The following is a 536,665-nucleotide window of genomic DNA, read 5'->3' as shown; positions in this document are numbered from 1 at the left end:
TGTCCTGCATTTTTAGAACTGTGACCTTAAATGCCTACTTTCTGTAAGCTGTTAAGTTCTTAATGACCATTCCACAGGTGCATGTTAATTAATTGATTATGGTTAATTGAACATGCATGGAAAACATTGTTTAAACCCTTTACAATGAAGATCTGTAAAGTTATTTGGATTTTTAAAACATTATTGTTGAAATACACAGTCCTGAAAAAGGGACGTTTCTTTTTTTGCTGATATACACACACACACATATACTATGGGGTGCCAAACAGGCAAATACATTGATTTTGTGAATATATAAAGTCGGCGTCAGAATATATAAAGTCAAAACTTGAATATATAAAGTCAGCGTCGGTATACATAAAAGTCAAAACTTGAATATATAAAGTCATCGCTGGAATATATAAAGTGAAAACTTGAATATACTGTATAATGTCAGAGTCAGAATATATAAAGTGAGCGCTGGAATATATAAAGTCAAAACTTGAATATATAAAGTCAGCGCTGGAATATATAAAGTCATTCCTGATTATATAAAGTCAACATCGGAGTATATAAACTCACTCCTGAATATATAAAGTGAAAGTCAAAATCTATTGATTGAAACGACTCTGAACTGAACTAAGTTAACAAAAACGTATTCAGAAAAATAAATTAAAAAAACACTGTTCAGTTAATGTTTTGAAAATGATGCATGTGCCCTGCACAGGATTGGTTCCTGCCTTTCGCCCAGTGTTGGCTGGGATTGGCTCCAGCAGACCCCTGTGACCCTATGGTCGGGTTCAACGGGTTGGGAAATGGATGGATAGTCCAGCATTGACTTTGTATATTCCGACGGTGACTTTATATATTCAAGATTTGACTTTATATATTGCAGCGCTTACTTTATATATTCCGACGCTGACTTTATATATTCAAGATTTGACTTTATATATTCGGGAATGACTTTATATATACAAGTTTTGACTTTATATAGTTAAATTTAGTCATCATTGCATAACTTTTTCTTTACCATAGAAATTTAAAGACTAAATTCAAATTCCATTCCTAACAAAGATATTTCTGGCGACTAAATAGAACCTACTTATATCCAAATTCGAGCTATTGAGCTGTCGCCTGCCTGCCTGAATAAGTCACCCTTGCTTCGCTCTTACTTTTTTACCGTTCATTTAATCATGGCTAGTGGTGGAAAAATTATAAAATGGAAGGAGGATTACACTGAGTATGGCTTTACCAAAACAATTATTGATGACGAATCGATTATTCATAAATCTTCAATTGGTGATCTGTTTTTCTGTGTTAACCTCATATTTTTTCATACTTCTTCTCAAACCAAGGGTGTGCGAGGGTAAAATGAATCGGGAAGCGCTGATCAATGTAATCCAGCCTTTGGAGTTTTTTTTTGTTTTTTCTGTCCACCCTGGCCATCGGACCTTACTCTTATTCTATGTTAATTAATGTTGACTTATGTTTATATTTTATTGTGTCTTCTATTTCTCTATTCATTTTGTAAAGCACTTTGAGCTACATTTTTTTGTATGAATATGTGCTATATAAATAAATGTTGATTGATTGATTGATTGATAATCGTTGTACCAGGAAATCATGCATTGACAGAAGTTCCCCTTTGTTTGTAATGCAAAGTGTAATTAAATGCATGATTTTTTAACACCTTATGGAGCACATGCATCGAAGTTTCTCAGCTGTGCTTGTGCTAAGAAAAGGAAGCATTTTAAAAATAACGTAACACGATTGTCAATGTAACCTTTTGTAAGTAGTGCCTGGAGGATTTAGAGTGTGGAGAAACTCTAGAGACAGCGTGTGTATTAACTTGGAATTTGGATTTTTCTGTGAGTATTTGGTGGCAGCGTCACAAAGTCGCTTCCGTAAGACTGTGTTAGCTGCGGAGCTTAGCTCAGAGCGAAATGAGGTGAATGGGAGGGGAGATGATGACGTGACTCCCTACCCTTTAACTGTCAATCCCCCACAAACACAGTCTCTCGGAATTTGCATAAGCACAGCCCTTCACGTGCAATTTTAACTTAGTTACAAAGTGATCAAAACTCTCGTTTATATCCTGCGTCCTCTCATTAAACTTGTATCCCGCATTACCCGTGGGCATGACAAATGCCAGCGGCAGCCTGTCTATGAACCTAATTTAAACTTTAGGTTTACACCATGCTTTGTTTCCGAAGTAGCAGCACTCATGAATATGGTTGTATATGTCACTCGCTCGCTTCTTATTGTTTCGCTGCCTTCTCAATTATATAATGCATGTTTTCTTCAGCTCTTTTTGGAGCTCTTCCTGGTTTTCTACAGTACTGCGCTGACAGTCAGTTCAATGCGGATTACATTAGGCGTGATGATGTCACACGAAACTCCCCCACGGCTTTCGAGCTCAACTCCATTACAGTAAATGGAGAAAAATAGCTTCCAGTTATGACCATTACGCATAGAATTTTGAAATGAAACCTGCCCAAGTTATGTAAGGAAGCTGTAAGGAATGAGCCTGCCAAATTTCAGCCTTCCACCCATACGGGAAGTTGGAGAATTAGTGATGAGTCAGTCAGTGAGGGCTTTGGCTGTCCGAATTTCTGTACTATGGCCATGGCATCCTGCTAGTTTTGTTGCATGTATCTTGGACTTCCTGGAAATGTGGACGGTAATATGATCATTTTGCCTACACGTACGTTGTTGTTTTTCAGCATTTGTTTGTAGTGCGTCTGACAGTCCCTTTGTATTGTTCCACGCGCAAATCTTGTTGATCTAATCTGAGATAGTTGAGACGTGCACCCTCTGTTTTAACATACGAATCTACGACGTACTGTTGGAGTAGTTTGCCGCTGGAGTGCAAAATACTAAATGTATTCCTCATTGCTAATCTGTACGTGTAAAATTGACATTGAGTAAGCCTTATTCGCTTGGTGGTTCTTTTATCGGGAAAATGTTGTAAATCTTTGTGGCAGCCAATGTCTCCGTATAGGAATAAAAGTGGGTAAACCATAGGATTGCAATTCATATTGAGCGTGTAAATCTGTTTACAGGAGTTGCCTCTGGGATAGATGCAAATGTCCCTTTTGGCAGGGGTTCGCCATCTTCTCCAACGAAAGTCGCTGCAACATCGGTGTGACATGTCGGGGCACTGTATCGTAGTAAATCCTGCCCAGGGTTTTCCTTGAAAACCATTCGTACAGATGCTGTTGGATTGGACTGAGCGATTTTATGCATGTGTTTGTATGATTTAGCGAAGAGGTTGATGGCTGTGAGCATAGAAACTAGCTGGAGAAGTAAATTTTCGCTGCATGAAGAGTTTGCTTTATCTTGTAAGCGTATACTTAAGTAGCTTGCGCCATGTCAAAAACATACAGCTGTCCATATCCTAGAGAGGTAGAAGTGTTAACACTTAGGGGAGAGAGTTGGTGATAAATTTGCCCATGTATTTTAAATCAGTATGGTCCGTGGCCAAGAGGTTATGTTATCTGTGCACCCATGGAAGCAAACGCTAATCGAGAAATGCCGTGTCGGCTGCGTGTGGGCAGGACTGGTTTTGAGGGGAAGCAGGACGAACCAGAAGAAAAATATATATAAGAGATACTGTAGTACATTGGTTGGCTTTTATCCCACTGCATTGGTTTACATACCCTGAACAAAAGTCGGGAGAAACAAATACCACAGCAACAACAGCTTAACAAAGTTGAAGTTTAAAAAAGGAAGGCGTCATAGGTTCATAGGTTTGGCTGGAATTTTTTTTGGTACATAATAAATAACTAATATATATTTACTTTAAATAGGAGCAATTTACTGGTAAGAGATGAAGAAACTTGTTTCTTGAACAAACTACTTCTTGTGGCTGCTTTAGGATGGCTTTTTCAGGTTTGTATGATTTGATTATCTTTGTATCGTATCCATTTATTTTTCTCATTGTACCCATTTATTGATATGAATGACACCCGTAGTGAATGTTAACTGTGGAGAATCATGCAGGATACATAATGCATTTTTGGAGTCTTCTTTAGAGAGGCCATGTGGTGTCCTTGATACCTTTGGTAGTCTCTGGATGTTAATTATGCATGGCAATTTTGTTATGGTAATTAAACAAATGTTTACACACCTTCTAATTAATTAATTAATAATCTAATTAATTTCTGTACCTATAAGCTATCATAAGATAGTAGTTTAACATGATGCTATAAACTATACATGTACATTCTGTGTTTTTTGCCTTTACTTTTCAAAGTATTATTGAATGTTATTTAGTAATATGTATATCAATATCAATTTTAAAAAGTATTTTTTACATTTTATTATAGACATTTAGTACTTACGGTGGATAAATGGTCTCTTGTGTTTTTCAAGTATAACTAATTCTCAGAAATGTTCACTATATAAAATTTACTTAATTATTTTAAAGGAAATTTCTCCTGTATTTTTTCTTGTTTATTTAAGGAGCATGATGGTAAGACTAAACAGGACAGACTAGGCTTTACTATCTCCAGATGTAGTCTACAGCTATTCCTTGGTTATATCTAGGTAATCCCTAAGTGTTCCAAAGACCTGCTGAGATGTATAATCTCTCCAACCTGAAATGACTCTTCTCACAGTGGTCCTTGCAAGGAATCCATAGGCATCACTATTAAATTCCAAAACTACCTTGCCTGGCTACTAGGTAACAGTAGTACCTTAACCCTGAGATCTTCATCCTGATCTCTCCAGAAGACAATTTTGCATTTTACCTTTGTCAAAATTAGCCCTTCATAGCTATAACATTCAATTGGGGTTGTAGATTTAATAGTAAGCTTATAGTTTTGTCAAGCAATTTATAGCTGAGAACCTCATTTTACTTGTGTAGCTATATAATTACACTTTCATCTAAATAACTTTACCTCTTAATCATCATTGAAGTTTGATTTATGTGTTGTATGTGTTATGGCTGTTTTGGAGCAATTGTAAAAGTTATATAGAAAATAATAAGAAAAAAACAGGCACATTGTTCAGTTTAATCATGATGGATATGAAATGCTTTAAAACCAGCCTAGTTGGTGAAGCACATCCATATCAGATGACTATGTACCTCTGTAAATTATTTAAAAAAAAAAAATAATAATGTCAGCTCTGATGATGTTTTTGGGTTTAGATTCCAGCCGTTCCAGAAGACCTATTCTTTGGCAGTGATTTCACAGACCTTGTTAACAGCAGGGACACTGCAGTTCAAATCCAAGGCTTGGTATGCACTGACTATGCTACTTTTGTTTAATTGTCTTAATATTTTATTTGCTGGAACAAATGTTTTTTTTTATTCTGTTTAAAAACTAATTTTTTAATCATCTGAGAATTGTCATAGCCTTCAATTTGACTTTCACTTGGTACTAATGTTGGATCAATAATACAATTTTCAACCCAGTAGTGGTACCAAAATGAAACTGAAGAATATATCAGATAATTTTGTATTTTTGCAAAATAAAATGCTGTATTAATATTTCTGTCTCATAACCCCAATCCTAAGCCCAACCATAAACCCAAAGTGTAACCCCCCCTCCCCCCAAAAGTTTTCATTAACTGAGCACTGACTCTAGTAACTGAATAGAGTTGCATTTCATTTATTTAAAATATTGTAGCAACCACAGCCAGGCAAGGAAGAGCAACACAGGTACATGTAATAGTAATTGAAATCACTGATGAGTTAGATGCAGCTCTGAGCACTCCTGACCGACCATCCCCACTACTATTGCCCAGCATCCAAACTCCACCCTAAGATTTAAGATGGCGAAAAAGCCTTATTCTTTTAGTCTCTTCCTGACTTAACTAACGTCCCTGTACAGTCTGTCACCTGCTTCAGCCTGAAGCACGCAAATCCTTCTGTCTTTTTGTCTACTCACTTGTGTGTGCAGCTCCTGCATGCCTTGCTGTTCCTTCTTATACTTATGCATTCTGGTCTGCTCCTTCTCTGCTGGTATTGTAGCCCCAGATTAGTATTAATACTGCCATCAGTAGCTTTACAGCTCCTTACAGTTCCTTCTGCCAATTGAATGCCAAGTCTTGCATTCCTTCCACTTTCCTCCTTCCTGCCTTCTCCATTCCACACAGTTTGTAAGTATGTAACTCCATTCACCCCTTGTAGAGAATCTGCACACTTGGTCCGTGCTCTGTCTGCCTTTTTAAAAATGCAAACTTTACTTTTCAATGAAAACACATAAAGGAATTTCAGTCACATTTTCATGTAATATGATTACTTGTTTTGTATAATGCTAGTATAGTACCATTTCAAAAATGTAGTATTTCAATACTTTTTTTGTACCGGTGTACCATCCAATAGTACTTGGTAGTGCTATTACATTTTTGGAATTCTGGCATCAGTTTGATTGCAAAGTGTTGCATTTTGTGATATCATGTATGCTTAATCGAGTTTAGGGGTGCTGGGAGCCAGAAACTGTTTTAGCAGCATCTGATGCAAGACCAGTCAATCACAGCATCTAATCATGTACACATTCAAACAGGGATAATTCATGTTCAAAAACCTTTACTAATTATAAATGCTGGTTTTACATTGCCTTTACCTGAGATTTGAGTTTGTTTTCCATAAAACTTTCTCAATGTTTTTAAATGAGCAAGATGTAGTTTATGCAAATTGAAAAAAATTCTTATAAAAATGTTTCAAGTACTTTTTCTCCTGAATTCTTATTTTAATATGTAAGTTTTAGATTCAAGTTGTTAATGTTTTATTCCAAAAACGATGTTGGTTAGCTATTGATTATTATATTTCTCATTTTTTTAACTTTAAATCTTGATTAACAACTTAACTGTGGAATTTGAACTGTAAAATCTGTAGTTCAAAACCAGGGTCAATTAGGAGCTCGGAGCAGTTTTAAAGGAATATGATGGAAGTTGTTCAAAAAAGCAGCCATCTAATATGATCACTTCTGTTATATCAAAAAGTATACTGCATATGGAAACAGATGATCAATCTGAGGAATCATTGTGTTACTTTTCTCATTTCTCACTTTTTTGGCTTGTAGGATTCTCTTCCTTTGGTGGATCAACAACTCCTTTATACCTGCTGCCCATTTCTTAGTGAGTATAACACATAAAGTTTAAACTGTTCTGAAAGTAATAACTGAACTACTAGTCATTTGTCATTTTTTGTAAATAGTGCTCTGCAGTTTGTCAAAGGAATTAACTGATAGGATTACGGAGGTAACATGTTTTTGTCTTGTGCATTTTTTCAGCAGTTCTGCTCAGATTATACTGTAGATAGTAACAATCAGATTTAACCAAAAACTAGGCAAACTTAAATACTTATATGTATTTAGTTTATTCCAACGCACGCTAAGGATATTCCGTCGAATCATCTGCTGTCTTTCGGCTGCTGGTGAGCTAGCTGCCTGTTCTGATTGTTGCATGTCGTTGTTTTAAGAGCTGGAAGCACATGATGGTTGTCTGCCAAAAGCAGTCCAACAACTGCTAGATTAGATGTCTGTGGACTTTTTTAAATGATAGCTCACTGCCTTGTCTTACATGACGTAAAACAAATATTGTCCTTTATTTCCGGCCCCGGCGTGGTTAAATCTCTTTCTTGCAGGACAGAACGCTGCTCACGTTGTGAAGGGGGGGCATGCTGCCCATTTATCATTTTAAAGCCTGTACAGCCGCTTTCCTTTTTGCTACTTCGTGTCTGTGCTGCTCGCGTTGTGATCACTTCTCCGTGATCATAAACATACACCTGACCGAATTGTGTTTTGTTTGAAATTAAACTTGTCATTTCTTTAACTATTGCAGGACCACAGATTCTCATAGCGTATGGTCCATTATTGTGTAAATCTACGTTTTGTGCATTGAATGATGCAAATGTGATAAGACTTTGTTTTCTGCTGTTTGCCTTTTATTTCTGACCTCGCTTTGTGCTGCTGTTTTTTCAATTACACCTGGTCCTGATGATTAATTTCCTTTTGTTTGCAGTAATGCGATCTTTTAGTTGTCAACGTTTCATTTATAACGTATTGTCCTTTATACGCTTTATATGCACTGAGACCCCTGTATCTGTGTGTGCTGTTGTGCGCCTTTACACTACTGATTTTTTTTTTGCTGGCCGTGCTGTGATATTGCTTGTAAGTAGTGCGTGTCTTGCAAGAATCTCATGTTTTATATCCCCGCAAGACGCTCCATGGCCATTCTCTTTCATCTTGCAGGTCTTTTATTTGTCTTCCGTGATCTTAACGTGAAGATCACGTATCGTCTCTTTTGTTTGCAGTAATGCGATCTTTTAGTTGTCAACGTTTCATTTATAACGTATTGTCCTTTATACGCTTTATATGCACTGAGACCCCTGTATCTGTGTGTGCTGTTGTGCGCCTTTACACTACTGATTTTTTTTTTTTTTTGCTGGCCGTGCTGTGATATTGCTTGTAAGTAGTGCGTGTCTTGCAAGAATCTCATGTTTTATATCCCCGCAAGACGCTCCATGGCCATTCTCTTTCATCTTGCAGGTCTTTTATTTGTCTTCCGTGATCTTAACGTGAAGATCACGTATCGTCTCCTAGTCATTCCCTCCCACAAGATTTTTTTTTTACAACCCCAAATCAGAAAAAGTTGGGACAATGTGGAAAATGTGAATAAAAAAAGAAAAAAGCAAGTTATAAATTCTCCTCAAATTTTATTTCATTGCAGACAGTATGAACACAAGATAATTCATGATTTTTTTGGTCAACATCATTTGATTTGTAAATAAACATCCATTCTTGCCATTCAGGCTTGCAACACATTCCAAAAAAAGTTGGGATGGGGGCAATTCAGGGGTAGTAATGAGGTGTAATAACTAAATAATGATGTGATTTGAAACTGGTGATGTTAACAGGTGATTGCAATCATGTTCCGGTACAAAAGCAGCATCGAGGAAAGGCCTACTCCTTTAGGAGCAAAGATGGGCAGAGGATCGCCAGTTTGCCACCAAGTGCAGGCAAAAATCTTTGAAATGATGAAGAAAAACGTTTCTCAAAGACAGATAAGAAGAGATTTGGGCATTTCTCCCTCTACAGTGCATAACATAGTGAAAAGAATCAGGGAATCTGGAGAAATTACCGTGCGCAAACTGAATGGCCATGATCTCCGAGCCCTCAGACGGCACTGCATTAAAAACCGTCATTCATCAATAAATGATATAACTGTGTGGGCTCAGGACTACTTCAGGAAGTCACTCTCAAGTACTACAGTACGTAGTTACATTAGGAAATGCCAGCTAAAACTGTACTGTGCCAAAAGGAAGCCCTACATAAATAGTGTCCAGAAGCGCCGTCGACTTCTCTGGGCTCGGAGGCATCTGGGATGGTCCTTTGTGCAGTGGAAACGTGTATTGTGGTCAGACGAATCGGTTTTTCACATCTTTTTTGGAAGAAATGGACGCCGTGTGCTGCGGACCAAAGAGGAAAATGACCATCCAGACTGTTACCTGATACAAGTCCAAAAGCCAGGGTCTGTCAAGGTATGGGGTTGTGTCAGTGCCTTCGGCAAAGGTAACTTGCACTTCTGCGATGGCACCATCAATGCTGAGAAGTATATCTCAGTTTTGGTGGAACAAATGCTGCCTTCAAGACGACGTTTTTTCCAGGGACGCCCATGCTTATTTCAGCAAGACAATGCCAAACCACATACTGCGCGCATAACAAAGGCATGGCTGCGTAAGAAGAGGGTGCGGATGCTTGCCAGCAGCCCTGATTTGTCTCCTATAGAGAATGTTTGGCGCATTTTGAAACGACAGTACCCTGTACTGTTGCGCACCTAAAAGGCATGGAAGAATGGGACAAACCAACACCTGCAACACTTAGTCACTTGATTTCTTCATTGCCTAAACGTCTTTTAAGTGTTATTAAAAGACAGGGGAACTGTACAAAGTGGTAAATGCTGTACTTTCCCAACTTTTTTTGAAATGTGTTGCAAGCCGAATGGCAAGAATGGATATTTATTTACAAATCAAATGATGTTGACAAAAAAAAAACCTGAATTATTTTGTGTTCATACTGTCTGCAATGAAATAAAAGTTAAGGGAAATTTGTAAATTACTGCTTTATTTTTTTATTCACATTTTCCACACTGTCCCAACTTTTTCTGATTTGGGGTTGTATAATAGAGAGATTATTTATCTAGATTCTTTATAAAAAAAATGATAGATGTGCCTGGTATTCAAGAGATGTGTCTGATTGGATTCAGGTCAGAAAGTAAACAATAAAGATTGTGTTGCATGGAGTGATTTTTCCTCAGTGGTGCACTTTAATTATTAGTTCTGGGATCCATCTTTCTGCTATACTTTATTAACCTGGATGTCTACATAGTTAGCAAACCACTGAAATTTGTAGATAAACTAGAACAAGGGAGAAATAGCTAACACTGTTGAAGACACAGCCAGAATGTAGCAGAACTTTGAGTAAAGACAACATCTGACAAATGACTAGTTTTTCAGTTGAGTTGTTTCACTTAATAAAGCACCTTGGTTTTTAGCTAAGTTTTAAGATGACACTGCCAGTTTATTAAGTACAGTATTTAAAGAAGGAAAAGCTCATAGGGGATCTCTAAACATTTTTTTAAATCTGAAACATTGGGATAGCAAAATTACCTCAATTTGTCTCTCTCTATATAAAAAAAAAATCCTGGAATGTAAAAGCCAGGCGACGAGACGTGATCTTCTCGGAAGTTCTCGAAAGACGTTTTAAAGACCTGCATGACAACAAAGACGGGCCATGGAGCATCTCGCGGGGACTGTAAATATGAGACTTGGTGCCAAGAGATTGTCCCAGGGCAGTCTCGCGGGGACGTGGAACATAAGAGTTTTGCAAGACACGTCCTTCTTATCAATTAAGAGCTCGGACAGCCCAACAAAACATTCAGTCATGTAAAGTCACGTGGAACACACAGAGACTGTGCTCTCAACAAAGAAAAAAGAGCAGTGCGGAGAAAAGAGATACATATGCAGAGAAAGGTACAGAATATGAAAGCAGTTACAGTCGAAAGTATTTTAGCGTCCCAGCCAAGGTCCATTCGAGGGAGGGCAGAGTACACCACGGCAGACTGATAGCTGGGTGCTGATTGATGTGGTAAAGGGGAGGCGAAACCCGTGGGAGGAAAGTTTGGAGAGGGTACAAGAAAGTTGTGTTTGGGATTACGCAGTCGGCGATTGTTAAAGTAGAACTTTTGTGACACTTTATTACGTCAGTTGCTACAGTATCAAAAAAAAAAGCACAGATCGCATTGGTGCAAACAAAAGGAAATTAGTTTAAGTCCGAGAATTTCAAAAATGGGGTTTAACTCACATGCATTTATTGGTTACTTTGCAAAAACAATTATTAACTGATGGTGGATCGTTTTGTCTGTGCTGAAATTCCAAGCAGAGAAACCTTTCCTACATTATGGTACAAAAGTCATTAAACACAAGTCTCACAGACCTCATTTAAAAGATTCAGAATATTGAGACACAAAAGATTCCAAATATTGTTTTTACAGAAGTTCTGAAATGAAAGTGAAACTAATGAAATAGCAACAATTCGAAGAAAAAAAAATCTTACAAGTGTGTATCCGGAAAACCAAACACGGGGTTTGGCGAGCGAAGCCCCCTAGTCTTTTTAAAATTGAAAATTTATGGATAAATTAGGGGACACGAAATGAAGAGTTATTTTTTAAACAGGGTGTTGCTGAAGTGAGGACTAGATTCCCTTCAGGAAATACCCTAAGTTTAAATTGCTATTAAATATGCAAAACAACATGACAAGCCAATGTTCTTTTGAAATGAGTACAATGTTTGTTTGCAATAACCATAACTTTTAAAGTGTAATCTTTGATATATATTTTTTTGGCAAAGGAACGTATGGAAGTTCTTGTAATTGGGTGACATGTTGAATACTGGATGGCAAAGTGTTTAGCATAGGTGATTCAGAGATCCATTGTCCTTGGTGTGGTGTTTGTAGGTTCCTTTGTATGTGTCACTTTTTTCTAAGTACTTTAGTTCCCATGTTTTGAGGATTACTGTGTTAAGTGGTTCAGTGGGAGTGCCCTTCAATAGATTGGTGTGCCATATGTTGTTGTTTCCTGTTGTTCCCAATGCTTTCATTATAGGCTACGGTTGCTCATGACCCCGAAATAGATTAAATGGTTTTGAAAATCTATTTTTATTATTTCAAATGTATTTTTCAGCTCAGAGCAGAGTACAATTATTATAAACATAGTATAAAAAATAAAGGAGCATTATGCCATATAAGTGGGGTGATGAAAAGTTTCTAAAGTATTTTTTAAAGATATGTACCCGTACACCCAGACACGCTTTATTTTAATCATAATAGTCTTGAAAACCAATAAGCAATATTGGTAGCTACAGTTAATATAAATACAATAAATATAATAAAGACAAGATGTAAGAATCTGCCAAAATTGGCACCCAGCCCTGTTAAAGTAAGGAACTGGAATATGAAGCTAATGAAGCCTGAGCAAGTCAACCGGAGAGGAGCAACCTACATGGCACACTCTGAAAACTGCCATTTTGAAGAAGGAGTTATCAAATTTGCATTGAGAAGCTAAGACTGTCTTTATAGTAACTGTACATAGACAAGACAGAACAGAACAGTAGAAAAAATATGTAAAGCAGGTCTGTGGGGTGGCTAAAATAGCAGACAGAACGATGAATGGTAGACGAGTAAAAGACATATATCTGGAATTGTTTCCAGAATAGAGTAGGACTGGCATTAGGCATCTGCTTGTGAGGGCTGAAGTTTAAGCTAATGGATTTTAAAGTCGGAATGGATATTCTTAAAAACATTTCCAGTAGGTGAGGGGTGCAGAAAGAAGGTTGTGCCATCATAATGGATGAAGTTCATAACTACCACAGGTTGCAAAGATGAGAGTTAAAAACTATAAAAATGATTATTGATTGGATGGAAAGGAGATGGAAATGATTGTGAGACTTTAAAAGCTTTAACAGATTTAAGTTGCAAACAGAAGAAAAAAACAAGAAAATCTTTTGCTAAGATTTTATTGATTGATGAAAAGCGCCCACGCTTTTATTTTACAAGTGATGTATGAGAGACTTAGTTTTTACTTTTTAGTACACTTTTTAACTTAATATAAGCATGGTTTTTAAAAAAGTATTATATATATATATATATATATATATATATATTTTTCAACTTTTTAGTCTTGGGTTTGTTTTAGTATAATTTTGTAATCAATATTTTAACACTTCCTTTAATATTTCTAGCCATTACTAGCGCCATCTATTGGTGAAATCTTTAACTATTCGTCATATGAAAATTTAATTTCTTAATTAACATGGATTAATTGATCAATTAGTAAAACTGATTATTTATTCATGTATTGTCATTGGAAGTGAGTAAGTGTGCAAAATTTCAAGTCATTTGGACAATAGGAAGTGGGTTAAATATCGATTACAAGATTTGTACCAGACAACAAACAGGTGAAGTTAAAAGAAGCGTGGGGACTAGATTGTTCTCAGTTCCACTCCATATTCCCACTGCATTTAAATTAAGTGTCTCAGGTTGGACGCTCTAGATTTTACTGTTGTGGGCCATGAAATGTAGTACTCCAAGGAGGTAGGATGCTGGATTACACAGTAAACCAAGATGGGTATTGACAAGGAGAGACAGCCAACTCAACTCTATATTGAGCATAAAGCGAATGGCCAAAATATGGAACCCCAGACTCTGTGAAGTGCTTAACAGATGGTCTTTTTATATTCCATGAAAACACAAAAAGCAAAAATCCAACATTTGACCAGGGAAAGGTGGGAGCACAGCACTAATGAAACTGAGAAAATGTATTCATTTTTCATATAGTGAACACTTTTATAACTTTTACAGATTTGTCTATGCTACTCAAATAAAGCATTGTGTTTTGCTTGCACAGCTACTGTTTTGTAGTTGGCTAATTATTGGCATATCACATACTGTGGAATTAGCACTATGTAAGGGGGAAAGATGTGTAGTTTTATGAGTAAAACATGATGAAACTGCATGCACAAGCAACTGATGAATACCTTAAAGTTTATTGCTAGTATAAATTTATATCTTAATAAAGTGGTATCATTGATATTGTGTAGCAAGGAATTGGAGGAAATTTACATGTTTATGAGACTTTCAGCATAGGGTTTATAGAAAATAATATGACCATTATGGCCTACTGATTAATCTGACCATTTTCATATACTAATTGTTTTCTCTGACATTTTCTGTTCAGTATTTGAAAAATAAAAATGACTAATAATCCATATTTTGAAAAAATAAAACACTTTTAACAAAATTGCCACAATAATTAGTGAGAGCAAAAATGAATATATTTTCATTTACACTGACTCTTTAATACTTATTTTATAATAAAACACTTTTATCAGAATATCACGTTTTCATATTTGACACTTGCTGAGACATTAGCTGGTTAATAACACTTAGTGAAGACTCAAGTACAAATGACACATTTATCATATTTTAGTTGTTACGATAATGAAGATTTCTTAGGTTCAAAAACAAAATGAAGGACACAAATTTAGTGGCTCATGGTTCATTTTTAGAATGTTTTTCAAGTCCACTAACTGTGCCATCTCTGCAGTTATGTGCTATTGTTAGCTTATTACATGTTGTATCATTGGTCCGATTTGCTTCCTGCTTCTTATATGAGTTAACAACGCAAATATTTGGGCAATACGGCAGTTTTGGAAGATTAACTGAATACAGTTGCTTTTGGAATCAACCTATACATAGGTACAGGTACAAATTATGCCACCCATTAATAGTGTTGATTTTTACTTCCTCTCTTTTCATGCAGCCAGAACAGGCCCCTGCTCTCTCATCCTGGTACACATTGATTAGGCCACTGTGGATCTCCAAAGGAGCATTGTTTGACCACGTAAAAAATCAACACCGTAGTACAACTCTTTAAGTTTCAGCTGAAAACACTTTTGCCATACCTCTCAAATATACAAAACTATTAACTGAAATGTTCAGGGTGGCTTAAAATCTAAATTCTAACTGTTCAAAGCCAACTGTTTTCTATGATGTAGGCATCAACTGTTTAGTTAAGAGACATCTAAAAACAGATCTATCTTATGTGGAAGTATACCTCAAGACAGACTAAGTGTTACTGAGGGAACTGAGAAGGGAAAGAAGATGGTAACACATACGTAATGGACAATCAAAGGCAATTACTACACTTAATTAAAAAGCACTACAAGAACAATATAAAACAACCTCAACAACAACCATAACAGGAATGTGCTGTGCTAAAATAATGAGATCTTAGCATTGATTTAGGGGATTAGGGGATAGTACTTGGCAGATTGTTCCATAGGTTGCATGGGTGCTCTTTATCCTATGAATGTTTAAGGAGGGCTGTGTCTTGCAAAAATGTACGCCCTGAGTTAGGTGTACCAATGGGCAGATTTACTTTGTAATTTTATATATGAGCTGAACAACATAAATGTTTGTGCAATATGGCAGTTTTGAAAGATTAACTTAATATACAGTATGTTATATATAGGCTCTAATTAGTTCTATGAGGCAAGGAATGAGTTTGAGAGTTGGGGTTTGGTTGGAAAGCAATTATGGCTTTATATGTGTGAAGGAAGATTTTAAAATTAGCTCTTAAAATAATTAGAGGCCACTTAAGAAATTTTAGGACGTTGAGTCATACAGTTGTTATAACCATGCTTTTTTGATGCAGTGTGTTGTGTTAACTGTAGAGGGGTAAGTGCACAATTTCTGGTATTTATAATTAATATAAAATGAATTATACACAATGATAAGTAAAAGTCTAGCTCTTGTTATTAAGCATAATGAAAAGATGGCTTTAATGCTAAACTTGCTTTTGCATGCAGTGACCTGGCTATGGCCTAATGAAGGTCAAGGACAGTGTGTAATATCAGAAAACAAGTAGGCCATTGTTGTAGAAATGCAGCAGCTTAGGATTTCAACCTTGAGAGTAACATCCATTTGACCGGCCTGGTATATATATATATATATATATATATATATATATATATATATAAAATTCACTAAGGCAAGACACCCATGGAAAGCACGCCGGAAGGGTTTTAAAGAGAAGAGTATTTTGCATAGATGATAAGAGATGTAACATAAACTAATGCACTTCCTAATTTGGGCACTTGCACCATGGTCAATTCTATTTGTTACATAAAGATTTGGCTGCCCTTCCATCTGGGATCTTGCCGCCTTGCTTTTCTCCATTATAAAATCAAGCTGCCTGAGCTTAAACTTTGCAAATCACAAATGAATAAACTAGCTGTTTAAGATCCAAAAGCTTAAAAACCAGCCATAATTTTCCAGCATTTTAAAGGTAGAGAATGCAAATGTTGGAAAACACAAAAATATGAATACTGAGGGTTACGTCTGGGTCAAAGATACTGTCTCAGCAGTTCAGTTTAGCCAACTTAATATTCAGATATATTCAGTCAATAGTGTTGCCTATTTCTTTACTATTCTTAAAGTTAACTTTTTAAATTAAAAACTAATTACTATTCATCCACTGATTTAAATAAGTAAATGGGTTTGTTAATTATGTAATTGGAATGTATAATTTACTTAAACTGATAAATTCAGTATACAAATGAAAAGTAATATTGTGTTGATGGTGTTGACATTTCATATCCTTATGCCAGCCTGCAAAGAATAAAGATAATTGATCTCAACACCCAGTGCTGAGTGACGCCATGTGAACTGTGGATAAGAATGAGGGTGATCCATCTCTAGACTTTATTCACATATTGAAAATCATGTGGAAATATTATGTGGCGTGTGAATGGAGGTGCAGGTTCAGTGGTGGTAACAAGAGTGAGATGTGCATGTAAGTCGTCCCATTCTGACTTTTAAGAAGGAATCGTTTACCTTAGCTGTATGACGGGTTTGCAAGTTGAACGGTAATAAGATGAGACTGATGAAAGTTGAATATAAGATGAAGCTTAAAATATAATCCTATTTCCAAAAAAGTTGAATTGTGTGTAAAATGTAAATAAAAACAGAATGTAGTGATTTTCCTGGTGGAATATCTCACAACAAATTTGGTTGCTTGGCAACAGGTCAATAATATGATTGGATATAAAAAAGCATCCCAGAAAGGCAGAGTGTCTCAGAAGTGAAGATGTACAGGAGTACACCACTCTGTGAAAGACTGTGCGAACAAATAGTGCAATGATTTAAAAATAATGTTCCTTAATATAAAATTGTAAAGAATTTGGGTATTTCATTATTCTGTGGTACATAATATAATTAAAACATTCAGGGAAGCCAGAGAAATCTTTGTACATGAGGCACAAGGCTGAAAAACAAAATTTGATGGCCATGATCTTCGGGTCCTCAGGTGTCACTTCAGTAAGTCCAGACACGATTCTGCAATGGTAATCACTGCATGGGCTCAGAAACAGCTCCAAAAACATTGTTTATGAACACAGATTGTTGCTGCATCCACCAATGCAAGTTAAAACCATACCATGCAAAGAAAATAACATATATAAATGTGATCTAGAAACACTGCCACCTTTTCTGGCTCCAAACTCTAAAATAAAGTAAGACAAAATTGGAAAACTGTCATATGGTTTAACAAATCAAAATTTGAAATTATTTTTAGAAACCATGAATACTGTGTCCTATCATTGCACTGTTTAAAAGCCTGAAAATGTAATGGTATGGGGTGCATTTCTACAAAAGAAATGGGTAGTTTGTGCATCTGGGAAGGCACCATTAATGCTGAACAAAACATAGAGGTTTTGGAGCAATACATGCTGCCACCCAGACAGCATCTTTTCATTTTTTTATTCAAGCAAGGCAAAGCCAATCCGCATTCTACACGTAGTACAACAGCATGGTTCGGTAGTGAGAGACTCCAGGTGACCTGCCTGCCATCCAGACCTGTCACCCATTAAAAACATTTGCCACATTGTGAAATGAAAATATGACAAAGAAGACCCCAAACATTTGAGTAGTTGAAATCAGAGAAGAGGCAAGAAAGGGACAGCATTTCTCTTTCAAAACTTCAGCAATTGGCCCACTCAGTTCCCAAACAGTGTTGTTAAAAGAAGAGGTGATGCAACACAGTGGTAAATATGATCCTGTCCCAGCTTTTTTAAAACATGTGGCTGGCATCAAATTTAAAATGGGGTTATTAAAAAAAAAAAAGAAAGAAATCACACAAAATTTGATATGTTGTCTTTATACAATTTTTGTTTAAACATAGGGTTTACATGATTTGCAAATCATCTCATTCTATTTTTACTTGCATTTTACAACGTGTTGCAATTTTTTTTTTTTTGAAACAGGGTTGTAACTGAGGTGATATTAATCAGGTGTCAAATTTTAAGGCAGGGGAGGAATAAAAACTACAAATTTGAAAGAAAGTATTAGCATGAAGAAAGCATATGGCCATACGCACTACTGTCATTTTTGTGTATGTAGGAAATGAATAGAAATGACCTGGCTTAGAGTTGCACTGTAGTCTAGGTGGACGACGTGAGACTGAGAAGATGGTCAACTAAGACATGTGGAAATGGTAGCTTTTGGTGTGAAAAGAATACATTTTGCATGTAAGGATACCTAAGACCATCAAGAGCTGGCTATTCTGAAGCTATTCGTTCATCTCAGTATAATAACTTGAGTAGAGACGATTGACACCATCCAAATAGAACAGAAAATACAATATCAAATAATACCAGCATGTATTGTGTTTTGAAATGCATGCCATTTCTGTTCCTGCCTGTTGTGTTTCTATTTACAGCATACCGTTAAGGAAGATATTAAATTACTGGTAACATTGTGCTTTTCTGCTTATTGGAAAGCAGTTAGTTTGTACTGAATAGCTTTAAACTTGTATCAAACTTCTTTTTCCCTGAAAATGTTTAAGGGTAACACCTCTTATTCGCTACACATGAATGCAGACTGTAACAATAATTGAATTTGTACAAACTATTATTAAGCTTATTCCTATGATGAATCCTGGTGTGTAAATCCTGTCCTTATTACTAGAGTACAGACTTTACTGTTAGTATAATTTATAATGTACGTTAATTTTTCAGACATCTTTGTACCTATTATTCATCTGTCTCATTTGATGGATATTTTATATATTTTAATTTATAAGAAGTAAATCATTGGCTTATATATGTATGTATACATGTATAAAGTAAACGTACTGTACATGACATCTGTGTAAAAAAAAGTAGCCTTTTGAGTTTATTTTTCTAGTCATATACACTTTTGTACATCCACAAATGAAAAATAGTTTATAGTCATTGGACAGTGGGATGGATATGGAACCAAATTGAAATTAGTAGGAATCATTTCCAATAGGTAACCTTTGATCTTGTCGTCTAAGGTTTGTTTCTAAAATCATTTTACTTATTTACTTCCTTCCTTTCTGTTTTGGTTTTGCTTAATTTTATATTAGGTGAATTCCGTAAACTGCTTGCTGCATTTGTAGCTGGCAGTTCATCAAAGAATGGAGGGCTAATTCGCAAAATAACACCTACAGCTGCTGAACCCTTTGTGCCATGTATCTCTCTGTCTCAGCAAAAACTGCAGGTAGGACCAACTTCTATAAACAGAACCTAGTCCTCATTCAACATGCATCTCCTATGTAGACAAAATGTGACATTCATATGTAATTCTTTTGCTCTTTGTTTCAAATTTACATGTTAATCAGTCTTTTGGAGCAGAGAATGCAGTTTTGATATGTGCATTTACAGTTTAGTTCAGTTGTCAGTGTGTATGTAATTACCAGTATTGCCTTTTATAAGCTCACTATTGTGCATTCTGTTTTAGTGTCATACCTTCCTTGCAGCAGTGTTAAACTGTCACTTTCACCAAAGTTGTTAGTGATATAATTTCATTGTTAAACATTTTTAAATCTGTAAATTCAACATTTTTTACGCCATGAGCAGAGTATTTCATCAGTATGGTTAATAAGTCTCTGGTTTAAATTGCATAAATGTGTTGGTGCAAAAGAACATACTTGAAAACTTAAATGAATTTACAAATCTTTTAGAATTACTTGGATCTCTGCATTAAATACTCCTATAAATGTGGTCTAATCTTCAGCTAATTCACAGTGAACAACAAACATGAGGTGCTTAAACTAATGACACACAATTATAATTACAGTATATAACTTAAACATTCTCAGTGTGGGTTGGGAAAAAGTTTGTGAGTCTTGAGACTAATTTTCCAAAATTAATGGGGCAGGTGTTCCAATGAAAAATTAGATTGGTGAAGAGTTGTGAGGTAATGTGCCCTATAAAAAAAGAAACATAACGTTTGACTACTGAAAAAGTCTGCTCTTATCAAAAAAAAAAAAATCTTTGCATGAATAATGCCCAAGTCAAATAAAACAGGTCTTTAGCAAAAAAATTAATTACATTTATGCAGCACTTTTCTAACCTTCATTATTTAGATAGTGGGGGGCCACTTCAACCACCAACAATGTGTAGAATAAACCCAAATAATGTGATGGTAGCCATTATTGCTAGTGTGCTCACCACCCATTATATCTTTCAACACTTAGTACCTAGAAAGCCACTAAAGAACAGACAATGATTAGAGGACTGGGGTGGATGAGGCAATGATGGGCAGTTTAGCCAGGATATCAGGGGACACACTTGTCTTTTCAAAAGATGTCCAGGGATTTTTAATGACCACAGTGCATCAGAATGTTGGTTTTACATCTATTGCAAAGGCCAGCACGATTCACTGTACTGGGTCTTTGGGAATCTACACACAGAACACAGGATAAGCATCCTCAGCTGGTATCACAAATACCTCTTCCAGCAGGAACCCCTAGCTTTCCTGATTGGTCTCCCATTCAAATACTTTCCAAGTCCTAATTTTACCCAAGTCCACTCTTAGCTTCAGGTGTCTTTCCTTTTCTGAAGTGCAAATGGCATGGCGGCTGTAGAGATACTGTACATACAGTCGTATGAAAAGGTTTGGGAACCCCTCTCAGCCTGCATAATAATTTTCTCTACTTTCAACAAAAACGATAACAGTGGTATGTCTTTTGTTTCCTAGGAACATGTGAGTACTGGGGTGTTTTCCGAACAAAGATTTTTAGTTAAGCAGTATTAAGTTGTATGAAATTAAATCAAATGTGAAAAACTGGCTGTGCAAAAATTTGGGTCCCCTTGTAATTTTGCTGATTTGAATGCCTGTAACTGCTCAATACTGATTATGTGCAATAGTATTTAAGGTGGTCAATTGCAAGTTGTGCTTCCCTTTCACTCTCCTTTGCTTTGATGCCTCAGGGCCTGGACATCCAGCTATGATAAACAGATCAATGAATTCAACATTGTGTAAAGAAAGTAGAGTGTCACTTGAAGCTTAATACACATTGGGTAATTCAGGAAGACAATGACACAAAGTAAATCAACAACAGGATGGCTTAAACTGAAGTAAATTATATTCTAGAATGGCAACGTCAGGGTCTAGTCTTCAGCAAAATTGGGATGGAACTGTTCATGCCAGAAATATCATAAATATCCATGGAGTAAAGCAGTTTAGTAAGGTAAAGTCTAAAATTCCTCATAAGTGTTATGCAAGTCTGTTGAGCAGCTGTATATGTTTGGTGGAGTTTATTGCTGCTACATCCTCTTCTAAATGAAGTTGTATCCGTTGCTAATACAAAGGTGCTTAGTCTTTCCTGATCATGTATTGATATTCTGTTCTTCCTATTGCTTATGCAGTAGTAATAAGAAATTTTAAGTAACTTACTCAAGATTTCTCATACTAATTGTGGGAGACCTGCTAGAAGACATTACTTAGATTGGCACATCAAACTGATACAGTATAATCTTTTAACAACAAATTTTCAAGATGTGTGCCTGCTTGTTTTTCATTAATGTACTTCCACTTCACTAAACCATTGAAACACAATGTTTACTGCTTTCATAATAATTAAAACTGTTGGTGTTTTTATATTTACTTTTCTTTAATTATCATTTATTTTTCTGCATTTCAGATTGACTTGGAACAAGCTTTCTTTCACAATCAGCCACCATCCTTGCGTCGGACAGTGGAATTTGTGGCAGAAAGAGTTGGTTCAAACTGTGTTAAGCATATCAAGTAAGCAGTCAGTTGATTAAAAATGTAGTTATTGTATCTGTCCATGTAGTAAACTAATTTGTACATGTTTGCCTGTCTTTTGTAGAGCAACACTAGTGGCAGATACTGTTCAGTCTGGTGAAGTCATAATGAAAGAGAAGCTAAAAGATGATGGGGAGCACTTAAAGAACAAGCTTTTGGATGCAGTTTGTGCCCAGCTTTGTGATGGAGGAAAACAAGCACTGGCATTTGGCAAGGAGTATGGGCATTCTTATATTTCAATGTTATCTATAGTTAGAAGAATGTTGCACCTTGACACAGTGTAGTCCTTTATTTGAAGATTGTATAATTGAGATGTCCTTTCAGTTTTGCTAATTTTATATATATATATATATATATATATATATGATATTTATATATATGATATTTATATATATATATATATATATATATATATATATGATATTTATAGAGGGCGGCACGGTGGCGCAGTGGTAGCGCTGCTGCCTCGCAGTTAGGAGACCCGGGTTCGCTTCCCGGGTCCTCCCGCATGGAGTTTGCATGTTCTCCCCGTGTCTGCGTGGGTTTTCTCCAGGCGCTCCGGTTTCCTCCCACAATCCAAAGACATGCAGATTAGGTGGATTGGCGATTCTAAATTGGCCCTAGTGTGTGCTTGGTGTGTGGGTGTGTTTGTGTGTGTCCTGCGGTGGGTTGGCACCCTGCCCAGGATTGGTTCCTGCCTTGTGCCCTGTGTTGGCTGGGTTTGGCTCCAGCAGAACCCCGTGACCCAGTATTTGGATTCAGCGGGTTAGAAAATGGATGGATGGATGGATATTTATAGAATGCCTGACATTGACATAATTTAACAGCACACTAAACTAACATTTAAGTAAATGGGTACCACAGGATAATTAGCTAAGGCCCAATAGTTGCTGTTGAGACTTATTTGTCTCATGTTAATATACCTCAGTTAATTGTATTTGCTTATGTAATTTACTTGTTACACCTGTCATCTTCACATGCAATTTATAAAGAGAATGTTTTCAATCTGTCTTTACAATTTAGAAAGCACTTGGTAGCTTCAAATCACTATGGCACATGTCTATTATGTATGTGTTTGTTTAAATATTTATTTATTTTTTTTTTTTTTAGGTAGAAATCGATAGATAGAACTTTATTTGTCCCCAGAGGGAAATTCTGGCTTTTCACAGACGGTCTGAAAAACTTATACACACACACACACACCAGAAATGTATTGCAGCTGGTACAAATATTGTTAGCAAGATTTATTTTTTTTCTCAGTTGAAATTACCTAGCACAACTTCGTTTTAATTAAACAATTATTTTAATGCATCATCAGGCAGTCACAAGTAGGACAGATTTATCAGTTAGGTTTACTATAGCCACAATTTTCTGAATTCAAGACTGACTGATTTTTGCCTTTTTCCCCCCAATGCTGATGGGATAGGCTCCTGAATTACACTGACCAGGTCTAAGAATATTTGTGTGGGGGTATATGTAGTTATCATTTGCATCATAGTTGTGCCATTTACCTTGTCTACAATAATATGATGCAAATATTTTCTGAACTCTTAGCCTTCATTTTACTGTTATTATAAATATATATTTTATTGCATTTTTGGTCCAAGTCTTTACCTTCTGAAATTTATAAATAGATAACATATTCATCTTGGCATACTAGAATTAAAAAAGAAAAAAAAAAAAAAAGCTGATGTTTCCTTCCTGTCAGGTTTTGCATTCTAAGAGCTCCTGAAGCGGTGAAAGTGCTGCTGCCTGAAGAGACTTCAGCAGCGGTAAGCCATTTTTTTTACTTTTTAACTTTAATAATATAAACTGATATCTGAGCATAAATGTGGGGAACACCAGCCATGTTTAGCAGTCAACATAGATTTACAAGAATAATTTTATGTCATGAAATTTAGAATGGTTTCAAGGGAAAATGTGGCATTCACTGGTATGCTGCTTTTATTATTATGTGGTTAATGTATTGTCATGATTTTTGTTAATCAAATTATGACCATTCTGTTTCACTTTTTTATCATAATTTATATGTTCATGTTTGTAAGTGATTTAATGTGCAACTGCAAAAGCAAGTGTTCTGAGCCTGTATTAAAAATAATTCATTACATTTATGTAGCGCTTTTCAACATACTCGAAGTGCTTTAAACAGTTAGTGGGGAAGCACTTCAACCACCACTAATATGCAGCATCCACCTGGATGATGCGATGGCAGCCATTTTGTACCAGTGCGCTCATCACACATTAGGTGTTAGATGGTGAAGGGGTGAGAGACAGCCAGTCAGACACAGGGGATTAAGAGGCCATATTGACTACACTGTGGTGAACAATTTAGCCAGGACATCGGGATACACACTACTCTTAACGAAGGATGCCCAGGGATCTTTAACAACCACAGAGAGTCATGACATCTCATTTGAAGGACAGCACCATTTTTAAAGCACAGTGTTCCCATCACTGCACTTGAGCATTGGGATCTATGTTCAAACCACAGGGAAAGCACTCTCTGCTGGCCTCAGCAACGCCTATTCTAGCAGCAGCCCAAGCTTTTTCCTGGTTGGTCTCCTATCCAAGTATTGGCCAGGCCCAAACATCCTTAACTTCAGGTAGATGACCTGTTCCGAAGTGTATTAGATTCATTCATTACACACAGACTGATGTATTTCAAATGTTTATTTCTTTTAATTTTGATGATAATAACTGACAACTAATGAAAGTCCCAAATTCAGTATCTCGGAAAATTAGAATATCAATTAAGACCAATACAAAAAAAGGATTTTTAGAAATGTTGGCCAACTGAAAGGTATGAACATGAAAAGTATGAGCATGTACAGCACTCAATATTTAGTTGGGGCTCCTTTGGCCTGGATTACTGCAGCAATGCGGCGTGGCATGGAGTCGATCAGTCTGTGGCACTGTTCAGGTGTTATGAGAGCCCATGTTGCTCTGATAGTGGCCTTCAGCTTTTCTGAATTGTTGGGTCTGGCGTATTGCATCTTCCTCTTCACAATACCAATACAATAAGGTCAGGCGAGTTTGCTGGCCAATCAAGAACAGGGATACCATGGTCCTTAAACCAGGTAATGGTAGTTTTGGCACTGTGTGCAGGTGCCAGGTCCTGTTGGAAAATGAAATCTGCATCTCCATAAAGTTCGTCAGCAGCAGGAAGCATGATAAGCTCTAAAACGTCCTGGTAGACTGCTGCGTTGACCTTGGACCTCAGAAAACACAATGGACCAACACCAGCAGATGACATGGCACCCCAAACCATCACTGATTGCGGAAACTTTACACTGGACCTCAAGCAACGTGGATTCTGTGCCTCTCCTCTTTTCCTCCAGACTCTGGGACCTTGATTTCCAAAGGAAATGCAAAATTTACTTTCATCAGAGAACATAACTTTGGACCACTCAGCAGCAGTCCAGTCGAGACACTTCTGACGCTGTCTCTTGTTCAAGAGTGGCTTCACACGAGGAATGTGACAGCTAAAACCCATGTCTTGCATACATCTGTGCGTGGTGGTTCTTGAAGCAATGACTCCAGCTGCAGTCCACTCTTTGTGAATCTCCCCCACAGTTTTGAATGTGTTTTGTTTCACAATCCTCTCCAGGGTGCGGTTATCCCTATTGCTTGTACACTTTTTTCTACCACATCTTGTCCTTCCCTTCGCCTCTCTATCAATGTGCTTGGACACAGAGCTCTGTGAACAGCCAGCCTCTTTAGCAATGACCTTTTGTGTCTTGCCCTCCTTGTGCAAGGTGTCAATGGTCGTCTTTTGGACAACTGTCAAGTCAGTAGTCTTCCCTATGATTGTGTAGCCTACAGAACTAGACTGATAGACCATTTAAAGGCTTTTGCAGGTGTTTTGAGTTAATTAGCTGATTAGAGTGTGGCACCAGGTGTCTTCAATATTGAACCTTTTCACAATATTCTAATTTTCCGAGATACTGAATTTGGGACTTTCATTAGTTGTCAGTTAAAATAATCAAAATTAAAAGAAATAAACATTTGAAATACATCAGTCTGTGTGTAATAAATGAATCTAATATACAAGTTTCAATTTATGAATGGAATTACTGAAATAAATCAACTTTGTCATGATATTCTAATTTTATGACTGGCACCTGTGTGTATAACATACATATATATATATATATATACATATACATATATATATATATATATATATATACATATACATATGTATATATGTATATGTATATATATATGTATATATGTACAGTAATCCCTCCTCGATCGCGGGGGTTACGTTCCAGAACCCCCCGCGATAGACGAAAATCCGCGAAGTAGAAACCATATGTTTGTGTAATTATTTTTATATATTTTAAGCCCTTATAAACTCTCCCACAATGTTAACATTATTAGAGCCCTCTAGACATGAAATAACACCCTTTAGTCAAAAGTTTAAACTGTCCTCCATGACAAGACAGAGATGACAGTTCTTTCTCACAATTAAAAGAATGCAAATAGATCTTCTTCTCTTCAGGAGCAGAGAATTTCAGAGGGTGAGAGAGAGAGCGCTCGCAAAGAAAAGCAAACAATCAAAAAATCAATACGTGTGCTTTTATGTTTGCCGGCATTTTTTACAGGAGCGTCAGTATCTTCTAAGCAAACAGTCCCTCTGCTCACATCTCCTCTGTCAGGCGCAGAGAACGTCAGAGAGAGAGAGAGAGAAAGCGAGATTAAAGCAAACAATCAAAAAATCAATACGTGTGCTTTTGAATATGCAGAGCAGCGCAATAAAGCGGCATTTTTTAGAGGAGCGTCAGTATCTTTTAAGCAAACAGCCTCTGTGCAAACAGCCCCTCCATCAGGCGCAGAGAATGTCAGAGAGGGTGAGAGAGAGGCAGAGACAAGCAAACAATCAAGCTCCGCGCAGGATGCATATCTTATAGCATTGAGTTTTAGTTAATATGTAATACATGCTCTGATTGGGTAGCTTCTAAGCCATCCGCCAATAGCGTCCCTTGTATGAAATCAACAGGGCAAACAAACTGAGGAAGCATGTAGCATAAATTAAAAGACCCACTGTCTGCAGAAATCCGCGAACCAGCGAAAAATCTGTGATATATATTTAGATGTGCTTACATTTAAAATCCGCGATAGAGTTAAACCGCGAAAGTCGAAGCGCGATATAGTGAGGGATTACTGTATATGTATATATATATATATATATATATACTGCTCAAAAGAATTAAAGGAACACTTTTTAATCAGAGTATAGCATAAAGTCAATGAAACTTATGGGATATTAATCTGGTCAGTTAAGTAGCAGAGGGGGTTGTTAATCAGTTTCAGCTGCTGTGGTGTTAATGAAATTAACAACAGATGCACTAGAGGGGCAACAATGAGATGACCCCCAAAACAGGAATGGTTTAACAGGTGGAGGCCACTGACATTTTTCCCTCCTCATCTTTTCTGACTGTTTCTTCACTAGTTTTGCATTTGGCTACAGTCAGTGTCACTACTGGTAGCGTGAGGCGATACCAGGACCCTAAGACTGTTGGAAAGTTCAATATGGCGGCCGACACTGGCGTCATACCACTGACATAAATACGTACATCAGTTTCGGTTAGCGCAGGGAAGCCGCCTACCAAATTTCGTGAAGATGGGGCCATAAATAAGAAAGTTCAACATGGCGAACGTTGTCGACCGTTATGACCGTTACGTGTAGAATTTCAAAATGAAACCTGCTTAACTCTTGTAAGTAGGCTGTAAGGAATGAGCCTGCCAAATTTCTGCCTTCTACCTACACGGGAAGTTGGAGAATTAGTGACGTTGGAAAGTTCAATATGGCGGCCGACAGTGGCGTCATACCACCGAAATAAGTGCATTACATCGGTTTCGTTTAAGCGCGGGAAGCCGCCTACCAAATTTCGTGAAGATGGGGTCAGCCTTCTACCTACACGGGAAGTTGGAGAATTAGTGACGTTGGAAAGTTCAGTATGGCGGCTGACAGTGGCATCATACAACCGACATAAGTACGTACATCGGTTTCGATTAGTGCAGGGAAGCCGCCTACCAAATTTCGTGAAGATGGGGCCATAAATAAGAAAGTTCAACATGGCAGACGTTGTCGACCGTTATGACCGTTACGTGTAGAACTTCGAAACGAAACCTGCTTAACTTTTGTAAGTAAGCTGTAAGGAATAAGCCTGCCAAATTTCAGCCTTCTACCTACACGGTATGTTGGAGAATTAGTGATGAGTCAGTCAGTCAGTGAGGGTTTTGCCTTTTATTATTATAGATGCTTACATTTAAAATCTGCGATAGAGTGAAGCTGTGAAATTCGAAGCGCGATATAGAGGGATATAGCGAGGGATCACTGTATATATCTGTGTGTGTGTGTGTATATAGTATATATATAGTATATATATATATACTAGCAAAATACTTACGCTTCGCATGCGGAGAAGTAGTGTGTTAAAGAAGTTACATATGAAAAAGAAGAGGAAACATTTTAAAAAATAACGTAACATGATTGTCAATATAATTGTTTTGTCACTGTTATGAGTGTTGCTGTCGTCAAGGATTTGATTATCATTATTTCTTTCAATCAGGTTCGTATTTGGAGGATGTGTTGTGTTCAAGTTTTATTCCGTTTTTGTCAACCGTTGGAAAGATAACAGGTTTCATTCATCGAAGTGTTCACTACCCAAATTGGTACTCGTGAATCTAAGATGTTTAACAGGCACTCCCGGTATTAAGTTGTGGATTTGCCTGCGAATATTTAGCGGCAGCGTGTCTATGAACTTAATTTAAACTTAAGGTTTACACCTTGCTTTCCTATTGATATGTGTTCAAAGGCTTGTTCAGATTCAGAGGGTTGTTCCTTTCTTACTGCATCAATAAAAAGCTCGTCTTCCTCTTTATCTGAGACATCACACACTGCATGCAAGGGTTTACCTTTCCCAGTCCTGCAAAGTCAGTTCACATGAGCCGCTCGGAGTACATGCATCGAAGGTTCTCAGCTGTGCTTGTGCTATGTCGTGCAATCTTGTGATGTCCTCGGCTTTATTTAATTTTAGCTAAGACCTGGCACTTAAATGTGTCTTTCGCACTTTCGCTGAGTTTGTGCCAAACACTAGTCTATTCCTGACCATCTCATCTTCGTTTGCATAAGCACAGTCCTTCACCCGCGAATATTTAGTGGCAGCGTGTCTATTGGATTGCTGCTGACGGACGGCCTTATACGGGCAGGCACTCAATTACGTGTGAGGCGTGACGGTGAGGGATGCAACTCTGCCTCACACGGCGAGCGAACTGCAGGCTATGGCCGTATATATGTATGTAAGAAGGTTCCAGTTATGACCGTTACGCATAGAATTTCGAAATGAAACCTGCCCAACTTTTGTAAGGAAGCTGTAAGGAATGAGCCTGCCAAATTTCAGCCTTCCACCCACACGGGAAGTTGGAGAATTAGTGATGAGTCAAGGAGTGAGTGTATATGTATATATATATGTGTGTGTGTGTGTGTATATATATATATATATATATATATATGTATATGTATATATGTATATATATGTATATGTATATATGTATATGTATATATGTATATGTACGTATGTATGTATGTGTATAGATATATGTATATCTCGAAGCAGTCCTCTCGAAATCATTAAATACGACTTTATGTCATCCAGAGAGCGGGACGATGGGAGGAGGTGGAGGCCATGTGGGCTCCGGCTTTACCGCTTCTGCTGCCGCCAGTCACGTCTTGGTCTCTGGTAGCTCCTGTTTTGTGAGTGCCTGCTCCAGCTTCATAGCTTTATAGGGGTTTCTGGCCCCGTATACTATAAAGAATTGATGGTCAGTGTTTGCTTTTCCAAGGTTACAACAGACAAAGATGGTAGCGAATGGGAACAATTTATGGGGTGGGACCGGAAGCAGGCAGATGGAATGCTGGGAAGGAACCGTGGTGGTGGGTGGGAATCATGACGTCATCAGAAGGGGACCAGAGGGAAGGAAGGGGACCCAGAAGTGGCTGGGTTCTGTTACCGAGTCTGGTTAAATTCAAGACGGTGGTGCTTCATTCTTTCTGTGGAAATAAAGAAAGGGAGGTTAGTACCCTGCCATTGTCCCCTGGCACGGTATGCTACGTTGCTCATTGGGTGTTTAAGTGGCTCCCTATGTGCTGGTGCGTGACTATCTATCTATCTATCTATCTATCTATCTATCTATTTATGTATGTATAAAAATTAAATTATCTTTTAGTGACAAAATAAAAAGCAGACATCTTTAAATCTAGTTTAACATGAAAGGATGTACAGTATAGTACAATGTTGGATTTTGTTTTTTTTGTTTTTTTTGTTTTTTTTGGAATGTAGATATATTGTGTCAGTAGATATTTGGGAGACTTCTCAGCAGAATCCTGTCCTTTTTTCATAATATTTAAGGTCAGACTGCCATAGTGATATGCCATTTAGATGTCCTGTAGTCTCTTATAACCAGAGTGCTGATTCTCACTGCTTCAACCTGTGCTAGGTCCTGAAGACGGCTCAAGATATTGCTATACGCATGGCCACAGAGAAAGCTTGCACCTGGCTTGCAGCAAACATTACAGGTGAGTAATATTTAATATGTGAACTCCTAATGTAAAACTAAAATTAATACTCTAAAATTAAACTTGATTACTTTAGCAAGTTTTTTTTGTTATTTTCAATTTTTATTATTTTATCTTCAACATAGCAGCTTCTCAATAATACATATTGTAGGACACATATTGTAGGCTGTACTAAATTATTTTTTTTCTGTTTTCCCTTTTTCTGGAAATTTAAAGAGACAATTAAAGGAGGCAGATTACAACACACAGACACTGTAATTAAAAATACAAATTAACTTCTTTGTATTTTAAAGCATTTTTTAATATTCTTTGTGTTGGCAGGAGCTAAAAGCTACAGGAGGAGTAGAATTCACACTTTGTTATTTGTAACTCTGACTGTTTAAATGTCTTAAATTGCCTTAAGTAATAACAAGCCAGAATGAAGCACTGTGTAATTATGTTTTTGAAAATCTTTATTTTTATGCTTCATATCTGAGTAGAGTAGAGAACCATCTGCTTGGATTTGGAGAAGGTATAAAGAGAGAAATGTTATAGTGTGAATGTGTACGAAAGTTGGCTGTCCTTAATGTGTCTGCTACATTTATTGTCATATTTTTAAAATTGCTGATTCCATCAAAAGAAAGTGTTGATGTCTTACATCTGTGCAAAATATAAAACTTTGGTTAGGGTGTCATTGAATTCATGATACCTTTCAATATCTTACACATCATCTTCAGTTCATCAACAGGCATTTCTATTTTAGTGCTTATTGGTTTCAAACAGTGCAGTAATGTTTTTTTTTGTTGTTGTTGTGATGCTGTGCCCTTGGATGAGAAAGAAGGGTCTGTGCAATATTCTGCCTGCACTGGATTTTAACACTTTGACTCTTTTTTCCAGTCAGCCTTGAATGTAGTACACAGTGAGTGAGTATAATTATGCAGTGAAAGACAAGATGGTGCTCTTATTGGTTAAATGTGTAAATATACTGAAACCTCTCTTATAGTATATTGATGGGGTCAGAGTTTTAACTCTTGAGTTTTGACATATTTAAGTGGCTTAGTAACCCCTGTACACAGCTTGACCACTTTGCAGTAATGTTTATTAGGAGCCAAGTGTAATTGCAGTTGGTTTATATTATTAAAAAAAAAACACTCTGATTTCAGTCTCAGGATGTTTTGTAGTAGTAATACGTCCAGGCATAGACAACACAATTGGTACAGAGAAATTATGTCACAGGTTTACTGTTGAGAATTTTTTCCCCTTATTTAAACAGCCTTGACAAAGCGAGAGCTGAAATCTGCCTATGATCGGCTCGTTAAAGCTCAGCGACCAACAGGAGATGGCGAAGCTGAGACTTCTAGAGAGTTTTTAACTTTGCAAATGAGCAAGCTGGAAGAAAATGGGGTTGACTGCCCAGTGGGTTGTGAACATAAAGTTTCACTCCCATCAGAGCTCATCATTGCCCTAAAGGTAAGCAGAGCCTATTGGATTATACTCATTTTCACTGTCCTAGGATATATTTTTGTTTACATATTTCAACACTTTTGGAGTTTATCCCTAGAATTAGATAAGTATATGAGGTTTGGCAACATGGAAGGAGGAACCGGGAGAGCTGCACTTCTTTTCCCTGGGCATCCGGAGGGTCCTTGATCCCTGAGGGACAGCACTTCTGGGACACCAGGAAGTGCTGACAGACCAGGGATGGTTTATGCCCGGTGTGCTTCTGGTTGCAAGGGCAGCACTTCCGCCATATGGGGAGTGCTACCGGAAGTTCATTGTCAGGCACCTTGAGCACATCTGGGACAAGATAAAAAGGGCCACCTCACTCCATTCGGGGAGAGTCGGAGTCGTGTGGACAAGGATGGAGCTTGCAAGACAGGAGTGGAGGTGGTCCAAAGGACCAAGGACTGAGAGCAAACTGTAAATAGTTGTGTAAATAAACGTGTGTGTGTGTGTTGGACATTCCAGTGTCATGTCTGTCTGTGGCCGGGCTAGCTTTTACACAATTTTTGAAAAAATAAAAAGTTATATTAAATGCCATGTGTAGCCTTCCATATAATATGTGGAAAACTGTTTTTAAATTTAAAATTAACCTGTTTAACAAAACTTATAAAAACTCCAGGGCAACTGAAAGGTTACGGATATGAGTGTGCTCACCAGTAAAAAAAACAAGTTATGTGGTCTTGTGAACTTATGGTAGGTTTTTGAGAGGTTTAAATTTCTTTTGAAATTTGTTTTTTATGCAGTAGTTTGCCTGTGTACTTGCTATGGATTAATAATTATCATTTTTGAACTCTCCTTAGCTGTCTCATTGTGGTGGACTTGCCACTGTTTTCAAACGTTTGTTTCTGTGTCAGAGCCTTACTAGGTGTCCATTTAGTAGCTTTGAACTGCAGCTTTTCAAAGTGTATAGCTCTTTTCTTTGCTGTGTGCTGTGGTTTATAGTCCTTCTGTAATTAATAATGCGTTCGTTTCTGAGTTTTCTCATCTCTTAGTCAATGTTATTCTCTCCTATGCTAAAGTGCTTATTGTTGCTGATTTTAACATCCATGTTTGTTGTCAAGCTAAACCTTTTAGTTAATGACTTTTTATCATTATTGGATTCATTTGATTTTATCCAGCATATTATGTTTATTGTTTATTTTATTGTAAAGCACTTTGGCTACAGCATTAGTGATATTAGAACATTAGAACAATCTAGACAAGAACAGGCCATTCAGCCCAACAAAGCTCGCCAGTCCTATCCACTTGTTTCCTCCAAGAAAACATCAAGTCGAGTTTTGAAAGTCCCTAACGTCTTACTGTCTACCACACTACTTGGTAGCTTATTCCAAGTGTCTATCGTTCTTTGTGTAAAGAAAAACTTCCTAATGTTTGTGCGAAATTTACCCTTAACAAGTTTCCAACTGTGTCCCCGTGTTCTTGATGAACTCATTTTAAAATACAAGTCTCGATCCACTGTGCTAATTCCCTTCATAATTTTAAACACTTCAATCATGTCACCTCTTAATCTTCTTTTGCTTAAACTGTAAAGGCTCAGCTCTTTTAATCTTTCCTCATAATTCAACCCCTGTAGCCCAGGAATCAGCCTAGTCACTCTTCTCTGGACCTTTTCTAGTGCTGCTATGTCCTTTTTGTAGCCTGGAGACCAAAACTGCACATAGTACTCAAGATGAGGCCTCACCAGTGCATTATAAAGGTTGAGCATAACCTTATTGGACTTGTACTCCACAGATCATGCTATATAACCTAAGATTCTGTTTGTCTTCTTAATGGCTTCTGAACACTGTTGGGAAGTTGATAGCTTGGAGTCCGCTATGACTCCTAAATCTTTCTCTTAAGGTGTACTCTCGATTTTCCGACCGCCCATTGTGTATTAAAACCTAATATTTTTACTTCCTATGTGTAATACTTTACATTTACTGACATTAAATTTCATCTGCCACAAATCTGCCCAAGCCTGTATGCTATCCAAGTCCTTCTGTAATGATATAATTTAAATATTTACAATATAAATATTATTTTAAATGTGCTCTTTAAATAAATTGACACTGATGCAGTGTGTGCCTATTTGACTTCACACTGACGATACTGAAACATTTACTTAATTGTTGCTTACGTTTCATTACAAACTACATGCAAGTACACTTTAAGCTAACATTCATATCGTAATTGATGTGACTGAAAGCGAATCTGAAAAACTGATTTAGAAAAGTGTGTTGTGGTCTCTGAAGATTACCAATAACAATTTTTTGTTGCCTTGTGTTATTAGACTTGTTTTGTAAACAGTATTTTGAATAATATGATAAAAAGAGAATACACTTTCTTTTGCCACCTTCTTTTAACATTGGGCTTCAATTCAGAACATTCCATCCAGCCCATCTGGGCAGAGCTGAAGTAATAATAATAATACATTTTATTTATATAGCGCCTTTCCCATGCTCAAGGCACTTAAAGAATATAAGAAAGAATGGCAGGGTATACAGCGTATAGCATAGTACAAAGCAAATAAATAAATAAAGAAGATTAAGACAGTAAATTCAGAGAAAGCCTAACAGACAACAGAATTGATGGTCTAGCACACACACAGGTTACATGAGCATCTTGACATAGAGAGAAACCGAGAGAAGGGTAATAAAGTCAAAGAGAGCTAAAAGCCTTCCTGAACAGATGAGTTTTGAGTTGTTTTTTAAAAGAATTCATGGAGTCAGCTGATCTGATTAATTTCGGTAGGTCATTCCAGAGTCTGGGTGCTATACAGCTGAAGGCCCTGTCACCCATGGAGTGTAGATTAGTGTGGGGCACAACAAGATTGCCAGAATCAGAGGACCTTAGTGGGTGGGCAGGCACATAGTGATGGAGAAGGTCACTGATGAGTTTGGTGCGAGGTTATTTAAGGCTTTGTAGGTTATTAGTAGGATTTTATATTCGATTTCTTAAGACACAGGGAGCCAGTGAAGATGGAGCAGGATGGGTGTGATGTGCTTGCTGCTGCTGGTTCGAGTGAGGACTCTTGCAGCTGAGTTTTGAATAAGCTGGAGCTGTGATATAAGATTAGATGGGGCACCTGCCAGCAGTGAATTACAATAATTTATTCGGGATGTGATAAAAGCATGGACAGGTTTCTCAGCATTAGAAAAGGAGAGGAAGGGCGAACACGGGATATGTTACGGAGGTGAAAGTAAGAAAGTTTCTTAATGTGATTTATGTGGGTGGAGTAAGAAAGGGAGGAATCAAAAATGACACCAAGATTCTTTGCAGTAGAGGCAGGTCTGATGAGATCACCGCCAAGATGGACTGGGAAGGAGCTCATTTTATTAAGTTGCATTTTAGTCCCAATTTGCAGGAGTTCAGTTTTGTTGCAATTTAATTTTAAAGAGTTCTGCTCCATCCAGGTTTTAATTTCACTAAGGCAGGTTGTGAGCTGAGAAAGCTCTGATAAAGTTCCACTTTTAATATTGAAGTAGAGTATCATCTGCATAAAAATGATAGCCCAGTCCATAGCTACGAATAATATGGCCAAGGGGAAGCATATAAATACAGAAGAGAAGAGGGCCAGGACAGAGCCCTGAGGAACTCCTTGTGTGACTGGCGCTGAGCTGGATCTGCTGTTGCCAAGACTAACAAACTCTTGCCTATCAGTCAGATAGGACTTGAACCACTGGAGGGCAGTGCCAGAGATACCCAGCATGTTCTCCATTCTGACAGTAGAATGTCATGTCTGACAGTGTCAAATGCTGCACTGAGGTCTAATAGAATTAATATGCTGGTTTGTCCAGAGTCTGCTGCCATAAGCAAATCATTGGTTACCCGTAGCAGAGCAGTTTCACAGCTGTGCTGCACCCTGAAACCAGACTGAAAGGGTTCCATCAAATTATTAGACGTTAAGTAATTGGTGAGCTGGGAAGCTACAACACGCTCAAGAGCTTTTGACAGGAAAGGTAAGTGGGAAATAGGCCGAAAGTTGTTAAGACTGTCAACATCAAAACCAGACTATTTTAACATTGGGGTTACAGAAGCGATTTTAAAAGTGAGCGCACAGAGCCAGTGTCAAGGGATGAGTTTATTATTGTTGTAACAGTCGGGATTATGGCATGAAGGCAGGATTTAAGTAGTGTGCTGGGGATGGGGTCCAGTACACAAGTAGTCGGCCTCATCTTACAAAGCAGGTTATTAACAAACACAGATGTGACTGGTGAGAACTTAGAGAAGGAGCTGGATGGAGTGGGAAAACAGGGAGAGATATAAACAGATGATGTATTTATGTTAGTTGAATTATTTAGATCTTTAATTTTGTTACGGAAAAGTGGAGGAAATCCTCACAGACTTCAGTAGAAGAGGTAGTTGGGCCAGATGCAGGTTCGAGTAGTTTATTAACTACAGAAAACAAAACCCTTGGGTTATCGTGGCCACTTTCTATTATTCTGCCATAGTGGGTGTTCTTAGCAGCAGTTAGTGCTTCTCTGTAAGCTCTTTGGTGGTCAGAGAAAGCCTGGATGTGCACGGTGAGGCCAGTCTTACGTGACATTCTCTCAAGGCGTCGGCCAGCTGCTTTCATAGATCGCAATTCTGAGTTATACCAAGGAGCTGAACGTTTAAAGGAAACCTCCTTATGTTTTAAAGGAGCTGTTTTATCTAATGCTGAATGAAGGGCTGAGTTATAGTGGTCAACAAGACTATTTAGTGTTGACGGAATAGGTGCAGACAGTAAAAGATCAGAAATGGATCCAGAAAGGATAGAGGGACAAATATTTTTTAAGGTTTCTGTAAGAAATTTGTTGTTTACAGGTAAGAGGAGGTAAAGGCAGTGAGACAGTGAAAAATACTGCTTTATGGTCCGAGAGTCCCAAATCAGTGCTGTAAATATTGGCAACAGATAGTCCAGAAGTGCAGATCAGATCCAATATATGACCACCAGAGTGGGTGGGAAAATCAACATGTTGTGTCAAGTCAAAACAGTCCAGTAAGGATAGGAATTCATTTCTCAGTTTAGATGTAGTAGTGTCAATATGGACGTTGAAATCACCAAGAAGGATAATTCTCCGAGAGTGTCAAGAAATGAACAACATATAACAAGCTTGCCAATGATCCTGTTGTGACAGAGACTCGTTTTCTTTTGTTGCTGATATTGAACTTGCCTGTACAGCAGCTTGTGTGTGCGAAGTGTCTTTTTTTTTTTTTAATTTTTGCTGTTTTAAGGTTTGTTTCTGTAATAGCAATAGGATGCTAAATAAAAGGAGCCTGTTTTTTTCAGTGCGGGTTTTTAACCTCTTGTAACACACATGGCATAGCTAGCAGTCTCTTGAGAACATAGGCTTAATGTGCAAACTCTGCATGTGTGGTGCCCAGGCTAGGATTTGAACACAGGCCAAGAGTGCTAACTACTGCATGAGTGGATTACCCACTTCTTAAACAGGACAACTTTTTTGAAGTGTTTCTAGCTTTCACCCTAGTTTAAGTACAGATACATCATAGTGTTTTATCATATCCTCTGATTCAATAAATGCTACAATCACTAGGCTTTAAGTGTAGCCTTTCACACAAGTGACCTTTTTTTGTGTATTGTGTACCAAATTACTGTATAGTGTGGAGGCCCATTGTTTATTAATGCTAATAGGACAGCTTCAGGGAAGTGGGGCACTGTGTCTTGCCACTGCTGTAACGGAACATCAAATTTTGTATGAGAGCCTTTTTCCATTAGATGAAATTGGGGTACCTAGAATAAACCAATATACTGTATATTCTGGGAGATGGTGCACATTTCATACAGCCAATGATGACACATTAAGACATTAGTTGTCATCCTATGCCAAGATGCCTCTTGGTATCTCTACTGTCTTTGTTATTTGCAGAAAACAAGATGTGTTTGGATTCATCATCTTGTCGTTTTTGGCATTTACGATTGCAATTAGCAGTTAAGATTGACACAACTTGGATGGTCAAGAAAATTTTCAGAAAGCAAGAGAATGGTGTTAAAAGGTCACTCAGCGATATCTGCCCAGTCCTTTGGAACACAAACCATTGTTAAATCAAGGGACTCTGGATTTAACCCTGGCTTAGGTGCATCTGAAAGTTTCCAATAATCTTTTTCTCTGTGACCTAATGGACTTGGCAGATTGAGAAAATAGATGAATATCACCCTTGTCCATATTTCATAACCAAGAATGTTGAGTACATTTTTCATTGTTTATTATTTGGTTACAATACTTCACTTACTCTATGAAACCTTATGAATTGACACTCTCTTAAGACTAAGTTGAAACAACCATTTACCCCATCTTCCACAATAGAGTTGAAGGACAAAAAGGTACAATCTTCTGTCTCTATTTTGCATGTCATTAGTCCCTGCATTTCATTGTTTACAGGAGGTGCTGTGTGTATCTCTGGGCCCACGGAAAGAAGAAGAACATGTTGATTACATGAATCTCCATGACCTTCTACATAATATCAGAGGGACACTTACCTGCAGAAAGGTGATTTAACTTTCTAGGTACAATTTTACTTGTTATAGAAGTTCTACATTTTATGTTGGTACATACAACTACTACCACAGTTTTTTATGCCCCAGGTAAAACAGCAGGAAATATACATTTCTGTAATGTTTGTTTTTTCTATTATAATGTGATTGGAGACTGATGAAAAGTTAATTTCTGGTTCCATTTAGTTAAATTTCAGCTCCTAATTGCAGCATATATAACGTGACATGAAAAATGCTTTGAATGCTTAGAAAACATATTCTAGATTTATTGTGGTCACTTCAGCAAAAAACAGAAATCCTGCTGAATAAACTGAATATACCCTCGCATTATTTTTTAAATCACTTATGTTGCAGCATTTTAGGGTGGTAAATACTGTGCATATTTGATCAAGACTTGTTAATCAATTAGAGTAAAATGTGACAAGAGATATACTGTATAAATGTAGATATACACATCACATTGATTGTTCAGATTATGTTCAGGGATGCATAAAACTAAGTCTTTTGAAATTTCAGTGTCACTGCTGTAATTTCTCTTGAACAACTCTATTAAAAATATTAAGAGAACACTATACTAAACTAACAAGCTTTTGTTCTTGATATAAATAGTGAGAGTTACGTTACATCAGAGCAGGGTTGGTAAACCCCTTATAATTAATGTCTGCTTCCCCCACTAATTGTATTAGTCTGAATTTTAGGAAGTCCATCCTTTTTGTGATCTTAGTGAACTTGATGATATTAATTTGTATATATATAGTGAGCCACTAGGGGTGTACCGCCACCCTAACTTAAACAGGCAGGAGACAAGTTTTGTCACACTCCACACTTTTATTTACAGTTTTTACCACAATACCAGTAAGCACAATGCAACACCACTAACACCATTCAGTCCCTTCTACCTCCAGTCCTTCTCCCTCTACTCCTCTTCAGGCTTTGTCCTCTCCTTCCATCTCTGGCCACTTATGGAGTGAGGTGGCTCCTTTTTATAAGGCACCTGGAGTCCACACTTCTTCTGGCCACACTTCTGGGTGTGGCGGAAGCATGACCAAATAAGGCCCTGGAAAGGTCCATGTGCCCCCTGGCGTTGGCCATGGGTTCAAACAGGGTTGAGCCTCCATGCTTATAACCTGTGGCCCCACTGAAACTCTGCTTGTTAGAAATGAAAGAACTAGCTGCAGGAGAAAATAGTTAAGAAATCATTTTAGTCTGTAAAAATTGGTCTGTTCTCATTAAGAAAATCTGTCTTGTTTTATTTTTATTTAGTTCATCTTGCCTGTTCCTGAACAAATGTTGGCTCGGTGTACTGTGATGCTGGCTTGTGAACTGGGTAAGGAAATGTGAGATCTTTTTCATATAGACCTCTAAGGAGGATCTCAGATGCCATATATTTAGTTTACTTTGTTTACATGAATCAATGGTCCTCTAATTGCTTTTTATTTTGAGACCATTTCATACTGCACTTGGTGCTTTTTCCTTTTTTAATTTTTGTTTTCAGTAGTGTGCAACTGTTTATGTCTACTTTTGCTTTTCTGAAAACGTTTAAATAGTCTGCTATAGAAACTATAGGTGTAGGCCATCTTTTATACTTGTTTTGCATATTTGTTTTAAAGCCCCTTTGCTTTACATACCATTAGATTGTTTTTGTAAGAGAAATAGGTAAATGATCAGGGATCCAAATTTAAAAATCATTTCTTTAAGAACTTAGAAAATATTAGTGAAAGGAGATACTGACTCTTTAAACAAGGTCATATTGTGATGTGGTAAAGCTAATTCTGAGGCAGTTACCTCCCTGACATACATTTCTCAAAAGTAATTTGACATGTAGCAAGTACTAGTTTTGCCACACCGTTTATGTACATGTTTTTGTATGTTCATCGTATGCTTTTTCAAATATGGGGAATGTGTGGTGCTTGCATTTTAAAATTACAGTTTGGAAATCGAAGTCTATAGTTTTGCTTGTATCAGGAAAATCCAAAAAGCTAACAAATTAATGATTTATGTCAGAATGTGTGTATATTTAATAGGTGGTCAACTGTTTTTAAAGTAAAGGACAGTTTTGTAGGAGTTCCTGAAATTAAATTCTCATTGCGAAGTGCATACATTGTGTTTTGTAGTGTCAGGCCAGCTTCCTCTGCTCTGTTCTGAGCTGCATGCAGATGAGAGGACCATCAGTCAGACACCAACTCGGATGCTTCTGAGGCAGTTGCTAAATCTGTGGAAAGAAAACTTCCACACTCTTATCCCTTTCCAGCTTCTCTTCAGCAATAAGAATGTAGCTTCTATACTAGAGGCTAGCAGCACAGAGGTAGTCTTTCACTGTTGTTTTTATTTTAAAATATATGACAGAATATTTTAGGATTTTACAATTGAGTGGGTAGATTATGTGTACTGTGTATTTTATAGTAGTTCATCTACTGTACAGTACACATATGTGATTAATTAAAACACTCAGCATGTAACTGATGTACAACCAGATAGTGTTTGAGACACAATGTAATATCTAAATCAATATTTCATAATTCATTATCAAAATTCGTAATATGCATTTAAACATAATTGATTCATCTTTACACACTTACAGTGGGGCCACTTCTTATACTTGATGTGTGAACTACAGAAGCAACAGCTGCTGGCAAAAGAAGAAGTGAAGCAACATTTGGAGTTTTTGCAGTCATCTTCCTGGCCCATGGTAAGTCATGGTACAGCAATAAAAAAAAAAAGCTGTATGCATTTAGCTTATATTATAAACAAATGTATTAAAATATATACTACAAACCAGGTTCCAAAAAAGTTGGGACACTATACAAATCGTGAATAAAAACTGAATGCAATGATGTGGAGGTGCCAACTTCTAATATTTTATTCAGAATAGAACATAAATCACGTAACAAAAGTTTAAACTGAGAAAATGTATCATTTTAAGGAAAAAATATGTTGATTCAGAATTTCATGGTGTCAACAAATCCCAAAAAAGTTGGGACAAGGCCATTTTCACCACTGTGTGGCATCTCCCCTTCTTCTTACAACACTCAACAGACGTCTGGGGACCGAGGAGACCAGTTTCTCAAGTTTAGAAATAGGAATGCTCTCCCATTCTTGTCTAATACAGACCTCTAACTGTTCAATCGTCTTGGGCCTTCTTTGTCGCACCTTCCTCTTTATGATGCGCCAAATGTTCTCTATAGGTGAAAGATCTGGACTGCAGACTGGCCATTTCAGTACCCGGATCCTTCTCCTATGCAGCCATGATGTTGTGATTGATTCAGATGTGGTCTGGCATTATCTTGTTGAAAAATGCAGGGTCTTCCCTGAAAGAGATGACGCCTGGATGGGAGCATATGTTGTTTTGGAACCTGAATATATTTTTCTGCATTGATGGTGCCTTTCCAGACATGCAAGCTGCCCATGCCACTCGCACTCATGCAACCCCATACCATCAGAGATGCAGGCTTCTGAACTGAGCGTTGATAACAACTTGGGTTGTCCTTGTCCTCTTTGGTCCGGATGACATGGCGTCCCAGATTTCCAAAAGAACTTCGAATCGTGACTCGTCTGACCACAGAACAGTCTTCCATTTTGCCACACTCCATTTTAAATGATCCCTGGCCCAGTGACAACGCCTGAACTTGTGGATCTTGCTTAGAAATGGCTTCTTCTTTGCACTGTAGAGTTTCAGCTGGCAACGGCGGATGGCACGGTGGATTGTGTTCACTGACAATGGTTTCTGGAAGTATTCCTGAGCCCATTCTGTGATTTCCTTTACAGTAGCATTCCTGTTTGTGGTGCAGTGTCGTTTAAGGGCCGGAGATCACGGGCATCCAGTATGGTTTTACGGCCTTGACCCTTACGCACAGAGATTGTTCCAGATTCTCTGAATCTTTTGATGATGTTATACACAGTTGATGATGATAGATGCAAAGTCTTTGCAATTTTTCGCTGGGTAACACCTTTCTGATATTGCTCCACTGTCTTTCTGCGCATCATTGTGGGAATTGGTGATCCTCTACCCATCTTAGCTTCTGAGAGACACTGCCACTCTGAGAAGCTCTTTTTATTCCCAATCATGTTGCCATTTGACCTAATTAGTGTTTATTGGTCTTCCAGCTCTTCGTTATGCTCAAATTTACTTTTTCCAGCCTCTTAATGCTACTTGTCCCAACTTTTTTGGGATTTGTTGACACCGTGAAATTTTGAATCAACATATTTTTCCTTTAAAATGATACATTTACTCGGATTAAACGTTTGATCTGTCATCTACGTTCTATTACAAATAAAATATTGACATTTGCCATCTCCTCATCATTGCATTCAGTTTTTATTCACAATTTGTTTAGTGTCCCAACTTTTTTGGAATCCGGTTTGTACTACTAGAGCCATGATAATATTAAGAGAGGTCCCACTTTTATTATCAGACTTGAGTGTGTTTTAATATCTAACCTTAATAAGAAACTGATGCAAAATTTATTTAACTCCCAGAAGTACAGTTTTTATTACATCTTAAAAAAGGCAATAATAATAATAGTTCCCAACAAAATACTGTATATGCTGTTCAAATTATATTACAAAACAAAGGTTTGTGTTCTTAAAAGTTTTTGTATATCAAGATGAATGCAGTTAAGTAAAAATAATATAAAAAACCATGCCATAGACTTCTAAAATAAACAGTAACTGAGAATGTTATTGACCTAAGTTTCAGGTAGGTTTGGCCCAACAATGGACATTTTATAACTTCTTTTAGATTGTTTTGGAAAGTATATATGTTTTATTGACGCTGAAATATGATCAACTATTTTCTTGTCTTTTTTGGGCATAAACAGGAGTTTCTTGTAAAAATTCAAGAGGCTTCCAGACAAATAGATCAAGCTGTGCAGGAACCACTTCAAAAACCCATTCTAAATTGTTAGGAGAAGAGTGTATCCAGGCAGAAGAGATGCTCTTTGAGCAAGCTGCTCACAAACGACTCTCTGAAATAAAAGCACTTTCCTGTATATTTCATACCAGATAGCCATTCAGTGGAAATTTTCCTTTGCACTTTCCAGCATATCACATGTACATCACGGTACCAAATCTTATTTTACATGCATTGGCAATGAACCTTATGTTAAATTTGCACATGGTCAACTGTTAGTCACTTTAAAAAAGTCACATACAAAATATTAAAGGATATCTTTTGGGCTTGTCTGGTAGCACATCCTATATTGAAAAGTGATAATGCACCTTAAAATTGTATCAAAATAATAAGCACTGTGATGTTTTTCCCACCAGCTTTATTTTTAAACGGAAAGCATATCTACTGTTTACTGGATTAAAAATCGGTAGTCTGACAGATGTCTGCTTCTTATTTAGCTGGTTTGCTTCATCTAACTGGATAGAACATTCATATAGGTGATTTCACAATACATGAAAAATTTAGACAGATCTGCATTTGGATTTCACCTAACCTCTCTCCTTCAGATGCTGTTGTTCACACGTTCATGTCTTGTTTTTTTCTGTGTAGATCCATATTGGACATACTGTATATATCAAAATTTGTAAATCCTTTAAGATAAGTTCACTTTGTAATCAAAGAAATAAAAGCTGTTGTACAAAACTGTTCTACTGTATCTGTTGAAATCTGCATGTTTTTAAAGAGTCTCAAAATCATGAGAATAAGTGCACTGGCAAATATTAATGAAACATTCCTGACTTGCATCAGAGGGTGCTGAAATAGGCTCCTCACAACCTTGGAAATGGAAAAGTGTGGCTCAGAAATTTGATTTTCATGTACAGTATTGTTTCAAATTGATTTTAACTGTAAGAATTTGATCTTCATCCATATCCTAATAATAGACTAAGTGATTCAGATTAAATAATATTGATATTGAGCTTTTTACTGGTTTTATTAAACACAGGGATTTAGCATTCACCATTTTTGTTTAAATGTACGAGTCTTTAAATTTAGAAACTTTTGGCAACTCCTATAAAAGTTCAGACTTATTGTAAAAATGTCTGTACCCGGTTATCTAATCCATGCTATGCTAATGCTTCATATTGTGCAGTCAAACCATCTAATCAAAGAACCTACTGCAAAATACTGAAACAGCAGCTAATGAGAGCAGCAGTTTGCTTTATACAAATCTCTTTATCCATTTAATTACTATTATTAAAAACCTCCATACAGAATATTTGATCTGCTTTAGCTTCCAGTTTGAGCCCATTTGCATTTCATCATGTTGGCTATACAAACAATTACAAAGACTTCAACATATAAGAACAAAGATGTAAGCAGAGAACACTTAAAATTGTCCATCTCATTATCTGTCTTTAGACTTTGTTTTATCTCCTAGGAAAAAGTACTTGGGATGAGCAATTGTTTTAACGCATTGAGCTTTGAATATGCTTTCAAATATCTTAAGGGTTTTGCCACTCCCTGGCTTCATGCTCAGTAGAAATACCCTTGAAAATTCTGTCTCTTTCTTGGAAAACTTGCATAACATTAGCAGGAAAGAATTATGTGCCAAATGTCACAATTCACATATGTTGTTCTCTGCCAAAGAAACTAGATCCACATAAGCTAGCATATTGCTCCAGTAACTCTAGAGAGGATGCTATCCCTTTGATCCTTTATATAATGCCGGCCCATCTGGAATTATGTGTGAATGCTATTTATAGCCTGTAGTTCTGCATTTAACACAACAATCTCCTCTAGGCTCATGTCCAACCTCAGGAACCTGCATCTGAACACTTCACTGTACAGCTAGATTTTTTTACTTCCTGATAGGAAGACCCCAGATGGTTTGAGTGGGTGGCTACACCTCATCATTGCTCACTCTCCAACACAGGTGCTCCAACAGGCTTTGCTCCGAGTCCTCTGCTGTATTCTTTCAACAAATATGACTACATGGCTGCACAAGACGCGAACATCTTTGTCAAGTTTGGTGATAACACAGCTGTGATAGGCCTGATATCTAACAGCAATGAGTAGGCTTATCTGGATTAAGTGGAGAGTCAGCACACTGGTGTTAGGACAACAGTTTACTCCTGAATGTGAGCAAAACAAAGAAGCTGATTGTAGATTTTGTGAGAAAACTGCAGAGGTACTACTCCCACCCCCAAATATTCATAGCACCCATGTAGAGAGGGAGGATAGTTTCAGAAAGCTCAGTGCCCATATCACGGAGGACCTATCCTGGTCCAAACACACCAACACATTGGTAAAGAAGACACAATAATGTCTTTCTCACCACAGACCTCTGAGATCTCAGGCTGCCCTCCCAATTACTTAAGAACTACACACCCATCATCAAAAGTACCCAGACAGCAAGTATTACTGCCTTGTATGTAGACCACATGCAGTAGGTCCACAAGGCCCTGCAGAGAGTGGGAATGGTGAAGTTCGCTGAATGCATCACTGTGTGTACACTCTCAAAGATATCTATACGAAGCAATGTTGGGCAAAGAAAATTATTAATGACACTGGCCATCCCAACAACTAACTCTTTTCTGTGCTATGGTCAGGTTAATGCTACCTCTGCCTAAAGTGCAGTTCAGAAAGCCTGAGGAGGAGCTTCTGTCCACAGTCCATCTGCATCTTGAATAAGGAAAGTGTCTACAACAATTTATTTTTGTATAGCCCAAAATCGCACAAGAAATGACGCAATGGGCTTTAACAGGCCTTATTTTTTTGACAGCAACCCCATCTTGACTCCCTAAGAAAACAAGAAAAATCTCCCAAAAAATACCCTTTTAAGGAAAAAATTGTATAAATCTTGTGAAGGGCAATTCAGAGAGGGAAACCCGTTTCTAGGTAGGTTGGGCATGCAGTGGGTGTCAAAAAATGGAGTACAATACACAAAACAGAACACTACTCTAGAACTGCCTAATGTCCTATTGTTAACTTTCTTTCATTAATAAGTTATCATTTATGACTCAAATATTTAAAATTATACTAATGATTTTTTATATTTATAAAGGCGTGTATCATTGTCATTATCTTTTTATTATTCTTCCTAAAGGCACAGTCATTGGAATTAAGCAACAATCATTTCACTACATACTGTACTGTGTGTATAATTTGTATGTGACAAGTAAAATAAAATTTGAATTGATTTGGTAATGCATGCAACAGCAATGACCAAATTCTCCACATTCAGTCTTGCTTGAGTTTTTCATTACAAGAGTATAGTCATTACATTAAAAGTATTTCACATTTTACATAAAAATAATAAATCAGGATTTAAGCAAATGGATGCCATAATAAAGTAATGTGCTGTACAGTACTGTACTTTATATACAGTAAATTATTTGACATACTATTTTAATTATGCATGTACAGTATATCAACACTGCTGCATTTCTAGGTTAGGTAGACTTTATTATCCCAGAGGGAAATGTTTTTGCAGCAGGAAAAGTACAAAAAAAAAAATCTTAATGGCATAATATCTCAAACATGCCTTATGTTCAGCTAACTAGCTGGTGTCCCAAAATCATATCTGACAGAGAAAAATTCTTGATCTCAAATTCTTCTTGATCACAGGTTCACTTCATTAACAGAATGCAGAGATTGTCAGGACTCCAACAAGAGTATAAGAACTGTATTTAACAAAGACACCACTGGAGCATACCATGCCAGATGTTACTCTTTCACTGAAATCATGCAGGCATTATAACAAATCTCTGTGTAGTCAAAACCTTTATAGTTATGAATATACAAGAGCAGCTTTAGCATATATAGTTGACTAGCGGTCTCCCACGGCACTGCCCCACGTAAAAGTGAAACAGGACAAACTTTAAAAATCAATTAAAAAATGTAATTCTGGCCAAGCCAAAGATACACTGTAAAAAATGTTAGTAAATTTAACTGAAAAAAATACTGTAAATGGTGAAAGTAAAATACCTTTTCTGAAAAAAAGGAAAGTTACCTTATGTTCTACTGAAAATTACCTGCATATCTTAAACAATACATTTCATTATTCTTTACAGCCAAATTCTGTAAAATCAACATTTTTTTACCTTCAAAATATGCTACATACCATTTACTGATACATTACATTTACACTGGAAAAATCTGTTAATTTTCCAGTGTAAAACTGTTAAATAGCGAAGGTTAACAGCTGTAAAATGTAAAACAGTGAAATGCTGTTTGTTATCACCAAAGTTACGATATTTGCATAAGGACACGCCCCCTTTTACCAACCGCCTACCTTTGAACAGGAGGGAAAAAAAACTTAAAGTTAGCAGATGTATTTTTCCCTGCGTGCTGATGTTTTTTTTGAGATTATGGAAGCTGATTTATGGTGTGTTGTATTCGATAAGCTGGCACACCTGAAGGACACCATAGACCACAAAAGCAAACTTTACTTCTGCACCAGGCAATGTGCCATAACTTCCTTAAAAATTGAATGTGTATAATTAAATGATACATGTTAGCTATTAGTTGTTGTTACTTTACTGATGCAAACTGTGTATGGGTGTTTAATCCTGACAGTGTTTTCTAATGGTTTATTGATTGGCACATTTATTACAGTGTGTATATACAAGGTTATGATTAAATGTTCACTTCTATTGGAATGTGTTGTAAAGAAAAAACAGTTATTTACTACAAAGTTATACTGTAAACATAAAAATATCGTCCCCTTTTTTACCGTAAAGTTCTGGCAACCACAGCTGCCAGTACTTTACCGTAAATTTAACATTATTTTTTTTAGTTTAGGTACACTCCAACGTCAAAAGTTGGCACTTTCTGATCGTGTTCAGCTCTGAAGGGACAGCCGTGTGGGGAGAAAAGCATGTGACCGTGATATCTCTGACAATCAGCAGCTACCCTCTAAAACACACTGAGCTCTGATTTCTCTCTCAAAAACGTCAAATGTTACTCTTTAACAACCTCTAGATCAGGGATTCTCAAACTCGGTCCTGGGAGGCCCCTGTGGCTGCAGGTTTTTGTTCCAACTAGCCTCTGTTTTTAATTGGACTACTGGGCTAATTAAGTGAACTGTTGTTTCCCAGATTCCCTGTTTTGGGAAAAATATCAGGGTTCCCACGCGTCCTGGAAAACCTGAAAATTTTGAGGGTTATTTTCCAGTTATTGAAATGACCTGGAAACTGATCGAAATGGCCAAATGTCCTGGAAATAATCTTTCTTGTCCTGGAATTTTATTTCTGTTTGAAACAGCTTGCTGTTCGTAAGTCTAGATATGATGACAGCTGAGCTACGTTGTGGCTTCTGCTGCGCAATGTCTCCACCTACTGAGACATGTATAGGCAATTATATTTGAGTTTTGACCCTCGTTGCTCTAGCTTGTCAGTAGCTGACAGGAGAACAACAGAACATCAGTTCATCACTTGAAATTTCTGCTGAGTGCATGACTGTAAGTATGACCACAGTGCATATGGTGCAACTGACAGTTTTGTTACTTCATACCGTCTGATGTGGACCCAGGTCGCATATTAAACATGTCAAGTAAATTGGCGATGCTAATTTCTGTTAGCCTGTTAATGGCAATTCCCATTTGGTGTTAGCATAGTGCTAATTGTCTAATGACGGTAATCAGAATACTTTATTGATCCCGGAGGAAATTGCTTAATCAATCTAAAATCATTTTGTAGGCCTACGTGGTCCCACTGTTAAGCAAATAAATTGAGTGAACCAAACCTAAAACAGCACGAACACGATAACAGTCTTAAAAAGAATTAGACTAAGAGCTACTGCTTTCATTTAAAACAAATAGGGCTTAAGCTACTTGAAGCCTACATCTAAATGCCTGTTCTTGTGTGTTTGTGTAGGATCATGTGATATCCTTGCAGCCGAGCAATCGCCACACAATAAATATTACTTGGCTTGTGCCGTTTATTTGCACAACTGAACACGTTTAACAGCTCCTGGCTCAACTTCTTATTCTAGTTTGCTTCCATTAATCCACAGAACGTTAGCTCCCTCTAGAGGAATTATATGGGTATGCTTTCACATTAAGTTTACCACAGTTAGCCTACAGAAAATCTGTACTGGATCAGTATTTCTATTTAGCCTACATTTTTGTACATTACTGTATTTAATGTTTTTGACACTAATAGACAGTACTGCAGGAAAAATAGTAGCCTATATGGTTAATTTAGAGAATGTATTTCTAATTACAGAAGTGAGGGAAAGCAGAATCATGTCAAGGAGGTGTACGTTTAAGGAGGAATGGAAGATAAATCCTGAGTTCAGGGACTGGATAGGACATGTGACAGATAATGTACATCGGGCATACTGCAAGATATGCAAGAAAGCTTTTGATGTAGGCAGCATGGGCATTTCTGCTGTTAAAAGCCATGCCAAAGGACAGGGACACAAGAGGGTCATGTCAAGTCAAGGCACAGGACCACGCATGACTGATTTCATCAATCAGTCTCCCACCCCCCAAAATTCTGAAGCTAGCAGACAGGCAGCAGAATCAGAGAGTCAAGGAAGCAGCGAGGTCCAGCCATCAACTTCTGTAACTCCACCTCAAGCTACACCCACAATCGGACCTCATTTTTCAAGTGAAGCTGTTTTAGAAGCACAGATCCGCTGGGTGATTAAAATGACCCTTTCCAAATATTCTTTCAATTCCTGTTCAGATATGGGTTCATTGTTTCACCTGATGTTTCCAGATAGTGAAATTGCCCAAAAATTCTCATGTGGTGCAACAAAAGCAGCGTATCTGATGTGTTTTGGCCTTGCACCATATTTCAGAGACAAGCTAGTGAAAGACATTAGACAGTCCAACTGCTATACCATTTCATTTGATGAATGCCTCAACAAAATAACACAGACCGAGCAGATGGATGTGCTTGTGCAGTACTGGAGTGATAATGAAGAAAAGGTAGTTGTGTATTATCTGGACTCCCAGTTTCTAGGGCACACACAATCAGAGAAGCTTGTTGAGAGCATTAAAGTTTTCCTCTCTCCACTTGATCCAAACAAGCTCCTGCAAATCTCGATGTATGGACCAAGTGTCAACAAAAAATTTTTGAGATTATTTGAAGAAGACAGGTCTAAGGAGGCTCCAGATATTAGAAGCTTGTTAAACCTAGAAACCTGTGGTCTTCATACAGTTCATGGAAGATTCCAACAAGACGAGAAGGAAAGTGGATGGACGGTAGGTGACAAACTAAGAGCCCTTTGGCAGCTTTTTCATGACACACCAGCCAGACGGGATGACTTTATTGAAATTACCAAAACATCAACATTCCCTCTAAAATTCTGTGCTCACGGGTGGGTGGAGGACTTGCCAGTGGCAGAGAGAGCACTTAAGATGTGGCCACATGTTAAAATATTTGTCAACAATTACAAGTAACTGCCAAAGAGTAAAATGCCAACGTCAACATCATACACTGTGATCAGAGAGGCTGTTGGTGACCCCCTTTTTGAGGCAAAATTACAGTTTTTTGCCTATGTGGCAAGGCAGCTGAAACCCTTTCTTGAGACTTTCCAGACTGATGCCCCCATGATGCCATTTTTGGCAAAAGGCGATTCTAAATTGGCCCTAGTGTGTGCTTGGTGTGTGGGTGTGTTTGTGTGTGTCCTGCGGTGGGTTGGCACCCTGCCCAGGATTGGTTCCTGCCTTGTGCCCTGTGTTGGCTGGGATTGGCTCCAGCAGACCCCCGCGACCCTGTATTCGGATTCAGCGGGTTAGAAAATGGATGGATGGATGGACATTCAGGCCCTTTTGAAGAGTTTGATTTCATACTTTATGAAGAGGGAGGTACTGGATAACATCAAAACACCTGTCCATATGCTTAAAATTGATCTACTGGACAAAACACTCCATTTGCCACTGAAAGAGGTGGATCTTGGCTTTGCCACCAAACAAGCTCTTGAGAAAGCCTCAGAGAAGCTGCTTGAAAAACCGCTGCCGGGTCAACAATTCCGGAGAGAACGTGTAGCCTTCCTGTCCACAACAGCAAAGAAACTGCTGGACAAATGCCCTTTGAATTATGCAGCAGTAAGGCACATGGCATGCCTAGATCCAGTAACTATGATCAACGATGAAAAGCGTGCCATCTCCATGTTTGAGAAGCTCTTACAGCTGCTTCTTAACGCCAAATGGCATACAGCAGCGGACTGTGACCAAATCCTGAGTGAGTACAAGATGTTCCTCACTGAAATGGTGCAGCACCATAAGGAGGAATTTCAAGGGTATAGAAGTAGCTCCTGTCGGCTGGACACATTCATGGGAAGATTTGCTGGTGACAAAGCAGTCAGAGTACGCAATTGTGTGGAAATCAATGAAAGACCTGTTCACATTGTCACATGGGCAAGAAGCGGTCGAAAGAGGGTACTCTGTGAATAAGGACATGCTGGTTACAAATCTGAAAGGAAGGACTCTGATGTCTCTTCGCCTAATCCAAGATTCTTTGACTGGTGGCTCATTTGATGGAGTATTGCCAAAGCCCCTCTTGCAGCATTGCAGAAATGCCAGGATGCGATATGTCCAATACCTTGATGATGAAAAAAAGAAGAAAAAGGAAACTGAAAATAAGCAAAGAGAAGAGCTCCACTCTGAAATCACAAAAGTGGCAGCAAAGAGAGAGAAAATAATCACTAGCATTGAGGCAATGCAAGAAGAAGCAGATGCAATAGCAGAGAAGGCTGAGAGAAAACAGGACTTTACACTGCTCACAAAATCTAATGCCTATCGTAAAAGTGTTGCTGAAAAAAAGAAAGCGGTCATCGGTCTGGATGCAGTTTTATCAGACCTCAAGGAGCAACACCAGCATTGTTTCTAAACCTAGGCCTACACCAGATGCCTTTTTCATAGGTTACACTACGGTGACTTATATATTTTTTTTTTTCCCAATATACTGGAGTTCAGGCTCTTATCCTTTGTTCCTAGTATTCTTACTAGTTTAACCAAGTTTTCAACTCAGGAATTGATGGCAAGGCTATCATGATTTAAAATGGATGTATTTTGCTTCTTTTCCCACAAAGATAAGTTCTTTATTATAATCTTTGTCGTTGATTTATGCAAATTCTACAGCTGCTGTATACCCAGTAAAGCTACCAGTTGAAAGTTAACTTGACTTTGTTTTGTCGCTTGCCAATTGTTGCATATATTAGTGTTATAGGCATCATACACATGATATAGGCAATAAACTGGCTATATTCAGTTTTGTTTAATACAAACATTGTACATAAATTTATTTGATACAATGACATAATATGTAATATGCAAGTAACTTTTACTGACATTAGGTCACTATGGTAGCCTATTTCATGGTGTGATCAACAGCTCTATACTGAACATTATGGAATTGCTCAGTATATGTCAGTGTTTGGATAGTTTTCCACAAACCAAGAGGCATTTATTTCTTTAAAAGAGTTTTGCAGTTTAAAACAGTGTGTAACAAAAAGAGGTCAAACAACTCCATTATACATCAGTGCATTAATTGGTGTTGCCTTTATGTAATTTAGCCTATCGATGACACTAAGTCCCTGCATAATCAAAGAGAAATTAAAATGGCGTTAAGCCTGTGGCTAAAGTGTATGACTGTATGACCAGATCCTGTCATGAATTTCCGGAAATTTCGAAATTCTATGCGTAACGGTCATAACTGGAACCTACTTACGTACATATATACCGGCCATAGCCTGCAGCTCGGTCGCAGTGTGAGGCGGAGTTGCGTCCCGCATCATCACGCCTCCCACGTAATTGAGTGCCTGCCCATATAAGGTAAATATTCGCGGGTGAGGGACTGTGCTTATGCAAACGAAGATGGTGAGGGAGACACGCTGCCGCTACATATTTGCAGGTGAAGGACTGTGCTTAGCATATTCATAAGTGCAGCTACTGCGGAAACCCTCTGACGCTGAACAAGCCTTTGTACACATATCAATAGGAAAGCAAGGTGTAAAGCTTAAGTTTAAATTACGTTCATAGACACGCTGCCACTAAATATTTGCAGGCAAATCCACAACTTAATACCGGGAATGCCTGTTAAACATCTTAGATTCACGAGTACCAATTTGGGTAGTGATCACTTCAATGAATGAAACCTCAAAAAACGCGTTACACAATTGAGAAGGCAGCAAAAGAATATGAAGCGAGTGACGCATACAAGCATATTCATAAGTGCAGCTACTTCGGAAACGAAGCACGGTGTAAACCTAAAGTTTAAATTACGTTCATAGACACGCTGCCACTAAATATTTGCAGGCAAATCCACAACTTAATACCGGGAATGCCTGTTAAACATCTTAGATTCACGAGTACCAATTTGGGTAGTGATCACTTCAATGAATGAAACCTCAAAAAACGCGTTACACAATTGAGAAGGCAGCAAAAGAATATGAAGCGAGTGACGCATACAAGCATATTCATAAGTGCAGCTACTTGAAAGCGAAGCGGTGTAAACCTAAAGTTTAAATTAAGTTCATAGACAGGCTGCCGCTGGCGTTTGTCATGCCTACGACGAATACGAGATACAAGTTTAATGAGAAGACGCAGGGCATAAACGAGACTTTTAATCACTTTGTAACGGAGTTAAAATTGCTGGTGAAGGACTGTGCTTATGAAAATGAATAGGAAGGCAGGATGTAAAGCTTAACTTTAAATTCGGTTCATAGACACGTTGCCGCTGGCGTTTATCATGCCTAAGACGAATACGATATCGCGAGATACAACTTTTAAGTGCCGGGTCTGAGCTAACATTAAATAAAGCCGTGGACATCGTGAGATCGCACGAGATAGCACAAGCACAGCTGAGAAGCTCGATGCATGTACTCCGAGCGGCTCACGTGAACTGACTTTGCAGGACTGGGAAAGGTTAAATTAAGTTCATAGACACGCTACCACTAAATATTCGCAGGCAAATCCACAACTTAATACCGTAATACCTTAATAAACATCTTAGATTCACAATTACCGATTTGGGTAGTGAACATTTCGATGAATGAAACCTGTTACTGTATCTTTACAACGGTTGACAAATACGGAATATAACTTGAACACAACACTTCCTCCAAATACGAACCTGAGTGAAAGAAATAATGATAATCAAATCCTTGATGACAGCAACACTCATAACAGTGACAAAACTATTACATTGACAATCATGTTAACGTTATTTTTAAAATGTTTCCTTTTCTTTTTCATAACTTCTTTAACACACTACTTCTCCGCTGCGAAGCGTGGGTATTTTGCTATAGGATATATAATCTTTCTGCTTAATTTTGTATTGTTAAAATTGCATTGCGCTTCTGTTTCCCTCCACAGTTCAAAGATACGCAAGTTAGGTGGATTGATGATATTAAATTGGCCCCTGGTGTGTGTGTTCACCGTGTAATGGGCTCTCGCCCTGTCCAGGGATTGTTCCTGCCTTGCACCCACAGAGACAAAATAGGATTAAGTGTTAAAATGTCAGCATTATTTTTTTCTAAATACAAATTTGAAACTTAACTAAATGTAAAGCTAATATGACAAAATATTTCTCGATAAAACAGAAGGGCAGAATATAATAGAAAATGCAAAAGTGGGAATATCATTTTTTATAAATGTTAGTGTTATAAGGGGATCAGTTTAAGTATATTTGTGAAGTGATCGCCTGTTTTACATGCATTAAACAAATAACCAAATCTTTATGAAAACAAAAAAGGTAATATTATCTTTATTACATTTTGTATGTTCGTGCTTTGCTACCCGAATCCTTCCTGCATGGAGTTTGCATGTTGTCCTTGTGGCTGTGGAAGTTTCCTCCCACAATCCAAAAATACGCAGGTTAGGTGAGCTGGCAAAGCTAACTTGGCCATAGTGTGTGTTTGGTGTGTGTGTTTGCCCTGTAATGGATGGTCACCCTGTCCAGGGTTTGCTCCTGCTTTGTACCTTATGGCAGCTGTGATAGGCTCCGGCACCCTCCCATAGCCCTGGTCTGGAGTGAGAAGGTTAGAAAATGACATGCCATGTTCATTCTATTAATATAAACTGCTCAAAAAAATTAAAGGAACATTTTGAAAACACATCAGATCTCAATGGGAAAAAGAAATCCTCCTGGATATCTATACTGATATAGTCTGGGTAATGTGTTAGGAACGAAAGGATGCCACATCGTTTGATGGAAATGAAAATGATCAACCTACAGAGCCCTGAATTCAAAGACGCCTTCATCCTCCAGGAACTGCCTGCATACTCTCACCACATGAGGCCAGGAATTGTCGTGCACCAGGAGCCACTGTACCAGCATAGGGTCTGACAATGGGTCCAAGGATTTCATCCTGATACCTAATGGCAGCCAAGGTGCCTTTGTCAAGCCTGTAGCGGTCTGTGTGACCCTCCATGGATATGCCTCCCCAGACAATCATTAACCCACCACCAAACTGCTCATGCTGAATGATGTTACAGGCAGCATAATGTTCTCCATGGCTTCTCCAGACCCTTTCACTTCTGTCACGTGCTCAGAGTGAACCTGCTCTCATCTGTAAAAAGCACAGGGCACCAGTGGTGCATCTGCCAATTCTGGTATTCTATGGCGAACGCCAATCGAGCTGCATGCTGCTGGGCAGTGAGCTCAGGGCCAATTAGAGGACATGGGGCCCTTGGGTCACCCTCATGAAGTCTTTCTGGTTGTTTGGTCAGAGACATTCACACCAGTGGCCTGCTGGAGGTCATTCTGTAGGGCTCTGGCAGTGCTCATCCTGTTCCTCCTTGCCCATTGACTCTGCTGGAATGTCAAAGGATGGACGTCCAGAGCAGGGAACTGTGTCACCTGAACTGGAGTGTAGTAGAGTCCGTTCCACCTGTTCTTCGATAATTTCAAAAATAGTTTCATCTATATCGGAGTCTAAAAGGGCCGCCAACATTGTAATTTCTTCGGATAAATCTCAATTCTCTCTCTGAAATACGTAATATCTTCGGCAGAATCCATTTCATCGGCCGTAGTAAGCATTTTTCTAATCAATTCTTGTGCATTCACAAATCAGTAACAAGAAGGCGTGTTAGAGCCCACCCTCTCAACTTTGACGAGTGAAAGTGACAGTTTTATTTCAAGTCGTATTTCATGACGGTTTGCAGAAATGTTACGGACAAAATGAAATAAATAAATAAGCAACAAAAAACATATTTCGTGACACATTTATTTATTTATGCTCTCATTTAATGACATTTATTTATTTAGGCTCTCGTTTCATGACACATTTATTTATTTATGATCACATTTCACAGCACTTGTATTTATTTACGCATTTATTTATTTATTTATTTATTTATTTATTTAATTTGTCCGAAATATTCCTCCATACTATGATACTTAGCGCGATAAGATTTCAAGCAAATTATAAAAAAAAACAATCTAAATCCGTTAAGAAACGCGGACAGACATACATACATACAGACAGATGGATTATATATAGATGAAGGCATTACATTATACATCTACTTAAAAAGGTAAAAAAGCACGATCTGAACATGAAAATGGAATAAATTAATGGTACAAGGCCGAGGGTCAGAGGCTGCCTCCTAAAGATTCGTCTCCATCCTTTAAACCAGATAGGCAAACGTCGGTATAAAGTACTTTTGCTGTAATCTTATGGCATCCTTTCAAGGATAAGTTAAACACAGCTGTATCAACTGGAAGAATACCTGCCAATTTATCACAGCCTAAGAATCCAAGACGCTAAAGGGTAATGTGGGACTTTCTCCGAGACCTTTGATCAAAGTCTGCGCATGCGCAACACTCCAGCGACACCAGCACTAGATGAAATGTCTTGGCAAATAACTCATTTTGTCACAATAAATGTTTGTTTTTCAAAGTGTTCTCTAAATATATCGTTATTTTTTAAAACCAATAAGCACTTTTGTTAGAGTAACTTTACAGTAGTTTCTAATGGCAAGATGACCTGTAAAGTTAGAATATTTCATGACCACACCCGTCACGTGTTCGTAATATAAAAGTAAATGTTGTTAAAAACTGATAATCAAACATAAGATTAAAACGGCATGTTAAGCGAATACTTACCAGGAACGCCTTGTGTTGAGCGAGCGACGACCTTTTAATTCAAACTGGCTGCGCCGGAGTGATCAGACTACGAGCCGCGGCAGCTGAACTGAACCACCCGCCCAAACGAACATCTAGAGCGGCCGCCGGCGTTTAGCACGTAGCTTGTAGTGTCATGAAATGGCCAGCAGATGTCGCCAAAACACGAACTACTAACAGACAGTGCGTCGCTTAAATCCGTAGGAAGAACACATACCGACGTGGACAAATTTGTTGGTCCCCTTAGCATTCGTTGAAAATTTGAAGTATGCCACCTGAAAAGTGACTAATTGAAAAGCAATTGTCCCACATATACCGGCATGGCTCTGGCTTACCTGATAACTTCCTTATTAAACGGCCCTTCATAGACAGTTGATCCCAGTTCAATTCTTCACCATGTCTTGTTATTTTCTCCAATTTGACTCACTGTTAAATTTTCCCTATGGATAACACTGGATCAGATAATGTGGATCTCCATTCAGGTCACCCCACATCAGTGACTGCCCAGTCCACCTGAGTTTAAGCATTATGGTATGGATACTCAGACCAGTCACTGTAACATCTTGGAAAAAAGTTTATGAAAAGCATTTTTTTATTTAAACAGGACAATTCTGGCATCTCCACTCATGCCTGATTTTAATCAGAGTTTTCTGTCTTTTTTAATCAGACCTCTCCTTTCTTATTTCAAATTACCGCAAAAGTGCCTATTCGAATAGGTGATAATTTCTCAAAACATTATAAAATGTTGTTTTAGTCCACACTTGATTATACAAGTCCATCATACTGTATGTTAATTAATATTGGTTTAACTGGTGGCCATGTATAACGGCACAATGATTTCTGATTGTGTCTTTCATCTTTAGTGTCACAGGTTTGAATCCCTGGCCTGGTCTCTATCTTGTGTGCACTTTGCATGTCCTCCCAGGGTTCCCTCAGGTTCTCATCCCATGTCTCATGCTGGTCAGGTCAATGGTGACTGTAAACTGGCCCAGTATCCATACCTGTGCTCTGTGGTGGACTAGCCTCCTGTCCAGGGTTGTCCCCATCCCCCCAACCCCCATTTTTCTGGCATAGCTCCCTGCAACCCCTGATGTAGATACGTGAATTACAAAATTGATAATTAGAGTCTCTGATGATTTCTTGGACAGCTCACTCCCTTACAATAATACAATACAATACACTACAATTTACTTTGGTATTACCCTAAATCACACAAGGAGTGCCGCAATGAGTTTTAACAGGCCCTGTCTTTTGACAACTCCCAAGCTTTGACTCCCCAAAAAAAAAAACCCTTTTAGGGAAAAAATGGAAGAAGCCTTGGGAAAGGCAGTTCAGAGAGAGACCCCTTTCCAGGTAGGTTAGGCATTCAATGGGTGTCAAAAAAAGGGGGCAAATACAATGCAATACACAGAAAAGAACACAAGTAATCCTCAATACAATATAATAGTACAATAGAAATATTACAAGTACAGAGCAAAATTAAATAGTCGATGATGTTACATAATATGATTTGAATTTGTTCAGAGTCCTGGAGACCTCAGTAATCAAGCTGCCTCCACCTATTGGCCATTCCACAGCTGAGATCGCACTGGGCCAGCCAATCCAATGAAAGGTCTCTTCATTTGTTCTCAGTCTTTTACTGTCACAAAGTGGACACATCAGGGTCATAAGGACTGTTGAGCCACCACTGTTACATTTTTTAATATAAACACTCAAGGAAACAAATCCAATTCTGTGGAAAACACAACCATCTTTGTTTAATCAATCTTTCAGGATAAAATAAAATAACTGTACTCATTTCTGTTAGTTCTAAGGTATCCATATTTAATTACTATAGCGGTTTACATTTCTTTATGAAGTCCATAGTTTTACACAGACCCAATTAAGAATCCTAAACTGAGAATTAAAGTGTTCAATCCTGATGTTTCCATTAAACACAGAATTCCTGAGAAATCAGACGAGCAGCAAATAGCAGGGCACCTCAATGGGGCTTTGATCGTCTGAACGTTAAAGAAAGTCTCCATTGGTGTTGTGCTGCTCTGATCTGACACAGAGATGGACAGACAGCATTAATACAGAGGGGTCAGTGTGTGTGCAGCGGGTAGATGATCAGAGGGGCCATGTTTTTAACATTGTCATTAAAACAAGGACGAAAATATGGATAGAGAGGCTCGGTGACGGACCCTGTGAGTGTGTATAGGTGAGAGTGGGACTTGGCATTGTAAAAGGAGACCTGGCCTTCATTATAGCCCAGAGAGACCCCCACTGTCTGAGGCTTCACTCTTAGGTGGATGGGAACACTGGGTCCAGCGTTAGCATAGTACTCATTCTCATTTATCAGCACCACAGTCCATAATCCATTCCTTGGACTCAATGTTACCCACCCCTTCCTTTCAACAGACTCTCTGGCGACTCCTAAAAGCCACTCAGTTCTCTCCCCAAACTCCACTTCCCAGCATTGTCTCCCTGAAGTGAATCCTTCTCTGGCCAGGCTAAAAGGGCCGTCAGACCTCTTTGGATTATCCCTCATTATCAACCACGTGTCTGTGTATCTCACTTCTTTCCGGTCTTCAGACACAATGAGCTTTGGACTTGCAGTATCCAGATCAAGAGTGACATCAAATGAGGAGAAGAAAGAAGACAAAAAGACATGAGGAAAACGTCAGAAAATCAAAGCAGTCAACATTAAATCTCCTCCCTCCCTCCTTCCTTGAATTCAGTGGCGTAGCTCGCCATGCCACTCTGGGCGGGCTGGTGCTTCAGTTTGCTGCCCTCCAACATATCTGAAAATGTTAACCTATTTAAAAGGAAAATTAAAGTGATGTATAGAGAAAAATTAAGATACATTTTGCATAGATTTCATATATAGAGAACAGCAATCATTTTTCACATATAATTATTTATAAGCATCAACTAGACAAGAATATAGTTTAATATAATTACGCTGCAAAAACCAGAACCAGTGTAGTGATAGGTGGGAATATTTTCTGTGCAGAGCAAGAACACATTTGGATTGATAACGAACTGAAATTATAAATTATAAATTAGTTGTTTATCTTCCTAGAAATTATTATTGGTGTAATTTTTATGTTTATTTTTCTTATTGCCTCATAAATTTCAACTTCTGTGTCTGATGCAGTCACAGAAGGACAGTCTGAAAATAATTTTTGAAGCATTTGTGGATAAAAATCAGAGAATTTTACTTTTTTCATTCATGACTGATATTTTTCCGAATCCTGCTGCTTACACACGAATTGTACTGAGCCTTTTGGCCAATAATGCCGCCCTGGGCAAACCGCCCCTTCCACCTGCCCCTAGCTACGCCACTCCTTGAATTACCTGAGGAAGCAAAAGAGAAGTTCAGGAACTTAAAAACCATAAGTAGTTTTTTTCTTTCTGAAACCTGAATAACTAACTGTGCAGTGGTCCACATGTGCTGTTTAATCACCAAACAAATTGAACTGTGTAGTGAAGATGTCACAAAATCAGATATTAGAGAAGAAGCACATCACCTCCTGTTGGTGAGCCACACACACAGCCTCATTAAAAAAGTCACTGCTCTGAAAAAGCATACTACTTGCTGTGATGAAAATCCAATATGAAGTGTGGACACTGGCCCGGACACAAACAGGTAAGCATGGTTTAATCGCCCAACACACATTTACTTACAATTAATATATACAAATGTGCCACACACAACCCCAAAACTCCCCCAAAGTCCAGGCCTTTCTCCAATGCCTTCCTCTCAGTATCTGCCTCCACTCCACTCCACCAAGACTTCGACCTCTGCACTCCCGACTCCAGCCATCGAATAGAGGGAGGCGGCACCCTTCATACACACCCGGATGTGCTCCAGGTGCCTCTCAATTAGCTTCCGCCGGTACTCCTCAGTGTGGCGGAAGTACCAGCTGCGCACCCGGAAGCACTCTGGGTACCCCTGGTGATCTTCCCTCCATCACTTCCGGGTGTGGCAGAAGTGATGAGGACCAGGGCTCTCCAGGCATCGGAGAGCTCCCTGGCGGTGACCACGGGCCCCTATAGGGTTGAGCTTCCAAGCTTAGTTCCCGTCGTCCCCTTGTGGTCTGGAGGAGGCGTAAACCCTCCTCCGGTCCTCCTGGATGTCCCAGCTGGGTACCACCCCCAACCACACGCCACAGAAGAAAGAAATTCATCTCAGAATAAGAACCAGAGCTTCGTCTGACCCTCACCAACCATCCATTTTTCTCCATGCACAAATACACAACCTGAATCTGGGCAGACTAGGCCTAAAGAGCAGGACCAAATCCTGATGTCACTTTCACTATGGACTTTGACTTATTTGTTGTTGTGGTGCTGCTAATTGTGTTACGTTTCTTTTCTTGTTCTGTAACATTAATAAGTCAAGTTCTTTTTCTGTCCACTTTTTCAGTTCTCTTTCCTTTTTAGTAAACTCTCAGCACTCTGCATCATTTAGTTTAATAAACAAAAAGGACACATGATTGATAAAACTGACCAGGGTCCTCCGGTTTGTTCCTCCTTAGACACACTGGATAGCTGATGAGACTGAAGCAAAGGGTACAATAAACTGCACTTTAAAACAATCTGACCACAAGTTGACCACAAGATGTGCAGGGTGCTATGCTGAAGAACATGTTACTAGAGTGTACTGTCTGAGTGTTATACAAATTGAATAATAGAAGAATGCTCAGCAATCTCCGGAGTGTCCTTTAGAAGAAGAATCAAAGACAAGGCCCAAGCTCTGCTGCATGTCATGACACTGGCTGACTGCCATGACATCTTCATGCGTTTGTCACAGCAGACTGTCAAGCAAAGTGGAGCAGAGTTGAAGCTGCTAGTTCAATAACTGACTGTGTGGCCTTGAGCAGCTCACTTAATGTGCTCATGCTGCAGTTGTAAAATGGCTATTGGAAAAAGTTGTTGCAATAAATCCTGATCTCAAAACATGATAAGATTAAAAGCTGGCACAGTGCTTAGCATTGTCCTGGGTTTAAAGTCTGCCCCCTTCACTCCTGGGTTTAAAGTCTGCCCCCTTCACTCCGGTTCTCCTCTCACGTAATTTTATATCAGTGTTTTGTCTGTCTGCATGAGTGAAGGACTGACACCCCATGAAGTGTGAGCTCCTGCTTTGTGTCCTTCTCTTTCAGAAGAGGCTCTGGCTGGGTTCACAAAACTGTATTAAGAGGGTTTTATGATGAATACACTTATAAAAATGTAGTGACAGGTAGTGTTTAGCCACAGATTTACATGAAACTGAATTCACAGCAAAATATGGCGTTATGCCTACATTTCACAAAAGTGTGGTGTTTCATGACCAGCAAAACACACACCATTGACTTTGGGAAAAATGGGTTACGTTTCTGTCCTTTCCTGGCTACTTTAGCAACAGAAGGACTTTCAAAGTCCCTTACAGTAGCCAATCATCAAGGGTGAAGTGGATATGGCTACGCCCAAATTGTCACATAATGCCACCTTCACTGTTCAGTGTGCTCTTCTCAGTGGCTGCACTTAGAGATTTGTGCTGTGGGCCAGGAACATGAAGTGGATTGTGCCTTGTTGAGAACAGCAGCTATGGAGCCTGCATTGTGCCCCTCATTAACACTCCACAGAATATGAAAATGGTCAACAGCCTGTTATTAGCCATGTCACACTTCATAAGATACTGTCACCTCTTTGTTTATCAGCAAAGTGTTTTTCAATAGAGCTGCTGTACCTAGCTATCCATTCAATTGAAATCATGAAGTCACAGTGTCTGAAGATTTCTCAGTTCCTCTAAGCCTGTCCCATTTTTGTCAAGATGAGCGGTTAACAGAAATGAGAATTAGAATTCAGCCATCAAATCTCTGGATTTGTTAGACTCACCCGCGGAGCTGTAGATTCTTCTCTACTCTGCAATAGAAAAATAAAACACAGTGAATCGACCAAACCATTGACAGAAGCTGAAAACATCTCCTTGCCACCTTTATGTTCACATACTGTACCTGTGTTAGTGACACACCATGACATGTCTAAAAATGAGGACAGTGATATTACATTACTGAGGGAACAGTCATGCTGAACATACTGAGCCTGCAGCTCCTCTTTCTTTATGAACTTAAAATGCTTCTGCATAATTGGCCAGTTTATAAAATCCACTTAATAAATGCATATCCTTAATTAGTTAATTATTTTTTCAGGAGAAAATGGCCAAAGCAGCCTTTCTGCCTCTAAAATAAATTCTCTACACTGAGAAGTCACGGTGTCTGTATTTTAACTGAAGAAAAATAAATAAGCAATATTACAATATGCTTATCATTATTTTAGACTTTGTCAGTGGAATGTCTACAGGGTTCTCTTTGTATGCATGTATTGAAAGGCCAAAAAAAAGACTGTGAATTTGTTTGTCTAGTACATACTGTAGGCATCTCCCTCTGTAAAGCTGAACTGCATCAAGCATATCTGAATATTTAATGTTATGTCATAATAAATATAGGGTAGTCTAGATCTAATTATGCAAATTTTATTACGCTATAACTTATTAAGTTTATTACATAGAAAATTACCAGGAAAATCCCAGACGATCGAGAAGTGTGTGAACTGACGACATGAAGAATCGTCTTCACGCCGAACTGGAATCGTCCCCACATAAATCAAAGTCATCCAGATGATCTGGATCTGCATAATTAGATCTGGACCACCCTGTATGTGAGGCATGTTATGTGGCCCAGCTGGTACTAATTCTTACTGTGCAACCAACACTTCCAAATTAACTGTGCACCCATACCAATAAACTAGAGAAAGCCAGATTCAAAAATATAATGGATAGGCAGAGGGACAAAATCACATATGAGACATGGCACAGACATTCCTTTCACTCATGTAAGTGTGCTTCAAATGCAAATTTGAGAAATCTGAGGGACAGGAAGTTAAACTCTTCAAAATTCTCAAAGGTGTCAATGAAGTGAATCCAACAGAATTCTTCTGATTAAATAGCAAATCATATACAGTACAGTGGACCCTTGACTTACGAACTCAATTTGTTCGCGAGGGCTGGTTGTAACTCAAGTTGGTTGTAAGTCAAGACTATTTTTCCCATAAGAAATAATGGAAATACCCATAATGCGTTCTGAACCTCCCACAGCAACACTTACTTAACCTTTTCATAATAAAAAGGGGATGTATAATGTGTATAATTTACCAAAAACACCAATAATTTTTCTAATGTACTAACCAAAAAGTTATAAAAAGTGCCTAGCCTACCAGAAACAACAATTTCATACTGTACTCACCATTTAAGTTGACATCTTTGGCTTGCAGGAAGGGAGGAGGAGGAGAATGAAATGGAAGGTGGTTATTGTTCGGAAGGAGCTTCCTTATACAAATCTTTTCTTTGTAAAATTGTCGAGATGGTGAATTTCGACATGCTGTACATATTAGCGAGATCAGTCACACAAAAGCCACTCTCGTATTTCCACACAATTTCCTTCTTCGTTTCAGTTGTGATTTCTTTCTTTACCTTCGTTACCTTCTTTTCCTTCCTTAGCAATTACCAAAATAAATTATATAAATTATATACATGTATCTGGGCTCCGACTAACGCTTAGGAACGCTCTCAGCTGTTTGTTTACAATTGCATAAGCGGATACACGTGACCGCATTCGGGTCATAACGCAAGATCTTGGTCGTAATTCAAAACACAAATTTAGGTCGTAAAGCAAGTTGTTCGCATGTCAGGTTGGTCGTATATCAAGGGTCGACTGTACTTGAGGAAACCAGCAGAAATTTAAAGGAAATGCATTTAAGGCTGAAGCTAGGAATACTTCTTCCATCAGAGTTGTGAGAATCTGAACCAAACTACTGAGTCATGAAGTTGAGACCTTGACAACATTTAAGAACTATCTGGATGAGATAATGACAAAGCTTATCACTTAGTGAAACAAACAAGCTTGATGGACTGAATGCTCTCTTCTTATTTGTCCAACCTCTTGTGTTATTTAATTTGACACCTGCTGCCATGTTAATAATATCATCTGTCCATTGTTCCATCCCGTTTGGTATTCTTTTTTGCATTTCATACTTTTGACATCATGACGGAACTTTCTTACTGTAGACTGAACTGCTTTTGTGTGTGTGTTTTTTTATATATTCATGCTGTCTTCCAACACCTCCACCCATCCATTATCCAACCCGCTATATCCTAACTACAGGGTCACGGGGGTCTGCTGGAGCCAATCCCAGTCCACTGCAGGGCACACACCCACTAGGGACAATTTTAGGATCGCCAATGCATGTCTTTGGACTGTGGGAGGAAACCGGAGCACCAGAGGAAACCCACGCAGACACTGGGAAAACATGCAAATTCCACGCAGGGAGGACCCAGGAAGCGAACCTGAGTTTCCTAACTGTAAGGCAGTAGCGCTACCACTGCGCCACCATGCCACCTCCAACAACTCTGTTAGTATAAATTTAAATTACCATACAGTATGGTACCAATGACTCAGCTAATGGGATCAAGATTTTCCTCAATAAAAGGTTACATCTCCAAAGCAGACTGATATTGCACACAGCTAACTTTCTGAATAACACCAAAAGGTAAAAAATGAAAACCTTTGCTTTTTCAGAGTCCAGGCACTGGCCAATTCAGTGATGGAATGTGTAGGGTTTTAAATGATTTTTACAATTTAGAAATTATGGTTCAGTTATTCTTATAATGGTGTTATTATAATGTTTCACTATCATTTCTAAATTCTCTAACTGTACTTAAATATAGCTTATCACTTGTGGTGTAATGCAATATGTACAAATCTTTTTCTTACCAATGTCCTTAGGCAGAAACCAAACAGGAAGGACTATAGAGAAAAGACTGGAGCAACAGTGAGAGTTGGAGTAAAAATAGATACAATTCTCTAAATCAGAGTCCTTGTGAGCTGTTGTCCTCATCGCATGATGTCTAAATCTACGTACAGAGTTTGAGTTCTTTCTATTGTTGAGTAAAAATTTTTATCCACTGGACAGACTTTGCACTATAACCAAATTTAAGCCAGGGTTACACAACAATGACAAAAGTTTTCTGATTCGAAACCTTCAAAGCAGTCACCATTTGATGATGAGACATGACATTCTGTGTTCTCTGTCATAGTGACAACACCTAAACCAAGATAAAACATACTTCAATGTCAAGATTAAAACATTCATAAATTTTGTAGTTTTGTGTCATTTGCGCTCAACAATGTGGAGTCCATGAGATGGATCTGACAGAAAATGTGCACTGTACAGTATATACATGATGGCAATGGATCAAGAACTCTGGTAAACAAGATGGCACAAGTATATGGTGGAAAAAGTGTAACTAATGGAATGCTTTCCAATGGAGAATGGAATGAATAGAGAAAACCCATACAGACACAAATGCATTCATGTCCTGTGTAAATGATTTGAGATGAAACAAAACAAAGATTTGGGGATTTGAGGATTATTTTAGGAGACTAACCAATAATGATTGATGTCAGTCTTTTTCTGCAAAATAACAAAAGACATTAATATAGCAAACAGGTTGGCTTTATACGAAAACAGCAGGAAATGAAAATGATGGTGTCGGTATGAGAGGAAAGTGAAGTCATCAGGATGGGACGGAAGTGAGGTCATCATCAAAGGAAGTGAAGTGATGAGTTTTGGCTTACATTTCTGTGGTTCTGAAAGAGGAAAAATAAAATACATTAATGTTCGTTACCAACCCTTTTCCTAGAGTCTTTTACACCCCATGTTGGATCCTTTGACCTCCCCCTAAGCATGCGTGTGTGACACCTGTCAGAACACACAGCAAATGTCCAGCTTCAGACTGCCAATATAACCACCATAATCTTCCCTGTTTTCAGATGTGTAACTATGGGTCAGCTGACGAGGTTTTAATAAAGATGACAAATTTGAAAAAAAAACTGTGAAGCAGATCCATGAATCATCACAGATACTATATTGTGTTTATCAGACTCACTGGTTTCCCTTCTAACACTGTTTTTTCTCCAAGCTCCTGAATTGGATAAGCAGGTACTGAGGTGGATGGATGGATGGATGGATGGATGGATGGATGACAGACATTACTAGTGAGATCTCCCACAGGCCTTCATTGTGCTCTAGGTGACACTTCATCATCTAAAGACTAGTTATCATAGCTTTACACTTAAGCACAATTTGACACCAGTACATCCTTCAAAGTGCCTCATAAATAAGTATCAATAGTCAAATTTTGTTTCCTCTTATTTTCACTCATAGTGATATTAAACTTAAAAAAAACTCCATCCTGGAACCATATTGTTGCTGGACTGAGCTCACGATTTGGGTTTTGCTAAAAATGTATCACCACAACCTCCCAATATGCTTTGATAGCTACAGAGGTAGTGAATTGGTGGAGTAGTATAAAAAATGTGAATGATGGGAAGGAAGGGCCTCAGGGAGCTTGAAAAAAGAACAATTGTTGGAAAATGAGGAGATCTGTGCACAATAATTGGAGCAGATAAATATACAGAAAATGTATTTTTATAAGTGGTCTTTACATTACTTTGTGACTGTTTTCTTTTCTGTCCATGTCATGGTTTCAGTGTGCTGGATTATGCTCCAACTTTTTAGGGAATTTTTCTTATCTGACATTTCTATTTCATTTTGTTCTGACAATGTTTTGCTGGTCATATACCACAGTCATGTGTGACATCCATAATGCCTGAACAGAGATTCAGGCTACACAGACTAATAAGCCAGAGAGTTGGCAGACCAAAAAGACATAAATAAAGTGAAGATCAGTGCTCAGGCCAAAAATGATGACAAGCAGGAGGACACATCTGCTTTAAGAGAGTGTCCTGAAAGACAGTGTTGCTAGGGAAACAAAGAAGGAAAGTAGCTGCTAAGGACAAGGACTAACTGGCTGTATAGGTGCACAGGACATATTTGGACAAGATGAAGAAGAAGAAGAAGACATGAATAATGAGTTCTGTCCTCTGGTACTTCAGATAGCCAAACATAACACAGACAGGCAAAATCAAAAATGCTACAAGAAAACCCATTGGCCAGGTCAGCTTGACTGGAATGCTACCTTTCAGGCACACAGATGGAACAGAATAGGAATCATATACAAATACAGATTCTCTCAGGAACCAAAACAGCTGCAAGATGGACAAGATGAGCATCTGGACAGAAGTAACACATATGTCATTGTGAGAGGGATTCACCTGTACCGGCCAAAAGCAAAACAAAAAAAAAAAATTACAAAATGTAATATTTTAGAACCCTTTCTTTGTACAAATTTCCAGTTCGTTATATATACAGAATGCTATAAATATCTTAAAGCCTGAAATTAGAAGTTTGAAATTAGAGCAAAGGTTGTACAAGACACCTGATGATTCAGTAATGATAACTACAGGCCATGTAATACATGGATATAAATTTTAGATTAGTGAAAAACAGATTAAGAAACACACTTACCTATTGAATCATACCTTGTGTTCATTTTTGTGAGAAAATAAATAAGAATATCACTTTTGTACAACATTTACTGGTCAGTATGTCATATACATAAATGAGAATCACTTTGTTTTTATATTACTGTTGTGGAACGGGACCTGGACACAAACAGACGGACAGCGGTTTATCACACAGCACACCCATTTATTCACCCAACTATATACAATACTTACAAACAGTTCAGTGCATGTCCCAGTGCCTCCAGCACCAATTCCCCCAAAGTCCGGGCCTCTCACAGTCTTTCTTGCCCTTCTTCTGACCGCCTCCAGTCCTCTCTCCAGCTCCGTCCTCTTCCACCCGACTTCCACTCTCGAATGCAGGGAGGCGGCCCCTTTTATACCACCCCGGATGGGCTCCAGTTGCTTCCCGGCACTCCTCCTTGGACACGCCCCCGTGTGGCGGAAGTGCCAGCTGCACACCCAGAAGCCCTCCGGGTGTCTCCATTCTTCTTCCTCCCAGCACTTCCTGGTGTGGCGGAAGTGCTGAGGTCCAGGGTTCTTCAGGCACTGGGGCGCCGCCTGGCGGTGGCCACGGGCCCCTACAGGGTTGGGCTTCCAAGCCCCCTACCCGAGGCCACCAACAAAACTAGGGCGGTCGCCCCCTCGTGGTCAGGAGGAGGCACCAGCCCTCCTCTCGTCCCCTCGGGCGTCCCGGGTGAGCTCCACCCCCAGCCGCCTGCGACACTGTGTACTCATTCTTCTCCATAGAATTACCAGTGGTGGAGTTACTGCAACGTACAGAGCCAACAAGACACAGAAAGACACCAGCCAGCCAGAATCCCCTGAAGAGAAGTCTACAAAATGAGAGAAGATATCTGAATCAACTGGGGACAACACATAAGAATCCATTTAAATGAAAGAATTATGCTCTTGGGAAATTTTTGATTTGCCCAGATGGGATTTCTTGTCGCCTTCACCTAATAGTTGATATATCCGATTTGTCAAATGTTGCTTTTAGTTTATTTGATAAAACAGATAATACAATTTCTCTCTTTCGCAAATTTTATTTACTTTTCTTCTTCTTTGCTCTCTGTAGATTTACTTCCAAACTAGCGAATGTGTAATTACAACTTTAAAAAGACATCTACAGAAAGTTTAACAATAAACATTAATTGTGCATGACATTATTGCACACAGAGCCAGACTTAAGTTTAATAGGACAGCTGGTACTTGCTGACATCTTGGTGGCTAACAACATGGCTAATTATCTTCTAACATATGCTCTCAGTTTTATTTGATCCTGAAGTAATATCACTAAAAAATAATGGCAAAAATGGATCTGTATCCTAAAAAACTGTGCTAGGATAAGCATTTTCAGGAAAATGTGTAAAAACATTACAATAAATACAGATCATAACAGCTGCAAAAATGCCAGACATATACAAAAGTTACATTCTTCTATTTATATGAGAAATACAGAGGGTTAATATATGGGAGATCTTGGTGAGTGAATAAAATGAATCAAACTTGTTTAGCTTGTTAGTCGATACAGTTGCAAGAAGATGGGTGGCATCCTACACAAGGCAGAAACGAACTCTAGAAATGCACAACATTCACACAAAAATGGATTTGGGCTGTGTCCTAGTGTATAAAATTGTCATATTTTGAAATGACAAACTGTTAATTTTAAGTTTTAATTTCGCTAAAATGAACCAGGAGCAAATATAAAGAAACTAATTTACAAAGGAATTTGCAGGACCTTTAGGTCAATTTAACTCCCTGCTAATTTACGTTGAAATCATTCTCTCTTTTATTTTATTCCTGTATTGTGCCAGTAATTTATAATGTTAGTGCATCTGTTTCAGTCAGTTTACAAACTAATTGTAACAAAAAAACTGAAAAACTGTACAGATCTGTGCTTCATGTGATTTCAATAAAAACAATGCCCTCTCTGTAAGACCAAGAGAGCAACAACACAGGTAGCAATGTCAGAGACCAATAGTGACAATTTTTTGGATGTCAGAAAATAGAACTTATGTGTTGTGCTAATTGCTATATCAAAAAGTCACCCAAAGCAACATCCATCCTTGAAATTTCCGTATGTACATCTAGACTTTGCTATCAAATTTATTTTCTATTATACTTTCTTCTATTGGTATTATTATACTTTAATAAATACAATGTTGTTTTAATATTTCTACACTTTGCGGGACTGAAGTAATAAAGTAAATATTAGGCCACCTGATGCAGAGGAATTTACCATTTGCTCAATTCTGCAGTGTTTATCAAGACTGAGAGGTTGCAACTCAATTGGCATAAAATTACATTACAAGTCAGACTCCATTGGTTGGTAAGTGGCATATGATCAAATAGTGTTGAGCCTTAGTGCATCTCGTGGACACCTGTATATTTGTTAGTGCCAGAGACAGTCGCTGTGTGGACAACTGAGGAGTGACATATGTGAGGCATCATACATACTGATGTGGATGAGATCATTTGGAATGTTACAGGGTGACTAGCAGTTAGGCATCAGTCATATGAAGCTATGTGACTAGGATCTCTGAGTGTGTGTGTGTGTGAGTATCTATTGGTATTAATCTTAAGGTGCAAAAGTAGACTAATCTACAAAGTAGAAATTTATTTGGTAAGTTTCACTCAGCTATTGACACTACAGACAGCATAAAAAACAAAGATCCTAGGGAAAAGCCAAGAAGACATGGGGGAACAGGTAAGCTTTACAAAAACAGTGAATAGGCTGTTTAAAAAACGGAGGACTTTGGATATGAGAATATGAGGATATGAGAAAGCAGAACTAACTTCTGCACAACTACATAACCCATATAAATAAAGACATTGATTTCATCCATTTGTTAAGCGAACCAAATCAAATTATAATGTCACTGGTGGCCAAAAACTGTTCTGACAGCAATCAGGAACAATGTCATTCTATTGAAGAACACTGTCATAGACACACCCCATACTCATGACGGACAATTTAGCATCACCATTAAGCATTTCAAGAGTAAAAATAAAATGGAATATCCAGAAATAAAGTAAATGCAGACATTGGGAGAACGTGTGCATTCAGAGAATAACTGGATTGAGATTTTAAACCAGCATCCTGAGGCTGTAAGCTGTTTGCCATTGTGTTCCCATGGTGCAAATATTACAGTGCACAGTAGTCTGATGTGGAAGAAGGCAGCACAGTGGAACAGTGGTGCAGTGGTAGTGCTACTGACCTGCAACCAGGAAAGCTGAGTTTGTGTCCTGTGTCCTCCTTGCATAGAGTTTGCATGTTCTCCCCATGGTGGAATGGGTTTCCTTCGGATGATCCAGTTTCCTCTCACAACCCAAAGTCATGCAGGTTAGATGAATTGGTGTTGCTATATTGGCTCATGTGTGTATGTGTGTTCACCCTGTGATGAACTGCTGCCTCTCCAGGGATTGGCCCTGCCTTGCTGGGATAGGCACCAGCTTGCCTGCAACTCTGCCTTGGGTAAGTGAGTTAAGAAAATTAATGGATGATACAGAATAAATTTAATACAAGTATATGTGAGGAAGGAATGAAAATTAAATAAAAACTAAACATATTGCAGAGTTAGTAGCAATCAAAGCAAAACAAATTTAAATATGTTTTGCTTTTATTGATAAGGCAGCATCAAAAACAAAACAAAAACTAACAACAGGCTGGACACACTAGTCAACTGCAAGGCACACTCACTCTTGTCAAGCCATTTTAGAGCTGCCAATTAACCTAACGTGCTGACCTTGGTAAATTTAGAAAACAGTGGAGTATTAACAATGAAATAACATACAGGCGTTAGGTGAGGCCCAATTTTGTACCCACTCTCCAATAGCTTTGTGGTAGCAGTACTAAACACTGGATAAAGGTGCCATTTCCTTTCCTCCATCTCCCCCCGGAAAAACAAAAATGTATATTAGCTTCAGATGTATGGATCTATTATGCTTAAGTGAAAATGAACAGTATGAGGAATTATGGGTTAGTGGGACCATAACATGTAAAAATAGAAAAGAAAAATCCCAAATTTGCACTTTCCTTCAACTATTAGAGTAATGCGAGCATTCTTGTTCTACTGGTCGAAAAATACAAGACAGTCATAATTGCCATCAGAGACATATGATTTTTACTCTCAAAGATATTTAGGAATATTTCTATTTTTTGCTATATCTTTCAATTAATAACTCTTGTTTATTGTTTTCCCCGTATTCTGTGTAGTCTGTTCCCTTCATTGTATCCTAATTAAAAACAAGCAAAGCAGACACCCGAGTGAACAACACTACATGATGAAAGGCTGCAACTGCCTCAGTCTCAGACCAACTAATTAGTCAATAATGGAAAGGCAGAATGGAAATAAGGAAGAACATAAATAGAAAGTAAAAAAAAATACACTATCCACATATAACTGCTTCATTTTATTACAATGTATTAAAAAAATACTCCATTGACCCCAAAACACAGAAACTGGGAAATAATAGTTTGCTTAATTAGGCTAGGAGTCCAATTAAAAACAGAAGTTGGTTGAAACAAAAACCTGCAGTCCTTGAGGGTCCCTGGGACCAAGGCTATTAATTCATATTTGTTTAATAGATAAACATGTACTGGCTAAGTAATTAGTGTTCTTGCCTTCACCTTTAGTGTCACAGGTTCAAATCTCTGGCCTGGTCTTTATCTCGGGTGCAGTTTGCATGTCCTCCCAGGATCTCCTCAAGTTTTCCTCTCAAAGCCATGCACATCAGGTTACTGGTGACTGTAATCTGGTCCAGTATCGATAGCTGTGCCCTGTGATGGTCTGGCGTCCTGCGCATAGTTGGCCCTACTTTGCTGCTGACATTGCCACAACTCATCATAAAGCAGGTAAGTGAGTGAGTTACAAAACAAATGAAGTTCAGAATATTTAGGGTATCTGATTTCTTCTGAACAGCTGACTGTTCATTCCCTCTCTGGCTTTTACTGTCACAAAGTGTGCGCCTCAGGGTCATCAGGACTGACCACCAGCAAGCGATGTCATACAAAGACTGAAGAAAACAAATCCAGTGCTGTGGAGAACACAACCATCTTTGTTGAATTCATCTTTGAATATCAAATAAAAGACATCTATATTTCTGTTCATTCTCAGGTATAAAATAATAAAGATTCACTTTTGTTCAGGGAGCCGATGCTTTTATACCACACCATTTAAAAATACCAAGTGTGCAGTCCTGATGTCTCCAATTAACACACAGATCCTAAAAATGAAAATCAGATGAGAAACAAACAGCAGAACAACTCAGGGGGGCTTTGAGTTCTGTGGTCTGAATGTTAAAGAAAGTCTCCATCAGCTTTGTGCTGCCCTGACCAGACACAGAGATAGACAGGCGACATTAATACGGAATGGTCAGTGGGCTGAAAGAACAGTGTGTGTGCAGGGGGCGGATGACCAGAGGGGCTGCGTTTTTACCACTGTCATTAAGTTGAGGACTGAAGTATGGATACAGGGGCTCAGTGACGGAGTCTGTGAAGGTGTACAGGTGAGAGTGACACTGGGCATTGTAAAAGGAGACCTGACCTTCATCATAGTCCAAAAAGACCCCCACTGTCCAGGGCTTCACTGTCAGGAAGAGTGGGAGAGGACAGCCAATGGCATCTGTATATTTGTTCCCATTCCTCAGCAACACACACCAGTATCCATCATATGGGCTCATTATAAACTGACCATTTCTGTTGACAGACTCTCTAGCAACTCCTAAATCCCAATCAGTCTTCTCCCCGACCTCCACCTCCCAGTAGTGTGTCCCTGAGGTGAATCCTCAGCGTAGTGGTCAAACCTCTTTGGATTGTCCGTCACTCTCTGTCGTCTGTCTGTGTTTCTCACTTCTTTTCCGTCTTCAGACACAATAAGCCATGGATTAGCAGTCTCAGTGTCAAAAGTGACATCAGCTGAGGAGATGAAAGAAGGAAAAAACAAAAGACGAAAGAGCCAGGAAATCAACTGTACTTATCAGCAGACAACATTACATTTCTTCCCTCACTCCTTGAATTCCCTGAAGCTGCAAAAGACCGGAAATTAAAAACACAGGTCTTTTTATTTTTGAAAGCGTTGAATACCAAAGTGTCATAGCTCCAAACTGAGTCATGTAGGAAAGATGACACAAAATCAGGCATTAGAGAACAAGCACATCACCCCATGTTGGTGAACAGCACACACAGCCGTAATATAAAAAAGTTACAGCTCTGGAAAAAATCAGCTGATTTCCTGTAATGCCCAGCCATCCATTTTTCTACCCCAAAATAAACAGCTAGAATCTAACCAGACTGAAGCCTGCAGACCAAGACCAGAACCTGAGGTCAGCTGCCACCAGCCCTACAGACACCGTGGCCCTCAGGATCACACCTCCACCAGTCCATAGTCACTATGGACTTATTTACTTTTGTGCTGCTGCTCATCGTGTGACATTTCTTTCATTTTTCGGTAACATTAGCAAGTTCATCTTCTGCTGTCCTTCCTCTTTTCCTTTTCGGTAAACTCTCAGCACTCATCATTGAGTTTAATTAACAAAATGGACACATGACTGTTAACGCTGACCAGGATCATCAGTTTTGTTCCTCCACAGACATACTAGACAGGTGATGACAAAGGGTTCAATAAACTGCAGTTTAAAACAATAGGACAATTAGTGACCACAAGATGGACAGGTTGCTGTCCTGATAGAGACACCACTAATAAATAAAAGCCAACCTGTTGAGATGAAACCATCTGCTTTTTCATATTACGGCACTACAAGGGCTGGAAGTAACATCAAACTGAAGCGCCGTACACTTGATAAGGGCGTAATTAGGTAGCCCCAAAGCGCACTTTTGTATTTTTTAATCTTACCTTATCTCGTACGTACGTGAAATTATCTCATATGAACGTGAAAGCATCTCGTACATACATAAAAGTATCCCATACATATGTGAAAACATCTCGTACGTATGTGAAAGTATACCATATGTACGAAATAAGGGTTGTCCCATAATTTTTTTCACTGTGTGGTTTAGAAACTCCGTACTGGGCTACCATAATTAACTGAACACTGTTCCTTTAATCATTCTTTATTCCACATTAGCAGAGAGACCTGCAGCTAGCAAGGGTGTAGGTGTGTGTCATGCCACAGATTAAAATGTATCTGATTGGTTAGTGGGGCAGAGGCATCTAATTCCCTGCTGTGAGGGGTGGGCTTTGGGTAAATGCTGCGGTGTGGCTGAAAGACAAAGTAAAAAAAAGAGGTGCGAGAGAACGGAGGGGTAGAGCTCCAAAAAAATGGGAGGGGAGTGGGGCAAGTTCTGGTAAAAAGAGGGTTTTGCAAAGTTACCGAAACGTTAGCTATATAAAATCAGCAGTAGTAGGTAAGTAATTAAATAAATAGCTTGTTGAGAGTACAAAGGTAAACGTAGTAAGCTGTTGATTGAAATTGTTAAGCTGTTCAAAGGACTGGTACGCGTGAAAGACACCGCTGTGTTGTTTGGGAGCAACTATTTTCCTGTTGGGTAGAAGATCGATTCACAGGAGAGGAGTGTCTTCTTCCATCAATGCATGAGAGACCGTTTCCAGGTCGGGGACTACTTTTCACTGTAGTGGAGTACACAACTAGTCTGTCCACAGCAGAGAGAAGCAGCTTGCTGAACACTGATTCGCAGTTTAATTTAAAACAGAATTCCTCATCAGAGGTGGTAATTGTACACTTGGACAGAGGTATGCTTTTGTTCCAGTTTATTTGATTTGAGCTCAATTGAAAGTTTCTGGACCCACATTCACTACAGGCCTACAACTGGTGTGGGTGAATGCCAGCGTGCACATGCGTGTGGGCCCTTACACTGGTTAAGTGCTAATTTTATTGAGGGCTGTGACTTAACCCTTAACTACTGTACTCTGTATATTGGTATTTTGTAGGCCAGACTCAGTTATTTTTGTCTAACTTCCGTTTACTTGAACCTGTCGTAGCATCCGCCATCCATCCTCAGTTTGATTCACTACAAAGTACAGTGTCGGAATGATTTCCCGCCAGTGTGCCCCCAGCTGGTTTTATGAGTGATTATACAGTTGCGAGTTCCATATGGTGCATTTGGTACACTGCGCGGGTACTTGTATGTACACTATGACAACGATGAGATGTTCTTCTTGCAGTGACTTGAGTGAAATGAAGTGAAATGTGATACATGTGCAGATCCTGCACCGGATGAAAGTGTGACCTGTGACGAAGGAGCACTGAAGAAGTGGATCAAATTTATTTTCAGATATTCCCAGACTGTCATACTATTCAGTAATATGGTATTAAATTACACTAAAAACATGTGCAATTTAAAATGATTGCTATATTTTATATTACACCCTCTCAGCGTGCACATAAACAGCTATACACTGAGCAAGTACTTATAAGATGATAAATGGTGTGAATATTTAAGGGTTAATGCAGAAGTAAGTGATTGCCTGTACAAAAACTTATAAGCAGTTTTCATAACAGTTTCAATCGCGCTCCCCCTAACATTTTTTTGACATGTAGATGCATATTTTATTATACCTACTTAACTTTTATCGACATTTATCTAACTCTATATTTATTGTTCTAGTATCAGAATGTAATTTAAGTTAATTTGTTTTGGTTTCAACATATTTTTTTTCATATTTTTGATTCTTTTTTTTTTTCATATCTTCGTGCCCCCCTTTATGGTGAATTTAGATGTTTCTTACTCAACATCTTAGAATAGGAGTAGAAGGCAGCAATGCACAGAATTCACTCAAGCTCCATATGCGCAAAACATTAAATTAAATTTTACTCATTAAATCAACTCAAAATCTTTTATCGAGCACATCTGTCTTGCCTGCAGTGGGCTGGCACTCTGCCTGGGGTTTGTTTCCTGTCTTGCAACCTGTGTTGGCTGGGATTGGCTCCAGCAGACCCCCCGTGTCCCTGTGTTAGGATATAGAGGGTTGGATGATGGATATACAGTATTTTTTTTGTCTGGTTATTAATAAAAGAGTTGTTCAAAAAGTTTCCTCACTTTTTTAACTCTATTAAGAATTTCAAAAACAAATTACATCACTTTTCTACATAGTCACCTTTCTTCGCTATGCAATTTTCCCAGCATCGTATCAACTTGTTAATGCCATTAGCAAAAAGTGTTTTTGGTTGAGCGTGCAGCCACTGATTCATCAGGGTTCTTTCTTCATTCCTTGTGGTCATGTCTGTAGCTGGATGTTCAGAGTGCTCTGCGTCCATCACACTAGTACAGCCATTTAGATAGATAGATAGATAGATAGATAGATAGATAGATAGATAGATAGATAGATAGATAGATAGATAGATAGATAGATAGATAGATAGATAGATAGATAGATAGATAGATAGATAGATAGATAGATTTTTGAACATTTTAATCAATTCATAAATGACTCTATGAGAGAGAACTTTATCCCTATACTGAGCACACATGCTGAGATGAATTTGTGGTCCTGGCACACCTTCTGTCCCCAAAAAGTGTATAACAGAAAACTGTTCTTCTTTGGTGCAATTTATAAGTTTTGCAGCCATCTTCACCACAGGATGACAACTCTTATACTAAACTGCAAGAGCCACCAGCTTGCCAGACAGAACTAGTCACATGACACTCTCAGACACGACCAATTACTACTCCTCCCACCGTCACCTTTTCCAACGAAAATATAAAAGTGGGAAAACTGTTTGAATGTCCCTCGTAGCTTGTGATTTTGCATAGGGTTGATTTGGAACTGCTACGACCGTACATAACTGTTCAAGTTTAGTTATTCCCTAAGATAATTTGCAACAGGACAGGCACAATATATTCCTATCTTGGCTAAATGTGGCAGCAGAAACTCAGGGCCCCTTCCCATTTTATCCTTAGGCAACAGTGGAATGGCATTTAGGAGGGAAGGGGTGTTAAAAAAACATGGACAGTGATAGAATTGCAACAATTGCTGATCTCAAATAAATAATAAATTGAAGTCATATAGATGTCTGATCCGGGGTCCAAATCCAGACCTCTGTCACTCTGTATGTGCAGTTTCTTCTAGATACTTAAATTCTCCTCTCACATCCTAATCACAGGCAGACTCAGGTAATTGCTAATTATATATCAGTGAGTGTATGAGTGATGGACTAGACTGACACCCCATGAAGTGTGAGCTCCTGCTTTGTGTCCTCCTCTACCTGGATAGGCTCTGGGTGGGAACTGTTTTAAGAGAGTTTTGTAATGGATGGATAGATGAATAAACAAATAAAAAATGTAGAGAGAGAGATTTATTCATAAATTCATGTGAAATTGAATTTGCAGGAAAACGTAAGAGTTTCACTTCACAAAACTCTGGTGTTTCCTGACCAACAAATTTCACAGCAGTGTCACAGGAAGAAATTAGTTTCAGCCTGGGAGACTTCCCAGGATCCATTACAGTAGCCAATCAGCTGGGGTAAGGTGGATGTAGCCATGCCACCCTTTTCATATGATGCCTGCTTCACTGACCAGTATGTTGTTCTGAGTTGCTGCAGAGAAAGATGTTTTGGGCAGAGAGTGTGGAGTGGACTGTGCTGGGCTGCAGTTTGCAGCATTGAGAACAGCAGTTACAGAGCCCACAATGTGTCCCCATTAGCACTACACAGAAAATGAAAATGGCTAACAGCAACAGCAGAAAGTTTATTAGCCATATTACAATTCTATAAGACACTGTTACCCTTTTATTTTTATCTGGACTCTTTTTCATACATGTATTGGTCCAAACGGGGTACAAGGTGTTTCCAGACTCTTATGGAGCATTAGTCTTTTCTCTAACCTAAAAAACCTTAAAACTGAAAAACACTTTTTAATGTGTTTTGCCTTTGAAATTGTAAAACCATGTACAAAACCAAACTCGCTTTGAGCTTTGGCACATGTCACTAATGCAAATTTGACAAAGAACTCCAGGGTTTATTTTTATTTAGTTAATTTATATGAATAATAGGTGACAGAGTGTCTTTTGATTCTTTATAGCTTTATAAGGACATTATTTTTAAAACTGCAGTTTCTTACCAGTTTTTCATATCTTGGGACATTTATCTTGATTTAACTAGGAGCTTATTAGTAGGACATTTTTCAATAAAGTAACTGTGGCTGATAATTCAAAAATGGAACATAAAGTCACAATATCTTAAGATTTCTCAGTGATCTGATTCTTGGGCCTATAAGCCTGTGCCATTTATTGTGAAGACGAGCAGAACACAGAAATGGGGAAAATAATTCAGTCATAAAGTCTCCAGATCTGTAAAACTCACTTGCTGAGCTGTAGATTCCCCTCCATTCTGTAATAGAAAAATAAAACTCAGATCTTTGGGAGAAGCTAAAAATGTCCAATCACCACCCTTAGGCCCACATACTGTACCTGAATTAGTGACAGACCGTGACATGTCTAAAAAAGAAGACAGTGGTATTACTAAGGGAACAGTCATGCTGAACATACTCTTCTGTTTTTCATCTTGCAGCTTTTCCTTTATGAACTTAAAATGCCTTTGCCTGATTGGTTAGTTTATAAAATCCACTTAATAAATGCACATCCTTAATTGGTAACTAATGATGCATGTCAACCAATTGGAAAATTGGCCGAAGAGCCAACATATCCACACTGATCAGCACATGTGCCTCTAAAGTGACCTCTAACAGGACCCAATGGATTTTAACAGAACAATAAAGAAGAAATATTTTATGATTATTACTTTAGACTCTGTCAGCGAAATATCTGCACGGTTCATACCTTGTATGCTTTGAAAGGCCCAAAAAGACTGCTTGTGTGAATTTGCTTGCATACTGCAGGTGCTACCACTGAACCTCCATGACCCCGAGTTGAGTTAAAAACATTTAAAAAATGTTGTTACAAAAATTACAAAAGGGAGGTTGGCTAGTGTTGCACCCAATACTGTCAAAATAGCTCTAGAACTTCAGAAAACTAAATTCAGAGATGTAATAGGTGGACAGATGGACTACCTGTACATACCTGTACAATACAGCACAGTCATTTCTGTCTCTTATTTAAATCAACTTCAGATGTATTCCTGAAAAATTTGCAGATGTTATTAAAATTGGAGGAACTACAGATACCGAGAAGGCATCATAGCAGTTGAAAAACAGCTGGACAATCGCCAGAAGGGGTGAACACTTGGAAAATGCAGAAAAATGCCAAATGCATACATGTATGTGGTGAGACACAAAAATAACCGGACTGGGCTTGAGGCTTTCTTGGAACACCATCTGGAGGTCCTGCATGCCCTCTCAAGCTGCCGACCAGCTATGTATATCCTGTGAATAGCCCAGTCAGTATTTGCACAACAATCGCTATACAAGTTGCTGCAATAATGTTGGGTGAAAAAAATCAAACAGCGAATCAACATCAGATTTCTTGCAAATTTTCTCTTTTTCCATAAAGCATTTTTTGACTGACAAAAACATTCCCATCCTTGATCATCCTCCCTGTTCACCAGATTTAGCTCCCTGTGATTTTTACTTGTTCCCGAAAATCAAAAGTGACCTGAAGGGAACACATGTTTCTTCAATAGATGAATTGAAGACAAAAACGGCAAGCCTGTTGAAGAACCTCAAGCAAGAAGATTTCCAGCACTGTTTCAATCAATGGAAGATACAGTGTAGAGATCAGGAAGGGGAGTACATAGAAGTTGACAATGTTTAGAATGCTGTAATTCACCAATAAATAGTTTTGTTTTTTTTATCAATCCGGTTATTTTTGTGCCTCACCTCACATATTTAATTAAATTATGTATCTCAAAAACTATTTGTGCAAAAACTTTGCAAATCAATAGGCCTTGTCAAACGACTAAATCTAGCTGACAGCAAAAATCCCTGTTAAATTAATTTGTTTCTATGGCACTTATTTTTGGACATAGAGCAAACCATTTCTGAAGGATATAGGAATACGTACTGGGCCAGAATGTTCCAGAAACAATAGGCTTGGAGCATGTAACAAGACAAAATGATGCAGCTTGTTTGAAAGAAATGCATCAACTGTTTTGATTAGATTGATAGATTTCCACAGACACTCATACACTCACAAACACGATGATAAAATCAACTCTTCTTGATGTTTTGATCACAGTGTCATGTATGTACGTCTGGGGTTCCCCTGACAAGCTCAGCTGAGGTAAGCACCACCGTTTCTGGGTAAGAGGAAGTTGTGTCTCTAATGTTATCCTCTCCTAATTTCCACAACCCATAGAAGATGCTCAGTGAGGGCATGTGTACCCAGCCATGTTGTCCAGAACAAGCCCTGCCCCTTCCGGTCATTTCATCATAAAAAGCGGTGATCCAGAAAGATGGCATCTCAGAATACAAAACAATACAATACAATTTATTTTTGCATAGCCCAAAATCACACAGGAAGTGCCGCAATGGGCTTTAACAGGCCCTGCCTCTTGACAGCCCCCCAGCCTTGACTCTCTGAGAAGACAAGGAAAAACTCCCAAAAAAAACCTTGTAGGGAAAAATGGAAGAAACCTCGGGAAAGGCAGTTCAAAGAGAGACCCCTTTCCAGGTAGGTTGGGCGTGCAGTGGGTGTCAAAAGAAGGGGGTCAATACAACACAATACACAGAATAGAACAAATCCTTAATACAGCATAATAATAAAGATTTTAGAAGTACAGAGCAGAATTTAACAGTAGATGATATCACATAATAAGATTTGGATATTTTTAGAGTTCTGGAGACCTCATCCATCAAGCTGCCTCCCCATTTGGCCATTCCACGGCTGAAACGTTGCTCCGATGAAAGGACCCCTCTTTCCCATGATTCCTGTGATCCTCCATCAGGGATGACTTTACCATAGGCAGGCAAACAACCTGGCAGGTGGGCCGTGGCACCAATTGCCACATTTGGGTACCGAGAACAGAAACAGAATAGGTGAGGGTTAGTATTCAATTCTAACAATTCAGAACCATTTAGGATCCAAGTATGATATGACTGATAGAACAAAAAATGGGGATCTGGTATTTGGCTGACATAGCATCAGTGTCTTTTCTTTTGTGCCTCGTTTATATCATTCTTTGCTTTATTTTTTATCATTTAACTTTCAGTTAAATGGGGTTTACCAGGGTAGTTTCCCAACATTTCTCTCTGCTTCTGACTGCCATTACTCTGCTGAGCACAAAAGAATCAGAATGTGAACTTAACTTGATAATGATTTTTTTTCCCCGTCACCAAATGTCCATTAACATGGAGGTGAAAGGGAATTTTAAGTTTAAATATAAGGTAAATAACAGAAAAACAAACGGAAATCATTTAACAGTATTCTCATCATCAGGCAATACTTAGAAGTACTTAAAAAGACAGCCAGAATGTTTGGTTAGACTATAAAAATGGGCAGTAAAAAACAAGGCATGTTGTGCTCAGACTGTAGGTTACACTAATGGGACCACATCTGAAATGTTCTGTGAAGTTCTGCTCACAAGACAAAACAGCACTTCACGACACACATAGAAGAGCAGCCAAGAGCATCCTGGGTCTAAAAGACATGTCTAACTCTTTCAGTCTCAGGGAGATAGACCTCTTCAGTCTCAAGTAGAGAATACTATGTGCAGTCCTTTTTGAGGTCTTTAAAATTCTGAAGGCGATCAGTGATGTTCATCTAGCAGAATTCTTTTAACTAAATAGTGAATCACATTCATTAAGCACCAGTTGGGAAATGGACACCATAAGGAAAAGTGCAGTTAAGACTGACATCAGGAAGTATTGCTTTACACAGAGGTTTGTGGGGTTCTTTAACTACCAACACGGGATGATGAAGTGGAGATTTTGACAACTTTTACAAGCTGTCTGAATGAGATATTGGGACAACTTAGCCATTAGCTAACTGAACAAGTCTGATGGACTAAATGATCTCCTTTCACTTGTCATACTTCTTTTGTTGTTTTGCACACCTGCTGTCACTTTTGGGTAATGTCTCCACAGTTCATCCTTTTTAATATTCTCTTGCATCTGTTATGAGTTTAATCTCATGATCACCAAGAAAAAAAGACGACCCGTACTTCTTTACAGTCAATGCATTAGCTGAATTCCTTTTTACATTTTCAAATTTATGGTTCAGTTTGTCTAATAATAATGTGATTAATTCCATGCTCTTATGATACTTTTTGATTATCATTTCTGGCTGCTCTCAGTCAGTTTAGTTGTTCTGTAGTTTGCCACTTGTGGCCTAATACAAAATGTGCAAATCTTTTTCTTACCAATCTCCATGTGCAAAAACCAGACAGGAAGGAGCTGAACTGGAGAGAAAAGAGAAGACTGGAGTGAACATTTAAGAGTTGGATGAGAAATGAAGACACAAATTTCTCCACATAAACCTACATAAGCAATCAGGATCATCTTATGATGTCAAAGTTAATTATTCCTAAATTTTCACTTTTTTGATGGACGTACTTTGCACTTTGCTTACTTTACAACAGGATTACACAATAATGGCACAAGTGATGTGTTTATTGTTTTCAAACCTTCAAAACATTTCCATTCAATAACAGCACATGACAGTGTAAACTCTTTACTCCAGTAACAATAGCTAAACCAAATTACAACAGACCCAAGATGTCAAAGTTCAAATTTTTATTTACTTTGCCTTATGTTATTTGTTTTTCACAACACTCTATATATATATATGACTAGCCGAAGCCCGCCGTAGCATACGGCAGTGTAAGAATAGGAACGGAAAACGGTGAGAAAGGAATTCAGTATAACAAAGGCTTAGGAAACCACCGTTGCAGTATAACGAAAATAGCAAAGAGCGAAACCAATGCCAATGGTCGAGAGAGTACCTTCCTGTAGCAGGCTACGTAAAACATAGACATATATAGATAGACTCCACATTCACTGCCTTGCCCAGTCGACATGATAAGTCACCTATTGCAAGTGGTAAAAGTGCCATTTAAACTAATACAGGTAGATGTGGAAACCGGGTTTTCTGATGAAAAAACAATAACGTTTTAAGCAGTATCATTTACATATGACAGATTTTGGCAAATCATTTACTGTACATGCAATTATTTATATCCATTTATACACTAAATGCGTGCGTATCCCATGGTCTTAGAGTTGGTGGGCGGGGCTCTATGAGTTGTCAGGCGTGGGTCTCTGTCTTGCTTGCCCTTAGTTAGAGTTGGCGGGCAGGGCTCTGTGAGTTGGCGATCGTGGCTCTCTGTCTTGCTTGCGGTGTAAAGTCAAAGTGGCTCAGAGGTGCATGTAGACTTGCACAGACGAAAGCGACTGAGGCTGTGTTTGGTGAGTAGTTGCGTGCCTCGAGAGCGACGCTGAACTTGGGAGGACGGTTACAGTTGGCGTGCGTGGCTCTGTCATGTGTATCCCATGACGCGGTAGGAGGGTTAGTGTTGGCAGGTGGGGCTCTGTCTTGCTTGCACTCACTGTCTTGCGTGCCCTCGGTGTCTTGCTTGCGCTGAGTGTCTTGCGTGCCCTTAATGAAATATATATATATAGATAGGAATGAGTTAAAAACTTTGAGAAACAAGGTGGTATATAGGTGGTGGAAAAAAATAACTAGTTGAATGATTTAGAAATGCAGAGGTAAATGGAGTGTATAGGGAATATCATACAAAAATGAGGTACACTGACTCTAATTGGGTCATCCAAATCACTTTCAGTCCAGCTTCACACTGGCAATGTAACCACCATGTTTTGTCCAGCAGCTATGCAACAAGTAATGAAATGAAAATAATAAACTTCGCATGTCTGAAAAAACGTTTTACGTTTTTGAAGTGTGATGTACTTAAAAACAACAGAGAACTATAAAAATTACAGACATCATAGTAAGAGGAAATTTCTTTCAGTCATAATTCTCCCCTTGTTCCCTATCAAATTCCCCGAAGTTATTGAAGATTTTTACACAGTTAAGTCAGTGACTCAATCTACATATTTTTTTCATTTATATTAGCTTTCAGTCCTTGCGGTTCAAATGGAGGAATAACATAAAGTTTGTAAACAACTGAAATGTTTGTGTTGAGGTTGCTTCACGAGTGCTAAGGCTGTTACTGAATCTTTTACCATGTAACTGTTTGTAGATACAACAGCATAGAACTTCCCCAGCACAATGACAGCACACTCTCATGGTGTCACGGAAGGTAGTAAATCACAATGTGTCCTCCACCCATAATGTCATAGTGCTAATGTGCACAGCATCCTGTCCAGTGAACTATGGGAAACTACTGATGGGGAAGTTAGTTGCTCTCTGCTGCAAGCAAAGGTTATTGGAGGAGGTTAATTTTTAAATAGGCAGACCACATTAGAGTTCAAATAGTGCTGCCACCTCACTCCATATGAACTTCATTTCTTGCTTAGGGTGTTGTCTGTGAATATATACTGTGTGTTTCTCACATATTTGAATTGGTGACACAAAGGGAATTTAATAATCTCTCTAAATCCAAAGATATGTTCTCCTTAACACAAACACACTGGTTTTCCACCTGAGATCTTGAATTGGTTAAGCAGGTACTAAAGCAAAAAGATGGGTGGCATGCCTACAGTAAATGGTAAGCTCTCTAAGTTTAGTCCATAACAATTGTTCATCCCAGCATTCCTTTCAAACAGTATTTGATGTCAGCGCTGCCTTCCATGTGTGTCATACCTAATTAATACATTAATTGACAGAGTAGCCATTTATCTCATGAGGTTCTATTTTTTTCATTCATTGTGTAATTAAAGTTTATCAAGTTAGAAAATGTACACTTGGCAAAATATTCAGGTGCTCTGTGGGACTTGATTAACTGATGTGAAAGATGGAGCGTTAAAAGTTTTTTTTAGTTTTCTTATCAAACAGTCAGTTATAACATATGTGTAATAGTGAGTCATATTCAAAAATAACAGTAACAATGAAATATAATTAAAAGTGTTAATGACTACATTAAATACATATATTTAACAGCACTTTACAATTTCATGAATTTAAAAACGTAGCCCAAACAAGCCTGTGGTGACTCCATTGATTTCATAGACAGCAGAGTCCAACTCAAGAGATGTTGAGGAATGACATCAACTGATGTGCTGTTGTTAGCTGTTGCTTGTGGAGGGACTGTGTCTAATTGTGGTTCATATTTATTAAACATAGCATTTTTGAAAGAAGATTTAAAATTTCTGTTAAACTCTCAAGCTAAAATTATTAGCTTCTTTAGTCCGTGATGGAGAGCAGGCCTGGAGCTTTGCTGATAAAGTATAATGGTTAGAAAATGACTGAAACATAATGTCCTGATAATGTAGCCGTGAGGTTGAGTTTACTGTAATTATAAAAACTGAGGACATATTTGTTCATTTTATGCATACAGAGTGATACTTACATAATAATTTCTCTCAAATTTATTTGCAGATAAAATATTTTTTTCTTTTTACTTTTACAGTTAAATTAACTCAAGCGGCAGGTACAGTAGAAGTGCCCTTACATGTGTGTGCCTCTCCCAGCATATGACTAACTTGTATCGGGGAATCTGTTTTTCTGTCAGGATCGATTGATGGACAAATAAAAGAGAACAATCTACAAAATATATAAGCTGAAGTGACATCTTACAAAGTACATTTGAAACAAAAAACTGGTTGCTCTGAATATTTTTATGTTTTATTTTTTTAAGATAGAGGAGTTCACAAGTACTTTTCAATGAATGATTTTGTAATTTCAAACATGTGTACAGTACACTGTAGTCAGGATATCTCAAGCAAAGTTGAATTGCCTCCACAAACTTCCTTGAAGAATATGTGTCGTAAATTTCAACAAAAGCAGTCTACTGGGAGCTGGGTTGCTCCATGTGGACAGATGGATAGACAGACATGCCAGTCACAGTAGTTGCATTTCGCATTATTTGCAAATTCAGCAAATAAATAAATAAGTAAAAACAGACAAGCTCCAGCTTGGAGCCAGATTGCAAATGGACTCAGCTCAACTGGCTACTGTCTAGGGCAGGGGTCCTCAATCACGGCCCTGGAGGGCCGCAGTGGCTGCAGCTTTTTATTCCAACTAGTTTTCTAATTAGAAAGCAGTCCATGCTGATAATGAAACTTGGTATTGAATTGTTTGGCTTGTTAATGCTTGCATTAGAGAAATTTTAATTACACTATAGAGTTTCCTTCTGTGAGAACATTATCCATGTGTTTTGTGGACCAGAATAGATTTAAACTTAACGGTGCTTCCAATTCCCCTACTCATTCATTTCTAAACATTTTTTATCACAGATACTTCATGTTAAGCACGCTAGCTGGAGAGCTGCTGGTTTATTGGTTATCTGCATCTCATTATTAACTAATATCTGATTAAGAAAATAGGCAACAATTAAAACTTAAATGCAGCTGCTAAAATCTAAAATAGGCAATTAAGGGTTCTGAATGGTAACAGGCAAGAGAACTACAATTAAGGCCAAAAAACGTATTACTTTAGTAGTAAATAAAAGAATTCTAATTAAGAAATTGGTTAAAGTGGAAACCTGCAGCCACTGTGGATCTCCAGGACTGTAATTGAGGACCTCTGATCTACAAAGTAACTAAAATTTGTCTTTGATGAATAACAGAATTACAAGGCATAGAGTTAAACACTATGGAGACTCGCCCAGACACAGACAGGCAGACACCGACGGTTCACCAACCAACACACATTTATTTACATTCTCCATATTTACAAAGTATTGGACACACCCCAGTGCTCCTGCACCAATCACCCTTAGTCCAGGCCTTCCTCAATAATGCCTTTCCTTCACCGCCTCCACTTCTCTCCTCCAGGCTTTGTCCTCTTCCACCCGACTCCAGCTATCAAATGGAGGGAGGCTGCCCCTTTTATCCTCACATGGACGTGCTATAGGTGCCAACCAATGAGCTTCTGCCGGCACTCCCTGGTGTGGCAGAAGTGCCAGCCGTGCATCCGGAAGCACTCCAGGTGTCCTTGGTCTTCGTCCCCCCAGCACTTCCGGGTGTGACGGAAGTGTTGAGGACCAGGTCTCTCCAGGCATCTGGGCGCCCCCTGGCGGAGGCCACAGGCCTCTATAGGGTTGAGCTTCCATGCACTGTTCCCGTGGTCCCAATACCAACCAGGGCGGCTGCCCTCTCGTGGTCCGGAGGAGGCATAATCCCTCTTCCAATCCCTCTGGGAGTCCCGGCTGGGTACCACCCCCATCTACTGGCCACAACACCAACTATCATTATCAGCAAGGACCGAGTTCTAATTAGGACACTGGCTGGAATGAAAACCCGCAGCCTTTGCGGCCCTCCAGGACCATGATGGAGGACCCCTAGTCTAGGGCATTCATGATAACAAATCATCACCACCTCTAAATAAGCTGATGCAGCAAAAGCAGAGCTGCACATACTGTACAAGTTTCAGGAATGGAAATGATGAGAACAGAGGATCACAGAGAGGATGGAAAAAGAACAATGATGGAAAATATGAGGAGGTGTGAGCACATTGATGAGAGAAGTATCTGTTGCAGTATGACTTATAGAAAATGTATTTTTACTGGGATATTTTCTGTGAAAATGTGATCGATTTAGCATCTCTCAATATCAATGTGCTGGAGTATATTCCTACTTTTTTGTGTCATTTTTCTTTTTTGGTGCTTTTTATTTTTATTTGCTTTTTTGTTGTTTTGATAGTCACAGCATTATGTCTTAAAGAGATCATATCTATGAGTATGCGGATCTGGACATCAAAGCAAAGAGTGTCAAGAGTTACTGTCATTGTGTTTGTCCCAAATTACCAGAGTTCTGTAACTTTTAGTTTGCTACATAGGACAGTTCCGGCACTAGTGTGACATGTGTTCAAATAATTTCACAGACTAAATAATGTCGTTTTAAATGTTTTAGTTAATTTCAAAGCAATAAAATTCACAGAAAAATAGACAAAAAATTGATATTAAAGAAAAGCTTTTCTTTAAAGAAAGTTCTTTTTAAGGCTTATTTATCTTGCTTCGTGTTTCTGTTTATTTTGAAATTAAGCAAACACTAGTATAAATTTAACATTAAACATTAATTTTCTAAGACTGGCTCTTACACTTACAAATAAATGACAACTGAGAATGTTGCAATCAGGTTGTACAAAATACCTGAAAATACAATAATTACAACAAGCCACGGTGTAAATGGACACACATTTTTTGGATTAGAGCTATGTATCTAATATTTATAACCATGCTAACCTATTGAATCATATCTTTGGTTCATTTCTGGAAAAGAGAAAATAAAATAAATAAATGAGTTGCATTTAAGACAGCTTTATCATCAACTGGTCAGTGTGTCATTTACATGAATAAGAATGCCCCTCTATCCCAATATCTTTGTACCCTCACCTCCCATTCTTCTCCATAAAATGACCAGCAGAGGATTCACTGCAACACAAAGAGCTAACAAGACACAGAAAGCAACCAACCAGCCAGAAACACCGAGAGAGAAACCTAAAAAAACAAGAAAAGATGTCTGAATGTGGGAGAAAGGAAGGACTTTCAAGTGGAGAGAGCATAACATTGATCGGGGGAGCACGGCATAATTTAGTGGTCCTATAGCATCCAGCTGATATTTCAGATACAGTATGTCAGATGGTGCATTCTGTTGACTTTTTTTCATAATTTTATTTACTACTCTTCAATTTGCATGCTCTCAACTGTAGATTTATTTGCAAAGAAAAAAATGTTTAAAATTTTAAAAGGACACATTTAAAAGGAGTATTAAACAAAGAATATAAACACTTCATTGGTTTATTTACCTACTGATGCCAAACACAGCTTCCCCTAGGTTTAACAGGACAGCTGGCATTTGAGGTATTTTGTTTAACCGAGACATCTTTAAAAGTTATTTTATCGCACAGTTGTGTACATTTTTGAAATGCTCTTCTTAATGTTTCTGATGTGTTGAATATTCAGTCTGCAGACACCACAGTCTACTGTCATGCATGAACAAAGCAATGAGCTGAGCACACAGGATGGGTTGCTTCAGTGATTAAAGTGTTAAAAGAAGACTTAAACAAAAGAAAATAAAGTAAATGAGCTTAAAGTACATAGTCAGAACTAGAAAAGAGAAGTGAATCAAGCATGGCACAAAGGAAGATACAGACAAGTGAGAAAACAACAGTCAAGCAATTAAATAAATGTAGTGCTCGGGTTGACTTCCAAGTGTAATTACAGAAACATTGGCATACACTGTATGTATGTGTCGAGCTGAAATGTTTAAGTAATCCCCTGTACTGCCGGTATGATAAAATACCAGGAAACATCAATGTGGATGGCAAGGATTTCAAAAATTACAAAAATCCAAATAAGTAAATAATAGGCGCAATTGTTATAATAACTTAAAATAATAAGATCCATAGCATATGGGCATCTAGTTTAGATAACCAAGGCTTAGATAAGCATTCCAGTAACAGATAATGTCACCAATTAGATATTAGGGAAAAGCAATATGGAATGGATATTTTCATTATATCTTTTTAACTGCAGGTAGACTTCACAGCTTTTTTTTAAAAGCTGACCACACATTGGATAGATTGGACTGAATAGGAACTGCAATTCCATGATTTGTTGCTAATTCTCTAGCTACAAATCATTCACCTTTGAACATGACTACATCTGTCACAGCTTCTCATCATCCTCATAGACGTAGAGTACTTAACAGTACTGTGAACTTTTAATATTGAAGTCCAAACCTCCTGTTGATGTCTAGAGAACATTGTAAAAGTTTTAGTGTAATCATTGTGAAGATTTCTGTAGTTTATCATCCCCATTAGTGAGAAGTCACACAAAATGACACCTTTTATTGGCTAACTAAAGAGATTACATTATGCAAGCTTTCCAGACAACTCAGGCCCCTTTTTTATTTTGCTTGAAGAAGGGGCCTGAGTTGTCTGGAAAGCTTGCATATTGTAATTTTGCTTGACTTTTCACTACTTTCATAATGGTTAACACAGTAGAACACCCTAGTACTACAGTCACCCCTATTTACAATTTTTAAAAGCAAAATTAACTAATCCAAGTAATGAACAAATTTAATATGACTGCCTATAATTTTCTGTCATTTTCTTAAAATTACCTGACACAATTTTTGTATTTTTTGCCAATATTTATTTCAATGAAAAGGAAGTCAGTGGCATCAAGACAAATATTTAAAAAAGGGAAGAGGTGATGACTTTAATGATGACTATGTTGGTGATTTGAAAATTCTAGCAGTGGAGACCTACTTGAATGAATTTGCACTTGTTTCTGTTTTCATGAAGGAGCTTTCAGAGGCCATTATAGATGAGCTCATCAATATGTATTAACAGAGAGTGTGTTGAGCCAACTGATAATTCAGTTAGAATGCTGGATTGTGTAACAGTAACTTTATTTGAAGTTCTGGCTCTGCCTAAAAGATATATTTATGAGGCCTTACATAGAATATTGGGACAGATTTGGTTTGCATGTTGTAGAAGAAGGAAATAACAGTGCTACAGACAAGCTGGAGGAGAGTTACTAGACTAAGTCCAGAAGTATGGGCTGTGAACCAGATGGAAAGAGTACAATAAAATTATCATTTTTCATACATGGGGCCTCATGCATAACGTCATGTGTAGAATTCACACTAAAACATGGTGTACGGATAAAAGCAAAAATGTGTGTACGCACAAAAAAATCCAGATGCATAAATCTGTGCGTACGCCAACTTCCACATTCTTCCACTCCATAAATTCGAGTCAGCGTGAAAAGTAACACACATGCACACGCCTGCCGCCCCACCCCGTCTCCTACCAGAATTATGCTTCTTTGAATATACAAATCAATATAAATAGCCCTTAAGTTCTGCATTCTGTGAGAAGACAATGGCAAAAGCACAGGGGGAAAAAGAAGAATTTCACCCAATACCAAGTGGAGGCAAGGAAAAATGTACTATTTGTTGGTTTAAACAGTGGTATTAATAACAAAAGGAAGCTGATCGAGTGTCAGAGAAACTTGAAACCTCAAGTTCACAAAGTCGCAAAGTGCTGAAATAAATAAGAAGTGGTCAGATATCAAAAATGCTGTGAAAAGGTGAGTCGTAGCCCACCATATGAGTATCATATGGAAGCTTATTAGGGTACAGAAAAAAGAAAAAAAATAGGCACAGTGGGAAAAAAAAGCTTTCTCGAAATCTCGAAATTTCACTTTAATCACATAGCTTATTTTGTCATTAAAGTAGAACGCCATAAATTTCATCTTAAAATCATTTAATTTACTACTTTCTCAAATCCCATCATAACTAAAGTTACATACTTTGTTTTGTATGTGTTCTTCTATGTGCTCTATGCGTGTGAATCACTACATGCTTCTTAAACGAGCTTTCTCTTCCTCCGACAGGACACAGAATACATTACATTAGTGATATCACAGGTTGCTGAACAATTTAAATACTAAGATGTACACTTGATATCATTTTCTTGATGATAAGAATTAAAGAATGTATTAGGTGGTGCAGTGATAGTGACAAACTGGCTCCCAGTCGAGAGATTGTTCCTGCTTCCCGCAAGATGCTTGCTGCGCCGTGTGTGACCTTCAATGAAATAATTTATTGCAGCAGTACTGTCTCTTTTAAACGTACTAACCATTGATTCCTGTCCTTACTTTTCTTTCTCCAAGTAACCAATCGCCACACAATCAGCTCTGTAATAGATGTACACCCATCAGTAAGCTGAGAACGCCAATTCTTCAAAACTTTTAAGAAAAATTGGAATATCTTCGTAGTACGTGTTTAATTAATCCATCCATCTATCCATCCAGGTTTATGCCAGCCCCAGCAAGCATACAGAACGAGGCAGGAACAATCTCTGAACGGGGCACCTGCTCATCACCACCGCTGCCCACTGTGTCCTCACATGTTTAATTATTAACAATATAGATTATTTAAATAATGTTGAAATTTTATCTGTATAATGTAATAAACATACTTTGCTGCATTTCATCTTAAAAATGATATCAAGAGCTCTAAGAAGATAGCGCTTGGAAATCAAAATTGACTTAGAAGCCAGTTGTCATCATATGTAAATGCACGCTTTATAAAGTGACTCAGGTTGTGCAATATTACAACTGTAGTGCAAGTTTACAGTGAGGTGATTGTACTTATCAGTAAAAACAGCTCTACCAGGAACACTTGATGGACTGATTGAGTGTGTTTATAGTTCTTGGGATGAAACTGTTTCTGAACTGTGAGGTCCCTACAGGAAAGGCTCTGAAGCGTTTGTCATATGAGAGAAGTTCAAACGGACTGTGTGCATGGCTGAGGTAGCATGTGCTTGATGCTGTATCCCAAAATTCTCTTTCCGATCAAATTCTGTAGAGCTGTGATTCTGCAATCAGATACAGTGGAATAAATACTTCCGAGTGGAGCAGTGAGAGTAACAACACTAAAGCAGCTATAGTATTTAGAATAGTTTGGCCATTTCGTGGATCATTATATTGTTAAGGTTAATTACAATCAGATGCCTTAAACTAATAAATGATATGCAGTTAATTAAAGTGTATTTGATAAAGCTTTGTCAGGGATGTGGATCTAAGAAAGAAAGGGAAACCACACTGGAACAAAAGCACTGCTTTGAAGCTGGGTGCTGCCAGTTTGCAAAACCGAGAGGAGAACTTGCGTACATCAGGGATTGAGCTGGTGTGAAAATGTGCGTGGGTTTACACCAAGTTTAGTATTTATACATCGCGGAAATGGGTATATGCACCGTTTATGCATGAGGCCCCTGGTGATCACTGGGAGTTTGCACCTTGACTTCTGCATTATACCATTAGATGATTAATTCTAATGTGTCCAAACTAAGCCCCAGATATATTCTTAAATAACAAATAATAAATACAAAAATGTTTAATATACTCCTTTTCTATAGGGAGCACCATTCCAGTTCTCTTATATGTTCTGTTGAGGCCAAATGTTTCCCTATTTCAACAGTGTGGAATAAATTAGTGGGATGTGCGCTATAAGCTTCCCTGCTATCGTGAGAAGACTTTCCAGATGTAAGACATATGGCAATATTGCAGTAAAACCCTTGTAAGCACTTCTTGTTGCAGACTGGGTGTGTAGTCACCCTACTTGTGATCGACATAACAGGAAAGGAACTGTAGAGAATAAAAATACAAATGATTTGATAAACATTTTTTAAATGATGTTGGTCCTAATGTTACATCCAGTGTCAGGGAGAATAATTCCACGCTGTCTTTGCACTCACTGTAGATGCTAAGTCCAGATGGCCAGTCTGGTTTTGCTGCTTTACTTTTCATTAAACACATTAAAACAGTGAACACATCCTTCATCGGGATGACGCTGTTCACTGTCAGAAGTCCTTCAATGGCTTGATGCAAAGTTTTTTTGGACAGTGTTGTTACATCGACTCCATTCATGTCCCTCCAAACAATTTCTGGTTGTGGATTCCACTTCTCAGCTGTACATTCCAGTCTGGTCTGCTGGTCATCAGAAGATCTGATTGAAATGGAGGGCTGACCACCTAAAACTGACAAATACAAATGGAAAAGGCAAAAGAAGACAGGGAAGTAATCATTAATAAATATGACAGACTACAGTGGACAACTGTTGTGGAAAAATTTTTTATTATTGCCAGTCATTGCCAGTCACATGACCCACAGATCATGTGATACACTATGTTATCCTACTCCACATATTTAAGATGGCAGTGCACATAATCTTGTTACCTGAGGACTGAATACATTTTCAAACAAAAGCAACAAAAAAGTTTAGCAATAGTTAGGATTAAGAAAACCAAATTAGTGTAAGAACTTTTGTTTGATTATTTAGACTTCAGCTTATTTCGACTGCAGCATGTTTAAAGACTTATATATTGGCCACTTCCATTTTCTGGTCATCTTTCCTGGCTATGAAATAACAACTTTTAACACTGTCTTTTCTGATGTTTTTTAACATAGTCCAGGATGTACAGTACTGTATGTTGTGGATATTGGCTGCCAAAGCGCCCATGTCTCTAAAAGTTCCTAAATTGCATCCAAAACCCCCCACTACAGGGGGATACTGTAACACCATCAAACCCTGCTGGTAATAACCGAGTAATTATAAAATAAAAAGTTTATTTCTACAAAAATGCTGTTTCACTTTGAAGCTCTGAAGAACACAAAGGCATAAAGTACTTGCAAGCAAGGCAAACAAAGTTCCAATACCATTGTTGAAAAACGAAGTCAAAAAACAGAGCCTGGGTTCAAAAATCCAGTAAACACATATACACAGCAAAAAAAAAACCAATAATTTATGCATATCTTGGCACATTCGAAATTAACCATCAGTAACTGTGGGAGACCCTCTGGATTAATAGGGTGAGGGGGGCCTGTTCTGACGGTGATTGGCTAGTGGCCCCAACTCTTGGAGGGCAATCCACAAAACACATGGAACATAACACAGACAGCTTGTATACATAGACATAACCAAATGCACACAATCAACATACAAAGAATCAATAATGAACAAAAGAGACATCAAAGATGAATCTGAACCCTAGACAGGGAGGAACAATGACTGAGACATAACAATATAGGCCAAATATTGTTTGGCATGGGAAAGCAGAAGTTGATATATTTGCCGAATATTTATTATGTTGATTCGTGTAGTGTGACTTTTTAATTCTGTCTCTCACTAATGTGGCTTCTTGGAGGAAATACCAAGTATTGTGACAAGAGATGTCTGTTATCATGACTAAGGACGTCATGATACCAGAATTTTTGCAGTTGACACAAATACAAGTAAATTTTCACTACACCTAATAACCACTTGATATCACAGCAAATACAGAAATCTCATTTAACATACTCCCGTTCAGTTTAATAAATAAGCTTTATGAAAACATGCAATTTCAGGTAATGGAGCTATCACCCTCTTCTCTTTCACCTGCATACCAAAGGATGGGTCCTGTGACAAGCTCTAACATCACTTCTAGTTTTGCATGGAAGTTCTACCCCATTGACTCCAGGGGCTATTTAAGGAACAGATGCACTGCAAGTCAGCATTTCACTAACAAACCTTAAACCAAGGAGCACAGAGCTCCACAAGAGAGTCTGATTCTTCACCAATAATAGGGAAAAATCACAGAAAGACACCTGAAGTCCTTAATATTGTTTGGACTTTTCATTTGCATTTTTTGTTTCATAATATAAGTTCCATAATTAAAGGATATTGGTTGGCACCAAATACTTTACAATGTCTCTATTGTTTATTAAAACCTATGAACTAAAACAGTAACGTAATTTATTACTTAGCCATATCAAATGTCTGCAGCAAGGATTTTTAGATTATTGTTGGATGTAGTGGCCTATGGAGAAATTAATAACAGTCATCACAAGTAAAATATTGGCAGTATGTGTATTTCTGAACAAGAAGACTTTAATAACACATTACAATACTAGCTGTTAATATGCAATGTTACCATAAATTTTAACTCATTCTTTCTAAAAAATTAAGGTGTTGGTTGTTCAGCTGCTTGGTTAGGTTTTACATGTTTTGTCCTCTGATTTGAATTGATCAGAGTCATTGTTTACAGGGTAGGGAAGGCTGCAGGGATCTGTGGTGTCCGAGGTGAACTTCTCCAAGCTGGTGGTAAGGCTGTCCACCTGGCATTGCAAGCAATTTTTGCTCACATTTGGGAAACGGGCATCATTCCAACTGACTGGAATACGGGACTTGTCATCCCTATCTGGAAAGTGAAGGGTGATCACCTGGATTGCGGAAACTACAGAGGGATAACAATGCTCTCGGTGCTGGGTAAGGTCCTTGCTAGGTTCATCCTCAATAGGATCCGTGATCACTTGTTCAAATACCAGTGATCGGAGTGGTCTGGTTTTATGCCTAAGGTATCTACCATTGACCAATCTTGGCACTGAGGGTTCTCATGGAATGCAAACCCAAATATCGGCTGAGTTTCTTTGCACCCTTTTTTGATTTTTATAAAGCATCTGGCTCAGTTAATCAAGCTGTCCTGTGGGAGATCTTGAGACTTTCGCAGGAACCCTAAGGTTGCTGGATATCATGGCCGACCTGTACACTAGTACTGACTGCTGTGCAGAGTGGTGGCAGAACCTCTGCGTGTTTCTCAGTTTATTCTGGGATTCATCAGGGGTGAGTTCTGCTCCTACTCTGTTCAATGCTTGCATGGACTGGGCCTTGGGCAAGGTCGTGGGGTACAGCGAATGTGGGGAATCCATTGGTGAAGTAGGATTCAGTGATCTTAACTTTGCTGACGATGCTGTGATCTTCACAGAGTCAATAGAGGCTGTGATCAGGGCTCTTGAGAGACTGAGTGAGAAATCTGTCTGGGCTTGTGATTGTCCTAATAAAAACCAAAAGCCTGGCCTTTAACTACCTCTTGGGCACAGCCATCAGCAGTGTGTCTGTCTGCGGTGAGAGTGTCGACCTTTTTGAGAGGTTAACTTACCTCGGCAGCGTCATTCATGTCTCTGGTGACACTTCCTATGAATTCAGTAGACGGATTGGGAGAGCATGGGGTGTTATGAGGTTGCTGGAAAGGGGTGTGTGGTGCTCCTGCTATCTATGCAAAAGAATGAAGATCCAAGTCTTTAGAGTCCTGGTGCTTTCTGTTTGTGAGACACAGATGTTATCCAGTGATCTGAGACAAAGACTGGACTCCTTTCGTACTGTGTCTCTTCAGAGAATCCATGGGTACCGCTGGTTTGACTTTGTGTCGAATGAGAGGTTGCTCACTGAGTCAAGAATGAGGCACATTACCTGCATTGTGAGGGAGCACCAGTTTCGACACTATAGTCATGTGGCACGATTCCCCATGTTTGAACCAGATCACAAGATCCTCATTGCTGAGGACCCAAGCAGCTGGACCAGGCCAAGGGGACACCAACGTAAAATCTGGCTGCAGCAGATATATGGCATTTCCAGAGGGTTGGACTGGACTATGTGTCTGCCTGGGAGATCGCCAACCGGGATCCCGAGCTGCTTCATCATGTGGTGGGTGCAGCAATGCACTGTACCAGTGCATGCTCTCCAGCCTGACTTGATCTGATTGTTTACAGTCTGGATTTTCCAAATCAGCTGACTTGAAGGCAAAAGCATTTCCGAAAACAACATCTGCTCATGGATGAAGAAAATAGTGAGGCCATAAAGGCTCAGGCCACTATTCACCTTATATATTCTGTGTTGTTGTATTTTCTATAACCTACAGAGCTGGATTTCATCTATATAACATTACCAAATCCCACTAACGGTGCTATGTTTTGTAATATGGAACAATCTCTGCTACAGAACTCCATAATCACATCCTCAATACTCCAAATGCTTTTGTTGTTCATGCTCTGATGACTTTCTTTTCAACAGATGTTACATTTTGTAGTGCTGTAACAGCACTAGTGTAAGCCATTGTAAAATGTAGTTCTTCCTCGTGTTTTTCTTAGGTGTTAGAGTGTGATCCCAAGTAACTCATCTATTTGCAATCAGAAATGAGTGCATTAAGGACATTCATTTGCTATTACCAGTAGTGCAAACAACTACTATGTTATGCTGTTTGAATTTTGGTATTGACATGGTATTAAAGTATCGGTTCTTGTGACAGGCAGGTGATCATATTGAGTGGACAGGGTTGGGTGAGTACAAACTGTGGCAAGTCTTTCTAATTAATTCTTTTTTCACTTTAGTGATAGGGCTTTTATTACAATGTGCTGTATTCTTTATTTGTCTCTGTGTCACTGCTAAAATGCTTGGTCACCTAGCCTTTATTTGCTTTGCAACAAGCATAGTGGATCATTTACTAATTTTTAATTTCCTTTTTTCTGAAAAGAGTCATTTAGAAAACATTTAACTGTGCCATCAAAGTTAAAAGATCAGACTCCCAAGGAAGAAGTGCCAATCAACTACCAAATCTCATTATTTACTAGAAAAAAACATCTTGAAGTAGTTATTGCTCTCAAAATTTAAGAGGCTGAAAATTAAAATAATTAATAGGGGAAAAAATAGGGGAAACCTGACATATGCTGCAATAGAAAAAATATTATCCAAAGTTTCCACTGACCTACTACAACCAATGTAATCTGCACCTCATCATCAATCCTTCCAGAATCCACGTAGCATCTGTAGACACCATTGTCAGAAACACGGACACTTTGTATTTTTAAGGATACATTGCCATACTTCATCTCCCCTTGGAAGAGCATTTTTGCTCTTTCAATCTGCTTTAAATATTGGTAGTTTTCAAATAAAATTACTGGTGATTTAAAATCAGTCGTAAACCATCTCACTTGAAATTTCTCCGCGTTGAGTGCTGGTGAGAGGCAGGCAGGATTACATCTTCACCCACATAAGTGATAATAGGCTCAGATGGACCAATTATGGAAAACTTCACTGAAAATAAAAACACATGACTGCTGTTAGATTGAAAATTACTGTATAGCATAAATTTGATTAAATAACTAAAAACAGAAACTCAAGATAAACATATTATTAATGCATTTGTATATAACTTTATATTATATTTACAACAAATGCCATGTGAAGTTGAATCTAAAGGTAAAAATGCAGTTCAAAAATTAGAATTCAGAAAATTAAATCATTCTGAATTAAAATGTTTCACTCCAAAGTTATTCAACTAAGGTTTGTGGAATTTTTTCTTAATATTTAATGTGTGCCAGTCTTACTAAGGTAAAAGTCATTCTAGTGGTAGTGTTCTGTACTATAAACAAATCAATAAAATAGAGCCAATGATTCATAACAGAAACACAATCATAGTTACACATACCTGCACAGAAGATATGTATGTTGTGCAGAAATAAAAAAAATAAGGCATCTGAACTCAGTATGAGCATTCATAGCTGGAAAAGAAAAACTGCTCAATACAGCCTGTGATGTCCATGAGCCTGTAAGGAAATGAACAATTTTATAAATCAACCTGCAGAAAGAATGGTTCTGTTTAGACAAAAAAGAATTGAAACATAAACAACTAACATTTTTATTTATAGTATATGTATCCATCCATCCATCCATTATCCAACCCGCTATATCCTAACTACAGGGTCCCGGGGATCTGCTAGAGCCAATCCCAGCCAAAACAGGGTGCAAGGCAGGAAATAAACCCAGGGCAGGGCACCAGCCCACCGTAGTAATATATGTTTCTGATAATATATCTCTATTATAATAAAAAAAATCTTGGGAAATGAGACGAGACGTGACTTTCTTGGAGAGACACTTTCACATCCAGCAAGACAAGACTTTGTGCCAAGAGATTTAACCATGCCTGGGGCCGGAAATAAAAGACAAAAAGTAAATGACAAAGTAGAACATTGTAAGAATTCAAAAATGTGCGATACACATGCAGAGGAGGTTAGAGATGGAAGGCAGGAACAATCCCTGAATGGGGCTCCAGCTTGTCACTAGCACTGCAACACCGTGTCCTCACATATTAAATTATTAACAATATAGATTATTTAAATGATGTTATAATTTTATCTGCATAATGTAATAAACATATTTTGCTGCATTTCATCTTAAAAATGATATCGTCAACATATGGAAATATGCATTTTATAAAGTGGCTCAGGTTGTGCAATATTATAACTGTATCACAAGTTTACAGTGAGGTAATTGTACTTATAAGTACAAACAGTTCTACAAGGAGCACTTGAAGGACTGATTGAGTGTGTTTATAGTTCTTGGGATGAAACTGTTTCTGAACCGCGATTTCCCTACAGGAAAGGCTCTGAAGTGTTTATCGTATGAGTGCAGTTCAAATAGACAGCATGGCTGAGGAAGCGTGTGCTTGATGCTGTATACTGATAATTCTCTTTCCGATCAGCTGCTGTAGAGCTGTGATTCCATATTCAGATACAGTGGGACAAAAATTTAAGAGTAACAACGCGAAAGCAGCTATGGTATTTGGAATAGTTTGGCCATTCTGTGGACCATTATATTGTTGCAGGTTAATTACAATCAGATGCCTTAAACTAATAAACAATATGCGGTTAATTTCAGTGTATATGATAAAGCCGCGTCAGGGATGTGAATTTTAAAAAGAAAGGGAAACCACACTGGAACAAAAGCACTGCTTTAACGCTGGGTGCCGGCAGTTTGCAAAACCAAGTGGAGAACTTGCGTACGCCAAGGATTTAGCTGGTGTGAAAATGTGCTTGACTTTATGGCAGGTTTAGTTTTTATACATCGCGATGTGAGTGTGGAAACAAGAGTACGGAACATTTTTGTGCATACGCACTGTTTATACATGAGGCCCCTGAAGACTACATTTTGTCACTAAACTGTTTTCTTTTTTAGCTTGAGAGCTGCCTATAGCTCCTTTTTTTACCTTCTTAGTGTTTTATATATGGAAAAAGTTCTGTTTTCAGTGGAAAATATGTTTTAATATCCTTAACATGTTTTGAGCATTTTTGAAAAGACACATGTCTGTGTATCTGCATGCCAGAGAATCGAGAAAGTTTAAACCCTGTGAAATTCGCAACTGAACTTTTTTCTAAAATAATCGGGGGCGACTTTAAAGCAGAATCTGAGATAGCAGCGGCTTACAGCGTCGTGGATCAAACACCGTCAGACCCGACCAAGATCTTTTATAGTTCGTTTTGAACGATTATCATTTAAGTTAGAGGTGATGGAACTTCTTAGGAAAAAAAAGGAAGATATTATATATGAAAATTGCCACATTCGCGTCTTCCCTGACTTCTCTCCAGCAACAGCTATCAAACGCGCCTTCTATAATATTAAACAGCTGCTACGGCAAGCCAATGTCAAATACGGCCTCCTGTATCCGGGAAAACTGAAAGTGGAATGGCAGGGTCATTTCTATGTTTTCACTAGCAAGGAGGAGGCAGAAAATGAATTAAGAAAGCTGATCCCGGGACTATTCTGATACATAATTGTGAGTCATGGCGGTAAATGATAAAGCTAGGATTAATAATCTACTGTCTGATCTATTTGTTTTAAAATACGGGTTTTATCAGCATATATTCTCATATTCTTATATTATTATTACTTACTTATTACTTATCATCACTTAGTATTACTAGGGCGCTAAATGTTTATGTTTTATTGTGCTTAATTACGTTTTCCTCCTCTCTTGGTTTGCTGTTATTGCTATTACTGCATTAAGACTTGTTATGCTTGTTTTGGACACATCTTTAACACCATCACCTGGGTTTATTATCTGGGGATATCATCTTAATGCACTAAAATTGCTGAAGATTATATATATATATATATTAAGTGCAAAATTCTTTTCTTTTTTTTTTTTTTTTTTTCCTCTTTTAAAGACTATATTGGTAACAGATATCTCTATCTTTTAACCTTAAAGCGCCACTGCATGGGGCTTGATGTGCTTTGGGCGTGCTCTGTCTCTGGGTATGTCAGAGGACTGGGACTGCATGAAGTGGGTTTTAGCCTCACCTGGGGAGGCAAAAGGGAGGGTGGGGGTTAAGGGGAAGAGAAGAGAGCAGGCTTGATCTATATCTAATCTATCATCTCAATCTTTATAATTATAACTATCAGCGTAATAATAAGCTGCATGGCAACAACTCTTGGGGGAATAGGAAATTAAGACCTAAACTATTTCACTTCCAGTTAAGACTATAATATGACACCAAAAACTCAGAATCAGTGTCTCCATGATGGGACAGTTAACCGTAAGCTGGAATGTTAAAGGCCTGAATCACGAATTAAAGAGAAAGAAAGTACTTTCTCACCTAACAGGTCTAAATGCTAAAATAGTATTTTTACAGGAAACCCACTTACTAAGTAAGGATCAGTTCCGGCTGCAAAAGACTGGACTGGCCAAATGTTCCATTCTAGTTTTACAAAGAAAACTAGAGGGTGGGAATTCTCATACATAGAACAGTACCATTTGTAGCATCAGATGTAGTATTGGATCCTGAAGGGAGATATGTGATGGTCATGGGAGACTTATCTAACTGTAAAATGATTTTGATAAATGTTTATGCACCTAATGTTGATGATAAGGAATTTATACAAAATTTATTTGCATCCATTCCCAATCTGAACACTCATAAACTTATAATGGCTGGGGACTTTAATTGTGTTCTAAATCCACTTTTAGATAAGACTTCCTCCACAGGGGAGCGGCAACTAACACCGCAAAGATAATTACAAAGTTTATAACTGATCACAACTTATCAGATCCCTGGAGGTTTTAAACCCAAATTCAAGAACATATTCTTTCTACTCACCAGTACATCATTGCTACTCAAGGATTGATTACTTCTTTATAGATAATAACTTCTTGCCTAAGATTAAATCTTGTAAATACGATGCTATTGTTATTTCAGACCATGCTCCGATGATCTTGGAGCTGAAATTACTAAGCCCCATACACTCACCCGCAGATGGCGTCTCAATCCGCTTCTATTAGCTGGCGAGAATTGTACTGAATTTATATCCAAACAAATTGAATTCTTTCTAGAGACAAATACATCCCTGAGATCTCTGCAGGAATACTCTGGGAAACTCTTAAGGCCTTCTTAAGAGGACAGATTATCTCATATCTTTCCCACAGAAATAAATCCGAAGCGAAGAAAGTAGCAGAGAAAAAAGCGAAATTACTAAAATAGATGAAGAACATGCCAGACTACCAAGCGAGACTCTACATAAGAGGAGGCAGGCTCTACATTCAGAATTAAACCTCTTGACAACTAAAGAAACCGAACAACTAATTTACAAATCCAGACATCATTATTATGAACATGGAGAAAGCTAATAAGCTTTTAGCGCAACAAATTCACAAGCAAGATATGCATAGCGCAATCTCGGTAATTACTAACACGAACGGAGATAAAATCATGAACACAAAAATATAATGTACACTTTTAGAGACTACTATAAATCCCTATATACTACTGAGTTTAAAGAAGACAATATACAATCTAATGCATTTCTGGATAAATTACAGATACCACAAATTGGCGCTATTAGTGTGGAGGAGCTCGATAAACCTCTGTCATTATCAGAATTACTGGATGCTATAAAGTCACTCCAAGGTGGAAAAGCAGCAGGCCCTGATGGCTACCCTGCAGAGTTTTACAAGAAATTCTCCGCTCAGCTAGCTCCCTCCTATTAGCAACATTTACAGAAGCCAGAGATAACCAATCTCTTCCACAAACCTTTGCCAAGCACTAATCACTGTCTTTCCAAAACAAAATAAGGACTTATTACAATGTGCATCATACAGACCAATTTCACTTCTGAATAACGACGTTAAAATACTCTCTAAAATCATAGCTAGAAGGATGGAGAAAGTGCTCCCCTCAGTAATATCACAAGACCAAACTGGATTTATTAGGGGCCGACACTTATCTTCAAATCTTGACGCCTGTTTAATGTAATATACTCACCAACTAAATCAAACACCCCAGAAATATTATTATCATTGGATGCAGAAAAAGCATTCGACATGATTGAATGGAAATACCTTTTTACTATTTTGGAGAAGTTTGGGTTTGGCCCGAACATTTGTGCATGGATTAAATTACTGTATACTAACCCAGAAGCTTCAGTTTGCATCAATAACATTTGCTCAGACTACTTTAAACTAGAGCGTGGCACAAGACAAGGATGCCCTTTGTCACCACTGCTGTTTGCAATTGCCATTGAACCACTGGCAATACATTGTCGAAATACTGATCAGATAAAGGGGATTAGCAGAGAAGGACTGGAACAGAAAATCTCATTATATGCAGATGACATGGTACTGTATATATCGGACCCAGAAAATTCTGTGCCTGCAGTCTTAGCAGCACTCACAGAATTTCAAAAGCTCTCTGGTCTCAGAATTAATCTGAATAAAAGTGTACTCTTTCCGGTGAATTCGCAAGCATATAATATTAGATTAGACACCCTTCCTTTTATCATTGCAGAACAGTTTAAATACCTCGGGGTAAACATCACAAGTAAACATAAAGCTCTTTATCAACAAAATTTATCGTCTGCATGGAAAAAATTAAACAAGACTTGCATAGATGGTCAACCCTTCATCTCACACTAGCTGGAAGAATTAACACTGTTAAGATGAATATTCTTCCTAAGCTCCTTTTTATTTCAAAACATACCAATATACATTAATAAATCGTTCTTTAAGCAATTAGATTCAACAATAACCTCATTTATTTGGAATTCTAAACATCCACGCATCAAAAAGCGACCCTACAAAGACAAAAGGCAGAAGGCGGCATGGCTCTACCTAACTTCCAGTTTTATTACTGGGCAAATATACAGTCGATAAGAACCTGGACACAAATAGAAGAACATACACAGGCATGGACCGCAATAGAAGTAAAATCCTGCAGTACTTCTTTGTATTCCTTGCTTTGTGCTCCAATAAACACACGTTATCGGCAATACACTAATAACAATTGTGCTCCACTCACTTAGAATCTGGAACCAATGTAGAAAGCATTTTAAGGCGGAGAAGCTTCTTTCTGTGGCACCTGCAAAAGAACCACCTCTTTCAACCCTCACAAACATATGCAGTTTTAATATCTGGAAAAATTTGGAATTAACTTGCTTAGAGATCTTTATATAGACAACGTCTTTGCATCCTATGAACAATTACATTCCAAATTTAACATTCCAGCTACAAATTTCTTTCACTATCTTCAAATCAGGAACTTTGTTAAACAGAACCTTCCAGATTTTCCTCATCTTGCACCCTCATCCACGCTGGAAAAATTATTGCTCAATTTCAAGGAGTTAGACTCCATCTCTACAATATATAAAATCCTTTTACAATCCCTTCCTTTCAAAGATCCAAGAGGACACTGGGAAAATGACCTCTCAATTAATATATCAGAAAAGGAGTGGAAAGTAGCAATGCAGAGAATTCACTCAAGCTCCATATGTAAAGCATACAATTATACAACTCAAAATTATATATCGAGCACATCTGTCTCGACTAAAACTCTCAAAATGTTTCCAGGGCATGATCCAACCTGCGAGCGTTGCACCAAGCCCCAGCCTCACTAGGTCACATGTTCTGGGCCTGCTCCAAATTAACATTATTCTGGACAAAAATTTTTAATTACCTCTCAGACAGTCTTGGACTCACAATCCCTCCTAACCCATTAACAGCTGTGTTTGGGGTTCTTCCAGAGGGTCTTAAAGTGGAGAAGAACAAACAAATTGTGATTGCATTCACTACACTGTTGCACGCAGACTTATTCTGATAAACTGGAAGAACCCAAACTCTCCTCTTTTAAGTCAGTGGGAAACTGATGTGTTATATTATTTAAAATTGGAAAAAATCAAATACTCAGTTAGAGGATCTGTGCAGACTTTTTCAAAACATGGCAGGATCTAATCAGTAATATTTTGAAATGATTTTATAAAGCACAGAGAATTTGTTGATTTAGGTATTTTTACAAGCCTTAAATTTTACACCGTTTGGCTTGCTCTCTCTCTCAAGGGTGGGGATCGATCTGTTCTTAGCATAATTCTTTTTTTTTTTGTAAAAACTTGATTGCTATGTATTGATTGTAATAAAATTAATAAATAAAAAAAAAAAAAATAAAAAATTTTGTGGGCACTGGAACTTGAAAACAAATAGATATTGATATGTTTTTTATATTTTACAGAAAACATGCATTTGATAGTCTTAAAAGCTTATTTTGAGGTTTTAAGAGTAATTACAATTTTTTTTCTAAGCTTTTAAAGTTAAACATTTTGAAATGCAGTAGTCACAGCAACTAAACTTTTATTACAAAGACAAATTAATGACTTTTTATGCATTTATTAAATTGCCATGATAGATTAGCCTTTAGAGCTGACTAAAATGTGAAACATATTTCCATTTCTTACATATATTTTGTTTACGTTCACACCCTTTACTAAATTCATGCTGCAGACATGGAGAAAGTCATGTGCCTGCCACACTAATGCTGCTTTTAACTTTTTCTTCATGTTTCTTAGCTTTTACTTTCAGAATCTTGATTGCTTCACCTTCACCACAGACACTACACATGTATTTCCACTCCTTTACTTCCCATGATGATTTTTCCTTGGGTCATCAATACACACAAATACCCACACATTCTCTTTTTAGACTGATAGAAATGGTTCTCACTCTCAGCATTTTCTATTTCTTTTAAATGTCTAAATTGGCAGAAGCACGATGGCTGACTGAAATTTGTCTTAATCTATCTGTAGCCTTTATGTTAATGGGCCTGAACTCTTAGTGGAGATAGTAAGCTTACCTGTTCTCACATCTTCTAGTTGGATTCCACCATCTACTGTAGATTTTCACATCTTACCACCAACGTGAAGAGCCTTCTGCACAGTGTTTAAAATTCTAGTCCTTATAATACTGTAAAAAAGAAACCCTTCAGACTGCAGGTCGTTAGCTTGTGTGTTTGTCTTTTCTAAATGATTTCTCTTTCACTTTAATCGGGCAGCAACCCACCTGTGATTCGCCTGTGTCTTAAAGAGACAGAACACATAAAACAGAACGTACTCTTTCTGTTCTCAAGCCTATGTATAAACTTTTATGTCACATAACATAAAAATCATGACTATTTTAACAAAGATGTTGTTATGTACAAGGGGTGTTGCTCTAACACATGGTGAAATTAGAGAGAAGCAAATTGTAATTGACTAAGTTATAACAAAACAGAAATGATTGAGTTCACACCAGTGTGTCTATCAAAATACTAAGAAAAGATGCTGATGAAGATCTTTATTACAATATGTTATGTTCTGTACTTGGCCCATTAGGTGGAGATAGAGAAGATGTAAAAGAGAAAGTGATAAGAAAAACGGAAAGTTTTGAAGGACTAATTGTTTCCTGTTGTTGCTTCCAGTTGTTGGATTAAATCTTTAACTATTGGGCACTGAGACTTTTCATTTTACCCTCTGACAAGTTAACACAATATAAACGGAGTCACAGCACATCTTAAAACAGGGCACTGAAGAGTTTACAACAACAGCAACACCATGTATTTCTATGGTACATTTTCATGCCAACATTGTAGCTCAAAGTGCTTTACAGGATGTCAAAGTTACAGGCAAAGAAAAAAACAAATTACAATTAGATAAGAATAATAATTCATAAATATTATGCAAACATAAATAATACACACTTAAATAAGAGAGATAAAGAGAATTGAAAGTCCTTATATATGCAATTGTTTTTTAAGTCTCTAAATGCGAGTCTAATGGTACAGTCAAGTGGCCAGGACGGACCAAAAAAAACAAACTGCATTTAATCTATAAAATAAAATGTGAAGTTACTATGTGACTCCTTAGGTATTGTATGTGTACTGTAGTTATTTTAATAGTAACAAAATAATTTGGTCATTATGTCACAAAAACATAAGGCAGTATCTTTAGAGCTAAAATGCTAATTATAAAGAGGGTAGAAGCTGGACAAAAGAAATGCCATATAGCAGAATCACTGGGTTAGGATATGAAACAAACTGGTGCAGAGAATGGAAGAGGGTGCATGGATAGACAGCCTTTTAGGATACTTAAAGTTCATGGCATGGTTCGGCTTACTGAGCTGGGGAAAGTGAGGCAAATGGTGTTGCTTCTTACACGAAGTGAGCAGAGTGGGGAGGCGCTCTTGGTGTCAATGTGAAGTCAGGGGAACAACACAGAAGAGAGCATAAAGAGTGGCATGGAAGGCTTATCAATCTTTACATTACCTTTGATATTTATTCCTTCTATTGTACATCTATTTCCAATATGTTTCTTATAAGGTACTAAAGTCTGTAATTGCATCTATTTCATTAACTGTAATATTACTGTACTCTCTTAAGTACTTTAAATTGGTTAGGCAGTCTGTTTTTTGTCCTTCAACTTCAGTACCGGTCCCCATTGTAGTTCTCAGCCATCCCTTTAAATCTTCTGACATTATTGGGATTATAATTGAATTTTATGACATGCAGCAGTGTGGTTGATACTCCTGATTTAGCTAATGTGCTGCTTTTATTTGTCATGTTATTGTTGAGTCTAAGAGGCTCTGTCTTCTCAAACTGACCTTGCTGTCAATTTTCTTGTTGAACTCAGTTTTATAACTATATATATTGTAGTTACTCTCTTTTTCGTTTCATCTGCCAGGCATGTATGAAGTCCACAGACCAAGGTCACAAGTGATTGTACCGTATATACTCGCAGATAAGTTCTCCTGCGGATAAATCAGGACTTGATTTTCCTGTATAATATCTGGTGTTTTATAATGTCATTGTATAAGTCAAATTCGGAAAATTCATGCTATTGTTGCAAGAGATTGTGATATGCTAACAGCCACCTGAGAGAGTAACCACGGAGTACACAGCCTTTTTTTTCTATGTATTGTGCCTACGTGACCACATGGTAATATCCGAACTATTCCGAAGAAACGTTTGCACTCTTTTGTGTTTTTTATATCTCACACTCTCATACACCTTTATCGTAAGAGCATACCTTATCTACGATGGAGCATTCGATCAGAAGAAAATATGAAGCTGGTTTTAAATTAAATGTCATTGAAGTAGCGAAAGAAATTGGTAACTGCACTGCTGCAATAAAATTCGATGCATCTGGGAAACTGATGAGAGACTGGAGGAGACAAGAAGATGCAAAAAAAAAAATTTTATGATTGATTTTTCGGGTTTCAAGCCCCGACTTATTGTATATGTGAGTATATACAGCAATTTATTTCATGCTATCCCCATTTTGTAAGGGAAATAAAGAGCTGCAGTACACAGAGTTGTTTATTTTCATTGGAACTTTATGTGGTGTCACAGGGTTATGTTCGCAAGATGTAAATTCTGAGTGTTCATTGTGTGGGTACTGGGCAGATGATTAGAGGGTCTGCGTTTTTACCATCCGTATTAATACCAGGACTTAAAAGTGGAAAGATTCTATCACTGAAGGAGTCCATGAAGGTATAGAGGTGAGATCTGGACTCGGCATCATAAAAGGAAAGCTGACCTTCATCAGAATCTAGAAATACCCCCACTCTTCGGGGATTCCCTTTCACGGGAAGGAGAGTGCGGGTATCAGAAAGAGCTTCATACTCATTTCCGTTCCTCAGCCCCACAGTCCAGAATCCCATATCTGGCTTCAGATTAATCTTCCCCTTTCTGTTGACAGACTCCCTGGCAACTCCTAAGGTCCACTTGGTCTTCTCTCCAACCTGTACCTCACAGTAGTGTCTTCCTGAGGCGAATCCTTCCCTGGCCAGGACAATGTAGCCATAATTAAACCTCTCTGGATTATCAGTCAAGTTCTGCCATCTTTCTCCATGTCGCACTTGTTTTCCATCCTTAGACATGGTAAGCAACGGATTTACTGTATTAGGATCCAGAGTCACATCCACTAAGGAGAAGGGAAGAAACAAGCAGAATCAGGAAGCAGTCCTTTACATTTACTAGATTTGTGTGCAGAAAAAAATATTCATTAAATATTCATTAAGAAATTCATAAAATTACACATTTTAAAATGTTTTGTTTGTAAAGGAAACACAGTTAGATAGATAGATAGATAGATAGATAGATAGATAGATAGATAGATAGATGGATAGATAGATAGATAGATAGATAGATAGATAGATACTTTATTAATCCCAAGGGAAATTCACATAATCCAGCAGCAGCATACTGACACAAAAAACAATATTAAATTAAAGAGTAATAAAAATGCAGGTAAAAACAGACAATAATTTTGAATAATGTTAGCATTTACCCCCCCGGGTGGAAAGAGTCGCATAGTGTGGTGGAGGAACAATCTCCTCAGTCTGTCAGTGGAGCAGGACGGTGACAGCAGTCTGTCACTGAAGCTGCTCCTCTGTCTGGTAATGATACTGTTCAGTGGATGCAGTCCATGATTGACAGGAGCATGCTTAGTGCCCGTCGCTCTGCCACAGATGTTAAACTGTCCAGCTTCATTCATACAATAGAACCTGCCTTCCTCACAAGTTTGTCCAGGTGTGAGGAGTCCTTCATCTTTATGCTGCCTCCCCAGCACACCACCGTGTAGAAGAGGACACTCACCATAACCGTCTGGTAGAACATCTGCAGCATCTTATTGCAGATGTTGAAGGACGCCAACCTTCTAAGGAAGTATAGTCGGCTTTGACCTTTCTTACACAGAGCATCAGTATTGGCAGTCCAGTCCAATTTGTCATCCAACTGCACTCCCAGATATTTAAAGGTCTGTACCCTCTGCACACAGTCTCCTCTGATGATCATGGGGTCCATGAGGGGCCGGGACCTCCTAAAATCCACCACCAGTTCCTTGGTCTTGCTGGTGTTTAGGTGTAAGTGGTTTGAGTCACACCATTTAACAAAGTCTTTGATTAGCTTCCTGTACTCCTCCTCCTACCCACTCCTGATGCAGCCCACAATAGCAGTGTCATCAGCGAACTTTTGCACATGGCAGGACTCCGAGTCGTATTGGAAGTCTGATGTATATAGATTGAACAGGACCAGAGAAAGTACAGTCCCCTGCGGCGCCCCTGTGTTGCTGACCACAATGTCAGACCTGCAGTTCCCAAGACGCACATACTTAGGTCTGTCTGTAAGATAGTCCACGATCTATGCCACCAGGTGTGAATCTACTCTCATCTCTGTCAGCTTGTCCCAAAGGAGCAGAGGTTGGATGGTGTTGAAGGCGCTAGAGAAGTCCAAAAACATAATTCTTACAGCACCACTGCCTCTGTCCAGGTGGGAGAGGGATCGGTGTAGCATATAGATGATGGCATCCTCCGCTCCCACCTTCTCTTGGTATGCAAACTGCAGAGGGTCGAGGGCGTGGTGGACCTGTGGCCTCAGGTGGTGAAGCAGCAGCTGCTCCATGGTCTTCATCACATGTGACATCAAAGCAACAGGTCAGAAGTCATTCAGCTCACTAGGACGTGATACCTTTAGAACTGGGGTGATGCAAGATTTTTTCCAAAGCCTCGGGACTCTCCCCTGTTCCAGGCTCAGGTTGAAGATGCGCTGTAGAGGACTCCCCAGTTCCAGCGCACAGGCCTTCAGCAATCATGGCGATACTCCATCTGGACCCGCTGCTTTGCTGGCACGAAGTCTCCTCAGCTCTATGCTCACCTGCGCTGCTGTAATTGTGGGTGGGAATGTCTCTCCTATGCTGGTATCAGCAGAAGGATGGTTGGAGGATGCAGTACTCCGAGGTGAGAGTGGGTTAGGGTGGTCAAACCTGTTAAAGAAGTTGTTCATTTGGTTTGCTCTCTCCACGTCTCTCTTGATGGTGTTACTCCGCTTCGAGCTACAGCCAGTGACGATCTTCATCCCATCCCACACTTCCTTCATGCTGCTATTCTGCAACTTCTGCTCCAGCTTTCTCCTGCACTGCTCCTTTGCCACCCTTAGCTGGACTCGGAGTTCCTTCTGCACACGTTTGAGCTCATGCTGATCACCGCCTTTAAAAGCCCTTTTCTTCTGGTTCAAAAGGCCCTTGATGTCATTGATGTTGTTAGCATAGCAGCGTACTGTTCTTACTAGAACTACAATGTCTATACAGAAGTTGATGTAATCAGTTGTGCAGTCAACAACCTCCTCAGTGTTCTCAGTATGTGATCCCTGCAGGATATCCCAGTCCGTAGTTCCAAAGCAGTCTCTCAGAGCCTGCTCTGCCTCAGGGGACCACTTCCTGAATGAGCGTGTGGTTGTAGGTAGCTCCCTCACTCTTGGTTTGTAGTGAGGCTGGAGCAGAACCAGGTTATGATCTGCTTTCCCAAGCGCAGGCAGCGGGGTGGCGCTGTATGCGTCTTTAACGTTTAACGTTTTTTAACGTTTGCATACTATTTTCCCATTGAGCATTACAATTCATTACACACAAAAAAAAAACCCAAAAATCACCTCTACTACAGAGCAGTACCTTAACCCTATCACTTTTATTCTCTTATTTTCCCATAGGTGTGGACCAAAGTGTGATAAATGACATTATTCTTACAGAATATAAATCACATGTACTCAATGTCTTTTCTGCAGGAAAAAAGTGACCTTAATTTAAAGAGACTGATTATTATTGGTCTAAACTGAAAAGGTTCAGCGTAGTTAAATTATAATTAAAGTTTCTTGGAAAACCAGATGGCATGCAAAGGAGATCCTTTAAAATACAGAAAAAACTAAGACGGCATATAATGACTTTAGGCCAAATGCTGTGGTGTCCTTGAGATGGGCTGCCACTAACACTGGAATGGCTGCAACTTTTAGGGTCTTGTGTGACTCATAGCATGCATCATCTTCACATTAAGTACTGAATTTAACTTATTTTGTATAGTACCATTGGTGATGGTGTCATTTTGCCTTACATTTGTAGCCTTTCTCTGTAACATTAAGGATTAATGATGAGCAAAATAATAATCACAAAATTAAATTTGTAGGAAAACTTTGACTTTTATGTTTCAAAAAATGTGAAAACTAAATATTGTTTAGCAACCTGCCAAATTTACTACATTAATACATATATTTTCATCTGATCTGCAACCTCTTCTCCATGTGGAAAAGTCTAGGAACATTTATTATGTATTTATTATGCAGTATGTAGAAAGCGGGTCGCAGATCAAAAACACGTACCTGAGAGAACTTCAGGTGCACTTCTAGTCTACTCAAATCCAGTGGACTTCGTATCTGGCTTTTGGGAAGTCTCTGAAAGGATCCTGGTTTGGATCAGCTTATGGAATTGAGTGCAGATGATTTTACTTCTGACCCTAAGTGAGTCATCTGAGGTTAAGCTAAGGCGGAACCAACAATGTAAATGTGCTAGCAGGCAGTGCACAAGGTAGATGAGTGTATGTACAGTACAGCCACATGGAAGAAGTCCAGGAAGATTGGGACAGAAGGGGACAATGTTTTAGCTGTGGAATAGCCATTAGGGAAAAAGTATTCCTTTCTTTCCACGAAAAAACAACTTAAAAACCAAATGTTAGTAAGTTTTACGTTTTCTAGTTGTGAAATTGCATGCAAAAATAAGTTTTGGGTCAATTTTGTGAAACAGTATGAAAGCTGAACCCTGCAGCTTTGATCATTACTATTAAGGATTATAGGAAACCAAACTAAATTTGCTTTCCATTTCCCATCTAAAAACATTTACGGCTGCAGATAAACCAAAAACAAGAAACAATGGTGCTGATTCAGTAATTATTTGTATTATCTCTATTATTTTAGTGGGGGCAGCCAACCATTTTTGTGAATTGTCTTGCGTTTTAGTCACCACATTGGTTGATGGCAACGATGCATACTGCTAGACACATGTGCCAATGGTAATATGCCATTCTAAACAGTGGTGGTGTACTTAGGCTGGCATCTGAATTTTGAATCTCAAAGACAAAATTCCAAGAGAGTCAAGTGAAACAAAACATAAACTGCTCAAAAAAATTAAAGGAACACTTTGAAAACACATCAGATCTCAATGGGAAAAAGAAATCCTCCTGGATATCTATACTGATATAGACAGGGTAATGTGTTAGGAACGAAAGGATGCCACATCGTTTGATGGAAATGAAAATGATCAACCTACAGAGCCCTGAATTCAAAGACGCCCCAAAAATCAGAGTGAAAAAATTATGTGGCAGGCTAGTCCATTTTGCCAAAATTTAATTGCAACAACTCAAAATTGTACGCAGCACTTTGTATGGCCCCTGTGTTCTTGTATACATGCCTGACAACATCGGTGCATGCTTCTAATAAGATGACAGATGGTGTTGTGGGGGATCTCCTCCCAGATCTGGACCAGGGCATCACTGAGCTCCTGGACAGTCTGAGGTGCAACCTGGTGGCATTGGATGGACCAAAACATAATGTCCCAGAGGTGTTCTATTGGATTTAGGTCAGGAAAGTGTGGTGGCCAGTCAATGGTATCAATTCCTTCATCCTCCAGGAACTGCCTGCATACTCTCACCACATGAGGCCAGGAATTGTCGTGCACCAGGAGCCACTGTACCAGCATAGGGTCTGACAATGGGTCCAAGGATTTCATCCTGATACCTAATGGCAGCCAAGGTGCCTTTGTCAAGCCTGTAGCGGTCTGTGTGACCCTCCATGGATATGCCTCCCCAGACAATCATTAACCCACCACCAAACTGCTCATGCTGAATGATGTTACAGGCAGCATAATGTTCTCCATGGCTTCTCCAGACCCTTTCACTTCTGTCACGTGCTGAGGGTGAACCTGCTCTCATCTGTAAAAAGCACAGGGCAGCAGTGGTGCATCTGCCAATTCTGGTATTCTATGGCGAATGCCAATCGAGCTGCATGCTGCTGGGCAGTGAGCTCAGGGCCCATTAGAGGACATGGGGCCCTTGGGTCACCCTCATGAAGTCTCTCTGGTTGTTTGGTCAGAGACATTCACACCAGTGGCCTGCTGGAGGTCATTCTGTAGGGCTCTGGCAGTGCTCATCCTGTTCCTCCTTGCCCAAAGGAGCAGATACTGGTCCTGCTGATGGGTTATGGGCCTTCTATGGCCTCTCCAGCTCTCCTAGAGTAACTGCTTGTCTCCTAGAATCTCCTCCATGCCCTTGAGACTGTGCAGGGAGACACAGCAAACCTTCTGGCAATGACACGTATTGATGTGCCATCCTGAAGAAGTTGGACTACCTGTGCAACCTCTGTAAGGTCCAGGTATCGCCTCATGCTACCAGTAGTGACACTGACTGTAGCCAAATGCAAAACTAGTGAAGAAACAGTCAGAAAAGATGAGGAGGGAAAAATGCCAGTGGCCTCCACCTGTTAAACCATTCCTGTTTTGGGGGTCATCTCATTGTTGCCCCTCTAGTGCATCTGTTGTTAATTTCATTAACACCACAGCAGCTGAAACTGATTAACAACCCCCTCTGCTACTTAACTGACCAGATTAATATCCCATAAGTTTCATTGACTTTATGCTATACTCTGATTAAAAAGTGTTCCTTTAATTCTTTTGAGCAGTATATTTTATGGTTACTTTATGGTTTTATGACAATGATTGTTTCTTGAATTTTTGGTTCTGCTCTGTTTCAAATGATTATTGAGCAGCTTAAGCTGCTCATTGAGAAGTGGACAAGCTGTTGGGTGAGGTGAGCTTTAAAGATAATAAAGAGGATGGAAAAGAAAAGATAGGAGGCTAACAGAGCACAACATTGTTTATGTGTGTTTATTGTTGTTTTTATTGTTTCTGAGTTACGTGTTTTATTTTTCTGCATTTCCAGCTGTTTATTACTGTCACTTCAAATGACAGTATGTTTGATGTTCTTTGTTGGTGGAACCCATAGAGGTGGGGCCACCTGTCTGTCTGCATTTAGGAACCGTTCCCAGGTATATAAAGACCGAGGAGACAGGCAGTTTAAGTGGAAATCATTTCAGTTGTTTAGTGGGGTCTGTGAGTATTTTTCAAATATTGTTTCTTTTGTTTCAAGTGTAGCACCCTCCTAGTTGGGTATAATAGTAAACGTGTTTATTTGATGCTAAGAACGCCGCAGGAGAGTGGGAAGGGAACTTGAGCGCCAAGAGGTTGACACCTCACCTGTTGAAGAGAAAAAAAACGCGGCTGCACAGTTGCGCGCTTTCCCCTTTTTTTTAAGCGATACAGAGTTCGGTGATAAGGACTTTTTGGAGGACCGCCACAGCCGCATTCCACAGAGGGCACAGCTGGCATGCAATACGTCTGACATGATTTATCTAAGGAGAAAATGCAAATAAGTAGTGTCAGAAATATCACAGGAGGCAACAACTAATTAGGGAACGCAAATAAATCCCGCATCAAGACGAAGCTGCTGGCGTCATCCCAGACGGAGCTGTGAGATTCCTGTGTTTAACCAAGGAGGAAAATGAGAAGTGTGGGGAAAAGTTCTGGAAGGATACCGTGAGTACACGTGAAGTTATGTACTGCATATGAGCTCCAACTAAGCGCGCCAACGATTTTTTTTTTTATATATACCTATATATTTATTGTTGATTTCTATGTGTGAGCCTTACTTGTGCTGAAACTCAAATTTAATTTGATCTGTGATAATATCTCATAAGCGGTGTGTTTAAATAAATGAAGTGCTCTAAGCAAAGCAGGCGGTGGAGAAAACATTTTCTGCTATAAATGTGGAGAGGATGTCCACTTTAAACGGGACTGTGTAAATGAGGAGAACTTGAGAAAAGTGAATCAACGACTCATTAAAATGAGAAGGGTGACATGAAACTACCCCGGGGCTCAGTAGAGGGACGGGCTGAAGCTCCTCAAAAGACACGTTCTACCCAGTGCAATGAACTAAACAAAAAGACAGCTGTGCTCCCATCAGGGCTAGTTGGGCCTAGCGCTATCCTTCCTATACAGATAGAGGGCATTTATGCTAAAGCTTTACTTGATAGTGGGTCTCAAGTTACTCTTCTCTATCGATCCTTTTATGAGAGGTACCTTAAGCATCTACCTTTAATGGAAATTGGAAATTTGGAGATATGGGGTTTAAGTTCTCAGCAATACCCTTATGACGGTTGTTTGTCTTTGAGGCTCGAGTTTCCAGGATCTGTAACTGGAGTAACTGAGGCCATTGATGCACTGGTGCTGGTGTGTCCGGATCCAGTAATGAAGGGTGAAGCATCCATTCTAGTAGGAATAAATACATCTGTGGTGAAAAAACTGATTGAGGCATGCAAGCAAAAGGTTGGAAAAGATTTCCTGAACACTTTAGTGGTTCATCCCATCATGAAAGACGCATTTGAAAGGGCCATGAGGATAACAGCTGACCAGACTGATGGATTTAAGCCAAGGTACAGTGTAATTTTCACACCCAAAGCCTGTCATATTGTCTCCTGGTGAGACGGTAAGAGTTAGGGGGATTCCAAAATATTTAGGAAAATCTTCTAATAAAACTTTGCTAGTGGATCATCCTGAAGAGCCACGGTTTCCTGAGGCATTATTGGTGAGGCCAGAAGTGCAGAACACTCCAGTTGAACACTCAAGAAGGATCACAGTCACTGTTCGGAATATATCCAATCAGGCTGTTACTTTGGAGCGGGGTATGCCAATTGCTCACATCTTCCCAGTAGAGGTTGTGCCACATATTTCCTCCCCTGGAGAGATGACTGCTGAGAATCAGTTGACCTTGGACTCCTTTGATTTTAGTGATTCTTCTCTGCCCGGAGATTGGAAGAAAAGACTAGCTCAAAAGCTGCTGGAGAGGAAAGATGTTTTCTCCTGTCATGAATTTGATATGGGCTGTGCTAAGAGTTCTCAACATGAAATCAGGCTAACTGAAGATGAACCTTTCCGGGAGAGGTCTCGCCTGCTTGCCCCTGCTGACATTGAAGATGTAAGACTCATTTGGGAAAACTGAAGGATGCTGGTATTATTACTGAGTCCAGGAGCCCTTATGCATCACCCATAGTAGTAGTGGACAAAAGAATGGACAAATACGGATTTGTGTAGACTACAGAACCCTAAATCAACGTACAATTCCAGATAAATACATTGTCCCTAGAATTGAAGACGCTCTTGCCTGCCTTAGTGGAAGCAAGTGGTTTAGTGTGTTGGATCTTAGAAGCGGATACTATCAAATTCCTCTCTGTGAAAAAAGACAAAGAAAAGACAGCTTTCATTTGCCCAGTTGGGTTCTTCCAGTTTGAAAGGATGCCTCAGGGTATAACGGGAGCTCCAGCCTCTTTTCAGCGAGTTATGGAGAGAACAGTTGGGGACATGAATTTATTGGAGGTTTTGGCATATCTGGATGACCTCATTGTGTTTGGGTGAACATTGGAAGAACACGAACAGCGCCTCCTTAAGGTTTTGGATCGCCTGAAAAGTGAAGGACTAAAATTATCACTTGATAAATGCAGGTTCTGCCAAACATCTGTCAGCTATGTTGGACACATTGTCTCTCAAAATGGAATCTCAACTGATCCCTCCAAGATAGAAGCAGTGATTTCATGGCCCAGACCCTAGACTATATCAGAACTGCGCTCCTTCTTGGGTTTTTGTGGTTACTACAGGAGGTTTGTCAAAGACTTTTCCCAAGTTTCTTACCCACTGAACCAATTACTGCAAGGCTGCTTGCCTAAGAAGAAGGCAGCAGAAAAACATAAGGAGAAAGAGCCAGGAAGGGTCTACTTTAAGCCTACTGAGCCATTTGGAGATAGATGGGATGAGAGATGTGAAGTAGCTTTTGACATTCTAAAAGCTCAACTTACTCAGGCACCTGTATTGGCTTTTGCGGATCCTCAACTACCTTATGTGTTGCACATTGATGCAAGCTGTGAGGGATTAGGAGGTGTCCTATATTAAGACCAGGGGCAGGGTTTGCAGCCAGTGGCTTTCATTAGTAGAAGCCTAACACCCACTGAGAGGAATTACCCAGTACACAAATTAGAATTTTTGGCATTAAAATGGGCTGTGGTAGAAAAGCTCCATGACTATCTGTACGGGGCCAAGTTTGAGGCACAAACTGACAACAATCCTCTTACTTACATACTGACATCTGCCAAATTGAATGCTGCAGGACATCGATGGTTGGCAGCTCTATCAACCTATGATTTCAGCCTCAAATACCAACCTGGCAAGCAAAACACAGATGCGGATGCTTTGTCTCGGCGTGCCCATGAGACCCCAGTGGAGGATGAGAACTGGATAAGCATTTCTTCTAATGGAGTGAGAGGCCTGTGTCAGCTGTTGGAGGTTAATAAGCTTAACTGTCCTTCATTCAACAGAGTTGTTAACTGTTTAGGATGCTCCGTTAAGGCAGTACCTGCAGCATACTGCAACCTAGCTACATTAAGCACTGCATCACTGCCCCAACTGAACCTATCTGATCTGTCAGCCTCACAGCAGGAAGACCTTTGGTTGGGTGAGCTGTGGAACGCATTTAGAAAGGGAGATATTCACATGGTGAACAAGAGAAAACACAAATATATCTCTTTACTTTTGAAGGAATGGGGAAGGTTGAAGATGGAAGATGGAGTGATGTACCGCTGCACTCAGCCACCCAACAAACCAAAGTGTAAACAATTGCTTTTGCCACAGAAATTTCACCAGATTGTTTTACGATCATTGCATGATGATTCTGGACATTTGGGTTTTGAGAAGACCTATGGATTTGTTAGGAATCGGTTCTATTGGCCCCATATGAAGACCGATGTGGAGCAGTACTGTCAAACTTGTGCTCGGTGTATACAGAGAAAAGAGAGTTGCATCTTTGGATCATTTGAGCAGCAGTGCACCAATGGACTTAGTGTACATGGATTTCCTCTCCATTGAACCAGATTCCAGTAACACTTGCAATGTTCTAGTCATTACAGACCATTACACAAGATATGCACAAGCTTTTCCCACCAAGGATCAGAAGGCGTCCACTGTGGCTAAAGTACTGTGGGAAAAGTACTTTATTCACTATGGTCTACCCAAGCGTGTACACTCCGATCAAAGAAGAAATTTTGAGAGTCAGCTAATAAAATGAGTTGTTGGATCTATTAGATGTGAAAAAAACGAGAACCACTGCATATCATCCTCAGGGTGACCCTCAACCAGAAAGGTTTAACTGGACTCTGCTTGACATGTTGGGCACTCTGGACCCAAAACAAAAATGTAGATGGAGTCGTCATATTGGGCACCTTGTACATGTCTATAATTGCAGCCGCAATGATGCAACTGGATACTCCCCTTATTTTTTGATGTTTGGGAGGGAAGCCCGACTGCCTGTTGATTTGAGTTTCAGTGTTTCAAGTGACAGTTCATCAGTAAAGTCATATCAGAAGTATGTCAGGAATATGAAAAATGAACTGAGGGTAGCATATGAGTTGGCCGAAGCTGCTGCTGGGAAAAAGAATGATGGAAATAAAAAGAGACATGACCAAAGAATCCACTACTCTCATCTTGCTGCCGGTGATAGAGTACTGATTCGAAATCTTGGATTGCAAGGGAAGCAGAAATTGGCTGATCGATGGAGTTCCAAGCCATATATTGTTGAAAGCCAAATGCCCAATTTACCTGTTTTCCGAGTGAAGCCAGAAGATGGTGAGGGACCTGTAAACATTTTTCACCGAAATCATCTGCTTCCAGTGGAACAGAATCTGAGATTATTGCCTGAGGTTCACAGTAATGCTAACTCCCAGAAAAGAACTTGAGAGAGAACAAGGGCAGAGAAAGAACCCAATGTTTGAAACAGGAGATGAGTGATGTGCAAAAAGTCCAAGATAAAGAAGTTGTCGATTTGCCAGGTTCTGGAAAAGATTCGGACAGTGAAGATGATGAGGATGGAGAATGGATTTAAGCACCTTCCAGAGGTGCTACTGGTCATGATCTCCCAGAACCTTCCTGTATGGGTTTAGACCCTGTTGGATCAGAGCATGTAGAGAATGCTAGAGAGCAAGTCACGGATGAAGAGTCTGGGAGCTTCAACTTAAGAAGTCCTGCTGTGGAATTATGTGATGATTGTGGAGCTACAGTAAGGTCTCTGGAATTTTCCCAAGGAGCTCAAAGTAGTGCCCCAGAGATATTTGATTCTTCTGTGGGAAATGAAGGGGCAGTACAAACTGCTAATGAAGAGGTTGGAACATACAGAAGATCTCAGAGAATCAGGAAAGTTCCAAACCATTTAGAATATGATTTCCTTGGAGAGCCAAACATAGGTAGGCCTACTAAGTGTCCAGTGCGATATTGTTCTACACGGTATATTTGGATAGGTGCACCTAAATACAGATGATAGCTTCATCATTTAGTAGGGCTAACTGCAAAATAGTTTTCAGTTTGTTTAACTTGTGAAATTTTCTATAATGTTGCTTATAGTATATTTGGTTTCAAGTGTTATCCAATGTGACTAATGTATTTCCCTTCGTTATGAGAACACAACGATTTTTTTTGGTGGGGGGAGAGTGTAGCACCCTCCTAGTTGGGTATAATAGTAAACGTGTTTATTTGATGCTAAGAGCGCGCACGGTTTTCGCGGGAGAGCGGAAGGGAACTCAAGCGCCAAGAGGTTGACACCTCACCTGTTGAAGAGAAAAAAAACGCGGCTGCACACTCGCGCGCTTTCCCCTTTTTTTTAAGCGATACAGAGTTCGGTGATAAGGGCTTTTTGGAGGACCGCCACAGCCGCATTCCACAGAGGGCACAGCTGGCATGCAATACGTCTGACATGATTTATCCCAGAAGGAGAGAATGTTTTATGTTTTTTTTGTTTGTTTGTTGTTTTCTATCCATGATTGTGTGAAGTGCTTACATGGTGGTTGCATTCAAATAATTAATAAAAAGGAGTGAGTGTTTATAAATCATTACTTTGAAATAGTGTAACAGTTATAAATAATAATTGTTTTCATTGGACCCATTTGTAACAATGTGATTATTTGACTCATGTTGTAGCACGGACTTTTTAGTATCTGGCACTGTTAAGGAAGTATACAAGGTTGTTCAGTAAACAGAGAGTTACAAACATAATGGTAGTGGTCTGAGTTATTTATATACTCACTCTAGAGAATGAACAAGAGTGAAACATGGTGGCAGCGGCGAGATTTTTTTTTCTTTTCTCCGTGACCGCGTACATGTCTTTTTTTAGTGCTTAGCCGTGCAGCGCGAAGTTCGCAAGGGGGAAAAGAAAATAACGTGCTAGTGAAGATCACGAATCCTGGCGCTGATACGAGCCTCGTCGGACAAGATGGATGGCACACTTGGACTAAAACCACCGCCGACATTGACGCTGGATTCAAGCAATCTGGCAAAGACATGGAAGGCGTGGAAAGAGGAATTTCAGCTTTATCTGGATCTGACCTTGGCAGAGGTGTCGTAAGGTACGAAAGTAAAACTTTTCTACTACCTGGTAGGAGAAACTGGTAGAGAGTTATGTGAAACCTTACTGGGCTCATCAACGGAGGGCAGGACAGTGAAGTTATTAATAGAAGCTTTTGATCAACACTGCAACCCAAAATTCAATGAAACCGTTGAGAGATATCGTTTCTTTATAAGAAATCAAGGAACTGATGAAGGATTCGACAAGTATGTAACGGAACTGAAAATGCTTGCTAGCACATGTAATTTTGGTGATATAAAAGATTCTCTAATACGTGACAGGATTGTGTGCAGCACGAATAGTCCAAATCTGAGAGAGAGATTGTTGAGAGAGGAAAATTTAACTCTGCAAAAATGTGTACAGGTTTGCAGGGCTACTGAATTGTCCAGGGAGAACAGCAAAACCATTGAGGGAAAAGTGGTGGAGGAAATTCATGCTTTAAAACAGGTACAGGCACACAGACCAGGAAAGGATGACCAACGGAAAGCTGTCATTAGTTGTAAATTTTGTGGAAAGACGCATACGAAAGAGACAAACGGAAATGTCCAGCTTATGGGAAAACATGTAGGAAATGTGGAAAAGACAATCATTTCGCAACATTGTGCAAATCAAAACGAGAACAAAGAAAAGTTGTAAACAATTTAATGGAAACTGAGAGTGAGCAATATGAGGATATATGGAGCATTACAACTGAAACTGTGAACAAAGTCACAAAGAGCCAAGATGGGCAGCCATGTCAACTGTTCGCCGCTATGCTGTTCGAAAACAGCTTAGTCAAATTCCAGTTGGATTGTGGTGCAACGTGTAACATTATCCCCATAAACTTAGTAAATCCAGATGTTCAAATACAGAAGACAGACCAAGTACTATCCCCATAAACTTAGTAAATCCAGATGTTCAAATACAGAAGACAGACCAAGTACTTGTGATGTACAATAAAAGTACACTAAAACCAGTAGGCAAATGCCATCTGAAATTGAGAAATCCATGTAACAAAAAGCTGTACAGACTGGAATTTATGGTTATTGATGCACACTCTGGGGTACCGTTACTAGGAAGCAGATCAGTCCAGGGCATGAAGCTGGTTGAAGTACAATCTGAGAATATCCTGGTGGTGGATAATGTTATGACAAGGATGGACAGAGAGGACACAGTCGGACAATGGACAATGAAACAAATAACAGGAGAGTTCAAGACGTTTTCACAGGAGATGGCTGTCTGCCAGGTCACTATAAGATAGAGATAGATCAGGGGGTGGAGCCAGTGAAACTGCCAAAGCGGAGAGTACCAGTTGCAATGATGGGACCACTAAAGGAGGAGCTGAACAATCTCCATGAACGAGGTATAATCACACCAGTAGAACATAGCACTGACTGGATAAGTTAAGAATCTGCATAGATCCTAGACCATTGAACAAGGCTTTAAAAAGGAGCCATTTCCCTCTGCCCACAATTGAGGACATTTTACCTGAAATTTCAAAAGCAAAAGTATTTACGGTCTGCGATGTAAAGAATGGTTTCTGGCATGTACAATTGGACGATCCATCGAATTATCTCACCACATTTGCAACACCCTATGGGAGATACAGGTGGTTGAGAATGCCTATGAGAATAAGCCCAGCACCTGAGGTCTTCCAGAGAATGCTGAACCAGGCATTATAAGGACTTCAAGGTGTACACATAATCGCAGATGATGTGTTGATAACAGGGGAAGGTGAAACACTGGAGATGGCGAGCAAGGACCATAATGAAAAACTGAGATTGTTCTTAGACAGATGCAGAGAGAGAAACATTAAGCTGAATGTCGACAAATTCAGACTCAGACAAAGTGAAGTGACATACATTGGACATTTGCTCACATTGGAAGGCCTAAAAGTAGATCCAGAGAAAGTATGGGCCATAAAAGAAATGCCAAGACCAACTGATGTGAAAGGTGTACAGAGAATTCTGGGCATGGTAAATTATCTGTACAAGTTTTGCAGACACCTTTCTGATCACTGAGAAGTGCTCAGACAGCTGACACACAAGGACAGTTTGTGGGACTGGTCTGAGGTTCATGAACAAGCCTTCAAGAACATAAAAGACCTCATAACCAAGGCACTGGTACTGCGCTACTGCAGCCTCAAGGAACAGCTAGTTCTACAATGTGATGCCTCGGAAACAGGCCTTGGTGCAGCATTATTGCAGAGTGGAGAACCTGTTGCTTTTGGAAGCCGTGCACTGTCACTGACTGAACACGGTTACGCCCAAACAGAAAAAGAGTGTCTAGCCATAGTGTACGGCATGGAGAAATTTCATCAATACACATATGGACGAAAAGTGATCATACAGTCTGATCATAAACCTCTTGAGAGTATTGTCAAGAAGCCACTGCTGCATGCACCCAAGAGACTTCAAAGGATGTTAATGAGATTACAAAAATATGGTTTCATCATTACATATGTTCCTGGAAAGGAGATGCTGTTGGCGGATGCACTAAGCCAAGCGTATCTGGAGGACACCGTACAGGAAGGATCGGTGGAAAAAGAGATCAAAAGTGTGAACATGATTCAGTACCTCCCAAAATCTGAAGAAAGAATAAATGTAATCAGAAGTGAAACAGCAAAAGACGACACACTTAAAACACTAATAAAGATGTGGAAAAATAATAAACAGTTTGATCAGTTTGATCAATCTGGTGTACATGACAAAGCCACGCAGACCCTGTCTTGTCTATAGTGCACATGACAAGTGCAACTTCTTGTTTCTCCTAACGAACAAAAAAACACAAGTGACCAACTGATAAACTAAAACCACAAGTGACCAACTGATGAACTTAAAGGATGTGGTAAATGCTGATCCAAGCAAAATGTTGTAAGATGTAACGGTTTGCAATTCTTGTGCAACTAAAGTCATAAGACAAAGGCCCTATAAAAGATTTGGGACACCGACCCCTCGAGGCAGATGAAGGGCAGGTGTCCTAGGACTGTGCTTCTCTGTCATCTTACCTTTGCCTGGTGTGTATTAATAAAAGATTTTTTACTAACTTTAATTATATCTCTCTGTCTTCAGTCACAAGAAACGACACTATAGAAATGTCAACAGTTTTCTGGCGCCCAACGTGGGGCAGGAGACGGCCGGCTGACTCCTCGAGCGGGAAGACCTCAGCGATCCGTCTTCTTGAAGCAGACTGCCACTACTGTGTACACCGGCAGCAGAGTAAGCAGCTCCAATAAAAGTTAGGACTGCCCTGTCCTGAGACGGCTCCTGCGTGAGGAGTCCCCGGTCTCCTTCTGGTACAACCACGGTGACTGAGAAGGATTTCCTGACAGAGCTGACTAACACCCAGGCTGGGGTAAGTACCGTTGGGGGTTTCCGTAAAAGATAGGCTGGAGGCGGGCTTGCTGTGGAATATAAAAAGTGACTGGGAATAGTAAACGGAAAAGAAATACCTTGTTTTAAGTCACTGCTGTTGGGAAAGATAGTATAGAACACTATCCTCTGGGAATTATAAAAAGGGGGATTTAGGGCGGGATCCGGTGCGTGGCACACCCATAAACCTGGACAAATCTATTGGACAGAGGATAGAGCATAGAATAGAGGAATAACAGATTAATAAAACAAGGGGAATAATAAACAAGTACGTACTGGAAATAAATACTTGCTTTCGCCGAGCACTGTGACAGTAACGTAGGAAAAGCTTTGGTATTCCACTTCTGGGAATATTAAGGGGAACACTAGAAACGGGTGAGTGGCACACTCAGAAAAGCTAATAGTTCATTGAAGACAGAAGTGAGAATAGGACACGACAAGAGGGAATAAATCTGTCACAGCAATCGGGAGGAAAAAGCAAGGGAAAAATGGGAACACATAACAGCAAGCCTGCCAAACAGTGTCGCGAGGGTTCAAAGTCTTTAATACTTGAAGGATTATTTTCGGGGGATCAACAGACGCTGAGAAAAAATGGGTCTCCTAGAAAATTAATAGAGAAAAAGACGGGGTTAGATTTTAAGAAGGCGTGTAAGAAGTGGAATAAGTAAAGCGGAGGGCGTTGGACGTTGGAAGGGACAGGAGATACATGTGAAATTCAGGAAATTAGAAAAATTTTATGCAGAAATACACAAGGATGTTGTAATGGTGGGCCGTATCGAATGGACATGTTTGATCGGTGGGAATTAGTTATTAAGGATAGGACTTTAGAGACAATGCAGAAACAGAACGAGGTATTGAGAGCTAATGAGGTAAAGGTCCAGAAGGAGAAGGATGAGCTTTTATTAGCCCTTCAGAAAGAGGCCACTCAATCAGGATCCCATACAACTAAGAAAAAGAAACAGGGTCCAGGGGATCCGCTGTACCCAGTCATTTGTTCCCCCCCTCCGTACCGAGCTCCACCACCCTCCCCAAAACATCCCCTAAATGCCCAAGTTCCTGATGAACAATCTGGAGCAGTATTTTTCGATGAACAATATCATTACGATCCCTCTCGACCCGAGGAAGATGAGGGGTCAGACAAGAAAGATCAAAAGCCCCTCCTGACCCAAACTCAAAACCAGACTTACTTCCACCGTTCACCCATTGCCCGACATACCCGCAGTCATGGCCCTCCTTCCGCTTCGGCCCCCCCAACCTCTTCACTATTTGCCCCTGTCTTTACTTCTTCTCCCAAACCTGCAGGCCCGACCTATTCCTTCCCGTTAATGGAAGTTCCAAACCCTCGTCATGACCCGTCCCAGCCAGCTAGCCCCCAGAACCCCACCACTGTAATGATACACCGCACTTGGGACATAACAGAATTGAAGGATGTAGTGGCAGAACAGTATGATCCTAAAGTGAAAGGTGGGGACAAGTTCGAACAACTCAACCAGCTTGATAGCATGTACAAACCAAACGCAGCAGAATGGACTCAAGTTTTACGCCGCAAATTGGGTCCCACCTGGGCATCCGTTAACCATGGGACTCATAATGGTGTTAATTGGACCTGGAGGGAGACTTTACATCGGGGAGAGGGACGGGGAGGAGAGGTTGATTTCCAAACACAGTGGGGCGGACTCAAGGAAAATCTGAAACAGAAATTCAAAAAGGGAACAGACTGGTCCTTAATTTCAGCAGCTAAACAAAGAAAGGATGAGACAGTCGATGAATGGGGGTTGCGCATACAGGATCTAATGGCCACTCACTCTGGCATAGAACGAAGCGAAGATCGCTTAAGGGTGGCTGTTCCTCCTTTTGCATCAGGGCTGCGACCTGGCATACAGTCCAAGGTCCAAATCTCCTGCATTGGATGGGAGTCTGCCACTTTTGAGGAAGTCAAGCGGCATGCAGAACACGCTGAACGACAGATGAAGCAAAAAGAGTCTGATACACAAACTAAACTTATTGCCGCTCAGCTAAACTACTACACTGCAGGACCTCAATCCAGAGGACGTGGATTCGATCCCCGTACCCGGGGCCGTGCAAGAGGTAGAGGACGCGGACTCTCTCCGATTCGGACCACAGACTCCGACAATTCCCCTGCACATCAGTCAGGTGGCCCTCCATACCGATGTTACCAATGCGGAGAGACTGGGCATTTCCGGCGAGAATGCCCCCAGCGCCAACAACTCCCTCTCTCTCCACCTCCTTCCCTTTTTCCTGATCCACCGGACCAGCAGTACTGGACATAGGACAGCGCAGGGGCCCCCAGCCATTCTTTTCAATTACCATTATTGACTCATAACTCTGAAACTGATCCATTACTGACTTTATTCATAAACGGCACAGAAACTGCCTTCCTTGTGGACACTGGGGCCACCTGCTCCACTCTCTCTTTGGCTACGGTCCCTGCCTCGAACGAAACTGTCACTGTCCTTACGGCCTCTGGAAAACCCCATGTTCTCCGAGTCTCGAAACCACTTCAGGTTCAACAACGATCAGGAGGCTCTTCTTTGTCACATCAATTCCTGATTAATCAACTCTGCCCTGTCAATTTACTGGGACGAGATCTTATGACAAAACTCTCTCTTTCAATCTGCATGACTAATCAAGGATTCTTCTGCTCCACCCCAAAACTAATGTCCCAAATTGCCCATCCCCCAGACCCTCTTTTGCAGCATGGACTTTAAATGTTTCCCTACACACCATCCTTCTTAAAGCCCTTCACTCCTTTCCCTCCTGCTTGTTTCCCAATCTCCAAGCCCCTGACACCTTACATTGCACTGCTCAATATTTCCCTGCAGAAGTAGACACCCCCTGGCTGGAATCTTTTCTTTCTTCAGGTACCTGCCCCGAAACCCTTCACATTCCTGTATTTCATTTCATCCACAAAAGCTGCTGCTTATGTTCATCTCACATACTCACAGAATATTTTCTCTTGGTGGTTCAGTGCCTCATATTTCTTTAGCTAAATCAAGCACTGTACATTGGGAAATCGGACCATGGGTAGAACAATGTCTTAATAGAACAGACTGGTTACATGTTGCCCCAGGTAATTTCGATACCTCAGACCATTTGATAACTAAAGTTGTGCTCCAAACTGATTTTTTAGTGCATCGTGCATTGTGCCGCACTTCCTTTTCTGTTTTTTCATTGCAAACTACTTCCCTTCTTGGCTCTCTATGCTTCCTGATTCACTGTGGGCCCAGGGAAAGAATGATTATGGAAGGATAGCCCATTGTGAGCCTCTGGTGGTCTACCCGAAATCTTCCTTCCGCCGCACCGTGCTCAGTATCCTCTGTCCCGAAGCAGAGGCTGGCATCTCCGCTGTACATTCTGATCTTGTGAAGCGCGTGCGATTATTCCGATTAGATATTCCCCGTCAATTCCCCTATTTTACCTGTAAGAAAGGCTGACGGTTCATGGCGCTTTGTTCAAGACTTACGACAAGTGAATTCTGCAATCTTTCCTAGGGCCCCTATTGTTCCTAATCCTTCCACTATTCTTTCTGCAATCCCTCCCTCTGCTCGTTACTTTTCCGTGATTGATTTAGCCAATGCTTTCTTTTCTGTCCCTGTACACCCTGATTCTCAATTTTGGTTTGCTTTTACTTTCCAAAACCGCCGTTGGACATGGACTGTCATGCCTCAGGGATATACTGAAGCCCCTTGTGTGTATGGACAAGCGCTTGCTCAAAGTTTAGAAGGGTTCTGGCCAGACCGAGGTAGTACATTAATACAATATGTAGATGATATTATGTTATGCAGTACTACAGAAGACGATTGTGAGCAGGACACTAAAAAATTACTACTATTCCTGGGAGAAAATGGACATAAAGTTTCAAAGGCTAAACTGCAATTAATTCAAACGACTGTAAAATATCTAGGTCATGACATTACAAATGGAACAAGAGCTCTCTAGCGATCACATTAACACCATTCAAAAATCTTCCTAGACCTGTCACAAAACAACAGGTTATGTCTGTATTGGGCATTCTAGGTTACTGCCGGCAATGGATTTTGAATTTCACTGAAAGAGCACAGCCATTACAAAATCTAGCAAACACCCCTGACCTTCCTCTTTCTGGTCAAGTGCAATGGGACAAGCAGGCTGAGAAGGCTCTCTATGACTTGAAAAGCGCACTTTCCTCGGCTCCGGCGTTAGGCTTACCGGATTTCTCACATCTATTCACTCTGTTCATGGACGAAAAGGGGGGATATATGAATGCAGTTTTAACACAGTTACATGGGGATAAACAAAGGCCAATAGCATATTTTTCAAAAAAATTGGATCCAGTGGCTGCAGCACTTCTGCCTTGCCTTAGGGCTGTGGCTGCCACAACAGAAGCTGTGCTAGCCAGTACAGATATAGTGCTCATGAGCCCCCTAACAGTAAAGGTGCCTCACGCTGTACATTCCATTTTAGTACAGGCTAAGACCTCACATCTCACTACTGCTAGGGCAATACACTATCAGAATGTACTCTGTACTCTGGCAAACGTCACGATTGAAAGATGCTCCACTTTAAATCCAGCCACCCTTTTGCCAACAGATAAAGAAGGCGAACCGCATAATTGCCATAAAGAAATAGCAAAGGTTGTAAAGCCTCGAGTAGATCTACAGGAAACACCTTTAGAAACTGGAGAAATTATTTTTGTAGACGGATGTTCTTTGCGATTGGAAAACGGAACACCCTCAACTAGTTACGCAGTGGTCCAAGGGGACCGCCTGCTGGAAGCAAATCGAATTTCATCAAGTTTGAGTGCACAAGCAGCTGAACTAATAGCGCTCACTCGAGCATGTCAGCTGTCTGAAGGAAAAATCATAACAATTTATACAGATTCTAGATATGCCTTTGGAGTCTGCCATGATCATGGGGCATTATGGAAATTGAGGGTATTCAAGACCAGTACTGGCAAGCCCATCCAACATCAAAAGTTAATCGAATCCCTCTTAGAAGCCATAACTAAACCATCAAAGCTAGCGATTGTTAAATGTCAAGCTCACACAGGAAAGCAGGATCCTGTCAGCAAAGGAAATGAATTAGCAGACTACTTTGCTAAAAAGGCTGCACACAGTAACACACCAATCTCTTTATTCCAACAGAGAAATGACCAGGACCCTGATAATCAAATTATTTCTCTACAGAGTGCAGCAACGGACATCGAAAAGAAAAATGGTCCAAAGAAGGGTCCCTCTCTGATGGAGTCTGGACTCATAAGCAAACTAACAAACCTTTTCTCCCAAAGGCTTCTTTTCCAGGTATGGCAAAATAGCCCATGGCCTCGACCATGCTGGGAAAGATGCCATGGTCGGGATGTTGAAAAACATTGGGAAGCTGTAGGCTTCTCTACATATGCAGAGCAATTCTGTAGACGCTGTGCATTATGTCAAAGGTTTAATGTAGGAAAAGGCACACAGGTAAGTCCCGCCGTTACTCCTAACCCAATGGGTCCGTTTGAGCACCTCCAAATGGATTTCATTGAACTAACACCGTCTAGAGGTTACCGATATTGCCTTGTGATTGTCGATGTGTTCTCCCGATGGGTAGAAGCTTTCCCTTCTAAGCACAATGATGCTAAAACAGTTGCTAAGGCACTAATTAAGAAATTATTCCAAGATGGGGCATCCCAAAAGTTACAAACAGACAATGGTACTCACTTTGTGAATTCCATTATAAATGAATTAACCACCTGGCTGCAGATCAATGTACATCATTACTGCAAATATCATCCACAAAGTGGGGGTATCGTAGAACGATGCAATGGCACCCTAAAGGCTAAGCTTGCAAAAATTTGTGAACAAACCACTTTATCATGGCCAGACGCTCTGCCCCTGGCCTAATGGGATTGAGGGGACGGACACACCGACAATTGGGACTATCGCCGTTTGAAATTCTGACCGGACGACCCATGCCCGTTGGCATGGTTATAGGAAATGTGAACCTGCATACCGTGGACAATGATCTTCTCTCTAGTCTTACAGGTCTCCGAGCGTCCCTGAAGGAAGTCCACGAGCAGGTTAATCAGGCCTGGAGAACCAGCCCTCCATCTGAAGACTCACCGATTCCCTTGGGCACCTGGATTCTGGTTCGAGACACCCGGAGGAAACATTGGCATCAGCCTAGGTGGAAGGACCGTTCCAAGTTCTTCTGTCCACACCACGCCGTAAAGGTTGAAGGATTGCCGCCTGGATTCACGCTTCACACTGCAAAAGATGGCACCCTTAATATACATAATCTTATTGTTTTCCATTCCATTATCCACTTCACGGGTGACACTGACTTTCAGGTGGAAGAAACTGCCTCATTCCAGATTGATTTTTGTGCAATTGCCCCCTGTACTGGCAGACAGGAACAATGGGAATGGCCTGACAAATATGTTTGTGTAAGCTACCCTTGGTATGACTCTGATTCAGGTTCCTCCTCAGAGGACTCTGAATGTGGATTTTGGAGCGACGTGTTTGCAAATACAGGACCAAATGACTGGGGTTATGAACCTTGGCAGGCTACACAGTATGGCCTGAAAACTCGATTCTCTATTTTAAAGGGACACGCCCTCATGAGTGTGCCGAGAATCATTGTAATCCATTAATCATTACTCTGAAGAATCCTTCTCTGCATGATTCAGGAACTTATGTCTTAGCTGCATATGCAAGTGGTTATGATCCCCGAGGATTTTTCCAAATTAAGGTTAGGACACCCGCTCTCTCTCCCCCGTCCCCCTCTCTTACTCAGTTTCTCACCACTGTGTCTCCACGTGACGAAACACCCCTGGTTCAGATTTTGCATCTAAATACCTTAACCAGCACTTTCTCTGTGGAGACAGGCTATGGGGATCAAAATAGATGGTTGCAGTGGGTAATCTATTCGGCAAAACAGGTTAACCGTTCACATTGCTACGCTGCGCAGCGCACGCTCTCATTTAGCTACAGTCCCTTTCCCACTATCCAACATTTCTGACCCCACTGGGTTACCTTGTCTTCTCTACTTGTTTACTAACCCCAAAATCCCCACTAATTCGAATGTGCTAATCTATCTTCCCTTTTTCCCCACCCGTCATATGATTACCCCATGTTTCAGTCTCATGAAGGCAATTTCACATGCTTTAAATCAAATGGAATTGCTTGGGTAGGAGAATTACCTTCTTCCTTCTGCCTCCCAGACCTTCCATGTTAACTCCTCCTCTTTTAATTCCACTCTTTAAAAATTTTTGCTTTCCCAAACTACCCTTAGGTCTGATATTTGGTGGATGTGCCGCAGGTCAAAACTATTTGATATCTTGCCTTTCGATTGGTCTGGCACTTGTGCCCCTATACAGCTGGTTATGCCTTTCCGATTACTGTCCTTACCCTCTTCACACCCTCCGTATCACCCCTCTTATTCCCAGCTCTCCACTTTTTCCCGCCGAACCCGTTCTCTCCCAGACTCTTCTTCCAGTTTCTCCCTACACGGCCCAGGAGTATATATTGATTTCATAGGAGTCCCTAGAGGAGTCCCAGATAAATTTAAAGCCAGGGATCAGGTAGCTGCTGGGTTCGAGTCCATAATACCTCAGATCACCATCAATAAAAATGTTGATTGAATCAATTATTTTTATTATAACCAACAACAATTCCTCAACTTCACAAAAGATGCCATTGAAGGAATTCATGAGCAGTTGGATCGTACCTCTCTAATGACCTGGCAGAACAGGTTGGCCCTAGATATGCTTTTAGCCGAGAAAGGTGGTGTCTGTGCAATGTTTGGAGACACATGCTGCACCTACATTCCCAATAATACTGCTCCTGATGGCTCTATCACTCATGCATTAGCCGGCCTTACTGCCCTTTCTAATGAATTTGCCACTAACTCTGGCATCCCTAACCCTTGGGATCAGTGGTTTACGTCCACTTTCGGGTCCTGGGGCCAATGGCTAAAGTCAGCATTTATTTCTTTGGCAGTAGTATTCATTGTTCTTCTCCTTGTTGGCTGCTGCATTATTCCTCTTATTCGCTATATAATATGCAAATATTTCACTGCTTCTATGGCCAAGGCCTATATGCTACACGAGGAACGTATACTCCAATTTGCTTCTTCAGTTTCCTTATCCCCTTCTCCCTCTCCTCCTCTTTCCCCACTTTTTACCTCCGCCGTCTAACTTTCCTTTATTCCTTGTCATACCAAGATTGTTCAAAAGGGGGGAATGTGGAAAAATAATAAACAGTTTGATCAGTTTGATCAATCTGGTGTACATGACAATGCCATGCAGACCCTGTCTTGTCTATAGTGCACATGACAAGTGCAACTTCTTGTTTCTCCTAACGAACAAAAAACCACAAGTGACCAACTGATGAACTAAAACCACAAGTGACCAACTGATGAACTTAAAGGATGTGGTAAATGCTGATCCAAGCAAAATGTTGTAAGATGTAACGGTTTGAAATTCTTGTGCAACTAAAGTCATAAGACAAAGGCCCTATAAAAGATTTGGGACACCGACCCCTCGAGGCAGATGAAGGGCAGGTGTCCTAGGACTGTGCTTCTCTATCATCTTACCTTTGCCTGGTGTGTATTAATAAAAGATTTTTTACTAACTTTAATTATATGTCTCTGTCTTCAGTCACATGAAACGACACTATTTATATATATATATATATAAATAGATATATTTATATATCTGTTTCTTTTCCGGTTTCTTTGTGGTGGCGGCCTGCGCCACCACCACCTACTCAAAGCATCATGATGCACCAACATTGATGGACTGAAAGCCAGAAGTCTACATGACCATCATCATCAGGTCCTTCCATGAAAACCCTAAATACAAAGAGGACTGTTTGACTTATGTTAGGTAGATTGCCCAGAGGGCACTGGGCGGTCTCTTGGTCTGGAACCCCTACAGATTTTATTTTTTTCTCTAGCCTTTGGAGTTTTTTTTTGTTTTTTCTGTCCACCCTGGCCATCGGACCTTACTCTTATTCTATGTTAATTAATGTTGACTTATGTTTATTTTTTATTGTGTCTTCTATTTTTCTATTCATTTTGTAAAGCACTTTGAGCTACATTTTTTTATATGAATATGTGCTATATAAATAAATGTTGATTGATTGATTGATTGACTATAGAAAAAGTGTCAACAAAGAAATTAAGAGAAGGGTGGCCAACAAACAAAAGAGATATACCAAGTAAAATAGATCACTACTACTCAATCCAGGATGAACTGTCAATACAGGATGGTATTGTGTTCAAAGGGGAAAGAGTCGCTCTCAGGAGTGACATGATACAACGAGTTCACTCAGCACACCTTGGTATTGAAGGATGTTTGAGGAGAGCAAGGGAATGCCTCTATTGGCCCGGAATGAATGCGCAGATAAAGGGATACATTGAGAAGTGTGATCTGTGTAGAACACTGGGAGTAAAACAACAGAAAGAATCACTCTGCCCACATGAATTACCTGAAAGACCATGGTCTAAAGTGGGGACAGATCTGTTTGTTTTCAATAACCGTGACTATTTGATCACTGTGGACTATTTTTCAAATTTCTGGGAGGTGGATTACCTGCAAGACACAAAGTCTTCCATTGTGATTAACAAGTTGAAAGCCCATTTTGCCAGGCAAGGTATACCTGACATTGTGTTTTCAGACAATGGGCCACAATATGCGTCAACCGAATTCCAACAGTTCAGTAGACGTTGGGAGTTCCAGCATAAAACATCGTCACCCACTCACCCGCAAAGTAATGGGAAGGCGGAGTCCGCTGTCAAAACAGCACAATGTCTGATGCAGAGAGCCAAGATGGCAAGACAAGATCCATACCTTGCAATATTAGATCACCGAAACACTCCGTCACAGGGTCTAAATGCAAGCCCTGCACAGAGACTACTAAGCAGGAGGACACGAACACTACTCCCAAGACACAACAATCTATTGAAGCCAAAAGTAATAGACACAACACACGGACTGAGACTTAATCAAAGGCGACAAGAAATGTACTACAACAGACACGTGAAAAACATGACCGCACTGACACCAGGTGATCAAGTAAGAGTACAGCCAACACAGTCACAAAAGGTCTGGTAGAAAGCAACAGTTATAGAACCGGTCAACAAACGGTTATATAAGATTGAACTGGACAGTGGTTGTGTTCTGAGGAGGAACAGAAGGTACCTAAAGCACACTGGCCATCAAGACCTGGTCATAAAACAAGAACAGTGTGCTGAGAACAGCAGATCAAAGGATCACAGTACTCAGCCAATTAGTTACACAAAACATACTGTTACTACCAGATCAGGTCAGATTAGTGCCAGACCACAGTATTTGAAAGACTATGTTACTTAAGTTACATATGGACCGTTAATGTTTTAGTATGTTCAGACAGTAAATGTGTTCATGTGTGGAGATATGGCGTGAAGTTGCACTAATTTAAAAAAAAAAAGGAAGGATGTAACAATGTGATTATTTGACTCATGTTGTAGCACGGACTTTTTAGTATCTGGCACTGTTTAGGAAGTATACAAGGCTGTTCAGTAAACAGAGAGTTACAAACATAATGGTAGTGGTCTGAGTTATTTATATACCCACTCTAGAGAATGAACAAGAGTGAAACACCATTGGTTATTAAAATTTATTGGGAGGTGTTTAATGTGGATCCCACCAGTAAAATTTCATCCTAGGTCATAGGTAACGTGCCAGTTAAATGGTGAGAGGGCTACACAAGCATTTTGATTATCGAATTGTGTTTTAGGATTTATTTGCTGAGGACTGCCTTTTTGAAAGTAAAGCCTTTTCTTTTTATAAAGATTAATTGCTTGCCCTATTTATACAAGCTTAGGTTATGCTTAACCTCCTCCTGTGGGGCTTTTTGAGATATTTGGGTACATTTAAAGTTATTTTGAGGCTAACATCCCTTTTTGGCCTTTGAAACCTAAGGCTCTTTCCTGGAAGGCAGAGAAGGCCTGTCCTGGCCTGTGAAGCCTGTTGGAGGCATCACACCATTTTTGCATTCATAGAAGCACAAACTCATGACAGGTATTACAGTGTCACAGGTGACACTCCTGGATAAGGTAGTGAAGACAGACACTGTGAAAAGGAGCATGAACTAACAATGTAAGTAGACAGTGAAATGACAAGGTAAAGCTTAGATGGGTCTTTTTTCCTGTTAACATTTGACCATTATACTGGAAGACTTCTAGTACTAGTAGCATTGTCACGTACTAATATTATTAAGCATTTATCCACCTCCATGTGATACAGTCATTCTTATTGTAAGTGGATAAATTGCTATCCTTTCATATTAACATTTCTACTAGACATTGTTGTATCTTTTACACTCCTTGTATATATCTTGTATCTTTTACACTCCACTTATTTCATATAATTTGGTATAGTGTTCACACACAATATAACTGTGCTGTCTGTCAACTCAGAGTTACAAGATCCTTTATTATCTGATTACTGAAACAGGACTGCATTCTGTTGGTCTTTTTAATTGGTTAGACTCACCTGCTGAACTGCAGATCCTCCTCCATTCTGTAACAGAGAATAAAAATTTAATCAGTCGCTCAAAATTAAAGGACCTGCCTCTCCATGCCCCTGTTCAGATACAGTACCTGCATGAGTGACACGCTGTGACATCTCTGAAAAAGAACAGACCAGTGTTACTGACTGATAAATCAGACAAACACAATCTCCATTTCTGCTCTACATGCTTCTTTTAAATTTTTGCAGTCTTTATTTTTTTGTTTATTTCATAGCAGTAGGCAGCACAGCCGCAGACTGATTAAAGCTTCTGCTGCACAGCTTTGGATTCCTGGGTACTGTGTGGAGTTTGTACATTCATCAGGAATTACTCTTTTTATCACAGATGTGGAAAAAATGAATAATAATACCATAATGTTCTTACCAATTTCTTTGTGCAGAAAATACACAGGAAAGAATTTGACTGTGGAGAAAGAGAAGAGTGCAGAATTCAGTGGTGGAGTGAAAATGACACGAAAAATGTGAGTATGTGAGTACAGGGAAACAAAGTGGTACATCACATGAAATAAGCTTTAAATAGTTTTAAATGTACTTAGAGTTTTGTTCCAACATTAATTATAATTAAAATGATATAATTGCATCTACTCTGAAATTAAATTGTATTTTATTTTTAATATACAGGTATCTAATTTGAAATGAACATTGTATGGCTGTGTCTGATTGGATAAGTGGATCAAAGGAGGCACAGAAAAGAAAGAATGTTATTAAGACAGCAAAAAACATTGGGAGTCATAGCTTGGACAAAAGGAGCACATGAGCTGCTTTATGGTATGGAACAAAAACATAAAATAACATGAAGTCTACTCATAGTTCACAATTGGAACAAGCATGGTACTCCTAGGAATATTTAGTGTTAGCAATTGATCATCTTTCTTGTATATATTTATTGTAAGGCAAATTCAACAAATCCTCTGCTGTTTTAAAGGAGTATATATATTAAGACACTCTGTGGGAGAGTATGGATTCTTTTAAATAACTGTAAAGTTATATAATAGTTATATAGTTATATAGTTATATATAGTATACATTGAGTAATGAGTATATTTCTAAGTGTACATTGGTTCATTGCATTAAAGCACCACTCATATATTGAATATTCAACTTAAAAAGACTGATAATCAGCTGTCCTGTTATGTTGAAGTTAATGCCTATGTTAATGTGTGCTGGAATGAAAGCTTACTTTAGTTGTGTGTTGGATCAATACTAAAATATTGACTTTGGTACTAACACCAGCTTTTCCACCCCAATACCTGTACCAAAACAATACAGAAGCAAATAAAGGATACATTTATTACACAATAGGGAGATGCATATTAAACTGCTTCTCAAAGTATGAAAGTTGCAAACTCCTCTGCAGTCCGCAACTTCCTGGAGAACATATCCATGTTAGGCCTGGACCCAGGCTCGGTACAATATTATTAGTGAAATTCACATTAATTAAATCAGTATGTGCAATGCATAGACATACATTTTGGATTAATGCTATTTAATATGACGTCTTGCAACACACCTTACAAAATCACAGCAATTAGGTTTGACCTAGTTTGTGTTTGTGTCTGTTCATCAAATAAGCTTAGGCAAAACACTCTTTGTGAACTTGCGCTGTGGGAAAGTACTGCACTTGTTAATCCATCAAAATACTACTCTTTAACCTTAATTTTTCTTATTTTTACTATAAATGCCGTTTTACGCCTGTTAAGTTCTGAGTCCATGGAAAGTATTAGAATGAGCAAAGGAAAAATAATTGGAAAGATTTCATGTGTTGGGGGTCACAGTGTGAGGTGCTGGTACACAACCATTAGTAATACTGAGTTTTACATAATGCTGGTATAATACCACTTAAAAATTTGGTTGTTCAGTACTCTTTTAGTACCAGCATACCATGCAACAATAGTGCGTTACTTACCAAAAAAAAAAACTCGCAGACAGAGAACCAAATCACCAGCGCCCAAATGAAAAAACAATTTTAAACTTATTTTTTCAGAATTATATAATGGATGTCATTGACAAGGAGAATAATGATGCTGACTTCTTCTGATATCTGAGATGAAGTTTTGACCTGTAATGGCATCCTGTCAACAAGATAACTGTGAGCACCACTCAGAACTTGTTGTTTTGAGCTTTGCTTCATTTTTGACCTTAAATAACATACCTTTAAATTAATGATTTTTGGTTTTGATAAAAAAATAGAACTGATTTTGGGTTTAGACTTTAGCTTGGCATAATGTCTTTGTCTCTTTACTGGTACATACACAAAAATTTCATTTGCCATAACCATCATGCATAATACCTGCAACAAGACACTATGATAATTTCTAGTTTATGGTGTGGATGTACTTCCAATAACGTGGCTATCTTTCTTTTTTGTCACCATTGTTAGTTTAATGCATGTAACACATTGTCTGTAGTACCCTAATAATGTAGCCCATACACACGTATTGGCTGTTGTAGGATGTTCTTCCAATTGTGTACAGTGTGAGCACAGTCAATACTGATGAAAGATGTGGCTTGTGTACTATACTAAAATTATTGCAAAAATTTCACGAATTAAAAAAAAAACCACAAAATTACATTGAATTATAAGCTACTCAACAGACTATCAAATCCCACCCCATACCTCATTGAATCAAGCAGATTCTGTATATCATACATCTATGCAATTTAATGGAAATCTGTTGCATTAGACTGGTTTAAAAATGTGCTCACCTACTGAATCATATCTTCTCTTCATTTCTGGAAAAAAGCAAAGGATTAAGAATACGTCTAAAGTCATATTCCATGTGTCTTTAAAATTAACTCCTCATTTAAAGAAAAATACATTTTGTTTTTTTCCAGTACTGAGGTAGGGTTGTCGGCGGTGGGTTTTGTCCTCACCTCCCATTTTTCTCCATTGAATGATCAGAGGAGGAGTTACTATCATACAAAGAATCAACAAGATGCAGAAAGCCACCAACCAGACAGAGATTCCTGGCGAGAAACCTGCAAAACAAGGGAAACTGCCTGAGTATGTAGGACAGAAATACGTATTTCAGTCAGAAAAATAAGAAAACCCCATTTAGAAATGACAAGCTTTAGTTGTGAGATCTCTATTCTGTGTTAGAGATGATAAACCTCCAAAAGAAAAGCCCAACATTAGCTCGATGTGTCTTTAATCATTCTGATGTTATTGAGGACCCTAAAAATGAAACACATGGTTTGCTGTTTTACATGCATTATCTTTACAGGAAATAATTTGGACTGTTTTCAAAATAGACTTTGGTGCACATGAAATGGCAGCCTGATTATTATCAGCGTATATATCATCATGTGCCTCAGCATACATGTGTTACTTGTTATGATGTGTGCATTGTTGCTTTCACCAAGCCTTTTCTAAAACTGGTGAACCTCTGTTTTGTTTCGGTTTTTGAATATAATTTTATGTTGTTAACCTTGTATAAACATGGAGCTGCATTTTACAGTTGCTTTTTCTGTTACCGATCACTAGTGATGAGTGTATCCTGTGTAGTCCGTTTCTTCACAAGTTCAGAGCTATTGAGAAAATGTTCAAGAACCTCTCCAAAGTTGGCAAAATGCATTGAAGTCAAGGTGAAAGGAAGAACTGAAAACAAATTTTGAAGGAATTATAATGGTGCAATGGTCTTTTATGTGTTCCAGAAGTGCAAAATAAAGTTACAATATAATACATAGAAGTGGGGCAATGTAATGAAATTTATAAGCTAAAAGCCGCTGATGTTAACTCCACACTGTCCAATCACTCACTGTAGATGGTGAGACTGGATGGCCAGTTTGGCTTTGGTGCATTACTTCTCATCAGGCAGGTGAACACATTGTACTCTTTCTTCACTGGGATGACACTGCTCACTCTCAGCAGTCCCTCCTTATCCTGCTCTGCTGTTATTGGGGACTGTGATGTCACATGTACACCATTCATGTCCGTCCAGATGACTTGAGGTTGGGGGTTCCACTTCTCAGCACTACAGTCCAGTGTGGTCTGCTGGTCCTCAGCAGTGTTCATGGAAATGGTAGGCTGTGCACCTAAAACTATTCAAATTCAAACCATAAAATCAATGAACAAGAAGATAAAAATGACAGGTGTTTTTAATAAGATTTTTTTTTAAATCTGGCATTGTTCAAAAGTAGAGATGGTAGCATTTGAATTTTACTTGCAATTTTCATATCTATTATTATTGTGTGAACAAAGGCTAATTTTAAAAGCTTGAAGTTGGTACTTTGTTTCGACTTACTTGTCAGGAAAAAGATACAGTAAAGAGCAAATTTTGACTCCACTTGTAAGAAGAAAATCTTACCAGTGAAAACTTCAGTTGGGTTAGACTTCTATGAGAGGTCCATAAAACCTGGGTCCAAAAATCTACTGGATATCTGAGAAAATGGCAGTGGAATGGCCATTTTTATATTCCTTATCTGAAATACTAAAACCTGTGCACCATCAAGTGCAGATGATTTTTTTTTTATCTTTTATTGAATTTATTAAAAGCATATAACATTCCATACAATCAAGTCAAACTTAACAAAACTAAACTCAAATCCACCACTACCCATGAGAAAGAAAGGCAAACAGCCAGGGCAAAACTGTTGAGAGTAGTAAAGAGAGAAAAAGAGTCTTTTCCACCAATTTAAATGCTTATTCTAAAATGTTATTGATTAGGTCCTGCCAAGTTTTAAAAAGTTTTGAACAGATCCTCTAAGTGAGAATTTGATTTTTTCCAATTTCAAATAGTATATAACATCAGTTACCCAATGACTTAATAAAGGTGGGCTAGGATTCTTCCAGTTAAGAAAGATAAGTCTACGTGCTAGTAGTGAAGTAAAGGCAATTACGGTTTGTTTGTCCTTCTCCACTTTAAGCCCATCTGGAAGTACATCAAACACAGCTGTTAATGGGTTAGGAGAGATTGTGACACCAAGGCTGTCTGTGCACCCCCAAAACATGTGGCCTAGTGAGGCTGGAACCCGTTTGCTATATTTATAGGATCTTGCCCTGGAAACATTTTGGAAAATTTTAAATAAGATAAATGTGCTCAATAAAAGATTTAAAGTTGAATAACTGAATGTTTTGCACATATGGTGCTCGAGTGAATTCTGTGCATGGCTGCCTTCCACACCTTTTCTGAAATGTTGAGTAAGAGATCCTTTTCCCACTGTACTCTGGGATCTTTAAAAGGAAGGGACTTTAAAATGTTTTTATATACAGTATTACAGAAATGCTGTCTGAGTCTTCGAGACAGATCAATATCTCTTCTGGAATAGAAATAGGTGGGAGGTGAGGAAAGCTAGGCAGATTTCGTTTAGCAAAGTTTCTAATTTGGAGATAGTAGAAAAATGGTGTTGATGGAAAATTAAATTTGGAGTGTAATTGTTCATATGACGCAAAGACAATATTTATATACAAATCTCTAAGTGATTTAATCCCATATGTTTTACAAACGTTAAAAAGTTTCTAAGTTCAAGAGGGTGGATAAAGGTGGTTATCATGTAGAGGTGCCCATAAGTGCAGATATGATTAGATGGTCAGAACACATTCAGCTGTTTCTCCTCCTCTAACCCATTAAATAAACCATTTTCCATTATATAGTAGATTTAAGAGCCAGATCTAATAATTTAATGATAATTAGTGTTTGTTTAATGTATTATAGTAGAATGTAAGTTGTAGCTACATAGATAATAGAAGATTCTGCTTTATCCCCTATAACCTGGTATGTTAGTGGAACATTTGTAATATTCTGCTGTATTTCTAATATTACAAATAGATATACTAGAAATAGTTTACAAAATGAAAGTTTCAGAGGGATATCATTTTCTAAGCATGAACGTAAATGTTTAAAAAAAAAACTTAAAGCCTTAAATTTCATCCTTAAAGAGAAACATCATAAGCAAGAAGTTGTTTTATTTTTGTGTATTATCAATTATTATTATTATTATTACTATCATTCTTTTTTATGTGAACTGTTTTACTTTGAATTTCACTAAATGTTTTACAATGAAGACCCCTAGAATGTGGAATCTTTGTTTATGTATCACAGTTAATGCCACAGCTTTACCAGTAGCTGAATAATTTCAGAAACACTGAAAAAATGCCTCTCAGGGAAATGCCAGCAAAAGATTGTAGTCCATGTCTAACAAGTGAATGTTCTTATTTTGGAAACAAAGACCATGAGAGAAAAGTATAAAACTCTGGCAACTGCAGCCCTTAACTATGAAGCATGCTTCCTAGACTCTTTTGAAGTGGCCAGAGTCAACTGTAGTAATCCCATGACTACATAATGCTTTGCTAGGAGCTTTCTTTTAAAAATTGAACTATTGTGAGTGTTTAGCCAATATTAAAAGAAGATGGGGCCAGCCTTCTACCTACACGGGAATGTGGAGAATTAGTGACATTGGAAAGTTCAATATGGCGGCCGACAGTGGTGTCATACCATCGAAATAAGTACGTACATCGGTTTCAGTTAGCGCAGGGAAGTCACCTACCAAATTTTGTGAAGATGGGGCCGTAAATAAGAAAGTTCAACGTGGCGGATGTTGTTGACTGTTATGACCGTTACGTGTAGAATTTCGAAATGAAACCTGCTTAACTTTTGTAAGTAAGCTGTAAGGAATATGCCTGCCAAATTTCAGCCTTCTACCTACACGGGAAGATGGAGAATTAGTGATGAGTCAGTCAGTCAGTCAGTCAGTCAGTCAGTGAGGGCTTTGCCTTTTATTAGTATAGATATATATATAGATATAATATGTGACTGTTGGTTAAGTAAAAGCTGCAATGACAAACGAACACATTCCCAGGGAGTGTGTGCCCCCTAATGGTTGCAGCCACCTCTACCTAAAGGAACATTGTGATGATCTTCATTTTTATTTAGCTAGCATGTCAGGTGAGTTTCAATTCACTGTATGATGTTGTGTATTTACTGTATGAATGCAACCTCTATTTAGTTTATTTCAAATTAAATATCTGCTATGTTTAGGCTTGTAAATATTTGTTAATGATGTTTATTTTGGAATGTTTAATTAACATTTACTACATAATATCACCTCCCATGTTTACATCATACCTGAAGAGTGATCACATTGAGAGGATGCACTGCTGATCACAAGTGAAATGAAACAATTTTTTAAAATATGGCCAACTGTTATTTGATCAATCATTACAGTGATTGAGAGGCTCTGAGTCTGAATGAGTCAAGTGCTATGCTTGCTCTGATTGTATGGTATTTGTGCCAGTCATGCAAATCACACCAGGGTTCGATTTGTACCACACAAAGACCAACTTTTCCAAAAAGTTTTTGGTCCATTTCTTTTGGTTCACATCAGAGTTTGAATGACGTGTTCACTTCTACCTAAACAAACCAGACTAAGGAAAATAATTTCAGAGTTTGAAAAAATAGTGCAAATGAACTAGGTGTGAAAACACCTTAAAAATGCAGGGATTTTTGGTGTAACCAGACCCATATACGGCATGTAGGAAGGCATGGCTTTCTTATTCTTTTTTATAATTAAATACACTGGTCAAACTGGGCTTGTTTCAGTTCCTGTTAAGCAAAGAATATTACTTTTAAATTGCAATGTGTAAATCAGAGATAATGAAACTTTAAAACAATTAGTAAAGGTTTGCTAGTAAAAAACCATGTATAACAAAGCTTCTATCCCATATTGCATAATTCAAAGTGGTTGTAATTACATGTAGTCATCAAGTTACGACCTATGTGTCTTACAACCAACTTACAACTGCTACTGCACAGGCAAACAACAGTTTTCGTCATGTCAGCTCCGTATGTTGTGACTCATTTATCTCAATCTCACTTTATTACCTGTAGAAGTTTCGACTATGTTCAGTTACACTTGTCTAACAATTACAGGAAAAAAGGCAAATGATCACAAAACAAAAATGAATGTGATCAGGCAGTATGAGGGGGGAAACCATGCAAATGCGATCGCATGTGACCTTAATTTATCCCATTTTAACCAATGATCACTGCATGTGCTGCACTGCTGCGTTTTGGCTTTAAATTCGGTTAACCTCCGAAGCTTCTGCATTGTGACTCTCAAATTACCGCTTAGCGTCAACCACCATAAATAGGCAATGAAACCACACTGAACTCCTTTATCTGTTAATGTTTACTATTAACAGGCTGAATACAGAAAACAAACGATTGCTCACACTCTGCCGGTACAACTCTTCCTTTCACAGTTAACACAATGAACACTGGGAGAGCCTCACACTGATGACATAACATAACACAGACATTAAGAAGAAAGCCATTAAAAGTTCAGCACCCATGCGAGCAACAGTAATAATGAAACAAAATAATAAAATAAAACAATAATTTACAAAAAAATGATAAAAAATGTGTGCTAAGAATAATGACACAAAATAATGTAAAAAAAAAATGACTTAAGGGACTTGTTTTACAGTACTATATATATATATATATATACGGTCTAGTTTGAATACATATAACAGTCCATCTTACGTCCAGTCCATCGGAAATGAACATGGTTGTAAGTTGATGACTACCTGTACCAACATATGCAAGTATTCTGCAGATGAGGATTAGCTGCTGACAAGGGTCAAAATACATCCTGAAAAAAAAAATTAATCCATAATTTGTACTGACCTTCAACATTCAAAGTAATCAAAGTATCTGCATTCCATTGTCCAGAATCCACAAAACATCTGTACAGTCCTTCATCAGAAACACGTATATTTTTGATTATTAATGATACATTGCTGTATTTCAGTTTTTCCTGAAGAATCGTTACTCTTCCAATATAGGATTCAACCTGTTATGAGACACAATATACCTTTAAGGGCTATTGTGAGAGTTAAAAGATGAGAGGACTCACAAAACAAGGTTGTGGTGTGGGAAGGAATAGGGTCAATATCAGGGCAATCAGGAATTAAAGGGCAAGACAGTAATCAGGAGTCAAAGATAAAATGAAAGTTAAAAAAAGAGCGCAATTGCAATGCTAGGGCCTCCTTAAAAAATATGATAACTGACATGAAAGATTCTTGATATCACATTTATCCAACAAGGGGTAACACACAGTGCAATATCCAGCATATTTATATTGTCACTACCATGATGTCATCAGATTAATGAAAAAGGTCACGTGATGAACTCCAAATGGTGTTGTGTAAACAAAGAAAAACATTACAGTAACAAAACACACCTGTTAATTCAATTCCAGTCATGAAATATAAGTCAGAAATGGAATCCTTGTAAGTCAAAACCACAAAAATAGACAAAAAAACACTATACAACCTGACTGATGATGATTTTATCATGGTATAAAAGCACAGGAGATCTGAGGTCCATTCGAGTCCACGTCACTTCAAAATCCTCTGCATTAAGTAATGGTGAGAGAGTGGCAAGCAGGATCACATCTTCTCCGACATAAGTGATAATGGGTTTTGAGAAACCATTAACAACGAATGTCTCTGAAAAAGAAACCAAATGACTACAGTTACTTTCAAGATGTAAATCACACCATTAAAGGACATGTTTACTTTAATACTTCTCTTTAATTTCATAAAGACGTTTTAAGAGTTGAATTAATTATTAGGGATTTATTTAAGATTTTACTAATGTTGTCAAGAATGTGACTTTTCAGCCAGGTTTACAGGGATAACTCAAAGGGCCAAAGGAATGGCTGGGATAATCACAAGTATGTCTGTTTCATTGAAGTTGATGATCCAATAGAAGTTAATTGGATTCAGTCTGGCTGCACCCACTTCTTTAATGTCAGCCTTCTAAGTACACCTCAGTTCATTTAGCATTTGTCTTTTGACTGGGTGGAAGCAGGACTCTGTATTTATCAATGTACAAATGTCAATATCCTCTATGCAGTGAATGGCATTTTCCCAAGTGGAACTCAATTATTTTTATTTTTCACTTGTGTTCTTTCAGCACTATAAAACAATTACAGCACTTTATTCTCACTCCTTCAAATGTTTCCACTCAAATGTACTTTTCTCTCGATTTTTCTGAATAGGACTGTCCAGAGGCACTGTATCTTTTATATGCAAAATAAGTTTTATTTGTAATAGTTGTTGATGCCAGCGAATGGTTTACACTGAAACACAAAGGCAAAATCATTGCCAGGGCTCAGGCAGGAGTTCATTAACCAGGAAGTCAGAAAATTTAGGAAACAGAAACCAAAACATAGGAAAACTAAAGAGATAAACTAGCCTGGGCTGTTTCTTCCCTTAACTGATATATACTAATATCTAATACTAATACTAATATCTGCCCCATAACTACAATAACACCATCATCTTATAGGAGTAAAACAAAACATGCCACATGACCACTAACAGGCATAACAACTATAAACAACATGGCCACCACCATGCGGAGATGGTTATAAAATGGTTTAATTATGATGTCATTACCATGGAAAGTCAAAACGGCAAAAAATAAAAAGTGATAAAATAAATACAGCAATGTCTCTGTTAATTTTTCAAGGTATAACAAAGCTTGAACTGCAAAAAGCAGAATGAAACAACCTAGTTGTAGAGGTAAAGCAAGGGAAGTTACAAAAAGCTGTTAAGTTAAAAGAAATTATTAAAAAGTTAGAAAATGTATACAGGCATAACATTTAGGTTCAGGTGAGACTAAGCTAACCAATATGAAATTTGGAGCATTTCACATATTTTTAGTTACTTTATTCATGAGTTATTTATCTTATTTGTGTTTATTAAATATTTTGTAACAATAAGTCATGTTCAAAATTGAGTGATATTACAATATTGATACATGTGACTATATTAAATACATTTTGAAAAGCACTTTACTATGTAATTTAGTTAAAAATGTATCCTGAATAGGCTTATAGTGGCACAATAGCTTTATACACAGCTGATTCCAATTCAAGAGATGTGAAAATTGCATCTATTGATGTGTGTTAATGATGGAGGGTCTGAGACTATTCCTTCTACACCTGCTCGGGGCTTGTTTTGTTCTGGATCTGCTCTGGATCTAGCCATATCAGGGAACTGCGACTTTGTGAAGTGTGGTCTAGCCTAGGGGAAGCAAAATGGAGGAGGGGCAGAGGGAGGAGAGAAAGAGAGCAAGCTATTTCTGTTCTGTCCTTTTTATCCCCACAATTGTAAGTGTCAACAAAAGACTTCATAGCCATAACTACTGGCAATATTGGAAATTAAGGTTAAAGCTATCATATGTAATAATGTAATGTAATTTAAGACTATAAAATGACAACAAAAGTTCCAAACCAATCTCTCTATGACCAAACAGTGAACTCTGTGAGCTGGAAGGTCTAAGGTCTTAATCACGAAATAAAGAGAAAGAAAGTATTCTGTCAGGTAAGAGGTCTAAACCTCAAGATACTACTGTATTTTTACAGGAGACTCGCATAATCAGCAAGGATCAGTTTCGGACGCAAAGAGACTGGACTGGCCAAATATTCCACTCCAGCTATACAAAGGGAACTAGAGGTGTGGGAATCTTAATTCAGAGAACAATTTCATTTGCAGTATCAGATGTAGTATATGATCCTGAAGGGTGAAATGTGATGGTGATGGCTAATTTATTTAATTGTAAAGTGATTGTGATAAATATCTATGGACCCAATGTGGATGAAAGAGACTTCATCCAAAGCATAGTTGTATTAGTTCCTAACTTGAACACTCATAAAATTATAATGGCTGGAGACTTTAATTATGTTTTAAATTCAAACCTGGATATTCTTCAAATACAGGGCCGATAACATCTAATAATATGAAAATAATCAGTTTTTATTTGATCATAACTTATCAGACCCATGGAGATTTCTAAATCCATATTTAACAGCATATTCCTTGTTTCACCACTTTTGTGATCATTGCTACTCAAGAATTGATTATTTCTTTATAGATAACAGTTTCTTGCCCATGATCAAATCTTGCATGTATGATGCTATTGTTACCTGCAACCATGCCTCTCTGACCATGGAGCTCAAATCACTATGCTCCACATACTCATCTTGCAGCTGGAGACTTAACCCCCCATTTTTAGCTGACAAGAATTGTAAAGAATTTATATCCAAGCAAATTGAGTTTTTTTAGAGGCAAATGCATCCTCAGATGTTTCTGCAGGAATACTCTGGGAAACTCTGAAAGCATTTTTAAGAGAACAGATTATCTCATATCTCTCCCAGAAAAATAAATCGGAAACCAAGAAGGCCTCAGAGTTAATCAGTGATTTTACCAGAATAGATCAAACATACGCCGGGGGCCTCATGCATAAACGTTGCGTACGCACAGAAAAGTTGCGTAAGAACTTTTAAAATCACAATGTATAAAACCTACACTTGGCGTAAAGCCACGCACTTTTCCAGGGTACCTCATACCCTGTCGTACGCAAGTTCTCCGCTCAGTTTTACAGACTGGCGGCACCCAGCGTCAAAGCAGTGCTACTGTTTCTGTGTGGTTACCCTAAATTTTTTAGATTCACATCCCTGACGCAGCTTTATAAATACACTGAAACTAACCGCATATTGTTTATTATTGTAATGCATCTGATTGTAATTAACTTGTAACAATATAATGGTCCAGGGAATAGCCATAGTATTCCATATACCATATCTGCTTTAGCGTTATTACTCTCACTGCACCTTTTTTTTCTTCTTTCAGCTGCTCCCGTTAAGAGTTGCCACAGTGGATCATCTTTTTCATTATTACTCTCACTGCACCACTCGGAGTATTTATATCACTGTATCTGAGTGGGGAATCACAGCAGCAGCTGATCGGAAAGAGAATTATCGGGATACAGCATCAAGCACACCCTGCCTCAGCCACGGCAAAACGTTTCAAAGCCTTTCCTGTACAGACCTCGCGGTTCAGAAACAGTTTCATCCCAGGAACTTTAAGCAGTCAATCAGTCCATCAAGTGCTCCTTGTAGAATTGTTTGTACTTATAAGTACAGTTACCTCACTGTAAACTTGCACTACAGTTATAATATTGCACAACCTTTATAAAGCGCATATTTACATATGATGACGATATAATTTTTAAGATGAAATGCAGCAAAATATGGTGATTATATTATATAGATAAAACATTAACTTCATTTAAATAATCTGTATTGTTAATAATTAAACATGTGAGAACACGGTTCTGCAGCGCTAGCTAGTTCACGGATTGATCCTACCTTGTGCTGTATTCTTTCTGGGGCTTACGCGACTGGAAGGATAGGTGGATAGAATAATTAAACTTGTACTACAAAGATATTTCAATGTTCCTTAAAAGTTTTCAAGAATCGTCGTTGTAAGCTTACAGATGGCTTAACGACTATTACAGAGCTGATTGTGTGGTGATTGGGTGATGTGGAGAAAGAAAAGCAAGCACAGGAATTGGAGGTTAGTACTTTTGAAAGAGACAGTACTGCTACAATAATTTCATCAAAGGTCGCGCAGAATCATGCACCGTATTCGCCTGTTTAATAACATGCTTTAACTCCTATAAAATGATATCAAGTATACATCTCAGTATTTTAATTATTCAGAGAGCTGTAATATCACGAATGTAATGGATTATGTGTCCTGTTGAAGAAAGAGAAAGCAGAAGCATGTAGTGATTCACACACATAGAGCACATAGAAGATCACATACAAAACAAAGCATTTAACATGCTACTTTAATTACGATGTGATTTGAGAAACTGGGTAATTAAACAATTTTAATGATGAAGTTTATGATGTTCTACTTTAATGACAAAATAAACTACGTAATTAAAGTGGAAATTTCGAGATTGAAGTTGATATTTCGTGCTTTTTTCCTACTGTGTGCCTTTTTTTTCTCTGTACCCTAATAAGCTTTCATATGACACTCATACGGTGGGCTACAACTTGCCTTTTCATGGCGACTTTGATATGTGACAACTTCTTTTTTATTTTGGGCACTGTGCAACTATGTCAGGCAATCAGCTTCCTTTTGTTGTTTATACCACTGTTTAAACCAACAAACAGTACATTTTTCGTTGCCTCCACTTGGTATTCGCTGAAATTCTTCCATTTGCCCTCTTGCTTTTCCCATTGTCTTTTCACAGAAGGCTGAGCTTAAGGGTGATTTATATTGATTTGCATATTCATAGAGGCGTAATTCTGGGAGGAGTTGGGGCGGGACAGAAGGCGCGTGCATGAGTGTTACTTTTCACGCTGACCAGGATTTATGGAGCAGAAGAATGTGGAAATTGGAATATGCACAGATTCCTGCATCTAGATTTTTCTGTACGTAAGCACATTTCGGCTTTTGTGCTTAAGTCAAGTTATAGTGCGAATTCTACGCACGGCGTTATGCATGAGGCCCCAGGTCTCCAAATGACGTACTTTTTAGGAAAAGACAGACTTTGTAATCAGAACTCAACCTCTTCACAACAAAAGAAACAGAAAACAATATTTTTAAATCACATCATTACTATGAACATGGAGAAAAGGCTAATAAGATCTTAGCTCAACAATCCACAAGCAGGAAGTTTGCAATGCAATATCAACAATTACCAATACAGACAGAGATAAAATCATTGACAATAAAAATATAATGCACGCATTTAGAGACTACTATACGTCTTTATATTCTATTCAGTTTAAAGAATGCGAGACACAATCTAATGCATTTTTTGATACATTACGGATACCACAGCTAGATACTGTCAATGCAGAGGGACTGGATAAACCTCTGGCACTATCAGAATTACTAGACACTATAAACTCACTTCAGAGTGGGAAAACACTAGGGGCCTCATGTATAAACGGTGCGTACACACAAAAATGTTGCATAAGCCTGTTTCCACACTTAAATCGTGATGTATAAAACCTAAACTTGGCGTCAAGCCATACACATTTTCACGGTAGCTAAATACTTGGCATACGCAAGTTCTCCACTCAGTTTTGCAAACTGCTGCCACCCAGCGTCAAAACAGTGTGGTTTCCATTTCCTTTTTAGATCCACATCCCTGACACGGCTTTATAAATACACTGAAATTAACCGCATATTGTTTATTCGTTTAATGCATCTGATTGTAATTAACCTGTAACAATATAATGGTCCACAGAATGGTCAGACTATTCTAAATACCATATCTGCTTTAGCGTTGTTACTCTCACTGCACCTTCTTCTTTCAGCTGCTCTCGTTAGGGGTTGCCACAGCGAATCATCTTTTTCCATATTACTCTCACTGCACCACTTGGAGTATTTATATCACTGTATCTGAGTGGGGAATCACAGCTCTACAGCAGCTGATTGGAAAGAGAATTAACAGTATACAGTGACCCAGAACCCCCCGCAAAAGGTGAAAATCCACAAAGTAAAAACCATACATTTATATTGTTATTTTTATATTGTCACGCTTGGGTCACAGATTTACACATGAAACACAGGAGGCTGTAGAGACAGGGACTTTAAAACACTGCAAACAAACATTTGTCTCTTTTTCAAAAGATTAAACTGTGCTCTATGATAAGACAGAGATGACAGTTCCGTCTCACAATTAAAAGAATGCAAACATATCTTCCTCTTCAAAGGAGTGCGCGTCAGGAGCAAAGAATGCCAGAGAGAGAGAGAAAAGCAAACAATCAAAAATCAATAGGTGCTATTAGGGCTTTTATGCGAAGCACCGCAAGACAAAGCAGCCACAAGAAAGGGAGCAATGTGAAGGTAGTCTTTCAGCATTTTTATCAGAGCATCCGTATCCTTTAGGCCAGTGTTTGAACAGACCACCCCTCCGTCAGGAGCACAGAATGTCAGAGAGAGAGAGAGAGAAAGAGAGAGAGAAAAGCAAACAATCAAAAATCAATAGGTGCTATTCACGGCTTTTAAGTATGCGAAGCACCGCGTGGGAAGCATACTGTATATCATTGAGGAGTTTATTTAATACATAATACATGCTCTGATTGGGTAGCTTCTCAGCCATCCGTCAATAGCATCCCTTGTGCGAAATCAGTTGAACAAACCAACTGAGGAAGCATATACTGTACCAAAAATAAAAAGACCCATTGTCCGCAGAAATCCGTGAACCAGCGAAAAATCTGTGATATATAATTAGATATGCTTACATATAAAATCCGCAATGGAGTGAAGCTGCAAAAGTCAAAGCGCAATATAGCGAGGGATCACTGTAAAGCATCAAGTACATGCTCCCTCAGCCATGCTGTCTATTGAACTTCTCTCAAATGGCAAATGCTTCAGAGCCTTGCCTCGTGGTTCATAAACAGTTTCATCCCAAGAACTATAAACACAATCAGTCAGTCCATCAAGTGCTCCTTGTAGAATGCTTTGTACTTATAAGTACAATTACCTCACTGTAAACTTCCAATAGTTATAATATTGCACAACCTGAGCCACTTTATAAAGCGCATATTTATATATGATGACGATATAATTTTATGATGAAATGCAGCAAAATATGTTTATTATATTATACAGATAAAACTTTAACTTCATTTAAATAATCAATATTGTTAATAATTAAACATGTGAGGACACGGTGCCGCAGCACTAGCAAGGAGCTGGCGCTCACGGATTGTTCCTGACTCACGCTGTATTCTTGCTGGCGCAACACTGGAAGGATTGATGGATAGAGTAATTAAACATGTTCTCTGATGGTATTTCAATGTTCCTTAAAAGTTTTGAAGAATCTGCGTTATAAGCTTACAGATGGCTTAACATCTGTTACAGAGCTGATTGTGTGGCGATTGGGAATTTGGACAAAGAAAAGGAAGGACAGGAATTGGAGGTTAGTATGTTTGAAAGAAACAGTACTGCTGCAATACATGATTCCATCAAAGGTCGCACACAGCACAGCAAGCATCATGCGTGAGGCAGGAATAATCACTGCGCCACTGTGTTACCATGTTTAATAGCATGCTTCAACTCCTATCATCATGAAAATGATATCAAGTATACATCTCAGTATTTTAATTATTCAGAGAGCTGTAATATCACAAATGTAATGGATTCTGTTTCTTGTCGGAGGAAGAGAAAGCCCATTCAAGAAGCACATAGTGATTCACACACATAGAGGACATAGAAGAACACATACAGAACAAAGCATTTAACATGCTACTTTAGTTACGATGGGACAGTGGCGGCACTTTTAGGGGGCGCAAAGAATTACTGTATATTTTAGTCTTTTAAATTGAAATACCTAAATAAGGGTGCGGCGAAATTTTTCCTCCGCCCAGGCAGTTGACACCCACGTTACGCCACTGCGATGGGATTTGAGAAAGTAGTAAATTAAACGACTTTAAGATAAAGTTTATGATGTTCTACTTTAATGACAAAATAAACTATGTGATTAAAGTGGAAATTTCGAGATCAATGGTGACATTTCGAGCTTTTTTCTCACTGTGTCCCTCTTTTTTATTTATTTTCTCTGTACTCTAATAAACTTTCATATGACATTCAGACAGTGGGCTACCACTTGTCTTTTCACGGTGACTTTGATATCTGACAACTTCTTTTATATTTCGGGCATTATGCGCCTTTGTGAATTTGAGCTTCCGAGTTTCTCCAACACTCTATGTCATTTGATCAACTTCCATTTGTTGTTTATACTACTGATTAAACCAACAAATAATACTTTTTTCTTTGCCTCCACTTCGTATTCGCTGAAATTCTTTTATTTCCCCCAGTGCTTTTGCCATTGTCTTTTCACAGAGCTTAAGGGCTATTTATATTGATTCGCTTATTCAAAGAGGTGTAACTCTGGGAGGAGTTTGAGGAGTGGCAGCAGGCGCGTGCACATGCGTTACTTTTGACATTTACCAGGATTTATGAAGCAGACAAACGTGGAAGTTGGCGAATGCACAGATTTCTGCATCTGGATTTCTTTGTGCATACGCACATTTCTGCTTTTGTCCTTACCTCATGTTTTAGTGTGAATTCTATGCACTGCATTATGCATGAGGCCCCTGGATTTTTTTGTGCGTACAAACATTTCCACTTTTGCCCGTACGCCATGTTTCAGTGTGAATTCTATGCATGTCCTGTATTAAGCTGAGTTTTAAATGAAATGTTTTGGTGCATATTTAGGGTTTAAACTATAAAAATAGGCATTTTTTGAACACGTCCAAATTCTGCGGTTCTTCGCAGGTGCTCTAAGAATGTAATACCTGCAAATTTCGGGGGTCAACTGTATATAAAAAAATTTTAAAGATCCCATGATACACTGGGAAAAGGATCTATCACTCATCATTTCAGAAAGGGAGTGGAAGGCAGCCATGCACAAAATTCACTCAAGCTCCATATGTGCAAAGCATTCAATTACTCAACTTAAAATCTTTTATCGAGCAAATATGTCTCGTTTAAAATTGTCTAAAGTTTTTCCATGGTAAGATCCAACCTGAAAACGTTCCTATTCAGCTCCAGCCTCACTAGACCACATTTTGGGACTGTACCAAATTAACATCATTCTGGACAAAACTTTTTAAATGCCTTTCAGACAGCCTTGGTGTCACAATACCTCCTAATCCACTAACAGATGTCTTTGGTGGGCTCACAAAGGGGCTTAAAGTGGAGAAGGGCTAACAAACTGTAATTGCCTTTTCTTTATTATTGGTACGTTGACTTATCTTGCTCAACTGGAAGAATCCTCAACTGATCTTATATACTATTTAAAATTGGAAAATAATCAAATTCTCTCTTAAAGGATCTGTTCAAACCTTTTTAAAACCTGACAGGAAGTAATCAATAACATTTTAGAATAAGCATTTATATTGGGGGAAAGACTTCTTTCCCTGTTTACTACTCTCAAAGTTTTACTCTGGCTGTTGGCCTTCCTCTCTGTCTCATGTGTGGGGGTTGAATTGAATTTAGTTTTGTTAAATTTGACTTGATTGTGTTGAATGTTACATGCTTTTAATAAAGTCAATAAAACATAAAAAAAAAACATTTCGAAAGTATACCCAATAGAGTAGTACCCATTAATCATCACAAGAAAACTTCTATTAATAGAAAATGAACAATACTAAAAGGAGAAAAGCAAGTGAAATGAGATCCAATTTAGCTGCTACTATTTTTTAAAACCCAGTAATCCATTTAAATTATCTAAATAACTAAGAACTTGGAAAGGAACTGATTTGCAATATAATATGAATACCAAACGTGACTGTTATCTTAAAATATTTCAATTCCAGTCTGAAGATACACAGAAGCAAACATGGTTCTTTGGGCACAGATAAACGGTAACACACGCTCAGTCTGTCGTACATTATACCACTAAGTGACTCTTTCAGCACACAAACTGTAATACTGCCCTGTCTTTACTATTTGCGTCACAATTAACATCTTCAGGCACCACTGAAACTGTTTGTATGTCACAGTGCAGCCTCAGCTGCTTGATCCTCTGCCCACAGATCAGTTCCCTTTCTAAACTCATCCTGTGTTTATATTATTTAGGACAGCTGCACTTTTCTTATATAGTTAAAGTCAAATGACTTTATATTTTGGTACTTTCATGATTAACTTTCCAAAAGCAGCGGCGCATGCCGTTTCTCTTTATCCTGTCCTGGAGATACAAGCAGGTGGTAGAAAAAGGAAAATATACAAAATATACAGTCAAAATTATGTACAGTTAGGTCCATAAATATTTGGACAGAGACAACTTTTTTCTAATTTTGGTTCTGTACATTACCACAATGAATTTTAAATGAAACAACTCAGATGCAGTTGAAGTGCAGACTTTCAGCTTTAATTCAGTGGGGTGAACAAAACGATTGCATAAAATGTGAGGCAACTAAAGCATTTTTTAACACAATCCATTTATTTCAGGGACTCAAAAGTAATTGGACAATTGACTCAAAGGCTATTTCATGGGCAGGTGTGGGTAAGTCCATCGTTATGTCATATCAATTAAGCAGATAAAAGGCCTGGAGTTGATTTGAGGTGTGGTGCTTGCATGTGGAAGATTTTGCTGTGAACAGACAACATGCAGTCAAAGGAGCTCTCCATGCAGGTGAAAGAAGCCATCCTTAAGCTGCGAAAACAGAAAAAACCCATCCGAGAAATTGCTACAATATTACGAGTGGCAAAATCTACAGTTTGGTACATCCTGAGAAAGAAAGCAAACACTGGTGAACTCAGCAATGCAAAAAGACCTGGACGTCCACGGAAGACAACAGTGGTGGATGATCACAGAATCATTTCCATGGTGAAGAAAAATCCCTTCACAACAGCCAACCAAGTGAACAACACTCTCCAGGGGGTAGGCGTATCGATATCCAAGTCTACCATAAAGAGAAGACTGCATGAAAGTAAATACAGAGGGTGCACTGCAAGGTGCAAGCCACTCATAAGCCTCAAAAATAGAAAGGCTAGATTGGACTTTGCTAAAGAACATCTAAAAAAGCCAGCACAGTTCTGGAAAATCATTCTTTGGACAGATGAAACCAAGATCAACCTCTACCAGAATGTGGCAAGAAAAAAGTATGGAGAAGGCGTGGAACAGCTCATTATCCAAAGCATACTACATCATCTGTAAAACATGGTGGAGGCAGTGTGATGGCCTGGGCGTGCATGGCTGCCAGTGGCACTGGGACACTAGTGTTTATTGATGATGTGACACAGGACAGAAGCAGCCGAATGAATTCTGAGGTGTTCAGAGACATACTGTCTGCTCAAATCCAGCTAAATGCAGTCAAATTGATTGGGCGGCGGGCGTTTCATGATACAGATGGACAATGACCCAAAACATACAGCCAAAGCAACCCAGGAGTTTATTAAAGCAAAGAAGTGGAAATTTCTTGAATGGCCAAGTTAGTCACCTGATCTTAACCCAATTGAGCAGGCATTTCACTTGTTGAAGACTAAACTTCAGACAGAAAGGCCCACAAACAAACAGCAACTGAAAGCCACTGCAGTAAAGGCCTGGCAGAGCATTAAAAAGGAGGAAACTCAGCATCTGGTGATGTCCATGAGTTCAAGACTTCAGGCTGTCATTGTCAGCAAAGGGTTTTCAACCAAGTATTAGAAATGAACATTTTATTTTTTTTATTTCCAGTTATTGAATTTGTCCAATTACTTTTGAGCCCCTGAAATAAAAGGATTGTGTTAAAAAAATGCTTTAGTTGCCTCACATTTTTATGCAATCTTTTGTTCACCCCACTGAATTAAAGCTGAAAGTCTGCACTTCAACTGCATCTGAGTTGTTTCAATTAAAATTAATTGTGGTAATGTACAGAACCAAAATTAGAAAAAAGTTGTCTCTGTCCAAATATTTATGGACCTAACTGTAACTGCTATCAAGGAAAATTTGAAAAGGTAAGCTAATTTGTAGTGCACTGAAATTGGACTGTTTTTAAAAATTTCTTTGAAAAATAATGGGCCAAATTTCATTAAAATTTGTCCACAAGTTGTTTCATGTAGACAGACATGGCTATCACAGTAGGTGCTTCTCACATTGTTTGTGAACACACCAGAAAAAGAAAGTGGACTGAAGACATGCAGTATAATAACATTGGGCTTGCTTCACTATCATACAATTTACTTTAAAATTACTTTAGAACTTGCAATGCATCACTCTACAAGTTTTAATCAATCTGAAGAAAAAAGTATTCAGTCAGTTTCTAGCTAAAGAACACATTCAAACCAATTTAACTGAAAAACATTAAAAGTAGAACTCATAACATGGTTTGCTCACATTGTTCATTTCAAACCACTGATGTTATGATTGTTGAGTATACACTCAGTCAGTCAGTCATTACCCAACCCACTATATCCTAACACAGGGTCACAGGGGTCCGCTGGAGCCAATCCCAGGCAGCATAGGGTGCAAGGCAGGATACTCAGTCTCTTAAAATATTTCACTGCCTTCTTGGTTTTTTACGTGGTGTTTGTTTCTTTTTCTGATGACACCCAGTGTCTGCATTCATTAATATTTGGATACACAGTTAATCAATGGAGAGCCCTTTTCATTTACTTGTTACTTTCAGCATAAGCGGTCTCCTTGAGAATTGTTGAAACAACTACATAGTACTCCTCAAAAAAGGAAAAAAAAATCTCAATTCTGTAGAAATTAATAAGAACCACTGCTTGTGAAAAAATAGTGTTTTTTGCTCCATGACAGATTTGGCACAATAGACCATGCTGGGCTATCAATCAAATGTACCTGTAAGGTCCCTTAACCATTTAATGCCCTTTTTAAATTTTTGTTGTGATTAATTTTTGTTTTTTTGTTTGCAACCTTCCACTATTTTCAGGGCTGGCACTGCTTGGTGATGTCACTTCCTGTCTTCTTGGGCAGACATTTTAGAATTGAATTTCAAAACTTTTTTATTTCTTGCAAATCTTCTGCAATTCATTTTATTATTGTTTCAATTTTTCCATCATGGTTTTAACATTCTGTAGCAGTTGATACCACATGACCTATGATGATGTGGTGCGTGTTATAGTAATGCTATAAAATGGAGGTGTCCATTTAACCCTCAGTGGATGTAAAGAAATGTAAAAAAAAAAAAAAAAACTAGGCTAATTAAGGAAAGGAATTCAAAGCTAAATCTATTTTCCTTTTGATCTTTGAATCTTTTAGTTTTTCTTTTGAATTCTTTTCATTTGTAATTTATTATGGTCATTATGATATTTTTTTATCACCACTTTTGAATGTCGGTAGCACGGGTGCAGTGTTAGCCTCGCAGTAAAGAGTCCCGGGTTCGCTTCCCGAGTCCTCCCTGCGTGGTGTCTGCATGTTCTCCCCGTGTCTGGATGGGTTTCTTCCCACAGTTCAAAGACTTGCAGGTTAGGATCACTGGTGTGTGCTTGGTGTGTGTGTGTGTCTGTGTCCTGTGGTGGGCTGGCGCCCTGCACGGGGATTTGTTCCTGCCTTGTGCCCTGTGTTGGCTGGAATTGGCTCCAGCAGACCCGCGTGACCCCATGTTCGGATTCAGCGGATTGAAAATGGATGGATAGAGACCCCCGTGACCCTGTGTTAGGGAAATGACTGACTGACTGACTGACTTTTGAATATTGATGTCAGTAGTTGTTAAAGGCTATTTGAATGGCTTAAATTTAGTTTGTACTGTCTTATGCACCATGATAATTCTCTAGGAATACTTCCATTAGTTGTTTTGGTTATGACTTGACAGTGTTTATGGATGATTTGTTTTTCTAATCAATTAACTTTTTTTCTAATTTTCATTGTTTTTCTTATTTAAGTATCTATCTATCTATCTATCTATCTATCTATCTATCTATCTATCTATCTATCTATCTATCTATTTAGATTTTTTTTTGCATATTGGAGTTAGATGATATTTCCCAGTTATTATTTTACTTTGACTAGACACTACTGTACTTTATTTCTTTCTCCGTTATTCAGCAAACCATAAACATGATTTGTTTGCCCCATTTTCTTTTGTTGTGTATTAAACCACAAGAGAGATGGTAAAGGGTTGTGGCACCTGAAGGTGATCCACATATAACTGAGATGATGAATAAAAAAACAAAAACATCCAAAAATGTGGATACATCTTTTTAATACAGGAGTCTCTTTTGACTGACTGCAAGATTGTAAATGGTACTTGTTAAGGGTAAATTTTGCACAAACATTAGGAAGTTTTTCTTTACACAGAAAACTACTGACACTTAGAACAAATTGTCAAGCAATGTTGCAGACAGTAGGACTTTAAGGACTTTCAAAACTCAACTTGATATTATTTTAGAAGAATTAAGTGGAAAGGACCAGTGAGCTTTGTTGTGCCGAATGGCCTGTTCTTGCCTAGATTGAAAAAAAAGATGGCGACAGATCCATTCTGCAGCATGGTGTAGTGGAAGAAGTGGTTTCAAGATGCTGAAATATGGAAGTGAACATCAGAGGTGGTGATGTCACTCATCTGTTCTGCCGAGGGAGGAACAGAAAAGGTATTCTAACCCATGCCTGTGTTCTGGTCATGACTGTTTTTTCCTTTAACTACTTGTAATAATTCAGGACACTCTTAAGTTGTCCCTTAACAGGTGTAAAACTTTTTATTTTTCGTATTTGATTTCTGGATATTTTGAAGCACCCTCTACAACTGTACACATTTTCTTCTTGGAAAGTATGTACTATATATGTATAGTTTTAGGTTCTGACATAGCAAAAAAAAACAAGTTAGTTTGGCTTACCAGCCCAGGAAACATGTGTATGGTGCAGAAACAACAGCATACAGCATCCCCAATCCACGTAAGCTTTCATTGCTGCAAAAGAAAGAACAGTTGTCTGCCGTATGTGTATATATATCTTATAAACCAACCCACATATAACTTGACAATATGCAGCACATTTTACTTTCTTGTATATGAAGCATAGGGCAGTGTTTCCTAACCTCTGTCCTGTGGCCCTCCTGTGGCTGCAGGTTTTTGTCCCAAGCACATTCCTAATCAGTGACAACACCTGATAGCACTGAGCTCATTTAATTAGCTGGCTTTTTTTTTTCTTTTATTCAACATTCAGAAAAACATAGCTGCAAGATTTTTACATTTATAAGACATTTAGAAATATTTCTGCTTTTGCTATAGATTTAAATGCTTAACTCTATTTTGTTGATTTCATTATATTTTGCCCTTTCTCTGTCCAGTTTTTCCTCTTCGTTGTATCTTATTAATGACAATTAAAAATGAGCAAAGCAGACAAATAACACTGAATAATCAAAGACTGCAACTACTTTAGCATCAGACCCACTAATTAGTAAATCCATCCATTTTTCAACCCGCTGAATCTGAACACAGGGTCACGGGGGTCTGCTGGAGCTAATCCCAGCTAACACAGGGCACAAGGCAGGAACCAATCCCAGGCAGGGTGCCAACCCACCGCAGGACACACACAAACACACACACACACACACACACCAAGGCCAATTTAGAATCGCCAATCCACCTAATCTGCATGTCTTTGGACTGTGGGAGGAAACCGGAGCGCCCGGAGGAAACCCACGCAGACACGGGGAGAACATGCAAACTCCCAAATTAGTAAATAATGAATTAATTAAACAATTAGAACACATAGAAAAGTAAAATGAAAATCAAGATGAAAATATTGTTAAAAAGAAAAAAAATCCATTATTCCCATATAACTATATTTATATATATATATATATTTATTTTTTTTTGATCAAACTTAGTTTCCTAATTTCTATATTGTTCCCAAAACACAGAACTTGGGAAATAGCACATCACTTAATTAGCCCAGGAATCCAATTAAAAACAGAAGCTGGTTGGAACAAAAACCTGCAGGCACAGTGGGTCCCCAGGACCGAGGTTAGGAAACACTGGTATAGGGAAAGTATTGTAATCACCCAAAATTTCAATGGCAAGATTTTGATGAATCTCAACAATTTAGACCTCCCTGAGTCCAAAAATACCATTTTTGTTATGTCTGTGTGTCTTTCTGTGTGTGTGTGTATGGTGTTGTGGATGCCAGGGGCGATGACCCAGCCAGGATGCCTTGGAAGACCGGAAGTGGGCGTGTGCCCATCTGGGATCACGTGGGGGCTGCCTTCCTGGTTTCTTTGGGGGCCAAGGGTACAGGGCATGGAAGCCCCACCCTGTAGGGGCCCGTGGTCACCGCCAGGAGGCGCCCCAGTGCCTTGGGGACCTGTTGCCCCAGCACTTCCGCCACACCAGGAAGTGCTGGGGGGAAGACTTTGGAAGACACCCGGAGAGCTGTCGGGAGGACAGCCGGCACTTCCGCCACACTGGGGCGTGGCCAAGGGAGGAACGCCAGGAACACCTGGTGCTCATCCAGGGACAGGATAAAAGGGGCCGTCTCCATTCATTCGAGGCTAGAGTCAGGAGGAGGCAAGACGAAGCACAGAGGAGGTGTGGAGGCGACCCAAAGAGAGGCATTTGTGGCCAGGACTGTGTATTGGGGTGAAGGTGTGCACTGACTGGGTCTGAGTGAAAATTATTTGGGTCTGTGTGACCATTGAAACTAATGTAAATATTGTAAATAAAACGTGTGGTGGTTGAAACAACATGTCCGCTTGTCTGTGTCCGGGAAGAGTCCACAATGGTTATGTAAACTCGATAACTTGAGTACACTTTCACTCAGGTCAACCAAATTTTGCATACAAGTATTTGGTACAAAACGTAGATTTCTATCAACTTTTGGGCTATTTCCGCTAACTGGAAGTGGTACTTTACCTTTTATTTAGATAGATAGATAGATAGATAGATAGATAGATAGATAGATAGATAGATAGATAGATAGATAGATAGATAGATAGATAGATAGATAGATAGATAGATACTTTATTAATCCCAAGGGGAAATTCACATAATCCAGCTTCAGCATACTAATACAAAAACAATATTAAATTAAAGAGTAATAAAAATGCAGGCAAAAACAGACAATAACTTTGAATAATGTTAACGTTCAGTCCAATTTATCACCCAGCTGCACTCCCAGGTATTTATAGGTCTGTACCCTCTGCACACAGTCTCCTCTAATGATCACGGGGTCCATGAGGGGCCTGGGCCTCCTAAAATCCACCACCAGCTCCTTGGTCTTACTGGTGTTCAGGTGTAAGTGGTTTGAGTCGCACCATTTAACAAAGTCTTTGATTAGCTTCCTGTACTCCTCCTCCTGCCCACTCCTGATGCAGCCCACAATAGCAGTGTCGTCAGCCAACTTTTGCATGTGGCAGGACTCCAAGTTGTATTGGAAGTCTGATGTATATAGGCTGAACAGGACCGGAGAAGCACAGTCTCCTGCGGCACTCCTGACCACAATGTCAGACCTGCAGTTCCCGAGACGCACATACTGAGGTCTGTCTGTAAAATAATCCACGATCCATGCCACCAGGTGTGAATCTACTCCCATCTCTGTCAGCTTGTCCCTAAGGAGCAGAGGTTGGATGGTGTTGAAGGTGCTAGAGAAGTCCAGAAACATAATTCTTACAGCACCACTGCCTCTGTCCAAGTGGGAGAGGGATTGGTGTAGCATTTAGATGGTGGATTATATACAGTAGATTATACTGTAGATTCATGCAGCTGCAGAGTCTGATTTATCCAGCTTTACTTTTATAATTGTTCAATATTTATTAATATGATTTTGATTTGTTGTTGATGGTTCTTTATTCTACATAATATAAAAATATAATAATTGTTGCTGTTTACTCCTCAAATATCCATTCCATATCTGTGTATATGAGAAAGTCTAGGGGAGACCATTCCCGATTTTTGGTTAATCTACATCCAAGCCTTCTGAGTTATGCCCTTGAAACTCTTAATTTTTTTTTATTACCTTTTAGATCTGTGAACGTTAAAAGAAGTCTGATAAGCCTACTGTGGGCACACCATACTAACAGCATACTTCATATCTTTTGGTTCCCCATTGTCTATATAAAGTAGTGCAGTTTGTCTACTAATGTAAAATGCTACATAAATAGACCATCATACCATCTACAATTCCACTCTTATGGTGTTATTTTCAAAAAAGAAAGGCATGTATACTAGCTGGTAGCCAGGAAATGTTAACCAATTTGTTTGTATGCACATCCCAATGTCTTATGTAGTTTTCAGGAAGGGATTTTCAAGTTGTGTGAAATGTCTGATTGCAGAATATCTGTATATGCCAGACCAGGTTCTGAGATCTTAACAATCAACTTTTACCTGTTCATCAAGTTACTCCTCCGCTACATACCATTGGTGGTGTTAGCTGCCTGCATTGTTGTTTGTAAAAGTGGCTTCAACACAGCAGGCTGGAAACTCAGAAACAGCATGGAAATGTGATCCAACAGGCAAACAATAGCTCAGTGATTCTCATAAGTAATAAAGAAATTCAGCTATAGACATGCAGCAAATAAGTTAAAATGCAAGACAACAGTAAAGTGAAAACAGGAAACTGAGCAGCTATTAGGTCTTGAGAGACGAAGAGTACCACAAGCGACTAAACACACAGTAACAGAAATCTAACTTAAAGCAACAAGTTGTGTCCAATGCTTGCTTTGTATATTCTTCAAAATACCAGTCAGGTTTCAAAAATTGCTGCACATACTGTAGCTCAGAGGTTCTCAACAAAGTGGCCGTGGCTAAATAGGGGGCCTCAGTAAACTTCCAGCAAGGCTGCAAGATGGTTGAATATAATGATAAAATAGCAGCAAAATACTCAAATAACTAAAAATCAAGTTACAGAAGGGGTGTCAAATTTATATTTTTCAAATGGACCACATCATCCAAAATATGTTACATAGGGTGTGCAATTCTTGTCAGTTTTTTCAAACAGCCACTTAATGTTTGTTTCATATATAGACGGTATATTTATATAATTTAGGACATCTGGCATTAAAATGTATATCCAGTGTCCACTCATGCTTATATGTGCTACCCAGCATACCCCCAGGGTTTACAGGCCCTGCAGAATATCCCAGCCCACTGAAAGCTCAAAACCTGTCTAATGGCAATAGATAAATAGATAGATAGATACAGTAGATCCCCAGTCGCATTTCTTGACACACTTCTGCTGAATAATTTGTTGGCTGAAAGTCCTCAGTGTTAGTGTGTCAGAGGGAGGATGTGCAGCATTGTTCATAATAGCAGTCATTCTTGGTTTAATACATTCCTTTGCTACGACCTCCAGGGTCTCCAGAGAGTGTCTCTATAAATGAGCCTGCACTTTTAATTAGTTTGTTGATGTGGTGGGCCTCTCTTAAAGTGATGTTACCAGACCCAGCACACCACAGTATAGAACTTTTCACTGGCCATTAGAGTATCAAGCCATCAGAGACCAGCCCAAAGAATGATATATGTTCCCTTTTGACCATAATACACAATATATATTCAAACAGCTTTGGGGGTTGGGGGGATTAGATGACAATGATATTTACATATGAAATCAAAGAGTGTAACCTGGAATTTCAAGAGCTATGTTAGAGGTAAATAACATTGGTGGGAGAGGGAGTCTCGCAGGTTTGACAGTGTTTTGAGAAATAGCACAAAAAATTACACTCCACCAAATCAATATTTTTACCCCACATTAGTTTTAAAAAAACCACAAAGAACCTAACCAGAAAAGTACCGTATGAAAGATGTATACACATGCACATTATTTCCTAGTACTTTAAGCCACACAAGTACCGCATGCATGACACATGCACAGTCCGCTTTTCCTAATGCTCCAAGAGACTTACTTATCATGGACACAAAAATGTGCAATGTCTTAGATATATCTCAGACCTAAATATTACCTTTGGTCTCCAAGAATATATTCAAGCATACAAAGGCACAACATCCCCGGCTATAGGCCATTTATCAACCAGTGAATGTTTTACTTTAACGCACTGTTCATTACTGGACTGAGCTCTATGTCTGTAGCTCAATAAACCTCACAGATCGGATCATGTGGTACTTCCTACTGCTCCAGGTGCTCTTAAAAAATTACCTTATTACCTCAATCACACTAGATATGAAGACAAAGCACAGAAAGTTAAAAGCAACATGGTATTTATTAAAAAGCAATAATAACAATGGAGAAAAGCATAAAAGAAAATGAGGATAGCAAAGTCTGCATATATATAGTCTTTAGAAAAAGTTTACGAAAAGTAAAAGACATCAAAGATGAATGTCTTAGGCGGCTTGTGATCTAGCACTCAAAGTTGTTCATGAGATGCCTTGCTGACGATCAAATGAAAACAATCACACATGGCTGGTGCCCTCTCCTCACATCGTTTTCGCCCTCTTCTGATGTCGTTCTGGTTTCTTCTTCTAGCGCTCTCAGATGAGGCATATTTATTATAAAATTCCATGAGAGTTTTGCAGCATGTGACTGTTAGATATTCCGATTGGCTGGCTATCAATATGATGAATGAATTCACTCAGACTCTTTAATTTATTTGAATATGTGCATTTTCCCAGGCAATAAAGTTTTTGATGTTTTAACAATCTCCTGCCTCAAGCTGTAAACCAATTTAGTCCTGGTGTTCTTCTCTTCACAGGTGATAAAATCATCAATACAGCTTGAGGCATCTCCTGAATTGCTGCTCAGCTCCAACAGATGGTACTGTCATTGATACTGGAACCATTCAGAAAAACAGAATGCTTTAATGTCAAACAGCCAGTGCAAGTGTCCTGTATTTAAGTTCATCTTGTTTGGCTTGAGCAAAATATAATGAAAATATAGACCAAAGTTGCAGATTGTACACACCACAACAAGCCTGAAAGAGGAAAATTAGAACATAACGAAGAAAAGAAGCTTGTAGAGTAGCAGCATCAATTTTTGGACAAGTACTTGCTACAAAGCACATGTTAACAACTTCATGACATCATAAGCTTCTGATACTATTGATCATAACATCACCTCTTACAATCAGGAGCAGGCAAACTGGGAGCCATGGGCTACATGTGTTGTTTTGTTTGGTTTGTTTTTTTTTGGTTTTGTTTTATTGAATTTATGGAAAACATGTAACATTCCATACAATCAAGTCTAAACTTAACAGAACTAAATTCAAATAAACCAACAGCCAGAGTAAAACTTTTGAGAGCAGTAAAAAGGTAAAGCATTTTTCCCAATGTAAATGCCTATTTTAAAATGTTATTGATTAGGTCCTGCCAGGTTTTAAAAAAGTTTTGAACAGATCCTCTAAGTGAGAATTTGATAGTTCCAATTTCAAATAGTATATAACATCAGTTATCCACTGATTTAAAAGTGGTGGGGTAGGATTTTTTCAAGTGGGCAAGATAAGTCTGCATGCTAATAGTGAAGTAAAGGCGATCACAGTTTGTTTGTCCTTCTCCACTTTAAGCCCATCTGAAAGTACACCAAACACAGATGTTAGTGGGTTAGGAGGGATTGTGACACCAAGGCTGTCTGAAAGGCATTTAAAAATTTTGGTCCAGAATGATGTTAATTTGTGCAGGCCCAAAACATGTGGCCCAATGAGGCTGGAACTTGACTGCAGTGTTTGCAGGTTGAGTCTTGCCCTGAAAACATTTTGGACAATTTTAAGCAAACTAGATGTCCATCCATCCATTATCCAATGGTATTTTTTTCTGGTTTTTTTTTTTGATAATTGTTTTGTAGTAGTATTTTGTTTGTTATTTAATCATTTTACGTTACCTTTTCCTTCCTTTAACCCACAATTAAGCCTTTGAGACTGCCCTATTTTATCCCATTCTCACCCCAGTTAGATCACTTAGGCATCGAGCATGGTATACTGTTTCTTCCTACCTTCCTTCAATCCTTCGTTCCTCTCTTATACTCTCTTATACTCCTCCCTGTCTTCCCTTGAGTAAGATCATCCTATTAAGTATAAAGGTTTTCTTCTCCTTTGTATCTGGCTAGCCAGTTTTCTCTCCCTGTAAAAAGTAAGGGTAACTGTAAATGCACTTAAATTTGACTAGCTGCATTCTATATTAAGGTTTTGTCAGTTGTTTGTCCAATTGCTTATTATATTTATTCTGCAATTTGATTACATTTGATTAGCTTTGTTCATGCTTATAAAACATTTTTCTCCTTTAAATCCATCTTAATCTTTATTTTTTTAGAATTCTTTTCCCTATGTTTTTTTCTTTTAAAATCTTTATCCCTAAAAATGACAAAGATAAGTTGTATTGATTTAATACCAAGCTTAGATGTTTAGAACCAGGTGCCATTGCCTTTTAAAGTGTGGTCATCATAAGTTCACATCTAATGACTTGGTGGTTACGTGATTAGTACAATACAATACAAAATATGGCTGTGCCTATACTGAAAACAGTTACAATGGCAGCAAAAAAAAACACCAAAGAATGTGTCAACATGATGACTTTACCATCATAACCATCAAACATAATAAACTATAGGGAGAAAATAATATTGAGATTGAGTTTTGTACTGTCTTTGGTCTTAAGCACCTGATTTATTTTGTCATCACCTTGGATGTCACATCTTTCTATAGCGAGCATTATCACAGACCAGATTTTCTTCTCAGTGAAACACTTTACACAAGATATCCAACATGGCTTAGTCAAGATGGCTGCAAACATAAACTAGGGGACCTTTTTTGGTAGACCGTAATCCTAATTAAGTAGGGAGAGAACACAAAGCAGGTTGCCATTTCTCAGATTTTTTATGGCAGGATACAATCTGTTCATTGACACCCTCAGTTGGGTTTGTGAAGTTCAGAGAATGGATGTAAAGGATGTGGGCTGGCGCTCTGCCTGGGGTTTGTTTCCTGCCTTGTGCCCTGTGATGGCTGGGATTGGCTCCAGCAGACCCCTGTGACCCTGTAGTTAGGATATAGAGGGTTGGATAATGGATGGATGGATATAAAAGATGGACATGTCATTGGGAATTTTCTATACGTGTTTTATTGTGTTGACTCTCCAAGATAACAAAGGCATTTGAAAGGGATAGTCAGTTTTAACCATTGCATGATACGTTAAAGACAAAGATAGGTAACATCGGCATATGGAAGATCACTTAACTTGTAGTCATTAAGAACACCTAAATCTAAACCAGAATTCAAAGAGAAAATGTATTGCTTGAAGATAAAGTCTCCCACAAAGTCTTTGCTTTAGTTTTCAAGAAGGTTTGGATGCATTTCCAAATGTGAGGCTATCCTAAATAACATGGCCATCTTTATATTAGCTCAACAATTTCCTCTAGTTGAGGTGCAGTATTTTAAGTTGGTGCTCCTAACCTCCCTTTCTCTCTGTCTCTCTTTTCCTTCAGCAGAGAAAGGCGTAAATGCATTTGTCAAAGTATGTGAGGCACAAAGCTTGTGCAAAACAGAGCTAAATTCTTTCGTAACAACAACAAAACACTTTATTTTAATGGTTTAGATTGTCATTATTGTCAAGAGTACAGAGTATTATGCAGTTCTTATATCAATATGTAACTTGTTATGTCTTTGTGAGTATAGCAGTGGGTCCTTTACAAAAGAGCAAATACCAGTGGCAGTACAGTGGGACTTGCTAAGCCATTATGCACCCCTGACTTACACTTCATCCTCCAGCACTACCTCTCTGACACACCAGCAGTAGCTGAGCTGAACAGATGAATAGGAAAGTGACTGTATCTAATAAATAAAGGGATTTGAAATACACAATATAATAAATAAGTACATACAAAAGGCATTTGATCAGAAAGACAAATATAAAATGCATAATGAGATAGATACTGTAAGTACAGTACATATTACAGATAGATTGATATGAAAGGCACTATATTAATGAATGGATAGACAATTAGTCTCAAAACAAAATAAAAACAACTGAATAAACGTGTGATAAATGCCCCCTCAAACCTGCATGTCATCTGAAAGTAATGCCATGAACATTCAACTTGAAGCAGGGTTTATCAGTGAGATCTTAACTTACCTGCCCTTCCTTCCTGTCTCCACATCCTGCAGTCAGATATTTCACATTATGAGGATTTATTCCTCCTCCTAATTGATCTGCTTATCATCTTTATTATCTCTGATCCTGTTTCAGAGTAAGATATCAAGTTTGTCTACAAAGACAAACTAAATTAAACACCTAAACTTCACAGAGAGCGCATTTGAGGCTCCCTTCACTGAACAGTTTTGCTTTTGCTTTAACATGGCAACCGGCCAACAGAAACTTACCTGAAACTTAAAGTGACAGTACAAAGCACTCATTGATCTGATAGATGTTCATTTTTTCTGTTATTATGAGAGTCAAAACTGTTTCATTAAAATAACCTTTTTAACAGTAAGGATTGTGGCGACTGGCCCGGACACAGACAGGCGGACACGTTCATTTTACCCACCACACGTTTATTTACACGATATACAGTTCAGTGCACCAGAAAACCCCCACTAGTCCCCAAAGTCCTGGCCACACAATGCCTTTCTTCAGGCCACCTCCTTGCCTCCTCCAGCAAGCTCAGTCCACTCCGTTCCTGAATCTCGCCATCGTATGAAGGGAGGCGGCCCCTTTTATACACACCCGGATGTGCTCCAGGTGCTTCCCAGCAATCTCCCACCGACGCCCCCGTGTGGCGGAAGTGTCGGCTGCGTACCCAGAAGCACTCCAGGTGTCCGCAGTCTTCTTCCCCCCGGCCCTTCTGGGTGTGGCGGAAGTGCCGAGGTCCAGGGCTCCAAAGGCATGGGGGCACCCCCTGGCAGTGACCACGGGCCCCTACAAGGTGGAGCTTCAAAGCCCTGTACCCGTGGCCCCCAACGGAACTAGGGCGGTCGCCCCCAGATGGTCTGGGGAAGGCACAAGCCCTCCTCCGGTCATCCTGGGCGTCTCGGCCGGGTCGCCACCCCAGCCACCTCTGACAGTATCATAAGTGGAAATTCTTTAAAAACAAGGGCATATTGTAAAACAGAATTTTCACGTAACACATTCATGTGAGCTTATAATAAATTAATAACAATCTTACAAATTATAATGTTAAGACAGAAAATGATAATTGTGTATCTAACATATGCAGTGTTAATTATTCATCTTTGCATAATGCAGCTGCTAGAATCCTAACTGGGAAAAGAAAATCCGAACACATTTCTCCAGTTTTGATGTCACTACACTGGTTGCCTGTGTCATTCAGGATTGACTTTAAAATTCTGCTTATGGTTTATAAAGCCTTAAATAATCTCGCTCCATCTTATATATCGGAATGCCTGACACTTTATATTCCAAATCATAACCTCAGATCTTCATATGAGTGTCTCCTTATAATTCCAAAAGCTAAACTTAAAAGAAGTGATGAGGCGGCCTTCTGCTGCTATGCACCTAAAATCTGGAATAGCCTGCCAATAGGAATTCGCCAGGAAAATACAGTAGAGCACTTTAAAACACTGCTGAAAACACATTACTTTAATATGGCCTTTTTATAACTTCACTTTAACTTCATACTGATACTCTGTATGTTCAATTCTTCATAATAACTATTCATAGTGGCTCTAAAATCCGTACTGACCCCTACTGTCTCTTCTGTTTCTTTTTCCGGTTTCTTTGTGGTGGCAGCCTGCGCCACCACCACCTACTCAAAGCATCATGATGCTCCAACATTGATGGACTGAAAGCCAGAAGTCTACATGACCATCATCATCAGGTCCTTCCATGAAAACCCTAAATACAAAGAGGACTGTTTGACTTATGTTAGGTAGATTGCCCAGAGGGGACTGGGTGGTCTCGGGTCTGGAATCCCTACAGATTCTATTTTTTCTCCAGCCGTCTGGAGTTTTTTTGTTTTTTCTGTCCACCCTGGCCATCGGACCTTACTTATTCTATGTTAATTAATGTTGACTTCTGTTTATTTTTTATTGTGTCTTCTATTTTTCTATTCATTTTGTAAAGCACTTTGAGCTACATTTTTTTGTATGAATATGTGCTATATAAATAAATGTTGATTGATTGATTGATCTTTGGAAAATGTAATTCTATCGAAAAGTAATATTAATAATCCAACCAAAAATTTCTGTAAATGGAAATTACCAAAACGCATCTCATGATATAAAAGAGGTGATCAGGCTTTTCTTTTTAATTCTTTATAATATTTCCTTGTCCTCTAAAAATATAAAACCTTGTGTTACGGGTTTTAGAGGTCAAGGGATCTAGTCATTGTGGTCATTTTTTGAATAGGCGTGTTTTTCATTATGTTATTCTTCTGCAACATTTTGTTTTGATCGTGGACACTGTCATTTTATGATCCTTGATGTCTTTGTTGCCAAGTAGACGTGTGCGACGTGTGACATCATAGACTTAAAGGTGTAAAGATCAGTGTCGGATACTTCCAGGTTTGTCCGAGTTTGTGGATGTTCAAAGAAATACTTGATGATTTATTTAAAAGCTTTTTGGTTACAAACTGATTACAGGGACAGAAGTAACACATTAATTTATAAGACATATAAAACAAGATATTCATCTCTGTGCAGTGTGGCATATTGACATGATTGTAAAATGACTTGTTAATATAAAGGATTCATAGGTTTGATATTAAATATGAAATATCAAGAGAACCGTGTCTCCATCAGGCCACCTCTGACCACGCTAAAGTGAAGTTTTATTAGTCGGTCACATTTGAGAGATGAATACCACTTTGCTGATGTGTTATAAGTGATATGAACACCCAAAGGAGCCTTTGTTACAGTCTTGTTACATTAAAGTAAATGAGAAACAGATGCATTTTTGCAGTACCTAAACTGAAGTGTTATCATTTACATTGCTCGTTTTCGATCCAGTTATGTGTACTTTTATTCTTTTACTGCGATTCCTGTTACATGTCCTGGGTTTTGTTATCTAGATTCCTGACTGCCCAGTTTTGACCTTAGCTTGCTTTGCAAGTTCACCCTAACTTTTGATTCCAATTTCTATGAGGGACGTCCAAAAAGTTTCCGCACTTTTACATTTTCATTGGAAACGGTGAAGGCGGGAGATGTAGCAATTGGTTTTGTCTGAGAGTGTCATGTGACTGGGAAAATTGCATCGCAAATGGAAGGTGACTATGTAGAAAAGTGATGTCATTTGTTTTTGAAAGTCTTAATAAACAGAGTTTTAAAAAAGTGCAAAACCTTTTGAAAGTCCCTCATAATTATATCTTCTGCCTCCCTGTGCAGTCAGTAGAGATCCAAGTAATTCAAGGCGATTAAGCTTAAAATGGATTGTGTGTAAATTGATGGAATCAGTTATTAAAGAAAATATGAAGCATCACATTTCAGAATGAGGGGGATTAGGATTTAGTTAACATGGTTTTAGATGGGGAGATTATGTTTTACTAATGTACTGGAATTTTCCAAGTAAGTAACCAAAGTATACTATATGTAGTATGTATGTATGTCTATTTTGGGGTTTTTATATAGGTAGATTCCATTTCAATAAATGGAATTCAATTAACAAAATTACTGTTTGTCATCGGGTTTTTCTTTGCTTAGATGACACCATATGGAACTCTTAGCACAATCTCTTTCATGATGATGATGTCATGACAGTGTTCTATGCATTAATGAAAACTAAAAGTAAACAAGTTGTTAATGAAAAATAAATCTGTTAACTAAAACTAAATTAAAAATAAAAGAATGTCTGAAAAGTAGAACTAAATGAAAATAAGAGAATGAAAACAAAACTTGTTTTTTTTGTGATTTTTGTGCTCAGTCGTGGGCATACTCATTAAAACTGCATGGTCATAATTTTAGTTTAGAACAGAATATTGATTTGTGTTAGTGTGCAGCAGTCAGAGTCTTATGATTAGCTGCAGTATTCTGGGGATTGTATTGGGTATTATCAGCTGTCAGTCAGAAATAAGAGCGAATACCAAAGTCTTCTCACTTGCCAGGGACTAATTCTGTGGATTTCATTGGCCACAATTACCAGTCACGAATGTCCTGCTAGTTGTCAGCAAGAGAAAGCTTTTAATAAACTTCAGGGAGAAGGTGCTAAAAATATGCAAACTGTTCTTTTACCAAATTTATTAAGCTTGAATAGCCACCCTGGCTTCAACTTTGATGAGTATTTAAACTGATAAAAAAAGAAAAAAATAACCAAAACATTGCTATTTTAGTACGCCAATAGAGGTAGGGAATTCAGCAAACAGCATCAATGACCTGCACTTCCAATTTATGAAAAGTCATGGCTAAGTATTTGCTTACTAGCTTTGTTATTTGCAAAAAAAAAAAAATTAAGTCAGATTTTGATATCTTAAATTCTCTAAATATACATAAATAACAAAAAATGAATACAATTATTAGTGAAGTATTTTTAAGGTAGTCACAAGGCTATCTATCACCTATATTGAGCCTAGCTCAAGACATAGTGCAGTTTTTTTGTGTTTGTATATGTGTATATGTTCAGAGGATTGTGTTTGTGTTGTTTATTATTATTATATTACATAGTAATATATAGCTATCAATTAAGAGTAAATTGATAGAATAAAAAAGATGCCTGAATTTTTAACTGTGCGGAGCTCAGTAGCAATAATTGCCTTATTCTGCAAAAATATTACTTGCCTACTGGCTCAGTCTTCACAGTGACAGATAAAGCAGACGTGTATCTTGCAATCACTGCTGTCAATAGAGCTGACGTTATACATGTAAATTTAGTTTAAATCAGGTTATTTAGTACTGTTGCTTTAATGTGAGAAGTGTGGTGACTCAAAGTGAGTTCCTGTCACAGAGCAACATGAGATCAGGTTCGATTTCTATCCTGCTCCGTATGGAGTTTGCATGTCCTTTGGATGTGTACATTGGCTGATTGTGCATAAGTGCAAAAGACTGCACATTTTACAGATGAATACTAGAAATATGTTATTAATCACTCTCCGTTATCAAAATCTGTTTATCCCTAACTGTGCTGATGTTAAGTTATATCAACCCAGTACAGGCTCACAGGGAGCTCCCCAGATTTCACATATTGCTATAACAGATGTTCGGTATTTGATATAAATGTAGAAATGCATTATACACATAAAAAATGTTCATCTCTGTTTCTTTTTATTACTGTTATTAACTCAGTTCAAGTGGTGACTTCAACAGTATTTAAAAAAATAATCAAAGTAAGATTTCCCTGAGAAAAAATAAACTCTGCTAGTTTATAAATGGTAGATGACATAACTTGCATCAGCATATCCCAAAAAATAAGTATAAAATAGTATACTGTGTATGTGCGTTGATCTTACGGCTCACAAAGGCAATCACAAAAATAAAAATCTAAGTGTTTTTAAAATTAAATAACTTAATTTGCCTAAAGTTTGTGGAATCCTGCCACTAATGTTGTGTAACTATGACCAGTCACTTCACCTGCCTGTGTTTCAATTGGAAAAACAAAAGAAATGGTGGCAGTCAGAACTTAGGAAATTTGATACATGAGAGGCCATTCTGTTCATCAAGCTTCTTTGTTTATCTTATAGCTACGCTGTCCCCAGCTAAAAATGCTGTAAGTCACCTTAGATGAAGGTATTAGTCAAATATGTAAATATAAATGCCTGCCTACTTGAATTTTTGCATTTTTTGGATTACACTGGAAGCCTTGAACTGTCACATTATCTTGATAAATTCTGTCACATGCAGAAAAATAGTACACATTAAATTGAGAGGGGCAACACAAAATGAAATACAATTGACAACTCAAGAAAACTGTGATTTCAGATTTGAAAAACAATGTCTTTATGGACATTTTTGGTGTGGTAAAAAATAAAAAAAAGACTGAAAAATTGAAAACAAACTAAAACTAAGAAATAACTTAAAACTAGAAAAACACCACATAATAGTAGTGGCAATATAGATATTTTCACACTCTGTGTTATCCCTCAGTGGATAAAAATGGCCTCAAGAGTCTTTCATGTTAGTAAGCTTATTTTTCAAGTAAGCACTAGTGTTAGGATTGTGTTCTGGTTTTAGATTTTTGTTTGCGTTCAACTCCTAATTATCAGTTTGCCCTTTGATTCCTTGTGGCCTTGCAATTTTTGATCTCTTGGTTTTGACTTTTTGCTTTCTCGGAGCTTGTCTTCATTTTGTGATTCATCTGTTGGACTTTTGACACTCCTGATAATTGTTAGAGACTGTGGCGAACGGCTGGGATTGGTACCCAGCCAGGACTCCCAGGAGGACCGGAGGAGGGCTTGTGTCTTCTCCAGACCACGAGGGGGTGACCGCCCTGGTTATATTGGGGGCCATGGGTAGAGGGCTTGGAAGCCCAACCCTGTAGGGGCCCATGACCACCGCCAGGGAGCACCCCAGTGCCTGAAGAACCCTGGACCTCAGCACTTCCTCCACAACAGGAAGTGCTGGGGGGAAGAAGACTGGGGACACCCGAAGGGCTTCCGGGTGTGCAGCCGGCACTTCCGCCACACAGGTGTGTGTCTGCGGAGGATTGCCGGGAAGCAGCTGGAGCCCATCCAGGCTTGTATATAAGGGGCCGCTTCCCTTCATTCAGGAGCGACAGTCGGGTGGAAGAGGACGGAGCTCGGAGCTCGGAGTGGAGGTGGCCAGAAGAAAGGCACTAGAGACTGTGAGGCCTGGACTTTGGGGGATCGGTGCTGGAGACACTGGGTTGTGCACTACAATAATTGTAAATATATTGTAAATAAATGAGTGTGTTGGGTGCAAAACCGTTGTCCGTCTGTCTGTGTCCGGGTCCCGTTCCACAAGACATATTTTGTCTCATAACATACCAAGGGAGGATGAGTGTCCACAAGATGATAAATTTTGTTACTGAAATAAATTGCTTAAGAACAAAACAAGCGGCAATAAAATGAACCACAGCATTTAATAAACAAGATGGCAATCCTAAAAGCAAGCAGAATAGACTGCTTCCCACCCATCAAGCTCAAGTGCTATTGAACCACCTATTCCTCACTCTGAATGATTTTTCACTGACATAATTAAGTTTAGTGGTTATTTAAATCATTGCAAGTGAATTTTTAATCAGAATCCATGCAGTTATGCTGATGATTGGGTCAAAGTCATTTTATTACATCTCTTTAATCTGATAAGATGCTCGATTGGATATCGAATCTGTCTTTGAATAAACGTCCATTCACCCTATTCTACATAACCTTTTTAAGTAGTTTACACATGCATTTGATCAGCCAGACAGAATTTGCACAACAAATTCTAAGTAAGTTATTGAAATTAAAACAGAACACAAAGCACATTGGTGAGTTCACTGTTTCTTGGAAACTGTTAGCGGCAGACTCTGTGTAGGTGGACATCACCTTAGTCGCTGTGTTTACAGGTGGCTTACGTGATGCCATCACAGACAAGTTAGCAAAATGTCACTTAGGAAAGACATTAGATGATGTTTAAGGTGTTCCCTAAAAGACTGGTGTGAGGAAAGACAATCATAAAAGTATGCTTCAAGGCCCTTTAGAGGGTGCTGTTTATCAATTTGTCAATTGTACTGATCAATAGACATTTTACACACATAAAGACGACCAAAAGCTTAAATGCTTGTAAAGTGTGCTGGTGTTTATTCTTCATTAGTTTTAATTTTTCAGTGACTTACCTTGCAATCTTCCTTATTTTTTCCTAGGTTTTAATTTATAATTAAAAATCAAAACTATTTTGTTTTTTGTGTTTTTTTAACCCAAGGTATCTAAATGCTCTTCCAAGAAGCCAGTGCAAAATCAGTATCAGTAAAGATATTGTCAGTAAGGTTACTAGACAAATAAATCTGCAGATAATGTAAAAAAATAAAATCATAAAACGTGAAAAATCGAAAAAACTTTCAAAACCTTAAACATATGTATTTTCACTTGTTAAGAGCTTTTATCTGACAGAAAGGAAATCTTATAGCTGACTCACAAACAAGATGACCTCTCACTACTCAGAAGACCCAGGGCATATACTGTATAGAAATCATCAGAACATCAGTCATTTCTGATTGTCGAAATGTTACTCTTCCTACATCTGATTCAGGCCTACATAATACAATGAGTCAATTATTGCATCATGTTATTCACTTGTAAATTCTGCCCTTCTTTCTTTTTGTAGAAAATGGTCTTGTGACCCTGTCATACCAACTAGGAGTCTTTTCCAGAGACTTGATCAGTTTCCTCACCAATGGCCAGAAGAGCAAATTGCTTAAATGGTTTTGGCCAATTGTGTTGCGGCTTTACGGCGTGACTAGTTTTAAGCAGGAGATGCTCCTCTCTGCACCTTCTGTTGTAGCTCCAATTGTTGCCACTAAAGACAATTGCTTGTGCAGCTGAGGCACTGCACTGTCCAACTCCGTGTCTTTACAAAACACAAGACATCAGACAACTTACCCCTGTTGCCCTGCAAGTTGCAATCAGAATATGATTCTTGGAGTTAAGATTTCAGTCTCCCTAAATCAAAGAAATAGCCATAACTTTTCAGGACGCTTTTGAGTGACTCCTCAGGAAAATCTCACTTCATCAAATTTCCCAGGATTGATTAATTCTAGTAAGCGCAAACTTTCCAAATTTGAAAAGCGCTGTGAAATCTGCTGCGTAAGATTGTCTAGGATGGCTATGTACAGATTTCTGTAACACTCCTGGTTATCCTGCAGTTGTGTCAGAATCCGACGCTTAGGCCTAGGCTCATTTTGAGTGTCTGACATGAGACTTGTTGCTTTTGCATAAACAGCTTTGAAAGCCTCCTCTGACCTCTTCTTTTTTGCAAAAGCAAGGAGACTTTCAATTCTTTGCTTGCAGTAAAGACCATCCATAGACCTCTGCTGCACAATGTCAAGGACCCCATCAGTTTCTGAGAAGATTTGTCCATATGTGTTCAACATGAAAACAAACTCAAAATCCTCCAATGTCCTTAAGAAGTCTTTGGCAGCGTTGAGTGTGTCCTCATCTACTATGGTCTCATCCTTGATAATCTTTTCAAATGTCTGCAGGATCCCATCATAGTTGTTCGCCACAGTGCTCATTATTCGTGATGTAAAGTACCACCGAGTAGGAGCATCTGTGGGTAACTTTTAGCACCCTGCAGACTTGAGAAAAGACCTCCACTTGGTAGATTGAGAATAAAAAGTGTAACAAAGATACAAAGAAGAAACATTCTGCATTCAGACAAACATTTTGCCCCCTGAGACAACAGCAGGTTCAGTCTGTGTGCATAGCAGAGTACAAGCATTGCTTTGAGGTCCATTGCTTTAACTTCAGCCTGAAGTTCAGTCAGAGAAGATGCCATGACAGCAGCCCCATCACAGGTCTGAGCCACAAGTTTTTCTTTGTAATTGTAGCTCTGTGTGTTTTCATTTAAAACATCAAAGGCAGACTGGGCATCTCACCCTCCTGAAACCACAAAAAAATCCAACAAATCACTCCTGAATTTAACCAGCAGTATCGACATATTGAGCTATAACAGACATTTGTGTTTGACATGAAATGTCAGTTGTCTCATCTACTAACAATGCAAAAATGGGCAGTTTGAACTTGACCAAACAACCTGAGATGGCTTCATTAAGTGTCATAGCCAACAGTACATAGCACTTCCAGTCAGCCAGATCACCTTGGCATACCAGGAGAGTTGAAAAGTCTTGTTATTTTTCCCTGACTTTTGAGACAAATCAGTCTTGGGTGTTGATCTGCCCCTCTGTTTAATTCTGAGTCTCTACTTGTAAGGAAGGCTATCAAGTGGCTTCAACAATATTAGCACTGTCTGCCATTATGCACAGTTAGCTAGCTGGCTGGCTAGTTGCCTCCGTTGTGATCTAGTATGAAATAAACAAATGAACTTTATTAAACTGAAACAAAGGGAAAACTCAAGAATGCCATATTTATGTTTTTATTTGCAGTAGGATATGTACAAATGAGAACAGTGAGCTATATCACTAGCAAATAACAGACGACAAGCAGCAGCTTCACTTGCCAAAAATGGTCAAAAATGCTCTGACGCCAAAATGCTCTCAATCGAAAAGATGTCCAGCCCCTTTGACAGTTCCTCCAAGCATCATCCAGGAGCCTAGCGTCTTACCAGCCCACTGCCCCATTTACATCCAGAGACGCTGAGCTTCCCTGTAAATTATGTTTTCAAGCATTTGTCCAGTAAACATCTAACTTTACTGCACTGAAAACAAAGCATATTCTGAAGTGCCATTAAAGTCCAGGGAAGCTGCACTTCAATGAGTTTTAATGGATCGCGCTGCCACAGGAATGTATCAGAAAATAAATCCTGTTAGGCGACCTGCAATAAATTATTGCTGATTCTGAATGAACAAGTCATGAAGCTGAAAATGTTCTAACATGATCTTTGTAATGACAATGGAAATACAACAATGCATATACAACAATGCATACCTGTATTTTCATGACATTTTCAAGTTGGCAGAGCTTCCCTTATAGTCTTAGAGCAAATGCCTCTGAATAAAACAAAATTGCCAAAAATTCACTCATTCATTCTCTTCACTTTTATTCTGCTGTTCCCAGTTGCAGTACAAACACGCTGAGCTATTTTGATCCGGCCTCCCAATCCACAAGAGCTTCTTGCAGCTCTTCTTGGCTCCCAGGCCAGTCAAAGGTTTAATCCCACCAGTGTGTCCAGCGTCTACGCCTTTCAGTGTTCTCCTAGTAGGCCCTGCCTTGAAGAGCACTTTTGTGGAAGATGCCAAGTCGGCATCCTATCCATAAGTCCAATCCACCTCTTGATCTACAGAATCAGCCAGCAGATGATTCCACTGTGACTCCTTAGCATGCGTTCAGCCCCCCCTTCACAACACAAGCAGCAGAGACACGAAGTGGCAAAAGGACAGTTGCTGTACAGGCTTTGAAATAATCAACGTGCAGCGTGACAAAAAGAACACACAGCTCGCCAGCAGCAGCAGCAGAAAGACAGTAGATGATCCGACGGCAACTCCTTAGCGTGCATTTAGCCGCTAGCCCCCCCATCTTCACAACACGAGCAGCGTTATACGTCCTGCAAGAAAGATGTAACCACGCCCGGGGCCGGAAATAAAGGACAAGTATTTTTTTTTACAAAAGTTTTAAAGTAAAAGTGGAAATAATGCATATGTAACAATTCCCATGAAAATAACAATCTCTTTAAATTGTATATCCGGTAAACCAAACATGGGGGTGGGCGAGCGAAGTGAGCAGGAGGCGGAGCCCCCCAATGATCTTTAAATTTATATAATAAAAAAATACTAATAATGATATAATTATTAGGAGATCCCTAAAAAATGTATATTATTTCAAGGGTTCCACAAGGGCAAAAAGATTGAGAAATGCTGCTCTATACTGTATGCATACATATTATGGGGTCAAATTTGTAATATATAAAGTTATTCCTGAATATAAAAAGTCAGCATTTGAATATACTTATAAAGTAATTTCTGAATATATAAACTCATAGTCTGAATATGTGGAGTGAAACGACTAGGCACATTCCTAGGAAACTCAATTTGGTTCTAATATAGTAAAATGAACTAGTTATCCAAAAGTTGTTCGAAAAATACTTTAAAAATATTGTTTAGCTACTCTTTTCAAAGACATGCATGTACTTCTCAGTTTGAAATGTTTAAATGTACTTTTTGTATTGGCACATTATGGGACATAACCACATGACACTGATTGACTCAAATTGAGGATTTTTGTCAAAGATTTTAAGGAGTGTGTCACACATGTGCGAGTAGGAGGACGTTGTATGGACCAAGCAAAGGTAATTCCATGCCAGGCCAGGGGGTGGTGGGGTGCACTAAACCATCTCCTGTTATCTCTACAGACCAGCCAAGGGAAAACCTGTTTGATTCAGAGCTGATGACGTTGCTTCCGGCACTCAGCATGACATCACTTCCAGTTCCAGCGCACAGAAGAACGTCACTTCTGGTGCACAGACTGACATCGGAAGAACATCACTTCTGGTTCCCCTACATCACTTTTGGTGTGATCCCTTAAAGCCACCATCTTTGCAAACCCTCACCAATTCAGCTTTGGACTGTATTGTGAGCATCTCTGTGCTATTCAAAAACCCTTTTGCAGCCAGGAATATTACATGGGTGGCTGCCCCAGACCTTTTTAAGTGTGTCGAGTCTGTTCATTTTCACAAGCGTTATCCAATAATGTAAAATTTGTCAGTGTAGCCATGGGAGCGTAAGACGAAGTCAGGCACGGGTAAAATGCGTGTCTAAAGAAATCTCAAAGTCCAAAAGTTAATTTTTAAAATATTTAGTGAAAGTTAAAAGCAAATAATCCTCACAAGAATAAAAGAAAAAACAGTTACACACATAGAATAAAAGGCAAAAAAATGAAAAACGTGTATCTTCTATAAACTTAGCTTTTCTTGAGAAACTTTAGTTATTTCTATACTTAAAAGTTCTTTACTTCTTCTTTCTATACTTAAAGGTTCTAAATTTATTCTTCTGCATGCCTTAAGCATACGGTTCAACACTTAAATAAGTGCTGTTTTACGAGTCACTTCATACTCAAAAGGCCCGTAGGCCGGTTGGCACAGTTTAAAACCTTATGCCTTCCACACCTTACTCAAGGCAAGGCTGTCACTAACTGAAGAATATTGTTTACTCAAAGCTCTTAGAAATGGCAAGAATATACCAGTACAATTCTATTTACGGGGGTTATAGGAACCTCCCATATACTATGATTTGTCATCTAGTAAAATATTCATGAATCTTATAGAACTAGGAAAATGGCTCTTACAGTCAGAATTGATACTGTTTTGTATTTTGCAATGGATAATAACACAGCAAGGCAGGTTGTCAGCAATTTAATTGAAAACGGTAAGTTTATAGAAGCTATTATGAATGCTTGCAGACCTCGTTGTCCGCCAAATATTGTACTAGAACAAACGATATGGGAATCAGCTGCATGATCGACATCAGCTGTGCACGTCTATAGGCAGTATCAGTTTTGCACATGTCAAGCGGAAGTGAGCCGTATTTTCAGTATAGGACATATGGTGCTGGTCTATAAGGTACCATCCAGTGCCCAAGAGAAAGAGCTGTGGTGCCAGTATGTTCAGGTATGCCTGTACTTCATGAAGTCACATCACAGAGTGCTAGACTTTCTGCACAGTCTACTTACTGCATTCATTTAGTTGTTGTCATGCACTACTGGATATACGCCACAATTCTCTCTAGTATTCAGAAAGCTGTATTGCATTCCTACATAGTGACAAGGTTTTACTGTACTGAACTGCATGTATTATAAACCTTTTTTTTTTGGAAATGGAGGTTAATGCTGCCCAGTATGATTAGATTGTTGAGGATGAAGTAGATTTTAAACCTGACCTAGAAAAGGAGACGTGGTCGAATTTTGATTTGTCACAGAGCAACAATAGGAGTCCCAGGACAGTGTGGTAGAAACATCACAATGTGTGCAACACTAGCTTAAAATACATCATCATGCTGTAGTTGCAGCTAATTTCCTGGTGATCTTTGATGGTCTTCCAGAGGAATAAATGGTGGGAGAAGCAATGAATGGGCATCAGCTGGACAACTTTGTCATCAAATGAGACAATATGAGATCTCACCATAGTATAGCAGTCCCCAGTGCGTTTGAGTTTTTCAGCATGTGGGTGGATGGTTCATGCCCGTAATCCACATGTTCAGGTCACACACATAGAAGCCAAGGATGTAGTCATGACAGAGGCATGCCAAACTTTGATTCGTCCCACAAAGCTTTATTAGCCAAGGTTTCTGGCAAGGGATGATATTAGTTGTAATGTAGAAGAAAATCTGTGGCCTAATGCAGATGATAGGCAGGATATGGTGTAGCCCTAGTAAACATTTCTGTTTATTAAATGTTGTGTTAATTGATTTTTTAGTTATTTACATGAAGACTAAATGGTTGCTGGTGCTAAAAAAGTATCAGATGTTTGCATTTGAAAAGAGCGTTGATTTTTCTGTATGCTGCCTGTTTTAAGCAGTTGTTGGAACATTATTTTCATTTCAGATACCATTATGTGATTTTGTTAACTATATGAGGAATTACATGAATGTAATTAAATTGTGAGCATGAATTTTCTGTTTGGCAAACAAAAACATTTTTATTATTTTTGTCACTTGTTCTCAAAGCATGCACTATTGTTTCTAAAATTCACCTGAACAATGCAGAATCTACAGATTGTCTTCCATTCCGAAGAAGAAAAATCAAAACTCATTGAGTCCAACAAACTGAAGACCAACTGTCCTGGATCTCAGTCCACAGCATCACCTATCTGCATTAGTGGCACGTTGTGCCATGTCTGTAAAAGAGGAAGTGGGTAAATAGTGAGTAAATTGTGACGTTAACAGTTTGACCAAAGCAATCCACATCTCCAGTCCAGTGTACAAGATTGTCAAGTGTAGTATGAGGGTTTGAAAAGAAAAAGTTGAGTGTGAAAGGGTCTGAGTGTCCACAAGAAGGTAAGGCGGTGACATCAGACAAAGAGAATGAACTGGAAAGACAAAGTGAGGTTTAATGAGAACCAGTTGAGCTCCACTCACGACTCTTCTGTGTCCTGGGAATCTACACATAGAACAAGATCAGGCCAGGGAGGGGGAATGCTGGTGTTCTGCCATATTGTGGTACCCATCAAAAAATGCTGCACTTCCCTTTTGACTATTCAAACTTTTTACTTTTGATTTCAGCAACATTTTCTGATAGTGGAATTTGAACAACATTTCAGTGCATTTATTTGTAAATTTCTATTTTGCACATTTTCATTTTCTTGATGCACTAGATGTTTTCCATATTTGAGACATTTGGTTTTTTTTTTTCTGTGCTTTGCTCCCATTCTTTTCCATTTAGCATGTTCATTTCTTTCAGTTACTGAATATCCATTGTATTCTCTGACATTTTCAACCTTTGCAAAGTGTTTTGTCCTTATTTCCATTATTTCCCAAAGCTGTTATTTGCTGGACTTTCCAATTGTAGATTATATGCATTCTACTCACATCTTTACTGTATGTATGTTAAATTCAACATCTGTCTGTCTGCATGTCTGTCAGCGTTTCACAAGAGAACTACTTAATGAATTTAGATTGGGTTTTTTCTATAAGTTTTGTGATGAAAGAGACCAAAGAGACACATTAAGGGTTGGGGAACTGTCCCCATATACTGTCGATGAACCAGAGTAATTGTAGCTTCTTTACAGATTGCAAGAACTACCATACACATTCGGTCCAAACATTGTAAAGACATAGCGGATGGACCAGAAATTGGAGTAGAAGTGAAATGGTGGATGGGATGGAACGGAGATGATGTCATCAGAGGGCAACCGGGTTGGAGTGTCATGTGGGGGCGGCTGGAATGAGGAAGGTTTTCCTTGTTTGTGCTCATTTTTTAGTGGAGACTTCACGCATCAGGTTAGTCTGCTCTCCAGTCTTTCTGATGCAAACTTATATCCCCGTCTGGTGAGTTTTCGCGCTCCATTGGACCTTTTGGCTGCCCCCTAGTCACGCGTGTGTGACACTTGCTTAAACATTCCAGTTGATTTTACGACTCTCATTGCACTAACTATCATAGTTCGCTTGTGGTACCAATTTATTTGAGCAAATCCAAGAGACACACAGCAGGCTGAGGGGAGGGAGCGGGACCCTTCTCACTCACGTGTGAGCCTTGGGGTGTAACCTTACCTCTGCTTAGCTAGCAAACAAGAGAACTACTTTAGCGGATTTAGATCGCGTTTTTTTCTATAATTTGCTTAAACATTCCGGTTGATTTTGCAACTTCTCTCATCGCGCTAAGAATCATAGTTCGCTTGTAGGAGCAATACTGTATATTCTTGCTAATCCAAGACAGAGGCTGCGGGCCAAGGGGAGGAGGAAGGGTGATGTCAGGTTTAGGGTGCTGGGCGGGGCCCTCCTCACTGTCCTGTTTCACTGCTAAGTGGGTGGAGCCACAGGGGACAGCTAGTAGACAATATAATGAAAATGTCATGGCATTATCAAAACTGTTTTCTAAAAAAAAGGGGGTTGTGGGAGAGCAGAGCCTATCCCGACATCAAAAAATGAGCCAAGCCAGATTTTGATACCAGTCATTCAAACTGCTGCAGATGGCCAATGCAGGACACTGGCAACAGCACTAACCTGTGTGCCACCCTGCTCAGATACAGTAAGAGGAAGAAGAAGGAAGAAGAATTGTAAGTAGAAGAAGGAAGAATTCTGCATCTCTAGACTCCTTGTAACTTGTAGGTTTATTGATTTCCCAGCCATTTACCCTTTTTATCAAATCACATTAGTCCTTTTAGGTGGTTTCACTCTCCTCACCTTTATCTATATTGCTTATATTGCCAGTCATGTTCTGTGCCATCTTCACTACCCTCAGCAGCAGTTTCAGTCAGGGAGGGCATACTCTATTGTGCACCTATAGATGTTAGTGAGATGGAGAAATGCAAGTTGTCATCAGACATCTGAGGAAGCAGAAGCACTGGTGAGCCTTTTTGACAGGGGACAGAATGTGTTGTTCATGCTTCCATTGACCAACGCTGGACAAATATTTATTGCTTTTGAACTAAGCCACAGGATATGGTTTCCATGTCCATTTGCTGGATCATGAGTTATTCTATAATGGAAAATGTGTTTCCCAGTTAACCGTGTAAAAATCTAATGAAACCAAACACTCCAAGAGTTGACTGTGATGTAATTACTGTAATTGTCATTGAACATGTCATCGTTTGGTAATCAATGCCACACACATTGTAAAGAAAAAACAAAATCTCTCAATATGTGGATCCAAACACACTGAAGAGGAGTATAAAGATTTGAATACAGAATTTTAATATGGTAACAACAGCCCTAACAATGTTGCTAAAGCCCTCATCACACTACATGACACACTTCATTTACACAATTTTAAAGACTTGGAGGCAGTCATGACAGGTACCTATGGCCAGCAGGCATGTATTTGACCTGCCCAATGACTCAGATCAGTCTGTGATTTACCCCGAGTCATAGGTGCAAGCCTGTGTGTGTGTGTGTGTGTGTGTGTGTGTGTGTGTGTGTGTGTGTGTGTGTGTGAGAGAGAGAGAGAGAGAGCAAGTTGACAACCAATAAGCACTCATCTGAAACTGCAATGCACACAACATGGTCCCAAAGAAAGAAGAAATGGTTGTGTTTTTAATCAGGTAAACAGAACACAGGGCTGTCTGTCTCATATCCCACGATTCTCATACTACAACAGACCTGCAAAAAAGAGGAATGACACTGCAGTTGAACTCACCATACACAGAATGCCTTCATACAAGCACCGGTACTGGCAGTTTGTTCTGTGAGCTGTGAGCTGTGAGCTTGGAAACTTGAAAATGGTTTGAGAAGTCTTCACAAAGCCATGTAATTTGTCATCCCCTGCGATTCTTAGGCACGTAATCTGATATTATCAAGGTGAGAAGGTCCAGCAACTCTAATGGTCTGTCGTCCCCGTCAGACTAGAAGTTGTGTAATGTACAATAGGCTTAAAAAAATCAGTAAAGTTGCACTTGGATTCACCTTTAGAATCACACCCTGAGATCATGAAAAAACAAAAGGAATAAATGTTAGGGACAGCTGATCATTTTGAGATTTGCTAATAAATGAACTTCACCCTGTCTTAATATGAGATCATCAGCAGTCACTTTGGTTCTCACCTGTCATTTTTCTAAATTGAAATATCAGCAGAGCTTTCACCGTCACACAAAGATCCACCAAAACACCAACCAGATGGAGACATCTTGTGAGATACCTGCACAATGTGGACAAGGCATCTGTGAGACAAGAAGGAGTGAACAACATCAAAATGGAGCATCTTAAACCTTATTGTGTAGATATAGAGTCACTAATTTATATGACACAAAACTGAGTCAAAACTTCACATCTAATTAATTTGATGTTCTTGAAGAATAAAGAAAACTAGACTTCTTTAAAATTTTATTCTTACTCTTCTAAAAGAGATGCAGTGACCCAGGACTGCTGGTATTAAAGATTCAAACTCCTCCGTGTTATGGTCAAGCAAGTGTCCCTCCCCTGTCTTATGTTACAATAGAGTTAAACAAGCAAATGATACATAATTAAACAAATAATAAATGAACAATATAAAGAATAATGGAAAGTGTTGAAAAATATTAAAAAGTGAACAAAGGCAAAAGAAGCAATTCTGTTGTTATGTAGTATCTACATGTGATATGAGGTTCTCTTATGTTTCTTGTACAGTATTTCGTTGGTGGATCCCCAAGAGGCAGGGCCACCTGTCCATCACTTTTAATGTACCGCCCCTAGTCCTATAAAGGCAGGCTGGGTATTGAAGTCCAGGCAGTTCATTTTGAATGTGCACTGGCGGAGTTCTATGGTTCTTGACAGTATTGTGATTTTCAATGATTTTCTTTTTTTCGTTCTCAACTTTGTGCTATCATTTCTTCCTTTATTAAGATTTCCTTTAGCCTTGCTCTTGCAATGCCTTGCATATTGGGGCATTTTGAATGTATTTTGAGACATTACAGAATATATTTGTTAACTTTGATAGTGAAGTGCATTTTGGCCCAGAGTAGGCCAAAGTCACCCATTCAAGTAGAACCCAGGCTACCTTTTGCCATACCTCCTCTGTACAGGGTTGGTGAAATTAAAGCCTACATCCCAGGTTGTTTTTGAAGACCTCACACCACTTTTGCTTTTTTTGAGAGATACATCACAACACTCTGGAGGGTTTCTTCTGCTGCAGTTAAGAGGGCCTGAACTGTCACGCATAACATGCTGCTATTATTGCTCACACCAGTGTAAGAGATTAGCCCGGCCACAGACAGGCACAACAACGCCGTGTCCACAACACACATGTTTATTTATACAACTATTTACAATTATTATTTACAGTTCAGTCAGTCCTTGGTTCCTTCGGCCGCCTTCCACTCCTGTCCTGCAAGCTCCGTCCTTCTTCCACCCGACTCCGGCTCCTCGAATGGAGTGAGGCGGCCCCTTTTATCTTGCCCCGGATGTGCTCCAGGTGCCTGACAATGAACTTCTGGCAGCACTCCTCAGTGTGGCGGAAGTGCTGCCCTTGCACAGGAAGCACTCCAGGCATAAACCATCCCTGACCTGTCAGCACTTCCTGGTGTCCTGGAAGTGCTGTCCCCCAGGGATCAAGGACCGGCCGGGTGCCCAGGGAAAAGAAGTGCCACTCTCGCGGTTCCTCCTTCCTCCAGGCATCTCGGCGGGGCAGGGATCCTGGCCGTCTATCACACCAGCAAAAGTGAAGTAATGTATGATACATCCCGTTTAACCCCAGCTGTATGGACACCAATAAACAAAAAGAAATTAATTTAACCATATGCATATCTATAGTTGTGAAGTCTTTTCTATGGAAACATAAGGAGTTGCAGTTGGTTATAAAGCTGATCACCCTGGAGCTTTCAGTCATCATACTGTGAACAGCTCTGTCCAGACCTGTGATAAATTCCATTACTTTTGTTATGGTTATGTAAGGGTCATGCCCCTGAATTTTTGTTCTGTCTGCTTTCTTTTCTTTACTTTTCTTCCTTGTATTAGTTTCTGTGTTATCTCAAGAAGAAAAACTAATGATTCCATATATTTGGTTAGCTCATTTGAGAACATGAGAAGTTTGATAAGTGAGAGCAGACCATTCAGTCTGTCAAGCCTCTTTGTGTAGCTAATAGCTAAGCTGTCCCCATATCTCATCCTGATTCTTCTTAAAGGTTGTCAGGGTTTCTACTTCAACTCCATGTCTCAGTAGTTTTTTCCAGAGTCCAACAACTCTTTACATAAAGTAAAGCTTCCTGGCTTCAGTTTTAAATGCATTTCCCCTTAATTTCCACTGATGTCTTTGAGTATGTGATTCACCCTAAAGCTGAAAGCATGTGGCTGGATCTCCTTTATTAAGGCCTTTGAGAATTTCAAATACCAGAATTAGGAACCCACACTAAACAGGTTTAATTCTCTGACAGTACAGTCAGTGCGGCATCCTATATCATCTGTGCTGTCACTGGGGGACCCTTTGCCTAACCAAGGTTACTGTACACTAGTGGACATTTTCTATACCTCACCTGAGATTTTACTTCAAAGAAAAATTGATGCATATGGCACGGTATTGTAATGGTTGTCATGGATATGTGGGGGTGTCACTGGCAGTTTAGGCCTGTCTCTTGTCCTGTTAAGGATGGAATGGTTGAATGGGCAAGGCCAGCCAATGGTTCATGGGGAAGGGAGCATCTGACTCAGAGGGCCAAACAGGTTGTAAGGGGAGGAGCCGACAGTAAATGTAAATGTGTGGCTGGGAAAAATGTGAAGGAGGAGAAGAGAGCACCAGAGCCAAAGGAGAAGCAGACACCACCAAAGTGACAAGAGGGAAGGCTACTCAACTCACTGGAAAAAGTTGGGTGAACTCAGATTATTTTCTCTAAGAATCATTTTTCTTTTCATATGAATAAGGTGAAGTCATTTGGGAGAAGACCTGATGGGCCAGCATCAGGGATTGTGTAGCATTACGTTTCCCATCACAGACTGTAAATAATCATGTTTAACTGTGAATATTTACATTTGTGGATTAGTGGTGTATGTTGTTAATTGTTTTGTTTAGTGATTCATGTGGGGGGTTGGAAGCGCTGCAGCACAGTACTGTGTATACCGGGTTTGTTTGTTGTGTCCAATGTCTCGTTTTACAGAGTAATAACAGTTCTTTTGTAACTGAACTTTGCGTTCTCTGGTGTGCTCCTGTACTTCTGTGGTCTAGTAGAGAAGTAGTGTTGGTTGCTCGCGCCCCGGATCATTTCTTCATTTTTTTTTCTTTTTGTTTGCTGCCACTCCATGGGAGCAGCATATGTTATAATCGTGTCATCTCGGGGAGTGGTACACACTACCACTAAACTGTTGCTGGGATATTCTTCGTGACTCAGGTCAAGTGAAAGCGTGTGCAGCAGTGGACACTAGACAGACCGCTCCTACTGTGATTATGTGGAAGTTTTGGTATTTACATGTTTCTGTTACACATACTAATAGCATTTTTTGTTGTTGAAGAAAAAAAATCAAGGGTTTTTGGCTCATTTTCCAAAGGTAAAGGTAATGCTAAGGAGGCTAAGCTGATGTCAGCTTCATTCTTCCAATGTCCTGAAGGCACTTGTAGAGATTATTGCCAGAAGTGTGGAATTTCCTGATAATTAAAGACACATTGCTTCATTTCAGATTCTCATTTCTGGGATTAAATCTGATTTCTGATTCTGCAACTCTGGTATGAAGCCCTGTCCTGGCGGTAATCTACCTGACTTCAAACACCTCTGCTTTGGGCTGGTAGGCAGTGTATAGATGTTTCTGCCTGGCATCCCATTTCTTTATTTTGTCTCGAACTATTGAGATGAACAAAGGAAATCACTCGTCCATTTTTAATAGTGAGGATGCAAGTCATACTTTACTGTATTTCAACAAAATTTCCAAAAAAACAGCCTCCGGAACTGGTCAAAATATATTCACTGTGATTTCCCTTGTGACCGTCTACTAAAGAGGGCTGGCCAACTTTTTTTCTTCCAAATAAGCTCATCCTGAACAATGAGAGGTACGAATGGGGCGTATTAACTACAAGCACAAACCACCATTCCAACCAATCTACTCTGAGGTCCTCCCATGTTATTGAGCTCCTCACTTGGCTCCAACTGCAACCACAATCTCATTCTTTCACAGTCTACCCGTAGCTGGTGAGACAGATGAGGAAAGGAATGTGGACTTAAAAATCTAAATCGAAAGCTGCTCCCAACTTTTTTTTCTTCACTGTGTCCATATTTTTGTTTTCTTCTTCGTGGCCCTAATACACTTCTGTAGACATGTAATGAGAGATTTTTATTTATTTATTTTTTTTTCCATGGACGTTTTCCACAGCATTTGCCTCTTGCCCAGAGTTGGTCGTTTTTGAGACTCTCTCTTATGTCCTTTCTCTAAGAATGGATGTGATTAAAAAAAAATTCTTGGCCACCACTACAAAGTACAGTACATGAGGTAAAAAACATACAAAAAAATCATTTTTGGGTGGAGTATTTCCTCAAAAACACCAGGGGCCTCATGCATAACACCGTGCATAGAATTCGCACTATAACATGGCGTAAGCACAAAAGCCGAAATGTGCTTACGCACAAAAAATTCCAGATTCAGGAATCTGTGCGTTCACCAACTTTCACGTTCTTCCGCTACATAAATCCCAGTCAGCGTGAAATGTAACGCTCGTGCTTACGCGTGCTGTCACTCCCCGTCTCCTCCCAGAATTACGCCTCTTTGAATATGCAAATCAATATAAATAGCCATTAAGATCAGCCTTCTGTGAAAAGACAATGGGAAAAGCATGGGGGGAAATAGAAGAATTTCAGTGAATACCAAGTGGAGGCAAGGAAAAGCTTACTATTTGTTGGTTTAAACAGTGGTATAAACAACAAAAGGAAGTCAATTGAGTGACATAGCGTGTCGGAGAAACTCGAAGTTGTCACATATCAAAGTCACCGTGAAAAGGCAAGTCGTAGCCCACTGGCTGAGTGTCATATGAAAGCTTATTAGGGTACAGAGAAAAAAAAATAGGTGCACGGTGGGAAAGAAGCACGAAATGTCAACTTTGATCTCGAAATTTCCACTTTAATCACGTAGTTTATTTTGTCATTAAAGTAGATCATCATAAACTTCATCTTAAAATTGTTTCATTTATTAGTTTCTCAAATCCCATCGTAACTAAAGTAGCAAGTTAAATGCTTTGTTTTGTATTTGATCTTCTATGTGCTCTGTGTGTGTGAATCACTATTTGCTTCCAGGCTTTCTCTTCCTCTGACAGGACACAGAATCCATTACATTTGTAATATTACAGCTCTCTGAATAATTAAAATACTGAGATGTATACGTGATATAATTCTCATGATGATAGGAGTTAAATCATGTTATTAAACATGGGAACATGGTGGCGCAGTAATTGTTCATGTCTCAGATGCTTGCTGCGCCATGCGTGACCTTCGATGAAATGCTTTAGTACAGCAGTACTGTCTCTTTCAAACATACTAACCTCCAATTTCTGTCCTTACTTTTCTTTCTCCAAATACCCAATCACCACACAATCAGCTCTGTAATAGACGTTAAGCCATCTGTACGCTTACAACGCCGATTCTTCAACACTTTTAAGGAACATTGAAATATCTTCATAGTACATGTTTAGTTATTCTATCCATCTAAAAATAAAAGGAAAGAAAGAAAGAAAGAAAGAAAGAAAGAAAGAAAGAAAGAAAGAAAGAAAGAAAGAAAGAAAGAAAGAAAGAAAGAAAGAAAGAAATGATTGTCACCAAGTTAATTCTTATACTGTCCAGAATGAAAAGTGCTAAAAAAGAAAGACCAGATAGTCATAAAATGCTCTATAATAGTGTCCAGTATGAAAAGCGCTATATTCATTAAGAGGTTCAGTATATTATAGTGCCCAGTATTATAAGCACGAAATGAAACCAAAAATAAAGAGTTTTGAATTTAACTTTATTAATCAATAATCAACAAATCATTTGCATGATCATAAATGAAGAAACTAATAAGAACACAACTCACCCCTAAGGACAAAAAAATAACTAATTCACATTACAGTAAAGAAAAATCAGTTCAGTATACTCTAGTTTACAAATTGCCTCATGAATACACCATGTTTTTACAAAATGAGAGTAAAGGCGAATGGCAAAGATAAATAATAAAGTGAAGTTGACATCTCGTCACCTCCTTGTGCTAGTTAGTAATAGAAAGTGCCAGAACACGTATTTTATTTTTAAAAGATGGGCCTCTGCTCTCACAGCACGCCGCTCTGCACTACAAAGTGCTACACATTACTGTCCACTCTGAAAGGCACTGCTGGTGGTCTTCTCAGCTGGACTCTTCTGTCTGAGTTGAGGGGTCTTTGTCTGATTAATTGGCTTTCTTCTCTCTTTCCGTTATGTATTGCCTTTAAACAGAGTCTTTCTACAGCAGAGCGTCCCCTACTAACCCAAACTGTCATCTTCAGGACGGTAAGCAGTCACCTGTCACTTTGGTCTTCTTTTGTTTCCTCTGCTCCTTTCTTCTGTCCCATCATCTCTCGACTAGAATATTCCTATTTTAGTCTTTGAAGAACAACATCAGTCCATACAGGTGAAGTTTTAAAGGGAAGTTGACTTTTCTATTATTCTATGTGATTTGGGGTCTTCACCAGTTGAGACACACACATAAAGTAAATAACACCAAGTTTCTTGTGCGGTTCGCACTCAGGTTCTCCTCCTCACCTCACTATCCTGCAATCTGTCATTTGTCCCTTTGAAGGACTCGTCTATAGAGCCTGGTCACATTGTGTCACTGCAGACCAGGAGCGGACAGGCCACCCCAATGATCACAATGGCCCCCTTGTTAACAGCCCACCTAAGAGCTATCAGATGGTCCCGGTCTGTTAGTAAATGCTCGGTCTCAGCAATCCCCCAGTTTGTCATTACTGTCCATTAAAGAGGCCACTTCATGAATTCTGACTTTAAGACATCCAGACTGTGATCGAAGTGCTCTCAGTCAAAGTCTGGCAGTCGGTGAGGCTCAGGTGGGGTGGTGATTGAAGATCTCAGAGGGCACTTCTAAGAACTCTGGGGTCTGCGCCCACTTAGTCTGTCACTTTCTGTGGTTATACTGTGGCTGGTGATGTGCTCTGTCCTCACTGAGCATTGGAGTCTTGACCAGATCTACCATCAAGGTCATTTGGGGGCTCAGGAGGGGTCTCTGCTCACAAAGGACCCTTTGAAAATGCAACAGAAAAAATGGCTAATACCCAACACACATCTCACCATTTTCAACCTGTCCCATCAGACCTAAAGAAACCGCTTGTGACGTCCTTGCCATTAATCCCAGACGTGACTCCATGTAAACAGAGTTAAACCCGAGTCAGGTGCAGGGTGACGTGTGATGATCTGCTTTACAGTATTAAGCTTAAGGTAATGTTCTGCTGCCACCTAGTGGATGAGATAGCTTATGCATTCTGACTCATCAATATTCATGAGTGGGATGGAGCCTTCACCCAAAGCACAATGGTGTGTAAATCCAATTTTAGAACAAACTGAATCTGAACCATCAGCTGAATCAATCGATATTGCCTACAATGTGAATTGATCATCAGACACTGACACAGAGAGTTAAAGTGATGAATTTGTGTGAAATTTCAGCATGATGCAAAAAGACAAAGTGACTGTGAACAAATGGAAGGACAGAAAGACACAAGGCCCCTAAACACAGCTCAGAGGGCAGCAACTGTCAATGTTCATATCTGGGAAACATGGAAGTCACTAAGACTTGTGCTGTGGAAGCCTACGATAACACAAAGGGTGCGCTGATCGTGTGGCTCAAGCGCTGACATTCTGCCTTGTCGTGCGCAGGGAAAAGAGTGTAAAGAAACACAACTCCACTGTCACGATTGTGCCTTGGTGACTGTCACATGAAGGACATGTGTGAGATCCGTCCAGCAGTGGACCCGTGACAGACCTTTCCTACTGGATTTATATCGATGTTTTCATATTTACATGTTTCTGTAATGCATAATAACATTTTACTGTTCACTGTTTTTGGCTCATTATTGCAAGGATACAATAATTTCTAGAGCACATCTTCATTCACAGCCTGTAGCTCAAAGTGCTTTACAAGATGGCAAAGAGAAAGTAGAAAAGAAAAACAAGTAAGATTAGGTAAGCATGTTAAGGAATAAAGAACAGAGAAAAAATAAATAAACCTAAGACTTCTTTTTCTTTCGCCTGCTCCCGTTAGGGGTTGCCACAGCGGATCATCTTGCCCTCTACATCTTTCTAAATAAACCTAAGGGGGCTAAAAGAAGGGAGCAAAACTGTCAAAGTCCACATGGGTGGTCATTCAGTGGTGCAGCAAAAGGAAAATAGAAATTAGAAGAAAAAGTCGCTGAAAGCAACACCCGACACAGTGGCGTAGCTAGGGGTGGTCCGCCCCGGCAGCACATTTTCGGGGGTGGCATTATTGGCCAAAAGGCTCGGGACAATTCATGTGTAAGCAGCAGGGTTCGGAAAAATATCATTTATGAATGAAAAAAGTCAAATTCTCTGATTTTTATCCACAAATTCTTCAGAAATCATTTTCAGACTGTCCTTCTGTGACGGCATCAGACACAGCAGATAAAATTTATGAGGCAATAAGAAAAATAAACATAAATATTACATTATTTTTATATTATATATTTAAATATTATTATATTTATTAATCATTTCTAGGAAGATGAACAACTAATTTACAATTTATAATTTTGTTTCATTATCAATCTGAATGCGTTCTTGCTCCCCACCTATCACTTGTACACTACACTGGTTCTTGTTATCGCAGCGTAATTATATTAAAGTAATAATTAGAACACGGCTTATTAGTGCGTCTATACTATACAGTATTCTTGTCTAGTTGATGCTTATAAATAATTATATGTGAAAAATTATTGTTGTTTCTCTATATATGAATACATTTCTGCAAAATATATCTTAAATTTTCTCTATACCTCATTTGAATTTTCTCTTTAAATAGGTTAACATATTCAGATATCGAAGCACCACCCGCCCCGAACTCGGGCTACGCCACTGACCAGGCAACCTCCAAAAATAAACTGAAACGAGGCGTAAACACAGAGGATGAGACTAACAAGGCAGCGCTGACCTCACCACTCCCGGCTGCATTCTGCCAGGTCCCACAACACGGACGAGGACGAGAACAGCAGTGACGAAGACAACGAGGCCACGCTGAACCCAAGTGAACGGCGGTCTTTTATTTTACTTGTGCCCCTAAAACACTCAGATACACATCACCGTTTTGCACCATGTCTCTGCAGTTCTTTTAAAAACGGTTAGTTGACATTTGTTAAGCGGGTTGTCATTGGTTTACCGCAGATGTGATGTGGCGCTCATTGATTCTTTTGTGTGATCCGACATTTGCGCGATAGACATATCCGCGCCGACAAAATAGTGCTGATTAAAACGCGCTGTCAAAATCGCGCCGACAAAATCGCTAAAGTTTCATTAAATATGAATTACTAGTTCAAAGCATATATCCATCCATCCATTTTCTAACCCGCTGAATCCGAATACAGGGTCACGGGGGTCTGCTGGAGCCAATCCCAGCCAACACAGGGCACAAGGCAGGAACCAATCCTGGGCAGGGTGCCAACCCACCGCAGGACACACACAAACACCAAGCATACACTAGGGCCAATTTAGAATTGTCAATCCACCTAACCTGCATAATAATGTTTATTTTAGAAGTCAATATTATGAGACGCGGCATGCCATCAGCACGGCACGCAGATAGTCCTTAAGATCGCGCCCTGCATATGTAGAAAGAATTGCAGCAAGGGCGTCCTACTCTCTTGGCATCTCTCGCGATTTTGTCGGCGCGCATTTGTCAAAAAACAGTTAGCGGGTTTGTCGGCGCTCATTGTCTATCGCGCTTTTATCGGTGAACCATTCTTTTGTTAGATTTCCACTATCATAAAACACTGACGATCAGAGAAAGAAGGCGATGGCGAGGCGATGTAAAGCTCTGGACTTGTCTGCTTCACTTCCTGTGCCTGACGTATTATCGACACATGCGATGTTCATGACTAGTGAGGACAAGTGTGCCTGGTGGGTGATGAGATGAAGCGAGGGGGCTTCTTGAACTCGGACACCCTGGGGTGCTTGGGGGTCTTAATCTCGTCCTGATTGAGGCACTTAGTCAGCTCTGTGCATCAGGGCAAAATTCACGGATAAAGATGGGACACGTACAAACGACTTTATCCAAACGAGGAGCTGCCCAGATAATTGTCAAAGCAGTGACATGTGGAGATACCGTGCAGAAGAATAGGAGCGATGACTTTAAGAAGAACACCATGGCTAACTTCTTCTTTCTGTGGCCATCTAAAAAAACAGGGGCGTCTTCTGATTGAACAAAGTTACAGAATTTGAAGAGGCTAACAGCCACCTGCCATAAAGCACATTCCCCCCTCTGTACACCCACTCTTACTGAACTGGTTTTTTTAATGGCACATTTTACTTGTTGGCTCTATCACTTCATTTTGGGAGGGGCTCTTTGCTTATAAAAATACATTCTTTGGACTTTGAAAAGGATTCCAAATATGTGGACAAAACAGAAAGGCTGCTTAGTAGAATACCACCAGATGAAGAACACCTCAACTTAGCCTGTGATATTGCATGTCACAAGAGTTACCATCCATTTGTGGAGCTTGTTACAAATCTAAAGAAATCAAAACTCTTCCTTGAAACCGTAATATGGAGTAGCTGTGCTATACCCACCTAAGATGGGTTGAAGTCTAAGTTATCAGTGTAGACCTCAGTGTAAAGTTTGCAGTGCATTGTGCAAAGCTTATGTCTCTGTTATATGCCATTTGATAGGGGATTTGTAAAAACTGTGTTGATGTTTGTGATGCACCATCTTTTGGAATGACAGAGTCAAACATACAGACAGACCTACAGACATTTATTTTAATAAAGTGGATGGTCCTTTTAGGAGCCAAAAATTGTTCTCCTATGGCATTTCTCTAAAGAACCACTCTGGCACCTTCATATGTATGAGTGCATCTCCCCGTCCACTAGCTGAAGCTGGAATGGCAGTCTTTGAGGACAGCACTGGCTGCAGGGGAGGAACCTCCTCTTGACTGGTTGATGGTCATATCTGCACTTGTTGGTGTCTTCAATCAACATGACGTTAACATCTTTGACATTTCATAGTTGGAGGTTAAGAGACCAAACAGAAGAGAAGAATAGGGACCATCAATCCATCCATTGATAACCCAGCCACAGGGGATGCACAAGCCAGTGTGTTTCTTCATGCTGGTCCCAAGCCTGGATAAATGGGGAGGGTTACGTCAGGAAGGGCATCCAGTGTAAAATTTTGCCAAATCAATATGTGGACAACAATACAAATTTCCATACCAGATCAGTCAAGGCCCAGGTTAACAACGACTGCCACAAGTACTGTTAGCCAACAGGGTGCTGGAAGAAATTGGTCTACTGTTGGCCAAGGAAGAAGAATAAGAAGGAAAAGAAGAGGGGGGAGATGTCGCTGGAGGCAGGAGGAGAGGAGGAAGGTAAAGAGAGTGGAACTGAGGGTAGGAACTTTGAATGTTGGCAGTATGACTGGTAAGGGGAGAGAGTTAGCAGATATGATGGAGAGAAGGAAGGTTGATATATTGTGCGTGCAAGAGACTAAATGGAAGGGGAGTAAGGCCAGGTGGATTGGAGGAGGATTCAAATTGTTCTATCATGGTATGGGTGGGAGGAGAAATGGGGTAGGGGCTATTCTCAAGGAACAGTATGTCAAGAGTGTTTTGGAGGTGAAAAGAGTGTCAGACAGAGTAATGATTATGAAGCTGATAATTGGAGGTGTGATGATGAATGTTGTTAGTGCATATGCCCCACAAGTTGGGTGTGCGATGGATGAGAAAGAAGATTTTTGGAGTGAGTTGGATGAAGTGATGAGCAGTGTACCCAAGGGATAGAAAGTGGTGATTGGAGTGGATTTCAATGGACATGTTGGTGAAGGGAACAGAGGAGACGAGGAGGTGATGGGTAGGTATGATGTCAAGGAGAGGAATGAAGAAGGTCAGATGATAGTGGATTTTGCAAAAAAGATGGACATGGCTGTGGTGAATACGTATTTTAAGAAGAGGGAGGAACATAGGGTGACGTACAAGACTGGAGGAAGATGAACACAGGTAGATTACATCCTATGCAGAAGATTCAATCTGAAGGAGATTAAAGACTGCAAAATGGTGGCAGGGGAAAGCGTAGTTAAGCAGCATAGGATGGTGGTCAGTAGGATGACGTGTGAGATCAAGAAGAGGAAGAGAGTGAGGGCAGAGCCAAGTATCAAATGGTGAAAGTTGAAAAAGGAAGACTGCAAAGTTGAGTTTAGGGAGGAGGTGAGACAGATGTGGAAAGGGTGACAGCAAGAAGGGTGCTTGGCGTGACATCTGGACAGAGGAAGGAAGAAAAGGAAACCTGGCGGGGGAATGAGGAAATACAGGAGAGTATACAAAGAGGATGGTGAAGAAGAATTAAGATAGTCAGGCAAATGGCAAATCCTTTTAGCTTACTGAGGAAAAAAAATGAAGGTTGCCAAAAGGAAAGAGAAATAATCACAAATCCTGGAAGAAGTAAAAAAAACAAACCAAAAGATCAGAAACAAAAGTAGAAGTGAAACTAAGAAAATCACGAAGCACAGCAATATTTGGAGATTTTTCCCCAAAAGTTTGATGCCACATAATCCTCACACAGAATGCTCTAAGTCACGTGACTGTTGCTAATGAACAAGGTGACTATGTCCATTTTAAAAAAAAACTTCCAAAAGGGAACAAACCCACCACAGTTTTAACAATATGAACAATATGAAGTAATTCAATCAATTGAAACAGCCTGTCGTTGTAGTTTATTTACTCCCTATACCTTATTTGATCAAATTGTGATGTTATTGTTTCTGTATAAACTACAGGGCTTTACCTTGTGCTCGCTTCTATCTCCAACCACTTCCCCACCCCGCCAAGCGCTATACACCATTGTGAAGAGGGGGGCTGAACGCACCCCAAGGAGACATGGTCACTCCTCCGAAACTCCTCTTTAACAAATAACAGTTGTTTTTTTTTTTACCTCCTCTTTGCTCGATCAGCTGCTGGCTTTCAGCTGCTCCTGTGCCACATGATCTGCATTTCGTGTGGTGCTTCAAACATTTTAAAGTCACTGCCTTGTCTCTCTTCTCCCCCAGACATCCTCAAACACTATTCAATCTCTTTTCGCTGTTCCGTTATTTCACCAAGCTATAACTGTAAATGTATTCCTTATTACATTTTTTCACTTCCAACAATCAACTTTAGTTACACAAACAGGCCCCAGGCTAATGTTACTCAATTATGTTTACCTCTCTTCAAAGTCGCTTTAGATAAAAACGTCTGCCAAGCAAATAAATGTAAATGTAAATGTGTTTGGGTTGAGAATCTACGGTCAGCTTTGAGGTTTGCTACATTTTCATTTTTGTTTTTGCGCTGCTTGGTTATTTGGTTTCTGACTCTCGTCCACTTCCTGAATTACACTTCTTTCCTCTTTGGTTTCTGTATCTAGCATTTTCTTTTCCTTTACTGTTAAAAAAAATCCCAGTGGTCACTTTGTATACTATGGGTATTCAAAAACATTCGGTCTAAGAAACACAAGGATAATGTAAATAGAAAGAGTAGCTTTATGTCATTATTTAAATAAAAGTGCATTCATAACCCTTCAGATAAAGTCCATAATAGGTAAATATCTGCAAAAGTAAAATAAAGGTCGGTTGATTCATCCATGAAAATCAACATGCAGAAAATTATATGGCTGTGGAAATTTGTAAGAATGAAAGTAGAGCTGCAGGATCAACTCCATCTTTACATTTGTGAATTCTCACAACACAATTCTATCCATTTTCTGAATTCCGTTATATGACGAATAAGGACTGGAGTCTCTAGCTGGACACTGGGCAGGATCAAGTACCGACTGGGGCACCAGTCCATCACTGGTACATTCACACCCAAACTGGATCAATGAAGAACTGCCATGTATTTTAATACTGTGGGATGAATGCCAGATAAATATCTGAACAAAAAACCCTAAGAAACAGAGAGACGTAAAGGAGTGGAGAGGCGATTCAGGGGTACTAACAACTGTGGTGTCGGCCATATTTATTCTGCTTAGATGGAAAAAGCTGCCAAAAGGCAAAAAAAATTATATGTTTGATCAGGAAAGAACAACTGAAAAATGGTCCTAAAACACAAGATATGATTCTGAAAAAAATAAATAACACCAAACAAGAATTAATGCAGAAAAAAGTTCCAAACCCTAACCAACAATTCAAAAGTCCCTAATTCAGAATGACACATACACACACAAACACACAAATGATTGTTTTGTTCAGATAATCACACAAAGCGAGATGCAAATCATGAGATGGCAACCATTAAGAACATCAGGTACAACCGTGAAACTCCTCACAAAATGACTCAAATCAAACAATAACAACATGTATCATTTTTGTACGCACGTGTTTGTTTAACGGGTACGTGACTAGCAATCAAAACTTGTATTCTGGCCTTTTAGTCAACACTGAAATGTATAAATTTAAACAAGATTTGAAGATTCCACATTTTTTATCCTGCCGAGGAAGTGTTCTCTCCACAACACGGTGTCACAAAGTCACTTCCAACACATTCTGGAAAAGCCCCCTGAAGCTGAGCGTCCCTTCTTTATATTTTGTACTATAGGGATGACTGCGTTCATTGACTTTGACTCCCTGAGTGTCTTTCTCCATTGTTGACATCAGCCTTGTTCCCCGTGTTTTTAAATGACCCCTGTGGCTCATTATTCACCTTTGCATTCGCTGAGATCAGGAGATGGCCAGGAGATGTGTTAACGTCGTTTCCTAACTCTAATGTTCTTTGATTCTTGTTCAGCCATTCATTTTCTTAAGCACTTTATCCTGAACATGATTACTGACAGCTATCCTGACACAAAGGGTACAAGAACAAAGCCGCATCTGGATGTGACACCAGTACGTTGCCAGACGCGCTCACATACACACTTAGAGTGAGATGACTTCAGCCGAATATTAGGAGAAAACCCACCTGGAGACAACTCCATAGACATTGTGACCAGGTAGAAGCTGAAGTCTTCGGAGCTGTGACGTGCTAAGCAGAAGTGAACAGAGCAGGTGTAAATTACACTAAACTCAGTCATGTAAAATGTTCTCTTTGTGGGTTATGTTTTGAGGACAGTGGAGTAGCAATGCGACCAGAACTAATGTCCTACAGTCCTGGAAACACAGGTTGAAATTCATGTCAACTTGTTTTTTTTCTCGTGGAACTCTGGTGTGATCCAAATCCTAAAGATGTACGTTTTATAATAGAAGTATTGTCATTGGTGAGGTGACCTGGAATGTCCACTAACTTAGTAAGCAAGTTGAAAAAGTGACTGCATCAATTCTCAAGCAGTAAATCTCAGACCCATTTATTAAGTCAAGTCAAGTCAAGTTGGGGAGCATGCACTGGTACAGTGTGTTGCCACACCCACTACACGACGAAACAACTGAGGATCCCAGTTGGCAACAACCCAGGCAGACATGCGGTCCAGTCCCACCCTCAGTAAGTGACCCTTCATCTGTTGCAGCCAGGTGTTACATGGGCAACCCCTTGGCCTGGTCCAGCCACTCGGGTCCCCAACAATGAGGATCTTATGAGCCAGATCACCCTCGGGAAATGTGCCACATGGCTGTAGTGCCGTAACTGACATTCCCTCACAATGCAGGTAATGTGCCTGATTCGGGACTCCATGAGCAACCGCTCATTCAACACAAAGTCAGACCAACGGTACTCAAGGATTTTCCAGAGAGGCACAGTACCAAAGTAGTCCAGTCTTCGTCTCAGGTCACTGGATAGCGTCCATGTCTCTCAACCATATAGCAAGACAGGAAGCACCAGGACTCTAAAGATTTGGACTTTTGTCCTTTTGCAAGGCCTGGCTCTTGGTTTTTTATCAGGACACTCGCAAGCCCAGACACTCAGACTCCTCTTCAGTCTCTCGAGAGCCCCGATCAGATCAGAGCCTCCATTGACTCCACGAAGATCACAGCATTGTCAGCAAAGTCAAGATCTGTGAATCTTTCTTCACCAACAGATGCCCCACAACGGCTGGACCCCATTTATTAACTGCCTAGATTATTCACATTCATTTACTTTATGTAAACCAAATCTAAAATACGGGTGATTCTATAAAATAAATGTCAGGGAAATTTAGAAAATGGTAAGTGAAAAGCACCAAGTCACACAGATCCTAACTGCCAATTTATTTCTGCTCACTTTGTAATAAAGTAGATCTCTCACTCTGAGCCCAGAACTAGAGACGCTCAGGTGACATTTCTACTCTCAGTGTGGTTGACTTCACAAGACGTTCACCTGTCTGACTGGTCATTGTGTGTGTAGTGACTTGGTTTATTAAAAATGTTTTCTGGCAATTAGAAATATTATTTCCATGCATTTTGTGTATTTACATATTATGTTTTGCATTTTCATTTTTATTTGGTTGATGTCATTTTGGTGTCATTTTGTTTACCGTTACTTTTGTGAGAGCCACTGTATTCTGAGTATTTATCATGGCTGTGGCGTGTTGACATCCAGTAGTCACATTTTAAGCTTAAAACTAAAAGCCTTGATTTGCAGTTGGTAACATTTATTAAACAGTTTATTTTTTGGTAAAGGACCTTTTGTTTTTAATCTTGTATTTCTGGATATTGTTTTAGCTTTATTCACTGGATTTTTCTTTTTTTGATGTTTTTGTCTCCAAACCCTTGCCTGATTTTCAAGTAGTCCTTTTCTTGTCCCACTCCACAGTATTCTTCACCTCCTGATCCTGCTGCTGTTCTTCTTTAGGTCATTTGATCTTCCCAGTTTCACTTTAGGCATAATACTGATGATCAGAGGGTCTGCATTTTTACCACCATCATTATCACAAGGACAAAAGAAGGGGTAGAGTTTCTCATTAAAGGACTCCTTGAAGGTGTACAGGTGAGTATGGGTCTTGGCATTGTAAAAGGAGACCTGGCCTTCATCATAATTGAGAAACACCCCCACTGTCCAGGGGTTGACTCTCAAGGGAAGGTGAACATCTGGGTCAGTGAGAGCCAAGTAGTCAAACATTTCCTCCTTCAGCAGACACAGAGTCCAGAAGCCGTCATATGGGCTCAGATTTACGTCACCCTTTCTGTCAACAGACTCTCTGGCGACTCCTACAATCCAGTCCGTCTTTTCCCCGACCTCCACTTCCCAATAGTGCCTCCCTGAGGTGAATCCTTCTTTGGCCAGGACAAAAACACTGGGGTCAAACCTCTTTGGATTGTCAGTCATAGACTGCCACGTGTCAACGTGTCTCACTTGTTTACCGGCTTCAGACACAATAAGCCTCGGATTCGCAGTATCAAGGTCAAGGGTCACATCAGCTGAAGAACAGAAGAAAAATGATTAACGAGTTAGGAAATATTATCTGTATTTATGGGCAGAAGTTTTAAATTCAGTGTCACAGGACTTATAAATGGTTAGAAATTGAGACACTTGTGACATTTTGGTTATCAACAAATTATTAAGATTTACATAGATTGCATATATTTGGTAACCGGTAGAGACAGAAAAATGATACCAAAGCATCAAAGCTTGTGTCAATCAATCAATCTGAAGCATAGCAAGTCAAATCACCGTGTCGGAGCTTGTGTTAAAAACACAGCTGTCACGTGAGTCGTGACGTTTGGAGCTTCGAACGTCATCAGTGCTTCATAGCACACTTTATTGGTTTGAGGGCTTTAGCACTAAATTAACAGGTTGCCTATATAAAATACATCTTTCTCATTCAACAATGTTGGGTTGTGAGAGATTTGGAGAGCTTTGGTGACAGATGGCAACTAACAAGGGAAAATGGCGTTCAAAAGTTAAATACAGTTGAACCTCGGTTCATGAACGTCTCGGTACACGTACAAATCGGTTTACGACCAAAAAGTTCGCCAAACTTTTGCCTCGGTTCACGACCACACACTTGGTGTACAAACAAGCCAGTTTCCCTTTCGGTTTGCACATGTTCAGTCTCTCCCTGTGCATTTCCTGTGCAGCGAGCGAGCAAGAGAGAGAGAGAGTGACACACACACACAGGTGCGCACGAGAGACACACACACACACAGAGGCACGCAAGAGTGACACACACACACACAGGTGCGCGAGACAGAGGCACACACACAGGCGCTCCAGGCTCCCGAAAGAGACACACAACACACGAGAGAGAGAGCGAGTGAGCGAGAGAGGGAGGGCTGGACACATAAGGTAGAAAAGGCTTGTTTTTGTTTTCAGTTCTGCTTACAGCGATCGGTTCATAACGTGAATTGTGGCAAAGTTACTTTTCTTGGTGGTTTATTAAATTACGGATTTTTCAAATGTTCATTTTTTTTCCCTGTGCTTAAAACTCATTTAAAAAAAAGTGTTTTTAGCCAGCGGTTGGTATCACTATAGCACGAACTATTGCAGTGTTAGTTTTCTCTGTTGTTCAAGGTTTTCTGAGTGTTATTCAATGTTTTTACATTTAATTTACTATTACGCTGTGCATTCTATGGTATTATTAACTATATTTGTGCCTAAAAATCTTATAAAAATATATATATTTACATACAGTTCATACGGTCTGGAACAGATTAATTGTATTTACATACAATCCTATGGTGGAAATTGCTTTGGTTCACGACCAAATCAGTTTACGACCAGAGTTTTGGAATGAATTATGGTCGTAAACCGAGGTTCCATTATAGTATAAATGGACAAGGACCTAAGCAGAATAAAATGAACACAGACTTTTCTGACCTTTTACTGCAGACATGAGACTGAAACAGTGAGTGCTGCTTCACTTGCGCTCCTGAGAGCTTGCCTTGACCTCAGTTAACCACCAGATGTTGCTGTTCATACTGGGGCTGAGGCTTCAAAGCTGAAAGCCTCAAAGCTTCATGAGGCTTCATTTTCCCATCACTAGTAACCAGAAAAAGTACAATTTAGGAGGGTCATGCTGCAGACAGAAATGAAACTTTGAAACAAGGAACACTGACCTCTGCTGGTGAGAGGCAAAAATTAGCACGCTCTAAAAAGTTACATTTATTTTCTGTCCTTTCTGGCCATCTGACCTTATCATCAGATTCATCTTTAAAGATATAACAAAAAATGCTATATATAAGCACTCTACTTTTCTATAAATGATATATCCATTTTGAGTAAGTGTGTATTGATGTACTTTTTCTATGTCATTTATTCATTATTATTCTTATCAAGGTTTAACATGTTTTCCTTTTCTTCTAATCTATTTCTTTGATGTCTTATAAAGAAATTCTGTATATGAAAACTTCATATGAAAATAAAATTTATTATTGTAGTTAAAATGCACCAGCTGAGACTCCACTCCGTCAAATAACGCTGCTTTAGAATCCAAATCACAGGTCTACCTGAGAAGAGTGGACACTTGGACTGAGAGTGGCGTCACACACATGTGCATGGGAGGCAGCTAAAAGGCTCAAAAGACGGTAATTCCTTGTCAAACCAAGGGGATGGCAGAGTGCACTAACCCTTGATCTTTTTCATTGACAGACCGATCATGGGAAATTCCGCTTGGGTCAGATTACATCAGTTCCGGTTCTGGGCCAAAGACGTCACTTCCGGCCCTGAGAACATCACTTCCGGTTCCTGTCTGATGGCATCATTTCCTGTTTCCCACTATAAAACCACTATGATTGCCTGTTTGCTTTGTTCTTGTTCTGGACTGAAATCTGTATCATTGAACCACAACTTTTTACGTTATTTGGCAGCCAAATTCAAGTATACGGGCGGCTGCCCCCTAACCTCCTTCCGTGTTGTGTGTAAATTATTACAGCTGTTATCTTAAAAAATAAGAATCCACTCACTGAAGCTTTTTTATAGACATAAACAAATTTAAAAAGCCAGTGGTTTATATTGGCTTGTGGTTATGAGATATTTTGCTGGTATTTTTTTTGTAATCGCAGTGTTGTTTTGTTTGTCATAATAAGGCAATCATTGCTGTTTTGTGGATGCTGGTGGTTGTGGTAACATTACTGTTGGAAATGACACCCGTTACAAGCCACATGGATCAATATTGGCATTGCATTAATGCTATTTAAGATGGTGGTGCACATCACATGATGCGCAAGCTTATAATTTGACAAACAACAAAAGTAAGTAAGGAATTTAGCAATTAGTTAGGGAAAGGATTCCTAGTTATCATGTGGGATTTTGACTTTTCAAGTTTTATGCCGCATTAGACCCCAGGTGTTTTGTGTGCTGTTTAATGTTTCTGACTCCTGCTACACCCTCAGGTTTTTAGTATGTAAATCCACCTAAAGGGTTTCATTTTCTGTTCTTATCTTCTTCTTCTTCTATATGATCATTTTTTACAAACAATTGTCTGTCTTGAGCACAACAGGCTGTTACTCACACAGGAGCCACTGCAGCAGCCCAGTCATGTCAAGCATGAAGTCTTGTGCATTTTCAGAGTTGAGTTTTGATTTTTGTTGTGTTGTAGTTTCAATGATGGTGTAGCTTTTGGCCTTTTCTTAACCAAATGTACTAACCTTTTCCTGTAACATTTATGTTTACCGCTAAACGGCCTTAATGTTTTCTAGTTCTACAATGTAAAAGTTGGACAGACACTGAGTGCAAGACTATGATTACAACCTCATGAGGGAGCTCACACCAGTGAGGACAAATAACTGAAAAGTAGGAGCATCTCAAGTTAATCAGTCCTCACTTACACAGTGTGAATGTCTCTATCATTCAGGTGGAGAAGGTAAAAAGATAAGATTAGTGACTCAGTACTGACCAAAGAAAAAAAGAGAAGAACAAACTGAGAAGGTGGGCCTGTAGTGTGTATGCAAAAAAAAAAAAGGCAGGGCCTGGTAAAGTGGTAAAGACTCCATATCACTCGTTGCTTTGTTAAAACTTTACTTTCACATATTCTAGTGTTGATCTTCTTCAGAACATGAAACATGAATATTCAAGGAATGAATTGAAAAGATGACGGGACTGTGATTGGGAGAGACTCTGTAACTCCATAAATGCTGGATAAAATATTTTTCAGGCCTGAGTTAGCACCTCTGCCCTTGCTTTTTGTATTTTAGATGTTTTTTTTTTTTCCTTTGGTGCTTTTCTCACTCCAGTCACTTTTAGCTATCGACTACTATTTATTTCTAACTAGCAAAATACCCGTGCTTCGCAGCGGAGAAGTAGTGTGTTAAAGAAGTTATGAAAAAGAAAAAGAAACATTTTAAAAATAACGTAACATGATTGTCAATGTAATTGTTTTTTCACTGTTATGAGTGTTGCTGTCATATATATATATATATATATTGTGGAAGTTGACCCGGACACAGACAGGCAGACATGTTCATGTCACCCACAAACACATTTATTTTACAATTATTATGTACAATAATGGTCACTCAGACCCAGTCCAAAATAGTGCACACAAACCCCAAAGTCACAGTCCTGGCCACAATGCCTTTCTTCGGGCCGCCTCCACTCTCCTCTCTTGCCTCGTCCTCCTTCCACCCGACTCCAGCCTCGAATGAATGGAGACGGCCCCTTTTATATGGTTCCCAGATTAGCACCAGGTGTTCCCGGCATTCCTCCTCTGGCCACGCCCCAGCGTGGCGGAAGTGCAGTCCTCACGGCTGCTCTCCGGGCGCTGTCCTAAATCTTCCCCCCAGCACTTCCTGGTGTGGCGGAAGTGCTGGGGTAACAGGTCCCCAAGGCATTGGGGCGCCTCCTGGTGGTGACCACGGGCCCCTACAGGGTGGAGCTTCCATGCCCTGTACCCGTGGCCCCCAAAGCAACCAGGAAGGCGACCCCCACATGATCCAGGGTGGGCGCAGACCCACATCCGGTCCCTCATGACGTCCCGGCCAGGTCATGGCCCCTGGCATCCCTGACAATATATATATATGGGGTTGTGCACGGGCCGCTCCTGCGGCCAGTGTGTGGGGTCCGCTGCTGCGCCGGGCCGTCCACAGAAATATTTGTTTTAGATGCAGGTCCCCGTCTTGCACCAGACGGAGCATCCTGCCGACTACGCCACTGTGGACTGGGACCCGGACACAGGCAGACGGACAACATAGTTCCACCACACACTGTTTATTTACACTACTATTTACGCAAATTACGTGCACTCACAACCCCAGTGCCTCCAGCACCGATTCCCCCAAAGTCCAGGCCACACTCTTCCAGTCACTGTGCCTCTCTTTCGACCGCCTCCCATCCTCTCCCTTTCTCTGTCCTCTTCCACCCGACATCCACTGTTTGCTGGAGGAAGGCGGCCCCTTAAATGGGAACCCGGATGGGCTCCAGCTGCTTCCCGGCAATCAGTCCTGACCACACCCCAGTGTGGCGGAAGTGCCGGCTGCGCACCCGGAAGCCGTCCGGTTGTCCCCTGTCGTCTTCCCCCCAGCACTTCCTGGTATGGCGGAAGTGCTGGGCTCCAGGGTTCCTCAGGCACCAGGGCGCCACCTGGCGGTGGCCACGGGCCCCTACAGGGTTGGGCTTCCAAGCCCCCTACCTGTGGCCCCCAATACAACCAGGGCGATCACCCCCTTGTGGTCTGGAGGAGGCACAAGCCCTCCTCTGGTCCTCCTGGGTCTCCCGGCCGGGCTCCAGCCCCGACCGGGTCCCACACGGGCTACACCGGCATCGGGGCGCCGCCTGACGGTGGCCACGGGTCCCTACAGGGCTGGGCTTCCAAGCCCTGTACCCGAGGCCCCCAACATAACCAGGACGGACGCCCCCTCGCGGTCTGGAGGAGGCACAAGCCCTCCTCTGGTCCTCCTGGGCGCCGCGAGCCTGGCCGGGGACCACAATATATAAATATATATCTATATCTATCTATCCATCTATCTATATATATATATATATATATACTGTATCTATATCTATCTATCTATCTATCTATCTATATATATATATATATATATATATATATATATATATATATATATATATATATATATATATATATATATATATATATATATATCTCCCTTGGGATGCGAGCAGCTGTTGCTGGGGGTGCCAGAAAATTGTCATCGCGAAGCAGAGCCTTACTGGAAATTTGAGGCATTTGAATTGAAATGGGAGATCAGAGGGTATAACGGTGATGCGAGGAATACATTCAGAGTGTGGCGTCTGCTGTTTTTGTGTAGCTGCCTTCACACAGCTTCTCCGCTGCTTTATAAACGAACGCCATATAAGGCCGTCGTTTCTCCTTGCCTCGCGGTTCTGTACTGTTTTATTGTTCGTTTATTACGATTGTTATAGTTATTGTGTAGCTATTCGAGACTTACTTTACTGTTCAGGAACCCATTTCCTTTATTTAATCCACGGCTTGTATGCTGTTTTTTGTTCGTTTATTACGATTATAGATATTTATCGATTCCCTTCTTTAGCTGACTGCCTGCCCATATAAGGCACTCTGCTGTTTTTTTGTGAAGCAGCCTTTACACAGCTTCTCCGCTGTTTTATAAACGAACGACATATAAAGCCATCCTTTTTCCTTGCTTTACCAAGGATGCTGCCTTTTTATTTAATCCACGGGTTCTACGATTATTATAGTTCTCTTTATATATCACGTTGTCAGTTCAGCACTCTGGTTGTAATATGACGAAGCTGCGCGAGCTCACTCTTGAGAATGCAACGTATAGTTGTCCAGGAGAAAAGCAATCTCGCCTGAAATTAATGGCAACCTTTTGTAGAGTCAGTCCCTGAGACTTATTACTTCTCATCGCGAAGCTCTTCCTTCTTTTCTACGTACTGCGGTCACAGTCAGTTCACGTGATTACGTGGGAGGCGTGATGATGTCACACGCAGCTCCACCCCCACCGCCATTGAGCTAACGTCCATTACAGTATATGGAGAAAAATAGGATCCAGTTATGACCATTACACGTAGAATTTCGAAATGAAACCTGCCCAACTTTTGTAAGTAAGCTGTAAGGAATGAGCCTGCTAAATTTCAGCCTTCCACCTACACGGGAAGTTGGAGAATTAGTGATGAGTGAGTGAGTGAGTCAGTGAGGGCTTTGCCTTTTATTAGTATAGATTCTAAGTGAATTATAACAGGGTGCTATATGAAAGGCATATAAAAGACGCTCTTTTTTGTTTCTTGTTAGTCAATTTGTAATGCTTTCCATTATAGTAATAGTAGTCATCTAAAAGTTAACAATGAGATTTTTTATTTGCATTTTAAACTTACAGAGGCAGTTCATATTTCGAGAACCCGATAATGACAGTCAGGACAAATATTGTCCTGGCATCTGTAGTGTGTAGGCAGGGGACTTTGCTTGGGTTGACTATGCCATGGGAAGACCGGAAGAAGCCTGTCAATAAGATGAGGAGAGTCAAGCGAGTCTGATGTACACATCAGAGAAGGGCCATCAGAACTATCACAGAGAGGTATCACAGTGCCCACCCCTTGATGACTTTGGGCCAGGAGCTGTGGATTGGATATAAGCAGGGTTTTAATCAGCCCTGGTTAAGTATCCTGGGTTAGGGTGTCGTGATCAGGTTTAATTTATGCTCACTTATAATTGAAACTGATACATTTTACTGTTTTCACCATAAGGGTCACGTCCCATGTTTCTAGGAGCATGGCCAGTGAGTTTGCAACCTCCGGTTCATCGGTGTGATGGGATAAAAGTTAAGCTAGGAGGTCAGTTCCTCATCTGATCTTTGGATGTAACTCCTCAGTTGTGATGTAAGATTTTGCATATAACTTGATAAATATTTTGTATGTCTTTATTTGCAATTTAGGCAAAGCAATGTAATTTAATGTTTACCCCTCCCCCACTTTACGACTGAGTCTCTTTGAATTTTATGACAGAGTTGGGGGGAGGATGAGTATTTCTCTGCTAAAGTCTTTCAACAGCAGCAAGGAAGGCAGGTTACGTTAACATATGGTTTGGGGCAGGTGTTAAGATGTTCTATTTCCCCCATTGGTCTGAAGTATGGCTGTTTGGAATTGGCTTGGATCAGAAGCTTTTAAGTACCATGATGTCCTATTGGCTCTAGGGGTTGGACAGAGAATCTATAAATCTGCTTGTTCAACCACATTCTCTCTCTTGCTAACCTGTGATGATGAAGAGTCTTTCTCTTACTGATCTGATGAAGAAGACCATCACACCATGAACTGAAGACAACACAACGAAGAGCACAGCTTCAGCCATATTGAACAGACATGTGGCTGAAAGCTGAGCACCAACGATGCCTTAACTAGAGACATTTTAAGTAAGTGGTTGCCAATATTCAAATGTACTTTGCATTTTGTTATTATTTATGAATATTATCAATAATACATTATTTTATGTGTAACTTAACTCCAGCTTGTCTTTTTACTACATCTAATTGCCTGAGGTTATAGATATAGAAGGGAAGGTGGGGATAAATTATATAGCATAATACCTTATAAACAGTGGTAAATCTGTGGGATTAGGTATTCTAGGGCTACATATTAATAATACAATAGGAGAAAGTAGAGCAATATGTATTACTCTACCAAGATAAACTTCTTTTCTTTGCGTCTTGGTTTTGACTTCTTGCCTCTCATCTGGGTTTTGGTTGCTATTTTTATTTGTTCTGTTTAACTTTTACATGTATCTCTCGGTTCTTTTCTGAAAGAGTTCACCTGCCTGTTCTGAGGCAGAACAGAGAATGTCTGATTTAGAGGGGCTCTAAACACCCAATGACCCCAGATAACATCATGGATGATGTGTCAATGTGCAGCAGTAATCAGTGATCATTATTGTCCTGTTTTTTTGGTAATAACTTGCCTTATCTTGCCCCTTTTAGGTATTTTGTCCGTTCTAGCATTGCATTTTTTTATTTATTTAGTTTACTAGGGGGCTTTGCCCCCTGCTCACTTCGCTCGCCAACCCCCAGCCCGACACTGCGCGTTAGCCTCTTTGCGTTTCTGCCATGCACGTATGGGGATGTGGATGTACAATTTAAACAGATTTTTAGTTTCATTAGAATTGTTACATATGCATAATAGAACTAACTATTTTACAATACAGTGAGTAATTAACCATATTAAAAAATAGTAAAATGTAATAATTTGAAAGTAAATTATATTTCATGTTGTGTTATTCATTGCGTAATATGATTTTGTTCTGTTTGGCTTTGAAATTAACATGCAAATACTTTTTAAAGTTTTGTAAAAACTATTTTTTAATTAAAGTTTCCTCAAAATCACATTGAAATTTGATTCTGTGTTTGGACTTTCATCGTGACATTGCAATGTATAACTGCCCGTGATTGAATTTTGTTTCTTTCTATTAAATAAAACAACTTTTTCAAATGTTTGGCTCTGAGATTTGTTAATTGTCTTTGCAAAAGCTATTCTAACAGGAAACTGTTAATGTTTTAATATGAATGGCATATCAAGATCTCCTTTGTTGTCTAATGTTATCCCCTGAAGATGTACTACATTACCTTTCTTGGATACATCCTTCTTTCAACAGTAATTGGGCTGGTGGAAGACCAGACAGTGTTAATGGTTGTAGATACTCTACGGGATATTGTAAGTTGATGTTTTTATCTTCTGCATGATCACCACCAACTGTTTCAGCAGAGTCTATTGATAAACATTTAAAAAAATTTGCCACGTAACCGATTAACATTTTTGGCGTTACTTCTTTTGACTTCATTTTTTCTCAGTGCTAGGATTGCCGTGTACACATTTCTCCAGTTGATAAACCTTCATGATGAAATTCTTCAATAAGATTTGGACATAATGGATTTTTTTTATATAATAGAGAGATTTACTTTGTTAATTTTAACCAGCCTAGATTATCCATTTGGACTGAAGCATGGACTTACAATGGTTAGATTTTCATTTTTATAAACACATTATGTTGCATGTGCTTTGGTAAAAGGAAATGATTGCAGAAGCATGTCTAGAAATTTAATCATTACATTTCTTTTGAATTTTTGACAGTAAATGTTAATATGGACAAGTTCTTTTGAAAGGATCAGGAAAGTGAAAGCCTTTCAAAAGGGCATTACTCAAAGGGCAAGCCAAAGCTGTGCATGATATTAGGAGAACTGAGATACCTAAAATCAAAATGAAAACCGAACTCAAAGTACCACAATTGTAACTAATCAATTCTTAAAGCCTTCCTTCAAGTTCTCTCGTTTTATAGTTTCTTTAGTCAAAGCTAATGCAAGATCTTTCCTAAATATTTGAGTCGAAACTTGGGATGTCAACCCATAGGTGACACTTCATGGTGGTGCTGTATGAAGAATCTGAGCATGGCATTGGTGTACAATCGTCATGGCAACAGATGCTGTTCTTTACAACTATATGGTAGTGCTCCTGAAAATGGTGACACAAACAGGACAATTCTCAATAAATAATGGCGAGTGAGATCACTAACTTTAAAAACAAATGATAAATAATACAAATAACAATACTAACACATCGAGAAATACAATTAATCAGGACAGTCCCAAATAATATCATAACAGAGGTCTCTTCAGATTTGATGAACTCACCTGCTGAGCTGTAGATTACACTCCATTCTGTAACAAAGAAATTAACACTTAATGATTTCCACAAACTGGAGGGTGAAAACGAAAAAAAAAACAAAATCAAGAAAACCAACCCTAAGAACACAATCAGTACCTGCATTGGTAACGCGCTGTGACATTTCTGTTAGAAGAAAAAGGAGAAGTGAGTTAGGGTGTGAATAGGGACATTAGCTGTCTGAAAAAATATTTTCCATATTTCTGCCAGAGCACCGTGTTTTCCTTTTTTATTTTTTAGGTTCCTTATGTGAATGCTTTATTTAATATTAAGTCTGATATCAAAGACTGAAAGTGAAAACCTGGATAAAGTTTGAGACGGACGTGAACTGGCCTACAGTGTGAAAGAGTCCAAGTGTCCATGACAATGCGAGAAGGTGACATGAGAAAAAGGGCTGCTTACGTTTATAAAACAGATGTGGCACGGCAGTTAGAGATACTTCTGCATGACTCAGAGCTCCGGGTTCATTTCACAAACAGACTGTTGCATATATGAAGTCTGAGAAAGTTGCTTAGCATTCCTGTGCTCTAAGTGTAAGAAGAATTATGTATAGTTGTAACATGATCTGATCCTGATGCTGAAAGTTATCTCGGTTATGGTGAAGACAAATAATAACGATAGGACTGAAGTAATAAATCAGATTTCTGACAAACCAGGCCACAGACCACCTGTTATTCCTGATGAAACTGGCAGATGGTACATGAATTTAAAAAGCAGACTCGCTTAAAGTGTGGCACCATCATAAATAGTGTCACCATGGTGACGTCACGTTGTGCTGCCGGTAAGTCACGTGACTCGCAACAACAACATAGCTGTGCCCATTAATGTAAAAACAATCAAAATGCTAACAGGAAGTGTCTTAAACACAATAAAAACAAAAATGTATTAAATAATGAAATCAATCAATAAATAAATGCAGACTCTAAAGAGCAATGGCGAGACAATTGAACCATTTGCAAGTCTGCACCAGCTGGGATAGAGACACATGAAAGAAACTTATTGAACTAACATATTTCATTCTACTCGCATACAAAAGCAATAATAAGCAAAGAATTGAACAGCTTTGTGTGGCTTGCTGACCTACTTAACAATCCCGTCTGTTTCATGTTTTCATCCACCTGCCATATTCAAATCTCTAAGTGAGCTCACTGATTAAATCTTTAAAGGTTGTCGTTTTTATTTCAGTATAAAAAAAAGTGACATATTGTACTTACCGACTTCCTTCTGTAGAAACCTCAGACGGAGGAGCTGAACTGAAGAGTGAAAAAGTACATTACAGCATGGATCTCAATGTGTGGACAGAGATTACAGCTTTCTTATTTTACAACTCAGTTATCAAATAATTACAAAAGTGAAGGGAAGTTTTCTGATTTAAAAGCTTGAAAGAAACGAGTGTGTAAATTGTTAACCAGAAGCGGTGGTTTACACTTTGTGGCCCAGTGACCTCACCTGAACTGTCATATAAAAACTTAAAACAGGATTTTCAGTTGTAACATTCTTTTGTCATTTTTTCCCTCCCTGCTGTGCCTTCACAAAGTAAGGAGAAACACTAAGACGACAGAGCAAACAACCAACGCCTGTCTAATGGATCCGTTTCTCATGTCGGTGTGAGCACACGGTCAGCAACAAGAGCACACAACATCCATCCTGCTTCGCCTTCACTGGCTCCCTGTGTCTCACAGGACTAAATATTAAATTCTGGTAATAACATATACAGCTTTAAATGGCGTTACATCAGTGACCTTCATCTTCAAGATGAAGCTTCAAGGATTAACCCATCATCCCACTGTAGCCATTAAAAGACCAATAGAGCCCAGTGATGTCATCCTGCCATTGACATCTGGCAGACAGACGAGTAGGGGCTTTAATACAATGATTGTAACTTATAGAACGTCTCCCACCCCGAATATCACAGGACCACTTCTACAGCACACCACTGACTATTTGAGCTCCATCATGTCAGCAGAAGTGAAAAGCATTAGCTATGTGGCACAAGAAAAATGTTTAATGAAAAACACAATGCTGGAAACTCCGATCAGGGTGTGTAAACGTTTGATTTTCACAATAGATAACTCGGAGTACACACATTGTGGTGTTGAATGTGTTGTCCTCAGACAGATGAAATATTTAGGGGGCACAACAAGAAATATTTCTGGTTTATGAGCATTACACGTGAGTCTGCTACCCTACATATTGAGATAAAAAATAGAGACGTGCATATTTGAACACTTTGGAGGAATTTAAAGGTTACAAATGAAAAGGAGCTTACAGTCAAGTGAACAGAACTCACACAAAATGGCTGCTGATTTAGAGCCAATAGGAAAAGTCTGCATTGTGAATGAATTCAAATGTGTTTGCTTAGTAAAGACCAAGTTTAAAAGTCTACTCACCCTTTGCGTCATATTTTAAGCTCCTATCTAAGGAAAATAAAAAAAAGAGAAATTATAAATAACACTTGTGCAGGGAACTGCTCTGCAACAGAAATACAACTCTTAGCCTGAGTTCTGTACACACCTCTCATTCTCGTCCATTGGATGAGGAGCAGTGGAGTCAGCAACACACAGAGTGCCAGCAAGACACAGAAAGCCGCCAACCAGCCAGAAGCTCTGGGGGAGAAACCTGCAAAACCGAGGAGGAGGGCATCTGAATGTGTGGGGCAGGAACAAACTTCAGAAACTTAAGAGAGTCCACCGAGATGAAGCTTCATGACAAAGGAAGGCTAACCGTTAATCGACCGTTATTTCATATAACTGAAGGTGAGCTCATGAGGCAGAAATCTTCCATCAATCTCTTATTGTTAAAGAATAAATTGTGAGCCGGACGGCTGATCGTACCCCAAATAGAGACAAACGCTCCTGGGAAAACCACAAACCCTGAAACACTGACTACCCTCACTTTGCTCCTTATCCTTGCACTATAACGCGTAATACAAGCCTCGCGCGGTACTCCGCCGACTTATAAGCCTTGCGCGGCGCCTGTCAGTTTTGGAATTGATTGTTTGCTTTTATCTCTCTCTCTGCTCCTAGCGGAACTGTCATCTCTGACTTGTCATGGAGCACGTTTAAGCTCATGTGTTTGCGGTGTTTGAATAAAAATACTTCTTGTTTCTACGACCTCCTGTGTCTCTGTGCAAATCTGTGACCCAAGCGTGACAAAATATATTTTAATTTTATTATCTTTTACAAATACATACGCTGACCTTTAGTGGATGGATCGCTCAAGTTATCCTCCGTTTTTGTTTCATTTTTTATTTACAGATATTAGTTCTTGTACAGTTATTTCAAAGATGTAATTTTACTACCATTTTGTTATTTTTTTTTTAATTTCAAAGCCACCTTCGTTTTTTTGTGTTGACATTTATGGGCGCCGTCAGTGCAGAGCTTTGGGCCACTATGATGCCACAACAAGGCCGTACATCCCATGTGCTCCTGTGACATGCTGGCCGTGTTATAAAACATAACTACACACAGCAGTCAAACTTTGTAGTAACATAAGGACAATCTCTCTATTATAAAAAAATGTCTTAGAAGGAGACGAGACGTGACTTTCTCAGAGAGACACTTTCACATCCCACGAGACAAGACTTTGTGCCAAGAGATATAATCACGCCCAGGGCTGAAAATAAAAGACAAAGAGTAGATGACAAAGTAGAATGTCGTAAAGAATTCAAAAACGTTGGCACGATACACATGCAGAACAGGTTAGAGATCATGGAGTAGAAAACAAGTAAGAAAATATGAAAGTCTTCAAAAAAAGGACAGTATAGCATTAGTGCAAGGAAACAGAAATTATTACTAGGTGAAATAACGGAACAGCAAAAAGAGATTGAATATATTGTTAGGATTTAAACTTTAAGTCAGAGACTTGTAGATCGTCTAATTCAGGCATGTCAAACTCACTAGCATTGGTGGGCCGCTTTGACTGCCATACGTGTGTCAGCGGGCCGCACTATAATAAATAAAATTATACTATTATACGAAGCTACTGTAGCTTTCTTTCCAATACTGAAAACTTTAAAAAAATGTAACACTTAAAGTTTGAAGTTTAAAGAAAAGCAATTTATTTCCATACAATCTCCGTAAAACAGCGTACAATTAGAGCCTTAGCCTCTTAGCTAGGTCCTGATATAGGAGTCTTACAGTGTGAGATCTATTTCTGTTGTCTCAATACTTGGCATCTCTTGTTAATAACCAGTTTGTCAATATCAGACTTGAAATCTTGTGCAGCTGCAACTTTTATGAGGGATGAAAGGTGCTTGACAGTAAGTCTTGAGTGATGTGGGGTTTTGGTGGCTTTCATTAATGAAAACAATTTCTCACAAAGGTAAGTGCTTCCAAACATAGACAGTGCTCTCAATGCCAACTTATGGATCTGCACATACGAGGGTGGCTGGTAAGCATACAAGCCTGGCACACCAACTTCGTTGTATTTTGCCATCAGAATAGAATCTGATCTGACTACAGTTCAATCAATTCCATTTGGATATTCTCAGGTGCATTCTCAACGTTGTAAGAGTATGGTGACGTAAACAGCAAAGTCCTGTTTGTGTGAACTGAAATCGCGAAAACACTCACTGAATTCATTGCTCAGTAATACATGTTTGAAAACAAATTCTCCAAAAATCTAAGTTTATTTTACTAAGTTTACTTCAAAGTTTATATTGTAAAATAAGCTAATATGCAAAAAGGCCCCTGACCTACACTAATTTTACAAACTCAAGATCACAAAAATTTGTTAATAAACAACTCACCTCTTGTGTCCATTTCAGATCTTCAGCTGTAGTTTGCACTAACTGTTCATTACAATACTAGCACAAAATTACATAAAACTAGAGCAAAAAATGTGAAAATATCCATCCATCCATCCTCTTTTGCTTATCCGAGATCGGGTCGTGGGGCAGCAGCTTGAGCAGAGATGCCCAGACTTTCCTCTCCCTGGCCACTTCTTCTAGCTCTTCCGGGGGAATCCCAAGGCGATTGCAGGCCAGCTGAGAGACATAGTCCCTCCAGCGTGTCCTCCCGGTTAGCCATACCCGGAACACCTCACCAGGGATGCATCCAGGTGGCATCCTGATCAGATGCCCGAGCACCTCATCTGACTCCTCTCAATGCAGAGGAGCAGCTTTTCTACTCTGAGCTCCTCCCAAATGACTGAGCACCTCACCCTATCTTTAAGGGAAAGCCCAGACACCCTGTGGAGGAAACTCATTTCAGCCGCTTGTATTCGCAATGTCATTTTTTCAGTCACTACCCACAGCTCATGACCATAGGTGAGGGTAGGAACGCAGATCGACCGGTGAATTGAGAGCTTTGCCTTAAGGCTTAGCTCCTTTTTCACCACAACAGGCCGATGCAGAGCCTGCATCACTATAGACACCGCACCAATCCGCCTGTCGATCTCCCACTCCATTACATGAAAATATGCAAGCTATTACTACTCGTGATGGTCAGTTCTGCCCAGTGGCCAGTGTGGTCTATGGCCGGCTTGTCATCACGGCCAATACCCTTAAGCTGCCAGATGGAGCTCTCCCTGTAGCATGGAGGTGCCCCGGATGCCAGCAGGGAATCATGGACTATGGAGTTTTCCCTTACAAACCTGCTGGATACCCCAGGGGCCAACAGAGGACGCTGCAGGGAGGCATAGAGAGTCATATGTGCCCTATAATCCGGAAGTGCGTCATAGGCAGAGCAATAGCAGAAGTGACGTACTTCCGGGATGAAGAAAAGGACTTTTTATCTGACCCGGAAGTGATAAGGATCACATGAACTGGGGATTGGAACACTTCCGGGTCAGGGGCTATAAAAAGACTGTGACAGCTCCCAGATGGCGAGCTGAGCTGGGTGGTAGGAGGGCAACGCGTCTGGGAGTGGAGGATTGATTATTGTAGTTATTATGGTTTATTTAATGAGTATAGTGGTGGAGAGGGTGCTTTGTGCACTGTGGATAATAAATAAAGTCAACTTTTGGACTTTTACTTGGTGTCTGAAGTCTTGGGCAGGGGTTCAAGGGAGTGATACTGCCCCCTATCTGCTGCACCAGTCTCAGCAGCCCAGCCAGTAGTGTAGTGTGCCAGGCTGCTGCAGCCTACCACTTCATTTGCAACGTCGAGGCTCGTTAACTTTGGTCAAGGCTCGTGGGAGGTGGCAGTGTCATGCCCAGGGTATCGAGGAGCTGACGCCGCGGCTGCAACTATACTAGCAGATGACATTTCCGGTACCGTAATGCCATAGAAAAACGTGCTTTTATCAGAAGGTGGAAGTAAGAAAAGTCAATAAGTAACGCCGAAGATGCAGAATGATTCAATCACAAATAATAGTAATCATTTTGTACAAGTTTAGAGCTAACTAGGATCTGTCATGCGGGCCGCACAGATTTCTGCAGGCTGTGTGTTTGACATGCCTGGTCTAATTCGTGTTGCCATCAGGGAAAAGAAAAAGTTGTGTTCCTTCCCAATGAGGAGGCGTATCCGTGAGAATTAAAAGATTTGTTGTTTGGTGAAAGTGAAAAGTGAAATTCTGCAAGAGAAAATTCCAAGCCCCATGAGACAAGAGCTTATGCAAAGAGATTTGGAGGAGTCCTGCCTACATAACCACACACACAGTTCTATCATTTCTCATTTGTGTGAATAGTATTGTCAGACACATTTCTTGTTGAGAGAAAGAAACGATATTCACTCACGGGCAGTTATACATTGCGTTGTCATGATGTAACACTAAACACGATATCAAAATTCAATGCAATATTGATGAAAAAGTAAAAGTGAAAATAGATTGAATATATGGATATAGGTGATATGACAGAAGTATGTAGATATTGTGTGGCTTTAAACTTTATGTCAGAGACTTGTAGATCGTTAGATTTGTGTTGCCATCAGTGAAAAGTAGTGTTTCTTCCCAATGAAGAGACGTTTCTGCGAGAATTAAAAGATTTGTTGTTTGGTGAAAGTGAAATCCACATACGCAAGCTGCAGAGATGTGAAGTGGCTGGCGTGTAGTGCAGGTGGGGGGGTTGGCGAGCAAAGCAAGCAGGGGGCGAAACCCCCTAATATGTTACTGAAAAAAAAACAACTTTTTGAGCAATCTGTGGTTTTGAATTTAAGGTAATTCTTCTCTTACCAGGTTTTGACCTTGGCAATGTTTAAGTACTGTTTTTAATGAATCTAGAATTTCTTATACTCAATTGAAGGGTCCAGCAGGACTTGCATGGAAAAAAACTCTGGAAGAATGGTATCTGCTGGCGGGCCTGCGTATGGCTGTAGATACCGTTGATGAACGTACGCCCAGTTCTGGTTAGGCCCTGTTTTACACCCAACAACAAAAAAAAACGTACTTACTATCTGTCTTTAGCAAACACCATCCCTAGAGGCTTTAAATATTTAATTTTTCAGATATGGCATATGGGGTCTTGTATAAGCTATTAGGCATGTGTGCTTAGGGGGCATCTTCAAGGCTCCAAAAAGGAAAAGCAATACCCCCCAGAGAGGAGAGAGGGCACAATCAATATCGCCATCTTAAAATGCTCACCAGCTGGACAAGTGGCTCAGCTCCTGCCACACATTGGCACTATAAAAATCTCAGAGCAGCCACCGGAAGTGCATATTCTTTTAAAGACCAACTCCTAAAGTACAAGGATCAATCCCTCACCTCTGTTGTCTACTGTTTGGCGCTACGCTCTTTTTTGTTCTTTTTTGCAAACCAGCGCCATCGGGACTACCAGCTGGCACTCCAATCCTTTTCTATGTGTACTCTTTTTCTTTGTTATAAGCCACACAGCGGGAATCAAAGTTGGTCATGCTGAAGATTACAGTCCTGGGTCAATAAAGGAACACATTCGACCCATTTGCTGAGGACCATTTCTCTCAACATGACAGTCATGTGATCCTCCCTTTTTCCTGAAATGTGGGCTCACATAGAACACAGGTGTTCATTTGCAAAACAACAAATTTACCATCACAACACAACTTCTTTAGCGAGATTTTGTTGAGGGTTGTTACAGAAACACATTATTTTTGGCATTTATCACTTAGTTTTCCCTCTTTGCCTTTCAATGTAAAACACTTTATAAGAATAGAGTCTTAACGATATTATTGGATCTTTGAAAAAGATTGTCATGATATCAATGTCGATAAAGTTAGAGACAAAATTTTGCAAATAACTGGAACAAGTGAAGTGAAACCATTTTCACACTCACTGTACACACAGAGTCTGGACGCCCAGTCTGGCTTTGGTGCTTTACTTCTCATCAGACAGGTGAACACGTTGTGCTCTTCCTTCACGGTGATGACGCTGCTCACTTTCAGAAGCCCCTCCATGTCCCGCTCCGTTGTTACTGAGGACTGCGATGTCACGTCCGCCCCATTCATGTCCCTCCAGATGACTTCTGGTTGTGGGTTCCACTTCTCAGCGCTGCACTCCAGTCGGGTCTGCTGGTCATCAGTGGAACTCACAGAAATGGAGGGCTGAGTACCTAAAACTAATAAAACAAAAAAGTGGGAAAAGGCGCATTAACACCTGCCAATGTGTCAGGCTGCTAAAACATATTGATAGATAGCGGATCTATTAATCTCATGTCTGGTAATTGTATTCGTTCCTATCATTTAACAAAAATAATTTTAACATAATCTAAAACAGGTAGATGGCAAACATAAAGATACTATATAATACAAGTATGTTTGTTAAACCAAAATGGAATGGCAGTTTAACATAAGGGACACATTCAACACCTAATGCTTGCCAAAAGATATCTGCTTTTCTAATTAGTGATTTATCTATTTTCCTCAATTTTATCTCACTCTCTCTCACATTTTTAACATCTTCCCTATAAATGCCAGAGCAGACTCCAGGAGCTCTGGTAGCAAACACCTGATCCATGACATCGCTTTACAGGGCCAGGTAGGCTGAACAACCCTTGGATTTCCGTCCCTATCGGAGATAAAGTGCAGCCGTTTTCTTGATGCACCTCTAAGTCATTGTGAAGTTTCTGCTTTCCAAAAGTTATTTTGTGTATTTTGTGAAGGTGACTGGGGAAAAAAGACATATTCAAAAACCAAAATATAAGCTGAGACTGGGAGATCAATCAACACTGCAATCAAAGCCAAAATCAGAGTCAAAAATGATAGGCAAACACTAAGCCAAAGCCAGGAAGCATGAGAAAAAGTTTTGAAATGGTGAAAGGCACATTTATAAAAGGGTTTTATATTATCTGTACTCTGATGAGAAAATGATGAGAAATTTTGTGAAAAATAACCTCTGGTAGAGTCTAAGGGCTCTGCTGATTGAAATGGCGCTGTGTCCTAATGCCTTTCCTCTTCCTTCCTCTGCAGACCGGACGATTGACACCTGTAACACTACTGACGTCACTACTGGTGTCCACCTGCCTAATCCCACCTTTTCCTGCCGGAAGGACTTAAGACCGGAAGATCCACCATCTTGAGAAATCTCATTTTGGAACTTGCATCTGGAAAAACGTTTTTGCAATTATTGTGTGTTTTCTTTTGTGTTTGCTGCATTTCAATTATACTGGGCTGCCAGGGTGGTGCAGCAACTTTTTATTGTGGTCTGTCTGTTCTCTTACACCTTTTAACCTGTTGTGTCCTTACTGGAAGGTCGTGACCTCTGAGGACACTCCCCTAACAATACAGGTCATGATCCTAACATTGGAAGCGACAAAATGGCGTCACCCATAAATAATCAAAATGGCAGCAAAAAACAGCCTAAAAATATTACAACAATTCAAATGGGCATTATTTAAAAAAAACGGATCGGTCTTCTCTTTTTAACAATATTTTCCTCCGTTGCGTGTAGTAAATGTGAGATGGTATGGACATGATAAGGTACAGGCGAGAGCAAAATACAATAATAATTTTATAATTCCAGGAACCAATTTCTGTTTTTTATAAAAAAATAAAACCCTACTAGAATTTACATCTGGGAGACCAGTTTTCCTCCTAAACACAGATATTAAGATTCTTGGCAGAGATCATACTACTGTTTTGTAAGATCTGTTAAAGGCAGACAATTACAGCCTTATCATTAATGTATACTTTAACATAATAATTAGATCAGCAGCAACAGAATTCCTAGAGGTATTGCTATGCTTATTTCAGAAAAAGCTTTTTGGCAAATTTCAATGGGTTTACATCCACCATCGCTGGATTACACCAGTGGTTGTAAACATTTTGTACAGTATACAGTAACTGCACTTTTTTAAAACGAAATAGAGCCCCCTTTTAGAAACAAAATAAAGGCAAACCCACATACTCTTTTAGTTGTTTTCTACACCAGGTTCACCATAGGAAGTTGTTAGATTCCATAATTCTATGAACTAATCATATAGATTTTTTTACAATGCCATACCTACTGACTTTGTGAATAGAGTAACATTATAGATGAGGTTTGAGCTCTTTGACATTAAACTTACAATAAAAACTTCGCCTCTCCATCTTTTACATTAAGGCCTGTTCTGTAGGGCAAGGGCAAACTGGGAGATTGAAAAATCAAAACAGGAAACATAGCCAAAAGGTTTGAGCAACATCAAGAACAGAAGAATGAAGCAAAAGTTAGCAACCTCAGAGATCAATTTAAAAAGCAAGGAATTCTCTTGCAGAGTTTTAACAAAGGTGTGTCATCTGCTGCTCCGATAAAGACAAGACCTTTTAAAGCCATGGCTGCAATTACCCATGAGTTAGAAATTTGGGAAACAGGCTGGGAGAAGCTACCCAAGCATTTGGAGCAAACCTGCGGCACTACCAAACACACACAAGATCCCTGCTAGAATAAAATAAAATCCAAAAATATATACCAATACCAAAGTAATGTGATCTGAGAAGAACACAAAGTACAGTATAAGAAGGGTAGGTGGTTATATGGCAACCCAGGTAGCAAAAATAACACTTTTAACATAAACAGCATCAAATGAACACCTAAATCAGACAGTAGATTCTTAAATCAGTTTAGTGTCGTTCTATCAGGACATTTCCACATCCTTTGAATTTGAACAATAGGAATTCCTTACTTCCCATATTTTTAGACAATGCATCAGTGTTCAGTTTCTGAATGTTTTCAAAAGTTAAATTACATTCAGTCCCTGAAAGTTCTTTTAGAGAAGATGTTTACAGTCAATTTAGTAGAAGCTTTCCATCCTGTATCCCTTTTCGTAGGTTACATTTCTAGCTCTGTAGCTTACTATCGATCGACACGTTTCTGAAAATATTCTCCTTGTTGTTACACCAAAGGAAGAAGCCGTATGCCCTAAGTCAGCGTTAAATAGGATCGGGAGATTTATAAGAAGGCCTCATGCACCCAATGATCACCTGGCAGCAATAGACAACAGCATGTCCACAACCATCCAAATAAACAAGATGGCAGCACACACGGTTAAAACCAAAACAGAAAATCATGGCATGATGATGTCACTGAAATAACGATAAAGAATAATAATAAAACCAAAACTGTAACATTGTCACACGATCGAATTCCCATAAACAGAAAACAAGACTCCAAAATCATAACTCTTATAACTTTACTGGGTACATCCCCTTCCATTTCTTTTTAAAATTTTACCACAGATCCAAATGCAATGTGGGTGAGTCATGTGAGCAGCAATGGTGATTTCTAACAGCATTTGCTACCATTATCAAAAAATATTAAGGTGAAATTGTCATAAAACAAAAATAAAAATGAACATAACAATACATCATTAAGGAGAGCCGAACGATTCATACGTACTCATGACACCAGTCACCTCAGGTCACTCAGGCACGCTTACCTTAGGTTAGGGTTTTATAACATTGTTCAAGCCACATTTAACATTAAAGACATATTAAGCATTAATTTAAATAGAAGCACATACTGTCGTTTTAAGCATTTATTTTGATGAGTAACTACTTCCTGTAGAATCTCCTATCTTGTGATAAGACAAAATAGAGTACAGAGTGGTCAAGGAGCAATGGCAGATAATGAAATAAATATCACCGCAGATTTGGTACTGACCTTCCACACTCAAGGCGATCTGGACCTTTTCCTGCTGCTCTCCAGAGTCTACATGGCACGTGTAGATGCCTTCATCGGAAACACGGACACTTTGTACTAACAGAGATACACTTCCATTCTTCAGTTCCTCTTGAAAAATGGACATTCTTCTGTCAGTTTGATTTACGATACTGTAATTTGTGTATAAAAGCACTGGTGACCTGAATTCGGCTGTAAACCACCTGACTTGAAACCCCTCAGCATTCAGTGCCGGTGAGAGGGAGGCTGGCAGCATGATGTCTTCACCAATGTAAGAAATGATGGAATGAGAAGGACCAACAACGGAAAAGGCCTCTGAAAAGGAAAACAAATGAATGCAGTAGTGATCAAGATTTGTTTTGTTGATTAGAAAAAAATGCACATGACAAATTAAGTAAAACCATTATGCAAATTTATGAGTTTCACCATTTACACTTTTTGGCAAAATGGGAACAGTAGGAAACGATTCACTTGAGAAAGTAATGCCAATATAGTGCCATACTTGAGAGGAAAAACAACCTGTAATTCTACTTTGTGGTCGAAAATTAATCGATACAAATAGTCACCCCAGAGAACCAGGTAGGAGGAAGCTTGTCATCCATTTTTATTTCTTTTTGCAAAAAGGGGCATCCCTGCAGTTCACAGAATAGCAGGAGGGATGGTCACTGAGTGGAGGTACAGAGTCTTATTTATACCCACTTAGCTTACACAACAGATTTGCATATTACAATTATATAATATAAAAGAATACATTTGTTGGATACAAAAAATATGGCACCTTGATCACGCAGTATAAGGCTTCACTGTTTTGTTAAATCACAAAACTAACGCATTGGCCACGTGCTGCATGCCTCACATTCCTTACTCTAATTGGTTAGAGCCTCATTGCCTCACCGACACCCATCCTCCTGTGTACGATCAGCTTGTTAGCTGGTAGGCCGAGCGGCACGAGCAGCTTCTCGCAATCACACTGACATATGGCATTTACAGCCTGCTCGTTCTACAGAGGTATTTGAGTGCAGTGTCTGCTTTTGTCTGGCCAGACCCTTGTTCTTGGCCTAAGAAGTCTGAAGCAGGGATTCAAGTCTTTCTGTTTTTAGCACATCCTCCACAGTTGGCCTCTTTCAGGCAGCCTAGAGCCTGTCATTTTAATCCTACGTGATTACCGAAATATGTTATAACATTACAAAGTTTGAGTTTTCTTTCACATCTTACCTCCCCAAGAGAAGTATGTGCTGTGGAAAAACAATAAAATTATGAAGCTCCATCTTGGATGAGAGATCATGGCTGCAAAAGAAAGAAGAGTTTGTTGTTGTTGGTGTAAAATCAGGTGTAAGACAAAACACAGATAAAGCAAATTCAAAACTCGAGAAAACTAGCGAGTGGATGATGCAGTCAACATGGGACTGCACTACATCCTGCAACATCTTAACAATCCAGGGATATATGCAAGGATTCTCTTTGTGGACTTCAGCTCTGCGTTCAATACAATAATCCTGGAACTCCTCCACTCGAAACTCACCAAGTTTTCTGTTCCTGCCTCCACCTTTTAATGGATCACCAATTTCCGGACCAATAGGAAACAGCAGGTGAAACTCTCATCTAGCTATCACATGATCAAAATGGCCCCACCCAGGGATGTGTGCTCTCCCCACTGCTCTTCTCCCCCTGCACCTCTAAGGCCCCCTCTGTCAAACTTATTAAATACTAGCAAAATACCTGCGCTTCGCAGCGGCGAAGTACTGCCTTAAAATTTTTATTAAGAAGAAAATTAAACCTTTTTAAACTGAGGGAAAATATACCAATAATTATTTGTTAAGGATCTCTTTGTATACCACATTGTGAGTTTGGCCCTCCGGTTGTAATATGACCAAGCTGTGCGCTGAGCTTACTCTTGAGCATGCAACGTACAGTTGGCCATGTGAACAGTAATCTTGTTTCAAATCTCACAGCTTGGATTGCTGCTGTCATAATCGGTTTGAGTTTCATGGTTTGTTTCAATTACGACAGTATTTGTAGGACTTGTGTTGAAGTGACAATCAGCATCTGTCAAGCGTTGTAAGTATACAACCGGTTTCATCAATAACTTCACATCCAGCTTTTGAGAGTTTAAACATTCATAAACATCAAAGTGTCCACAACTCAAACCGTCACCTGTGAATCTAAGATGTTTAGGAGGCATTGGCGGTTGTTGAAAGGTGTAAAATATTTGGCCATTTTGGTTCACTTGAAAGTGACAACCGAACAATTCAGCGGCAGCCATCAACTCACATGCAGATGCATAGGTGAAGGGCTTAAGCATTTCACTCTTATAGTGCTCCTGTGTAGAATAATTATCTCCTGTACCGTCATCAGTCCACACCTTGAACCTGTCCCAGTCATTCAATTCACAAGACACAATGTTCCTCCGGATATCAAGAATGAGCCTGATATGGCCGTGCAATATGTAACAAAGAGAATGGAAAAGGTAGGTATCATCTCCAGGCATGGAAACCACTCGGTAAGTGACAGTTGTTTGATCGATGGTGATCACCTCGATAGACATATTAATGGGGGTACAATAAAGGAAATGGGTAACTGAACAATGTAAAGTAAGTCTAAAATACCTACACAATAACTATAATCGTAATAAATGAACAATAAAACAGCGGAGAAGCCGTGGATTAAATAAAAAGGCTGTAGTTAACAGCAGGCAGACGTGAATCCCATGGCGAAGCAAGGAAGGGAATGTAGAGACTGGAGCGATGGACGGCCTTATATAGGCAGGCAGCCAACGCCGCCTTACAACGTGACCGAGCTGCAGGCTATGGACGTATATATGTACGTAAGTAGGATTCAGTTAGCGTTGGGAACCCGCGTACCAAATTTCTTGAAGATGGGCCCATAAGTAACGAAGACCGTTGGAAAGTTCAATATGGCAGCCGACAGTGGTGTCATACCATCAAAATAAGTACGTACATCGGTTTTGGTTAGCACAGGGAAGCCGCCTACCAAATTTTGTGAAGATGGGGCCATAAATAAGAAAGTTTAACATGGCGGACGTTGTTGACCGTTATGACCGTTACGCGCAGAATTTCGAAATGAAACCTGCTTAACTTTTGTAAGTAAGCTGTAAGGAATGAGCCTGTCAAATTTCAGCCTTCTACCTACACGGGAAGTTGGAGAATTAGTGATGATTGAGTGAGTGAGTGAGTGAGTCAGTAAGTGAGGGCTTTGCCTTTTATTAGTATAGATGAGAATGACACAACCACCATTAGACTCTTCAGGAATGGTGATGGGACAACTGACGGGAGGTTGAACAGCAGGCCCTTTGGAGTAGCAAGAACAACCTGGAGCTTAACACTCTTAAAACTGTGGAGACGACAGTGAACTCCCACAATATTATCCCCCCTCTCCATACTTAATGCTACTGTGACAGTTGTGGAAACCTTCATGTTTCTGGGATTTTTAATTTCCCAGGATGGTAGACCAATGTGAAGTCCACCATAAAATAGGCACAACAGCAAATGTACTTCCTGTGACAGCTGAGGAAGTTGAACCTACAACAAAAAGTCTGGTCTGCTGAAAATATCATTGGTGCCTACTTTACAGGACCTGTACTATCATGAGTCATGAAATGGGCTGGGAAATTCATCATTGACACCACACATCCAGGCCTCAACCTTTTGAATTTCTTCCATCAGCCAGTCTTTATAAAATAATAAACGGCAAAACAAGCAAATAGAACAGAAATGGTTAATTCAGCTTAATCAGGATGGGCACTGGACCCCCTCAAGCCTCCCTGGGTCTTGCAATACATATTGTTAATACTTGTTTTTCAGCATTTATTTCAGCTTTCGCTCTGTACTTTGTATTCATATATATATTTACATTCTCTGTCTTGTTTTGTATATAAGGTATGTAATTAACGGTTGTGTGTATGTCAATTATGTAACTTATACTTCATAATCAAATTCCTTGTATGTGTGCATACTTGGCCAATAAATATGATTCTGATTCTATTATTTTTCTGCACAACCCTATCACTAATACACTTTTTGTTTAATGTTAAAAGGAAATTTCTTCACTCACACTCAAGTCCGGATACACATGTTAATTATTTCTGAACTATTGCAGCAACTTCTCAAGGCACGGACAGGTGATTTTTTGCTGAGGTAACCAAGAGAAGCATGTAAAAAATGAAATGAAAATAAATAAAAAATAAATCTTACTACCAAATCCTAACAATAGACAAGAATCGAATACGAGAAAACAGGGAAAGAGGTCAAACTGAACGAAACTCGTGAGAAGTACAAAAGCACAGCATTCTTTTTCCGCAGATCGGCTAACAAAACGCTTGTTAATCTGCAATGCCTAGTGTATGGAGGAGAATTCAATAAAGGAGCCTCCAGCTGACCTTTTATCCTGTTGCATTGATAATGTGCAGGTCATGACCCTTGAAGCCATGCCCCTAGAAATGGAGAATGCGGTTCTAATGACAGCTCTCAAATTGGCAGCGATAAAAGGACCTAAAGATAGTGGCCAAGACATTAGAGTTTACAAAATAAAATAACACAAACCTGATCATGACAACGTACGTGTATCCTGCGCTGGCAATGAAGTCCAAACAAACACTTCTTTCTTCACAGTGAGTGGCAGAACATCACAACGGTTTACTTTGGTTTGAGATGTATAAAGACACTTACCTGTAACTCTAGTGTTGCCTCTGGGTTCAAGTGGCTAATTCTGACAAGGACTTTTCTTGTTCTCATATTTAATTGCATACTTTATACCGGGTGACTGAAAGTATAATGCAATCAAAAATAAGTGTCTGGCTGAAAAGTGAACATCATATTAATTTCCATGTACAAAATATGAAACAATAGTTTCAAAAGTTTATATCAAGTTTGGCAAACATGTGTAAGTATTGGGCAACTACTGAGTTGTGATAAAATGGGCAATCCGACTCCTAAGCATGAGAGGGCACTGTCAGCCGCCACACTCGTCTTTTGCCTCCAGAGTTCTGACATCACATCCACTGCCATCAGACTGGAAGTCCCACCCATTTTTCCCCAGTTTGGAGAGTGCCAGGTCTCCACCACACCAGCAGTGAGCCGCTGACTGAAGAACAGATCTACCGCTGTGGTCACTTCTTAGTATGGATTTGTGCGCTTTGTTTGTTTGTTTGTTTGTTTGTTTCTAATTACATGTGGCTTACACTTCTTTTAGCCCAACCCTTTTTCTGTATTTGCACTTCTTCTTACAAGTTATTTATATGCTGTATATTTATCTATTCACAACCTTTATAGCCTGCTTTAGTTGTAAATGTAAACCATCATCGGTATATTTACATGAACTTTATTGTCTAATTTGCTTTTGTAGCTGTCTGTGTTTACGAAAAAGTCCATGAGAAACTTAACAAACACTCCTGAACCATCAGCTGCCTAGCATTCAACTGGGGTCACTACAAGAAACAGGCCAAACGCTGAGTCTAATTACTAGAGAACAAAACAAAAAACACAAGATCCTAAATTCTATTTCCATAAAGAAGGCTGAATATCTATATCTGATGCTCACTATTATTTTAATAAGCACCAACAAAACTATTAGTAGTCTTTCCTTTTAATTGCTCGATGTCTGGAGGCCTTAAAAGTTTTATATCAGAAGCTTGTTTACATTACGTGGGTGACCCACCTATATAGAACAGTCCCATTAAAAAAACTGCATGCTAATTATTATCATTTATTTCAATTGGTATGGGTATTTGTACTAATATTGGTTTGACATTTTTATTGCTACTCTGGTGACATCATCACAAGGCCATTTCGCATTCTATATTACTAGATTTTCACTGTCCTCTGTTGCTACAACATGACAAGTGGAGATCACGTGACTTCATCACTCCGCAGCACCTATGTAAGATGTGGGCGTCTAGGACAGACAAACTTTCTGATGTAAACTAAAACAACTTGTTTTGATAAGAAATGTGATTCTCTCAAGAAAAGGGTGGTTTAGTTTCAATCAGGACCCTCTTTTGCTTCCGTTTTAACTATAAAATGCATCTTACATTTTGGCTTTGTTTATGATTTTATTTGGACTTTTATTATGATCGATTCCTGCTTTTAGGACTCTCATTTTGGTCAAGTGCTTAGCATTGTCTACGTTTTTTTTTTTTTAATTCGGCTAATTCTGACAACCCTGGCTGAGCTTTCTTTTTTCAGCTGGGAACTCCTTAGCTTTTCACGTTGTAGCTTTCTTGTACAAGTTAATGAGGCCAGTAATTAAAGACCTCGCCTCACTTAGGGGGCATTCTCAGAGCTTTCTAATCATTTCACAGGAGTTTCCCCGTTCTTTTACAAGTTAGTCATTTCAAACTCCTAGCTGCTTGATCTTCACCTTGCATGTCCCTTACGCTTACACTCCTCTCCTCATCACATTCACACAGACTTTAGCACATACCAAGTTCAGGAATTTCAAGACGCACCCTCACCAGACTGGCAGGACTGGTTCTTCTACTCAGTTCTTATCCTTTCTCACTGAACAATTGTTTTTTATCACCAAGACTCATTGTAGTCATTTAGGCCTATTTTTTGCACATAGTGTAGTGTTTTCTGCTCCATTTATCTGGCTTGGTGCCTCGCTGGTATGTGTGATGCCCATGTTTACTGCGACTACTCCCCATTCCCATTTCTCTCTCAATTCTCCTACAGATGTGTCTTTCAACTGTGGCCCAAGTCGGAGTTGGTTTCTGTTTTACTTTCAATACATCAGGAACAACCGTACAGCTTTGAGCTGAAATGAGTGTGTTGGAATGCAGACAGATAAGTGTGTCTTCCAGTGTCCCACATTTTCTTGTCACAAGCCTCTTAGACATAATTGTGATCCACCGGGCTGAAATACAATAAACGCGGCACCTTAAACACTGAGCTCCTTTTCACAGGTCGGTTCCACTCTGTCATATAGAGTTGAATTCACCATTGAATCCATTATAATATATGTAACTGTTTTGTGAACAGAGGGCACCCTCCATACGTGACTGACAGACCCTCAGTTCAGCCCCAACATAGTAAATATCCACCCTATGAGAAGCACCAGCCAGCAACGCTTCCTTTGCTTTATCTCTTTCAGTTAATTTAAGAATCAGCCACGCACTGTAAATTAAGAGTCCATTCACTTTCCATACATTTCCAAAGTCCTCAATATGAACATACAGTAAGATAATATCAAAGTCTACAGCATCTCTTGATTTGGCTTTAATACATTTCTAGCGATAGGAATGCTTTCTTACATCTCACATGCCATCTTGGATCTCTTTTTGCAGTAAAGCCATTAAGCGCTTTGTTGCTGAAAATATAACTTGATCTCACTGCATCATGCCACCCAAAAATATTTTTACACAGAATCTCTGTGGTCACCCTGGCAAAAGTTTTAAAGGTGTAACACTGAGGAAGGTGTGCGCCTTTGTGACTGGACTCGATCTGCACTGCTAGTCACATATCCCACTAAATGAGAGCCCCCAGTTTCACTGCCATCATTTACTGCATGAGCCATACAGTGAGCATCCATGAAACTCCTCATAGAGAAAGACTCACCTGTTCTCACTTTGCTTTGGATCAAACCGCTTTATGAGATGCGCCTGTCATCGTGAATGCGGAGAGATGTTTTTATACTCAGTTTGTGTCCCCAGGATCTTAGTATCAGGCCAAGTAAGAAAACAAACTCTTCACTCTGCAGCTATTGTGTTTAATCTCACTCTTACTGCATCTCTTTAATTCCTCTTTCATTTTACCAGGGCATTCAGCCAACAAGACTTCATCCGAGCCTTAAAGTGACAGAACACACAAAAACACAAACTACAGTGTCTACTTAATCTCTCGAAAAACACACATTCAATTTTCCAATCTTTGCTCATTAAAGCCAAATCTTTTTCACACGTACACAAAAATCAGTCATTCCACTTCAAAAAGTGATACAGAACTCAAGTGTAAATCAACCAAGTATGTTCATGTGGTACAAAACAGAGTGAATTTGTTGCAGATTGCTGCAGGTTAAACCACAAATATTATTTTATATTATTGGAGGAACAGCAAATGTCAAACTAATGCAAATTGTTAAACTAAAATAAACCGAATTACAGGGGACACAGTTGTTTAAGGACTTTTAATTTTGCTTGTCCAATCGTCTTCCTCCCCAGCAGCTTGCACTGTTTCCAGCTCTGCACACAGACGGTCTTATGTCTCTATTCCTGTTCTGTTATTTAATTAATCTTGAGACGCTCGACCGCATGGCAGAATGATGGAGTTTCCAAGTGAAACTAGTGATGGGTGACGTGCAAATCAAGGTTATTATAGTTAACAAACACTAAAATCAAAACTGAAGCTATTATTAAAAAAACATTTTCGTAAACTGAAATAAAATAATTAACAAAACAGAAATGAAAAACTAAAACTAAACAAAACTATTAAAGTAGCTGGAAAGACTAACTGAAATAAAATAATAATTTACTAAAATAATTTTAGTTTTCTTTTTTAAATGAATATTCTTGCTGTTAGTTTTTAAACCTTATAACTTTTAAACTGTAAAACTGAAAGTCTTCCACCACGAGCTGCCTGCATATATTCATCCAGTGAGCGACGGCTGGTGAAGGAGGGCGGCTGTTCACACAGCATTTGAGGTGACAGAGCAAGCAGAATACGCGGCTAAAGCGCGTGGAATAGAAAGTGATTTACGTACCGCCTTTCTTTGCACTTGTTGTATATCAAGATGCAATTCAAACGCCTGCAACTGGAATGTGGTGCTCAATAAAAACTTTACCGTATGAACAGAAAAATCACGAGTGAGTAACGTTTCAGTTTATTTCTCAGGTGCCTGCTTTTTGTTGACAGTAATTCACCTGCCACTTTGCATACAAAGTATAGAGAAAGTATAATCATGAAAAAAGTTCGACTTCGGGATTTTGATGCATCTTCACATTTTAGATCTCCCCAAGTCCGAAAATACAGTTTTTTGGAATTCTGTTTGTGTGTAAACACAGTAACTCAAACACGCAACTACACTAGATAGATGGATGAAATCTGGCATGTGGTCGTTACACCAAAATTGTAGATCTCTATTAACTTTTGGGCCAAATCCATCACCCGGAACACTTTACCTGAACACACTTGCTTTGTTTTTTTTTATTCATGCAGCTGCAGAGTCCAATTTAATCAACTTTACTTTTATAATAATTGATCAATATATTATTAATTTGATTTGATTTGTTGCTGATGGTTCTTTACTTTACATAATATAATCATTGTCTTGCAGTTTACTCCTCAAATATCCATCCTCATATCCGAGTAAACGAGAAAGTCGAGAATCCAATAGCAGAATTATGTTTTAAAATATTTGTCCCCATTTATTCAATGTTTCTCTCTCTCTCAAAACAGATAGTTGAAAATCATATTCTTTTTGTTCTTAACATCAGTCATATCATACATATTGCATACCAGGGATTTTTCCTGCCTTGCATCCAAACCTGCTTGGGTAGGCTCCAGGTTCCTCTGATCCTGCTCTGGATAAACAGGTTTAGATAATGTGTATATTGTTCTTAATCTCAGATGCGGTCTCTGTCAATTTGTGCCTGTGTATACTCTTATTACCGGCTCCTGCTCTGCTCATTATGGGTTTACTGTTCTTATGGCTGGGCTACTCAAGTCTCACTGCCCCTAATCTTCACAATACATGTTTGTTTTCCTTTGTTTCCCTCAATACAGCTAGATGGGGTCTGTACACTGATTCAAGCCTAACAGCTCTGTTCTTCCTTAGCCCCTGTGATTTTCATGGTCACACCTGTCACAACACAGTAGATTCTGTTTTCTGATTGTTGATATATTCTCTCTATAAATTGTTTGTGCCTGAGATGGAATCAGAGATCAATATGGCTGGTAGAAAATAATAAAGCCCAATATTTGAGATTTTTGAATGCAATGTTGAAGGCATTCATTATAAGCACATTGTCGTTGGAGCAGGATATATTGTGTGCTGTAGAAATTTAGAGTAAAAAACCCTCACACCTTAAAATTAATCTAAATTTCATTACAAATTGGCACATTCTAGGTAATAAAAGGAAAAAAAAAAGTGCCAACAGTCAGTACAGATGTGTTCAGCACAAATGACATAGAAAATATTTTAAGAACAATAAAATTGTGTGAAATTGTTCATATTCAGTATCTGGTTTTGATTATGCTTATTTTTACAAAAACAAAGCCAAATAGTAAAGTGTGTCGTGCAGTGCAGTAAGCTTCCACTAGCATTAAACTCATATTATATCTAAACCTGTTAAGTGCACAGTTGTGTCTCATTGTGACACAAAAACTAAACTCTTAACCATACTATAATTACTAAAACTGAAACTAATATATCCATCCATTATCCAACCCGCTATATCCTAACTACAGGGTCACGGGGGTCTGCTGAAACCAATCCCAGCCAACAAACCCCGGGCAGGACGCCAGCCCACCGCAGGGCACGCACACACACACACACTAGGGACAATTTAAAATCGCCAATGCACCTAACCTGAATGTCTTTGGACTGTGGGAGAAAACCGGAGTACCCGAAGGAACCCCACACAGACACAGGGAGAACATGCAAACTCTACACAGGGAGGACCCGGGAAGTGAACCCGGGTCTCCTAACTGCGAGGAAGCAGCGCCACCGTGCCGCCAAACTAATATATATAAAAATGAAATAGAAATGTCTTTGTAAAATAAAAACTAAACTAAAACTAGAAAAGCACGATGAGGGAAAACTAAAACTAAACTGAACTTCCAAGTGATGTCAGAAAAAATATAGAAATATAAACTAATATAAAAAGGCAAAACTATAATAACCTTGGTGCAAATTAATCATTATTCTTGAAACCTTTCCAGTGAGTCATACAAATCGATTCTCAGCCACAAGCGAATTGTCCAGGTGAGCACAATGCCAGGACTAGGACACATACTTGATGTTGGCGGTGTTTATTGCTTTGCAGGTAGATGTTTAAAGTGCGTATCCACTTTACAGTTCTGTTGATTCTGTGCTCATGTTTAAATTAAATTTAATTTCGGCAGACTTCTGTATGCATTTGACTGCAGCTTTATTTGTGGTTGCTCTGCCTGTGGCTGTGCACATGAGTTGAAGACCATTTGATCTTCTGTATCGCACTCCTCCCCTCGGTGGCATCCACCAGTATGAATTTGAATATTGAAATAAATTCAAAAACACACTTCAAACATTAGCGATAGAGGAAAAAGAAACGAGTTAATGTGGGGACCCTGCAATGGCTATTGTTCAGTGTTCAGTTTTGTTTTGCTCTTGTGGTACCATAACATCTTAACATCATCTTTGAACCTCTTTATACCAAGTATTCATGACGTTTTCCTTGTTTCTTCTTACTTTGTCTTTACCATAATCACCACAATCACTGGTTTAAAGACCACATTTTGGGTTTACATAGGTTATCCTGTTGCTCCACTCAGCTTCCTTTAGAATGAAACACATTTGTTTTTCCAGAACATCTGACAACATCACCAATATTGTTCTCCAGCCTCTCTCTTGGTCTTTTCCTGTCTTCATCCATCTTGGTGCATCTTTCCAGCTTATCTGTCGACAGTGGACTGTTCCCCGTCCACTCACTATCTCTGGGCTCTTGTTATTCTTCCCAATTCTCAAAAGACGTGTTGATAAATTGACTGGTGAATTAAACTGGCCACTGTTATTGACTGAGTGTGTGCTATAATGGACTGGCACCCCATGCAGGGCTTCTCTTTGCCTGTTGGGACAGACATCAGCTCACTTGGACTCTGAACACAATTAAAATGGGTGGCTACTATCAACCAGTGCTAGTGGTTTTAGGGCCGTCAAGCAGTTTACACAAATTCTGTAGAGCTTGTGAGGGTCCTTTTGTATTTTACAGATGCACACCGTTCTGTCAAGAAATGCATACAAAATGTGGACTAAGTAGTTTGTTTCCTTAATCAAAAAGACTCTTGCCTTTCTTACTGACTGGAGCTCTGAACTGCTGTGCAAACATACAACACCCCTAAAGCAGAAAATACAATGGCAGACTCTTTAAATAAAGCAATAATGTATTTGGAAAAATATAAAATTTATAAATAAGTGCAAACAAAATATTGAATGGATAGATTAAAAAAGTAGCGCCTGGAGAACAATCATGTCATTTTAATTGCACAATACAATAATATAAATATAATTTATGAGCTTGCCAACATTCAAGTACATAAAAAAATACAATTTGATCTGTACATCTCGTTTTGGACGTATTTGCCATTTCTCGAGTGTCGTAAACGCGTTCCCTCTCTGATTTATTAAACCCACAAAGCACCAGGCTGTTCATGCAGCTGCTTTGGCCTTTGCATACCTGAACCCACGGCCTTTTTCCGACTGATCTGAATGCAGGACTTTACAGAACAGATCATTGCCAATTTAAATTTGAACCTAGTTAGGTCTTCAATGGTGGGAAGACTCAATGACTATTCTCCAATCCCCATCTTTCATAAAAATTGGAATTCCAAGCATATAGCCGACATATTCAGACAAAGTGAATAGGAAAATGAGTCTGCTCCACAATGGGATGCTTAAATTTTGTTTTCCACTCTAGAATTAAAATCAGTTAAATGAGAAGCAGATACTGCTAACGTTCAACAGCTGCCACCACTTCCGAATGTCATTACAACTGGAAACGCTTGTTATTGTTCAAACCAGCATTATAAAATAACTTCAGGATGTACAAAACTGCGGAAGAATGAGGCACATAAAGAGTGGGACTCTCAAGTGGGTTCAAAGGAGGCTCTCCTGCAGTCGGTCTCTTGGCCTAGTGTTTGGCTGCAGGTGCCATGACCACAGCGCTTTAAACTGTGATTGTCTCAGGTTTTTACACAACATTTTTCCAATTTCCCAAAACAAGAAATCACATTGCCCAATTTTACCAAACATGCAGCAGTTATACATGAATGCACACCTTGACGGACAGGAGCCTATACTCTTCTTGCTCATGTAGTCCGTCAGTTACTTATAGTGTTGATTGCTAACGGCATGCTGAAGTATCTGTTATGAAAATACATGCCGATGTGGTGAGACACTGTCATTTAGCATAGCTTTCTCTTTGTTAGTATTTTCCGAGACCAACCTTTTGCTAATTTCTGAAGAAAAGAAATGAAAACAAGCCTTGCAACGTAATATGCCACCACCATTCCAGACATTCATTCATGGATGGCAAATTGTTGAGAGAGTTAAATCAAAAATGTTCAGTCATCCAAGCAGAAGATTTTGGTATCTTTATGATCAGTCAACTTAAATCAAAACCGTTTAGAAATTCCAACTGCCCTGAATCTCCTTTAGGTCTGAAGTATACCATCTGCTACAGGACAGCTACTGGAAAAGTACTGCAGAAATAAGAAATTTAGAGTGGAAAAAGTGACAAGTCCACCTGGCAACTAATTCTTCTTCCAATTTTAGATAACTGCATCTGGTTTCAACATGTCTGCGGCTTCCAAGGCTCCACAAAAGTGCCAGTTTCTTGGCTTCACTGGTCAGTCGCTATCAGTGCTGGTTTTCCATTATTAATATCAGAAGGCACATTCAGATTGAGTTCAACTTTAAATCAGCTGTTAATCAATAAAAATACAATACCCAGGATTAAACCAATTGTAAAGCAACCTTTTGTTTTCTAGATGTTCCACCCAAATGACTTTGTGGTTCTGGTTAAGCACTCTAATCATAGATCTCCCTTTTGAAGGTCCCATTTTTGAGAAGATGCAACTCTGAATCTAATCCAGTGGATGTCATAATCTTGAGAATTCTTCACTTAATGGTTAATGGGGATCTGCAGATGACTATCTTGTGTAGATGTGTCTTATCAAATAAAGACATTTGACAGGTTCACAATGGCCATGGCCTGCCGCTTTGCAACCGCACCTAACAGCCGTTGAGGGAGTGCAGGTGCACCCAAGTCCACCTAGGCCAAAAAAAAAAAAGTTAGCCATTTCCCATACTAATTTAGGAGACAGAGGTAGATCACACCTTACTTTACATTCTACCTGAAACAATCAGAGGTGCTGCATTTGAATCTATTAACTGCTTCAACAGTTCACTCTTTTCCAAATGTATGGAATGTTGCATTTCATTTTTGGATTATCACAACTATGACAAGATAGTAACATTGTAAAAGTTACTGACAGTGGGAAAGACCAACCTGAATCATGTAGAAAACCTTCGTAACAGCTTTATTGTCTTTAGTATCAGGCTGAAGGACCCACACACTGGGCAGAAGCTCTCCACGCACCATCTCAGTGGTCGGGCGGGGCAGACTTTCATCAAAAACTGAGCGCAATGCCAAAACCAATTGCTGTTCCTGTTGGCAGAAGACAGTACATGCTTATAGATCCAACCTGTTACATGAAAATTAAATTAATTTTCATATAATAGATGGACAAATGGAAACACTGTGCTATGTGCTGGGATTATGGCACAAACTTCTTTTGATAGGTTTTCATTGCGTGCTGAATCACAGCTGAGTTTTACAAACTAACACTCACCTGCTTGGACTCGACGCTTATACAGCAGAAATCCCTAAGCTGTTTCAAGTAGCACACTGATGCGTTCATCACAAAGTGCACTGGGGAAATAAAAGAGAGAGAGATGCTTAAAGGTCTGGGGTGGGACATTAGGTGATAAACATGGAGCATGTGGATTTTTCTTTGGTGCTGCTTCTAAATACAGGTGCCAACCTCAGGTAAGATGGAACACACGCTTTTTTTCCAGTCAATGTGACAATCAGAACTGGACTTCCAGCTGTAAGTGATCCCCATGCTTAAAAGGATTCCTTGTATAATGTAACTGTTTTTTTCTTTTGGTTTGTTAACAAATATTTGTACAGGTTTAACCTGTGAAGGAGGTATCTGTCTGATTTCATAGTCAACTTTTTTAGAAATAGTTTGCAAAAAACAGAAAATTTCCAAAAAGCAAATACTGACACAAGAAATTAAAAAATCCAGATTTACAATGGTGGTGTAAAATGTAACTTTTTGGTTGTGTGTTTCAGTATGTTTCATGTTGTTTGCCATGAAGATTCTATTTATGTAATGTTTATTTTTAATTTTGACTTAATTATTGCTCTCAGCCCTATTTTCTTTGTTTACATGACACTTTGTGGATGTGTCACATGACTGCAATTGTTGTGATAATGACATCTTGGAAGTGGCAATATAAATATGATGGCGGTTACACTATGCTTTATCCCTTGGTGGGTGGGTACACAATGTTTTAAAAATCTCCCTAGTATGCCCTAGCATCTGGTTTTATTTTTAGTTTTTACTTCATTTTACTTCCCATCTTATCCCTTTGATTCTTGTTTGCCTGGTTACTTTCGAACAGTTCTGAGCCCTTGCCTGTCCTGGCCACATCTTTGTCCTATGTGTATCATCTCCTGATCTATTTTTGCCATTCGCAATATTCCTTAGTCTCAGAACAGGTATCCACTGATGAAGCAAGATTTAATCCAAATTCCCAACTACTCATCCATTTATTTTTCTGAACGTCTTCTGATTCCAGATGGAACTCAGATGGAAAGCCAGTCCATTAAGGTGCAAGTCTAAGCACAAAACCAAAAACACAATTACTCATTCAGAATGGCCAGTTAAATAAAAGATGAAAGTCTGGCCAAACCAGAGCAAGATAAATACATTCTGGTGGCATCTGAAACAATGCAAATCTGCACTGGTGAATTCAGGATCCCCTCTGCCATGTCAAACCATGTAAACAAATGAGGAACTAGCTACAATAAGAAACCTGATGCACTCCTCTGTCCACATGTCACATTTCTGGACTGGTCTGCTTTATGCATGTTGTTCTTATCAGAACAAGCTTGTAAATACGGATCCTCATACAACGTTACTGCAGCTCCATAACTCACTTGTTGTCCAGTTTGTTTTAATCATTTTTAGGAGACAGTCTCAGGCACTGAACATGGGTAAGCTTCAATTATTCAACTTTCTGTCTTTAGAACCAAGTTACTCATTGCATGATCAGAAAGAAAAAAATGGCTATTTGATCAGCACTGGCTTGAGGCAGGAATAAAATTAGGTGCCCTCAAGAATGCCTAACGCTGATGCCATCGGGTGCCTATTAATTGTACAAATACGTTTACCTGTACATCTCTGAGATGAACGCCAGGAAAGTTGGAACAAAGAGTAAATGGACATGGATAGAACCGCACAGACAGTGACTGGGCCAGAATCTTAACCCAGTTTTGTGGAGCTGTAAAGCAGCAAAGCTGGCTAAGGTATAGGGTCTTTGGACATTACGAGTTTGTCATTTCAGTCAAACCCCACCTCAGATTACTTTCAGAGCCATAGTGTACAAAATTACACTGCATGGCTCCTGAGGGATGCACTTGTTGTTCAAATCTAAGAATATGGACGCAAGTTTCATATTCTTTGGTTCTTTTAATATAAAGCATTCTAGAATAGATTCAGGATGAAGGCCTACATTAATAAAACTTGCTAATTGTTTTTAAAAAACTGTTTCTTAGCATCTATAAAAATTGCCTTTCTGTATTACTACAAGATGAACTCAGAGGGAAAAATAAACAAAAACAATCCTTAATAAATAGTTTTGACGTGGCGAATGAAGAAAATGTGTCAGTCTGAATTACATTTAAGTGTTGCAGAGAGTTTCTTTGCTTTCCTTGAAATGATTCATGCACAGTCCACACTTAATTGTACCCTGGGCAGGCCTTGACCCATTCTGTATATCTCATTATATCTCTGTAGGTCATTTGTGTTTGCAGGCCCCCGTATTTTACGCTAACCCTTTACTCTTACCTAGCTGTATGTCTGTATCCACAATGGTCACCTGCTCGGCTTTCAGGGCCTTCTCGTACAGACTCGTCTTGGAGAGATCTCTCACGACAGACCATAGGCTGTGTAAAGGCTGCTCAATCAAGCCTGTCCCTAGGAATCCGTGTTTGGTTGGACTGGAGAAGGACTTGTAGTAGACCTGCACTCCCTTCTCTTGACACTGATACCTTAAATGGAATTGCAAAGAAAATATTCAAGCATCCGTTCTTAAAACTATTTATTGTCATTGTCCTAAAATTTGAAAACGCAAACTTTAACAAGTTTCCATAAAACAGAAGGCTAAAGCCAGAGACAGACTACATAATTTTTCCTATGACTTTCAGGTGTAGCCCTCATTTACATAACCTTAATAAAACCACAGCGAGTCAAAGACAGTCACGGCACTTGTCCTTTGTTGTCAGTTATGTGTTGTAACATTCCTAGTGACTCAGCCATTGAAACTGTACTTCGCTCTGTGACTTGCTATGACAAAATCAAAAACTGGTTTCCTTTTATTATATCGAGTTTCAAGTCATAGGGTTTAGAAGAGATAACAGCCAATGAGCATTCAACCTGGAATATAGTGCATAAAACACCCTAAAACTGTGAAAAAATCTGACAACTGTGAAAAAGAGCGGAGAAAGAAATAAAGAATTATTATGGTGGGCTTAACAGTGCTGTCATGAAGTCTGAAGAAAAGTCATGATGAAACAGTGAAACAGTCACCCTGTGTAATTCCTACTACTGCAATGCGACACCCTCAGAGGCAAAGAAGCCATTACTTTTGACATGCTCTCCATTTAGAAGGTGCGTTGAGTCCTATAATGTGATCCTGGCCTACAGGCCATACTACACACTACACAACTTTTCAATTGCAGAGTTCATTTACATAATTTTAGGGAGTCTGAGGCACCGTGCTCCCATCATCATTAATTATGAAGTTTGACATACCCAGTGACCCCATTCAATTGGTCTGTGATGCAACCCAAAAACAATCTTACGAGTTTTGACTTTGTTTTAAGTCCTAGGTGCAGGTTTAAAATTTGCAAGAGTTGAGAACCAATACATCCTCAGCTGGAAGTATGATGAATTTAATGCTGGGATGAGGAATAAGGAACAAGGGGGTTTTGGACCTTCCAAACAGAAGAAAGTATCTATTTGATGTCTTATGTTTCACGTACTACAATAGAATGGAAAAAAAAGAATAAAGATCATAGACTGCGACTGAGCTTGCCCTGTAAAAGTTTTGAATAGGGACCAGCACTGCCTGGCAGGACATCATTGGCTGTCAGAAAAATCAGCGAGCTTATGAAACTGTTCTGAAATGTCATTATGGAGTCTAATTTGACATACGCTGTGATTAGTAGTCTAATCTAACATGGCGTCCACTAACTGTGGTTGTCAAGTTATAATAATACCTATGACACATGCAGCTGTGGCAAGGTTGACTATGGCTCACCCTGGACCTTGTCTGCAACTTCCAGCTGCTAAAAGCAATATCCATATGAAGAAGATGTGGAGTAGTTGTACATACAATCAAAGTAAATAAACTAGTCTAAAGGTGAAGGAAGTAATAGCATTTCATTTACTATATAAAGTAGAACCATTTGTAAGCAAGCAAAAGAGGGAGAGCAGAAAAAGTATCTACACTATGACCTTGTCAAGCCAAATGTAAAGAAAGGCACAATGAAAGAGATGAAGGTGACCAGGTGCAAAAAAAAAAACATTGAGAAAACTAATCAAAAAGAGTCAGCAAATGAAGGCCTATGCTGACTTTGAGAAGTCCAAAATATTAAACAAAAATCAAAGTTTTCTGCCAGAACATCTAATACCAAAATGTAAACCCCCAACACTATTCACAATCACACACAGAACTTCTTTGTTTTTTTCTGAAAACACAGATGACCTGGACAAGCACCTCAGGGTGACGTAGCATTGCAATGCTGAGGCCAACACTGCATAACTATGTGAAAACAAAACTTTAACTAAAAAAGATGGATTCTGTGACCCCAAAAAACTACATAAGGATATGAATTATTACAAACGTCCTACAATGGACTGGAAACCTGTCCAGGGTTTGTTCCTGCATTACGCCTTATGCTGGCTATAATAGGATCTAGCAACACCCTGTGACCCTGTTCAGGACAAAGCAGGTTTAAAAATGACATGCCATGGTAATTATTACAAAAACAGTTCAGAAAAATTCACAAAAAATGGACACATATTAGAATAGCAGTCTTGTGCTCAATCAGCAGCATAAAAGTGTACCAGTCAGAGAAAACCTGGCAGTCTAGAAAGCATGAGGACCATGAGAGTGTTGGGGATAGTCAGCCCTACGCATTATATAAATCACAATGTCTGTATATGAACTGTATGTGCCAACAAAAAAATATATATGAATTTTAAGATTTACAGTTATCATTAGCGTGTTGTAACTGGCAAAATGACAACCAACATCTTCACCAAACCTTGTTTTAAAGGAAAGTATGCACTAATCACAAATATTTGCCTTCTCTGTTTCTGCTGGTGTACATCTGAAAATCTGAAACTTTCTGAGTCATATTCAAGACATGTCATGCACACCAATGACATTATGTTTCACACAATTTGTATCTGTTTTTTTAATGTTGCTTTTATTATAGCTGTATAACTACGAACAATTAAATAGGCCATGTTTTAGCAGTTGGATTCCAATTGGCTATGTCTTGCTGAGATATGAAATATGGTGCCTGACATTAATGATCAGTCATTCAGAGCTTGGAGGGACTTGTTATTAAAAGACTTCACTTTTCTGATGTCTTTTTGTCTTTCAAAAGATGGTCTTGACCACACCAATCATCTGCTATCACAAGGCAGCCTGCCAATTAAAAAAATAGAAGCAGGCACAATCTAAGCATAACAAAAGGTGCAACTGGCAGCCCAAGACAGAACTAATTGGTCCAGAATTGAGAGGCCAACTCACTTCCAGCCACCAGCAGATTTCCCATTCAACAAGTTTTCCACATTTCCTCCTGAGGCTGCCAGAACCTGAAAAGTAGAGCAAACGGTGGTGAATCAGCACAAGTCAACCATGCATTGAGTGTTGAGGCTCAATGAGGCTCAAAATCATGCCCAGAAATTACAAAAAGGTGGCAGTGGACATGAAAGAAAACATATTAACCCCATAAGAAATTACTGACCATGTCAGATGCACATTTCAAGAAAGGAGATGGAACAGATTCCTCAACAATTTTGCAATCACAGACCTTAATTATTGAAATCTAGAATGAAAAAAGTGCCAACATTTGTACCTCAGCAGTCACACTGGCAACTGTCTCAGACGCTATATTCCGATATGCTGAATATCCAGAGAGCTGGGGTATAAAGGATGAGGAATTGGCTTTGGTGTTTCCATTGGTAGGCAGCTGACCTCTAGGAGGCACCTCATTGAGATTAACATCTGAATCCATTCGAAGATCTGAGCAGGAGAAAACTAAGCATTAAGTGCCAATATGCATGTCCAAGATTTAAAAATAAAACTTACAGCATGTCCAATTACATTCAGTTTTGAACTACAAGTTGTCTGCAAACAGAAATTAATTTTCAGCTAAATTTTCGAGCTTCAGTGTCCACTCTGCCAACATCACATACAATTTAAATAGCACATGATTATAAAATTATATTAAAATATAAAAATGAAATCAGCATCTACCAGATGGTAAGCAACAACATAGCCTTCAAATTATGGCATGCACATTGACATGGCCTTCATGACACACTCATCTAATCTGATAATTTATTCCATACTGTTTGCAAAGTCAGCAACAATCTTTGCGGTATAATCAGAAGGGTTTCTTGGGTTCAGTGTATCAACACTGCCAGTAAAAGGCCATGTTTTCAACAATTGTTGCATTGTGCATTTCAAGAGAGCACTCCTAACATGATATTGTTCCACGAATCCCTCACATGTCAACTTGAAGGAGCCTGTACGAACATACAGTGTGACAATCAAAATATGCTGTTCCAATCAACACGCAGTGTGCTCTCTCCAGAAGAACTAACAAAATGAAAGAAAATGTGCATAGGTTGCTAGGTTCACCTGACTACATCTGCTGCTGCTGCTGCTAAAGCCAGACTGGGCTGTTTACTGTGCACAGGGCTGCTTTTTGTGCAGCACACTATATCTTCTTACATTGAAAAGGCCATAACCTTCTGTCAAGTTCTTAGTACTTTCTAATATTTAGGATTGTAATTGGTATTGGTACAAAAGTATGCATATACATCGTCAGGCCTGATTGGAGAAGCTAAAAACTGGTGTACAACAAGATGCCTAAAGGTAGAATGCTCATACAATGCTTATAGACAATACCTTTGATGTATTCCAATTATTTTCATGGCTATCAATATTGGCCCACTCATTTTGTACTTAAAGTGGAGTGAGGGTTTCTAAACCAGGCTGTGATACTGTAACATAAATTGCTCTTTATTACAGTGATTGTAAATCTGTTTTTTTATTCCAACCTTAATTTTGGTTGGGTTTTTTTGTAATTAATGGATTTCTCATACCTGATCATTTTTGTGGTTCTGATGAGGACGTCAGTACACCTCCTTCTTGGAAGTTATTTTTGGCATGGCCGTTGCTATGTCAGTTTTCACGGCACTTGACGTCATGTCTTACCCACTTTACAAAGATAGTGGAGCCTACATATTAGTATTCCAGCTCTGCATTTCAATGCTATTTCGTACATTTTTGTTATAGAAGAAGAAGCCAATAGTTTCCAAGTACATTTTACAATTCGGAATTTTGCTCTTGGTTTTTGCATTTTGGGTTTTAATAACCAAACTTTTTGAGCTCTTGCCATTAACCTGAATAACAGTGTGCCAATTACTTTCATGCTTCATCTCCTGGTCATTTCTTTAAATTCCTCTTCATTCACTTGTTAGATGATACGAAATGTATGCAAATAGAGAGGCATTTTTTGTTCATACCAAGGAAATAAGGATGTTGTTGTACCATGTAGCATTTTTAACAGTACACATGTGGAGAAATGTCAAACCTCCCAAGAGCAAAGACAACTGAAGTGCCTTTACAAGCTGTGTAGTACATATTTCTGGTCGATTTTAAACCTTTATTACTTTAAGCTAATTGCTTCACAAAGTGTACTGCCAGCCGCAATAAACGTCTTTTGCATTCCTTTGTTTAGTCTGCAAGTACCTAAAGGCATTTATTAGGTAAATTGGGGTAAAAGCACTGATTTTGTGTAAATGTTTTATGCATAATACTCTGTTTAATTCTATGTGTATATCTAGATTGTCTCTTTAAATTATATTGCCAATCAACAGGAGGAGAGGAAATAGATTCCTGTACAGACAGGAAGTAATTTCGTATTGGCCATGTTAAAGGGTGTATGGGAACTAACCAGGAAGAGGGAAAACAAACATGTAGGACAACTGGTGAAAGCCAGTGAAGGGATAAAGGAAAGTAAGAAGTTAAAGGAGTTACGGTTTCAAACAAAGAATTATATACTCAAGTGGACCTTGAGGATGGGTACTGAAACGATCTTCTGAAGTCAACATAGACTAATCTAGTATTCACCTTCATGGGAAACGAACAGATCAAAACTGTCTAATCTACAGTATTTTAAGGTTGCTCTTCCTCAGCCTATGGTGGTCTGGACTTTATGTATGTCATAAGTGTTACTGGGGCGTGGGGTTAAACGTCTTAATAGGGTTGCACTATTTGTTTTGTTTATTGAATGTCTGTAGCATTATGTAGGTTTTAAAATAATATAGTGGAGTAACCCTTCTATTACTAAACTGTATTATTCTTTGATTGTCATTGTCATTTATATTGACATTTCTTTGACATCTTGTAAAGCACTCTGAGCTACCTTCTGTGTATGAAAAAGTTATATAGAAATAAATTATGTTGTTACGCATATTTCTGCAAAGTCAGCGTGTGCTTTGGAAACTGAGGGGTATGTATCTGGATTTTGCCTTGCAATGGATCTTTTAAACCATAACTACTGATCACATATTACACATATCATGATACATTCTCGGGTGTGTTACATAGGAATTTTCTGAATGTACTTGTTATGGTTTTATTTATTTGTGTGTTTTTAAAGGATGCTGACCTTCTTTCTTTGTTTTTGAGTATTTTTACGCTTAGACAGCAATTTGCCCCTAAAATCATTTTGAAAAAAATGTGAGGTAATTTCAAATATATTATTGAGTTTTTGAACTTGCTAAGTAATTCTTACCTCTACCACTTGCCCTTCCCACTAGGAGGTTCTATAAGATTTCAGGGCTGTTTTGTGATAGTGAGTGTATATTCCAAGTGAAAGCAGGGGGTGCCAAACCCAAATTATCAAAGGTCCAGCTCTGCTTCATTCCCTTTAGCTGCAGTTGAACTAAAACAATCTCAGCTACCAAGCATCATAGATGTAGGTATGGACTAAGACCTAGTTAAAAAATATATTATAAAGGAAAAAAAATATTAAAAGGTTTAATGTCCACACAGGTGCCTCTAACTATCATGTGGGATAGCTGGTCCATTTGCCCTTAGACTCTTCTTATAATAGTCCATTGCTTACCTTTCTTTAACACTGTTCTCACAGCTTGACTTGCCGGCCTTCCCTTTTCCATTTGAACTCTCATCATATGGTTACCTCCCAATTCCAACCTTAATGCTGCATTTGGGTAGGTGGGCTTGTGAACCACTTCATGGTAAGCCCCGACAGTCACTTTGTGGAACCCAAACATTGTGTAAAATGCTTGGATTTGCACTTTAACAGCTCTCCCTATTTGTGTCAGCTGCTCCTGCACATCTAAACTATACTATATAGACAGGGCCAGATGTAATCCAGGAACTTTAATTCCAGAAATACTGCAGTGAGACTCTACCATACCCTATTGCATCTTGGGTAATGCTTAACACAGTTAAAAAGAGTTCCTTTACTTGGTGTACATTCAAGACTAGGGTAGGCCTGTATTGTTCTTTTAGTGTCCTTGTTGTATCTTGTACTTGTAGACAGGACACAACAACCCAAAGCCCTATGGGGGTATATGAAGGGTAATTTTAGCAATGTGCAGAATTAGGTATATTGGTGCTGCTAAATTGGCTCCTGGTGTGTGAGTGTGTGCATTCACCCTACAATAGGATGGTTCCCAGTCCAGGCATTGTTTCAGCCTTGCACTTGATGCTAGCCAGGACAGCTTTGTCACAAGTCTACTCTGGAAAAATGGGTTTAGAAAATCAATAGATGGATAATCTTATTAAGAGATGAGAAGTACAGGATAAACAAAAAGTTCAAGCTTTATTGCTGCATTTATATGTGCTAATTGAATATTAGGAACTCTTGAGTGTGACATTTCACCTTTCCACTTCAGTGCGTTGAAGTGAATTCCTTGTCAAACTATTCAGAAAAATGCAAATGGTGTGTAAAAAAAAATTGAACATGAACTGTATATTTTTTGTGTAAATAAACAGCAAACTAATAAGCTTATCAAATATGTATTACTTTGCTCCAAATGTGATTTGAACATAACAAAATGGCATATCTGGCTAAGTAGGTTATTTTTTTTAATTTGTGCAACTGACTAAGGTGAAAGGTCAGTATTATGTCACAACTTGGAGAATTCAGATAGCTTTGTCTTCTGAATTGTCCAACTTGTACGAAATTTGGACTTGGAAACTTGCATTTACCATCTGTTCAATAGCATGTGAACACAGCATTAGTGTGTTTCTATGAACAATGAGGAAAACCTAAAATGAACCATTGTAGCTTATTTATTAATTCAACTGGTTTTTTTTTATGTTGCTATCAGCAGGATGGTTTGCACTGCAGTTAATGTTATTGTAATACAGGGCACCTACCAGCAGAGGGCAACAAAGCTCCACCTACAGACAGAGCAGAATTTCCTTGCTTCATTTATTATTTCAGCATCTTTATCACTTCAACAAAAAATGAAAATCTCAGACTTCAGAGGCACTTAACACTCAAAAGCTCTTTTGTTCATTTATAGTTCACTCTTCTGAACATGTGATGCATGGTCTCAATTTGAAAGCAGTACAAAGCAATATATGTAAGCTCAGAGTACAAAGGTGGGTGACTAACCTTGCACTGACAGCCTCTGGTGCCCTATGCCTTTGATTGGAGACCGACCTCTTGTCTCTACTCTTGGCTGCTTGTCATCCAGGGATCTCTGCTGGTTGAACACAGTGACACACATTAATACTGGCATCATTCAAACTTGTTGGTTCCACTGATTTACTTTTAATCCCAAAGTTAAAGGCCAACATGAGTCCTCTATCAACTTCATTTCCAAATCAATGAAAGTCCTTGGATTTGTTTAACTTGTCTACGACTTGATTACATTGCTCTGGGCCACAACTGTCTTCCTTATAGGGAGATGCTGACCACAAAAACAAAGGGTCAGAAAGTGATATTTTTCCAGAATGCACCATGTAAGGGTTGAGTCCCTGAGTGATTTCTTACCTGTGAAAGTATACCTCCTAATAAGGACTTTATTAAACACTTTAATGTCTTTTTGGACAACAGGCCTAAGACTTTAACTGGGGTGTTTGGCAGATACCTTCACCACAACAGGCTACTTGCACAATAACTGTAATATACAGTAATAATCAATATTCACTGACTATATAGCACCATTATATAGCTTCATGGTAGACTATAAGAAAAGAATCTTTCTCACTAAGGGAAAGTTTATTCATTCATCTGTACCCTAAGCAGAGTTTCACTGTTTGCCAATGGCTGGAAAAGGGCTAGTTATTGAATGCAATAAATGTTCAGCATCTCAAGCAGCAGACTGAACACTTCTCACTGTGTATATCCCCTACAACACCACAAAGGCTTAACTGGGACTCGATAGGTAAGCTATCTGTATTGCAGGAGGATCACAGGACATTTTATAACTATACACATTTTAAAACTTGTTTTAAATTCTGAAAATAACATTTTTCAACACAGATCTGGAACATTTGGTGCTCAGGTAAATGATGTTTGAATTCTTCCTAACCTCGACTCTATGCCGACTTCCATCAGGTGGGGTGAGGGTGTGGCTGCTGTTGTAGCCTGAGGTTGGACTTGAAGACAGGCTAAGGCTGGAGCCGGTACACAGAGTGCTGCTGCTCATCTGGTTCCTGAGCTTTAGCTCATCCTGAGAGACAAACAGTTTTAAGTTAATAAAAAGCACAAATGTGGAACACACAAAGGGAGGAACACAATCATCCAAAGTCAAATAAAGTAAACAATAACATTTGCTGACTCTCCAGACCTGACACTTTCCCTTTAAAAAGTCCTGGAATGTGTCCACCAAGTGTGCTACCTTTCCAGCACCACAATGAACACTCTACAAGTCCCAGGTCTCTTGTCCCTGGTCTTTTAGTCCCCCAAGCTCACTTCCTGACTTAAACATTAAAGACACCTTGGCCATTAGATGAATTGATATTCCTTATTACATTCTTTAGTTGCCCTCAGAGATTAAGCTATAATCTGACAAAGAACATAGTGAAGGTACGGGCACAGTGGAGGTTGATGGACAAGAGCAGGAGCAAGGTGCGTAATTATGCCAAACCTTCTTGACAATGCCCTGATTGTAGATGGGATGGCAACAGAAACTTAGCGTAAGTCTGTTACCTTTTTATTAAGGAAGACATGAAACAAGGAAACTCCTTCAAGTGTTACTACAGAAGAGATTAGATCAGTGGTGGAGACACTGGTGTTCAAAGTTGGAAAAAGAACCTTGGAAAAGCCTGTGAGTACTGGGACTCAAATAGGCTTGTATGCATGTTCAGTTTATTTTATAATTATTATTTAACATCCTGTTGGCACCATATCAGAGAAGCATTACTGTAATGAGGGTAGTATGGTGGCGCAGTGGTAGCACTGCTGCCTTGCAGTTAGGAGACCTGGGTTCGCTTCCCGGGTCCTCCCTGCGTGGAGCTTGCATGTTCTCCCCGTGTCTGCATGGGTTTCCTCTGGGTGTTCCGGTTTCCTCTCACAGTCCAAAGACATGCAGGTTAGGTGCATTGGCAATCCTAAATTGATAGATAGATAGATATTTTATTAATCCCAAGGGGAAATTCACATAATTGTCCCGATTGTGTGCTTGGTGTCTGGGTGTTTGCACCCTGTGTTGGCTGGGATTGGCTCCAGCAGACCCCCATGACCCTGTAGTTAGGAAATAGTGGGATGGATGGATGGATTACTACAACGGCATTCGTTTTCTAACATTGTGCTTGTACCTGTGGTGCATTTCATGATGCAGTAGTGGCTGGGTTATTTGAAGGAAAGTCACATTCACTTTAGTACTTTGTTTTTCATTGGCTAAAAATGGCTAGCTTCTTTTGGTGTTTTTTTCAGTTTTGTTCTGTTTTTTTGATTCAATTTTTGTATGTACTGCACATTTTTGGTTGGTGTGGTATTTAGTGTTAGTGATTTGGCCTGCCTGGCTTCTCTTTTGGAATCTACTTATCATTTCTCAACATTGGCAAATAAAATAAATAATCCACTTTGTTCAATAGCAGATGACTGAATGACACTGAGTGGTAATTATACACTTTTCCAATAAGAATGTTCAATTTCATTGCCTGTAACCAGAGTGATGATTTCCCCTCTACTTCAAATCTGAATAATAAAAGTTGATAAGTAATAAATACAGTAGAGTACATTCATTCCTCTGCATGCTTTGGTGTGCTACTCCTGTACTCACCCTGAGCAGCTGTGAGAGGGTCTGCTGTTCAAGACGCCGCTTCTCCTGTTCAGTCCTCTCTCTTAACCGGTTTCGAGCGCGAGCGATTTCTGTTTTAGCCTCCTCTCTTGCCTTTCCATAATCCCGGATAAGTTGCTCAATGTCTGATGGGCACTGTGGTGGTGTCTTCTTGGGTTCTTGAATCCTGAGTAAAATTCACAGTAAAACTTACAAAGAATTTCACTACAAAAATACACATGTAGTTTGACATCTGTAACTTTTTCAAGTTAAACACCATTGTGCAAACTGGTTCAAAAACTCAAAATATTTTAATATTTCTCAGGGGAGGTCTGCAGCTAATTTTTAATGTTACATAGTCTCTCTTCACTTACCTTTTCTTTTATTAATTTTCCCAGTTTCTGTCATAATGACACATTGCTTTTCTCCAAGCTAGCTTAATTTGCAGCTTGGACAACAGACTCCTTTGACCTTATTTAGTTTACCGATATTCACTTATTGTACAGTATTTGTTTGTCCTGCCATAGAATTCCTCTAGGGCAGTGTTTCTTATCTATGTGGGTCACATATACAGTACAAGGTGAGACACAAAAATAACCGAACTGGGCTTGGGGCTTTCCTGGAAAACCATCTGGAGGTTGGCCGAACATTAATCACGCTCTTTCAAACCACCAACCACCTAGGTATATCCTGTGAATAGCCCAGTCAGTACTTGCACAACAATCGCTACACGAGTTACTGCTATAATGTTAGGTGGAAAAATCGAACAGCAAATCAACATAAAATTTCTCACAAAATTGAACAGAAGCCACAGAAACTTATGAAATGATAAAAACAGTGTACGGTGATAATAGTTTGTCTCGCACACAAGTTTTTAAGTAACACAAACGTTTCAAGGAAGGACAAGAAAACGTGGAAGACATTCAACACCCAGGTCGCCCACGTTCATCTCGGACGGATGAAAATATCAAAATGGTGAATCAGATTGTTCGAAATGATCGTACTGCTTTTTCCGTAAGCAGTTTTTGACTGACAAATACATTCCTGTCCTCGATCATTCTCCCTATTTGCCCGATTTAGCTCCCTGTAATTTTTACTTGTTCCCAAAAATTAAAAAAAAAAACCTGAAGGGAACACATTTTTTCTTCAATGGATGAAGTGAAGACAGAAACGGCAAGCCAGTTGAAGAGCCTAAAGCAAGAAGACTTCCAGCACTGTTTCAATCAATGGAAGATACGTAGGGAGTGATGCAGAGATCGGGAGAGGGAGTATATAGAAGGGGACAATGTTTAGAATGCTGTAATTAACCAATACATTTTTTTTTCACCAGTCCGGTTATTTTTGTGTCTCATCTCATATTTATCCCTATATTCTTCAATGATTGTTACCACTTCCCTCTCTGATGTTTGCACTTGTTTCGTCAAGGTGGACCTGTCCACCAAAACTCCAACGTTCATGCTCACTTCACCAAAGGGACACACCAACCCTGCTAATGTTCTGATGTTAGCACTTTCCCCCTTGTTTAATCAAGGGTGCAGCTATTGTGGGTTGAGAATACAATTAGAGAGTAAAACCTGGTTCACAACACCATAAAGGTTGAAAAAAACTGCACTAGGGTATCAATGCCGAGTTTTTAGTAATAATCATCCTTCGGATTAGACGTAAAACCAAGGTCCTGACTCTCTGTGGCCATAAAAGATCCCTGGGCATCCTTGTTAAAGAGTAGGGTGCATCCTGATAGCCAGGCTAAATTGCCCACCATGGCCTACTTATTCTGGCCCCCTAATCATTCCTTGTCTCTAATTAGCTATCTCACTCACCACTTCACCACTTCACCACCTAACAGCTAATGTGTGGTGAGGGTAGTGGTGCAAAAATGGCTGCCATCACATCCAGGTAGATGCTACACATTAGTGGTGGCTGACATAGCTCCCCACTCACTGCAGTGTTTGGTGTACTGAGAAAAGTGCTATATAAATGTAAAGAATTATTAAATATTATTATTATTATTATTAATCACAGGCCAAAAAGTGCTATCATAGTTAATTACTATTGATAATAATAAAGGTAACAGTACTGATATGGAAAGCTAAAAAACATAAACCAGCAGCTCACTTCTATGCAAGCAAGGCAAAAATAAAACACAGAGATGATAGTCAAATAAATGCAAAGGCTAAAGTCATAGTCATGATGAAATACACCACATGGTTGTAGTGCCGTAACTGACACTCTCTCACAATGCAGGTAATGTGCCTCATTCGGTGCTCCATGAGCAACCATTCATTTGACACAAAGTCAAAACAAGGATTCTCTGAAGAGACACAGTACCAAAGGAGTCCAGTCTTCATCTCAGGTTAATGGATAGCTTCCATGTCTTACGACCATATAGCAAAACAGAAAGCACCAGGACTCTAAAGACTTGGACCTTTGTCCTTTTGCATAGATATCGGAATCGCCACACAACCCTTTCTAGTGACCTCATGATCCCCCCATGCTCTCCTAATCCATCTACTGACATCATAGGAAGAGTCACCAGAGACATAAATGTCACTGCCAAGGTAAGTAAACCTCTCGACAAGGTCGACATTCTCTCTGCAGAAAGACACACTGTTGGTGGCTGTGCCCAAGAGGTCATTAAAGGCCTGGATCTTGGTTTTTATCCAGGACACTCACAACCCCAGACACTGAGACTCCTCACTCAGTCCCTCGATAGCCCATGACCTTGTCCAGCATCTAGTCTTTGCAAGCACTGAACAGAGTATGAGCAAGTACACACCCCTGACAAGCCCCAGAATCAACTGGGAAAAATGCAGAGGTTCTGCCTCCACTCTGCACAGCACCCACATTATCTGTGTACAGGCTGGCTATGATATCTAACAATCTTAAGGATCTAAGGATCCTACTGAGGATGACCCTAGCAAGGATCTTACGCAGCACCAAGAGCAGCGTTATCCCCCTGTAGTTGCCGCAATCCAGGCGATCACCCTTCCCTTTCCAGATAGGGAAGACAAGTCCCATTTTCTAGTCAAATTGGATGATGCCAGTCTCCAAAATGGAAGCAAAAATTGCATGCAATACCAGGAGGACAACCTTATCAACAGCCTGGAGATACCACAGATACCAACCCGGATACCACAGATCCCCGCAGCCTTCCCTATCCTCAGCTGGTTCACCACCTGTGCAATATCGGTGAGATTGGATGGTTCATATCTAATTGGAGGATTAACCTCAAGAACCGAGGACCCAGAGATGTCCAACGTCTAAGCCAAAGGATCAGCTTTAAACAGCTGCTCAAAGTAGCCAGCCCAGCGGATCACAACTGCAGTGTCATCTGTAAGGACCGTTCCATCAGCCGCCCTGAAGATAAACAAAACTAATATCCTACAAAACTACATGCAATTGAAATATTTAGGACCTATATGCCAATGAGAATTACTCTCCTAAAAAACAGTGCATAACTGGTTTATTTGCTCTACAAAAGAGGGTGAATATTTACTAATGAAGAACTGATCAACTGTGGTGGAGCAAAACAAAAAGCTGGAAGCATTTTTTTCGCTTAATTAGAAAAATTTATGGTTTATTAGAAAATAGAAAATCTTAATCAAACAAAACTATTTCTATCACACTCTTAAGTAATATGTTCTCTAGCACAGGCATGTCAAACTCACTATTATTGGTGGGCCGCTTCGACTGCCATACTTGTATCAGCGGGCCGCACTGTAACAAATACTATTATACTATTATACAAAGTTACTGTAGCTTTCTTTCCAATACTGAAAACTTTAAAAAATGTAACAGTTAAAGTTTCAAGAAAAGCAATTTATTTCCATACAATCTCCGTACAACAGTGTACAATTAGAGTGTTAGCCTCTTAGCTAGGTCCTGATATAGGAGTCTTACAGTCTAAGATCTATTTCTGTTGTCTCGATACTTGGTACCTCTTGTTAGTAACCAGTTTGTCAATATCAGGCTTGAAATCTTGTGCAGCTGCAACTTTTATGAGGGATGAAAGGTGCTTGACAGTAAGTCATGAGCGATGTGGGGTTTTGGTAGCTTTCATTAATGAAAACAATTGCTCACAAAGGTAAGTGCTTCCAAACATACACAATACTCTCGATGCCAACTTACGGATCTGCACAAACGAGGGTGGCAGGTAAGCATACAAGCTTGGCACACCAACTTCGTTGTATTTTGCCTTCAGAATAGAATCTGACTGCAGTTCAATCAATTCCATTTGGATACTCTCAGGCACATTCTCAACATTGTAAGAGTATGGTGATGTAAACAGTGCAAAGTCCTGTTCGTGTGAACTGAAATCATGAAAATGCTCACTGAATTAATTGCTCAGTAATTCAAGTTGGAAAACAAATTGTAAGAGCCATTTTCCTAGTTCTGTAAGATTCATGAATATTTTACTAGATGACAATGCATAGTCTATGGGAGGTTCCTATAACCCCTCATAAGTAGAATTGTATTGGTATATTCTTGCCATTTCTACCAGCTTTGAGTAAACATTATTCTTCAGTTAGTGACAGCCTTGCCATGTGTAAGGTGTAGAGGCATACGGTTTTAAATTGTGCTCGTGCTTACGCACGTGACCTTGCCTGGGCATGTGCTCGTGCCTGCGCCTACAGGCTTTTTGAGTGTGTAAAGTAAATTGTAAAACAGCACATATTTAAGTGTTGAAGCATATGCTCAAGGCGTACAGAAGAAGAATTTAAGAACCTTTAAGTATAGAAAGAAGAAGTAAGAAGCTTTTAAGTACAGAACTAACTAAAGTTTCTCAAGAAAAGCTAAGTTTAGAGAAGATACAATTTTCCCTTTTTTTGCCTTTTATTCTACGTGTGTAACTATTTTTCTTTTATTCTTGTGTGGATTATCTGCTTTTAACTTTCACTAAATATTTTCAAAACAAACTTTTGGGCTGTGAGATTTCTTTCGACACGCGTTTTGCCCATGCTCAACTTTGCCTTATACTTCGCCGACTACATAAATCCTCCAAAAATCTAATTTTACTTTACTAAGTTTACTTCAAAGTTTATATTGTAAAATAAGCTGATATGCAAAAAGCCCCCTGACCTACACTAATTTTACAAACTCAAAATCACAAAAATTTGTTAATAAACAACACCAATTTCTTGTGTCCACTTCAGATCTTCAGCTGTAGTCTGCACTAACTGTTTGTTACAATACTAGCATAAAAGTACATAAAACTAGAGCAAAAAAATGTGAAAATATCCATTCATCCTCTTCCGCTTATCCAAGATCGGGTCGCGGGGGCAGCAGTATGAGCAGAGATGCCCAGACTTCCCTCTCCCTGGCCACTTCTACTAGCTCTTCCAGGGGAATCCCGAGGCATTCCCAGGCCAGCTGAGAGCGATAGTCCCTCCATTGTGTCCTGGATCTTCCTCGGGGCCTCCTGCTGGTTAGACGTGCCCGGAACACCTCACCAGGGAGGTGTCCAGGAGCCATCTTGATCAGTCACCCGAGCCACCTCATCTGACTCCTCTCAATGCAGAGGAGCAGTGGCTCTACTCTGTGTTCCTTCCGGATGACTGAGCTTCTAACCCCATCTTTAAGGGAAAGTCCAGACACCCTGCAGAGGCAGCCCATTTCAGCCGCTTGTATTCGCGATGTCGTTCTTTCGGTCACTACCCGGAGCTCATGACCATAGGTGAGGTTAGGAATGTAGATCGACTGGTAATATGAGAGCTTTGCCAGATGGCTCAGCTCCTTTTTCACCATGTCAGACCGATTCAGAGTCCGGATCACTGCAGATGCCGCACCATTCTGTCTGTCGATCTTCCGCTCCATTACATGAAAATATGCAAACTATCACTACTCATGATGGTCAGTTCTGCCCAGTGGTCAGTCTCATTAGCCCAGCCAGTTGTGTAGCCTGCCATTCTGCTGCAACCTAGCACTTCTGTTGGTATAGTGTCATGCCTAGGGTATCAAGGAGCTGACGCCGCAGCTGCAACTATACTAGTGATGATGTTTCCGTTACCGTAATGCCATAGGAAAACATGCTTTTGTTAGAAGGCGGAAGTAAGAAAAGTCAATAAGTAATGCTGAAGATGCAGAATGATTCAATCACAAACGATAGTAATCATTTTGTACAAGTTTACAGCTAACTAGGATCTGTCATGCGGGCAGCACAGATTTCTGCGGGCCGCATGTTTGACATGCCTGCTCTAGCACATCACCACATTGACTTATCCTGTCCATCAGCTGTGCTCCTAAGAAGAATGTGTAACAGCTGGTGTAATGCCAACACCAGATGAAGTTATTAGTATGCAACAAAAGATTGTTAAATATTAATGTTTTTTAACAATTTAAAAAATATTGCAAACAATTCAAAAATCAAAAATGACCGGCGGACTGCTATCGGCTTTTTGACTAGATATATCACTCTTCTGTTAGCATCATTACATTCTTTCTTAAAAACATTCCTCCTAAGTTATTTGTATTTGCAGGGATTTACAGGGCACTCCAACTCTATGGCCCTAATCTTTTCTTCTTTAACTTCATGTACAAAAGTTGTACGTGGTTTTTCTTTGACCATTTTATCTCTCACTCTGATCTCATTCACACTAAAATTAATATTATTGGTGAAGCCCTTTGACCTACCTGGTGCTGTCAACCACAGCCTGACGAAGTTGCTGCAGGTATTCTCTACGCCTGCTGGGCATATCAGCGTCACGAGCCACCTGTGTTGACAGTGCTGAATGTTTGGTTGGACTCAAACTGCGAGTTCTCCGACAGTGCTGTAGCCTCATTTCCCGCTCCTTTCGCAATCCTTCAATATTCTTCATGTGCCTTTGGAGCAAGCAAAATGAGCAATCAAAGAACTCGACTCAGATGTTGACACTATTTTATATGTCTAACTTCAGGTTTAAGCAACATGCTATAAAAATGGCGTCTGTCTGCAGAAAGCTTCAAATCCTAAAAACCTACACAGTGTATCCCTGCTTAAACAGTTCTATCCACTCTATTTTTCAGTAACAGGGTTGTACAATGTCAGAACCTGGGCCACTTAATAGACTGTGTTGGTTTTTGCTTCGCTCCTAGTTATTTCCTGGATAATCTGTTGTTCTCCAGAATCCAACAATTTGAATATACAAGCTTAGGAAATAGATGAAAATATAACTTATCATTGAATATTCAAAACTATTCATTTGTTGTTAGTTCTGTGACAGAGGGTACATCACCAAACAATAAGAGCTCCAACTCCTGCATAATACACTTTGGTCAACACAGCAAAAGAAATGCTGAAAGTGCTTTTAACCAGCAGCTCTACAGACACACAGTGATCCAGCTGTCATTCATATACTACTGCCTGAATGTCCATTCAAATATAAAGAATCTTCATGAAGGCACTATTGGTGCGGGGACTAAACTTAAGATGTACTTCACTAGGAGTGCTTTAGCAGGACAGCAAAATATAGTTTTGATTTTTTTGACTTCCAAAATTTATTTTTCTATGTCCTTGCACAGATTTTATTATTTTTCTTACGTTAGATACCTCATGGTCTAACGATGACAACCTTGTGTTGTCATTTTGCAGTTTCTTCTTTGTTGTTGTTGCTGCTATTATGAACAGTTTTCAGCTTCTTTGTAGTTAATGGTGTTTGTAGCCAAGCACTTTTTTTACCACATTGAAATGCCTTATGTCAAAACACATTTAGAAATTTTCAACACTCAGGGCTACATGCCCAAGCTTTGAATTCTCATTATTCTAAAACATATTTTGTCTGTGGAAGCTTAAAGGATCCATCCATCCATCCATTTTCCAACCCGCTGAATCCGAACACAGGGTCACGGGGGTCTGCTGGAGCCAATCCCAGCCAACACAGGGCACAAGACAGGAACCAATCATGGGCAGGGTGCCAACCCACCGCAGGACACACACAAACACACCCACACACCAAGCACACACTAGGGCCAATTTAGAATCGCCAATCCACCTAACCTGCATGTCTTTGGACTGTGGGAGGAAACCGGAGAGCCCGGAGGAAACCCACGCAGACACGGGGAAGCTTAAAGGAGATCCTGCAAATTTTTTTTGCTTTGTTCTCTTAAACTGCGATTTTTTTAATCAATTTCAACTTTTGTGTTACTAACTTTGAAGATCATTTTGCTAACTACCTTAATGACCACCTATTTCCTGACTAAGAATCTGGCTGACCTTTCACTATTTATTTCCTGGATAGACTTCCTCTGTATTGTATCATCTGATTCATGATACCTCTAATCATGGTTATAAGATGGTCAACATAACTGTTTTTGTAACTGAACTTTTTGCCAATTTTCACAATGAAATTTAATCATGTTATAGAACATAAAAACCTGAGAATTTTTCTTTTTTAAAAAATGAGAGGGGACCATTAATTTATTCTACTCATTTTTTTCAGTTAGCCAATAAATTGTCCTTGTATGCCATGTAGATCGTTTTTCAAAGTTATCAATGTTGTCTTATGTACACTTCCCCTTCATTGCTATTGTTGTCCTTGAATATACAGTATGACCAACTATTTAATTGAAAAAAAGTCTGCTGTATCAACTTTATCAATGTGTTGTGATTACCTGATTACCTGAATGAGATCCTAAAGCAGTCAGCTTTGTTCAGAAACAAAGTGATCTACCTCACTAAACCTATTTTATTGACTTGGGCACTGATCATTTTTTTTTACTTCATTTTTGTTAATTTTGTTAATTCCTTCTGAAAATTTGCAGATTCAATTTCTGAAACTGCCTACCACAATGTTAACATAGAAATGTTATTACAGTCAAAGGGCAAGTTAATTGCTAATAGTTAAAAAAGTAACCTTCCATCGACATCATGAATTTTAAGGAATTTTCAAATATTAAGACACTACTAGAATAGACATTCATTTTTTATGAAACAATTCAGTTGGCAGAATATACAGTAGCTAATTTGAGTACCCGCTTAGAACATGAAAATTACAATTTTATTTTTACCTGTCATAAAGATGCTGTTTAATCTGTCCAACAGGCACTTCATCTCCTGAGTGTAGCACCTTCAGCAGGGCATCAGTCTCCCCAAGGCTGTAGTTCAGTTTGGCTTCTGTGAGCTCTACAGTGAGCTGATGTGGGTTCATCTCCAGTTGCACTGCTGCCATAACTTGTGCCCTCTCCCGTCGCAGAACTTCTATTACTCTGACTCTATCTTCATCCAGTGTCCTTAGCTCTGAACTACTGCCCATTAGCTCTTCTTGACCTGATTTCTTCAGTTTGTGTGTCAGAGATTCTGACACAGGGAAAGCACTGGAGCTAGATAAACTTGATGGAGGCCGATAGTTAACACCTGACCAGTGGCTGAACTTGTTGTGAACTGGAAGGTCTTCGGGCACCCTACACTTTTGATGTATTTGTTGAGGCTGGGTCAAGCCTTCATCTTGTAGTGGTTTTATATTTAGTAGGACCTCTGTGTTGCACTCACTAGGAGCTAAAGATACTGCATCATCATCCAGAAGCTGAATGGTCATCTCACTATTTTCTGAAATTGTGAGAGGAGTAAAGGAATCACATCCATTTGGAGAAGTATAAGCATTGGAATAGCCTCTTCTCTGTGTCATACAGGATGATGAAGTTGTTTGCCTGAAAGAATGTGGGAGACCTACACCTGTAGGCAAATGCTTTTCTGCTCCATCTGGGATAGTGCCTGTCTGAACAAATTGTGAATCACTTTCAATTTTAGTAGACTGCCATCTCTGACTACCTCTCACATTTGTTTCAAGGGTTCTGCCCACTCCATCAACTTTTGCTCCTTTGGAGGATTTACGCATATCCTTGTTTTTATGCAGACTGCTGTATGATTCTGTTAATGTTGCATTTCTATCTCTGTCTCCATGCCAGGAAGAAGAAAAAAAATTCTTTTGCTCATGAAATGAATCATCACTCATATTTGGGAGTAACAGGCATACACTGGATTTGCTTTTCTTGTTATGGCTACTGATTCCTGCTTCCACTGTTAGAATAGGAGAGGAGGCACGATCAACCGTCCTAGTTTGTTCAGAATTAACATTATTCCTGTTGGGAGAGCTGTGGTAGTGTTCAGGATCTCCTTGCAACTTTGGTGATTTCTTAATAGACAGCTGTGGACAACTCACTGAGCTGATCTGAAGCTGAGGGCTTGGAGAGCTGGACTGACCCAGTATGCTAGAAAGCAGCATAGGAGATGTGGATCCTAGGCCAACTAAGTTTGCCTGACTGAGGCTATTACAAGCCATGTCTACAGACTTCTGTAGAGAACTTGAGTTTGAATAGCTCAGATCAGTAAGACTCTTCATCTTAACACCCGGTTCCCAATCTCTTTCTGCCACTTTCAGTACTACATCTTTATTCTCATGGGTTACATCTATCAGATCAGGAGAAACCACTTTGACTATCACATTAACTTCTTGCGGCATCTTTGAGTGATCTGCTGACAAAAATTCACTCACTTTGCTGTTTAGGGGTATATCATCAGTCTGTACAGCGACATGTCCCACAGTCTGGGTATAGCTGTCTCGCTTACTACTTCCATTATATGTGGAGTTACAGGTACCTACTGTAGACAGGCTAGGACTAAAGTGGTTGAGTGGCGGATCCACAGTTCTTAAATTGTGGAGATTTCCCAGAATATCAGATGTGTTATGAAGCAGTTGGGAGAGATGGATGGATATGTTCTGCAGGCTGGTCCATGCAGCAGGTTGTGGACATTCAGTGGCCTCTTCTTTCCTGGATGCAGGAACCTGGGTGCTGCTGCGCCTATGCCGACTTGCTTTCCTCACTCTATTGTCTGTCCATGTCTGGGTGTACTGATCGCAAGTTATCTTTTCTGTACCTTCAGAGGAAGATTTGACACTTGACTCAGGCTCAGAAGGGTACAAAAGCATGATTTCATCAACTTGAACTGAATGACCATCAAGGGGATCAGAATCTATCTTGTATGGTGAGATTCTGTTCTCTAAATAGGCACTATCTTGGCATTTGGGGTTAAGCAACTTATCATACTTATATCCTAAATTAAATGAGTCTTGTCCCTGAAGGTCCTCAACACTACTTAAAGTGCTTGACAGAGTTCTTGCATAAGAGCTCAAGTGGGAGTACAATGGGGAGTTTTGAGCATTTAAGTCATTGTCCACGCTTGAACATTTCTGCTTGCATTTGCCTTGAGAAAGTGGCTGGAACATGATGTCACTAGCACTTCCAAAAATATGTTGCTTCCAGCTAGTTTTGCTAGTCTTTTCCTGCTGCCATGCATGTGTATAAGGATTAATGTCACTAGACCCAAAATGAAGTGACTCCTTTTGATCATGTAAGTGGCGCCAACCTCTTTCTTGCCTGAATGATTGTCTTACAAATCCCTCGCTGGGAGTCAAAGGAGATGTCATTCCTTCATCAGTGCTATCAAGCTCTATTGATGTCCCACCGAAATGGCATGAGGGTAAAGACTTTGAATTTGAATGTTTCCGTGTTCTGCAAGGCTGTATCCTGGCATTTTCCACCCAGCCCAGTCCACGTGACCTGCTTGGTCTTATAGCAGAACCCCTCAAAGTATAGCTTTCACCACCTTCTTGTGAGGAGCTGTCTTTAGAATCTTGAGAAGATGAGCTGGATAAATCACCAGATTCTGGAGAATGTGCCTTTATTCGCCTAAATCTCTGCTTCTTCTTCTGCACGTCAGCTGTGCTATTCCTCTTTCCATCATTCTGAATGCTTCTCAGATTGCCAATTTTGGAGTACTTTCTCCTTTCAGACTCAATAAAGTGCAATTCAATACCTGAAAGGGAGCACAGATCTTCCAATGAGCTGCTTTTATGAGAGATTGCTGGAGCTGCTGTGGTATCCTTGTTTTCCTTTGTCTCAACAGGTTCCTCTGTCACATTTTCCATTTCAGTACTGGCTGTATGGCAGACAACAGATGTTTCCATATAATCAGACTCTGCTTTGTGCTCCAGTGTAACAAGGTGATTTATTTCAGACTGGGGTTGATCTTGACTTAAAGTGATTTGTGGTTTTTCATGTCGGAGTAGGTCCTTTAGAAATTTGGGAGAAGAAAAGGAATCACCATTGGGGGATGTAGAAGCAGTTTCAGAAGGTGGATTAATTTGACTCTGAAAGTCATCTGAGTGTTTAATTAAAGGTATATGAGCATTATATTTTTCTTCTAGAACAGCTTGATTAGCAGATTCTTCAATACTGAAAAACTTGTTCAGGGTGGCCTCGTAGTCAACAAACTCTTCCATGTACACTGTTCCAATTAAGCTTTTGTTAGTTCCCAGGGTTTCGCCATGTGATGGGTATCCACTTTCAGTTTGTGCAAATGGCTTAGGAAGATCTTCCATTGGTAAGTTGTTTTCATTGTATTGCAAATCCCCTACAGAGTCTGATTCAGACTGAGGTGAGATTGTGTTTCTCTTGGAGGACACATCCAGTACTGCAACAACTTTATCTATAGAATAGCCAGTTTCATCTTTAGGAAGGCGACGATTACCTTGTCCCATTTCTGCCAAAGTATCTTGAAATTCTGCACTTTGATTTGGAATACATGGAAGTGGTTCATGCAAATTATTTGGAAGAATACATTCAATCTCTTGAAAAACACGATCAAGCGAATTTGACATCCGTATATCAAAATAGTTTTGTGTACTTGGAACAATTCTGTCAGTCTCTGATAAGCAGGTCTCAGTTATTTTCTCTTGTAAGCTTTGTTTGAACATATTCTTGTAATTTACTCCCTCGAGAGATGACACTGGATAATCATCTCGCTTTTCTGAAAAATTACAGATATTTTCCAGATAATCCCCCTCTGTTACAACCGAAGGACTGCTCCCTCTAGATATAATATTTGAATACAAACTGCTGCTGGACATGTTCTTTTCTTGACTTTTCTTGGAAATTATGTTGGATTGGCATATGCTGTCCGTGGTGTGAGCCATTTCAGGGCCATGACCACTTAGGCTGCTTTCAGACTGTGCTTGTGAACTGCTTTCTGCAGTTACTATTAAACCAAACAGACAATCAGGTTTTACAGTCTCTGGAGCATTTTTCTTATTAATATGATCAAGATTCCTTTTGTGCTCTGGCACAGGAAATTTAATTAAATCAGCACCATGCTTTACAAAGGCACTGGCTGTGCAGTAGCTGTGTGTATCCTCTAACGCTAACTCACAGGTAACCCGTTTCTCAAGTTTCCCATTAGCTGTTGGACAATCTTCTCTATTTACTTCGTCAGATGTGTTAGGAAATTGACATTCAAAGCTAGATGTGTTTCTTATCTGTACATACTTCAGCGTGTTTGACAAATGGTGATTGTGATTCTCTTCCTTTTCCTTCTGGTGAAGCTGTAGGACACAGTCATTTTGTGGTGCAGAGTACTCCTCATATGACTTTTCATTCTTTTGCACATTTTGTGGATCCCAGGTATCAGACTGCAAGTAAGATGAATCATGATGGTGAAAGGCACCAATGATTAAGTCCCTTCTAACATAGTTAGATTCATTACTATCACCTAATTTAATAGACATGTGTTCCTCTGAATCAGGTTGAACATCAGAGGTTATACCAGGATTTGTTAAAAGGGTATATGACGTCACTACTTGCTCATTTTTATCTTCTACCATTGGAAGATTTGTATGTCTTGCTCTCCCAGGGGAAACTGTTTTTAACTCCCATTCTTGGCTTTGAATATTGAGTGCAGGTAATATAGTCCGGTCTTGCACTCTGTCTATGTCACAAGATTTCATCTGATGATCACTCTCTCCATTCTCACTATCTCCAGTTTCCAGAAATGTATTGAAGCCAGTTTGCTCATTGGACATTTCATCATCACAGATATTATGCATTGGACATCTGCCACTTGCAGCTGTATCTGGAGATTCTGGCAAATGGCTACCACTAGTCTCTTTGCAATACAGGGAGTTTCTCTGAAAACCTTCCAACTCGCACTCTCTATGCAAGTTTTCCCTGTCACCACTGACCTTGGTAAGCTCTTCCAGATTTTGTCTCAAAACAGCAACTTGACTCTGATCGAGTAATTCATTTACATCACTACTACCATCTTTGTTAGATAAAGAATTCAAGGTCTTCTGATTCTCATTTTGCATACTATCAATACTGTCTAAAACGACACAATACACTGTTTCACTGCTGGGCTTTCTGCCAATTTCATCAAAAAGTTGAGTACGATCCAATTCCGGTTCATGTTCCACCGCAGTATTGACATCAGTATTTGTAATGTGATGAAGACTTAACTCTGAATCATTAAATGTTACATTCTGTAATTCCAGTTCCTGTTCAGTAATGCCCTCAGTGTTAGATGTGATCAAATTTAACTTTGGTATAAACAATTCTTGGCAGTTTGCAGAGGGCTGTTCTGTGATCAAGATTTCTTTCTGAAGTACACAATTGTTGTCTCTTTGTTTAACCACTTCAGCTTCACTCTTACCCTTCCAAAACCTCTCAGCACCAGAATTCCCATTGAGCTCCAGCTCACCAGTCTCCAGTCTACTGATGGATTCACCTGGCTCCTCATCATTTGCACTACTGTGTGTGAGTGAGCAACCTACGTCTCTTGTCTGTTCATTAAATGTGTTACTTCTGGAGGGGTCTGCTTTCTGAATAATACATACGTCATTCCATTCAGCTTTGTTCATTTGTTTGGAACATGCATCATTTAGATTATCATTAGACTCTTCTTCTGTTTTTGTACCACTACCGCTTTTGAAGATAGCTGAATCTGCAAATGTAATAATACATTTATGGTTAACCGCACCTACTCCCTGTTTTAGTGTTTCATGGATATCATGACTGCACCAACTTTCCTCTTGCAATTTAACATTGCATTCAGAACTTGAGGTTTTAATCTGTGGCTTCATGAAGGACGCATACTTTTCTTTGTTCTTGTCCATCATACCAGACAGATCAGCTGAGGCAACAACTCCATATCCGTCATCATTCTCACCAAGAGAAGTGACCTGGACAGTAATCGTTTTTTGGTTTTCAAAATCTGGTGCCATATGATCAGCTGATGCCCTTTCCACTAATGTCTCCATCACATTCAAAGTCTCAGGTTCCCCTTCATGACCTGCTAACTCACCTTCCCCAATTAATGTTGTCTTTTCTGCATAAATGAAACTTGGGAGAGTACTGTTGCTCAAATTTATCACTGTGCCAATTAGATCCTCTGTTCCTCTTGAGTCAAGGTTTAAGTTTGTATCACAATGTTGGGACAAATCCTCATCTGCTTCATTACCAAGAGCATTAAAATTAGAATGACAGATAGCTATAGCTTTTACAACATTTGGGGCTTCCACAGAAGGGGGCTGGGGTTCTGTGGCGTATCCATTCCCTAATAGCTGACTTGCAGTTTGGATTTGTAGATTTGGATCTGTATGGAGTCTATTGGAAATAGGGTGGCTGCTATCGGATATATAGCACTGGTCAATGCTGCTATTGTCTGGTGAGGAAGGCTGACTTAAATTCATGCTGGCTGTTTCCTTCATAGTAGGGTCCTTAGATTCTCCAGCTGGAGAAATTGGTTCCAGAATGGTGAGCAATTGATCACTGGAAGCCATATATTCTTGAACTGAGCTCACACTGATGTCATTTTTAGAGGCTTCCTGATGTGCACAGTCCTCTTGTATCTTTAGTGTTACATGTGGCAGATGCATGTCCTCAATTGCTGTTTCATTTTGAGACTCAAAAATCCCATTCTCCATCACTCCAACCGCTGATGTGTGCTGATGCAAGACATCTGCTGCAAGGAAGGCATTTTCTTTGGGACAGCATGAGATATTCTCACCTTTGTTAGAGTGATAAGCATCAAAACCTGGTTCACTTTCAGGTTTGGAAGATTTATTAAAAATTTCAGCTGGTTTTCGATCACCAGATGCAAACACATTTGCCAACACAACTTCAGCTAATTCTGAACTGAACCTTACCAGAGCTTCGTTACATTTTGATTTGTTCTCGGGAAGGCACATCTGAACAAGACTGGTTGAGTCTTCACTTATAAAAGTTGTGCCACTTATAAAAGCAGGCTGGACTGGTGTAGCAGTGCTTTGCAAAACAGACTCTGTGATGAAAGAGTCTAGAACCAGCACTGAAAACGAACCTTTTTGTGGCTCACTGGCAGACTGGCCATTTACAGAAATTTGATCAGAAAACAAGGTTGTTCTATGACCAGTCAAACTCTGTGTGGCAGGGTCATCCATATTGTGGCTTCTGGGTATCTGCATTAAACTCTCCACAGAAAGTTCCTGATTTGTGCATACATCTAGTTTGTTTATGAAGCATTTCGATTCAATAGGTAGACTGCTTCCTTTTTGCTCAACACGTACATTGTTACACAAAATGGATTCATTAGTCCAAGAAATGTGTTCCTGATGTTTTTCATCCAGAAAAGGGAATGTTTTTGTCAATCTCAGTGTTTCACAGCTGTCTGAGTGGAACCGCACTAATGTATCAATACTTTCGGGCACTGGGCTATGATGCTGCCAGAACACCTCTGTGGGCATTTCATCGGTAGCTGTTTTGATGTTAAATGGACCCAAATCCATTCTCTTCTTGGTTCTCCAAGTATCTAATCTGCCCATCAGATTGCTTCGTCCTGCTTTAATCAGGCAGCCTTCGGGCGAGTCACTATTCCCATATAGTGTCAGTCTTTGCACATTGGCTTTGGATCGCCTTGTATGTTTCCTATTCTTTGCTTTCAATTCATTACAGTGATCTTCGGCTAGGGAATCCTGAGAAATTTGGCTGTCATCGCTCTGAGAAGCACTGTGCTCCTGCTCAGACCTCTCGTCGTCTTCTAATTTTTTTGCCAGTGCTTTAGTGTAGGTGGAAGATAAAGAATCCAAGGAGTACTGGCTATCTGTATCTGAGCACGTCTGATTATCATCCATCAGATCTTCCTTATAGTCCTTCAGATGTTGCTTTACTTCAACCAGTTTAACGTTGTTCCCCAAAACCTCTGCGCTGTGCCATTTCCTAACATCTGTAGGCTTCTCAATCTGGTCTAAGGTTTCAAATGAGGAGGCTATTTTGGAGAGTTCAGCCTTGTCGGGTTTTCTTTTCAGGCTGTGGAAGACTTTAGAGGTTTCTGTTCCTGAGCTCTTTATTGGTCCACGTGGAATCACCGTTTTTTTAAATATCCCAGAAAGGGTTTTTTTAATCTGCACAGAACGGGCAAGCAGCTTTTTGACCCGATCAAAACCTTTTGAGTGTTTTTTAGTGTCTTTTTCTTTTTCTAAACTGGGTGATTTCTTGGATTTTGTCTTTTCTTTGTTTGTACCAAGTTGTGAATATAAAGCTGATGATGAGTGGATTTTTGGTCTGATATTTGGTCTGGCTGTGAAGCCAGGAGATCTCCTTTGGAAATCTTTAAGCACACAAGTGGCAAAATTGGGCACAGACAGACTGTGATTTATCCCTGTAGTGCATGTTAGCTTACATCCAGACACACAGTGAATGCAGCTGCAGCTATGGCCTGTTTTACTTGAAGTCCTGTCCGGAAGGCATTCCTCAGAGAGACTTTTCTGTCGAAACTGGGATTTCCAGTGGCCTTGTGAGGTAGATGGTTTAAATGATTTCTTCTGTTTCAACAAATGGCTGTTAAAACAAATAAAAGCAAAGCTTCAGAAAGATGTTTAATTACATTCAAACTAATAGCATTGCATATATGAGATTTCTCAAGGCCCCTGGCATGCCAAGAAAATCCTTCACCAGGATGAAGACTTACAATTCTGAGATGGCCTTTATTACCTGTAAACAGGTGCATGGTGGGAATAAAGACGGCGCAGCAGGTCTGATGAGAATGAATGCCTCCTCTGGAGAGTAGGAGCGGAGCCTTTAGGCGTAACGGTCTCCGTGGAGCCAGATGTATCCTTGGTAAGCATGCAGGCAGCCTCCAGCTGCTGTAACTCCTTCTTGGCCTCCAGCAGATGCTGTTTCTTTGCAATCCTCTCCAGCTGAAAGCAGAGCCTCTTTCTCCTAATCCTCTTCTCTGCCCTTTTTAGAGCATGCTGCCGGAGTAACTCCTGCTGGACCAGTCTCTTCCTGTCCTCCATCAGGCTGCTCTTCTCTGCTGAATTCTGTACCTCAGCTCCTGATGACAGGCCCTGGTCTGTCTGAACAGCAAGGTCTCTTTTTTGTCTTTCTAAAAATTTCAGACGCTGTTGTTCTTGAAGCAGCCACTGCTCAACTGCAAAGGAAAAAATAGTTATCAAGCTCGGTTTTAGGAATAACTTGTTTTCAGCAAGAATAAATCCCATCAGTAATGTACTGCACAATGCATGGCTTTCTTTACGTGCATTAGTATTAAAGTCAAAAGGTACCTTCCTCATTAAGCAGCATCCAAGAAGTCATTCAGAGCTAAATGGAAACTTCATTTTCAAAAGACTAAAGGTCAACATTGTGGGCTTGGCAAACTGTATCCTTTAGCAGTTCCCCTAACATAGCCTATGCCCTTTAGACAATATCAAGTGATGAAGATGAAGAATTCTAACAATGCCACTATATGGGTGCTTCTGCCATTATGCAGATAACAGAAACAAAAGAACTTTAGGTGAAAATCAATTGGTGCAAGACACCTCAGTAAAATCATAAATAAATAATGGCTCCATCACACTTTCAAGGCAAACAGCCCCAGTAATGGAGTGAATGAGTTAACTTCCTCTTACTTCTGAAGTTCCTCATGTATGTCACTATAAAGGTAATTTGAGGAAAAAAAAAAGTTACTTATTCTCTGCTAGAATTTAAATTTAACATTTTAATGGCCAAAGACAGGCCATTGCATCATCAGCACAGACATTCTCTGTGTAGGGTGTGTTGTTAGCAGCCACACCACCTGCTCTGCAAAACGGGTCATCCACCTGAGGCTAAGGGTGTTTAGGCCTGGCCAGTTCTTGGATGAGAGAGAGACAATGAAAAGGTTGGGTTACTACTGGAATAGGTGTTAGTGAGGCCAGCAGGGGGCGCTTATATTTCGGTCTGTGTGTGGATCTCAATGCCCCAGTGCAGTGACAGGGACACTATGTCGTAAAAATGGCACCATCCTTCACATGAGATGTAAAAACTAGGTCCTGACTCGCTGTGTTCTTTAAAGATCCCTGGGCATCTTTCATAAGGAGTTGAGGGTATCCCGATGTCCTGGTTAAATTGCCCACCATGGCCTGGACATTCTGCCCCTCTTAATCATCCCCTGTCTCTAATTGGCTAACTATCTCTCACCCCTTCACCACCTCACAGCTAATGTGTGCTGAGTATACTGGCATAATAATGGCTAATGTCGCATCATCCAGGTGGGTGCTACACATTGGTGGTTGAAGTGGTTCCCCAATCACTATGAAAAGTGCTTGAGTTGTGAGAAAAGCACTACATAAATGTTATTAATTATTATATTATTATTGTTCACAAATGTGCAGAGATAGTAAAATAATAAAATACAACAATCAGGGACATACTCTTTCCATTATTTTTTTTTAATGGGACTACTAGTTGGCCATATCTGCTTTGCTGCTGACCTGTCTCCTGAGAGAAATATACACGTATGACATATTGACTCCACTTTTAAGACAGTGAGTGAAAATGAAGATGATCAGGATGATACAACATTGCTATAAAAATCATTGTGTGTGGGTGAGTGCTCTTCAGGCCCCATGGTTTATAACTTCATTTCACATACAGTATTTGCAATAAACTTTTCTCTACTAGCAAGCCAATTTATTGTTTGGGGAACTCAGTTGCCCACAATTACCACTGAATCTGAATTTCACATCTGCGTAACTTGGTGGCATACATGGATCCTGAACAGGCTTGTCAGGCCCAGTGGGTCCTCGTAAAAATTTAACTCGGAAGCTGAACACAAGTGTGATTGTAAGGATTTTGGCCCCATGATTGTGTTAAGCCCTGATGATTTAGATGTTGGCCTGTAATGGTTGCTTGAGTTAGGATATTAGTCAGATGTAATGTTGATGGCTATAACGTCATTTTTTGTGGCTTTACAGAATTGTTCACATATCACTCACTGCTGGATGTTTAGGGCGCAGCTTGTGAACGACAGCAGCTATAGCACTATACATTGCATGTAAAATCTGGTACTGCAATGTTTGTTTGGCTTTAGCGAGAATTTGTGTCTTAGTATCTTCATACATAAAATATTAAGGGGTTGTGTTTGTCTGTCACGTGATCACTCGCAAACCACTGAACTTGCTAAATTGTGTTTGATGTTGTATAAATATAAATAAACAACTGCATTTGCTTGAATAATGCATTTTTTGTGCATATGTCTGTAGGTTAAGGAGGAAAATTAACCACAAGATGAAATGATAGATTGAAGACATAGTCAGATGGCGAGTTGAGGGCAACACCAGAAGGGCAGAAGAATTTGAAAGGCAAAACCATTAGACCTACTTGAAAAGAAAGTAAACTATTAATAAGGCCAATATGACATTACATGAGTTCTTGTCATGTGGTATGCTAGATTATCCAGCAGCAGTCACTGTTCTCATGGCCGTGGCATTTCAATTTGAATAAAAATCACTGGCTATGTTATATTTAGCAATCATGTGCCTATTGTCCAGCTCAGTCTTGTTCGCCACTTTTTCTACAAAGCAATAGCATGCTGCCCGACAGAGCTAACACGATATGAAAGGTTAATAGCTGCAGCAAGGTCAGCAGCAGTTTCAGCTCTTTCTTTCTTTTTTCCGTTCTGTTATGGTATATAAACCATGAAACATCAGCCAGACGAGTTTGTGTTTTGTGCAGTTTCGGCTCTTTCTTTTTTCCATTCTGTTATCTATATATATAATTCACTAAGGGCACAGAAGACAGTGAGCGCAAGCAAGACAGAGCCCCGCCCGCCAACTCTAAGAGCATGGGATATGCACGACAGAGCCACGCACGCCAACTGTAACTGCCCTCCCGAGTCCAGCGTCGCTCTTGAGGCACCCAACAACTCACCAAACACAGCCTCAGTCGCTTTCGTCTGTGCAAAAGTCCACATGCACCTCTGAGCCACGTTGACTTTACACTGCACGCAAGACAGAGAACCGTGATCACCAACTCACAGAGCTCCGCCCACCAACTCTAAGACCATGGGATACGCACGCATTTAGTGTATAAATGGATATAAATAATTGTATGTAAACGATTCGCCAAAATCTGTTGTATGTAAACGATACAGAAAACCCGTTTTCCACATCTACTTGTATTAGTTGAAATGGCACTTTTACCACTCACAATAGGGCGGGCGCGCTGACTTATTGCGTCGACTGGACAACACAGTGAATGGGGCGTCTATCTAAATATGTCTATGTTTTAATTAGCCTGCTACAGGAAGGTACTCTCTCGACCATTGGCATTGGTTTTGCTCCTTGCTATTTTCGTTATACTGCGACAGTGGTTTCCTAAGCCTTTGTTATACTGAATTCCTTTCTCACTGTTTTCCGTTTCTATTCTTACACCCCCGTATGCTACGGCGGGCTTCAGCTAGTGGTATATAAAACATGAAACATCAGCCAGACGAGCTTGTGTTCTATTTATAAGGTCCAATGCCTCCAGTGCTGCACAAAGTGTTAACAGGTACGGTGAGTTCAGCCGCATTTTCAGACGTTTTTATTTTTCCTATTCTATTATATTACATAAAATATGTGACATCAGACAGATGAGCTTCTCTTTTGGTTGTGAGGTTCATCAGTGTGAGTTGTGGATTAGTTTGTCTCAGTCATTGGGCATGTTGCATAAGGCAGTCAGCCTAACAAGAATACATCAACTACCTCTGACTTGCTAACATTATGAAATGAAGGCTATAGCTAACAAATCACATGTAAAGTCATTTAATGTGACACAGGCTTAAGAATTAAGATTTTATCAAACAGAATATCCTCTGAAGAATATCAATCACACTGTAAGTCGACATATTTATACTGGAAGACACCAAATGAGCCCTTGAGACCTGATCAAGATCAGTGAACAAAATGGTATATTGTCAAAAAACAAAGATGTAAAAAAGCAAATGTGGAAAAGAATAAACATTAAAAGTAAATTTCCTACATGTAAAAAACTCTAGTATGAAACTCCAGTAGGAAAATAATAAAAGGAACTTACTGAGCATGAGAATAAATCCAACAATGTGTACAATCACTACACTTTATACATGTCTACTTACTTAACAAAGGGTGCATGTTAACAGATTAACAGCAGACAATTCCAACTGATCTGACCTACACCAGCTTGGTGGTACAATATAGACTATTAATCATAAAAAGCATAAAATAAACATGGTCTTTGCCAACCTCAGTGTGCACAGTTCTATAATACAGTATGTGAGCTAAATTTGGTTTCTAACTGTACTGCTGATGGTAATTTAAAACATGCTGCTCCACCCTGAACCCAAAAGCCCTTTCACTTTAATGTCAGAGAGCTACATGATTTGAATTGAGGCACAACTCACTCTCGCGGTGCTGCTGAAGAATGCGCGCTTGCTCCCGCTCCAGCTCTTGCTCCTCCCTGTGCTGTGAGGCCAGCAGCTCCTCCCTGAGGCCCTCTACATAGTGCTGCTGGTCAACCAGTCTCTGGCTGGCAGAGCTTAAAGACAAAGCAACATGGGACTGCTCCTTTTCATGATCCCAGCATTCCACACTCAACTCGCTGCTAATTCAGGCAGGAAAAAAGAAAAAGAAAAGTCAGTAAATTACCCGCAGTGTAAATTATTTACAACTTAGTATGAATTAATTTAAGATACATGAAGTCTAAAGTTGCAACTTACTTAGTTAAGGCCATGGACAACTACCAAGAGAGCTGCTCAGATTGCCGTGCTACTTAACATCAAAAGCCCTTCTGATGAATGGGGAGTGCTGGCTGCTGTGTCAACGGCAGACACACAAAGGCCTTCAAACACTCTTTTACTTCTGGCAGGCTTCTCCTCGGCCACCAGCAAAGTATTGTTTGTTTAAACTGAACTGAAAACTCCTGCACTGGGTAGCCTAGCAACACATGGCCTTGCAGGGATGATCTCAAGAGGAATTCTGCAAACAGCTGATAGTGACAGAGTGCGGCCTATCATCAGCACTTCACCTGCCTACATCTTCTCTGCTTCAAGGATTGAACATGGTAGTTGGTAGCTAGTGGGCTGCCTTCAGTGTGTCAAATAGTATATCTGAGTCTAGAGGCTAGAAAAGTTTTATGTTGTCGGGCAACACAGGCTACTGTTAGCACTTATTTGAGGAAAAAGGAAAATAAGAGTGTTGGCTTTATACTGAAAACATTCTAATGTAACTTTTAAGCATTGGACCCCAAGAGCACCCTGCCCTTAAACAAACACACCACATTGTGTTTGAATTGTTTGTTCTTTATCATCACAATAAAACTACAGTTAAATGTCAAGTGTTTTACTTCCACCTATCTATTGTAAATGGAACTCTGGTAATGACAATAGTGCTGGATCAATGGGAGTTACTACTAGACAGGAGCATGGTCTTACCAGACCCTGAACTACATAAGCAAAAGCAATGGGGAGCTCCCATGAGCACTGTGGAAGTCCCCAAAGTCACTAGTGTGCACTATGTGACTCCTCCATAGTGTGTATTGACAGGTCCTTTTATTTCTATACCTGTCCTCACTAGGCCCGATCATCAATTCCCACGATTTTTCTTGTCAGTGCTGCGCTGATGATATACAGTTGTACTTGCAATTTCATCCAGAGGACCATACGGTTTCAGCTAGAATCTCTGCACGTCTCAGTTATATCGCAGCCTGAATGAAGAAACACCACCTTCAGCTCAACCTGGCACCATCCCCAGCTCGCCCATCTATTCATCACCCCATCTGTGTTCAGCTTGGCTCATTATTGCTAACATACACCAAGTTGGTACACAATCTTGGGCTGGTGATTGATGACCAGTTGTCCTTCAGAGAACATGCAGCAATGGCCTGCATGTGTTGCAGCGTCATTCTATACAGTATATGCAAAAATCAGACCATATCTTACAGAGTAAACTTCACAGTTCCTGGTCCAGACTTTGGCCTTTTCACAGCTAGATTACTGCACCACTCTACTGACAGGAGTACCAACATGTGTCACTATTGCTGATGATTCAAAATGCAGCAGCATGTCTGTTGTTCAACCAGCCGAGACGAGCACATGTCACTTCTCTCTTCTGATCACTACATTGTTTCCTTGTACAGGCACATATTAGGTTCCAGTCCTTGATGCGTGCGTATAAATTAGTCATTGAGTCAGCACGTGTGTGTATATGGAGGCACTTGTGAGGTCCTTTGTCCTTTCTCAACCAATCAGATCTGCCGATGAATGGCATCTAATGATGCCACTTCTGCATGCTTTAAAATCTCAGTCCAGACTCATTCCACGTGTAGTTCCTAGCTGGTGAAAGCAGCTGTCCTCCGTCATTTGAAATGCTGACTCCCTCGATGCTTTTAAAAAGCGTTTGAAGACTCTCTTTGTTGGATGAATTTCTGATATCAGCTGTTATGTTTTTGTTATCTTTGAATTGTAACTCACTTGTATTTTGTTCTGAGCTCCTCAATTGTGATAATCGATTTTGTAAGCTTGTACTATAACACTTGTTTCCCAAACAGTCCCCAGACTGATGTTTACTTGATTATGTTAGCCTGGTTTGTAAGCCACCTATGATTAAAGTGTCTACTAAGCAAATAAATGTAAATATAATGTAAATGTGTGTGGGCTCCACAAGTATACTGGGAGGACAGCCTGCCTTAGGCTCACCTGCTTATGTCTTTAGTAGTAGTACTGAAGTGCAGGTACATCTGGGGCTGCTAGAGGAAGCTCTAGGTGTAAGGTCCTAAGGTTTCTAAATGGCATCCATGACCAATGTGGCCAATTAGATTAGAGGTCAAAGGGAGTATTTCACAAAAACTACTGGAAAATGTCATAGACACTAAGAGGAATATGAGTACCTAAAGAAAAAGACTGAGCCAAGATGAAGTAAGAGATGAATGGCCAAGAAATTGCAATCTCGAAAGCTGCTAGGGTCACTGGGTCCAGAATGAACAAAGAATGGACCGTCAAGCCAAAAAAAAAAAAAAACACAAACACCACAGTCAAAGGAAAATGTTTCACACAAATCCTTATTGTAGTTGAAATCCTTAGGCCTAACTACAACAAATCACGTGAGAAATCAGGCTGAGGTTTTACATGAAGGTAAGATATTGAGCACTGCATGCTGTCATCCTACATAGCCTGGAGACAATGCTGAAGCACACCACATGGCTTACTGCAAATAACATAGTCATGGTCATGCAAAACTGCCACTAAATGCATCACCAGAATTATAAAAAAATTAAAACAATCAGTGAATAAGAAATCCTGATTTATGACAATAATAAGAAAGTAGATCGACAAATGGGAAACAGATTGCTTGCACTTGAAAAGAAGAAAAAGGGTTCCAGAGGTTCAAAAATCCAGTTTCAGGACAGTGAGTAGGCGAGAGTCTGGGCCACTACACATCTTCTTTATGTATAGGCTTCCCATGTGGGGCATTTGGTTTTATTTATTTAAACCCTTTATGTTATACTTGGTGTTCCCCTTGCTGTGGTTAAGTGTTCCTTCCAAATTCACTTTATTTGTTAGAGGGTTGACTATCCTGGATACACAGCGTCCCCCATGATGGGAGATTAACCCGATATCAGCTCACACACTCTTTTACATATGTCACCTATCATCTTAAGTATGTCCTGCTGATGGGGGCGTTTCATTACCTAGGAGGCCTCATTCCTGAGTGACGGTAGTGGTGGGGTTGACATCTTTTCAGGCAGCATTGAACATGCTATATATCAAGCTGTCTAGTTTCTAGTTTTATAATGGCTATAATCACAATGGCTCTTTACATTTATTTAGTGCTTTTCTCACTACTCAGAGCGCTTTTATGCTGAGCGGGGAGCCACTTCAACCACCACTAATGGGCAGCACCCATCTGGATGGTGCGACAGCAGCCACTATGTGCCAGTACATTCTGCACACATTAGCTGTGAGGGGGTGAAGGGGTGAGAGATAGTTAGCTGATTATAGACAGGGGATAATTAAGGGGCCAGAATAACCAGGCCAAGTTGGGCACTTCAGCCAGGACATCATGATACACCTTACTCTTTATGAAGGATGCCTCAGGGATCTTTAATGACCACAAAGAGTCAGGACCTCAGTTTTACATCTCATCCAAAGGACAACCCCATTTTTACAGCAATGTCCCCTTCACTGCACTGGGGCACTGAGATCTACATTCAGACCACAGGTTAAGCGCTCTCTGCTGACCTCACCAACACCTCTTCCAGCAGCAACCCAAGCTTTTCCTGGCTGGTCTCCCATCCAAATACTGGTTGGGCCTGAACAAGCTTAGCTTCAGGTAAATTACCTCTTCTGAATTGCATGTGGTATGGTTTTTTCATTGACTTGGAGGAGGAAATGTTATCCCAACTAGACACACTCATGAGGTTTTATGTAACTTATTGGGATCATCATGTGAGGATAGTTTTGAGCTGCTGAGAGGATTCATTTGAAACGGATGCAGAATTTTAAGATGAGTTAATCCTTTGTGAAAGGTAGCAGGCCTCCCCGATGTTAAAGAGCCTGTAAGCACTGGCAGGCTAAGGAATCACAAGGAAGCTGATTCAACTGAATTAGGAATAACTGGGCTTTCTACTGGACCTCCCAATTGTTGCACTGCAAAGCTAAGTAATCCTCAAGGTGGTGAACGATGGTTAGGTCTGTCACTGTAAGGTGAGATGGTGCAAAGTGCAGATTTAGTCACTAGGATGACCATTTTGGTGCTTCTCAGGTGTAGCACTTGTTGGTCATATGCCAAATGAGTTCAGGTCACCGCTCTTCCATTCCCTCTTCCCCCTGCCTAGCTCGACTTTTAATTTCCATATTTTGATTTTGATGTTGTAAAGGACAAACTGGTGTTCTAGCCATTGTGGACCTGATTCCTTTACCTTGCCAGGAGGCTGTGATAACAGAAGGTCAGGGAGGGAATGCCAATACGACTTTGTGCCAGAAACCGGTTGTGGAGGGATGTTACAGTGGGTTAGTGACCTACCAGCCACTGTGTGACACCTGGGATGGACTTGGGTCCCATTATGGATGCCTGCAGGGCTGCATGGGAGTTGTGGTCCCATGGGCCTGCTCTCTCAGGTTGTGTGGGGGCAGCCAGGGGGACCTGTCAGATAGTGACAATACAAAGACCACTGTAGTCCTGCCTGACCTGGAAGTGCTTCTTGGAAGCAACTAATTAAGCACCCTAAGAACTACCGGGTCCGGAGCTAAAAGAGAGCCCTCCACTCAGTTTGGGGAATCAAAGTCGGTGTCAGAGAGGAGCTACACAACCCTCTCCTGTGAGAAGTGAAAGAAAAGAGAAGGCGCAAAGGGAGTTACTGACCTATTGCTGGGCCGTACTGTGTTGTGTGAGAGCCACTACGACACTGAAGGAAGGAAGCTTATAAAAGGTATCTGTTATTGTAAATAAAAGTGCTGGACTCTATGTGCTGCTAGTGGCTGCAATACTTTAATTAAGAGCCAAAATATTTCTGCATGTAAGAAGCATTCTAGGATGGTCTGAAAATAAAAAGCAATTGCTTCCTTTCTTTTTCAAATAACAATCTTCTAGTGTGCCGCTTCCAACAACCTACTTAACTTACAAAAACTTTCAGCTTATCTAGTCTATACAATCCACTCTACAAAACCACAACATTACTCCCCAACATTTCCCATTTCCTGCCCCCTGACACCATTCTTTGTGGTTCAATTTTTACGGACAACTTGCCCACCTGCGATCCATTTACAGCATAACAAGTGAGCCTTGTGTTAAAGGGTATGTCAAATTGTGCCCCACTTCATCTCCCACTGAATTAATCAGATTCACTTACCTACACCTACGCCTCTCACAACAACATGTAAAACCAGAACAGGTAACCTCAAAGAATAATTTTCAACTGCCAACAGTCCTCCTGTTCTTACAGCATAAGAACAATTACATTGTGGTGCTGATCAGTCAGTCCAACATCCATATTTGTTCAGCTTGTAGCTATTTTAAATATGTTATAAATAGTGATCTGCGGCATAACCTGCCAGATTTGTAATGACTATCACCACTCACTTATATAGAAAGTTGCCTTTATTTCAGAAAGGCAGTTGAAACAATGCAAGGAAACTGAAGAAGGGCATATTGAATAGCAGCAAAACCTTTGAAATTTACAGACAAGACCTGAGGCAACAGACATGCTGAAGACGTTAATGAAGAGGCCAGATTTGTGCCATATGTTCACCCCAGCAGAAAGCTGATCTCCTGGTCAGTGACTGTGGCTTTTGTTTTTTTCTTCCTTCCCTTTCCTCCATTTTTATGTTGGATGGCTGGGCCCGCACAATAGTGGGTGGGCCTCTTACGGCCTCCAATCACCAAAATTCTTTATGTTTCCATTTTCATCTTTAAAGTCACTTCTTTGTCCCACTCTTTGTACTTTGCTGAATTTTTCCTTTGCTAAGATATTGTTAAATAAACAGTTGGGAGTGGGGAGGATTTGCTAGCCTCTGCACTTGTGGCGAGTAACAGACACTCCCTGATGGCAGTATGCCATGTCAGCTTAGATCATCATCTGTGAGATTCACTGTGGTGTATAATTAAATTTACATGCACGGCACACTGGATGCATTTGTACAAATCTGGACCAGAGTCTAAAATGAACTGAACTGAAAACACATCTTTGAGGATTGGCGAGGAACATAAAAGTGGAGGTCTCAAAAAATAATGGGTTTCTACTAAACTATTTCCCTGCTTGTCCAGAGCTGTAATTTGTGGCTAGTTCATGATGAATTAGCCTAGCTGAAATTCAAAGCACACATCTCAACTGAAGAATTCAGTGACATTATGTCAGAAAGGGACAACATTACATGGAGAAGGAGGAGCAACAACCTGCTCTTCATTAACTGTTAGTCTGTGATGTAGAATTAGGATTTCACCATGTTGCCATTCAAATGTGAAGGCCAAATAAATGGACAAAATGAATATAAGGAAAAAATGGCTGATAAATAAAAGCACACTTCTCAAATCTCTAAAACAACTGAATGAAATCCACTTAATAATAAGAAAAGAAAGACATTGGGAATGATTAAGCTGTCTGCTTAAGCCATTGTCACATTAGACAGCTTTTCCAGCTATTTTCAGTTGTAGCCGTTGTTTACATAATCTTAGCTATTCAGAAGCAGTCGGCGGCCACTCCCATGAAGCCAGTTGCCTAATGTGACATTACCTAACAACTGAGACCAACTAGTCTGCGACTGGATAGGATGAAATCAAACAGGTATGCAGAAGAGCTGACAACCCAATGAACCAATTTATACTAATCCAGACGTATAATGCATAAAATGTAGTGATGAGGAATAATAAATGTGCATGTTTCGAACCTCACAAACAGAAGTTTGTCTGTCTGATGTCTCAAACTTTTTGTACCATAAATTAAAGGGCAGAGATTGGTGCTGAATTAGTTTGCAGCTATTACTTTGTCTACTGGCTGTCAGAAATAGGAGCCTGCATGACTGTACCAGGAAGATCAGCATTTTGTAGGCAAATGTGACACTGATTGCAGTTTTCGTTTGTGTAATTTAACATTGTGCAGCAACAAGATCATCGACTCCGAACAGTAAATGCGCCATGACAAAAAGTCATTTTACTAACAAGAGTAGAGATTGTGGGGTGTGCACATTAGAAGGTCTGTTATATTCAAATCTATGTATTTTTTAGACTCCTGAAAAGTGGCCACATAATACACTGGATAGTTAGAGGAAATACTGTAGGTTATATAGTCATGTAAACTGATGGGGTCATTCCAATCTAAAAAACTATGATTAAAATTTAACAAGGCAAGTATTTTTCTGGTAGCATCCACCCAACTCCACATCTGCAATGTAAGTGTCAGACAGTCTGCTTAACTCCAAAGATAAGAAAAAGAGGCCTATTTAGGCAAATTAGACAAGACCACAGGCCAAAATCACCATTAGCAAATCAAATGGACACAGGGAGAGCCTACAAACTCAACACTGTTCTCAAAACACCACTGGGCACATAATGTACCACCATGTGTTTGCCTTCTTTATTCCACTGTACTCTTGGCATTAGGTTGAGGTCACTGCACTGTAAATGTTGCAATGCTTACTAAATCTCGTCAAAACTGTGTCTACTAGTCAAAAATACAGGCTCATTCCATGCTCTTATGGCGTGAACTGTACCTGGCCTGTGGAGACAGACACGCATCGTAAGAAGGTGAGGAGCTCAGTTCTTCAACATCAAGCCACTCACAAGATCCACTTCGCAAAAGGAAGCCTTCACTGACCTGCTAAAAAGGTTACAAGTAAATGTTTTATTAATGTATAACAATATCTTTCTATAGCACCTATCGCACATACAATAAATGCCTCACAAGATGCTGCAAAAGCAGTAAAAACAATATAAAATCAAAACACAAAATTTGAACTAGTATATATACAGTATATAAAACATGCGTTAAAATCATGCAAAAGCCAAACAATAATAGCTTTTTATTGGAAGATTAGTGGATGGATTAATACTACTAAGAACAGGAGAGCTTTTTAACTGATGCAGTAAATCCGGATGTAATCAGAGTACATACAAAACGAATGCAGTATCTGCCCTCCATTTAAAATTTATTGAAGGAAAGGCTAAAAATGAAGTGTAACTAGAAGAGAGACAGGGATAAACAGTCAAACATGTTCAGGAGTTAAACCCTGGAGAGCCATATAAACTAATAAATTACTTTAAAATAATTTCTAAAATTCACATGTGACAAAATAATGAAGAGATAGACATTTTACAAACATTTTGTTTCTTTATTTTTCATTTCTATCATTTTCTAACCTGCTTAATCCAGACATATGTTCTGGAGGGACTGGAGCCTATCCCAGCTAGCACAGAGTGCAAGGTAGAAACAATCCCTGGACAGGGTGGCAGTCCACACACACACAAACGCACCAAACACACACAATTTAGCATTGCCAATTCACCTAACCTACATGTCTTTGGGCAGTAATTGGAAACCGGAGAACCCTGGGGAAACCCATGTGGACATAGGGAGAACATGCATACTCCACAGGGAGGACTCTGGGCAGGAACCCTGATGTCCTTACTGCAGACAGCTACACTACCACTGCGCTACTGCACGGCACTTTCTTAATTTTTGAAATTACTTATTTTAACCTTTAGAAATAAGACTTAGGTCCACACAATTATGTTTTTTTTTTTACTAAATACACACTAGCGTGTTCATATCATTTATGAAAGTATCTATGTCCACACTAAAATATCTAAAAACGCATATGACATGACTGTTCACCTACACTGGTATGTGAACATCAGCAGAAACAGCAAGAGGAAATGTCTTCCTTGAAGGGACATTTAATCTGATGGTCAGAGGAATATTATATACATTGTTTGCCTTTTGTATATGAATGAAGCATTCAGACTATACAGAGTGCAATTTAGATGCATATGGCAAGTAAGCAACACAGCAAGCACTCCTCTGTGTCTGCTATGTTGTAAAATGGTTTTCTGCTGTGAAGGGTGACCAGTCAAGGGATGAGATATTGCAATGAGCAGGATCCAATCAGGGAAGAAGCACGTAATAAGCACAAACTAGAGTTTTCATTTTCAAAAATGTTTTCACATATGCACACTCTGGAGATTGACCGGTGCCCTGTCTAGGGTTTGTTCCTGCCTTGAACACTATGGAATGACACATTTATGCACAGCTATTATCATAACCACTGGTTCATCTATCAGAAAACCTTTTTCTCTTATTCTCCTTTAGAAACTGTTTCAGGTGCTCCAGATTTCTTGGGCGTCCCGTGTCTGGTCTTTCTTTAACTTTCCTACAGCACTGAGATGTGGACTTTGCCACTGCTATTACAAAATGTACAATTTATTCACCCTTGAACTAAACTTCAGCTTCTAATATCACTGGGGGACATTTACACCATATGTGTCCACATCGTGTCCATCCGCATCTGCTCATGTGTTGGTTGTGTGTGCATAAAAACACATTTGCATTTATGTTTATGTAAATTGCAGTCAACACCTGTTTCTGATCTACTCTGAATGTGACCTGAGTGATTCAAATGGGTATCTATTATAACCTAATATTAAAACACATTTTAAATCACGCATCACACGGTACTCACAATGTAAAATATTAGGTCCAGATCGCAGTAACCCAAGGCATTCTCAAATTTCATGAAAAATATTAAGCACTGAACTATTATTTGTTAAACAAGCACGATAAAGACAGGTCACAGACTGCTCACATGGGAATTTCACTTACCCTTCTTCGTTGACGTAAAATGGCTGCTTCGGCAGGGTGGTTAAACCTGAACGTGTGCTTTTTTCCCAAAACAATCACCGCTCCTAAGATGAAATGACATAAGATTAAAGAATTTCTGATCAAACATATTTTTTCTGAGTAGTCCAGGTCTATCTGCAAAGGTCTGTTTTCATAGCTCAAGTCCAAACTGAAAACAGCCATTTAAAACTGGACCTCAGCATTGTTCATCACTGACATCTGACCACTCTATCTTCATTATTGCCCAGAGGGGACTGGGCGGTCTCATGGTCTGGAACCCCTGCAGATTTTATTTTTTCTCTCCAGCTATCTGGAGTTTTTTTTGTTTTTTCTGTCCTCCCTGATCATCGGACCTTACTCTTATTTCATGTTAATTAATGTTGTCTTATTTTAATTCTTACTTTGTCTTTTTTTCTCTTTTCTTCATTATGTAAAGCACTTTGAGCTACATTATTTGTATGAAAATGTGCTACGTACTCCAAGTTAGCTTTGGTACTTTAATTGACCATTCTATGTATAGTTTTAATATACACACTCTTTACTCCATATGTATTTTACAAGATTAGGGCTTTATTACTTTTTTCTTGTAATAAGCTAACATCCTTCATACAGCCTTTATTACTCACCAAAGGCACTACGGAAAATAATTACAGAATAAAACAATTACATCAGTACTATCAGTGACTTCTAGCTGCTAAAAATAGGCCCATTTCGCAAAGGTCAAAAATTCTAATTAACTGTTGTGGTACTATAATTAATTTCTAAAGAAAAAGGTCCATTACCTTGAGCAAGCCGGCATGGTTCTGTCACTTCATGGCCATTTACAGCACAGTGTCCTTTCTGGCAAGGCTTCAGGCTCACAACTCCACACTCATTTACAATCTCACAATAATCTTCATCACTAGGGGAACCCTGCAGAACTTGACAATGACAAAGACATGATTAAATTTTGCCCAGACAAACGTAGGTTGGTATAGAGCTACACATCTATACTACCTGTCCAGGGTTTTGTTTCAGTGATAAAGGAGGGTGGGTGCAGTTTACAGGTAAATGCTTTTATTTCCACTAATGTCATAGTAAAAGTATCTGGTCATTACGTCGAGAACATTGGTTAGCCCGTGGAGCAAAGAAATACAAGAAACGCAACATATACATCTCATTTTGTTTTAAACAAACATGACAATAAAAAAATGACTGAGTTATGCCGGTCAAACCTGTGAATAATACTAAAGAAAAATCAATGCCATGTGTGACTGCTCCTACAAATTGAAAAGGCAACATTTCAACTGAGCTATTGCTATATTGGTGAATAAATTTGTTGCAGTTTACTGAGGTTGTTCATTATTCTTCACTAAAGTAAATAAAAGAAATGGATTAAAAAATGAACACTACACATGACGTTTTGTATTATGCACTGTTTCTCTAGTCCCAGTGATTCTGAATGGACAGGTTGCAGAATTTAGGTGTGGCTAAATGTTTGGGACGGGGCTGACAGTTTAGCACGTGGTTGGATATTGATGATGTGCAGTCCCAATTTCAATCATTCTCAAATGTGATGCTGTCTCTGTTCATGTGCAATGGTTCAGTCAACTTGTCACATGCATTAGTTGTGCCAAAAGAGAGATGGAAAACCCCAAGGAAGATTAAAAGAGGATATATTTTGAACAGGAACGCTGAAGTGAAAAAGTGCAAGAAAACAGCCTTATTAATACATTCTTTAATAAAATTGTCTTGTTAGGTTTTGTTTTGATGTAATAATAACCAATGTTACTATTCATTTTCATGTATTTTAGTGTAATTTGAACAAAACTGTAGTGTCATTTTTTGAGCCTATGGATGCTTAAAAATTCTCCATTTAAATTAAATGTAAATAAGTGTTCTGGTTTATGAAAATTCACATTTCAAAAGGGTTTTCGGAAGCAGATTAGCTTCTTGAAGTTGGGGAACCCTATATACTCTTTTTTGATACAATTTTGCACTGAATAACACAGAATGTAGTTGTAATAGAAATATTGTCACCTGTATAGAGTACAGTGAAAGTCTTTCTCGCATGTTTGAGCAGCCTGAAATGTGTCACCAAATTCCAGCACCATGATATAGGTTTAGATCGCCAACAAATGCAAGGCTGTAGGAGTCAAGGAAAAAAATGGTTTTGAACAAAATATGAGATGGCTTACCAATATTTGTTTCCCCGTGGTCACTACTGGATCCAATCCTGGTTGTTCCTTCCTGCAATGAGATCATAGATTTGACTCTTTTTTGAATCTTTCTTTCAGTCTTGAAAGGATTCTTAAGAAATAAACCAATCATTACTCTCCAAAAAAAGAAAATAATCTATTTTTAATTTGGAAAATGAGAGGTACACTGGAAAAAGGTAGGGTAGCACATTGGCTTAGTGAAGTGCAAGTTTACAGTGAAATACAAGTTTGGTTCCGGCTGTGGTTACATGTTTGAGCTGGCATGTTCCCCCTGTGTTCTGCTCTAATTTTTTTGCATTCCAGAAATGTCGAGGTCAGGTTAAGAGGGAAACACTTGCTGTGGAAGGATAAATAGCTAACCATACTGCATTGTTAGGAACATATTTTTGCTAAACACCAAATCTGAATATTTGACAAGGAAGGATTTGTACATTTTAAGAACGTCAGTTATTTTGTGTTTTTAAAATTCAATTTCTCAACATTCACATTTGTATTTATTGTGTGTGCTCATTCTGCAAGTGTGCAAGTGCAGGGAAATTCAAAGGGAACACAAGGGAAGGTTTTTGGGGTGTACTGTAACAAACACAGAGTTCAAAGGAAGAGAACCAGAAAATCAATTCCAGTAAAGGCAAAAGGCATCATGAGGAAAGCATGGGTCACAACCACAAAAAGAAGACTGTTTATTAAAAGAAATGGGTTACTGCAAAATCGAAATCATTAACAAAATGAGCAGAGATTCCCACATATTATTTTTGAATTTGCAGAAGGCTTTTAGGCATTTCTTTAATCCACTGATAGGATTTCTGATACATGCTGCCATCTTTAATGGTTACAGTTTATTGATGTCTCTAGCAGCCCTGTGATGGTAAGCCACATAGAAGCCAACGACATCATGAGTGTGACCATAATACATCACATTCTGGCATAAATAACACATTTCTCTTTATTAAAATATTTAAACAGGTATGCAGTTGTATTTTAGTGTGCAAAGAGGGACTATGAAACACATAGAAGCTAGGATCAGGGAGACAGCTGGGGTTTCTTTACACTGGAAGCTTGAGCCAGTTCCATTAACACCGACATCATGTGCATTTTCTTAGTTTTGTTTTTCAACAGCTCTCTTCTTCAGAATATTGTGACAGTATGTGTAGTCATGTGGATTATCAAAGCCATAACCATGTAACATACACACCATTGATATCTCCCAAGAAAAGTGACACTTGAGGTTTACCACTAATAGAGTTAGATAGACAATACATGAACAGTTTAAGGCTCAAAATTACTGATTTGTTTCTGTTGGTCACGACTGTCACCAGGCAAGAAATCATTTAGGCTGTGAACTTGGGGCCTCTGATTTGGTAAATAAGAGCTCATCCATTTAAACTAAGGAGAACATCTCCAAGAGGGATAAGAGAACACTAGAGAATTTTCATGTGTTAAGACATTGGGATATCAGGAGCTCCCTCACACCTAATGAGGCATTTGTAGTGATAGCTGATTGTAAGTAATGCCATTTTAAGGTGTAGTGGCAATGTTGTGCAGAAAAGGAGGGGGCTGACACAGGGATTGATCAGCTGATGCCATCATGAAATGGTCTCTTCACAGCATTCAGAAACAATCTTTGCATGGCTGACAAAAGGAGCTTTCCTTTTAGCTAACACTTCTAAAACAGATTTTGTGGGTTTGCAAATGACCACCGGCAGTTCACCACAGTGTTAATCTTTGAACTGAGATGCTTCAAGGTGTGAGTGCATGGCAATTCAGTTGGTGATAAAGTTGGGATTTGCACTGTGGATGGATGAAGGGAAGTGACAATGTTGTGCAGAAAAAGTGGCGACTGACACCGAGTGGGATCAGCTGTCCTCAGGAAACAGTCTCTGCGTGGCTGACTAATGGAGTCACTCCTGGCCTCACAGTCAGATTGCTATATTTTTGCAGCTGACCACTGGCACTTCACCAAGGTACAAACTTTTGAATTGAAATACTTTGTGGTGCGAGTCCACATCAGTTCATAAGGACTCATATATGGTTGGCATTTTGCATAATCTTGCATCTTTGTAATTGGGCAAAAATGTATATTACCTGCACAAAGGAATAATGCAATATATAACTTCATGTCTGTTTTTACAGTAGACTAAACTTTACTTAAGCATCCAGCATTTACTGGATTAGCCCTATGTTATTATCAGCAGACTATGCTAAAGCACATACATACATTGAAGTGTTTTATAACATATGATTATTTTTCCATAACTCAACTAATCTGTTCTCCTTCCTTTGCATCCATAAATGTTTTGCAGCCATGCTTTCAAAAGTATGAACAGAGTTGCTCATAGTTGCTCTCTGATTGATCAATGGGCACTGAAACACAAAAGTGATTTGTTTGATGTCTCACACCTGACAAATGCAAGCTGACATGTCAAAAAATCATTGGGGGTCACTTGGATCACATTGGAACATATTTCATTCCTTGTGAATATTGAACTTATGAGCTGCAATGATTTTTTCGGTATTTTGTACCAATTTGAAAGATCAATTCAGGAGCTCCCAATCCAGGCTCAAAATTGCATAGTGTGCGGCCTCCTTAAGCAAGCAAGTAAACCTGTGTGTATTATACAGTGACAGGCCCTCTCATTTAGCCTTGATGCCCTTTGCTACACTAACTTTTTAATTTATAAAAACCTGTGATGTCTTTTTCAAGATTTTCCATTTATTTTAACATGGTGCACAAATTCTTGTATGATATTGAAGAAAAATGTCTTACTTAATCTATTTCAAAATGAACATTTACAGAACCAAATCAAAACAATTGTGAATACTTTATCATGGTACTATAGGTTTTCCTTTCCTAGCATATTATTTGGTATACCATGGCTACATGATGTACTTACAGAAATAAAAGTGGCCAATATGACATTGTGTAGTTCTTAAATGAAATTACAGTGTAAATACAAACGATCATGATGGAACACGCGTCAGTGCTTCATATAATGTTGTCCGAATGAGATAATTATAGCTCACAAAATATGGATGTGATTATAAATTAAGATTCAATAAAGTGAACTTCCCACAAATCATAACTTGTGGCTTCTGAAACCCAATCTGAAGTTTAATAAGCAAAGTGACTTCATTTTATTCTAACAATCTATTATATTTCTCAGTAACCAAAACACCACACAACACAATTCATTCTGACAGATGTACCCATAGATTTAATGAGGGTTAAAAGCCCCAAGTTACAGACATTGAATTGGTAGTTTACTTTACCTGCGGTCAGCTGAGAGCATTTAGGCAATGAGCAGAGTAAGAGGAAGAAAAAGAGAAGGAAGCCTAGGTGCATGAAAGAGAGAGGCAAGAAAAGGCAGATTAAAGAAATAGAAAAGCAGGTCTACCATATTTAAAAGCTTCCATTGTTACATCAGTGCTGCTTGTGTACCAAGTTTAAGTGATCCTTGATGCAGCAACAGGGCTTCAGGCAAATTATCCAATGCCAACCACAAATGTTCCACAGCTGTGGTGTGCATATCAGATACCAACCAGCAAGAGTACAGCCTTTTAAAACTGAGAAGTAGTGGTCAGATTGTTATTAGTTTGGAAAATGTTATGCATAAAAATGCTGCTCTGTTTATTAAAAATACATATATGTATACTGTATATTAGAAATATGATGTCAAGTAAGGAAGCATATCTCATGTATAGTGTTATAATGCAGTAACTTTCCTAGTGCTCACCAACCATCCTACCTGTAGGTAGTCAATGGTAATAAAGATATATGGCTGAATGCTACAACATAATTGATGGTCTAGCACACACACACAGGTTACATGAGCATCTTGACACAGAGGTAAACTGAGAGAAGGGTAATAAAGTCAGGTAGAGCTAAAAGCCTTCTTGAACAGATGAGTTTTGAGTTGTTTTTAAAAGAATTTATGGAGTCAGCTGACCTGATTAATTTCAGTAGGTCATTCCAGAGTCTGGGCGCTATACAGCTGAAGGCCCAGTTACCCACCACTAGGCTAGATTTCCATAACTGATTGATAATGATAACTACAGTAATAATAACTTCACAAGTTTCACTTATTTATTACAAAAATGCTCATTTATATTTTGATAATAAAAGGAAATTTTAAAGTTGTTTAGATAGCCAGAATCAAGGTTTGAAGGTCTAATCTTTATCTTTCCAGTCCAGTGTCTTGCCGATGAGGCCTCCTTTCAACTCAAATGATCAGCTTGTGTAGAATTAAACCTAAGCTGTTATTTATTATTAAAGGCTACCTAAAAATCAAACTATTATAGTTGCAGTTTATCTATCTATTGCATGCTTATGAGCGTTGTATGTCATCGTACAAGTGTGAAAAGTGGTATACAAAATACAGTGTGAGTGCTAAAGGCATTTGATTCAGATTAAGAGGCCAAAAGTTTGTCTTCATATTTATGAAACAAATACACATAGCGGAGTTATAAACTTTTTCAATTACCATAAAACTTGGTGTGTAATGTGTGTAATTTTCACTCAGTTTAGTTTGCTAAAAATTAGGTTGCGCATTACAAACAAGAGATAATTTTAAAGCAATAGATTCTCACATATATTAGAATAAAATATCTGTCTCCGCGTGCAGTGCGCTGTCGCTGCATGTTAACTGTCTTTGGCTGCAACGGCACCAGCAGCAGTAGCAAGATTGGGACTGTTTTTCTGAAAAGCACATAAACATAAATCAACATAAAATGTCTGTTGCTGGTTCTGTAGCCACTCTCACTGCGTGTTCCCTATCTCTGGCTACAGTGGCTGAGCAGGGTTGTCATCGGCGATGCAAGCAGGTTTACAACATCTTGTCACTGTAAGTGGCGGCCCTCCCAGGCAAACGTTCAGCACCACGATTAGCAGGGGACTGATCAGCTGATGCCAGTACTTCACTTTCATTTTTGATCTCGATCTCCAAGTCACTTGAACTTAAATCACAGTCTAACAAGCCAGAGTCCAATTTAAAATAATGAAACATACGCAAAATGTCATATAATCCACTGGATATTTTGTTTTGTGCATTCACTTTGCTTTCTCACCAGATGTCAATGCCATTTTTGCTTGTCACTACTCACACACACACAGGAATTAGACATCAAGTCCACGAGTCTATCATACCTCCAAGCAAAGACTATCTACCTTTACCATAATGGCGAGTATTTTATCCGACGTTTACAGCCTTACTTCTTCTGTTGACACCCATTCTAAAAGAGTTAATAAAATCTTGAGTGCACATAATGTATGAATTTCTTTTTCAACTGAACATTTTGGCGTAAATCAGCATGGTCATTATACACAAGTGCACATTATATGACAGATTTTATGGTAAACTTTGATATTCAGGCTGGCTGAACTACAGTTTTCTAAAATCAGAAATATATTGCAGTTTTGCCTGATTAGTGCAGCCCGGGTAGGCTGTGACACCCTGTCAATCTTTAGGTCTCAGAATGTTATGTTGTGGTATAATTAAAAAGAAAACAGAAATGAAATTGAACAATACTGTGGACCCATTCAGGTATAAAACATAAAGATCAAAATATACCCTAAGGTGATAGAATACTATCCCAGTGCTCAGCACATCTCCATCCACAGCTATCAAGTGAGGCAAGCGAGAATCGATGAGAACTCCTTCCCGCTCCCTGTTGATGTCCACTCGATACTCCTCCATAAGTTCCTGTTTATCCTTCCATTTGTCCGTCCAGTCTTTGGTCAGCTGTTCAATCTGAAAAAAAAAAAAGTTTACCATTCCACCGTCTGTGCCCACCAGTCTCATACCAACCTTTTTAAAAAGCACCAGTTCTGTAATAATAAAAATACAATTTTTATATAAAAAGCATTATTCTTATTTTATTTACTTAATGCCTTTCCCAAGCTTAAAGTGTTCACAGGTATTTAGAAAAGGTACAACAGAAATAGAAGACCTGAAAAAGATAAAGTATATTAAACTACTGTAGATATAAACTAATATCAAAAGATACAACAGTTAAAACACAAAAGTTCTGAATTAGAATAAGAAACAACGAACAGGATTTGTGAAACTGTGTATCATCCTGAGCAGTCAGATTGAGAGAGTGAACAGAGTGAAAGGGTAAGAATGTCTATGTCTGCTAGGTGGGGTTCAAGTTGTCTTTTAAAGCAATAAATTGACTCCGCCCATCGACTTATTTAAAGCAGGTCATTCCAAAGCCTCAGGCCTTTCAGTTGAAGGATCTGTCACCCATAATGCAGTTTGTGGCTCAACATGATTGTCAGAAGCTGTGAACCAGAGTGGGCAGATGGGAATGCAAAGATACAGGAGGTTACTGATGTCGTCTAGTGCAAACTTTAAAGGTTAGTAATAGAATTTTATATACAGTCCCATGAGACACAAGGAGGTAGTGAAAGCAGAACAGAACATACTGTTGTAAGGACAAGTGAGGAGAATGGTAGTAGACATCTGAACCATCTTGAACTTAGACAACAGATTAGAAAGAGCTCCTGCAAATAAACTTACAGAATTCAGTACAGGCAGTGATGAAAGAAAGGTCGCGCTTCTTGCTATCAGAAAAACAGAGAGCAGACTGAGGACTCTTGTGGAGGTGCCAGCAAGACACTTTCCTAATGTGATTTACATGTGCTGAACAACAAAGTGAAAAATCAAAAACAATGGCAAGAGTTCTAGCAGAAGACAGGTATGATGATATGATCACACACAGCGAATGGAAAAGAGTTATACTATGGAGCTGAAAGCTTAAAGGAGAATTATCTATGTGTTAAATGTGCTATTTCATCAAAAACTGAGTGGAGAGCTGAATTAACATGGTCAACAAATATTTCTTATGTGTGTGTTAAGCGAGAAGATGTCAAAGATCAGAAATAGAAGCAGCAAGGCTAAAAGAAGGAGTACTTTTGAGATTTCAGAGAAAAACATTGACATGGTATATTTGAGACAGAAAAGGGGTAATGCCTTATGGTAAGAGGGACTCAGCCCGGTTCTGTGAGTGCTGTCAATGAATAAGATCTGGTCAAATATGTGACCATGTGAATGAGTTTCTCTTTTAGATGGCTGGCTTTATGAAATTTGATTTGATGACATAAATACATTAAGTTACAACTCAACTCTTTAATATCATATTGCTGGGCAATGATTAGAGTTTGTGAGAAGCGCTCACAGTGCTGCAGGGTCTGTCAGAACTACAGCTTATCTATGTATTGTTTTGCTGCTTTCCTCATTTGACGTGATAGAGAACAAGTAGCCTCACAGTTAAGAAAACAATGATCATCTCACTCAAAGCCAATGATAATCTCTAGACTTCCCATAAAAGTGGTTCATAAATGGTAAACTAATCTGGAATGGGGGAGGAAATCTGCTCTGTAAGATTGTCAGTACACTTATCATTCTACAATGATTCAGAAGTATTGTTCTTAAAAAGGCCAGTTGTGACTGGCATTTAAGGGTTTTTAGATGATTCAGTAAACCATAGTAAATAAAGCCATGGTCTTTAGGAGGACTACTAGCAGCATTCATGTAAAATATGGAACCCGGCTCTACTTAACCAAATAAGTGCCAACCTCTGCCACTTTTAATTGGCCCTTCAGAATTGTAAAAAGGTATAACATGGGATTAGTTTAGTTTAGCAAATTAGTTTATTTGATGGAAGAGGGTGCACATTTGCCTCTTAGGTGAAGCTTACGCCTGTATAAGTTGGTGTTACCATGAAATGCTTACTGCTATTAAAGCACAGAACATGAAACATGCCATGTGCGTTCCATTGTGAAATTGATGCAACATGCATAATATGAGGCCACAAATTTGAGACTGATTGCTACTAAAAGAAACACAACCCTCATGTTACAAAATAAATGTTATGTGTTCTGTGCGTAAAGGAAGGCTATTAAAAAGTATGCAAAGGAATTTCCCTCTCAACCAATAGAAATGCAATTGCTCAGCATCTGGTTTGAGGGTTCAAGCTGCCACATTTTGCCCACTGATCAAAGGGTAAGACTACTAGTCTACTTTTTATTTACAGCACTTTTGAAAGACTTTGCCATCCACCCTGACATACCTTCAGCTCATTTTGCATAACAATGTCTGAAAAGTGGCCATCTCTGTCTTCACTGAGCGAGGGGCTGGAGTTGCGCTGTTGTCAAAAGGAAAAAGAAAAATGAAGGTTAGTTAAGTGAACAATGTGTGGAAGTGGAAAATCTGTACTATAAATAACATGCAGAGTTTACAAATTCAAGTGAGGGTGGAAATGAGGTCTCATGATGCACTTTGGGAATTCTACATAGTGCATACAAAAATAGAGGGGACTTTAATATCCTGTTTTTAAAAGAAACAAAAATAGTCTTAGAGGAAATGCCCATGACCCATCCATCACAGTATGCATATAGATGACATAGGCTTCAAATGGAGATGAAACTGGGGTGCACTTTGAAACCTTTGCACACCTGAGCATCAACAGGTGCATCTTTTTTGGTTGTCCACTACACCTCAACACCTTTTTAATAACATTTCCTGGATGTGATGCAAGTTACATGTTTTACCGTAAATATCTTGCTATGTGCTTAGAATTAAGGTAACAAGTTAATAATCCTTATGTGTAACTAACAACTGATTTCTGGTTCCAAAAACTCATACCCAAGTTGCTGTTGTTTGTCTCTATGCTGCCATACTGTGTCTACCTGACTATTTACAAGAGTTCTCTCAACTTCTTTCAAAAGTCACAGTAACTGCTTAACAAATTTATTACACCCACCTACCTAAAGAGGGCACTGAAACCACAGCTATGTACATATATGTATGGTGGCGACAATTAGGTTCTGCCATCAGTGTGTACATTGTAGGTTATGATTGGTAGAAGATGAGGGCTACTTTCTTCAGGCAAACTGTTAGAGAAGGTGTCTTTAAACAGTAATTTGTTGATTCCTAGAAGTGGTGAGGGTGTGAAAATAATTGTGTTCAGTGGCCACAGATAGTAGGAGTCAACTCCTTTCTTTTCTGTACTTTTAGGAATGAAAACTATTTAATTTAATTTTCTCTGCTGTAGTAACAGTATTAATGACTTTTGTTATTAATATTTTTCGATATTTTGTGATATCTTTGTGTTATCATTTTGTGTGCTTGTTCTTTCATGGGCACCATTATTTAGTTTTTCTGACCCTTATAAAGCTACATGATGCCTGGGCAATTGGGGTGCATTAGGACATCCTAAATCACTGTCCGTCATTATTTTAAGATTTCTTTTTTTTTTTATAGTTAGTGTGGTGATGTCACCATATTTCCATTTTATTATCAGTTTTCCTTGCCGTTGCTGTCATTCTCCTTGTTCATTTGCTGGTTACATGTCAGCATGATTACATGGAACGTTATAGCGTCATCATTATAAAAGGCCATGACTAGCTTTCAGTTTTCTAGAAAAAAACAAAATTAATTAGTGGTCATGGAGGAAAGGCCAACAGATTAACATCAGGAACATTTGCTGGCATTTTGTTTACACTTTGGTTGTTGCTTTGAACTCTGGCGCTCAGTTTTGGTAATAATTATGTTTTGACCTTTGGCCTGTTTACTGTGCTGTCTTGTCCCCTTGGGCAAGAAAGAAAGAGAAAGTCCTACAGATGCACCATTTAATATCTTGGTCATAATTAGTACTTCTTCTTCTTCTTCTTTTTTCGGCTGCTCACCTGCATGTCCTCTCTCACCACATCCATAAACCTCCTTCCTCTTTTCCTTTTGGCTGGCAGCTCTATCCTTAACATCCTTCTCCCAATTTACTCATCATCTCTCCTCTGCACATGTCCAAACCAACATAATCTCACCTCTCTGACTTTTGTCTCCAAACAATCCAACCTGAGGTGACCCTCTAATGTACTAATTTCTAATCCTGTCCACCCTTGTCACACCCAATGCAAATCTCAGCATTTTTATCTCTGCCACCTCTAGCTCCGTCTCCTGCTTTCTGGTCAGTGCCACCGTCTCCAACCCATATAACATAGCTGGTCTCACTACCGTCATGTAGACCTTCCCTTTCACTCTTGCTGATAACCGTCCGTCTCAAATTATTCCTGACACCTCCACCCATTCCACTCTGCCTGCTCTCTCTTCTTCTCCTCTCTTCCACAATCCCCATTACTCTGTACTATTGATCCCAAGTATTTAAACTCATCCACCTTTGCCAACTCTACTCCCTGCATCCTCACCATTCCACTGACCTCTCCCTCATTTACACACATATATTCTGTCTTGTTTCTACTGACCTTCATTCCTCTCCTCTCCAGAGCATATCTCCACCTCTCCAGGGTCTCCGCAACCTGCTCCCTACTCTCATTACAAATCACAATATCATCATCAAACAACTTGGTCCACGGGGACTCGTCTAATCTTGTCTGTAAACCTGTCCATCACCATTGCAAATAAGAAAGGCCTCAGAGCTGATCCCTGATGCAATTCCACCTCCACCTTGAATGTATCTGTCACTCCTACCACAGACCTCACAACTGTCACACTTCCCTCATATTTATACCCTGTACAACTCTTACATACTTCTCTGCCACTTCCGACTTCCGCATACAATACCACAACTCCTTTTGAATTCACCTGTCATATGCTCAATATAATTATTGTAATTATAATATGGGGACAACAACAACTAGTACTATTTGGTGAAACTTTGCAAAGCAAATTTGCTGGGTGTGCCAGTGATCTTGTTCAATTAATATATTCCTGAAAATTTAGACAAAACTTTAGACACATTTTTTTTTCTCACAGTACCCTATGATAAAATGGGTGGCACCGTGACGTAGTGGTAGCAATGTTGCCTTGCAATAAGGAGACAAAGGTTTGAGTCTCGGGTCGTGTCCCTGCGTGGAGTTTGCATGTTCTACCATTGTCTGCATGGGCTTCCTCCCACTGTCGAAAGACATGCAAGTTAGGTGAATTGGCCACAGTGCGTGTTTTGTGTGGGGTTGTGTGTGTGTGTGGTCGTCCTTCAATGGACTGGCACTCTGTCCAGGGTTTGTTCCTGACTTGTGCCCTATGCTAGCTGGGATGGTCTCCAGCAACCCCGGTCTGGATTAAGTTAGAAAATGACATGACATGGCCCAATGATGCCTTGCAAGGCTAGTGTGACATCAAAATGCTGGAGCATACAATGTTGATCCTAGTAGTTGGCTAAAAATAAATATAAACTCAAAATGCACACACAGAAAAGAACTGGAAATGTGTATTTACATCTTAACAGTGATGTTTTTTGTAGCAACCTGCATGTGACCTGTGTGTAATATGTGAGCCAACCACTTTAAAGTGTTACCCAGAATGCTGTGCAGTTGATGCAAACAGGAAGGACTGAAGAATCCACATGCTTTACTGTTGTGGCTATTTGGCAGCATGGCAATGACTGAGGAAAAGCGTCAGAGAAAAAAAACAAACAAACTTCTTTTCGGTTTGAGAGAGGTGAGTACCTAATATTGAATATATGGGGGCAAAACCTCACCTCATGCTTCCTGCTCCTGCTGCCACTGCTGCAAGAGATTTTACTGTTGTGATATTTCATTCTACTAATTTAATCAGTCAGTAGTACTGCTGCCTCACAGTTCAGGTCACATTCTTGGCAACATAGTTGAAAGACACTTGCCTAGTCATCTGGGACACTTAAAAGATCACTGCACCATTAGAATTCACTCAAAACTAGTTCAGTTTCTCCTTCCCTGTTGACTTCAACTTGAGATGAAGTAAATTCACGACATTCAATTATAACCAGAGTTAGAGGTAATGTGGTAGATAGCAACACATTACTTTAATTAAATGACATATCCCAGTTGTAAAGCATTACTCTTCTAATCAGAAACTAGAATTTTGTGTTTCTAAATAGATATGTATTGTAAGTGCAATGTAATTGTATTGTAATATTTTTTTGCATTTAGTGAGTATTATAATGTATGCTTGCATTTTCCTTTGGGATTTGTTGCAATGCTCTGTGCCTGCAAATTACATTCTTGTATTGTATTTCTAAGGTGACAGAAATGGTAGATTGGATATGTAGCTCTGTGAAGAGAATAACTGGTGTTCTGTTTTGTTTTAACCCCATTTTCCACACCCACTGCATGTCCAACCTACCTGGAAGAGAAACCTAGCTTTGCATTACCCTTCCCAGATTTCTTCTTTTTTTCCTGCAAGATTTTAGGGATTTTTTTCCTTGTCATCTTCATGAGTCAAGGCTGGGGTCAATTAAACAGGGCCTGTTAAAGCCCATTTTTGAGTAATTTTGGGCAATATAAAAATAAATTGCTGGTGTTTTGTGATTTCATTTTGGAAACAATTTAATGATGCCTTGCATTCCAGTTCTCTTGCTTGACACATCTCATGTTTAATCCCTAAACAAGAACATTCTACATCTGCACAGCTCTTGAAATAACATCTAGTTCAGCTGGACTTTCCATTCTGTACAATGTGAACATAAAACTCTTCACTTAAAAAAATATTTTTCACGTTCAAGGGACAACGAAAGTCACATTAATTATCTTTAACTATTAAATACTCACTGAGATGGTGCAATGTTGGCTCACGCATGTTAATGACATTGTATTTATCTTGCCATTATGAAAGATTCTTATTGCTCCTCACTAGGAAAGGGTATTTATTCTGTTCCAAGTGAGCTGCATGAAACTCTAATCCCGCTCCTACTGTTTTGAACCTGCTCCTACACACAGCACTGAAATTATGACTGGGACAACAAAATACCAGGTTGGGGATTTCCAGAATAGGTGCCAATCAACTGATGTATAAACCTCATAAAGTGACAGACGGTGTCATATTAATGAATATTCTGACAAGTCCATGCTTTTTTTATTTTAGGTCACTTGTTCATTTTTTGTTAACTGTCATTTATTTTGTCCTTTGTTATCTGTTCATGACTGATATATATCGGACCCTCCTTGCTTGTAACTACAGTCCTAAAGTTATCTCCCATACCAAAAACAATAAATCTGATCACGTATTAACAGTAGCATAAACTTGGGGAAGAATTTTCCACCTTACCCCATTCCATAGTCAAAACCGACTGCTGTTAACTTTGGATAGCAAATATTTAATTAAAATTAAATATTTTGAAGTATGTTAATTGAAGTATATTAATGATGTTGTGCTAAACAGAATAATTAGTAAAAAAAAAAAAAGGTCTCAATGTTTAGCTAATATATGTCATTATCCAAAAAAACTACAGTATGCTGACAAAACTTGAGGAGCCTACATAGCAGAATACTTATAAATTTCTACACTTTGAAGATATAAGAAAACATTTTATTTTTCAGATGTTGCAACAAGACAGACCTGGAAACTGGGAAACCTCCTGAGACAACATTATTCTGTTTTCTTTTTTGTAAAAACACTAGCACCACATCAAAAACGACAGGAAACAAAACAAGTTAGAAATATATATAAACAGGCCTCTACAAGGTCAAGAGGAGAAAACTGAGATGGCTGTCAAAATTAACACACTAGTTTTCCCAAATTCATGGCTATTGGTTTTCTGAGACATTCTATAAAATTTTGTCAAAATTAGCTTTTCATTTAAATAAAATGTGTGAAGTTAAGATTGTTAATGCCCAATGAAGGGAAATCTACGCAAAGTTTCCCATTTCAGCTGTCCAGCAATTTGGACTGCATGTGAGGTTGTTAAAGTATTGAGCCGACTTTTAAAGAGATTTTCTTCAAAGCTGATCATTTAAGTGGAAGAATTTTGCATACCTAAGTTCCTTTTATTTACAGTTATTATCAAAGTTGCTGGTCACATGATGTGTAATGTTATCTCATCCTCCCTATTTAAGATGACGGCATACAGCTGTCAGTATTTAAGCATCAGATCTCCTTTCTTTAAGTTCACAATCATTTTATCAGAGGAAGCTAAAAGGCACCTTGAAAAAAACTTTAGTGATGGGATTTGTTTTACATTTTGTTTACAATTTTTTTTTTTTTTTTACTTTGGGTTTAATGGTTGCTTCAAATGTGTTCTTTTAGTATTCTGACTGATTCTAGCATGTACCCTAACATGACATGATTCTGCCCAAGGGTATCAGCTTGAACACCAGACTTGTGCCAGACATTGTTGCTATGAGTCTTAGTGTTTATTAATTTGTTTTGGAACTTATTTTCCTTATTATTTACATAGGTTCCAAGTATTTAGATTTTTATATGGGGAGTTCATTTCTGGTTTTATTTATTGTTATTTAAGGGTTAAAAGTACTTTGTGCCTTTCCATGTTGCTGATTCTTGTTGCTATGGTGGGACAAGCTGCAAGTGCATGCTATGTGATATTAAGGTTGATGCACACAGATTTTCCACTATGTTGAATATTACAGAGAAAACTTTTTGACTTCTTTGCGCTTCTTACTTACAAGTTTAGGCCTTTTTTCCTTGAAACATACATTTTGTTTTGCAATTTTGTCAAACAATGTTTTAGCATCTCAAGGCCTGACCAGATAAAATTTAGAGCACAATCTGGCTTAAAGGTTTGGCTCTGTCAGTACATTAAGACCACCTGGTATTGACAATTCATATTTAATATTCAGGCCCCTGTACTTGGAACCAGTGGCCTGCCATTTTCTTTCATCTCTTGCAGAACAGTAATGTGGTGCTGTAGCTGTGCTTGTCCTAAACAGTTACTTTTTCTTTAATCATTTCGTATCTCGCAATAAGTGAGATTCCTCTATTTACAAATAATTATATCCACTTGCACAGAAAAAAATATCTGTAGAAAAACTGCTCACAATACCAAACCATTTCATAAATCATTAACAGGTCATTGTGTGCTGCAATCGTCGTTGATGACCGCATTAAATTATAGTTCTCATGTCTTACCATAAAGGCCGATGGAATTCAACAGAAGAGTCAAGTATTGTCTGCACTCTTTGACCACACTGATGCATGTAATTAATAAAATAAGTACCAGTTCAAAGCTCATCAGCATGGTCTTTAGCCGGTCGATTTCTTCTCGCAGTTCTCGGATCAGTTTCACATTTGCATCCTTATGAAAAATAAAAGAAAAAGAAATATTAAAAGAATACTGAAAAATAAACCACTCCATTATGCTAATGGTGTATGCTTTCATTACCTCTTTTGAATAGTTTCTCCTAAAATATGGGTTGATTTTGACCCAAGTTGTGGATAATCCCATATCCCCAACAGGAAATAGAACAAATGTAAGAACGGCTCAATCAGTCAGCTGATCTTAAGTTTCTAAGGCATCTTTTCAGTGAACAGTTGCAGTGTTCACATGGACAGAAAAGTTGCAGAGATGTTTATTTTTTGTTTAAAACCGCATTCGTTTTAAGACTTTCCACGTATGCTCACTAAACTTATTTCTTAGCAGCTACAGCAGTGCTACAGCAATATCAGAATTATTGGTGTTTTCAACATGAGAGAGTAAACTTGACAGCCTCATGTATGCAATTTTGCCATTGCTGATTAAGGAGAAACATAAAACTAAGCTGGACGTGAGAACAATACAAGTACAGATTTCAGCAGGTGAATCAGTATGCAGGGGCAATAAGTTGTGTGGTGAAAATAAACAAACATTGGCAATCTGATAATGTGGAGCAAAATGAGATAAATAACTGACTGAAGATGTGCATTATGATGGAGAAAAAGATGTGTATCTAAGTGGTCCCAAACTGAATTAGAAGAATGGGACCACTGCAGAAGGAATCATAAAAGCGGAGGTAGGGAATTTTGCAAATCTGGATAAACAAAGATAATGCATCTTTGCTTGGCTGTTTATTTAAACACTCTATATGTCTTTTTGTCTCCTCTATGTAGGCTGTGGGGTGTTAGGGCGAAGGCAATACACTTTAAACCACTCCTCAACTGCCATCTCCACCTTAATTTGTGAGTCTGAGTAAGTTACTCAACCTGCCTCTTTTCTCCAACTGAAGATAAAAGGGACATCCAAATTTACAACTCTAATATTCTCCCTTGATGGTCAAATGCTTTTTGAGAACTGAAATTCTTCCTTTAGCATTTGACCTTTGCCAGTACAGTTGACTGCCATACTATAACAGCATATGTAGCAGCACCCTTAAGTAGTAAATATGATAAAAATGACATAGGTTATAATACAAAGCACCAGTTTACCAGTAGCATGGTGGAGAGGAGGACTTAGAAAGGTCTAGAATATGGCTTGCACATTAATGTACACCTCCAAAGCACAGGGACGTTCATCAGTGATGCATGATGTGCCAACAAGGTTGCATTGACACTGTAGCTCAATTCTGATTTTTGCACTCTTTGGTGACATAGATCTTGCCTTTTTTAAGAAAATACTATACAAAATCTAAACTCTTCGGATTGGATTTAGACCACTTTGATATGTGGTACGAAATCTGTTACAGGCATACTGTATATGACTGTGGTTAAATGCTTGAATCAATATTGTCCTGGAATTTTTATCCACAACTTAACATCCTGAAATATAAGGCAGCCTTATATAGTTCAAAACATAGCCTTTCATAATTCATAAATGAACAAACAAACAGACTGTGAACTTGTCAACGCTACAGACTTTAGGTAGTTTGTAGTACCCTACAACTAATGTCAACCAATACAGACCAATTGCTACGCATTTACGCAAGGAGATGGTAATTCTCAAGAACGTCTTGAAGACAGACATTAACAGAAGTAATCCAATGACCCCCTCAACATTCTGGAATTGTAAACCCACTGTTTCGCATCAAGTCACCAGTCTTGGCTTCCCTCTTAAGTCCACAGGTCTCAACATACAGATGTGGCAGTTAAGCAGCATACACAATTTTCTGTTTTCTTTTTTGTTCTTACCGTCATATATTGACAAATTCACAGACATCTTGTGACTGAAAACTATGTGAACTTGCGCAGTTGCTGCAAGTATTCTTAGATGTCTATTCATTCACGTTTGTCTGATAAATTTGTTTTTATTACCTGTATGCATGCAGCACACTTTCAGAATGGCTAACTGTATGCACTTGCATCAGATATGGATTACTTGCAAAATTAATTCAAAAAGTCACACAATAAAAAATTGCAAATGAGTCACAGAATCAAAGTCACTTTTAGCTGCAAAATTCATCTAACTGACCTGCTTCTACTAACTTTCTTGTTCAACTTTGGAAAATATAGCAGTTTGCATCCTTTTCTTCATTGTTTATAATTTGTGTTAATTAAAGCTTCAATTAGGGACAACACAAATGATTTCTCATGGCTTTAGTCTCTGATTCCCTTTGCTTTCTCATTTCTCAAACACCACTTTAATAGCTGTGCAGATTTTTTTGTCTAGTCATGTCATTTAACCAACAAGAGTAATCACTTACCTCATTGACTCGGGGCTTGTTAATAATATTACGTGCATGGGCTGCATAGCGCAAGGTGCTGATCGTCTCGCTGTAACTGCTACTACTTGGAGAAATAGCTAAAATTAAGACAGAGTAAGAAAGATAGTGAGACATCACCGAATAATCCTGTACTGGAAGGATAATCACACTCTTGCCCAAAAATGTGTAGGGGAAATAGTATACACTTACTGGCTACCATGACTGTCTTAGAATTGCCACCCAAACTGTCCTTCAACAGCCAGGTAAGGATGGAGTCCCGATAGGGCACATAACAGTGGCGCCGGCTGCCCCCCGACTGTGAGCTTGACTGGCTTCCCGTATTGCTGCTTTCACCTTCACTTGCCATGCTGTTGATGCTTTGACAGCTGCTAAACATCTGGGAATTCTGGGCTGTGGAAAGAACTTCAATTTAGCTTAGCTTCACACACTGGCATCTTCTGCATTTTAAGACAATGCTTAATTGTTCTGACTGGGTGAGATGTATGGTGTAGATTTAGTTTTATTTTTTTTTCTTACTTTATACTGTGTATTCCCATTCCATTACAGAACTGAATAGAAAAGTTTACTTTTACAGTGATAAATATTCCAAACTATCCAAGTGTGTAACTTCCATTGGTAACGTGTAGAGTCAATTGGATATAACGGATTAATTTACACTCAAACACAATCATTCAAAAAAGGTAACAACGCCATTAGAGAAAATCCTTAGACAAAGTAGAATCCAATCTCTTTTTTAAGCAACCCCTTAATGCACATATTAAGATGCTCGGGTATGCACTGCTGAACGTCCATGACCCGTTCTGTGAAACAGAATGTTAGGCAATTTACTGCTGCCTATGAGCTGAAGCATACACTGATATACTGTCACATTAAAACAACGATAGTATAGTACAGTACTGGCAGTGCAACCACTTTGTGTACAAGAGATAAAATATATACATGTTGCATGCAGGAAGCTGTTGCATTCGCTACATTAGGTTACGCCTGCAACATCCTGTTCTATGATCACTATTTCTGAACTCTATTATAACTTTATGGGACAATGCACGTATATGAAGTCTGACATTGCCCAAATCTTCTTTGTTTCTAATTTGGTTATTGATAATAACTATTCAGACTTCTAAAGAAGCCTCACTGGCACTGAAAGGTAAAAAAATGAAAGCTATGTGAGGAGCAATATACCCTATGGAGTTAAGACATGGCTATTGAAGATGCATTATAAAAAGAACAGAAATGAGAAGGGTCAGGTGGCTGTATGGAGTATCACAGAGTAAGAGAAAGAAATGGTGAGTTGAGGGATAGGCAAGGTGTGGAGGCAATAGAGACAGATTAGGGTAGTTTGGGCATTTGGAGTGAAATGCTGAGGGATAAACAGGAGAAGTTGTACACCATTACCAAGGGAAAGGGGATGAGGAAAAAGAATGATGATATGAAAAAGAAACAAAAAGAAATACTGTAAAAGATTTAGTTTTTTTTTACATGATATCTTAAATATTGACACTGCTTTTCTGTACTTTGATTTCTTTATATCTGTATATAGTCTTTATTTAAGCATGATGGTTTGAACGAAGTGTAGTTTACTTGTACCCTAAATTGGTGTATACATGAGAGGCCTTATACTGCCCAGTGCTACAAGGATAGGTTCAAAGTCCCTAGACCCTGAATTGCATTGTTTGTTGGTGCCATCTCTGGGACTGTGTTTGGCCAACAGAATGGCATATGTTCATTTGTGTATCAGTTTTCCAGTCTCTTATATAACTCATCCAGGAGTTATTTCTCCTTCCTCTTGCACAGTTCCCTTCAATCTTTCCTTCTATAATATATTGCAAAGTTTTTCATTCTTCTTTTTATTATATTTTCCACCTCCAGGATCTTATTCAATTTATGATATACACATCTGTCCACAATATATGTAGACTACCACTTCCTGAATGAGTTTATCCTGTGTAGGGTGTCGATTGAAGCATCCATGACTCACAACCATAAATATGTGTTGATCAAATATAACATTTTAAAATCCAAAGCTTGAGTGTTAGATTTAACTTTCTATTACAAAGTAGGTTTTTATAATTGCAGAATGTGCTTGTTCTATTCTAGCTCTTACTTTCACCTTAGCGTCAAAGTGGTCTTCAATTCAGTTCAATTGTTGTCCTTTCTAGTATGTTAATGACGTTAATCTTCTTTTGAGTTATAACCATGACCTTTGTATTCTGCACATTCAAATTAAGACCCAGCAGAGTACCTGCATCTGCCATTGAGATCTTGCAACCCATTTTTTTTTATTCGTTCAGTTCTATCTGATGCTGATTCTTGTATAATTTCCTCTGAATAAATGTTAAATGGTCGTGGGTACAATATGCACCCTTGCCGTACTCCTTTGTTTATTTCTACTTTAGGTGTTTTTCACTGTCCATTCTGACCATTGCTGTTTGCTGCCAATGTCAGCCCAAATATGTGTGCTTTAAATGACTTTCTTCTTGAGACTCTGACCGCTGAAGTGATTTTATTTTTACCTTAAATGGCACCTAAACATAAAATTGATGTGAAGTGAACAACAGATGAGCAACTAATTCGGGGCCTCAAACTCCAACCAACTTTACTTCATTCAGTTTTTTTAATTTGAAGCCAATTCTCATAATTAAACCTGTTATTTAATTCCATGGTGCTCATTCTGCCATGGCAGATGCTTCCAAAAATGTTGTTTTTCTTTTTTAAGAGAGCTGTCAAAATATTTTGTGGACCTGAGCAGATCAACATTACTGAGGCCTTCACCTTTCTTTGTTTTCAGTTATTGTGTGATAGACACAGTGTTGTTTATGTTTTGGTACATTTTGTGTCTTAATATTGTCAGTCAGACATTCTGCATGTCTTTGGACTATGGGAGGAAACCAGAGCACCCGGAGGAAACTCATGCAGACATGGGGAGAACACAGGGAGGACCCAGAAAGCGAACCCAGGTCTCCTAATTGCAAGGCAGCAGCACTACCACTGTACCACCGTAATGCACGTCTTAATATTGTTTGGTTGCTAATTAAAGAAAAAAGAAATGATTAAGGGGCCTGAATCTTAAGTTGTGCATCAATTAAAATTAAGGAAAAGAGTTAATTAGCAGCAAAATCTGGTCACTAATTAATAAAAGGGTTAGAATGAAAACCTGCAGCCACAGTAGCTCTCCAGGACTGGAGTTGGAGACCCCTGCTACAAAGCATATACATAGACCCTTATCAAGTTATTCTTGGGTTCTCAGACTTGCCCTAAATCCAAATTGTGTATTGCGCATGAGTGATTCACATTTATGCTTTATTCTTTAATATAGAATTGTTAAAAATAATTTCAATACATGACTAATTGCACTTATTGTCCCTGTATTGGTTGGATTTCGTCGGGTTTCATTTCTTGAAAATAGTGACAAAATTCTAATTTCAACTTCATAAGTTCCCTTGTGGGAGCCTGTAACCCCTAGACGACGGATTGAGGAATGCATCCCAGACATGGGTGGTAGGAGGGAAATCAAATACCCATGCGGATGAACAAGCATAGGAATAGGAAGAAGTGTTATAATGAGTGAGTGAAGATAGAGGTAATTAGGGACAGTACAGCAGCAGCACAGATAGTTACAGGCAGCGAAGATAGATTTCAGATCTGGCTCTAACACCAAGATGTTTAAGGCAACGGGAAACCAACACATTATAATTCCAAGAAAACAGTATGGTGAATTCCAGACCAAAGATGGCCCTCAGCCCCGAGCAGGACAGTGCTTAGAATTGCTGGAAGGATTATTTCAAATATTAACAAATATAGGCTCATGGAATACAAGTGGTTTATGTTAGCAGGAAAAATGTCAATATCATAATGGGACAAAATAGAATTAAACATCCTGGTTACAAGAATTACTCTCTGGAGAGGGAATTGAAAGTGCATTGCTCTGGTAGTAATGAATTATATTAGGCAGGTTAAAATATGTTAGATTACATTTAGTATTTATCACATTAACAATTCTGTCTTACATCATGACATAACAATATAAATATCCTTACATGAGTACAAACACAACCATTTCTTCTTAATTTTTTAAATTAAACTTCAGGATGTCTTAATTTAAAAGGTAAATTATTTTTTAAACTTGTTTTGAAATAATAGTTATAAAGAACATGAAAAAAAAAATCCAACACAAAGGGTTGTTCAGGGTGCTGGTGGATGAAGCCCAGTGAAAAGGATATACCTACCCAAGGTAGAAATAACAATGCCCAGGGTGACTAAAGACTTGTTGATGTTGGAGCCTTCTGTTAGGCGGTCTCTACAATAATTGGGATCTGCTCTCTCGCTGCACAAAAAAAAAGTCAAGCTTAACACACCTTCACAACACATTCAGTTAATGCAACACTGTCAGCAGGTAACACTTTCATGCCATAAAGGCTGCATACAACTTAGCAGCATATTCTAACTGGAACAGATTTAAGTGTCTCAACAATGTAGAATTGAAAATGGGCATTTATGTGGGCAAACCCTTGCTGGGATGAGCAAAAGATTTACTTTTCCAAGCTGATTAGATACAGATATCATAATCCATCTTCCCAGAGTAGACTCTGGTAGAACCCTACTCCCCTAACAAACTTTAGAAAAGAGTTTTAGGTTTAAAAGTTACGTATTGCCCAAAATTACTTACAGGTAAAATTTCATGAGGCACCCATTAAACAGCCCTGCAGTACAACATCACTCGTGTTTTGTGAGTGAGGTGTTGTGTAAGAAATGTTTCATTACGTTCATACAGTGCATCCAGAAAGTATTCACAGCGCATCACTTTTTCCACATTTTGTTATGTTACAGCCTTATTCCAAAATGGATTAAATTCATTTTTTTCCTCAAAATTCTACACACAACACCCCATAATGACAACGTGAAAAAAGTTTACTTGAGGTTTTTGCAAATTTATTAAAAATAAAAAAAACGAGAAATCACATGTACATGAGTATTCACAGCCTTTGCTAAATACTTTGTCGATGCACCTTTGGCAGCAATTACAACTTCAAGTCTTTTTGAATATGATGCCACAGGCTTAGCACACCTATCCTTGGCCAGTTTCGCCCATTCCTCTTTGCAACACCTCTCAAGCTCCATCAGGTTGGATGGGAAGTGTTGGTGCACAGCCATTTTAAGATCTCTCCAGAGATATTCAATCGATTATCAAGTCTGGATTCAAGTCTGGGCTCTGGCTGGGCCACTCAAGGACATTCACAGAGTTGTTCTGAAGCCACTCCTTTGATATCTTGGCTGTGTGCTTAGGGTCGTTGTCCTGCTGAAAGATGAATGGATGCCCCAGTCTGAGGCCAAGAGCGCTCTGGAGCAGGATTTCATCCAGGATGTCTCTTTACATTGGTGCAGTCATCTTTCCCTTTATCCTGACTAGTCTCCCAGTTCCTGCTGCTGAAAAACATCCCCACAGCATGATGCTGCCACTACCATGCCTCAATGTAGGGATGGTATTGGCCTGGTGATGAGCAGTGCCTGGTTTCCTTCAAATGTGATGCCTGGCATGCACACCAAAGAGTTCAATCTTTGTGTCATCAGACCAGAGAATTTTGTTCCTCATGCTCTGAGAGTCCTTCAGGTGACTTTTAGCAATCTCCAGACGGGCTGCCATGTGCCTTTTACTAAATAGTGGCTTCCGTCTGGCCACTCTACCATGCAGGCCTCATTGGTGGATTGCTGCAGAGATGGTTGTCCTTCTGGAAGTTTCTCCTCTCTCCACAGAGAACCTCTGGAGCTCTGACAGAGTGACCATCGGGTTCTTGGTCACTTCCCTGACTAAGGCCCTTCTCCCCCGATCGCTCAGTTTAGATGGCCAGTCAACTCTAGGAAGAGTCCTGGTGGTTTTGAACTTCTTCCACTTACGGATGATGGAGGCCACTGTGCTCATTAGGACCTTCAAAGCAGCAGAAATTTTTCTGTAACCTTCCCAGATTTGTGCCTCGAGACAATCCTGTCTCGGAAGTCTACAGACAGTTCCTTTGACTTCATGCTTGGTTTGTGCTCTGACATGAACTGTCAACTGTGGGACCTTCTATAGACAGGTGTGTGCCTTTCCAAATCATGTCCAATCAACTGAATTTACCACAGGTGGACTCCAATTAAGCTGCAGAAACATCTCAAGGATGATCAGGGGAAACATGATGCACCTGAGCTCAATTTTGAGCTTCATGGCAAAGGCTGTGAATACTTATGTACATGAGATTTCTCAGTTTTTTTATTTTTAATAAATTTGCAAAAACCTCAAGTAAACTTTTTTCACTTTGTCATTATGGGGTGTTGTGTGTAGAATTCTGAGGAAAAAAATGAATTTAATCCATTTTGGAATAAGCCTGTAACATAACAAAATGTGGAAAAAGGGATGCGCTGTGAATAATTTCCGGATGCACTGTATCTTTTCACTCTTCGCATTCCCTTAGAACTCTTCACCAAAATACTTTTCATTTCAGTCATTATACCCAGTATGTTTAACATGATGCTTCATTTACACATTCTTACACATTCCATACTTAGACAAATAAGCCTTGAATTGGTTTTCTACCAACCTTCAGGAAATTTCAGAAATTGTCATTTTTTGGAACAATTTTAAATTCACAAAACCATCAGCACCTGAGCAAACAGACCAGGGGCCTCATGTGTAACACCGTGCGAAAGCACAAAAGCGGGAATGTGCATACGCATAGAAAAATCCCGATGCATAAATCTGTGCGTACACAAACTTCCACATTCTTCCGCTACATAAATCCCGGTCAGTGTGAAAAGTAACGCACGTGCACACGCCTGCTGTCCCGCCCCAACTCCTCCCAGAATTATGCCTCTTTGAATATGCAAATCAATATAAACAGCCCTTAAGCTCATCCTTCTGTGAAAAGACAATGGGAAAAGCACGGTTGAAAATATAAGAATTTCATCGAATACCAAGTGGACGCAAGTAAAACATATTATTTGCTGGTTTAAATAGTGGTATAATCAACAAAAGGAAGTTGACAGAGTGACAGAGTGTCGGAGAAACTCGAAAGCTCAAGTTCACAAAGTCGCACAGCGCCCGAAATAAAGAAAATAAAGAAGAAGTCACATATCAAAGTCGCTGTGAAAAGGCAAGTCGTAGCCCACCGTCTGAGTGTCATATGAAAGCTTATTAGGGTACAGCCAAAAAAAAAATAGGCACACAGTGGGAAAAAAGCACAAAATATCAACTTTAATCTCAAAATTTCCACTTTAATCACGTAGTTTATTTTGTCATTAAAGTAGAACATCATAAACTTAATCTTAAAATCGTTTAATTTACTAGTTTCTCAAATCCCATCGTAACTAAAGTAGCACGCTAAATGCTTTGTTTTGTATTTGATCTTCTATGTGCTCTATGTGTGTGAATCACTACATGCTTACGGGCTTTCTCTTCCTCCAACAGGACACAGAATCCATTACATTCGTGATATTACAGCTCTCTGAATAATTCAAATACTGAGATGTATACGTGATATAATTTTCATGATGATAGGAGTTAAATCATGTTATTAAACATGGGAATAAACATGGTGAAGCAGTGATTGTTCATGTCTCACGCAAGACGCTTGCTGTGCCATGTGCGACCTTCGATGAAATACTTTATTGTATCAGTACTGTCTTTTTCAAATGTACTAACCCCCAATTCCTGTCCTTACTTTTTTTCTCCAAATACCCAATCGCCACACAATCAGCTCTGTAATAGACATTAAGCCATTTGTAAGCTTAGAACGCCGATTCTTCAAAACTTTTAAGGAACACTGAAATATCTTCGTAGTATGTGTTTAATTATTCTATCCATCTATCCTTCCAGTGTCGCGCCAGCACAAGCAAGAATACAGTGCAAGGCAGGAACAATCTGTGAACGGAGCGCAAGCTCCCAGCTAGCGCTGCGGCACCGTGTCCTTGCGTGTTTAATTATTAACAATTTTGATTACTGTGGTGGGCTGGCGCCCTGCCCGGGATTTGTTTCCTGCCTTGCACCCTGTGTTGGCTGGGATTGGCTCTAATATAGATTACTATCAAAATAATTAATCAAGGCTCAACCAGAACGTCCTCTTAGAGGAAGACTTCCTTCTTGGGGCAGGCCGCTCCAAATAATAATTCGTCGCTGGGGGGGAATACTGTGAAGGATGGCCAGCCATTTATCTCGGCCAATACCCCCAAGCCGCCTGGTGGAGCCCTCCTTGCAGCATGGAGGTCCCCAGAAGACCAGCAGGGCATCATGGACAATGGAGATTTTATGCAAAGCCCTGCTGGATGCCGTGGGGGCCACAGGAGGGAGCTGCAGGGAGGACCGAGGGCTTCTTCGTGCCCTGTGACCCGGAGGTTCGTCATAGGAAGAGCGACGGACTTCCGGGTTGAAGAAAAGGACTATTTACCCTGACCCGGAAGGAATAAGGACTTGTGGACTGTTGGGCAGAAACACCCCCAGGTCAGGGAGTATAAAAGGACTATGGGAACTCCCAGACAATGAGCTGAGCTGGGTGGAAGGGTGGCAACGCGTCTAGGAGCTGGAGGATTGGTTTATGGATAATTATTGTGATTTATATGAGTATTGTGGTGGAGAGTGTGCTTTGTACACTGTGGCGACAAAATAAAGTCAACTTGAGGACTTTTACCTGGTGTCTGGAGTCGTGGACGGCCACAGCCATCCAGCTCAACTCCATTACAGTATATGGAGAAAAATAGCTTCCAGTTATGACCATTATGCGTAGAATTTCGAAATGAAACCTGCCCAACTTTTGTAAGTAAGCTGTAAGGAATGAGCCTGCCAAATTTCAGCCTTCTACCTACACGGGAACTTGGAGAATTAGTGATGAGTCAGTGAGGGCTTTGCCTTTTATCAGTATAGATTTAAATTAAGTTAAAATTTTATCTGTATAATATAACATATTTTGCTACATTTCATCTTAAAAATGATATCGTCATCATATGTAAATACGCGCTTTATGAAGTGGCTCAGGTTGTGCAATAATATAACTGTAGTACAAGTTTACAGTGAGGTAATTCTACTTATAAGTACAAACAGTTCTACAACGAGCACTTGATTGAATGCGTTTATAGTTCTTGGGATGAAATTGTTTCTAAACTGTGAGGTCCGTACAGGAAAGGCTTTGAAATGTTTGCCGTGTGAAAGTAGTTCAATAGACAGCATGGCTGAGGCAGCGTGTGCTTGATGCAGTATACCGATAATTCTGTTTCCGATCAGCTGCTGTACAGCTGTGATTCACACTCAGATACAGTGGTATAAATACTTTGAGTGGTGCAGTGAGAGTAATATTGAAAAAGATTATCCGCTGTGGCAACCCCTAACGGAAGCAGCTGAAAGAAAAAGAAGAAGGTGCAGTGAGAGTGACAACACTAAAGCAGCTATTGTATTTAGAATAGTTCGACCATTCCGTGGACCATTATATTGTTACTGGTTAATTATAATCAGATACATTAAACTAATAAACAATATGCGGATAATTTCAGTGTATTTATAAAGCCGCGTTAGGGATGTGGATCTGAAAAAGAAAGGATAACCACACAGGAACAGTAGCACTGCTTTGAAGCTGGGTGCCGCCAGTCTGTAAAACTGAGCGGAGAACTTGTGTACGCCAGGGTATGAGGTACCGTGGAAATGTGCGTGACTTTACACCAAGTTTAGATTTTATACATCACGATTTTAACGTGTTATGCAACATTTTTGTGGGTACGCACTGTTTATAAATGAGGCCCCAGGTCATTGCCGCAAAGGCAACAAATTACATTTCCATATATTCTGAGTCCATTTTAATTTCTTACAATAGGTCTGGTAAATTATAATTTATGAACTCTATATCTCCATTAAGTGTGTTTTACTAATGAAAGTACTACTTTAGACTTAAATCCCAGACATCAATAAAGCGACACTACAAAGATACATAAAGGAGATTGGATTTGTGTTGCACGGAAACCTACCTCCCTGCCAAGTCCACCAAGTTGATTTTGCTGACAATTTCAGAAGGAAGGTTGTTCTCCAGAATGGCCTAAAACACAGACAAAGTCTGCTTATTATCTAACACTTCTTCAGCACAGCCCCCCATTATCTTGGATCAGCAGCCCCATCAATTGGCCCTTTGAATGATGTGCTGTCAGCAACAGCAAACAACATCTTGTCTATCAAAAACTCAAATCAGCATCTGCTTGGAGCTTTGGGCACCCTGGGACTTGAGAACTCAACCTTTACAAATAAGTCACACTGCCACACTTATTAAGAGGGTACGTTGCAGATTCCTCAACCAGAGTTCTAATGTAGATTATAAATATTAGCATGCAGAAAGGACATTGCTGCCTACCACGATGCTATACTCATAGACCAAGAACTTGATTATAATCTTAGGATTTACAGTATTTTAACTCTGAAGCAGGCACCACAGTGGCTGGTGTACTCATTTTGAACGTTAGGACCACATAGCCTCCTAACCTTATTATAAATAATTGGTCCTATTTGTCTCCATTTTCATCCTGAACACCTGGGCCAAAACTGTGCCCATATCTTAATTTAATAAATGAGCCCTAAATACCCAGGCAGTAATGATTCCATTTTTAATCCTAAGCTTTAAAGAGTGTAATGAATCCCCTAAACAGCCCAAACTCTCACATCATGCACAGATTATGCATGAAATATATATGACCACCAACCCTCCTCATACTACATTCTCATTACTTTGACAGCACTGATTTTAACTGTCACTCATCTACTGTAAATGCCACAAACAGCCTTCAGTATAAGAGAAACTTTATTGAGCCTGGGGGCTGCTGGATAGGCAAGCTGATTGAAGATAATGATGTGGCTTTTTAGACAGACAGCATAGAAGAACAGACATCACAAATTAATTTTTGAATGCATTATGATGTGGAAAAAAAGAATCTATGAAAATCATAAGAAAGGGATCACACATTGACAACTAGATAAATATTGGTGAAGAGAGAACATGGCTTATACATGTCTCCTTGGCAGGAGATCAGGACATTGAACATCAGTATTATTTTAATTACTAGGATTCTTATTATTATAGCAGATTTAGCAGGTACCTGTATCTAAGGTGACTTTAGGATGGGTTATGCACACACTCACACCTTCTATAATTTGAGACAAAGACATTTTCACCTGATTTACCCCTCTGCTCTGCAGTTTACAATCACAAATGATACAATTCAGATGTTATTAAAGTGCACATTGCAAACTTTAATATTTTAGGTCACACCATGTACAAATGACAACACTTTTTCTACATGGTTCCCAAAATTCAGGGCACCATAATGTTTGGGACACAGCAATGGCATGTCGATTAAAGCCATTGTCACATTTAGGACTCCAATGCAGCCATCTTCAGCTTCAGCTTGTTTCAGGGTCTTTGACTCCTTACCTTTTCTCTTCAGCTTAGGGAAGGCCTGCTTAGTTGAATTTAAATCGGAGGACTAGATTGGGCATTCAAGAATTTTCCATTTTTTAGCTTTGAGAAACTCCTATGTTGCCTTTGCAGTATGTTTGGATCATTATCTTGTAGGATGAAGCGTCGTCCACTGAGTTTGGAGGCCTTTAGTGGAACTTGAGCAGACTAGATGTTTCTATACACCTCAGAATTCATCGTGCTACAGCTGTCAGGAGTTACATCATCTATGAAGATAAGTGCGCAAGGACCTGTGGCAGCCACACATGCCTAAGCCATAACACCTCCACCGCCATGTTTTACAGATGAGGTGGTCTGTTTTGGACCTTGGGCAGTTCCTTTTGGTCTCCACACTTTGCTCTCGCCATCACTCTGATGAGGTACATCTTTGTCTCATCTGTCCACAAGACCTTTTCCAGAATTCTGCAGGTTCTTTCAAGTCACTTTTCCCAAACTGTAATATGGCCATCCTGTTGGTATGGCTAACTAATGGTTTATATCTTGTCATGTGGCCTCTGTATTTCTGTTCATGAAGTCTTCTGCAGATAGTCAACAACAACAACAACATTTATTTATTTAGCACATTTTCATACAAAAAGTAGCTCAAAGTGCTTTGCATAATGAGGAAAATAAAAATAAAAGACAAAATAAGAAATTAAAATAAGACAACATTAGTTAACATAGAAAAGGAGTACGGTCCGATTGCCAGGGTGGACAGAAAAAAAACCAAAAAAACTCCAGACAGCTGGAGAAAAAAATAAAGTCGTCTCTGACACATCCTCTTCTACCTACTGAAAACTGTTTCAGATCAGTCAGGCAGGTGTTTGGGGCTTTCTCTTGACCAAAGTGAGGATTCTTCTGTTATCAACAGTGGAGGTTTTCCTTGGCCTACCAGTCCTTTTGCAATTATTGAGCTCACTGGTGTGTTCTTTCTTCTTCATAATATTCCAGGCAGTTGATTTAAGTAATCCTAAGGCTCTGTTGTTGTCTCTGATGGTTTTATTCTTGCTTGTCAACCTCATTATGGTTTCTTCGACTTTTATTGACACAGATCTTGTACTCTTGTTGAACAATGGTAACTACAGACTCCAAAGGGTGGAAGCAAGCTGAAGTATTTTATGAAGACATGAAACAGACCAGAGGAATCACCAACACCTGTGACGCCAATAATCCCAAGTATTATGGCGTCCTGAAATGGGGGGACTGTGTCGAAAAAGTGTTGTCATTTCTACATGGTGTGACTGAAATGTATGCAAATCCCCTTAAAAGAAATTCTGCATGTGCACTTTAATCTTATCTGAGGTGTTTAATTTGTAACTGTCCCATCCCATCCCGGACCGAGGCAGCTGAAGTCAGATACAGAATTCTGACAACTGAAGTCTCTTTATCTGGGAGTGAAGTGCCTGGAATTGCATAGGAAAATAATATTGTTATCTGAAATACATAATTTTCATGTGTATTCCTTGTCTACAACGATCCAAGTAAACGTAAGATGACATTTCTTGCAAGGCAACTAAACCAGAATTTTTTTCATATGGTATAGTAATAGTGACAAAATGTTGATGTCAAGTGTATAATGTGTGAAGACTGAAGTCCAATTATCAAACACTTTCACAAAAGGTATACAAAACAAGTGTGCTTTTATTCAAGAATAAAATCGAAGAAAAAGAAATTGTTCAATTTACATGTTGCTGTAAATGTGTAAAAACTGAAACACAAATATCAAGCATATCAAAAATGTTTCTGTTTCAGTTATGTGTTCAATATTTTTTGCCTCACATTTCCTGCCATACTACATTTACAGAGACTGTTGTAGACATGGAACACAAATGAAATATATGTATTCCAAATAACAATATATTATTTACCCTATACAATTCCACACACCTCATTCCCAGATAGATAGACTTCAGCTGTGTCAATTGTCTGTCCAACTGGGTGGATGGGATAGCAGGCTGGCTGTTGTTAGTGCTGATTGACATGTTTGCAAAACAAAGACGCTGATGAGGAGGTGTGAAGGAATTTAAGGCAGCCCGGCATTACGAATATTTTCACAGGGTTCAGGGATTCTAGTGTTATAAAATACATAGCTTCTGGCTCACACACCTACATTTTCCTAAACACACAAACCAAAACACCTAAAAATCTTTCTCCAGTTTGCATATGCATATCATAACCCCATCCAAGTAGAAAAGGATATTGACCCCTGCCCCACTGTGAGCCCAGTGAAGCTGACCTGAGTGTACTGGATGGTGAATATGGCATGAGAGCGGCTACTGGCATCATGGATGTGGGTGGCAGCCGTCATTCTATAACAGAGACACATGACCATGGTAAACAAAACAAAAAATATTACATGTCAAACACAATGAAACAGGCAGAGACAAAAAAAAGCTAATCAATTGTAAAGAACATTTTAAACTTTCTACTATACAATGTACAGGTTAGTATTAACAATCAGGGAATGACCCTTCTTATCGTAGAGAGGAAATATTTTATTGCAGGTTTAAACACTGCCATGTTTACTACGAATAAGCATTTTTTCATTCTCACTTTTATACTCTTATTTTTTACTTTTGTTCACTTTGAATTTACAGCAATCTTCATTAGCCTGTAACTTTTTCAGTTTCTGAAAGGGCAGATTACTTGGGGTGGTGGGAGCAAAAAAAGAAATTTAGTACTTAATTAATTTAAACACCCTTTTCAAGGCATATTAGCTTATGTGATTTATAAATCTCATCTATCAAAATAACACTTTTTAAAATACTGTCTTGATGTTAAATTCTCTTGCTTTTGCAGAACTTACCACTAAACCTGCCAATGTCAGTTGCCAATAAAAAGAATAAACACTCATCTCTTAAACAAGTCCTCCAGTTGCCCCCTCTCCCTATCATCAGTGATAATTGGTTATTTGCTTTTGCCCAAATCCTTAAAATGGCAGTACATCAACATTTCAGCCCATCCTTTGAAAATTGGGCCTTTCCCATCCTTGAAGTTTTGACAAGATTCCCAAAAGGGAATACAATCTTGAGTTTAGAAAGCATTTGTCACACAAACTGGACCACAGGACAAAGGGGAAGATTATTCATTATTTTATCTGTGCTGCATGTTCAGAAAAACAAAACTAGAACTTTATGAGGATGTTTACAAAGAGGATTATAATTACAGGCTTTATCTTACTGTAAATGTCTACAAACGATTTAATTTTGTTTCTTGTGTCAGATGTGAGTTTCTGTTTCCAACAGTGGCTTTTTGGGTTTGGCTCACACATGCATTTCATCAGATTGTGAATGGTGACCATACATGGCAATGCCAGGTACCTTCTCCTGGCTGGTTACTTGTGTCACCTGACTCTTGCAGCACACAATTATTTCTAGGCCTGGAAGAGGGTCTCCTAAAATCTTTGTTGAGGGCAAGCATATCATCGTCTTTGGTTGCACTACCAGGTTATTCCGTGTTTGTAGTGCTCATTGCCAAGTGGTAACTCCTTACAGTTAAAACACCTTCAAGAACATAGCTGTAAAATTATGTGTGACATTTAATCTATTCCAACATTACATAATGGTAAAAATCCACAAGAACCAAACAAGTAACAAGGGACTCTTAGGACGTGCAAATAGATGTCAGCATTTGGGAATTAGTCTCACTTTAGAGATAATTATCCTAAATTTTCTTGGACTTTGGCTGTGAATGGACCATACTTAGGGCTGCACTAGTGGAGCAGAATGATCTTCAAATCAGATATCAGCTGGTGATAAAAGACAGCAGCAGACAAAAAAAGAAAAAAACATTGGGCAGAAAGTAGTCTCAAAGGCCATCAAGAATGACATTCTAGAGGTCTCAAAATTTCTGGCAATATTATCAATGATTTACTAAGTAGTAGCGTAAAAACTTTGCTCTGCTTTTCACAGCAAGGAAATGTATAAATTAACTGATGATACCACTGAGAAGTAGAAGGTGCATATGGAGAAAACTATGATCTTGGCAAATAATCATCAGAATCAGTAAGGATTGGTCCTTCTCCAAGACTGTGATCATCTCATTGATTGTGAAGTGGCAATACTATGCAGGTTGATAAAATTCTGACAAAAATGCAAACATTACACAATACTGATTGAATTTTTTTGATGAATGTCTGTCTTTATCTTTGCATAGATGTCCCAGTTCTATCGATGGGCAGATTGGTTTGGGTTTCTTCATTTTCAAATGCAGAGGGATTGCACTTTGCATCTGATTCTGGAAATCTTGTACCAGTGCTTAGCAGAAATTCCATCTTGACCAAAAAACAGTAAATTGGACAGCTTTGTGAAAGTGGAGTAAGAACAGGCTTTTTCTGCATGCTAGTCCACTCTGAGTGTGGGGTTATTATTGAGAGTAGGAAACAATAAATGTCTAATGGGCCAGATTTTGTTGTGACAACAGAAAAAAACAAGAATATTCATTGTCTAAAATAAGGATTGCTTCTAACTGAGTCATTAATTCATTCACCAAAATTTTGGTGGGCAAAGTCAAAGCCGGAATAATACACCAGTCATCTGTGTTGGTTTGAATTTTTCTATTACTCTGTGAGCATTCAGTCTTTTACAAATGTCTTTCCTTTTTTGTGCCAAAGTTGAACAGAAGCGGCCATCTTATATCTTATGGGTGTCAAGACATCATGGCTTGGGTGGCACATATGTTATATGCCTAGCAACTACCCCTGATCATTCTGCCCATACACACAAAATGGCAGCACCAATGAAAACATAAAAAACAGAATGGTGTTGGGATTACATCATTGAAATAATGATAAAAATATATAAAAAAAAAAAACTCAACACATAGTTTTGGTCAAAAATAAACAAGAAGTGCAGAATTATTTGAAATAATTCCTGACCATTATCACTCACCTGTTTGCTATCCCTTCCTCCAGGAGATTTACTGTTTGCTTGTAATCCGAGACTAAATGCTGAGACAGACCTGAGGAAAGAGCACACAGATAAAGAGAGGATAAACAATAAAGTGAAAGCCATCATTACTGTGCCACAAGGGCAGCATTCCTAAATGTCACAGGACACACGACGATATGCTTTTTAGATGTGCACCTCTAGGCAGAGTCGCTTTTGCCCACTGCTATCAGGCAATTCAATGCTTCCTCCTGGAGCTCTTATTATGTTCATTTTGAAATATTTGCACAATATACATATACTTATTTATATTTACTTACTTACAGATTGATTGATTGACTGTTTTATTGGCTGTGTTATTTGTCCTGTAAGTCTGAATCCTTTTTTCATGTTTCTGCTGCTGAATACATCTTAATTTCCCCATGGGACTAATAAAGTTTAATCCAACCATTGTTGTATTCACTACTCCATGGCCACAGTACAATACTGATGTAAAAATGTACAAATATATAAAATGAACAGTACAAGATTGCAACATTGCTTCTGGCAGAAGTAGACAATGAAAAAATAGAAGGACAGGACGAGAACAACAATTCAAAGTCTAAGGTCACATAAGAATGACAAAAAAAAATACACGACAGGAAAGCTGAAGTTATTCAAAGGTTAGTTAGCTCAAATTCAAAAAGAAATCACACTAACACCATGAGTCAATGTTAGAGGAAATACAAAATCTTAAACAACTGCCTCTACTGCAGCGCCAGGCTGTATACTGTACTTTTGCAGAGGAGACATCACCTGGCGTGAGTTTGAGTAACTGTCTCCAAGCAACTCACCATCACAATTTGGCATCCAGCAACACCAAATGGAAACAGCTATGCCATAACCAAATAGCGCTGCTGGACAAACACTACACAATAAATAATCGAATATAGCTTATAAATCCACAAGAATTCTAAAATTATGGCAACATGAAAGTGAAACTAGGAAGTCTGTAATACCATGAGTGCATAAATAATTACAATAACAAAAAATGATCAAAGATAGAAATTATATAACATCAGTTTCCAATTCCCTTAAAAAATAAAATCAAATTGCAATCAAGTTTTTTAATTTTGAATTTTCTAGTTCCAAATCACATTAAAAGTCTTCAAGAAACCCTAAAATAAACTCACTGATCGGTTACTTCTCAACTTGCCGTCTTATGTCTGGACTCAACAGTAAGATGCTATGGAAGAACTTTCTGTCTGCTAGACAAAACAACCCAATTCTTGCAATAAACAAGGTTTTCCAGTGTGTGTGTATTATATATATATATTATATATATATATATATATATATATATATATACACACACACACACACACACACAGAGTAAAAAATTGATTCTTGATTAAATGTCAATCTCTGTTAAACATCAGAGGTCAGGACCAAAAAAAAAGGAAAAAATATGCACGCCAGCTCCATACAGTACACAGAGTTATGAACATTGGAACAACTCTCCCTTCTGCTAGTGCGTAGTATTTTACCCAAGCACCACATGTCAGGCCGCATTTTGAAATCACAGTGTTAGTAGTTATGTACCTTCAGTTTTAATAACATTTCATAGCTTTTCCCTTTTATTATAATTAATCTAATATATATTGTTATGGCTAATAAACATAATAAGCATGTAGTGTTGGAACTGTCACAAAAAATGAAATCATTAAATGTTTACAAAATGACAAAAGTACTTCAAGTACTGTTTCAATTTACAGATTAGGAAGAACAACAGTGAACGATATAAAGCGTGATGCCGACAAAATTGAAAAACGTGTTGAAAATGTAAACTAAGAATAATGCTAATGTATTAATGTTAGTGTTCTTCTGCATTGAAATTTTCTTTTTAAATTGTGTTATATTCTGTTAATATACTGTGACGTGCAGGCAGCTTGTGATGTGTTGTGTGGGAGCAGAAAGGGTGGAATGAATGGTGTGCAAGTTATGGGATTGGCTGAAGGGCTAAAGGACATGCCTCTTAGCAGATGTGTGACAGAAGAAGTCAGGAGAAAAAGGAAGGTGCGGTGGAAGGAAGTTTTGAGTAGGGAGTCAGGAGACAATAAGGAGGAGTGTTTATGGTATAAAAAAAGACAGAAAGTGAGAGGCAGGAGATAAACTGATTGGTAAGGAAAGCTTTATTTTATTGTTTTGGAGGTGTGCTCTGTAACCCAGATAATGGAGTATAACACAGTGCACCATTTATTACGGAAGAAGACTCCAAGTAAAACATAGAAAACTCCAGTACCTCCGAGTTGTGTTTCCTTATTACAGTGGTCAATACAATATTATATTTTGTAAATAAATATGACTATTCACTAAACTACAGTATATCATTTTTAAAGAAGTTGTTCTATTATCCATCTTTTCTCTTATCCGTCATGGCCTTGGTCCCGCCCCATGATGGATAATTGAGGTTTTACTGTATGTACATATATATATATATATATATATATATATATATATATATATATATATATATATATATATATATATATATATATACATATATGCACTGTATATATAGGTGTCATGGAGGAAGGACAGGCACCCTGGCCAGGATAAAGAATGTTTTTTTGCCTGAAGAGGAGGCCATAATGGATGAACTGAGCAAATGAGTATACTAGGAGCAATTCACTCTTCTACACGATAGGTGCCAGTGTTCCTCGGGGCTAAACCTGACTAGCACACCCACAGAGTGTCCTATGAGCTGGAGTCCTGAAATACAGTCCTTTTGGGATCTTTGGGTACCGCCAGAGGGAGCTGCTGAGGAAGGACTGTTCTGATTTCCTCAGAAGTGCCCCAGGTGAAAGCAGATCCCAGGACAGATTTAAAAGAAAGCCTGCAGCCTCGCTTATTTGAGTCAGAGTTGGGAGGCAGAGGGTAACACTCTATGGTGGATGGAAGGAGAGGATTTATATATGTGTATTGTGGCTAGTGATTCTGTAAGAAGGGTTTTGGAGGTAAATAAAAATCTTTTAGTTGAACCCAGAATTGAGCTTGGGCATTATTGTGTCTGTGGTTTAGGGCTCAGTGGTACCACCTTGTGGTTACTGCAAAATAAATGCAGTGTCCAGATGTACAAAGCTGGCAGAGAAGTGTCCCTACAGACTCAAGGCCATAATGGCTGCCAAAATGTTTCATCCACTAAATACTGACTTCACGTGGATGAATAATTATTGTGTCTTTATTTGTAATTAATGTATATTCTTTGGTAGCCTGTTTTTACTTTAATATTAAAGAGCCTGTTTATCAATGTCAAAAAAAGGAACCTTAATCCACCATTCAATGTTGTATGATAATAAAATCTGAAAATTTAAAAGACGTATAAACTAAATAACTGGACTAAGATACATTTGGAATGAGTAATCAGTTTTTGAGCATTAGAGTCTATAGATACAAACCTGTGTACAAATCTGCAGCTCGCATCATTACTCAAACCTCATCTATTCACCATATTACTCCGGTCTTGCAGCAGCTTCACTGGCTCCCGATTAAGTTTCGAATTAATTTTAAAATTCTGCTATTAACATTTAAGGCAATTCATAACCTCGCCCCTCCATATCTGTCTGACCTTCATGTTGCCATTCCCTCCCGTAACCTTAGATCCTCTTCCTCCATCCACCTGACCGTCCCTCTCGCCTGTCTAACCTCCATGGGGAGCAGAGCATTGAGTTGTTCTGCTCCCAAGCTCTGGAATTCATTACCTACTGAGCTCAGAAATATCGAATCATTTTCAACCTTTAAATGTAAACTTAAAATGCATTTGTTTAAAGTGGCTTTTTCTTTATGGTTACAGTGTCTTTGGTTTTAATTTTATATCTTCTGTTATTTTCTGATGTTTTAAGTTGTTTATAATGTGCCTTTTTATTTATTTATTTATTGTTTGATCGGTGTCCTTGAGTTCTCAGAAAGGCACCTTATAAATAAAATGTATTATTATTATTATTATTATTATTAAATCATGCAAACTAATTGAGAAAAAATTTGTATGTTTGGGTATTTGTGTCTACATTCCAATTTGACTTGTCTCTGTCATTTCAACAGATTAAAGAAATGCTTTTATTTCAACAAATTTTTGTGATGCACCATCACAAAAAAAAGACAAATAAAATGTATTTTATCTGTGCAAGCATTAAAATACATTACAACAGATGATGCACTGCAAACATTAATGCTGAGGTCTACACGGATTACTTATATTTCAACCTGTCTCTGACAGATAGCACAACTAGTATGGTATAAATTATTTTGAAAAAGTAACAGTAAGGCACCACAATTTGTGTGAGCCATTACTATTTAAGGAGGAGATGCAATACTTGCAACTGTCCAAGTTTGTGAATAACAAAAATCAAAACAATATGCAAATGTAAGCTTTGATAAAAGACTTTCACTAAGGATTACTGACTTTAGGTTTGTTTTACACATTGGGATCTCTGACATAATTGCTTGCTTATTTAGTTTTAACCCCTGCCATTTATGCATTACGATTTCACCTCCTGGTCCTTTTCTTTGCCTGTCCCCATTGCCTGCCTGTTACTTCAACTCTGACCTTATATAGGTGGGGAGCAATTACAGAACACACATGACAGACACAGAGACCGGTATCAACATTGCCATGGCCATACAAAACCACACAAAACAGTGTTGCTCATGTGAATAACCTAAAATAAAAACTGATGACTCAAAAGCATAACAGTTTAACCATAATAATTAATAACTAAACAAAGTTCATGCTAAACTAACATCTGCATGTATAAAAATCCCCAAAAATCATAACACACTGTATATGCTGTTAAGGGCAGTAAAAATAAGGAACAGGATTTTTGTTCAATATTCTATACCAAAAGGAAGTGTGGTTGCTGGTGACCACAAGGGCAATACTTTAAAATGTTATGGTCAAAATGAGTGCGGCTGGCCCTAACTCCACAGACAAAGGCTGTGCTACACCAGCAAACACACACACAGAGACACAAGTGGCCAAATTGTAAGAGCAGAACAGTCAATTTGAGTATGAATGGCTGCAGCGTCATCATGACTTTGATTACTTTTGATATTATTCTACCGTTAAAGGCTGACAACTACGTAGAATAATGGACATTTGGGTGGAGAATAGTGTGAGGAGTGATTTGTGACAGACAGGTACCAGCAAGAGAGAAAGGGAAGGTTTACAGGATGGTAGTGAGACCAGCTATGTTATATGGGTTAGAGACGGTGGCATTGGCCAAAAAACAGGAGACAGAACTGGAGGTGGCAGAGTTAAAGATGTTAAGATTTGCAATGGGTGTGACGAGGATGGGCAGGATTAGAAATGAGTATATCAGAGGGTCAGCTCAGGTTGGACGGTTTGGAGACAAAGTCAGAGAGGCAAGATTGTGTTTGCACATGTGCAAAGGAGAGATGCTGAGTATATTGGGAGAAGAATGCTAAGAGAAGGTTTATGGATGTGGTGAGAGAGGACATGAATGTGATTGGTGTAACAGAAAGAGATCATGAAAATATGGAAAAAGATGATCCACTATGGTGACCCTACTAGGAGCAGCTGAAAGAAGAACACAACTCTCTCATATTTAATTAATTCATTTATTGCTTATAACCACAAGTAAACATGTAAATCAAAGGTAGTTATATTTAAAAAAAAACTGTAGCTGCACAAGGACATTTGAGGCTCATTTAAGATCATTTACTCTCTCTGATATGTAATTAATTTATTGTTTATAACCACAAGCAAATCTGCAAAGCAAAGAGGTAATGATATTAAAAAAACAAAAAAATATATAGCTTTGGCATCGTCTTTCCTATTCAGACCCGAGCCGATAGTTCTTCAAGTTTTCTTTTACATCTTAAAGGATTCTGTATACATCAAACAGATGGGATGCTTGTTTCAAGTATCTTTCTGTGGAAATCTGTTTTGTTTTTCATTTCCCCAATAGTAATTAATAATTGCATTTTTGCTTTACGTGGCCAGTTTGGACAGAATATAACAGCAGGATGAGTATTTTCTCATTTTACAGGGGTTATGATGTGGCTTTTTCAAATCTTGGAATTCTCTTGACATTTATAATTAAATACTCTGTTTTCTGTTTAACAATTTTATGATTAACAAGAGATGCGCATGATGGACTCCATAATGGCTTATTCAAGTCTTCTGGCTTTTCTGAATCTCTCCAAGTTTTGAAATAAACTAAAGGAATTGCAACAAACTAAAATAATTATTTAAAGCTTAGAAAATTACACTTAAAAAATCCCAGAGCATAATACATGAAAAACTCTATAACCATAAAAAATGTAAAAGTCATGTTTGTCTGAATTTTCAGTAACATTTATATTTGTGGTTTAAGACACACTTACTTAATGTACTATATTTGGCAGCGACACTGCTGTTTGCTTAGAGCATTTGGGTCATCCTGAATTGTTTTCTGGAATTATCAGAATTTACAGACCTTATATTTTTATGTGACACGTCTACTTTGGGTCACTGAATAATTCTCAAACCTGCTATATCCAATTCAGGTTTCTACGGTCAGGCCCCTAACCTAGCAGCACTGGGTGCAAGATGAGAAACAGTCTGGACTGAGGGTCTTAGACATGAAATTTAGCACACAGTTAATTCTCACCATAAGTTGGAGTTTGAACGTCTATCTTTGGGCCTTGGAAACCCAGGTAGGCAACTTGGGGTCAGAGCGAATGGTCATAACCCCACAGCTGATTCAAATCTCAGAACAAAATAGGATCACTGATCATATTTGGTGCAAATAAAATATTTTTTTTTTGTAACTTTTATTTAGACTAATGCTTGGAAATAATCCCTGGACAAAGTCAAGAAAGAGAACTACAGTCTGAAAATGGCAAGTAGACTTTCTTATTTTCAATCAAACAGTGGGCTAAAAGGTGTAAATGTGGCGTGATGTCTGGAATATTATATCACCTTTATAAACATACTGTTTAAATGAAGACCAAATATTGACATGTCCACATATTTTTGAAATAAATAAATAAATACATTTAATTACATTCATGGTGGTTCAATTCCTGTCCATTTAGCCTTTTGTTTAATGAAGCATTTCCTCACTATTTGTGTCAGGGTCCCGGAACACCCTTGGTTGGGCCATATTTTCTCCAGAGTTACAGTATTTGGTGTTGTTTACACCAGACAGAGAAAACCAAGAACATCTCATTGAAAGATCTGCAGTACTAATAATAGTTATGTACAAAATACACCAAGCTTAAGAGTAATACAGTTTGGTAATATTTCACTTATAACTACTTTTTACCTTTCCATATTTCCATGTTATCATCTAGGCAACACCTGGTAACTCATCTTTTTAAATAATAATAATTAAGAAGACTCTTTTATGTTTATTTTCCCTCTATTAGGTCAGTTCACATATAATGTATTGTGATAGCCCTGTCTGTCTGTCTGCACAAAACAACTTGAAGTGTTTAAAATTATGAAGGGAATTAATTAGTCCAGTGGTTCGAGACGGTTGCTTTAAAATGAGTTCATCATGAACACGGGGACACAATTGGAAACTTGTTAAGGGCAAATTTCATGCAAACATTAGGAAGTTTTTCTTCACATAGAGAATAACAGACACATGGAATAGGCGACTAACTAGTATGGTAAAGAGTAGGACTTTAATGACCTACAAAATTCAATGCTATTTTAGAAGAATTAAGTGGATAGGACTGATGAGCTTTGTTGAGCTGAATGGCCTGTTCTCGTCTGGATTTTTCTAATGTTCTAACAGACTTAGCCAGGGTTAGTTTTTTCGTACCTGAACAGCCACTTTTACTTCTGTGTATGTTCACACTGGAATTCAAATCTTTAACTGTCACCTTTCTTGTTATACAAAACATCAGCTCCTTTCCAAGTTATTAATTAATATGTTATGTGTTTTAACTAACATTAATGGCTAGTTAAGGAAATTATTTTAGTTGCTTTTCTCCTTTCATATTGATATTGATTTTTAGTCACAGACTATCCACCACTAACATGTACCAATCAATGCCAATTCTGCATTACTTGAATTGGAAGCTGCTGTGCATGACAACTATTGAGTCACCACACTAACCTTTTTAAATACAAGTCAAGCTCAAGTCAAGTCAAACTTTATTTATAAAGCACATTTACAATAGCCAAAACTGAAGTAAAATGCTGTACAAAAAAGGGTAAAAGAATCAGATTAAAATATATATACACACACACATCACTGAACTGGAAACCTAACCAACCATTACATAAAAGACAAACTCAAAATACCCACACCCATGCACACATATTTATAATCATGAACGTACATGAGCCATCATAAACAAACATACTGTCAACTTTTTGCAGGGTCAAATGCCAGTTAGGAAAGATAAGATTTTAATGATGATTTAAAAATGGCCAGTGCTGGGGCAGAACTAATATGAAAAGGAAAGCCATTCCATAGAAAAGAAGCCGCCACCACAAAAAAGCCAGATCATTAAAAAGTGCTGTTAAAAAGCAGGTCATTTAAAATAGTCTACCAACACATGTAATTGCATTATATTACAGCTATTATTTTTTTTAATATGAATGTTTACAAAAATACTTAACAACAATGTGATCATTTCTTCTTGGATGAAGTTAACTAAAAAATGTGAAATGCTCCAGTTTTTATGTCAGTTAACTTAGTCCGCAAATGCACCTGAGTATTGAGCCATGCATATATTTTTTAACTTGTTTATTTAGTGGTTCATAGATGAATATTTTAGACAAAATAAAATAAATAAATACTGTGACATGAAGTGCATTTCAATGTTTCGAGTCTGTTAGGATTTTGGAGTAAGAACTACGGCCACTAGAGGGCCCTGGTGGCTATGAGTTTATTAAGGGGTCACATCATTCACATGGACTGAATTGACCTTTACAGTCTGTCTTTGCTTCTTAGGAACAAATCATTTCAAACTATCCAATTCAAATTTGTTCTATATGTTTGGTTTATTAAAAAATATATTTAAATTATTTACATACTATTAGTATAGGGCTGCATTAGCATGCACCTGAAAAGGAGTGAAAGTTAAAGGTCATTTTCATGCTGAAAAGGAAACAAGGTAAAAGATGCAGCATTTCAGCAGCAAAGTCTTCATCAGGCTATACAGTCAAAACACTTATACAGTATGTGTTGTTAACATTTATATTTAAATGTGTTGTATGTTTGTTTTATCAATTTACATCTTTCTATTTATAGTATATTTAGTTAATTCATATTTTAAAAGCTGTAGTGATATGGTGAAATGCTGTCCACCTTGGCTAATCTGTATTGCTACTAATATCTCAAGTTAGTAAAACTGATTTCAGGAAGCACTGGTATGGGTGGTCACCCTAGAAAGCGACAAGGACTAAACCCGCCCCCCAAAAACTATCACATTGACTTACACTGTAATTAGATGTTTGGTGGGAACTCCTTTTGAAGGATAAAAATATGTAGATAATTAAATATTTTGTCTAATTTTGTTATCAAGACAATGGAAGTGTAAATTGCAGAAAAGGTGGAATATTCTAGGAGATGCAGGATAACTTGAAGGCATCAGGAAGGGGGTGTTGATTTCCTGTAGACTTGTTATTACCATGTAATAAAACATCAAAACAATACCAGAAATGAGCTGCTTTTAATACATTTACTGTTTTTAGAATAATTTACTGACAATTGCTCAATGCCCAGTATAAACTTTGCCTGGCTGAATGTTTATAAGAAGAGAGTTGATTAATGAACTACATGAACTTGCGTGGCTGGGAGGATGTAGCAATGGTGTATCAAAATAATATCCAGGTGCAAATATTCCATATATCACTCTATCAAGAGGTCTGCTGACAGAGAGAAAACATGTTTATCAAAATACAATGCAAGTAGAACTCATTCAAAATCAAAACACAACATCTGTGCTTAAGGTAGGATAATATATAAAATAAAAATGAAAATATATCAAGTGGCAATACCTTTGTCACTTGGCTGAAGAGTCGGAGATTAAATCATAAACCAATATATGAATGTCACTTCTGTTTATACATTCTATTCTACACCTGTTGCATTCAGGTTTATTTACATTTTTGTTACTTTTATTTCATTACGATTTGCAGTAACGGAGAAATAAGTATTATTGTTTTTTGACCGTCAGCTTGATAACGTTATCTTCCAGGTCGTGACTGCCAGTTGCTATCGACGCTTCTGTCGTTGCTGGGTTTTGTGCGCATGTGGATGAGGGCGTGACCTTAGTGCTCTATTTTTTTTTTAAAGTCAAGAGCCGCGCATCTTCAGTCATTATGAATTTGAACTCCGCGAAAAGTTAAAAAGCAGGTGCTGCAAGGTTATAATTGATGCACAGTTAATAAAAGGATCAAAAGCTTAGGAGTTTCTTTATGCCTTCCTTTCGATTTTGCATAGTTAAAACATTTTAAAGGAGCAGTCGATCTTACTGGAAGGTTCGCCTGGAAACGATTTACGCCTTACACGCGAGTGTAAATCAGTATTACAATCGTGAATTGTTCGTAGTTTAAAAAGTTACACAGCTTCTATTTAAAACTGCAAGCAACGTTAAGATGATTCTTTAGCATGTTATTTTTTCACTGTATTGATTTAAAGCTATTGCGGTTACTGAATAAAACAAATTTTAACGTTTGATGTTGTCTTTGCACATCTCAATTGCAATCTACAGGATTAGTTCTTAAAACATTTTTATTTTTTCCCAAACAGACACTATCAGTGGCAGGCCCTAAAAAGATAGGTGAAAAAACTCTCCTTAGTCATAAGCATCTGTGATCATTTACTTCAAACACAAGATATGCTGAAGGGGTGTTACACCAATAGACTCTTGGAGGAAAACAACAGTTTTCCTCTAAATAGTGCTCTTTATTTTACTGCATGGTAATGTAATGGTAAAGTAATGTAAAGATCAAACACAAAAAGCATTTAAAACATAAATTCAATTGTATGCAAAAATACAAATATACTCACTGAGCAACATATTCAGAACACCTGTACACCTGTTACCTAATCAACCAATAATGTGGCAGCAGCTCAAAGCCTAAAATAATGCCAACATAGGTCAGGTCTTTAGGTTAGTGTTCACATCAAACAACAGAATGGAGGAAAAATGTAATGTCAGTGATTTTGGCCATGGTAGAACAGGAGCTTTGCTTCCTGACATTACTGAAACTGTGTGATGCAGTCATGTACAAGGACCAGAATCTCAAAGGAATGTTTCCAACATCTTGTGGAATCCATGCCATGAACAACTGAGGCTTTTTTGAGAGCAAAAGGACACTCTACCCATTTATTAGGATAGTGGTCCTAAGAATCCACTCAAGAGACTATATTGCACAGGTCAAAGGCTTAATGGCAAGAGGAGAAAAAAAATCATCAAAATATGAATCAGAAGGAGAAACAGCACTTATGGTTTGTGTGGTCAGACAACGTAAATATGATTAGACCATAAGAACAAAATAGAACTCTTACGCCAAAGCAAGCAATGCCATACAGTTTGTGATGTGAGAAATTAATTGGAAAAATATTATAGCTTTATACCAGTGCCGTTAAACAGCTAAAAATATGAGTGAAAGTTTCCTCCATTCTGAAAATTATAAAATTAGAAACAGTATTTCATCATTTTATCTTTGCATACACATCCTGCTGGCATTTGCATATCAGCCTAACACTGTGTCCACACACACACACACCCAGACTAAACCAAATTTGGGTCACCAATTAACAAACACCCATTATTATTTATATGGCACTTTTTCAATCTTAATAACTTTTCCAAGTCTAGGTCTACAAACTAATTGTCTACATTTATAACATTTTTTTTTAAAACACAGGAGTAAGGCAACTTACTGAAGTTTATACAGTTTATCATAGGATGGGATTAAACTTGTTAACTAGGTAGGGGTTTAGAGATTTTTTTCTTTTGCTGTTACACTACATAGGATTACAAGGAGAACGATCTGCTCAGACAAAGGAAGAACATGAAAAATTCAAATATTTGTGCCAGGATGCAAACCCCTGATACTGCATCACTCATCACCTCACCACCCTTTAATTTATGTAAAACATGAAATGCAGGTATAGACCTATAGAAAAATCAGAAGTGATTTAGAAAGACTGACAAAAAACATTACACAGTCATGGAGACACATAAAAATAATGTGAATGCTTTCATGTGAAAGGCTCTATAGGAAATAACAGTAAACTCAGAGATTTCAGTTCTTCATCAGTGTAGCATGACTGATCCGAATTTTAAGTGCTTTCCCAAGTGTTGCATAAACAGACCAACCTATGGTGTAAAGGAGATCTAAAAATAATCAAAATCATCCCATAGGTAACCACAGGGTTAGGAATCATAAGCAGGAAAAGACATGACATTCATCAGGACAAAATGTGGAGGGCAGCAAGCTATCCTCTACCAGTGAGTCTCTAAGATTCATCTCACGGCTCTAAATTAAAATAAAGTTCTGGGGGCTGCCAATAACCCGTGTGCCAATTCAGATAGCAACCTTTAAATTCATTCACATTCAGACACAACACAGTTCTCCTTAAATAAAGGAGTGTTTGAAGAGTGCAGCTACAGCTTGAGTCACAAGGAGGCATCAGCTGAATGTCTGTTCTGTTGCCTCTGTGTGTGTGTGTGTGTGTGTGTGTGTGTACGCGTGTGCATGTGAGCCAAGCAGAACGGTCTGACCTGCTTTATGTCAGGCGCTCAAGCAGGCAGGGGTCCTCTGCAACATAAACAAGTTTGTGAAAGTATACGGTACATCCGCCCAGCAGTGGTAACGACTTGGGAGGCTCGAGTTTTCTTGAAAAACACAACATAAGTTAATCATTCCATCCATCCTGTTTGGAGTCTATTCTGGCACCATGGAGCGCTAGAGCACTAACAAACCTGGATGAGCAGCCAGTCCAATGCAGGGCACACACCTGCACTCACAGAGGGTCAATTTAAGATCACATTTTCAAACTCGCCTCACCAAGTTTAGGATTGCAGAGAAACAGAGCTTATCCTAGCAGCACTTGCACAAGCAGGAACGCAGCATAGGATCAATTTGGAGTCACCATTAAACTAACAGGCACATCCTTTTTTTTGGTTTGTGGAAGAAAACTGGCACACCTAGAGAAAACCTTCATGGATAACAAACTCCATACATGCAACTACAAGGCTGGAATTTAGGCCCAATCTGGTGGCACTGACCCACATAAATCTTTTCTCTTTATTATGTAAAAAAATCCTTCGATGAGACAAAACTTTTGGAACAGAGATTTTTTCAAGTCCCGTGAGACAAAACTTTTGCCTTGAGATTTGTTCAAGTCACGCCCTCCTCTTAAACATTTTCAAACAAGACCGCGGTCCTCTCACCTCTCATTCGTGTGAATGCTTTTGTCAGACACACTTCCTTCGCTCTCAGCTCTTATAAATTTTAACATTTTCCTCACTTTAAGTTCCCAATTAAAGAGGGCGTATTATGTTCAAATCTTATTGAAGAATTCCATCATGAAGGGTTATCAACAGAAGAAATGAGTACATGGGCAATCCTAGCACCAAGCAACGAGAAGGACAAATGAATTAATGCCAAAAATGTCGATCGGTTAAATGCGTTTCAATAGACTATGCTGAAACAGTTGGTGGTGATCGTGCGGAAGATGAAAACAACAACTTACAATATCCCGAAGAATATCTACAACCATTAACACCGTCCGGTCTTTCACCGCACAAATTACTGTAGAAAGAAGGATGTATCTAAGAAAGGTAATGTAGTACATCTCCTGTGGATAACATTAGACAACAAAGACGATCTTGATATGCCATTTGTAATAAAACATTAACAGTTTCCTGTTAGAATAGCTTTTGCAAAGACAATTAACAAATCTCAGAGACAAACATTTGAAAAAGTCATTTTATTTAATAGAGAAAAAGAAACGAAATCCAATCACAGGCAGTTATAAGTTGCGTTGATGCATATGTAATAATTCCCATGAAAGTAAAGATCTGTTTAAATTGTACATCCGCATCCCCATACGTGAGCAGCGGAACCGCAAAGAGGCTAGCGCGTAGCATAGGCCCCGGGGTTGGCGAGCGAAGCGAGCAGGGGGCAAAGCCCCATAGTATTTAAACAAAGATATCACATCTTTTTCTTTTTTTTATTGGAAGAAAGTTGAAGGGGTGACATGTCAAACTGGCCCCTCATTTTGAGGTGCTCATTGTTGGGATGCCACATGGGACCTGCTCACTGATTTGCTGCTTCTACCTGCATGGTACATCTACAGTTAGGTCCATAAATATTTGGACAGAGACAACTTTTTTCTAATTTTGGTTCTGTACATTACCACAATGAATTTTAAATGAAACAACTCAGATGCAGTTGAAGTGCAGAATTTCAGCTTTAATGAACAAAACGATTGCATAAAAATGTGAGTCAACTAATGCATGTACTGCATGTTGTACTTTTGAGCCCCTGAAATGAAGGGATTGTGTTAAAAAAATGCTTTAGTTGCCTCACATTTTTATGCAATCTTTTTGTTCACCCCACTGAATTAAAGCTGAAAGTCTGCACTTCAACTGCATCTGAGTTGTTTCATTTAAAATTCATTGTGGTAATGTACAGAACCAAAATTAGAAAAAAGTTGTCTCTGTTCAAATATTTATGGACCTAACTGTATGCGGAAGATGTGAACCCAGAGACAGGATTGAGGCCTGAAGGTACAGAGTGATGAGCCCTTTATAAGCAGTGAACACACTTATTTACTGGCCTCTCCCACAATAATGCTGCCATTCCTATGTCCAGTTTAGAAGCGGGCAGAGCAGTGTTTTTTGTGACCACCTTGGCCATATTTTATCTCTTTACTGCATATTTAAAAAAATGTTTTTCTAGGACTTTTTTGTTCTATTTTCCTTTCCAAGTTTAAATCAGTTCAGATGTCAAAATAGGAGAAATATAAATGACAAAAAAAAAATAACAGCACTTGCCAAGTGGTAACATTCACAGCAGATTTATTTTCTCCAGCTGCATTTTGAGTAAACTGAACTAAGCAGAGAGTGTACAGCATTAAGCTGTGTAAACTGCACCAATTTAGTTAACACATCAGTCGCAGCAACCAGCAGCTGTTTTCCAGTTATTTTTCCATAAAAATTATAGCACTCATATTCATTGACATATTTCTATAGATCAAACATGAATACAGTGAAATAACTGATTGCTAATAATAAACTAGTTATGCTTGATCAAAACAAATTCAACACAATTAAAATATGTTGAATGCATGCATTTGAGGGTCCTTATTTATCAAGTGTCTCAGAATTACTCCTAGTAATTGCATTAAATGACTGACTAAGATAAGAATTTTTCTTACCCCAAGGTAGGCTGTGAGACATGTTTATGAAGTATCCTAGCAAGGAGTACAAAGCCGCATTTCAGAATGGACATGTTACGATTTTACAGCAGCCTGGGATGCAAAGTGGTACTCAGGATGATGTTTTGTAGTTTCCTTGGAAATCATGCTGACATTTTGCAGTTTTCTGACACGTTATGGCTTCAGCACAAAGATAACAATAATATAAAAAGTACATACAAGAACATACTGCAGTAAGGTAGGATATTGTGCAAAGTTGCATGTAATTGTCACTTTGTAACAACATAAAGAATAATACTGTAACAAACACCTAAATGGAAATACTGAGACTCACACACTTAATGACGTGTTTGTTTAACAATGAATGCTTCAGGGATTGTTCCTGCCTTGCACTCTATGCTTGATGGGATAGGCTGCAGCTTCTACGCATTCCTAGTCACAGATAAAGCGGGTTTACAGAATGGATAGATGGATGGATGATCCACAGCCATACATTCAGAAGATTTGCCAGCACCCAAAAATGGCCTTGTAATGTAACAGTTACACCAAAACAAGCCATGACACTGTTTCTGAAGTCATGCTTACTCTTTCAGTGTCCCGATCATCTTCCACTGCCCCATGATACCCCTTATTTTCTGTGAGTTTCTATTCATCTAATGCCACAGAAGTCTCCGCCTGTCTTGTTGAACCTTCCCAGGTTTGTAAAATGTAACATAAATGTTCCAGGGGTTTGTGGAATTCAGAGCTTAGTGTACTTATGTGACATTTTGGTGCCAATCATCCATCTTCAAGATAATATGCTGGCTACTACAGTACAGTTTACACCCATGACCACCTGTGTGTTGGTACAGTGATATTGCTTGTGATTTCATGTATGCGTACTTGTTCATAAAGATAAGGATCTTCATGTGCATTTCAGTTTGCCTGAGTGCAACTTGCTCTAATATTGCCTCATGTGGAGTGATGAGGAAAAGGCTATTTGATGTTTGGTGTAAAATTTGAGAAATGGTTTGTTGTGACATACTCATATAATTTTTATTGCAAAGATACATGCATTCTACGTATTACCTTACCAGCACTTTAACTTTGTCTGACAGCGCCTGGCTTCTCTACATTGATATAGTGACCATGTAACGTAAATGATTTGCTACTAATATTATTTCATCTCTGTCAAATCGATATCTTTTTCTGAGTTATTTGTTGTCCAGCATTTCCAAAACATTTTGCCTTTTCTGGGAAGTGCATCCTGATCTCTGCCTGAATGCCATCTTCTGGCAGAACAAATCACAAGCTCTCCTAAATACTGGTGAACTCAGAAGCAGCTTCCTAAATTTGGGAAATTAATAAAATGCTTTTACTCTCACTCCTAAGAGCAGAACCAGATTGGAGAGTGTGCTGTGACTGCTGTGTGGTTTTAGTGGCGAGCTGAGATCTGTGCAGTGTCATCTGTCAGTTCACTGTGTAAGCCACACTTCGGTGTCACTGAATAAAAAGGTGGACGTAAACTTGAAAACTGACAATTAAGTTTCAGAATTTCCATAAGCTATAAATGAGTCTAATTATCTAGCATGCTTGTACTGGAAGGAGTGAATACTCTTGATAACCCATACCAAACACAATGCTTTTTATTGGAATTGGAAAAATGCTTTTATTCTAAATTTGCATGAGTTAGGGTTCTGCTCCTTAATCACCTCCATCAACTCTCTGAGTGCAAAGTGACCTGGTCAACTAAAATATCATTGAATCAGTTTACAGAAGCAGAAACGCATGACAGAGGTGCAAATGTGCCTGCCTGTTACAAAAGGATATGAGGGGTCCCTCTTTTTTTCAGAAAACTTTGGAAAAATGTGAATTGGTAATATAGGCATGTGGAGTGTCAATTAATGCTATTTTGATGTTGCTAATCAGTAATAATATTTATATTTAATTCTTTAACGGTGGTCCTAGCCCTCTAGGTTCCTTTCACAGAATGTTAAAAATGACAAATTTCAAACATTAGCGAGTAGTGTTTGATTTAGACCATTTCACGGTCAGTGATTATGAATATGATGTTATTTTTTGATCCTTTACTAGGAATCTAGGCCTCTTTGGACCTCAAAAGGTCAAAATGACATTTCTATTACAGGCAAGAATATTTAGACATTTTTATAATATGTACATATATACATTAATAAATCGTTCTTTAAGCAATTAGATTCAACAATAACCTCATTTATTTGGAATTCTAAACATCCACGCATCAAAAGAGCGACCCTACAAAGACAAAAGGCAGAAGGCGGCATGGCTCTACCTAACTTCCAGTTTTATTACTGGGCGGCAAATATACAGTCGATAAGAACCTGGACACAAATAGAAGAACATACACAGGCATGGACCGCAATAGAAGTAAAATCCTGCAGTACTTCTTTGTATTCCTTGCTTTGTGCTCCAATAAACACACGTTATCGGCAATACACTAATAACCCAATTGTGCTCCACTCACTTAGAATCTGGAACCAATGTAGAAAGCATTTTAAGACGGAGAAGCTTCTTTCTGTGGCACCCCTGCAAAAGAACCACCTCTTTCAACCCTCACAAACATATGCAGTTTTAATATCTGGAAAAAATTTGGAATTAACTTGCTTAGAGACCTTTATATAGACAACGTCTTTGCATCCTATGAACAATTACGTTCCAAATTTAACATTCCAGCTACAAATTTCTTTCACTATCTTCAAATCAGGAACTTTGTTAAACAGAACCTTCCAGATTTTCCTCATCTTGCACCCTCATCCACGCTGGAAAAATTATTGCTCAATTTCAAGGAGTTAGACTCCATCTCTACAATATATAAAATCCTTTTACAATCCCTTCCTTTCAAAGATCCAAGAGGACACTGGGAAAATGACCTCTCAATTAATATATCAGAAAAGGAGTGGAAAGTAGCAATGCAGAGAATTCACTCAAGCTCCATATGCAAAGCATACAATTATACAACTCAAAATTATATATCGAGCACATCTGTCTCGACTAAAACTCTCCAAAATGTTTCCAGGGCATGATCCAACCTGCGAACGTTGCAACCAAGCCCCAGCCTCACTAGGTCACATGTTCTGGGCCTGCTCCAAATTAACATTATTCTGGACAAAAATTTTTAATTACCTCTCAGACAGTCTTGGACTCACAATCCCTCCTAACCCATTAACAGCTGTGTTTGGGGTTCTTCCAGAGGGTCTTAAAGTGGAGAAAGACAAACAAACTGTGATTGCATTCACTACACTGTTGGCACGCAGACTTATTCTGATAAACTGGAAGAACCCAAACTCTCCTCTTTTAAGTCAGTGGGAAACTGATGTGTTATATTATTTAAAATTGGAAAAATCAAATACTCAGTTAGAGGATCTGTGCAGACTTTTTCAAAACATGGCAGGATCTAATCAGTAATATTTTGAAATGATTTTATAAAGCACAGAGAATTTGTTGATTTAGGTATTTTTAAAAGCCTTAAATTTTACACCGTTTGGCTTGCTCTCTCTCTCAAGGGTGGGGATCGATCTGTTCTTAGCATAATTCTTTTTTTTTTTTGTAAAAACTTGATTGCTATGTATTGATTGTAATAAAATTAATAAATAAATAAAAAAAAAAAAAATGACAAATTTCAAACATTAGCGAGTAGTGTTTGATTTAGACCATTTCACGGTCAGTGATTATGAATATGATGTTATTTTTTGATCCTTTACTAGGAATCTAGGCCTCTTTGGACCTCAAAAGGTCAAAATGACATTTCTATTACAGGCAAGAATATTTAGACATTTTTTACATTAAACCCAATGCACAATTTTTAAAAATTTCAAATATTTGACACAACTATTATTGCTTATGATGTACTTCTACCTCATTACATTTTTCACAAAGACCCCAAATTAATTGAAATTATTATTTCTGCAGTTTAGAAAGGGGCACCTTTCTGATCACTTTTCATGATATTTATTTTTACATGGGCGGCACAGTGGCGCAGTGGTAGCGCTGCTGCCTTGCAGTTAGGAGACCTGGGTTCACTTACCGGGTCCTCCCTGCGTGGAGTTTGCATGTTCTCCCCATGTCTGCGTGGGTTTCCTCCTACAGTCCAAAGACATGCCGGTTAGGTGGATTGGTGATTCTAAATTGGCCCTGGTGTGTGGGTGTGTATGTGTTTGTCCTGTGGTGGGTTGGCACCCTGCCCAGGATTGGTTCCTGCCCTGTGTTAGCTGGGATTGGCTCCAGCAGACCCCCCTGACCCTGTGTTTGGATTCAGCGGGTTGGAAAATGGATGGATGGATTTATTTTTACATTTAAAGAAAAGGTTTAAACAAACATAGAGGACCCTAGTGTGTTTTTGTTGCTGCCTTTATTTTTTTTTTAAGTATGAGTACGTATCAAAGACCGCCATAACTGTTAAACAAGAATTGAACTGAATTTAGGTTAATTTTTTTATGTGGAAAACTGATGACCCTCTAGGGGATCACGTTGAAATCACCCCCCTTTTAAAGGCCTGATTATAAATAACACAAAATTTCACAGAGCCAGGAAATCACATCTAACCCCCGACAGATGGTAAAAGAATTTTCCTCTTTTTTTTCTTTTTCTAAAGTAGGCTTCATCGGTTCCAAAAAGATGATGTCACTTCCTCAGAGCAGCTCCTGCTTTCCCAAAGACCCAAAAGAAAGAAAGAAAGCCGGCAAACCTCTCCACACCGATTCTGAAATGAGGCGAGCACTCCTTGCCCAGTCTGCCAAGTGTTTTTGGCTTCACTCATAGCAGATGTCCAGGGCTATGATATTAAATGACTTTTTACAATATTCAGCTAAACATTTAAAGCTAATAGGCTCGACAACATCTGTCCATGAACTGACCTTGAACATAGGGCCCCTTCTCGGGATGCTCTCGAACTCGAAGGGTGAAGGGTTTTTTCCTGTCAGGACTCCTCAGAAGGTCACGCACTTTCTCATTGTAGATCTCCAGAAAGCTGTCAGAATAAAAGAAGGTTGGAGAGGTAGATTATAAAACGAGAATCTGTTATGACTTGGCAGCACTGGGGGACACAGCCAGCATAATGTCAGCCATGACAAAACAGGAGACAGTCTGGTGGGCCACACAACAAATCCTGCAAAAAGAGTGCTTACCTGACTTCTATTCTGCAAGAATTCTGGCTTTCAGAAAAATCACTGGACCTTGAAAACAATGCCTGGAACCATATAAAAAAATTACATTTATTTTATTTTAACAATAAAAGCATCACTAATTTGTAAGATCAACAATACAATATTACCTCACAAATCCTTGGAGTTAGTCCCACAGATGCCTGGAAAAAAAGAATACATTGAGTTACTTTAAACTGTTTTACATGACTTTCATTTTCCTGAGTAATCCTGGCAGCAAAGGCCAAAAACTACCAATGGAAGTGACATCATTTTATCATAGAGCACCTGAACACGTACAGGGGCAAATTGATGCTCTGCAAGAATGTCTTTGGAATATGGAAGGAAACCACTGTAAAACCCCATGAACATGAGGAGAGCTACCGTATACACATCAAAGGCCCATTAGGCAGGAATAAATTTGACAGGAAAAAGACATTAAAGCCACAATTGAAACTGTGGCCTGTCAAGAGTGGTACTGTAATGTGCACTCACTGGGCAACTTATCAGGAACACCTGTATGCCTGCTTATCCATGCAATTATTTAATCAGCCAATCACGTGGCAGCAGCACAATGCATAAAATCATGCAGGCACAGGCCAGGACCTTTATTTTATGTTCACATCAAACACCAGAATGGGAAAAAATATAATCTCAGAGGTTTAACCATGGCATGATTGTTGGTGCCAAACGGGTTGGTTTGAGGATTTCTATAACAGAAGATCTCCTAGGATTTTCACACACAACATCCTCTAGTGTGGTGCCAGTAAGCGGCATGTCTGTCAACGGAAAAGCCTTGCTGATGAGAAAGGTTAGAGGAGAATGGCCAGACTGGATCAAGCTGATAGGAAGGCTATGGTAACTCACATAAACAATCTTTGTACAGTTGTGGTGAGGAAAAGCATCTCACAACATGTCAAACGAGGCAGATAAGGTACAACACCAGAAGACCAAGTCAATTTTCACTCCTGTCAGACAAAAACAAGAAAGCTGTGGCTGCAGTGGGCATAGGATCACCGAATCTGGACAGCTGAAGGCCAGAAAAAAGGTAGCCTGGTCTGATGAATCTCAATTTCTGCTGAGGCACACAGATGGTAGGGTCAACAGCGTTAATCCATTCTCCCAACCTGCCTTGTGTCAACAGTCGAGGCTGACAGTGGTTGTGTTGATATGGAGAATGTTTTCTTGACACACTGCAATACTTATCAATCACTGCTTGAATTTAATGGCCTGTTTGAGAATTGTTGCTGATCATGTGTATCCTTTCAGGGCCACAATTTACCCATCTTCTAAATACTTCCCTCAGTATGATGATACACCATATCACAAATACCACAAACTGGTTTCATGAACATGACAATGAGTTCAGTGCTCTTCAGTGGCCTTCCCAGTCACCATATTTGAATCTGGTAGAACACCTTTGGGATGTGGTAAAACATGAGATTCGTACCATGAATGTGCAAACTTTGTCAACATGGACCAGAATCTTAAAGGAATGTTTTCATCATCTTGTGGAGTTCATGCCATGAGGACTGGAGGCTATCTTGACAGCAAGAGGAGGTCCTACCCAGTATTAGTCAAGTAGTCCTAAATATTTGCTCAGTGAATATACAGTATGTTTGGGTGAACTGTGATAAAATGGCATGCCCTTATAGGGTGGGGGTTTTCCAGCATCTAGGTATTGTGGGTGTGCGTGGAGCTGGCATGTTCTCTCTGTATCTTTGTGGGTTCTCCTCGAGGTGCTCTTGGTATGTGAGTTAATTAATGTAATGTCTCTGTGAGTATAGGTGTATACGCTAAGATGGGCTTATACCTCATCCAGAGACATTTACTGTTTTGTACCTAATGCTGCTGGGATAGGCTGTGGCCTCGGCAAACTTGAATTGTATCGAGCAAATGTAAATATTTAACATTACATTATGTAACAAATGTCAGTCAATTGTATTTCACAGGCTTGCATGCTACACTTTTGCCCCACCATGCCCAGTGTTAGTGGAAAATATGAAGCTACCCAGCAGTACAGACTTGCAGAGAGGATGTGTTTTAAATTAAAAGGTTCAGCCTAAACCAAAGCAGTTCTGATGAAGGAAGTGTGGCCATTGTGTGCTGTTCCTCTCACACATACAGTGTGTTTGTGCCCAGTTCGTCACATTCTCTTTCTGGGGCCAGCCTTCCTGTTATTCTGTTTTGTTTGCTTCTTTATAAAAACCAACATTCCCTTTACTACAGTTAGCCTGATCACTGAAAAACTGAATGTACACACTAGCAGTAGGCAGGATAAAGGGTAACAAGGGGATTAAACACACAACTATACGGTGGGTGAACCACACCTACGGTGACACTGGGGCTGAGTACACAGTAAAAGCCACTTTGCCAAATGGGAAAACCCCACAGTTAGCAAACCTACTGAAGACATGGCACCAGTGGCTCTCTCCACCAATAAGAACTGGCCATTTATTTTGTTAAAATTTGCTGCAGCTGCTGCCAAAAGCTGTGAGAAGCTCTGCTCTTGGGCCTCCTCCTTATGAGCATGAGAATGTAAGTGCTTGTGGAGGAAAACTGTATACCCGAGTGAGTGATCAGCAAATGACTGGAATAGAAATGCATGTCTGGAGAGGGCAAAGTGGGTTGATTGTGACTGACTGAAGCCCACATACCAATACTTAAACGTGTGGGCCATATTGGCCAACTCTATGAAAGGCGCCATATACCAAATAATTCTTCACTTACACAAATACATTAATTAATGTCAGGATTATTTTATTCAAAATGACATTAAAAGCACCATTTTTTCCATTTTTGGAACACAAGCACATTGTGCCAAGGAATACCCATGGTGCCACCACCAGGGACAAAACCAGCAATCTTGTGCTTTTCAGATTATGTGGTGCTTGCTACTGAACACCCCTGCAAGGCACTATACAGTTATATTGCACTGTAGTACAGTTATTTCCATAACTGTAGGACTTGAGGCCTACCAGGTAGAGACCCAGCTGGCAGCCTTATGGTTGCAAAGCAGCTTCTTAGTCACTCAGTGGACCCAGTGCCTATCTACTGAAACAAAGAAAGACTTATTCTAGGGTTAGAGGATCATTATTGTCACATCTATTGCATAAAGCACCTCCTGCAGTCCGGTGTAGTCTGTCCGTCTCCAGATTGCTACAATGTGTGCACTGACAGGTGAAATGGCACACAGTAAAGTCCGTCCTGGGCATCACACCAGCAAGCCCACGCTGTAATCAGAATATAAGTTCAATATGTCACTGTGCTCTTTCCAAATATTTTAAATCTGCTTTTCTTTTCTTTCTACTCACATGCACAGCTGAGCCAGATTTAGTACGGAGGCCAGCATTTAGAACTGCTTGGCAAAGCATAGGACAAGACAAGTAAAGACAGCTGGGGGAACGTGCAGTCAGACTGACAACAGCTGTATACTATTTTTCGTCTGTCAGAGTCAGCATGGCATTAGATCTTCTTTTCCTTGTTTGGAATTGTATTATTCACCTAAGTGGGGGCCTGCACATGGAGAAAACAGTATAAAGCCTTGGAACATTACCTGTCACACCTTTGAAGCTGACGGATGGATGGGAGATACCGTCATCCGATCCGTAAAATCCTTCCAAGGCAGTGATGAAAATGGCGACGAGGATGGTATCGTGACTAAATTAATAACAGTATCATATTTATAATGAATTGTATATTTAAAGAAAGCTAAGTTATTTCTCCTATGTGATTTCTTACTGCCGTATCACTAAGGGAGGGGTATCACCTTTATGTATTACATCTATATAGTTTCAGGTTATGTAATATGCCGCAATTACGAAAGAACTTCTTCCAACAAGGTATCTAGCGCCCCCTGCTGGATACACATGCTTCATGCCACCAACGCTTCAGCCTACAGTGTGGCTTTTAAACATGAAGTGAAAAAGATCATCAAAGAGGCCTACTGTTGTCCAGCATGGCATTTGTCATTTTCTTTCTGCTAAAAGCAAGCCTTTTATGGTTTCTGGCTAGGACTGCCTTGCCAAGAATGTTCTATTTTTTATTTCTTTGTATTCCAGATTTCCATCCATCCATCCATTATCCAACCCGCTATATCCTAACCACAGGGTCACAGGGGTCTGCTGGAGCCAACACAGGGTGCAATGCAGGAAACAAACCCCAGGCAGGGCACCAGCTCACCACAGGGTGCACACACACACACTAGGGACAATTTAGAATTGCCAATTCACCTAATCTGCATGTCTTTGGACTGTGGGAGGAAACTGGAGCATCCAGAGGAAACCCACGCAGACACGGGAGACAACATGCAAACTCCACGCAGGGAGGACCTGGGAAGCGAACCCGGGTCTCCTAACTGCAAGGCAGCAGCGCTACCCACTGTGCCACTGTGAGTAGAACCCACACTGCACCCTTATTCCAGATTTGGGAAAGCTAAAAAAAAAAAAAACATTTCTCAGTCTGTGCGCATGCAGCTTTATGTAGTGCACATTAAGCCAGGTGATTCTGCATGTTCTCTCAATGTCCAATCTTCTTTAATTATTTGTCTCCACGTCCTCAAGATATGTAAGATTTTGACTCCATTATATTTACAATAATAATAAAATTCATCCAACAATCCATTACTAAAACCTCTTAGTCCAGCAGAGGGTCACTATAGCTTGTGTCTATCTCGATAGCATCTCATGCAAGGCAGGAACCAACCCCGGATGGAATGCCATTGTACCATAGGGCCCACTGTTGCACACACCTAAATACATTCATTTCCTTTAAAAATGAGTTACCTTACCTGCAATGTCCAGTTTGCCACTTCTACATTACAGTGCTTCTCAAAATATATTCAAGTTTAAAATGAACACTCAGACCTTTTCATTAACTAACCTGTCAAGGGGGCCTTATCCTGATCACTGGTTGCTGCCTGTACACGATCAGAAGATGTTGTGCCCGGGTGTAAAATCAGAAACTGTATTGAAAACTGTTAGATGAAAGGGTAGAACAGAAACAGGCAAAACCTGTGGGTCAGGCTGTCGGTCAAAATGCTATGAGGAATCCAAATGATAAAACCCAAAACACAAACACTAGAAACAAGCAAATGTCTTAACAATAAATTCTTGGAAGAGTGTCCTCTCTAAAGAATGATTACAATATGAGGTAAGGAAGCCAAGGATGTTTCAGGATTCCCACAGCCATTTAAAAAGTGAGACACAATACGTCATGTGAATGGCAATATGCAAACCAGTGGTAAACAGCACCGCCATGCCATGCAAGGTGAATGTCGCAAAATGGCCATACGAAATTCAAAATCAAAATGGTGCTGTAAGAATTATACAGTATAATGATAATTATAAAAAATATAAAAAATAATAAAAATAAGTTGAACTAAATCCAAAATGAATTGCAAAAGACCTCAGATACCAAAAACACAAATTCATCTCTATTTTATAATCTATCTGCTCTATTCAGTGGCCCATAATGAGTCCGTGGTGGTCACTAAAATCAAACTTGTAATTTTATAGCACCATTCATAATGAACACCATTCCAATATGCATTGCAGGTGCAATTTTTTTACAGTATAACTTTATTAGAAGCAATAGTCCTCACATTGTCACATGAACAAGGTACATTGAAATTCTTACATGTCAACACTCTATAGCACCATGATAAACTCCAGATTTTAAGCATAATCTCACAAAAGAAATTTATGGTGGAGAATGAGGAAGCTTAAAAGCTTGAAATACATAATGTATAACATGTATTTATACAGTATTCAATCCCCTTGAAAGTCATCCTAATTTTCTGCATAACAAATGATTTGTACACATTTATCCATTAAGCATTTTTAATGTGAACTCTTTATCTTGTAACAATACATCTCCAAATTCAAAATAAAGCCTATTCTGTAGATATTTAACTAAAGAAGAAAACTCCAAAGTTAGATTTTTTCAAGTCCCACGAGATGATACTTTGGCCATGAGAGTTTTTCAAGTCACACCCTCCTCTCAATTATATTGAAACATGCCCACAGTCCTCTCACCTCTCATTTGTGTGAATTTTTTTGACAGACACAACTCTTAGTTCTTGCACTCTCAGCTCTTATAAATTTTTACATTTTCCTCATTTAAAGTTCCCAATTAAAGAAGACGTATCATGCCCAAATCTTATTGAAGAACTTTATCACAAAGTGTTATCAACAGAAAAAATAAGTACATGGGCAATCCTAGCATCGAGAAACAATAAAGTCAATTGAATAAATGCCAAATATGACAATCAGTTACACAGCAAATTGGTTGAATGTGTATCAATAGACTATGCTGATTGTGCGGTAGATGAAAACATCAACTTACAATATCCCAAAGAATATCTACAACTGTTAACACCGTCCGGTCTTCCACTACACAAATTACTGTAGAAAGGTAATGTAGTATATTTTCCATGGATAACATTAGACAACAAAGGAGATCTTGATACGCCATTCATATTAAAATGTTAACAGTTCCCGTTAACAAATCTCAGAGCCAAACATTCCAAAAAGTCATTTCATTTAATAGAGAGAAAGAAATGAAATGCAATCTCAGGCAGTCATACATTGCGCTGTCATGATGAAAGTCCAAACACATAATCAAAATTCAATGCGATATTGACGAAATGTAATTAAAAAAATGTTTTTACTGACATTTTATAGTAAAAGTGTAAGTTTAAAAAGTATTTGCATGTTAACTTCAAAGCCAAACAGAATGAAATCGTATTACGCAGCATGAAACATAATTTACTTTCAAATTATTACGTTTTACTGTTTTTTAATATGGTTAATTATTTGCTGTAATATAAAATACTTAGTTCTATTATGCATATGTAACAATTCTAATGGAAATAACAATCTGTTTAAATTGTACATCCGCATCCCCATACACGAGTGGCAGAACCGCAAAGAGGCTAGTGCGTAGTGCAGGCCCGGGGGTTGGCAAGCAGGGGGCAAAGCCCCCTAGTTTGTCTAAAGAAGAAACTCCAAAGTTAGAATATCTATAAGTATTTAAACCTCTGTGCTTTGGTAGCTCCAGGTTTACACAAATTACAAAATTTATCTCAAACAACACAAAGGTGACAGTCATTTCACAGTCATAATTAAATATAATGAGGTACTACTGTACATATTAGTTCTTTCCATCTCTATGGATTTATAAAGCACCCTTTGTATGGCCATAGACTTTGTTGCACAATCACTGTAAAAATAAAGACAAAGGAGCATTCTGGTAATATAAAAACAAAGTTATTGAAACGCACAAGGCAGGAAATAGCTACAAAAAAAAAAATTCTAAGAGTTTCAATGTACAGTTAAGCACTATTGGATCCAATATCAGATGGTGGAAGTTTCATCACAGCACCCAGACAGAACAGGCCATCGAACAAAACTAAACTGGTGAGAGAGGCCACTACGAATCCAGTCATCACTCTCAGAAGTCTGCAATGCTCTTTGGCTGAAACTAGAGCAAAAATGCAGGATTCTATAATTTCAAAAACTCTCCATAAAACAGGCCTCTACAGGAGGGTAACAAGAAAGAACCATTCCATAAGAAGGTCCACATAAAAGCACATATGGCATTTGCTACAAAGCATGAGAAAGACCTACTAAAGGATTGGGGAGAAGATATTATGGTTAGATGAGACCAAAACAGAACTTTAACACTGCCCAAGCCTCAAGAAACATCATACCTATGGGGAAATATGGTGGTGCTAGCATCAGGCTATGGGGATGCTTTTCATGTGCTGGGACTGGGAATCTTGTCAGTGCTGAAGGGATAATGGATGGACACAAATGGTGCACAATATTGCGGGAGAATTTGCAATGTACCTACTGTGGCTCAGGAGAAGATTTGTTTTTCAACATGACAATGACCCAAGATGACACTGGAATGGCTCAAAAACAGAGAGGTGAATGTTTAGGACTGGCCAAGTCAAAGCCCTGATTTTAACCTTATTGAGAATCTGTGACACTATTTAAAAACTGCTGTTCAGAGGTACCAGCCACCAACCTAGAGGATCTCTAGAAATTCTGAGTAGAAGAATGTGGAAGAATCCCTCCTGAACAATGTGCAAAATTAGGACATACTTGCATACCCAAAAGAAGGTAACCTGTTATTACAGAAAAAATGGTTCAACAAAATATGAATGTGTAGGCCTTGAATACTCATGCAAACACAAATTTATGAGTTTTTCTTTTTCAGTTAACAATTGTGGCAAACGGCCGGAACACATGCCCAGCTGGGACGCCCCTTTGTCACTAGATCTGGGGGGGCAGCAATGGGAGCCACGCTGCATCCCTTGGAACCTTTGTTGGCAGCCCCCCTGGGTTGCATCGGGGCCACTTTCGTGGAACACTGGAGCTCACCTTGGTTGGGCTTTGTGGCCTCTGCCAGGAGGAGCTGCACGGCTTAACGAGCCCATCTGAGCGGGAGCGCAGCCACACCCAGAAGTGCAGCCAGAAGTAGATCAATGAGCACCTGCAGCACTTCCGGGTGGGCTATAAGAGGAGCCTGCAGCCACTACTCAGAGGGCCAGAGTTGGGTGGAGGAGGACAAGTTTAAGGAGGAGGAGGAGGAGGAGGAGGAAGAAGAAGAGGAAGAGGAAGAGGAGGAGGAGGAGGAGTGGTGGTGGAGGAGGAAAAGAGAAAAAGAGTGCTATATTGTGTGTGTTGTTTGGGACTGTGTTGTGCCTGTGGGGATTACGGGGACGCCATTTTTATATTTTTTTTATGAATTGTTATTTGTGTGAGAGTTACTTTACTGATATTGAAAAGAAGTAAACACAAACACGCCGATCTATCCCATAGAAGTGCGCCCCGCATCACCCTCTCCCAAGCCCTCCTCTCTGGACTCCAGCGCTGACCCATTCGCCGCCAGGTACGTTCTGACAGAGAAGTTTTATTTATTCATCCACGTGACTGTCGCGGAAACTGCCACATTATAACTTTTTTTAATTGGCAGTACTTGATAGTAGAAGAGATGAGGAAAACAGCTTTGCATCTTTCTACTTTTTAACTGCGCCGAGCTGTAAACAATGTGAAGACTACACCGCCCTCCGCGGTAAGGGGTCGTGAGAACAAAGTGGGCGCTCGGAGGTGTGGAATGAACGGGCTATTCTGCCGGGTCAAGAGCTTCGCAGTTTCGGGCGTCGTCCTCTCTTCTCGCCGCACTGTTTGTGACACTTCGAGTGCCCCGTCGGCTCCTGGGAGAGTGGAAATGTTTGCGAATGTGTGTAATCGGCACCATCGAAGCAAAACTCTCTTTGTAAATTGTGCTTCACGACTACTTATTGTCCCTTAAGGTGAGATCAGGTCACTAAAACCCCGCAACATTCAAGGTTGCTCTTGTGATAAATTCTTTTAAGAAGATGGTGGGTTTACATCTAAGAAGATGCACTGACCTCTTCATGTTAAGTTTTGGAATTGGGAATTGTTTGGACCTTCTGCCCATTAAGCACAGAAGGGCAGCTTCCACATTTCTCAAAATAATTTTTCTCTTAAATCACAGGCACAGGTTGTCAGGCAGAAATTTGCAGGATCGCATAGAAAATGTAATTTGTATACCACAGTGGTCGTGTAGCACCTTTCACAAGGGATATGCTACCAAGAGATGATCCAAATACATTTAAGCTGCTGTTAGTGCTACTAACCTGTTGTGTTATAGCGCCTTTAAAATGTACTTTACCCGAAAGCACTCCAGTACTGCTCAATGTATCTTTACTTTTTTCATCTTAATGTTTTACTGTTTAATAATTTATATACTACATTTTATTTTTTTACTTGCACTCAGTGAGCGAAGCCACTGGGTAATCAGCTAGTATATATATATATATATATATATACACTAGCAAAATACCCACGCTTTGCAGCGGAGAAGTAGTGTGTTAAAGAAGTAATGAAAAAGAAAAAGAAACATTTTGAAAATAACGTAACATGATTGTCAATGTAATCAATGTAATTGTTTTGTCACTGTTATCTATATCTATATCTATATCTATATATATATATATATATACTGTATATATATATATATATATATACAGGGTATATCTATCTATATATATATATATATATATATATATATATATATATATATATATATATATATATATCTTCTTTGGGGTGTGAGCAGCTGTTGCTGGGGGTGCCAGAATCCATCGAGGAAGAAAAATGAAAAACATTACTTGTACAAAATCTTGATTTATCTATCCATTCCTAAATAATTAAATGGGCAGGCTATTTCGTATCAGTGCAATATGCAATATCAGTGGCACTTGTTAAAACGGATGACTCCTGCTATTACGTGCACTTACTGTAGTGCTGCGTGGGTATTATGAACCATCGTATCTGTTCAAGTTCTATTTAAATCTATACTAATAAAAGGCAAAGCCCTCACTCACTCACTCACTCACTCACTCATCACTAATTCTCCAACTTCCCGTGTAGGTAGAAAGCTGAAATTTGGCAGGCTTATTCCTTACAGCTTACTTACAAAAGTTAAGCAGGTTTCATTTCGAAATTCTACACGTAACGGTCATAACGGTCAATAACGTCCGCCATGTTGAACTTTCTTATCTATGGCTCCATCTTCATGAAATTTGGTAGGTGGCTTCCCTGTGCTAACCGAAACCGATGTACTTACTTATTTCGATGGTATGACGCCACCGTCAGCCGCCATATTGAACTTTCCAACGTCACCAATTTTCAAACTTCCCGTGTAGGTAGAAGGCTGACCCCATCTTCACGAAATTTGTTAGGTGGCTTCCTTGCGCTAACCAAAACCGATGTGTGTACTTATTTTGCTGGTATGACGCCACTGTCAACCGCCATATTGAATTTTTCAAACGTCACTAATTCTCCAACTTCCCGTGTAGGTAGAATTCTGAAATTTGGCAGGCCCATTCCTTACAGCTTACTTACAAAAGTTAAGCAGGTTTCATTTCGAACTTCTACACGTAACAGTCATAATGATCAACAACGTCCGCCATTTTGAACTTTCCTATTCATGGCCCCGTCTTCACGAAATTTGGTAGGCGGCTTCCCTGCACTAACCGAAACCAATGTACATACTTATTTCGGTGGTATGACACCACTGTCAGCCGCCATATTGAACTTTCCAAAGTCACTAATTCACAACTTCCCGTATAGGTAGAAGGCTGAAATTTGGTACTTATTTTGGTGGTATGATGCCACTGTCGGCCGCGATATTGAACTTTTAACGGAAACCAATGTACGTACTTATTTCGGTGGTATGACGCCACTGTCAGCCGCCAAATTGAATTTTCCAACATCACTAATTCTCCAACTTCCCGTATAGGTAGAAAGCTGAAATTTGGCAGGCACATTCCTTACAGCTTACTTACAACAATTAAGCAGGTTTCATTTCGAAATTCTATGCGTAACGGTCATAGCGGTCAACAACGTCCGCCATGTTGAACTTTCTTATTTACGGCCCCATCTTCACGAAATTTGGTAGGTGGCTTCCCTGAGCTAACCGAAACCAATGTACGTACTTATTTCGGTGGTATGACGCCACTGTCAGCCGCCAAATTGAATTTTCCAACATCACTAATTCTCCAACTTCCCGTATAGGTAGAAAGCTGAAATTTGGCAGGCTCATTCCTTACAGCTTAGTTACAAAAGTTAAGCAGGCTTCATTTCGAGATTCTACGCGTAATGGTCATAACAGTCAACAACGTCCGCCATGTTGAACTTTCTTATTTATGGCCCCATCTTCTCGAAATTTGGTAAGCGGCTTCCCTACACTAACCGAAACCAATGTACATACTTATTTCGGTGGTATGATGCCACTGTCGGCTGCCATATTGAACTTTTCAACAGTCTTTGTTACTTATGGGCCCATCTTCAAGAAATTTGGTACACGGGTTCCCATCGCTAACTGAATCCTACTTACGTACATATATACACCCATAGCCTGCAGCTCGGTCACCGTGTGATGCGGCATTGGGTCCCCCATCCCACGTTGTTGGCTGCCTGCCTATATAAGGCCGTCCGTCGCTCCAGTCTCTACATTCCCTTCCTTGCTTCACCACGGGATTCACGTCTCCCTACTGATAACTACAGCCTTTTTGTTTAATCCACGGCTTCTCCGCTGTTTTATTGTTTGTTTATTACAATCGAGATGATCACTATCGATCTAAGAACTATCACTTACCGAGTGGTTTCCATGCCCGGAGATACCACCTACCCTTTTCCATTCTTTTTGTTACATATTGCACAGATATATCAGGCTCACTCTTGATATTCGGAGGAACATTGTGTCTTATGTATTGAATGACTGGGACAGGTTCAAGGTGTGGACTGATGATGGTACAGGAGATAATTATACTACACAGGAGCACTATTATAGTGAAATGCTTAAGCCCTTCGCCTATGGTTCTGCATGTGAGTTGATGGCTGCCGCTGAACTGTTCAATTGTCGCTTTCAAGTGTACCGAAATGGCCAAATATTTTACACCTTTCAGCAACCGCCAATGCCTCTTAAACATCTTAGATTCACAGGTGACGATTTCAGTAGTGGAGACTTTGATGTTTATGAATGTTTAAACTCTCAAAAGCTGGATGTGATTTTATCGCTGAAACCGGTTGTGTGCTTACAACGCTTGACCGATGCCGAATGTCACTTCAATACAACAAATCCTGCAAATACTGTCATAATTGAAACAAACCATGAAACTCAAACCGATTATGACAGCAGCAATCCAAGCTGTGAGATTTGAGACAAGATTACTGTTCACATGGCCAACTATAAGTTGCATGCTCAAGAGTAAGCTCAGCGCACAGCTTGGTCATGTTACAACCGGAGGGCCGAACTGACAACATGGTATACAAAGAGATCCTTAACAAATAATTATTGCCATATTTTCCCTCAGTTTAAAAAGGTTAAATTTTCTTCTTAATAAAAATTTTAATGCAGTACTTCGCCGCTGTGAAGCGCAGGTATTTTGCTAGTATAATATATATATATATATATATATATATATATATATATATATATATATATATATATATATATTGTCAGGGATCCCAGGGGCAACAACCCAGCCGGGACGCAGTGAAGGACCGGATGTGGGTCTGCGCCCACCCTGGATCACATGGGGGCCGCCTTCCTGGTTTCTTTGGGGGCCACGAGTTGAGGGCATGAAAGCCCCACCCTGTAGGGGCCCGTGGTCACTGCCAGGAGGCACCGTAATGCCTTGGGGACCTGTTACCTCAGCACTTCCGCCACATCCGGAAGTGCTGGGGGGAAGATTTAGGAGGACACCCGGAGAGCTGCCGGGAGAACAGCCGGCACTTCCGCCATGCTGGGGTGTGGCCAACGGTGGAGTGTCGGGAACCACCTGGAGCTCATCCTGAGCATATAAAAGGGGCCGTCTCCCTTCATTCAGGGCTGGAGTCAAGTGGAAGAAGGACAAGGCACGAGAGGAGTGTGGAGGCGGCCCAAAGAAAAGGCATTTGTGTGGCCAGGACTGTATGTTGGGGTTATTTGTGCACGGGACAAATAACTATAAATAATTATAAATAAATACGTGTGGTGGTGATAAACAACATGTCCGCCTGTCTGTGCCCGGGTCGGCTCCACAATATATATACACTCCTGTAGCCACAATAAATGCCTTTATTTTATAGACAAACCAGGGATGAACAAGTTCCTTTCTACTGCAGCCACAGCCGTGACACACATGAAAAACATCAATAATAACTCATAAACTTACAGTATTATTTAGGAAAATCGCAACATTTTACTCACCAAAAATTTGGATTATTTGTAAAAAAAATCCATCGTCCTCTCTTTCCTCAAAAATAGTTCAATTACTCTGTCGTACAGATTATCCGTGCGCTTCAGTTCCATCAAAACCTCACTTTCTATCGCCATCGAAGCTAATGCTGAAAGGCGAACCTGCCTTATGATATTTCTGGCATAACTTTGATTTCGCTTTAGGGCTGAAAATGCCCGCTCGACAGAAGCAGTGTACACAGGAATGCTCACCGCCAAATATACCAATGTGAACAGCTGCCCCATGCTCTCATTCAGATTTTTCTGATGAAGGAAGTCAAGGAGACAAGTGGGAGATTCTCCTGCAAAATCATCCATGGCATACATTACAGTCAGTTCTGTTTTTAGCCGAGACAAATGAAAAAGCGCTCCGTGGCTCCTGTGTTAAACTGGAGAAGGCTGCATGCGTGAAATTTTTCTTGTATTCCCGAAACTTCTGGGGCTCGAGGAGCGTGACAAACATCAGGTTTTCATGGTCTTAAAATCTGGTCTGTGTCTGGCAAATAATATTGTCCAGAATCCTGCCATGGAGTTGGCCGTAGTGCACGGGACGATCTTTCGCTTGGAGCGTTTGCAGTGCGTTCAATGGCCTCGTAGAGTTCCTCATATCGGCTTCTATCCAATCAATGGGTCTGAATACGGTGACGTTGCCGTATGCCTGCTAGAGAGCCCTACTGACACCAACTCAAAATCTGATTGGTTGAAGCAACAGGTTAATCGACATTTATTCTGTGTTAGAGTGCCTCCACAACAGATTGTGAAAGCATCTCTGCCTGGCAACAAATGATGGCTGAAATGTGATTGATTAAATGCTTTAATACGAAACTCCGCCTCCCACGGCTATCGAGCTGCAGTCTATTGTCTCTGCCAGGCAACAAATGACAGCTGAAATGTGATTGGTTAAATATTTTAATACGAAACTCCGTCACCCACAGCTATCGAGCTGCATTCTATTACAGTATATGGACGAAAATACGTTCCAGTTATGACCATTACTCGTAGAATTTCGAAATGAAACCTACCCAACTTTTGTAAGTAAGCTGTAAGGAATGAGCCTGCCAAATTTCAGCCTTCTACCTACACGGGAAGTTGGAGAATTAGTGATGAGTGAGTCAGTCAGTGAGTGAGTCAGTGAGTGAGTGAGTGAGTGAGTGAGTCAGTGAGGGCTTTGCCTTTTATTAGTATAGATACTGTATATACTGTATCCATGTATGTGTATCTATGTGTACTTAAACATTCAATGTCTTAACCACAAGACCATACTGACTAAACATTAATACCAAAGAGAAATGATGGCAGGTATTCAAGTGAAATGAACTGATGAGCATATTCCTTCCCACATAATGTGAGCAGCCCACTCCTTTGTCCTCACCGGTGTCCCCATCATGGTGTAGGTCTTCCCTGAACCCGTCTGTCCATATGCAAACAAGCACACATTGTAGCCTTTGGACGCCCCTGACAGCACTATCGTGCCCAGATCCTGGAACACCTAGGTGAGAAGAGAAACAAAGAATGAATTAGAATCTCTGAAAATCGAACACCGACCTTCTTAATCCCGCTAAGTAATTTTAAATGTTGTCACTGGGAAGTGGAGGCTTGCCTGGCTTAGTCTGACTATCTACCTTTGTCTTTTGAGGCTGCTCTTCCTTCGGGACACAGCAGCAGCACAGCCCCACACACACACACACTTAAGAAGCCTGATAACAAGGAAGAACTGAGAGGGGAAGCCCGAGCCTGCCAGGCCTCAATTGTTTCCTGGGGAAGTGTATTTGAACAAATCAGGAAAGAAAGTTCACATGTAGACCCAGCTACGTCTGTATGTTGCCGTGAAGTGCTGCAGGCCTGCTTTATTAATACTACTTGCACTGAAAGGCTACATTACTCACCATAAGGCTCAGTTTGCCAGCCTCTGTATTCATTATCTTTAAAAAAAAATCACTATTTATAAAAATGTGATTTCCACCTATACTGCACAAGTAAATGTAAGATGTAAAACTGATTTGTATTAAAATTCCTCTTTGCCAGACAAGGCTAGCCTCACAAAGACTGCAGATGACCACTGTAGGTAATGTTCCAACTTGGTTCAGTTCAATTCAATTCATTTACTCAGTACAGGCTCAGAATGCAAGTTCCCAACTATAAAGCCTGACACTTTTTCCTTTTTGTTACTGGAAAAGCTAAAGCTGCACCACCCTAAAAACTAGCAATGGACAGACCCATGACAGCCTGAGTAAACCATGAATTCTGCTCTGTACTGGAATATTCATAAGAAGAACGTCCAGTTTGTCCACCCATGAGCCGTAGCTGAAGCATAATTAAGGCATGGAGCAAGAGAATGATTCAAATTTGAAAAGTGTGATCATATTGTAATGACTGACAAGAATCACATTGAAACCTTTGGACTGTCCTACTTAAAGTCCCAACCTCCAACCATTATAGATGATGTGGCAGGACATGAAACATGCAAATCAATCTCAAAAACTTACCACACCATTTTCTAAGCCTGACTAACCCTGAGCAGGATGGTGAGGGGCTGCAGCCTAACCCCACAAGCACAGGGCGCAAGGCAGGAACAATCACGTGGGAGAGGCATGCCAGCCCGTCACAGGAGAACACATAGATACACACATATACACACACACATATACACACTTGGGCCAATTTAGAGCCACCAATCCACCTAACCTAGATGTTCTTTAATTTTGAAGTTGATTTTAGAAATAAGTGTGAGTTGAACTTCCTCCATATTGCTCTCATATAATCTGATATTCAATTATAGGAATGTGTCCAACAGGGTTCTTTTGACCTTTTTAGAAATGTAACTTATACTTTTAATCTGTATATGTATCCCTATTATAAGCATGGCAGAAATATTAAGACAAGAGAAATAGGGTACAGAAGAAAGGACATATTTACTTTGCTATAAAATACAGCTTTCTCACCTAATATACAGGGAGATTCACTCGAAAGAGGTCCCGGATATTCTGTTGTAACTCCTTGTAAATTGCACTATTGTACATACAAATACAGTACAGCTGAAGAGAAGCTATTAGAATAGTGCAATGACAATTTGCATTTCCATCTTTCGCCTGAGTGGAGGTTTTGTTCATGGCACAGGCTTGACTTCACATCTGTACCAATGCGGCTTCACCTTATACTGTATACTTTAAGTATCATGGAGGACAAATGAGCATCCTGACCAGAATGGAGACTGAGTTCTTGTCCTGGCCAGGACACCATAATGAAAGGATTACAGCAGAAGAGACGCAACTTGGCTGGAACACCCTAAAATCATTGTCTTGCCTGTGACGGAACTGTAATAAATGGACTGGGTGACCATAGAGCAGTTCATACCCCCACGGTGTTCCTCAAGGCTGATTCAAATCAAGACACCCGTAATTTTGCATGGGAATTGAAGTGCAGAAGCACAGCCCTGACAGAGAATCACAATACTGGTTTCCATGTGACCTGGAAGTGCTCTCAAAATGTAGTGTGGTGACACCAGAAGCAGTCCCAGGTTTTACTTGAAAAGGAGCCCGACTCTCACATCGGAGATTCTTTTGAAGGAAGGAAGGATGAAGAAATCGATCTTATTTGTAATTTTGTAATTCATCTTTTGACAGGTGAATGTTGGAAATGTGGAAATCTTTTTTTTGAACCCAGAATTAGGTTGGGCATTACTGTGTCTGAGGTTTAGGATGCAGTGGCGCCCCCTTGTTGCTACAGCAGACACACTTTTACCACTTTAACTCATTCAAGGAGCTATGTTTGTGTTTTATGGAGCAATGCCATTTTTGGATTGGACTCTCTAAACCTATTCTGCCTTCTTCAGTCAGACTGAAACAGTGCACCTGTTCCAACCATTAACCTTCATTTACAGCCCTTCTGCTTTGTTTAGTTAAACAGCTGCTTGTATGTGAAACACAAGTAAGCAAACCCATGCTCACAAATGACAATATCACATAGTTATTTTTTCAGAACTGGTTTACAAAGAAATACAGCAGCTAACGGTGACATAACCACTTACTAAATATAAGAGTCAGGTTGTATATCATAACTTTGTTCATCTAATAAAAGAAAATAATTTTAAAAAGAGCATACGATTTAATAACTAAGACACCCTTTACCTGATAATAATCTTTCGTTAAACACCTCAAAACATCTTGCAATAACGAAGGAAATCAGGAAGGGGCAAATACTTTTTCACAGCATTATGCAAGAGAACCATGGTGCCTTCTATAATGGGCACCTGCTCTGTTACCACTGAAAACTACCATGAATAGGCAGTGCCAACTTATTACCGAATTCTTTCTTTCCTTCCAAGTACAATGAGAGACCTTCAAGCCCGACTATTTAAAGACAGTGAGAGCCTCCTGCTGATGACGATCTCGGTGTCAGTCCCGGAGCCCTCAGACATAACTGCGGCTCTGTTCACTTTTGCTGAATGTATATTATTCCCCTCTTACAGCAGAGTCCTGAATACACAATTCAAAGGACTCTGATGCCAAATGCACCCAGTGAGGTCTTTGTGTCTGGGGACCATTAATCCAGAAGCTTAAGTCTGTAATTGACATCTCTGTTTGAAGCTGCGGCTCACTATAATCACAGGCTCTTTCATATCACTCCTTGTTAAGGACTTCGCAAAGTCAACCAACTGAGCAACTGGACTGGTTGTCGGAGGCTCGTGAGGCAGGTCTCTGCATTCGGCCCATTGAGCTGCGCCTGTCGCCCTCACACCTACAGCACAAGTGGCTTGTATAAAGCGTGCCACTGTAAAGCAAGAGCTGAGAATAAAGACCAATTCCCCATCCAACAGAGGATAAGGTTAGGACAGGCAATGTGGCCCATTTTGGTAGAAAGGAGCTACATAACACATCACAGACCTGTGTGGACCACCTTTGTGGAACAATGCCATGCTCTCTCACTATAAGACTCCCCATATCCCGAGTGTTTTATAAAACACCCACCCTTCTAGCATTCACTGTTTTCAACTCTTGCTGTTATTATAAGAATCTGCAAAGGATAGAAACCAAGGTGGTGGTTGACAAAAATACATGGGGAAAAGACAGAAGCCAGTAAAAGTTTAAATGGCTCGCTGCAATAACACAACTCTACATCATATAAAATCTGACTTTCCAGCTTTTGTTTTTTTTTTTTTTTTTGATGACAAAATGTAAACAATGCGTCAGAGCACTGTGTAAAGGTAAAAGGAAAGCAAGCTATAGGGATTTCAATGTCATTTTCAAAAATGAGCAGGGCTATAAAAAACACACCTGTAACCAACGTTTAAACGCTAACTAAATAGTCCACTGGCATCACCAGAGCTACCTGGCTGGAACAATTAGCACCATAAAAGATGTGCCTCCAGCTTTCCAAAGCTCCAAAAATCTATATATTTGGATAACATTCTTCCAAGCAATGACAGCCACAGTTTCAACGTCTTGTAGCGGGGGAAGACCCTGCCCCACCTGTGATATTTCAGGTAAGTAGAATAAAAAGGTGTGACCCTGAAGGTGGATATGATTTTGAAACAAAAGGTAACTTCTCTAATTTTCAAAAAGAATGGTAAAAGAGAGGGTAAAAACTTAAGTGGGTATGCCCTGGCGCTGCATCAAAAAAACAGAGAAATTAAACCACAATCAACCCCAATGCTTTTTTGCTCTGCTGATGTTCTTTGCTTATTGTCTGACTCACCAGCCACATCTGCACGCCTTGCATATTTAACACATCTAATGTAATTTATAAGCTCTTGCAGCTTCTAGACTTTAATGTAATTGTTAGTTACAGGTCATTTGTAATGTGTTTAAATAAAAAGGATAATTTTTCTAACATTTTCATATTAAAAGAACATTTTTTTAATTCAAAAATTACTTTATACTTTTGCATATTCTATAGGTTACCATTGACAGTGAAGCAATGATTTTCTTCAATTAAAAAATATAATATTGATTTCAAATAATAGCTAGTTTTGTTTAAATGAAAAAAATCTGAATGCAAGAGTACTTTAGGTTACACCACAAAAACTAATTTCATGCCCACCCTGGACAATGCTGGCATAGATGTTAACAATCAATACTTTTTATGTAATTTATTAAATCTGGATTATTGGTTTTCATATTCTAGAAGTTCCAATCACCAAGAATTCCAAAACATGCAATTCCAATAATGCTCACTATTACTGTCAAACCCTGGCTAATAATAAGGGCAAGCACCAAATATTTATAAAAATAAAAGACCTCTTGTTCACAAAGTAATTATTCCAATCACAAAGAAGTTCCATGGTGCACAAAGGTCAAATAAAATTGCCTGTAGCAAGTTGAACAATGTCCCAATGCAGAATCCAAATAGAGTGGTCGAAAAAAAACAGTAAGAGGGTCAAAATTCCAAAATATACAAAAGGCATAAGCACAGCAAAATGCAAATATCTTGCCGACTCCAGAGTGCATTCACAATGAACCACCAGGTACTGTGGAAGACCCTCCAAATTTATAGAGGGGGGAGGGCAGTTCCTGGCAGGTGGCACCACCCAACATAGCACATGGAAAATAACAAAGGCAGCTTATATACATAGAAAAAAAAAAAAAGAATGATGCACATCATCAACATAATTAAAGGAATCAAAAATTAACAAATGAGAAATAAAGCATGAATTTGAACCCCAGCCAGGGAAGGAACCCATGTCAATGGCCTACAGGCACACCTCTGGAGGCAATGCACATTTATAATCCATCCATCCATTTTCTAACCCGCTGAATCCGAATCCAGGGTCACGGGGGTCTGCTGGAGCCAATCCCAGCCAACACAGGGCACAAAGCAGGAACCAATCCTGGGCAGGGTGCCAACCCACCACAGGACACACACAAACACACCCACACAACAAGCACACACTGGGGCCAATTTAGAATCGCCAATCCACCTAACCTGCATGTCTTTGGATTGTGGGAGGAAACCGGAGCACCCGAAGGAAACCCACGCAGACACGGGAGAACATGCAAACTCCACGCAGGGAGGACCCGGGAAGCGAACCCAGGTCTCCTAACTGCGAGGCAGCAGCGCTACCACTGCGCCACCATGCCGCCCACATTTATAATTGATTTACCAATTTATCTATGTAAAAAAGCATATTTGGAAGGCACAGGAGATAGAAACTTAAAATTGAAACTCTCACCCTAGGGTATTAATTTGATGCCAACTTAAAGGCACCACAGTTCTTGTTTTTCAGCTGCAAACTCCCATACCTCTTCACCCAAAAGCACTTTGTTGGACTGAGATCGGGGGATTGTATAAGCCTATGCAGAGAACTGGTATCACTGTCAAATTTGTGGAACAGCTTGAGAAACGGTAGACTGTGGCCAAAAAGAGATGCACATAGTCAGCAAAGATGTTTAGGTACTCTGCGATGGTCAGCTGGCACTAATATCACCCATGCCATTAAAATACCACTATAAGCCTGTACCGCTGACACAAGGCAGGGTGGATCAACAGATGCATGCTGCCAACTCAAAGATGTGACATGGCCTTGAGAACGCCAGAACAGAAATTAAACAAATCCCATTTTACTTAAGCCCTCTGCAGAAACCTGGTGCCTACCAGACTGACCAGCGAAGGCTGGCATCACACTACGCAACTAAGTCTGAGAGAATGTCACACATAACGACAGCTGTTGCTGGATTTCGTCACCTTGAAGATGTAAAATAACAAGACTAGCTATCTCAGTTGAAGATCGATTACACAACTAACATTTTTTACTGTGCAACAACAGTATTACAAGGCTGACACATATTGGCCACCAATCAACATGTAGTATATTATTTTTGCTCTTTCCATTCTGTCATAGTATGACAAAGACAAGATATCAAATGGACATTTTAGCTGGCTCCCATGTTCCGGTACCCTCTCCTCAAGTTTGCACTTTCCAGAACACCCATAGTTCCATGTTTCTTGGACTGGTGACACAGGTACTGGACTCCTCAGCTAAGGAAATAAAGAAAAACTCGGTGACCATTATTCTCATTTCAGGAGACCAAGGAGAGGGAAAAAGAGAGAGACAGAGGGAGACGCACTGTATGAAAGGTGAAACTAAGACTCAACACACATTGACAAAGAGCATAAAGAAGGCTTGATTCAAACATGGAGTTTAGTGGAAACAATTTCTCAACATGATGATTCTTACTCATAAGGAGCCAACAGTCAGAATGACTGCAAAGGGAGAACATGTTTACTCAGGGAGGATCCCTGCAATTTTTCAGTGTTTGCAGTCAATGATGACAACGTTCATAGAAGGTCCAATTATGGCACATTTTCACCTCCTCTCTCACACTCACACACTCATGCACACACATTTGGCCTCCAGGTAGCAACAAGACACAAAAGACTGAAAACAACATAAGGATGAATGTTTGCTCAGCTCAAGTCCACTGCATGTGAATAAACAAGTGCCTGGCATTGGAAAAGTGATGAAATATGCAAACAGCCCAAGAGAGGTGACACAGCTTGGGAAAGCAGTTACCATTATTACTGAGTTTGAACCTCCTTATCCAAAATGCTCCCTCTGAACCTGAATGGCTGAACCTCTATGGTCTAAAACTGCAGCCATGGAGCACCTATTCGAAACGATACCACTGATTTTTCACTGTTGACTGTTAAAATAGATGCTAGAAGTAATGACTATTTGACATTGGACACATTTCAATTAATTTACCATATTATATTGGTTAATTAGTACACTTTTAAGCTTCTTGCCCTTTTCACAGCACCATAACTGGGATCAGCCCAGGGTTCTTGAAGATTTGTTGTTTCTGTAAATGATATCTGTATCCTGGACTTTTCACAACTATCCCCTTAATCTAATATACACTTTTCAGGTCATGTGATTGAACTTTGACCCTACTTTATGCTGCACAATAATTTTCTGAACCTGCCCTGACCAGTACAGGAGTTAAATGTTTCACACTGATATGGCAGTTCTCCCATAAGCCTCTAATAGAGCATGAATATGATGTAATAATGTACAAAAGTATTTAAATCGGCATGTACAATCTCATATCATAAAGTAAACCCTTTTTGTGATATTACTTTTGTTTCTATACTAGTGGCTTTTTGGTGCTCTGCTTTGTGTTATTTTAATTTTGAATTTTTGGTTAGTAATTGAGATTGGTGAATGTCATGACATTCTGACATTTTTCTATCATTTTTTCTAAACTCTATGTGTTTGTAGATTATGTTACACATAAATACTTTACAAATCATTTCTGTCATTAGTTTCCTGTTTGGAAACGGTATTTAAAAGTTTTACTTTTTTTAATGTCAGTCCCACCGCCGTTTTGTTATGTCGATCAGCGCTACTGTTTTATGGTGTTCACATCATCCATTTCTATGAAACAATCCTATAATGCATGTGTGTCGAACTCCGGTCCTGGAGGGCCGCAGTGGCTGCAGGTTTTTATTCTAACCATCTTCTTTATTAAGGACCAGTTTTCGTTTCTAATTAAATTCTTTTGCCTTAGTTGTAATTAGCGTGACAGGCCCCTTAGTTGTCTTTTTCTCCTTAATGAGCTGCCAAACAGCAATGAGACACAAAACGAAACATCACACGACCAGCTCACCTGTGCTCATCACACTATATCTGAAAATAAAGAAAGGTGAAGGTCTCAGTTGGACTGATCTGCTCAGGTCACCAAAACATCTTGATTCTGTTCTTAGTAAAAACAGAAAAATTGACAGTTTTGGAAATGTCTGCTTTGGCAGAATGAGAGCAGCAACAAGCCATGGAATTAAATAACAGGTTTAATTAGCAGCAAGAATGAGCTTCTCATTAAGAGATTGATTGGAGTGAAATTGGTTGGAGTTTGAAATCCCAGTTTAGCTGCTCATCTGTTGGCTCATTTCACATCTCATTTCTGTTTGGCTGCCATTTAATGACGAAGAGAATCAATTCAGAGGACTGAATCCTTAAAAACAGGGCTATGAAAATTAAGGGAAAAGAAGTTAATTAGCAGTGAAAACTGGTCACTGATTAGGGAAAGGGTGAGAATGAAGACCTGCAGCCATTGCAGCTCTGCCCTTCAGAAACATTAAATATGGCACTATTAAATGTTAGAGCTTTAACTAACAAGACATTTTTTATAAACGATCTTATTAGTGATAGAAACATTGATTTTATTGCGCTAAATGAAACATGGCTTAATTCCAATGGGCGGCAGTTTTAATCGAATCTGCGCCCGGATTACAGTTTTACTCGTGCCGACCGCCAGGGGAAAAGGGGCGGTTTGGCAAACATTTACTCGAGCCGATTAAAATGTAAAGATGTTAGTTTTGGTAAATTTAAGTCCTTTGAGTATCTCGCCGTTGTTATTCATGGAGATTCTCACGTTCTCGTATTATCCGTGTATAGACCTCCTAAATATAACGCGTCTTTCCTTGAGGAATTCTCTGACTTAATGTCAATTTTAGTTACAAACTATGATGCACTCTTAATAGTCGGCGACTTTAACTTTCATGTCGACAATCAGTGTGACCAAAAGGTAAAGGAATTCATGAACCTCCTGGACTCTTTTGATTTGAGGCAGCTCGTAAATCAGCCTACACATAAAGCAGGTCATACGTTAGACTTAGTGATTACTAAAGGACTTAAAGTTGATATAAAGCAGGTCACTGATATCGGTCTATCAGACCATTTCCTTCTACTATTTAATATAGAAATAAAGATAGAAAACGCTCATGAGAAGCATTTTGTTAAAAAACGCTTCTTTGACTCATCAGCAGCTTTAAAGCTTACAACTATTCTAAGCAATCAGTCCGTTTATAATGCCAGCTATAATAGCGAGGATAATGTAAATAGTAAAGTGGAAAACTTTAATTCTAAAGTAAGAACTGCTGTTGACATAGTTGCACCTGAAAAGACAGTTAAAAATCCTCTAGTACTGTTATTCCATGGAAGACCCAAAGAGTGTCTGATTTAAAAAGAACATGTCGTAGAGCTGAGCGTAAATGGAGGAAAACTAAACTAACTATCCACTATGAAATATTAAAAGTTAAAATAACAGAATACAATAACACTGTCCGTCTTGAGAGGCTGCTATTTCTCTAATATTATAAATAACAATGCTAGTAATCCCAGAGTCTTATTTTCAACAATTGACCGTCTGTTAAACCCAGGAACACAAAGGAATGCCCCAGAATACTTCCAGTGAAACCTGTGAGAACATTGCTGTATTTTTCACTCAAAAAATTAATGATATTAGAGATAACATAGTATATCTCCCCAACACTGCAGAACCTCCAAAGCCCCGGTACTCCGTTATAAACAAATTAAATGCTTTCACCAGGATAGATTTACCTGAATTACATAGTATAATCTCTCAACTGAAACCTCCACCTGCGTCCTTGACCCAATACCAACCAGGTTTTTCAAAGAAATATCAGGCGTCTAATTGACAATATTCTGGACATAGTAAATTGTCATTAGATACGGGGTCTTTCCAGACTGTCTTAAGACTGCTGTAGTTAAACCCCTTCTTAAGAAACATAATCTTGACCCCTCTGCCTTTGAAAATTTTAGACCCATTTCTAACCTGCCCTTCTTAAGTAAAATTTAGAGAAGGCAGTCATTATGCAGTTAAATGACCACCTAAATAAACATGCTATTCTTGATACTTTTCAGTCAGGCTTCAGAACAAATCACAGTACAGAAACTGCACTTGTTAAAGTAGTAAATGACTTATGGGTAAATGCAGACAGAGGCCATTTATCTGTTCTCATCCTCTTAGATCTGAGTGCTGCATTTGACACCATTGATCATAATATTCTTAGAAATCGCCTTAGTCAATGGGTGGGCCTCTCTGGCAGTGTCTTAAATTGGTTTGAATCCTACCTGGCAGGGAGAAAATTCTTTGTGAGTTGTGGTAATCAAATCTCAAAGACACATGATATCCGATATGGTGTTCCACAAGGCTCTATCCTGGGTCCGCTGTTATTCTCAATCTATATGCTTCCGTTAGGTCAGATTATCTCAGGTTACAATGTGAGCTACCACAGCTATGCTGATGACACACAGCTGTACTTATCTATAGCACCTGATGACTCCGACTCTTTCGATACACTAACACAATGTCTTACTGGTATTTCTGAATGGATGAATAGTAATTTTCTCAAACTAAATAAAGAGAAAACTGAAATTTTGGTAATTGGCAATAATGGATTCAGCGAGGTTATCAGAAATAAACTTAATGCACTAGGATTAAAAGTTAAGACGGAAGTAAAAATTTAGGGGTAACCGTTGACTGTAATCTGAATTTTAAATCGCATATTCATCAGACCACTAGGACAGCATTTTTTCATTTAAGAAACATAGCTAAAGTTAGACCTCTTATATCATTGAAAGATGCTGAGAAATTAATTCACGCTTTTGTTTTCAGTAGACTAGATTACTGTAACGCACTCCTCTCAGGACTACCCAAAAAAGACATAAATCATTTGCAACGAGTGCAGAATGCAGCTGCTAGAATCCTAACTGGGAAAAGAAAATCCAACACATTTCTCCAGTTTTGATGTCACTACACTGGTTGCCTGTGTCATTCAGGATTGACTTTAAAATACTGCTTATGGTTTATAAAGCCTTAAATAATCTCGCTCCATCTTATATATCGGAATGCCTGACACGTTATATTCCAAATCGTAACCTTAGATCTTCAAATGAGTGTCTCCTTATAATTCCAAAAGCTAAACTTAAAAGAAGTGGTGAGGCGGCCTTCTGCTGCTATGCACCTAAAATCTGGAATAGCCTGCCAATAGGAATTCGCCAGGCAAATACAGTAGAGCACTTTAAAACACTGCTGAAAACACATTACTTTAACATGGCCTTTTTATAACTTCACTTTAACATAATCCTGATACTCTGTATGTTCAATTCTTCATAATAACTATTCATGGTGGCTCTAAAATCCGTACTGACCCCTACTCTCTTCTGTTTCTTTTTCCGGTTTTTTGTGGTGGCGGCCTGCGCCACCACCACCTACTCAAAGCATCATGATGCTCCAACAATGATGGACTGAAAGCCAGAAGTCTACGTGACCATCATCATCAGGTCCTTCCATGAAAATATGATGATTTATGTTAGGTAGAATGCCCAGAGGGGACTGGGCGGTCTCTTGGTCTGGAACCCCTACAGATTTTATTTTTTCTCCAGCTTTGGAGTTTTTTGTTTTTCTGTCCACCCTGGCCATCGGACCTTACTCTTATTCTATGTTAATTAATGTTGACTTATGTTTATCTTTTATTGTGTCTTCTATTACTCTATTCATTTTGTAAAGCACTTTGAGCTACATTTTTTTTTGTATGAATATGTGCTATATAAATAAATGTTGATTGATTGATTGATGAGGTCTGGAGTTTGTCACCCCTGCTATAATGTATTAGGACGGTGCGGGGATGGCTTCCCTGACAAACAAGTATAAAGGTTACGCGAGCCATTCTTTAATATTTGAGACTGCAGCATAATAACTATTTTTAGCATGTGATCTTTGTGTTTATTTTGATGCTGATATCTGGTTAACATTTTGGGCTCTGTTGACTAATGTATTGTATCTTGTAAAGTGTATTTTCTGTTTAAACACTTCAACTGATCTTCTCCCTTCAGCACAGATGAAAAATTGGTTTGACTTTTTTATTTGACCAAGTCTCTGTCTCCAGGCCCTTTTCATAATTTTTTTTCCTATCTACCTGAGAAAGACATCATGGGGTCCAAAATGGTTTCAAATCCCAGTCCAAGTACTATACAGAGTCTTCCCATTTTCTCCTATGCTATGTTGAAGTCTGTTCCATTAAGGGGTTATGATAACTTTATATCAATAACACATGTCATTTTGACCACAATCATAATGTTTACTTATTTATTTATTTTGGCTGATGCCTTTATCCAGGGTGGCTTACAACATTTATGATACAACTGATTACATTTCTTTTTGGTTTTCCAGTTGGAGCACAGGCAGGTCAAGTGACTTAATCATTATGTTTCTCTTGCATCTATCCTCTGGCATTGTAATTAATATTTGATGTTAAATGTCTGCTGTTGGTATTATGTAACTGTCACTACTCTGTGGAAGACATGCAAGTAAAAATCTCAATGTACTGTGCAGACTAAAAAAAATGGACATGGAGTGAAATGTCCAGTGGAACGTCAGAAGATAGGCCTTAACTGTTTTCTAAAGACTGTGGAGTTTGGTTTTCGTTCCTCCATTGTCTTCTGGCTTCAGCTTTATATACTCCTTAGGTTTACAGTACATAGTAAGATATTATAATTTGACAATATTCATAATGAGGAACTTGCAATTGCAGTTGACATCTATTCGGTTACAATTCTCATGGGTGAAAATACATCTTGGCCTTTGTGTTCAGTGACTTATTCAATGGATGACAGATGGCCTGGAATGAATCATTGCTCAAGTTAACAAGGCAACCACATCCATGCTTACAGGGCTTCCTTTAGTTTTATTTTTTTTTTTTAAGTGAAAGTGGCCAGGTGGTGCAAGTCTACACCAGACATCTACTGGGAGAAAAGCCAAACATTTAAACATCAGGAATTCTGCACTGAGAAACTGCTTTTGTGATTTAGTCTAAGCAGCAGCTATGTTGTTTATGGTGCTCTTTCCGGGTTGAAGGACTACATTCTGAGTATGTAACATTGAAGGAACAACATCATCAACCACATAATCTCAGGCTGCTAATTTTGTCATCAAATATGCAGAGTCAGAACCTTAACTGATTTCTTTATCTCAGGGTGCTGTACAGTACCACAGAACAAAATCAGGACTGTTTTATGTGCTCCAGAGCCACAACACTTATTCACCAGCTATGATTTTTTTGGTTAAAAATGTTCAACTCTTTTATCAGAGGTAAACTATAGAGTTAGATTAAAGTTAATTTTCCCCTGAAATGGATTAAGCAGCTTTGAAGACAGACAATTGAAAGATACTTTACATTTTCTCAACTCCACCACCAGTCTTAACAAATGTTTAATAAATAAAACACGGCTGTTTGCAGGGCTGTTCCTAGAAGAATGTGGGCCCAGGGCAACTATAGTAGTGCAGAACCTTCTTCACTATGGCCATACATCCAGTATACTGATTTTAATAAGAAAGGATAAAAACAATGTAAGAAGGGTAGAGGAGTCTGTTTAATAATCATTAGTCGTCCGGTGGTCTTGTGTTGTTCTTATGCATGGCAGTTCTGAATCTTGCTCATTTTAGGTTTTGCATCATTTTCATAAATCATCTCACCTCTTTTTCATAATTTTTCTTCCTGGTAAGGGTCGCAGTGACAGCAGGTCAGCCTAAACTACCCTGTTTCAAGCTACAGATTCCAACTCTTCCTGGGGAATTCGCAGGCATTCCCAATCTAGTGATCTGAGATGTTACCCCTCCAGCGTGTCAAGGGTCTGCCACAAGGTTTCCTTGCAATGGCACATATCAGGAGTAGCTCTGTGGCATCTTTACAAAATGCCCAAACCACCTCTACTGTCTCTTCTTAATCTATAGGGATCAGTGACTCTACTCCGAGGATCTCCCAAATTGCTGAGCTTCTCACCTAATCACTGAGTGTCAACCCAGCCACCTTGCCAAGTAACCACATTTCTGATGCATGTACTTGTGATCTCATTCCTTTGGTTATTGCCCATAGCTCATGACCACAGGCAAGGACAGGCATGTAGATTGACTGGTAAACCGGTACAGTAACCACTGCAGTTTGCTTGTCAATATCACATTGTCTTTTTCCATCACTCAGGAGCAAGTTCCCAAAATTCCTGTATTTGTCCACTAAGGGCAGTTCTCCCCACCTGCCTCACTTGGGAGAGATCAATCCACTCTTTTACAAGACAAAACCATAACCTGGAAGTTCTAATTCCAGTACAGCTGCTTGGCAGCAAATCACTCATAAATTCATAAATCACATTAAGTTATTATTAGGTTTTTGTAATATTTACTTCTCTTTTATTTTTGGGATGGTGACAACACTATGAGATCTTTATTTGCGAGCAGAAAAAATTATCTAGAAATGAAATTAATTAAAAGGAGGCGGCAAAATAAATGTCAAGGAAACGGGAGGGTCAAGAAAAGTGTGTGAATCAAAAAAAAAACACAAGTCAAATAATAATATAGCCATTCTCAGGTGTTTTTATACCCATCCATCCATTATCCAAACCGCTATATCCTAACTACAGGGTCATGGGAGTCTGCTGGGGCCAATCCCAGCCAACACAGGAACAAACCCTGGGCAGGGCACCAGCCCATCGCAGGGCACACACACCAAGCACATATTAGGATCGCCAATGCATCTAACCTGCATGTTTTTGTACTGTGGGAGGAAACAGGAGCACCCAGAGGAAACCCCCACAGACACGGGGAGAACACGCAAACTCCACACAGGGAGGACCCAGGAAGTGAACCCAGGTCTCCTAACTGCGAGGCAGCAGTGCTACCACTGCACCACTCAAGAGTTTTTATATCTTTAGTAAAATCCCAAAAACTGGTATGTCCAATAAACCATTGGTGCCCTCTTAAAACCCCTCGCCCAAAGGCATCACAAGACCAAATGCAGGCCTCATAATAATAAATAACATGGCAGCGATCATCAAAATCGGGAGTGAAATCACAGTGTTCGTTGTAAGAAACACATTCAAAATTGCACAGCAATGAAGTCACTAAAATATCAAGTACAAATTACTACTAAAACTGCAAAAATGGTAGAAAAAAGTCATAGGAGGCCAACTGGCAAGTACAAGAAGGGAGACAGGGCTTAAGCAGATGTCTTGTGTGTTTTGGTGGATCGATTTCTTCTTGGACAAGAGCAGAAAAAAAGTGCACATAAGCTGCTACACAACTCAGAATATCCCCCTCATGTAACCTTCAAATTGATCTTCAACAAACTGACATCATCCTCACATTTTATCTTGAAAAGTAAAGAAGCTAATTCAAGTAAGAAAGACAGATGTTTTGAAGTAAGGTAGTTGTACTCACTAATTATGGTGAGTGATGATGTGTTGCATGTGGATTAGCATGTGCAAATATGAATTTCACTGTACTCTGTACATGTAAATATACAGTATATGTCAATTTCCTAATATTCCATATGATAATTGTGGATGGGATATGCCCTGAAGTGAGCAAACAAATTCAACAATCCGGCTATAATAATAATAATGAGGGGATGTATGTTTTTTTTGCATCCAAAAGATTAAGACCATATAGTACATACTGTGCATTCCTAGAAGCAGTGGTAGCCATAGTCTCATAAAATAAGAATACAACAGACAGAAAACTGAACTTGAGACACGAGAAAGAGAACAAATATTCTCAGATCAACATTTGCAAGGATTGTCAACATATCAAGCCTAATACCAACCCTCAACAACAACTCCTACTACTCTGTTGTCCACCTAAAGCATGATAAACACTTCGCTCAGCAACAAGAAAATTAACTGTCATTGAAGACGTGCCGAGTATTTTTACAGACAAACTTTAAACAGCACAGGCGATGGAGAATTGACCCATGCATGGCTGCAAAGCTCTGGACTGAAGGGTTACACAGATTGTCATCTCAAGGCAGTCCATAATGTGCCTGGGTGCTCAGTGCCAGGCTAGAAAAAACACAAATATTGGTATAGTCAAGCAGCTACTACCTGGGCTTCTCAATGGCCTGAGAATTTTCCCTGCTGGTGCCTCATCACTGGTATGAGCCTAAAAAGTTACTGAGATGGACAACACCTATGTAAATATGTCAGCAACAACCAGGGAGTATATCTGCCATGTTGCTGTTGGTTGCCAAGTGCTAAGCCAGAATGAATACAAATATTTGCCCATACAGACAGATAGTTTTCTGAACTGGTCAATGCTCTGCCAGTGATTAGCCACGGGTTACAAAACCAGCCTGAAAAAGGAATTGAGACAGAGAACATATGTGTAATGTTGGGCATGGCTGTGAGCACCTTCTGGACCACTAGAGCAAATTAACCAAAATGATACAAGCATTTTTTTGACACCATGAATGATTTTCTCGCTCTAAGAAGTAGAAACCGGAGCATACACAAAGACCTTGAGATTATAGATTTCACATATGTGGAGCAAAAAGGCCTGAATGAATGAAACTGTAATCAGAGTCCTTGAAAGTATTAGGTTTGGTCTCCAGAAATACCACTAGGAAGCAACTTCCACACTACTCTTATTGACTTCCTAAACTGTCCATCACATAATAGAATGGATAGTGTACTTCAGCTCTTCCATATCATAACTCCTTAATGAGATATACCAAAAGTGAGGGCTGCCTCCAATGGTATGGATAGGTTGGGGGATCCCCTTTCACAAGAAATAAAAACTACAAGTAACCAGTAGACATTGTCAAGGGTCCAACTTTTGCATAAGCCCACCCAGACTAAGTTAGATGAGTCATAGGAGGGGGATTTGTAACTGTGAAGTCTCTGTCGTTAATGCAGATCTGTGACCCCAGCTGTCAATGCATACTTCTGCACCCAATGCCACTAAAATCTCTCTTAACCTTTAAAAGGGCCACAATTTTTGCATATGACCAAGAGCACTTGCAGAGTTCCCTACAAAACTTGTGAATAGGCAACTCTGATGTTGTTCTTGTGATCCTTATTTTTTTTTTCACCATATTAAAAAGAGTTTCTCTTGAACCTATTTTTCTGTTCACTTGTGTGTTGTTTGCACAGCAGTTTTCTTTCTCAAAGCAGAAAAGGGGTTAAAGTTTAACATGGAAAACCAGTGCCTACAAACTAGGAGACTGGAAGTTTTTGGGAAGTGACAAATTAAGCAAAATTTAAATAGAGAGCAAAATTATGCTCTGCAGCAGAAATGTGCAGGATGGTGGAAAAAATATATGGGTTCCAAGTAGCTTTTATTATGTGTCTCATTCGAATTATGACAGTCACGTTTTTGCTCAGAAATGGGCCTGGTCTTTAAACTCCCCACTGGCTCTGAGGCATTCTTTTCATTCTCCAGATAGGTTACCCAACACAAGAGACCATTGTTCTGCCTTGAACTTCAAATGGTATGCTGTGAGACGCTCTACTGTACGTCATCCACATGATGGTGTTTGGCGTGTCAAACACATTCCAACTGTTTACCATTCAATGCACTCCAAATGCCCACTCCTAGGTCTATTTGAAGATTAATAAGCTGCAACAACTTGAATAATGTATCTGCAAGAATAGTAAACTTACTAAATACAGTATTTCTTTCAGTATATTCTTTTATATATGCATCTCCTAGACAACATTATTCACAAAGCAGCTTTGCAATTTCACATTTACTTGAATTACATATGCAACATTGGCTATAAACAATGACCCTTCTCTTGATTTTTCTTGATACTGTCAGCTTGTTTTAATTTAATTCAAGGTGACAAGGAGTAATTTTATTTCTATGAAAATATGAATGAAATGGAAATGCAATGTGTACAGCCATGCAAATATCTAAGAACTCTATTTACAAATCCTCTAATTTTAGCAAATGATAAATCAAGTCCTTCTTTTACATTGTGGCCCGACTCTGATTCTGTTTTAAATATATAAATCATTTTTTTGGGTTTACTCACTTCATCATTCGGTCATCATCCCAGTAAGCAGGTAGTTTATATGTTTTGTAGTTTTGCGGTAGCGGTTGTTTTTATATATGTGCAGCCATTGGTTGTGATGAAGTCTTGAAAACAACCCAGAGGAGGGCAGCATGTCACATCACACAAGCAGCACAATTGCAGATCCATTCCTGAAGGAAAACTTTGAAACTTTGCATAAACAATTCTTGCTCCCTTTGCTATTTCTGGGGTTTTGACTTAGTATCATCTGCAATATGTATAGATATTTTATGCTCATTCTAGTGATTGTTCAGGATTATTATATACTGTACGTATTGGAGGTTTCTGAAGTACAGATAATCTGAAGTTTGTTTTTGTGTTTTTGTCTCCTGATGTAGTTGAATATTTGTTTATATTCTACATTTATGTCACAGGCACTGCAACTCTAAGAACACTCCGTTGACAGTTTCCATGGAAACCAGTCACAGAATTCCTTAGGACAGAGAGGAGTGACTATGAAGAAGGGCATCATTCTCTTAAATTATGGAGTATCCAAACTTTACAGATAACAAACCTACGATAATCTCCATTTGTCTTTAAATTTAAACGATCCCTTGCTTTCGTTTTTTGACTGAAATTTTTGATTTGTGCTTGTGGCTTTGATGAAAGATCTCTCTGATTCCTGATTACGACCAAGGCCCTGGTTATTTCTGTTTCTCTTTAGACAGAACAATAGTGTTATATACTACATTTTATTTTTGGAATTAGTAGGGTTAGTCTTTGTTTTAAAAGTTGGTTTTGGAGTTTTTGTACCATTTGCAATTTATTTCTCTATGTTTTAAAATAATTTTATTTCCTGCAGTTATCTGTTCTTGCAGAATAGTTGTTGTGTCAATGGAATGCAATTATCATGTGTGTGAATTCACCAAACCTCTGGTACAAAACATGGCCAGAGTTTCTCCTTGGATGAAATCAAAACAAAACATTACCAGTAGTTGGCTTTGACTCAAATAGGCCAGGTGCAAGTTTAATTTCAGTTTTGAAATCCTTTATGATTCTGAGTACTACATTACCTTTCTTGTCGCTGTTAAAATTTTACGTTAGAATTGTTCGACCAATTTTTAATACAACTAATCTTGTTCCACTGCATAGTCCATCACTCATACATAAATTACACAATAACATTATGATATATCCTTCTTTCAACAGTAATTGACAACAATAATTTGGCCGGTGGAAGACCAGATGGTCTTAACGCTTGTAGATATTCTTTGGAATATTGTAAATTGATGTTTTTATCTTCCGCACAATCACCACCAAGTGCTTCAGCATAGTCTATTGATATGCATTTATTATTTTTTTTTTTGAGATTTTATTAATTTTATTGCAATCTTTCCATACAAATCAATCACTTTTTACAAAAAGTAGAATTGAAAACAAGTCGACCCCCACCCCTGAGAGAGAGAGCAAGGCCAGCGGAGTAAAATGTAAGGCTTGTAAACATACCTAATTTGAAAGTTTGATAAGCCAATAGAGATGAATGGAGAAGAAATAGAAAAACAGAAATACTTGCTTCCTCTATGCTTTAAGAGCTTATTTTAAAATATTACTGATTAGATCCTGCCATGTTTTGAAAAAAATCTGTACAGATCCTCTAACCTGAGTATTTGATTTTTTCCAATTTCAAATAGTATAAAACATCGGTTTCCCACTGACTTAAAAGAGGAGAGTTTTGATTCTTCCAGTTTAGCAGAATAAGTCTGCGTGCCAAAAGTGTAGTGAATGCAATCACAATTTGTTTGTCCTTCTCCACTCTAAACCCATCTGGAGGAACCCCAAACACATCTGTTAATGGGTTAGGAGGGATTGTGAGACCAAGGCTGTCTGAAAAATGATAAAATATTTTGGACCAGAATTATGTTAATTTGGTGCATGACTAGAACATGTGACCCAGTGGGGCTGGGACTTGATTGCAGCATTCGCACGTTGGATCTTGCCCTGGAAACATTTTGGAGAGTTTTAGACGAGACAGATGTGCTCGATATATAATTCTGAGTTGAATAATTGTATGCTTTGCGCATATGGAGCTCGAGTGAATTCTCTGCATTGCTACTTTCCACTCTTTTTCTGATATATTGAGAGATCTTTTTCCCAGTGTCCTCTTGGATCTTTGAAAGGGACTGTAAAATGATTTTATATATTGCAGAGATGGTGTCTGAGTCCTTGAAAATTCAACAATATTTTTTCCAGCATGAATGAGGGTGCAAGATGAGAAAAATCGATAAGGTTCTGTTTAACAAAGTTCCTAATTTGAAGATAGTGAAAGAAATGTGTAGCTGGAATGCTAAATGTGGAATGTAATTGTTCATAGGATGCAAAGTCGTTGTTTATATAAAGATCTCTAAGCAAGTTAATCCCATATTTTTTCCAGAAATTAAAAACTGCATATGTTTGAAGGTTGAAAGAGGTGGTTCTCTTGCAGAGGTGCCACAGATAAAAGCTTCTTCATCTTAAAATGCTTTCTACATTGGTTCCATATTCTAAGTGAGTGAAGCACAATTGGGTTATTAGTATATTGCCGATAACTTGTATTTAATGGGGCACAGAGCGGGGAATATAAAGAAGTACTGCAGGATTTTATTTCTATTGCGGACCAAGCCTGTGTTTGTTCCTCCATTTGTGTCCAGGTTTTTATAGCTTTTATGTTTGCTGCCCAGTAATAAAACTGAAAGTTAGGTAGAGCTATGCCACCTTCTGCCTTTTGTCTTTGTAGGGTCGCTCTTTGGATACATGGATGTTTTGAGTTCCAAATAAATTAGGTTATTGTTGAATCTAATTGCTTAAAAATGATTTATTGATGTATATTGGGATGTTTTGAAATAAAAAAGGAGCTTAGGAAGAATATTCATCTTAACAGTGTTAATTCTTCCAGCTAGAGTGAGATGAAGGGTTGACAATCTATGCAAGTCTTGCTTAATTTTTTCCATGCAGACGTTTTGTCGATAAAGAGCTTTACGTTTACTTGTGATGTTTACCCCTAGGTATTTAAACTGTTCTGCAATGATAAAAGGTAGGGTATCTAATCTAATATTATATGCTTGAGAATTCACTGGAAAGAGTACACTTTTATTCAGATTAATTCTGAGACCAGAGATCTTTTGAAATTCTGTGAGTGCTGTTAAGACTGCAGGCACAGAATTTTCTGGGTCTGATATATACAGTACAATATCATCTGCATATAAAGAAATTTTCTGTTCCAGTCCTTCTCTGATAATCCCCTTTATCTGATCAGTATTTCGACAGTGTATTGCCAGTGGTTCAATGGCGATTGCAAACAGTAGGGGTGACAAGGAGCATCCTTGTCTGGTACGACGTTCTAGTTTAAAGTAGTCTGAACAAATATTGTTGATACAAACTGAAGCTTCTGGATTGGTATACAGTAATTTGATCCATGCACAAATGTTCGGGCCAAACCCAAATTTCTCCAATGTAGTAAAAAGGTATTTCCATTCAATCATGTCAAATGCTTTTTCTGCATCCAATGATTATAATATTTCTGGGGTGTTTGATTTAGTTGGTCAGTATATTACATTAAACAGGCGTTGAAGATTTGAAGATAAGTGTCGGCCCTTGCCGTTTGATCTTGTGATATTACCAAAGGGAGCACTTTCTCCATCCTTCTAGCTATGATTTTTGAGAGTATTTTAACGTCATTATTCAAAAGTGAAATTGGTCTGTATGATGCACATTGTAATAAGTCGTTAATTTGTTTTGGAAAAACGGTGATTAATGCTTGGCGAAAACTTTGAGGATGACTTTGATTGTCTCTGGCTTCTGTAAATGTTGCTAATAGGAGGGGAGCAAGCTGAGCGGAGAATTTCTTATAAAATTCTGCAGGGCAGCCATCAGGACCTGCTGCTTTCCCGCATTAAAGTGACTTTATAGCATCTAATAATTCTGATAACGCCAGAGGTTTATCGAGTTCCTCCGCACTAAAAGTGTCTATTTGTGGTATCTGTAATGTATCCAGAAATGCATTAGATTGTGTATTGTCTTCTTTAAACTCTTTAAACTCAGTAGAATATAAGGATTTATAGTAGTTTCTAGGGCGGCACGGTGGCGCAGTGGTAGCGCTGATGCCTCACAGTTAGGAGACCTGGGTTCGCTTCCTGGGTCCTCCCTTCGTGGAGTTTGCATGTTCTCCCCATGTCTGCGTGGGTTTCCTCCCACAATCCAAAGACATGCAGGTTAGGTGGATTGGCGATTCTAAATTGGCCCTAGTGTGTGCTTGGTGTGTGGGTGTATTTGTGTGTGTCCTGCGGTGGGTTGACACCCTGCTCAGGATTGGTTCCTGCCTTGTGCCCTGTGTTGGCTGGGATTGGCTCCAGCAGACCCCCGTGACCCTGTATTCGGATTCAGCGGGTTAGAAAATGGATGGATAGTAGTTTCTGAATGTGTGCATTATATTTTTGTGGTCGATGATTTTGTCTCCGTTCGTGTTGGTGATTGCTGGGATTGCGTTGTGGACTTCTTGCTTGTGAATTTGTTCAGCTAAAAGCTTATTAGCTTTCTCTCCATGTTCATAGTAATGATGTCTGGATTTATAAATTAGTTGTTCAGTTTCTTTAGTTGTCAAGAAGTTTAGTTCTGAATGCAGAGCCTGCCTTTTCCTTTGCCTCACTTGGAAGCCTGGCATGTTCTTCATCTATTCTAGTAATTTCGCTTTTTAGCTCTGCTACTTTCTTGGTTTCTAATTTATTTCTGTGGGAAAGATATGAGATAATCTGTCCTCTTAAGAAGGCCTTAAGAGTTTCCCAGAGTATTCCTGCAGAAATCTCTGAGGAAGAAACTGATTTGTTTGGATATAAATTCTGTACAATTCTCATCTGCTAATAGAAGCTGGTTGAGACGCCATCTGCGAGGTGAGTGTGTGAGGCATAGTAACTTTAGCTCCAAGATCAGAGGTGCATGGTCAGAAATAACAATAGCATTGTATTTACAAGGTTTAATCAAAGGCAAGAAATAATTATCTATAAAGAAATAATCAATTCTTGAGTAGCAATGATGTACTGGTGAGTAGAAAGAATATGTTCTTGATTTTGGGTTTAAAAACCTCCAGGGGTCTGATAAGTTGTGATCTGTTATAAACTTTGTAATTATCTTTGCAGTGTTAGATGTCGTCCCCCGTGTGGTAGAAGTCCTATCTAAGAGTGGATTTAAAACACAATTAAAGCCCCCAGCCATTATAATTTTATGAGTGTTCAGATTGGGAATGGATGCAAATAAATTTTTTATAAATTCCTTATCATCAACATTAGGTGCATAAGCATTTATCAAAATCAATTTACAGTTAGATAAGTCTCCCATGACCATCACATATCTCCCTTCAGGATCCAATACTACAAATGAGATTGTTCTATGTATGAGAATTCCCACACCTCTAGTTTTCTTTGTAAAGCTAGAATGGAACATTTGGCCATTCCAGTCCTTTTGTAGTCGGAACTGATCCTTGCTTAGTAAGTGGGTCTCCTGTAAAAATACTATTTTAGCATTTAAACCTGTTAGGTGAGAGAGTACTTTCTTTCTCTTTAATTCATGATTCAGGCCTTTAACATTCCAGCTCACGAAGTTAACTGTCCCATCATGGAGACATTGATTCTGAATTTTTGTTGTCATTTTATAATCTTAACTGGAAGTGAGACAGCTTCAGCCTTAATTTCCTATTTCCCCAAGAGTTATTGCCATGCAGCCTATTATTATGCTTGCAGTTATAATTATAAAGATTAAAAGGATAGATTAGGTATAGATATCGCCTGCTCTCTTTCTCCCCCCCTTAACCCCCCAACCTCCCATTTTGCCACCTATGTGAGGCTAGACCCCACTTCAGATAGTCCCAGTCCTCTGACATACCCAGAGACAGAGCATGTCCAAAGCAAAACAAGTCCCCACGCAGCGGCGTTTTAGGATTAAAAAATAGAGATATCTATTACCTATATTGATATACATTTAATCAATTTGCCATGTACCTGATTGACAATTTTCGTGTTAATTCGTTTGACTTCATCGTTTCTCGCTGCCATATTTAGATGAATGGGTGATTCTAAACTGGATCTTCAGAAGTGTGTGTGTTTGTTCATAAGTAAGACCTTTAATGGATTGGTGTCTGTCCAGGTTAAGTGCCAGAATGCACCTGATGACCATGGTCTTGTTTGAAAATAGTTGTAAGTAGGGCGTGACTTGAAAGAATCTCATGGCAAAAGTCTCTGTCTCGTGTGACTTGCTTCCAAAGGTTGTCATGGTAAAAGTCTCCGTCTCATGGGACTTCCTTTCAAAAAGTCTCTTCAAAAATTCAAAACTTGTCGCAGGATTAGTCTCATTTCATCCCAAGATTTTTTTATTATAATAGAGAGATGAAAGTAGAGTTGAATCCAGAAGCTTGGACATAAATAAGATGTTGTGCATCGGCATCATAAAAAGACATTATATGATGATACTCAACCATATGACTACTATTCTGCTACAAAAGAACCAGGACATGAGTGAGAACTTTTAAGCTGAAAAAAAGCATGAGTAAAAACCAGGAAATCAGAAGATAGCAAACCTTTCCGTTATATCAGGATTCTGGTTAAAGACAGACTGGTCACCTACAGTGGTGTGAAAAACTATTTGCCCCCTTCCTGATTTCTTATTCTTTTGCATGTTTGTCACGCAAAATGTTTCTGATCATCAAACACATTTAACCATTAGTCAAATATAACACAAGTAAACACAAAATGCAGTTTTTAAATGATGGTTTTATTATTTAGGGAGAAAAACAAATCCAAACCTACATGGCCCTGTGTGAAAAAGTAATTACCCCTGAACCTAATAACTGGTTGGGCCACCCTTGCCAGCAATAACTGCAATCAAGCGTTTGCGATAACTTGCAATGAGTCTTTTACAGCGCTCTGGTGGAATTTTGGCCCACTCATCTTTGCAGAATTGTTTTAATTCAGCTTTATTTGAGGGATTTCTAGCATGAACCACCCTTTTAAGGTCATGCCATAGCATCTCAATTGGATTCAGGTCAGGACTTTGACTAGGCCACTCCAAAGTCTTCATTTTGTTTTTCTTCAGCCATTCAGAGGTGGATTTGCTGGTGTGTTTTGGGTCATTGTCCTGTTGCAGCACCCAAGATCGCTTCAGCTTGAGTTGACGAACAGATGGCCGGACATTCTCCTTCAGGATTTTTTGGTAGACAGTAGAATTCATGGTTCCATCTATCACAGCAAGCCTTCCAGGTCCTGAAGCAGCAAAACAACCACAGACCATCACACTACCACCACCATATTTTACTGTTGGCATGATGTTCTTTTTCTGAAATGCTGTGTTCCTTTTACGCCAGATGTAACGGGACATTTGCCTTCCAAAAAGTAAGGTATTTTCCCAAAAGTCTTGGCAATCATTGAGATGTTTCTTAGCAAAATTGAGACGAGCCCTAATGTTCTTTTGCTTAACAGTGGTTTGCGTCTTGAAATCTGCCATGCAGGCCGTTTTTGCCCAGTCTCTTTCTTATGGTGGAGTTGTGAACACTGACCTTAATTGAGGCAAGTGAGGCCTGCAGTTCTTTAGACGTTGTCCTGGGGTCTTTTGTGACTTCTCGGATGAGTCGTCTCTGCGCTCTTGGGGTAATTTTGGTCGGCCGGCCACTCCTGGGAAGGTTCACCACTGTTCCATGTTTTTGCCATTTGTGGATAATGGCTCTCACTGTGGTTCGCTGGAGTCCCAAAGCTTTAAAAATGGCTTTATAACCTTTACCGGACTGATAGATCTCAATTACTTCTGTTCTCATTTGTTCCTGAATTTCTTTGGATCTTGGCATGATGTCTAGCTTTTGAGGTGCTGTTGGTCTACTTCTCTGTGTCAGGCAGCTCCTATTTAAGTGATTTCTTGATTGAAACAGGTGTGGCAGTAATCAGGCCTGGGGGTGGCTACGGAAATTGAACTCAGGTGTGATACACCACAGTTAGGTTATTTTTAACAAGGGGGCAATTACTTTTTCACACAGGGCCATGTAGGTTTGAATTTTTTCTCCCTAAATAATAAAAACCATCATTTAAAAACTGCATTTTGTGTTTACTTGTGTTATATTTGACTAATGGTTAAATGTGTTTGATGATCAGAAACATTTTGTGTGACAAACATGCAAAAGAATAAGAAATCAGGAAGGGGGCAAATAGTTTTTCACACCACTGTACATGTACTGCTGCCCTCCAAACAAAAAAAAATCCACATATTAAGTAAAAAATGTTTTGTTCATTTGATTCATCCAGAGTCCTCATTTTAAGAGCTTGGCTGTTTAAAGGCCAAATAATATTTGCAGTACAGACAAAGGTTAATACACTGAGCTGTTTCAAACTATATTGATTCAAAGTTTTAACGCTTTTACAGCAAAATATTCCATTAAACCTATTCTGGATCATTTTACTGTGCAAAACATTAGGCCGAAGGAGCAGCTTCCTACCTCTTTGATATGGTACAATGCTCAAAACAAAATGAAAAAATAGACGTCTGCAGAAGACAGTCTGCCTCCAGCATCCCATGAACTTGAAGATTTGAAAGTCCAGTGAAGTACAGATTACGGATCATATATAAAGTAAACTACTGTAATTCACTAATATTAGTTTCCGCCAAGAGGCTGTTTTATGAAAAAAAAAATGTTTCTGAAAATGGATGGATGTATGAACCAAAGGATTAAACAGAAAAGGATATATGTGTCTACACTCCAGAGAGATTAGGGATGTGTTTAATACACGATAATGTTACTCAAATAAACTAATACTAATGAAGTGTTTAAGTGTGTTAAAACAAGCCGGGCACATCAGTCATATCTATCTCTCTTCAGGTCAGGACACCAAAAGTATAACCAACATAACTCTAAGAAGGTGTGATGATCACGATCACGCTAACCGCTTAAACAGCCATGGCAAAAAGTTATGCTGAACTAAAGGAGAAGATACTGAAACTGCAAATTAGTTTGGAAGTGAAAGGTCTCAAGGTAAATACAGTAAAGACTAAAATGACAGCTGGAGGTGTCGGGGCAGGAAGCGTGAAAGGGGTAGATACATGGCAGTGTGATGTTATGTGGGGAAAAATGGGAACATGAACAAACAAAATGGGGAACACCCAAAGGGAAACCTTTACAGGAGGAAGGTTGCCACGTATGGTTTGTGACTGTTCAAAACAAATTAATGGATGAGGCATTTCAAAACACAGAAGAGAATCAATCATAATGAGCCAGGATACATCAGTCACTCCACCAGTATGATAAGACTGATGTCTTTAGTTAAATGATACAAAGGCATTTTGCCTTCTCAATTAGAACTGCCAACACTGATTGATTCCCCAAATTCATTTCTGATAAAATTACATCATTAACTCTCCCAGTAATTCTGCATGAGTCTTGATATTTTTACAGAGAATTATATTCTCAGTTGCATGCAGCCAATTTCTGTGTGTCATATTTAAGGTCATACTAAGGCTAAATTATCAAAGAAGACTAAAAACTGAAAGCAAAGTCAAAGAAATGAACTAAAACAAAAAAAACAAATGTGTGGCCTTCATTCTGTTTGTTCATCTTTAATACAGTATATTCAGCAGTGCAGAATCTAAATGTAAAGGCTTACAGACACCCATACAACACAGTTTGTGATTGGCAGGTCTCAATTTCACATAGTTCATTATTAACAAAGGACATTCCACTGTTTGGGCAAATGAGAGCATCTCAGCACTGACTGGGAGACAGGAAATGCTGTGGCTTGTGTCCAATGGCCATTTATGTGAAATACTGTTGCAGAAAGATGGGGGATGGGGGGTGACTGCATCTGTTAAAATTTAACCCAGCACCATACAGCTTCCAGATGTTTTTAAACCCATAACACAGAACAGTCGGAGAGCTAGCTGCCTTGTTTTCAAGCGTTGAGTTCTTTATTGCATTTGAAATGTTGAGGGATTTTCTGCTTTGCCACAAAGCTATAACGGTCTCAAATTCACTCAATCAATTCTCGCCATTATTATACCCAGTTTTCACTTTCTCTTCTCAAATCACAATGAGTGTTTTATACAGTGACAAGACACAGGCCTGTAGTGGCAAGGGGTTGCAATCGGGGAATTACCACTACTAAACACGAGAGAATTCTTTCAAACAACATACTCGAGTCTGCAGGATCTTGATGAGGTGGCAACAGACTATCCCACCAGGAATCAAATCAGGGGACACTTAGAACCACACGAGGGCACAGAGAGAATTGGCAGTTAACCAAACACACATGTGGGAGAGAAGCTGGAGTATCGGCAGAAAATTCCATGCTGGCAAGAGGAAAACATGCACACTGACTGCACTGGGCTTTGGGACTTGAACCTAGGTCACTGGAACTGTAGGGCAGCAGAACTAATTAATCACTGTTTCACCTATTCTTCAAACATTTTTTTTCTAAACCAACTAAATAAATAATACAATTCTGTCCGTCTTCAACATTGGCTAGCTGGTCAAATTGTTAGTCCACACATTTATACCTCTTCTAATTCTAAAGTTGGACAATCTTTCCAGCCCCCTCTTTAAAAAAGTAATTTTCAAGCCAATATATTCCACTGAAATAAAGACTGCAGGATTAAATTCAAATCAAAGTAGGTGAAAGTGAGAAGACATCTTTTGTATTTTGCAATGGAAATTTCATTTGTTTCAAAAGACGTATCAGCTATTGGCTCCAAGCCATCTCCGTGCATTGAATAACTCCCTGTAATCCTCAGACTCCAGACTCTGAATCAATATGTGCATTTTTATTTGGTAAAAGAGCTTGGGAGAGGCTTGTATAATTCAATATTTCTAAAAGTGTGTTCTTCCATTGGAGCAGCACAGTAGGTAATGCTGTTTCCTCAGAGATCCAGTGTTGTGGGTTTGAATTGCACATCTGTCAGTATGCTTAGATATCTGCTTCAGTGTTCCTAATGTCTTTCCGGTCCATAAACTGCTGAATTGGGGATGCTAATTGGGACCTGCAATATAGTGGGTCCGCGGCTCAGAATAACAGGCCAGTTTTAAAGAAATAATCACCGCACTCACGGCTTAAAGAGGGGACATGGTAGTGTAGCCTGAGTGGTTCTATGTGGTGCAGACGTTTCCTCAATTGAGTACATAGGTGAGGAATCTCCCATATCTGTTATTGATGCCGGGAGCTGCTAACTGCCGCACCTGTGCCAGCAAGAGCGTGAGTGCGGAGGGGAGAAAAAAGAAAGAAAGAAAAGAACGGAGGTTAAGGAAGAAGAAGGCAGGAAGCAAAGGAGCCGGTGTGAGCGAGTGAGAGAAGGCTTTCTCTCTCATTTTACAATATACATTACAATAAATCTGAGACACTGCATTTTTTATCAATGCAAAACCTTGTATTTTAGAAAAGGCTAATGCTGTTGTAGAACCGCATGTCGTTATGGAGTTTGCAATTCTACTCACTGCCACATGTCACAATGAAACAGAATGATGCTCGTTTTCATAGTCATGTTGAGTTGCTCTTGTTCATAAGATGGTAGAAAGACATCAACTGAAGATGGTGTTTTTGAGTAAATTAAAGATAACTCTTAACTTTCATGGTTTGTTGTTGGTAGGGATTTATTCAAATCCATTTGAGTTCTAATATGTCATTTTAAATCAACTCTGTTGGAAAAAAGAACCTTAGAGAAGTTAGCTTCAAAGAAGTTACTGTAGGATTTTTTGACCTTTGGTTTTCTCCCAATTTCCCGATACTCTTTGTCCTTCCAAATAAAGTAATTTTGGTGAGTATTTTTAGCCCCTTCTTTCTTCTGACGATCTTCTTGTTTAGCCTTTTTGTTTTTTTTCTCTCCAGAACTCTCTTATTGCTTGCAACAAAAAAAAATCCTCTGCCTGTCTTGCAAACCTACAATGAGCTGCCAATATTTTGTTGTTAGCAACAGTGAAGGATTGCTCTCATTTGATCACTAGATTTGATGACACTTTAGGGCACAGAGAGAATTGGCAGTTAACCAAACACACATGTGGGAGAGAAGCTGGAGTATCGGCAGAAAATTCCATGCTGGCAAGAGGAAAACATGCACACTGACTGCACTGGGCTTTGGGACTTGAACCTAGGTCACTGGAACTGTAGGGCAGCAGAACTAATTAATCACTGTTTCACCTATTCTTCAAACATTTTTTTTCTAAACCAACTAAATAAATAATACAATTCTGTCCGTCTTCAACATTGGCTAGCTGGTCAAATTGTTAGTCCACACATTTATACCTCTTCTAATTCTAAAGTTGGACAATCTTTCCAGCCCCCTCTTTAAAAAAGTAATTTTCAAGCCAATATATTCCACTGAAATAAAGACTGCAGGATTAAATTCAAATCAAAGTAGGTGAAAGTGAGAAGACATCTTTTGTATTTTGCAATGGAAATTTCATTTGTTTCAAAAGACGTATCAGCTATTGGCTCCAAGCCATCTCCGTGCATTGAATAACTCCCTGTAATCCTCAGACTCCAGACTCTGAATCAATATGTGCATTTTTATTTGGTAAAAGAGCTTGGGAGAGGCTTGTATAATTCAATATTTCTAAAAGTGTGTTCTTCCATTGGAGCAGCACAGTAGGTAATGCTGTTTCCTCAGAGATCCAGTGTTGTGGGTTTGAATTGCACATCTGTCAGTATGCTTAGATATCTGCTTCAGTGTTCCTAATGTCTTTCCGGTCCATAAACTGCTGAATTGGGGATGCTAATTGGGACCTGCAATATAGTGGGTCCGCGGCTCAGAATAACAGGCCAGTTTTAAAGAAATAATCACCGCACTCACGGCTTAAAGAGGGGACATGGTAGTGTAGCCTGAGTGGTTCTATGTGGTGCAGACGTTTCCTCAATTGAGTACATAGGTGAGGAATCTCCCATATCTGTTATTGATGCCGGGAGCTGCTAACTGCCGCACCTGTGCCAGCAAGAGCGTGAGTGCGGAGGGGAGAAAAAGAAAGAAAGAAAAGAACGGAGGTTAAGGAAGAAGAAGGCAGGAAGCAAAGGAGCCGGTGTGAGCGAGTGAGAGAAGGCTTTCTCTCTCATTTTACAATATACATTACAATAAATCTGAGACACTGCATTTTTTATCAATGCAAAACCTTGTATTTTAGAAAAGGCTAATGCTGTTGTAGAACCGCATGTCGTTATGGAGTTTGCAATTCTACTCACTGCCACATGTCACAATGAAACAGAATGATGCTCGTTTTCATAGTCATGTTGAGTTGCTCTTGTTCATAAGATGGTAGAAAGACATCAACTGAAGATGGTGTTTTTGAGTAAATTAAAGATAACTCTTAACTTTCATGGTTTGTTGTTGGTAGGGATTTATTCAAATCCATTTGAGTTCTAATATGTCATTTTAAATCAACTCTGTTGGAAAAAAGAACCTTAGAGAAGTTAGCTTCAAAGAAGTTACTGTAGGATTTTTTGACCTTTGGTTTTCTCCCAATTTCCCGATACTCTTTGTCCTTCCAAATAAAGTAATTTTGGTGAGTATTTTTAGCCCCTTCTTTCTTCTGACGATCTTCTTGTTTAGCCTTTTTGTTTTTTTTCTCTCCAGAACTCTCTTATTGCTTGCAACAAAAAAAAATCCTCTGCCTGTCTTGCAAACCTACAATGAGCTGCCAATATTTTGTTGTTAGCAACAGTGAAGGATTGCTCTCATTTGATCACTAGATTTGATGACACTTTACAGCACAACCGAGAGACTATTTAAGATTGTGACAAACGGGCAAAATTGTTAAACTCCTTACAGGCAACTAATTTAAGAAAGTACAGCAGGAAGGGATAGGGTGTAGCACAGGCTTCTGTTTACCCTTAGAGTGGAGGGAATATTGCCTGAAAAATCACAACATGATTTGCACACTAGCCTCGACTCCACCTCTTACAGTGGCCCAATATAAAGCATGACTATGACAGGAAGTGAGTCATCATTGGTGTGACACACTTCAAGGGCTTTTATTGCTTCTTATTTCTTTATTATTTCAGTTATTACTGTCGGGGCTTTCTTCATGGCTGATACCCCAACACTCTCTGAAGTCTCTTTTTTTTTTTTTTACTTATTTATGGTGGCTACTCAATGACCCCAGTTTTCTGGAGTAACCTAATTACCTTCTACCCTCACAATCAGTGTCCTAATAAGCAGCGTGTAAGGTGTGAAATGAAGGAAGGTATACTGGATTCAGTTATAAGAACCTCAGCTAGCTGTCAATGGACAAGTTCAGGGCAAATTCTTTCTGATTTTTCAATTTTTTAAAACAGCTTCAGAGTGGAAAATGAGAAAATGGAGCTGAATAGTCAATTATCACTTACAAGGCCCTTTGTGGAGAGCAGCCTCTGCATTGCAAAAATAAAACACACATGCAAACTTAAATTCACAGTGTGACCCACTTTCTGAAGAAAACTTTTTCTTGTGGACAAACTGCATAAAAGGCTTATTTCAGCTGTTAATCAAAACCAGCATTGTGCTGCTAAACAAGTGACGTCTATCATATAAAAATTCAAAAAGAAAAAAAAAGTTTTGGAAGAGACCCTTTAACTGTGACAGCTGTGCTTCTGGCAGTGAAGAAGACCCTGCTTTACCCTGCAGCTCCCACCCTTCACGATGTGAAAGGCACACACACACACACATACACACAAGTCTCTTCAAGGACACAGCTGGATTTAATTAAAGCACAGAACAGTTCATACCCACCAACTTGTAAGGACTCCTGCTGTCACCAGCCTTTTCCACGACTCAACTTACAGAATAGCCAAGGAGTTACTTTCTCCCTCACTGGTTTATATTTAATGGTTTTAACTTAAAGTCACTTATCATGGCTTAGCCACAGTTACAAAGGTAGATAAAGGTAGCTGGATGATAAATTGGACTGGACTGCCAATACTGATGCTCTGTGTAAGAAAGGTCAGAGCCGACTATACTTCTTTAGAAGGTTGGCGTCCTTCAACATCTGCAATAAGATGCTGCAGACCAGACCAGACGGTTGTGGCGAGTACCATATTCTACGTGGTGTTGTGCTGGGGAGGCAGCATAAAGAAGAAGGACGTCTCATGTCTGGACAAACTGGTGAGGAAGGCAGGCTCTATTTGTAGGCATGGAGATGGACAGGTTGACATCCGTGACAGAGCGACGGGTGCTGAGCAGGCTCCTGTCAATCTTGGAGAATCCACTGCATCCACTGAACAGTATCACCACCAGACAGAGGAGCAGTTTCAGTGACAGACTGCTGTCACTGTCCTGCTCCACTGACAGACTGAGGAGATCGTTCTTTCTCCACACTATGCGACTCTTCAATTCCACTCAAAGGGGTAAACGTTAACATTATTCAAAGTTATTGTCTGTTTTTACCTGCAATTCTAATACTCTTTAATTTAATATTGTTTTTGTATTAGTATGCTGCTGCTGGATTATGTGAATTTCCCCTTGGGATTACTAAAGTATCTATCTATCATCTGGGACTTACCTGCTTTCATGCAGTCTAGCCACTTGGTCATTTGACTACTTTTTTTTTGTAAGATTTACATAACAGCGGCACTCACCAAGAATGCCTCTGCACTATTTGACATGGTATGGTGGCTTTTACTTGGGAGGTACTGTAATCAATCAAGGCAGGGAGACAGCATGTAAAAGCCTGAATGATTTAAACATGCAAAATTCAGTTATGTTTTTTGTATATTGACATTTTGATTGTTATTGCTTTTGTTGTAATTTTTATAACACTTGATTATACCTACATCACATTCACATTGGTAACCCCAATACTGCTCATAGTTCAATTTGACCATGAGAGTAACAGAAACATTTTGATTCTTTTAACATTGGTGAGATGAGTCATCCTGAACATAACTGGACAATGCTGACCTAATAAAGGTAGAAGGCAGAACATTCAAGACCACTGGAATATGTATAAGGAGACAATAATGGGTTGTCCTCATTTGGTGTTGGCAGAAGGCCATGAAGGATAATCATACTGAGATCCAAGATGGCTATGCTGGATAGCCACTCATTATCACATCCTCCTCTAAGTGGATGGCCACCAGCTAATTGAATATCACAGTGTGCATTGACACCTCCACAGCCCTTTAAGCGCTTTCAAATGTCTACAGAGAGAGGTGATAACCTTTTCGACCAATTTGGCAGTTTCTCCGTAATCATCTGAGATGACAAAAGTGAGCCTCCAAAAAATGTCTAAAGGAGTTGATGGGTTCTTGGGCTTGAGTTTCAAAGCACTGCTCCTGAAACAAATAGAAATTATTGGTGGCAAAAACGGCAGATTACACTACCTTCTGGGTGCATAGTTTCTTCTGGAAATGTATAGCGTGTTTGTTAATGTCTGAAAAGTGTAGGTCAATGGTTAGAACAATGGTGCTAAACGGTGGTTCAAAATTAGCTCTAGCAGGAAATCTGTAGAGTTGAGGAAGGCAGCATTCAACCTGATCAGTGAGACTTACTGTTACTTATCATGTGCGAGAAGAATAGGGTTGAAGCCTCAAGTGTACGTTGTTACAACGGTCAGCACAGCACAGAATGTAGTTCTTGTTGGAGTCGTTAGGTAGAAAGAAGGGTCAAAGCATATGCCAGAAACAGCAAGATCTCCAATTTACCTAATCCTCTTGTCTTTGTGGATGTTAAAGTAAAATCTACACAGACTGTGCAAACGTCAATATTAGGGGATGAGATTTGAACCCCAAGAATGATGTGTATAAAGGCAATACTAGCCACTGACATACCTTCTTGCTAAAGCACATACAGTACATTCTCATGTTAACCGTTACACAAGGTAAATAAAACTTGGGACTGAAAAACAAAAAAACAGCATCATACCGTGGAAAAATGGGAAATTTTAATGTGAAGCCAGAATGTTGATTCGGAAACAAATGCAACAACAACCTGACCCTAAAACTGTTTTGACTACACTGCTTTCCTGTCTGATAATGAATCCTCCTACACTCCACTACTGACTTACAAAGTTTCAAACTATAGCCCACCCCAAAAGTCATAGCTTCTGTAAACCAGCGTGGGACCCAACATCTTCTCACGCAAGCCTGCTCACTCTCCTGAAGCCCTACTGTCACAAGTCATTGTAAACATGTCACAATTTTTGTTTCCTACTCCATGAAACTTTCTCCCATAGGTCTGTCAGTCATAATGTTCAAAATGAAAATCAGTAATCTTTTATGTTTGTTTTTAATTAATTTCTGTTCCTATTGTACTCTCTATTGTAATAATGTACAAAATATTAGGAATTTCTTCATGGTATATTGGAACATTTTATGTTTGTTTTATTGTTTATCATTTTAGCCTTATGATGGTGACAGAACTGATTTTGGATGGGATTCCACTGTGTTTATCATGATTTTCTGGTGTTTTCTGATTGGCCCAAGGCATGGGTTATGACTTACATTAGTTTTTAAAAATTTTCAGAGATGTCTCTGCACCTTTCTGTATCTTTCCTGCTTCCTGTGGGGGTCCGGTGACATTGAGAATACATTTCCACCACTTTGAAACTTATTAAAATGTTATTAGAAAATGTTCAAATTGTATTATATTTTATCTTTGGTGCTGTCATTAAGAGGGGACTGTGTTGTTTGTTTGCTGTGGTTGTGTTTCTCACAGTTTCATGGAAGTGCACAATGTGTGACATCATTGACACAACACTTTAAAAGGTCAGCAACACCTATATACTAATTAACCAAGATTGTGTGGATGTTTCAAAACAAAGCCTTTACCATATTAGTCAGCTTTCTTTTGAGACCTCTGAATTAGACCTCTTGCTTTAAGTCTGACTAATTTAAGGATAGCAATTGCATTAATAGATATCCATAGTTTCCTAGTTATAACATTTGGCCCAGTTTTTGTCAATCCTCGGGTCACTACAGTTCCAGTTAACTTGCCTTATGGACGGCAGAATCAAATGTTGTTTATAGCAACTGAATCCGTCACCAGTCAAGTGACCAAGAATTGACATGACGTATATCCATCCATTTTTCCATCCCGCTGAATCCGAACACAGGGTAATAAAATCATATTTTGCTTATACAAGATGGTGGCACCCAGCAGTCAGTAAAATACTTTATGATATTGCTAGTTAGAGAAGAGAAACTCAAGTTACTGTCAGGGTACTTGAATTTGAAAACTTTTTTTATCATTAAGTCTTGTTCTGGTCTTTAGGCTTTTCAGCTTTCTAGGTTTTTGAAATTTATGTCTGTCCTCTAACTATGATTTTATCATTTCTTTGTGCTCTTAACAGCTATCAATGTCTTCCTTCACAGTCTTATTTTACTGTTTTTTATGTTTTCAACAGCATCTTACCTTAGATTTCAAATTTAAGTCTAAATGTATTGTAAAGTGTACAATGCATTTACCCCATTTATTTCCAGCCTCTTCTGTGCAAATGACATCACTTAAATAACATTAAAATAATTCAAATAACATCAGTAAAAGGGCCGCTTCCTAGACGTCTGTCAGCAATGAAAACAAAAGAGGAGCTTGAAGTAAACACAAACAACTTCTATTTCTAAAGAAGATTTCTAAAGAAACCGACAAAGAACTTAGTTTCTAGGTTATATGAAAAAATGTATTTCCTTTGAAGAATGTTTAGATGATGACAGAGTACTGAGCTTGTTCTTCAATAAAATGGCCATTATGACATATACAGACAAGACAATTCATAGCAATCATAATCCAAAATTGAGTAGCTGATAAAGTCCTTATGCTAATATGGTAGAATATGCTACATAATAAAAATAGACGCAAGAGGCTCAAAAGGTTTCAAATTAATTTGTAACTCAAGTGTGATTCCTCATGTATGACTTTCAATCTGCCGCTCACCCTCTGGACATCATTTTGGTCTTGCGAATCTCCAAACCAACTGACCTTGCACACTGCGAGGCATTCTTTATAACGATGCTGTCATTAACTCCATTCTACAGGAAGGACACATCTCAGATAGTCAAAGCCAAAACCCACAAGTCTGCAGCACATCTTCAATTGTTTTAAAAGTAAATTACAGAAGAACGTTTTTCTTGCCGAGTTGTTCAAAGTGCATAAAGAAAAACAGAACCTAATGGAATAAAAACAAAAAAAGAAAGGACATGCTTCATCAAGCAGAGATTCACTGAGCTTATAAACAGGAAGTGTGGCATCTAGTTGGCACAGAACTAATGATAAATATCTGAATGCAAAGAGCACAGGGAAATGGATGACCATCTAGGGGAAAATGGCTAGTCAGCCAGAATATGCTTTCTGGCTAGAACATCAACCTGCTCTGGATAATTCGTAACTGCTCAGTTTTTTGTGAGGCAAGTAGCCATTACAAGCAATCGTCACTTAGTTCAAAAGTTTACTCACATGTGTCCATATGAGTCACCTGCTTCCCTGTGCCAACTCAAATTCCCTACTGCATTTTTGAAACACTCTTCTGTGTAGGGAAAAGGCATGAAGATGCAAGCACCTGCCCTGAAACCAGGGTGGAAGAGCCAAGTAAGAGAAAGTGTCATTCTGTCATTCAACAGAAGGTGTAGGTAACCTTCACATCTGATACTCTCCATTACTGCTGCCAAAGCACCACATGAGCAAGCTATGGACTTTCATGTAAGACTGTTCCCCACTGCCAAAGAAACAGTAAAGAGTAAAAAAGTAAGTTCTGAAACTAGCAATTCAAAATTGGCTGTGTGTGTAAGTATGTATATCCTATTATGGAATGACACCCTATCTAGGCTCTTCCTCCGTGACACTGAATCTGATTAAATGGGCTTGTGTACATTAGGTGAGAAGTGTAGCCATACCTAGAAGTTCTGCCCTCTGCAAGCATCCATACACCAACAAGTCTACAGGAATTAAAAAATAAAATTGAGGATGTACTGTTGTAACTGGTATGTGCTAGATTATAGTCAAGAGACATGCAGCTCTTCATACACACTTTGAAAACTGAACATGCTGGCTGATATTCTCCAATTTTAGGTAGGAACCAATGTACCACTGCTGGACATTCAAGGTGGTGATCTGTGGTGTGTGCTCTGTTAGTATTCACTTACACAATGTCAGATTAATGATAAGTTGTTCAAAACAAGAAAAACTATATAGGGAAATGACTCCTGCTGGTACCTAGCATTACTGGGACTGCATTTAGTTCTTTTGTTTTTTAAAGGGACACACATTAGGTCACTAGTATTACAGGAGTCCTAAACCAAACTACATTGCCTCCCAGAAAGTAAGCATTCAACCCAATTCCAAGATCGGATCAAATCCTCAGATTAGAGTCCTTTATATGGTTCTTCTTAGTGTCTAATAGTTTTTCTGAACTTTTGTCACACACTCCATAGCTATGCTAGACGGGGTAAGGCGCTGTTTCTTAAAGTACTGGACCGCGGACAGGTTTGTGATGGATTACCACTTGATAGTACAGTAAAATTTGTGGAATTCATCCAAGTGTGAATTTTATGCTAAGTGATATACCACCTCCTGTTTACTATATGTAGTACTGGGGGGCTTTGCCCCTTGCTCACTTCAATCACCAACATCCCAACCTGTGCTATGTGCCAGCCACTTCACGTCTCTGCCACTTGCGTATATGTATTTCACTTTCATCAAACAACAAATCTTTTAATTCTTGCAGAAATGCCTCTTCATTGGGAAGAAACACTACTTTTTCCAGATGGCAACACGAATCAGACAATGTACAAGTCTCCAACTTATAGTTTAAATCCGAACAATATATTCAATCTCTTTTCGCTGTTCCGCTATTTCACTGAGTAACAATTTCCGTTTGTTTGCGCCAATGCGATGTTTACTATCATTTTTTTGAGACTTTCGAATTATAGTACTTTCATTATCTCTAACCTGCTCTGCATGTGTATCACGCCAATGTTTTTAAATTCTTTATGACGTTCTACTTTGTCATCTGCTCTTTGTTTTTTATTTCCGGCCCTGGGCGTGGTTAAATCTCATGGTACAAAGCCTTGTCTCACGGAACTTTAAAGTATCTCCCTGAAAAAGTCACATCTCGTCCCAGGCCAAAAAGTCTCGTCTCGTCCCAGGATTTTATTTATATAATAGGGAGATGTGAATCAGTGGAGTGGAACCATCCACATTCAGCACAATGCCAGTCAGACTGCATTGTTTGCCAAATTATTTATCAAGAATTATCATATTATCTGTATAAAACACAGTGTACAAATATTTGAGGAACAATTTAGCTACATTACTCAACTTTTTTTTATCCTGTGGGTGATTAGGAGTGTCTTCTCCGGACATATTGCTTGGAGTTCTGCCCAAAAGAGTTCAATTTTTGTTTCCTCTGAGAATCTTTTTCTTCATGCTCTCAGAGTTTAAGTGGTGTGTCATTGGCCTTTATTTGAAGAGTGCTTTCTGTTGAACCACTCTACCATAATCACCTAATTCATGGAGGGCTGCTGAGATGCTTGTCCTTCTGAAAGTTTCTCCCATCTCAGCAGAAGATTTTGATACTCTGTTAGTGTTACCAAGTCTCTTCTTGCCCATTTACTCAGTTTTTCCAGGTGAACAACTCTAAGAAGCGCCCTGGTGGTTCCAAACTTCTTCCATTTCATGATTGTTGAGGCCACTATGTTCCTTGGAGCATTCGCAGCTTTATAAATCACAGAGGTCTACAGAGAGTCCCTTGGACTTCATGGTCTAATTTTTGTCCTGACATGCAGTGTGAACTGTGGGACCTTCTATACACGGTGTCATGGATGGCCAGGGCCCTTGCCCAGCTGGGACACCTCTGCTGTGGAAGGACCAGGGTAGCCAGTATGGACAGAACGCTACATCCCCCGAAACACTAGATGGCAACCCCACTGGGTGGCAGCTATACCTCAGACTCCCGCAGGGCTTCATGGAAGATGGAGTCCGATACAGCCCTGTTGGGATCTGGGGGCGCCACCAGGGGGCACTGCAGCTGTTCCTGAGCCCAAGTGGGCAGTTCTTCCTCCACACCCGGAAATGCTACCGGAAGTAGGGTAACAAGCACCTGAAGCACTTTCAGTTCCTTATATAAGGGACCAGTGGACGGTACTTGGGGAGCCAGAGTTGGGTGGAAGGTGGACAAAGCTTGCCGAGGAGGAGTGGAGGAGTAAAGAGAAAAGAAAGTATTATTGTATTGTGGATTGTGGGACTGAGTTGTGCCAGTGGGAAACGGGGAAGGAGTTTCCCACGTGGTGAAGAAAAATAAAAAATGTCTGTGCTTTTATCAGTGTGCCTCTAGCGTCTGTCTGTGTCGGGCTGGGTGGCTGGCACACCCCCTAGAGATGTTACAAAGGGTACACCTATACCTTTCTAAATGATGCCCAATCCATTCAATTTGTCACAGGACCCCAATGAAGTTCTGGGCACATCTCAAGGACAATTAAAGCAAACAGGAGGTATCTGAGCACAATTTGGAGCATCACAACAAAGGGTCTGAATATTTCTATAATTACCGTAGATCCCATTATATAAGCCGAGAATTTCGTCCTAGATTTTTGGCTTGGAGTTTGGGGGTCGGTTTATACAACGAGTATCGTTTAAGATTCAAGATTTCCAGTGCAATGCTGGTTTTGCCGATGAATACGGAAGTAAATAATGACGAAACCACAGAGCCATCTTTCAGATGAAGAAGTAACTTTGCATGCCGGTACTTTAAATTAAATAAAGAATTTATTCAAAAAAGTGTTTTAGTTGTTGATTTTATTAATAAAATTTATAATAAATTATCGGGAAGTTTAAAATTAAATTTTTTGTTTTGATTTACGATCATTATCTACGAAACGGATGCGGTCACGTGTATCCGCTTGCGCGATTGTAAACAAACAACCGAGAGCGTTAGTAGTGTCAGTCGGAGCCCAGATACATGTGTTTGTGGATGTAATTTCCGTCATTGCAGTGATTTACCTATATATATAATTCATTAAGACCATGCAAGCAAGACACATAATTGCTAAGGAAGGAAGAGAAGGTAAAAGTAAGCGATCGCAATCGAAATGAAGATGGACATTGTGTGGAAATATCTCCTCCCTTCCTGCAGCCCAAAGATGTCAAATTAAATGGTGAGTACAGTATGAAATTGTTTCTAGAATAGAATGCCTTTTATTGTCACTATACGCATCTACAATGAGATTAAAAGCAGCTCCTTCAGTGCAGAAAAAAGTTCTGTATAGGGCTTGTATGGTTGTTTTTTAGCTTTAGCATAACGCCGGATCTGCGGCCCCGCTTCTGCTTTCTTTTCCTCCTCCGTCTGTGTCGTCTCCTAGACCCGACAACAATCCACGGAGAGCCCGCTGGTCTCGCTATGTTGTCTGGGATGTTGTGCGTGTGATGAAAAACACTCGAAACAGATGTCTGGCTCTGGACACCGATGTCTATAAGGTTCTGAATGGTGTAGCGGATGTTCGCCGAACCAATCGTGCACAAACAAGGACAAAAAAAAAAAAGTACAAAAACAACAAAAAAGTGCACTGAAAAGGAGAGCCCTGAGCCGCTGCAACCATGCGTGGCACCATGCTCCTAGCTTAATCGAAGTAGGCTAGGCACTTTTTATAACTTTTTGGTTAGTACATTAGCAAAATTCTTGGTGTTTTGGTAAATTATGTACATTATATTATATATCAAAAATGCCGGCAGTCTCAAATTCTCGCCGATAAACATTATAAATATACTCGAAGAGACACTTTTAAGGAAATTTAGAAAATTTTGCTTGTAGAAGGGGGTCTGCGTAAATACCGGTCAACGGCAAATACATGTAATTTAGTAGGTAGAGAAGGGGTTCGGCTAATATACCGGGTCGGCCTGTATTCCGGGATCTACGGTCAGAGATTTCAGTTTTGCATTTGTAATAAATTTGAAAACCTTTCTGAAAACATTTTTAATTTCATCCATTATGGGCTATTGAGCATTGATTGATAGTCAGAAACTGCGAATTTATCTATTTAAAGTTAAATCAATGGCACAATAAAGCATGCAGAAGTGAAGGCATCTCTGTACTTTTTGAATCCACTGTTTCTCAGGAATCTACTTAACATTTTCATTGATAATTATTGTTTTACAGACAATGTCTGTTGCTTTACACTTTTCTAAATTAGTATTATTCGTGTGAGAAATGTGCTTAAATGGAAACACAAATGCTTGTTGCTTTTTATGATAGGGCCATTATTATTTCTCTGCTGTTATTATTATGGTAATAAGCCTCTTCTTAGGTCCCACTATAGTAATGATGTTTTTATTTGGGTCCTCAGATTACCTTGGCATAATGGTGTCTAAAATGATGATGAACTTAACCATAACATTATCAAACCTGGCTTGTCCAAGTGAGAGATGTAGCCGGACAACTTTACAGTAAACAAAATTAAAGCTCTTTGGTGACTAGTAGCACTAAACACAATCGTGGTTAGCACATTTAGCACTGGGTGGGGACTCTAAACATGTTAGCCATTTCGGTTTGTTGACTTTGGCCTGGTGGTGCTGCTCCACCAGCAGGCCTCAGCAGAGGAGAGAGACTTGTCAGATCACAGCACGCTTGATTTTTATTTCCATATCGTTCTGGCATCTGTCCAAGTAGGCCAATGTTGATACGGAGAGCACCCTTTTCTCTTTATACAGAACACTGATTTCATACATTAGCAATAAGGAAATGTCGTTTGCTTCTTGAGGAGTAGAGTGACCTGCTGTTCAGCTACACCGGGGGGAGTCTTGATTGGCCTCAGCAGGGGCTCAGGACATGAACTTGTGTGAAGAACTGAAGAATGTATGTGGCAGGCTAAAGAAACCAACAAGTGCAGTCAACCACAAAATAAACGAGCAGCGCAGATAAGGGAAATGAAGCCCATTCCACAGAAACAATGTTAGAACAAATTCACACTCCTGCCAGTTAGATCAATCAGTTTTAATTAGTAATCTGCAAAGCTCATAATTGCATTTTACCTGTGAACATGCTACTGCAAGAAGAGTGCTATACAAAAGTAAATTGATTTGAAGGAGCAAAGCTGATGGAAAACTCTGGTCCGATGAGGTGGTAGGAAAAAGTTCAGGCGGTGTGGCTTGATATTTTATTTATAAAATATAATGAAGTTTTACACAACCTGTTGATTCTACTTCAAACATGTGCTACTATTAAAAAACAAAATTCAAAGCACAGTCACCTCTGGCACTTTCATGCCCCATTTAAGCACTCTTCTTAATGGAGTTCACCAATAAAAAAACAAAACCTCATGACTGACAGTTATTCTTTCTACCACCCTGTGAGCAGCCCTCGGGAGGACAGTCAGGGGTAACAAGTAGCATGCAAGGTGACAAAGAAATGGTGACAGGACAAGTTTAGGCTTGCAGGAATCCTTTGCCTTCAGGAGTGGCATGCAGACCACAAAACAAGGTAAACGTGTTTGCTTGTGTGTCAAGTCACATGATGCCACCACCCCTCAGAAAGGTCAAAAGTTGTTCAAATGAGAATTATTTAGTCATTTTTTTTCACTTGTTTTCTTTAACATTTTCACCCTCGTATGATTTTTATTCTGCTTTTCTAGGTGTTCCGGTTATTTTATTACTTGGTAATGAGCAATTCAATGGGTCTGACATTGAAGCAGTTGCAGCCTTTTAACATTCAGTGTCATTTGCCGGAGTATCTGCTCTGCTCGTTGGTAAGTGTTATTATTAGAAAGCAATTATTGGAACAAACTAACTATGCAGAAAAGGACAAAACTACTGGAAATAAACAAAATAGAGTTAAATGATTAAAGTTACAGCAAAAATCCAAATATTTCTTAACATCATAAATGTAAAAATAACATTGCTGTGCTTTTCCAAATGCAAAATAAGAGAAGAGAAGACAAAGACAAGCTGATTAAATGAGACCGATTAGAGGTACAATGAGTCACCGATTGCAAAACTGGGGGGAAGCAAAAAGATGCGGCCTCCTGGGGTTTCCAAGACTGAAATCTGAGAACCACTGCCTTATATGAATACTTGCCGTCCCCCGCGGCTCCGCCCATGTATTAGTAAAACTGCACAGAGAGGAGGGTCCTGCCCGGCTCCCTACTCCTGACGTTACGCTTCTCCCTCCCCTCAGCCTGCAGCCTCTGCCGTGGATTAGTGCGAATATATCACTCCTTCAAGCGATTCTTAGTGCGATGAGAGAGTTGCATAACCAAATCAAATGTTCAAGCAAATGATAGAAAAAAACCCAATCTAAATCTGTTAAGTAGTTCTCTTATTCGCTAGCTAAGCGGAGGTAAGGTACCTCCCGAGGCTAGCATGTGAGTGAGGAGGTCTCCGCCCCCCGCTGCATGTCTCTCTGATTTGTGCAAATAAATCGTTACCGCAAGCGAACTATGATACATAGCGCAATAAGAGATGTCGCAAAATCAACCGGAATGTTCAAGAAAATTACAGAAAAAAACCCAATCTAAATCTATTAAGTAGTTCTGTCGTGAAAAGCGGACGGACAGATGGACAGACGGACAAACAGACAGAAGTTGGAATTTATAAATATATATAGAGAGAGAGATGGGTGGGCACTTCATTACGACACTTGTAATCAACACAGTGCTCTTCCACTTACATAACATTCCCATACCCCATGTAATCAATTTCAGGGTTGTGAGGGACTCCAGCCAATAATGACAGCACCTGGTGAAAGACAGGAAACAATTCTGGAAAGAATGCCAGGCCACTGGAAGCCCCAATAAGTCTGGTGAAATACTACTTGACCTTTCGAGCGAATTTTTCAGTCATAACAATCATTTATATAAAAAAATCTCAGCAAGTCTTGGCATGTGCCTCTGACAACCAGTAGTATAGTATGACATCCCCAGTGACTCAGGCAAAGTAGTGTAGGGCTTATAATGACCAAATCAAACCATCAAAGGGGTGGACTCCTGTGTTGACAACCAATGAGCACTCATTTGGAAGTACAATGCACAATAATGTAGTCACAATTAAAGAAGGAAAGTGAGAGTTTTGTACCACACAAACATAAGATAGGCTGACGTTTCATGTTTATTGAACCATGACAGAATGGGAAAAAGGAAAAAGATGGGCCGAGACTGAGACTGAGCTCACCATAGTTGGAAAACTGCCACAGGCACCGTCAGGCATAATGTTAATTAGCTGTCAAAATACAGTAAGATTGCAATACTTTGGAAATTTGAAACTGTGCTGGATATCTTTTGTCCTCATGTAAAGTGACATCCTCAAGACAAGAAAATCAGCAATTGCAGTTTGACATGCTCTCCAACTAGAAGTCGTGTATGTAGTGTGCCGTCAGCCTAATACAAACACCCTTACATCTCAAATTCACACAGGACCAATTCAGACTCGTCAGTTCACCAAAATGGCATGTGTACAGAGACATGAGAGGAAAATAATAGCTCATGTGAAAAACTTTCAAACTCACTGACAATTACTGGGCATTGTAACAAAAGGTGCTATATAGGCGCCTGACCCAACACAGATGGACACACAGACACGTATAAAATAAACTTCTTTTTCTTCAGCTGGAGGGCACGTCTTCCCCATGTCCCCCAGCCACAACACAGTCCTAAAACACCAATACACCACAAACTACTTCTCCTGCTCCACCACTCCTTCCAGACAACCTTGTCCTTCTATACCCGACTCTGGCCGCTGAGTGGTGGTTGCTGGCTCCTTTTATTGGGCACCCGGAAGTGCTCCAGGTGCTTGATTCCTGACATCCGGCTGCACTTCCGGGTGTGGCGAAATTAGTGCCCTGCTGCAACACCTCCTGGTGGCGCATGCGGAACTCAACAGGGCTGCACAAAACTCCAACCCCCATGAAGCCCTGGGGGAGTCCGAGGCACCACTGCAACCCAGGGAGGCTGCCATCTAGCGTCCAGTGGGAGATTTTGTGTTTCCCATGCTTGCTCCCCTGGTACATATGCTGCAAGGGAATCCCAGCCGGGCATGGGCGCCCCAGCCATCCATCACAGCATGTTTTTCAAATCGATCACATTGGACCTGTAATTTTGCAATTCGACTTTCTGTACCAACACTAATATTTTAATGTAATTCAAATACATGTTGTCCTGCCACAGCAGCACAACAGGCAGGGGTAGCATGAACTCCTCAACTAGACAGGTAGGTTTAGCATGGCCAGAAAATCACCCATATGCTTATTTAACAAGACATGGGGCTATCATAGTGGATGAGAAGGTAAAAAGGAGTGTGCCAAGCATTTATGTAATTTAAATGGGAATTATTTAGTCAATTTTTACTTGTTTTTTTTTTTTAAGATTGTCACCCTCATCATAATCTTTTTTATTGCTTGCTTTCTAGGTGTTACTTAATTATTTGGTTGTAAGCAGTGGCTCTGACATTGAATCAGTTGCTGCCTTTCAATATTCAGTGTTATTTGCTCCTGGCACTGTGGGGCACAATGTGAATTGGTTGTCAAAGTACTGCAAGATAGCGATATTTTGGAAATTTGAAACTGTGCGTAGTCACATGAGGCATTTGTATCTTCTGTCATCCTCTGAATACCTCAGTCATGCCCTCAACACAACAAATTCAGCCACTGTAGTTTGTCATGCACTCCAACTAGAAGTTGTGACAGATGTTTAAGAGTCTGTAGATGCCATGGAGAATGTTATGCAGCCTGCAACATCATCTAGAATGACTAGTATGCCGTTGGGTCAGAGATGGTCTATAGAGGCATATCCTTAGAGGGTCACACAGACCTTCACATTATAGGCAGCAGTACCCTGACTGCTTATGAAATCCTCAGAGCCCTTTGTCAGACCTTATGCTGGTGCAGTGGGCTCTCGGCTCCTCCTGGTGCAGGACAATACCCAGCCTTATGTGACCAAAGTGTGTAGGCAGTTCCTGTAGTTCCACAGACTGTCATGGATCTCTCTGATGCCCTGATCCAGGTCTGGGAGGAGATCCCCCAGGACACCATGTGCAGTCTCATCTAGAGCATACCCAGATGTTGTCAGGAGTGTATATATGCACGTGGGAGCCATATACACTACTGAGTCATATTATGATTTGCTTAGATGAAATTCACGCAAGTTGTATCAGCCTGGGATTTAAATTTTTGACTTTGATTTTCAGTGTACTGTTGAATCCATCACTTTGTTATATCATTTTGTTCAACAAATTATACAGTACTGTTCAGTAAAGATTTTTCTTTTAAATATTTCATTCATTGAGATCCAATGTGTGATTTAAATATTCACTTAATTTTTTTGAGCAGTATATATTAATGACACACTGGTGTGTGTTAGCTTGAGAGTTTAGTAGTCATACTATGAAGGAAAGTAGCAATGCTTAACAGCATCTTCTGTTTTTTCTTACTGACCGAGTATATGCTATTTAGGTATACATTATATTGCATATATTTGTCAAGTATGAGCATTGTGAACCCCCTGCATAACACTCTTTAGAATGACATGGAAGTGTAATGTTTAATACTGCTGCCTCTCAGTCCAGGGTTTAAATCCATTTGGAGTCTGCACATCCAACCTCATTGCCTGAGGAGGTTCCATTTAATTCGGCCTATTTTGCTGTTCCATTGTACACAGCTGTAGCTGATTTCACAAAACTTCTGCTGCAGGGTACTGCTTAAAGATACCAGAATTTGAAACAGCCACTAATAGCTCTATTAATTTTCACTATATCTGCTCTAACCTCAGCTCTCAAAATCAAGACTTTAAAAGTGAGGCCTATTGCCGGCTACTGAAAACACTCCCTTGACAATTTGTTAGATTTAGACATTCAGTTCAAAGAGAACTGTGAAAGATCAGAGCTGTAGAGTAGCTAAGATGTCTCATGTTAGCACTACACCACTGTTAATGCCTCTCACTGTTTCTATTGAAGTGTACTTGGCTGCAGCAGGATCAAAACCCCAATTGCAGTAATCAAAGCCACTTTCCAAAAGGCATGCAGTCTGAGGTAGCAAGATTCAGAATTTATTAGCTTTACAAGCCAAAGATCTGAATTGCAGCTGGCTTGCCCCCAATGCCTCAGCCCCCTTGTAACTCTAACCTGGAGAAAGGTGGTCTGAGAATTTGATGTTACTTATGTAGGCTTACGGTGCTGACACCGATGTGCAAACAAAAACCAGACAAGTAGAAACCGTGAAACATAATCTCTAATTATCTATTGTCACACACATGCGCATGGGAGGCAGCTAAAGGGCTTGGGTGAGGGCAATTCTGAATTTGACCAGGATGTGGTAAAGTGCACTGACTCTTTTTCTTGCTTTCCTGCAGACAAGTTCCACCTGGCCCTATTAACGTCACTTCCGGGTCTGGACCTATAGACGAAGGCCTTGCCAGCTCTGGCCCCCATGATGTCACGTCTGGGCTCAAGCCTATGGCTGAAGACCTATCCGATCCCGGCCCCTTTGACGTCACTTCCTACCCTGACCTTTAAAAGCCTCTACCTTTTCCCTATTTTCTCAGTTCTGTTTTGGACTCCAGTTTGTAGAGATCAGTACTGTCATTTATTGCAATGTGCAGCCAGGAATACAAATATATGGATGGCTGCCCCAATCCTTGTTATGGCTCTTTGTGGAGTTTGTGACACTACTTAATAAAAATTTTAAACTTCATTAAACTATCTTCATGAATAAAACCAGCTTCATAATTTTTTTTTTGAACACTCCAAAAGAAGAACACTAAAAATTAAAAAAAAAATGTCATAAATGACAGAGAAATTGTGGAAACATGAGATAGGGCCAGGTGGCAACACACCTGAGGAAAATAAAACAACATACCAGAAGAAAATACACCATAGTGGATAGGTTGGGATCTGGTCTACAGTCATTTGGGAAGAAGCAAGGTCAAAATGTGATGCCATTTGTTTCATGGATTCAAATCCAGCAACCTAGTGGCTGTCTGTGTTCTCCCGGAGACTGAATGGAATTTCTGCCCACCTCTCTAAAGGCAGGCAAGCTAAGTTAATGGTAGACTGTAAAAAGACCACAGTGTGAATGTGTGTGAAATGTGGACCTGTCATAGACTGGCATCTCATCCAGGGTTGGCTTCTGCCTTGCACCTGATGACTGATGCTGGTTAAAAAGCAGCTTCATACCCCATCCAGCCCCAGGACATGCATCTTCCCACAAAGAAAATCTAACCTTAGTGCTTTCCACATGTTTACCAATTTTCTTGAACTCAGCTGAAGCATGTTGACAAAGCAGGGTGTGTTTCCAGCACTCAATGAAACCCACACCCCTGGCAGTTACTTTTACTGCTAGAAAATGCCTGTATTTCAAAAGTTTGCCATGTGCACTCTAATTAAATCCCCCCAAAATCCCGACTTTGAAAGTAAGGCCTTCTCTGGCATGCTCATTTAGAAACTTAACAATTTATTAGCTTTACACAATGGATCTGAGAGCCATACAAACTCAGACCAGAAATCTCTAAGCTGTAGAGCACCCAAGTTGTCCTGAGGTCACAATCTGATCATGTCACCCACCTCTTCTTGAGAAGTGTAGTTGGAAGCAGCAGGATCTACAGACCAGTAGCAGTAATCAAAACCATATTCCAGCACCTTCTCCCTTGAGTCTGCTGGGCCATCGGGTCGTCCTTCAAGCTGGGAAATAGAAAAAAAAAGTTAAGAGAAGGAAATATGAAGAAAGCTTGTGTTCTTAATCAAGTTTTTTTTATTTTACTGAAAACTCACTAAACTCAGTGACTCTCTGGTCTCATATTACTTATTAAATATTCATCTCCAGCCTGGCACATCAGTATTATTACACACATTTGTAAAAAGAATGAGATGGGCACTGCATCAAGAGGTTAGCCCCTACGTTACACCCAGTGCTGTCAGGAGAGGTACCAGTTCCCATAATCCTAACCTGGCTAAGACAAATAAAACATGGTACTCTAATTAATTAATTAATTTTACAAACTTTCATTGGGAACCTGCTGTACCCTGAAGGTCTGCCTCCAGCCTTACTCCAATATCACTCACTCCCAATAGTACTGTACATATTAATTAGATCCCACTAGTTAATCCAGCTGGATTTTACTATTGTTTCTTTGGGTACCATTTACCTAAGGCTTGGTAAAACCTCTGAAGGCACAAAGACATTCAGGCCACAAGCCAAACTACCCAATGAAATGATCAGCAAGAAAAAAAAACTGCTTTCTCTAGTCTGAGGTCAAAGCCATGTACAGTACTGCCTTGCAGTACACTAAAGCACCTGTGAGCTCAGTGGCTCAGAACAAGTAGCTGTTAACTGCAGGGGTGGGCAAAACATTCAGTGGGATTATAAGGCCTTGGCCAAGGAACAGAGCAATGCAAAAAAGCATGAAAAATAGGAAGTAAAGTGGGATTAAGGTTTAACCCCTTAAACCCAGGCCACGACATATAATGGTTTATGGGAAAAATGGTAACTGCTGCTTTAATGTGAGAAAGAACCACAGACGGTGGTAGGGAGGGATCATATCTGTCTAAGAGGACAGAGCTGTGAAATCCACAAAGCTGGCCATTCAAAAATGAGATAAGTGTTCATATCTCTCTTTGGGTGTGCCAACCCAAAAGCACAATTTTCTGACACTGTCAGCAAATATATAATTTTCAGTCCACAGATTTTATGGTTACTGAACAGTCAATGTACAATTTATAATAAAAACCATTGTTACAAATTCTGTAACACACACACAAACACACATTTATACAGTTAGGTCTATAAATATTTGGACAGAGACAACTTTTTTCTAATTTTGGTTCTGTACATTACCACAATGAATTTTAAAAGAAACAACTCAGATGCAGTTGAAGTGCAGACTTTCAGCTTTAATTCAGTGGGTTGAACAAAAAGACTGCATTTACCTAAATTTGAGCAGACAGTATGTCTCTGAACACCTCAGAATTAATTCGGCTGCTTATGTCCTGTGTCACATCGTCAATAAACACTAGTGTCCCAGTGCCACTGGCAGCCATGCACGCCCAAGCCATCACACTGCCTCCACCTTGTTTTACAGATGATGTGGTATGCTTTGGATAATGAGCTGTTCCACGCCTTCTCCATACTTTTTTCTTGCCATCATTCTGGATGAAAAATAGAAGCACGAGGCGGCTAGAGGGAGAATGGGAAAGAACAGGAGGTAATGGAGAAGAAAGCAGACAGAGGAAAGCTGGTGAAGGACAGCGACAGAACAGATTCGATTGAGCAAAGGCAGGCAGCTAGGAGGTGAATTCCCGCAGATGAGTGCCTAGCCGACACTCGGTGGGGCTGAAGAAAGCCACTCCAGCTGAGCGATCACAGAGCTGGAGTGACTGGTATTGAAGACAACTGGCCGCCGAAAGGCAGCGCAAGTCGTGAAGGCTTTAGGCTGGTTTAGCCCCAGCGTGAGCGGCCTGGCCGCTGGGGAAAGAACCCAAGTCTCGATCCGGATGGAGCCCGATGTAGCCAGGGATCGGAGGGCTACCGGACCAGTGTGGAAGGCAGCTGCACCTGCAGGTAGGGCGACTCCCCTGTTGCAAAGCCCGATGGGAGAAGCAGGAGAGCCGCCAGGTAAAAAGGAGAAGGCACCGTGGAAAATTCATAAAGGAATATGTAAACGGAAATCACTCTGAGAGTAGGAGCCCTCTCACCTTCCAGGAAAGAAGGAAGTGAATACATTAATATAAAGAAGAACTCAGGATTAAAACATTTGTTTTGTTTTTTTTTTATTTTATGTTAACAGGCTAGTTAATGCGAGGTCAGTTAAGAGGGATTGTACTATGTGCCGTTGTGAAGATGGGAGATGAACGCACCCCAAGGAGACTGGAAACAATTATTCTACTAGAAGCTATGTGCCAGCCACTTCGTGTCTCTGCCTCTTGTGTTGTGAAGAGGGGGGCTGAATGCACACTAAGGAGATGCAGTCACTCCTTCAAAACACACTCTTAAACGGTGATACAATGGAAAACAAATACTTTTTTTTTTACCTCCTTTATGCTCGGTCATCTTTATGCTGATCTGACTGGCTACTGCTGCTGCTGCTGCTGCTGCTTGTGCCGTGCTGCGTGACCTGATGTCATTCAGTGCTTCGAACATTTAAAAGCCTGTACAGCAACTGTCTTTTTGTTTCACTGCCTTGTCTTGCGGGACGTTAAAGTGTCTCTGAGAAAAATCACGATTTTTTTTTATAATAGAAAGATATATCCATCCATCCATCCATTATCCAACCCACTATATCCTAACTAGAGAGATATATATGCCTGATAATTCCAAAACGAGACTCCTATTTCCATTAACAGACAGCAAACAGTGAAAATAGTGTGTTTATGTTCCAGAGACAGCATTGTATTTATTTATTTATTTAACAATTTTTTGATATTTTAGAATATCTCTTTATTATATAAAAAAAATTTTGAGACAAGACGACTTTTTTCAAGAAATTTTTTCAAGTCCCGCGAGACGAGACTTTGGCCATGAGATTTTTTCAAGTCACGCCCTCCTCTCAACCATATTCAACCACGCACACGGTCCAATTACCTCTCATTCATATGAAAACTTTTGTCAGACACAGTTCCTGCTCTCTCAGCTCTTATATATTTGTATGTTTTCCTCACTTTAAGTTCCTAATAAAAGAAGACGTATTATGTCCAAATCTGATTGAAGAATTTCATCACGAAGGGTCATCAACAGAAGAAACGAGTACATGGGCAATCCTAGCAGACAGAAACGATGAAGTCAAATGAATTAACACCAAAATTGTCGATCCGTTACACGGCAAATTGGTTAAATGCGTATCAATAGACTATGCTGAAACAGTTGGTGGTGATCATGTGGAAGATGAAAACATCAACTTACAATATCCCTAAGAATATCTACAACCGTTAACACCATCCAGTCTTCTGCCGCACAAATTGCTGTAGAAAGAAGGATGTATCCAAGAAAGGTAATGTAGTAAATCTTCCGCGCATAACATTAGACAACAAAGGAGATCTTGATATGCCATTCATATTAAAATGTTAACAGTTTCCCATTAGAATAGCTTTTGCAAAGACAATTAACAAATCACAGAGACAAACATTCGAAAAAGTTGTTTTATTTAACAGAGAGAAAGAAACGAAATTCACTCACGGGCAGTTATATGTTGCGTTGTCACAATGAAAGTTTTACAATAAAAGTTTAAGTTTAAAAAGTTTTTGCGTGTTCATTTCAAAGCCAAACAGAATGAAATCTTATTGCGCAATGAATACCTCTAACGCAACATGAAACATAATTTACTTTCAAATGATTACATTTTACAATTTTTTAATATGGTTAATTACTCGCTGTAACGTAAAATAGTTAGTTCTGTTATGCATATGTAACAATTCCCATGAAAATAACAATCTGTTTAAATTGTACATCCTCATCCACATACGTGAGCGGCAGAACCACAAAGAGGCTAGTGCATAACGTAGGCCCAGGGGTTGGCGAGCGAAGCAAGCAAGGGGGGCAAAGCTCCCTAATTTTTTGTAATTATCTGCAACATACTGCTGTTTTAAAGCACCTGTCCATTTTTTAACCTTCAAAGCTCCACTCCATTGAAGAGGTTGTCACTTTATGTTATACGTTAGTGATTACACCTGGTTACACTATGGTTAGATTAGGGTTGGGGGGTGGGGGGGTTATCTGACTCAAGTCAAATAAACCAGGTGACAAAAACATGAAATCTAATTGGCTCTCCAGTAGAGCTACTGAATTGCAGAGCTGCAGATGTCTGAGGCTGGACCCATCTCCATTTTAGAGGTAGCTCAGCTCGTACATTCAGGATGATAGTATTTCACATCTAAATCAAATGCATTTTTGATCACAACAAAGTGAATGTTTTTATAACTGGAGTAATTCCAGGTAATTTTTGTCGGCTTTCGGTACAATCTACTCTTTTCAGGACTTTGGGTTTCTGATCACTGTGCTCTTTTATTTAGCACTAGTAAAATACCCGCTCTTCGCAGTAGTGAAGTACTGCCTCAAAATTTTTATTAAGAAGAAAAATAAACCTTTTTAAACTGAGGGAAAATATACCAATAATTATTTGTTAAGGATCTCTTTGTATGCCACATTGTCAGTTCAGCCCTCCAGTTGTAATATGACCAAGCTGTGCGCCGAGCTTACTCTTGAGCATGCAACGTACAGTTGGCCATGTGAAAAGCAATCTTGCCTCAAATCTCACAGCTTGGATTGCTGCTGTCATAATCGGTTTGAGTTTCATGGTTTGTTTCAATTACGACAGTATTTACAGGACTTGTATTGAAGTGACATTCGGCATCTGTCAAGCGTTGTAAGCATACAACCGGTTTCATCGATAACTTCGCGTCCAGCTTTTGAGAGTTTAAACATTCATAAACATCAAAGTGTCCACTACTGAAATCGTCACCTATGAATCTAAGATGTTTAAGAGGCATTGGCGGTTGTCCAAAGGTGTAAAATATTTGGCCATTTCGGTACACTTGAAAGCGACAACCGAACAATTCAGCGGCAGCCATCAACTCACATGCAGAACCATAGGTGAAGGGCTTAAGCATTTCACTCTTATAGTGCTCCTGTGTAGTATAATTATCTCCTGTACCATCATCAGTCCACACCTTGAACCTGTCTCAGTCATTCAATACATAAGACACAATGTTCCTCCGGATATCAAGATTGAGCCTGATATGGCCGTGCAATAAGTAACACAGAGAATGGAAAAGGCAGGCAGCATCTCTGGGCATTGAAACCACTCAGTAACTGACAGTTCTTTGATCGATGGTGATCACCTCGATAGACATCTCACCTCCCAAATTGCTACTCGTTCCCGGTATTAACTTGTGGATTTGCCTGTGAATATTTAGCGGCAGCGTGTCTATAATCTTGTGGATTTGCCTGCGAGTATTTAGCGACAGCATGTCTATTAACTTGTGGATTTTTCTGAGAGTATTTGGCGGCAGTGTCACAAAGTTATTTCCATCTAGCTGCATCAGAAAATGTACCATGATGTCTGACACGCCTCCTTTTTACTGTTTTCTCACAGCTTGGATTGCTGCTGACGGACGGCCTTATATGGGCAGGCAGTCAATTATGTGGGAGACGTGGTGATGGGGGATGCAACTCCACCTTACACAGCGACCAATTTGCAGGCTATGGACGTATATATGTACGTAGGTAGGATTCAGTTATGACCATTACGTGTAGAATTTCGAAATGAAACCTGCCCAACTTTTGTAAGTAAGCTGTAAGGAATGAGCCTGCCAAATTTCAGCCTTCTACCTACACGGGAAGTTGGAGAATTAGTGATGAGTCAGTCAGTCAGTTAGTCAGTCAGTCAGTGAGGGCTTTGCCTTTTATTAGTATAGATTTGGAATTTTCATTTTCATTTTCACAATGGGCACTTTCCCCTAAGCAGTGTCTGGTTTTGACTTTCTTTTGTATTTCTTTTCAATTTCTGAGCATTTGTGTACATTTCATGGTCATAATTTGGAAGTACTCTGATCCCAGCATACATGTCTACTTAAGTTTTTGAGTCAATGCTTCACTGTTGAACCCCAGTTTTTCTTACACATTATCAATACTGTAATAGTTAGAGGCTCTAAACAGGTGGTTGCATGTCCATGTGTGGGCCCAGAGACAGAATGCCACCCTGTCAAGGCTGTTTCCAGCCAAGGTAGGCAGCAGCCCCAAATGACTCTAAACTGGAGTGCAGGCGGGCTGAGAATGTAATGTACTTCACTATCTTCAATATTTGACATCTTTGACCAAAATAAAGTGTTTGTAGTAGAGTTCACTGAACACTTAGTCCTACGGTAAAGTGCCATTACGTTCAAGGTTACTTCCTGCCTTGTCCCTGATGATGCAAGGATTTGCAGGTAGAGAAAATGGATGGACAGATGCAGTGCTTGCTTGTTTTTGTAATTTATTTCACTTTTTCAGGTGGTAAGAGAAGGCTGAAACAGGGCAGCAAGGTGCTGAACCAGGAGATGAAAAAGTCATCAAAAAAACAAAGCAGAGGTCAAAAGGCAGTTAAAAATGCCACAAAAACACACATTAATGTCCAAATCAAGGTAAAAAAACACATTAAATATCCTAATTCCCTAAAAGGATTTGTAATAACTAAACCACAAAAGTTTTTAAAATAACAATCCAGAAATGTATACACCACACCAAAACCTTTAGCTGCCATGTGGTAACAACAAAACATCATCATAGACAATAAGCAAAAATGATGGCATGCACGATTGAAAACAAAAAGGTATAGAAAAAATAACCTTATAACTACTTTTGCACTAAAGGGTTTTTGGCATTATTGCATAAAGTATCAATCTATCCATCCAAAAGACATATTCAAAATTAAATGGCTATTACTCATTTATTGTAATAAATGAGCTACATATGGTTGAAGAGTAACAAGTACAACACTTCAGATTTTGAAAAGAAAGTATTTATGTGATTAAAAATCTTTCCTTACAGCAATATCAACAAAATAAAACAATACAAAATGTGGTGCTTTAGGGATTTCTCCGCAAAAACTGGATTTTACAGTACATAACCAAGACATTTTATGATGCACAACCCTGAAATCAAGTTTCTTTTGTGCCCCAGCCAGTCAGCTGTCGTTGTGGATGTCAAATCCCATTGCATTGGAAAGTTCTACTGTTTGGCGCAAGGTGCCCCCCTGTTTGGAAACATTGTGTCTCTTTTTTGAAACATTTACTCTCTTACACCTAAACAATTTCTTAAAACAAGTGTAGCCGCAGATATTTATACATATATATTGCTCAAAAAATTTTTACGGAACACTTACTCATCATAGTTTAACTCCAAGTCAGTTAAGGTTCATAGGTATTAATCTATTCAGTTAGGAAGCATAAGTGATTGTGAATCAATTTCACCTGCTTGAGTGCAAATGAAAGTGGTGACAGAGGCACTGGAAAGGCAACAGCATGACATCCTTCAAAAAGGGAATTGTTGTGCAGGTGGTGGCCACAGACAGTTGCTCTCTCCTTATCCTTCCTGATTGATTCTTCTCTAGTTTTGCTAGTGTCCTTGTTAGTACGAGGCAGTACCTGCAGCTCATTCAGTTTACACAAGTAGTCCACTTTCACCAAGGTGGCACATCCATGCGTGCCGTCGCAAGAAGGTTTCCTGCGTCTCCCAGCATAGTGTCAAGAACATGGAGGAGATACCATGTACACAGCCAAACCCTTATTTTCAAAATTATTTTCCATGCCAGTCCTTGAAACAATTTCGTTTACCACTCGACACGGAGGAAGCTTACATTTTGTACACTTGACTGAGGTTTTTGTGCTGCAATTCACACATCTTCTCCTGCCACTTGTTGCAGTTGCCCGACAAAGGTTTATTTTAGGGCTGGAAATCGATTAAAAAATAAACAAATGTATGTAATTAATCACGATTAATCACGTCTAACATTAAAATGTAATTATAAAATGAATACATAAATCATGAAGAAAATACACACTGAATCACAAATTTAACTCTTTGAGGGCTGAATATTTTTTCCAAAAAACATAGTTTCTGAAAAGCAATGGTTTCACACAGAAATTAACATAAAACGTCTGTTGCTGCATGCTGCGGCTGCCAGTTTGCCAAGAATGTGCGGCAGACTTGCTGCCAGGCTGTCTTCACGTCACGGTCGCAGTGCATTGCAATCTGGTTCCTACCTCTTACCATTGTTAAGTGGCAGTCCTCCTGGCGAACACTGCCGTAGGCGTGTCAATTACTCGATTAGCTGGGGACCAGTCAGCTGAAGCTGGAACCTCACAATTGTTTTTAATCACTTGTATCAAAATCGGAGTCCGACAAGTCATAGTCCAGTTCAGAGATAATAGGCAAAATTTCATCGACGGAGTATTTTGCTTTAAGCATTCGCTTTGATCTCTCCATTGTGTCGGTGCCATTTTTGCTCTTGTTTGCACCTTACTACTCACACGAGCGCAGAAAATCTCGGTCAAACCAATGAAACTAACTTTCCTTCTAGCAACAAGAGTCCAACTAAAACATAACGGTTTGTTTTGGCACAGTTTACAGTTGATTACCATCATCAACTCCTCCTTTTGACAAAAGTCGACATCAGCCCTAAAAGAGTTAATAAAGAATCAACCCAAAAGAATTACAAAAAAATTAATGGCATAGTTTAAAACTTAAACAATGACCTTAAACCTGAACCTTTAAGAAAATAATACTTGAGCAAGTACAACATGAATTTGAGTGCCTTCCTAAAAAGTAAGTTGAAAAGAAGGCAACAAGAAAACACGGTCAACAATATTAATCATCAAATTGGCATAGTAAATTAGACACTGACATGTCAAAGTACAAATTAAACAATCAAAACAACTGTTGACTTTGAATGCACTGCTAAAGACTGATGCAACTGAAAGAATACACATCTCTTAAATGGCCGTAAATTAAAACTTATGTTAAAACTCCAGAAATACTATCCTCAATTGTTTATTACCATCAATGACTTGATGATTATACTCAATATACTCAATTGGCGCACCATAGAAACTACAGTGTAGTGCCCCTAGGTCAGACCTGAGACAGACACACTCCTTAGGTGGTCAAGGCCTGTCTGAGGAGGACGGGACTACCTGGAGAAGCCAGCATGAAAGCAGCTCTGCGATCGCTGTTTCGCACATAGTTTAGCACATGTATGGATTTAATGATTTTGTGTTTGGTAGAGTTGTGTTGTGCCTTGGGATTTTTCCGGTTACAAAAAGTGTACCGCCTCAGAAAAGACCTGGAACCTCAGATGGTTGGAAAACATTGCTCTACCTATACCATTTTTCCTGGCACGCAAAAAAAGAACTCCGTAGCTGCTCTCTTGCTTAAAAACTGACACCATGCATTACTTGGATGGTTATGTTGCAATTTTTGCATAAAGAAACTGCAAACTTATACATGGGCAGGAATAATCATTACACTTCTATTTCGTAGAATTTTGTCATTATATTAGAGCAGTCAGCACTGTAAGCTACCTGGCAGACTGGCAAGTTAAACACAGAGTACTAGAGACCCATTTTCGTATTAGTGCACCTCAAAGAACTTGTTTACCACTTATGTGATATGACAATGATTCGATCATCTTACAGAAACATGAAATGAAAAAAAAAAGGCAGCACAATTTTTACCTTCACACCTTTTCTCTAGCATTGCCACAGAACTGCCGTAAACTCCCCTAACAACCCCCTTTCCTCCCAATCCCCTTCACTTATGTCAGAATGTGTAAATCAACAAAATGAACACCAGTGCTAAGTAATGACATGTGGCGTATAATTGTGAAGCGTGTGATATGAAATGTTAAACCTGTAAATTAAAATTTTATTTCATTTAACTATTAAATAGGCAGCCCTAGGCACAGAGCTAGGAACACAGACACACATACACCTAAACCTGTGTTTCTCTGTCACTTTTGAGTCACAGAAGGCCATCGCTAACTAGCAAGCATATGAGACTTGTTTATGGTGTAATCTGCTCCCCACTTCTTACCCGTGACACCATAAAACCTATTGCACTCCCTTCAAACCCATCCCCACAGCCAGCTGTTCAATTTTATATCACTTTTGTAAATGTGTTCCTTTTTTTCTCCGTTGGTGAGGGAGTCAGAGGTGAAGCGAGTGCAATTAGAAACAGGATAAAAAGAAAAGCTTCACAGCCCTGTCCATCCCTTCCATGAGTGGTGGGAGGGGGAATTATACCCTGAACAATTCGGCTAAAGCTGTTTTTTTATCTCTCTTTTTTCATACAGTCACAACACAACGACGTGAGTGGACAGATACTGTGACATTCGATTGGGTTCTTCGCATGAAAGTTCGAGAAACACAAGTACAGCCAAACAATTACTCATCGGTATGCCAAGAAACATGGCTGGTGTATTTTAAGCTGATATTGAAACAGCACTGCTCAGAAAACTAACAGGGACGGAATGAAGTAGACAGCTTCCAGGGATGGCAATCAAACTGAACGTGATGCTTCAAAGTTATAATAAGCAGTACTGACAAATCAAGTGCAGCCTCAAGTCCTTCATTAACCATGTCGTTCTCAATAAAGTCAACCCTTTGCTCAGAATCGGAATCCAGCTTTGTGCATCACTGTGCATAATGATGAGCTGTTAGACAGCCATTATACGTGTCACCGTTTACACACAGCAGTGACAAGTAGCACAAATGACCAATCATAGTCAACTATACATCATTAGAATTCTCTGAACCTCAGCTATTCAACAGTAATGAGCCTTTCACTGTATGTGGCTCGACACTGGAGGGATATTCGATAAACTAAAACTAACTTAGCTGTGACATGTCACTCGCCTCAAGGTATATGTGTGCAGTTCTCATCTTATATATAAAGTCTATGCATGGAAGTCTGTTTGTCTGTCTGTCCTGAAAGTGAGAGGTGGAGTCAGGGTAAGGGCTGAGGAAACAAACTCGCTTGACAGCTAATATACAAGCGAGGCGAGCACATCGGCAAAACAAAACCTCCTAGGAGAGAGATGCCCAGAGTAGTTCCTTTCAATTACCTTTTCATCACCTTTATTCCTGACAATTTCAATAGTTTCTAGGACCCCGGACTTTTTACAGCATGGGCTTACATAGCTAGTATTTTAATAATGAAAGAGAGCAGACAACATGAAAACTTATGATTTATTTAAAGGAAGACACATTTAGGTATGCCAAAATACCATTAATGCTTTTGATTGATGTGTGAGTTTGTTGCATCACACACAAACAACTTTGAAATATGTTGGTGTCATGCATAAGTGGTTAACAAATAAAAAATATTAACATAGTCAAAATGAAAATAATATCACCAGATGTGAAAATTTGGATTTGGTGCAGTTCAAAGCCTAGATTCACAACATTTTCTTTTTTGCAAACTACAGTACTTTTTACTTTATATATTAAGGGTTTTAAACTTAACTGCTGTTGAGTACTTTGACGTACAGGGATCCTCTAAGATTCGAATAACCACATTGTGAAAATTCGGTTACACGACATTAAGCCTTGATAATATTTCTCGTTATACAAACAACAATGAAGCTAAATTTTCACAGTTATGAAAACCAAATTTAGTATGATTTTCAAACACACACCACCACCACCAGCACTAATCCCTGATTATGCCCTCAAGAGTTCTATGAACACCTTGAAGCAGCCTGTGAAATGGAGCAGGGCTGGATGTTTATGACATGCAACCCCACTCTTAGTTATTCTCACAGCTGATGCTCTGTTCATGTCCATTCAGTCAATTTGTTGCACGTTTTGTTCCAATGCCTTTTCATGTTATCTTGAGTGTTGTGGCTTTAAAAAAAGTTTGTCAAAGATTTTGAAAAGCCAAAGAATGATTGAAAGATCATTCCCTGAATGGGAAATTTGAAATGAAAAGGTAAACAGCTTTAACTAAACAGTATTTAATCAGGTACTAATGTCTCATTAAGGTTTATTTTGATGACTATACCCTAGAATTATTAAACATCCATCCATCCATCCATCCATCCATCCAATGTTTTAATGTGGTCATGTGCTACACAAATGTTACACTAAACATGCAGATTTATGCCCCTGCTTAGATTTTTATTTTGATTCTTTTTGACTTTTTAGGCCATTTACATGAGTTTCCATCTTTTGAACACTCAAATAAGGGTCCATCTCCCACTACATTCATATTTGAAGGATTTCAGAAATGTAGGGGTACACACAGTGCTACTGCTAGTCACGGTAAACCAACATCTTAGCATTTCAGGTTTTCTTGCCTCTTTGTCACCTTTTCTTTACCTTGTGTGCTATGACTCTGCATTGCTGGTAGCCAGGATACTGTTGATTGGGTTTTATTATTTAAACAGGTTACCTTTTGTTTAATGAACTATGCTGTCCTCTTCTAACCCTCTCTTCCCATATTGCACAAGTGTCTTCATTTTAATCCTCCAGTGTGGGGCCTACCCTGTGATCTCAGTTTACTAATAACTAGCTCTGTTGCATGCCATTCTTGGCAGATTTACTAAAAAGGGTTAGGTCAGATGGTCCAAGCACTACATAAAGGCATCCAGGTGTCGTTAACTAGTTGGTGATGCCCCCACAAAAAAAAACACCTACCAAAAGTATACACCATCTCATGTGCCTGCAATAAAATACCAGCCTCTACCTTAGTAGTTTCTGACTCTGACCACAAACAGGGCCAAACAAATTTAGGAATTCCAGGAAATGTCAGGCCCGGGACAGCTTGTCAAGGTCTTGTTTACTTTTCCACCCTGTATAATTAGCTGCCTCTTTTCTTCTCTAATCTCAGTCCTTCGTCCTCCTGGGCACGCTTGTACACTAATTGTACGTTGCCACTAGCTACACAATGTGTTGCGCCACGTTTCAGGCCCTCCCCAGATACTCAAAAGGCACAAGGGTTGTTCATGTCCATGAGGTCTTTCCTCTCAGCTCCATCTGTAATGGTTTTGCCATCTGAGCTGGATAGTCTGAAACCCACTGCCTCAAAAGCTGTTCACCTAGAGACAGAGGAGCTTTTGCAGAACATCAAGAGATACACCATGTGCAGTAAAGTTCTTACTTTCTTTTCCCTGTTTCTCTTTATCACCCAAGAAGAGCTGGCAGGTGCTGGCTTTCATGCTAGTCAGCTTGTCATTCAGAAATCTGCACCGTTAAATAAATGTCCTGCTGAATCAGAAATCACAATGTTTAAGTTTGGAAAAACGTAAAAGAAATTATAGAATTGGAATTAAGCAAGTTGGAAAAAAAATGGATGACTTGGGCTGCCTTTAGATCAGTTTAATGGTGTTCCAACTTTGCATCCTTATTTGAGTTATCTTGCTTTTACAATTTTCCTTTTTAATTGCTCCAATTCATGTAATCAAAATCTAGTGCTAGGTTTGCTGCAGAGGAGCAATTTCCAAGGTGTATGGCCGACGAAGACTATAAAGATGTTATGACCAGCAGAGCAGCTCTTATGTTGATCTTGACTGGGTGTCAAGAAGACCAAAAGTTACAAATAAATGGTACTTAATTAACCAAATATATTAAAACCAAGAGCAGAAAATTTGAAGTATCTTTCACACTGCAAAGAAAACAAAACCATTGCCTGTCTAGGCCTACCTATGCAAGATAAACTATATGGCCTACATTCCTCCAAATGATTGAGTTCAAGTGAGTTTCATTGTTAACTGGAGCATGAAATCTAGACATAGCCAAGCACGATTATCTGGTATCTCATCCGGGATGGATATGGGACCCTTACCTAAATATATTTTGGAATATATTTATCCCCCATCCGTCAAATGGCAGCATCCCAGGACCTCAGTAACCATGTTAGACACCTGCAGGGCATGAAGGGAGTTGTAGTGCCATGAGTCAACCCTGCTGGGTCCCATGGGTGCCACCAGGGGTGCTACGGAAATACACAATCCCTGTTTTTCAGGACTTCCACTTAACCCGGGAGTGTTTCAACTGGGCTATGCCCTGGCACCGAAAGTACTCCAGGTTGGACATAAAAAGAAGCCATTCAGCCTCCTCCAGTTGAGACAGAATCGAGAGGAATGAAGGCAACTCACACTGAGGTGGATGGAGACAGAAGAAAGAAAGAAAGAAAGAAAGAAAGAAAGAAAGAAAGAAAGAAAGAAAGAAAGAAAGAAAGAAAGAAAGAAAGAAAGAAAATTTTGTTTGTAATTGAACTTCTACAACCTATCAAGAAACCTCTGTGGGGTATTATTTGCAATAAAAACCTCTGTTTTGAACCTGTGACTGTATTAGTGTTGGATGTTTCCATGGTTTGTGGCTCAGTGGTAGCCCCCATCTCCATTGAAAAAACTGGCAGTAGAATGGGTTGTACTAAAAGGCTCAGTGACTTTAAATATGATACTGTCTTAGAATGACACCTTCCCCACAAGTCAGTAATTCTACTCTTCTAGATCTGCCCCAGCAAGTGTTACTATTGTGAAGTGGAAGGGTTGACAAGCAACAACAGCTCTGCCATGAAGTGGCAGACCACGCAAACTCATAAAGTGGAGACTTCAAGTGCTTAAGCCAAGAAAAAAAAATATTTATCTTCTGATCATTTTCTTGTCCAATCGTTTTGTTTTTCAGCTCCCAGTCTATTAAAGGTTACAAAAGTTCTCAGCCTCTTCTAACATGCCCACGACATGAGTGAAATAACGTAATCCAAAATGAAAGTGAAACTAAACTATCGATAATAACAGGAACTTTAAAAATAAATAACTCAATAATAGGAAAAGTGTATTAAAACAGAAAACAAAAAATAAACAAAACCAGAGCATCTTATAGATAAACGTGTGGAAGTGTGTGTGTGTCTGTCAGGCCCGAAAGTGAGAGGCAGAGTCAGGGTAAGGGCTCCACCTCCGAGGATATGCAAGCGAGGCCAGCACATTGGCAAAACGAAACCTCCAAAGAAAGAGTCACTCGCTTAGCAGCTAATACACAAGGGAGACAAGCACATTGGCAAAACAAAACCTCTGAAGAAAGACAAAATTGCTTAGCCGCTGATACACAAGCGTTGCGAGCATGTTGGCAAAACGAAACCTCCTAGGAGAGAGATTCCCAGAGTAGTTCCTTTCAATTACTTGGCATCTCTACATTTCAGTTTTTTTTCTGACGATTTCAATAATTTCTAGGAGCCTCGTCTTTTGACAGCACGGGCTTACACAGCTAGTTCCATAATAATATATTACAGTACAAAGAAAGTTCTTTATGGACGTAACCTTCTTGTGTTTGCTCAAATAACTGAAAAAACACTAGAGGATAAAAAATTGGTGAAATCTGGGGCATCTCACATTTTCTACGTGTGTACAATTTAAAATATCTTCTAGTCTGTTACCATTCTACCTGGATGTGTCTTTTAAGCCTGGGCCATAAAGTACCTCCAGTGTTATATTACTTGGGTAAAAACCCTGTGGCCATAGCCTAGAGATCTCTCTAGTGGCCCCAAGTAGTGACACACTTTTGAGCCCCTTTGGCTATATTAACAGTCCTGATGAACACCCAATTGACTGACCTTTCCAAGGTTTGTTAGGGGAGCTCCTATTGGCCTGAGGAATGATACCCCCCATCTAGGCACTGATTTATGCAATTATGGGGCATAACATCTCAGGCTTGAAGCAAATGGGCCTCCTTTATAATTGTGCAAAAAGAAATGATGTCAGTGTTAGCATTTACAGCATAAGCTGCATTGCAATGTACCTCTGTAATCATTATTAGGAGCCTAAAGAATCTACTACAAAAATTAGATGTTCCCAGCACATGTCTATATAAAATTGTGATTTGCAGCCAAGAAATTGACTATGTGGAATGAGTTGGGAAAAATGTAAATTCTCCTTCCCCCAATGTGCTGCAGCGGGGGGCAAAAAATCAAACTCAAAAACTGAAAAGGTTACCATCTCCATAGAGCAAAATTTAATTCTCAAAATGGCTTTTCCTAATGTTAACGATATGGAACCTACAGCAGCCCACTCATTATAATACACTGAGTCACAGGTAGGCACTGAAATATAGCCTCATCATTAATATCGCGATTAGCTTAGTACTGCAAATGTTACAGTATAATGCCTAGTGGTGGTATTTTATAAAATGAATACTGACTGATACCTGCCATTACCCAGCACTCTTTATCAGAGTAATTCTAAAATTAACTGGAGAGCAGAGCAGAGTTCTGGCGCTAAGTGTTAATTCACTCAACCATGTTTAATCATGGACTGCTCTAATGCAAAACATGTGTCTTCCATTCGTCTCACATTTTTCTCCCACCATTTCTAAAGCATTGATTTCAGTTTTGAAAGGCCAGAAATTTAAAAGAAAAAAAAAAAAACAATTTTAATTTTAACACTTCTGTTCCCTAAGCAGACACAGTAAAACCTACAAGGAATAAACAGATTAAGAGCAGAGCAATGCACTGCACACGACAAAACACCAACAATGAAACAGTGATGACTGATGGGCTCTTCTGTCTGAGAGAAAGCCCACCCTCTTATATATACTACAGCTGGTGCCTGATTTTCCAATGTGCCATATGATTACAGTGTGCCACACCTCAAGCCATTGTATAAAGGAGAAACCCAAGTGGGCTTCCCAATTTAGCTTCTCTTCACAATACTCCAAAAGTCATGGTTATGTAGCAGTCCAGTGTCCCAAGAACAGCTGGACAACCTGTGAGATGAATCACACATTTAAAAGAGCAAATCACTAGAAACCTCATGTATAACGCTGTGCGTAGAACTCGCACTATAACATGGCATAAGCACAAAAGCCAAAATGTGCTTACGCACAGAAAAATCCAGATGCAGGAATCTGTGCGCACTCCAACTTCCACGTTCTTCCGCTACATAAATCCCGATCAGCGTGAAAAGTAACGCTCGTGCACGCGCTTTATGTAACGCCCCAACTCCTCCCAGAATTACGCCTCTTTGAATATGCAAATCAATATAAATCGCCCTTAAGCTCAGCCTTCTGTGAAAAGACAATGGGAAAAGCATGGGAGAAAATATAAGAATTTCAGCGAATACCAAATGGAGGCAAAGGAAAACATACTATTTGTTCAAATAAACCGTGGTATAATCAACAAAAGGAAGTTGATCGAGTGACATAGCGTGTTGGAGAATCTTGAAAGCTCACGTTCACAAAATCGCACAGTGCTGGAAATAAAAAAGAAGTCACATATCAAAGTCGCCGTGAAAAGGCGAGTTGTAGCCCACTGTCTGAGTGTCATATGAAAGCTTATTAGGGTACAGAGAAAAAAGGCACACAGTGGGGAAAAAGCACGAAATGTCAACTTCAATCTTGACATTTCCACTTTAATCACGTAGTTTATTTTGTCATTAAAGTAGAACATCATCAACTTCATCTTAAAATCGTTTAATTAACCAGTTTCTCAAATCACATTGTAATTAAAGTAGTATGTTAAATGCTTTGTTTTGTATTTGATCTTCTATGTGTGTGAATCACTACTTGCTTCTTAAACCGGATCTCTTCCTCCAACTGGACACAGAATCCATTACATTCGTGATATTACAGCTCTCTGAATAACTAAAATACTGAGATGTATACGTGATATCATTTTTATGATGATAGGAGTTAAAGTATGTTATTAAACATGAGTTTCACGGCGCAGTGATTGTGTGCGACCTTCGATGAAATAATTTATTGCAGCAGTATTCAGGGGCGGCTCTAGGCTTGTGGTGGCACTGGGCAGAGGAAGAATCGGTGGCTACTTCGCCCGCCAATGTCAGTAAGGTAGCTTATGCACGGTGGATGGCCACGTCCATTGCAGACACTGCATAGCCGCCTCGTGCTCATGACACAAGCATTTAACTTTTGCCGAAATTTGTCGCTGCGTTTCTAGCTGTGTTGTTATTTTCTCTTTCTGTTTTATATTCAATATATATTGGCGTAGCCGCCACTGCAGTCCTTGCTTTTTTTTCCCCAAATACCCAATCACCACAGAATCAGCTCTGTAATAGAAGTTAAGCCATCTTTAAACTTAGCGCCGATTCTTCAAAATGTTTAAGGAACATTGAAATATCTTCCTAGTACATGTTTAATTATTCTATCCTTCACGACACTCCCAGTGAAGAATATAGATTATTTAAATGAAGTTAAAGTTTTATCTGTATAATATAATAAACATATTTTGCTGCATTTCACCTTAAAAATGATATCGTCATCATATGTTAATATGCGCTTTATACAGTGGCTCAGGTTGTGCGATATTATAACTGTAGTGCAAGTTTACAGTGGGGTGATTGTACTTGTTGTACTTTTTGTTCTACAAGGAGCAATTGATTGAGTGCATTTATAGTTCTTGGGATGAAACTGTTTCTGAACCGCGAGGTCCACACAGGAAAGGGTTTGAAACGTTTTGCCTTGGCTGAGGCAGTGTGTCCTTAAAGCTGTATACCGATAATTCTCTTTCTGATCAGCTGCTGCTGTGATTCACACTCAGATACAGTGATACAAATACTCCGAGTGGTGCAGTGAGAGTAATATGGAAAAAGATGATCCGCTGTGGCAACTCCTAACAGGAGCAGCTGAAAGAAGAAGAAGAAGAAGAAGGTGCAGTGAGAGTAACAACGCTAAAGCAGTTATGGTATTCGGAATACTGTGGCTGTTCCCTGGACCATTATATTGTTACAAGTTAATTACAATCAGATGCGTTACACTGATAAACAATATGCGGTTAGTTTCAGTGTATTTATAAAGCCGCGTCAGGAAAATAAGGTGTAACCACACAGGAACAGTAGCATTGCTTTGACGCTGGGTGCCGCCAGTCTGCAAAACCGAGCGGAGAACTTAAGTACGACAAGGTATGAGGTACCGTGGAAAAGTGCGTGGCTCTACGCCAAGTGTAGGTTTTATACATCGCGATTTGAACGTGGAAAAGTTCTTACGTAACATTTCTGTGCGTACGCACCGTTTATACATGAAGCCACAGGTCCACTTGGGCACATTAATGAATTCATCTGGGTATGAATTGCTGGATGTGCCCTATGGAAATAGTTGCATTGTACAGTTGCTGCAAATTAGGCAGCTGCACAATCTTGCTGCCATTAGCCCTTTATATTTCATCCCTATGATGCTTGATCACACTAAGGGCAGGGCACTGATGCAATGAAAGCCATGCAGTGGTGATGTAGGTGTGAGAAGGTGCATTATCAAGCAGAAAGTGTCCATCTGCGTATTCATAAAACACAGCCATAAAGGGATGTGTTAGGTCAGAAGGTATGCACAGACATTCCTTGTTGTTCAGATGTTCTTTAGTAGTTATCAAGGGTTCTAAAATGTGCTAGGATAATATTCTCCTCACTATCACTACCACATCCTGCAATGGTTCCACGGACTCATGTTGTTGGTTTTAATTTCTCAATTTTTCACCGGCATAATGAAAAAGGAACCTGGAACTAGCCCAGCCGAGCAAGTTTTTTCCACTTATCAACAGTCTAGTTTTGATGCCTCTGCACCCACTGCAGATGTGCTTTCTTGTTTTTCATTGACAACACTGATTCCCAGCAATGCTTTTAATCAGTTGTAGCCTATTTGAGATTGAAAGTCTTATAAGTGGTGCATTCTGAGATTACCTTCAATTCAGGATTCATTTACTCAGCTGTGATCCCTCTGTTTGGCCGTATGATTCTCACCATTTTCCTTGGACTCCACTGACCAACAAGCTGTTTTCAGCCACAGGTTCACCTTTGACTGATATATTTTTTTTTTTGCTTTTTGCACCATTCTTGCTAAACTCTTAAAACAACTGAGTGTGAAAGGTCCAAATCTATAACCATCTAGGAGGTTCTGGGTTCACCCAGGTTGGCCAGTTGCCCTTGATATTTCTGAATATACTGAAACAGAGGTTTTAATTGCTGGATGCCCTTTCTGAGGCCAACTTCTTCATGTTACCTACTCTGACACGCACAAAAGGTGGTGACTCGACAGAATTATAAAATCAATATAAATAAATTATCTATCTATCTATCTATCTATCTATCTATCTATCTATCTATCTATCTATCTATCTATCTATCTATCTATCTATCTATCTATCTATCTATCTATCTATCTATCTATCTATCTATCTATCTATCTAAATGGTACTGCATCTTAACTGATTTACTGATCCTTTGATGCGCAAATGCTACTTAGGATTAAACGTCCACTTTAATTAGGTATTATCTTTAACAACTTCTGTTCTTATTTAAACTAGTGAGGGGGATCCTGCTGTTTTGTTCTCTTTACGTTCTGGGAGGCCTAACTCCATGCTTCTCTACCGTCTCCTTATGCTCATCTTCAGTTGCAGCCAACCCAGCCTGTCTTTCGTTTTGTTTCTCTTTTTTGTCTTTCTACTTTTAAGCACATTTTTATTTTGCCAAGTTCTAACGGCACACAAAAAAGTGTTCAGCTTTCTTTGGGCTCCCATCCAAACCGTTGACAATACTGTCTTTCTCCGGGAGACATAAAGCGACCTTATAAGGAAACGTAGGCAAGGCTGGCCATGCAAATGTAACTGGCGCCCACATTCAAATGTGGGATTGTCTCTGCTTTAGTAAAATGGTGGGCTTTGATCTGCAACTTAGCTGGACTGGGCCACATGTTGCGGGCAGGCGAAGAGGGGACAAAAGAAAAATTGTCATTTTTAAGGAGATGGAGTACCAGAGTGGTACATTTGCTAGTGTTGCTGCCTCAGAGATCCAACCTTTATTAGGTTAAGTTCCCTCACCCTGACTTCATCCATGTGTCATTTACATGTTCTCCTGATGTTTACCTGGCTTTTCCTCCCACATCCCCAACCATGTGCATGTCAGCAAAATTGGTCATTCCAAATTGGGCACAATGTAAGTGTGCATTTATGCAAGACTGGCTGTCCAGGGCTGTTTCCTGCCTTGTGCTTAATGTCACCACAATAGGCTCTGGCTCCTCACAACAACTAACTGGATAAAGAGTGTACTTTCCAGTTTAAGTCCAGTCCCAAAGACACACTTCACTCCCTACTGAGGTTATAGTCTCTTAGAGAACAAGAGTCAGACTCAGCAGTCATGGGGAAGGTGCCCCTCCACTATGCTGCCACTAAGAAGTAAATTTACACCTCTTTAAGTCATGAACACTTCAAACAACTAGTAGAGAGCAACACTACAGAATGGCACAGGCACAGATGGCATAACTGTACTTTGGAGGTATAAGCCAAAAACCAAGATGGGAAGAATGTGACAGAAGTTGGTATACCCAGTGGTCTGCTGCATTCTTAATGAATGGAAGTAATCTGATGGCTCAGTCAAAGAGTCCTGCAGGATTATTTTATAAAATAGAAAAATATATGTCGTCCACCCATCCAGGTACTGAACCTGGTCAATGCAATTCACTGTTCCTGGGAGTAAGCAGCTATTTTGGCCACTTTGGATTTAAAGCAGGACGGGTCAATAATATGGCATCACATGGCACACTCATTGAGTTACAAAGGGCCAAATGGCTAATTGGCCTAACTACAGAATACATGCATAGACTTGGGAGGAAACGCAAACTCCACAAACACACTGGGTTGAAGACCGGTCTAAAGAGGTTATCATTAATGACCTGCTTGGTAAGATGAGGCTGACTACTTGTGTACTGGACCCCATTCCCATGACACTTCTTCATGCCGTAATCCCGACTGTTACAAAAATAACTAATGCATCCCTTGACACTGGCTTTGTGCCAGCCACTTTAACAAAATTGCTTCTATAACACAGTGTTTAACAAAGTCTGATCTTGATACTGACAGTCTTAACAATTTTCGGCTGATTTCTCACTTATCTTTTCTGTCCACAGTTCTTGAGTCTGTTGTAACCTCCTAACTCACCAATTACTTAACTTTTAATAATCTGATGGAATCCTTTCAGTCTGGTTTCAGGGCACAGCACAGCTGTGAAACCGCTCTGCTTCGGGTAACTAATGATTAGTTTACGGCTGTAGACTCTGGGTAAACCAGCATATTAATTCTATTAGACCTCAGTGCAGCATTTGTGACTATCAGACATGACATTCTACTGTCCAGAATGGAAGACATTCCAGGTATCTCTGGCACTACCATCCAGTGGTTTAAGTCCTACCTGACTGATAGGCAAGAGTTAGTCCAGGCAACAACAGATCCGGCTCGGCACCAGTCACACAGGGGGTTCCTCAGGGCTCTGTTCTCGGCCCTCTGCTCTTCTGTGTTTATATACCGTATACACTTGCGTTTAAATTCTCCTGCGGATAAGTCAGGACTTGATTTACCATATAATTTGAAGGATTTTATAATGTCGGTCATATAAGTTCAATGCGGAAAACTCACATTATTGGTCCAAAAGATTATGATATGCTAACACCCACCTGAGAGAGTAACCACGGAGCACACGGCCTTTTTTATTATATGTATTGAGCCTACGTGACCACACAGTAATACCCAAACTATTCCGAAGCAATGTTTGCACTGTTTTGTGTTTTTGTATCTCATACACTCATAAACCTTTATCGTAGGAGCATCCCTTCTCTACGATGGAGCTTTCGATCAGAAGAAAATATGAAGATGGTTTTAAATTAAAAGTCGTTAAAGTGGCGAAAGAAATTTGATGTGTCTGAGAAACTGATGCAAAATTGGAGGAGGCAAAAAGATGTAAAAAAAAAAAAATAACTGTCATATTTTTGAACAGGCATATAAGTCAGGGTCTGATTTTATAATCGATTTTTCGGGTTTCAAGACCCGACTTATACGCAAGTATATATGGTACTTCCCCTTGGCCATATTATTCATAGCTTTGGACTGGGTTATCATTTTTATGCAGACGGTACTCAACTCTGTTTCAATGTTAAAAGTGAAACTTCATCAGGGCTTTTTTAGCTCACACCTTACCTGGATGAAGCACAACTCTTTAAAATGAAATTGCAACAAAACTAAACTTCTACAAATTGGCACTAAAGCGCAACTTAAGAAAATGAGCTCTTTCTCAGTCACTCTTGACAGTGATCTCATTAGACCTTCTTCTGATGCAAGTAATCTTGATCATTTTTTGATTCCTCCCTTTCTTATTCCACCCATATAAACCACATTAAGAAATTTTCCTACTTTCACCTCCATCATATGTTCCCTGTTCGCTCATTACTCTCCTTTTCTAATGCTGAGGCACTTGTCTGTGCTTTCATCACATCCCACATCGATTATTATAACTCACTACTGGCAGATGCCCCATCTAATCTTATATCACAGCTCCAGTTGATTTACTCTGCTGCAAGTGTCCTAACACGAAGCAGCAGCATGAGCACATAACACCCATCCTGCTTCAACTTCACTGCCTCCTTGTGTCTTACAGGATTGAACATAAAATTCAATTATTAACCTACAAAGTTTTAAATCACCTTGCACCCGACTACATCAGTGACTTTTTCCATCACTCTGCTCCTGTTTGCCCACTAAGGTCCTCTGATTCTGGCCATCTTGTTGTGCTCCACACTCCTTTACTCTATGGGTAACAGCAGGACCTTTGGAATGACCTCTCGAAATTAATTAGATCAGCTGACTCCATTCATTCTTTTAAAACAAAAACTGAAAACTCATCTGTTCAGGAAGGCTTTTAACTTAACCTGACATTCTGCCTCCTCTTTCAGTCTCCCTCTCTGCCCAGTATAATTTGTGTGCGTGTTACGTCACAAATGATATTTGCTAGGCTTTCTTTTAGTATTGAAAGTAGCATTTTACTCTGGTTTATTGTATTTTATTCTACTTAATAACTTTCTATATCCCGTATCTATCCTTTTTTATGTTCTATTTTGGAAACACCTGTTTCCAATGTTAAATTTACCTGCTGTTTCTTTATGAGACTCTGGGAAGTGCCTTGAGCATGGGAAAGGCACTACAGTATATACAGTAAATAAAATGTATTATCATAATTATTAATTATTATTATCGTGCCCCTCATTGTGCCACTTAGCTGTCAATAAAACACAATTTATATTCCTTATAATGCAATACAGAATGAGAGTCAGAGAATGTTTAAAGGCTATTTTCTTGATTTTGACCTAAACCAAATATGTGTCAGACATTCTAACTATACTTTTGCCCAAAAACAAAGCAGAAGAATGACCACCACTAATACTTTAGTCCTACCTTTCAAGTTTAAATGGACTCCACGGGTACTTGGAAGATGTCCTAATCCCTTATCCATTGGAGTCACTGACCATTACAGCAGCACTGAACTGCAGAGGTGGTACCACACTTTCATATAACTCACTCAATTAAATCAAGGCTATATCCACTCAACTGAATTTGTCCTTAAAAATTCAGACATTAATCTCCATTTTTATTTTTTGTCCACACTACCCTGGCATTTTTAACTGCCAAAAGCTGTGACTTTTGAAAATGTTTCCTATAGCCATATACTTCTCAAAAACTCTGGCTTCAGTGTTGCAGTGTGAATGGGTAAAAACGTAGACCTTTGAAAACACAGACTCTAATCGAGCTCTGATTGGTTCATGATTATTATGTGGCCCTTCCCTGATTGGATCCTGTTTTATTATATTTCATCTGTCACTTTCCTTGCTTTATATTAATTAATGCGTTATTTTTTTTTTTATTTTGTTTTTCGTATTCGCCATTGCAGTTCCCCATGTGTAAACACAAGCTGAAAATGGATTTATGGAATGGAGGGGTCTTTTTCTTCCTGTTTCCATGTATATGTTCATGCCCAATGCTGGAAAACAGCTATGTCATATTCATCTTTGGTCATTATAGTGGACGGAGATATTTTTATAAACAATGTGAAAAGACAAGTGTGGACAGAGATTGTTTTTGTTTAAATAAAAACAGAGTAGGGTGGACGTAGCCCAAGTCACACCTGCTTAACTCTTTCAGGACTTTTGTCATCAGGAGGGGTTGAGGGCGATAATGAACTGACAAAACCTGCCATTTATATTTTAGTTTGACTCACTTTGCTAGAAAGTATGTTAGCTTGGTTGGTTTGACCGAGATTCCTTGCGTTCGCATGAGTAGTGAAGAGCAAACGGCTGGCAAAAATGGCATCAACATCTGACGAGAGATCGATGCAAATGACCAGGCAAAATACTCCGTGGACAGCGTTTGGCATATCAACTCTGAATTGGAATCTGGCTTGTCAGGTTTCGATTTTGATGTAAGTGATCTGGAGATTGGAAACGAAAATGAGGTATTAGCATCAGCTCATCACTCTCCAGTTGTTTGTGGTGCTAAATGCTCTTTTCTGTAGCTGACGCACCTATGACAGTGTTTGCCTCGGTGGACCACCACTTACGATGACAGGAGGGATAAACCAGATTGCGTTATACTGCGACTGTAACCACCACTGCCACCCCTGTCACATGAAGGCAGTCTGGCAGCCAGCCTGCTGCACATTCCTGCCAGCAGTTTGTGCCACCTGCAGCTCAAGCCAAAAGAGACAGCGAACTGGCGCCCACAGCCTGCAGCAACAGATGTTTTGATGCCGATTTTCTGTGTGAAACCATTGCGCTGTGTGCTTTTCAGAGAACTCAAAGAGTTAATCAAGTTAAGGGTTATGAGGTCAGCATCTATCCTGGTAGTATAAACCGGGAACTAGCCCTGAGCAGTTCTTCACAGAACCTACTCACACCAAGAATAGCCAGCTTAGCCCAGTTCATGGTCAAGGCACAGCAGCTTTGGACAAAAAGTGGGAACCATATCCACATGGATGCCACTCCATCATATGGCAGCCTCACACTCTGTCATACCAACTCAAACCTGTGTAAACTGGTTCAAGTTCATGAAATTACAGCTTGTTCTAGATAAGCATTAGAGAGAAAGTGGGAACCACTCCAGGTGGGCTACCCCTCCATCACAGGGAGCACTGAGCCAAAGCAAGTCAAACCTGCTCTATCCAGTGCAGGGTCATGGGGTCACAAACCAGGAACAGGCCCTGGGTGAGACACAAACCATTCCCTGGACACACTCACACACACAACCACTGATCCATCCACATTTTAGTCACACTAACTCAAATTCAATTCAAAGTCATGAGGTCATAGCCTGTGTAAGAGAATCATTAGACAGAAAGCAAGAACCAAATCCAAATGCACTTCCACTCAATCACAGGACCCACTAACCTTTAATTAAATCAAGTTCATCTTTCCAAGTCAAACCTGCATAATCCAATTCATGGTCATGGGGTTGCATTCACGAGTATAGAGTCATGAGTTAAGATTTCAACCCAATCAGTCTGTTTAGGAATCCTTAGAGTCACTGACTATCCCAACAGCGGACAAAACATGGATGGGGTGCCACTCCATCTCAGGGCTCACTCACACATACCAAGTCAAATCTCCTTAATCCTGTACAGAGTCATAGCAGGCAGAGTCTGTTCAGGGAGCACTGGGTACAAGGCAGGAAACAAATTCAGACAGAATTTGAATTCTACTGAAGTGCGCAAATAGCAGCACTCAAACCCACACCAGATGAATCCTGTTTAATCTAGTCAAAGGACCTGTGGATGTGATATAGCGGGTCCGCAGCTCTAAACAAATGGCCAGTTTTTGAATTAAATAATCGCCGTATTCGCGGCTTAAGGAGGGGGTTGTGGTAATGAGGCTGGAGCAGTTCCTGGGTGCAATATGGGCATAGCCGTTTCCGCACTGAAGTGCACAGGTGCAGAAGCAAGCAAGTAAGCGAGTGAGAGTGAGCAGTCTCACTGGGTATGGCAGGCAGCTGGGAGGACAGCCCCTGGAATGGATGTTTGGTTGACACTGGGGGTGCTAAAAGTAGCGGTTGCTCCAGCTGGGCAGTTTTTAAGAGTTGGAGTGACCAGCGGTATGGAGGACTCACCAGGAAAGGCAGCGGGAGTCAAGGGGGCTTGGGAGGGTGAGCTTGGTCTGGAAGGATGGAATGCAGGGGAAGGAAGGCTACCGGACCAGTGTGGAGGGTAGCTGCACCTGCAGGTAGGGCGACTCCCCTGTTGCAGGGCCTGTATGAGAGAAGCAGGGGAGCCGCCAGCTAAAGGAAGAAGGCACCGGGTTTTTAAAAGGGAATTATTTCAGGTATGTTGATTTAACCTCGTTTTAAAGAAAGTATTTATTGACATTTTAACCTCCAATTGTAGTTTTTATGGATTATTTATTTATTTATGGAACTTTGATGCACTGCACTTTGGACACTGTTTTGGTTTTGTTTGGTTTTTTTTTAATATAAGCACTTGGTCACTTTTTGCACCATGACCTTGCTCAGTTTGATTTGTCCCCGTCTGCCAGTTCATCTGGTTACATTACCGATGGTGTTGGGTTGAAGAGGATCCCGAAGAGAGAAGAGGGAGCGTGAAGCTGGACCTGCATCATCACAGTGGATAAAAGCCAACTTCAGCAGCTTTGAACACAAGGTAGGAATCAACACTGAATGATGTGCCAGTCCATCACAGGAAAAAAATCACTCATACTTTACTGATTTAGAGTCCCCAATTATCCCAACCTGCAGGTCTTAGGAGAAAACCAAGTACTTAAGAGAAAACTGTGTACTTCATAGTAGGATGCCAGCTCTGTGGTTTCACTGGCAAGAAATCTCCCAGTGTTCCAGCTTTTGCTGTTTTTCCACCTTACACAAACAAGCTGATCACGACCTTGGGATCTCTAAATCAGACAGTACTTGCATTACCACATGAGCAAAATTAATGTGAGCATGCAAGCTTTGGACCTCTGAACTACAAATGCAAAAGTGTGATATTACACAATAGACTCGCCTTCTCTCTTTTCAGCCATGCTGCCCCTCAATAAAGGCAACCAGGAAAACCAACAAATGTCTTAGCTGTTGTGAAGCAGGGCTCACAAAGCTGAAAAAAAAGGCCACAAAACAGACCTGGCCCTGAAACTCAAATACAGGCTCAATACAAAAAAGGGGCCATGCCATATATTCTTTGAAAAGGAAGAGGGGAACTGTAAAAACCTCTGGCTCAAATAACACAAAATACTTTATTTTTATAATAATCTTATAATAATCTATATTTTTTAAACTTTAATTTAATAATAATAAAGTCTCTCTATTATAAAGCAAAATCCTGAGACAAGACTATTTCCAAGAGATTTTTTCAAGCCCCACAAGACGAGGCTTTTGCCAAGAGATTTTTTCCAAGTCCCATCGTCTTCTCAACCATTTTCAACCACGCCCACAGTCCTCTCACCTCTCATTCGTGTGAATGCTTTTGTCAGGCACAGTTCCTGCGCTCTCAGCTCTTATACATTTTTATGTTTTCCTCACTTTAAGTTCCCAATAAAAGAAGATGTGTTATGTCAAAATCTTATTGATGAATTTCATCCCGAAGGGTTATCAACAGAAGAAATGAGTACAAGGGCAATCCTAGCACAGAGAAACGATGAAGTCAAATGAATTAACACGAAAATTGTCGATCAGTTACATTAACACGAAAATTGTCGATCAGTTACATGGCAATGACATGCAAAATTTTAACAGGTGACAGGAAAAGTAATGTAGTACATCTTATGTGAATAACATTAGACACCTAAGAAGATCTTGATATGTCATTTGTATTAAAACATTAACAGTTTCCCGTTAGAACAGCTTTTGCTATGCCACTTAACAAATCACAAGGACAAACATTTGAAAATGTTGGTTTATTTATTAGAGAGAAAGAAACAATATTCACTCACGGGCAGTTATACATTGTGTTGTCACAATTCAAGTCCAGAATCACACAGAATCAAAATTCAATGCGATATTGACGAAAAGTTAATTAAAAAATAGTTTTTACTTAAGTTTTACAATAAACGTGTAAGTTTAAAAAGTATTTGCATGTTAATTTCAAAGCTAAACAGAATGAAAACGTATAACGCAACAAATACCTCTAAGGCAACATGAAACATAATTTTCTTTCAATTTATTACGTATTACTGTTTTTTACTATGGTTAACTACTCACTGTAATGTAAAATAGTTATTTCTATTATGCATATGTAACCATTCCCATGAAAATAACAATCTGTTTAAATTGTACATCCGCATCCCCATACGCGAGCAGCAGAGTCGCAAAGTGCTTAGCGCATTCCACCCCCTAGTTTCTTAAAAAAAAATATCAAAACAAAGTAGATAATTCAAAAATTATCAAATAGAAATAAAAAGAGAGAAAGTATAAATACAAGAGCAAGAGTCCAAAAACTGAAGTATCAGAGAACTTACAAAATCCAAAAATGAGAGCTGATCAGCACAAGCACATCTAATGCCTAAACACTGGACTGGGGCCTTTATGGTCTTTATACAGGCTGGAGAAAGATACCACCAATACTACATCAGGGGGTCCCATTAACATATAACAAGCACGGACAAATCTTACAGAATTAACATCAATTGCAAAATGATTAATGAACACAAAACTATTAATTACAGAAATAAACAAAACAAAAAGAAAGAAAACCAAAATATATTCAACACCACAAGGCATAAAAAATGGCACAAAAATGAAAACAAGAAAACTGAGGCAGAGATCCAAACCACAGTATCAGCACTTTAAGGAAGGATTCCCAGACTTAAATGGTACACAAAGCAAATTATTTTTACGTAGCTAAAATTTGTTTAAATTGACACTTTTATGGTTTAAATTGGCAGTCTGGTCACTGAACCTTCACCTGGTTATTTCTTACTCCTTTAGTAGTAGATGCTCTTACCTTCATGTTTTTAATCCTCACCACCTTCTCATCAATCTCCACGATGACCTTCCCCCCATCAGTAATCTCCCTATAAAAATAATAAAAAAACAGAATTTGGTTAGGTGCAGTTATGTGCAGCAACTACAATCAGTCACAAAAATTACTGTGATTCGTCCTTGTTACGTAGACATGCAGTATGCTTGTTTTTTGTCTTGGTTTGGACTGTTAGACGCAATAAGAACAGCAATACAAGGCCCTTTTCAAATATAAACTATAACAAAGATGGAGGTGAAGGTTGGGCACAGAATCTTTTATATGATCAAGAACTTCATCAGATATCAACTTTGTAATATGCCCTTTAAATGAAATGCTAGAGTCAAAGAAAACTCCGAGATTGCAGGCTGATTCAGTAAAATTAATGGGGATTCCAACTGAGTTAAATGATGACAAAATATTGTTGTGATCAGCGTCATTTCATCCAACAATTAACATCTCTGTCTAATCTGTATTTAAAGAGTAGTTCTCATTCATCCACTCCTTTGATTCACTAACAAAACTAATTAAAGACAACATTGGAGAAACTTAATTTGATCTAAATGAAATGTATAACTGGGTGTCATCTGCATACGAGTGAAAATTAACATTGTGTTTCCTAATGATAGATCCCAGTGGAAGCATGTAAAGTGAAAACAGTAAAGGTCCCAGTACTGAGCCCTGCGGGACACCATATCTCACTTCTGTGTATAATGGAGTACTGTCAGCACATTTCTGTACATATTGGAATCGATTTAATAAATAAGAACTAAACCAAGCGAGCACAGTGCCTGTAAGGCCAACATCATTTTCTAGCCTGTGCAGTAAAAATAGAATGGTCAATGGTGTCAAATGCTGCGCTTAAGTCTAACAACATAATTACAGTGGAGTTTCCTTCATCAGAGGACATCAGAATGCTTACTACGCCGCTCCGACGAGAAGCAACGCAGTTTTGTCTCTTTTTGAGAGGCAGGACTCGTTAAAGCCCATTGTGGCATTTCTTGTGTGATTTTGGGCTATATAAAAATAAATAGCATTGTATTGTATTGTATACTCCTTGATCACTTTCATTTTTGCATTGAGATCAATTGCCTTTTTTTCCTGTAATTGTAAGACAAATGTAACCGAACATTGTCAAAACCAATGCATAGGTCGTAAGCCCACAACTACCTGTATTAGAATGTATGGTGGCTGGCACTGCTCATTCCATCATAGTGGGGAGAGATGTTCTGGTGAAGTTTTACAGCCATTAGACCGTATAAAGTCTCCTACCATCATGTGTGCCTTCACTCTAACCAGCTATTATGATATACTGGCAAAGAAACACTTTTTTTTAACATATATTTAAGTCAGGGGCAGCTAGATGAGTAGTGTTGCAGCTGCATCATCATGCGGTTTGAATCCTACACCCAGATGTTTTGCCTGTGTTTGCAGGGGTTTCCCAACCACCTGCTCAAAGATATGCAATGATGTTATGTTGACTGACCATGCCAAACTGGTCCAAGTGTGGGTGCAGGTGGGTGAGCGAGCAGGCCCTGCCATCTACTACAGCCCAGTCAAGTGCTGCATCCTGTCTTCTATTCAATCCATCCAGAATACGCTTCAATCTCAGTGACCCTGAACTGGGTTAAGCAAGTTTAACAATTTTATGGTAATAATAATAATAATAATATTTTATTTATACGGCACCCTTCCTGTTATTATATCATTATATTGTATTGGATGTATACAGCAAAGTTGTCAATATTAAATATTTCCATATACACACCTTTAATGGTTACTTTAATACTATTAGACACTCATTAGATGGCGCATCATATACATTAACCCTGTGTTTACAAATCCCATACCAAACAACATATAACAGGCATATGCATTGGATGGTACTGTGCAAACGATAACGCTGAAGTCTATATTGATTCCTGAGATTTCAATCCGTCTTCAACAGATAGTACAACTAGTTCAGTTTAAATGCACTTGATCTTTTTCACCCTATTTATTGTTTCACCTTTTTGAACCAACTAGTTCTGCTTCACCAAGCAAAAAATTCAGTAAATGTATGTTATGTTTTGTGGAAAGATCAGCCTCGACATAGACGGACATGCAGACTCACAAGTCCCAAAAACAAACCCGTTTATTGTTTTCTTCAGCACACAGTGCACAAACCAGTAACAATGCTCTCAATCCTTTTCCTTCCCTTTCTCTTTTCTTCTCTACTCTTTCACTGCCGCCTCCACTCCTCTCTCGCAAGCTCTGTCCTCTGCCACCTGACTCACACCGAATGGAGTGAGACGGCACCTTTTATAGTTCACCCGGATGTGCTCCAGGTGTTCCCTGACGCTCTTCCTGCAGCACTTCCTGGTGTGGTGGAAGTGCTACATGGGCACCCAGAAGCACTTCCAGAACACCCGTTTTCTCTTCTGGCAGCACTTTCTTGTGTGGCAGAAGTGCTGCAGTCCAAGGATCCGGGATTGTCCAAGTGCCCCCTGAAGGTGGCTATGGTCCCCAACAGGACTGAGCTTCCAAGCTCCAGTCCAATGTCCCCGATGTAAACCAGGGGGTGCTGCCCCCTCATGTTCCGGGGAAGGTATTGCAGCTGACATGTCCTCTCCCCCGGTCCTCTCATAAGAAGGGCATCCTGACCCTGATGGCCCCCGGCCATCTGCCACAGTTTATTTTTCCAATTGTACTTAGCCCCGTAAATAAACACAACATTAATAAATCTCACCATTCATTTTATACACAGCTCAGGAAAAAAACAAAAACTTCCTATCTAATACAAAATAAGAATACATGAAAATTGTTTCTTTTTGTCCACAAAATATACATCTGTCATCCTTAGTTTAATTATTTTTAAAATGAATTCACAGCTTAAAACTATTGATAATTGTTTTATGGAGAGATAAGTAAACTTAACCTTTCCATTACCAAACTTGAAAATCACATTTTCAGGAATCAAAAAAACAAAAATCAACAGTGAGGCCAACTTGTAGATGTGTGCGAGCTGAACTTACTGACTATTCACTCAAGCATAAAGCTAGAAGTTTCTTATTATAAACTGATTCATGTTAACGTTTTGAGACCATGTGGTTGTAAAAGGGGTGTTATTTCTCTATCATACAAAAACTTCCAGGGATGAGACGAGACATTTTCCAAGTCCTGCTAGATGACACTTTGGCCATGAAATTTATTTCAAGTCACGCCTACCACTCAACCATATTAAACCACGCATACGGTACTGTTATTAACAAAAAAATAAGTACAAATTGTAATCCTAGCACCAAGAAACGATGAAGTCAAACGAATTAATGCCAAAAATGTCTATCGGCAATATATCTACATGGCAAATTGGTTATTGGCATATCAATAGATTATACTGAAACAGTTGGCGGTGACCGTGCGGAAGATGAAAATATCAACTTACAATATCCCGAAGAATATCTACAACTGTTAACATCATCCGGTCTTCCTCCGCATGAATTACTGTTGAAAGAAGGATGTATCCAAGAAAGGTAATGTAGTACATCTTCAGGCGATAACATTAGACAACAAAGGAGATGTTGATTTGCCATTCATATTAAAACCTTTACAATTTCCCATTAGAATAGCTTTTGCAAAGACAATTAACAAATCGCTGAGCCAAACATTCAAAAAAGTCGTATTATTTAAAAAAGAGAAAGAAATGGAATTCAGACATGGGCAGTTATACGCTGCATTGTCACGATGAAAGTTCAAACACAGAATCAAAATTCAATGCGCTAGTGACAAAAAGTTAATTCAAAAAATTGTTTTTACTGAAGATTTACAGTAAAAGTGTAAGTTTAAAAAGTATTTGCTTATTAATTTATTTTTTTATTTTTTTTTTAATTAATTTTATTACAATCAATACATAGCAATCAAGTTTTTACAAAAAAGAATTATGCTAAGAACAGATCAATCCCCACCCTTGAGAGAGAGAGCAAGCCAAACAGTGTAAAATTTAAGGCTTGTAAAAATACCTAAATCAACAAATTCTCTGTGCTTTATAAACTCATTTCAAAATATTACTGATTAGATCCTGCCATGTTTTGAAAAAAGTCTGTACAGATCCTCTAACTGAGTATTTGATTTTTTCCAATTTCAAATAATATAACACATCAGTTTCCCACTGACTTAAAAGAGGAGAGTTTGGGTTCTTCCAGTTTATCAGAATAAGTCTGCGTGCCAACAGTGTAGTGAATGCAATCACAATTTGTTTGTCTTTCTCCACTTTAAGACCCTCTGGAAGAACCCCAAACACAGCTGTTAATGAGTTAGGAGGGATTGTGAGTCCAAGGCTGTCTGAAAGGTAATTAAAAATTTTTGTCCAGAATAATGTTAATTTGGTGCAGGCCCAGAACATGTGACCTAGTGAGGCTGGGGCTTGGTTGCAACATTCGCAGGTTGGATCATGCCCTGCTTGCTTATTAATTTTAATCCAAACAGAATGAAACTGTATAACGCAACCAATAACTCTAACACAACATGAAACATAATTTACTTTCAAATTATTACATTTTACTATTTTTTACTATGGTTACTTACTCGCTGTAATGTAAAATAGTTCTATTATGCATAAGTAACAATTCCCATGAAAATAAAAATCTGTTTAAATTGTACATCCACATCCCCATACTCAAGCGGCTGAACCACAAAGTGCCTAGGGTGTAGCGCTGGCCTGGGGGTTGATGAGCGAAGCGAGCAGGGGGCAGAGCTTCCTAGTTTGTTTTAAAAAGGCAAGATCAAACTTTTTTTCTTGATTTCCAAGTGGAATTGGAATGAATGAAATGTTACTACATAAAAATGGATATTTTATCAATTAAACTACTTGCATGCTACTAATTTGCTACATACCACCATCTTGTTGCACACCGGCGCTGCAGTCTGAGGTACAGTCCACTTTCCATTTGGAGAGTGAAATAATGGCCTTCTTTTGAAATCAAATCTGGGTATATTGTTTCAGTTATTTATAACACTAAAGCATGGACCCCCAAAATTTTTATGTGAAGGTCTTCAAAGTGTCCAAGGGTTACATTAGGTGGGACTCCAGTGTCATTGTATAATGATTTTTAATTAAACAAAAATTTTGACATTTAACTAAATTCTTCTGCATGGCACTGTACAAATCTTGTTTCCTTTTATTTAGCTTTCATCTTAAATCACTTATGATGAAACCACAAGTTCACGAAGGCTCTTCTCGACCATTTGTGTGAATGGAATACATTGTTTTACAGAGGTTTCCAAGTTTCTAGCTTCCCTGACAACCACTAGCAGTAAACCCTTCAGTGATAATTAGCAATGGTAAATAGAAGCACGTGTTCACACTGGGCTGCTGTAATATGGCTGCTTTTCAGGACGGAGTGCTTCTCACTTTCTCCATTTAATCATTGCTGTACCACAGAAGCTCGCTCAGTGACTCAAGCATGTCCTTAGGTCTTTTCACTTCACTGATCCAGTAAATGTTAGCTTTGGAGGCAGCCAAAATAGTAATTAACCAGACACCACTAGCCTCATCTCAATTCCCTGGGCATCTAATGGACGTATTGTGACCAGTCATATCAAAGGAGATTTACCATAACACAGCCACTTACATTTTGTTAAGTCTGCTGCAAATTGATTTTGGGGCCAGCCCTCAGATATGACATGATGTGTAAACAGTTCATGTATTGTGCCAGATCGGCTGGCTACCCGCACAATCGGTGGGTGAGTGGCATGGTAGCAGAACGGTCAAGAGTCCTGTCTTTGTGAAGTCTGCCCTGTCTCTTCACGTTTTTAAAGGCACACCAGGCATGCACAGTTGTACCCCACAGACCAGTGCAGAGTCTTTTACTTTTCTCCCTGTGCACCACCTCGCTGGGCTCCATCATCCAATCTTAGGTTTCTCTTATCAGTGCTATGCAGATGATACACAGCTGTACCTGTCATTCCATCTGGAAGAAAATACTGTATCAGCTAGACTCTCTGGGCATGTCTTACTGATATCACAAACCTGGAAGAAGGACCACCATCTACAGCTCAACCTTGCTAAAACCAAGCTTCTTGTGATCCCAGTCAGCCAGTCTTTTCAAAATCTCACCTCATCTCACCTGTACAGCTTGGCTCACTGTCACTAACACCTACCAAGTCAGTATATAACCTTGGGGTGGTGACTAATGGGCAGCTCTCTTTTTCTGACCACATTTCTACTGTTTCTTGTTCATGCATGTTCACGCTCTGCAACGTCCACAACATCAGACCTTATATGGCAGAGTGTGCAGCCTAACGTCTGGTCCAGGTTTTGGTCTTCTCACATCTGCACTACTGCAACTCGCTTCTGGCAGGAGTACCCACATGTGCTATCAAGCTGCTGCAGATGATACAGAATGCCGCAGATCATCTTGCATTTAACCAGCCAAGACGGGCACATGTCACTCCTCCCTTCAGGTCACTACATTGGCTCTCTGTAGCTACACGCATTCAATTCAAATCCCTGATGACTTGCCTACAGAGTAGTCAATGGGTCAGCACCTGAATACATGGAGACACTGGTGAAGAGTCTGCCAGTTATGTATATCCACAGTGATTGAAACTGTTTAAATTAACCTGAATATTTTAAAGTGCATTTTTTTTTTAATCGTTTGGACTTTATTCAGCCACACTGGGCAGCACTTGGACCAGACACCAGCTTCAGTAGGACAGTGTTTCCTAACCTCTCTGCATCAGCCAACAGGTACCGCACCTTTTCAAAACTTGACTATTTCACTGTATTTATTCAAGTAGCACCCCCAGTCTATATTACCCATGGCTTTGGCTAACTTCTACTCGTTTACAATCTCTCTGCCCAGATAACGGCTGGTTTGTTGCTTTCTCCTGGCGCTCATTATTTTTTCATCATTCTTTCTGTACTTCAATAACTACAGCTTTGCTCTGTAAATAAACACTGCTTTTGATTGACACACTGTGCTTGCCCCACAAGAAAGATTCACGATGAAAAACCTCACTAAACGGGTTTGATTTTGTCGATTGTCATAGAAACAGGCTCTTAAGTATGTGAGTGAGTTGACAACCAAAGACTGTTGAAATTATAATTTGATTTGAAATACTTTATTAATAAAAAAGGGAAAATTGTCTTTTCAAATGAGCTTTGGGGGTCAAAGTGTAGGGTCACCCATCGTACAGCACCCCTGGAGCAATTTTCAGGTTAGGGGCCTTGCTCAAATGCCAAATGGAATGGCATCCCTTCTCGCAGTAACAGGATTTAAACCGGTAACCTTCCAGATACCAGCACAGATATTTAGCCACAGGACCACCACTCCATCTAATGAATACAATATTCACAAACAGAGAACAGGCTAATCAAATCTACAAAAAGAATAAGAAGAACAGCAATAGCAGCTTCAAGAAATAAAGGGAAGCAGGTGTTCTGGACCACACAAAAAAAAAACGAAACGCATGTGGTACTCGGGAGCCAGCACAAATGTTTTTTGTCTATGTTTTACCGCAAGCAGAGTGAAGAAAAAAAGATATGTCAGTTTGATTACTTGACAAAGTGTGTCGACCTTGTGATATGTTTGTGACGCAATAGGAAACCTGAAACAATGCCGAGAAGTCCTAAATCATAAGGAACTTGTATAATCTGCTATCCCTTGTGATTCTTAGCTGTGTAATCCGATATCCTCAAGGCAACAAGATCCAGAAACAGCAGTCATTAAGTGTGATACCTTTTCTAAAACTGTGGGGTGTACTGTGACGATGCCTACAGTGAGGTTCCCTCCATTCTAGTACTCTTAATAAATTGTACCTTGGGTACATAACCAGCTACCTGCTGCTGTAGATGATATTCCAGCACAGCCCCTGAACTTTGTTCTCATTTTCCAGATACTGTACATTCATCCACTTTTAAAAGCAATAAACAATCAGACAATAAGCATGGAAAATGGACTGTCTCCATATGCTGGCTAGTCTTTGAATGCATCACAACTGAGTGTGTATTAAGTACTTTAATGCTTACTAACCCTGTTCATGAAGTCAGTTAATGTTGACCCAGATTGATTTGGAGCATTCACACGTTGGTGATGACAACCTGAAGACCAGGAACATGGCCTATGACTTTGCTATCTGGGCTTATCCTACAACAACATTTCCAATCCTTTGTAAATGACAAACTTAACCTACACTCATACAAAATCTCAAACATTGTCTTGCTCCAGTTGAGTCTCTTGCACTGGTCTTTGTGATGTGTGTAAAAAAATATGACATTTCTTCTGCCCTGTCACTCTACCAAATGCTAAAATACCTTTAACTGCAACTTATAGTAAGACAACATTAAATGGCAGGCCAATTAGCCCAAAAGGCATTAAGCAAATGTCATCAATCACTCTTAACAAAACACCAACTTGACACCTAATTGTGGGCCGATGATAAAGAGGAAGGCCACCAAAAATAATGTAGCAAAGGTCTAGTTAGTGATCATTTATATTGATCAGGCAAGTTTTTGGACCAAGTTAATTAACATACTGTAGCCTTCTTTCTATTATGCTACGCCACAATTTTAACCCATGAGACCTGGGGATAGAAAGAAGACATTGTCTTCTTGTGGGAGGTTGGAGTTTGTAAGGGCATTTGGCTGTAAAAATGCCAATTCTCCCTTGTCACTGTCACTGCAGAAACCCAGCACAAGACAGCTACCATCTAGCATGACACCTCACCTTTATGCTCTTGGCAGTCAGTAGTGAAACTCAATGTGGTCTTCTGCTGTTGTAGCCCACTGGCCTCAACGCATGATGTATCATGCATTTAGAGATGCATTTCTGCTCCCCACAGTTGTAAGGAGTGATCATCTGAGTTACCATAGCCTTTCTGTTAGCACAAACCAGTCTTACCATTCTCCTCCGACCTCTCTCATCAACAAGGCATTTCAACCAAATAACTGCTGCTTGCTGGATGTTTTTTTGCTTTTTAAATTATTCCAAGTAAACTCTAGAGAGTGATACTCCCCAGAGATCATCAAATACAGAAATACTCAGACAATCATGCCAAAGTACAAACCACTGAGATCACATTTTTCCCTATTCTGGGTTTGATACGAACATTAACTAAAGATCCTGACCTGTATCTGCATGATTTTATGCATTGTGCTGCTGCCAAATGATTGGTTAATAAGATTACTGCATGAATAAACAGGTGTATATGTGTTCCTAATAATTTTCCCAATGTGTGTATCTATGTTAGGTTAACTTAACTTGGCACATTGTGATCAAGTGTGCCTTCATGTTCAGGTTGTGTCCCATCTTCTGCACTGAGCTGCTGGGAGAGGCTCTGGCAAACCCAACCCTGTTATGTGAAACGTAGACTCAATGGATGGGGTGAAGATGATCAGCTAAAAAAACAACAATAAATTCAATTTTAGGGAAGATTGTTATTGTGAACAGCAGCAACAGGAAGACAGAGATTAAAAAGCGGAAACTAGAAGATGGGGGTAATTTGAAAGAGAACAGAGTGAAAGCTGAAGGGCTGCTGCAACAGGAGATGGGTGCAGCGTGCAGCGACGTGCCAGACATGAGGAGCAGGACAAAAGATTTGCAGCAGACATCCATTAATCTGCGTTGACCGTGTTATCGCTGATCCCAGATGGCTTCTAGTTACTTACAGGCTGATACAGTACATGCTTCAGCTACAAGACTGAGAGCTAAAACAAACCATATTGCATCAAAATTAAGTAAAATAAGCTTTGTGTTTTAAGCAAAGGGACTGACAAAGTGAGCAAATTAACCTTATCAGTAGGCTCATGTTTTCCATCAGTGTCCAAGAAATGGAAAATCAGCATCATTTTGAGAAACAGACATGACTGTCTGCATCTATTCTATGCAACTTTTTTCATTTCAGCCAGTATCTTTTGTTTATCTTAAGAGGAAACCTTCACATTTCCACTACTAAAATATTATGTCACTTTACCTTGAAAAGCAAGACACAGTAGTTATTTCTGGTAAGCCAGACAGAGGTTTTAAAGTTAGGTAGTTATACACATGACACCAAAGTGTGACATGATGCATGTTGATTAGCACAGCCAAAGAATAATTTCACTGTACTGTACTCTATACACAGGACAATAAAGACCCCATATTAGGACCAACATAAGAGCTACAGTGTGGACTCTTTGTATTAGCCATGTGCTTTCTGCTTAATTCTAAGTGCAAAATTAATTTTGCTTCTTTTGTCACATAGGCAGCAAAGAAGAGTAACCAATAACCATAATCACTGATGAACCTGAGATGGCTAAAAATATCAAAAGGTCACCTAACTCAGATGACTGTATTTCTCACATTAGATAAAGCTCTCAGCTTGAAACAATGATGCTTAGGCCTTTTTTTTAAGAAATATGCTCCTAGAATCCATATTGTAGGTTTCAGCAATCCTGAGATAGCTAAATGCAGCACCACTTGAGATTCAAGACCCAATGGGATTTACTTATTGAACTTTAAAAAATATGTATCTCACTGTAATCTATACTAATAAAAGGCAAAGCCCTCACTGACTCACTCACTCACTCACTCACTCATCACTAATTCTCCAACTTCCCGTGTAGGTAGAAGGCTGAAATTTGGCAGGCTTATTCCTTACAGCTTACTTACAAAAGTTAAGCAGGTTTCATTTCAAAATTCTACATGTAACGGTCATAACGGTCGATAACGGTCGACAACGTCCGCCATGTTGAACTTTCTTATTTATGGCCCCATCATCACGAAATTTGGTAGGTGGCTTCCCTGCGCTAACCAAAACCAATGTACGTACTTATTTCAGTGGTATGATGCCACTGTCAGCCACCATATTGAACTTTCCAACGTCACTAATTCTCCAACTTCCCGTGTAGGTAGAAGGCTGAAATTTGGTACTTATTTCGGTGGTATGACACCACTGTTGGCTGCCATATTGAACTTTCAACGGTCTTTGTTACTTATGGGCCCATCTTCAAGAAATTTGGTAAGCGGGTTCCCAACGCTAACTGAATCCTACTTACGTACATATATACGTCCATAGCCTGCAGCTGGGTCACCGTGTGAGGCACCGTTGGGTCCCGATCCCAACGCCTCCCACGTTGTTGGCTGCCTTCCTATATAAGGCCGTCCGTCGCTCCAGTCTCTACATTCACTTCCTTGCTTCGCCACAGGATTCACGTCTCCCTGCTGATAACTACAGCCTTTTTATTTAATCCACGGCTTCTCCGCTCCGTTCATTTATTATGATTATAGTTATTGTGTAGGTATTTTAGACTTACTTTACATTGTTCAGGAACCCATTTCCTTTATCATTCCAACCGTTCCCCCATTAACATGTCTATTGAGGTGATCACCATCAATCAAAGAACTGTCACTTACCCAGTGGTTTCCATGCCCGGAGATGGCACCTGCCTTTTCCATTCTCTTTGTTACATATTGCACGGCCATATCAGGCTCACTCTTGATATCCGGAGGAACATTGTGTCTTATGTATTGAATGACTGGAACAGGTTCAAGGTGTGGACTGATGATGGTACAGCAGATAATTATTCTACACAGGAGCACTAGAAGAGTGAAATGCTTAAGCCCTTCACCTATGGTTCTGCATGTGAGTTGATGGCTGCCGGTGAATTGTTCGGTTGTCGCTTTCAAGTGTACCGAAATGGCCAAATATTTTACACCTTTTGACAACCGCCAATGCCTCTTAAACATCTTAGAGTGACAGGTGACGATTTCAGTAGTGGACACTTTGATGTTTATGAATGTTTAAACTCTCAAAAGCTGGATGTGAAGTTATCGATGAAACCGGTTGTATACTTACAACGCTTGGCAGATGCCGAATGTCTCTTCAACACAAGTCCTACAAATACTGTCGTAATTGAAACAAACCATGAAACTCAAACCGATTATGACAGCAGCAATCCAAGCTGTGAGATTTGAAACAAGATTACTGTTCACATGGCCAACTGTACGTTGCATGCTCAAGAGTAAGCTCAGCGCACAGCTTGGTCATATTACAACCAGAGGGCCGAACTCACAATGTGGTATACAAAGAGATCCTTAACAAATAATTATTTGTATATTTTCCCTCAGTTTAAAAAGTTTTCATTTTCTTCTTAATAAAAATTTTGAGGCAGTACTTTGCCGCTGCGAAGCGCGGATATTTTGCTAGTCTATTATAAAGGCAACTAAAGAGTTTCCAAACTTAGTGTCAATTTAATTAATTGTTTGTATTAGTAATAAAAGAATAACAAATGATCTGTTACACTTGAAAAGCTATTTTCTTATTTTATTATATTTACAGAATGATATCAAAGAATGTAACTGATCATTTAAAATGCTGTGCTAAAAATGATCTCCACAGGCAGTGAGGCAAAACTGTGTGTCCCATAACATGTTGATTAAAACAGACCTCAATCTGTCTGTGTCCATCATAGCCAATACCACTTAAGAAGGGTTTGTTCCATACAATCCTCAATGTAGATGGTAACCTTTGGAAGGGTTTTCAGTGCAGAATCAGTAGTGTTGAGATTTTTCACCAGTTGCTGAACTAAGAATCCCTTTCCATGTTAACTTTAAGGAGCTGGCACAAACATGCAGATCCACATTTAATTTTTGCTGTTAAAATTAATATGGCATGCTTTCACTGTGTAATGGAAAGCACATTTATTAATGGTTTTGTATTAATGTCTAATCATATTTTATATTTTAAAAAGTTTAAACAGTAAGGAAAGTTAATGTCTAATTTTAAAATGCAGATTTGCTGTATGAGCCAGTCCTGGCTCAGGGACATTTATGAACCTACTTCATGAGATAAGACCTTTGTTAAGTGCCTGACTGGGGGATTTAAGGCTTTGCTGGTTGTACCTGACTGGCCTGTTAGCCTGGGGGAATACAAGTGGCTGAGATGAAAGAGTAGTCTGGCTGGAAATGGAATAGGACTGAGCTGTACCTAAACAGGACTGAAATTAAGCAGAGAGTTCTCCCATTGGTTTGAGGGGCACATCAAGGAAGCCAAATGAACTTAAAGACAGGGTATGAAAAAAGTTCAGCCTCTTACTCTCTCAGCTGTCATATTTAGACAGGCCATGCTGTTTGTTTACACCATTCTATCCAAAGGCCACGGCAATTAAACATACTAAACCAGAAAGCCACCTAGTAGATTAAGTAAGATTAACTAATTATTACCCAGGTCGTATTATTATTATTTTGCCAACACTCACATTTGTACCCTGCTTGCTTAGGTATTTGTACCCTCTTGCTTCAACAGCACCAAAATAATGTGGGCCTTTTAAAAGAGAAAAAAAGAGTCCTAAATAAGCTCAAAAATGCCCACTAAAGGGATAAAACCATCAACACCCAGCTAGTAACAGCACAAATACAGGACCTTTATAAATAAAAATTTATAATCCAAAATTTCTATGTAACAAAACCACTTCATGGAGCAGAAAGTCAAAAACCAATTGCCCACAAGGCAATCCAAAGTCAACAAAGTCCCAATACGATATCCAAAGAGAGTGGTGGAAAATAGAGCAATAAGGTCAAAATCTAGAAAATTACAATAATAAACAAAAAAAGGAAATACAAGGAAAACCTCTAGCACATTCGAATGAACTGTGGGAACCCTTAACCATTCTAGTATCTGATATTGAAGAGCACATTGTCCAGTCTCTTGGGGAACCAACTTTAGGGACGATGCTGCCCAAAGAATGTGGGGGCTGACACTGAGAGTGGGATCGGCTGAAGTCACCAGGGATGTGCATCGCTCAATGTATTCAGAGATGGGCTCTGAGCGGCTGACTAATACAGCTCTCCATTTAGCTCATGCTGTAAAGAGTTCGCCTCTGAGTTTGAGATCGTGAGTTCTTGACTGGCCACTGACAATTCACCGCAGCATAAATTTTTGAATTAAAATACCAACCTAAAAGCATAAGGCAAATAACAAAGCCTTCAAGATGAAGTCATAAACAAGGAATAATGCAAATAATCAACTGAAGTAAAAGTAACATAAATAAATTAAATAACACAAAAAATACATAAAACAAGGAATTAAACTCATAAATATATATCTATATATATATATATATATATATATATATACTATATATATATATATATATATACAGTATATATATACTATATATATATATATATATATATATATATATATATATATATATATATATATATTTATATATATATATAGTGGGATGCAAAAGTTTGGGCAACCTTGTTAATAGTCATTATTTTCCTGTATAAATCGTTGGTTGTTACGATAAAAATGTCAGTTAAATATATCATATAGGAGACACACACAGTGATATTTGAGAAGTGAAATGAAGTTTATTGGATTTACAGAAAGTGTGCAATAATTGTTCAAACAAAATCAGGCAGGTGCATAAATTTGGGCACCGTTGTCATTTTATTGATTCCAAAACTTTTAGAACTAATTATTGGAACTCAAATTGGCTTGGTAAGCTCAGTGACCCCTGACCTACATACACAGGTGAATCCTATAATGAGAAAGAGTATTTAAGGGGTCAATTGTAAGTTTCCTCCTCCTTTAATTTTCTCTGAAGAGTAGCAACATGGGGTCACAAAACAACTCTCAAATGACCTGAAGACAAAGATTGTTCACCATCATGGTTTAGGGAAGGATACAGAAAGCTGTCCCAGAGATTTAAGCTGTCTGTTTCCACAGTTAGGAACATATTGAGGAAATGGAAGACCACAGGCTCAGTTCAAGTTAAGGCTGAAGTGGCAGACCAAGAAAGATTTGGATAGACAGAAGTGACGAATGGTGAGAACAGTCAGAGTCAACCCACAGACCAGCACCAAAGACCTACAACATCATCTTGCAGCAGATGGAGTCACTGTGCATCGTTCAACCATTCGCGCACTTTACACAAGGAGATGCTGTATGCGAGAGTGATGCAGAGGAAGCCTTTTCTCCGCCCACAGCACAAACAGAGCCGCTTGAGGTATGCTCAAGCACATTTGGACAAGCCAGCTTCATTTTGGAATAAGGTGCTGTGGACTGATGAAACTAAAATTGAGTTATTTGGGCATAACAAGGGCGTTATGCATGGAGGAAAAAGAACACAGCATTCCAAGAAAAACACCTGCTACCTACAGTAAAATATGGTGGTGGTTCCATCATGCTGTGGGGCTGTGTGGCCAGTGCAGGGACTGGGAATCTTGTCAAAGTTGAGGGACGCATGGATTCCACTCAGTATCAGCAGATTCTGGAGACCAATGTCCAGGAATCAGTGAGAAAGATGAAGCGGCGCCGGGGCTGGATCTTTCAACAAGACAACGACCCGAAACACTGCTCAAAATCCACTAAGGCATTCATGCAGAGGAACATGTACAACGTTCTGGAATGGCCATCTCAGTCCCCAGACCTGAATATAATTGAAAATCTGTTGTGTGAGTTAAAGAGAGCTGTCCATGCTCGGAAGCCATCAAACCTGAATGAACTAGAGATGTTTTGTAGAGAGGAATGGTCCAAAATACCTTCAACCACAATCCAGACTCTCATTGGAACCTACAGGAAGCGTTTAGAGGCTGTAATTTCTGCAAAAGGCGGATCTACTAAATATTGATTTCATTTCTTTTTTGTGGTGCTCAAATTTATGCACCTGCCTGATTTTGTTTGAACAATTATTGCACACTTTCTTTAAATCCAATAAACTTCATTTCACTTCTCAAATATCACTGTGTGTGTCTCCTATATGATATATTTAACTGACACTTTTTATCGTAACAACCAACAATTTATACAAGAAAATAATGACTATTAACAAGGTTGCCCAAACTTTTGCATCCCACTGTAGTCATGTCCGAAATTATCGGCACCTCTGGAATTTTCCCAGAAAATGTACCATTTCTCCCAGAAAACTGTTGCAATTACAAATGTTTTGGTATACACATGTTTATTTCCTTTATGTGCAGTGGAACAACACAAAAAACAGAGAAAAAAAGCCAAATCTGACATTTCACACAAAACTCAAAAACCAGGGGTGGACAAAATTATTGGCACCATCAACTTAATATTTGGTTGCATGCCCTTTGGAAAAAATAACTGAAATCAAGTGCTTCCTATAACCATCAACAAGCTTGTGACACCTCTCAACTGGAATTTCCGACCACTCTTCTTTTGCAAACTGCTCAAGGTCTCTCAGATTTGAAGGGCGCCTTCTCCCAACAGCAATTTTGAGATCTCTCCATAAGTGTTCAATCGGATTTAGATCCGGACTCATTGCTGGCCACTTCAGAACTCTCCAGCGCTTTGTCTTCAACCATTTTTGGGTGCTTTTAGAGGTATGTTTGGGGTCATTGTCCTGCTGGAACACCCCTGACCTCTGACGCAGACCCAGCTTTCTGACACTGGGCCCTACATTGTGCCCCAATATCATCTTGGTAGTCTTCAGATTTCATGATGCCTTGCACACAGTCAAGACATCCAGTGCCAGAGGCAGCAAAACATCCACAAAACATCTTAGAACCTCCACCATGTTTGACTGCAGGTACTGTGTTCTTTTCTTCATAGGCCTCATTCCATTTTCTGTAAACAGTAGAATGATGAGCTTTACGAAAAAGCTCTACCTTGGTCTCATTTGTCCACAAGACGTTCGCCCAGAAGGATTTTGGCTTCCTCACATACATTTTGGCAAACTCCAGTCTGGCTTTTTTATATTTCTGTGTTAGCAGTGGGGTCCTCCTGGCTCTCCTGCCATAGCATTTCATTTCGTTCAGATGTCGACGGATAGTTCGAGGTAACACCGTTGCACCCTGAGTCTGCAGAACAGCTTGAATATGTTTTGAAGTTCATTGGGGCTGTTTATCCACCATTCAGACCATCCTTCGTTGCAGTCTTTTATCAATTTTTCTCTCCTGTCCACGTCCAGGGAGATTAGCTACAGTGCCATGTGTTGTGAACTTCTTGATTATGTTGCGCACAGTCGACAATGGAACATGAAGATCTCTGGAGGTGGACTTGTAGCCTTGAGATTGTTGATATTTTTCCACAATTTTTGCTCTCAAGTCTCAGACAATTCTCTGCTCTTTTTTTTGTTTTCCATGCTTAGTGTGGCACACTCAAATACACAACAGAAAGGTTGAGTCAATTTTTCTCCATTTTAACTGGCTTCAGGTGTGATTGCTATATTGCCAGCACCTGTTTCTTGCCACAGGTGAGTTCAAACGAGCATCATATGCTTGAAATAAAACGATTTACCCACAATTTTGAAAATGTACCAATAATTTTGTCCGGCCCATTTAAGAAGTTCTGTGTGACATGATGTCAGATTTGGCTTTTTTCTCTGATTTTTTGTGTTGTTCCAATGCACATAAAGGAAATAAACATGTGTATACCAAAACATTTGTAATTGCAACAATATTCTGTGAGAAATGGTGCATTTTCTGGGAAAATTCCAGAAATTCTGGCAAAAATTCCAGGGGTGCCAATAATTTCAGCCATGACTGTATATCTATTATATCTATTATAAAAAAAATTTGGGAGACGAGATGTGACTTTCAGAGAGACTTTTTGGAATGAAGTCCCGTGAAACTGAGACTTTTAACATGAGATTCTTTCATGTCACGCCATACTTACAACCTTTGGAAGCAAGTCCCGCAAGATGGTGACTTTTTCCATTAGATTCTTTCAAGTCACGCCCTACTTACAACCATTTTCAAACAAGACCACGGTCACCTAATATCAGTCTTGTGAGTACTTTTGTCAGACACACTTCCTGTGCTCTCAGCTCTTATAAATTTCATCAGGACAATAATTTTATACGTTCTAGCTGACATGTCAACGACTAAGCGAAGAAGAAAGAGCATGGACAAACATTCAAAAAAGTCGGTTTATCTATTTGAGAGAAAGAAACAATATTCACTTACGGGCAGTTATACGTTGCATTCTCACTATGTAAGTCCAAACACAGAATCAAAATTCAATGCGATCTTGAAGAAAAGTTAATTCCAAATATTGTTTTTACTGAAGATTTAAAGTAAAAGTGAAAATAATGCATATGTAACAATTCCCATGAAAATAACGATCTCTTTAAATTGTATATCTGGTTAACCAAAACCCGGGGAAGAGCAAGCAAAACTTTTCACTAGAGAACTACTTAACGGATTTTGATCTGGTTTTTTTTTCTATAATTTACTTGAACATTCCGGTTGATTTTGCGACTTCTCTCATCACACGAAGTATTATAGTTTGGTTGCGGCACCAATTTATTTGCGCAAATCCAAGAGACAGGCTGCGGGCCGAGGGAAGTTGGGACCTCAGGAGTGGAGAGCCTGGTGGGGCCCTCCTCACTCACACGCCAGTCTCCGTTCAAGTCTCTCTACTTCTCACCATGTGTTGGAGCGTACTTTCCTCCACTTAGATAGCGATACCTTTTTGTTCAGCAGACATTATCATCTCGAGATTGTTAAAGAGTAACGTTTGACATTTTTGAGAGAAAGATTACAGCTATGTGTGTTTTAGGCAGTACTTGCTCATTGGCAGAGCTATTACGGCCACATGCTCTTCTCCCTACGTGGAGGACGCTCTCCCATCAGAGCTGAATACGATCAGATACAGTGGCAACGTTTGACTTTGGAGCGGAACTACCTTCCACTTGGCCAGAGATACCTTGACAACTTTTTACATTTTTGGCAAAGAGATCACAGCTATGTTCTCGTCCCTGATAGTTAAACCAAAAATACTCTATATCAAGAGGCCCTCAGAAAGCTATCAATATAAAGTATTATTACATTTTTTAAAATTATTTTTATTGATTTTTGAAGTTTGTCGTCTTTCAATACTACACAGGCGGGGCCACGGGGAACAGCTAGTACATAAATAAATGTTTAACCTTTTTACTCTTGTTTGATCTGATAGTCTATGTAATTGTCTGGGTTTATAGGATGTCAAAGAAAAGGGGGGGGGAAAGCATTGAATTATAGCATTGTCAATCCTGACAGTGTGGAAGGAGTAAGGGATTGGGGGGCATTGTCTTATGGTCTACTTAATAATGGGTTTAAAGAAGAAAAGGGCCACCACAGGACCTTACCATGTCTAAACAGATCCCAGAAAGCACATGGATACTGTAACTGAACTAACAAAATAAAGCACTAATGTGAAGTCGCACTAACTGCTCCTGACTACATTCTCTTCTGCTAAAACCACAACAAGGATCCTTACCATGGTCTGGGCTAATCTTCCATGCACCTTCCTGTATTATAAATGATAAGAATATCCTTATTTTGATGACACTTTATTATAACAGCATCTAGTAGTTGGGTAGTGGAATAACATACATAAGACTTGGGGTGGAAAAAACCCATAATGCAAACTCCAACGGCAGCAAACTGACCAGAATTCAAACCCAGGGCTCTGGAGGTGTGAGGCACAACATTAACTGCAGAATCACTCTTAATCACAAAATTTTTCGACTTCTTTAAATATATTTCTCCCGTTTGCTAACTTTATCATAAATAAAGAACTGAAAAAAATATATTTCACAAATCATAGATCAAATAACCTAAATGAGTGGCCCAGCCACCAAAGTGTTTCTAAGCAACTCTGTCTTAGAAATTAACTCCCATGACAGGTCTCTCTTGGAGCCGTGAATGTTTGATTCCACTCCTGTTTCCCTGTCGCTGGGCTACTGACACTGTTGTGACGGGATTCCTCCCTACTGAAATTCCCTGGTTGCCACATTCTGCTTCACCTGAAATTGTGCTGTAATATGTAGTTGACAGAGATGAATGGCTGACTTGATCAGGTCTGCTTCCTGCTTTGCAGACAATGCTGTGAGGATACACTCTGGCCCGCATTAACCTACAATGGACTGTGCAGTTTGAAAAGGTTATGTTATGCTAATATGTTAATTACATAGTCTTCATAGGCACGGTTGCGTTTGTATAGAAAGAAATTGCAGAAAACAGCAGGAAGGCATCACAAAAAGAAGGCTGGTTAACTTTTGTCAGGTCCACTTAGAAACAAGTACATTCATAATATGACAGAAGCAAGAACTGTAAACATTCATTAAAAAAGAAACAATGAAAATTCTGTTTATGATAATTATTAGGCATTGATTTTAAAATCAGGTCAATCCAATTCATGGTGGTGGGAGGCCAGCACTGAATGTTAACAAAAATTACTCTTGAGATGGGACATCAGGCCATTACAGTGCCCTCTCACACCTTTGGATTCAGTTTATAGTCACTAGCACACCTAACCTGCATGCTTTTGGGGATGTGGGAAGAAACCCCACAAAGACACAAGTGGAATGTACAAAATTCACACAGGCTATGATGACTTGTAGGAACTAAGCGCTAGGAAACTGAAATGGCGAGGCAGCAGTGAATACACTGTTGTGTCACTATGCCCCCCAAAATGCTAGATTGCTCTTGATAAATGCAAGAGGAAGACACCTGGACAATGTAACAGCTCTACACAGACAACAGCTGGTTGTGGGATTTGAAACAAGGTTACTTGACCCATGAAGCAGCATTACTAGTCACTGCACCACTAAGCCTCCCACTTATTAATAACTAGATATAAAAGACTAAAATCACAATCAAACAAATCTAATATCTAGAGCTCAATGTCTGTATACTCCAGGTATTACAAAACAGGGGAAACTACAATTTCATCAGGTCAATGTACCATAGAAGCTACAGCATATGGAGCTTTTTTATGTGAAAAACATTCAGGTTGGTCTAGAAATTGGTCTTCTCACATCTGGGCTACTACAAGCCACTACAGATTATTTAAAATGCAGTGACATATATTTTGTCCAACCAATAAAAGAGGGCATGTCACTCCTCTCTTCATATCACTACACTGGCCTCCTGTACCACCACATATTAAATTCAAATCCTTGATGCTTGCCTACAGAGTAGTCAGTGGATGTGCACCTACCCACAGTAAATGGAAACACTTTTAACGTCCAATGCTCCCTCACGATCACTCAAGTCTGCTGTTAAACAGCATCTGCTGAAGCTTTCTCTGCACTGCATCAAATCTTGATCCAGACTCTTTTCACGTGTAGATCCTGGCTGGTAGAACAAGCTGCCCACCTTTATTTAAAAAAACTGACTCTCACAATGCTTTTAAGAACATTTGAAGACTCTCTTGTTTGGTGAATTTATCAGTTGGGTTTTGTATTTTGCTTCATCAGACCGTGATCTTCAGCTCTCTCTGGATCGGTTTGCAGCTGAGTGTGAAGCGGCTGGGATGGGAATCAGCACCTCCAAATCCGAGACCATGGTCCTCAGGGTGGAGTGCCCTCTCAGGGTTGGTAGCGAGATCCTGCCACAAGTGGAGGGGTTCAAGTATCTCGGGGTCTTGTTCACAAGTGAGGGAAGAATGGAGCGTGAGATCGACAGGCGGAACAATGCAGCGTCCACAGTGATGCGGGCTCTGCATCGGTCTGTCGTGGTGAAAAAGGAGATGAGCCGTAAGGCAAAGCTCTCAATTTACTAGTCGATCTATGTTCCTACCCTCACCTATGGTCATGAGCTATGGGTAATGACCGAAAGAACGAGATCGCGGCTGAAATGAGTTTCCTCTGCAAGGTGTCTGGACTTTCCCTTAAAGATAAGGCGAGAAGCTCAGTCATCCAGGAGGGGTTCAGAGTAGAGCCACTGCTCCTCTGCATCAAGAGGAGTCAAATGAGGTGGCTCGGGCATCTGATCAGGATGCCTCCTGGACGCCTCCCTGGTGAGGTGTTCCAGACACATCCAACCGGGAGGAGGCCCCGGGGAAGACCCAGGACACGCTGGAGGGACTATGTCTCCCAGCTGGCCTGGGAACACCTCGGGATTCCCCCGGAAGAGCTAGATGTGGCCGGGGAGAGGGCAGTCTGGGCATCACTGCTCAAGCTGTTGCCCCCACAACCCGATCTTGGATAAGCGGAAGAGGATGGATGGATGGATGGATTGTATTTTGTTCTGAGCTTTTCACTTGTGATGGTCACTTTGTAATGCTGTGCTGTAACACTTGTTCCCTTACAGACCCCCAGGGTGAAGTTTACTTGATTGGTAAATCACTTTGGATTAAAGCATCTGCCAAGCAAATAAATGTAAATGTTAGCAACAAACAGAAATTTAAAAAAGTCATAAAAGCAATATTCATGAGCTGAACGCATAACCCTATTGAATACTGTAAGGGATGGTTAAACTCTGGCAGGGCCAAAGTGTTACATTTTAAAAAGAGGTACACACACCACCAAAAGCTGACAAGCATCTCACCATAAAAGAAGTCAAAAAGTACATAAAGCTTAATCAACAGCAGAGAAATGCAGCACCTCTTAATAACAATGGGAGGACTCTGAATTCAAGGGGTAAATGTTATTTTTCTTTATATTACTTTCAAATATTTACATTTACCTATTTGACTGACACCTTTATCCAAGGTGATAGGATACGTTTCCTTTGGTTTTCCAATTAGAGCACAGGCAGGACAAGACAAAACCATAGTCACTGCTTGCAGTGTGCTGTGACTGGCTTGAAAATTATTTGTAATTAAAATATTATCTGCACACAAATACTGCGATATGATTTTCATTCAAAATAAAAGTGTTCACATCCCAGGGGTCTGTCCAGCTTTGACACTTAAAGGTCACTTCAGTTTACTGCCTGAGAAAAAACAATAAAAAGGCATGGTTGCACACATGTTCACAAATACCGGCTGGAGGCTGGTTTATTTTAAAGAATTTACCTTAAATTGTGTGCCAGTATTTTCCCCAGTAATTTTTACGCCCACTTCAAGACACAACTACGTGTATTTTAATCAAAGGAAACTTCTTTGCGGAAAAAAATGATTGATCGGCGAGGTACTTCAGTTTTTCGCGTGAAGTTAAAAAGCTTGGATAACGTTACATTAACAAAAAGGCAAAAAAGAAAAACGTGAAATAGCAACTGTGCTATGTGTGTAGCAGAACAAATTGATCATCTCTGCTCAACGGCATATCGACTCTGAAAGATGGTTAAGCAAGAACATGGCAGGCATAAGATTGCTGTATGATCATATTCACATGTAAATACTACTGATGCACCGTGCTCGTAACTTTGTGTTCCAACGGGTAAAGATGATTACGGATGGTATTTTTATTTTCCTGTCTTTTCACGGGACATTCAACAGCGTTTAACGAAAGGGGCGGGAAGGTAGCTATCAAGGTGGGCGTGGTCACGACAGCTGTTCACTGATACGACATCTCATGTTATAAAGGATTCACTGTCAATGTGCATCAAAGTGATATGAAAAAGATGCATCCAGCAAATCGCTCTTTACATAATGCAGTCTTGTCGGTGGTTATCTGTGAATACGTTGTGCGTTATTTAAATAAAAGAAAAGGAGCCGGACTGATGTCACCTTCACGACATATCTGTTACACGATAGAGTTCGCTCTGCGAAATTACTATACTGTCAAAATGAAAGCTTGCTTAGGATATTGATTAAGCTTTTTTAAGTGTTAATCAGTTATCAAATTTTAACTCGTAAATTAGAATACATATACCGTAGTGAAGTCCATTCTCTTCCAACCTCTCTCTCTCTCTCTTTCTGTAGAGATAAAAGGTGTAATTTCACCCTACTTTCTCCTGTAGAGAATTTGAAAAAAAAATGAAACAACCAATCAGCACGGTTTGCGAGCTTTTACACTTTCAAATGTAAAGCGGTCTCATAACGCTGTTGGACGAGTGTGTGAGCCATCACGAAGCCCCTCGAAACTCCTCAATTAAAACATTTCATTCTGAAATTGACTACCTCAAACACAAAGCAAGTTTTGGCAAATATGTTTTTCAAACGTTTCAGGTTGTGCTGTTACCTACTGAAAAGTGCAAAAATTTCAGTTTTTCTCATTTTTACTTTGCATTGAACTGCTTGTTGGTGTTAAAGTTGTAGTAACATTTTCGATTCATTGTTGTTACTGGATGATGGTCACATGGAGTGATTGAGCCGCAGACGCCCTCCTTGTTAAATGATAATAAAGCAATTTTAAAATTAGGGAAGTTTTTACACGATATTATATTAGCTCCACGGACATCGACTCAAGCTTGATTACAGGGCCTGGACACTTTTAATGTTGGGTTCATACGTTCTAGTTTTATTTGTGGGGTGTGTGAGTATGTTATGTGATTGTGCCCTTTAAAGAAGTGGCATCCACTGTAGGATTGTATTGCCCCCTTATGTCTGTGTCTGTTCGGGGTTGCCTCCTTTTACAGGGTGAATAGATGTAAAGTATTTACAGATTATTTTTTATGTAATGTGTTCCTATGGAGGTGCATTTTCTCCAGTGATGCTGCTAACTGGAGATGTTGTTTTGCTCTCCTCCTTTGTCAATTAACCATATCGCAACAACAATATTAATGGACAAACTTTACCATATTATCAAATGTTTGATCAACACACCCAAATCATTCATATTTTTGATATAAATTGATACCTTTTTATCTACTGTAGATACCATTAAATTATTTTTAAAAGACTGCCAAGACATTTCTAGTGTTACTAATGATTATCATGATGATTTTGTTTTGTAGCACTTTATTGATTTTATTAAAATCAAATAACAATCCATACAATCCAAACAAAACTAGGTTCAAAACAAATCATCCCCCACCCATGAGAAAGAGAGCTAGGCCAGCACAGTAAAACTTTAAACTTGTAAAAATAAGTAAATGGATAAATGAACAGAGGTGGGTTTGGATTCTTCCAGCTGAGCAAAATAAGTCTATGTACCAATAGTGTAGTAAAGGCAATTACAGTTTGTTTGTCCTTCTCCACTTTAAGCCCATCTGTGAGCCCACCAAACACAGCTGTTAGTGGATTAGGAGGGATTGTGACACGAAGGCTGTCTGATAGGCATTTCAACATTTTGGTCCAAAACATGTGGCCTAGTGAAGCTGGAGCTCGACTGCAACGTTCGCAGAATGGATCTTGCTCTGGAAAAGTTTTGGACAATGTTAAACGAGACACATGTGCTCGATATATAATTTTAAGTTGAATAATTGTATGTTTTGTGCATATGGAGCTCGAGTGAATTCTGTGCATTGCTGCTTTCCACTCCGTTTCTGAGATGTAGAGTGAGAGATCACTCAAGTCAAGTCAAGTCAAGTTGGGGAGCATGCACTGGTACAGTGTGTTGCCGCACCCACTACACGACTAAACAACTCGGGATCCTGGTTTGCAACCCCCCAGGCAGACACGCAGTCCAGTCCCACCCTACGGAAATGACCCTCTATCTGCCACTGCCAGGTGTTACGTGGGCAACCCCTTGGCCTGATCCAGCCACTCGGGTCCCCAACAATGGGGATCTTAGGAGCCGGATCGCCCTCGGGGAAACGCGCCACATGGCCGTAGTGCCGTAACAGACGCTTCCTCACAATGCAGGTAATGTGCCTCATTCAGGACTCCATGAGCAACCACTCATTCGACACAAAGTCAAACCAACAGTACCCAAGGATTTTCCGGAGAGACACAGTACCAAAGGAGTCCAGTCTTCATCTCAGGTCAGATAGCGTCCATGTCTCACAACCATATAGCAAGACAGGAAGCACCAGGACTCTAAAGACTTGGACCTTCGTCCTTTTGCATATATATCGGGAGCGCAACCCACCCCTTTCCAGCGACCTCATGACCCCCATGCTCTCCCAATCCATCTACTGACTTCACAGGAAGAGTCACTGCTGATTTTTAATTTATTATTCACATTGGACTGCCAAGCTCCATTTTTCAGCAGCCATTTCTTAAGTGTCCTAATAGTCAGCTTCCTTATTTTATCCTTAATTAGCCATTGTAAGTGCTATGCATTAGCACCAATAAAATTTGTTACTCTGTTCACTTGTGTGACAAAGTACTGGCATTTCTAAAGGTCAGTTCTGAGTTCAAAAATGGCCAAAATTAAGCAGCTTTCTCAAGAAACATGTTAGTCTTTTTTAACAGAATAAATATGTGACAGATTTTCAAAAAACTGAAACTTTCTTACAAAGGTGTTTACTAGTGTATTGAGAGAAGAGGGCAAAGTGTATATGACCAGGATAAGAAAGAAGATGAAGACCAAGATGGGCAACTGTGTAAGAGGAGAACGACATCTGAGTGTGTAGTGTGAGAAACAAACACCTTCCAGGTCCTCAGTTGGGGTTTTCCCATACATGACAAATACTAGTGTCATCTGTAAAAGAGAAAAAGATGATTTCAGGATGCTGTCCACAATACAATTTTCCAGTCATCTTCCATCTAGTGTCTGTAATTTTTTGCACATTTTATTCTTTTCTTTTTAATTGACAGTTTCAGATATGACTTTTTCTTCTTTGAAACTCTGTCTCCTTAGGCCAGCATCCCACAGTCGATTTTTCACTGTTACAGATTGTATCTAAGGAAGGTGCCATTTGAGGACCTGGAAAGCATTTGTGTGCGTCACTACATACTCTGATGTCTCTTCTCCTCTTAAGCAGTCACCCATCTGGGCCTTCCCCTTCTTTTTTTATCCTGGTAAGATCCAGTTTGCCCTCTTCTCTCAAGTCACCTTTAGACACACCTTTGAACGAAATCTTCATTTTCTTTGTAATCTGTCACATGAAACAGTCTTCATTCTAAAAAAAAAAAAAACTTTCATTTTGGGCATTTTTGAACCCAGAACTTAACTATGGGAATGCCAGGATCTTGCACCCCAAGTAAACACAGTGACAGGTTTCAGCAGTACTGTACTAACACAATTAGAACGTTTCCCAAATAACCAATTACCATTTAAACACACCTAATTAGATAGATAGATCTTTACTGTCATTGTCACTTTTACAAAGGAACAACGAAATTGAAGTTTTTTTTTTTACATAGATCTTTATTGTCATTGACAATTAATTAAGGAGAAGCTGCAGGAGTACACCATTAGGACACTGAAGGAATAGGACTTCACAGTTGTATGTTTCAAGCAGTAATAGCCATTAGAAGCACTATCACTGTCTTGGCACTTATTTTTACATTTTAAATAATATTTTGGTAGGTATTTGTAATTCAGTTTAATGATATTTTGATAAAAAAAGGTATTAATTTCAACTGGTAGTTTATATTGTTAGGATTCATTTATATTAATCAGTTTGCAATTGCTTTGTGTTACTGTGTGTTTAAATTACGTAGTATATTTGGGTGTAAACAGTATGCAATTAGTAATTTGTAACACATGTAATTGTATTTTACCTGTTAAACGTTGTGAGAACACCCTGAGTCTGCTACTACTACTACTATAAACATTTTGTAAAAAATATTCTATTTAAACAAAATAAATGTTGTTATTAGAAATTATCTTTCATAGAATACTATGTTCAATACTGTCCATTATTTTGTAGACATCCATAAGTGGAATTTTATACTGTAACAGAAATGTAATATGGTTGGCAAAGTGGTTATCACCGCAGTTTCAGTCCTAGCCTGGATGTCTGTGTGATTCCACATGTTTTGCAATGGTAGGTCTTTCTCCTTATTTGACTTTTTGAGTGTATGTGGGTGGTGCTGATCAGGTGTGGTTGCTATCTACTAATATACTAGAGAAAGACATGTGCTCCCAAGACTATGATATGGATAAAATGTATTAATTCAAAATGGGCATATTGATTATTTAGTCAAATGTTTTAAAATGAGTTCCTACACAAGTGAAACTTTGACTGATTTATAATTAAACATTCAATGTTTGGAGAAGGCTGATTCATACTTGAACCCTTCTGTACTATGGGAGATTTCCTCCTACACCATAAAGTTGTGTTGTTTAGTTTGACTGACAACTTTAAACCTGGGTAAACATGTGCATGTGACCTGTTATGAAATCGCATGCTGACTAGGGCTGGTCAATTTTTTGTTCTCAATGCTGCTGTGATGGTTTGTAGGCTATGTCTCTTCTTACTCCAAACTGGCTGTGTTACCCATAAACAAAAGAAATGTAAAACAGTGGGCATCGGTTATACTGACGTTGGTTAATCAGATGTATCAGCTTTTCTGTACATAATATTTTAACCTAAGGCTAATATTATTGGCAGGCAGTGTGATGTAGTGGTTCAGGCTTTGGACACAGGTCTTCAAACCTTGACATTGTGGGTTCAAATTCTGCTACTGACACTGTGCGACTTTGAGCAAGTCATTTCACCTCCTTGTATACCAGTAAGAAAAACAAAATAAGTACGGCCAGTTGTATCTCAAATGTTGTAAGTCGCATTGGATAAAAGCATCAGCCAAATAACAACAATATTAACAAGTCACTAGAGCTGCTTCCTCTTGAACATGCCATCCACAATTGTCCATGAGTAAAACATTCCTGCATAAAAATCAATTCCTGGTGACCTGGCTTTTGTTGATTGTTACTGCAAAACACAATTTTACAGAAACGTGTAAAGTTAATCAGTTAATCAGTGGGAATAATGTGAAATTTGAGTATTTATTATTATCATTATTATTGGATGTTTAAGATTTTTATTTATGTCGTTCACTCAGGTACAGTATTTTTTTTGTGTCTTTCGTCAGTTGCATGTAGTCCCATTTTAAGATATAAGATATTAAGATATAAATGTATATATAAAAGTGCCCTGTGGTGGGCTGGTGCCCTGCCCAGGGTTTGTTTCCTGCCTTGCGCCCTGTGTTGGCTGGGATTGGCTCCAGCAGACCCCCGTGACCCTGTAGTTAGGATATAGCGGGTTGGATAATGGATGGATGGATGTATATATAAAAGAGTACCTTAGTTACATTACTCAAGTAACTAAATATGATTCACCATTACTTATTATAAAATGTAATGTGTTACATAAAGTGTGTTACTTTGTATGAAAAACTGCACAGTTCACTGCTCAACATTTCTTATTAAATGCTAAAGCCATTCATTAACCTGCAATGATCAATAGCTCCCTGTGTCCCTAAAGCCTAGTTTACACTTACCACTGTCAGCATCTTGTGGCAGCCTGTTCAATCAGCATGTTTATACAGTATTATCCTAGTCAGTAGATAACAGTTTTGTCAGTGTCAAATATCTAAACATTTCACAGTAGAGGAACACAGACTGTTCTAATGGATGAAGAGATTTGGCTGTTATTATTAACTTTAAGTGAGGAAAAAAATGAGAAGATGGTATGTCAGACCCATTAACCAAAAGTGTAGAAAGGGTAAGTTCTTCATTCTCTTTGAGTGGGTGACCTACATGAGGAAGAGATGTACTTCAGATATTTGTGCATATCTTCATTGCACTTTGATGACTTATTGCATCATATTTAGCCTTTTGTTCATCATTCTGCACCCATGTAACCAGCCTCTTCTTAAAATTGATCATTAAGGGTATACAGTGCTACATCTGCATCGCCATCCACAACATAAAAACAGCACATGTGAGGAAGTGTGTCTCCAAGTGTGACATCATTTCTGCTGTGCATTCCTCGCAACTAGCATGGACATATCAAGTACTCTGACAGCAACAGGGAACTGTTTTGCAAAAAAGATTAAAACTTCTCAGAAGTAATACAGTAATTGTTTTATGGAGTGGTGGGAATAATCTTTCATAGTAACACAATGTAAAGCGGGGTGGTTCTCCCTTGGTGTTTGCAACATCACAATCAAAGACCTTAGAAAATCAATCCCCTGTCATTTTTAGCAACGTGGTTGGGGGCCGGAGGTCGACAGAGTAGAACGAATGACCAAAATTAGAGCCAGTACGCATCTAAGAGTGCTGGTATTCAGCGGCAAAAACGGTGCTTGCTAGCAACAGTTAATCTTTGCATCTTCCTAGACCTCCACCAAACATTCTCTTTCCATTTAACAAAGTACGTGTCTTTTTTTTCTGTCCAGGACACCACCCCTTCTTCAGTCATCTGTCCAGCCTATTGATTAGAATTGTCATTTGCATGGCCCATCAATTGATTCTGTTCTGTCTTTCATTTGGAAAAAGCACAGAGCATGTAAGTTAACATAATATTATTAACTACTGACAAATAAAACAACATGTGTTGGCTAATTCTCTTTTTTCTGCTATGTCACCAAATTTCAGTTAAATCAGTCAAAACCTTTTCAAATTTTTGGATACTTCATTTTTCTATTGTGGGGGGTTTACCCCTAAATATTAATATATTTAAATACCCCTTCTTAGTGGATACCTAGTGTCCTAGATGTACCATCCTGCCATAATTCAGCTTTTTAACTAAACATGAAATAGGATTTTGGTGTCAGTCAACTTTTCATATTATCCGTCCATCCATTATCCAACCCACTATATCCTAACTACAGGGTCACGGGGGTCTGCTGGAGCCAATCCCAGCCAACACAGGGCGCAAGGCAGGAAACAAACCCCAGGCAGGGCATCAGCCCACCGCAGCTTTTCATATTTTATATATATATATATATATATATATATATATATATATATATATATATATATATATATATACAGTATATATATATATATATATATGTGTGTGTTTGTGTGTGTACAGTAATTTCTCCTCGATCGCGGGGGTTGCGTTCCAGAACCCCCCGCGGAAGGTGAAGATCCGCAAAGTAAAAACCATACGTTCATATGGTTATTTTCATATATTTTAAGCCCTTATAAACTCTCCCACACTTTTATAAACATTTCCCGCACAGTTATACAGCATAAACCCTTTGTATTCTCTTAGATATTAGGTAAGATTCGTTGAAATTATGTATGTAAATACTCTGTTTATATACAGTAAAACCTAAACGTTATTTTAAAGATATCGAGCATCTCCGATATCACATATGTTACAGCCATTACGACAGACAGGTTACCAGCAATAAATACGTACAATGCAAGAAAAATTGTATACAGTAAAATGTGTGACACTAAACGTATGTACATGTAATAAGTACTGTACGTAGAAAATTAATTATGGCTACTCACCAACAATGACACGATGACTTGTCCGATAATGATAAGTTTAATTTTACTGCACAACAAAGGAGAGCGTTACAACTCTTCTAAAGGAGCCTCTTCAGGCGATTGTGTAGCACCGCCGTTGTTCTTCTTCCGGCAGTCTTCAATCTAAATCCCTAAAGCAGATTCCATCTGGACTACTGCCTTATTACGTCCACTTACAACTCGTTATGTGCCCTGGTTAAAGGACACTGCAGCCGTACATATTATATTCTTTTCCTCCTTTTTAAATAAAAAGAATCTTGGACTCATTGATGCCGTAATGGCGTCCTGCAGCGGTGTAGCTGTTCCCTTCCTTCAACATATCCACAACCTTTTACCTTTACTTTTTCGGCAATTGTTAGCATCTTCCGTTGGCACTTGGGCACGGCCCCTGAAGCAGTAGCAGGAGCAGATCGTTTTGGAGCCATAACGAAGGGCTTGACTATGCACAAAGATAAACACAAAAGAGCACAAAAGTTAACTCCTTACACCGTGAAATACGTTAATGCTGAATGAGCGAGACGAGACTTCCTGGTTAACGCAGCTGAATCAAATTCGGCGCTCCGTCGCTGAGCCAATCAGCACACAGGAATTTAACTGTGTACTCTGATTGGGTAGCTTCTCAGCCATCCGCCAATAGCGTCCCTTGTATGAAATCAACTGGGCAAACTAACTAAGGAAGCATGTACCAGAAGTAAAAAGACCCATTGTCCACAGAAACCTGCGAAGCAGCAAAAATATGCGTTATATATTTAGATATGCTTACATATAAAATCTGCGATAGAGTGAAGTCGCGAAAGTCGAAGCGTGATATAGCGAGGGATTACTGTATATATACAGTATATATATATATATGTGTGTGTGGGGGTGTGTGTGCGTGTGTATATGTATGTAGATTTGGAATAAGCAAGTTCAAAAACTAAAATGAATAAACAAAAATATGTATACACCCATCTTTACCAGACTCAGACATGTTGTAATAAGAATAGTAGAATGGTAATAAAAATGCAGTTTGCAGGTTTAGTGTGGTGTTAGATAGGATCTTCAGTGGGATGATCTGGTTTGCTTTGAATCTTTACGTGGTATAGGTGAGTTTTGGTGCAGTTTGGCAGAATTTTTGAATCAACTCATAAAACTTTGCTCTGAACTCTTTTACCCACCACAAAGTATACCTTAACTCTTCTGGCACCTGCTCAAAACTATTGGTTCTAAGTCAATGTTACACTACGGGCTCACCAGCAAACCTTTGTTCACCTCCGCATCTATCACTAGATTCACTGGGACGCTGTCTCCTGGAGATGCTACAATGCATGAGACCCATTAAGACCTTCTGAACCCACTTTTTCTATTGCACAGCCGTGGGGACCCAATATTCATAACAAATGGAGAAAGGCACAAATAAGCTTTGGATATGATGTATTACACACACTTGTTAGGACTTTTAAGTTTTAAAACACAAGGTTTCATTCCAGCTTAGGAACCACTATGTGACTCTAAGAAAGTTACTTATTTCTCTTTACAGTAATCAAACAGAAAAGCATATGTAAAGAACTTAAATTTACAGTATCTTTATGTTGTAAAACACCACACGTAATGGCATCTGCCAAATGTTCAATGACAATAATCACCAAAATTAATGGTAAATGCGTTCCCAATATTCTTTAAAAGTATAGAATTACAGTACTATATTTTCACTGAAATAAGGGCAGATAAAATTGTACACCTTGTGGTTTAAAGACTGGTTGCCACTAGGCTTAACTGCCTGCTAGTCAACCTAACATATACATCAGTAACAGATCACCCATAAAATGATGGGGACAAAATACCTTCAGACAGTAAACCTAGTTCCCTAAAGGTATAAGCAGTGGTTGTAACCATTGCATCATCATTAAAACCTTAAAGTACTGTATATAACATACTGAAAAGAACTATCAAAAATAGAAAAGCAGGCACTCTCAAGACACACTATGACTATGCTGCTCCAGTAGACTCAGCACACAAAAACGCAAAGTTGCAAATTGGTCGAGCATATCAGAAGTAGATACTCTCTGTATTGCTGGTGCCACTTACAGACCAATCTGGTTAATGGAGGGCGTTTATCTCATCACTACCACAAAGTATTTCAGTAAAAAGGACTCGTTCAACTACAGACATTCCCTTAACCTTTAAAAATGTGTTTGGTCAATGTGATGCTCCATTCTCCCACCACCAATGTTCCTACACATTTATACCAGTCTCTCGCTGTGATTAGCGCGGGATAGAAAAATCTTATACACAAAGACCATTTGTAAAAGCATTTTGCATAAGCTAGAACAGGTGCAAAAGCTTCATAAGGATAAAATTTGCAGACTGACAAATGTGACACCATAAGTGTATATTTACACACAAGAATCAAATGCCTACAAATAAATTGTGCTAATTTGACATATTGAGTAAGACTATACATGTGGAGTAGTCAAAATCAACGAAGTCACCTCTTCGATTTGCAAGTAATTTCTGTGTGTCAACCCTCTATTCATTCACTTTTTCAACTAGCTGTTTCCCTTACTGGACACAGAGCAACAGTTTATTCTTAACACCCTGGTTCAAAGAAGGCAGTATCCCTGAAGGGGACATCAGTTTACCATAGGGCATATTTTCTGAATGTGAGAGTAAACCACAGGAGTCAAAGAAACCCATGCAGATAAGCATCTAACAGAAATGTAATTTAAGCATTTTAGGAACTAAATAAAGGAAGCAAATTAAAAGGAACCAAGTAATTCATAGTCAGTTAAGTTAAGATGGTTGTCTAGTTGATTTAAAAAAACACAGGTAAATGCACAATACTACATACATTTTGGATGATAGACTACATATTGTAAAATTTTATATAATATATGTTTGTTAACTCTTTAGGATATCCACCTGGGTCCTGCTTAAATATACTAGTTAAGTCATTGAAGGTAGACAAGAGATGAAATGCCTAGAAATTTACACAATGAACTAGACTGCATAATTTGCCACCTTGATTTTTTAAAGTGCTTTTCATGGCAAGGCTTGTCAGAAACTCTAAATAAAACTCTTAAAACAGTGTGGCACATTGCTGTGTAAAATCAGGCTGAACTCTGAAAGAAAAAAAAAAAAAGAACAAGCCTCAAATTGACAAAAAGCAGCTATGCCCACAAGGAGACCAAGAGGAGTACAAACACGTTTTGAAAAAGAGGCCGCAGACATGCAGACAAAAGGAACGTTTCACCTAAAATGTGTAAAAACTAGAATGAACATTGGAGCACAAGAAAAAAATACAAAAATAAAAGACAACAAAATATTTTCATTTCCGCTCTTTTCTCATTCTGTATGTTGTCCACGAGTTGGAGAAGACTTCCTCCCAAAGAAGTGTATATTCAATTTACTCCCAAACTGGCCAAGTGTGTTGGGTACATGAGTGAGTATGGCCCTTGACCGAGTGGGCCTCTAATCCAGTTACTTCAAAGACCTGTGATTGAAAATGCAGGTGCATATACAAAATCAGAAATCTTTAATATCTGCGTCCTTGACTTGTACATAGCATGTAAGGAATTGAATAAATGTAAATAATTCTGATAAAAAACAGAAAAACTGTCGTTTAAAAGAAAGGATTTTCCAGTATTAAAATAAGGCATTTAGAGCTAGTATTAAAGAAAGAGACAAAGTCAAAAACAAGTTCATAGAAATCCTCCTCAAAGATACATTTCAAATATGCACAATTATTAAAACAATAGATGAGGCAAACGCTTACAAATGAAAATAGAACAAAGTAGACGAAAATCAAGTAGAACATTGTAATCGCTTTGTACTGAATCGGAGAAGAAACTCAGAGTCACAAAGAAACTCATGTGTAAATCAAAAAACAAGTCTGCAATTTCAAAGTAGGCGTCTGGACGTTAAGGAAATGAGAAATGGACGAGTTGGAGGAAATACATGAAAGCCTGGCCGGCAAGTGGCGCGGAATCCAGGCGGAGGAAGTGGCCGCTACGCGCTGTCAGTCGCTCCAGCGTACCATCGTTGTCATGATGGGGCTCTGCAATGCTCCGGTGAGTGATCGCCGGGCTGTTTCGCTCCGCTTTAAAGTCGCAAGCCGGACACGAAGGTTTGGAGCTCCCCAAGATTGTGACAGCTCGCGCTCGTCCACATCTGATTACTGCAGAACGAATGCTCGTAGCGCCGGGATCCCAGCAGCCACAGACTCTTATATTAGCTAGACCATGCTACAAGTGGCTCTGTACTTTTAGGCAGGCTACACAGGGGGTTCGCCTATGGTCCCTTTGGCGTCTGTTGTCAGCTCTGTCGTGCAACGTGATGACACGGGACAGAAAGTGCGCGCGAGGTCCGCGGGCTTCGTGTACTTACCGCGAGCTCGGGGGACGAACTCGGACAGCCACCTTCACGTTGGCCATGGCCCGGAACCGTCTCTTCAGTTCCCCTGCAGACTGCGCAGTACTGGCTCATGTCATTTTAGCTCTGGCCAGCTTGCTACTCGCTCCGATACCGTTTCTAGGATCGAGTACAGTCGAGTTGTGTCAACTCCACAACGCACACTTCCTCCCAGCCGGGGGAGGGGGAAAAGAGGAGGGGACAAGAGGAGGCCAAGAGAATAAATTCCCGGGCCAGGAGAGCTGTGGCACGGAGAGACAGCCGAAAAGAGAGCAGCTGGTCCAGAGAGACCGCAGGAAGAGGCAGATATAGCAGTATAAGACAAATAAGAGCCAAATGAAGTGGCATAGAGCCTGAGAAAGAAATGTAGCGCGCCTGGCATTGGCGCTTCTCCTCTGTAAGACTTAGAAAATGGATAGATAGCAGGAAAACAGAAGGCTGAGACTGGAGCAGCCTAGGTGAAAACAGAGGAGGGGAACAGGAGAGAACTTCAAGGTAGTAAGAGAGAAACATAGGTTTTGCGGTGGGGGTGAGGGGGATTTGTGACGGAAATGAGACCTTATAGAATAGGTGAAAGCGTATGTTGAAGCTGTAGCAGCAGGCTAAGTGACATCATGGACAACATAACGGACAATATAATGGACAACAACAAAGAAATCTTAAGGGGGAACATAAAATGAACCCTGTGAAGAAACTGCAAGAGTCAAAGGAGCATAGAAGAAGGTTCATTTAGAAGTAATGAGAAACAGTAATACTAAAGTTATAAGACACCAAGGAGGTATGATAGACTACATATGGGACAAAGAGAAGCAAAAATGATGTCCCAAGTGAACATGGAAGAGGCATCTTGGTAAACATTATCAAAAAAACAGGACAGCATTATACTTGATTGAAGAGCCATGACAAAAGAAACATGGTGTTTCATGTGGACATGAAACGTAAAATGCAGTGGCTTTTGGAGAGCAAAAAAGCCAGTATACAGTAGGTAGTCCTGAAGGACAGAGAAAAGGGCCAAGGCTGAAAAAAGGATACACAAGTCTAGAAAAAGTAAAGAAACAAGACTCATGCACATAATGTAGGAGAATGAAGTCTCTAAAAAAGAGGTGCAGTGGGACCAAAGTGGAGAACAACTAGTAAGATATAGGGGCCTGATGTATGGATGGACTAAGAATAACTATGTGCTGTGTGTTTCATATACCTTATATATGTGTTGATTAGACATATAAAACAATAGTAATAAAAGCATGTACAAGAAAAACACAGGAAGATTTAGGGTTAATTAGCAAGTACTTTGTTATAAGATTTCTTGAGCTGCTTGGCGAGAATTGGTAAAGAGGTCAGCACAGGCCCAAGATGTAAAAGTATGAGATACATCCTGTGAGACTGTAGTCATGGGTAAAGCACTGACTAATGGAAGAATTGAGAAGAAAGATAGGACCTGGACAGAATTGGTTGAGGAGCCTGTGTCCACCAGGTGTCGGCCCCAACTCTTTAAGCCTCGTTGACATAAAAATGCTGCAGAGAAGTGTGAAAAAGACATAAATGCCAGGACAAATCAATGGTCTGGGCGCAGACTGACCAGCTTAATGTGTAAAGCAAATAGACCTTCCCCTTGACCACAAGGCTCAATTTGGCCTTGGACGAGAAGTACTGCTATCCATCAAGGTTGTTTTGGGGTAAATGCCACACTACTGCTTTGCTTCACCTAATTAAGGATATTTGAAGAGTTAAGAACTATTGTGAATAAGACTCAAAATGAGTAACTACAGAGTTGTACCCACCCCCCTGCTTGGTTGCTGTACACTCTGCTTACTGTCTTTGAACAAGTTAATGATAAATGACACTTGCAATCAATCTTGGTTTAATCTGTTTGAGATCAGTGTCAGTAAAAGATATCATAGCCTGACACCTAACACACAAATGAAAAGGGGATATTATAGGTAAAGATGGGTCAATTTGTGACAAAACGGGACCAGTACCAGGACAGAGGGTTCTGAGCTGAGAGGAAGTTGGAGGCAGAAAGAGATAGAGATGGTTATAAACTGTTGAGGAGAGTAGGAAGCTTACATAGGATGAGAGAGCTACTGCAATAGAAGCAACAAAGATGAGTATGAACAGAGAAGAAAATGTGTTGGTGGGACAGATAATTTACTGTAAAATCCCTTAGACCTTAAAGGAGTGATACAGAGGACCAATTAGAAAAGTGGAGAGAGACACTGGGTTGTGAATTGTAAAGTGCAGGAAACACAGAAAAAGAAGCCAAGAAGGAGTAGACAGTAGGAGCTCAAGGATAGAAAATGGATAGATAAAAAGAGGAAGAGAGGGAGAAGAAAAGAGTTTAAGAGCAGAGAAAGTCGTTCAGATGTATGTGATGGAGAACTGTTAAATGGAGAAATGAACAATCAAAGTAGCTGAGGTTGACTTTCAGGGAGTTATTGCTTACACAGGCTAGAAATTCCACTAACTATTTAAAAGCTCAGGTTCTTACTTTCCCTTTTTCAGACATAATCATTTGTATAAGTGATAAAATAATGCATGGATACAGGACACATTTAAGTCTTACTGGGTGCTGAAAAAAGCAATGAAAAAATAAATATTCAGTTGAATAAATCTTAGAACATTTAGGGATTTGTTAGGCAAACCAGTTTACATATTGGGAAGGTAAAGTTCATTTGGAAGATATGGGTATGCAATGGGCTCTTCATAAAACATGACTTTATTGGTTTACAAAGGAAATCCAACTTACTACTGAGAGTTGTGCAGTCCACATTGTCTCTCTCTATGTTGTAGTAGTAGTAGGATGAGATGATAGAATGTTTGTAATAGTGAATCTGTTCATAGAGCATTGCATCAGTAAGTTTAATATAATTACTTTAATACCCTACTTTTGATTGTGAGTTGGGGATTTTGAAATGAGTATTTTAGAAAAGGTACCATGAAAATGACATCCTTTGGCAAAAGAGCCTGATTCTTTAACAGTTTTCTTGGGTATAAAAACCACTCCCTAAAGAGTTGTAGAAAACCTGGTGGGAGATAGTAGTACTATCTAGAGAGAGCAAGTAAATCTAGAATCTAGACAACAGAGGATCTGTAAGGTGAGGATTTGGAGCCCTCTTGTGCATGTGGTAGACCAACAACTCCACCAAAAGTACATTCTTGCATAAGATGCCTGAACTGTCAGCATAACAGCTGTTTTTTATTGCATTGCTGCTAAACAGACAATCTTTTGTTTCCTACTTATCCCAGTATGTCACATTGGTTAATACAAATGCCCTTATAGATAGAATGTACAGTACCTGTGATTGCAACATCTCCCATCACATCCCAGCTTTTGTGTGCCTTTTATGTTCAGAAGGTGAGTAAGGGATCGTTCATCTATTAATGGCCCCTAGTTGGGGTTATCTTCTTTTGTTCATTGAGATAAGCAGCGAAACCACATGCATTCCTCTCAAATGATGGTTAGAAGCATAAACCACCAAGCTGTATTTAAGCCTGACAAACTGAATTGCAAAAACAATTATTTACGATTGTTCACCTGGCAGTCCATGTTTACATCAAAGGTTTGCAAAAGAGTTGCCGGTTGGACAGTTGTCATGTAGCCCTAATATACATGGTTGTCAGCTGCAATAGCCACATGCTTTCTTCACACAATTTTTCAGTGTGGCACATTTTTCTTTACTATTTGCAAATCAACAATAGTTGTTCATTTTTTGATTGGTTTGTTTGAATGTGTTAGCGATTACAGCTTGTTTTGAAAGTTCAGGACCAATTTACCTCTTTAGCATGCTTTTAAAAATCACAGACGTACATTTATTTCTGTATAACTGTAATTGGAGTACGGATGTATTAAATGATTCACTCAAGGTCACACAGAGATTAAAAGTGCGAGTGTAATGGTAACATTGTGGTGCTTTAGCCACTGGGGCTACTTGATTTAAGAAGGCTTTTTTCAGTGCACATGGAGCAGTTGGATGCTTGTTGTTTAATGGGTTTTAGCCAGTAATCAGATCATGCTGTTTGACCTGAGAAAATTAACCATTTGATAAGGTTGTGTGAAGAAAGTTTACATCTGATATGAAAATAAATGTAAATAAAAAATTTATACTAAGAATTCAATTTGCTTGGGTTTGCGAAAGGCACTCTATAAATGCAAATTATTATTATTATACTGTACTTAATTTATACTGTCTGCCATTAAACAAAGCTTTCTTTCCTTCAGTAATTTATCAGCACTAGCAGAATTTCAAAACATTTCTGGACTCAAAATTAATTTGAATAAAATTGTGCTCTTTCAAGTGAACTCTGTAGCACACAATATAAATTTGGACACCTTCCCTCTTATCATCGCAGAGAAGTTTAAATATCTAGATTAAACATCAAAAGTAAATATAAAGCTCTTGATCAACAAAATTTTGCTGTCTGTATGGAAAAAACTTAAGCAAGACTTGCATAGACGGCCTTCCCTTCATCTCACTTTAGCTGGAAGAATTAACACTGTCACAATGAATACTGCATCCTTTCTAAGCTTGTTTTTCTATTTCAAAGTATTCCAATATAATAAGTTAGATTCAATCATAACCTCATTTATTTGGATTTCAAAACATCCACGCATCCAATGGGCAACCCTACTAAGACCTAAGGCAGAAGGTGGCATGGCTCTACCTAACTTTCAGTTTTATTGCTGGGCAGCAAACATACAAGATATAAAAACCTAAAACCTAAAAACCTGGACATGGACACAAACAGATGAACACACGCAAGCTGGGTCTGCAATGGAAATAAAATCCTGCAGTACTTCTTTATTCCTTGCTTTTTACCCAAGTAAATACAAGTTATCACCAATATATACTGTAATTGTTCATTGGATGCAAAGAAGTTATGGCGCCAAATTTAACTTTCTAGCAACACAATTCTTTCACTACCTCCAAAATAGAAATTTTGCTAAACAAAATCTGCCTGATTTTCCTCACCTCCCACCTACTTCTGTTCCGGAAGAGATATTGATCAGTCCTGAGGACTCATACAGCACTTCTATAATGTATAAAAACATTTTAAAGTCCCTCCCTTTTAAAGATCCCTGAATACAGTGGTAAAAGGATCTCTTACTCAACATTTCAGAATAGGAGTGGAAGGCAGCCATGCACAGAATTCACTCGAGATCCATATGAGCAAAGCATATAATTATTCAACTTAAAATCTTTTTTTTTTTTTTAATTTTATTACTTTTATTGCAATCATTCCATACAAATCAATCAATTTGTACAAAAAGTAGGATTGAGAACAAGTCGACCTCCACCCCTGAGAGAGAGAGCATGGCCAACGGAGTATAACTTAAGGCTTATAAACATACCTAAATTGATGAGTTTGATAAGCCAATAGAGATGAATGGAGAAGAAAAAGAAATACAGAAATAATTGCTTCCTCTGTGCTTTAAGAGATTATTCTAAAATATTACTGATTAGATCCTGAAAAAAATCTGTACAGATCCTCTAACTGAGTATTTGATTTTTTCCAATTTCAAATAGTATAAAATATCGGTTTCCCACTGACTTAAAAGAGGAGAGTTAGGATTCTTCCAGTTTAGTAAAATAAGTCTGCGTGCCAAAAGTGTAGTGAATGCAGTCACAGTTTGTTTGTCCTTCTCCAATTTAAACTCATCTGGAAGAACACCAATCACAGCTGTTAATGGGTTAGGAGGGATTGTGAGACCAAGGCTGTCTGAAAGGTAATTCAAAATTTTGGTTCAGAACGATGTTAATTTGGTGCAGGCCCAGAACATGGGACCCAGTGAGGCTGGGACTTGATTGCAGTGTTCGCAGGTTGGATCTTGCCCCGGAAGCATTTTGGAGAGTTCTAGGTGAGACAGATGTGCTCAATATATAATTTTGAGTTGAATAATTGTATGCTTTGCGCATATGGAGCTCGAGTGAATTCTCTGCATTGCTACTTTCCACTCCTTTTCTGATATATTAATTGAGAGATCTTTTTCCCAGTGTCCTCTTGGATCTTTGAAAGGGAGGGACTGTAAAATGATTTTATATATTGCAGAAATCTTTTATCGAGCATATCTGTCTTGTTCAAATTATCCAAAATGTTTCCAGGGCAAGAGCCAACCTGCAGACGTTGCAATCTTTAGTAAAGTAAACATCGATTTTAAGATGAAGTTTACAATGTTCTATTTAAATGACATAATAAAATATAAGATTAAAGTGGAAATTTCGAGATTAAAGTCAACATGTTGACTTTAATCTTGACATAGACCTTTTTTTTCTTATCTGTGTCTCTATTTTTTTTTCTCCTCTGTGGGGCTAATACGTTTCTGTATGACACTCAGACACTTGGCTTTTCATATCAACTTTTACATCTGCCCATTTCTTTGTTGGAATTCTTCGTGTGCTTTTAGCATTGTCTTTTAACAAAACACTGAATGGTAGGGGCTATTTTATATTGATTTGCATATTCAAATATGCAAAATCCTAGGAGGAGTTAAGGTGGGGCTATAGGCGTGTGTATGTGCATTAAATTCATGTTGACTGGGATTTATAAAGCGGAAATGCGTGGAACTTCGCTTACAAAGTTTTATGCATCTGAATTTTTTTGTGCATACACACATTTCTGTTTTTATTTGTACACTATGTTATATTGTGAATTCTATCCATGGCGTTATACATTAGGCCCCAAATCTTGTGGTGTATATTTCTTTACTGCTACTTTTATATTTGATTAGTCATCAGTGTTTGTTGATAGTTTTGCATTTGTGCGTCTTTGCAGTGTTTTAGATGTACTTATTGGTCTCCAGAATAAAACAGCTAAATAATGGTCTCTGCACCATGCTTCAGCATTATACAAACTAACACAAAACAACAGACAAATAAATACTTCTACTAGATTTCTTTTCAGATTTTTTATTACAAAAGCACATTTTATTAAATAGTTTGATAAAAAAATGAATACAAAAGTTTATTTTTCCCTTCCTTTACATTGTTTGAAATTAAACACACAGTTTTAAAAGAAATTCTTTGTTCAGTGTGGATTCCAGACCCATCTCTTGTAATCAGGTTCTTGAGAGTAAGGCCCCAAAATTTTGGCAATAAGACAATCAATCAGTCTTCTGTCTTTGAATTACAAATACAACACCTGACCTGTGTAATCCCCTGGATCCCCACCCCTTGTTTTGACACTTTCATTTCTCAAAAATAAAAATACATATAAATAAATAAATACTTAATAAATAAAGATGAACACAAATAACAAAAGGGCTCAGCATGCAGCATTCCTAAACTTCTTTCCAGTTCCCCAAAAAAGACTTATAGCTGCCAAAATATTTTAATAATTCAAATGAAAAAGAGAAGCATGATAACATTTATTCTCTTTGTACATGTTTTCAAGTAATTAATTCATATTGCAAAATTCTAGAAAATTGTGAAAATGCACATTTTCTTAGTTGTTAATTTTACCGTTTTTCCTGCAAAACATAAAAATATTCCCAGTATTCAAATTTTTGTGGAACACTAAATTATTCACATTTTAGTGTAATTGATACAATAATTAATTTTATTAAAAGGTTTCACAAAAGTGTATCCACTCATACCCTCTCATATTGTTTTAAATTAGTTATTTACTACTGGAAACAAAATTTATACCCAGCAGAAATATGACATGATTTTTCTTGCAGACTGAAACAATTATGGCATAAGGGTTAAAGAAAAAACACTAAATCTAGCCTTGATATCTATTCTTATGTCATTTGCGATTAAGGTTACAAGAAATATGAATTTTGGGTCAAATTTACTGCTAATTAGAAAAGACTGTAGTTTAACATGGGGAAGAAAAGCCCTGATGGTTAACCATTGTAGAACAATGTTTCTCTGTCCAGCTCTGGGGATGCCAGTAGCAGAACTTTAATCAGATAGCTAACTGCAGTTTTCTGCAGTTCTTTTTTCTAAGGTCAAAATACAATGTAGTGTATCAGTTTTACTTAACAATGCAATTTAGATGTTTTAGAAATATATGTACAGAGCTCATATCTTCATTTTTCCTTTGAATAAAAATTTGGTTTATAGTGGACTGTCTGATTCCATATTCATTCAGTTTCCTTGTGCTAATCATAAACAAGACAGCTCTGTTGATTATATAAAATTAAATTATTTTAAAAATAAAGCATACAGTTTGGTATTTCTAACTTGAAATGTTGACTGCAAGCTGTCTGATTAAAGATGTATTAAATACAAAAACTAAAACCCAGAGAGAACTCTGGGTTTAAGTAACCAAATAGCCAGAATGCTGCATTCTAGAAGACACTTTATCACAATTCAAAAAGTATGATATTCACTTTTAGTTAAAAGGAAAGTTTTCATTTTTTGGCACATGGCCTCATCATGTTTTTAGAACCACTGCCGACACTACAAAATGCCTTTGTATTTGTTGCTTGTACAAAAAGATATATTTAACTAACATTAAAATATGATTTACAAACATTTCTGGTCTTCTAATGGCTGCAGTAAAATGTCTGGAAACCCTTCACTTAACTATTTAATCCATTCATTTACTGGACCCGCTTAATGCACTTGTAATGAATTATTATTATTATTATTATTATTATTGTAATGACTGAGAGGCCCCAGTGCTTATCCTTGTACTATCATGTACTGAGTGCAAAGCAACAACAAGACCTAGACAATGTGTTTGTGCATCATAAAACAGGACTGTGGTGCTGGAGTAGGAAGCAGTTATTGGGTTACTGGAGTCTGAGTAGGTATTAAATATATTGACTCCAACTAAATATAAATTGTAATACAATGGGCAAAAAATTCCAATTTTACATTAAACAATTTTTGTTCTAGCCTTATGATAAAAATATAGTCTCTTTTTTAATTGTGTAAGTTTTGTCTTATATGTAATGCTACTCATCGCTGGTAACTTTTTAAATAAATAAAATAAAAAAGCCACAACAGCATTGCTACAGCCTTTAAACCCAAAACTTAACCTTAAAATGCAGCCTGATGATTCACGTTGGCAGTGATGAAATGCCTTGTATATTTTATGTTACTTGCTTTCAGTCAACATAGTAAATATATTAGTCTAATTACATGTAGAGGAGTTGGAGTCAAAGGTTTTATGTACGGACTCCATAGTCCCTGTCATAAACTACACACTCATAAGTCACAGGTGCCAATGAATCTAACACACATCCCTTGGGTATGAAACCTAGAGTGAAGGCCACACAAAAACCAAGAGAAAATGTGCAAAGTATATACAGACTCTGACACCCCAGGACTTCAACTTAGTCTCCTCAAGCAGTGATGTCGTAGCACTGCCAAGTTCTCCAATGTGCAAACCCTACATTATATCAGTAGATCGAAATTAAATCTGCTTTTCTATTGTTTACCTTTTGAACTACAGGAAGTAATGATTTTTCAAAGCAGAGCAGCCAGTGTGGATGTATTAAATAAAAGAGACAAATATTTTGAGTGGTTATTATTCATTATCTTAAAGACTAATAAAAAAGATTTAACTTGCCTCCTGTGAGTATGAAACAAAATGGCTGGACATATCATTTAACCAGCTTGCAGTGATAACCAGAAGGTGCTCTTTTGTTTAAAACTATTGACATTTTTAAAAAGTATGAACATGTGTTTATTGACATGCCTGAATACTGTACTTGTGTACTTTAGATCCATGGAACATGTCAATTGTTAAAAGTCCAAGCAACAGATACAAAAACAAGATACTTTAAAGGCAGAAGCCCTGGTATGTCAATTAGGGTGAACTTCCCATTTAATAGCTCCATAAATGCTAATTCCTGCATAGATCTGTAACCGCGTCTCTTTAAGAAGCACCTAATGCCATGTCTTCGTTTTTTGAGCAAGAATTTTCATTTTTCTGCAGGGTCAAGGGTTTTGTTTCTTAGGAATTTGTTTTAGAAATCATGATGAGTTTAGGTTTTGTTTTGTGCACTGTCTTTTGTAGTGCACCATACTAAGACACAAGATGTATTTTCACACAATTACGCCACTGACTGTCACACTAGGAGCCTGTAGCTTTTTGGCTTGTCTGCCTGTTTTTAGCAGGACAGTGAAAAGGGTAATAAATAACTCCAGCTCTCAGTGGCTGCTCAATACATCAGGGCTTTCTAAAAAAATAGGGAAATAAAGGTAGTCTAGTTAATCTAATTATAAAGAAAATTATCATTTGAAAACTTGAAATACATTTTGTGTGGAAGAAGTCAGTTCCTGCCTTAAAATTAAAACAAATTTACAGAAGATAAAATAATTTAAATTCTTACTTGTCACCTATAAAGCTATGAATATATGTAATCCGTAGAAAGCTGAGCTGAGAATAACTGACGTGAAGGGCTGTCACCAGTCCAAGTTTAGTCTCCTACTCAGGTGAAGAAGCTGCAGCTCAGACAACTATTAACTTTAATAAGTGTGTTTCAGATCTCAGGATTCATTTGGTTTAATGGTGAGTTTGCAAACAAACTTTGCTTATCTGAAGCAATCTGGTCACCCAGAGTAAGGCGCAATCTGACTGAATATTTAAAAAAATAGATACATTTCCATTCAGTTGTTTTATGAATGTGTGTCATTCACTCATTGACCTTGTTAGGCAATAAATAATTATTTCTGTTGGGAAGCAATACGGTTTAAAAAGGTAAAAAAATTACATTTTTTTAAGTCACAACAAAGACTCTCACCAGAAAAACATAGAATAGAAAATGAATGGCTAACAACAGTCCTGATACATTATTATACAATGTGACTAGACAGGGACAAGCAAATAGAACAAATGTTTACTCCAGTTAAACTTATTGCAAACTGTCTTATTTCAAAGTAGAATCTCACCAGAACAAGTAATGCACAATGTAAATCTGAAGAAATAACAGTAATGCAATCAACCTTCACAGTTTAATAGTACACTAAAGGTATTGTATACAGCAGCAGTTCTGTTTCTAGACTTGCTAACTTTAGGATCCCAGGGAGTCTTAAGCCACACTTTCTAATTTTAATCCCATCAAGACAAGAATTCCCTCACACTGTTAAGTCAGATTGCATCTAAAGTTTAACAGACTACACTCTACTGGTCACCTGTTGATAAATATAAATTTTGTAACCTGGAACATAACTCATATTTCTAGGAGATCTAATATTGTTTTCCTTTTACAGAGTAAGACAAACATGGAAAGTGAACAGGCAACATCATAAACAATAAAACAAACAGCAAAAGTCCAAGGTACTGTATTTACAAAGATATGAAACGCCCATGCAAGTCCCTGAGTGGGGCTCTGAGCAGAACCCACAAAAGCAGAGTTTGCAAGGTGTGAAGTGTCACAACAATCCCAGTGGCACACTGTGTACTGTCAGTGTGAACAAAAGGAACAAAATGAACTTTTTGGTTGGTATGGAGAAAAATTGAAACCCCATTTTTGGTGCTGGTGTTTAACATAATTAAATGACAGGGAGCAGTTCAGAATAAAACTTGGAAAAGCTTTTCCTTGTTTGTTGTGGTGACACATTCTTGGGCTATCATGATTTGAAAAGTTGATACTGTGTAGGCCTGAGTGGCTCACCTGTTCAAGGCACTACTTTAGAAAAGAAGAAAATGGACACAAGCCTTATTACGAAAGAATTAGAGAGATATTAGTAAGGATAGCCTCTCTGATCAGACCCTAAGGCGAAGGAAGGCAGGGTTTGATTTTTCAAATTCTCCTCTCTGAAAAATATTTCAATGCATGCTAAAAAATAATGTGGGTCAATCCCCTCAGTAAATTCCTTTTGTGGGAAAAGTCCAGTACAGAGTAGCAGAGGTGCACAATCTGAGTAATAGGACTCAAGTCTTTTTACATACTTTTTTCCTATTGCAATGCAAAATAATTCATTCAAAATAAATTCACAGTGCTTGCAATGTGAAAGGCAATGTGTTGTTGGATATAGCCAAATGTGTAAAGAAGATGGTAAGATTTATTATCACAACATGAGCAAAAATTACATTTATCATATCTGACAAAATTCTCATCATAATCAAACTGACACTAAAAGATTTATGACATTTCATTTGGTTTGGATAACTACTGTACTGTACTTTCAATGAAAAGGCACCACCCTGTGGCTGATTCTTAAATACAACTATTGATTGGGTTACTGGTGTTACATGTTAAATCAGAAATTCTTTTTTTTACAAGATGTAATCAATTATAGTAATAATAATCAGCCACCCCAGACAATTGTCCAGAAAATTTCAGAGTCTGGTTACGATTGCAACTAACCTGATCCCCTGTTTATATATATATATATATATATATATATATATATATATATATATATATATATATATATATATATATATATATATAAATATATATATATATATGTATATCCATCCATTATCCAACCCGCTATATCCTAACTACAAGGTCACGGGGGTCTGCTGGAGCCAATCCCAGCCAACACAGGGCGAAAGGCAGGAAACAAACGCCGGGCAGGGTGCCAGCCCACCGCAGGGCACACACACACACACACCATGCACACACTAGGGACAATTTAGGATCGCCAATGCACCTAACCTGCAAGTCTTTGGACTGTGGGAGGAAACCCACGCAGACACGGGGAGAACATGCAAACTCCACGCAGGGAGGACCCGGGAAGCAAAGCCAGGTCTCCTTACTGCGAGGCAGCAGCGCTACTCACTGCACCACCGTGCCACTCATACTGTATATATATATATATATATATATATATATATATATGTGTGTGTGTGTGTAATTGTTTTGTTGTTTTTTTTCATTCTTCTGCCATGATATTATTTAAAATGTTACTTACTAGCAGGTTCATGTGGTATGGAATGTTGCCGTTTACACTTTTGATAATTTACTGGAAATTTTCTTCCCTGTATTATAAAATGCACCAGTCACAAGTGGCTGTACCAATGCTGTGAGTGCTTACATGCACTGATGTGTTTGCTGAGAAGCCCTCATTAGTGAAACAAAATTCAGTGTACAAAACTGAGTCTCATCAGTAAATAAAAAAACGTTGACAGGAGATTTATTTTCAGCTAAAATCTAAAGTGTGTATTGTTTATTATTATAGGATAAATTCTTAAGAACTAATTGAGGTTTTTGACAGATGTTTTCAAAATATGAATTTTTTGGATTGATACTTTTTTAATTTGTCACATTTGCACATTCTGATAGATTTAACTGGTTCAAATTCTTATGACAGTAATATTTATAATATCTGAAAAAAGTTTACCAAAGTACACTTTTTATACATATCATTGATAATTAAGGCACAACCCTATTATTCCCATTGTGGCCCATGAAATCAATAACAATCTGTTAGAACATTTTCTATATCAAAATACCACTCTTCCAATGGAGTCTATGATAGTGGAATTGAATTTGTGATTGGATTTTCATCATATCAGTGACACAAAATGTTGGTACACATTTGAGGCCTCTGTCTGTGATTGTGTAGCACCATTGAATAAAGAAGCATGATGCTCTTGCTGTCAGGTGTTTTGTGTTGCTTGCTGTTTGTCCTCACTCCTCCTGTCTGTTTCAGTTGTTATGAAACACTAATTATTCAATAGCCACATGATGGAAGTGGAAAAGTAAGTAAAAACGAGTACCTCAGCAAATGGATTTGCTTAAACTTTGAACATCTTGTTCCTTTGCTAAGCCATCATTGAGAGCCTTTAGTGCTTTTGACTCTGCATTTTTATTTTAAACACCAGAATAATCTATAAATTGAATTGAAGTGAGGTGATTGAACAGCTATAGCAAATAGGGTATGTTTAGATTTTAAGTCAATGGTTTTTGAACTGCTCATATCACATTCTGTCATTTACTGTTTAATGAATTCAAAATATGGATTATTTAAATTAAACTGGGATAACCCTGAATCTTTGTGTGCTAGTGACCTGGCCACTAAACTTGAACCTTCTCTGTATGCAAGACCCCTCTAGTCATTTCAAATGGCTGGATAATTCACTAAGTGAATCCAGTGTCATTAGGTTCTCATTAATTGCCAATATTTTCTACTTGTTGTTTAACACAGCCACAGGCAGTTAAGCAAAGCTTAATGACAGTTGAACTAATACAATTGTCAGAGGCTCCTTATCAGTCTACAAGTTAGAATCAATCTGATTCTTCTTTTAATTTTTTAATGACTGAGAACTTGTGCCTTCAATACAGCACATGCTGTATATTTTGTTAGGTCACAATTGTCGCCATGAATTTGGTAAGACTATAACATTTGCATGCTGTTTGGAATGTAAGGTACATCTTTTGTCATTCTCATAGTTGTATAGTTATAATATTATATATTCTTTCCATGTATGGGCTTTTAATTTCTTTGTAATGCAAAAACTAGCTCTGAAGTTGGTAGTGTCATATTCACAACATAAGATAGCAGAGTGGGCTCTCCGTATGTTAGTGTGTGGTGTAGACTTTTAATGTTAGCAAGAATATGGCTCCATTAATCTCCCAAATGAGACTCTGAAAATGTGTCTCTAATAGCTTTAGAGGAGCGTTTCAACAGTGAATCTGTGCTTGCAGTTATATTAGAGGAGTATCTGATGGGAAGTGAGGAAGGGAAATGGCACAGCACAATGCCATTTTAGCATTTTTCAGTGTAGTCTCATTGAAGGTGAATGCACTTCTGCCACTGTTGTACCAACCTCTGGATGCCATGGGGAAACAAAAATAAAACTGCATCACCTCATTGATGATAGCATCACCTGTGTCAAAATGTCGACCACACCAGTTTTACTTGTAACAAAAGCCCTATTTATTTTGATACTACAGTAATTCATTAATGACTAATTTATTTTACCTTAAATAATGTTCTCCTTGGTAAACCTGCTACAGTACAGTATGTACCTTGTCAGAGGCTTTGCCCAATTGTCATGCAACTATCCACAGAAGTGGTAATACAATACAAATGCATTTCAAGTTTGCATTAAATTATAGTCTCTAAGATGCTCTGTTTTTACTTTTGCTACATTCTACACCATCTGGTTTTTTTTTCAGATAAACATATAAATGAAGTGGTCTGGATTTGGCAGGTTGCTGGCTCAATTAACCCCTATTAGGATTCTTAATTCAGATTTATTCATAATAAGGTATTAATCTGAGTGGTGCTTTCTTTTCCAACATTTTGATATTCCTTATGTTTTGAATTCTTTACAGCTAGTACTTGGAATAGTGAGCCTTTTGGAGTCTTTCCAGAATACTATATTTTGAATGATAACAGGTGAGCCAATAACAGGACTGCTGGTAGATTTTGTTAAGTAATCAAATAATACAAGCCAGATGGCATTCATTAACACATCTGGCTTAGTAATAGCTCTGGTTTTTGTATGGTTTGGAGGACAATATAATTCATCCTTTTTGTCACGTAATCAACAGAATGATATGACAGGTCTAGTAAAAACAGCAAAAGGTATGTGCCACCTGAATTTACATTACACTGTAATGTACAACTAACAATAATAACGCTAGGAGATTCTTTTTTAAATGTTGTTTGATATGCATTATACTTTGATGGTCAAAAATACCACAAACATATCTTCATTTTCCAATCTGGTATCTTCAGTCCTTGGATTTTGCTACATCTTGTCCTCCAGAATGCTTTTGACTGCCTCTTCAAGAGCAGATGGTTCACCAGTTCCTAATCCACATTCCGGAGCATTTTGAAGAGAAGGGGATTCAAATAGGCCAAGGCTAGGAGTTTCAGAGACTGGCTGACCCTGAAGCTTCTGCAACAGCAAGATACTGTCAATAGCACTTTGAAGGTGTTCACTGAGGACACTATCTGCTTGAGGGCTCTTACATCTTCGTTCTTCTTGTCCTGGTGAGGGCTCTGACCTTGGTCTTTTGGCATATGGAGCAGGCATGCCTGTTTCTAGACATCTTTCATCGACCTCACCAAAATTCAGCCGAAATGAAGGACACAGTCCTTCTTCTTGATGATTTACAGTAGTCCTAGACTGCAGGCTCTTTGTGGCAATCCCTTCTCCATTTTCTGCACATTGCTGGCTTCTGTTATCGAGAAAACTAAAATGGGCTCCATTCACAGCAGTGGTATTCTCACCACATCCTGGTGCTTTGGAGAAGATTGACTGCTGGTGCTCTAGGGGAGCAGGAAGTCTTTGGATTGCTTCTCTAAAATCAAGACTGTCCCATGTCTGTTCCTTCTTACTGTTACCATTCACAATGTCCATGTTTATAGGCTCTAGTTCAGATCTAGCTGTAGAAGCAGGAGAAGAGACTGCCCATGGTTCACACACAGAGTTACGTACCACTTTGCTATAGCCAGCTTCTTGCTTGATAGTGAGTTTTAAACCCCCCCGTTTTCTAGATGGGTAAGTCCTCAGACTTTTGGTACCATCAAACATTAACCTCAATGGAGGAGAAGAGCAAGGTGGATCAATAGGAGCCAATTTAGGAGTCACACAAAGAGGAAGACCTGCATCTGTATCTGGAGGAATGGTGGGCTGATTAGCAGGGCAGACATAGGAAACTGGTTTGTAATTTGAAGCCACAGGCCCATCTGTGAGACATTAATAAAAAACAGTGAGGTTTAACTAAAGTGGATATATTTCAGAGAGATTAAACTCTTTGAGGTGCCAGCATATCAGTGGTGTGGACACATGCAACAAAAAACATTTAGTCTAAGGTATGAAAGTTGTTTCACTATAACCCTTCTGATCTGTATATGCTTGGCATAACCAAGGGAACAAAATAAACCTTTATTACTTGTAACAAATACAAACAAACATGATAAAAACATCCTCTTAAAAGGTGTCTGCTACTCAGCCTTTCTAGTATGCAGTACCGCCGCTCCCTATACACAGAGTACACAGTCTGCGTTGGGCGCCAACTCCCAGGGGGGCACCATCCCAGCTGCTCAAAAAAATCGTTTTTATATATTATAATAATAAATTATTATTAATAATATACATATACAAATAAACAAAAATATAAACGTATATATTGCATTTTACTGTGAACGCAGAGTAGGCTAAGCACACTTGATGACGCCCTCATGTATTTACTTTTATTTGAATAAAGTTCTATTTTGGCCCCTATAGTAGGTATTTTTTATTATTTTATTTTTACTTCCGTAATATTTGGGGGAAAGGGCACAAAAGTAAATTTCTGCTTAGGGCACCCATTTGGCCAGCAGCAGCCCTGCTAGTATGTTATAATGTAAAACATTGTTGAAATGTATTTAAAACTTATTATTAACTACACGTAAATTTAAAGTTTATGGTAAGCTGTCATAGCAAAATGCCCATTTATTAAAATGGGGTAAAGAGTATCTGTTTCAATCATATTGTGCATTTCCACACCCCTTTTCACTGGATATACCAACCATGCCTCTCTCTTTGTATGTCTTATTGACTTTTTTCCACTGGACTTTCTAGCCCTTACATCCTTCTTTCTTTGTGCTTTTTGTTGCCTTCATCTGTTGGACATTCCTACCCTCTTGAGGGCCCTGGACGACATTACAGCCAGGCACGGAAGCCAGATGAAAGGACGTTTTAATCACGTTTTATTTATTTTTATTTATAAATACAGGTATTTAAAAAAATAATTATTATAGAATGTACTAATGCTCTTTATTACTGCTTTATACAAATACCAGAAAGTCACTACATTCCACTAAATTAAGGTAATGTTGTACTGTTTTGGGGGGAAGAAAAGCCTAATTATATAATTCAGGTTCAGAAGAAAGACATGGCATATGCTAACAATATTAAGGTCTAAGGTCATATTCTAAGTTGCTGTTTGTCAGTAGATTCATTTTGTCTCTTAATGTGCTTAGACTCTTCTTTGAAACTGAAGTGTGATCTATAAAGTCAACATTCATAACCTTAAAATAGAACAAAAATTGTCATTTTTATAATTCTGAGGTTTTGAAAACCAAGATTGATGTCAATGTTTTGTCAAGTGAACAGATACATTTCTGGATTTTTTTTTTTTTTTGCTAACTTCAGTATATCTGATTTTAATAAAAGTAAATGGTTATCAGTAAAAAAAAATCAGAAAAAGAAAAATTAGATAATCACGTGAGAGAAGGCCATGTGGGCCAGACTGGAGAGCCTGGTTCACTCATACCTGAAGTGAGTCTTCTAACCTTCTGTACCTCCCTGAGTTCTACTCGCTCATCGTGAAGAAATAAGCGTTCCAACATCACCATCTCTGCAGACTGCTTCACCTGCTTTTGGGACAATACAGACAGTATCAATAGCTTGTCTTCTTATAAGGCTGATCACTTTCAGAATGAGGAGAATAATGACAGTTAAGACAGTTTTAATTCCCATACCTTACTGGTATCTTATGTCTTGAGATAAGTTTAATTAAGTGATATTACAGATGTTAATAGTTATTGGCATAATTTGTCTGTTAGACAAATATAAAATACAAAGACAAAAAGGCTTAGATCAGCTTACTTGAATTTCCTGAAGCATCAGTTGCCGATACTTATTGAGCATTTCCTGAGTGCGCTTTAGCAGCTGGCTGGACACAGTTTCAAATTGCTCATCCACTGCAGACGCAGAATAAAAAAGGGCATCTTAGCATACCATCTCATCTGCTCAAAAATTGTTTCTGTGTACTTTGTGCACTTACTATCCCATCCGTTTATTAACCTCACATCTTAACACATTTTCAGTACTCTTATAATACAGTTTATTTTTCAGTTCATAATCAGTTAATATGCAAAATGATGTACATAGAAGAGATCACTTAGGGTGGAATATTGCACAGTATGAATACTTTCATTGTTCTAGTCAGTCAATATTTTGTTTCAGATTAATCCCAGACTTATTTTTAAATACATTAAATAATAATTGCTGGCAGTAAATGGGCTAAAGACCTTCTAAAAAGTACATTGTTCCATTCACTGCCTGAGTCTGCATAATCTGTCTCTGTGGTTGTTGTGAATTAGACTCTGTAGTGTTAGAATGTGACTTCTGTCATTTAGAAAATATTTATTCTAAAACAGTTATTGTTTACTTCGGCAGCACATCATGATTACTTTCTACTAACTATGTATCCTTTTGGAGCTTGTGTGTGTTCTTACTAGTTAATCAACAGAGCCATCTTGCCTTTGTGCAACGTTATGAGAAACAGCTAAACAAGTTTGGATTTTGTTGGGAAAAAATAGGACAATAATATGAAAGTGACTTAAGGTTGTCACCTACTTATAACTATGTATCTCAATGTATTGTCTACTAACACCAACTTGTGTGTTAACTGATTACTATCCCGACATTGTTTCTCCTTATCTTTTCAATATCAAATTACTTAGGTCATATGTCACATCTTCCTGTCTGTCATGCTGTTCTTACTAACCTCCTTAGCTTGTCTTTTCTTATTCTTTGCATCTCGACAGCAATATGTCTGCATAATGCCTCACTGTGACTGTAACAGCCAAGTCAGAACATTTCTTTCCTTTCTATTCTCTTGCTTTGTAATCATTCTGGTATGCTATCAGACCAAGGTATGTGTGTGTGTTTATTTATTTGTTTATTTTCTTATCTACCTATTTATGTATTTATTTCATTAAAGAGCCTCTGTAGAAAGCCAAATTTCCCCCCTTGGAACAAACAAAGTTTCTATTCTATTCTATCTGGTTCTTAGTGCCAACAAAACCAAGGAGCTGGTGATAGATTCAGAAAGCCAAAGGCAAACCACACAGCCATCTATATTGGTAAGGTTGCTGTTGAGATGATAAGCAGAATTTAATGTCTTGGAGTGAACATCACCAATGAACTAAAGTTGGCACGTATTTTGGCTCTTATAAAATCAGGTTCACCAGCACCTCTACTTCCTCAGAAGTGTAAGGACTGCCTGCATTTCTCCGTCTCACAAACTTTTACAGGTGCGCAGAGGAGTATGTCACATCCTGGTAAACCACAAGAGTGTAAATCACTGCAGAGGGTAATCAAGATGGCACAGAATATGACTGGCACCCAGCTGCCTTCTGTTCATCAGATACACAATACTTGCTGAAGTTCAGAGGCACCCATGATGATTAAAGAACTTAGCTGTCCTGCACCATGTTTTTTGCACTCCCATCCCACAAAGAGTACAGGATCATTGGCACTTACATGAGTAGATTCAGGGACAATTTTTACCAACACACACACATACACACACACCCCCATTCATTTCATTGTATAATTTGCACCACCATTAACTTGACTTAACGTGATTTGCTCCTCCTAGAACATTGTGTTTTAATTGTGTTTAATATCTCAAGTCCATTCACTGTAAACTGCCCTTTTAGAGTAAAGCCAGTCATAACAATTTTAAACAGTTTCCCTGGGTAATGCATTCCTTAAAATCTGTTTTTCCCTAAGAAAATATTGGTAAACACAAATTAAAACTAAATTTTAGAACACTTTTATAGCATAGAAATAAAAGTAGTAGTTTTTTAAGTTTAAGGTCCCCTGTGCCTTAACTGGGAAACTTGTTTCAATGCTGTTCATACACCATTATGGAAAAGCAAGTTTGCAGAACTGATTCCCAGTCGTACCAAGTCATTAAGCATCCTGTGACAACCTCTTCAATAATGAATTCTACAATGCAATGGAAAATTATTCTGCCTTCAGTACACTTGAATGACTGCAAAAGTCATTCAAAAACAAGAGCAACGTGTCGATGCAAAACAGGCAATAACATCCTCAAAGAGTGTTAGTGATGGCAGACAGATAACAGCAAACTGATCCTTTTGAACAAAACATCACTTGCATTTCCCAAAGCGTAGAAAGTCTAAGCATCACAATAAATTCAGAAAAGAAAAATAAAATGAAGGTTGTGCAAGGAACAGTCCCAGTAATGATACCTCCTATGTATCTTACCTACACTGAAATCATCCTTGGTAGGCAGTCGCCCAACAAAGGTGTGGTAGGGAAGGAGATGGACAATTGCATCTTCAACGGAGTGAAATGGAGTTGAACAGTCTGGATTCATACCAGTAGTGTGATCCTTATTAATTTGATGCTGGAACCTGAAATATATTTCATATGTTCATAGTTATGTCACAGAAAATTACAAAGTTTACAAGAATAGTACATTTTCTATACTGACATACTATAGGCATATTTAGTTGGAGTAGGTGTGCTTTCAAAATGTTTATTAACAAATAGCAATAATGTAATTATACATAAACAAGCTGCTTCTGCATTTAACAGCATGATAGCACATGCATCTTGTGCCTTAGGCTCAATTCTTATGTGATGTGGAAATTGTGTGCTTCCCATACTAACCGAGATTTTTACAAGCACTCAAGTTTTCTCTAGAGATCACTCCAAATTTAATTTTAATTAAAATAAAAGAATTCTACATTTTTCTGCTTGTAGAAAAAATGATTGCCTAAAACATTTTATTTTGGTTAAAACTGAAATATGTTTATTTGTACAAAGTAAAATGGCAATAATTTGGCATCTGCTTTCCTACTCTAGCAAGAACTTCCAGACCATCCTGGACAAGTTAGGGGTGAATGTTTAAAAAAGCTCATTAGATGAGGTATTGTGACAGCTTCACTAACCTAATGAGCACAATGAATTAAATAATCTACGCTTATGTGTGAAATCTTTTATTTTCTTTCATTCTAAATACCAGGATGCTGACCAACATAATCACTTAAGTACAGTAGATTCTGGATTTGCACTTTGGTCACCACATAGCGAACTGTGCTTGGCACATTCATTATTTGAGGCACAATTTGAAGACATTCTGACTAGACCTAGTGTTCGTTCACATTGGTCTGAAGCAGCAGTCATCCCAGATTATCGGGCTCTTCATGCTACCAGAAAGTGAGCACTGCAACCCTGCAGAGGACCCTTAACACATATACACAATCTTAATACTTCTATCTTTAAACAGCTCATGACCATTGGTTAATACAGTAATTCACATTAACTACGTATTTTGTGTTATCTTAAACTGAAATGCTCCTGATTAAAATCTCTCTGCCAAGTGTGTTCTCATGGCATTTTACTGACTTGTGCAACAAATTACTTAGAAGACCATTAAACATAATCACATTGTCTCACCACCACATGTAGAAAAATAGATGGACTGATCTTGTGAGTTTGTTGGATGTGCAGTAGATGCCAGAATGACAGAAAAATTAAAAGCACATTACCTAATGACAAATTGTACTAAAATAAAAAGAAGAATGCTGTTAAATTTGGAAAAATCATGAAGAGTGCCCTGCCTGAGGTTTGTTTCCTGCCTTGCACCCTGTGTTGGCTAGAATTGGCTCCAGCAGACCCCCGTGACCCTGTAGTTAGGATATAGCGGGTTGGATAATGGATGGATGGATGGAAATCATGAAAAGAGTTGACAGCCTAAAACCTTTGTATTTTTTTTGCTAAATTTCAGACCTCCACATTCAAGATGCCACAAAGACAGGCAATGGCAAACTGGACTATGCAGAGGCAAAAGGGATGTGAATCTCTCATGTGTGGCACCTAATAAAGGTATTGTCTGAATGATGTCTGCAGTGTGAACTGTGCATCCAAGCATGTATGCAAAACAAATGGGGTTGCACCTCATCAGGTCTAAATTGATTTTTTCCTGTGTCAGATCCGTTAATTCAAATTATTTCCTAATCTTTTTTCTTCAGTCTTGTCTAAAATGAGCACGGGCTATTTAAACCAGTTAATATTTTTACCCTTGAACATTGTTTTACCTTTGCCAGTTAGCCTAATTTCCAAATCAAACCCCCTAACATAAATTGTAACTCTTTTAAAGTTATTTTAAATGTCACATAAAGCCATGCATATAAAAATAATGGATTTTGCTTATAAAGTGTTTTGGCTAAATATCTTTAATCTCTCAAATAAGAACTAACAAATCCTTAGTTTCAAGTCCTATTTGCAGAGTGTTGATTACCTGTTTCACACTTGATGTGAAGAAGAATTACTCATTTATATTATTATAAAAAAGATTACCAACAATGATTAAAATATAAAAAATCATAAGTCTAATACCTTGCTTATCATTTATGAACACCTCGAATCCATCACATCAGAATGTTTCGTCAACTTGAGCTACAGTTGGTTTTGTGGTTCTCTCCCTTGTGAATTCTCTTCCTATGCCTACCCATGAGGTTTCAGCTTTTGCATTAAAATCATTCTGAAAACTCACAATTTCTTCCTTAAATTGCAGTCAGCAACACCTGGAATGTTTTATGTGACTCTTTCTGGTGTAATGTAGGTTGTTTTGTACAGCGCATTGTGAGGGCATTCACCATGAACAGCACTTTCTGACATTGTATTACCTTTTTATGTTGAATGTACAGTCCTGTTAACTATACCTTCTATTTCCTTTATTATGTCCACATAGTGAAATGTTTCTTAAAGGTTTTCAGTAATGCTAAATATAAAAATTCAATATACAATACAATACAATATTGGGACTGACTGATTGCTGAGTTCTAAAAGTCAACCAGATATATGTAAAACTGGGATTACTTATGAAACTGCAGAGAGGTGCTCTGTTATAAAGATCATTTTCTTCATCCCTATTGTTCAAAGATTTCACATAAATAGCTGAAGTCATCCTTCAGTACTGCCTGCCTGTCTAGGCGAAGTCACCCAAGCATAGTTTAAAAATGTGAAACTAGACTGTAAAATGAAGGCATCATCCTTAGTTTTAATAAAAAGTGGCATAAAGGCTGAAATCGTCAAATTCACAACTTTTACCTTGAAGGTTTGCCAGGAATTAAAGCAGAGAAACCTGCAAGAAAATTGAAAAGAGAGGGCATGTTCACTGAAACAAGTTTCTGACCTTTGTCTTCGAAGCTGGGTGTCTAGAGACCGTTCCATTTTTGCAGACAGAGTTGACATCTGGCATAAAAGCAGAAACACAAAGTGTTAGATTCATGAATTCCTTTTTTATTTATGGCCTCATGCTTTAACTTTTAGGTTAGTCAAATTGTGCTTACATCCTGTTTTTAAGTGTTTAATTAAGTGCATTTAAGACTCTGTTAACACGATTGGATTAAAGATATAACAATCCACATTGTCTTTAAAATTAGTCTAAACAGATATTTTTCAGTTGTTTTTATTTTTAATTTTGTAACAATCCTTTCAATTTTGGTTGCACTTTTATTCTCACTCTCATCCATTCAGCTATGCTAGAAAGTATTTTATTAATGTATTCATTTCCTTTAAATTAAAACTTGTAGTTTTCTATTTTGCAAAGAGAATTATGTGGGTGAAACAGTTTGAGCTTCAAAAATCTTGTCTGAGCATCTTCACATGAGCAACATTCTGAAAATGACAATCACACTTTAAAATCAACATATGTATTTGATCTAAATTGTGATCCAATAATTTGATTTTTTTCATCTTTTCAATAATCTGTGTTTCATATGCAAAATAAAACTGATTACCCAGATTACAGATTCCTTCGAAACTCAATGTACAATTATTTTTGGTTAGAATTCCCTGGTATAAAAACTTTAGCTTCATCTTTTGACTTTGATGTAGGATTTTCTTCAGCCTTGATAATAGTGTGTTTTGACTTTTTGGTTCCAGCCCTTGCCTATTTATATTGACTATGTTTCATTTTCTGTCTCATTCCTGTTAAAGAATCTTCCATCTCATGTGGGCATCATGTGTTATTTGGGTTCTGCACAAATTTATACATAAAGTGTGTTTTAGTAAATTAAAATACAAATTAGGCTTTTTATTTACTGTATACCGTAAAAAATCAATGAAAGGCCATAGAACTAATCTGACCTGTTACATTCTCTGATCGTACCTTATTATTTAAAGAATGTTGTCAGAAACTTATTCTGGGAATAAAAAACCTGCACAAAATACCTTTATATATGGTATTTTAAAACATAATTCATTTTAGTGGCAAATAATGGTTTGGAGCTGTACACAAAGTGTAATTAATTATTTGGCTCTAATTGACTTCCAGCTGTTTTGTTCTCCATTATTGTCACCATAAACGCATAATCTAAACCTGCTCACTTCATTACCGAGTAATCGGTTACTGTTTGTACCTCTGTTGCATTGGTTGTAAGGCCAGGAACTAAATCTAAATAAACCATGCATCTTTACTCATTTCAGACTGAATAAATGTTTGAGTCATCCTAACATGTTGTATATGTCAAAGATTTGCCCCAACACACAAAATGACATTAGGAAATGGTTCCAACCATTTTTCCTCGTAGTCCACCTGTCACAGCCGTGGTTCATTACCTGTTGTTCTGTCTGTTGCTGCGGTGGCTTCAGTGTTGAATCAACTCCTGCTGGATTTATTAATCTCTCTGCCACAAGGTGTGCTGCTGGTTCTGTCCAAACAAAAAAAAATAATTATGAACTGTCCCTGGGCGGCACAGTGGTGCAGTGGCAGCGCTGCTGCCTCGCAGTAAGGAGACTTGGGTTCACTTCCTGAGACCTCCCTTGGGTGGAGTTTTGCATGTTCTCCCCATGTCTGCATGGGTTTCCTCCCACAGTCCAAAGACATGCAAGTTAGGTGCATTGGCGATCCTAAATTATCATTGGTGTGTGTGTGTGCCCTGCGGTGGGCTGGTGCCCTGCCTGAAGATTTGTTCCTGCCTTGCGCCTTGTGTTGACTGGGATTGGCTTCAGCAGACCCCCGTGACCCTGTGTTAAGATATAGCGGGTTGGACAATGACTGACTGACTGAACTGTCCATACTACATTGCATTGTGTCAAACAGCCATGCTGCAAAGGGCCATAAGGGAAACAGATAATTGTTCTCTTTCTTTTAATTTTCCCATTTGTTAAAATTGTAAATAAACACAAAAAGGGGAATCAAAAAGTATTATAACCTTAAATATAAACTGTCTCTTTGAATTGGGATATAAAATGGCAGAGAAGACTAATGTCTTAGATATGAACTTACAGAAAAATGATGAGTCACTTGCCCACAACATCAACGACACAATTTTCCATTACAGATTCATAGGAATTGGAGCGTATCTCAATGGTATGAATGAGCCCTAAACAGGGTGCTGATTTTGCATAAGGCACTTATGCTTGCTCCCACTGAGCCAAATTAGAATCATTAATTACGCTAATATGCACATCCTTGGTATGAAAGAGGTGCATCAATTGCCCAGAGAATATGGGGGAAAACAAACTCAATTCAGACATTGACCAGGCCTGTAATTTAACATGTTCACTGGACATGTAGGGTGGCTGCACTAACCATAGATAAATGAACTTACTGTCTATCTTAATTTCTTGTTCGGTTTTAGTTTTCTATGGCAATGTCTTCAAATATCTTTATGAATGTAGTAACTGGATTTCTTCTCTTGTTAATAATTACTTTACAGAAGCTTATAATCTGTTATATGTTGTGAGCTTCTGATGGAGAGTTGGGGGGTAGATAATATACATAAATAAATACTGACCTGCTTTGCTAAAAAGTACAAACAGTGTGACAGGCACCAACTGTATGGGGCAGCCATTGGGACCTGCAGAGCCCTCCATTGGGCTCTCACCACACCTGGGAGTGAATAATGAGGGGCCATCATAAGAGGAGCCAGAGTTGGGAGGAAGAAGGATGAAGCTTGCAAGGGAGGAGTGGAGGCGGAAGGACTGGGAATTGGCATCTGAAGGAAGGACTGTGCTGTGGCGCTTTATGTACTGTGCTATGGGGAGCAGAGAAAAGCGCTCCCCAGCTGTAAATAAAACGTGTGTGCTGGACTGGAACTTGTATCTGCCTGTCTGTGTTGGGTTAGGGTGGCTGCACTCGGCCCAGTGGTCCACAACAGATAATGCACTGTAGTTGCCACAGATAGTTTACAAAACTTTAGGAGTTTATAGCATATTTACATAAACCATATTGCGGACACAACAGGACAGCACCATAAATTCATATATATTTTCAAAAATGTTACGTATAAGAAAATTGAACAATTTGTTGCAGACCTTCCAGCACTAATACACATCATTTAATGCCATTGTCACATCTCCTGAATTACAATCTGCTGTGCATGAAACAAGCCTATTTGTGTTCCGTTTTGCAAATCCATTATAAAATACTGTTAAAAAGCACTTGAACATGGTCTACTAACATACGTAATTGCATTCTATTATTGATATAACTTTTGAATATAGCTCAAAGTTACAAAACTTTTTAATAATCAAAAATGTAATAAATGAGTCTTGGATGAAATAAGTAAAAAATGTGAAATGCTCTATCTTTCGTATCAGTTAACTTAGTCGTTGAATGCACCTGAATGTTACACCATGTGTACATTGTCTAATGTTTTTAATTGCATAAGGCAAAAAACAGTCTTTGTCTGCCCAATTTTGACAAATCACCATTTGAAAGGAGTTTCCTTTTTAGTGAGCTGTATGCATCTGACGTATACTAAACATAAAGTTGTTTTTTTTTTTAATTTTTGTAGCGACAATTACTGTATTTCTTAGATGAATGTGAGAACCAATGATTTTTGAAAGATAAGCAATTGTTAAATGGCCATTTCATTTGTTTATGTTGTGTGAGCATTGCCATTTGCCTTTTGTACATGATGCAAACATTTTTGGAATGTTATCTTCGCCCACTGATTGAGAAAATAGGATAGTAGGATATAAACTCACTGTTGACACTTCTCTGGATTGGTAGAGATGAAGATGGTCCCAAGGGAAGAGACATCCTAGGATTTTCCATTGTAGTAAATGAAGCTTTAATGTTGTTCGCCGTAAATCCTTGGCTGGTGGCTGCAGTCTGTGTGCTGACAGTGTGAGTGCTTAGGGGTGCAGACAAGCTTCCATTATGCCCATTGTCAGATGGCAGGTTGTTCATGTGCTGCCCATTTAGAAGGGAGCATAAGGGGCCATCATGTCCATTCACTGGAATGCTTGCAGTGATTGCTTGCTGGTGACTCTCCAAAGGAGAACTGAGGCGCACCGGATGTGAGGCAGCTGGGGGAGTTATTACTGTCTGATTACAAAGAGGAGACCGCAAAGGTTCAGCTGGGCCAATGAGATGAGCTGAAGGAGGGGTTGATAGCTGCTGTAAGTGCTGCATCGTGATAAAATAAGAAAAGGAGAAAGACATTACACTGTAGTGAGTTTGGCAATCTGTTCTAGGCTTAAAATAGGAGATGAACACAGACACTAAGAAGTGTGACAGACTGCTGCAATGCTGCCCAATAAGCTTTGCATTTCCTTTGAGATCTTCTAGAAAACCATCAAACAAAGTATAACAATATTTGACAATCCTACTTTTGAACACAGAATAGCAGTTTTCAAGGTGCAGAGAGACACTGTTTTAATCTTAAATCAGCAATTTGTATTATTTATGGACCCTTTTTACGGTGAATACTGTCCAAAAGAGCATTGGCTGTCTTTTAATCAATCACAAACACTCAGCACACTGAGTCAATGGTGTAAACTGAAGACTTAACCACTAGGAAACCTGTCTGCCTGTTATACTAACTCAGTATATTTTATTCAATTTCTTTATTTAGTGCTAGGGGGCTTTGCCCACTACTCGCTTCGCTCACCAACTCCCCGGCATGCACTATGCGCTAGCCACTTTACAGTTCTATTGCTCGCATATGGGGATGCGGATGTACAATTTAAACAGATTTTTATTTTCATGGGAATTGTTATATATGCATAACAGAACTAATTATTTTACATTACAGTGAGTAATAAGCCATAGTAAAAAATAGTAAAACGTAATAATTTGAAAGTAAATTATGTTTCATGTTACATTAGAGGTATTCGTTGATTGATACGATTTTGTTCTGTTTGGCTTTGAAATTAACAAGCAAATACTTTTTAAACTTACACTTTTACTGTAAAACTTCAGTAAAAACAATTTTTTAAATTAAATTTTTGTCACTAACGCATTGAATTTTGATTCTGTGTTTGGACTTTCATCGTAACAACGCAACGTATAACTGCCCGTGATTGAATTTCATTTCTTTCTCTGTATTCAATAAAAAGAATTTTTCAAACGTTTGGCTCTGAGATTTGTTAATTGTCTTTGCAAAAGCTATTCTGACGGGAATCTTTTAACATTTTAATGCGAATGGCATATTAAGATCTCCTTTGTTGTCACATTTAACCAATTTGCCATGTAACCAATCGACAAGTTTCACATTAATTAATTTGACTTCATCATTTCTCAGTGCTAGGATTGTCGATGTACTCATTTTTTCTGTTGATAACCCTTCATGATGAAATTCTCAACAATATTTGGACATAATACGTCTTATTTAATTGGGAACTTAAAATGAGGAAAACATAAAAATTTATAAGAGCTGAGAGATCAGGAACTGTGTCTGACAAAAGCATTCACACGAATGAAAGGTGAGAGGACCGTGGGCGTGGTTAAATATGGTTGAGAGGATGGCGTGACTTGAAAAAATCTCATAGCCCAAGCCTCTTGGGATTTAAAAAAATCACTTCAAAAAAGTCTCGCCTCATCACAGGATTTTTTTTATACAATAACTAGCAAAATACCCGCGCTCTGCAGCGGCGAAGTACTGCCTTAAAATTTTTATTAAGAAGAAAATTAAACCTTTTTAAAGTGAGGGAAAATATACCAATAATTATTTGTTAAGGATCTCTTTGTATACCACCTTGTCAGTTCGGCCCTCCGGTTGTAATATGACCAAGCTGTGCGCTGAGCTTACTCTTGAGCATGCAACGTACAGTTGGCCATGTGAACAGTAATCTTGTCTCAAATGTCACAGCTTGGATTGCTGCTGTCATAATCGGTTTGAGTTTCATGGTTTGTTTCAATTACGACAGTATTTGCAGGACTTGTGTTGAAGTGACATTCGGCATCTGTCAAGCGTTGTAAGTATACAACCGGTTTCATTGATAACATCACATCCAGCTTTTGAGAGTTTAAACATTCATAAACATCAAAGTGTCCACTACTGAAATCGTCACCTGTGAATCTAAGATGTTTAAGAGGCATTGGCGATTGTTAAAAGGTGTAAAATATTTGGCCATTTCAGTACACTTGAAAGCGAAAACCAAACAATTCAGCGGCAGCCATCAACTCACATGCAGAACCATAGGTGAAGGGCTTAAGCATTTCACTCTTCTAGTGCTCCTGTGTAGTATAATAATCTCCTGTACCATCATCAGTCCACACCTTGAACCTGTCCCAGTCATTCAATACATAAGACACAATGTTCCTCCGGATATCAAGAGTGAGCCTGATATGGCCGTGCAATATGTAATACAGAGAATGGAAAAGGTAGGTGCCATCTCCGGGCATGGAAACCACTCGGTAAGTGACAGTTCTTTGATCGATGGTGATCACCTCGATAGACATGTTAATGGGGGTACAGTTGGAATGATAAAGGAAATGGGTATCTGAACAATTTAAAGTAAGTCTAAAATACCTACACAATAACTATAATCGTAATAAACGAACAATAAAACAGCGGAGAAGCCATGGATTAAATAAAAAGGCTGTAGTTATCAGCAGGGAGACATGAATTCCGTGGCGAAGCAAGGAAGGGAATGTAGAGACCGGAGCGACGGATGGCCTTATATAGGCAGGCAGCCAACAACGTGGGAGGTGTTGGGATGGGGGACCCAACGCCGCCTCACACGGTGACCGAGCTGCAGGCTATGGACGTATATATGTACATAAGTAGGATTCAGTTAGCGTTGGGAACCCGCGTACCAAATTTCTTGAAGATGGGCCCATAAGTAACAAAGACCGTTGGAAAGTTAAATATGGTGGCTGACAATGGCGTTATACCACCGAAATAAGTACGTACATTGGTTTCGGTTAGCGCAGGGAAGCCGCCTACCAAATTTCGTGAAGATGGGGCCATAAATAAGAAAGTTCAACATGGCGGATGTTGTCGACCATTATGACCGTTACATGTAGAATTCCGAAATGAAACCTGCTTAACTTGTAAGTAAGCTGTAAGGAATAAGCCTGCCAAATTTCAGCCTTCTACCTACACGGGAAGTTGGAGAATTAGTGATGAGTGAGTGAGTCAGTCAGTGAGGGCTTTGCCTTTTATTAGTATAGATAGAGAGATTACAAACCAAGGCTTAATACAATTAATTACAAGGCTTAATTACAATTATCGTGTAGTTTTAGGCTTTTATAAATTATTCCCTTGTAGCTTAAGACAATTAATCAGGGTCACACAAGGAAATTAATGGTAGGAAATGTATTTACAGCCTTGAGAGTGAAAGTTCTGGCTCTTTTATCACTAGGAACACAACTCAAAATTACTATAACTGATTATTGTTAATATTATGTTTATTATTAAATCATACAAAGGCTGGTAAGTGCTGCTCTTGCTCAATTTTTAGGATGTTACCACAGTCTTCTCTAGAGTTCACACTGATTTTTTTAAAATAATTTTTGCTGGTTTTAAAAATTATATCACAATGAATGAATTCCAAGTAACTCAGAAAATTGTTTTACTCATATACAGTAAAATCCTCTCCTAATCATCTCCACACTGGCTTGTAAATCGAGAGATCACAACTACTTACTAAGTAATGTTTCCTTTACAACCTTCATTGCCATACCTTCTGTGCAATGTTTTGCTTGCAATCTGCCCCACTATTAACTTCGATCAGGAGGTCATGATCAGTCGGCTCTGGAAGTAGCTTGCCCTCATATTTCAGCTGCTTCTGTAACCGAATCGGGGAATCTGGTGCCTGGCCTTGGAGAAGTGTTGGGCTAAGGAGCTGAACATTAGGCAAGGCTGCTGGGTGTTGGATTTGGTTTGAAGTCTGGTGGGCTGCAGGACTGTCAGTTTGTGACTAAAAAGAGACACGTGGTAAAGCAAAAACATCAGCAACACTAACTCCAACCTTTTTTTTTGTAGGTATTATCAATAGTTTTCATTTCTACTCCCTCAGTTAGGAATAATTGATTACAGTTAATGTCAGTCCAGTTAATTTTCTACTTCTACTTTTCTACTTCTGGATCTTTCCACAGGATTAGCAATGAAAAACTCTGATCACTCATATAAGATAGTATGAAAACTGCATGAAAAAGCTTATTTTACAGGACTTCTGAAATAATAAAATAACGTGAAACTGACAAGATGGATTTCACACAAAAAATCCTAAAGTTAAGACAAATATAAAATGGAAGGAGACATTTGAAAAATTAAAGCACCAATAGTTTCTGATATTTGACATTTGAATAACATTGACCTAGCCATTACATTTTACCAGTAAATATTTTTAACTAGCTAATGTTACAAATATAAATCTTACAATATCAAATGCTAGAAACCTAACAGTGGGATTCTCTGACAAACCAGATTTTAAAATCATGTTGTTACAATGTGAAAATATTGTGAATTATCTTGCAATCTTGAAATTGGATAATGGAGGTACTTTTGGTAAAAAGCCACTAAATTAGATTTCTGTTTTTGCAGTGGTATCGAATAAATATCAAGTATCGTGAAATTTCACAGGTATTTGTACTGAATACTAAATACTACATACATCCCTAAGGCCCTGTATGAGTGACGTCCACCTTTGAATGACTGACTCCACCAACAGTCTAAATTGTGGGGGTTATTTTTTTCATTAAAATGTACATTAATCCTGGAGGTAGTTTAATGTGGATAATTTACCTGATACTAAGTAGTATTCCTTATATTTTAATAGGTTTCGACCAGAATCTTCCTGAAATAATATGTATTGGGTAACTGGTACTCCAAAGAGTCCAAAAAAAACTTAGAACATCTCTCAGAATTTAAATTCATGTTAATTTCAGTGCCAACTGACATCTTTGCAAATACCCACTTTTAAATACTGACTTCAATTACCAAACATTCAATTAGATTATTTCTACATCGTTAAACCCTACAGAACATCACAGAAAAATAACATTTTAAAGTGAAGGGAAATTATGAGCTCTGTTAATGTTAGGAAGAATTCAACTTGTTAATAACATTTAGAACTACTGCGTATTAAATTTTCAAAATATGACTGAGGGTGGAGCAGCTTACCTGTTGTTGTTCAAGTAAGTCATTTCCATCACAGTCAGGTTGGCTGCTTTTTGCTGGGCACCCAGTTGCTAATGGCTGAAAACCTGTAGACCCTTCAGATGGTAACAGTGGAGCTGAGGGCTGGTTTTGAGCAGGGAATGTCATTGACTGAATACCATGAACTACAGGTTGACCATTCATGATAGAAACAGAGGCCAAGTCTGGAATGGATGCTCCTGGGCCAGGCTGTATGCTGAGTGTGGGGCCTAAAACTCCAGAGCTATTAAGTACAGTTATCTGGTTACCAAGTGAAGTTGTTCCAGGCAGAAGGGTCTGGGTTGGCTGTACTGTATTACCATTTTGTGGCCCAGATGACTGAGTAGAGAAGCTACTGGTCAGCTGTGTAGGCATTTGAAAGATCGTAGGAGCACTAGTCTGAAACTGGAAGGGTCCAGAAAGGATTGCACCCTGCCTAACAGCAAATTGTCCATTTGGTGTTGTGAAAACTTGACCGAAATTCAGCTGACCAGAGGGTGTAGCTAAAAGCTGGGTAGTATCCACCAGCGGACCAGAGGTGCTATGTCTTACCACTGGAAGTGGTTGAGTACTAGAGCTTTGGTTAGGCAGGAAAGGTCGAGCAGGAGGTGCTTGAGAGATGGAAGGTGAAGAAGTCGTGGCAAGATGCCCAGGAAGAATAAATTGGTTTGGTGTTGGGAAAATGCCTTGAGGCTGGATAACAATGCTGCTTGTCTGGTTTAGGAGCTGCAGGCTGACGGGTTTGGCAAGACCCTGAGAAGACTGTTGTTTAACAACGTTATTATGAGCAGCTGAGAGCAGGAAGTTCTGATGAGGATTTCCTGAAACAAACGTCACACCTGCTGGATGCCTGTGCTGCTGGTTTGGGCTCACTGTGGTGCTGATGGGTTTAGGACTAATTTGAACCAACCTGGGCTGAATGCTCACAGGCAACTTGGGCTGAATGGGCAGAGGAGCCCGTGGGACAAGAAGACTTGACCCCATGTTTGCTCTAATGGCATGGGCTATTGGGCTACTGCTAAACAAGGAGCTGCCACTAACATTTGGTACAGTCTTCTGGATCAGAACACTAGAACCATGGGCAGGATTCAGAGCAAGCGGCTGCTCTGAGGTTGGGGCAGGGAACACTGTTCCTGGCAAGAGACTCATGAGCTGTGGCGGTGTTGGCTTTCCAATTAAAGAAGGACAGCCTGGCCCAACTGCCATCAAGGAAGGCTGAGGAGGCTCTACTGCAGCTTGCGTGTCCTTAGGTACATTTTGCAGGCCTGTCAATTGAACCCCACCAAGGCCTGAAACCATTGGATGCACAGTCAGTGCTTTCGGTAAGGCATGTGAAGGAGGCTGTAGTAGAGTACCCAGGTCTGCATGTTGACTGTCTGAGGTCACATACAGTGGTAAAATATCTGCTGGCTGAGAGTCAACGGCCCCAGCTGCTAATCCTGCCTCTTCTGCCATAGTCTGCTCCGTAATGTCAGCCTCTTGCAGACTCTGCTGCAGGATATCACATGCCTCTTTCTCCTGCTTGTCCTCCTGTTCCTCACAGGCCTTCTCCATGCAGGCATCATCTTCGCTTGAATCCTGTGGAGGTGAGGCCAGAAGTGCTTCCTCCAGGAAAGAGAGGTCAACACAGTTGGTGGGCTGGTGATTTTCCACAGGAGGGTCATCTGTAAGTATGGACACAGGGCTCTGAAACACATAAAGTAATAGGGATGAGAAGCCACTCAGCAGAATGCAATTTTATTGGAATGAAAGCGGAAAAGTCCGAGAATTAGTAAAATCAATTTGCTTTGTGTTCTGTACCAACAGTTTAACATAGTGACATTTTTGACAGAACACTCATATTTCCATTTAAAATTTACAATATTTACTGATATAAACGGTTTAGTCTTCTCAGCCCTTGTAAACCAATTAGAAGCACCTGCATCAGACATCCATCCATCCATTATCCAACCCGCTATATCCTAACACAGGGTCACGGGGGTCTGCCGGAGCCAATCCCAGCCAACACAGGGCGCACGGCAGGAAACAAACCCTGGGCAGGGCGCCAGCCCACAGCAGCCTGTATCAGCCATAGTAATTATCATGTACTTTCAATAAGGTTTTGTGTGTTCTTAATTTGTTTTTTGCAGGCTTCTCTTCCCAAACAGTTTTCACGAATGAATCACTATAGATTCATTACCTTGGGGATATGGGTGTAGCTTTAGCCACAACTGAAGATAAGACTAATTAAGAATTTACTGCTGCATTTGAAATATTATCAGAACAGTTGATATCCTGCAAAATAGCTCTCCATTAGCACATTTGTTGATATTATTTTAAAAAGAAAGACAGATGTGCATTCGGTAATGAAGCATACACATGAACAAATATCTTTAATAAATGGCTTAGAGCAGTGGATTTCAGCCTTTATTTTTCCAAGCTCCTCGAGAGAAGCATGAGAAAATGTTAGGACTCCCCTTCACAGACCATGATTTTTACCCTCTTGTTCTTTTCCTGTAGTCTTGACAAAGGTTCTCTTTTTTTAAACTCACATTAATTAACAAACACATACTTGCTACTGTGTTATTATCTTGCCTGTGTTTTTTTAAAGTATAATACAAAATAAACATACCATTTTAAAAATAGCCTGTGAGTTTGTATTAAGTAAAAGTTAGTTATTAGTAGTGATTGAATTTCTTAATCATAAAATAAAAAAGAGTTGTTTTTTTTAGGAATAAATGATAGCCATAAATGACCAAAATAGAGAGTTTGCCACTGCTGATATTTTTGATGTCATTGATATTGTTGTAATTTTTTTAAATCTTTGAATGTGTATTTTGAGTTGCACCAAATGCAACACATGGACAACTATATTCGTGTATTAGATCAATGCATTTATTGATCATAGAAAAACACGGTAATGTACTTGTCACAGTTAAAGGCCGAGAAACAAATAACCTGTCTCTAAATCATAAGTGTATCAGTATTGTCATCAAGCACTTAATTTTAATCTAAATGTATTGTGTTGCTTATTTGCATAACTATTGACCTGCTGGGTTGTTTGGAGTCTTTTAAGCAATTTAAGTAAAGCCTCTGAAGCAGAGAAAAGGAGAGGTCAGAAACCGAAGGAGAGAGGTGCTGTACTGGTGTTATTTTCATTCAGTTGCTTAAAGCATTTTTTTAGAATATGCAGTAGTATTGTCATGTGTATATACTACAGTGAAATTCTTATTTGCTCATCCTACCAACATGCTACATGTTGCCACTGACTGCTACCAGGATAAAGACGAATGAAGAAAAATACCTTTTTTTTTTACCTTGTGTAACCACATCTAATATTTCTACTTCCTTTGTGTAAAATGTTACATGTATTTTACAGTAAATGTATACATTTTTTATACATTGGAAATAGTTAACAATGAACAAAACACATACATTTGGTCACCAGTTTATTTATGGGTTTGCCTATGTGCCATTTAAAAATTTATACAGCTCTAACCCTACTGCAAAATTAAAATAAGTGTCTTGGATTGAAATAAAAGTACCGCAAACAATATTCTCTACAAACAATGTAAGCCAAATTTCAGCATCAGTCTCATCAGAACTGAAGCAAATGTCAATACTTTCTTTCCTTATTACAAATCCTCTGTGCAGTGCAGTAGTGAAATTTGTAGACCGCCTGTATTTTATTTAACACCTTTCAAGGTGAACAGCATATTATGCAAAGCTTTATTTTTGTTACAGAGATCCTTAGTCATATAGACACAGCATAAGCATCTTCACTGACTTTCCCAAAGTAATATCAGGGCTGACTTCTGCAGTTCCAACAGGTGTGGTGTATTTCAAACAAAACAAAGATGACAAAAGTTCTGTTTGTGAGAAAAGTTAAACAAATGATACTCACTGCAGGAGCTGTAAATAGGGTGGTTTCAGCATCCGATGAGTTAATAAGTATGCCGTCCGTCTCCAGCTGTTAAGGAAAACAAAAGTATATCAGGTATGTACATTCATAGCTTATCAAACCAGAATATAAAAGTGTCAGTGCCCAATGTCTTTGCTTTGTGGCTTCAAACTAGGCTTTTGAAGAGCTGATTACACAGCAATGAATTGCAAAAGGAGAAAAGTCACATGTGTAAAGGAAGCTCATCTTTGTCAGCGACAGTTAATACAGTATATGTCATTAGGAGTTCTCATTTTCACATGCTACTGAGGCATGATGTGCAAAATGGCACTCAGCAGCTACAACCTCCTACTTACAGCATGAATAGTAAAACATGAACTGCATACCTCATTTGCTCCATGAAGAAAATCATTCAAGGCTTGAGGGTCACTAAAACAAAAAGCAGATGTCAGAGGTTATTCATTCCAGATCAAATATCTTTGTAGTTCATTATAAAAGAATGAGATTGTTTTAACATTTCAGTTTATTAGATAAGTGACAATTAGAAATAATAAAAAGAATTGAAATGTAGGTCAAGCAATAGCTGTTCCTTGTTAAATATATCAATCTTCCGCTGCTTTAGGTTACATAAAATACATGTGTTATTTTTATAAGACACTGGTTTCGCTACGACAAACATTAACATACAGGTATTCAATATCCTCAAAGGAACTGATAAAGTAGATCCAGTTTCATGCTGAATCATGTACTCGAGGACACCAATGCAAATTAAGGGGAAGAGTATTAAAGACTGAGGCATTAAATAACTTATTTACAAAAAGTGTTGTGAGAATCTGGAATAAACCACTGAGCCATGGAGGTGAAGCAGAACCTTTAAGAAGTATCTGACTGATACTGGGATAGCTGAGCTCTTAGATGAACAAATGAGCTTGATGGGCTGAATGGTCTCCTCCGATCTGCCAAATTTCTTATGCGCAGAGTACAATGAAATTCTTACCAGCTTGTGCTAATCAACATGCAACACTGATTAATGAGTAGGCCTATCCTACCTCAAACCATCTGTCGTCTTTAACTGAAATAAACTAAGTTACCTCAAAATTAGAATTTTAATTACAGAAAACCAATCAACCTACGTTAATGCATACAATATTAGGTAGAGATCTAACAACAAGATTTTGCTAATATCATGTTCATTGCAGTGCTGTGGCAGAATGCATCTCAGAAGCAATGGAAACTAATTAAATGAGAGAGTAAAGTGCACTGTTACATGCCTCACAAAGGGACACTCACTGAATCATGACAGCTTGTAAACATGCCCACTTGGTGAAGCAGCTAGGAAAAGTACACAATCCAAAACAAACATAACTTTAAAGAAAATGCTGTTAAAACAACTTTTAATGATTTTAATTTCCAAATGTTTAAAAGCTAAGCAAGTCATCTACACTCTTCCTGAAATGTCTCCACTATCAGATATCATCATTATCCCAATGAATTGTGCCTGTCAACCTGGATATTCTTCATTTAAGTAAGACATGCCCAAATTGGGAGTAAGATGCCAGGGCACTGGCAGAGCTGCATGATGGCCATGTGAGACTGTAAGCCTGCTCAACATAACATGAACTTCCTAGTTACAAGCAAAAGGATGGTCTGAGCTTTAGTAGGTTAGGACAGGGGTTACTTTCACTGGTGAAAAAAGTGAACAAATGCCATAATAGATATTGTGGCTCTATAGTTCCTTTTGAAGTGACAGTAGTAGCATCTGTGTGCATATATAACTGTCTACTTGCATGGATTTAGCTGTGTATAGATTTACAATATATTGGAACTTGGGGGTTCGCTCGCTATGGGCCTGCGCTATGTGCCAGCCACTTCATGTCTCTGCCGCTCGCTTTGTGAAAAGGGGAGCTGAGTACACCCCAAGGAGATGCGGTCACTCCTCCAAAACCCCCTCTTATACTGTGATACAGTATGCGTAGAACAGCATACTTATTCATGCACATATATTCACTAATTTTTAGCCTAGATATTTAGTTTGCATTATGTAGATAGTGATCAGTCAGTAATCAATACACTGTATATGTAGGCATTTTAAATAATTTTGAATTTAAATTTCCTCATGTGATATCTGAAGGATCACAGAAAACATTATTCTTTATCTTAACCTGAGGACTAACTGCTTCTCTTCTTCTGAGTTTATAATAGTGGAAGGTGAAAGAATTACACTGTGTTACTTAGAATCTATGTGCAATTCTAAATATGGCTTATTTTATTCATATAAAATGTATGTTTTACTTGGCTATACCCTGTCCTCTGTTAGTCCAGTGTGTGATACACAAAAGTCACCTATATTTTAACAAAATACAGAGTGGTTGCTATCTTCAAATGTTCCATGCATTATTTAAAGGGTAAAAAATAAAATGCTGCACTACAACATCAACATTCATCTATTGCACAGAACCAGAATCAGTTTGTGTAAAGATGACATCCTAAAAATAAAAAAATGTTGGTTTGGAGACTAATTGATGATTACATTTGTTAATTATTCCAAATGCAACTCTAATTACAAATAAAAATACCCCAAATGTTATTTATTGCGGTGGGCTGGCACCCTGCCCAGGGTTTGTTTCCTGCCTTGTGCCCTGTGTTGGCTGGGATTGGCTCCAGCAGGCCCCTGTGACCCTGTAGTTAGGATATAGCGGGTTGGATAATGGGTGGATGGATGGATGGGTATTATTTATGAGGTCTAAACACTACTGCACTCACTTATCAGATGCCACTGCTTCTTCTTCAGGATGTCTTTTGAATGATGTGCGCATGATCTTACATGAGGCAGTTTTTTACTGAAGACGTCTCTGGTTTTCTTTTACAGTTCAATGCATTCTTTTATATGAACAGGCAATTCTATGCTTTGTTTCCAGTGTTTATATGTAGGATTTGGACTTGGAGTAGTGTTGTGTCAAGTATCTGTCAAAAACAGACATACTTGGGTGTATTATACAGTTCTATTGACTGTTTCCTAAACACCTTGGAATAAAGGCTTGCAGTACAATTAATACTTAAAATAAATTAATTAGATCAGCTGACTCAATTAATTCTTTCAAAAATTAACTTAAAAATTGATTATTCAGGTAAGGCATTCAACTTACCTTGATGTTATAATAATAATAATAATAATAACACAAAAATAATTCCACACCAGTACCGTTTTTTGGGGTTATAGGTTTGTGCAGTTTTTAAACATTTCATTGATAGTGTAAGCAGTTTGTATTTGTTGCTTATAACAGAATAATAATAATAAAATATATTTTTTATCTAAGCAAATGTTTTGAAATAAATTGTGAACTACAATAAAACAGTTCAATAAATTCTTAATTGAATGCTATAATTACTGTACTGTGTACGCTGTGTACTGTACGCTAGGTGCAATTAGGTTCATTAGAGTATTGACTTCCCCCATACAAACTCTACAAAATTATGTCTTCCACTACTGCCCAGGCATGGGACAATACATCTGTATGCTCTGAAAGGGAATAGTATGAAGTTGTAAGATATAGCGCTGTTCATCCACAGTCACTGGTGAGATTCATCCGATTTAGTATTGCTGAAGGTAAACAAAACAATTATCGGACCGTGTGCGCACTCTGCTGGTTTCACATTGCCTCTGACTAAAAATCCAGGAAATTCATCCAATTTAAGAACATGAAATGTGAATTAGCTTCTAGTTTGTCAAAGAGGAGGTGTTATTCAGGATTTTCAGTTTAGACTATTACAGTATGATCAAATAAATCATAGATTTCAAAGAGCAGGCAGCCTGCTAGTCCATGTTTAACCGGTGGGTATTGAGCCTTGAGAGAAATAATTTTGCCCTCGTGGTTATGGCTGTGTACATGTTGCAAAGTATAAACAGTATTGTAGAACAGTATGATCAACCTGCGATTTAGACTAATTCTGGAGCTCTGAAAATGAAGTAGCAGCTCTATGTTCTCTTATCCTATTCTGCCCATTATTTAAAGAGTACCTTAACATGAATGTTTAAGTATACAACAGTTGTAATACTGGATATTTTATTTCATAATAAACAACTACAGAAATTAGTTAGTGCAATGTTTACCGTAAAGTATTCTGTCTTTATGTGAGTGGTAAAATTAATATTCTGTTTGACACTTAAATACTAAGAAGTGTGTTACATCAGTGGCAAGTTTACAACTAGTGTAAACATATCTAAGATTTAAATGACTTAAGTACTAGGAGAGTATAGCGGGGACAGGCACATTCTAACAGCACACAAACCTTAGAAAGAAGTACCAAAGATGTTTTTTTTCGTGGGTAGATGATTAAAATAAACACACACTGTCAGCTTCACAACAGAAAGAGTATTGATTTTGTGCGTTGAACACAAATGAACATGAGCATGCGGTGTGTTCATGTTTGCTTAATCTGTGGATAATGATTCATTTAAAATATAGATCATTGTTTTTAATAAACATAATTTTAGGAATAACCAAGGAATAAATCAAATAATATTGAGGCTTTGCAGATGAGGGGATAAATGTTAAACTGAATAAAAATAGCTGTAGTTTCAGAAAACAAATAAAAATTCACAGGTGGGCTTATGTTAGACAGATTAGTTAGACAATGCTCATCATCAAATCTCTTTTGAAGATGATTATTTGATCAAATAAGAGATGGGCTAGAAGATCTGTATGTATAGTTTCATGCACAAAGTATCTGTTTGATCTGTGATATTGGTATGTGAAGCAACAAATATTGTTTGTTGTTGTTTCAATAATCAGCAAATTAATAGGAGATTTTATGGCCTGTAAAAAAGCATTACAATTCTGCCATGTACCAAATATCCCGTCCCACAGCCTGCCATAAGGAGAAGGGACAACAGCTGCAGGTAAGACAGGCCAGAAGCACAATCTACACCACCTAGTACCACATCAGTATACCTCACCAGAAGCTAGGCCAGACAGATTTGGAATTTATAAAGGCATTGAAACAGACTGAGTAGTTAAAATTCAGAGGTGATATGTAAAAGGTAAACACTACATGATGCAATGGCAAACGTGAGTTTAATAGATTATTGTTTCCATCTGGAACCCTCGGTCCTACATAAGAATTGCATGTACCACATTTTCCTGTCTTTCAACCTGTAGAACTTCCACAATAAATTAGAAGCTGTACAAGGGGAATTTGTAAGTTCAGCTGTGAATAAAAATTGTGTGGCAGAAGCGTACAGTGATTAATGGTGCTGCTTTATGGAGCCAGAATCCTGGGCTTAAAATGTGCATGCAGTCATTGAAATGGTGGAGTTTATACCTGTGTCTGTGTGGGTTTTCCTCTGGGTACTCTGGTTTTCCACCCACATCCCCAAAGATAACCATGTTAGACTAACTGGTAACACTAAATTGGCCTTCATTTGAGCATGAGTGGGAGTGTGGGTGTGTAAATAAATGGGTCATAAGGTGTTCTGATGGTCTCTCCAGGCCTTATTCCTGCCTTTCTCATGATGGTACTTGGACAAAGTTTGGCATCCCTACCTGGTATTGTATTAAACATGTTTGAGAAATTTGTGTAATATTATAGGAAATGAACACATGATTATAATTAATTAGCTGCTTTGAACAAAATAGAGCCCACTTTCAACATACATTTAATTTAGTTTACTGATTGAAGATGAAAGAAAACATAAATCATTAAATGCTTCATTATGGCCTCTTAACTTTTGACTTCCTAACTGCAGATAGTTGTCTATTCCTGTACCTTGAAGCCTTTCTGTGCACAGCCACAGTGTGCTAATGTTATCACGTAGCACCAGGTCAGTACTTCTGTTGTGCATTGATCAGGATAAAGTAGTTATGTAGAGAGACTACTGAAGTGGCTTTGATATAGAAGAATAGTGTCCTTGAAATACGGATTTATAGATGCAATCTCAAAGACAGGACACAGCATCATAAGATAAAATTTCACAAAGATACTCTGAAGAAGCCAGGCAACTGACTGAACAAAGGATTGGTAAATCAGAATCATGAGTTTGTATAAATAGTGTGACTAATGAGGCACATCAAAACCCACCTACATAAGTGGAAAGGTTTTTATAAAGTTGTTGATGTTTGCGCACTTTTACATTGTTTTTTGTCATGCACATTTTTTTTTAACGAGAAAGCATTAGCATCACTCACCATAAAACATCAAGCAAGCAGGTGCCATCTTCATCATCCATGTCAGCTGAAATGGAACAAAAGCAAATTTATCAGAGGGGAAAATGAAAAATAATCCCTGCTTAACAAAAGGTATAATGTATCATACCTTATGCATCTGTTCATTATGAACTTAATCCAGTTCAGAGACAGATAGGCCAATAACAATTTTGGCAGCATTGCACATAAGGAAAAAACCAAACCTGGTTTGGGTGTTAGTGCCTTATAGGACACATCTATACATATAACCACACACATGTCAGGTTGATAAGCACTGTGAAACCCTTAACAAACTTTATGTAACCCAGTTTTCAATTAGGGAATTCTATGTTTTCACAATGTTGTTCTTTAGATGCACATCAAAGTAGTCCAAGTCTTAACCTCTGTGTGACTTCTTAAGAAGTTATGTGGTTACATGACCTTCATCTTAGACACTCTCTTCATGTAGACAACTTTAATCCCCATTCGTAGTAAAATTCAGATTACCAAATATTTTAGAATAGTGTAATCTACTGACTGAAATAGTGGTTAGTAGGCCACAAGATAGCAGGTTTGAGAGCTGCCAGTCGCCTTTCTTTAGGCACTGCTTCACTCGTAGTCAAACTTTCTGTGCTCACAATATAAATGATCAGCAATTTTAACAAACAGTAGTAGACTATAAAGTTCATCAAGTTTGTATGGTTGATTATTGGATTAATACTAAAATTAACAGCAGGTGAAATGATCAGAAATAGATGGGCACCATAACTTAAAAAAAAAAGATATTGAAAACAACTTCTCCTTATACAGTAGATGCAACAAAAGCTTACTTTATCAGGACCTGGGCCCCACTGAGTGAACAGTGGCTGAGCTGCTTCAAAGGCCGCATTGGAGAAATGCTGTGGTCTTTTAAGGTAACGCTGAAAATTGGGAATCCTCCTGATCCAGGTCTGCTGATTCCTGGCCCATCAACATGATCAAAGCAGAGAGGCAACCTGTTTGGTGCTAATAGGAAAATAAAAAAAGAAAGGATATATTTTTTTTAACAAAACAGAAATGCAAAGAGTATAAAAATGAGAGCAGTACTAATTTTCCTGTTGCTTTTTTATATTATGCTCCTTCAAATTCATATTTATTGTCATGTTTCAGCATTTCTGAGTTCTGTTTGTAGACACTTAATGACTGACTGAAAACCATATTTCCAGCTTAATTGGAGGGAAACTTGAGCTGATTCCAGAAGAATCTACCATCATGGCCAACAAAATGTCACATTGCAATTTTGATTGTTCTACATTCTTATTTTATTAATAGCTTTGTTCCTAATATCTTTTAAAATTAATTTGGTGATATTTCAGAAATCTATTGAATTAAAATATATTCTTACTACTTTAGAAGGCTTGTGTGGAAGACATGAACCATATAGACTGTTAACATAAGATATCTCATGGAACCACACATGAAAAAAATGGATGTAAAAGTAATGTTATTTTTGTTATATAACATATTTCATATTGTGCAATGTAAGCAAACACTTTTCAGATATGGTTATTTCTTGATCAACAGTAAATTTACTGACTTTTATACTGTAGTGGTAATGCAAATTACTTTGATGTGTTTGCCACATTTTTCCTTATTCTTAAGATTTCAATAATACAATGGAGACCCCATTTCAGATATTCAGTTCAAGAACAAGTTTATGTTTCCTACTTTTGACTGGTGAACTCATAAGTATTTATAACAGATTTTTCAAATGGCCACCAGTAGAATTATTTATAGATACTTTTTCATAATTGTTACATTATGTCTTGTAACCCTATGCAAAAAGGATCAATTAAACGATCTAATATTCATTATCCCAATGAAATGGTACACCGTCTATGAGACATTGATAAGATTGCCTGCATTTTTTCTACACAATGAAGTCTTTCATTACATAAGATCATAAACCAAACACTTAGGAACAGACTGCTGTCTTCTTTAGGAGCTGACATTGATGTTGTATAACTGATATTTCTCAAATGACACTGACAACTTTGATTTGGTAACAAATGTGCAGTGAGCCAAGGTACAGAATTTCAGCAAGTTAAACCCACAATCCTGTTATCCAATTATTAATTAATAATTATTATTATTAATTAATCCAATTATTATTATCTTGACAGGGTTATCAGAAAGAGGTGAAAAGAGCACATAAAGGAAGTCCTTTGTAGTCTGTCTCCATACCACATCCTCTGCCACACCCTCAGATGTACTGACTGTACAGTGTGGCAGCAGTCTAAAGTAAAATGTAATCAATAGATGGATCATGATAGTAATGACAAGCCAAATTCATGACTGGGAGATAGAACTGGAGATTGAGAAACATAGGCACAGAATCAATAAAGAGAATATTTCCAAAACCAAAAAGGACAATGTCAATAAAAGATGAAGAACAGAAAAGATTTTGTAACTGAAGGTATCTTTTACTTTTTGATTTATCCATAAACTTGAACAATTAGGAACTGTACAATGCTAAACTGTATACCATTGTATGTAGAAATGTCGTCACACATCACACACACAGTCCCCTGCCTAGCAACATTCTGGCAACCCTGCATCACAAAAGTCAAACAAGTGCGGAGCCCATAATAAAAACAAAATGGTACCTTGGGAGGATGTTTTTCAAAAACTCTGTACACATGAGAATATTGATCTTATACAGCCATTTTGCTGCTAAATCCCTATTCCCTTGCACTCCCTGCTGTTCTGCATACACACTGGAGGCAGAATATTATTCTGAATATTTTGTGCACGGTATTACAAAGTAGCGCAAAGGATTCTGGTATTGTGTAAGTACATTTTTTGTTAAGGATTCTGGTAAATTTAGGTGCTGCTAAATTAGAGAATTATTTTTTAGGACTGTTTTGCACTAACAGTGTGTTCAGAAAGTATTGAGACCCCTTCAGTGTCTACACACTTTACTGTGTTGTACATTTAATTTAAAATGTATAATTTTGGTATTTTCGCCTATTAGCTATATACACCCAATAAACCATGATGGCAAACTGAAAATATGTCTTATGAAAGGTTTGCAAATCTGTTAAAAATCAAAAAAATGAAATATCTCATTTTTATAAACATGTAAACCCTTAATTCATTACTTTGTAGAAGCCCCATTGCCAGCAGTTCCAACTTTGATTTTTCTTTACACATGCATTTGAGCAGTTGATCCCATTCTTCCTGGCAGATCCTCTTAAGCCCCATTAGAATAGATGTAAAGCATCTGTAAACTGCCATCTCCAGAGCTCTCCACACAAAGTCTGGGCTTTGGCTGGGCCATTCAAGGACACTTGGAGATTTGTTGCAAAGCCACTCTAGCATTGTCTTAGTTGTTCACTTCAGGTCATGGTCATGCTGCAAGATAAACGGTCTTCTTAATCTGAGGTTGCATGCACTTTGGAGCAAGTTTTTTTTTTTTTTGTTTTCCTCGAGGACTTCTGATACTTCTAACACCATGCTTCACCATAGGAATAGTATTAGACAGGTACTGAGCTTTACCATAGGAATGGTATTAGTCAGGTACTGAGCTGTGCCTGGTCTTTGTCAGACATAGTGGCTGGAGTTCTGCCCAAAACGTTCAGTTTTTGTCTCATCAGACCCAAGTATCATTCTCCACATGCTCTCCATCGAGCTTCTGTACCATAAACATCTAATTGATGTAGTGTTGCTGAAATAGTCATTCTTCCAACAGGTTCTCCCATCTCAGCACAGGACTTCTGAAGCTTTGTTAGAGTGACCATTAAGTTCTTGGTCACCACCCTGACCAAGGGTCTTCTTGTCCACTTACTCAGTTTGGCTGAACTCTAGGAAGAGTCCTGGTAATTCCAAACTTCTTTCATTTCACAATTATTGAGGTCACTGTGTTCCTGGGAACATTTAAAGTTTTAGAAATGGTTCTATGCATCTATAATTTATGCATCACCTCAGTTTGATCAAAGAGGTCTACAGACAGTTCCTTGGACTTCATGTATTGCTTTTTGTCCTAAAACGTAGTGTGAATTGTGGACCTCATATACAAGTGTGCTTTTCTAAACAGTGTTTAATCAATTCAGTTTGACACAAATGGACTCCAGTCAAGTTTTTGACACATCTCAGGGATGACTGAAGCAAACACAATTCATTGGACCACATTATGAAGTACAACAGCAAAAACTCTGAGTACTTATATTAATGATAGATTTCAGTTTTTGATTTATTTTTTAGTAAATTTGTCAACCTGTCTGAAAACATGTTTTCTCTTTGTCATTCTGGATTATTCAGTGAAGACTAATGTTCAAAAATGGCAAATTTCTAATAAAGTTTGCAGAATGTGTACTTTGTGAAACTACTGTTTATTTTATATACTGTACAAGATTTTAATAAGAAACCTTTGTCGATGTACTTAAAACATTGTTTAAACTATTTTATGAGAACATCTAAAAGAGGCCAAATTGTGATCTGTAAATGACATGTAAAATTTTGCATACAACTAACTTGAAAGCAAAAAAACTTACTGTACAACAAACAAGTGTACATATTCAAAGCAAACTAACAAGGACAAACAAGAAATTTTACAGTTTATGTCTGTATTGTTACATCATTAAATATTTTACCTAGGTAATTACTTCTTTAATTCATTGAGCCCCGCAGCATAACAATATAGAACATGAAGTGAATGTGCAAAAACTAAGTCCAAGCAATTATATTCAGTAAGTACAAAAGTAACTTGATAGCAAAAATATATACAAAAAATAAAGAAGTGAGGCAAACCCAGGTAAGAATGGGAGAGATCATATTAGAGCAGCAGGTTAAAGTGGTAATAGACATGGACTGAGGTGAAATACCTAAGGCAACAGGTACTCCATTTCCATGCAGTAAATAGCAAGTGTTGAGAGGATATATTACATCTGATGTGTTATGTCATTACAATATTAATTGGATGCTACATTTTTTCCCAGTTGATTCTGGGGTTCGTCAGTAGTGTGTTCTGATCCTACTGTGTTCATTGCTTGCATGGTCTGGGTGTTGGGCAAGGTCGTGGGGGTCCAGTCACTGTGGGGAATCTGTTGGTGAAGAAAGATTCACTGATCTTGACTTTCCTGACGATGCTGTGATCTTTGTGAAATCACTAGATGCTCTGAGCGGTGTTTTCGAGAGACTGAGTGTGGAGTCTGAGTGTCTGGGCTTATGAGTGTCCTGATAAAAACCAAGATCCAGGCCTTTAATGACCTCTTGGGCACAGCCATCAGCAGTGTGTCTGTCTGCAAAGAGAGTGTCGACCTCGTTGAGAGGTTTACTTACCTCGGCAGTGACATTCATGTCTCTGGTGACTCTTCCTATGAAGTCAGTAGACGGATTGGGAGAGCATGGGGGGTAATGAGGTCTCTTGAAAGGGGTCTTTGCAAAAGGATGAAGGTCCTGATGCTTCCTGTCTTCCTATATGGTTGCAAGACATGGATGCTATCCAGTGACCTGAGATGAAGGCTGGATTCCTTTGGTACTTTGTCTCTTCAGAGCATCCTGGGTACCACTGTTTTGACTTTGTGTCGAATGAGCAGTTGCTCATGGAGTCCCCAATGAGGCACACAACCTGCATTGTGAGGGAGTGTCAGCTATGGCACTACAGCCATGTGGCGTGATTCCTTGAGGGTGATCCGGTTCACTGGATCTTCATTGTTGAGGACCCAAATGGCTGGACCAGGACAAGGGAACTCCCACATAACACCTGGCTGCAGCAGATAGAGGGTCATTTCTGGGGGGTGGAACCTGACTGTGTGTCTGCTTGGGGGGTGGGGGCGGCAACGTGCTGTACCAGTGCATGCTCCACAACCTGACCTGGCTACGTAAAAGAAAATGTTAACTAAGTGAAACCATCACACATATTACTCTAGGCTATCCTAAAAATAACATCAGTAAGTGAGATGTACTCTATGTTAGCTTACACCCGTAAAAGTAAAACATTGTCTTTGTAATAGTCTTATGCTGTTATATGAGAGGTTTTTCTTTAGGCTTGTTATTTTACCATAGTAAGCAGACTCACTACGTAGTTTAACTAGGCACATTATTCATTTCAACAAATTATTTAAAAAAAATTATTTCCAAGCTATAGCTATATTAAGATTTCAATGTCAAAACATTAGAACTTCCATTAGGAGCAATTATTAAGATGACTGATAAGAGGAACCTTTGGAGATTTTGCAGATTATGTGGTGATTTTCCTGAACTGAAACAAACTTAAATTATATGTGTATAAACCGCAACATTGGCTCTCACACTCATCAAGAAAAAATACTATTTCCAGTTAAAAATTTGGCAGGATGGTACATCTAGTTCAGCAGGTACCCTCTAAGAAAGGACATTTCAATGTACCAAAATTTATTGGCAAAAAACCCCTCTGCCACAGAAAAAACTAAAACCCCCAAAAATACCAAAAATACTTTTGAGAGATTTGATTGAAATTTGGTGATATTATAGGAAAAAGAAAACTTTATTGGAAATAATGTTGTGGTGCATGTGCTATTCTTATGGACCATGTCTTTTGTTTCTGCTGAATGCCAAGAAAGAAAAGTAAGCTGCTTTAAAGCTGCTGCTTTATGCAAATGAAGGCCTCTACCAAAAGTAAAGCAGAAGGATGGAAGTTTGGTAAAGCTCAAAGATGATCTGCTTATCAAGTTGCCTCCTTGGGCACATGCATTACTCCCTGTTCTGTTGCCTTCCTCTTAATCCTGACAATGTGGTATAGAATAAATACAAATTCAAGTCAGATTAGATTGATGCATGTGCTTATATACATATACAGTACTTTAAATAATGGATAGGCACCCTTGATGGTAAAATACGTGCAATGTTGAGGAGAACTGGAGTGTCTCCAATGTGCCACTACACTGTGATTCACAAAGCAGAAACAGTGAAGTGCCAGTACACCATATAGTACTAGGCCCACTTCAAGTTCTGTGTACAATGCAAGCCAGGAGCTTTGATTAGTTTAAACACTTGCTCAGCTCAGCCCCCAAGGAACAGAACGCTGAGTAGGTGAACATTGCAGTGCTTTTTAGTGGGCTGTTACCAGAACTTCTTTTTAATTTCTACTAATGTTTATTTTACTTTTGAGTACCCCCTAACCCGTTCCAACCACCACTCTCCGATTGAATATTATTGTATCCCTGCTCCTCAATCGAATGTGAGTGTAGCATGGCACTCTGACATTCCACATCCCCTGCTTGAATAATATATCATGTAAAAGTAATAATGAAAGGTGATGAGGAGCAAGTCCCTGGCTAAACAGAGAAGTGCCAGTAATTTGGTTCCACTTCAAGCACTACGACATTTTACATAGTTCACCATAGTATTTCTTTTTGCCTGTTTTCTTTATTCTATACAATGCTTAAAACTGTCAATTCATTGCAGGTGCAGCCTGTAAACATCATTGCTGTATACATTAAGTTAAAGTAAACCATTGTTCATTATACATTGCTTTTGATCTAAACCCTTCAAAACTATGTAAAGGTACAAGTTTACAGATCAAAGTGTTCCATTTAAATATAATTGAAGCTAGCTTTTTTTACAGAATATGCTATAGGGTGTAATTATATTTATACCCCAGATTCCTATTATTCAGGCTAATAACCTGTTTGAATTCAAAATAACTAGTTTTATGTAAAATTGTGTTTTCCAATGGCCATAAACAAAAGCCAAGGTCAGTCAGTAAGAGAAGCCAAAATTGATATACGGCAATTGTTTTACTCATGGGCAGTTATGCATGGTATATTCAAGAGTAAGAAACTTAAGTGAATGAATAATATTAATCCCTTTCATAAAAAAATAAATGTGCAGTTAAAGTTACATGGTACTTCTAATACATCCCATGAATTGACGGTACTATAACTGAAGAGGAAAATTTCCCCCAGTGAAACCAGTCAACACAGCTAAAGTAAATGCAGTGTATATATAATCTTTTTTAAGGCAGTATATTTACATGTTTTCAAATAGGGTATTCTCCCTTAGATAGTAAGAGTAATAATGGAGGAAGACTTGCCATTTTCCCACCTATTTTTAATACATATAAAATTTTATTTTCAAAAAAAGTTTTTTAATCTAAAAAACTTGCTGCCAGTTATTTTGTGTATCACTTTATTAGAAAGCTGTTGTGGAAACAGCAGATTGTTAGAAGTATATGTCTGTAGCAATTAGAAAACCTGTGGCCTTAAAGTATTACCTGCAGTAGCAGCACAGAAAAGCAAGGTGAGGTTTTTATTATAGAACACAGGTACTTAGAGCAAAATAGAATTTAATCAAGTTTAATCAACATCACACTCTTGTGTAGATGGAGAACAGGTACATTATAGGGTTACAAAACAGACTGAAATGAAAGAGATAAAAATTATGAAAATCTTATTTTGCATCCTTCTCAGAACAGTATTAAAACAGTAGATGTAAAGAGATATAACCTTTGTAAACTATTTAGAGTTGCTAACATGAGAAATACGAAATCTGAACATTCATTAGTGGATTTTATTTTAAGATTACAGATTGAAAAAAATGATTCAAGATGTAAGCTTATGGGATCAACCAGTGCTACTCCTTGCATGCACCTTAACAATTATAACATGATAAAAGAGTAGAAAGTTCTACCACTGGTTTTTATAATGAAAACAATTGTGTGCTCCTCAGATCTTTTCCTAAACAAATTATTAAAAAAATTAATTTATGAGCTAGCAGCAATAGTTTATAATAAACCGATACTCATTTTGTGACAGTAAAAGCTTCCTGTGTCTAAAACTTGCCCTAGTCAGACTTTTATTGAATAAATTGGTTTCAGCCTCAACAGTTTTTAATACTGATATACAAATTTGAAATATATTAAATGTTTTTGAAGAAAATAATGTCACAACTTGATTGTCACACTGTACACATCAACCTATTTAAAACATTATAGGCAACAGGACCAAAAGCACAATCAGACAGAAATTCCAAAACTTTAGAGGCACATATGAAAGATCATATTATAACCAAGCATTCTCATACAGTACTTGCATAATCCAAGTCATTGTTTTTGGGAGTGTAGGTGTAGGCATATCCCCGCGTACACACACAACCACATTTAAGCTTGCACAGTAGCCTGTTAAACTAACCTGCACATTTTTAGGGATGCTGAAAGAAAAGTAGATTTTCTACAGAAAAGTCACTGGAGGAATGGACAGAAGATACTGACTCCACACAGGCTGCAAGCTGCACACCTGAATCCAGCTTACTAAATCTGTCAAGTAGGAGCAATAGGCAAGGCAAATTTATTTATGTAGTGCATATCTTACAGAAAGGCATTTAAAAGTGTTTTGCAGAGTTGTTGATAAAAACAATCAAAAGATAAAGCAAAAGCACTATGGAACAAAAATATTTCAGTCTGGATTTCAAAATAGCCATAGCTAGATCACATTTGAGGTCTTTGATACCAGCTGTGAACTTATACTGTATTAGCTGAAGACTTGGGAGACTTCGTACACTTGTACTCATTCAGCATGTCAGAAATATATTGTGGCCCTGAGTGTTTTAGTAATTTATATAAAGAAACTGTACCTTAAAATCTATTTGTAGCTAACTGAGAGCCAAAGAATAAATAGTTTGCCTGGTACTAGCAGCAGCATTCTGAATAAGTTGCAGCTGTCTAATGGTCTTCTCGGGAAGGTCAGAGAAGCTAGCATTGCTGGAAATAAAGGCTTGGATCAGTCTCTCCAGGTGTTGCTCTGATTTAAAAACCCTTGGTTTTTTACATTTTTACAATAATAAAAATACTGATTTAGTAACTACTTATATATGGCTACTAAAGCTAATCTGAATATATTAAACTGCCAAGATTTCTCACTTTGATCTTAGTTTTGACAGTTGTAGAGACAAGACAAGAACTGTACACGTTCTTCCTTTGATGCCAGACAGCATCTTTTCTGTTTTGTATAGCTGAAAGAAATTTGTTGCAGCCACACACAAGTAAAGGTGCCAGAGTGGTTCTTTAAAGCAATGCCAAGGGAAACTATTTTTTGTTCCAAAACGAACAATGCACAAGAAGGTTCTTGAAGAACCTTTATTAATTTAGATCATTAACAGATTCCAGAAATAACCATGAATAGATGATGATGAAGATTTGTGAAATACCAGTGGCTTCCAGATTTTAAAAGATTCTTGTTGTGTACAATAATACATTCTAAGTTCAGGATTTCTTAATTGTTACTATCCTGCTAGGTAGCCTATTGCAAATAAAAGACAAATTAAAGATTTCTGTTTTATTCTCATATTAGGAGCCTTTTCAGAGCCCATTTCATATACAAAGAGCACATCCCATAATGAAGCAGTTCTTTGCCAAGCAATGTTTTCATGAGGAACCACACTGCCCAGTAAAGTGCTATTTATATATTTTGATTAAAGAGATAAGTAGAAATCCAAATGTCATCTGCATAACAACAATAGAAAATCTTGTTATCTTGTACAATTTGGCCCAGTACAAATGTATAAAAGTAAGATAAAATAAGCCCAAGGGCTGTACCCTGGGGGACTCCATGTGTCAGTGCAGTCAAATCAGATTCATTATCATCAATAGGAGCAAAATGATTGTGAAGCCCTGAAGGAAATGCTCTTCTTTAATCAGCCTAATCTTTTTATCATGTCACTGTTAAGTAATGTTAGTAACCATCACAGTGACATGAGAGAAGGTGAGGCAAGCAGCATGTCAAAACAAGAGGAATGCAGAGAGCTGGAAAGCATACCTGTCACTTAGCAGCAAACCACCTTGTGTAGCCAGTTCTCTGTTAGTCATTACATCTTCTATCTTCAGATATGTTTCAAAGTATCAAGGAAGCACAAGACTGACACTTCATTTTCCACACAAAATGCCAAATTCTTCAGGACACATACTGTATAAAAGAATAAAACTGTTATTTTCTTGACATTTGTATCTGATTTTCATTTGACTGACTGATGGCTCTTTTACTGGGACTCACAAATGTCACAATTCTTCTGAAGTATTTTATACATTTGCATGCATGGCCGTTTGTTACATTTCTATTTAAACTTTGGTTTGGTGAGTATATTGTATGATTACAAACTCCCTTTTCATTTTTCATGTACCATTACTGAGTGAACCAGTGTGGGTGCCATTATAAATAACGCCTATACCTGAAGAATACTATCTGATGAAAACGACATTTTGGTTCACCAAATATACATACATACATATATATTTAATTTAATTGTCGCAGCTTTACTGCACCGTTTTAGACCATTTTGCAGTACTGGTATAGCACTAGTGTAACAATGACAATATCAAAACAGTATTGTGCCACCAAATAAAAGAATTACATTTCGCATGTGTTGATAAGATAGATCATTTTCACACCTGTATTCGTGAAGAAAGGCATTTGAGTTAACACTGACGTTTATCGTGTCTTACAATGATTTCTTTTTGCATTATCACTAACAACAGACAGTCCCTGGTCGGAGCGGCGCATGACGTAGTTCGGGAACCCATCCGCCCCTGCCATTATCATCTTACGACTGAGTCGCGTTTCAATTATACGCTTGATCAAAAAAAAATATATAATAATAATACACAGCCGGTGAGCCCGGTCGGTGGAAGCCACGCAAATTGATCCATACTAACACGCCGACTCCTCCAGGGGAGGGTCTTGTGAGAGAGCCGCCCAGCACGCATCCTCCCTCCGCAGGCAAAGGAGGCTAACATTCGCTAGTGCCGCCGCTTTCTCTGTCAGATAGCCAAAGGGTAGCATCCGCGATCCGAGGACAAGAAGCCATGGAGAGCAGAACAAGAGCGAGGCTAGGGCGTACAAAGTGAAACTTGGATAGAGGGATACAATCGGGTCCGCCCTCTAGCCCCGAGCATCCACGCACACATCTACACGCACACAAAGGCACATCTCCCGCATCCTGGCTCCAGCTTGCTACAACACTGTGCACTGAACTTTTGGAAAGGCACTCACCGCCACCGGGTTATTGTCCTGTCAATGGAGCCTCTGCGCCATCGCGTGGGAAAGGGGCAGCGTTTTCAGATGCTGGGGAGGGGGTGAAGAGGGCGACAATAGAGACAAGAATAAACAGCACATAGGTGCCCAACTGTAAGATGCGCCAGCCTTTCATCGCTCGGCAGCCCGCAATCCCCGATTCCGAGCGCCCGCCCGCCAGTCCAGCACCCTCACCCTGCCACCGATCGTCATTAAAAAGGACGCGTCTTTCTGCGGGCACCCTGGCACGCGCTGCCGGGGTGAATCTAGTATTTCCAATAAATAAACCGAGCTCGCTACAAATCAGTACCACGCGCAGCACACGCCCTCGTCACCTTACATTGCTTCCTTTCAACAATTTAAAAAACGATACAAAAATGTTGCGATTGTTTGTAGAATTCCCCTATCAATGTACCCAATGCTCAGTATGAAGAATGTATTTTGCCGCCCATTTGTTAGAAATGTAATCGGTTTAAGAGATAAGACATTAAAATATACATGCCTTAAAACGTGCTTGGGAAAAAAAAACAAAAGCTGTTTAAAATGATAAAGGCATAAATAGATAAATCAATAGGCATCTCCCGCGAGCTCCATCATGTGTGAAAATCAATACCTCTTAAGAACAACAAGGGGCACCCCTGCCACTCGATTGGCCGCAGCCCTAGTGATTGACACCGAGATAGTGTTTATAAGTGCCGCGGTGGGCGGAACTAACTCGCGAGGAGGCCCGCGGCTGAGACGCCAGCTTAGTCGACCCCAGTGTGCACGCGCTATCGCACGTCGTGGACTCCAGAGGGTTGCCAGGCGGTTTAGACTCACGAACAGTTGGGGGACGAAGGAGGCAGCATGGCGCATTCTCTTGACGTACCAGAAGCGACGCGCTGCTGCTGCCCTTTAAAAAGAGACTCATGCAAAGTTTGAGAAACACTCAAGGAGGTGCCAAAACTCAAGTGCTATTAGGTCAGTAGCTTTATTTAAAGGGCATGTCCATAGTTATTACTTTTTATTATAACTTTTAATTATATAGATTTCTAAGCATTTTGAAGTAAATCCCTCTCCTCCCATATTGTATCATCTTGTCAGGGGCCCCAACTCGTATAAAGCCTATGTTGCGAACCAGAGCATAATGTTGGATCTTGGTTACTGCTAACAGTAGTAACACAGGAGAAAGGCCAGACTGGTTTGAGCTGAAAGAAAGGCTACAGTAACTTAGATAACCACTCCGGACAACTTTTGGGAGCAGAAAAACATCTTAGAATGAATACATCTTACATGGTATACAACAGAAGACTAAGTCAGGTTCTACTCCAGACTTCGAAGAACAGAAAGCCAAGGCTGCAATGGGCACATGCTTGCTGAAGACTGGAAGCACATAGCCTAGTCTGATAAATCTCAATTTCTGATGAGGCACGTAGATGGTAAGGTCAAACATTTGATGCCAACAGCATAAATCTCAGAATGCCCTTGTGTCAACAGTCTAGGTTGGTGGTGGACGTGTAATGGTATGAGGAATGTTTTCTGCCTACTTTCAGCATGATAATGCACCATGTCACAAAGCAAAATCCAAAAGAACTCCACTGAGATCTGGTAGAACAGGAGACTTGCACCATGAATGTAAAGCTGAGATATTTGCAGAAATTGCATAATCTTACCATGGACCAGAACCTAGAAGGAACGTTTCCAACATCTTGTGGAATCAATGACAATGAAGAATTGAGGTTGTTGAGAGAGCAAAAGAAGGCCCTACCCATTATTAGCACATTGGACCTAAGATTTTGCTCATTGAGTGTATAATAATAGTAGTCCTTTTAATCAAAGCAAATACTTTAGTGCAGCAGACTACTTATACTTATGTGATTAAATGTCACATGGTATCTCCAGGCTAGGGGTTTTCAGACTTTTTTCTTGGCGTACCACCTCTAGGAATGTATATGTTTTCAACTTTTGTGGACCATACCGTAGAGAGAGAGTTGTATGCAAGGGAGCAATTACTTGAAACACTCTCACAAGAATCCATTGGACTTTGTGTGTGGTGCCCAGGCAGTCTCCAACCTGGCATCTCAAAGAGACTGGGATTGGGGGGGTTGCAGGAAGCACCTGCTACCTCTGATCGAATCTGGACAGTGGGAAACATTGATTTGGTGTGGGTGGTAGACATGGAAGAGGAGAATGGAGGTGGGTGAGAGATTAGTGGAGTATCGCTGCAGGAGCACCAGGAGAATGAGCAGTGGAATTGAAATGTAGCTGAGCATGGAGAGCTGGGTTCAGATGCTAAAAAACTAACGGCCCCTTTGAGTCCCACTTTTTAACCTTTTTATTTTTTTTTTTTGGGCTACAGCCTCCACGTTGTCTACAATTAGATGTTTTGAAGGGTTTTGATTGGTTTATACTTTAATAAGGGCGGCACGGTGGTGCAGTGGTAGCACTGCTGCCTTGCAGTAAGGAGACCTGGGTTCGCTTCCTGGGCCCTCCCTGCATGGAGTTTGCATGTTCTCCCCGTGTCTGCATGGGTTTGCTCTGGGTGCTCCCACAGTTAGGTGCATTGGCGATTCTAAATTGTGCTAGGTGTGTGTGTGTGTGTGCCCTGCGGTGGGCTGGCGCCCTGCCCGGGGTTTGTTTCTGCCTTGCGCCCTGTGTTGGCTGGGGTTGGCTCTAGCAGACCCCCGTGACCCTGTGTTAGGATATAGCATGTTGGATGATGGATGGATGGATACTTTAATAGGGTGAAAATGTATTGTTGGTAAATTGAATTATGTTGCACCCAAGAAAGTTACTTTGTACTTATATTTATTTTTTAACTGCTCCCTTAGGTGTGGAACAGTCAATCAATACCCCAGTTTCAAAGATTTGTACACAAAACAGTGAGAACAAGTATACTTGAGTGTTTCTCACTTATTTTAGACAGTAATGCTTTGAATACTTGACTAAAAACATTTAATTAGGACAGACTAAGACTTTTCACTATAACCATCAATTTGTTTACTGTGCGAAGTGAAATGTACAAGATGCTCTGCTTGTTATCTTCCATTACAACTACTCTCTTTTCTGATATGTGTGATTTATACGTATATCAGAGCACTATTTTTGGATTGTCCTTCAGCAGTCAATACCATCTAGCCTCATATACCAATTGAAAAACTGAACAGTATAAATGCTGACCTACAGTATTTATTATTTTATGGATTCAGGAATTTCTATTAAAGTATTTTTAAATAGTCTAATTATTTTTTCAAAGGTCATTCATTTACATCTAGAGATCCTCATGGTTACGTTAATTATGTCCTGTACAATTTGCACACTATACCAGTGCCCTGAGACAGAACAATGACCATTATTCCAGTATGCTGATGACACTATGGTGATAGAAGGATGAAAGCCATTACTTTAACCAAGTGGACTGTTTAGCTAATTGGTCCAGTAAGAACCATCTTTCTATGAATGATAAAATGACTAATGTAATATATTTGACTTTAACAGGAGCTGATGCGGATAATTTGGTAAGTGCGCATCAGAGGGCAAAATTTATGAAACTGGAAATCATCTTGGCTAATGATAGACTCTCATTTCTGCATTCCATTTAATGTAAAAACACCAGTATAGTATTAAAGAGCAGCATATTGTTAACAAACGCCACTTTGATGCATCCACAGAATCAAGATTTGCAAATATTTTCAATAATCAGTCTGAGTATAGTGCCTGTCCTAGTACAGCAAGCAATGTAACCAGTAAGGTGGAATATTTCTTTTCAAAGGAGAACGTTACAGTCGACATAGTGGCCCCTGAAAAAAATATCAAGAAATCCACAAGCAGCAAAATTCACAAGAGTGTTAGATCTTAAGCGAAAATGCTGTAGGATTGAGAAAAAAAACTAATTAACAATACACTGTAAAATATTAAAGGCACATTTAGCTGAGCACAACAAAGACTGTCTTGAGAGGCTGTTATATTTTTCTAAAATTATAACCGATCATGCAGGAAATTTAAGAATTTGATTTTCAACTCATTCTAAGCCCAGTTTAACCAATGAAATGCCTCCTGCAAATGTCTAGCATAACCTGTAAGGCTTTTACCACATTTTTAAACATAAAATAAATGATATAAAAGTGACATAATATATCCCTCCAAAATGAATTCTTTTGAACGCCAGCTTAAATTCCTTCACTCAAATACGTTTACTTAAACGCTGTACAAAAATTTCCCAACAGGGTTTTTTAAAGATGTTTCAGACATTCTCATCAATAGTGTACTTGACATACAGTAGTTAATCTGGGGTCTTCCCAGATTGTCTAAAGACTGCAGTAGATAAGCTCCTGCTCAAGAAAAGTAATTTAGACCTATTTCTAACTTGCGCTTTTTAGTAAAATTCTAGTAGTAGTAGGGGCTTGTAACATATTAGCCATTATAGATGCCATGAAAAGTAAAGCAAAATGACACCCTTTATTTGGCTGACTGAATCAATTACAATGTGCACACTTTTTGAAGCAACTGAGGCCTCTTCTTCAGTCAGGTTGTACACTTGTCAATGAGAGGCAAAAGGAAAATATATTGTAACAAGCCTGTCAAAGTTCAGATAAATTCCAGCTAGTGTGTTAAAAGTGAGCTGTCATTTTAAGGGGCAGTAAGCTATCTCAAAGCACAAAGTAAAGAGTAAGAATCCAATTTACTGGGTTGACACAGAAGGGTTCAGAATATTTAAAAACAATTCAATTAATATTAAAAAAAGGTGTTTCCCATTATCAGAACTATCCATCCATCCATCCATTTTCTAACCCGCCGAATCCGAACACAGGGTCACGGGGGTCTGCTGGAGCCAATCCCAGCCAACACAGGGCACAAGGCAGGAACCAATCCTGGGCAGGGTGCCAACCCACTGCAGGACACACACACAAACACACCCACAGGCCAATTTAGAACCGCCAATCCACCTAACCGGCATGTCTTTGGACTGTGGGAGGAAACCGGATCGCCCGGAGGAAACCCACGCAGACACGGGGAGAACATGCAAACTCCACGCAGGGAGGACCCGGGAAGTGAACCCGGGTCTCCTAACTGCGAGGCAGCAGTGCTACCACTGCGCCACCGTGCCGCCCCTTATCAGAACTAATGGGTTGGTAATTAAGCAAGATGCTGGAACAAAAACATGTAGCCACTGTGGCCTCCCAGAATTTGCATTTGATCCCCCTGAGATGGGTGAATAGGATTGCCAAGCTTTATTAGGGTGAATGGCCTATTTTTGTCAAAATTGTTCCAATAAAATAAGGAAAGGAATCTTGGAAAGGTGTTGGTGTGTTTGCACTAAAGCAGTTTTCTGGCCATCATTCAATCAAAGAAATTTTGTATGTAAAATGCATTTATTCATATTTTTATCAGTGACCATAGATAACATTCTTTAGGCATCCCAGAGGTATGCCAGACTGTACTGGTGTGCAAATAATGGCACCTCTAAGCTCATTAGAGGCTGACTATGTCAAATGCAGATCATTCTTTAGAATCACTGCACAGGTGAGTCCTTTTAAATCACATTTACGTGTGTGACCAGTCATATTGTGCAAACAGACAATCTAAGGAGGACAAAGTCCTTCAGCAGGAAAGACATTAAAGGTTGGGACTATCACCAGTGACAGAAACTGCAGCTTTCCTTCAGGTTGCTAAATGCGCAATATACTGTATGTTTGCATATAAATGTATATTCTAATAATTCTAATATGTGTACTTGTATATACATTTTCAATGCAAATGACATTGCTACTGAATACTTGATTGCTGAACATGTTTGAAGGCACCAACTAATACATTTCAATTTCAAATGAAACATTTTTTAAGTTTTGAATAATGCTATTAGCCTTTAATTATGCAAATCACAAATTCAGAACCATAATGTACATAGACATTTAATTGATTGGCTATAGATTACCAAGCAGCATCTCTTGCTCTCTTAATAGTGGTCTTTTTGTTATTATTGATCTTGTATTAATTCTTATCCACCTGCTGAAAAGACTTCCACTGCTTTTGTTCTTCATTGTCTTCTATTTTACAGCATTCATCCATCTATCCATCCCATCTTCACAATTAAATAAAACTCTAAACCCTTCCAAGATATCTCATAATAGATGCTGGTCCAAGATACATCCCATCAGCTTCACAATTTAAGTCATCAGCGTGTAGATGCTGCATTCTCTTCTGTCTGTTTTACAGTCATCATGCAGTAGATTTGCTCA

At 39.0% G+C, this 536,665-nt stretch overlaps 6 protein-coding genes and 1 pseudogene across 15 annotated transcripts in view; 1 reads left to right on the top strand and 6 right to left on the bottom strand.

Moving 5' to 3' along the window:
- Positions 1 to 44,254, top strand: part of cdan1 (codanin 1) — a 133,759-nt gene extending 89,505 nt beyond the window's left edge. The window contains exons 15-28 of the mRNA XM_039741475.1: positions 3,789 to 3,870; positions 5,132 to 5,221; positions 7,011 to 7,065; positions 19,432 to 19,565; positions 21,994 to 22,097; positions 22,183 to 22,335; positions 23,827 to 23,890; positions 30,624 to 30,702; positions 31,955 to 32,151; positions 38,547 to 38,654; positions 39,923 to 39,986; positions 40,774 to 40,964; positions 41,241 to 41,348; positions 43,477 to 44,254. Coding sequence (XP_039597409.1) covers positions 3,789 to 3,870; positions 5,132 to 5,221; positions 7,011 to 7,065; positions 19,432 to 19,565; positions 21,994 to 22,097; positions 22,183 to 22,335; positions 23,827 to 23,890; positions 30,624 to 30,702; positions 31,955 to 32,151; positions 38,547 to 38,654; positions 39,923 to 39,986; positions 40,774 to 40,964; positions 41,241 to 41,348; positions 43,477 to 43,563 — 1,516 coding nt within the window. The 3' untranslated portion in view covers positions 43,564 to 44,254. The remainder of the gene's footprint in view (positions 1 to 3,788; positions 3,871 to 5,131; positions 5,222 to 7,010; positions 7,066 to 19,431; positions 19,566 to 21,993; positions 22,098 to 22,182; positions 22,336 to 23,826; positions 23,891 to 30,623; positions 30,703 to 31,954; positions 32,152 to 38,546; positions 38,655 to 39,922; positions 39,987 to 40,773; positions 40,965 to 41,240; positions 41,349 to 43,476) is intronic.
- Positions 44,255 to 74,432: 30,178 nt separating this feature from the next.
- LOC120518404 lies at positions 74,433 to 75,518 on the bottom strand (annotated as a pseudogene).
- Positions 75,519 to 82,888: 7,370 nt separating this feature from the next.
- LOC120518693 (butyrophilin-like protein 2) lies at positions 82,889 to 110,403 on the bottom strand. 5 transcript variants are annotated; one of them, XM_039741613.1, is made up of 4 exons: positions 100,824 to 101,055; positions 100,327 to 100,429; positions 84,307 to 84,345; positions 82,889 to 82,923 (listed from the first exon to the last, which is right to left on the bottom strand). In XM_039741613.1, the coding sequence occupies exons 1-4, from the start codon at positions 100,888 to 100,890 to the stop codon at positions 82,902 to 82,904; spliced, it is 231 nt and encodes a 76-aa protein (XP_039597547.1). In that variant the 5' UTR covers positions 100,891 to 101,055; the 3' UTR covers positions 82,889 to 82,901. The 5 variants fall into 5 exon arrangements, 2 of the variants coding, with proteins under 2 accessions (XP_039597547.1, XP_039597546.1); XR_005631275.1 differs by lacking the exon at positions 82,889 to 82,923 and adding an exon at positions 108,283 to 110,403 and having other exon boundaries at positions 82,941 to 84,345; positions 100,101 to 100,429; positions 100,824 to 100,941; XR_005631274.1 differs by lacking the exons at positions 82,889 to 82,923; positions 84,307 to 84,345 and adding exons at positions 94,671 to 95,558; positions 108,283 to 110,403 and having other exon boundaries at positions 100,101 to 100,429; positions 100,824 to 100,941.
- Positions 110,404 to 110,639: 236 nt separating this feature from the next.
- On the bottom strand, positions 110,640 to 172,147 carry LOC120518942 (butyrophilin subfamily 1 member A1-like). Of its 2 annotated transcripts, XM_039741976.1 has the most exons (12): positions 171,946 to 172,147; positions 169,814 to 169,941; positions 162,775 to 162,846; positions 147,947 to 148,122; positions 147,299 to 147,464; positions 142,431 to 142,712; positions 141,546 to 141,650; positions 141,378 to 141,404; positions 139,036 to 139,074; positions 138,743 to 138,769; positions 138,636 to 138,662; positions 110,640 to 111,385 (listed from the first exon to the last, which is right to left on the bottom strand). In XM_039741976.1, exons 3-12 carry the CDS (start codon positions 162,842 to 162,844, stop codon positions 110,844 to 110,846), a joined length of 1,461 nt encoding a protein of 486 aa, XP_039597910.1. In that variant the 5' UTR covers positions 162,845 to 162,846; positions 169,814 to 169,941; positions 171,946 to 172,147; the 3' UTR covers positions 110,640 to 110,843. The 2 variants fall into 2 exon arrangements, with proteins under 2 accessions (XP_039597910.1, XP_039597909.1); XM_039741975.1 differs by lacking the exon at positions 169,814 to 169,941.
- Positions 172,148 to 206,144: 33,997 nt separating this feature from the next.
- Positions 206,145 to 236,827, bottom strand: LOC120518872 (butyrophilin subfamily 1 member A1-like). Of its 2 annotated transcripts, XM_039741873.1 has the most exons (10): positions 236,673 to 236,827; positions 230,317 to 230,388; positions 229,084 to 229,416; positions 225,284 to 225,565; positions 219,608 to 219,712; positions 219,484 to 219,510; positions 218,308 to 218,346; positions 217,193 to 217,219; positions 217,063 to 217,089; positions 206,145 to 206,931 (listed from the first exon to the last, which is right to left on the bottom strand). In XM_039741873.1, the coding sequence occupies exons 2-10, from the start codon at positions 230,384 to 230,386 to the stop codon at positions 206,333 to 206,335; spliced, it is 1,509 nt and encodes a 502-aa protein (XP_039597807.1). In that variant the 5' UTR covers positions 230,387 to 230,388; positions 236,673 to 236,827; the 3' UTR covers positions 206,145 to 206,332. The 2 variants fall into 2 exon arrangements, with proteins under 2 accessions (XP_039597807.1, XP_039597808.1); XM_039741874.1 differs by lacking the exon at positions 236,673 to 236,827 and having other exon boundaries at positions 230,317 to 230,862.
- Positions 236,828 to 241,272: 4,445 nt separating this feature from the next.
- Positions 241,273 to 475,540, bottom strand: stard9 (StAR-related lipid transfer (START) domain containing 9). 4 transcript variants are annotated; one of them, XM_039741793.1, is made up of 33 exons: positions 475,343 to 475,540; positions 440,056 to 440,125; positions 410,396 to 410,512; positions 360,705 to 360,821; positions 345,646 to 345,678; positions 345,500 to 345,561; positions 345,230 to 345,342; positions 324,961 to 325,030; positions 322,308 to 322,380; positions 318,597 to 318,664; positions 312,845 to 312,942; positions 308,808 to 309,008; positions 308,598 to 308,695; positions 306,203 to 306,280; positions 299,327 to 299,401; positions 296,824 to 297,003; positions 291,239 to 291,290; positions 289,844 to 289,981; positions 289,044 to 289,126; positions 286,939 to 287,045; positions 279,139 to 279,338; positions 274,449 to 274,887; positions 265,659 to 274,295; positions 263,307 to 263,495; positions 256,680 to 256,863; positions 254,985 to 255,125; positions 254,063 to 254,153; positions 249,254 to 249,420; positions 248,926 to 248,990; positions 245,949 to 246,151; positions 243,663 to 243,742; positions 243,320 to 243,478; positions 241,273 to 243,082 (listed from the first exon to the last, which is right to left on the bottom strand). In XM_039741793.1, exons 1-33 carry the CDS (start codon positions 475,387 to 475,389, stop codon positions 242,984 to 242,986), a joined length of 12,534 nt encoding a protein of 4,177 aa, XP_039597727.1. In that variant the 5' UTR covers positions 475,390 to 475,540; the 3' UTR covers positions 241,273 to 242,983. The 4 variants fall into 4 exon arrangements, with proteins under 4 accessions (XP_039597727.1, XP_039597729.1, XP_039597728.1 ...); XM_039741795.1 differs by having other exon boundaries at positions 254,063 to 254,150; XM_039741794.1 differs by having other exon boundaries at positions 279,139 to 279,335.
- A 15,432-nt stretch (positions 475,541 to 490,972) lies between these two features.
- Positions 490,973 to 519,316, bottom strand: si:ch211-168d23.3 (BRD4-interacting chromatin-remodeling complex-associated protein). Its single transcript, XM_039741189.1, has 13 exons — positions 519,255 to 519,316; positions 518,428 to 518,473; positions 512,629 to 512,671; positions 512,246 to 512,311; positions 508,348 to 510,048; positions 506,906 to 507,142; positions 502,979 to 503,402; positions 500,603 to 500,694; positions 499,176 to 499,234; positions 496,238 to 496,386; positions 493,823 to 493,917; positions 493,488 to 493,590; positions 490,973 to 491,916 (listed from the first exon to the last, which is right to left on the bottom strand). Exons 2-13 carry the CDS (start codon positions 518,466 to 518,468, stop codon positions 490,973 to 490,975), a joined length of 3,954 nt encoding a protein of 1,317 aa, XP_039597123.1. The 5' UTR covers positions 518,469 to 518,473; positions 519,255 to 519,316.
- Between the last annotated feature and the right edge of the window lie 17,349 nt (positions 519,317 to 536,665).

Source organism: Polypterus senegalus, chromosome 18, assembly GCF_016835505.1.
Source record: "Polypterus senegalus isolate Bchr_013 chromosome 18, ASM1683550v1, whole genome shotgun sequence".
In the NCBI taxonomy this organism is placed as follows: Eukaryota; Metazoa; Chordata; class Cladistia; order Polypteriformes; family Polypteridae; genus Polypterus; species Polypterus senegalus.
Note: the sequence above shows the minus strand (reverse complement) of the source record. Positions and strands in the feature narration are given on the sequence as shown.

What these genes read in the sequence shown, in the direction of transcription:
- LOC120518942 (XM_039741975.1), bottom strand. Translation starts at nt 171,970, where the DNA reads ATGTGGAGACAGGAAGGAAGGGCAG. An exon ending in ACAGCGTGTCACTCATGCAG is followed by an intron (nt 138,663 to 138,742) that starts GTACTGTATCTG and finishes TCTCTGTTACAG; the next exon opens with AATGGAGGAGGATCTGCAGT. An exon ending in GAGGATCTGCAGTTCAGCAG is followed by an intron (nt 111,386 to 138,635) that starts GTGAGTCTAACC and finishes CCTTCTCCTTAG; the next exon opens with TGGATGTGACTCTGGATCCT.
- LOC120518693 (XM_039741612.1), bottom strand. Translation starts at nt 100,242, where the DNA reads ATGCTCTTCCAAGGGGAGATGAAGTATGGCAATGTATCCTTAAAAATA. An exon ending in GATTACATTGGTTGTAGTAG is followed by an intron (nt 95,559 to 100,100) that starts GTCAGTGGAAAC and finishes TGTATTTGTCAG; the next exon opens with TTTTAGGTGGTCAGCCCTCC.
- LOC120518872 (XM_039741873.1), bottom strand. Translation starts at nt 230,386, where the DNA reads ATGATCTCTCATCCAAGATGGAGCTTCATAATTTTATTGTTTTTCCAC. An exon ending in CACATACTTCTCTTGGGGAG is followed by an intron (nt 229,417 to 230,316) that starts GTAAGATGTGAA and finishes TTTCCTTTTCAG; the next exon opens with AGGCCTTTTCCGTTGTTGGT. An exon ending in GTTTCTACAGAAGGAAGTCG is followed by an intron (nt 217,220 to 218,307) that starts GTAAGTACAATA and finishes TTCTTCTAACAG; the next exon opens with AAATGTCACAGCGCGTTACC.
- stard9 (XM_039741793.1), bottom strand. Translation starts at nt 475,389, where the DNA reads ATGGCCAACGTGAAGGTGGCTGTCCGAGTTCGTCCCCCGAGCTCGCG. An exon ending in ACTACACTTCTCAAGAAGAG is followed by an intron (nt 360,822 to 410,395) that starts GTGGGTGACATG and finishes CTTCTCACCTAG; the next exon opens with GTGTTCCAGGATCTGGGCAC. An exon ending in GCTGTGGTTGACAGCACCAG is followed by an intron (nt 256,864 to 263,306) that starts GTAGGTCAAAGG and finishes AATTTTACTCAG; the next exon opens with GATTCAAGAACCCAAGAAGA.
- si:ch211-168d23.3 (XM_039741189.1), bottom strand. Translation starts at nt 518,468, where the DNA reads ATGGATGATGAAGATGGCACCTGCTTGCTTGATGTTTTATG. An exon ending in TGATGCTTCAGGAAATTCAA is followed by an intron (nt 493,591 to 493,822) that starts GTAAGCTGATCT and finishes TTGTCCCAAAAG; the next exon opens with CAGGTGAAGCAGTCTGCAGA. An exon ending in GGTTAGAAGACTCACTTCAG is followed by an intron (nt 491,917 to 493,487) that starts GTATGAGTGAAC and finishes AATGTCTCACAG; the next exon opens with ATGGGCCTGTGGCTTCAAAT.